Below are 576716 nucleotides of genomic sequence, written 5' to 3'. Positions count from 1 at the left end.
AGTTTTTCTCAAATTTTCCAATTTTTCGGTCGATTTTCCAAAATTTTATTTCCTAAAAACCTTGTCCTGAGAATTGCGAACACAGCAAAAAAAAAAAAAATAGCCGAATTAGTCCAGCCGTTCTCGATTTTTACTATTATCAATACATTTGGCAATTCATTTTTATTTATACAGATAATAAGCCCGAAATATACTCGTAAAGGAAGAATGTACAAATAAAACCCAATATTTTTTGACCTGAAATTAATATATGTAATTATATAATGTCGGGGTTTGTTTTTTGGTGCTCAGGTAGTATAAAAACTTTTAATTAATGTTCATAATACGACAATGACGCGCGCAGACTAAACGGCTGCGTAGTGCAGATCAGCAGTAATATGGGCAGGCAAGCAAGTTTCCCGCAGCCTGCCCGGGTTGGGTTCTGCTTGGCTTGGCTGGGAGTGAAGCAGCCTGCCTGTTCTGTTGACAACCCGCGGCGGCCTGCCCGCCTGGCCACCGGGCAAGCATGGGCGGGTTAAAAGCGGAACATGTACACCACTGATTGTGCCTCGGAACAGTGGAACTACTGAGTGTGCCAGTGAACAGTGATTATACAGTTCTTAGTCCAATGCATATACATGTGTTCTTTCAGAGAAACTTTGATCGTGTATTTTGCAGGGGTTCGATTTATTGGTGTTTTTTTTAGTAGACTGACTCTTGTATTTTGCAGGTGTTTTATTTATTGGTGTTTTTTAGACGTTGACTATTGTACTTTCAGAGCTGTTTTATTTATCAATGTTTGTTTTTGTGTGATGTATTAGATTTGTGATATTTTGTTTCGTAAATTCATTGCTGTGGCATTGCTTCGTTTATCAGTCAGATAGCTTTTCATTCTCATTGGACTGTGATCGATTAGCCTTTGCATGGGGCATATTTATAGTGAGGAACCCCATAAGGGTAACAATCACATAATTAATTGTGGTTTCAGTATAACGACACAGTGATCATTGTTTGTTAATTAACTGAAATATAGTAGAGTGATTAAATTAGTGCCGCAAAGTTATTTTAATTCTACAAATTATTAGTTTTATAAGATATAGAAGTTTTTTGTGATAACCACTTTGTAAAACATGTTTTTTCTCTTATCACTTTTTTTGCTTTTGTGGATTGTGCATTGTAATGTTCTGCTTTATAATACTGATGTTATATTCATGTTCTTTTTTAATTGCTGTGACACCTTTGCTATTTTCATAAATTTTACTTGTTAATAAACAGTCATAAATTTTCCTGTGATCAGTTGGCTCTTGCAATGAGCAAATATTGGTGAACTCCATAAGGGTAACAACCAGAAATTGTTTTCATATTAATGACACAGGAACCATTGTTTATACTTGCTGACCGAATTAGGTCTACACTATCTTTTAAATAGGTGTCACAGATTGTATTTTTCTCTTTGAAATTGGTAGATTCTAAAGATGTGTTGAAATTCTTGTGTTTTAGCAAGTAGCTGGTGACCTTTTGCCTTTTCTTTACATTTTTGGTTTAAGTTGGGTATGAGAAGCCTGCTTGGGAATGTCCTAGCATGGCCAGAAAATTCCCTGCACAGTCTTTTCCCGGAGCGTTGGGGTTATGAAAGGTCTCTGTTGGATTCCTTTCATATTAATTTCTTAAATCTGTTGTCATTTACGGCATAAATTCCTCTTCTAAATTTACTGTGGTGTTTCTGACTATCTGGGAGGAGACTGAGCAGTGGAACGTGTTACTTTTACACACAAACAAGAACGATCTGTCACACTACTACACTTTAAAACACAGTTTATATGTAATTCATGTCACACAGTCTCATACGGAACCTACATCCGCTTTCTTTTATATACTGTATATGATAAGATATTGTCATCCCCTTCCCTTCTGTGTGAAAGAATGAATGAGCAAATGTATTTCTAGTTGCATGCTTTATGGTAGCAGACAAGCCTGTCTGCTAGAGAACAGTAGGACCAACGTCAGAACAGGTAGCTATGCTTTCTTAAAGCAAAGAGGTTTCTATCCTTAGTATGGTCCTGTCCATTGCTTGTCATGTTGGTATAGGAAGCTGCCTCTCTGGTCACTTCCGTTTTGTATATGGAAGCACCCTTGGTAGGAGCCCAGATCAGTCTGTCCGTGGCGAGCGTCTGAAGTGGTAAGATCTCCGGCTAAGCGCGTCTCTGCTAAGTCCGTAGGACAATGGCTTTCTTAAGTTCAGCCTAACTGAAAATTTAATCACCTTTATTTCAGGTTTAGCTCTAAAATATCTAATGTTATCTTAAATTGCAACGCAGTGTACTTCGAGTGTGAAGTTCAGAATATCTTCCAGTAGTTGCTTTGTCACTACTTTGTGAGTAAAGTGGAACCACGTGTTGATCAGTAACTCTAACTAAGATCATCAATCTTAAATGCGAATGTGCGTGAGATTATAACGTCTCGTCTTGACAATATTTTCAATATAGCAACTTTTCTTCATGTTCAACCCATGTAGGGTGTACTTTGTGAGACCAGAACCACGTGCTTATACAATTGTTTGGCCCATCAGGTTAATAGTAAGACGATAGTAACCAGTTCGAGGTTTTTCTTTTGTAAATTGCTTTTCGATCTGATTTATTTTAATTTTCAAAATTATTGTGGAGTTACACTGTTTGTGTAAACCAAGTTGACCACGTGAAGCATGTGGTGTAATCATCAAAGTAGTCCTTTTCGGGAAGATTTTGAAACGTCCCCTTAGAAAAATTATACATGACTGTGTTTAAACTGACACACAATAATTTTAGCGCAGCGCAATCTGACTTTCAATAGTCCCTACAAAAGAATGGCCCTGACTGACATTAATCTATACCTTTCACAAATCACTTACGTCACAAAAATCTTCGTTACTCGAACTACTGCAATACAGCGAGCGCCACTACTGCCAGCTAAATAAAAGATTCAAACTACGGAAGGCACTAACTACTGATAGGCATAGGTTAGCAAATGAAAGATTTTAATAGAGAACAAACAATGTATTTACGTTAATAGTGTTGAAAAATCATAATATACATAGCAGTTCATGACATCCAGTCTTACAAATTTCAAAACTCTGCCATTTCTCTCCACACATCCACCACTGCTGGCGGCCCACCTCCAACTGCGTAACGCTATGCGCTGTTCACATCCAGCTGCCCAACACTACAATGGCCAACAACAATGCAAACCAGCCACAGACTGCACACAGCACAGCCAGTGATTTTCATATAGAGCGCTACGTGGCGTTACCAATAAGAAAACCTATACAGCCTACTTGCAATTTCACAGAGAGTTAGTATGAATTTGGTATACCAGTGTGTGGTAATTACATGATGGACAGGATTGCGCTACGAACGTAACTTCTTTGGGTGAAAATTGAATCGGTTGGTTGTGGTTAATTTCCTCTTGCATATGTTTCAACGTTCTTCGTGTGTTAATTTATGAATGCAGTGTTGTATGCAGTCTCCCAATCTTGGCTCCGTATTTGATGTGCTCCGTAAGATTACAAACTCACATTTTCACAATCCTAAATAAGGCACCAGTTTAGTTATGAATCAAGTTTAATATGCTGAAATTTCAATGATCAATGTTAAAATAAATTTCCAAATATAAGCTGATTTATTTCTTTTTATTTAAATTCTCTTTATATATGTATATCACCGGTTGTCGTATGACTATTAAAAGATAATAATTAATTTTAGTCTCGTTAGGAATTTGGTAAGCTAGACTGGATACCTGGTGAAACAGTTGCTCAGTAATGCAAGGTTAACTTCCCCAGACAGCTCACAGCTTTTAAACCGCCTTTATTGTCTATCAGCACCGCTTACACCACAAATTAATGCAACAACATTACAGTGTCAAGTTTCTCTTGTTTCTTTCCTGCTTCTCTTGGTGCAAAGTTGTAATGTAATGGAAGTCTGATTCTTACGTTGTTATATATGGAGCACACTTTCTTTTTGTTTGTTTCTGTAATAAATAGCTGTTTGGTAGTGAGCATGCCTATATTTCTCTTTTTTCCTTTTCTTTAATCAGTTGCTACATCCATTTTTATTTGCGAGTGGTGGTGGTTTTCCTGTCCCAGGTGTACTACAAATCATATAAAATAGGCACATTTGTATTTATTTTAGTTCCATAATATACTCTTTGTTCTTGATGTTAAAGTTTCTGGCAATCACATCAAAAAAAATTCACATCCAGTCTCAAATATTCCTTCAATATTGTACAAACGTTCTTTTGTTGTCGTGTTGCTGCATTCATTGATTCTGAATTGTATTAGTTTTTCAGTTGGGATCTTGTTAGGATCTTGAGCAGACCTTTATATTAGCGGTAGTTTTCCTCATGAATGCAGTTCTCCAGTACAACTCAGAAAGAACTGTCTTTCCTCCACGCCAGCGCAAAAGGTGGACATTATTGTCCTGGTCATACACTGTCTGACATAGAAGTGGAGACGAAGAGGAAATGAAAGAAAACTCCACGGGTTGAGAGGGTACGTGATGTTATTCCAACGATTAAAACAGCAATTCAAGTTTACAAAGAACTTGGCCGTATGAACGCCGTGTGACATTGCACCACTTCTGGCCTGAGTGCTTGCGAAGGGTGTCATAAAACCATTGTATCCTCTCCCGAGGCATGCTGTAGTTTATTGTTGACACCCTGGACACTGTCACCAGGACGAAATTAACGTCCGCATTGGTCCCACACATGCTCTACTGGGGACACACCTGGGAATATTTCTGGACACTTGAGTACCTCAACATTATGTTGGCAGCTCGTACAGACACGTGCAATGTCAAGATGAGGATTATCCTGTCGGGAAACGGCACTGCGACACTATCGCATAAGAGGTAACGCACGAGGATGCAGGTTGTCTATGAAGTACCATTGAGCCGTCGGAGTTCCTCCAATCACTACAAACCATGACCTGTAGGCCCCCTGTTCTAGGACATCCACATGGAGCCACTGTTGGACAACCTACAACAAAGTGAAGAAGCATTAGAGGTGATAGCCTACGTGGATGACCTCCTCTTGTTGGTTGCCGGCCTAAGCCGAGAAGACATAGAGCCTAAAATAGAAAGGGCCATAGGAAAATTACAATTACGGTGCCAAAACACGAAGACGAAAATTTCACCGGGCAAGTCGACATATCTTTTGCTGAAAGTACAGATGATAAGAATCCCACCGTGAGACTTGAGGGCCCACCAGTTCTTTGGCGACGCGAGACGCGTTACCTGGGAATCATCATTGACGAAAGGTGGAACTTCGGAAAACACATTGAAACCGTAGCCCAGAGAGCCCTGCAAGTACTTAACAATCTTATCTCCATAGGTCATAAAATATTTCATTTTCCCCCTCATCTCATAAAACTATACCACAATAACATCTTAAAGTCAATAGTGGGTTACGGCTCGGGAGTCTGGGTCGCAGAGGCTCACGAGGGTAGTGCCCGCCAAGGCAGTGAGAAGAGTGCAGAGGAACATGATATTGAGGTCTGTGGGGGCCTACGGGACATCTCCAGGGGGGGGGGGGGGCACTGTTAGTTATAATAGGCCTCTGTCCTCTGGACGTCAAAATTAGAGAACAAGCAGCTTGGTACTGGGCCAAAAAAGGGGTTCATGAAAACAGGGGACACACTGGGCGTAAGGGTTGAGGACAAGGGGGCGATAAGGAGAAGAGGTATAGAGTTGTGGCAGGAATCATGGCCGAAGAACATCTGAATTTTCACCGGATGTGAAGGAACGACTAGGTATGAAGTACTTCGAGCCAACCCAGGGATTGTTCCATTTTCTCACTGGTCATGGGCCCTACCCGACATACCTATGTCAGTTTGGGAAAAGGGCTATGCCCGCGTGTGACTGTGGCGCTCCGGAGGGTACTCCCGACCATGTGGTTTACGAGTGCCCCCTTTCAATGATGTAGCGACCACATTACGAGACCAATTACCAAACAATGACTCTTACCTCTTACTGAGACGTGAAGATACATTTCGAACTCTGAACAGTTTGGCAAACGAGGTATCAAGGAAAGTATTGACAGAATATCTGAGGGATATCCTTGATTAATAATAATAAACACCAAATGTGTCCAGTGCCATAATCCTATACCGCCTGTGCGTGGACAGGCCGACTTATGTCATAGGTGGAACCCGTCACGTGTAGGGCCAGGGGGAATGGGGTACACCGAGTGGGGTACACCGAATTATGACATGCACCGAACATGACGTAGAATAGAACTCTAGTTCGTGCGGTTCTAGGCGCTGCCGTCTGGAACCGCGAGACCGCTACGGTCGCATGTTCGAATCCTGCCTCGGGCATGGATGTGTGTGATGTCCTTACGTTAGTTAGGTTTAACTAGTTCTAAGTTCTAGGGGGCTAATGACCTCAGAAGTTGAGTCCCATAGTGCTCAGAGCCATTTTATTTAAACTCTAGTTGGTAGGACTTAGAATTAGGAAATTAAAATAGGTACCTGCAGCGATAGACATCCTTGGCCTGCCTAGTGTCAGGGGCACGCTCATCGGGGTTAGCTCGATGAGCAAAGCTGCATACTTGCTGACACACCTGAGACGCTGCAGGCAGTAGTGATTAGACATAAGTAGCTATTACAAAGCAGAGTATTAATAGTCATAAAGTTACCCATTATAATTCTGTACTGGCTGCAGTTCACTTCTAAAAGCTGTAAATTAGCTGCAATTATAATGATTTGTAACATCTAAGGACCCACTAATCATATAAGGTGGTGGGTTACATTGTACGAGGGCGGTTCAGAAAGTAACCTCCGATCGGTCACAGTGCGGGTTGTGGGGGGAGTAGCGACGCCATCTGTGCGTTCACGCACTCAACAGGTCAGTCGGCATCAAGCCGTGGTCGAGTGAACGTCGTACCTACGCTAGTTTAGTTTTTGTGGCAGTTTGAAATGTGTGCTGCAATAGAAAACCCCGCCAAATGTGAAGTGCGTGCTGTCATAAGGTTTTTTACAGTCAAAGGATATTCTGCAGCAGCTATTCATCGTGAGCTTTGTGCCGTGTACGGACCAAGAGTTATGAGTGAAGGAGTTGTCCGTGAATGGGTACGTTTATTTAAAAGTGGATGAGAAAACGTTCATGATGAAGAGAGGAGTGGTAGACCATCATTGGTGACTGACGAACTCGTTCAGACAGTTGATGAAAAAGTTCGTGAAAATCGACGTTTCTCAATGTCGGAGTTGTCTACTGGTTTTCCACAGATTTCTAAGACTCTCTTGTACGAGATAGTGACAGCAAGATTGGGTTACCGTAAGTTCTGTGCACGATGGGTGCCCAAAATTCTTACCGACCACCACAAAACTCAAAGAATGGCCTCTGCATTAGACTTTCTGTCACGTTATGAGGACGAAGGAGAACCATTGTTAAACAGAATCGTGACCGGTGACGAAACCTGGATTAAGTACGTGAACCCTGAGACAAAAGAACAATCAAAGATGTGGGCACATTCAAATTCGCCTACCAAACCAAGAAAAGCCTCGCAAGATTTTTCTGCCAGAAAACTGATGGCAACGGTGTTTTGGGATGCCAAAGGGGTGTTGTTGGTTGAATTCATGGAACGTGGTACGACCATTAATCAAGACGTGTACTGTGAAACAATAAAAAAGTTACGACGGGCTATACAGAACAAACGCCGTGGTATGCTGACTTCCGGTATCGTTTTTTTGCACGATAACGCCCGTCCTCACTCTGCTCGCAGAACAACGGCCCTTCTTGAGTCCTTCAAGTGGGACGTTATCAACCATCCACCTTACAGCCCAGACCTGGCGCCAAGTGATTATCACCTCTTCATGCATTTGAAGAAATGGCTCGGGTCACAGCGGTTTGATGACGACGAAGAGCTCAAAGATGCGGTCACAGGCTGGCTCCAGGCACAAGCGGGTGATTTTTATGCAGAAGGAATTTCAAAGCTTGTGAAGAGATACGATAAGTGCCTCAATCGCTATGGAGACTATGTAGAAAAATAGTGCAAAGATGTAGTTGTAAGATGTATATATTAAAATATTTTTATTTAACTTGGTGTATTTTTTTAAATCAACCGGAGGTTACTTTCTGAACGGCCCTCGTATAATTACAATGGGTTTGTGACTAAAGATTTTTTTAAAATAAAACCATGACCTGTAAAATCAAATCTAATGGCTCCCCATCACACGACGCCAGGAGTATTACCACTGTGCCACTTAAAAACATTGGAAGAGTGGGAGCTCTCCCCAATCTGTCGCCTTGATAGTCAACAGTGGTCATCCGGAATAGTGCAGAACCGCGATTCATCTCTTAACATAACGCCAGTCATCAGCAGCCCACGTTTCCCAGTCACGCCACCATTCTAAACGCAGCCGTTCGTGCTCTGAAGTATTAACATCAGCCTACGCCTGGGATGGTAATTCCTTAGTCCGGCTGGTGATAGCCTCTGACCAATGGTACAAGATGATACACAGTGTTGTAGGTGTAGGTGTGACGCACAATACGACCATCTTCCTCTTTGGTCGTCAGACGTGGTCGACTAGTACCTTGACGATAAGTACACCTGCCCTCACATTCTTGGGCCGCTGTCACACCCAAATGCCCCACAAACCTCGATATTGCATGAGCAACCAATCGGCCAAGTAGAGACGCACAATGAGGCCCCTTTCAGACTGTCAGCTTATGACGACGCTGTTTCACACGACTACGCGGCATCTCCGTGTTCTTCACAGCAATCTGACGCTGCTCACGCCCCTTATATACCCTACGAGGTCTGGTATCAACAATGAACACGAACAACGCTAATGCATTCTGGAGACCGTTCTACCTGTCACAGAGATCTGATAGTCTGATTATTTACATACGTGTGTACGTGTGCGAAGTTACACTGACATCCGAACATGCCCTCTGAATGCTTCACTTTTTTTGTCAGGCAGTGTATGTGATATGAAGCGAAGAAGCTCAAGCAACGTCCTAGTAATTCTCTGCTGTGACGTTCGCATGCTGAACATAGCGAGGACCAGACACTGCGTGAGAAATGCAACCAAACCGCAACGCTCCTGCCCCCGTTTTTCATTGAAGATGCGACCAAACAGAAGATATTCTCAAGTTACACCGGAACGTCTAATGTTTCACCCTGTCCTATCATATGCTGCCTGGGATGTATATGTCTACTCCAGAACACTTAGTATTTCGCTTATTCCACGGTCTGCCTTTTTGTCTACAAGTCTAGAAAACGTGTACAATTGAAGTCACTTAGCAGCTGCTCATCATTGTCTCCCAAGCGTCACCAGTATTGAAGAGGCCAGGCACAGAGAAGGTTGTTACGTGGCAGACCAACAGATACCATACCGAAGTGACCGTCATCATATTCAGTAAATCACCTGCTCCACAGTCTGTTTCATTACACAAATATCAAAACACTATTAAGGTATTAATTTAAGTTAATTGCAAGTAAATTTGACACCACCGACTGCAATTTAAGTTAACCAGTTTGTCAACTATATAAAACTACAATTAGTTAGACATGTAAACATTGCCGTATTTACCCTGAGAACAAATATGGAGCCTTCTGAAGAAGTGACGTAAGAAAAAACGTTAGGTTGAATTTTAAACTCCATTTCCTGAAAATTATGTTTTTTTTTTTTTAATTTGTCACAGAATCTATGCAGGCTACAGTTTTGAAATTTTGTACACTTATTTCTATAAACCATTAAATGTTGTCTCAAGAGCAGATTTAGAAATTCTGAGTGTAAGCTGAGCTGTACGCAAAGCGGTTGGAATTTTGCGTGAATTTATATCATAGTTGCTGAATTATAATTAAAAATTATTAAAATTCTCCTATTCGATATATTCAAAAACATCATAGAGGAGCTTACTGTATGCAAAAAGATTACATAGAGAAAATTTTGTAGAAATTTCTTGAATAGTTTCTGAGAAAAGGGTACATATACAGGGTGTTAAAATAAAGTGTCCCATATATTGAGAGTTGTTAGTAGTCATCACAACAAGACAGAACGTCCGGTAAACAGAGGCTCTAAAATGCGTACCTTAAGACCTATGGGCACTTGTTCATCTTCGATACTATGAAAGAGGTCTCTTCTATTGCAAGATCTTTGCTTTCCATGTTTAGAGAGAAGGTAGTGTGGATCAAAACAAGTAAAAAATCCCCGGTAAACCTGGGCTATAAAATGCATACCTTAAGAGCTATGAACATTTGTTCAATAGAATACAAATGTTTCACGGTATCGAAGATGAACAGGTGCTCATAGCTCTTAAGGTATACGTTCTAGGGCCCATGTTCGCTGGACTTTCTTTTTTTGTTTTGGTGAGTATTACCACCTCTCAAAATATCGGACACTTTTATTAACATCCTGTGTTTTTAAAATAAAATGTTTAAATGCCGTAAAAAAGTATAATGTATATAATCCAAGGAACTTAACAGTAAATCTGTTAATTCCGTATAAATTATGGTACAAAATATGATTGCCGTATCTTCAAAACTGTGAATTTGGTGTATCTTCTAAATAGTGTGTGTTTCTCATGAACGTCACCCCTTAAGGCGGCAGTTGCCTTCAGCGGCACTAGGCCGGCTGGCAGGTCTAGCAGTTACAAGAAGAAAGCAGCTACGAGACCAGACGCCAAATGCATGTATTTTTACTATTCGTATCAGGTAGTATTTCCGTTCGGCTCTCGGTTCCTCTGACGTTAACACTGATGGCTGTTGTCGTAAGCCACGAGACAGCTGAAAAGGAAGGATTATGTAGTTGAGAGCACTGATGAATGTACATCCTGTGAAGAATAAGAAATGACTTTAGTTGAATGGTAATAAGTCGGTAGTTCGAAGACTAGGTAAGGTATAGGTCGCACTGTGGCTGGCAGGAAAAGTGCGTTCAACATCTTTCCAGACTGATGTTGGGCCGGCCGTGGTGGCCGTGCGATTCTGGCGCTGCAGTCCGGAACCGCGGGACTGCTACGGCCGCAGGTTCGAATCCTGCCTCGGGCATGGTTGTGTGTGATGTCCTTAGGTTAGTTAGGTTTAAGTAGTTCTAAGTTCTAGGGGACTTATGACCTAAGATGTTGAGTCCCATAGTGCTCAGAGCCATTTGAACCATTTGAACTGATGTTGGCGAAACTACCTCCCGTTCAAAAAATGGTTCAAATGGCTCTGAGCACTATGGGACTTAACTGCTGACGTCATCAGTCCCCTAGAACTTAGAACTACCTAAACCTAACTAACCTAAGGACGTCACACACATCCATGACCGAGGCAGGATTCGAACCTGTGACCATAGCGGTCGCGCGGCTCCAGACTGTAACGCCTAGAAGCGCTCGGCCACTCCGGCCGGCTACCTCCCGTCCTCATCACTCTATTAGCACGGACGATACCAGTTTTGACAGAGTTACAAATCTCACTGAAATCAGGCATCACCCACCATGGCATCGATGGTGTGCAGATTTCGTTAAAAGCATGTCCGGAAAAGCCATTCAGGTCATGACAAGAGAGTGAAGATACCGAACAAATGATTCGTGAATACGTAAATATTCGGTCGACGGTGTTTCATGCTGCTATGCTAGACAGTCTTCCCCGCTGAAAAATTACTTCATGTAAAGGTCTTATTTTTATTGTAACAATTAGGGGGAACCTGTTTCTCGCACTTGTCTGCGCTTTATTTTCTTTGAATACATAAAAATTTCTCATAAAATCTCTGTAACTCAAGGTTCATTTAATGTGAAAGTAATCCCAAAGAAAATCAGCGATATAAAATTAACCAGTGAGCCATGCTGCGGCTCGCGTTGGTGCTGTTTGTAGGTTTCCGTCCTTTGTTGGAGGCCAGACCATATCGTTTAGTTGACATGGTTGCAGTGTTTGTCTTCTCCTCTTGTTGACTGGCACCACTTGGTTCCGCAAGCGTTGCCTGTCCGCTAGTGGCAGCAGCGGTGGTTATCGATATGTAGTAACTGTGGCCCTGTTTTTGAGGCGACGTTGTTGTTCTTCTGAGTCGTGTGAGTGTGCAGTTCGGTAGGGGGACTCAGCAGGAGCCAGGTCCTCACAGTGCGGAAACACGCCGGGACAGCTAGCGGCGCGCATAGACTGCCGGATCGAAGGCCTGTGGTCACGAGGGTGCACGACCTCGTCGTAAACTGGATCCCGCAAGCTTTGAGTGCATTGGGATTCAAGTACAGAAACCTCCACCACTGTGAGATCTTGCGATTCTCCAGTGACTTGGGTTCATGTTACTGCGCGTAGTGTTGGCTGAGGTGAAGAGCAGCGAGTGGAGGAAGGAGGATCTGATTAGCTTTCCTGGACTTCTAACTTCTATTTATTACGTTAAGTTTGTTACTATTTGTTACAGGGTGTTTCAAAAAGGATCGGTATATTTGAAACGGCAATAAAAACTAAACGAGCAGCGATAGAAATACACCGTTTGTTGCAATATGCTTGGGACAACAGTACATTTTCAGGCAGACAAACTTTCGAAATTACAGTAGTTACAATTTTCAACAACAGATGGCGCTGCGGTCTGGGAAACTCTATAGTACGATATTTTCCACATATCCACCACGCGTAGCAATAATATGGCGTAGTCTCTGAATGAAATTACCCGAAACCTTTGACAACGTGTCTGGCGTAATGGCTTCACATGCAGATGAGATGTACTGCTTCAGCTGTTCAATTGTTTCTGGATTCTGGCGGCACACCTGGTCTTTCAAGTGTCCCCACAGAAAGAAGTCACAGGGGTTCATATCTGGCGAATAGGGAGGCCAATCCACGCCGCCTCCTGTATGTTTCGGATAGCCCAAAGCAATCACACGATCATTGAAATATTCATTCAGGAAATTAAAGACGTCGGCCGTGCGATGTGGCCGGGCACCATCTTGCATAAACCACGAGGTGTTCGCAGTGTCGTCTAAGGCAGTTTGTACCGCCACAAATTCACGAAGAATGTCCAGATAGCGTGATGCAGTAATCGTTTCGGATCTGAAAAATGGGCCAATGATTCCTTTGGAAGAAATGGCGGCCCAGACCAGTACTTTTTGAGGATGCAGGGACGATGGGACTGCAACATGGGGCTTTTCGGTTCCCCATATGCGCCAGTTCTGTTTATTGACGAAGCCGTCCAGGTAAAAATAAGCTTCATCAGTAAACCAAATGCTGCCCATATGCATATCGCCGTCATCAATCCTGTGCACTATATCGTTAGCGAATGTCTCTCGTGCAGCAATGGTAGCGGCGCTGAGGGGTTGCCGCGTTTGAATTTTGTATGGATAGAGGTGTAAACTCTGGCGCATGAGACGATACGTGGATGTTGGCGTCATTTGGACCGCAGCTGCAACACGGCGAACGGAAACCCGAGGCCGCTGTTGGATCACCTGCTGCACTAGCTGCGCATTGCCTTCTGTGGTTGCCGTACGCGGTCGCCCTACCTTTCCAGCACGTTCATCCGTCACGTTCCCAGTCCGCTGAAATTTTTCAAACAGATCCTTTATTGTATCGCTTTTCGGTCCTTTGGTTACATTAAACCTCCGTTGAAAACTTCGTCTTGTTGCAACAACACTGTGTTCTAGGCGGTGGAATTCCAACATCAGAAAAATCCTCTGTTCTAAGGAATAAACCATGTTGTCTACAGCACACTTGCACGTTGTGAACAGCACACGCTTACAGCAGAAAGACGACGTACAGAATGGCGCACCCACAGACTGCGTTGTCTTCTATATCGTTCACATCACTTGCAGCGCCATCTGTTGTTGAAAATAGTAACTACTGTAATTTCAAAAGTTTGTCCGCCTGAAAATGTACTGTTGTCCCAAGCATATTGCAACAAACGGTGTATTTCTATCGCTGCTCGTTTAGTTTTTATTGCCGTTTCAAATATACCGGTCATTTTTGAAACACCCTGTAAGTTCAACCAGCGGTATTTTTCCTGCCTCGTGGCCACTAACGCCCCAGTTACCTGCCTGGGGGTTAGTGTGTGTAACGGCGGTGTACGTTTCCTCGTCTTGCTGCTGCTGTCTGGTGAGGCGTGTAGTTTTGACAGCTTTCTTGGTTGTAGGTGGTTGGCGATTCTTCTACTCTGGTGGTAGTGATTCCTTTCTCGTTCCGGGCGCTCTAAGCACATTATTCTGCGGGCGGAGTCCAGACCGCCGGTTCCGGCTTTGTCGTATTTTTACATCTTTGCATTTGGTTTATTGGACGTCAGGTAGCCTCAGCAAGATTATCAGTAGTCATTCGTTAGACTGCCAGTAGTGTGAGTTACCATCTTGTGAAGTGAATGCAACTCTTGGCTCCCTATCTCATCACTTGCGAAAGTGTTTTTGCCGGACCTACTTGGAGGTTGATTCCTGGTGCACCGTCTGTGACTGTTCCTTGTGTTTTATTATTGTATTTGCTATTTTATTTTATGTTTCTAAATTTAATAATTGCCATTCTTGCGTTACAGCTGGTTTAAATGGTTGTGGTATCAAGTTTACCATCATTTTGTCTCACCTGCTTGGTAATCAGTTGCCTGTCTTTTAAATTAAACTTTGCTGTTGCATTGCTGTTTTACAGTATGTTTGTTACATTTTTTTATAATTTCCGTTCTTGGCGTTAAAGGCCTTAGCCGTGACTGTGGTTATTTGCCTTAAAATTCTCATTGGGATCACACTGGCTTGTTTTTAAAACATTATTTGCTGTGTCTGTATTTATCTGATAAATTGTAATGCACTGAAAGCATTATTAACTACACAGTTGTTTATTCCTTTGTTAATAACGTGTGATATCTTTATTTATTGCTGAGTCTGGAATTACCGTTTTACAATAAGTGTGTGTAATTGCTAAAGGGGCCAACAGTAACTGATTACAGCCCAGTCCACAATCGTAACTCAATCCTGCCTTCCTTGACTATCAGGTTTCAACCAGTGGCTGAAATAAAGGCATTTAAAGGTACCTTCTATTTGTCTTATGGTAGAAGGGTAGCTCTACGTATTCTTCTTATGTCTTGCGTCTTTTTCAGCTTGTCTTATAGAGCAGATGTATATTGTAAGCCAACTTGGTGTTTTCTGGATTTGTTTTTAGAGTTAAATATACTGAAGTGACAAAAGTCATGGGATAGCGATATGCACGGATGAAGATGGCTTTAGCATAGCGTACGAAAGGTATAAAAGCACAGTGCATTGCCGGAGCTGTCATTTATACTGAGGTGATCCACGTGAAAAGTTTCCGACGTGGTTATGGCTACACGACTGGCATTAACAGGCTTTGAATGCGGAATGGTAGTTACATTCAGATACAAGGGACATTACATTTCGGAAATCTTTAGGGAATTCAGTATTCCGCGAACGACAACGCAGTGGCCGACGGCCTTCACTACCGATCGAAAGCAGCGACGTTTGAGTAGAGTTGTCAGTGATAACAGACAAGAACACGGGGTGAAAAAACCGCAGAAATCAATGTGGGACGTAGGACGAGTGTACTCGTTAGGACAGCGGCGAAATTTGGCGTTAATGGGCTATGGCAGCAGATCACCGTCGCGATTGCCTTTGCTAACGCGATGACATCGCCTGCGGCGCCTCTCAAGGGCCCTAGACGAGTGGAAAACCATGGCCTCGTCAGATGAGTCCAGATTTCAGTTGGTAAGAGCTGATGGTTGGGTTCGAGTGTGGCGCAGACCCCACGAAGCCATGGATCCAAACTGTCAACAAGGCACTGTGCAAGCTGATAGTGGCTCCATAGTTGTGTGGGATGTGTTTACATGGAATGAACTGTGTCCTCTGATCCTAGTGAGGCGACCATTGACTGTCAATGTATACTTTCGGCTACTTGGAGACCATTTGCAGTCATTCATGGACTTAATGTTCCCAAAAAAGTCGGAATTTTTATGGATGGTTATGCGACACGACTCCGGGCCACAGTTGTTCGCGATTGGTTAGAAGAGCATTCTGGAGAATTTGAACGAATGATCAGGCTACATATCGCCCGTCATGAATCCCTTTGAACATTTACAGAACGTAATCGAGAGACCAGTTCGTACTCAAAATACTGCACCAGTCACTTATTCGCAGTTATGGACGAGTATATTGGAAGCATGATCGGTGTTTCAGCACGGGCCTTCTAACGACTTGCTGAGTCCATACCATGTTGATTTGCTGCACCACGTCGGGGAAAAGAAGGTCAGGCACGATATTTGTGGGGTATCGCATGACTTTTGACACCTCAGTGTACAAATTTCTACAGGACAGCAATGCGCCACCGTCGAAGAGGAGTTTATTGGTGCTGCAGCTACGAGAGTAATCATAACATTTTAATTGCAATCTCGAAATAGTATAGTTACGTGATTACTATTATTATTGTTTTTGGGAGGTACACATTTGCAGTCCTGATACACATTGAAATCCACGCGCCATAAACCACAACACACAGATAGAGGCGTGAAATCAAAACGATACAGTACATTGACGACCTGGAGTATTTTGCGGTAATTCGTTTTCTGTAACCGAGGACGAACAGCGCTGCAAAAATTAATGCTAAGTTAGTGTAGCTGTTCAGTGATAATGCAACATCATATGAAACAGTGGTTAGGTGACTCAAACGCGTCCAGCGTGGTCAAATCAGCCTGAATAGTGAGGAACAAAGTAGTAGACCATCAGTCTGTGGAGAACTGGGAGTCGCATTAGGCGTGGAACCCATGGTGCTTGAAGACCGGTGTATCAAAAGCGAGGCGATAATGGAAAAAGTGTAACTCTGTCAGGGATCAGTTTTCAATATCTTGTACGAGATTTTAACATGGAAAAGTTTGCCTCCCGCCAGGTTCCGCGGCTGTCCAACCCATTGAAAATACCCGCGGAACAGAGGCAGCAGCTATATTGCTATGTTGTTGCAGCAGTGGCATGCCAATCCAATGGACTGGTGGTGAGTGTCTCACTATAAGGGCGAGACAGAGGAAGAAAGCAAGCAGTAGAAAATGTGGATTCACCACTGTCGATAGAGGCGAACATCGAACCGTCATTGGACAAGATAATTCCGAGTGGTTTTTTGGATTGCCACAGTATTGTGATGACTGGAGAGCTGTCGAGGCGAAGCATTGCAGGAAGTTGGCCAAGAGTGTGTTTACCCTCTGTGACAATACCCCAGATCATTCTGCACAGGACATGATCACACATGCAGCTCCCATTCATATTTTCCTGAAATACGCTATAAGAAAAATAAAACGTCTACGCACCACCAAGGAATTATCCGAATGGGACGGAAGTCCTTAGATGTGATGTACATGTACAGAAAAACAAGTGATTACTATTTCAGAAACATTAGATGAGCTGTTCAAGAGAAAGAACTTCATAAATTCAGCAAGTCAATAACACGTCCATTATGCAAGCGGTTTTTCGATTTGGAATTGACTGGTAGAGTTTTTGGATGTTTCCTGAGGGATCTCGTGCCAAATTCTGTCCAATTAAATCCCGAACTTGTTGGAGAGCTCTGCCCATAATGCTCTAAACGTTCTGAAATGGGGAGAGACCCGGCGACCTAGCTCACCAAGGTAGAGTTTGGCAAGCACCAAGACAAGCAGTAGAAAATCTCGCGATGTTCAGCCTCCCATTACCTTCCTGAAATGTAAAACCGGGATGGAGTGCCGTGAAGGGGCGTACGCCTGTGATGCAGGGGTGCGGCAGATGAGGTTAGACCGTCAGCGAGAGCGCACCGCTAGTTCCTGCTACTAATAAGGCGAGTACACCGTTCGGTTGTTACATATTTTTACGAGCTTCAAACAGGAGCGACTTATTTTCAGTTATCTGGGTAGATACTAGTTTATTTTTGTAATTTATTGCGAGTTTGAGAGCTTACTAGGCACATCCTTTTATTTAAATAACAATGATGTGTACAGTACCGCCGTTGTATCGACTCTCGTATCGTACAGACTTTTATTTGTTTGGTTAGAACAACTCAGTGTCGGTTAGACCGTCAGTGAGAGAGCACGTCGATTTCCCGCTGCTAATAAGGCGAGTACACCGTTCGTTTGTTGCACATTTTTACGAGCTTCAGAGAGGAGCGACTGCAGTAATGGATAGGATCTGTGATTGTTGTGTACAGATGCGAGCCGAGTTGGCGACCCTTCCCTCACAGCTCCAGGCTCCTTTGGCTTCCATCACACAGCTTGAGGCTGCTGCCAAGGAGCGTCACTGTGGGAGATCGAACGCGGGGATGCGAGGGACGACGAGCACGTCCCACGCGTCCTCCGATCGGTCCACTGCTGTGGCCGCCCCGACTACTGCCTGCACCGAGGTTGACCCCTCACCCGTGGTCGAGTGGCAGATCATTCCAAAGTCTGGCAGGCAGCGAATAACTTTCCTAGGGGCCGATCGTAGGGCTTCCCGGATTCTTTTGACGAACAGGTTTCGGACGTTATCCGTGACTGACGATGTCTCTGAGCCGGATGCAGTAGTCCACCCTGTTCCAAAGGAAGCTTCTCAGCTCGCAAGGTCTGGGCATTCACAGAGGGTGGGTTTGCTGCTAGTTGGTAGCTCCAGCGTTAGGCGCGTAATGGGGCCCCTTAGGAACATGGCTGCCAAGGAGGGGAAGGAAGGCACTCTTTGTGCATTCCGGGGGGAGTCATTCCGGATGTGGAAAGGGTGCTTCCGGATGTCATGATGAGTACAGGGTGCAGCCAGCTGCAGGTGGTGGCACATGTCGGCACTAATGACGTGTGTCGCTTTGGATCTGAGGAAATTCTCTCTGGATTCCAGCGGCTATCTGATTTGGTGAAGGCTGCCGGTCTTGCTTACGAGATGAAGGCAGAGCTCACCATCTGCAGCATCGTCGATACAACAGACTGTGTTCCTTTGGTACAGAGCAGAGTGGAGGGTCTGAATCAGAGGCTCAGGCGGTTCTGTGACCGTGTAGGCTGCAAATTCCTTGACCTGCGCCATCGGGTGGTGGGTTTCCGGGTTCCGCTTAATGGGTCAGGAGCCCACTACACACAGGAGGCGGCTTCACGGGTAGCGGGGGCTGTGTGGAAGGGACTGGGCGTTTTTTTAGGTTAGTGGGTCTCAGGGAACCACAGAAGGGACGTCCGTCTAAAAGTGGGCAGGTAAAACAGAGTAAGGTAGTTGTAGAAACGATTGGTATTGTAGTTGTAAATTGTCGTAGCTGTGTTGGGAAAGAACCAGAGTTCCAAGCCCTAATAGAAAGCACTGAAGCTCAAATAGTTGTAGGTACAGAGAGCCGGAAATAAGTGCAGCCGAAATTTTTTCAAACGATCTAATAGTGTTCAGAAAGGATAGATTAAATACAGCTGGTAGTGGAGTATTTATTGCTGTCAGAGGTAGTTTGCCTTGTAGCGAAATTGAAGCAGATAATTCGTGTGAAATAGTATGGGTAGAAGTTATACCTGACAATCGGACTAAACTATTAATTGGATCGTTTTACCGACCCCCGACTCAGAAGATAGAATTGCCGAACAATTCAAAGAAAACTTGCGTCTCATTTCAAATAAGTACCCCGCTCATACCATTATAGTCGGTGGTGACTTCAATCTACCCTTGATATACTGGAAAAATCATACGTTTAAAGCCGGCGGCAGGCATAAAACGTCATCCGAAATTGTACTGAATGCTTTCCCAGAAAATTATTTTGAACAATTAGTTCATGAGCATAAATGGTTGCGAAAGCATACTTGACTTTTTAGGAACAAATAATTCTGGACAAATAGTGAGTATTGTGACGAATACAGGGATTAGCCTCCTACAAGCATAAAAAAGAAACGCAAATTCTTATCTATTTAAGAGAGCTGATAAAAATGCTCTTAACGCCTTTTTAAGAGACAGTCTTCACTCCTTCCGATCTGATCGTGTAAGGGTAGAAAAGTTGTGGAATAAATTCAAAGAGATAGTATCGACAGCAGTTGATAAATATATACCACATAAATTAATAAATGATGGTACTGATCCCCCATGGTACACAAAACGGGTCAGATCGTTGTTGTGGAAGCAACGAAAAACGCATGCCAAATTTAAAAGATCGCAAAATGCCCAAGATTGGTGAAGTTTTACAGAAGTTCGAAATGTGGCGCGTACTTCAATGCGAAAAGCTTTTAATAATTTCCACAGCAAAATTCTGTCTCGAAATCTGGCAGAAAACCCAAAGAGATTCTGATCATACATAAAGCACACCAGTGGCAAGACGCAATCAATACCTTCACTGAGCGAAAACAACGGTAAAGTCACTGATGACAGTGCCACTAAAGCAGAGTTATTAAACACGGTTTTCCGAAACTTCTTCGCCAAAGAAGACGAAGTAAATATTCCTGAATTCCAGTCAAGAACAACTGCCAAGATGAGAAACATAGAAGTAGATATCCTCGGAGTAACGAAGCAGCTTAAATCACTTAATAAAGGCAAGGCCTCTGGTCCAGATTGTATACCAGTCAGGTTCCTCTCAGAGTATGCTGATAAAATAGCTTCATATTTAGCAATTATATACAACCACTCGCTCACAGGAAGATACGTACCTAAAGACTGGAAAATTGCTCAGGTCATACCAATATCCAAAAAGGGAAGAAGGAGTAATCCGGTGAATTACAGGCCTATATGACTAACGTCAATTTGCAGTAGGATTTTGGAACATATACTGTATTCGAACATTATGAAGTACATCGAAGAAAACGATTTATTGACGCATAGTAAGCACGGTTTCAGAAAATGTCTTTCTTGTGAAACACAACTACCTCTTTATACTCATGAAGTAATAAGTGCTGTCAACAGGGGATGTCAAATTGATTCCATATTTTTAGATTTCCAGAAGGCTTTCGACACCGTTCCTCACAAGCGTCTCCTAACCAAACTGCCTGCCTACGGAGTATCGCCTCAGTTGTGCGACTGGATTCGTGATTTCCTGTCAGAAAGGTCACAGTCCGTAGTAATAGACGGAAAGTCATCGAGTAAAACAGAAGTAATATCCGGCGTTCGCCAAGGAAGTGTTATAGGCCCTCTATTGTTCCTGATCTATATAAACAACATGGGAGACAATCTGAGTAGCCGTCTTAGATTGTTTGCAGATGATGCTGTCATTTAGCGTCTTGTAGTCATCAGATGATCAAAACGACTTGCTAAATGATTTAGATAAGATATCTGTATGGTGCGAAAAGTGGCAATTGACCCTGTATAAGGAAAAGTGTGAAGTTATTCACATGAGTACTAAAAGAAATCAGCTAAGTTTCGATTACGCGATAAGTCACACAAACCTGAAAGCTGTAAATTCAACTAAATACTTAGGGATTACAATTACAAATAACCTAAGTTGGAACGATCACGTAGGTAATGTGATGAGTAGAGCAAACCAAAGAGTGCGATTCATTGGCAGAATAGTTAGAAGGTGCAACAGATCTCCTAAAGAGACTGCTTACACTACTACACTTGTCCGCTCCATTCTGGAGTGCTGCTGTGCGGTGTGGGATCCGTATCATGTGGGACTGACGGACGATATTGAAAAAGTTGAAAGGGCGACTCGTTTTGTATTATCGCGAAATAGGGAAGACAGTGTCACAGACATGATACTTGAATTGGAGTGGCAATCATTAAAACAAAGGCGTTTTTCGTTGCGACGGGATCTTGTCATGAAATTTCAATCACCAGTTTTCTCCTCCGAATGCGAAAACATTCTGTTGGCACCCACCTACATAGGGAGAAATGATCATCACGATAAAATAAGAGAAATCAGGGCTCGCACAGAAAAATTTAAGTGCTCGTTTTTCCCGCGTACCGTTCGAGAGTGGAACGGTAGAGAGACAGCTTGAAGGTGGTTCATTGAATCCTCTGCCAGGCACTTTATTGTGAATAGCGGAGTAATCACGTAGATGTAGATGTAGAATCAAGAGTCGTGCTATGAAAAGAAATGCCACTCCAGAGCGTCAGTCCTGGTTGTCGGGCCATACGGCGGGCGACAGTCGGGTTGGTCTCCCACTGCTGCCCAGCACGTGTCCAGACATGACTTCGCTGGTCATCGGGGCTCAAATCGAAGCAGGACTCATCGCTGAAAACAATTCAGGTCCAGTCAGAGGAATTCCTTGCCCTGATAATCAGCGAAGACGTGTCTGGAGACAACTCGCACAGTAATGGGATACCAGTCTTACTGATGCCTTCCATACAACGCGACAACCAGGAGCAGTGGTCTGGGGTGTAATTTCGTTTCGTAGCAGGGCCCCTTTGTTTGTCATCCGTGATACCCTCACAGTACAAAAAGGTTCAAATGGCTCTGACCACTATGGGACTTAACTTCTGAGGTCATCAGTCCCCTAGAACTTAGAACTACTTAAACCTAACTAACCTAAGGACAGTACACACATCCATGCCCGAGGCAGGATTCGAACCTGCGACCGTAGTGGTCGCGCAGTTCCAGACTGTAGCGCCTAGAACCGCTCATCCACTCCGGCCGGCCACACCAGTACGTCGGCGATATTGTACGCCCCTTTTTATTGCCCTTCATCCTTAGCTTACACTTCAGCAGAGATTCTGCTGCTTGTAATGTCGCCGGATCTCTCCCCAACTGAGAACAGCTGGAGCATTGTGGGCGGGGTCCTAGAACCAGCTCAGGACTTTGACTATCTAACGTGTCAATTGGACAGAATTTGGCACGATATCCCTCAGGAGGACGTCCAAAAGCTCTTTCAATCAACGCCGAGCAGAATAACAGGTAAGAGGCAGTGATGGACCAACGCGTTATTTAATTGGTCAATTTGTGAAGTTCTTTCTCTTTGAAAAGTCATCTAGTTTTTCTGGAACTGTAATCGTTTGTTTGTACATACATGTACATCAAATCTACCCATATCCGTGCCTTTTTTCTTCTTCTTTTATAGACTGTAGCATCCAGAGAGTTCCTCTTCCCTCACGTGAAAAAACAATTACGTGGTTCGTATTTGTCGATTTTCGAGTAGAACGTTTCCTTAACAGCCAACCAAGGTTCCTGCCAAGTCACACATCGCTAGAAAAAATATGTCGTATTGCAGAGTACATATACGGAGAGGGACAAACAGCATCACTAAACTTTGTGGTTGTAACTAAATTTTTTAACGCGATAATTAAATCTTTGTGATTACCCCTGGAATTCTGCTGAGCAATGTACGTGGTCTGTGGCTTTTGTGGGGCTGTTCTCAGACGTGTGGCATTAGCGGCGGCATAACCATTACGGGCGACACACGCCACGCTAACCCAGTTACTGCGCTTTAGTGCCGATGCCAGGGCGGCCGCGTAATCAGGGAGCACCCTCTAATGAGATTCGAAGCGCGCCGCGTCGCGGCAGCCGTGATTCAGCGCTCGTTACGTCACGTCACGGCAGGACCGCCTCCAGCCGGCCACACAGGGCAGAATGCGGCGCTTAATTGTAAAGCTAGGCGTCGCTGCACGCACAGCGTCGCACACTGCTTTGCATCCGGTGCGACATGCGTCAGGCGCGCGTTACAATGTTTCACAGCGCGACGCTATCACCTCTCGGTCTCTAGAATCGTCAGCTCGCCACACAGCTAAAGCCGTACCGAGGTTATGGCGGGTTAGGCACACGTCAAGGGAGTAGGCGGAGAGGGGCCCTAAAAGGTGGCCGAAAAGAAAAGAAAAGAAAGTCTAACCGGCACTGATAAGTGAGTTCTTCTGCCCGTCGTGTTTCTGTCTTCTGCCTACGACTAACATAAGCGCTTCTTGAGAGTGTAGTTATGAATAAAACCGACGCTAAATAAAATGCCTTTATTCATTACGACGTTTCGGCATCTACGTCAACAGATATGAAAAGAAAACCTTTGAACTTGCGAAACCGCCCGATTAGGTATAGATTTCAATAGTGTCTCTGACCTTGTTTCGCAAGTTCAAAGTTTTTTAATATCTGATGATGGCAGATGCCGAAACGTCATAATAAATAAAGACATTTTATTTATCGATCTAGACCAGTGATCGTTAGACTTTTTCTGCTCAAGAGCCACTAATGACACTTTGGGACGACGCGTCGAGCCGGATATGTACTGATATTCATTATTAATTGGTAACAATATTATAAATAAAATGTCGTGTGACTAGGGCCTCCCGTCGGGTGAACGTTCGCCTGGTGCAAGTCTTTCGATTTGACGCCTCTTCGGCGACTTGCGCGTCGATGGGGATGAAATGATGATGATTAGGACAACACAACACCCAGTCCCTGAGCGGAGAAAATCTCCGACCCAGCCGGGAATCGAATCCGGGCCCTTAGGATTGACATTCTGTCGCGCTGACGACGCAGCTACCGGGGGCGGACAACAGTAATATCAAAAGAAAAGTTGCTATTCACCGCTTAGCGGCGATGGTGAGCCGCAGATAGGGACAATAAAAAGACTGACAAAATATAAGCTTTCAGCCAACAAGGCCATTGTCGAAAACACGCACACACACACACACACACACACACACACACACACACACACACACACACATAAACACGCACGTGCGCGCGCGCGCGCAATTGCAATTCACACAAACATATGACTGCAGCCTCTGGCAGCTGAATCCAGAACCTACATAAATATGTTATGAGCCTCCTCTTGAGTAAAACATTCCGGAGGTAAAATAGTCCCCCTTCGGATTTCCGGGTGGGGACTATTCAGGAGGACGTCGATATCAGGAGAAAGAAAACTGGCATTCTACGGATCGGAACGTGGAATGTCAGATCCCTTAAGCGTGCAAGTAGGTTAGAAAATTTAAAAAGGAAATCGACAGTTTACAGTTGGATATAGTGGGAATTAGTGAGGTTCGGTGGCAGGAGGAAAAAGACTTGTGGTCGGGCGAATACAGGGTTATAAATACAAAATCAACTAGGGGTAATGCAGGACTTGGTTTAATAATGAATGAAAACAATAGGAACGCGGATAAGCTACTATGAACAGCATAGTAAACGCATTATTGTAGGCAAGATAGACACAAAGCCCACGCCTACCAAAGTAGTACAAGTTTATATGCCAACTAGGTCTGTGGATGATGAAGAGATTGAAGAAATGTATGATTTGATAAAAGAAATTATTCAGATAGTTAAGGGAGACGAAAATTTAATAGTCATGGGGGACTTGAATTCCATAGTAAGAAAAGAAAGAGAAGGAAAAGTAGTAGGGTGGCTGGGCGGACTTCATTTATCTCATATTGTTTAGTTGGATTCACATCATTTTGCATTGCTGAACGCAGCATGTCATTCTCAATGGAGAGAAGTCTTCCGATGTAAGAGTGAGTTCCGGTGTGCCGCAGGGGAGTGTCGTAGGACCGTTGCTATTCACAATATACATAAATGACCTTGTGGATGACATCGGAAGTTCACTGAGGCTTTTTGCGGATGATGCTCTGGTATATCGAGAGGTTGTAACAATGGAAAATTGTACTGAAATGCAGGAGGATCTGCAGCGAATTGACGCGTGGTGCAGGGAATGGCAATGGCAATTGAATCTCAATGTAGACAAGTGTAATGTGCTGCGAATACATAGAAAGAAAGATCCCTTATCATTTAGCTATAAAATAGCAGGTCAGCAACTGGAACAAGTTAATTCCATAAATTATCTGGGAGTACGCATTAGAAGTGATTTAAAATGGAAAGATCATATAAAGTTGATCGTCGGTAAAGCAGATGCCAGACTGAGATTCATTGGAAGAATCCTAAGGAAATGCAATCCGAAAACGAAGGAAGTAGGTTACAGTACGCTTGTTCGCCCACTGCTTGAGTGCTGCTCAGCAGTGTGGGATCCGTACCAGATAGGGTTGATAGAAGAGACAGAGAAGATCCAACGGAGAGCAGCGCGCTTCGTTACAGGATAATTTAGTAATCGCGAAAGCGTTACGGAGATGACAGATAAACTGCAGTGGAAGACTCTGCAGGAGAGACGCTCAGTAGCTGGGTACGGGCTTTTGTTAAAGAGTCGAGAACATACCTTCACCGAAGAGTCAAGCAGTATATTGCTCTCTCCTACGTATATCTCGCGAAGAGACCATGAGGATAAAATCAGAGAGATTAGAGCCCACACAGAAGCATACCGACAATCCTTCTTTCCACGAACAATACGAGACTGGAATAGAAGGGAGAACCGGTAGAGGTACTCAAGGTACCCTCCGCCACACACCGTCAGGCTTGAGGAGTGTGAATGTAGATGTAGATGTAGATGCAGACCATCGCCTGAAGGTGGGCCGTGTGGAGTCAGTGAGTGTTGTGGGATGGTGGTACGCCACAGATAAACGTGCTGCACACGGTAGCTGTTGACGGTTTGAAAAAGCCTGTAGAGGAAAGGAGGGACGGTGAGAGGGAGGAGGAAATATGAGCAGAGGTAGGAATGCCTATCATTGCACTAGTTCTTGGCCGTACATTAAGGAGAATGCACATTCAGCTGCAGCCCATCTGCAATCCTTTTGGACGAGAATTTTCCCAGTACATGTGTTGCATTGCGACCTGTTGATTACGAGTGCTGTTTCTTTTTTCGCGATAATTTCGGTGTGTAATTAGAGCAGTAAGCATTTTCCTTCAGTTGCGCTAGTGTGTACTGGCTTCAACTACCTGGGCTGCAGGATGATTGCCGAGCAGGCATCTGTGGCGAACTCTGACGTCAAACACTGATAGATACAAATGCCAAATCTAGATCTTGGCTAGTGCCTAGTCATTATCTATTTCATAGTATCGAGGCATGTCAGTTTGCTGTTGTTTGGGAGTAGTCGTGAAAGAATGGTGACAGACGACTGAACAACAGGGAAATGACAAGCATTGATATTATGAATTAGGGCATTGTTAGTGCCTAGGCAGTAGCCGTAATCCAGATTTACCAAATATAACTTGCAAAAGTACGACTGACTGCTGCGCTCTATCATCTGTAAATTATATCACAGTCGCTGAGTGCACCCATGTTCCTAATAGAAGGTAACCTGATGAGTGATAGATACAGCCCTCAGCTGTATGTTTACAGGTAACATACTTACTAAACTTTGAGAGTTGGCAATACTCTCTTAGGATTTAAAGGTTGGCTACAGCGCGCATACACAAGCTCTGGAATCTAAGATATTGTCGCGCTTCTCAGCACACGGATTAATTAGTGGCAGTTTGGAAGCCAGTGTAGGAGCCCGCCTATTGTGGTGCGCACGTGTGTTGGGCGAGGGGTCGTCGCCGAGCTGCCGTACTGCCGTGTCCGCCAGCAGCGACACAGGATTTGGTATTGAGTTGATATTTTTTATAATTTGCAGCCCGCTTATTAATTTAAAAAAAAGGGTTTGTGTATGTGCGTAGCAGCAGACGGTAATTTTGATAATGATAGGAGTTGAATTCTTAAGGGAAACCATTGTTAGGCGAATAGATTAAGTATTGATTTTTGTCATTGATTTCTTTTGTAATTGTCAGGGAATTGTTTCACTATGCATTTAACTGAGAAGTATTTCAGTCTGTCTCAAGAGTTTGATTAATTTGTAATATTGCTTTAATGCCACTGGAGGCAGATTTACATACGAAGCGATTGTTCAAAGAGCTTCTAGCGTTTTGTAAATTGAATGAGAAAGAATCGCTTTCAGAATATAGTTTTTGAAAAAAGAAATTACTTGTTTGGGTTATCATTTATCCAGTTTAGATTTGACAAAACCCTTTCTCTTGAGTATATGTGGCTGTAGTAAGCAGCAGCAGCCGCAGCAACAGCAGGAGCCGCCATACAGAACATGCATTGCACTCAGCATGAATAATAGTTTTTTTTATGTTTTTGTTAAATAATGGAATGCGGCAGATCAAGCAGTGGCAGCAGAAATACCAAGAAAGTTATTTTTTGCGCTCAGGACCAATAAAAAAAAGTTTAGGTGATCTCTGTAATAGTAAAGTTAACAAGACAAGAGTACAAGCACGAGATTTTCAGTAGAAAACACGAGATAAGAAGATAGAGCTTGCGACTTTCAACTTCTCTCTGTCCAATACCAGCATTTTCTCAGTTGAATATATTTCCCACGAAAAAAATAAAGATAGTACCTTCCACTCAAGCCTTTTCCCCACCAGCTTGTAGGTGATGGGTAGTATTTGAGTGCATCTGCCACTAGTTTCAAGTGGTTCTGTGAAATTTTTTCCCAGCAGGATAACATCAGTTGTATGGCCTCGTATATTTTTGAGCTGTACTGGGATTTTGGACAGTCCTTATAGTTGTGTAATTAGGACCATCCTTTATGATTAATTACGTAATTAGAACAGATCTTTACTTCAGCTTCCCAGCTAAAATAAATAAAGTACACTAACTTAGTCTTTCTCTCCTGCGTCTGGGCAGTTTGCATTTGTTGAGGAGCGCAGTTGCAGTCATGGACGCTCGTGTATGCGAGAGTGCATCACCTGTGGCCATGGAGGGCATCTGGAGATGATTGGAGTGATAGGGCAGATGATTTAGTGATAGGAATTTGGATCTTGGATCTTATCAATACATCCAGTGCAAATGTCCATAATTTTGAATCTTCCCTCACGCAACACACACGTCCGCTTCTGTCCCGCTCACCCAGCAAAATCGTCACTTCGCCAGCCCTAGCTGCCTCGTTGTCGTGGGCAAGATCAGACATGTAGGCGCATTCTTTGTACACATCAAAGGCTCAGCTAATCCGTTACTTCAAGTTGCTGACACCAGCGGCACTGCGCGGACCTGGTTCCTCCTGAGTCCCCAACCGAACTGCCACACTCCCGGAAGAATAACCAAGTCGCCCCAAAGATAAGGCAACAGTTACTACATATCGATAACCGCCGCTGCTGCCACTAGCGGACAGTCGGCCGCGGTGGCCAAGCGGTTAAAGGCGCTACAGTCTGGAGCCGCGCGGCCGCTACGGTCGCAGGTTCGAATCCTGCCTCGGGCATGGATGTGTGTGATGTCCTTAGGTTAGTTAGGTTTAAGTAGTTCTAAGTTCTAGGTGACTGATGACCTTAGAAGTTAAGTCCCATAGTGCTCAGAGCCATTTGAACCATTTGAACCACTAGCGGACAGGCAACGCTTGTGAAACGAGTGGCGCCAGTCAAGACGAGAAGAAGACAAACAACCGCAACCATGCCAACTAAAGCCTACGGTCTGGCCTCCAACATAGGGCAGAAACCTACAAACAGCACCAACGTGAACGGCAGCATGGCTCAGAGTCTACATTTAGCTTGAGAGATTCGAGATGTATGGTCAACAAAGTCGTTGCCTCGGATTGGGTAAAAAAGATTTTTTAAACTGGTTGGTCTCTGCCTGGGTGGAATTGTTTTGAACTAATGTATACGTCCAAGCTGCAGCTGCCTGTTTCGCAGCGCACCCGGCTGCCTGCAGGGGCGGTCACGAGGAATCAGCAACTTGAAGTAACGGATTAGCTGAGCCACTGATGTTTACAAAGAATGCGCCTAGATGTCTGATCTTGCCCACGACAACGAGGCAGCTAGGGATGGCGAAGTGACGATTTTGCTGGGTGAGCGCGACGGAAGTGGACATGTGTGTTTGTTACGCGAGAGAAGATTCAAAATTATGGACATTTGCGCTGGATGTATTGATAACATCCAAATTCCTACCACACCAGTCATCCCTGAAAGCCCTTAATGGCCAGGGTTGGTGCACTCTGCATAAACGCGCTTCCACGATTGCAACTGCGGTCGCGGCCGAAATTTTCACTGATCTCTTTATGTGGCACTGGCCATTTACATGGGGGTAAGCGCTGCGTGTGGACCTCAGGACAGGAGCACATGGGGTGTGTGAGTGTTTTCAGCAATCTCCGACATCTGGTTATAATTACTACTGTTACGGACTGGATCGTTGTTTAAGTATGTCGTGTCTTGCTGTGGTATTTGCTGTATCTCTATTGTATCACCTTCCACCCTCCTTCCAAATGTAACGGAGAGAACCAGTTGTTGGATGTTGTTGTTGTTGTTGTGGTCTTCAGTCCTGAGACTGGTTTGATGCAGCTCTCCATGCTACTCTATCCTGTGCAAGCTTCTTCATCTCCCAGTACCTACTGCAGCCTACATCCTTCTGAATCTGATTAGTGTATTCATCTCTTGGTCTCCCTCTACGACTTTTACCCTCCACGCTGCCCTCCAATACTAAATTGGTGATCTCTCGATGTCTCAGAACATGTCCTACCAATCGATCCCTTTTTCTAGTCAAGTTGTGCCACAAGCTCCTCTTCTCCCCAATTCTACTCAATACCTCCTCATTAGTTATGTGATCTACCTAGCGTTCTTCTGTAGCACCACATTTCGAAAGCTTCTATTCTCTTCTTGTCTAAACTATTTATCATCCACGTTTCACTAAAAAATGGTTCAAATGGCTCTGAGCACTATGGGACTTAACATCTATGGTCATCAGTCCCCTAGAACTTAGAACTACTTAAACCTAAATAACCTAAGGACAGCACACAACACCCAGCCATCACGAGGCAGAGAAAATCCCTGACCCCGCTGGGAATCGAACCCGGTAACCCGGGCGTGGGAAGCTAGAACGCTACCGCACGACCACGAGATGCGGGCACGTTTCACATCCATTCATGGCTACACTCCATACAAATACTTTCAGAAACGATTTCCTGACATTTAAATCTAAACTCGATGTCAACAAATTTTTCTTCTTCAGAAACGCTTTCCTTGCCATTGCCGGTCTACATTTTATATCCTCTCTACTTCGACCATCATCAGTTATTTTGCTCCCCAAATAGCAAAACTCCTTTAAGTGTCTCATTTCCTAATCTAATTCCCTCAGCATCACCCGACTTAATTCGACTACATTCCATTATTCTCGTTTTGCTTTTGTTGATGTTCATCTTATACCCTCCTTCAAGACACTGTCAATTCCGTTCAACTGCTCTTCCAAGTGCTTTGCTGTCTCTGACAGAATTACAATGTCATCGGCGAACCTCTTTTGTTTCCTTTATTGCTTGCTCAATATACAGATTGAATAACATTGGGGATAGGTTGCAATCCTGTATCACTCCCTTCCCAACCACTGCTTCTCTTTCATACCCCTCGACTCGTATGACTGCCATCTGGTTTCTGTACAAATTGTAAATAGCCTTTCGCTCCCTGTATTTTACCCCTGCCACCTTCAGAATTTGAAAGAGAGTATTCCAGTCAACATTGTCAAAAGCTTTCTCTAAGTCTACAAATGCTAGAAACGTAGGTTTGCCTCTCCTTAATCTTGCTTCTAAGATAAGTCGTAGGGTCAGTGTTGCCTCACGTGTTCCAACATTTCTATGGAATCCAAACTGATCTTCCCCGAGGTCGGCTTCTATCAGTTTTTCCATTCGTCTGTAAAGAATTCGCGTTAAAATTTTGCAGATGTGACTTATTAAACTGATAGTTCGGTAATTTTCACATCTTCACATCTTCTTGAAGTCTGAGGGTATTTCGCCTGTCTCATACATCTTGCTCACCAGATGGTAGAGTTTTGTCAGGACTGGCTCTCCCAAGGCTGTCAGTAGTTCTAATGGAATATTGTCTACTCTCGGGGCCTTATTTCGACTCAGGTCTTTCAGTGCTCTGTCAAACTCTTCACGCAGTTTCATATCTCCGAATTCATCTTCATGTTTATCCTTTTCCATTTCCATAATATTGTCCTCAAGTACATCGCCCATGTATAGACTCTCTGTATACTTCTTCCACCTTTCTGCTTTCCCTTCTTTGCTTAGAACAGTGTTTCCATCTGAGCTCTTGATATTGATGCAAGTAGTTCTCCTTTCTCCAAAGGTCTCTTTAATTTTCCTGTAGGCAGTATCTATCTTACCCCTAGTGAGATAAGCCTCTACATCCTTACATTTGTCCTCTAACCATCCCTGCTTAGCCATTTTGCTCTTCCTGTCAACATAATTTTTGAGACGTTTGTATTCCTTTTTGCCAGCTTCATTTATTGCATTACTGTTGGATGTAAGGTCCGCTAATTATGCAAAACACTGTTTCTTCCAAGTTTCCAAATATGTTTCAGCACCTCTGTGCCATCATCAGTGGGTGTCTGTTTTATTTAATCTTTACACTGAGTTTGCATGGTTTTTCAGGAGCACTTGTGTATTATTTATTAAAGATAGTGTGTCATGTTTTTGTGTGGTAAGCCCTTTTTTCTCAGCATCATGGTCAGGTGTTGTGAATCACAAATGAAAACATAACACACATTTCCACAAATATGGTCATAAAAGCACTTTGCACTTCACCAAACCACACTGTAAACACAGGTAAACAGAAGGAGCTGCAAATCAAAATGATGCAGAGAACCAATTTATGAATCCTACAGCACTTTTAAAAACCCAACCTCGACTTTCAATTCTTGATTGATCAATTTATTGTTTCCGATAGTTGTACTGCTTGCTGGCATGCGTTTGGGTGTGGGTCCCTTTCCTGGCTGGTGCAGACGAGGGTTATGCTGTAGACGGCGAATGGTGCATGCCTCACAATCACTAGTTTGTGTGATCTGTAGAATTTCATTTTTCATCAGATATGTTTAGAGGAACGTTGTACTGGAGGAGGTGTTTGTTCTCTCAAATTTTGGTACATGCAAGCCGTCGGATTTTTTAGTGCTACGATCTACAGTTTTTGGGTGGAAATTTCATTACTTGATTTGCTTAATGTTTGTGTGTGATACTCAAACGTTGAAGATATGTTTTATTACAAAGAAGGATCATCGTAAGGTGGAGGGGAGTGTTTTAAGCTATATATTTGACAGCTGTTAATTGTTAAACGATAAATTTGAAAGGGTAGTCCAAGTGGCTTATTTCACTCTGTTTTTTACATCGAAGTTGTATCAGTTCTCCTTTTGTCTCTAGCATTAGCCAACAAGAACACTGTATTCTGAGGAGAGATGCAAACCTCCGTCTGTGTGTTTTGGGACAACTGTAGTCTACGGCATTAAGTAACGTCCTCTCTAATTAGGACATTGGGCGGTTTTGACCTTCGTTGCAGTGCCCCTAATGATAGACACACACGGGAGACCCCAGATGGCGGCTACTATACCGCACTTCATTCCATTCAAGGTCTGTAGACCATTTTTGCAGGGTTTAACTGCCAGTGCAACATGACTGCTGTATGTTTCTCAATCTGTACAAAATAGTTTGCCACTGAGATTCTAGTAATTTGTCCGTCTGCAGAACGTGACGGTGGGTTTCGAAATATATCATGAACTTTTAGATATCTAATTGTTTCGACTTTCCCGTCTGTGCCTGGACCCCAGTGTGCTTTCAAAAGTGAGGAAAATAAAAAAATAAGAACCTTAACATCCCTGACTCCCACAGCAAATATAAACTAAGCCTACTCAGCATTTCCAGGCGCCATCAGAATAAAAAAGCGCCGCAACTGTTTAAATATTCCATTCCGTGATCGATTTCCTGACAAATTTTTTAAATAAACTGTATTTTATACACCATCTTGTATTCTGTAAATTGTTAAAATAAAAAGTATTCCATAGACTGCAGTCAATTTCCCAACAAATTCTTTAACTAAATAAATAGATTATATTTCATGCACCATCTTGTATCCTGGTAATTGTTTAAACAAACTGTATTCCATACACTGCAGTCAGTTTCGTGAAAAATTCTTTAACTAAATAAGTAAACTCACACATTGTCTAAATTGTTTAAAAAATTTTCCATACACTGCAATCGATTTCCCTCCAAATAACCGATCAATTGAGTCTCTTTTTCGCTAATTTCTGCGAGGGGGAGGTCTGGGGGCTTTCCCAGAGGCAGCATTTAATTAATTGATCGCTTTAATTAATTAGTCAATCAAATTGATATCAAAATGTGCTTGTATTGGCAAGGGGAGTTCCCTGATGGATGGGGGAGGAGGAGGGAGAGTGGGAGGAGGAGGAGGAGGAGGGGGACGAGTGGGAGAACAAAAGGTTATGGACCTGTCAATTAAAAGGAAGGATTATCTCTAGGGGGTCAAACCTACCAATCAAAAACAGGGTATATCCCCAAGGGGGCCGGATGTGGTGGCCGAGCGGTTCTAGGTGCTTCACTCTGGAACCACATGACCGCTATGATCGCAGGTTCGAATCCTGCCTCGTGCATGGATGTGTGTGATGTTCTTAGGTTAGTTAGGTTTAAGTAGTTCTGTTCCAGGGGACTGATGACCACAGCAGTTAAGTCCCTTAGTCCTTAGAGCCATTTGAACCCCAGGGGGTCTTAATCGTCTTTGCAGAACAATAGGTTAAGGACCTGTCAATCAAAGGAGAGCAACAGGTTCGTCCCTGAATGTATACTTTCCCCTGATGTAGGCAACCCGCAATGTGCACTGAAACGAACTTTGTCCCACTACTCGTGATATCAGCTACTGTGAAGCCCTCATGGGAATAGCTGGCTGTATTATATCACCAGGGGAGAGATGACTGGTATAGCCTGAGAAGCATGGCCAAGTGTAATTCCTGTAGCAGTGCGATGTCAATGTCTGATGCCCATATCGTCTATCCCAGCACTTCAGTTTTCGCTCGGGAGCTAATTTTGTTCGTTTTGATCGTCGCTATTCAGTACACTCGCGGTCGAGCCCTGCTGAGGAGGGAAGCTCCAGAAGCGGAGGGTGAGGAAGGCGAGTTGTGAGTTGTGCAGTATGCCACCTGACGGCGCTGGCGTCGGCGTAACTAGGTCTCCATCTGGGATAGCTCCATTCTCAGCGTGTGGCCCGGGTCATCGTTGACGTCGTCCCTCCACATCATCGAGTGCGATGTCGTTGTGGTGTCCATATGTTCCACTTCATCCGTAGGAGCGGAGGACGTCTCGGCGGCAGACGTAACAGTGGACTCCATTGGTTCAGGTGCACCTAGGCGAGCTGCTGGAGTAGATACCGGCGGAGCCAGATCCGGCGTCGCGTTGTCATTCTTGTCGTCGTGCAGGTTCTCCAAGGCGTTGTCGGTCCGGACGGACTCCGGAGCTGAGCTGTCTCGTTGCGTTACCGCACGACGCCTCCTTTTCCGCCGTTTAGGTGTATATTCTTTGCGTGTCCGTCCTTCTTTGTCGGAAGACGAGAGGGAGTCGCGGCGGTCCGGCAGGAAGGCCGTCGAGGGTACGACGTGCGAAGTGATGTCCGTATCATCGACCGGGAGCGGATCCGCAGTCGTCGGTAATGGCGCCGGAGTCGCGTCAGGTTGCGAGCGAGATGCGTCGGCCCCAGAGATATCCGTGGCAGCTCAAAGGAGCACGGGTTCGTGGTCCGACTGACGACGGTCGGGGAAGGGGGTAGGGGGGGAGACTAGCGCGCCGATACGTAGGTGATCGATAGAACCGTCGTGGGAGTCGGGGGCGCCACGGTAGCAGCCGGTAATTGAGTGATGCGTCGCTGAAGACAGCCTTAGGTGGCCTTCTTTGCCGCACCCGGAGCAGGTCTCGGGATGGCCATCGTATATAACGACAGGATGGCATCCGCTGATTTGTAGATAAGAAGGCACGTGGCCACGGAGATCGATGGTGATATATAGTACACCGTTAAGGACTGGGTACGTTTGGAAATGCGCCCAGCGTTCGGCAGTTGCCCATGTACAGTGCCCTGAGAGCGGAAAACCGCGACAACAAGTTTCGTCGGAAGCTCGATTTGTAGTTCGAAAACTCGTATGGTGCGCTTGCCCAAGCCTGCGTGGTCGGCAGTGGCCGCGGCGATATTGCCGTCAGCGTGGCAAAAGTGTAGCCCATGTTTGGTTTCTCGAAGTATTCGTTCGCGCGCCGTGTCACTGACGATTTTGACGTACACCGTACTGCTTAAGATGCACAAGTTGAAACATCCCCTTAGAAAAATTGTTGATTTACTGTGCTGATAAACCTCTTACGTTATTTGATTTTCAAACAGCTGAGCAAAACTGAACGTACTCAGACATTTCTCTCTTTAGTTATTCTGATCAACACTAAACTGACACACAATATTTTTAGCGCAACGCAATCTGACTTTCAATAATCCCTACAAAAGAATGGCCCTGACTAACAATAACCTATACCTTTCATGAATCACTTACCTCACAAAAATCTTCGTTAGTCGAACTACTGCAATACAGCGAGCGCCACTACTGCCAGCTAAATAAAAGATTCAAACTACTGAAGGGACTAACTACTGATAGGCATAGTTAGCAAATGAAAGATTTTGATAAAGAACAAACATTGTATTTACCTTAATAGTGTTCAAAAGTCATAATATATATATCAGTTCATGACATCCAGTCTTACAAATTTACTGTCTCTGATGGACACAGGTCCAGATCATCCGCTCTCAAAACTCCGCCATCTCTCTCCCCACATCCACCACTGCTGGCGGCTCACCTCCAACTGCACAACGCTACGCGCTGTTAACATCCAACTGCCCAACACTACAATAGCAAATATTCCAACAATGCAAACCAGCCACAGACTGCACACAGCACAGTCAGTGATTTTCATACAGAGCGGTACGTGGCGGTACCAACATAAAAACCTAAACAGCCTACTTACAAAGTGGGCGCTCAATATGTCGGATGCTAGGATCTTAGCTACATCGCGTAGGAAGCATTCCACTTCCAAAGCCTTTGGCCGGGTGTAATCATCACAGAGAATGAGTTGCAGAGTGGATTTTCGAAAACGGTTCGCCATGGTCCTAGTACACGTAAGCGACACTAGTGACGGTCGCTGAAAGTTAGGAACAGCGAGAGCGGGCGGTCCGCAGGCGGAAACACAGAGCACGTCCTCACTGCACGGCTGCAGAAGCCGGCGTTGTAATTGCGTTTTAATTGAAAGTCGCATTGTCCTGAGTCGGCGGATAAATTTGACATTTCAGTGCTTGTGTTGTTCAGAAGTACGATGCAACGTTTCCGTTCTTCTGAACAACCCAGCCACTGCAATAGCGCACAATTATAGGAATGATCTTTAGACTGAGCGCTGCAAGATTTTCGTTGTTAGTGTCATGACTTGCCGTTAAGAGCCGGTGCTGGTACGGTAGTGTAGGGTTGAACAAAAGCATTAGTGTCCTTTGTAGTTGCAGATAACATGGCTCTGGACAAGGTGAACAGGGCTTTATTCGTCAAGCTTGAGCTTGTAACACCATAGCTCTAACGCTGTACGGATTTATTTTGCCTTTTGCTTTGGTTTAATGTTATAACATTGAGTATCTGTAAATGTGTTTGAATCGATAACATAAAATTGTATACTCCTTTCTCTGTTAAAACTTTAATGTCGTGGTTTGATTCTATGCAATGTAGTATATCTGTCATTTAAATTCTTTGTCCTATTTGGAGGGAACAAAACTTACTGTATATAATTGTAATTTCTGTGTGAATAATTTTTTGTAGAAATGTCAATATGTGCAAATGTTCTGTTTTATTTAATGCGTTTGGCTGCTGTTATGTAAACTGCTGACCTTCACTTAGGATTCTTAGTTATTCTGTGTATAAGGGATAGTGTGGTTCCCCTCGGGAACGGAACTTAGTAGCGCGCGCAAGTTGTGGTTGGCCTAGGTAGAAAAGGTGGAACCAAGAGTCAGTCGGGGACGAGCTACCAAACTGTGCACTGCCATGTAAAAGTTGTATATTGTGCTGGTTCCGAGAGACGGTTTTTCTGCCACTGTCCAATGCCTCGGATGGATGGATAAATAGCTGGAACGATTCTGGAATTGGTATCCATCATCGCCACCAAGAAGGGACAGAGTCCAGCAATTCTGCCTGCAAATCCACCTACCAACATGCAGTTGCCACCACATTGCGCAATCACTGTAACAGAATACTATAATAATGTACAGTGAAGGATCAGCTTATTGGATGTGTTAGTGTGCTCAAATATAAGGTAACTTATAATTGAATTTATGTACCTACCTTGATATTTTCCCTATCACAACACCTCTCAGGTTCCTCTCCATTTGAACTATGAGTACCGAGTGTCCTAGCTTGTGGAAAAAATGAAAGTCTCAGAACATTAAATAATTTTGTTTGATCTTTGGTAAGAAGGGAGTGTTCAGATTTACTGTGGATTTAGTGAAATTGTGGGAGATAGTAAATGTAGTCTTGTGAAAGCCTCCCAGGGATGGAAACAGTCTAATTTTAAGTTTTGTGGAGTTTCAAAGTCACCTATTTAATCATTTACTTGAAAGTAGAAGATTGTGGTAATAAAGACAATTTGCAGTTTCTTTTAAAGATTAAAGGCTTATAAAACTGAGGCTTATAAAGTGTTGCTTAGTTAATGATCATAGTGCTGCCTGTAGTAAATTTTAAAAGGTGAGTCAGTTTCTTGTAAATTTGTCAACATTGTGTCTCACTGTAGTAAAAGTCGTGAACTGCATTAATAGAAAGTTATATACTCATGCTTGCTAAGCACTTGTTTCTTTTGGGTATTGAAAGTGCATATTAACAGTGTAATAAAATCCACAGGTTATCCATAACCACTATTTATGAAAACAATAATTTCTTCGAAACTTCCTGGCAGATTAAAACTGTGTGCCCGACCGAGACTCGAACTCGGGACCTTTGCTTTTCGCGGACAAGTGCTCTACCATCTGAGCTACCGAAGCACGACTCACGCCCGGTCCTCACAGCTGTACTTCTGCCAGTATCTCGTCTCCTACCTTCCAAACTTTACAGAAGCTCTCCTGCGAACCATGCAGAACTAGCACTCCTGAAAGAAAGGATACGGCGGAGACATGGCTTAACCACAGCCTGGGGGATGTTCCAAGAATGAGATTTTCACTCTGCAGCGGAGTGTGCGCTGATATGAAACTTCCTGGCAGATTAAAACTGTGTGCCCGACCGAGACTCGAACTCGGGACGTTTGCTTTTCGCGGGCAAGTGCTCTACCATCTGAGCTACCGAAGCACGACTCACAACCGGTCCTCACAGCTTTACTTCTGCCAGTATCTCGTTTCCTACCTTCCAAACTTTACAGAAGCTCTCCTGCGAACCATGCAGAACTAGCACTCCTGAAAGAAAGGATACTGCGAAGACATGGCTTAGCCACAGCCTGGGGGATGATTCCAGAATGAGATTTCTGCCAGGGCGTGAGTCGTGCTTCGGTAGCTCAGATGGTAGAGCACTTGCCCGCGAAAAGCAAACGTCCCGAGTTCGAGTCTCGGTCGGGCACACAGTTTTAATCTGCCAGGAAGTTTCATATCAGCGCACACTCCGCTGCAGAGTGAAAATCTCATTCTGGAAACACTCCACAGGCTGTGGCTAAGCCATGTCTCTGCAGTATTCTTTCTTTCAGGAGTGCTAGTTCTGCATGGTTCGCAGGAGAGCTTCTGTAAAGTTTGGAAGGTAGGAGACGAGATACTGGCAGAAGTAAAGCTGTGAGGACCGGGCGTGAGTCGTGCTTCGGTAGCTCAGATGGTACCAGTTCGGCGCTATCGGCCGTGCGAAGCGGAGGTCCGATACTTCCGCCTGTGCGGCGTGTGCGAGTGTTTGTTTACTTGTGGACTTAGTCTGCGCGCGGGCTAGTAACAACGATCATGGCGAACAAGTACAGGAAAACTACATTACGATTCACTTTCTGCAAAGACTACGAACGACCAAAGGCTTTAGCAGTGGAACGATTCATTCGAGAGGACGTCAAGATACCGCCAAACGATATTGTCGGAATTCATCTGTCCATCGTTAGTCCCACGGTGTATGTTAAGATGGTAAATGACGCGGCGTGTGAGAGAATTCTACAGGCGACAAAAGCTGGTCTCCGACTTTGCCATAGTGACGGGAATGTCGGCACGGTAACTGTAGAACATGCTGGTCTGGGTGTACGGACAATACGTGTTTTTGAGCTGCCTTTTGAGCTCCCGGCTGACGAAGTTATCGAGGCTTTTAAGCCGTACGGCACGGTACATGGTCACACAGCAGAACGCTGGACACAATTCGCCACGTACCCAGTTCTTAACGGAGTGCGACAGATCACTATTGATCTTCAGAAGCATGTACCGTCCTATCTGACAATTGGTGGTTGTCGGGCGGTGGTGATTTACGATGGTCAACCACGTACATGTTCTGGCTGTGGCCAGGAGGGACACCTCAGGTCGAACTGTATGCAACGGCGGATTACGCAACTGCCTTCAGACGTGCGGGAGCCGGCGCCGGCGATGATAGTACTTCCGATCACCTATTCCAAAGCCCTCACTGCGTCCGCTGATGACCGAAAAGACACAGCCCTGGTGGAAGATGGCACTCTCCGAAACCTTGTAGCAGACGTCGGGATGACAGAGGTTGCTGCTCCATCGAGCATACAACCTACGGCGACAACATCCGATGAGACCGAACTCCCACCAAGCACACCGATAGTACATGAAGCAGTTCCAGCCACTACGGATGCTGTACCGTCTGGAACGCACTCTGTGACGACAACATCAGTTTCGACCGAACTCCCGCCAAGTACAACGATGGGACTCGAAACACTTCCTGTTCATACGGATGCTTTTCTGTCGGGCAGCCGTGATTCCCTACAATCTGAGGACACGGAAGGAAGATCACGCAAACAACGTTCCCCGAAAAGGAGGAAACGGCGTCGTCGCACGACATCTCCTAGGGATGACTCCCCTTGCCCCGACGACGATGTGCCTGTGGACCAAGACGACACAACAGCCTCTACGAAACAGGATGAGGCAATGGAAACTGTTCGATCAGACCCGCAGCGGTCTGTCACATTGACGGTACCGGGACGTGGTGATGCTGAAGAGGAATCACAACCAATTGGCTCTCCCGAAGCAGATGCTGTGGCAATGGACACGAATATATTACCGCCTGCAAAGATGTGGTCTGACGATATTGAGGAGGCGCCGGACGTCATACAGAGGCAGCCGGCACTCACGAAGACGGCCTAATAATTGCTGAAGGTGAAGGGAGAGGGGCGAGAGAACGTCTTATACCTCAGTCCCCAGCGCCGATGCAGGGAGATGGTGTTGCGCATCGACAGAGTGGGATTCAACGCCATGCGAACCGTATTGCGACATTAAATATCAATGACGTGCGTTCACCGGCCAAAATACACCTACTGAAGGAAACGATTTGGGCATCTGATGTGGATATTGCTTTGCTGCAGGAAGTCCACATAGCTGCACTCCCATACATCGCAGGCTACCAATCCTATTCGTCACATGGAGATCACAATGGAAGTGGGGTGGCAGTTTACGTGCGAGATGGCTTCCCAGTGGAAAACGTGTGTTACCTTCCCTCGGCTAGGGGAATGGCTTTCACGACGTTTGGGACACGCATCATCAATCTTTATGCACCGTCGGGAAACAATCGGCGGCGGGAAAGGGCGCGATTTTATGCAGAAGACATTGCCCCACTTTTCCATGGACGTTATGAATGTGTAATAATTGGTGGAGATTTCAACTGTGTTCTCAGCCCGAAAGACCAATGGCCGCAAGCAAACATCAGTCAAGAGTTGCGAATCGTTGTCAACGACCTTGTACTTAGTGACACGTGGGAATTACGACATGGAGATGCACCGGGATACACCTATGTGACAAGTCATTCAGCGAGCAGGTTAGATCGCATTTATATCTCACGCGCTCATGCAAATGATGTCCAGGACGCGGAACGCTGGCCATTGGCATTTTCCGATCACAGCGCTTACATCTGTACGGTGCTTCTTCCCCGTAGAGAGGTGTGGAACAGTAAGGCCCCGTGGAAATTAAACATTCAACATCTACATGATCCTGAATGCCGTCACCGGATCCTTGAGACATGGACGATGTGCGAGCGAAGGGTTGGAAGGTATGCGACGAAGCTTGATTGGTGGCTGACTTGTGCTAAACCGGCGCTTCGCCGTACGTTCATCTCATATAGCAGGGAGATGGCAGAATGGCGCCGCCGTACGACCGACTTTTATTTTGCAGCGCTGCGCGACCTGGACGATGGTCCGCCGGGACAGGACGTCTGGATCGAACGCAAAAGGATAAAAGCTAAACTAGTGGCTTTAGCTCGGAAACATCTTCAGGGAACCATGGTGCGCGCCAGATGTCACGATACGATAATGCACGAGATTCCTTCCATGCACCACGTCGTGAATGAACGAAAGCACCGACGACGCGTTTTGGTACGGGAATTAATTACCCGCGAAGACCGGAGAGTGACGCGTCAAGCGGACATTGTCTCTGCATTCGTCGACCATTACCAACACATCTATCGGGAAGAAGCAGCCCCTGTCGATGACCTCGAACGTATAGCCACGTACGTCTCCCGTACACTGACGGTGGAAGCCGCGGCAACCTTACTGGAAGCCATTAACTGCGAGGAAGTACGTGATGCGATCGCAAAGGGTGCGTTGAACCGGTCCCCAGGCATTGATGGACTTCCTGCTGAATTTTATCGAGAATTTCGCAACGAAATGGCACCGCGATGGACGGAAATGTACAATGAGATGTTAAATTCCGATGCGCCTATTCCACCGGCTTTTATGGAAGGCCTCTTGGTGCCAGTACATAAACCGAAGCCAGGAATTACGGTCACACATTATCGCCCCATCACCCTGCTTAATGCCGACTATAAGATCTTTGCACGGTTGCTAGCGTCCCGATGTCGTATGTTAATTTGTAGCGTTCTCTCTCCAGAACAGACGACACCGGGTGGATCGGTGAATGTGCAAACAGCTACTGGCGAATGCCGTGATGTGATAGCGCTGGCGGAGGAGTGCCGGCTTAAAGCGGCGATGGTGGCGGTTGATTTTGACAGTGCTTTTGATAAGGTGCGCCACAACTATCTGTACACTGTACTGGAACAAATGGGATTTCCAGACCGTCTTACTGGTCTCATTAGAAGGATTTATGGGGGCGCACAATCTTGGTACAGGTTAATGGGCGTATAGCAGGGCCCATTAAAATTCGACGATCCATTCGCCAGGGCTGCCCTCTTTCGATGCTGTTGTTCGCGATAGCGTTGGAACCATTAATTGGGAGGCTAACAAATTCTCTTTCTGGGATGGAACTGCGGGGCTACACCTTCAAATGTCGTGCCTATGCGGACGACCTCCTGCTGCTCGTTCGTTCTGAAGAAGAGGTGAAGACGGTCCTTGAACTGTTGTTGGACCACAGTGTGACGGCGGGTAGTGCAGTGAACATGAACGAATCGGCAGCAATGCCGGTTGGAAGGGGCCTTACGCCAGAAGAAATCAGTCCGTTTCCTTGTGTGCAACGATTCCGCTATCTCGGCATAGACTTTACCTCATCTGTAAAACATACTGCGGCAGTTAACTACCGACGTATTTTACAGACAACACGTACCATGGTCCGACAACATCTCCTACGGCGCCTCGATTCTTTGCAGCGAGTCGAATATCTGAACACTTATGTGGTTTCTCGAATGGTGCATATTTCGCAGATCCTGCCCCTACCACTCACGCTCGGTCGTCGACTTCAATCAGCACTAGGCTATTTTGTGATGATTGGATCGCCCCTCAAAGTGCGATACACAACGCTCACGCTCCCTACGGACAAGGGGGGACTCGGACTTACGAATGTTCACTGCCGAGCGACGGCGCTCCTTCTAGCCACGATGTACAAGCAATGGCGTAGCGGGCGTGATTCCCTTACATCCCGCCTACTGGATCTCCTAGTTCCAGCGTCCCTCATACCTCCGGTAGCGGTGGGCAACATTACGCCACATTTTGCGCATGTATCAACATTTATCGTGGAACTTAGTTATGTCAGAGACGAGCTTCCGCGCACGAGACCACCATGCGCGAAGGATTTTTATGTTTGGCTGCAACGACGGATAAGTCGTAATGTCATTGAACTCAGACACCCCAAGTTGCATTGGCCGAAGATTTGGAGACATGTGCACCAAAAATTCCTTCCTACCTTCGTTCGGGCACTGTGGTTCTCTGTCACCTGTGGCAAGTTCAACACCAACGAACGACTCTATGCAATTGGACTAGTGGACACTCCACTATGCCCGAAATGTCGCCAAGTGGATGACGACCATCACCGCTTAACTTGTATCGCGGTGGAGGACGTATGGCTCCTAGGAAGACAGATGGTGGCTTGCTACCTCCGTGTGACCCCGCAACATATTACACCTGCTTCCTTCTTATATCCGGAGAGTGACTACTTTCCGGCGACTAAATCACACTCGATCATCTGGGTCAAAGGTTGGACGATCGCGTACCTCTATGGGGACGCTGCCAAGTCGCGACTCGACTTTTGGTATTTCTTGCAGCAAGCCCACAATGAGGTTCATAGATGGTCACACTATCGGAAAACCTTTGCCAGCTATCTTCAGGCAGTCTTCCTCGACCCCCCCACGCAGTTGGGATGTGCCGGGTGCAGTCGGTGTGCACATTTGACAGCTGATAATGAACCTCACGCTTCTCTCACCGCTCCATATATAATGCTCATACTATCCCATGAAATGATCTACATGTTCCTATTAACAGAGTCATCTTTATGGAAAATAAATAAATAAAAAAAAACATAAAAACGACATCCCTGTATCCCTATTCCTTTACATTTGTGATTTGTTTTACAATGATTTTTTTGTTTTTGCAGAGGATGCATTTCATTTAGTGTTTGTGAACCATCTTAAAAAAAAAAAAAAAAAAAAAAAAGATGGTAGAGCACTTGCCCGCGAAAACCAAAGGTCGCGAGTTCGAGTCTCCGTCAGGCACACAGTTTTAATCTGCCAGGAAGTTTCATATCAGCGCACACTCCGCTGCAGAGTGAAAATCTCATTCTGGTATAATTTATTTATCCAAAAGACAGAGAGAAGTAACCTGTTAGTGAATTCCATTTAACTTTCATTCTAAACAGAATAGTATTTAGTTGAGAGATACTTAACCTGTGACCAGTTCATAATTTTGCAGTGAACTACATTTATAATTTCATGCCAGCTAGGAAAATGTTTGAACAATAATACTGAACCTATGTCCAATTAATGATTCTGCAGTGAATGTTAATAGTAATGTTATAAAGACCATTCAGTTTGAACAAGCCCTCAGAGTAATAGTGTGTTTCGGTATATGTTATATTTTTGCAAATAGTTTGTGCTGCTCTAGCTGTTAGCTTCAATCTTACCGTAAACATATGTATGAGCCAGAGTTCATTGCAATCGCGTGTGGCCAACTATAGGTTGTGTTTGTCCGTTAAAGTTACTCATACCTACTTTCTTATACGAGAACGTTAATATTTCTCTTGCCTAATTAGGCTGGCGACCGTTTCCTTTATTCTTTAAACAGTGTAGCTACGTAAAATATTATTTGTTACTGTTTGAATATTTAAGTAATTCTGACTTTCACTTCCGATAAGCCACCTCCGTTAGGTACAACGCGGTCAATATAACAAAATTCTTCTCGGAGGGTAACACTGCTCTGTTGCGTTATACCATAATTGCTTTAACAAGAGAGTTTTATTTCACAACCTGCCTCCAACTTTAAGGTTATGGTATAGCAGTAGCAGACAGGAGTGTTATAAGTTGTTTTATCAAAACATTGGCAATAGTGCTACTGCTCTTCGCATTCCAGGAACACGGAGAGAACCTCTTTCCGCAACGGTGTTGAAGAACGTGGTTTAGAAGTTCGAATAAACTAGCGATTATGAAACTGCTCCTTGGAGAGTCCGACGGCCAATTACGCCACAGATTGTGGAAGAAGCTACTTTTGCCATGTCTGAGAATGTTAGACGGAACATGCGATCTTCGAGTAGTGCAGGAGCTGTGTCACAGCTCAACATTCCATGGTCCCTCTTTCGAAGAGCACTGCGAACGATTCGGAAACTGTATCTCTAGCGCTGTTCCGGGCTGACATGAATGTGAATGGTCGCCACGTTGAGCCCAGTTAGTAACCTGGAACATAAACATGGTGCGCAATTGACAAATGTTACCCTCTCATGTGGAAATTAAAATGTGATCTTTCAATGTTTTGTTCGTTATTTCTCTTCCGCAAATGTTTCCAAAACGTTTCATTGTCCTACAATCACTAAATTTTTTGGGGGGCTTTCTCAGTAAGCGAAAGTTTGATTATAACCTCTCTGTATATCCATAGTGTTGTTTCTTTATTTACTTTTGTTGATATCCAGGATATTCGCAATTCTTTTTATTTTCGCACTTCCGATCTTTCAGTTTTAGTGGCGACTTAATATTAGTGATTTAAGCATTAAAATTCTTTTCCGAATGTAACCTGTCTAAAAGAAAAGAAGTTTCAACTGTCACTCATTCCAGCTACGATACAGTGATGAGTCAAAACATTCAAAGGACAGCTCGTTTTGTACTATCGCGACATGGAAAGTCTTCAAAGTCCTAAGGGACCAAAATGCTGAGGTCATCGGTCCCTAGTCTTACACACTACTCAAACTAACTTCACCTAACTTATGCTAAGAACAACACACACATACACGTCTGATGGAGGACTTGGCGGGAAGGGGCCGCGCAATCCGTGACATGGCGCCTTTAACCGCGCGGTCAAACTGCGCACCTCATGGAAAGTGCCACGGGTATGGTAGTGAGGTGGAACAGCAATCATTAAAACGAGTTTTTCGTTGCAGAGAGACCCTTTCAATGAATGTTAATCACCAACTTTCTGCTCCAAATGCGAAAATAATTTGTCGATTCCCACCTATATAGGAAGAAATGACCATCGCAATAAAATAAGGGAAATTAGAGGCCACACGGAAATATTTAGGAGTTCGTTTTTCCCATGAGTTGTTCGAGAATGGAACGGTGATGGAGTTAACTGAAAGTGGTGCTATGAACCCTGTGTCAAACCCTTAAGTGTGAATTGCAAGTAGAGTTGCGCTCTACCAAAGCTACGATTTGGTAGTTTTGGTACAACATGTAAATGTAGTAATTATAGGATTACCGGTGGGATTTACAGCATTGCTGGGGAAAGGGACATAAATGGATGGGGAGCCGATAACTCATCTTTGTTTGTTTTGCACATAGTTGGAACTGCACATCGTTCAGTGTTCGTCCTTTGTGTATTTTATATCCCTACAAACTATAAGCTCCATATTCTAAGTAAGAAAAGTCGCTTGAGCGCTTAGCTTTTGCGATTTTATGTAACCAAAGCAATTACGTTTGATGCAAGCACACAGTTTACAGACACAAACGTGAAAAACGTGTGTAATTATCGTTGTTAGTTTGTACTCAGTAGTGCGTTCATCATCATGATCACAGGCAAGAGCTTCCTGTTATTAGTGGTAACTGTTAAAGTTGTTTATAAATGATAGAAACATGTTTTTTGTAAGCTCGACGAAGTATTGAAGCAATTTTTGATATGTTTTGTTTTCCAGTTTTTTAAATGTTACCTTCTTTTTGAGCAAATTGAGTTTCCTAGAGCGACATGATCACGTTAGAAATCAACAATCTGCACATAAAAACAGAATTAAACATTGACTGTTTCAGTTTTGTTACAGATACTGTATATTTTTAAGTAACAGATAGAACGATAACTATGTAGATCAAAAATATTTCGTAGCTTACGTGTTTTTCTTATATATATATATCCTCATTCAGTTTCTAGGGGGTTCAGCGCTTCCGGTTTTTAGGGCAATCTAATTAGGCGATGACCGCATACACAAAAGAAATGATCGAAATGATGTACCGCCCGATGGGAATGGAACACATCTAACTTATAGGAAACACGGTTACGATCTTAACAGACGAAGACTAGGAAATCTCCAGTAAATGTAAATGTGGTGTGACTAGGGTCTCCCGTTGGGTATACCGCTCGCCTGGTGCAAGTCTTTCGATTTGACGCCAATGAGGCGATTTGCACGTCGATGGGGATGAAATGATGCTGATTAGGACAACACAACACCCAGTCCCTGAGCTGAGAATATCTCCGACCCAGCTGGGAATCGAACCTGGGCCCTTAGGATTGACATTCTGTCTCACTGACCACTCAGCTACCGGGGGCGGACAAGAAATCTACGGTAGCCTACGCTTACTTTGATTGTCTACGATAGCCAATAGCAGGTTTACAACTCTAATTGTAATGATAATGTAAAGTAGGCGTAGAACGCCTGTTAATAACGTGTCAGGGCAGCTGCAAATTACGGGCTGATGGTTTGTGGCTTGGAGCCGGTCACTGTTGGCCAACAGTGACCCAGATGTGTGTTCCATGAGTTTCAGGTCACGCGAATTTGGTGACCAAGACGTCTTCTCAAAACAATAGAGCACGATTCTGACCTTGAGACACGGACAGAAGATTCCCTCGCCTTCAGGGAAGTCATCAACCATGAAGGGATGCAGGTGGTTCATATAATACAATAATGTTCACGAAGTCCACAGCTGCCATGGTTGAACCGCGTGCGGCTCGCGTTCATGCCTTTTACTCTTTGGCATTTTGTCACATCAAGTGGCGTCTTGTTTCTTCCTTACTTACTGGTGTAACGAAGTTGCTGGCTTGCCTCCTTGAGTGGCAGCAGCAGCGCTTATCGATACTAGTACTGTCATACTATCTTTGGTGTGACCGCTAGTATTTCCAGGTGGTAGTGGTGGTGTGAAGTAGTGAGTCAGCTGGGACGGAGCAGTGAGGAAGTCTCCGTGGCACGAGGCCAGGCCGGGACTGCTGGTGGTGTGCACGCGCTGTCAGGTCGTGGGGCACTAGCTCCGAGAAAGACAGATCGTTGCGCACCGAGCCTGGACGCTGAAGTCAAGTGATAGTTAACCCATTATGAAACCTCAACTATTGTTGTTGTGTCTAGACAAGACAGTCTAGACACAATGCGAGGAATCCGAAAGGCACGCGCTTAAACTCACGCAGGCTGGCGTGAGGTCTGAAACAGGATACGTAATGAATGCTACAAAGAAAAGTACGTAGCTTCTGGAATACTTAACTTTAATCCACATTTGTAGAACATCGCTCTTGATGATACATTAATAGAATCTCAATATCTATACTGGTAATGGCGCCTTGCTAGGTCGTAGCAAATGCTGAAGGCTATGCTAACTATCGTCTCGGCAAATGAGAGCGTAATTCTCAGTGAACCATGGCTAGCAACGTCGGCTGTACAACTGGGGCAGACCTGCCGTGTGTCGGCGCTCGGTCTGCAATTACTGACAGTGGCGACACGCGGGTCCGACGTATACTACCGGACCGCGGCCGATTTATAAGCTACCACCTAGCAAGTGTGGTGTCTGGCGGTGACACCACATTCCTCCCCCGCAAATCGGCGAACGGTGGTATTATAAGGCTTCCGCCCGCCGTGGGGAGGACCCCATGTTGACGTATGCGACGAGGTGGGGAGCCTAACAACAGGCGAGGCTGTGCCACCCGCACCCGGCCATTCGGTCCGAGGGGAGCTAGGAAACGCCTGAATACCTAGTCCAGGGTGCACGCCAACATGCGGTGTATGCGCCCGTAGATAGTCAGGAGGGGCCGAAGGGTCGACCTCCATCGAGTCGGAGCGCCCAACTGGCGAAGACGACAGCTGGTCCGGAGCGGGCAAGAGTTCCATGGCGGAGGACAACTGGCCACGGGAAGCGATCGGCGGCGCGGGACTCAGGGAGGCGCCCGGCGGTTGCAGCGACGCGTCCACTGCAGGCGGCGCCGGCGGTAGAACAGGCGGCGGCGGCGGCGCGTCGCCATGGGGCAAAATGGAAGGCAGCGTCGGTAACACCTGGGGATGAGGCGAGCCAGTAGATGGGTCCCCCGGGCGCTGACCGGACGGCACCGTCGCTGAAAGCAGACGGGGAGCGGCAGAACCCAGGCGACGACAGAGGCGCAGCTGATTGAGATGCCGACGCACCTCACCAGAGGCCCCCAAAACCAAATACATTGCGCGGCCGAGGCAGCGTAGAATGCGCCCTGCGAGCCAACGCCGTGAACCGCGATAGTTGCGATAGTATACAACGTCGCCGGGAGCAAAGGCAAGTGTCTGCCGCTGCACAGGAACCGTATGCGGCGGATGTAGCAAAGACATCAAGGTACGATGAGGACGACCGTGGAGCAACTCAGCCGGCGAGCGACCATCTCGGGGCTGAGAGCGATACGAAGACAAAAAGAGCAATAACGCGTCCTCCCGAGAATGCGACTCTTTCAACTTCAACATCTGTGACTTGAAAATCCGGACCAATCGTTCAGCGGCACCGTTTGACTGAGGCGAAAACGGCGCGGACGTCAGACGTTGAATACCATTGGCCTTGCAGAATGACTGAAATTCTGCGGACATGAATTGTGGGCCATTGTCGGAAACAATAGTCTGTGGAAGACCTTCAATGCAAAAGATAGCGGACAACGCTTGGATGGTGGCAGAAGACGTCGTGGAAGACATCCGGACAACAAAAGGAAAAGTACTGAATGAATCGACCACAACCAACCATCGAGCTTTCCAGAATGGGCCAGCAAAATCGATGTGTAAGCCGCCGCTTCATCGCTACCGCAGCCACAACACGCAGTTGCACCACCATTTCGTCCGTTTCAGCCAGAAGTGGAAAGCTGGACGGAGTGGTCACGCCAATTTGGATCCCATCCTCGTCGCCAAATATGTTGTGTCTAGACAAGACAGTCTAGACACAATGCGAGGAAGCCGAAAGGCACGCGCTTAAACTCACGCAGGCTGGCGTGAGGTCTGAAACAGGATACGTAATGAATGCTATAAAGAAAAGTACGTAGCTTCTGGAATACTTAACTTTAATCCACATTTGTAGAACATCGCTCTTGATGATATATTAATAGAATCTCAATATCTATACTGGTAATGGCGCCTTGCTAGGTCGTAGCAAATGTAGCTGAAGGCTATGTTAACTATCGTCTCGGCAAATGAGAGCGTAATTCTCAGTGAACCATGGCTAGCAACGTCGGCTGTACAACTGGGGCGAGTGCTAGTACGTCTCTCTAGACCTGCCGTGTGGCGGCGCTCGGTCTGCAATTACTGAAGGTGGCGACACGCGGGTCCGACGTGTACTACCGGACCGCGGCCGATTTAAAAGCTACCACCTAGCAAGTGTGGTGTCTGGCGGTGACACCACAATTGTGACATCCCTTCATTCATTTGTGGGTTGTTGCTCCCTGGGCCATTCTGGCTAGCAGCAACGTATGATATGCTGGAATCGACAAAAGCTTGCTGCCGTCTTCCTATATTGTGATTAATTATAAAATTGACTGTTACTTGCCAGTGAAGTGCACCAGCGGTATTTTATGGCCTGTGGCCGTTAACGCCCCAGTTACCTGCACTGGTCGTTAGTGTAGTTTTCCGACAGCATGCCTTTCCTCGTTGTGTTGATGCTGTCCGACACGGCGTGTAGTTCGACAGCCTTTTAAGTTGTTTGGTTCATATTTTGCTTAGAGTGGTTATTGTTCTCATGGCTGTTTTTAGACGCCAATTTCTGAAGATTTAGTGCTGTTCCTATATTCGTCCATGGTCAATATTTTCGATCGTTGTGCTGTGGGTCGGACGGAAGGGAATTGGTTAAATTGTTGGTCAGTCCTTGGGCCGTCCCTAGCTTGGTTGGCCATTGTATTATTTAACTTCAACTCTTGGCTGCCTGTCTCATCTCACCTTACGTTTGAGCTACCTTCTCAGGCCGACCCTTGGAACACTTCTGAGCACCACTTGTTCTGTTTGTTTTAGATCGTGATTTTCATTCTAGTTTCTACATCTATATCTACATCTACATTTATACTCCGCAAGCCTCCCAACGGTGTGTGGCGGAGGGCACTTAACGTGCCACTGTCATTACCTCCCTTTAGCCGGCCGTAGTGGCCGTGCGGTTCTGGGCGCTGCAGTCTGGAGCCGAGCGACCGCTACGGTCGCAGGTTCGAATCCTGCCTCAGGCATGGATGTGTGTGATGTCCTTAGGTTAGTTAGGTTTAATTAGTTCAAAGTTCTAGGCGACTGATGACCTCAGAAGTTAAGTCGCATAGTGCTCAGAGCCATTTGAACCATTTGAACCATTACCTCCCTTTCCTGTTCCAGTCGCGTATGGTTCGCGGGAAGAACGACTGTCTGAAAGCATCCGTGCGCGCTCTAATCTCTCTAATTTTACATTCGTGATCTCCTCGGGAGGTATAAGTAGGGGGAAGCAATATAATCGATACCTCATCCAGAAACGCACCCTCTCGAAACCTGGCGAGCAAGCTACACCGCGATGCAGAGCGCCTCTCTTGCAGAGTCTGCCACTTGAGTTTGTTAAACATCTCCGTAACGCTATCACGGTTATCAAATAACCCTGTGACGAAACGCGCCGCTCTTCTTTGGATCTTCTCTATCTCCTCCGTCAACCCGATCTGGTACGGATCTCACACTGATGAGTAATACTCAAGTATAGGTCGAACGAGTGTTTTGCAAGCCACCTCCTTTGTTGATGGACTACATTTTCTAAGGACTCTCCCAATGAATCTCAACCTGGTACCCGCCTTACCAACAATTAATTTTATATGATCATTCCACTTCAAATCGTTCCGCACGCATACTCCCAGATATTTTACAGAAGTAACTGCTACCCGTGTTTGTTCCGCTATCATATAATCATACAATAAAGGATCCTTCTTTCTATGTATTCGCAATGCATTACATTTGTCTATGTTAAGGGTCAGTTGCCACTCCCTGCACCAAGTGCCTATCCGCTGCAGATCTTCCTGCATTTCGCTACAATTTTCTAATGCTGCAACTTCTCTGTATACTACAGCATCATCCGCGAAAAGCCGCATGGAACTTCCGACACTATCTACTAGGTCATTTATATATATTGTGAAAAGCAATGGTCCCATAACACTCCCCTGTGGCATGCTAGAGGTTACTTTAGCGTCTGTAGACGTCTTTCCATTGATAACAACATGCTGTGTTCTGTTTGCTAAAAACTCTTCAATCCAGCCACACAGCTGGTCTGATATTCCGTAGGCTCTTACTTTGTTTATCAGGCGACAGTGCGGAACTGTATCGAACGCCTTCCGGAAGTCAAGAAAAATAGCATCTACCTGGGAGCCTGTATCTAATATTTTCTGGGTCTCATGAACAAATAAAGCGAGTTGGGTCTCACACGATCGCTGTTTCCGGAATCCATGTTGATTCCTACATAGTAGATTCTGGGTTTCCAAAAACGACATGATACTCGAGCAAAAAACATATTCTAAAATTCTACAACAGATCGACGTCAGAGATATAGGTCTATAGTTTTGCGCATCTGCTCGATGACCCTTCTTGAAGACTGGGACTACCTGTGCTCTTTTCCAATCATTTGGAACCTTCCGTTCCTCTAGAGACTTGCGGTACACAGCTGTTAGAAGGGGGGCAAGTTCTTTCGCGTACTCTGTGTAGAATCGAATTGGTATCCCGCCAGGTCCAGTGGACTTTCCTCTGTTGAGTGATTCCATTTGCTTTTCTATTCCTTGGACACTTATTTCGATGTCAGCCATTTTTTCGTTTGTGCGAGGATTTAGAGAAGGAACTGCAGTGCGGTCTTCCTCTGTGAAACAGCTTTGGAAAAAGGTGTTTAGTATTTCAGCTTTACGCGTGTCATCCTCTGTTTCAATGCCATCATCATCCAGGAGTGTCTGGATATGCTGTTTCGAGCAACTTACTGATTTAACCTAAGACCAGAACTTCCTAGGATTTTCTGTCAAGTCGGTACATAGAATTTTACTTTCGAATTCACTGAACGCTTCACGCATAGCCCTCCTTACGCTAACTTTGACATCGTTTAGCTTCTGTTTGTCTGAGCGGTTTTGGCTGCGTTTAAACTTAGAGTGACGCTCTCTTTGCTTTCGCAGTAGTTTCCTAACTTTGTTGTTGTACCACGGTGGGTTTTTCCCGTCCCTCACAGTTTTACTCGGCACGTACCTGTCTAAAACGTGTTTTACGATTGCCTTGAACTTTTTCCATAAACACTCAACATTGTCAGTGTCGGAACAGAAATTTTCGTTTTGATCTGTTAGGTAGTCTGAAATCTACCTTCTATTACTCTTGCTAAACAGATAAACCTTGAAACTTCCTGGCAGATTAAAACTGTGTGCCCGACCGAGACTCGAACTCGGGACCTTTGCCTTTCGCGGGCAAGTGCTCTACCAACTTTTTTTTTTTTTTCCCAACTGAGCTACCGAAGCACGACTCACGCCCGGTACTCACAGCTTTACTTCTGCCAGTACCTCGTCTCCTACCTTCCAAACTTTACAGAAGCTCTCCTGCGAACCATGCAGAACTAGCACTCCTGAAAGAAAGGATATTGCGGAGACATGGCTTAGCCACAGCCTGGGGGATGTTTCCAGAATGAGATTTTCACTCTGCAGCGGAGTGTGCGCTGATATGAAACTTCCTGGCAGATTAAAACTGTGTGCCCGACCGAGACTTGAACTCGGGACCTTTGCCTTTCGCGGGCAAGTGCTCTACCAACTGGAAGTAAAGCTGTGAGTACCGGGCGTAGTGCTTCGGTAGCTCAGTTGGGGCCGGCACGGTAGCTCAGCGTGTTCGGTCAGAGATCCGGTTGGCCTCTGTAATAAAAAAACTGAGTGGAAGGATCAACCACTGAACTTTAACAGGATGTCTTGCGACGTCCGCAACGACCAAACACAACGATCAACAACGAACAAAATGCAAAAAAAAAAAAGTTGGTAGAGCACTTGCCCGCGGAAGGCAAAGGTCCCGAGTTCGAGTCTCGGTCGGGCACACAGTTTTAATCTGCCAGGAAGTTTCATATCAGCGCACACTCCGCTGCAGAGTGAAAATCTCATTCTAGATAAACCTTCCTCCCTTTTTTTATATTCCTATTAACTTCCATATTCAGGGATGCTGCAACGGCCTTATGATCACTGATTCCCTGTTCTGCACATACAGAGTCGAAAAGTTCGGGTCTGTTTGTTATCAGTAGGTCCAAGATGTTATCTCCACGAATCGGTTCTCTGTTTAATTGCTCGAGGTAATTTTCGGATAGTGCACTCAGTATAATGTCACTCGATGCTCTGTCCCTACCACCCGTCCTAAACATCTGAGTGTCCCAGTCTATATCTGGTAAATTGAAATCTCCACCTAAGACTATAACATGTTGAAAAAATTAATGTGAAATGTATTCCAAATTTTCTCTCAGTTGTTCTGCCACTAATGCTGCTGAGTCGGGAGGTCGGTAAAAGGAGCCAATTATTAACCTAGCTCGGTTGTTGAGTGTAACCTCCACCAATAATAATTCACAGGAACTATCCACTTCTACTTCACTACAGGATAAACTACTACTAACAGCGACGAACACTCCACCACCGGTTGCACGCAAACTATCCTTTCTAAACACCGTCTGTACCTTTATAAAAATTTCGGCACAATTTATCTCTGGCTTCAGCCAGCTTTCTGTACCTATAACGATTTCAGCTTCGGTGCTTTCTATCAGCGCTTGAAGTTCCGGTACTTTACCAACGCAGCTTCGACAGTTTACAATTACAATACCGATTGCTGCTTGGTCCCCGCATGTCCTGACTTTGCCCCGCACCCGTTGAGGCTGTTGCCCTTTCTGTACTTGCCCAAGGCCATCTAACCTAAAAAACCGCCCAGCCCACGCCACACAACCCCTGCTACCCGTGTAGCCGCTTGTTGCGTGTAGTGGACTCCTGACCTATCCAGCGGAACCCGAAACCCCACCACCCTATGGCGCAAGTCGAGGAATCTGCAGCCCACACGGTCGCAGAACCGTCTCAGCCTCTGATTCAGACCCTCCACTCGGCTCTGTACCAAAGGTAAAGTATTGTGCGAGGCCTTCGGCTGTGTATTAAATCAGTTCTTTTTAAATTTTACATAAAGGCTTTCAGTCGTGTTAAATTACAATTTTGAAGATCGATTTTATTTTTAAAAAACTTTTTTCCTTAAAATTTGATCTATCTGAAATAATTTGTAATCCGGGCCCTAAGCAATTGTCCGCAGCTCGTGGTCGTGCGGTAGCGTTCTCGCTTCCCACACCCGGGTTCCCGGGTTCGATTCCCGGCGGGGTCAGGGATTTTCTCTGCCTTGTGATGACTGGGTGTTGTGTGCTGTCTTTTGGTTAGTTGGGTTTAAGTAGTTCTAAGTTCTAGGGAACTGATGACCATAGATGTTAAGTCCCATAGTGCTCAGAGCGATTTGAACCATTTTTAACCCTAAGCCATTACTTGTTCGATGCGTTATGTGTGGCCTTCGGTCGAGGATTAACGTGAAACCATTTTAAGAAGGCCGTCAGCTGTGTGTATTCCTTATTTTTATAAGAAGGAAGGGGTTTATTTTAAATTGTTTGTCTCACTTGTTGTTCTGGCCTTCAGCCATTGTTTCAAATTTGTTTGTGGCCTTCAGCTATGCAATTAGTTAATATTTCTTTAATTAGGCTTTCAGCCATTCTGTTCTAAGTTTTCAAAGAAATTTGTTGGTTAGAAAAAATTGTTTATTAATATGTTATTATTAATTATAGTTGTCCATCAGACGTGTAGTGTAGGCCTTCAGCCGCTAATTTTTTTCAATTGCATGTTTGTTTAAAAAAGATTTTCACCTTCTATTCTTAATTGCTTTTGATTTCTATGCCAGGCCTTCAGCCATTCTTGTTTTTGGTGTGGTTTTGGGCTTTCCTTCCAGAAGGAAATTTTTGCTGTAACTAGGCTTTCATCGGTATTGTCTGTGATCTTTTAATGCAATGTGTAAATAAGTGGTTCTTAGAAAAATGAAGTTGTGTGTTTGGTTGTGCAACTCACAGTAACTGTTTACGGCCCCATCCACAATCGTAACTTTATCCTGTGCGCTCTCTGAGTACCTACCAACCAGGTTTCAATGGTGTCTTCGGGTATTATCGCATCTCTTTGTAGCCATAGTGAATGTTCCCAATAGTTTAACACTGCACCAACCTGTCTGCGTCCATGGCACAGCGCATACGAGTATTTCGAACAGTTGTTCGCGGCGTATCCTTACGCGACCACAGGCCGGGTGTAACAAGAAACGTAATGATCCGGTCAGGAGACACGTTTCAATTGATGCAAGGTGCAATCTCGATGGCATTGTGGGCCACCGCAATCATTGACGATCGCATTGGCTCAACTTGGAATCACCTATGGTCGTCTATTGTGGGGTCGCATCTTCAAGAATGTGCGTTGAGCGGTGTGCTCCGAAACACTTGAGCTTGCACCAGCGTTGTAGTTTGTCGTTAGATGTGCCACAGATCGCTCCTTATCTTGCATTAGAGAGCGGGCAAGCTTTCGAGTTCCACGATTCGTGATGAGGCTTGGACGTCTGACACCTTGTCGCTTGCTCGTGGTTTCACTGTCGCTTCGGTAGACGCTCGCACTAACAGGCGTCCAGCATCGCCTTTTCCGAGATGCCCGTTCCCATTCCCCGAGCCATATGAGTCTGCCCTTTGTCAGTGTAGCTTGTGTCAATGGATATCCCCATTTGCGGCCCTTATCGTCGCTAGAAAGGAAACAAATTCATCTCTGCTTCGTTGATATACTTTCTTCACCGCGTCAAATGACGTCATCTCCACCAGCCGGCATGCAATCTCGCGGTGGGTGGCGGTCATAGCATTTCACTTTGTAGCTTTTATTTATTTATTCCAATCACCCATAGTAAACTGTCATATTCTACTTTTTCTTCAAGTGATGTACAGTTGATCCACTCATACCTTACACCTAGCGAACTGTGTGTAATGATTGTAACAAAAAGGTCACAGTGGAGGGATGTAGGATCAGTGATCCCACAAGGATCAGCATTGGGTCCATTACTCTTCTCATTGTATGTTAATGATGTGTCAACTACTCTCTCTCGCTACAGAAGCAGCTATACGCTGACGACATTCAGTTATGTCTATGTGACAGTCCATCAAACCTGTGCATAGCCATCGAGCACGTAAATGACGATATGCTTCTTCTACTTACCGTATCAGTGTGGGTACAGAACACAGGATTCACAGAGAGCGCATCTAAAACGCAAGAAATCTTAGTCGCTTACAAAGACTTAATACTCCTCAGTTCAGAGAATACCTTCCACCGTTAATCCTAAACGGCACAGAAGTGACTTTTCCTTCTTCTGCAAAGACTTGGCAATTATTCTGGACCATCATTTAGACTTGACTGAACACACAACTGTATATAAGAAGAAGCTAGCGTCGCTTCACTTACCATAGAAATATATAAAAAGTATTTCCTTTAGAGCTTAAAAAAAGAAGCTCACAGAGACACCAATATTCCCCGTACTTTATTATGGTGATGCCATTTTCCAAGGATTTTCGTGCGAAAGCACAAGCAAGCTAGAACTGGCGAAGAATGCTTGTGTACGATGCATTTCCGACGTACAATTTTTCGACCGTTTCACGCCAGCCTACGAACAATTATCAAAGCTACGTACCGATACACGTAGAGTTTATCATACTCTGTTTGCTCTATCGTCTTCTCAATCACTGCACACGCTCTTATTTGTCCTCAGTTCCTCTACTGTCTGAACAGCACAGCAGAAATACCGTTCTCAACAAAGTAAATTTTTTTTTTGTGCCATCACATACTGCTGCTACGTTTTCTAAATCATTTTCCGTATCAGCAACCCGACTTTGAAACAGTCTTCCTCAAAACATCAGAGAAATTAAATATCTTCCAAACTTGAAAAGACAGATAATGGCCCATCTTGTATCACAGTAGCCATCTCTCCTACAATCATTCACTTCAGTTCCCCTCCCTCAGAACTTGTCCCTACGCTTTGTCACCAGAGTTCTTTATTTATTTTTTGTTGTTTCCTAATAGCAGACTATCACTGTCAATTCAATTTTCTCCTCTTCCTCCATTCGTCATGCTTCTGATAATAATAAACATGGCTTCAAAAGTGCTAAGCTAATCTATATCATTCCAAATGGCCTTTATTATTATTATTATTATTATTATTATTAGTGTCAGTTATTATTATCATCAATACCATTATTATTATTATTATCAACAATATAATAGTAATAATAATAGTAATAATAATAATAATAATAATATTGCTTCTGGTCAGATTTAAGAGAGGGCCCTAAGCCCGTAAACTGGTCAGGCTAAATAAACAATAAGTTAATAAAATTTAATTTTTGTGTTACCATCCGCCTTCAAATTCATCAAATCAGTTATGATTAGAAATGAGAATTTTAGAAGCTTGGTCCCTCTTGGATAAAATTCTACGGGTGTTCATGTCCTCACAACAATACATTTCAGCATTATTCAATGATGCGCATTAGAGCACTACAATGTATGATTTTCTGTGCACAATCAGGGCTGCAGAGCATTGTGAAACCTCGCTTGTACTCTTAGAACATTAAGAATGTGAAGGGAAAGGGGGAGCTGGAAGCTGTTGTGGCGCACAGAATGGACAGCGTGTGAGAACGGGCAGTTGTGGACACGCAGCCGTGCTGACAGGTCGGGCTCCGCCTGAGTTACGGGCTGCCGGCAGCCGCCTTATTACACGAGAGGGCGGACCGCAGATTACCGCTCAGTCTTCATCTCTCCCTCCCTGTCTCCTCCCGTACTGTACGTTTGCCAGACCATAGCCCTCTCCAGATTTTCTTCTTTTGAGTCCAATTTCAACCCTCATCACTTATTTCAATACAACCATTGTATACCCTCGGGCGCCGCGTGGGATTAGCCTAGCGGTCTAAGGCGCTGCAGTCATGGACTGTGAGGCTGGTCCCGGCGGAGGTTCGAGTCCTCCCTCGGGCATGGGTGTGTGTGTTTGTCCTTAAGATAATTTAGGTTAAGTAGTGTGTAAGCTTAGGGACTGATGACCTTAGCAGTTCAGTCCCATAAGATTTCACACACATTTGAACATACCCTCGTGCGAGCTCCCAATAACTGAAAGAAAACACGCTGTGGTGCACCGTCTCAAAACGCCTGTCATCTACTACCGAGCAGAAGAAAGAAGTAAATACTCTCTTCTCAGGTTTTCTCGACGTGAGTGTAAACGTGCGTTTCGGGTGTTCTGACGAGTTCCTGTTTCCATTTTATGCACAATATTTCGATAACCGACCCAGCCGTCTTCTTAAGGTGCTGCGAGTTTCGCTGTTAAGCAACGAAGGAATTGTCCGAATAGGACGCAAATCAGCATGTAACTGAAAAACTGGATGTTTTATTCATGAAAAAGAGCTCCATAAATTGAGCAAGTCAGTTACACTGTGGTCCACCTCTGGCCCTTATTCAAGGAGTTATTCGGCTTGACATTGATTGAGAGAGTTGACTATCGGTGACTGGACGTTAAATAATAATTTTCTGTCCTTTCGTTATATCGACTCGGAATTCGAGTCAGTCCGTCGCCCTGACCAGTTGTTATCTATCTCTGTGGTAACGGCGCACACACCATTACAATGTGTTCCAATGGTGAGTGGTAATATAATGACGAGAGTGGGAATTGTTACATCGTGAAGCAGCGCGCCGGCAATCAAACTCTGTGGAGATGTTGATCGCATGATGATTATGAGGTCCCATACTCCGAGGAGTGCAGGGGACGATGCGGGAGACCCGCACCGCTGTACTAGGCAAGTTCCTAGTGGAGGTGGCCATGCCTTCCTCCTACCGCAATGGGGATGAATGATGATGATGAAGACGACACAACAACACCCAGTCATCTCGAGGCAGGAAAAACTCCTGACCTCGCAGGGAATCGAACCCGGGACCCTGTGAGCGGGAAGCGAGAACGCTACCGCAAAACCACGAGCTGCGGACTTCGACCGCATAAGCAGTATTAAAATATTCAACTTTCATCACATTCGGAACTCATGTCCACCATCGGCATCAATGTGAACAACGAGACCCAAGGCCACGAATGCACTCTTGTACTCGTTGTGGCACGGTAGCAAACAGCGTCCACATGTCACATTGAGCAATTTCTTGCCATGCCTGAAGCACTCGCTTTGTCAGTTCACGATGATTGCTGGCCAGAGACTGGTACGAAAATATACGTCTTTCCGTAGCAGCCCCGACGTGTCCTACAGGTACTAAATCGGACGACTGGGCCGATCAATCAAAGATCCGAACATTACTAAACAAATTTTTGGTTTGAACCGCAAGGTGGAGTCTTGCTTCATCCTTCAGCAATCTGCCATTTGGAATACTGTCCTAATTCAAGATAACAGAGTTTACTTACCGTGTAACAGCGAGTCTCCTTTCTAACAACTAACATGCAGCATCTCCTCATACGATGATTCACGGAGCTGGAGAGGTATGAGTCTGAAGCATCGCTGCTTGGTGCAATCTTCACCCAGACTGTTCTTGGACACGTTGGTGTCGATCCGACAAACGCAAACAGAGGTGAGATTTACCGCTGAGCACTCAATGTCCGAGTTTACTCAGGCTCTGCACGATGCAAGTCTCTGTCGTCTGCGGTAAACTCGATATCTCAGTCCGACTTCCAGTAGTCTATTTCCGACGGTTCGTGGTGACACACTGCGTGCGACCTCCGCCCGGATTTCAGCTGTAATTATGTGTTTGTTCGTCACATTCAGTCGAAACAGTCCTACTGGGAGCGCCCATGCCTGCCTTTCTTACCACTCTTAAGTCCTGAGTTCATTTCGTCGCCACCTGTTGTGTAGTTACTGCCTTACAGCCAACTGTCTGTGCGATCCGTCTGAATGATGCTCCATTGTCCCCCGCACCAGTGTACCGCTTTTTCTCAAATTCCGGAAGCTGTACGTGCACGTCCTCTTGGCATGCCGTGTCGCGTTCTCCACCCGAAAAGTTCCACTAACGCTAGACATACTGAATGGCTATCAAATATTCACACCATTCTTCATCAATAGCAACGGCTTTTTTCCGTACTGAAGATAATCCTCCACGAGGGTGAAATTGTAATCGACGTAACCCACAGGGATGTAAATATTGGGGTATGAGTTTTGTTGCGTTCAGTCAAGGTGTTCATGGTATGATACTTTCCGTTATTGTATGAGGTTCAGGGTACTCTTTTCCCCTAGGGGTGGAGAAACTGCCTCTAAAGGCGAAAGAATCAGCAGTGATCAACGGCATGAGGATGCAGAAGGCAATGGAAACCACTGCATTAAGGATACGTAAAGTGTATCCACATGACATGTGGCTTGTAATTGAAAAAGTGTCATGAAGAACTCTCCACTAGCAAAAGATTCTGTAATAGTGCTCCAATTGGATCTCCGGGAGGTGACTACCAAGGGGGAGGTGACCATGAGAAAAAGATTGAATAATCAACGAAAGGATAACGTTCTACGAGTCGGGGCTTGGAATATCAGAAGCTTGAACGTGGTAGGGAAACTAGAAAATCTGAAAAGGGAAATGAAAATGCTCAATCTAGATACAGTAGGGGCCAGTGAAGTGAAATGGAAAGAGGAAAAACATTTCTGGTCAGATGAGTATGGGGTAATATCCACAGCACCGGAAAATGGTACAACGGGAGCAGGATTCGTTATGAATAGGAAGGTAGGGCAGCGAGTGTGTTACTGCGAACAGTTCAGTGACAGGGTTGTTCTTATCAGAATCGACATAAAACCAACACCGACATCAATAGTTCAGGTATAAATGCCGACGTCGCAAGCTAAAGATGAAGAGACAGAGGAATTATATGAGGATATTGAAAGAGTAATACAATACGTAAAGGGAGATGAAAATCTAATAGTCATGGGGCACGTGAATGCAGTTGTAGGGGAAGGACCAGAAGAAAAGGTTACAGAAGAATATGGGCTTGGGACAAGCAATGAGGGAGGAGAAAGACTAATTGAGTTCTGTAACAAGTTTCAGTTAGTAATAGCGAATACTCAGTTCAAGAATCAAGAGGGGGTGGTATAATTGGAATAGGGACGGTGATACGGGAAGATTTCAGTTAGATTACATCATGGTCAGACAGAGATTCCGAAATCAGATACTGGATTGTAAGGCGTACCCAGGATCAGTTATAGACTCAGATGACAATTTAGTAGTGATAAAGAGTAGGCTGAAGTTTAAGACATTAGTCAGGAAGAATCAATACGCATAAAGTGGGATACGGAAATACTAAGAAATAACGAGATACGGTTGAAGTTCTCTAAGGCTATAGCTACAGCAATAAGGAATAACTCAGTAGGCAGTACAGTTGAAGAGGGATGGACATCTTTAAAATAGGCCATCACCGAAGTTGGGAAGGAAAAGATAGGTACAAAGAAGGTAACTGCGAAGAAACAATGAGTAACAGAAGAAATACTTCAATTGATCGATGAAAGGAGGAAGTACAAAAATATTCCGGGAAACTCAGGAACAGAGAAATAGAAGTCACTGAGGAATGAAATAAACAGAAAGAGCAGGGAAGCTAAGACGAAACAGCTGCATGAAAAATGTAAAGAAATCGAAAATGAAATGATTGTCGGAAGGACAGACTCAATATACAGGAATGTCAAAACAATCTTCGGTGATATTAAAAGCAAGGGTGGTAACATTAAGAGTGCAACGGGAGCTCCACTGTTAAATGCAGAGAAGAGAGCGGATAGGTGGAAAGAATATATTGAAATCCTGTATGACGGGGAAGATTAGTCGGGTGTGATAGAAGAAGAAACACGAGTCGATTTAGAAGAGGTAGGGAATCCAGTATTCAGATCAGAATTTAAAAGATCTTTGGAGAACTTAAAATCAAATAAGGCAGAAGGGGTAGATAAAAATTCATTCAATTTCTAAAATCATTGGGGGAAGTGGCAACAAAACGTCTATTTACGTTGGTGTGTAGGCTGTAGGAGTCTGACAACATACCATCTGACTATCGGAGAAATATCATCCTTACAGTTTCGAAGACAGCAAGAGTTGACAAGTGCGAGAATTATCGCACAATCAGCTTAACAGCTCATGCATCCAAGTTGATGACAAGAATAACACACGGAAGAATGGAAAAGAAATTTTAGGATGAGCGAGATGACGATCAGTTTTGCTTTAGAAAAGGTAAAGGTACGAGAGGGGCAATTAGAACGTTGCGGTTGATAATGGAAGCAAGATTAAAGAAAAATCAGGCCACGTTCGTAGGATTCGTCTACCTGGACCGTTCGACAATCTAAAATGGTGCAAGACGTTCGAAATTCTGAGAAAAATAGTGGTAAGCTATAGGAAGGAACAGGTAATAAACAATATGTACAAGAGCCAAGAGGGAATAACAAGAGTGAACGACCAAGAACGAAGTGCTCGAATTAAAAAGGGTGTAAGACAGGGATGTAGTCTTTCGCCCCAAGTGTTCAATCTGTACACCGAAGAAGCAATGATGGAAATAAAAGAAAGGTTCAGGAGTGGAATTAAAATTCAGGATGAGATGATGTCAATGATCCGATTCGCTGATGACATTGCTATCCTGAGTGAAAGTGAAGAAGAATTACATGATCTACTGAATGGAATGAACAAGCTAATGAGTTCAGAATATGGACTGAGAGTATAACGAAGGAAGAAGAAAGTAATGAGAAGTAGTAGAAATCAGAATGGCGAGAAATATCAGGACTGATGGTCACGAGGTAGGTGTTAAGAAATTCTGCTACCTATGCAATAAAATAACCGATGACGGACGGAGTAAGGAGGACATGAAAAGCAGACTGGCAATAGCAAAAAGGGCATTCCTGGCTAAGAGAAGTCTACTAGTATCAAACATTGACATTAATTTGAGGAAGAAATATGTTACGTTGCCATTTGTTGCGTTGTGTATATATATATAATTTTTTTATTTTATCAGGTGAATTTTTCTTTTGTTAGAGCATGATTCTTTCTCTCAGGGATGTTATCTTTTCTTATCACTTTTACATAAGTACATAAGTAAATACGAAACGGGTTCTTGAAGGGCCGCTGTTATTCATGCACCAACTTTAGATTTTCAACGTGATGACTAAAATATAGTTACCGATAACTGAATTGAAAGTAATTTTATTAATTTCTATTTACGCTCGAGAGAATTTCGATTGTTGCCGTGGAGCGGCCAAGATAAACCTTACTGAACTCATGGAATCTGTATAATTTAAAAAATGATCTTTAACGTAAATTAATTATCTGTTGCAATTTAAAAAGATTCTTACAACGAAATATCTCGCATTTACAGTTACTGTTAACACTTTGAAAAATAAATTAATACTTCGGCGCGTAATGGCCGACCAGTGGCTGCATCGGAAGATGAGCTTCCCGCAGCGCAAATTACTGAAAAAATACTTATTAAAAATAATTAGCCACTGCGACCATTTGAGGTGACAACTATTACAAAGAAATTCATTTTGTGATAACAATAATTAGTTTATTTTAGCAGAATACCGAATAACTTACATAAAATATGTGTAGCCGCTCAATGGCTGCCTTCCGTATCGCGAAACAAAACAGTGAGAGTACCATAAAGTACGTCCTTCCTCCTCGGCCGTACAATGGCGTCTCTTTACGATCCTTTTTGATTTTCATAGACATGTTTTAAATAAAGATGCTACTTTTAAACTATCGCTGCATATCAGTTGTTTCAAGAATATTAACTGTATCTTTTATGCTAACTACGTTGATAAAATACAAATAATTTTTGGTTCACCCTTAACAATATTGTTCACTGTTTACAACCGATAAAAATGTCAATATTTATGTGACGTACTGTCACAAATTTCTGGGAATGTATGTCTGGGGTACAGCTTTGTATGGTAGTATGGTAGTGAAAAATGGTCTGTGGGAAAACGGGAACAGGAGAGAATAGAAGCGTTTGAGGTGTGGTGCTACAGACGAATGTTGAAAATTAGGTGGACTGATACGTTAAGGAATTAGGAGGTTCTGTGCAGAATCGTAGAGGAAAGGAATATGTGGAAAACACCGATAAGGAGAAGGGACATGTTGATAGGGCATCTGTTAAGACATAGGGAATGACTGTAGACGGCAAAAACTGCAGAGGAAGACAGAGATTGGAATATATCCAGCAAATAATTGAGGACGTAGGTTGCAAGTGCTATTCTGAGAAGAAGAGGTTGGCACACGAGAGGAATTCGTGGCAGGCTGGATCAAAACAGTCAGAAGACTGATGACCCCATTCCCCCCCCCCCCCCCCAAAAAAAAAAGTGGAATAGAGCAGGGGATCAGAAGAGCATATCGTGTCACTGTTATTGAGGGATCCAAGGAGGCCTGGAGCACTCACAATTTTCGAAAGAATTTGTCTGGAGACTGCAGACATTCTCCTTTCATTAGTTAGTTAATACACCTACAGGAGTTGAACAAAAATATGAAAGAAACAGCGTGAAATGCATTCTTGAACATAAATCCAGATGCTACCAAGCCGGCAAGTGGAGCTGCTGTATTTCACCACAAACGGCACCTGTGCGAAAAAAATGGTGCAAATGGCTCTGTGCACTATGGGAATTAACATCTTAGGTCATCAGTCCCCTAGAACTTAGAACTACTTAAACCTAACTAACCTAAGGACATCACACACATCCATGCCCGAGGCAGAAATCGAACCTGCGACCGTAGCAGCAGCACGGTTCCGGACTGAAGCGCCTAGAACCACACGGACACCGCGGCCGGCAGCACCTGTGCAAAGTCCTCAATACGTTGCAAGTATCATATGTGGTCATAAGTGTTCTGTGTTGATGTGAGTGCATTATGTTCGATCTAAGTGAATTTCAACTTCGTAAAATTGCTGGTGCTCGTATTGTGGTTAACCAAGATAGTCAAAGTGTTTGCTGTTTCAAGAGGCACATGTTGAAGATTTGTACCGCATATGGGCATGTGAAAAAACATCATCCGCTAGATCAAATTGCGGACGGAAGTGTGTGCTGAGTGACCGAGACAAACGGTAATTGAAGAGGATTGTGACGAAAAATAGGAGAACGACAGCTGAAAAGGCCACTACAGAACTCAATGTCGCACTTGCGAAACCTGTCAGCACCAAATCAAGATGAAGCGAGCTCTGTTCGGGGGGAATTTCTGGGCGAGCTGGAATTCCAAAAACAAACATCAGTGATTCAAATGCCCGTCATAGGTAAACGTGGCGCCGAAGCCTTAAAATCTGCTATGGAAGAAACTCATTTTGTCGGAAGAGTCTTGTTTCACACTGTTTCAAACTTCTGGCCGAGTTTACATCTGGCATACGCCCTACTATGCAGTCTGCTTGAGGCCGGCGGCTGTGGCCGAGCGGTTGTAGGAGCTTCAGTCCGCAACCGCGCTGCTGGTACGGTCGCAGGTCCGAATCCTGCCTCGGGCATGGCTGCGTGTGATGTCCTTAGGTTAGTTAGGTTTAAGTAGTTCTAAGTCTAGGGGACTGATGACCTCAAATGTTAAGTTCCATAGTGCTTGGAGCCATTTGAACCATTTGAAGACTGATTGAAGCCAGGAATGAAGCTTTGCTGGGGTTCGGTGATGTTTTTGGGCAGCCATATCTTGGTATTCCATGAGCCCCATGGCTACTCGGCCAGGTCGTATTACTGCCGATGATCTGTTACCATTTTGGCTGATCAGGTCCACCCCGTGGTCCAAAGGTTATTCTCCAATGGTGATGCTGTGTACCAAGACGACAGGGCCCTCGTCAACAAAGCTAGCATCGTCCACGACTGGTTTTTCGAGGCATATAATGAATTGTCGCATCTGCAATGGCCACCACAGTCACCAAACCTAAATATTATTGTGCCTTTGTGGTCTACTGTGGAAAGAAGGACGTGTGATCGGTATTCACCTCCATCATCATTACGTGGACTTCCACTATTTGGCAGGAAGAATGGTATACGATTCCTTTGAAAACCATACATATTTATTTATTATTTATTTACTCGGTCTTCAGGCCACAAGTGGCCCATCAGGACCATCCGACCGCCGTGTCATCCTCAGCAGAGGATGCGGATAGGAGGGGCGTGTGGTCAGCACACCGCTCTCCCAATCGTTATGATGTTTTTTTTTTTAGACCGGAGCCGCTACCATTCGGTCGAGTAGCTCCTCAGTTCGCATCACGAGGCTGAGTGCACTCCGAAAAATGGCAACAGCACATGGTGGCCCCGATGGTCATCCACCTAAGTGCCGGCCGCGTCCGATAATGCTTAACTTCGGTGATCTGACGGGAACCGATGTATGCACTGCAGCAAGGCCGTTGCCGAAAACCATACAGGACTTGCGTTTATTCATTCATAGACGTCTGGAAGCTGTTTTCAATGCCAGTGGTTTTCCTACACTGTATTAGGCATGGTAATGTGTTACGTTTTTGGTGTTCTCATATTTTTGATGACGCCATGTGTGAACTCTGCCTATGGCATTCCTACCGTGGTACAAACGTACAGCAACTTCTTGCTAGTGATGACTCTTTATGCCATTTCCATAGCACTTGCATAGGCAGATTTTAGCCCATCACAAGCTAACAAACTGCCTTCGAAGAAAACGATCACACTGATAAATTTTCGTAGCCAAGCTCCAGCAGTATTATTCACTGTACGTAGCAATACTGCGCAAGAACGAACGCCTCCCACGTTTAAAATTTTTCTATAGGCCCAGGATGCATATTTTCCCGTCAACACATATCTGATAGCGTTGTTTTATGTAACACGGCCATCCGCTAGTAAATCCAGCAGATATATCTCAGTGAAAATTTAGAGGTTGTCTACCAACTGTGAGGCAGTGTAATGAACAATGCGGAACACCAATGGAGACGCAACAGACAATGGACGACTATGATACATTCCCGATCGCCATCAGTGAAAATATTAATCACTGACGACATGATATTCCCCTTAAATTCTGCTTACTGCCAGACCGTAATTTAAAAACTGGGAAATGAATCACACAAGCGAAGTATCCTGTTAAAATATCTGACACTCATTAATCTTACGGAGAAGGACGAGCAGGAGGACACAATCGGCTGACTGTAATGGACGCTGGGGAGGCGCGGGGATAAATTATCCACCCATTGTTTGTCGCTTCTGGTCGAAAGCTTGACGACGTAACGAGTGACGTAACGGAAACTGAGCGACAACTTGGGTCAGAACAATGTTATAGTTATTTAAAGAAGACTGAATGCTATTTAACGCTGCGTAATGTAGCTTATGTCATGCAAACTCTTTCAACTCAATCGTGAGTGTAACGCAATGCAGATTATGTTCTGCTCTGAATTTTGATAAGAGTTATCAAAATGCAATGAACTTATCCTTTGAATAATAATGTACTATAACAGAAAATTAATCAGTCCTCATGTCCTGAACTGCAACAAAGAAAGTGATCTGTAAGATTATACATGTCCCGAATTGTATGAAAAGTCTAATGATAGTAAGCCAAGCGTTGCAACTGTGACAACATGCATGTTTCGCTTGTAATAGTAGGCACAGGGAATTTCTTTTTGCACCTACACAGCATCTCGTGGACTTGTATAGCGGAGAACTTATGAGCTGAAAGAAATTATATTTACATACCTGTTTATGTGCGAAGTATGCAACCGAACATGCGCGGGAGGTTGAGATTATGACCTTGGGAGCGATCGGAACGGATGTACAGCAAACTATGCTTCGAATGTGCAAAACATCGCCACCGACGTTGACTGAATGTATATTGTAAAGGGAGAAATAGTAAAGCTAGCAGGACTCCACTTACCGACACTCGTCTTACCAAGAGCTGAAAGCTCGCAATGCGTAACCACGTGTTACTGAGGTACAATCTGCACATGCACATAAAAATATGTATCAATCCGAATTACTATAAACACCAAGAAAACACAGGCAGCAGGGAGAGGAAATAAAGAGACACTATGAAGAACGAACTGGGGAAAAAGGAATGTCCATAGCCGCTTGAACACGTACTGAATTAGCTTACAGAAATTAAGGTAGAAGAGCAGGAGTCGCTATCGCCAATTTCTTGCGAACACACTGGCATAATTCGGCCTGAGTTTCTCTCGATAATTAGTGCGAGGAATAAGAGTAAGCACGGAAGATACGGACCAAAGAAATGTGTACTAGCTCCGTAACATAGCCTCACATTCTTGCTGAAAAACGACAGGAATAAATCTTTAGTGACTGCATGTCCGTATCGCAAGAAAGCGCAACATTTGCAGTTTCCGAAGTAAACGAGAGGTAGGCTGAGGGTATTTCACGTTTCCGATCCAACTGCAATTGTAAATTCGGAGCAGAACCTAACACGCACTGGATTACTATCATGATTACAGTTCAGGGAGTTTATACAACGGACGTCTCATTACACCACATTACAAACCATTCAGACTTCTTATAGATAAATCTCAATCGCATTGTTTCTGCAGATCTGTGCGGCTTAACACTACCACCCTTAAGAAATACGTCATTTACAGATTACTGAAATCTGCCAGATTTTTATAATATGAATATCTTTGTTAACTGGCGAAACATCTGGAATAAAGTGTACACCTGGGAACCAGCTTGATGATGTGAAGTTGTTCTATTATGAAATAGCGCTCCTTTCTTCTTGAAAAGAAATACGAAAAAGGTCCCATGTAGTCTTCAGTGAACTGAGACGCAAAGTCCGCCAAGACAAAGAAAAGAAGCATTAGGTTTCAGCGCCCCATCGACGACCAGATCATTAGCGTCGAAGCTGAAGCTCGGATTGCGGAAGGATGTGGAAGGAAAACGACCGTGTCCTTTTCAATGGTACTATCCAGGAATTTGACTTAAACGATTTAAGGAAACCACGGAAAACCTGAACCTGCCGTGTACGTCTGGTATGCTAACCATTGCGCAACCTCGCTCAGTTCCTCGCTTCGTGCACGAGCCAAAATGTCATGGTATGGCTGACTGTTTGTCAAGGGACTGATCGTTCTACTCCGTTCAGTGTCACTCACAAGCTGATGCTGCGTCTTTTGACGTCAACGAGGTACACTTACTTTCACGTTTCCATCTCTGATGGCTCGTCAGCGACTTGAGTCTTTTATCTCTGCGTAACTAGTGCAGTCAAACTTTGGTTTCCCTCTACAATTATAGCCCCTCCAAACTCCTCTCCATTTCCAAAATCAATAAACCTTAACACCTCATCATGTGTCCTGTCAACCGATCCTCTCTTGTAGCCAAGTTGTGCCATAAATTTATTTTTCCCCCAAGTGAACTCAGTACCTCTTTATTAGTTATCTAGTCTGTCCATATTAACTTTACCTTTTTCTGCACCACCGCATTTCAAAATTCAACTTTTTTTTATTGTCTATACCATTTGTGATGATGATGATGATGATGGTGTTTTGTTTGTGGGGCGCTCAACTGCGCGGTCATCAGCCCCCGTACAAAGTCCCAATTGTTTCACAGTCCAGTTCTTTACACAGTCCAATCGAGCCACCGTCACGAATGATGACAATGATGATGATGATGAAGACAACACAAAAATCCAGTCCCCTTGCAAAAAAAATCCCCAACCCGGCCGGGAATCGAACCCGGGACCCCGTGATCCAGAGGCAGCAACGCTCTATACCGTTTATTGTCCGCGTTTCACTTACATGGAAGGCCATAATTCATACATTATTCCGAAATTTTTTAACAAATGTCCTATCTTTCTTGGGATGACACAATGAAATCGTTTTCGAAGGCAGATGTGAACAGCTTGGAGTGGAGGAAGATAGCAACGAAAATGAAAGAAAAACATTAAGAACCTGCTCTAGAATCTGTACCATCGGTTTTAACGCCATATTGCAGTTTCTTATCCAGATAACAAACCTAAGGTTTTGGTCTGTGGTTGTAAAATGTTAATCGTATTCTAAAAATTGTTTGATTAGAAACTGAGATGAAGAGTCGCCATTTAAGATTCTGAAAACATTAATTGCAGGTATAAAAACTGAGCAAGCTCCAGTTTCAGTACATTTAAACATATAGCTTCGAACATAATTTGTCTACAGTCAAAAAACTGTATTATTTGGCCTCCCATCTCTCACTTCTTCTCCTGTGCTTGAGCGTGTCTCCCTCTTCTGGGCATGTCCCATCGCTTGAGGAACATGAAGACAGCATGAAGATTTCAACGCAACACTACCTGCCACAGATCCTTAGAAAGTGGAATGCTGTCAAACGTCCGAAAAGATAAGTGATGTGCTCAAATGTGACGTGGCAGCAGAACCACCTCCCCCAGGAGAAAAGCTGAAGCCATCAAGAGTGTTGCCGAGAAAGCATTTGTCGACTGGCTGAAAATTAAAAAACTTTATGAAATGAAAATACACCAGGAGTCATCAGCTGATGATGCTGACTGGATATTTTCCAGTCGATGTTCCCTGATTTGAAGAATACATCTGTAGCTGAATCACATTATACCTTAAGATACTGAACAGTTTTTTTTTTAACTTGTGACCATTATTCATGTATGTACGCCACTGAATAAAGTACTACACTAGTTGGTCTTCTTAAAAGTAAACTTTTGATAGCGGCATTTTTACGTCATGCACACGCACTTTCACTAACTTACCTTACCAACAGGAGAACAGACAGTCGAAAATTTGTGTCGTATTTTATCAGACTAGCTGAAATTGGTGGTTCCAAAAAATGGACTCTCTTAAGTCTCATTCTGTAGAATTTGTCTTCGTGTTGAGAGATATGCCGAAACACCACTGCCGAACTACGAGGCGCATCCAGAAAGTAAATTTCCCCTTTTTTTCTTTTTTAACTAAGACATATTTACACTCCTGGAAATGGAAAAAAGAACACATTGACACCGGTGTGTCAGACCCACCATACTTGCTCCGGACACTGCGAGAGGGCTGTACAAGCAATGATCACACGCACGGCACAGCGGACACACCAGGAACCGCGGTGTTGGCCGTCGAATGGCGCTAGCTGTGCAGCATTTGTGCACCGCCGCCGTCAGTGTCAGCCAGTTTGCCGTGGCATACGGAGCTCCATCGCAGTCTTTAACACTGGTAGCATGCCGCGACAGCGTGGACGTGAACCATATGTGCAGTTGACGGACTTTGAGCGAGGGCGTATAGTGGGCATGCGGGAGGCCGGGTGGACGTACCGCCGAATTGCTCAACACGTGGGGCGTGACGTCTCCACAGTACATCGATGTTGTCGCCAGTGGTCGGCGGAAGGTGCACGTGCCCGTCGACCTGGGACCGGACCGCAGCGACGCACGGATGCACGCCAAGACCGTAGGATCCTACGCAGTGCCGTAGGGGACCGCACCGCCACTTCCCAGCAAATTAGGGACACTGTTGCTCCTGGGGTATCGGCGAGGACCATTCGCAACCGTCTCCATGAAGCCGGGCTACGGTCCCGCACACCGTTAGGCCGTCTTCCGCTCACGCCCCAACATCGTGCAGCCCGCCTCCAGTGGTGTCGCGACAGGCGTGAATGGAGGGACGAATGGAGACGTGTCGTCTTCAGCGATGAGAGTCGCTTCTGCCTTGGTGCCAATGATGGTCGTATGCGTGTTTGGCGCCGTGCAGGTGAGCGCCACAATCAGGACTGCATACGACCGAGGCACACAGGGCCAACACCCGGCATCATGGTGTGGGGAGCGATCTCCTACACTGGCCGTACACCACTGGTGATCGTCGAGGGGACACTGAATAGTGCACGGTACATCCAAACCGTCATCGAACCCATCGTTCTACCATTCCTAGACCGGCAAGGGAACTTGCTGTTCCAACAGGACAATGCACGTCCGCATGTATCCCGTGCCACCCAACGTGCTCTAGAAGGTGTAAGTCAACTACCCTGGCCAGCAAGATCTCCGGATCTGTCCCCCATTGAGCATGTTTGGGACTGGATGAAGCGTCGTCTCACGCGGTCTGCACGTCCAGCACGAACGCTGGTCCAACTGAGGCGCCAGGTGGAAATGGCATGGCAAGCCGTTCCACGGGACTACATCCAGCATCTCTACGATCGTCTCCATGGGAGAATAGCAGCCTGCATTGCTGCGAAAGGTGGATATACACTGTACTAGTGCCGACATTGTGCATGCTCTGTTGCCTGTGTCTATGTGCCTGTGGTTCTGTCAGTGTATCTGACCCCAGGAATGTGTCAATAAAGTTTCCCCTTCCTGTGACAATGAATTCACGGTGTTCTTATTTCAATTTCCAGGAGTGTATATGAAAAACTTTACTGACAACAGGTACAGCAAAGTTTGAGCTATTTTTCGACATGGTCGCCAAAAGAATTAAAACACTTACCATATCGTGGGATCAACTTCTGTATTTCTGTGTTGTGGAAGTCTGCCGCCTGTGAATGGAACCAGCGTGTGACAGTCATCCTCTGTTCTTCGTCGCTGTCAAAACGATGTCTGGAGAACAGGAATTTCTGGAGGTGCAAGACAAGATGGAAATCGCTGGGAGCAAGATGAGGACTGTACGCCGGATGATAAAACAACTCCCGGCTAAAGTTCTACAAAACGGTTGCTGTGCGCCGCGCCGTACGGGTACGAGCATTGTCGTGGAGTAGCTCCACACCTGTAGTAAAGCCTCTCGTTCTGAATGGCACGTCGCATTCTCCGCATTGTTTCGCAATAACGGTCAGCTTCCACTGTTTCAGGAAGTAATGAGCAGAACACCGTGCACATCACTTTCTGCACCGGCAGTCTGTTTGAATTTCGTCTCGACCGGAGATCCACTGTGACGCCAAGCATTGACTGCTTCTCAGTTTCTGTGGTTAGGTGAGAAATCCATGTCTCACAGCCTGTGACGATCCTGCTGAGGCACTATGATGCCGCTGCAGAAATGCCAGTGCTGCTTCAAGCCGTTTCGTTTCGTGCTCACGTGTCAGACTTATAGGCACCCACCTGGCACACAATTTCTTGAGCAGCAGGTGCTTAGTGACAGTTTCATGCAACAAAGGTCGCGATATCTGAGGAAAATGGCTGCTGAGCTCCGTAATAGTGAAGCGACGCTTGTCCCGGACGTGCTGCCGCAACAGCTTAACCGGGCGATCATTGATGAGAGACGGTAGCCCACTACGCTCTTCATCAAGGGCACTTTGACGACCTTCGCAAAAAACCATACACCAGCGACGCACCATCTGTTTGCTCATGATGTTTTGCCCACAGACCTGACACAGATGAGAATGAATTTCGATGGGCGCTATGTTGTGTGCATAAAGGAATCTTATCTCAGACTGAACTTCGCAGACGGCGGGAGATCGAATAAGAGACGCCATTTAGGGGCACTGCTGCCGCGGTGCTGGCACCTGGGCGGAACCTGTCTGGCCGGCATTTGATTGTCACATCATAGATCTATCGCACATTCCCAGTTTTCCCGGCTAAATACGTCTACTTTAAAGGAAACAACATCGGGAAACTTACTTTCCACGAGGGTCACTCCAAAAGAAATGCACACTATTTTAAAAAAAAATACAGTTTTCATTCTAAATGTGTGAAAGTTTTACAGTGTGTAGATACATCCTTCCCGCTTGTTTTCAAACTTAGTTCAACCTGTTCCCGTGAGTGGCGCCGTCACAGCGTGCCTTCAAGATGGCTGCTACAATTGACGTTCGTCAGAAGCAACGTGCTGTCGTAGAATTCCTCTGCTGTGAAATAGAGACAATAGGAAACATCCACAAGAGGTTGAAAAAGGTGTATGGAGATGATGCTGTCGATCGCAGTACAGTTAGTCGATGGGTAAGCAGGTTACGTGATGGAAGCGGGCACGGCAATATTGAACATTGTCCTCGCAGCGGCAGGCCTCGTACTGCACACTCTCCAGACAATGTGCAGAGTTAACGAATTGGTGACTGCTGACAGACGTATCACAGTGAACGAATTGTCACGCTACATTGGGATAGGGGAAGGAAGTGTTTGCAGAATACTGAAAGTGTTCGCGTTAAAAAAGGTTTGTGCCAGCTGGGTTCCCAGGACGTTGACAGTGGCTCACAAGGAAACAAGAAAAACGGTATGCAGCGAACGCTTGGAGCAGTACGAGAATGGTGGAGATGAATTTCTTGGGAGAATTGTGACAGGTGATGAAACATGGCTCCATCATTTTTCACCAGAGACGAAGAGTGGCATCATGCAAATTCACCCAAGAAAAATAAATTCAAAACCACATCTTATGGCTATGGTGTTTTTCGATTTCTAAGGACACTTGCTTGTGGACATCATGCTAAGTGGAACCACTACAAATTGTCATACATATGTGACGACACTGAAGAAACTTCAAGCTCGACTGAGTCGTGTTCGACCACATCGGCAAAAACAGGATGTTTTGCTGTTGCACGACAATCCACGGCCACATGTCAGTCAAAAACCATGGAAACGATCACAAAACTCGGATGGACAACACTGAAACACTCGCCTTACAGTCCTGACCTGGCTCCATGTGACTATCATCTCTTTGGGAAGCTGAAAGACTCTCTTTGTGGAACAAGGTTTGAAGATGATGACTCCCTTGTGCACGCTGCCAAACAGTGGTTCCAACAGGTTGGTCCAGAATTTTACAGTGCGGGTATACAAGCACTGGTTCCAAGATGGCGTAAGGTAGTTGAGAGGGATGGAAATTATGTGGAGAAATGAAAATATTGTTCCTAAAGAATGTATCTACACACTGTAAAACTTTCAAACATGTAGAATAAAAGATGGATTTTAAAAGGAAATAGTGCGCATTTCTTTTCGAGTGACCCTCGTACATGTGCCTCGTATGTTTGACATGAAGAGTATTGTACGGGTGCTCATAGAGCTTGCTTTTCTTTTCCTGATTTTGAACTTTAAATAATAATACGCCAAAATATCGCCCTGTTCAGAAGAGTTCATGATTGCAACTGAGCCAGAAACATGATTCGTGCTGTCTTGTTGCTTGGTCGCATCACGCATCGCATCGCATAGCATTTCATCCCAGCGAGGAAGCGAGTGCCGCACCGATAAGCGTCGCGTAGCGCCAACTTTACTGCAACGTGTCGCACCTCACATCATATCGCCGCTGGGCAGGGTTACCACACGCTGAAACTCCAAAATGAGGACACCGCCAACGGAATTGATCAACACGCCTTCAGGATTCTAGTCCGGATCTCGGTAGGAGGGTAGAATAAGGTAACCATCGCCGACGTCGTATCATATAGAGCGGTGCTAGATTTTTTAAAAAGAAAAAGTAAGCATCATTGCACCTACAATACTTCATCTTAGGCGCATAACCAAACATTTTTGAAGAGCATCGCGAAGAGAATCTAGTACCGATAAGAGACTTTTTTTTTTTTTTTAAGTTGCCGATATTGTGAAAACTACCAACTAAAGATTGGCTTCGCAGTAAATGTAACTCATTGACAGGACCCATAAAGAATCTCTTGAGGACTGCTGGAGGTTTGAAACAGGAAGATGGATTTCAGAGCAGGAAACATCTCTTTACCAGAAAGAGATTTTCACTCTGCAGTGCAGTGTGCGCTGATATGAAACTTCCTGGCAGATTGAAACTGAGTGCCGGACCGAGACTCGAACTCGGGACCTTTGCCTTTCGTGGGCAGGTGCTCTACCATCTGAGGCAGGAGACGAGGTACCGGCAGAAGTAAAGCTGTGAAGACGGGGCGTGAGTCGTGCTTGGGTAGCTCAGATGGTAGAGCACTTGCCCGCGAAAAGCAAAGGTCCCGCGTTCGAGTCTCGGTCCAGCACACAGTTTTAATCTGCCAGGAAGTTTCAGCATCTCTTTAAGTTCAAATGGCTCCAAGCACTATGGGACTTAACACCTGAGGTCATCAGTCCCCTAGACTTATAACTGCTTAAACCTAACTAACCTAAGTACATCACACACATCCACGCCCGAGGCAGGATTCGAACCTGCGACCGTAGCAGCAGCGCGGTTCCGGACTGAAGCCCCTAGAACCGCTCGGCCACAGCAGCCGGGTCTCTTTAAGTTTCTGAATAGCTGGAAATAGTGACACACATCGTGTCTCGCTATGACTGAGAAGTGGTTGGTATCCTGTTTCAGCAAACTCAACACGGACTGTATACAGATTGTCCAAGGGCCAATGGTTGAAACGTCCCCTTTGAACATTTATACAAGACTGTGCTTAAACTGACATACAATATTTTTAGCGCAACGCAATCTGACTTTCAAAAATCCCTACAAAAGAAGGCCCTGACTAACATTAACCTATACCTTTCACAAATCACTTACCTCACAAAAATCTTCGTTACTCGAACTACTGCAATACAGCGAGCGCCACTACTGCCAGCTAAATAAAAGATTCAAACTACGGAAGGCACTAACTACTGATAGGCATAGTTAGGAAATGAAATATTTTAATAGAGAACAAACAATGTATTTACCTTAATAGTGTTGAAAAACCATAATATACATGTTCATGATATCCAGTCTTACAAATTTCCAAACTCCGCCATCTCTCTCCCCACATCCACCACTGCTGGCGGCTCACCTCCAACTGCGCAACGCTACGCGCTGTTAACATCCAGCTGCCCCTCTACAATGGCAGACAACAATGCAAACTAGCCACAGACTGCACACAGCACAGCCAGTGATTTTCATACAGAGCGCTACGTGGCATTACCAATATAAAAATCTAAACAGACTACTTACATGGTCAGCATTTAGGTATTTTACAGGAGCAATCATTGGAAGCAAGAGAGTCTAGTAAACATGGTCTCTAAAATGCTCACCTTAAGGGCTTTGAGGACTTGTTCATTTTCGATACTGTGAAACAAATCTCATCTACTGTAAGCTCTTTGCTTTTCATATTTTGTGAGGTGCTGGTAGTATGGACCAAAACAAGGAAAAAATATCCAGCAAATTTGGGCTCTAGGGTGCATACCTTAAGAAGTATGAGATCTTGTTCATCTTCGTTACTGTGAAACACATTTCCTCCACTGAGCACGTGCTCATAGCTCTTACATTTTGGAGCCCTTGTTTACTGGATGTTTTGGCTTCGAATGTTCGTTCCTGACATATCCTTGCATAATGACCATTCCTCCTTGGCACCCTGTATATTGAAAAAAATGGTGGTATATTTTCATCATTAAACCTTGCAATTCACTTTCAAGTTAACTGTCAACCTCAAGACAATTAATTTTAAGATATTATTCTATTTTATTCTGAAAACAACCAGTTTCGGCAATTCATTATGTCATCTTCAGGCCCCATACGTTTCTATCCAAATAGACGAACTTGTATAGCGCCGTAAATCACAGGCTATCGTGAATTCAAATCGTTGTACAATCGCTTCATAGGAAGACGGACAGCAACTGGAATACGATAAGTTCGTTTGTTTGGATACAAGCGTATGGGGCCTGAAGATGGCATAATGAAATACCGAAACTGGTTGCTTTCAGAACAAAATACAATAATATCTTAAACTATACGGCTATTGGGGAATTTTATTGATATTAACAATTACTTACCAGCCGATGTCCCCTGGTCATGATGACCAAACAGAGATTCAGTTTCAAGTAGCTCACTTCCACCCTGAACGCAACTGTTAAGAACGTCAACAGGGCATCCTGCTCCAACCAACAGCTTGTTAAGGATCTTCTTGAGGTCAACAAACACATCACAACTTTTAACACCAACAACTATTGTGTTATAATCATCAACACCAAACGCCACACATGTATCCTTAGTTTTCAACTTGTCAATGTTATCAGTGTTATAAGTTTATATAGTTCCTATTTTCGGTACGAAGAAGCTAAATCTGTCATCTCTCCATTATTTGATCAAACTAATGAACTGTAATGGTGATCATTTTAATATCCCCGTGATTGCTAGCATCTGTCGAAGCACCAACAAAAGTATTGCATTCTGGGTCCTTCATGATGCATTCTGTTGCATTAGGTACTAGAACTGAACTTACTATCGCTTCATTTTGGTACTTCCATTCGAGATTTTTCTGTAATATGGATGAGTTCGGGGAAATTTCTCTCAATAGTCCAGGAGCACAGTCTCTAGATGTGCTGTGATGTGACACATCGTGGTAAGAAAGGGTGCCTTCAGCAGCTCGTACTTTCGTTTCCAGTACAGTATTGGGTTTTATAAAAAAAATTAGTCATTTAACTTGATGAACTCGCATCCCTAACAACTTCATTTGTTTCTCTGTTTTGAAGTGGCCATGATATGATACCGAAACACTGGTCCTGGGCAACAAATCACACATTCTGCTTCCCATTGTATTCTTCTGGGACAAAACCTTCGATATTTTTCTCGGAGTTTGTCTGTAAGTGTGCAGGAGAATTTATCAGATTATCTCAAACAAAAGCGAAAAAAGGAATGATCAAGTCACACTGTTGAGCTATAATAGTACCTTAACTTATAAAATAAAACAATGTTTCTATGCTGCAAGCTGTATTTCGAAAATCATGAAACTGTTGTTTCGACTTGCCTAATAAGATAATTTATTTGGTGAGGAATATGCAATTTAAAGGCACTGCAGCTGGATGAATACACTAGTTATCTAAAAATACGCGTGTCGCACAAAAATAAAGTGTTAAGTGAATCTATCTCATACAAGGAACGTAGATATCAGAGCTACCTGTAGGCTAAAAATATTGAAACATCGCTTATAAGCAATGTAAGTCGACATTTTCGTTTTTACTTGTATAATAGATAGATTGTAAGCAAATAACAAATTACGTTACTCAGGAGTCAGTCCAGAGAGACTACTGCATGAAGCCAAGCAGTGACGCAATACGCTGCAGCCGCCATGACAGCTCGGAGCAAACATTCAATTCGTTCTGCTAAAGAGGAGAAATGAAACTACTATTATCTAATAATATGTGATGCTGTCGACGTTTAATGTATAATTCAATGAAAGGACAGACTTTAAGTTTCAAGCACAAGCAGTACAAACAACCCTGACAGCCTTTGCCAATATGGCGCACCCGTGAAACACAATCACGGGCCGGCCAGAGTGGCCGAGCGGTTCTAGGCGCTTCAGTCTGGAACCACGCGACCGCTACGGTAGCAGGTTCAAATCCTGCCTCGGGCATGGATGTGCGTGATGTCCTTAGGTTAGTTAGGTTTAGGTAGTTCTAAGTTCTAGGGGACTGATGACCTCAGATGTTAAGTCCCATAGTGCTCAGAGCCATTTGAACCATTTGAACCGCAATCACGGGTTTCTATTCTACGGAATAGTGTTGAGCTTACTCTAATTCAGTAACCGAAATAAAAGTGCATAAACTGTTGACGATACTAGATAAAAATTAAAAGTAGGAGATCTTAATTCCCAAAATCAAAAAATGCCGACATTAGCAGAAAGCGTAAAACTCTATGCTCACGCTACATTACACGTCGAAAGTCCGGTCAAGTCCGCATAAATGCGGACGTATGGTAACCGTATCTCAGTGAACCGCGCCTTACAGTAATATTTATTTTTAACACGCTAGTGAAGAAATGAATTGGGCTTAATTGCTATGGTTTCTGCATAAAGTAGAGATCGTTGTTACAGATCACTTTTCTATCTCATATCCTGAAGACTTCTCCACTTTCGATTCACATGAACACCACTGAGCTACAGTTTAGTTAGTTTCGGGCACAGTCGATACGAAATTAACTATTTATATTTATTCGATTTTTGTTTGAGCATGCTTTGATATACAGTAATTCTATAAACTTATATGCTCTTTTTTTCTCAACCTAAGATCAGCTGCAAGCCCTCGATCTGTATCTAATCGACTGGTTGAGAAAGTAGACCTTATGTTCATTACAATGTATATTTTCATGCAATAAGAGCAGTTGTGATGTAGCGTAACAGAATCAAATGGCTCTGAGCACTATGCGACTTCTGAGGTCATCAATCGCCTAGAACTTAGAACTAATTAAACCCAACTAACCTAAGGACATCACATACATCTATGCCCGAGGCAAAGTAGTTTGAAATTATCAGTCTCTTTTCATATGAATCCTACTGCTTGTATGTAGTTTAGCAGAGTTTCATCGTTCTTTTTCTCACATTTTCCTACTCCACTAGCTTTCATTGTACGATTCATGCTGATGTTTGGTTTGTGGAGCACTGAATTGCGCGGTCATCAGCGCCCGTACAAAGTGTAAAACTTAGTACACAGTCCAATCTAGCCACGGTCACGAACGATGATGATGAAATGATAAGAACAACACAAACACCCAGTCCCCGGGCAGAGAAAAATCCTCACCCCGGCCGGGAATCGAACTCTGGCCCCATGGACCACTTTTGTTCGTTGCATCTGCTCGGGGCGGTCGTCGTTTGACATCTGTTTCAGTTCGTTGTTGATCCAGTAACTCAGTTTTTTTTTATTACAGAGGGCAGTTAACCTTCTGACCGAACACCACTAGACCACAAGCTGCGGACGTAATTCATTCTTTTCGTATTTGTTTTCCTCTTTGGAAATTATATCCAACCTTACTAACCTATGTTGGAAGTGAGAACCAAGTCTTTCTTTTAGTGACATATTGGGCTTTTTTTTGGGGGGTGGAGGGAGAGTGATGATAGCTTCCATGAACTAATCCCCCTAATCTGATGCGACAGCACAGATCAACTTAGTTTCTGACATTGTCTTTAAAACGCATTCTGTAGCAAGAGAGGTATCATAGTCCGAGATGAAAATACCTCAATCCAGGTAACTTGTTTCACCTAAAGGACAATGTTGTAATTAATGTTAATTAATTAAAACAATAAAAATGCATCGATAACTTTCTAAATACTTCGCTTAGCCACAATCCGATTCTGTTCATTTCTTTTTGGCATTTGGTTTCTATTCAGCGCACAAAAGTACTAAAACACAACCGTATGTTTTCAGTCAGCCAAAACACAACTCAGATTACTGCATACTTTAATGCTGAAGCTTTAGTTAATGAGATGGAATTGCTCATTTCGTACCCATGTGCTTAAATTATAACAACACAGTTTAGACTAATAATTCCAAATGAAAATGGAAATAAGAAAATTCAGCATCACATCTGATGTCTGTCACTGAGCGAAGAAAACAACTGACAGGCTCGTCAACTTCGAAATTCATAATTTCCTTGTTAGATTGGTTCAGTACTAACAAAGTCAAACAAACCTCTGAGTGATATTCCCATTAGAATTCCTACAGAATAACATAGAAATTTTTTGCAACTCTCAAATTTATTCATCCCGTTTCGTTTTTATTCACCCTTTTTATAATACTGATGGTGGATTGATTAAATATCTGGAAGTTAGCGCACTTTACCAAGTAAATTACTTCGATTGGTTTTGTGCGAAACACACACATAGCGAAGTTTCAAGGACAGATTTGTTTTTCTTTTGCTAGACTTTGTGCTTGAGAGTACAAATGTTGCTAACTATTCATCTGGTTTTATGTATGTTCTCTATCTGTTGCAGAATTCAACAGCTCCAGCGATGGTTCAAATGCCTCTGAGCACTATGGGACTTAACATCTGTGGTCATCAGTCCCCTAGAACTTAGAACTACTTAAACCTAACTAACCTAAGGACTTCACACACATCCATGCCCGAGTCAGGATTCGAACCTGCGACCATAGCAAGCTCCAGGGAACCTGAGTTAGTTCACACATTTATAATAAACACGAAGGTACAAGATGTCGCACAGATGTTGCCATGATTCATACATGTTGACCGTAAGTATAATAACCTATACACACACTTACATAAAATCTGAATGAGGCATATTGTCACTTTCGCAGAGCTGTTGGCAAGCCTGTTATTCCTCCACTTTGATCCTTCCTCTTCCCTTCATAAGCCAGACGGCGCCCATCGCCCCTGAGCCTGCTGATTAAAAAACAGCCAGCACAGCGCGAGGCTTTTCTCGGCCAGTCGGCCGTGTTTACACATCCCGCGCGTTCCTTAATGCGACCATTGTCGCCGTTTGCCGGGCCGAGCCGAACAAAAGACGCGTGTGCATCACAGCGCCGCACAGCCGACAAACAGGTCTGGCCGCTTCAGGGGATTAGGTGGTGTTAGGTTGGCACCCCGGCAGCCGTGCGGCCGGCTGGCTTGGTGGCTGGTTTCGCGATTCCGCGCCGGCCGGTTTTAAATTAAAGCCCTGGCGTTCTCAGCGGAGCGCGCGCGTTAGATCTCTAATTTAGAGCGGGTGGGCCGGCTGATCCCGCGTGCGCGGCGCCAGATACCCGGCTGCGGATGAGCCGAGGGCCGAGGTGTGGGAAATTAAGACCTGCGGGGTGGGAGCCCTCCCTGCTGGGGCGCGTGACGTCACTTGGCCGCGGGCGGGAAAATCTCGCGGCCATTCTGTATGGGGAGTTGGGACGCGGGGAAGCGGAATTTTGATCCAGTGCGTGGGGAGCGGCAGTGCCGAGGGGATGAAGTCCTCCAGAACAGAAATGCTACAATCGGCACATCGTATGCGGCATCGCGAGGCGAGTTGCCACTTCACAAGTGTGACACACACCCTCCAGATCATATACTGGGACTGCGGTATGGTTTCTTTTGACTGTACTCTTTATTGAAATTCTCCTTTAACCATAATTTTATACTCAGATGCGCATTACGCGTCTGCATCAAACAGTAATTTTTTCTTTTGCCTCAATTATGTATCATTATCTGCATTCACCTAACCGCTATAAAAGCCTCAGCAATCACAGCTTCTTAATAACAAATGAAGTTAATGAACTTTCATACGTAATAACGGTGACACCATTAGCCGTCCTTACTCGTTTTATTTATGATAGAACGGATTTCGGTGTTACAATAAACCGCCTTCAGGCCCCTCTATGAGCCCTGTGGATCGATATCGGGAATCACCACCATAGTCTTTGTAAAAGGTCCAAAAAACATCGGCATCTGCAAATCTTGTTGTTGTCTCTGGTGCGTATGGCGTAGGATGCTACTTCCTACTATTAACTCAGTTGTGCTGGCGCCATATGTACCACAGACGATAAGTTTTGCGGACGGCGATGTTCTTTGGACCTTCTACACAGAGTATAGTGCTGATTCCAGATATCGACGTGATATTAGTTAAGTTAATACAACTACGTAGCGCACAATAAAATCTAATATAATTTCATGCACGCAGATGACATATGTTGGTAGCAATCAGCTTCTGTGCCTTGTACGGAACAATGCGTGCGGGCACTCTTTGCTAACAGTGGCATCTGTCAGTTTCGCCAAATTAAGTAACACTGCGAGGGCGTGCTGAAAGATAATGCCTCCGAATTTTTTATGAGGGAACTCTTAAAGTTTTGTAAAGAAAACAATCGTTATTAAGGTTTTGTATCTTTATTCTTCACGCATACATATCTGCAGCTCTTTGCCGCCAGAGGGCTCCGAACTGTAGCGTGTAACATGGCGGTGTATTACGCTACTACGTCGGGGCATGAGAAACAGCGTGCTGTAATCAACATTCGAATTCGAGGAACTCGTACACACATGGAGCGCTCTCTCCTTCAGCATGACAATACCATATAACACACGCGCGTTGCGACGTCTGCAACATTCCGACTCGGCTCCATCCGATTTTCATCTGTTTCCAAAACTTAAAGAGCGCCTTCGAAACTTCACTTCGATACTGACGAAGCGGTGCAATCAGAGGTGTGGATGTGGCTCCGTCAACAAAGTCAAACATTCTACAGTAACGATAAGAAAAAACTGATCTCTCGTTGCGAGAAATGTGTTCGCCGCCAGGGTGACTAAGAAATAAATATATACACACGAAGAATAAAAATGTAGGATGTTAATAACATCTGTTTTATTCAAAAAGATTTAAGAGTTTTCACATAAAAAGTGCAGAGGCATTACACTACTGGCCATTAAAGTCGCTACACCACGAAGATGACGTGCTACAGACGCGAAATTTAACCGACAGGAAGAAGGTGCTATGATATGCAAATGATTAGCTTTTCAGAGCATTCGCACAAGGTTGGCGCCGGTGGCGACATCTACAACGTGCTGACATGAGGAAAGTTTCCAACCGATTTCTCAAACACAAACAGCAGTTGACCGGCGTTGCCTGGTGAAACGTTGTTGTGATGCCTCGTGTAAGGAGGAGAAGTGCGTACCACTACGTATCCGACTTTGATAAAGGTGGATTGTAGCCTACCGCGATTGCGTTTTATCGTATCGCGATAGTGCTGATCGCGTTGGTCGAATTCCAATGACTGTTAGGAGAATATGGAATCGGTGGGTTCAGGAGGGTAGCACGGAACGCCGTGCTGGATCCCAACGGCCTCGCATCACTAGCAGTCGAGATGACAGGCATCTTATCCGCATGGCTGTAACAGATCGTGCAGCCACGTCTAGATCCCTGAGTCAACAGATGGGGACGTTTGCAAGACAACAACCATCTGCACGAACAGTTTGACGACGTTTGTAGCAGCATGGACTATCAGCTCGGAGACCATGGCTGCGGTTACCCTTCAAGCTGCATCACAGACAGGAGCGCCTGCGATGGTGTACTCGACGACGAACCTGGGTGCACGAATGGCAAAACGTCATTTTTTCGGGTGAATCCAAGTTCTGTTTACAGCATCATGATGGTCGCATCCGTGTTTAGCCACATCGCGGTGAACGCAAATTGGAAGCGCGTATTCGTCATCGTCATACTGGCGTATCACCGGGCGTGATGGTATGGGGTGCCATTGGTTACACGTCTCGGTCACCTCTTGTTCGCATTGACGGCACTTTGAACAGTGGACGTTACATTTCAGATGTGTTACGACCCGTGGCTCTACCCTTCATTCGATCCCTGCGCAACACTACATTTTAGCAGGATAATGCACGACCGCATGTTGCAGGTCTTGTACGGGCCTTCCTGGATACAGAAAAGTTAGACTGCTGCCCTGGCCAGCACATGCTCTAGATCTCTCACCAATTGAAGACGTCTGATCAATGGTGGCCGAGCATCTGGCTCGTCACAATACGCTAGTTACTACTCTTGATGAACTGTGGCGTCGCGTTGAAGCTGCATGGAGCGCTGTACCTGTACGCGCCATCCAAGCTGTGTTCGACTCTATGCCCTGGTGTATGAAGGCCGTTATTAAGGCCAGAGGTGGTTGTTCTGGGTACTGATTTCTCATTATCTATGAACCCAAACTGCATGAAAATGTAATCACATGTCAGTTGTAGTATAATATATTTGTCCAATCAACTGCATTTCTTCTTGGTGTAGCAATTTTAATGGCCAGTAGTGTATTTTTAGCACGTCCCTGTAACATACCGAAACAGGCGAAATTAGTATCTAATTCGGTATAAAGCCTTCCATAATTGTTAATTCCAGGACAAAGAGGTGACCCGAATTACGTTTGAAAACATTCGGGACAGAGCTACCAAAATCGTTGTCGTCCCCCCCCCCCCCCCCTCCCTCGCCCACAACAAAAGAAAAGGGGACGGATGGTCGTCATATTATAAGTCTCAGGGTTACAAGTTTATTATGCAATACTTCCGCCACGGCAGCACCTCGTGAGATAAGGCATGGAACCCTGCTCATGATGATCCGCCTGTCGGATGAGGTCACCTTGGTTGGGAAGGAAGGAGGGAAGATTACATCTCAGAGAATCGTCGACATCGAGATCTTTAGAGACAGGGCGCTAACTCGCATAGGGCAAAGACAGGGAAGAAAATCGGCTGTGTTCTCGTCAAAGGTATCATTCTGACATTCACGTTAATCGATTTCGGAAAAACACAGAAATCCTAAAACAGGATGGCCAGATAGGAATCTGAGCCACTCGTCTTCTGAATGGGTCATAATCCCCTCCATAGGACAATTCACCAGAACTATTCACCAGAATTTTTAGATATAATGGTTTCCAAATTTTTGGACTGCTGATGGGGAAAAATGTATCAAGGAAACTAAGGGTGTACAAAATAGCAAAATGTTCTACTTTTTAGCTATATGTCTGCAAGGTAGCCCAGGTGGATGGGCTGTAGAAAACGTTCCAGCCATCTAAAGGCGTCCAGTCTGTTGTTGAGCGGTTGACTGTACTTACCGCCAAGAACAAACCTGACCTGTTCCTGAGTCCAGGGAAGTTGCGTAATGCTGGGCGGAAATATTAAAATCTCCCACTAACTAAAATAAAAAAAACAGGAACATTGAACACATAGACGGAAACGACTGAAACAAACAGCATTCTCTCCATTCACACTCCAGGGCCGCAGGTTTGTGTTCACAGAATTTGTGCTAAGTCAAATACTGCTTATGGTGAGTGCAACTTTGGTTTTATGCTATGTAAATTATGTTATTGTCAGACTTTTAGGGTTCTCAAATTAAATGCATGACATGCACAGTTCTCAAATATTCCAATGATGTTTTCTCTCAATTGAAACATATTTGAATTTATGCTATAGCGATTAGTAAGCACTGTTGTAAAAAAGTATTAATTTGTTATTATTATTACTGTACTGAAATATTTACGTATTTATCGCTATTATTATGTTAAACATAGGCATATGTGCCAAGTTAAAAAGAGTTTGTAGGGGCGAGGGGACAAAGTGACGAGACAGCTACAGTGAAAGTAGCGTGAATTGTGCTCAACAGCAAAAACAATCTGGTAGTGGTATAGGCATCACATTCCCTCCCCAAAAAGACACAAACTGTCTGGAAAATCATCCTAAATCGCGAACACACTGTGACCTTTCCTAGAATCGAATCCTGGATCGGCGTCTGCCTGGTAGTGTGCCAGCATTTGTTAGCACACTGTCCCTTCTTTCACTTTATTTTCACCAGCATCAGAAGCACAAAACTACACATTCACGCCAGTCATAGTCACCTACACTAAACAGTTACGCTTAAAGAACACTACCAAATGGTTGAAAAAAAAGGAACACTTCTTAAATAGTTCTCAGCGAATTATCTCATTTGATCCCTCCATAAATCTACTCTTTTCTTTTGCATTTACCCTCACACACTTCCTATATTATCTGAGCGGTCTAAGGCGCTGCAGCCACGGACTGTGCGGCTGGTCCCAGCGGAGATTCGAGTCCTCCCTTGGGCATGGGTGTGTGTGTTTGTCCTTAGGATAATTTAGGTTAAGTAGCGTGTAAGCTTAGGGACTGATGACCTTAGCAGTTAAGTCCCATAAGATTTCACACTCATTTGAACATTTGAACACTTCCTGTCCTTTGCACTTTCAGAGTGAGAAAAAGGAAGGTGTCTCAGTTTCAGACAGCAAGCATAACAGAAAACTTTCAAAACGTGCGTATTCTTGCATTTATTCTGGAGGCTAGTGATTGGCAGGAGAGGAATGAATTGGCGAGTACGTTGAGTTCTTTAAGAGCGCCCGTGCAAATACGGCGACACCAAGGTCGATTGCCTCCCGGCAGAGTGGGCGCCGCCTCCTCCCCTCGGCTGCCGTCGCGAGCATCTGGGCCGCTTGGGAATCCCCCGCCTCGGGGATTCGGCTGCTCGGGGCTGCCCCCTCCCCACGACGCCGCTGCCGCCACGCGCGCGTTTTATCGCCGTAATTAAATTCTGGCGCGGCGCTGCCCCCTCGCGGCCTCGTTGTCGCCCTATCCGAGCCCCCACCCTCCTAGCCCCCCGCAGAGCGACGTCCTCCTCTTCCCTGACCTGTCGCTTCTTCGCACATCCGAAGGGGATTCCCAGAAATGCTTCTCCCCTACATTTGGCACCCGCGCAGTTTACTGCGCTCTGGGGAGAAATTCTGTTTCTGTCGCGACAATAGGCACATTCTGCAAGCAGTGAACGTTCGATCAACTGGCCTCCTTTTATACAGACGACAAGTTACATTTATCACGGGCAACTTGATGACCCCCTCCTTCACTGCACTCGCCCTAGGTCGGAATGCCTTAGCATCGAATCGCTGCTGTCATCTGATCAATAAGGCCTTCCGTGTTTACCAGGCGAGGCGGCCCAGTGATTAAGACTATGGACGCACGTTCGGTAGCAGCAGTATTCTGCTATTCGCCCGACCTTCCAGATTTAAATTTACTTAAGGCAAATGGCAATATTGTTCGTTTTAAAAAAACACAGCCCGTTCCCTCAGTCATTGTTTTCAATTCGAGTCTGAGTTCCACCACAAGTGCCTCGTCGTCTGCCTCTCTGTCCTAGGCATGTCAACCCCATCCTTCCAGCTCTACATTTATGAGTTTTTTCACTCCTGTGACTAGGTGATCAGTTGAAATACCCGTAATACAATACGCAGAAGGAAATTTCAGCGCTGTGAAAGAATTACGCCAGAGAAATACACTGACAGAGAGAAAATCGCGACGCCAAGAAGGAATTGTGAGGCATAAACGAAAGTTGGTAGACGTGTTTACATCTGAAAGATGATGTCTATTCAAATTTCGCGCCAGTAGCATAGGAGTGGCGCTAGTCGCGCTACTATGCGGATACAGATGAGTTTTGCTTTAAATGCACGTTGCAACGGCCGTGAGTGTTATTTTACCTTTGAGATTGGACGTGGTGAGTTGAACCCGCCAGGGTAGCCGAGAGCACTAACGAGCTGCTTCCTGGACTCGGGTAGGCGAGCCGGCGCCGGATCGAATCCGCCCGGCGGATTAACGACGGCGGCCGGTGTGTCGAACAGCCTGGATGTGGTTTTCAGGTGGTTTTCCACATCCTACTAGGTCAATACCGGGCTGGTTCCCACGTCCCGCCTCAGTTACACGACTCGCAGACATTTGCAACACATTCACACTATTTCACGATTTACACTAGACACAGACAGCTGTGGTACACTACTTCCGTATGGGGTGGCGGCAGGAAGGGCATCCGGCTACCCCTTAAAACTAACCATGCCAATTCCGTACTTAACCCTGCCAACCTTGCGCACAATGCCGGATAAAGGCAGTAGGAAAAGAAAAGAATTGGACGTGGTGAGTTGATGTTAGTCAAGAAAGCCTTTAAGGCGACAAAGACTCATTATCGATGCCTCACTGAGTATGAAGGGATCGTGTATCTAGCCGGTCGCTGTGGCCGAGCGGTTCTAGGCGCATCAGTCCGGAATCGCGCTGCTACTCCGGTCGGAGGTTCGAATCCTGCCTCGGGCATGGCTGTGTGTGATGTCTTTAGATTAGTTAGGTTTAAGTAGTTCTAAGTCTAGGGGACTGGTGACCTCAGTTGTTCAGTCCCATAGTGCTCAGAGCCATTTGAACCATTTGGTCGTGTAACTGGGCTTCGAGGAACTGGATGTTATTCCTGCAGTATTGCAGAAAGACTTATCAGGAATGAAACCACTGCACACGATTGCTGGCAGCGGTGATCACAATGTGCGTTCGCAAGAAGACCAGGCTCTGTACGGCCACGTGGCACTGTCGAGAGGGAAGACCATCGTATTCGCCGTGTGGTTCTGGCGCATAGTACTGCATCTGTAGCAGCAGTTTGAGCAGCATCCGGAACCTCAGTGACACAATAAACTGTTTCAAAACGGTTAATTCAAGCCATGTCACTGAACCCAAACCAGCTCTATTTGCGTCTTCAGTGGTGTCAAGTGAGAGTTCATTGGAGGACAGGATGGAGGTCTGTTGTGTTTTTTGGTGAAAGCTCGTTCAGCTGTGGTGCCAGTGATCGTCATGCGTTGGTCAGTAGGATGCCAGTTGAAGGCCTGCAACTAACCTGTTTGCATGCTGCACACACTGGATCTACATCTGGATTTATGGTCTGGGGTGTGATTTCGTATGCCAGCACTAGCAGTCTCGTTATCCCGCGCAACCTGACTGGAAATTTGCACGTCTGTTTGGTGATTCGATCTGCTGACCTGCCGTTCATGAACAGCATTCCAGGATAACGCTTGCCCACATACTGATGTAATCCAAATGGCTCTGGGCACTATGGGACTTAACTTCTGAGGTCATCAGTCCCCTAGAACTTAGAACTACTTGAACCTAACTAACCTAAGGACATCACACACATCCATGCCTGAGACAGGATTCGAACCTGCGACCGTAGAGGTCGCGCGGTTCCACACTGTAGCGCCTAGAATCGCTCGGCCACCCCGGCCGGCGATGATGTAACCCATCATACTCCGTAGAGTGTCGGAATGTTGCCCTGGCCTGCTCGATCACCAGATATGTCTCCAAATGAGCACATGTGGGACATCATGGGACGACAACTTCAGCATCATGCACAAACAACATTAACTTCCTTGTGTTTCCCAAGCAAGTGCAACAGGCATGGAACTCTATTCCACAAATTGACAATCGCCTCCTGTACAACATAATACATGCACGTTTGCATGCGTGCATCCAAGATTCTGGCGATTACACTGGTTATTATTAATGCACCAGCATTTCATATTTGCTACCGCTTATGGTGCGCTTACGTTAACCTGTGATCTTGCAATGTTAATCACTGAAATATCTTACCTAGACAAACATATTCCCGAAATTTCGTTACTGTACATTAATTATTTTTTGATGTCACTATTTCTTTCCGTCACTATATAACACAGCAATAAGAAAAATTCACGTGGGCCTAAAGACCAGAGGAAAATTTCAACTTTAGTTGTTGTGCGGAGCGCTTGTTTTGAGATTTATCGTCCGCAGCTCGTGGTCGTGGGGTAGCGTTCTCGCTTCCCACGCCCGGGTTCCCGGGTTCGATTCCCGGCGGGGTCAGGGATTTTCTCTGCCTCGTGATGACTGGGTGTTGTGTGATGTCCTTAGTTTAGTTAGATTTAAGTAGTTCTAAGTTCTAGGGGACTGATGACCATAGATGTTAAGTCCCATAGTCCTCAGAGCCATTTGAACCTTTTTTTGAGATTTATCGTGTTCTTCTACTGTTTAGAATTTGCCTGAAACGAATCAGGGAAATCACGGGAAACCTAAATCAGGATGGCCGGACACGAGTTTGAACCAGCGTCCTCCCGAAAGCGAGTCCAGTGTGCTAACTACTGCGCCAGCTCATTCGGTAAGAGTACAACAGGTAGTACTACTCCAATAAGAATAACTGTCACTCATGGAATACGGCTCTGTGAAGGCGCGAGAGCAGGCACACAATCTCACACCTCAGCTTATTTTTACTATGTTTGTATGTTTATCTCGTTTTCACTTCCTGTGTGTGATATAGCATCCGACTGAGTGTCTGTGTTTGTGATTGTGTCGTTTACTATGTACTGCTGATCTGTGAGATGACAGGCATCTTATCCGCATGGCTGTAACGAATCGCATGGCTCAGTCAACAGATGGGGACGTTTGCAAGACAACAACCATCTGCACGAACAGCTCGACGACGTTTGCAGCAGCATGGATGATCAAGATCTTTCGCATTCTCAATCGGTGGTACAATGGCCATGTCTTCGTCCGGCAGCGCTGTTCTGTGGACTTGTCGTTTACTCGAAATCAGACTCGGCATAAACCTCGGCTTTCGACTGACTGAGAACTGCAGGCGGCAGTTTTATAAAAACCTCCCGGCGTATGGATACTGTATTAGTTATCTATTTATTTAAGTAAAGATCTGATGCCTGTTATATAGCAGGTTTTACATTTTTTGGTTTTAGATATTATACTGTAGAAATTCAGTTTTATTAATAGTACATTTTTTGTAGAATTTTACAAAAGGATAAAACAAAAAAATTAAATAAAAAGTGCAAATTTATATATACAATTTTATTTAAATTTGTTGCCAACTTAGATAATGATACTGAATAATATACATAATAGGTTTTGGCTGTAATTTATGTCAAAATTAAAATTTTATTTAAAGGAAGACATAGAGATGACAATAAATTTGATTTAGATATGATGTGACAGTTCTTTCTTTATACCTCCTATGTGTTTGGTATATATCTGTAACATACGTTATCTTGACGTCAGTAATACTTAATTGTAATTAGGGTACAATGTGTTTCCGAACTTATGGTAACAGTGTAGATTGGGAGTTGATTTTATATGTCATAGTGAGCTGCATCAGGTGCGAGAGTTCGGAAAACTTCGAGCCTGTCACGCCTAATGCAGCGAAAGAAGCAAAAATGTCCCGTTTTCAGATAGAGTTGCATGTTACATTTTCACTCCGATCGATTTAGTGTTGGAAAACCTCAGCTTATTTTTACTATGTTTGTATGTTTATCTCGTCTTCACTTCCTGTGTGTGATATAGCATCCGACTGAGTGTCTGTGTTTGTGATTGTGTCGTTTACTATGTACTGCTGATCTGTGAGATGTGGAGCCTATTTTATTCCAACGTATGGTCTCTGTATGACGCATATAGTGCTCATGATACCTCGTTTGTGGGTTGTTTATAGAGTTCCAGTCATCGTCCCTGCATAATGTCTTGGTGCCGTAACCTCGGTCTTATATGTCCTAGGGCATCGCAGATGAGAACTATGTGTTCATATGAGCCATCCTCACCACAGGCACAAGTGTTAGTCTATTTTAGGCCAGACGTGTGGAGGTGATTACGATACGGGGCGCGGCACATGAGAAAGTGCACCAGGCCACTTGTTGTGTTTAGCAATTCAAATTCATCCATTCTCGGATAATGAGAAAGAAAAAGTAGTCCCATCTTTCTGTGTGTTCTGTTCTGTCTGTCATGTACCAGTTCTCCACTTGTTTACACTACTGGCCATTAAAACTGCCACACAGGAAGATGACGTGCTACAGACGCGAAATTTAACCGACAGGAAAAAGATGCTATGATATGCAAATGATTAGCTTTTCAGAGCATTCACACAAGGTTGGAGCCGGTGGCGACACCTACAACGTGCTGAAATGAGGAAAGTTTCCAACCGATTTCTCATACACAAACAGCAATTGACTGGCGTTGTCTGGTGAAACGTTGTTGTGATGCATCGTGTAAGGAGGAGAAATGTGTACCATCACGTTTCCGACTTTGGTAAAGGTCGGATTGTAGCCTATCGCGATTGAGGTTTATCGTATCGCGACATTGCTGTTCGCGGTGGTCGAGATCCAATGACTGTTAGCAGAATATGGAATCGGTGGGTTCAGGAGGATAATACGGAACGCCGTGCTGGATCCCAACGGCCTCGTATCACTAGCAGTCGAGATGACAGGCATCTTATCCGCATGGCTGTAACGAATCGCATGGCTCAGTCAACAGATGGGGACGTTTGCAAGACAACAACCATCTGCACGAACAGCTCGACGACGTTTGCAGCAGCATGGACTATCAGCTCGGAGACCATGGCTGCGGTTACTCTTGACGCTGCATCACAGACAGGAGCGCCTGAGATGGTGTACTCAACGACGAACTTGGGTGCACGAATGGGAAAACGTCATTTTTTCGGATGAATCCAGGTTATGTTTACAGCATCATGATGGTCGCATCCGTGTTTGGCGACATTGCGGTGAACGCACATTGGAGGTGTGTTTTCGTCATCGCCATACTGGCTTATCACCCGGCGTAATGGTATAGGGTGCCATTAGTTACACGTCTCGGTCACCTCTTGTTCGCATTGACGGCACTTTGAACAGTGGAAGTTACATTTCAGATGTGTTACGACCTGTGGCTCTACCCTTCATTCGATCCCTGCGAAACCCTATATTTCAGCAGGATAATGCACGACCGCATGTTGCAGGTCCTGTACGGGCCTTTCTGGATACAAAAAAATGTTCGACTGCTGGCCTGGGCAGCACATTCTCCAGATCTCTCACCAACTGAAAACGTCTGGTCAATGGTGGCCGAGCAACTGACTCGTCACAATACGTCAGTCACTACTCTTGATGAACTGTGATATCGTGTTGAAGCTGCATGGGCAGCTGTACCTGTACACGCCATCCAAGCTCTGTTTGACTCAATGCCCAGGCGAATCAAGGCCGTTATTACGGCCAGAGGTGGTTGTTCTGGGTACTGATTTCTCAGGATCTATGAACCCAAGTTGCGTGAAGATGTAATCACATGTCAGTTGTAGTATAATATATTTGTCCAATGAATACCCGTTTATCATCTGCATTTCTTCTTGGTGTAGCAATTTTAACGGCCAGTAGTGTAATTTCCGTTTGCCTGTTACGTGTTATCCAGTTATTTCCCTTACATTATCGCGTCTTCACCTCTTCAGCCAGTAAGCCGTTGCTCTGTGACGCATTGAAATATCTACAAGGAAAACTCCCTGTACCACACACAGTGCCTCAGTCGAGGTCGTATCGAAAGCTCCCGAGATTCTGAGTAGAATACTCCTCTGGCCGCGCCTCACAATGGTTTTATGCGTACCTAAGCATAATTGATGCGTCCAGGCACTAGTTACAAAACAAATTATCGATTCAAAAAGTGCTGTGTAAATCTCTTCATTGTCTGTAGGGGTAGTCTGTACCAAATAGCGTTCGGTCTCGCAAGTTTGTGCATGAGTTTTGTCGCTTTGTTAATTGTTAATCTAGCATATTCGTTAAAGTGTAAATGTTCTTCAATATAAATGCCGTGGCATCTTGTCATAGCTTCCCTTTTTATAGATATGTTCTTTACTTTTGTAATTGGATTTCTTTTAAGAGTGCCTCTTAGAAGTGGGTAAACACATTCTTTAATTGCTAAGTGAGTTTGTTGTTCGTGCGCCACTCACCCATGAATGCGAGGAGTCGCACGGCTTTACACCGTAATTGGGACCTGGAGCTCGCAGATATCATAACCATAAGATCGTCAGCGTACGCAATCATGTCATTGTCTTCTAGTGCATTCAATAGTGGTTCTGTGGCTATGTCCCATTAAATCGGTCTACATATGGATCCTTGCGGACAACCCCTGGTTATCGTGTTAATAATCTTTTGGCGACCAGTCTTCCATTCCACATCCTGTTTTTACAATAATCTCTAAGGTTATCGTATACACCCAGGAGAATACTCTAAGTTTTGCAAACAGCGCCGGCCACCAAACATTGTCGAAAGCACCAGCTATGTCAATTAGGATTGCTACTATGTATTTGCCATGAATCGTCTGGGTCATTTCTATGGCCATGTTTACCGCATCATAGATTGATTTACGCGGTCGAAAGCCAAGCTCATGTGGGATAAGGCTGAAGAGATCCCGGTGCGACTGAAGTCTGAAGAACAACAATATTTCCTGTACCTTTGCCAGAATGTTTATGAGGTATGTTGGTCTGTATGTCTTAGTGTCAGCTGGGTCTTCGTCCTCTGCTTTCTTGATTATAACTGCATTTGCCGTCTTCCATATACTCGGTATTCGTTTTGGCATGGATACCAGGAAGTGGCAGGCGCCACTTGGCTTCGCGGATGAGACATAGTGCCGGCTATTGCTGGTGATCGACGCGCCCTCGTTATTGCAGCGGATGGCACTGTGAAGTCGGGCAGCTTCAGCTAGAGGCAGCTGGATGGACTGCAACCCGCAGCTAAGTGCTGTGCGGCGGGTGTGCTGGGTCATCAGGCACCAGAGGTACACGGCAGCCGGCATGATAGCTCAAAACAGTCAGGGGGCTGGTCAATCACCGTAACAAAAAAATTAAGCGAAACTTTCATCGACGGAATTTGAGAGAGTCTCTGTCGGTCCATTATGGCCTGGGGGACATCGCCTGGTATTTCTTGATTCAACGAATTTGAGTGATGTCATACCTGCACAGAATCACCAAAGAAAAATGGCGAATAAACAGATAGAAAGGGAGAAGAACAGAGTGATCATCCTGTCAGGTTCACATGCAGAGGATCTGGGTTCGACTCCAGATACTTCCACGGGGTTTTTCTTTGGTACGAGGACAGTAATGGGCTGCGCTCTGCTTCGTAATGCCACATGAGGAGCTGCTTGAGTGAGAAGTAGCCACTCCAAGGCCTGGAAGCTGACAGTGTGCTGATCCCATGTTCCTCCATACCCTATCCAAATGACTCCAATGGCAGAGGATCATACTGAGGTCAGCCGGTCACGGCTAGCCCCTCTGGACCACAAAGTGCAGCTTTGCTCTTTTTTTTTATTTTTGTGGAAGAAGAAACCATATCAAAGACGAAGAAAGATTTTCAGGACGAGACAGTACTAAACGCTGAAAATAGAAGCAAAACAGCCTGGAATGCTGTAAAACAAGGAGAAGCAAAACAGAAACGGAATCACAATAACTTGCAGGTAAAAGACAAGGGTAGGTCGATAAATGATCCACAGAACCTAATAAATTTTGCGGCTGAATGTTTTTCAGAAACTACAACAAAAATTCCCAAAATCAAATATTGTTCCAGTAAAACATTATGCGGAAAGTACAATAACGTTGTTGGGCTTCAGAGTACAAATTCAGGCAATCAGCACAAAAATTAAAAAATGAAGATGTAGACATAGGTGAATGCTAGTCTGCATACTCACAGGCAGTATACAAGCCTCATTAACTAATATAACAAAGCAATCTTTCATATAAGGTAACTTTCTAGAGTATTTCAAACAGGCAATAGTCATGCCTCTACTAAAGAAGCCTAATGCAGAAGATACAGAGAACTACACCAATTTCTCTGCTGTCATCAGTCTAAAAAAATAATAGAATGCATTATGACAGACAGACTAATGAATTTCGTCAATAAATATAACCACTTCAGTGTAACATTGTTTGTTTCTGGAGTAGGAGAAATGCAGAACAGTCATAGTTGAATTTACAAAAGTAGTACTTGATGCACTAGACAGGGTTGAATGTATCACAGTTATATTTTTAGACCTATCAAAGGCATTTCATACAAAGTTTTGTTAAAAAAGCTAGTAAGATTATCAGTAAGACAAATTGCCAGTGACTGGCTCTGATCATATCCGCAAGACAGTGTTCAGTGGCTAGAGATTGCACAGCCTTCAAATGAAGCAAAATTATGAGTGAAACATTTATCAGATACCAATCATATTGAGACCATGAGACCCATGTGAAACTTATGGGCTTTTATAGTTTTGAATAATGACAGTATTTTGAATAACTGCAGTCGTTGGGATAATGTTAGTTGTGAGAATTAGGAGAAATGAAACGAAGGACGTGAAATAATAATAATGAATTTTTCGAACATCTTTGTATATGGTATATACATTTCCATGCCTACAATTTTGAACAAAATTCTTTACACAGCATTACAATACCTCGCTGTAAACCATATTTGTCGTAAGAATGTGATCTTCGTGTACCTTTTGTTTTTAATTTTCATTAAGGGATACAAAAATGTTACTTGATTTAGTTGCCTTTGAAAAACCTACATACAGTAGTCCATGAGTAAAGACGGGATTTGGTAAATGCAATCCTGCTCTTTGAAGCGTTTGTCCCTGCATCTTGTGTATAGTGATCGCAAATGCAATTTTAATAGGCAACTGTCTTCTTGTCAATTGAAAAGGTATGCTTGGATAAGATGGTGTTAAGTTTGTCCATGGTATTACAACTATTTTCGCGGTGAAAACCAACTGAGCATTAATTGTAAACAGGGGCCCGGGAGAAACTTTCGCACAAAAAATATTACCTATGAAAATGCTATATACAAATTATCCACTTAATACGTGATTAAAAATCAATAAAATCGTATTTGTAATAAGATAATATGAAAAGGGAGTCTGTTATTTGTGATCGTAAAATACAGGTATTAAGTTGGGCATCCATGATGCCTTCTTGCCTATGGTAGTTAGAAATCTCTTTTATATTAAAATTTTAGTGCAGAATCAGTGCACAACCTTTCTAATGATACCTCATTCATCCCTGTGCGATTAGTATGTGTTGATAACAGTGATGCTGAGAAATAATATTTATGATAGGCGTTCCTGAGGGCAGCATCTTAGGACCAATAGTGTGTTTGATATACGGCAATGACTTCATACACAATGTTAGACTAGGGAGAAAAAAATTCTTTTTGCTGATAATAGAAATACTGTAATCATTGATACAACAACAGAACTCAGGCCAGAAGGCATATGAAACTCTAAAGAATGTTTAAATATTGATCATCATTAGGAAAAATTACACTGATCGTAAAGAAAACTTCCAGCATACATTTCTTTTTAAAGGGAAAAATAATTTTGTAAATCAAATTTGGATGAAAAATTCGTAGGTTGTATAAAAAACAAAATTTTTAGAAGTAGTATTGACTGTCATGTGAAGTGGAATGAACAGACAGATACACTTGGAACGAGAAGGCCATCAGCATACTACAGCCTTGGTGTCCTGTCATCATTGTGTAAAGACAATGCTTTATAGTTACATACTGTTCCTGTATGCATTCAGTGGAATCATTTTCTGGGGGTCCCATACAAAAAAAAAAAAAAAGTGAACACAATCATCAAATTGGGGGGGGGGGGAGGTACATTAGAATGATAACTGAAGTAGTAATTGAATTCCTAGTAAAGATCTGCTTAAACAGTTGGGTATTCTGACTGCACCGTTTGAGTACACATACCGATATCTTGTGCATATCAGATAGAATATCAGCAGTTATCTCACAAACAGCAGCAAGCATTGTCATGGAACAAAACCAAGTTAAAGTTACAGTAACCAAGCGCAAACAAACAAAAAGCACAAAACATTCAACTGTTTATCTATAGCAAACTATGATAATTAAATTGTTCTTACTTTAAAATACTATTCTCAGAATGTGTGATGAACAACTGTACCTTTTTCCATTTTCTTCAGCATCATCCGCAGGTGCAGACTCAGTTTTTTAGATGGGCTAAGGAGACAACACGAAGAACTCAATAAAGATCGTGATGGAAACTGCGTGTATATGTGTGTGTGTGTGTGTGTGTGTGTGTGTGTGTGTAGTACGGTAATGAAGGTTTGTGTGTAGTGTGAGTAGTGAATAGTATTAAAGTTACTGAATACATAAATCATGATTTTTTTTTATTGTTTCCTGTTTTCAGTGAAGATGACACGTCAGATTAAGTTTTGTAAGTAATTTGTCGATGAGTTAACATCTATGTATCTATTTGTTTATCTTATTTGTTTAAAAATTTGTTGGATCTGGTAAGATTAGGACTTTCAAGCCCTCTCTTACATCTAACTAGACATCCTTAGTGAGTCAGCATTACACATGCACTGCACATGGACAATATAATGAGAATAAAATAATAATAATGACAATATGTGTAGTAATGAATGTGTGGAATTTACGAAATGTTAGCCTTATTAACATAAAGGAATTTTCTCATTACGTTCTTAGTGAATGTGAACAGTGATGTCTCACATAACTGTGTGACAACACTGGAGAACGGATCAATGCGTAGAAGAAGTTGAGTGGTCAGATGATGAGCGAGAAATAATAGGGTAAGAGTAGCAGATGAGAGGGGAGGAAGATACTAGAAATAGAAATGGATGAGAAAAGCATAGATACTCTACGATGGAAGGGAGACACTGGTTGCATGTAGGCTAGAAAGAAAACAGCCTGTATGAACCGAGAGGGAAGCTATGTCGAAGGTAGCAGATGAAGCTTTATTGTCGCCTTGAACGGAGTTTTGGTAAGACACAGGTTATAGGGTATTTGTTCCACAGTTGTATGACGGACAAAGGAAATGGAGAAGTATTTAGTGTTATGTGTGGGTAACAGAGAAGATAATGGAAGTATCCGATCTAGTACTGCAGTTATGGAATGACGATAGGTATTTTATTTGTGAGCAGAGGTACTGAGGAGAGCAGTGACTAAAAAAATGGATGAAGTAAACATAGCGTGTGCAAACCACGCAGCCTATTCGGTCGAGCCCAATTCAGCTGAGTATAAGGAGGACTGATACGTACAATCAAACAACCTAACGTTAACCTGCATATCAGAACAGTTACTGAAACCCAGGTAATAGGTTCAGGATGGGAAAGGATCAAACATCAGTATATGGAAGGGAGACTCATGAGATACTTCATCGTTTTCAGCCAATTAACATTTATTTAAGAAAAAACATACTGATCAATTAAATTGCAGATTAATAGCAACATGAAGACCATCAGAATTATAGTGACATATAAAGTGACAAACTTCTGAAATTTACCAGTATGTTACAGTATTCAACAAACACAAAGCATCTGAGTTTATGGACAGTAAGAGTGAAATTTGAACCGTTCATTAAACGGAAACTACATTTACCAAATACAGAGCACATCCGATTTTATGAAGAACAGTTAGTGGAGAATTTGAACACTCTTCTTTTATGAACAGTAAGAGGGTCAACAGCTCGATTATAATTTGCAAACGTTCATGAGTTAATCCCGCTAAATTCCACAGCCTACAACCCTGGTGGCAGTCGCTCAACCCAGGTATAGCTCCAAGGGACAAGACAATTACTCAACTTTCGCTAGGTATAACAGACGACACGGCAAAGCGCTTAACTTAGAACTCGGGCGTTGGGCACGATGCCGCCAAAGTCGCGGGCCAGAAATCACGCCTGCAAACACCAAGATAGACTCGCGTGTTTCGCAATCAACTGTGAACATAAATCACTCAAACAATAACAGAATATACACTGGCAAATGAGGAGACTCGCTTAGCAAGATAAATACAACTAGTAACCTCAGATAAAAAATACAAACCTTCACAAGGTTTTTAATCAGATCAGGGGAAACTAGCTAAGATTGACAGAGGTAATTAGAATGGATTTTGTCGTACACAATAAATACATAAGCCTCTGTCTAGGTGAGACGATAAGCGAGTACATATAATTGACAAGGTGCAGGTACAAACAGATCAGTTGGAGTTAAACCCCCAGAGGCATGAGTAAGTATTGCTAAAACGCCTTAAGAAACACTAGCTAAGGTGAGCTTAAGCAAAGCAGAAAATTTCACTCAGTAGTAGCCCTACGTGATTCACTTATGAATAAAACACATCAACGTAGTTTAGACTAAATACACTTTACTAAATCACAATTATATTGCAAATTCATACCCAGTACCTTATACAGTGCCATGACATTGCCACCAGGTACAGTGTCACTCACCAGTGTTACCACATCAGTTCATAACATCGCACCCCAAGCGGGTGCACACAAGTGGTTTACCAATTAACAGAATCACGTGGCTTCAAAGAAGACGCACTAACAACTATTGGCCACTCTCAAGCCCACTGCAGAACAAATAAATACATATTATTCACTGAACGAGACACAATAATATTGCGCCAATTATCGTTTCAAACAACAAAACCACACTGTCAGAATATCAATAGGCAGTATATTACGGTGCACTCTCCCCACCGCCAATTATCCTTTTAGCTCCTTTTCAAATAACAGAAAGAGTTCCAGAGCACGCCCTTCGTCACCTTCTTTAGCGGCTGCCCAACATTCGACAAGCCGCTCGGAGATCGTGTTGGGTACACGCGTTGTCAAACCCAAATCTACCCAACCAAACGCTGCCACCAGGCTCTGCCGCTCCAGCCCTCCTCCTTCCGTCACGTGCCGTTCACAACTCACTGCCCCCGTGCCGAGCTGCCACACCTCAACGAGGGAAACCAAAGATAAATCACATGGGAGGTGACTACGGATACCGGTGCCAGAGGTAGTTAGGCCAGCAAACCGAGCAGCTAGGCTCAATTATGTTACCTATGAGAGATTTTCTTTCCGTAGGAAGGATGTCACATGATCTTGTAAATGTCTATTTCATTTCTATTTCTTTAAAGTCAGCACCGCCATTAGACTGTTGTTTATTTACAGTGTTACATTTACACTTATACAATCATGATTTCGGCTTCAAAGCGCCATTATCAAATGTTTTAAGTGGTATACTCAGTGATGAAGCAAAACAGAAGGCTCTGCCCGAAATATCCACTCTTAGACAATGTGTGTAATAGTATATTTTAATACGATAGTATGCCATCTTAGGCAATGTATAACACTTAAAACACTTGATAATGACACTTTGAAGCCGAAATCATGATTGTGTAAGTGTAAATGTAATACTGTAAATAAACAACAGTCTAATGGTGGTACGGACTTTCAAGAATTATATTGTGACTGTGGCCCCGCATTATGAAAAAATTATCATTCCTATTTGCTGCCGAAGTTGTTCAGTGGTTCAGTGAAGGATAGTATAGATACTTAGTGTAGATACTTTTTTTTACTTCTGCTAGTGTATTTGTGAATATCTATTACTCTCAGACTCAAATCCATTTTTGACAGCCAACTTTATGAGTGAAAAATGGGTAAACTGAATTAAATTAACGGAAAAGCAGTTAATGAAATCAACGTTTATGAAGTGAGTAAAATGCAGTGACATGACTTACAGAAACGCTGGCCCTTCAACATCGCGAATACGTTCGGAGAAACGAGCGAAACCTTAAATGCTTGGGTCGCTCGAGAGTGGCCTAAAACTAGATGGTACTTGCGGTAAGCAAAAGATCCGGTTCCATTTCCAGGCTGGTCCAAATTGCGTTGTAGGGCCGTGTTAAATATCCCCAGCTGTATGAAATCTTTGCCTACCAGAGCTTGTTGTGCTATCCCACACATTATTCGAATAGCTTTGTCTTGCCCAGTGAATACTTAATGTCAAGGTAATGAGCTTTCTAAAAATTGTCCCAGGTAGCGTGAGTGACAGGAAATTCCTAATATGTTATCTTATTGATGACCCTAACGGTGGGAGTTATTCCAGTGGAAAGAAAGCTGAACCTAACATTTCGCAGATATATGGTATGTGGTACTTCCTGTTTCAGTTTAAATCAATATGTACTCCCAAGAATGTATATCGACAACTCCTCCTTCATTATTATTTTTTTGATTGTGAAGAACGTTTACTGGAGAAGGTGTGTTTTTAAAAATACTTAACTGGATGACCTATAGCCTTCCTTTTGAAAGTGTAAAGATAACCTATTCACGTTAAACCAGTTAATAAGTTTTACAGAAAACATTGTATACTATTGCAATGTTGATGCTTCTTTGCTTGGCTTGGTAACAATGCTTCTGTCATATGTCTTCTGACTGAACTAAAATGATATATACACTATTGGCCATTAAAATTGCTACACCACGAAGATGACGTGCTACAGACGCGAAATTTAACGGACAGGAAGAAGATGCAATGATATGCAAATGATTAGCTTTTCAGAGCATTCACACAAGGATGGAGCCGGTGGCGACACCTACAACGTGCTGACATGAGGAAAGTTCCCAACCAATTTCTCATACACAAACAGCAGTTGAGCGGCGTTGCCTGGTGAAACGTTGTTGTGATGCCTCGTGTAAGGAGAAGAAATGCATACCATCACGTTTCCGACTTTGGTAAAGGTCGGATTGTAGCCTATCACGATTTCGGTTTATCGTATCACGACATTGCTGCTCTGGCTGGTCGAGATCCAATGACTGTTAGCAGGATATGGAATCGGTGGGTTCAGGAGGGTAATAAGGAACGCCGTGCTGGATCCCAACGGCCTCGTATCACTAGCAGTCGAGATGACAGGCATCTTATCCACATGGCTGTAACGGATCGTGCAGCCACGTCTCGATGATCAACAGATGGGGACGTTTGCAAGACAACAACCATCTGCACGAACAGCAGCATGGAATATCAGCTCGGAGACCATGGCTGCGGTTACTCTTGACGCTGCATCACAGACAGGAGCACCTGCGATGGTGTACGCAACGACGAACCTGGGTGTACGAATGGCAAAACGTCATTTTATCGGATGAATTCACGTTCTGTTTATAGCACCATGATGGTCGCATCCGTGCTTGGCAACATCGCGGTGAGTGCACATTGGAGGCGTGTATTCGTCATCGCCATACTGACGTATCACCCGGCGTGATGGTATGGGGCGCCATTGGTTACACGTCTCGGTCACCTCTTGTTCGCACTGACGGCACTTTGAACAGTGAAAGTTACATTTCAGATGTGTTACGACCCGTGGCTCTACCCTTCATTCGTTCCCTGCGAAACCCTACATTTCAACAGGATAATGCACGACCCCATGTTGCAGGTCCTGTACAGGCCTTTCTGGATACAGAAAATGTTCGACTGCTGCCGTGGCCAGCACATTCTTCAGATCTCTCACCAATTGAACACGTCTGTAGCCGAGCAACTGGCTCGTTACAATACTCCAGTCACTACTCTTGATGAACTGTGGTATCGTGTTGAAGCTGCATGGACAGCTGTACCTGTACACGCCATCCAAGCTCTGTTTGACTTAATGCCCAGGCGTATCAAGGCCGTTATTACGGCCAGAGGTGGTTGTTCTGGGTACTGATTTCTCAAGATGTATGCACCCAAATTGCGTGAAAATGTAATCACATGTCAGTTGTAGTATAATATATTTGTCCAATGATTACCCGTTTATCGTCTGCATTTCTTCTTGGTGCAGCAATTTTAATGACCAGTAGTGTAATTACAGCAAAACAGTTAAGGAGCAATGATGTAAATCTGCAGAAGTCTCGTTATAATTTCCCCTGGAATAAGCTATGGAAAGGAGCCAAAACTTACGGGCTCTTCACGAATGCCTTGATGCTATCTGATGGAGAGTTTAAAAAACAAAGTGCCACTGTTTTATGCTCGTTCCTCCGCTGCCAGTCGCCGCCTGACTGACAGGGTGAGTGAATCAGTGACTTCCGGACCACGGACGTGAGGACCTCAGAGCCCGGTTGTCTGCGAGCTGGCTCGAATGTCGACGGCTGCCCAGTGGCAAGGAGCGCAGGTCAAGTGGCTTCCAGACTCGCCGACTCATCTCATTTATTTCCCGACGGTGGTCCGCTCTATTGAATAATTATCCTGGCACTGCTTCCTTTTGACCTGACTTTAAACCTGACAGCTGACGTCTCTCAACAGGAAAGATTACTTCACGAGATCGTATTCAATCAAGGCTGTTGTACGAAGAATGACTGCAAGAGATGATAACTTCAACACACTGTAAACTATCGGGTGTTATGCGTAAAGAGACTTCCGGCAAAACACTCTGTGTATTTGTTAGTATCATTGTTAGACATTACATAACGGTGCTAATAGCACGCTGATTTCGCACTGTACTCCACACATTGTATTTCCCTTTCCATATCTCTTACGAATATACACAGTTTTAAACCCTAAATACGCCGAACACCATAAGTATTACACGCCTTGTTCCGAAGACTGTGCATTGAATTTCTTCTTTCTCGCAGGCCTGATTATTGCAATTTTTCGATACAGTCTCTGCAGACAGCTTTGAAGAGCAAAATCTTCGTGTCCTCAAAACGCGGTGAAAAGAGATCTTTGACTGAGTGATAATAATTCTTTCACTTCTGTGCTCTCTAAAGAAAGGCGAATTTGAAAAACTGCAGAGCCGGTGGGACGTTCATAATTACCTATGTCATATGCCATGAACTTTTAGTATGGCAGCTACAGATGAAAGAAAGAAACGAAGAAAATGAAAGTGTTTTATCGTAGGAAAATTTGTAACCCATTGTTACACGTAAAGTGCTGAACATCTTTCCTCAGATTTCTTCCACGTCTCTGTCGCAGCCGCAGATAAATACTTCAGCTGTACAATATTCAAAATTGTCCGACATACTTATTCCGCGATTTCAAAGACGATCGAACGTATCTATTTAAAAAAAAATGGCTCGGTGGCCTAATGATCGTCCTTTGTATTCAGGCTGTTGGACGGATGATTCGGGGGAGGGGACCGAATAACGAACTCATCGCTCCCATCGGATTAGTAAGGATGGAGAAGGAAGTCGACAGTGCCTTTCAAAAGAATCATCCCGGCATTTACCTGAAGCGATTTAGGGAAATAACGGAAAACCGAAATCAGTATGGCCGGACACGTGTTTGAACCGTTGTCCTTCCGAATGACTGTATTTAGTTACGTGGAAAGAAGATCAGACACGTTATGCTAGTGAAAGAAACTTCGTAAAAATGAAGAGCGGACAAATGTTAACTAATAATATGCAGCGTGTGCTCTAAAATTCGCATTACGAAATTCTCAACCTTGTAGAGGGGGTTGAGCAGACAATATCTGAAATTGGAACCCATGTCCGGAAACGTACCGTCTCTGTGCTGCAGCCTTTTGAAAACCTGATCGCTCGGTATGTATCCAAGAGGGTAGTCACGACGGGGAAGAGGGGGCGGGGCTTACTTCGGATCGGCTGATGTCATATGATGCCTATCCTATTTCTGGGGCCTGGTTCGAACCTCATTCACGTGTTTGCGAGTATTATAGGAACATGGTTGGGTACACGTTTGCAAAATATACCGACATGGTCTTCCCGCATGGAGAAGCTCACAGTAACGGAAGTCCTGCACTTAGCCTTTATGAAGACCGTTATCCACAACGTGCGACCCCACCGCATACCCTTTACGCCACAATAACGCAACGACTTCGAGAACGGGGAAACTTCTCCGTCAGCAGCCGTGACTACGATGCTCCAAGGAGAGGCCGCACACCCGAAATAACTCTAAACAAGAACGATTGTGAAAACTGATTAAGTTTCCTTTTTGTTTCTTTGATTGTTAATGAGTGGAATTGTAAAAAGTGAAGTGTAGGGTGTATAAATTACATGTAAAAGTGGTCGCGTTACCAACATGTTTTCAAACAGTTGTAGCACGGAAACGGTAAGTTTCCGTACATGGGTTCCATTACAAAATACACACATCAAAAAAAGTTTTTCGTCACCCCGGTTCCCAGAACACCTGAAGATAGACGTTGACTGTGTATATTGTGTCACAGACACAGTCCCTTTGGCCGGCAGGTGTGGCCGTGTGGTTCTAAGCGCGTCAGTTTGGAACCGCGTGATCGCTCCGGTCGCAGGTTCGAATCCTGCCTCGGGCATGGATGCGTGTGATGTCCTTAGGTTAGTTAGGTTTAAGTAGTTCTAAGTTCTAGGGGACTGATGACCTCAGTAGTTAAGTCCCATAGTGCTCAGAGCCATTTGAACAATTTGAACCACAGTCCCTTTGACTGTTCAGAGATGTCACTAAACCCACCCAAAGATGTAAACAACCATGCTTGAGCAGCGCCTATTAGACGGAGGGGGTCCGACAGCCGATCAGTTGCAGTCATTCCACCAGGAAGGAGGTACACGGCTCGTGTTGTCTACTGTTCAACCATGCCTAGACGGTCAATACCACGGTTCAAATGGCTCTGAGCCCTATGGAAGTTAACATCTGAGGTCATCAGTCCCCTAGAACTTATAACTACTTAAACCTAACTAACCTAAGGACATCACACACGTCCATGCCCGAGGCAGGATTCGAAGGTGCGACAGTAGCGGTCACGCGGTTACACACTGAAGCGCCTAGAACCGCTCGGCCACAGCGGCCGTCATACCGCGGTTCGATCGCGTCCGCATTGTTACTTTGTGCCAGGAAAGGCTCTCTACAAGGGAAGTGTTCAGGTGTTTCGGAGCGAATCAAAGCGATGTTGTTCGGACATGGAGGAGAAACAGGGGGAGATATAGCCCAAGGGCTACTACTGCAGTGGATGACCGCTAGCTACGGATTATGGCTCGGAGGAACCCTGACAGCAACGCCACCACGTTGAATAATGCTTTTCGTGCAGCCACAGGACGTCGTGTTACGACTCAAACTGTGCGCAATAGGCTGCATGATGCGCAACTTCACTCCCGACGTCCATGGCGAGGTCTATCTTTGCAACCACGATACCATGCAGAGCGGTACAGATGGGCCCAACAACTTGCCGAATGGATTGGCATCACGTTCTCTTCTCCGATGAGTGTCGTCGGAGACGTGTTTGGAGGCAACCCGGTCAGGCTGAACGCCTTAGACACACTCTCCAGCGAGGTGCATGTTCCCTGCTATTTTGGGGTGGCATTATGTGGGGCCGACGAACGCCGCTGGTGGTCACGGAAGACGCCGTAACGGCTGCACGATACGTGAATGCCATCGATAGTGCAACCATATCGGCTGCATATTGACGAGGCATTCGTCTTCATGGACGAAAATTCGCGTCCCCATCACGCACATCTTGTGAATGACTTCCTTCAGAATAACGACGTCACTCGACTAGAGCGCCCAGCATGTTCTGCAGCCATGAATCCTATCGAAAATGCCTGGGATAGATTGAAAAGGGCTGTTTGTGGACGACTTGACCCACCAACCAGTCTGAGGGACCTACGCCGAATCGCCGTTGAGGAATGGGACAATCTGGACCAATAGTGCCTTGATGAACTTGTAAATTGTATGCCACGACGAATAAAGGCATGCATCAATGCAAGAGGACGTGCTACTGGCTATTAGAGGTACCGGTGTATACAGCACTCTGGACCACCACCTCTGAAGGTCTCGCTGTATTGTGGTACAACATGCAATGTGTGGTTTTCATGAGCAGTAAAAAGGGCGGAAACGATGTTTATGTTGATCTCTATTCCAATTTTTTGTACAGGTTCCGGAACTCTCTGAACCGAGGTGATAAAAACCTTTTTTTTATATGTGTATTATCTGCTCTGTCCCCTCTAAAAGTCCTAGAAGTTTGTAAGGGGAATTTTAGAGCACTCTGTATATACCGTGTGTAAAAACCAGCAGGACATGTTACCTGGAAGGCAGCAATTATAGCGGGTAGTCACACAAAGATATCGCTTCTAAGGTGTATTTATTATATATTTATTTGCGTTTGATGTCGATACCATACAGCCAGAATCTTGTTATATAAGTACTGCATCGGACTGTTTAGAAGAAATTTGTATAAGTACGTACAAAGGACATTGGTTATAACAGATAATGGTAACACATCATGGTAACAGCAAATCAGTTCTTTTATATTAATGAGAGAAGAAGACGTAAGGGTAGTACAAATACGTTTCTTCGTTCTGAAGTCATGTTGCCGCATTATCTGCTTGTTATATCATGACTTTTAAAAGGTAAAGATTAAGCGTAAAGTAGATGTGTTAGTGTCACCAGATGCTCAGGCCACGGTGGAGAACTTCAGCGCAGGAGCAGATACACTGTCATATGTGCAGATTATAGTCTTTTAAAAGATTCTTAATTATACGGTAAGTTTTGTGTTAGCAGAAGAGCCAACACCGTGTTACGAGTGGAGGCCGAAATGCATGCGTTTTAGCTCACGCAGGCTGGCGTGAGGAGGGAAGAACTATTCTGACGTGAGGTCTGGAACATGACAAGGAATGAGAATTCAGAAAGCGGACGTAATTAGTTTGATACTTAACTTTAATCCATTAATGCTGAACGTCGCTCTTGACGGTACATGATTCACAATATTATCTGTTCAGAATACATTCTTGAAGATAGTAATTATAGTAACTGAATATGGCGCCTTGCTAGGTCGTAGCAAATGACGTAGCTAAAGGCTATGCTAAACTGTCGTCTCTGCAAATGAGAGCGTATTAAGACAGTGTACCACCGCTAGCAAAGTTGGTTGTACAAATGGGGCGAGTGCTAGGGAGTCTCTAGACTAGATCTGCCGTGTGGCGGCGCTCGGTCTGCAATCACTGATAGTGGCGACACGTGGGTCCGACGTATACTAACGGACCGCGGCCGATTTAAAGGCTACCACCTAGCAAGTGTGGTGTCTGGCGGTGACACCACTGTAAGCTGTTGCATTTTCGTTTGGAAGAATAGTGGTGATAGTAATGGGAACTTAGTGTTTCAGTAACTGCGCGAAGTTAGATACCGATTGCGATACTACTCACATGCAAAAAATCATTAATCAAATCACCTTCTCGTGTTAAACCGATAGAAGAACAATGCGGAGTCACTGACTCCTGTCCTGTGGAGGCGGTAATGAAAGTTTCAGATTTGGAAGCGAATCCTTGTAATGAAAGTTAGGTTCTGTCCATCGCACGTCTAGTTCGTATACGACAATCTTCTGGAGGGAGAAGGCGGTAGTTGCAGTGCTGGCCACCTGTCAGCCGTCTTCTGTAGTTCCTCTCTTCTTTCTATACACTATACGAGTATATACTCACTAATTTCGGCAGAGTACCCCGTGCATGATACACGTATGCCGGCAGTAATTTCAGGAATCTGCTCCTATGTGCCGATTTCTGAGGTAAGTAAGCGCTCGAAGGGCATCGCGTTCTTTGAGAGGAGGTGCACGTACTCACTGTGTTGGATGCCTGTGTGCGCGGTATGCATAACCAGTTCACCGAAATTCCATACTGCTTCAGCACAACCACGTTCTGAATTACGTTCGTACGACAAACACTGCTGTTCATTCGTATTGCTTGTGTCTTGAATAACGATAGCAAATAATCAAATTGTGATCAGGATATTGCTCAATTCCAGTGACCTAACGAACTGGAAAGCTTGTTTAATGACCACTGCCTCTGTGATAAACATGGCCATGTGCTGTGGGAGGGAGTATGACTTTTCAGCTAGCGAATCAGGACAAATATAGTCACTATTTGATGAGTGAAAAATGAAATGATCGTATGGCATTGTTGGCCGGGAGGCCCCATTCAGGGAATTGGGCCGCCGTATTGCAAGTCCTTTTTAGTTGACGCCACAGCGGCGACTTGCGAGTGAATGATGATGAAAATGATGATGGACACACAACACCCCGTCCCCTGCCGGGAATCGAACCCGGGCCCCTTGCGTGGTAGGCGGCAACGCTACCGCTACGCTACGGAGGCGGACATTTGATGAGTTACTTTCGACCAGTCAGAGAATCTCCGAATTGCTTCTGGCCAGAACTTTTGCACAGTTGCGTTAGTTGTGCTGCACATGTTACAGTTTTCAAGTCTGGGATATAGGGGGACTTTCCAAAATATCTTTTAGCGAAACAGCATCGCGACCCCTGCCCCCTGATGAAAAAATGTCGAAACCGTTTAGCAGATCTTAGTATGGGGTGATTACACCCTCCGTTTTTATAACGGCTTGAACTGGGGACACTTTCAACAAGGTGTCTGAATGTCTGCGGAAGAATGGCAGGCCGTTCTTTCAAAAGAGCCAAAACCAAAGAAGGTAGTTGGGATCTAGAGCGAAGTCAATGTCTTAAGTCACCCTGAAGGTGTTCCATTAGGTTCAAGTTGACACTCTAGGCAGGACAGTCCATTTGAGGTTTCTTATTGTCCACAAATCTTTGCTCCACAGAAGCTGCTTTGTGAAAGTGCATTGTCATGCTGACACAAACATCACGTCTCCAAGCAGTGCTTCTACTGTATGCATTGTAGAATGCTGTAAAATGTGTTCGTATCCTTCCACATTTAGCGTTTTCTTAAGCGCAATAAGGGGACCACAATCTAAACACGAAAAACATTCTCACACCTAAAACCCCCTCTATATTTCACTGTCATCACTACACAAGATCGTATGTAGCGTCCTCCAGGCATTCATCAAATACAAACCCTTTCGTCGGATTGGTACAGTGTACAGCATAATTCATCGCTCCAAATCACTCTTTCCCAGCCATTCCCTGTCCAGTGGCGTCGCTCTTTACACCACTTCAAGCATCATTTACCATTGACAAGAGAAATGTGTGGCTTACGAGGAGCAGCTCGACCACTGTACAACATTCCTTTTAACTCCCTACGCACAGTCATTGTGTTAGCTGGACTGCTGGTAGCTCTTTGGAACTCGCGAATGATTCCTTCCTCTGAATTTATGCCATTTTTATAGCCGCTCTCGGCAATTCCCAACGGTCCTAGTCCGTCAGTTATGAGGTCTGCCAGCTCTAGGATTGGTTGTGGTTGTTCCTTCGCTTTTCCACTTCACAGTCATATCACCAATGAAGTATCCTGAAATCTGAGCACTTCTACAAGAAACACACGAACATGTAGTTCTTTCTCTAAGAACGCAAATGTTCTTCCTTGACCGTCAAAAGATATAATTTAGCAACTTTGTAACTCTTTCCTAACAGGGAAATAAGTTCAAAGCTAATCACAAGTACTTGGAACAACAGAGTAAGGCTTTCACAGTCAAAATTCGTTCTCTACTAGCTGACTATCAAATATTTAAGTCCTCGCGCTCCTTGAGCGGAGCACGTTGGAACACTTAAGTTACAGTATGTACACGTTCAGAGTTTCTGCAGTCTAGCCAAGTGAGTCTGACAGAATACCAACAGGCCCGCGATCTGGTTGCTAGGTCCCTTGGTGGCGACGGTGACGAGCGGTTGGCGGTTTTAGATCTGGAGCAGATTTGCTCTCTTACCAGGCTGCGTCGTAATTGCCATGGTCGTCGCGGACGTGTTTCTAAATACCCGCACGGCGGAGGTATGCTTATTCCTGATTGGCTGCCCGTGACATTGGCGGATGCAGCAAAAGGATCGTGGTATGAGCGATCACTGCTGCCGATTTACAAGTCCCTCTGCAGGTCACGCTGTCGGAACGTCGTGTAGGCGCAGGGGCTGAGCTGGCAACCAACCCGACAGCGGTGTGTTGCCGTGTGGCGTTGGCGCTTGACTGCTCTAGCGACACACCAACCAATAATCGACTTAGGCAGATTTAGTAGGGCTGAAATGTCTGGGATGGATTTTTTACTCTGTTGACATCCAATGACTGGTGCACGTTCGAAGTCACTGAGCTCTCGTGACCGACGCATACTGCTATTACTGCTTTTCTACTGATAACACAGTCCCCCCCCCCCTCTCCCCCCCCCCCCCCCCGCGTCTTTCTACATTGACAGGCCAGACTCTCGTGACGTCAAATAGTCAGTTCCGCATTACAAAGGGATGACTGACCACTTTTTATCAGGTAGTGTATTTAAAAGCAGTGACGTGTTCAAGAAGTACTACTACAGTTTGTACACTAAGCCCTACTAGCGTATACTACAGTGCTTCCTGGTTACATCCCATTCTTTCTTATCGTGTCCTGTGGCCCTATCGCTATTTACACGTTGAAAGAAGTGGAACTATTGTAGATCAACCTGGAAAGCTAACTAAATGTCGATACAAAAACAACATTTTGCTTCCAATAATGTTAATTTAAATTTCTAATAAAATCGGCTGTTTAGTCATCAAGCAGCAGGTCTCCAATTTACTGAACATTAGAGCCGTTCGGGAGTCTGTCTAATCACTTTAAGAAATAAACCAAGGTACCTAACTTGTCTTAGAACAGGAGCACTCGGCTCGTAGATAGCGGGTTTGAAAACCACTGGTGCCTCAATATTTCTTACGCAACGATTTTGTCGTTTTTATTTCTCATAAAGAGTGTTAGAAAAGCTGCAAAGAATGGGTAGGAAACCCTTCTCAATCATTACAGCGTGTGCCAATACGTTCACTTAAATATAATTTGTGAGCAAAAGTAAAACAAGGATAATGGAAGGTAGTCGAATTATGTCGGGAGATGCTGTGAGTATTAGATTAGGAAATGAGACACTAATGTTCCTATTTCGGCAAAAAATAACTGATTAACGCTGAAGTAGAAAGGAAGTAAAATACAGACTGGCAACTGTAAGCAATATGTCTGAGAAAGAGAGTAATTTGTTAACGTCGATCATTTAACTTACATTTTAGAAAGTATTTTCTGCTTATATTTGTCTGGACTGCACCTTGGTCGGAAGCGAAGTGCGGACAATATACAGTTTAGATAACAAGAGAATGGAATAATTTGAGATGCGGTGCTATAGAAGAATGCTGAGGATTTGATGGGTAGGTCATATAGTAGGGGGAAGGTACTGAACCGAATTGGATAGAAAAGATATTTATGGCAGAACTTGACTGAAAGGAGGGATCGGGTGCTGAGGTCCAGCACATAAACAGACAGGGAATGTACACGATGCGGAAGGGGTACTATGCGTCGTTGCCAACCTGCTCGTTATTTCTGGCGAGGATGGCAATCCCTATCCCGTTCCCCAAGCCAAAATGCCTCCCAGTGAACTAACCGTTCGTGAGAAGTGGACAAGAAGGAAGTTTTTAATGAAATAGCTATTGCAATATCTGGCAGCCATGCTGGATAAAATACTATTTACTAAATAATTATGATTATCAATCTGAATTTTAATACCAGCTACAACAGTAGTAGTCAGCAGTGTACCCGTACATTAGAGTTTGGTTTCAAGCCATATGATACATGCCAGGCTTAAGCGAGAGTTTAAGTTGTAATCCGAGAATGGATTGTTTAAGTACCTTTTTAGGAATACTTCTTCCTTCACACAAAAATGACACCTTCATTTCACAAAATTCTTGGTGTTACTTTAGTCCAGATGACAGTAATGACTGCGTGTAGACTGTAACGCCATTTCCCTATCTGAATTCTGATTCTGGCTAAAGCCGTGTGCCGCAAGCCACTGGAAATCGGACCCACTTTGAGTCTGTGTCGTCTGCGGCGTCGCGAGAAATTAAAACCTGATGCTGGCATTATCCTCATACTCTCGAACAGCACCAAAGAGACCGCGTAGTGTAACATCGCCATGTCACGCACGGATCATTTATCTAGTGTCACTTGCCCTCACGCCGTGAGTCATTGCGAAGAGATTGTATTAGTTGTTGTCGTTGTGATCTCCAGTCAGAAGACTGCCTTGAAGTAGCTCTCCACTCTGCTCTATTTTGTACAAACCTCTTCATATTTGTACAACTACTGCGATCTACACCCATCTGAAACTGCACCGAGTATTCAAGCCTTGGTCTCCGCGACAGTTTTTACCCTATCCCTTCCCCCATAACACCTTATTTTATCAAACTAACTACTCCTTAAAGCCTCGGGATGTGGCATATATCTTGATGTTAGACACGACTGCGCAGCGTATTAAGACGACTAAACGACACTAGACACCATTTGAATGGAGAAGAGCGTGTTGCAGCTAAATATGAAGCAGTCGGCAAATTAGATAACCATCCAGCGACGTTCATCTCAACCATCAATCACATGTGGGGGTCATACTTCTCACTGCGGTTATTCTCAGTCGTGTAAATATCCACTCACGAACTATTTATTGTACAATCTTCTGTACATCTCGTCGCGTGTGAGGATATACTGATAATTTCGGTAAAAAGCAACAGTATCGAACTGTGCACATGTTACACTAAATATCGTATGTTCTATTTTAACAGTCCGAACAAAAGAGCTGCGGATAACATGGTTATCAACACTAACGGTCCAACAAGAATTCCAGTTCTTCCATGGGAATTAAACAGAAATTAATATATGAATGGGTGTGTATACGAGGGTTGTCCAGAAAGTAAGTTCCGATCGGTCGCGAAATGGAAACCGCTGGGAAAAGCCAGTAAATCTTTGCACAGATGTATTGAGCATTGACTCTATTATGCCCATCGATCGTGTCGCGTCGCTCTTTTCAGTTTTGAGTGTACAGTGAGCACGTAAAGATGCGTAGCGAATGGCGTCTCCCTCCAAGATTGAGGGCCTGTTTAGAGATTTCGCCTGTGTCATGCAGCCCACATAACATAAATGTCGAGCAGTTCCTTCTTCATGCCAATTCTTGGCCGCACACTGCAGGGGCAATGAAGACGTCCCTGCAGCGTTTCCGATGAGATGTGTTTGATCACCCACAGTACAGTCCGTATGGCTCCCCCTGAGTATCATCTCTGCTCACAAGAACGGCTGGCTATGAGGACAAAATTTTTACACAGCCAACGAGCTGCAGACCAGCGCAGATAACTGGCCGAAAACACAGGCGGCTGTTTTCTATGACGAGGATATTGGAAAGTTGATACAACACTACGACAAAACTCTAAGTTGGAGCGGCGACTATGTAGAGAAGTAGTTGGAAGGGGTAACTAACAGTTGCAAATAAAACGTTTCTGATTTTCACTGTGGTTTCCATTTCGCGACCGATCGGAACTTTCTGGACAACCCTCGTATATTGAAGCGCTTACTGTGAGTGTCACGTCCAGGAGGTGCACATAATGTGACTCACCAATGCCTTTATTACTAAAATTAGCATGTATATTAAGGTTACTTGTGGGATTTACAAATCATTTCATGGATGTCTTTATCCACAGTATTTTAAACTGAGACCAAACGCGGTATCACATGCCACAATAAATGATTAAATTTTATGTTCGTTAAATATGGGGCTATTACGTGCAAACGACCTGGTGTCATTCTCCAGTAGTCTGTGTCTCGCAGTTAAATATTGTTCACGATCAACACTGTCTCTTATAGTGTTATCTCGTATGACAGGAATTATGTTCACGCTAGTACCAACTTGCATTCGGTAGTAGCCCACGAGTACTTATCGTTTGTGGCTGATGTACGAAGTCTTTATTATTATACTGTTGCACTGAGCTAGAAGTACCAAATTGCAGTACTGTTTGAAACTTCCTGGCAGATTAAAACTGTGTGCCCGACCGAGACTCGAACTCGAGACCTTTGCCTTTCGCGGGCAAGTGCTCTACATCTGAGCTACCGAAGCACGACTCACGCCCGGTCTCACAGCTTTACTTCTGCCAGTATCTCGTCTCCTACCTTCCAAACTTTACAGAAGCTCTCCTGCGAGTTCGAGTCTCGGTCGGGCAAACAGTTTTAATCTGCCAGGAAGTTTCATATCAGCGCACACTCCGCTGCAGAGTGAAAATCTCACTCTGGAAACATCCCCCAGGCTGTGGCTAAGCCATGTCTCCACAATATCCTTTCTTTCAGGAGTGTTAGTTCTGCAAGGTTTCACAGGAGAGCTTCTGCAAAGTTTGGAAGGTAGGAGACGAGATACTGGCAGAAGTAAAGCTGTGAGACCGGGCGTGAGTCGTGCTTCGGTAGCTCAGATAGTAGAGCACTTGCCCGCGAAAGGCAAAGGTCCCGAGTTCGAGTCTCGGTCGGGCACATAGTTTTAATCTGCCAGGAAGTTTCATATCAGCGCACACTCCGCTGCAGAGTGAAAATCTCACTCTGGAAACATCCCCCAGGCTGTGGCTAAGCCATGTCTCCGCAATATCCTTTCTTTCAGGAGTGCTAGTTCTGCAAGATTCGCAGGAGAGCTTCTGTAAAGTTTGGAAGGTAGGAGACGAGATACTGGTAGAAGTAAAGCTGTGAGACCGGGCGTGAGTCGTGCTTCGGTAGCTCAGATGGTAGAGCACTTGCCCGCGAAAGGCAAAGGTCCCGAGTTCGAGTCTCGGTCGGGCACACAGTTTTAATCTGCCAGGAAGTTTCATATCAGCGCACACTCCGCTGCAGAGTGAAAATCTCGCTCTGGAAACATCCCCCAGGCTGTGGCTAAGCCGTGTCTCCGCAATATCCTTTCTTTCAGGAGTGCTAGTTCTGCAAGTTTCGCAGGAGAGCTTCTGTAAAGTTTGGAAGGTAGGAGACGAGATACTGGCAGAAGTAAAGCTGTGAGACCGGGCGTGAGTCGTGCTTCGGTAGCTTAGATGGTAGAGCACTTGCCCGCGAAAGGCAAAGGTCCCGAGTTCGAGTCTCGGTCGGGCACACAGTTTTAATCTGCCAGGAAGTTTCATATCAGCGCACACTCCGCTGCAGAGTGAAAATCTCACTCTGCAGTACTGTTTGTTTTCTGTTCGTAATTAACGTAAACGCATTTCTTATTTCAGATTAGCTAACTCACCGAAGTCTGTTGCTATCTACGTTGACAATTCTTTTCTTGTAACGCTTTCAAACTAAATGTCGAAAGATTAGACAAATATTATTAACAGACGGACGAAAATTCATGGCCCTTAGACTTACAACACATTGTCACTTGTCAACTACATACACTATGTGATCAAAAGTATCCGGACACCCCCAAAATATACGTTTTTCATATTAGGTGCATTGTGCTGCCACCTACTCCATATCAGCGAACTCAGTAAGTAGTCATTAGACATCGTGATAGAGCAGAATGGGACACTCCGCGGAACTCACGGACTTCGAAAGTGGTTAGGTGATTGGGTGTCACTTGTGTCATACGTCTATACGCGAAATTTCCAGACTCCTAAACGTCTCTAGGTCCACTGTTTCCGATGTGATAGTGAAGTAGAAACGTGAAGACACACGGACAGCACAAAGGCGTACAGGCTGACCTCGTCTGTTGACTTACAGAGACTACCGACAGTTGAAGAGGGTCGTAATGTGTAATAGGCAGACATCTAGCCAGACCATCACACAGGAATTCCAAATTGCGTCAGGATCCATTGAAAGTACTAACAGTTAGGCGGGGGGTGAGAAAACTTGGATTTCATAGTCAAGCGGCTGCTCATAAGGCACACATCACGGCGGTAAATGTCAAACGACGCCTCGCTTGGTGTAAGGAGTGTAAACATTGGGCGATTGAACAGTGGAAAAAAGCGTTGTGTGGAGTCACGAAGCACAGTACACAACGTGGCGATCTGCTGGCAGGGTGTGGGTATGGCGAATTCCCAGTGAACGTCATCTGCCAGTGTGTGTAGTGCCAACAGTAAAATTCGGAGGCGGTGGTGTTATGGTGTGGTCGTCTTTTTCATGGAGGGGTCTTGCATCCCTTGTTGTTTTGCGTGGCACTATCGCAGCACAGGACTACATTGATGTTTTAAGCACTCTCTAGCTTTGCGCTGTTGAAGAGCAATTCGGGGATGGCGATTGCAACTATCAACACGATAGAGCACCTGTAACGGAGTGGTTACACGACGATAACATTCCTGTAATGGACTCGTCTGCGCAGAGTCCTGACCTGAATCCTATAGAACACTTTTGTGATGTTTTGGAACGCCGACTTCGTATTAGGCTTCATCGAGCGACATCGATACCTCTCCTCAGTGCAGCATTCCGTGAAAAATGGGCTGCCATTCCCCAAGAAACCTTCCAGCACCTGATTAAACGTATGCCTGCGAGACTGGAAGCTGTCATCAAGGCTAAGGGTGGGCCAACACCATATTGAATTCCAGAATTACCGACGGAGGGCGCCACGAACTTGTAAGTCATTTTTGATCACATAGTGTAAGAAAGACGATTTTTTTTATCACTCCGTGCAGTTCTGTCAAAGAGTCCGCCGGTGGCATTTATTATCTCCGGATCAGACTCTATGTGTAGCATTTATTGTCTCTGTTTCACGAGCTGCGCTCTGTCGGCAAACATTGTAACTTTCTCCGCTCTATTTCGTTTCAGATTTCAGAGAACTGATTGCGTCTCGCTTTGTTCTTAGAAAAACTTATGAACTGTATGGTGGCATACATTCGTAATCACTTTTCTTCGTTCCCTAATGAGATGATAAAAGAGTAAAATGAAAGAAAAGAGGGAGAGAGAGAGGGAGGGGGGTCGGGGAGAGAGAAAGAGAGAAAACGTAACCACTACGTACGTCAGATCAAAGTATGACTTGACAACAGTGCAGCCAGAATGATTCCAGTCGCTCAGTACACGGCATACTTGGCAGCCGCCGTGAGGCAGCGTGCAGTGCAGTCGTGAATCATAGCGGAAGTGCGATGCGTCCCCTCGTTTTACAGGGCGCCACCATTGAGGCCCCGGGCAGCCTGCGTATCTATTGCCATTCCGCGGCGCCAGAGGCTGCAATCAAATAAGCGGGGAGACATCTTTGTGCCGCACAATGGCCCTCCCCTCACGGGCGGCTCTGCATATCTGCGCACACACTTTGCACCCGCTGCGAATCCCAGCCATTTAAAACACTTCAGCGCGCGGCCCCGCTCGTAACGCCTTACTTCGCCCGGCCGCCAGACGAGAGGGACGTGTCTAGTGGCCCGTTGCTCTCTCCAGCGCCATCTCTTGTGTGCGGGGGCCAGCCTCACACACTGTCGATTTCTCGTCTAATTAGAGTCATTGCTGGATTACCACCAGCTTGCTAGCCTGAAAATTCCGTGTTCATGTCACGTGCACAGTGTATTATCGTCACTACTAGTGCGTTAATCGAGAATGAAATGCTCGAACATGGCGGAAAACGAAAAAAAATTATCGATGTTCTTTAACTCGTGGTGATTCATAGGAGAGAGCCTGCAAACTGTCACTCTTGTTGATACCGCAGGAGGTACGTTACAAGTACGAGACGAAAATGACAGCAAATGTATCGAGAAGTACGAAAACTAGGCCTACTCGATGCATTTCTTGTTAAGCAAGCCTCATATGGGGAATGTAATCACGCTTCTAACGTCATGATTCATTTACACTTTTTTATAAAATTTTATAATTGTCTTTCGAAGTTAAATAGTTAATTAATTCAGCATTGTAAATGGGAAACGTCTTGACAACACAGTTTTTTGTGACTAAGTGTTACTGGGAGGCCGGTTGTGTGTAAAGGGATTTTTCGTGTATCCGCCTGTTGCTGCGTCTTGATTTTGATAGGAGCCAGCCGGTTTGCTGACCCGCCGGGTTGCCGACGTTTTCTACAATTTTATTCAAGGCAATGTCTAATGCTCACATGAGAAATAGCAGTATTACAGGTCCAGTACATCATAAGGCAGACTACTGCATTTTGTATTTTTGTTAATGTCTTTTTATTACCTTTTGTAAATGCATTTCAGGAATTTACGATGATAATGTCAATCATTACGTTGGTCAAGCCTTCAAATATAATGAAACAGAGCCCAAAATCCCATTGCAAAGCATTAATTTTTCTACATTTAATCGATGTTCTTGAAAATATACGAGGGTTGTTCGGAAAGTAAGGAACCATCGGTCGCGAAATGAAAACCACAGTGAAAATCAAAACTGTTTTCTTTACACATTTAGCTACACCCTCCAGGTACTTCTCTACATAGTCGCCGTTCCGACTTAGACATTTTTCGGAGCGTTATACCAAATTTCCAACACCATCGTTATAGAAGGAACCACCTGTGCTTTCCGATAATTCTCTACGCTGGTCTACAGCGCGTAGCCTGCGTCCAAGTGTTGTCTTCGTGTCCAGCATTTCATGTGAACAGAGATGATACTCAGGACGAGGCAATGATGGCTGTGTTGTGGGTGGTCGAACACTTCACATTGAAAAGGCTGCAGGAGCGTCTTCACTGCCCCTGCAGAGTGCAGCTGAGGTTTGCCATGAAGAAGGAAGTGCGTGGCAGTTGTGTTAGGTGGGATGCATTCATTAAGGCGAAACCTCTCAGCGGTCCCTCCTACTTGGCGGGAGACATCGTTGTTCTAGGCACCTTTACTCGCTCACAGTGCGTTTACAACTGAAAAGAGCGTCTTGATGTGATCGACGGGCATACTATAGACACTGACCAAAACGTCTGTGAAAAGCGGATTTTCACAATGATTTCCATTTCGTGACAGATCGTTCCTCAATTTCCGAATAGCCCTCGTAGGAAGAATGTTTCTGAATTTTACATTTGTGTGTTTGTCTTTAAGAAATTACTACGTGTTTTTACATTAGGTATATTCCTATAAAAATTTTACATTTTATTTTACATCAAAGGGAGTAACTTATTGTATTTTTTAAATTATGCCTGTACTTTGTGTTTTGAAACTTTTGCTTTGACTTCTCATGGTAAAAAATCGCCACGTGATTTTAAAGGTTATTTTTATGTAAGCTTTGGATTTTTATTAGTGGTATTTGTTGTATTGGATGTCTGCACGTTGTACACTTTGGAATTTAGAGGGCACTATGATGTTCGTTTGTTCTATACTGACCTTAGCTAGTTGGCTGTGTAAACTACAGATACACTGTATGTTACATCGGCAACTACTAAGGTCACAAGACAGGTTCCTTTGTAAATCAAAATTATTGCAAGCAGTAAAAGAGAAGACATCTGTTGGAAGTAATCGTCACAGTACATGTTACACTTCCCAGTTTCTACATTTTGTGATGGTGCTTGTAAATAGGGCCACATATGTGTTAAGATAAAAAAAATGGCTCTGAGCACTATGGGACTTAACATCTGAGGTCATCAGCCCCTAGAACTTAGAGCTACTTAAACCTAACTAACCTAAGGACATCACAGACATCCATGCCCGAGGCAGGATTCGAACCTGGGACCGTAGCGGTCGCGCAGTTCCAGACTGAAGCGCCTAGAACCGCTCGCCCACTCCGGCCGGCTGTTAAGATCCTCGTGTCTGATGGATCTTATGTATTTTTAACACCGAAGCTGGTCGATCTGTAAAGTAAAGGATTTCAATCTCTACGACCAACACTGCCATTTATCCAAAATATATTGATTAAGCCTCTTTGTCATTCACGATGAGGTGGTCAGACCTACTATACTTATTTCATATAACTTATGTTAGTGTCGCAGGTTACATTTACTTCACGAAGCTTATTTAGGACTTTATATACATTTTTGAATTAGTTACTTCATTGCAAGAAAAGTATACGATGCCCATGTCTTCCTTCTCCTACAGTTATTTTTTATTCTTCATTTTAGTTGCTGACTAAGAACTGTTCCTCCATTTTCTCCATTTATTGCCTCTTGCTGCATTTTGCACGCTGTTTGTGCTGCACAATTTCCTGGTAACATGCTGTTGCCATCTGTACGTCATTTCAGCGATGTTTTCTAAAACTTACGGTGCCTTACAACTGGTATGAATGCTGACAGTTACAGTTGTTTCAGGAATCATACTTGCGACCTGCATATATTCCAGTACTAGTTGTTTCACTGTAATACAATGTGCCGACGCTTTCCTCCCTCGACGGTCACTTTCTGAAACTTAATATTAGCCAACGATTAAGAATTGTCTGTTCACTCACTCCAGTTACAGTTTTCAGCCCCATGATGCGCTTTGCACTTCGTTTTTGCGGACAGGATTCCTGATAGCATATTACTGACATTAGTTAGCATATTACTGACATTAGTTCCAAAATTTCCCATTCACTGTGTCACTTGTCGCTCGTATTAACTTATTTTGTTTACCATTAGGTTCTTATATATTACGTATTATACCGCTTATGTGCACTTACATTTTCCTTTATGCCTTATGACTAGTTGTGTAAGGTTTTGTTTTATTATTTTATTGTTCTCTTACACCCAGCCTGAGACCATCCTCAAGATATGCACGTAATTAACTGATTAACTCCAGTTATGGCACCATGTCTACACTTATTATTTGACTTCTTTATACCATTTTTGTATAGGCACTGTGAACCACATGTAAACATCTACGGGGTCTTTTTGCATCGTTGGATTCAATATTGTATTACATTTTTTAGGACTACAGCGTTATACTGCATGCATCTTATTTTTCTCACTTGCAATAATGCGATAGTTGTAAGTATGTACTATTTTTATCTTTAAAATTTTAAAACTTTTAAATTTTTCGTTGTTAAATTTTAATATTCTTATCTGACTTGTAATTGTTTATGATATATTTTCCTGTACGGCCTTCTGAAGAAGCCACTAAGTGTGGAAACCGTTTAAGAAACATAAATTTTTTCTGTGCACTTGGCTGCTGATTATTTCAATAACTAATTATTAGTCATCTGGTTTTATACACCAATTACCTTTATTTCTGCGAAAATAATCTGAACAGTTAAAAATCCTGGAATACGAAATGATCAAAACACACAACACAAAAGAGAGAGTAATAGCTGTCGTTGCGCCGATCTTGCATTGCATTCACTGAATCAAAACATAAGATTCATATTGACCAACTCTTACTCAGTTAGTTGTAGTGGTAGAAGTGGATGACCTCTATAATGCGTGGTGAAGGCGTGCTGTTGGTGGGCAGGACAGCCTGACGTTCACCGCCCTGGGTGTGGTTGCGGTGGTGCGTCTGGTGGTCACCAGGTGGCTGTCCAACCATCTGTTATGCAAATTGCAATTTCGTAGATTCATTCATCCTGTATCAAAAGCCGAGCGGTTCTAGGTGCTACAGTCTGGAACCGCACGACCGCTGCGGTCGCAGGTTCGAATCCTGCCTCAGGCTTGGATGTGTGTGATGTCCTTAGGTTAGTTAGGTTTAAGTAGTTCTAAGTTCTAGGGGATTGATGACCTGAGATGTTAAGTCCCATAGTGCTCAGAGCCATTTGAACCATTTGTATCACAAAGCAAATATCTCCTACTGTACCGCGTGTTTGTGTGGAATTGTACATCGTTAGCAATTGCACTTTCCAGCACGACATCTCAAATCTCTCAGGCAGCGTTTAGGTTATACTTTTCTCGGCCACTTGTGAGTCTTGATCCATAGGGACAGGAAGCATCCTTGACCAGTGTCGGAAGCGAATGACAGGCATCGAGCAGCGTCTCAAGCACGCATGTGGCGCGTCTTAATACAACAATGATGAAGTCACTGTTGGCAGCCTGACATTGGCAAGAGTGAGTACAGGAAGAACTGCTCCCAGTAAGCAGTCTCGCTGGCACGATCTGCTGTGTCATAAGCAGGCTGTAGCGGAAGCATTCCCAGTCACCAAAGGAACTGCCGAGTCAGGAATCTGGTCATGGCTGTCTCCAGTACGGACGACCACTCAGCTGGATTAGCTTGTCTTGGAGGGCGGCGGGCCATTTCAGGCTAAGTGGAACTGCTGACCTCGGCTTGGACGGCGGTGTCAGTGTGCTGACACAGGTGATGGCGAGGGTAGTGAAAATGTGCCCGCACAGTTGATGGCGTGCATCAGTGAAGGTTGCTGCACGGGAACAATGTTTGCTCTCACAGGCAAAGGCACACGGGAACAGTGTTTGCCCACATGGACGAAGGGGACAGGAATAGTGTTTGCTCGTACAAGCAAAGACGGACGATATTGTATTGTGTTGTATTGTATGTTAACCGAGGACCTAGAAACGACGGAAAGGCTCCTTCCCTCCGCAGCCGCAGTGGTCCACAACCCCACGACGACTACCGCAGTCCACTTCACCCTTCCGCCGCCCTACACCGAACCCAGGGTTATTGTGCGGTTCGGCCCCCGGTGGACCCCCAGGGAACGTCTCACACCAGACGAGTGTAACCCCTATGTTTGCGTGGTAGAGTAATGGTGGTGTACGTGTACGTGGAGAACTTGTTTGCGCAGCAATCTCCGACATAGTGTAACTGAGGCGGAATAAGGGGAACCAGCCCGCATTCGCCAAGGCAGATGGAAAACCGCCTAAAAACCATCCACAGACTGGCCTGGTCACCGGACCTCGACACAAATCCGCCAGGCGGATTCGTGCTGGGGACCAGGCGCTCCTTCCCACTCCGGAAAGCCGTGCATTAGACCGCACGGCCAACCGGGCGGGCACGGATGATATTAGTGTTTTCCCACACAAGCAAAGACGGATGAGAAGGGTGTTTGCCCATAGAGGTGAAAATGGATGGGAACAGTGTTTGAACACACAGTTGGAGGGAGATGGGAACGGTGTTTGCCTTCATAGCCGAGGGTGAATGGGAACAGTGCTTGCCCACACAGGTAAAGGCCGATGGGAACAATGTTTTCCCTCACAGGTCAAGGCAAACAGCAGTTAAATGGCCTAGGTATGAACTGTGGACCTCCGGAGTCGGCGGCCAAGTCGGCAACGTTTACACTTATCGTGGACACCAGGCCTGCACCTTGTGATGGTAAAGTCTGGCGGTGGAAGCTTGCTGACCCAACTCGAATCGTACACTCCTGTGGTCCTCCATTAATAGCTGTCTCCTGGGTGTGACAGCATGATGCTTGTCTCGAACTGGCGGTACATATGCAAGCCTGCTTCGTGGTTTTGCCCTCTTAAGTCACAGCAAGACTGAGGAGTTCGGTGCCACCACTAGCAACCATGTCGTCAATACCCAAGCTTTCCTGCCGTATAATAACTTCACAACCCTGGCGGTACTCGTTTCAGAAGCGTGTCAGCGTGATGATTACATATTCTTTAAGAACACCTTTCTATTGAGGTGTCTTGCATCACTCGTTCTGTGACGTCCTTTAGTTGCGTCTGCTGTTTCGGCAGGCGGGACTGTGGCGCAACAGTACCATCCCATGTTATTGTGAGTTCCACTGCTAACCTTCAACTAATGCTGCTGGAAAACCAGAAGCGAGATATAATCGCACACTACTGAAACAACGCTTGAAAGCGAAGATTAAGGTGGTCTGTGCCATTGGAAACTCCACGTACCGTGAGATAATGGAACAAGTTTGTTTAAAAGACCTGTTCTACACTGTGCTTATCGTCGATAGGTGCACTGTTGTACAATTATGGGAAAAAAGATGACTAAACGAAATGCTGTTACCCTACAACGAGTCCTTTGGTACCACTGCTTCCTTCCACCAAAAACCCAAATGTAATTAAACAACCTCCGAAGTTTAGTCTGTGGAGTTTGGGTTGACCCTGTATCCAGAAGAAACAGTGTTCTTACAATGTGGTAGGCATGCAACAACAAAAAATTAAAAAAAAATGGCGCTAAGCACTATGGGACTTAACATCGGAGGTCATCAGTCCCCTAGACTTAGAACTACTTAAACCTAACTAAGCCGGCCGTGGTGGCAGTGCGGTTCTAGGCGCTCCAGTCCGGAGCCGCGCTGTTGCTACGGTCGCAGGTTCGAATCCTGCCTCGGGCATGGGTGTATGTGATGTCCTTAGGTTAGTTAGGTTTAAGTAGTTCTAAGTTCTAGGGGACTGATGACCACAGCAGTTGAGTCCCATAGTGCTCAGAGCCAAACCTAACTAATCTAAGGACATCACACACACATCCATGCCCGAGTCAGGATTCGAAACTGCGAACGTAGTAGCAGCGCGGTTCCGGACTGAAGCGCCTAGAACCGCTCGGACACAGCGGTCAGCTGCATAAAATCGGCAAGGCAGGTTCTTTAACTGCATTCCTTTGGTGTGAGTTTGGAAAAGCTGTACTGAACGCCATACTTTCAGTGCATATTCATGGCAACGAAGAGGAAATCATGGGCATGGGAATGCTTCACGGACGTCTGAGAATGACAAGAAAATCGTCGTATTTGTTTCCTGCATATTACTTTCAGTAGCCGATATACTTACAACACAGACTAGCACGGAAAGCTACATCAGATCAGTCTTCGGACTGTTCATTGTACAGCCGATATACAATGAGATGACAAATCATAAGGGAGCGATGTGCACATGTACAAATGGCGGTAGCATCGTGTACATAAGTTATAAAAGGGTAGTGTATAGGCGGAGTTGCCATTTGTATTCAGATAATTCATGTGAAAAGAATACAGACGTGATTATGGCCGCACGGCGGGAATTAACAGACTTTGAACGCGGAATGGAGTTACGGGCATGAGACATTGCATCTCGGAAGTCGATAGGAAATTCAGTATTCTGAGATCCACAGAGTGTCGAGGATACCAAGTTTCACATATTGCCTCTCACCATGGATAACGCAGTGGCCGAAGGACTTAACTTTGGAAAGTTACAAGCTGTCTGGTTTGCCTCCTTCCATTTACACTAAATTTATCTGCCCATTGTTAGAATGGCGATAGGCAGGACACTTTAGTTGTATCTACTTTAACTCACATTACGTTGATATATTACAGGGAAATGTATAAAATTTCAGTGGTCATCGGTAAAAGGTCTAATAGTTAACAGTCTGTGAATATGTGAGAAATACACAGCTCACACGCTGATCTGAATGCTGCAGGTGTGTCGTTTGCACTCAGAACATTATGCTGGCTTGTGTATGTGAAGTAGCCACCGACGGAAGCTTACAGAACCTACCGGTCCCTTTCACTAAGCCGGGGTCAGCACGACTCTCCTCTTGAGATGGCCGAGGGCAACAGTTTCATATGGTTGTTGGGGCACCACAATTTATGGCGGAAAAGTACAAGTCTTGCAATGTGGTTTGGCCTCGGGAAATTCAGAAGTGATAAACTACGCTCTGATTCGGCCATCACCGGCTGACGTCACACTGGAATTTCTAGGACAAACTAGCGAGGAAGGTGTGCTCTGATTGGCTCGTGACCGATGACAGTGTGGGATGAGGGTTTGTTCAAATGGCTCTGAGCACTATGGGACTCAACATCTTAGGTCATAAGTCCCCTAGAACTTAGAACTACTTAAACCTAACCAACCTAAGGACATCACAAACACCCATGCCCGAGGCAGGATTCGAACCTGCGACCGTAGCAGTCCCGCGGTTCCGGACTGCAGCGCCAGAACCGCTAGACCACCGCGGCCGGCAGGAGGGGGGGGGGGGATGAGGGTTTGTTAAATGTGGCATTGACATGCTATTAGCGGAGAACAGTTACATTTTTCCTGATTGACCTTTGTGGACAGATTGGCGCTAACTGCAACTTCGGGAGCTGCTGGAATAGAAAGAGACACTCTTGGTTTGTTGGTGGATGGTTCGGATCGTGATAGCGCTTGGATCTGTCCGACTGCTGAAGAGCGAGATTTTGATTCTCCGCCACAGATTCACCGCCACAGAAGATTCGTATGCGCAGGAGAATGGTTCACTAGATGGGTTTAATGTTGTTTAGGTAGCATACTGTTGTCACAGCTCTGCTAAACTTGATTCATGCCTTAGTAGCATTTGTTATGGTATTCAGTCGACCATTGGAGTTTCTAAATCGTTGGCCTGTATAGGATTAATAATTTAATATGCAGCTAAGATACAGTAGCCATCCCTCCGCTCGCCTATCTTGTAAGCTGTCGCCAGCAATTAACTTTTTTCGCGTAGAATATTGATGCAAATACTTTGTAATTGATAAATATAATAAATAATCGGTTTATGTTTCATTTGAATTTTTATTTGAAGGAGCACGTAGTACCATTAGATTCACTGCTTTATTCTATTGATTCTTATAAGTCTGTGTTGGGGCATTTCAAGATAGTCCGTTGCGTAATTCGCAGTTAACATGGAGTCTTAAGGAGAGAGTGACGGAGTCTGGGTAGCTCAATTACTCTGAGGTTTCACAGTCTCACACACCGTGGGATATTGCATAACTTGGAGAACCCTGCTGTCTTCGTTTTTTGGGAGATTGTGTGGGCAATTTAACTTTTTCTTTCGTTACCACGTAGTCAGTTGGTTGATGTAATGTATTTTTTATTTTGTTCATCCGATTTCACGATCTGTGGTAACCTTTACTAGATTCGCACACATATTAGATTAGTCTTAATTTGCTGGCACCTATTTTTCATTTATTTGGGTCTGCTATGTATTTTGGTTCCGTGGATTCTGCAGCACGTCTCTATGTCGTTTGGCGGCATTTTTTGTACCGGTCTTGTGATTTGCAAGGATATTCTGATCGTTGTTTATTTACATTTATGGTATCTATGTATCTTTAAGATTATCACTTGCTGGGCAAATCTGTTGTGTCACGCAATTAATTTTCTAGTCGTGTATATTGGTATTCGCTGTCTGTGATCACGTCTAGTAAGGCCCGGAGACAGAAAGCTTTAGCTGAAGTTGACACAATAGCGAATATGGAGTATAGTAACACAGACATAAAGAGCGTAAGAGCGTTCCTGCATACAGAGGCAGATGTTTGCGTGGAGGAATTAGTCATTAGTGAAGGACCAGAACAGGTAGACGTGGGTAGAGAAGGCACTGAGCAAGTTTATGGGGATGTCGAAAGAGGAATAGATGTCAAGGTGGTCTGAACGATAAATGTGTTTTTTTTTGTATACATATTTCAATTTGACTTATTAAATTCTTAGATCGATCGTATATTTTTTGAGCCTCAGTGACGTAAATAATAATAACAAAGTGATGAGGTGCGCAGTAATTTTAAGAGATCAGAGGCAATGAGGCACTCTTCTCCTACATGGTATATTTTGTATTATTAAACCGGAGTGTGAGCGTAGATGTGCTGTGCTATGAACTCTAATTTTTGGATATCTCATTTTCGAGAGTTGCATATGCGCAATTCGATGCCGTCTCCTGAAGGACGTTAAGCACTTTGTTGGACCTGATACTTCATGTTCATATGTAAGGGACGCTCAAGCTTGGGAAAGGAGGGGATCGATCACGTAATTGGGTGGGATCAGATCCAAGTCGAGGCTGATGTCCACCACGGTCATGATAACATAGACGAGGACGATGATGAGGTTGCATCAAGGCCAAATTCGCGCACAACCTCACGCAACAGTAGGATGGCAAACGAACAGAGCAAGGACGATTTATTCTCGTTATTAAAGAAAGTGGAAGCAATGGCCATTGAGAGGGAACAAGAATTCAAGAAAATACTACAAAACGACGTAAAAGACGCAGATGAAAGGGAAAAACAGAGTGCACAAGTAATGATCGAGAAGATTAAATCGGAAGTGAAAGAGGGAGGTAAAATGCGCAAACACTAGCTGTGCGTGACTTGAACCGGGCACAAGAAGTTAGACAGTTATCAGCAACAGCGGTCTGAGGGTCGAAGAAGGCTCAAACGGCGATCAAGAGTTAAGGCAGCAAGGTCGCGAGATAAAGCAGGAATTAGATAAAGCGAACACGAAATGCGTCTTCCGTTGTAATGAAATTGCAAATGATTTCTCCAAATTGCGGGAACGCATGGAACAAATATTACCAAGTGATAGAACTACAAGTGTTATAAACAACTGCATACTACTATTCAAAACTGACAAGCACGTAAGCAATGGGGCGAGTTCTATAGCAAGTGATCCAGGCATTATGAGTCCGGAGTCAGTACCATACAATCTGTTGCATTGTATGCGCAAACGTATGGACGACACGTTCGGTTTTTAAACACTTTTTGTCCGTCAGAAAATTCCGGAACTACAGAGAATACGGAAATACCGAACACCCGAAGAGCTTCATTTTTCAGTTTGACTTCTCGCTACCTCCACAGTGGCCACTCAAGTACAAATTAGATTTTGTATGTGGGCACCTCGAGGGAAGTGTCGCAGAAAGAATGTGTACGATCGCGGCAACTTGATCATCGTACAAAGAGTTCAAGGATGCATGCTTGGCAAACTGATGGTCGACCAAAACGCAGGAATGCATCAAACATGAAATCATGTTTTGCAAGGATATGGTTGCCTCAGTATTTAAAAGTCTTGTCAAATTCTTCGAGGCTCTAGTCAAAAAGAACCAGTTCTCGAATATCCTGGAATCTGGCACCACACCATCAACAAATATTGATTGGCGAATGTGGTAAACACATTGAATACTTTAAAAATATCCCGCAAGAATTAGAATTCACGCTAGATGAACAGAGCACGATTGAAAGAAGAGGAGGACCTCATCATCGATGCAGCACCTGACAGAAGAGAAACAATTCCAAAGTAGGGCATGCGACAGAGATAGAACCTAAGATGTCAACAGACACAGCAGCAACCACCCACGCCAAACAGGTGTCTAGAACAACCAGCAATGCCACCAAACTGATAATAGGAAACAGTTCAGTACACAATAAGTTTGCACCTGAACAAGACAGAATACAAGGGGAGGTCGTTGAACGTCGCCTACCGAATCTTAAAAGGAGTCAACAAGGAAATCCGTGGGCATTCGCCACATCAGCGAACTGAAACTCTTCATTGACTAGCTTAGTATTAAATCGAAGGAATCCATAGGATAGAGTACAATTATTTTAAGCAGGTAATTTTGTAATATTTTCCTTCCAACCTTTATTATAAATCTTGTGTTAGGTGAATACTGATACACGTTTACAACCTGTGTAAATAGAACTTGTGTGGTAGTGACTAGTAAAATGTGGGGGCCCAAGAAATGTGTCTCCTCATTGAAACGCGCCAGGAAGGAACGCAAGTCTTGACTACAAAGAAGAACGGAGTAGGGAAGACGTGCTGTCTGACGTCTTCGTTATCTTTACTTGGTATTGCAGCGATTACAAAACATCTGTCATTGAGCTGTCTGTGATAGAGGAATTAACCATCTGATTCCTGTAGAGGATAATGATTAAGATTTTGTGTATTCAGCGAATAGTAACTTCCCTAAACCGTAGGTTTTCATTTTTTTCTTGTTTCTTGTGGACGTCTGCACCTGTAGCGCGTTCTCAGGAGTTTAATTCTGATTTGGGACGAATCAATGCCACCAGTTCATGAACCCATTTTGGGAGAGTTGAGATTTTGTTTTGTGTAGTGTGATGCCAAGGAACATTGTCACTTATCACGTATAATAGAAACGAGTTGTATCTCTATTGTCGGCGGACAGAGACTGCAGTATTGTAAGCTAGGAGACGCGGCCCACGAGAAGAAACGATACACCATTGTTTACATATTCTTTAATTCCAGGGACACTTCACGCTATTGTACAACAGCTTGGATTAAGAAATTTACTAATGAGACTTTTAACACATGTTCTATTTACGTTACTTCACGATATGTCTGAACTAAAGACAAAGCGCCAACAAGGCAGAAGAAGAAGACGTGCAACTTTCTGTTTTTAACCACATAACTTTCATTTACACGGACAAGCTACAATTTCAATCTCACTGGTAAATAGATAGTCGCATAGTTTCATTACGTATCCTAGTTACGTGAATGTGTTGAGTGTGTGGACATGTACTTGTCATAGATAGCCATGGCTTAATTAACCACGTAGCTGTAGAATTAGCAATACTGATATTGTTTATGTTAGTTACTGCGTCTCGTGTGATGTTGTCTAGTCGTACGGAATCTGCACGCTAGCTGCAGTATTGTGCAGGTTCGGCCAGACAGCACCGCGACAAGGGCAGCAGTCTGAAAGGCTGGCGGCGGCCAGACAGTACGGATGCACGCAGACGCCTCGCCGGCGTAAACGCGAGTGACGGAACGGACAAATGCCTCCGCGGCAGACTGATCCAGGCTACCAGGCACGCTGGTTGCCGTCTAGGGCAGAGCGTCTCAATTGCAGGCGTTGAGGTGGGTTGCTGGGGTTGCGCAGTGGTCTTTCTCCATTTGGAGAGCATCATAATAGCCAGGTTGGGGCTCTGCAACTTTGTGCTTTCCAGGGAATCTACTTGAGACGTGGTGGGGTTGCTGGCGTCACCTTTCGAATTCCTGGCGCCACTAGCTCGATCTGTTGTGTGACGTCCCTTCGGTTTGAGGCAACTAAGGTCTTTGCTCGCACAAAGATAACTGAGTTGAAGCCAGTTTCACTGTGCTGAAAACTGGGCCCCCTTGGAACCGACAGGCTTCAGCTTTCATTCGTGAACTTCGGTTAAGTTTTGGATTTTAAGGTCTTAACTGTTACTTTCTTATAGATACCTATAGATCTGTTATTATCATTGCGATTTCTTAGCTGGTCAATTTTACCACCAGTTAGTTCCTTGAATTGTGGCTGTTATTATGGAAGCCCTGGCTGTTGGTATTTGGTAATTTTACTTAACTGAGTATGTTATCACTGAAGACCTGCCTGTTTTCTATTTGCTGATTTTACTTAACTGAAGCTGTTATTGAGGAAGCCCTGTCAGTTTTCTACGAGAGTTGGAACTTTAATAGTGGCAACTACTTATTTACAACTCGTACAAAATACAGGGCGACTCAAAAGTCCTTGGACATCTTCATAAGTTGGAAGATAAAGGGAAAATTGAAATGTGATGATGGGAACATACATTTGATGTGGGGCCGCAACTTTTGGAGTGAATGTCATTCACGGCCGCCATCTTGAAATCCGCCATTTTTGATTCAAGTAATTTTTTTAAAATGGGAAGGGGGTGTATGACACATGAAATAACACTCGCTTGAGCTCTGGAATTGAGTGGTGTAATTTGTTTTTGCCTATCTTGTACAGTTTAGTGGTTATTAATGTTCAAAGTTATCTTGATACCGACTCATGTCTCTCTTTGTTCCAGGTGATCTAAAATGAATCTGACACGTGAACAGAAGATCGAAATCATCCTTATATCAGGGGAATGCAGCTACCGAACAATAGCAGATGACTACAACAGAAGGCACATAGACAGAGAACTGGTATCGCACAGCACGGTGGCTCACGTGATCACCAAATTCCGGGAGACGGGCTCTGTTCATGATAGGGCACGTAGTGGACGACCAAGGACTGCCACCAAAGAGGAAAATCGGTTGTTGCGTTGTTTGTGAAAAGTCCTAAACGAAGTACCCACCGTGTGACCCTAGCATGTGGAATAAGCCAAACCTCCGTTGTTCGGATATTGCACACCAATAAGTGGCATCCTTACAAGCTGCAGAAGCAACATTGACTTAATGAGGATGACCCTGATCGCCGGTTGGAGTTCTGCCTGTGGGCTACTGAACAATAAGAACTGGATCCTTCGTTTGCCAAGGGCATAGTGTTCAGCGACGAGTCGTATTTCACTTTGAATGGGGAGTTTAATCGACATGATTGTCGATACTGGAGTGACGCAAACCCGAACTGAGTTGTCCCAATTAGAGCACATAGTCCAGCGAAGGTGATGGTGCGGTGTGGCATATGGGACACCCGCGTCATTGGGTAATTTTTCATTTACAACAGCTTAACTGCACCACAGTATCTGATGCTGCTGCAGGACCTTGTGTTCCCCTCCACACTGAAAGCTGACGGCATTTTCCCATCTTATTTTCAGCACATCGGAGCCCCTCCACACTATGGCATTGGTGTCTGTGAGTAGTTGGAGGAACAACTGCCAGGGAAGTGGATTGGTTGCCGTGGTCCCGTGGAGTGGCCACCCAGATCCCCTGACTTAACGCCCCTTGATTTTTATCTATGGGGACATCGTAAGCAGATAGTGCATGCTGAGAGCATCCGTGATTTGAGACACCTGGAGGAACGCATACAACACGCCTGTGACCAAATTGCGGGAGACACTCTCCTCCGTGTGCAGTCAGAGTGGTTGTGACGACTACAATTATGCATTGCACGGGATGGACAACACGTAGAACATGTGTTGTAGCAGTCGGTATGAAGGTAATTTCCCAACTTTGAACATTAATAACCTCTAAACTGTACAAGATAGACAAAAACAAATTACACCACTAAATTACAGAGCTCAAGCGAGTGTTATTTGATGTGTCATACACCCCTCTTCCCATTTAAATAAATGACTTGAATCCAAAATGGCGGATTTCAAGATGGCGGCCATGAATGACATTCACCCCAAAAGGTGCGGCCCCATATCAAACCTATGTTCCCATCATCACATTTCAATTTTCCCTTCAATCTTCGAACTTATGAAGGTGTCCAAGTACTTTCGACTCACCCTGTATATACTTGTTTCATAGTTTTACTGATCTTTCAAAGTAGTCGTCAGCATTGTGTATACCCGTTGTCAGCGATGTGGAAGTCGTAGGATACTCTTAGCAGTGTCAGTTACGTTGACACTTCGAGCGGCGCGGTCTATTGCCCGACGAATTTGTAGCAGATCTGAAGCGAATGCCGTGAAATGTTTCCTTCAGTTTAGAAATCGAGTTGAACTCACGAGCGCTTAACTCAGGGGACTGCAGTAGGTGGCATAGCACTTAGCAGCCCCATCAGTCAAACAAATTAGTAACAGCTTGCACTGTACGTGCTTGAGCATTGTCCTACAAAATGATGGTCAGGTCCTGCAGAAAGTGTCATCACTTCTCTCTCTAAGCTGATCGTAGGTTGCGTTCCGAAAATGAACAGCATGGAGACAGAAGTGATGACACTTTCTGCAGGACCTGACCATCATTTTACAGGACAACGCTCAAGCACGTACTAAATTTATCTGCCCCTTGACATGACTGGCGATAGCCAAGACACTTTAGTTGTATCTACTTAAATTCACATTACATCGATCAATAACGAGGAAATGTAATTTATAAAATTTCAGTGGTCGTCGGTAAAAGGTGTAATAGTTACAGTCAGTGAATAAATGAGAAATGCACAGCTCGCACACTCTGCTGAATGTGGCAGGAGTATGGTGGGTGGTCAGAGCTTTGTGCTGGCTTGCATGTGTCAAGTGACCTTCTACGGAAGCTTACAGAACATACCGGTCGTTTTCACTATTCCGGGGTCAGCGGGATGTGGCACTACTCTCTTTTTGAGATGCCCGCGTGCGGCAGTTTCAAATGCTTGCTGGGAGACCACAATTTATGGCGCAAAAGTACAAGTCTTGGAACGTGGTTTAGCCTTATGAAATTCAGAAGTGATAAACTGCACTCTGATTCGAACGTCGTCGGCTGACGTCAGACTAGAATTTCTAGGACAAACTAACGAGGAAGGAAGGTGACTGAAGACATACCGGGGTGTGGATTTGTTACACGTGGCATTGATGCGCTATTGGCGGAAAATGCTTACATTTTTCCTGATTGGCGTTTGTGGACAGACTGGCGCTAACTGCAGGGTCGACAGCTGGTGGAAGAGAAAGAGACCGTTTTGGTGTGTTGCTGTAGGGAGACAGGTCGCTGGTTCTGAACGTCATGGCGGTTGGAGTTGTCCCGAGTGCTGAAGAGCGAGATTCTGATTCTCCACTACAACCACGGTCCTCCGACTAACGCCACAGAAGATTCGTAAAAGTACACAGCAGAATGTTTCACTAGATGCGTTTAATGCTATTTAGGTAGTACATCGTTGACACAGCTCCGCTAAACCCGATTCATGCCTTAGTATCGTTTGTTGTGGTATTCAGTTCACCATTGGAGTTTTCTAAATTAATCGTTGGGTTGTATAGGGTTAATAATTTACTGTGCAGCTAGGATACAGTAGCCATCCCTCTACTTGCCTATCTTGGTAGTTGTTGCCAGCAATTAACTTTTTCTTCACGTAGAATGTTGTCCACGGCTCGTAGTCTTCAGGTAGACGTGCCGAGATATTGTTTTCTTTTTCTCAGATCACGATGCGGTGCTAGATACATTTATTTTCGTTGTGGTATAAAGTAAAACCACATTAAGAATGTATTAAAAACAGTAAATAAGAATAAATAAATAAATAATAATTCCCACAAAAGATTTCCCCTTCCCATCCCTGATTCCTTGATTCCTTGACGGACGAGGGGGACACTGTGATCAGGCCTCGGGTTACGACCCCTGATCGCTCTGCCTTCCCCGCCCTCCCCCACCAAAAAAAAAATAAATAAATAAAATAAAAAAACAACAAAAAACAGAGATTAAAAATAAAAAACATAAAAATAAAAAAATAAAAAAGGTAGCGTTCTCGCTTCCGGGTTCGATTCCCGGCGGGGACAGGGATTTTCTCTGCCTCGAGATGACTGGGTGTTGTGTGTCTTTCATCATAATTTCATCCTCATTCACTCGAAAGTCGCCGTAGTGGCGTTAAAGAACTTTTGGAGCGGCGGTCGAACCGCCCCGCGAGGGGTCTTCCGGCCACCAATGCCATACGCTCATTATTATTACGTAGAATGTTGATACAAATACTTTGTAATTGGTTAATATAATAAATAATCGTTTTTGTCTCATTCGCATTTTTGTTTGAAGATTCAGTGATTTATTCTATTGATGGAATGGATAGTTGTATAGTAGGATTATTGCTATTTCCCATCTTATGATTCTGTGATTGGGAATTTAATGATATCGATACTGTTGCTAAGTTGCAATTAACATGGACTCTTAAGGAGAGGGTGACGGAGTCTGGGTAGGTCCATTACTCTGATAGGTTTCACACACCGTGGAGCATTGGAACTGAACGACCGAGAGCAGCGGCGTTTGCGTATAGTTTTCAGTGCTGACAGACAAGCAATACTGCGTGAAACAGCCCCGGGAATCACCGTCGTAGGTATGATGAACGTATTTGTTAGGTCACTGCGGCGAGGTTTGGCTTTAACGGAGTATAGCAGCAGACGACTGACGCGAGTGTCTCTGCTAAAAGTACGACATCGCCTGCAGCGCCTCTCCTGGGCTTATGAAAATATCTGTTAAATCCTAGATGGCTGGAAAACTGTAGCCTGGTCAGATTAGATGCGATCTCACTTGGTAAGAGCCGATGGTAGGTTTGGAGTGCGGCACAGACCCCACGAAGGCACGGACCCTAATTGTTAACAAGACACTGTGTAAGCTGATGGTGGCTCGATAATGGTGTGTTCTATGTTCAAATGGAATGGACTGAAGCGCTCATTGACTCGCAATGGTTATGTTGGGCTACTTTGAGACCATTTGCAATATTCATAGACTTCATATTCCCAAAAAAACCATAGAATTTTTATGGGTGACAATGCGCCATGTCACGGGGTCAAAATGTTCACGATTGGTTTCGTGAACATTCTGGACAATTGAGAAGACTGATTTGGTCACCCAGATCACGCAACATGAATCCCATCGAACATTTATTGGTCACTTAGTACACAAGATCCTGCACCAGCTTCCGCAGTTATGGCCGGCTGTAGAAGCAGCAGGGCTCAGTATTTCTCCACGGGACATCCAACAACGACTTAGAGAGTCCATGTCACGTTGAATTTCTGCACTACACCCGGTAAAAAGAGGTCTGACACCATATTAGGAGGTATCCTACGACGCATGTCACCTCAGTGTACAGTTGGCATTATACGCCGTTGAAGAGCCACAAAGGGTTTCAAAGCAGTGAGGTTACCTGCTCTTCTTCCTAGCAGTTTACTAGTGGAAGCACTGCTAATAACTGCCATGTGTTATTTATTTTCTGGAGTGAACGATATGTATGAGCGTTAAGAGTGAAGCCACTTGATCGTTTTATCATAAGTATTCCGGTACATATTTGGTGTGCGTTCCTTAGATAAGGCTTGTAGTAAGCCTTATCTAACTATTTCCTTTCAGACCTATCTCACTTCTGTCTTGACATACATTGAGTTAAGTATTCAGAAAAAGTTCTTTTCTTATATTTTTTCCTTGTAGTAACACCTATGGGCCCGCCCGGTTAGCCGAGCGGTCTAACGCACGGCTTTCCGGAGTGGGAAGGAGCGGCTGGTCTCCGGCACGAATCCGCCTGGCGGATTTGTGTCGAGGTCCGGTGAGCCGGCCAGTCTGTGGATGGTTTTTAGGCGGTTTTCCATCTGCCTCGGCGAATGCGGGCTGGTTCCCCTTTTTCCGCCTCAGCTACACTATGTCGGCGATTGCTGCGCAAACAAGTTCTCCACGTACGCGTACACCACCATTACTCTACCACGCAAACGTCTGGTGTGAGACGTTCCCTGGGGGTTTCACCGGGGGCCGAACCGCACAATAACGCTGGGTTCGGTGTAGGGCGGCGGAGGGGTGAAGTGGACTGCGGTAGTCGTCGTGGGTTTGCGGACCACTACGGCTGCGGCGGGGACGGAGCCTCTCCGTCGTTTCTAGGTCCCCGGTTAACATAACATTACATAACACCTGTGGACAATTCTAATGGTAATATGGATAAAATATATCCTAATCGATACGTGATTTTATCTGACTGCTGCACATCTAGGCTATTCTGATTTGCGTACTCACTCAAGAGAGTGCAGCACAGCTCAACACTTGTCGAGACGGTATATGAGATTCTCGAGACTATCGAGCTAGAGAGATTCGCGTCTGTAGTTGCAAGTATGCAGTTTAACGTCTCGCCCACGCCGTGGTTACGTAGTAACCCCTGTCGGTCTCCACCTGAGATAAGCTAATTTCTCGTGGCACCGAGTGTGCACCGTGTGTGCACTGTGTATCCAGCAGGCACTATGTAGCGGCACAGATCACAGATCTGCCTGCGCACTTTTGCTCATGAGTGTGTACCCTAGCTTGAGAAAGGATTTACTCCGAAAGGTAACAATTTTTTTCTGTCTTTCTTGTGTGTTCAAAGAACTGATCAAAACACATTTGCCTGATTATTATTATTCTGGGCTTGCTCTGAAAGAATAAACTTGCACATTAATGGAAATAGAAATGCTCTGGATGAAAGAGGCATCGCTTCGATCCTACTTGCAGGCTAGCGCAACAATACTGTGATCGTAGATCGATTCCACACCTATAAAGTGAAAAAAAAGTGTGTGAAATGTTATGGGACTAAACTGCTAAGGTCATCAGTCCCTAAGCTTACACACTACTTAACCAAAATTATTCTAAGGAGAAACACACACACCCATGCCCGGGGGTGGATTCGAACCTCCGCCGGGATCAGCCGCACAGTCCATGACTGCTGCGCCTAGACCGCTCGGCTAATCCCGCGCGGTCCTATAAAGTGAGTGAGAGTCGCAACAGACGAGGGGCGTACAACAAGAAAGTCAAAATATTTTTTTTCTCCGCCAAATTCGATTATGAAAAAAAAAGAAATTTGTTGTGGGACATTGAGGAATATTCCCGCTTCAGCCCCTACAGTTTCATGAATTTCCAGTATGTGGTGGTGCAATTCGTAACCTTCAAAACGGCATCTGCAACGGTAGTGTGTTCCAAGCAGAGTGCTGTCATTGAGTTTCTTTTGGTGGAAAACCAGAGCGTCGCAGATAGTCACAGGCGCTTTCAGAGTGTCTACACACACCTGGCGGTGAACAAAATCATGGCGAATGGTTGGGCGAGGCGTCTATCATCGTCGCAACACGGTCGCGCAAACCTATCCGATCTCCTGTATGCCGGCTCGGGCGCGCACAGCTGTGATTCCTGCAATGTTGGAACGTGCAGACACTCTCATTCAAGGTGACCCACAGATCATACTCAAACACCTCGCTGTTCAACTGGACGTCTCTTACGGTAGTGCTGACGAACTCGTGCACCAGTTGTGGTACTGAAAGGTGTGTGCCTGTTGGGTTCCTCGCTGCCTAACAGAAGACCATAAAGACCAACGAAGGACCATGTGTGCGGGAATGCTGTCACGTTACGATACTCATCGTAACCGTTTTTGTAGAACATTGTCGAAGTGATGATACATGGGTTCATCACTTCGAACAGAAAACAAAACAGCAATCCGTGAAGGGTCGCCACACCACCTCTCCTCCGAAGAAAAAGCTCAAAGTCGCACCCTCAGCCGGTAAAGTCATGGCGACGGTTTTCTGAGACTCTGGAGAGATTATTCTGTTTGATGTCCTCCCTCATGGTGCAACGATCAGCTCTCATGTGTACTGTGCTACCCTCATGAAGTTGAAGCAATGACTTCAGCGTGCTCATCACCACAAAACTCAAGCGAACTTCTGTCTCTCCATAACAACGCAAGGCCTCCTCATACGCCTTACAGTCAGCATCTTGGATCTTCTGGTTTCCATGTGTTTGGCCCAGTAAAGGGTGCATTCCGTGGGCTGCAGTAAGTGAATGATGGGGAGGTTATTGATGTTCCTACGTCGACCAGTAGTGTGGTACCATGCAGGCAGTAAGGCCGTCGCATTAAACGGAGATTATATTTAAAAAAATGTGTTTTGTAGCTAAAAGAGTGGAAAATAATATGGTGTATTGGAATCCTGTATAAAGCCAGCTTGCTTTCAGAAGAAAAAGTGTGGCATTATTTATTGAACGTCACCGGTATAATTTATTATTTTGACGAACACGCAAGTGAATGTATAGAAACAGGAAACCTGATGAAAAGCGCATGTACTCTTAATGCATGTTGTTGGACAATCTATGTTGATAAATAAGCACAGAAATCCGATGAGAGTGGGACAAAACGAGCCGAGGGCTGCTGTGGTGACAGTGACTCCAATACTGGACAACACGTCGCCTCCCCAAGCCCGTTATGTATGGGAGCCATCTTGTTCTGTATCGAAAAATGTTGGCGCTTCTTTTGCGGTTGGTTACAGAGGTATTCCTGCACTGGTTCCTCCCATATTTCCAAGTAAACTGGTGTCATGGGCACACTCTTCTCACGCGGACAACAGAAGACAGTGTTTCTATTAAGTTTCCTGGTAATGTCGTTTTTGCTTGACATTTGAGACTGATAATACCTCTAATCTCTCTTCGGGACTGAGTTTAATCTTAATGACTGCACAAAAAAAAAAATCAACAGTCAGTCAAGCGTCGCCAAATGTGCACAATGGTTCTCCGTTATCATCTCCATCAAATACGTCACTGGCAGTATATATGCAGGGTGTAACGGGTATAACTGCAGATATTTCCGTTGGTAACTAAAGACGGTGTACTGAAGAACATTACATCAATATTTACGTCATTTGCAAATTAATAATTGTAGCTATTACAAGTCGTGCGTATCTAGGTTGAGTACTACCTCCAAGTGCATGTGGCAAGAGCTAGCCATTAATGCTTATTATCCACAGGGCAGCAGGTCAGGTATGGATGCGAGCACCCAATACGGTCAGTCTAAACTGACAGGCGTAGACAACTTAGCCATGCAGCTACGACCGTTCAGAAAACGCAAGGACGTAAATTTTCCGACATGTTTTTGAGCAGAATGTTTCCAACAGGTACGGGGTGCTTCCTAGTGGTGATGACATCGTTTCCGAGCCACCACAGGATGCCTCGCCTCTTGGGCCAGTGGCCGATTCTCCGGCAAGGTCCCGACAGTCACAGAGGGCGGGCCTATTAGTTATAGGGAGCTCCAACGTTAGGCGGGTTATGGAGCCCCTCAGGAAAATAGCGGGTAGGTCGGGGAAGAATGCCAGTGTGCACTCGGTGTGCTTGCCGGGGGGTCTCGTCCGTAATGTGGAGGAGGCCCTTCCGGCAGCTATTGAACGCACTGGGTGTGACCGGCTGCAGATAGTAGCACATGTCGGAACGAATGACGCCTGCCGCTTGGGTTCTGAGGCCATCCTTGGTTCCTTCCGGCGGCTGGCTGATTTGGTGAAGACAACCAGCATCGCACGCGGAGTGCAAGCTGAGCTTAATATCTGCAGCATAGTGCCCAGAGTCGATCGCGGTCCTCTGGTTTGGAGCCGTGTGGAGGGTCTAAACCAGAGGCTCAGACGACTCTGCGACTATAATGGTTGCAAATTCATCGACCTCCGTTATTGGGTGGAGAACTGTAGGGCCCCCCTAGACAGGTCAGGCGTGCACTACACACCGGAAGCAGCTACTAGGGTAGCAGAGTACGTGTGGCGTGCACACGGGGGTTTTTTAGGTTAGAGGGACCCCCCCTTGGGCGAAACGATAAAATACCTGACGGCTTACCAGAGAGGACATTATCATCGTTGATAAAGAACGTCCGTCCTCAGAGACCAAAAACAGGAAAAGTTAACGTAATATTGGTAAACTGCAGGAGTATCCAGGGCAAGGTTCCTGAATTAGTATCTCTTATTGAAGGAAATAGTGCGCATATAGTATTAGGAACGGAAAGTTGGTTAAAACCGGAAGTGAACAGTAACGAAATCCTAGACACAGAATGGAATATATACCGCAAGGATAGGATAAACGCCAATGGTGGAGGAGTATTTATAGCAGTAAAGAATTCAATAATATCCAGTGAAGTTATTAGCGAATGCGAATGTGAAATAATCTGGGTTAAGCTAAGTATCAAAGGTGGGTCAGATATGATAGTCGGATGCTTCTACAGACCACCTGCATCAGCAACCGTAGTAGTTGAGCGCCTCAGAGAGAACCTGCAGAACGTCGTGAAGAAGTTTCGTGATCATACTATTGTAATAGGGGGAGACTTCAATCTACCAGGTATAGAATGGGATAGTCACACAATCAGAACTGGAGCTAGGGACAGAGACTCTTGTGACATTATTCTGACTGCCTTGTCCGAGAATTACTTCGAGCAGATAGTTAGAGAACCAACTCGTGAAGCTAACGTTTTAGACCTCATAGCAACAAATAGACCGGAACTTTTCGACTCCGTGAATGTAGAAGAGGGTATCAGTGATCATAAGTCAGTGGTTGCATCAATGACTACAAGTGTAATAGGAAATGCCAAGAAAGGAAGGAAAATATATTTGCTTAACAAGAGTGATAGGGCACAAATCGCAGAATATCTGAGTGACCACCATCAAACGTTCATTTCTGAGGAAGAGGATGTGGAACAAAAATGGAAAAAATTCAGAAACATCGTCCAGTACGCCTTAGATAAGTTCGTACCGACTAAGGTCCAAAGCGAGGGGAAAGATCCACCGTGGTATAACAATCATGTACGAAAGGTACTACGGAAACAAAGAAAGCTTCATCATAGGTTTAAGAGTAGTCGAATCATAGCTGATAAGGAAAAGCTGGACGAAGCGAAAAAGAGCGTAAAGAGAGCAATGAGAGAAGCATTCAACGAATTCGAACATAAAACATAGGCAAACAATCTAAACAAGAACCCTAAAAAGTTTTGGTCATATGTAAAATCGGTAAGCGGATCTAAATCCCCTATTCAGTCACTCGTTGACCACGATGGCACCGAAACAGAGGACGACCGAAGAAAGGCAGAAATACTGAATTCAGTGTTCCGAAACTGTTTCACTGCGGAAAATCGTAACACGGTCCCTGACTTCAGCCGTCGCACGGACGCCAAAATGGAAAATATTGAAATAAATGATATCGGAATTGAAAAACAACTGCTATCACTTAGTAGCGGAAAAGCATCCGGACCAGACGAGATACCCTTAAGATTCTACAGTGATTATGCTAAAGAACTTGCCCCCTTTCTATCAGCAATTTATCGTAGATCGCTGGAAGAACGTAAAGTACCTAGCGACTGGAAGAAAGCGCAGGTCGTTCCCATTTTCAAGAAGGGTCATAAATCAGATGCGAATAATTATAGGCCTATTTCGCTTACGTCAATCTGTTGTAGAATAATGGAACATGTTTTGTGTTCTCGTATTATGACGTTCTTAGATAATACAAATCTCCTTCATCATAACCAACATGGATTCCGCAAACAGAGATCATGTGAAACTCAGCTCGCCCTATTTGCCCAAGAAATTCACAGTGCCGTAGACACTGGCGAGCAGATTGATGCCGTGTTCCTGGACTTCAGGAAGGCATTTGATACGGTTCCGCACTTACGTTTAGTGAAAAAAATACGAGCTTACGGAATATCGGACCAGGTTTGTGATTGGATTCAGGATTTCCTAGAAGAAAGAACACAACATGTCATTCTTAACGGTTCAAAATCTGCAGATGTAGAGGTAATTTCGGGAGTACCGCAAGGAAGCGTGATAGGACCTTTATTGTTTACAATATACATAAATGACTTAGTTGACAACATCGGTAGCTCCGTGAGGCTATTTGCAGATGACACGGTTGTCTACAAGAAAGTAGCAACATCAGAAGACTCGTACGTACTCCAGGAAGACCTGCAGAGGATTAATGCATGGTGCGACAGCTGGCAGCTTTCCCTAAACGTAGATAAATGTAATATAATGCGCATACATAGGGGCAGAAATCCATTCCAGTACGATTATGCCATAGGTGGTAAATCATTGGAAGCGGTAACGACCGTAAAATACTTAGGAGTTACTATCCGGAGCGATCTGAAGTGGAATGATCACATAAAACAAATAGTGGGAAAAGCAGGCGCCAGGTTGAGATTCATAGGAAGAATTCTAAGAAAATGTGACTCATCGACGAAAGAAGTAGCTTACAAAACGCTTGTTCGTCCGATTCTTGAGTATTGCTCATCAGTATGGGACCCTTACCAGGTTGGATTAATAGAAGAGATAGACATGATCCAGCGAAAAGCAGCGCGATTCGTCATGGGGACATTTAGTCAGCGCGAGAGCGTTACGGAGATGCTGAACAAGCTCCAGTGGCGGACACTTCAAGAAAGGCGTTACGCAATACGGAGAGGTTTATTATCGAAATTACGAGAGAGCACATTCCGGGAAGAGATGGGCAACATATTACTACCGCCCACATATATCTCGCGTAATGATCACAACGAAAAGATCCGAGAAATTAGAGCAAATACGGAGACTTACAAGCAGTCGTTCTTCCCACGCACAATTCGTGAATGGAACAGGGAAGGGGGGATCAGATAGTGGTACAATAAGTACCCTCCGCCACACACCGTAAGGTGGCTCGCGGAGTATAGATGTAGATGTAGATGTAGAGGAAAAAAAAACAGTCAACACACTTACGTAGGTACCACATATAAAAATTCTTGCACTTATATCCTTAGAGCTTGTATATAAAGCGTTAGGAGTATAGTGCAAATATTGTGATCATTGCTATCTTAATATGTACCCACTCTAGTGTGTTAGTTGTTTTTCTCTATGTCTAACGATATTCCTGCCGACACTTCATATAATTCACTACCTCACATTTTCACATTTTCGCCTGGCAGTATAGACTAACCGTTTTGAGTTGATGCATCCACACTTGAACACCTGACTTGCCGCCCAGGGAAAATTAAGCATTAACGGCTTGCCCTTGCCACAAGTACTTGAAGATACGAACCAATCATATAACATATTACTTCTGATAGCTGTAATTATTAGTCTACAAATGACGTTAATACTGACGTAATGTTGTTCAGTACACTATCTGCACTTTTGTACCTTATTGCCTCAATATCGCACATCCATCTTCGTCATAATGAATCAAACTATTCATATCACTAGAGTCACTAGTTATTTTTAGACAATATATGGGAATAAGCCGTCGTGATATGTACGAGGAATCATCAAAGCATTCGCCTTACGTGATTTAACAAAATCACGGCAAGTCATAATCAAAATGGCCAGACCTGTTTCTCCCGAATATCTTGGTCACTGTGCCATTTCGCTCGGCGGGTAATTGTCACACTTCAAGGATATAGAGACTAATGACCAGACGGGAAGAGTAACGAACAGCTGGCACAACTGTGGAGAGCAACAACTGGCTGGTATTTAAGGGCCCGCCAGAAACAACGACTGGTATGATATAACACATGACGGACACTGGGGCACATGACAATGTACACTACTGGCCATTAAAATTGCTGCACCACGAATATGACGTGCAACAGACGTGAAATTTAACCGACAGGAAGACGATTCTGTGATATGTAAATGTCTAGTTTTTCAGAACATTCACACAAGGTTGGCGCCGGTGGTGACACTTACAACATGCTGACATGAGGAAAGTTTCCAACAGATTTCTCATACACAAACAGCAGTTGACCGGCGTTGCCTGGTGAAACGTTGTTGTGATGGCTCGTGTACTATCACGTTTCCGACTTTGATAATGGTCGGATTGTAGCCTATCTCGATTACGGTTTATCGTATCGCGACATTGCTGCTCGCGTTGGTCAAGATTCAATGACTGTTAGCAGAATATGGAATCGGTGCGTTCAGGAGGGTAATACGGAACACCGTGTTGGATCCCAACGGCCTCGTGTCACTAGTAGTCGAGATGACAGGCACCTTATCCGCATGGCTGTAACGGATCGTGCAGCCACGTCTCGATCTCTGAGTCAACAGATGGGGAAGTTTGCAAGACAACAACCATCTGCACGAACAGTTCGACGACGTTTGCAGCAGCATGGACTATCAGCTCGGAGACCACGGCTGCGGTTACCGCTGACGCTGCATCACAGACAGGAGAACCTGCGATGGTGTACTCAACGACGAACCTGGGTGCACGAATGAAAAAACGTCATTTTTTCGGGTGAATCCAGGTTCTGTTTACAGCATCATGATGGTCGCATCCGTGTTTGGCGACATCGCGGTGAACGCACATTGGAAGCGTGTATTCGTCATCGCCATACTGGCGTATCACCCGGCGTGATGGTATGTGGTGCCATTGGTTACACGTCTCGGTCACCTCTTGTTCGCATTGACGGCAATTTGAACAGTGGATGTTACATTTCAAATGTGTTACGACCCGTGGCTCTATCCTTCATTCGATCCCTGCGAAACCCTGCATTTCAGCAGGATAATGCACGACAGCATGTTGCAGGTCCTGTACGCTCTTTTCTGGATACAGAAAATGTTCGACTGCTGCCCTGGCCAGCACATTGTCCAGATCTCTCACCAATTGAAAACTTCTGGTCAGTGGTGGGCGAGCAACTGGCTCGTCACAATACGCCAGTCACTACTCTTGATGAACTGTGGTATCGTGTTGAAGCTGCATGGGCAGCTGTACCTATACACGCCATCCAAGCTCTGTTTGACTCAATGCCCAGGCGTATCAAGGCCGTTATTACGACCAGAGGTGGTTGTTCTAGGTACTGATTTCTCAGGATCAATGCACCCAAATTGCGTGAAAATGTAATCACATGTCAGTTCTAATATAATATATTTGTCCAATGAATACCCGTTTATCATCTGCATTTGTTCTTGGTGTAGCAATTTTAATGGCCAGTAGTGCAGATGTCGTACAACTTCGTCTACAAGAAAAGACAAGCCTAAAGTCAGTGCGTGTTTGTCTGTTATTCAAACAGACGGTCACAGGACAGCAGGTTACTCAGCTCTGGACCTGCATTATGAGGCTGGGAACTGTAGGCTCTCTTCAATAACTAAGGGTGCATTTTACAAAGGAAGCAGCTGCTCGGGTAACACAGTACTTGTGCAGTGCACATGGAGGTTTTTAGGCTAGGCAGTAAGTTGAGATTCTCTGATGAACACTTGTCAGTCGACTCGCAGAGAGCGAGATCAGGCCGCGTTGCTAGTAAAGACACTTAGACTGTGAAAATTTCGTCTATAAACTGTCGAAGTATTCGTAAAGTTTCAGAATTTACCTCCCTCCAGAACCTTTCCACGCTGAAATTCTTCTCTGGACCAAGACCTGGCTGAAACCCGAAGTAGGAAGTTCTGAGATATTTAGCGATTCATGGAATGTATAACTTTATGACGGAGTAGACACCATAGGAGGGGGTGGGTTCATTGCAGTTGACAGAAATATTGTCACTACTGAGGCCGAATTTGAGTGTGACAATGAAGTCATCTGGTCGCGTATAACAGGTCTAGGTGAAATCAAGTTATTGTTTTTACCGGCCAAATACCGCTGTGACGGTTTTAGAGTCATGGATAGTAAATCTACCGTCAGTAGTGCGGAAATACTCAGATCATGCAATATTACGTGGAGGTGACTCCCTACCAATCCTGGAAAATTTCCCAGCCCCCCCAGCTCCTCCACTCGCCCTCCCTCCATCTGGAAAGTGGTGGGAAAAACACTTGTGCTGTGATGAGCTGCAAGAGAGGAAGGACTAAGAGTAGTTTATTTTCTTTATTTTGGCTGCTATCCTGTTGGCAGTTAGCAGGAAGAGCTCAGTCCCGACCATCCACCCTGCCCCCCCCCCCACTCACTTCCTGATATAGTGGTTGGGGGGAGAGGTAATGTGGATTGTTCAAGTCTCCACAGCCATCTACAAAAATGCCACTGTGGCTGCAATGGCTATTCTCTCTTCACCTTGACTTCATCTCCAGAAATCTCTATTTAAAAATGCAAGTCCTTGTCGCATCAGAAGAAGTATATTAGGATGTAGCTCGGCAGTTGAATGAAAACTTGCGACTTCCACATATTATAATTTTATTTAGTACGGAACTCAGATATTTTAATTACAGATGATCTTTTCGCACCTGCTCAAAAAACACAAAGATTGGCGAAGAAAACAAAATGATACACATGAAAAAAATGATAGTTTATCTTTCAAATAACTACTCAGATAACCATACATCCGTACAATATCTTTGCCGTACGGGGTCGGAGCGAAAATTTGCTTATATTTGTAGGCCATTTAAAGAACCTGCACCTACGAGCTCGCTTTTGGAGGGGCCTTCTGGTGCACTTTCTTTGTCACCCCCTCCCTACCCTTAACCCTTTGTTCTGTTCCATGGACAGAAGTAATAACCAGACACGACAAGGCTACTGTTATAACGCAAATCGTGATCAAAACAGACACCACCCGTATGACAACCATTGGCAGAATAACAATAGTTACAGAGAAAGATCACATTTCCATGGTAACGACTATTGCAGAGACAACCGTAGAAGTAGACAATATGGGAACCAGAACAATTATTATCAACGGGGACAAAATGGCTTCAGATGAGACGGTCCACCTAGTAATTACGATTCTGGGAGGAATTCTCCACTACGTGATCGACAGAAATTACCGACATGACGACAGACTCTATAGTTATGACAACAGACCAGAATATAATCAGAACTGGCGTGATTCAAATAGGGCAGGGCCCTTTCGACAAGCTGACATTCTGGAAATTAGACCTCCAAATTCCTGTAAAGATGTGCGACAACAAATAGACAATGACTCACACTGCAGGCAGCCACAAAACGTACCTATGAAGCTGACGAAGTAGCTGGCATGACAATCAATTAATACAGTAATTTGACGAGTTCAATTTTATAGGGAACATACAACACAATCTCATTGTGTGTACATTTTTGCTTGTTAGTTGCACATTACGTCACGACTATAACGTTCACATTCTTGGAACATATACTGCTAATGAGGTTTTACTGCAACATTTTGGTTTACTTGAAAAGAAATTTGTATTTAAAGTACTTCCTGAGACGTCACAGATGACTGAGTATTCGGTTTGTTTGACAGCTGCACGACTGTAGTCCAATGCTACTTAGGAGTGACACAATCTTCATTATTGCTTTTACACTGTATCTGTTTTATGTCTGCACAGTTTTTCTACGTTATTCTGGAAATTAAAACATGTTTTGGTAATGAATTTTGTGGCATAGCTACATTGAGACAGAAATTTTCGTAACACAACAATACGTTACAGAATAGTACTTTCAAGGTCGTGGCAATGGACGTAATTACTGTAACATATATGCGCATAGCACTTTACTTTTGTATATTACAAAGGTAAGTACATTGATTTTTGGAGTATTTTGCTTATGAATGACGATAACTACGACACTTGGTACATTTCTACCGTTAGCCAATGACAGAAACTATCTTACAGCAAGAAGCACAGTTTAGCGTTACAGGACACGAATTTGAGTGATTAATTTTTGTACTTGGAACATTTTTAGAAATATCTTTGAATTACAATGATACAGAGAAGGTTTTCGGCGATACATTTCATTCCACAGTTTTAATCTGTAACATCTGAGGCGTAATTACATTATCCCTCATCGGGGTACGTCTACTTGTGTACCACGCGTGTGGCAAGCGCAAGGAGTCCTAGCTAATACGGTATTTGCTTATGCAGTTTTATATATTGGTACCATATTTCTCTAACACACAATTACACAGCTATCTGGTCATTTCATTGAGGGAAATAAACATTTTACTACGTCATTGACACATATTTACATAATTACGTAGTTCTATTACTTTGCACACATATTTTAGGAACCCTTGTGACACTTTGACAGAATTGAGTGATTTATATCGTATGCGAGAGAATTGAGTGATTTATATCGTATGCGATCATGATTTTTGAATATGTTTGAGGTACCCATTTCAAAGCTACTATGCTTTTGAGATTTGATTGATGTGTTGTGACGATATTTTTACGGTGTCGATGTGTATTATGACATCGAGGTATGGTTAGGATGATTATGAAAAGTTAGTATTTATGTGAATGTGAATACCAGAATGCTGACGGAAATTCCTGGAGACTTATTTATAAGATTTCGTTTCTACACACTTCTCCTGTGATTTTTCAACCTGCAAAATTTCTACACACTTCTCCTGTGATTTTTCAACCTGCAAAATTTTTTATTTGTATCAAACTGTCATTGTAGCAAACTGCTGTCATAAATATCTTGGTAAAGAGTATATGTGACCTTGACGTAATGCTGTGCTGCGCCTGGCTGCGCGCTAGCTGCCTGGAGAAACCCGTTGTAATGTTGCCTTTCAAATTTAATATTGTCTCTTAAGCCGCTGTGAAGCACACCGCATACGCACAAGCACTCGCACAGCTGTAGAAAAGACAAGTCGTTGGCCTCGTTATTGATATTTCTTTGCAGAATGCACCACAAACCCAACACATTATTACTTGGAAACATATGATTACACTTTGGAGCTTGTACTTGATGCTTCTTACTTATTTTAAAGGCTTATGATGTGATGAGAAATTTTCTTACGTCTACACACCAGATTATGACAAGTGTCTTTGTACGAGAGTTGAGAGAAGTTTCACTGACTTATGAAATGCCATATGGTTTTTGTGCCTTACTTTGTGCCTTTGTGCCTTACTTTGTACATATTTGCTTTTTTTTTTTTTTTTTTTGATATCTAGTTTCTAGATTCACTGCATCAATACTTATGCTAATGTGAAAAAATTCTGTCAACAGATTCATTAAATAATGATTTTATGATCCACATTCCTTAAAAAAAGAGCACTTGAAAGGAAACAACAATAAGAAGGAGAAGGGATTAGTAACAGGAACTGCATATATAATTTTCTTTTCAAGGACTTGGTAATTTTTTTGGTAGAATAAGGTTTTGTGGTGCACCACTCTAGTATTAAGATGTGACATAGACATTAAGATGTGAATAGATATTTCTCTTATCTGCATTGCTGTCTTTACTGTAATTTTTTTCTGCTTGTGCTTTCTCATGTTTAGGTATAAGTTACTGCAATTGCTGCTGCTCTTTGTCAGGCGACGTCCTACTGAATTTTACGTTGTATTACTGTGTTAAGCCAGTTTTACCACTGATTTACTTTTCTTGTTTGCCGCATATTGCCTTATATTAGTTGTAATGTTGCATTTTCTTCGCTAATTTAGATATGCCGCTGCTTGCTTTGCCAATGTGCATTATTGTCGTTGTTTGTGTTAATTGTTTTGTGCTGCTGCATTGTCTCGTTTTCTAGTTTATGTATCTGAGTTCAGTAGATTTAAATGATCTTAAGAGGGGGTATGCTATATAAGAAAATGAGTTATGATGAGTTGGGAAGAAATGCATTGAGAAACTATAAGAAAAAGTTTGGCTAAAGAGTATTATACAATGAGGAACAATTATTTTCAAAAAGGAAATGAACAGATTAGTAGGGTATAGTGACAACAGGTTTAGGTAGGATTTTCTTGGGAACAAATGATGAGGTAATAAATATATGAAAGTATAAATACAGATAGATAGGACAGTTTTTTGTGAACAAATGTTGAACTAAGGGAGACATCCGAGAATTAAATGAAGTAGTTTTGGCTGAAAGTTATAGAAGGATCAGTAAGAAGGATATTATTAAAATGAGAAAAATGAAAAATAGGTATACAATGCTCACAACAAGTACTGCAGTACCAAATGCTACACTGAAAACAGACCCTGTCCTTTTCTTTTGTGTTATTCAGCTGTGTGTTTCTGTGTATCCTTGTGTGCCTGTGTTTTTCCTGTCTCTGTGTGTTTACCTGATAAGATAAATTTGGTAAAATATTTTTCCTTATAATACTAAGCTGCATTCACTATGATGCGAAATACTGTTATCCTCAAATCTAATCTGTTTTATAGCATATTCTTTACTTTAGAAAGGTGTTCAGACATTTTTATTCTGTTATGTTTTCTTTTAATGCTCGTGTGTCAAGTTAATGTTTCTAAGGATATCCCCATTCTTCATTTATTTACTTATGTCATAATTCCTGTAATACTCATGTATATGCTTGCTTTTATTCTTTCTGCAACACCTGTTTTACTACAAACGTTATCTATATTATCATGTTCTTTACTGTAAAGATGTTTTCTTTACCTTTGTAACTGTATTCTTATGCTGTAAAATTGTAGTTGTATAGACATTAGTTCTCCAAGTTAGATAAATAGTAGGGATTCATTTTACTTCACGCATTTGTCTGTTGGTCATACTGTATGTATAAAATCTCAGCAGTTATATGACTGTGTTAGTGCTTGCACGTGTGTTGATAATTCAGGAAGGGACTGGTTAACAGCATTGCTGGTTCTAAGGACACTGCATAAAAAGTTAGTGAGCGCACAAGTGGTGGTTGATGGACTTCCTATAATATGCTCAAGACTCTTCAATTGTGACTGTACACCCGCACAGTCGCAACAGATGGCTACAGTGGGTCTGCACCTTTGGTGGCCCACTACTAACATACTTTCTACAAGGACTACAGTGGGTCTACACCTTTGGTGGCCCAATACTACCATAATTTCTACAAGGACTACAGTGGGTCTGCACCTTTGGTAGCCCAATACTACCATAATCTCTACGAGTTGACTTACCAATTTTACCAATATTCTTCAAGACTTCGATTGACTCTGCTGTGGGTATGCTCTGTTGAAGCCCATTACCAATCTTCATGTCTTCATGTCAAGAGTCAGCACTGTGTTTCCGTTGGGAGGACAACACTACTTCTTCAAGACTGCATGGAGGTCCACTACTTACGTATGCATTTTCTTTTACTGCTCAGACTTTGTGCATAAAACTGTCATAGACTACTATTCTGATGAATGGTTAGGACTTTTCTTTAGGGACTGAAAGGGGAATTTTGCTCTATTGACCAAAAGTACATTACTAATTGTGTGCATCTGATCTATTTGATATTGTTAATGCCAAAAATTTTAACAAATAGTCTTGGCCACTACCCAAAACACTTTATAAAATTTTTTAAGAGAAGCAGGGGGGCTATGTAAGTAGCACGTTTATATGTCTGTATGTTGGCAGCTCTATAGACTACATTAATATCACTGACAGCGCTGTGCGCCTTCTGTAAGAGACTCTGTGGCTGGTAGGACTCGTAATTAGAAGTTAATAGTTAGCAGTGATGGAGGCTAGAAGCAGTGTTAACGCTAGCGGACGGTCTGGACGTGTGTCCATCATGGAGATTTAATATTGGTTGGACATGGATTGTAAAATGTGGGCAATGGAATTATTGACGATTATATAATTTTTCGAACTGGATATCACATGATTAAGGTGAAATCTGCTAAATACGTTGTTTGCTCTGAAACAAAATCTTTCCTTTGCTAACCACATCCCTATTAGTAATTAGACCCTACAGTGGTTAGAATATTTTTGTATAGCTGGGTGTATACTTGTTATATTTGCTGTAGTTCCTGTCATGAAGATTTTGTCAGGTAAGTGACTTATGAAATGTATGGGTTATTGTTAGGATTTCTTCAAATTTAGGGCCATTCTTTTCTGTTAATTAATAGTCAGATTGCGTTATCCTTGTATATTGTGGGTCATTAATGAATAGAATAAGTTTGAGATGTATTTGTGAGAGAAAACTCTGTAGGTCAGTGTTCAAACGATAAAGACAAGCAAAGTGACAGTACGTCACTCTCACTCAGCAGTTTTAGAAAGTTCATTTGCATTAAGAAATTTAAGTAAAAACGTAGAAGTTTCACCTTCTCAGTTATTTCAGTTTAAGTACAAAATTTATTTAGAAGTTTCAGCACTAGCTGTGGACAACAATGCAGTCGTTGTCGTAACGCGGAATCGGAGCGATTTATCTAACGTCCAGAAGGGCATGATCATTGGTTTTGGGGACCAAGGGTGGAAGTATTTTCCAAACAGCTAAGTGTGCAAACTATTCACGTGCCGCAGTCGTTATGGCCCTATCCAAAACCAGGTAGCTGTTGTGCACAACGGGACATAGATGGCGGAGGTAAACGTTGGCTACGGCGATATGTATGGGTGAACAGACGTTCAAATCCTCAACGAGCGTTCAGCGAACGTTGCTGCGTATGGGCGTTCACATCAGGCGCCTGTTTAGAGCACTTATGCTTGACTGCTGTGCACCGGCGATGAAGAACGGAAGTTTCACGCCAGTACCGCAACTACAAGTCCACTGATAGGCGGCAGGTGCCCTTTTCAGATGAATCACGTTTTATGTAGCATCAGACAGATGGTTATTGGCATGTACGGCCCTGCAGCAACTGTCGGAAGGGTCCAGTCTGGAGTAGGGAGCGTTGTGGTCTGGAGAATTTTTTCGTAGCATTCGCTGGGTGACCTTGTCATTCCGGAAGGCACAATGGATCAACACAAGTATGCATTTATCCTTGGCGACCATGTCTACCCCTACATGTAGCTTGTTTTTCCTCGGTGGGATGGCGTGTACCAGCAGGACTATGCACCGTGTCAAACAGTTCGCAGTGTATGTGCGTGGTTCAAAGAGCGCCAGGATTACTTTGCCACACCCCTCTGTCCAGCAAACTTCCCCGCTTTAAACCCAGTCGAGGTTCTTTATGCACCATGGATCCTCGACCGAGGAAACTAACTAAGCTAGTCACGGTACTGGAGTCCACATCCTTGTCAGTACCATCCAGAACCTTACTGGCTCTCTTCCTGCATGTCCACGCTCCAAAAGGTGCTCATCTAGACTTCTGACAGGTGATCACATTAATGTGAGTTGACCATGTGCATTATTATCAGCAAATACATGCACCTATTCATCAGTTTCTACCCTTGTTTCCGAGGCATCTCCTCTTTTCAGGGTATATCTCAGTGCCTTATTATATGCAGAGTGTAAACAATAGCATATAGAAATTTTAGATATAAAATTTTGGAGATAAAAATCTTTAATGCAACAAAATTGTCAAAAGTCCACCGTTTCCTCGTAAAGTTCCAAGAAATTTTGACGTTACTGATGTCCGGGGACGGTGTTCAAACTGAAGTGTGATGCATATTGTTTTAGAGATGTTGCTGAATATGTCATCTGTTTACATTAATGCACAACTGGCATCTGCGTGCTAATCATTGTACAAAATGCTCAAAACAACCAAGTGTTTCACGAGTAATGGCTGAAGATACAGGCAAATGGATAACCACTTCTTCTGAACTGTAAGGAGGTGTCTTCCCCCCCCCCCCCCCCCCCGTCCCCCACGAAAAGAAATCCATAGGAGTGAGATCGGGAGACCGGGGTGGAAACGACAATGTTCCACCTCTCCCAATCCAACAACTGGCCTACGGGGTGCCTATCGTCGAACACTCCTAGCACGGAACCGGTCATGTCACGTCATTGTGACACAAAAATGTGTTTCTTTTTATATCGTCTACCGATTTAAAAATTTTTTACACATAGGTTTCTTTACGTCGTGTATATCTATTATGTCCCTACCTCATTCCTATTTTTTCATCAACGCAGCTTGACCATTCCTTCCCCCCCCCCTCCTCCTCCTCCTCCTCCTACTACTACTACTACTACTACCACTACTAGTACTAATTCGCAAAAGTATCAGTGGTTATAACAGGTAATCCCAAAGGGTTAAAAATTATAGGGCGATCAAACTACGTGTTAGAAGGTATTTGTCCACTGTAGTTTAACCGTATGCTGTAAATGGTTCTCCTTGTGAAACTTTTTATTGTATCTCTGAAAATTCTGTAGCCCCCCCAATTTTGTTCAGTATCTCTTCATTAATTACGTGATTTACCCATATAATCTTCAGCATTCTTCTGTACCACCACATTTCGAAAGCTTCTATTCCCTTCTTCTCTAAACTATTTATCGTCCATGTTTCACTTCCATACATGGCTACACTCCATACAAATACTTTCACAAAAAATTTTCTGACGCTTAAATTTATACTCAATCTTTCAAATTTATCTTCTTCAGAAACGCTTACCTTGCCATAGCCAGTCTATTTTATATCCTCTCTAACTCGACCACCATCAGTTACTTTGCTACCCAAATAGCAAAACTCATTTACCACTTTATGTCTCATTTCCTAATCTAACTCCCTCAGCATCATCTGATTTAATTTGACTACATTCCATTATCCTCGTTTTGCTTTTGTTGATGTTCGTCCTATATCCTCCTTTCAAGACACTATCCATTCCGTTCAACTGCTCTTCCAGGTCCTTGCTGTCTCTGACAGAATTGCAATGTCATGGGCAAACCTCAAAATTTTTATTTGTTATCCATGGATTTTACTTCCTACTCCAGATTTTTCTTTTGTTTCCTTTACTGCTTGCTCAATATACAGATTGAATAACATCGGGAATAGGCTACAACCCTATCTTCCTACCTTATCAACCACTGCTTCCCTTTCATGCCCCTCAACTCTTATAACCGCCATCTCGTTTCGGTAGAAATTGTAAATAGCCTTTCGTTCTCTGTATTTTACCCCTTCCACCTCCAGAATTTGAAAGAGTGTATTCCAGTCAACATTGTCAAAAGCTTTCTATAAGTCTACAAATGCTAGAAACGTAGGTTTGCCTTTCCTTAATCTATCTTCTAAGATAATTCGTAGGGTCGGTATTGTCTCACGTGATCCAACATTTCTACGGAATCCGAACTGATCTTCCCCGAGGTCGGCTTCTACAAGTTTTTCCATTCGTCTGTAAAGAATTCGCGTTAGTATTTTGCAGCTTTGGCTTATTAAACTGATTGTTCGGTAATTTTCACATCTGTCAACACCTGCTTTCTTTGGGATTGGAATTATTATATTCTTCTTGAAGTCTGACGGTACTTTGCCTGTCTCATACATCTTGCTCACCAGATGGTAGAGATTTGTCAGGATTGGCACTCCCAAGGCCGTCATTAGTTCCAATGGAATGTTGTCTGCTCCGGGGGCCTTGTTTCGACTCAGGTCTTTCAGTGCTCTGTCAAACTCTTCACGCATTATTGTATCTCCCATTTCATCTTCATCTACGTCTCTTCCATTTCCATAATATCGCCCTCAAGGACATCGCCCTTGTATAGACCCTCTATATGCTCCTTCCACCTTGCTGCTTTCCCTTCTTTGCTTAGAACTGGTTTTCCATCTGTGGTCTTGATATTTATACAAGTGGTTCTCTTTTCTCCAAAGGTCTCTTTAATTTTCTTGTAGGCAGCATCTATCTTACCCCTAGTGATGTAGACCTTTACATCCTTACATTTGTCCTCTAGCCATCCCTACTTAGCCATTTTGCGCTTCATGCCGATCTCCTTTTTTAGGCGTTTGTATTCCTTTACGCCTGCTTCATTTATAGCATTTTTATATTGTCTCCTTTCATCAATTAAATTCAATATCTCTTCTGTTACCCAAGAATTTCTAGTAGCCCTCGGTTTTTTACTACTTGATATTCTGCTGCCTTCACTATTCCATCTCTCAAAGCTACCCATTCTTCTCCTACTGTATTTCTTTCCCCCGTTCTTGTCAATCGTTCCCTAATGCTCTCTCTGAAACTCTCTACAACCTCTGGTTCTTTCAATTTATCTAGTTCCCATCTCCTTAAATTCCCACCTTTTTTCAGTTTATTCAGTTGTAATCTACAGTTCATAACGAATTGATTGTGGTCAGAATCCACATCTGCCGCTGGAAATGTCTTACAATTTAAAACTTCGTTCGTAAATCTCTGTCTTACCATGATATAATCTATCTGAAACCTTCCACTGTCTCCAGGTCTCTTCCACGTGTACAACCTCCTTTCATGAGTCTTAAACCAAGTATTAGCTATGATTAAGTTATTCTCTGTGCAAAATTCTACCAGATGGCTTCCTCTTTCATTCCTTACCCCTTTCGATATTCACCTACTACTTTTCCTTCTCTTCCTTTTCCTGCGATCGAATTCCAGTCCTCCATGACTATGACATTTTCGTCTCCCTTTACTATCTGAATAATTTCTTTTCTTTTATCATACATTTCTTCAATCTCTTCGTCATCTGCGGAGCTAGGTGACATGTAAACTTATACTACTGTGGTAGGCGTGGGCTTCGTGTCTATCTTAGCCACAATAATGCGTTCACTATGCCGTTCGTAGTAGCTTGCCCGTGCTCCCATTTTTTTATTCACTATTGAACCTACTAGTGCATTATCCCGATTTGATTTTGTATTTATAGCCCTGTCTTCACTTGAACAGAAGTCTTGGTCCTCCTGCCACCGAACTTCAGTAATTTCTACTATATCTAACTTCTCCTATCCATTTCGCTTTTTAAATTTTCTAACCTACCTACCCGTTTAAGCGATCTGACATTCCACGTCCGATCCGTAGAACGCCAGTTTTCTTTCTCCTGATAATGACGTCCTCCTCAGTAATCCCCGCCCGAAGATCCGAATGGGGGACTATTTTACCTCCGAAATATTTTACGCAAGAGGACGCCATCATCATTTATCCATACAGTAAAGTTGCATGCCCTCGGTAAAAATTACAGCTGTAGTTTCCCCTTGCTTTCAGCCGTTCACAGACCCACCACAGCAAGACCGTTTTGGTTAATGTTACAAGGCCAGATCAGTCAGTCATCCAGACTGTTGCTCCTGCAGCTACTGAAAAGGCTGCTGCCCCTCTTCAGGAACCACACGTTTGCCTGGGCTCTCAATAGATACCCCTCCGTTATGGTTGCACCTACGGTACGGCTATCCGTAACGCTGAGGCACGCAAGCCTCCCCACCAACGGCAAGGTGCATGGGGGGGGGGGGGGGGGGGTGTATATATTATGTGAACATAACATGCTTAGCCTGTATTGTACCCAAAGTGACACATTGGTTTTATAATAAAAGGTCTTTTTTTGAGTAGGCGCTGTCCATGTTCTGATAGCCGCTAATAGCACATCCGCAGTTATGGAGTACTTAGCAGCAATCGGGATACAGCAGCAGCTTTACCTACCAGAAAACGTACAAACACCATTTTTGTGAAATGTATGCTGTACTGATTGTTTTCATTAGGATTCGCGTGAATTCTGTATTGCAACGTGGTATTAAAAGTACGCTTACATCTGGACACCTGAATTTCCATCCGCCAAAGTGTGGTGGTACAAGCGACGAACGTGGTGAGCGATTTAACCAGGAGATTCCACTGGTGGACCAACGGAACAAAGCTAGACAGAGTGCTGCCGCATTTCGTGATCACTGCTGAACTGAAGACAGGGACTCTCTTGCAAAACAATACCAGAGAATATGTCGTTGGATATTTTTTCAAATTTCCTTGTAAGATCCACACAACAACTATCACCTCAAAAATGAGAAATAATCAACAAAAGTCAGCTTAATTTCCGGGGTTTGTGAGCCATAAAACATACGTAAATAAAATCCTAGACAGCACACAACTCGAGTTTTTAAGATCATAAGGGGAGACATTGCGGTGCGGTCAGCTATTGTGGTTGTGTGTTGACTGGAATGTGAGATAATGACACAGCGACGCATTCTGGTATCTACAAAAGACGGCGTACTCTTATTACTAACAAATCTTAAGAATTAGTTTAACGTACATTGTTCTGTAAAATAAGAGATTTTCTCGACTAAAGTGATATCTGTAAAGCGAGGGATTACGTTAAAACCTTTGTTATCTTCGGTTCAGTTAGAAATTGCGCAGACCGAGGACAGAGATAAGCACAATTTTATCAACCCACAGTATTTATTGTGATAGAATTTCCTTTTCTTAGAAGTGTTGACGAGAGATGTCTCGGTTAAAACTTTCGTCTCGGGAAAAGATATTGGTGGTGATGCTGTTACTGTAATATAGGTTACTGTGCTTTTTCCAAATTTCTTAGCAGCAGCACTGCCCTGGCTACTTCAGCAGTGGAACATTTTTCCTCGCTGTATTCTGGAGAATAGCCGCTATCAGGACTGAATTTATACGGATTTTTGCCATATTATCCATACACGCTACATAACGTTTAATTAAGGAAGAAGCGATATCGGATCTTGTATAGCACATCCATTTCGTTTTCGATACTTTCCCCTCAACTAATAATGCAATGATTCACAGTAAGCTGCCCCCAGTGTATAAATTCGTAACGTATTAGGGAATGAAAACTCACAGAAGATCAGCCCAGTGTGCAGTTAAAACAATGGATTCCCATTCAAGAGGAGTAGGGCTCAGACTTTCCATCACGTTCATCTTTATTTCTAGCTTTCATGACTTTCGTAAATCACTTTTTGTGAATGTCGGTATGATTCCAATATTACGGACGATGTCTTTCGATTTTCTGAAGAATTGCTACGCAGTATTGGATCTTTACAAGATAAGATTCGTAGTGGAAACCGAAAAAGTTCAAAGAAGGTCGGCTCGTTTCCTATTATCATGAAACATGTGAGAGGGTGTCACGGAAATAATATGAGGATTTGGGCGACCATCATTAAGACAAAGGCATTTTTCGTTGTGGTGACATCTTTTTACGAATTGCTATCACCAGCTTTCTCCTCCGAATGCCTACATGTTTTGTTGACATAGGCAGAAATGAAAGTTAGTGATGAAAGAAGATAAATCAGTGCACCCACGGAAAAATTTAAGTTTCAATTTTATCCATGTGCTGTTCGAGAATGCAACAGTTGAGAAACAATCTGAAGGCGGTTCTATGAACCTTGTGACGAAACTTGGTTGTGAACTACAGAGTAAAATCAACTTTTCTCTCTAAAAAACGCCTACGGTAATTAAGCATGTACGAACGCAAATACTAAAGAAACAAAGTGTCCGCTGGAGGACGAAAAGCTAGTGTAAAACTATTTCTCCTTTTGTGCTTTTGTCCAAAAGCTTCTACACCAGTGTATTAACTGCTTATTAGCCTGAATCGGTAAAAATCGGCAGACGTCGGAAGGTTCGCACGACAGTAATTTCGTTGTTGGCTGCTGCCAACACTGGGTAGCTGACATATTGTGTTAGGTAGCTATTGTCGTCTGCTTTGTTCCTGTTTTGCATTTAACTGTTCTGAGTGTTTTCTGTTGCGCAATACATTGTCAATGTGAGACAGTTGCTGGCCCACCTCGTGAGTCGCCTACAAAGAGGAGGTGCCTCTACATCGCCTACCGGTAGGCCTACTGTCAGAAGGAAATCAGTGTTACGCAGCGATGCTCGCAAAATTGTTCTGCGTGCGGCTGGATGCTGTGAAGTGGGGAGGGAGCGGAAAGAATTACTCCACTACACCCACAAATCTTATGAGAGAGCTGCTACATACACAGGACAAAACATGTGTAGCACTGAGAAGCACAATTAACATCCCTGTACGTATGCTAGTATTCCAAAGTTTTGCAAACCCGAGTTAACAGTCTACGAATTCAATTACCACAAGAAAGTACTTTCAGCTCGACTAAGCAATGCTGATGCCCTTTCTACGGTAGTAAAAGAAGATAGAAATAAAGCTATTTTCTTTATTAGTTTTTATGAAAGAAATTAATTATTATGAAAGAGATGTAACACATCCCTTTCAGAATTACACTTTCGTTGGTACAGGTGACCCTACCAACAGCATTATTATGGAGACATGACTAATTCACCTGTCGATGAAGACAGTCTTTGGTATGGCGAGTAAGGTTAGAAAAGCACAAAACAATAAATCCACTCATAACTTCAGTTGTGGTATCAACTAACTGACCGGTCAGCTTCCCATCCAGTATCGAGTCAGTTGTTGGTCAGCTTCTGTTTGTCTGTGTAACAGCAAAGCCAGGGGGCTCAGTTATAATTTTCCAATTCAAGACTTGTGTAGCCCATCTAATAAATAACGACTGATGCATCACTAACTATCGGTCTAATAATGAACTAGCAGGATTTGGTAGGTGGCAGGAGGATGTAGGGTGCAAGTGTGAGATGTTGGCACAAGAAAGGAATTCGTGGGGCTCAGTCCAGGCAGAAGACTGATTTCGAAAAAAGTGCTTGTGGCTGTACTATTGCACATGGGCAGATTGAACTATAAATGAAGTTGAATTCCTAAATTTCACGCCGGCCGAAGTGGCCGAGCGGTTCTAGGCGCTACAGTCTGGAACCGCGTGACCGCTACGGTCGCAGGTTCGAATCCTGCCTCGCGCATGGATGTGTGTGATGTCCTTTGGTTACTTAGGTTTAAGTAGTTCTAAGTTCTAGGGGACTGATGACCTTAGAAGTTAAGTCCCATAGTGCTCAGAGCCATTTTGAACCTAAGTTTCACACGTACTAAAGCAATGGGGCTGCCAGTTACTCTCACCATACCAAGAGACGGACTATCTCGCAGAAAATATAGACTGTTACCCGCTGCTTCGCTGAAGTTCCTAGCTGCGGCCCTAAAGCTTTCTGTGTATCATTCTCTAACAGGACACATGCCGCGAAAAGCAGTGTTCCCCAACTTGACCTCGCCTTTTTACTATGTTTTTCCACCTTCGTACATATTATTTCAGACTGACTGGCTTTCGTCCGTGGACTCCACTGCCCAAGTGTCCAGTCCTTTGTTTTCTTACAAACAATGCATGCAGCCCCCTTCGCTTTTACCTGAATGGCCCTCGCCATTTCTTAGAACACCTTGTCCTTTATTTGCGAGATTCTGTTCACTTTCGTTTCTCACTGAATGTACAATCCCCAGCATGCTACAGTTTGTTCTTTGGCAGAAGTCATTATAACAGCATGCACTAGGTTTGTTGCAGTACAGTTAATAAAATAAAATGTAATCACCCATAAAAATCACTTAGCACTTTATCCAACATGAAAAATGTGTTTGCTCAATCTACGTAAGTTTAATTACGTTAAATCAACGCAAATGAATTGTGACTAGCCGAAATGGCTTGGCATTTCTCATAGGATTTTCAGGATATACTATGCAGACACTGCAGACAAGCATTTAACATCCTTAGTGGTGGGCTTATTGGGAAGATTATCGATTAAACTACAACTTTACTGTGACCAGTCGATGTTTAATTACGTCTACAACACGTTTCGAAGGTTTAAACTTCCAACATCAGGTTGATTTACATGTATTAGTCCGACATGTGTGTGTTATGTTACGACTTTGGGATAACCTGTGGCACTGTCTACTGGAGAAACAAAGACGTTATTTCAGAACATGGTTTCGGGGAGGTTTTTGACTAAGAACTAAAATTATATCTAAATGTGAAAATTAAAAAAAAAAACTAAAATAGATTAACTCTGGTGCTCACAGGCTCCTTTATCTGACGTACAAACTGTCATACTTTGTAAAGAAAAATGGTGTGTGGAAAACTACTGGGTGCCAAGGACATACAGCCAGACAAAAAAAAATAATACATAGCAAAACAAAACTGTTATTTCAGAATAAGTCACAGATAAAATCTTAGGAATCACCTGTTCTGAGAAACTTGGCTCTCCCCCACTCACACGTTTCAACCTCTGTATTTGAGTCTCTCTTTCTCTCTCTCTCTCTCTCTCTCTCTCTATCTCACTACCTCCATCCTCTCCTTCCTTTTTTCCATTAAGTCAATTATTTGCTCTCAGCCTCCCTCATCCTTTTCATATTTTCCATGAATTTTCCTTTAGTTTTCCAAAGAAACAATAACTTGCCTAACTCACAAAACTCAATAGATCTCCCGAAATGAAACCAGCAGTTTGCACCCCATCACCCCATGGTAGCCTGATATTACACATGTATGTTTATATTATTAAGAGTATATCTATATGCACATCTTAAACTCGATATCAACGTGTTATTAGAGCATTTACTCAGCTATAACACTTAACACCTGTAAGTTTAACAAACCCCTATCTCCAGCATATCCAAAACTTACTTCTACTTTTCGCAATCCTTTCAACCTCTAATTCTGAACCACAGTCAAAATTGTTATTTATGTATAATTTTATCTCTGTTGGCAACATATTTATTGTACTTAAGGTTTGCAACATGTCAATTGATTATGTAAACGTAAATGAGATTTAAGTGGTATAAATTTGACAGGAAAGGGTTTGTATACCACTTGAAAAATTATTCTCATGCGTATATTCACCACCTTAATCCACAATCCTTTTTAAAACTTATTCTGAAATAACAGTGTTTTGTTTTATATATATATATATATATATATATAGCACACTGGGCTCGCATTCGGGAGGACGACGGTTCAATCCCGCGTCCGGCCATCCTGATTTAGGTTTTCCGTGATTTCCCTAAATCACTCCAGGGAAATGCCGGGATGGTTCCTTTACAAGGGCACGGCCGACTTCCTTCCCCTTCCTTCCCTAATCCGATGAGACCGATGACCTCGCTGTTTGGTCTCTTCCCCCAAACAATCCAATCCAAATTTTGCTATATACTCTTTGTACTTTGGGGTAATGTCTCTGTCTGGCTATATGTTCTTTGCACCTAGTAGTTTCCAGACACCATCTTTGTTTACAAAGTACGACAGTTTATGTGTGATGTATCACGTCAGAGAAAGGAGCCTGCGATCACCCGAGTTATTTTATTTTAGTTGTTTTCTTTTCTTATTCAGGTATACATTTAATTTTTAGTCAAAAACCACCCCAAAACCAAGTTCTGAAATAGTATTTTTGTTTCTCAGCGCCACGGATTATCCCAATTTCGTAACACAGCACACAAGTAGTACAACGCATGTAAATCCACCTGACGATGGAGATTAAAACCTTTGAAACGCATTGTGACTATAATTAACAGATGACTGGTAACAGTAAATTTGTTTGATTCGATATCAGTTACAGTCGCGGTAAAACCTAGCCTAAAATGTTCGCAATTAAAGGAAAGAATGTAGCTTTTCACTTAGGATGCGGCAACAAGTACAAAGTAATTAAATTCCATGCCATTATCAAAAAAGGTAATAAAAATCTACGCAAATGAGAAAATTTTTGGAAGTACTTGAAGACCGGATTTATAAAATTCCTAAGCCAAATATGAAGGTGTTGGTGGTTGACTTCAGCACTCAGTTTGGAGGGTAGAAGAATTTAAGAGAAACTATAGGAGATTACTCAGCACACATCTGCATTTGCATCTATTCTCCTCAAACCACTGTGAAGTGCATGGCAGAGGGTACGTCCCACTGTACCAGTTACTAGGATTTTTCCAGTTCCATTCAAATATGGAGCACGAGGAATAATTGGTTAAATGCCTTCGTGCGTGCTGTAATTAATCTAATCTTGCCCTCGCGATTCCTACGCGAGTGATGTATAGGCATTTACAGTATATTCCTGTATCTATAATTTAAAACCGATTGCTGAAACTCCTGTTGCAAGACACTTTACGTCCATATTCAAGATTCTGGCACTTCAGTTTCTCCGTGATACTCTCCTACGGACCAAACAAAACTGTGATCATTCGTGCTGCCCTTCTCTGTATACATTATTTGATCAAAAGTATCCGGACACCTGGCTGGAAATGGCTTACAAGTTCGTGGAGCCCTCCATCGGCAATGCTGGAATTCAGTATGGTGTTGCCCCACCCTTAGCCTTGATGACAGCTTCCACTCTCGCAGGCATACGTTCTTTGAGGTGCTGGAAGGTTTCTTGGGGAACGGCAGCCCATTCTTCACGGAGTGCTGCACTGAGATATCGATGTCGATCGGTGAGGCCTGGCACGAAGCAGGCGTTCCAAAACATCCGAAAGGTGTTCTACAGGATTCATGTCAGGACTCTGTGCAGGCCAGTCCATTACAGGGATGTTATTGCTGTGTAACCACTCCGCCACAGAGCGTGCATACGTTCTACAACAGCATGACCAGTGTCTCCTGGTATGCCAGGGATCCACAGAGGACAACAGGTTTCATGTGTTGTGTACGTTTGTCATGTCTTCCAAAGGCATAGTCATTGAGACTTACTGAGCTGGAACAGTTACTCGGTTTCAGCCACATCACAGGAGTACGACATGAAAGCAGAGGTCCTGGAATGTGCACCTGGACTCAGTCACGTGGGCTGGCAAGAGCTGCACTTTTGCATGGGCGAGCTGAAGCGTACAGCCATCGCAGATCGTTTCCACTACAATGCTGTAAGGAGGTAGACTAGTTACCTTGTTTAAAGGCATGTCCAGTGGCTTCTGATACGCGAGAGATGTAAGAGGGAGGTATCGACAGAGAGTGACATGCAGATGGGGAACTACAGAAAGCGGGGTCGTTCAAGGTCAGGCCTAGCACAAGGAGTGGAAGTGGGTGCGAATACAGAGCAGTAGAGAGTATTATTCATTGTGAGGAAATACCACTGAAATCAATGGCGACTGTGAAAACAATTTGCCCCCTGTATTAAAGAATGTAAAGTGGTTAGTGTATTGTACAGTTCAGCGTTGAAGGGCAGAAGAGGATAATTTACAAGGCCGCTGCTCCCAAAAGATGAGAATAGGTTTAATAATTAGAAGATTAACACAGGAACCTAAGAATTAAATCAGAGAGTACTGAAATAACACTGTGGTTTTGTTCTTGGCAGTTTAAAACAAGCCGGTGTGTGAGTAATGTAGCCAAGAAAAGAGTAATAATTACACTGCTACTATTACATATTAGGTACAGAATTCTTAAGCAGATAGTGCAAGCAGAAGATAAAATTAATACTACAGTTTTGGGTAATATAAGGGTAATAAGTGAAGCCAGTATTATAAAGATTATTACAGAGATAGAATGATAAGAACAATAGGTGAAGGCAGAGATAAAAAGATAATTTGATAGTATAATTTCAAGATAACGTTTTAAGTACAAGGGGTGTTATACTAGGTTAGTATTAAGCCAATAGAAGATGTGTTAAGTTTTCTCTTTGGCTTGCGTAGTTTCACTTAATGCTGTTTAGTTCTGTCATATTTGTAAATGCCTCTTTCAAACTGCGGTCTTGTGAATTACTCTACCATCCTGAGTCCACACATTCTAAAGGCCGAAATGAGGTACTACATTCTTCAGAATCATTAGTCGTTCCCGTGTACGATTATCTCTTGTCTTAAGCCCTGACCTTGCTAATTTTTGCTCTTGTATAAGATCTCCACCCGTTTTCGCTATGACAAACTTCACAATTATTGGACGAGGTTTGGTAACACCCGATAATCTTCGTCCCACCCGATGGTTTCACTCTATGTCTGCATTACTTAATTTAGAGCCTAATTTTTTACGTGCAAACCGTATAAGCAGGTTGACTCATCTTCTGCTTCGCCTCTGGCTATTTCGCCTACGATACTGTTCTAATTCGTCCGTCATAGCACGCAGTTCTCAAGCTTGTGTCTTTTTCTCACGCTCAAGACTTTCTTAGAGCAATAGTTTCTACAGTTTTCCTCTCAACAGTTTTAAGAATTTTGGTTAAGACCGCTGCAGTTACTGCGTCTGCTAAAGTGCCAGCAATCAGATATACGTTATCGTGAAGTGCGGCGCTAGCCTCGCTGTACGAGGAACCGAGGCCCCATCTTCCGCCACTAGGCATCTTCTGTGCCTTGCTGTGTTCCGCTTCCCGTTCAACGTTTTCCCAACATGGGTGCTGATAGAGGACAGAAAAGGTAGCACTATTGCGAAGAATACTGCTGTTTACGCGAGTTCCACTTCTACCGAACACATCTTCGACTGAAAGTTTTAACCCGCAACGTAATTGGCTTTGTTATAAACATTACATATTTTGGATATGATAGACGAGAAAGAGTATAGTTTCAAGTCTGGAAGATATAATACAAAATAACAGATAGCAAAATGTTACTATTAAAGAGCTTGAGAGGAAAACCATTAATTAACTGAGGATAAGAAGTAGTTGTCGTATACATCTACAAATACATCTGTATCTAGATGATCACCCGCCAATTCACAATCAAGTACCTCACGGAAGGTGCAGCGAACCACGTCCAAGCAACTTCTCTGCCGTTCCCCCATCAAACAGCGCGCGGGAAATACGAACACTTAAATCTTTCCGTGCGAGCTCTCTTATCTTATTATGACGATCATTTGTCGCTACATAGGTGGGCGCTAAGAAAATATTTTCACACCCTGAGGAGAGTATTGATGACTGAATTTCCAAGAGAAGGTCCTGCCGTAGCGTAAAACGGCTTTGTTTTAATGACTGCCACCCCAGTCCGTGTATTACGTCCGCAGCACTCTCTCCCTTATTTCGTGGTGAAGCAAAACGAGCTGCCCTTCTTTGGACTTCTTCGATGTCCTGCGTCAGTCCTGTCTGATGCGGGTCCCACACTGCACAGTACTTCTCCAGAAGAGGGCGCACAGTCTGTTTAAAAGATCTTTACATTTTCTAAGTACTCTGCAAGTAATCTGCCGTCTCTGGTTACTTTCCCCATAACGTTTTCTGTGCGATCGTTTTAACTTAAGTTATTCGTAATTGTAACCTCTAAGTATTTAGTTGAGATAACAAGCTTTAGATTTGTGTGTTTTAACATGCAACTGAAATTTAGTAGATTTCTTTTAGTACTCATGTGGATTATTTAGAGTCAATTGCCACTTTTTGCATGATACACGCATTTTGTCTAAATCATTTTGCAATTCGTTTTGATCATCTGAAGACTTTACATGACGGTAAATGACAGCGCCGTCTGGAAATAAACTAAGAAGAGCGCTGAGATTGCTTCCCGAATCGTTTATGTAGACCAGGAACGGGCCTATAACACCAGATATAACGCCAGATATTACTTCTGTTTTACGCAAAGACTTTCCGTCAGTTGTTACGAACTGTGAGCTTACTAACGGGAAATCACGAATTCAGTCGCATAACTAAGACGATACAGTTGATAAATCTGTTTGTTGGTATGGATTGTATATTAAACGAAAGGGAGGACTGGAGAACATTAGAAAAAATTGAAATAAAAATGCTTCGAAACATTTTGAGACTCAAGATGAAAGGTGAGGATAGGATGCTTAGATCTGAGAAAAAAATTGTACCAGAGGACAGAGGGAATGATTACACTGATGAGAAACGAGACTACTGTTTTGTGGCAGTTATTAAGAATCAACGATAAAAGTGTACTGAAAAGAACTTAAATGAAAACTGAGTCATAATGGTCTCAGGAAGTGCCTATTTCTCCATAAGAAAAGAAGAGTTCTTACTGCATAGAAGTTGATCTACACAACGAGTGAACGTGTTCTCGGGCTTTCAGTGGAACAGGGAAGTTCCAGTAAATAAGAAAGACCTTACACGGAAGAGCAAATGCTACAAATCAGTGAAATGATGACGATATATAAATACTGTCAAATGTGGTCTATGCTGGGTTAAGTACAGGGTGTTTATAAATGAATATCGAGGTTTTAATGCTTTATAATATTTATTATGTTAAACTTACAGTTATAAATGATATGTCAAATGAAAGAGCAACTCAAACAGTTTTTCCAAGAACCTTATGAATCTTCAGTGTGAGCACCCATCAAGTCTATAGCCGTGTTCTTCCCAAACGTTAATAAGTGTGTCTTCAGTGATTGTAGCAACAGCTGCTTCAATCCGGTTTCTTAACTAAGGGAGGTCTGCTGGTAGCTGAGGCATTTACACACGATCCTTGATGAAGCCCCAAAGGACAAAATCGCATGGCGTTAGTTCGGGTGAACGTGGAGGCTATGCAAAGCAACCCCTTTCATTGGGCCCCTTGCTGCCTATCCAGCGCTCGGCTATAGACTTGATGTGTGTCGTGTGACAAATGGTGCTCACATTGAACATTTATAAGGTTCTTGGTAAAACTGTTTGAGTTGCTCTTTCATTTGACATATCGTTTATAACTTTAAGTTTAACATAATAAATATTATAAAGCATTAAAACCTCGATATTCATTTATAAACACCCTGTACTTAAGCCAGCATAGACCTGACGATGGCATTGTTGGAGATGGAGCACAAGCCCGGAGGAAAGAATTATGGCGAAGAAATCGGAGGTGTGCTTTTAAAAGGAAACATCCTGTCATTTACGTTAATCAGGAACATATAATCTTCTCACGTATTAAGACGTTTTTGGAGACCGGAATTCTCCTCTATCAAAATCAGCAAGGATTCCGCGATCAGAGATACTGCGAAACTCAGATCGCTCGGTTCCGCCATGATAACTGTAACGCTGTAGACAACGGCGCTCAGGATGATGCTGTGTTTCTTGATTTCAGGAAGGCATTTCACACAGCCCTACACTGCCGTTTAGTACAAAAAAAAACCGAACTTGTCCACTATCGGACGAGATTTGAGACTGGATACAAGAGTTCCTTACAGACAGAACACAACATATCGCTGTTAAAGGAAAAAAAAAGACAGTTGCATAAGTAATTTCCAGAGTACCCCAAGGAAGTGTGACAGGACCGATACTGTTTACAACGTATTAGGCTGGTGTCTAGTCAGTCTAGCTGAAGGCGGGTGCGTGTTACGCTGGAGTATCATCATTTCACGCAGTCTTTCTGGTCGTTGTTCTTCGACTGAGTCTGCAGGATATCTCAGTTCTTGATCGTGAATGTCAGCAGTGTTTGTTACACCTCAGGGAAGTGCTTCGTCATACACTGTACCCTCGCTGTTCCATCAGAAGCATAACATTATCTTTTGCGGATGCACGCAGGTCTTTGTACAAGGAGTTAATGCTTTGTCTGAACTCAATCATTCCTTTCTTTTCCCTATGTTAGCACATAGACACCATTTCTCGCCACTAGTAACGATACTGGATAGACATGGTCGGCGTTGTTTATGAGCCAATTAATGACGAGGAAACTTTGATACTATATGGCCACCTGCTGATTTTTGTTATTTTAGCTTAGATCATGCGGTACGCATACACCCGATTTCTGAACCCTCCCCATTGCATGCACATGTCGCACGATGGTGGAATGATAATAGTTCACCGCATTTGCCAGCTCTCGAGTAAATGGAAGTGGAACATTATGGATTAATTTATTTAAACAATTTTTATAAAGCCTCTAAGGTCTTCCTGAACGTGGAGAGTCACTAACGTCAAAACAATCTTAATAGAAATGAGAAAACCATTGTCTTGTCTTGCTCTGTCCAGTGGCAATATCCCCATATACGGCGCAAACGTTTCTGGCTGCTTCCGTTGCTGTCGCGCCTCTATTGAACTAAAACCGAAGAATACGACAGATGTTCCGATTTCTGCACGTGGCACCCAATTTTCTAGCGTCCACAGCTTCACTCACCATCTTCAAATGACAAAACGTCAATATATAAACTTAAATAACAACAGTGAACTACAGATAAAAAGTAAGTAAACCCATAGGAACCGGAATAATAACATGCAAAACAAAAACGCTACGAATTTATGCACCAATGTAATACATACACTGATGAGCCAAAACATTGCGACTACCTGCCTAAAAGCGTATTTGTGCAATTTCAAACAGAGTATAGCAGCAATTCTATTCGGCATGGATTCTCGAGTCCTTGGTAGGTTTTCGGAATATGTGACATCATACGAGGGATATTTGGAAAGTAAGGAATGATTTGTCGCGAAATGGACACACAGTGAAAATCAAAACTGTTTTATTTGCAACAGTTAGCTACACCTTCCAGCTACTTCTCTACACAGTCGCCGCTGGGACTTAGACATCTGTCGTAGAGTTGTACCAACTTTTCAGTTCCCTCGTTATAGACGACAGCCGCCAGTGCTTTTCGACAATTTTCTACTATGGACTGCAGCTCGTTGTCTGTGTCAAAATATTGTCTTCATAGCCAGCGGTTCATCTGAGCAGAGATGAACCTCAGGGGTGGCAAATTACGGGCTGTATTGTGGGTGATCAAACACTTCCCATCGAAAACGCTGCAGGAGCATCTTCATTGCCCCTGCAGAGTGCGGCCGAGAATTGTCTCGTAGAACGAACCAAATGACAGTTATGTTATGTGGATTGCATAGCTTCAGGCGAAATCTTTCGCCAGGCCCTCACACTTGGCGGGAGACGCTAATTTCTAGCCATTCTTACGTTCTCACTGTGAGCTCAGAACTGAAAAGAGCGTACTAGACACAGTGCCGAACGCATCTGTGCAAAGCTTCATCAGATTTTCACTGTATTTTCCATTTCACGACCGATCGTTCCTTACTTTCCGAATAACCCTCGTATGTCACCGCTCAGGTCAGGCACTTACCGTAATTTACGAGCCGGTGGTTTGAGTGCGCGCAGCTGACGCCCGATATATGTTCCACCGGGTACAGATTTTCCTGTCCAAGAAATCAATGTTAGTTCACTATCACGCTCCTCAAACTACTTCAGCACCATTCTGACCTTGTGACACGAACAGTTCACATCTACATCTATATCTACATTTATACTCCGCAAGCCACCCAACGGTGTGTGGCGGAGGGCACTTTACGTGCCACTGTCATTACCATCCTTTCCTTTCCTGATTCGCGGGAAGAACGACTATCGGAAAGCCTCCGTGCGCGCTCGAATCTCCTCGGGAGCTATAAGTAGGGGGAAGCAATATATTCGATACCTCATCCAGAAACGCACCCTCTTGAAACCTGGACAGCAAGCTACACCGCGATGCAGAGCGCCTTTCTTGCAGCGTTTGCCACTTGAATCTACTAAACATCTCTGTAACGCTATCACGCTTACCAAATAACCCTGCGACGAAACGCGCTGCTCTTATTTGGATCTTCTCTATCTCCTCTGTCAACCCGACCTGGTACGGATCCCACACTGACGAGCAATACTTAAGAATATTTCGAATGAGTGTTCTGTAAGCTACCTCCTTTGTTGATGGCCTATATTCTGTGCGGCTGGTCCCGGCGGAGGTTCGAGTCCTCTCTCGGGCATGGGTGTGTGTGTTTGTCCGTAGGATAATTTAGGTTACGTATTGTGTAAGCTTAGGGACTGATGACCTTAGCAGTTAAGTCCCATAAGATTTCACACACATTTGAACATTTTTTTGGGCTACATTTTCTAAGGACTCTCCCAATGAATCTCAACCTGGCACCCACCTTACCAACAATTAACTTTATATGAACATTCCACTTCAATCGTTCCGTACGCATACTCCCAGATGTTTTACAGAAATAACTGCTACTAGTGTTTGTTCCACTATCATATAATCATACAATAAAGGCTCTTTCTTTTTATGTATTCGCAATTGTCTATGTTAAGGATCAGTTGCCACTCCCTGCACCGAGTGCCTATCCGCTGCAGATCTCCCTGCATTTAGCTGCAATTTTCTAATGCTGCAACTTCTCTGTATACTACATCATCATCATCAGTGAAAACCCGCATGGAACTTCCGACACTATCTACTAGGTCATTTATATATATATATATATATATATATATATATATATATATATATATATATATATATATATATATATATATACTGTGAAAAGCAATGGCCCCATAACGCTACCATGTGGCACGCCAGAGGTTACTTTAACGTCGGTAGACGTCTCTCCATTGAGAACAACATGATGTGTTCTGTGTTTGCTAAAAACTCTTCAATTCAGCCACACAGCTGGTCTGATATTCCGTAGGCTCTTACTTTGTTTATCAGGCGACAGTGCAAAGCTATATCGAACGCCTTCCGGAAGTCAAGGAAAATGGCATCTACCTGGGAGACCGTATCTAATATTTTCTAAGTCTCATGAACAAATAAAGCGAGTTGGGTCTCACACGATCGCTGTTTCCGGAATCCGTGTTGATTCCTACAGAGCAGATTCTGGGTTTCCAGAAATGACATGATACGTGAGCAAAAAACATGTTCTAAAATTCTACAACAGATCCATGTCAGAGATATAGGCCTATAATTTTGCGCATCTGCTCGACGACCCTTCTTGAAAACTGAAACTACCTGTGCTCTTTTCCAATCATTTGAAGCTCTCCGTTCCTCTAGAGACTTGCGGTACACAGCTGTTAGAAGGGGGGCAAGTTCTTCCGCGTACTCTGTGTAGAATCGAATTGGTATCCCGACAGGTTCAGTGGACTTTCCTCTGTTCGGTGATTTCAGCTGCTTTTCTATTCCTTGGACACTTATTTCGATGTCAGCTATTATTTAGTTCGCGCGAGGATTCAGAGAAAGAACTGCAGTGCGGTCTTCCTCTGTGAAACAGCTTTGGAAAAAAGGTGTTTAGTATTTCAGGTTTACGAGTGTCATTCTCTGTTTCAATGCCATTATCATCCCAGAGTCTCTGGATATGCTGTTTCGATCCACTTACCGATTTAACGTAAGACCAGAACTTCCTAAGATTTTCTGTCAAGTCGGTACACAGAATTTTACTTTCGAATTCACTGATCGCTTCACGTATAGCCCTCCGTACGCTAACTTTGACATCGTTTAGCTTCTGTACGTCTGAGAGGTTTTGGCTGCATTTAAATTTGCAGTGAAGCTCTCTTTGCTTTCGCAGTAGTTTCCTAAAGCTTCTGTACGTCTGAGAGGTTTTGGCTGCATTTAAATTTGCAGTGAAGCTCTCTTTGCTTTCGCAGTAGTTTCCTAAATTTGTTGTTGAACCACGGTGGGTTTTTTCCCGTCCCTCAATGTTTTACTCGGCACGTACCTGTCTAAAAAGTTCTTCAGCTGGGAGATGTCATCGCCATAGGAGAAGACATCAAGCATGAAGCGATACTGTTGCTCCTCAGAAACGTTCACGTATTCCGCAGCTGCCACGATGCCTTCAATTACTACCACAGGTCTCATGGAAGCCCATCTCAACGTACTGCATCTGTGGCGCGGTGCATGTTTCAGGTAGCCATTCGCCTGGATGACAGCGTGTAAGGACAAAAACATTTATCTGGTGTAACTTGATGCTGTGCCCATTGCAATCGTAATTGACGATGTCGTCGGGTCGACATGGGAACACGTAGGGGTCGTGTGCTGTGGAGCTCCATGTTGGAGAATGGCCTTTGAACGGTGTGCTCCGAAAGACCAGCACTGTGTACTGGCGTCATATCTGCCACAGATCGCTGCTATCCTGAATTACACAGCAAGCAACCCTCCGGTCTCCACACTTTGTGACGAGACGTGGATGTTCAATAACATAAGCCCTAGCTTTGCCGTTTCAGAGACTCTCGTCCCAGGCTCAGGGCCTCGCTTATACCAGTGGACTTCCGCATTTGCGGTCCATATCTTCGCTGTAACGACTACCCATTCGTCTCTGTTCCGCTTATGTTCCTTACTTATCGCGTCACGCTTCCGCAACACTACGAGAAGGCATTCAATCTCGCTGTGGGCAGCGGTATAATGCTTTTGCCTATCAGCACTAATGATCTAGTAGAAAGCGTCGGGAGCTCTTTAAGACTGCTCGCAGATGAGTTGGTTGTCTATAAGAAAGCAAAACAGTATCGACTTGCAGAATGACCTCCACAGGATTGATGAATGGCGCAGGCTCTGTCAATTGATCCTGAACTTAAATACACTACTGACCATTAAAATTGCTACACTGAGAAGAAAGGCAGATGATAAAGGGGTATTCATTGGACAAATATATAATACTAGAACAGACATGTGATTACATTTTCACGCAATTTGGGTGCATAGATCCTGAGAAATCAGTACCCAGAGCGCCTGGGAATTGAGTCAAACAGAGCTTGGATGCCGTGTACAGGTACAGCTGGCAATGCAGCTTCAACACGGTACCACAGTTCATCAAGAGTAGTGACTGGCGTATTGTAACGAGCCAGTTGCTCGGCCACCATTGACCAGAAGTTTTCAGTTGGTGAGAGATCTGGAGAATGTGCTGGCCAGGGCAGCAGTCGAATATTTTCTGTATCCAGAAAAGAGCGTACAACACCTGCAACATGCTGTCGTGCATTATCCTGCTGAAATGTAGGGTTTCGCAGGGATCGAATGAAGGGTAGAGCCACGTGTCGTAACACATTTGAAATGTAACATCCACTGTTCAAAGTGCCGTCATTGCGAACAAGAGGCGACCGAGACGTGTAACCAATGGCACCACATACCATCACGCCGGGTGATACGCCAGTATGGCGATGACGAGTAGACGCTTCCAATGTGAGTTCACCGCGATGTCGCCAAAAACGGATGCGACCATCATGATGCTTCAAACAGAACCTGGATTCCTCCGAAAACAATGACGTTTTGCCATTCGTGCACCCAGGTTCGTCGTTGAGTACACCATCGCAGGCGCTCCTGTCTGTGATGCAGCGTCAAGGGTAACCGCAGCTATGGTCTCCGAGCTGATAGTCCATGCTGCTGCAAACGTCGTCGAACTGTTCGTGCAGATGGTTGTTGTCTTGCAAACATCCCCTTCTGTTGACTCAGGGATCGAGACGTGGCTGCACGATCCGTTACAGCCATGCGGATAAGATGCCTGTCATCTCGACTGCTACTCATACGAGGCCGTTGGGATCCAGCACGGAATCCGTATTACCCTCCTGAACCCACAGATTCCATATTCTGCTAACAATCATTGGATCTCGAGCAACGCGAACAGCAATGTCGCGATACGATAAACCGCAATCGCGATAGGCTAGAATCCAACCTTTACCAAAGTCGGAAACGCGATGGTACGCATTTCTCCTCCTTACACGAGGCATCACAACAACGTTTCACCAGGCAACGCCAGTCAACTGTTGTTTGTGTATGAGAAATCGGTTGGAAAGTTTCCTCATGTCAGCACGTTGTAGGTGTCGCCACCGGCGCCAACCTTGTGGGAATGCTCTGAAAAGCTAATGATTTGCATATCACAGCATCTTCTTCCTGTTGGTTAAATTTCGCGTCTGTAGCACGTCATCTTCGTGATGTAGAAATTTTAGTGGCCAGTGGTGTAAATGTAAGATATTGCCCGTCCATAGGAAAAAAAATTCACTACTGCGTGACTATACTGTCGATGACAAATGGCTGGAAACAATATCTATCGTAAGATATGTAGGAGTAACTATCCAAAGCGACCGCAAATGTAACGACGATATAAAAAAAAGCAGGAAAAGCAGATATGCGACTCAGATTCATAAGAAGAATCTTAAGGAGATGTAACTAGCTTACAAGGCGCTTGTTAGACCGATTCTTGAGTGTTGTTCATGAATTCAGGACCCTTACTAGAGTGGAATAGGAGACGTAGCGAAGATCCTACGAAGGGTGACGTGTTTCGTCACAAGTTAGCGCGAGAGCGTTTCAGAGATGCTTGATAAACTCCAGTGGCAGACATTACAAGAGAGGCGCTGTGCGTGGCGCAGTGTTTGCTATTCAAATTTCGAGAGAGTACTTTTTGGGAAGAGTCGGACAGCATATTGCTTACATCTCGAGAAATGATACGACGAGAAAATTCGAGAAATTAGAGCTAATACAGGAGATTACTGACGATCATTCTTCCCACGCACCATTTGCGAGTGGAACAGGTTAGTGGGGCGGGGAGGGGGGGGGGTCAGTTACTGGTACCAAAAGTACCCTCCGCCACACACAATTAAGTGGCTTCCACTGTATGACGTAGACGAATCTGTTTACGTAAACCATGGAAAACTTAATACTGATCGTCCTGCGGGAATTTGAACACCGTTCTTCCATACAGCGAGTCCCTGCGTCAATCAGTGTCCTACTAGGCTTGGTTCTGAGTGAAGACGTGCTCGTGTTTACACCTTGCGACTAACCCACTGTTACTAACTCTGGGTCACGTGTGGAACAGTGTGTATCAAAGAATTTTTGTTGGCTGTTACTGTGTTGCAAGATTGCTCGGTTAGTAGAAATCCTGACCGATAATATTTATAAAACAGCTTTAAAGAGAAGCGTTAGTGACTGCAGATACTTTGAGCTGCTCTGGATGACGCCTCCTGCACAAGGCATCTACAAATATTTTGGAAGGCAACAGTACAGCGCAGTTTTTGGCAACTGTGCAGGTAATGCGAACAAATATTGCATCCAAAGCTGCAAATAAAAACAGCTAAAAAGTAGTACTCAAGGACCACAAGAAGTATGCATAACAACAGCTGTGACGAACTGTGGGAATTAACACAACATGATACGTGAATGGATAACTTCCAAAGCAATGAGTACTCGTTCGTTATAGTCGCTCGTCGAATGAAAACGGATGTAAATAATTCTGCAGTAGACCTACAAGCGTAGAGCTTATTGAGCGTCAAAACGAATTAGTGCTAAAATCACTTTTTAAGACAAATATTTAAATGCCTGTCTGTAAAAAAAGTAATACAAGCCTACATGTGAACAACCTTTTTCGAGCATGAAATTTAAGAAAACAAAAATTCTGATAAGAGCATCGATTGAATACATCGAAAATTATATCCCTAAGCTATATGACTGTTGACATTTCATTGAATCGTATTATGACCTTACATCCCTTTTAGAATATTGCTTGCTTGCGAGTTTGAGTGTTTGGGAAAAAAGCATGGTCGATTTTCCTAAGTCTGTGTCCCGTCTGTCTGGCAGTCTAGGTACAATGATGCACTGGTACAAAGTAATTCCTATACAAAGCATAGTGGAATGTAACTGTTGTGGCGTAGCAAGACAGCCACGCCACTCGGAGGTAGCCGAAAGGCACGCGTACACACACGCCGGCTGGCGTGAGTTCTGGAACAGGATACTTGGTGAATGCTATAGAGAAAAATATGCAGTTCCTCGGATACTTAACTTTATTGCATCCTTGTGGTACATCGCTCTTGACTATACAAATTAGACTATCTTCAGATACGGTTAATGGCGCCTTGCTAGGTCGTAGTCATGGACTTAGCTGAAGGCTATTCTAACTGTCTCTCGGCAACTGAGAGAAAGGCTTCGTCAGTGTAGTCGCTAGCAAAGTCGTCGTACAACTGGGGCGAGTGCTAGTCCGCCTCTCTAGACCTGCCATGTGGTGGCGCTAGGTCTGCAAGTACTGACAGTGGCGACACGCGGGTCCGACACGTACTAATGGACCGCGGCCGATTTAAGCTACCACCTAGCAAGTGTGGTGTCTGGCGGTGACACCACAGTAACCACACAAAGTAATAGATGGGGTGGTTTGGAATTGCTAGTACGCGGTAACCGGGGGATGACCGGCCGGAGTGGCCGTGCGGTTCTAGGTGCTACAGTCTGGAACCGAGAGACCGCTCCGGTCGCAGTTTCGAATCCTGCCTCGGGCATGGATGTGTGTGATGTCCTTAGGTTAGTTAGGTTTAATTAGTTTTAAGTTCTAGGCGACTGATGACCTCAGAAGTTAAGTCGCATAGTGCTCAGAGCCATTTGAACCATTTGAACCAACCGGGGGTTGAGTTTGAGCTGCAACTGTTTATTATTCATCCACTATCGTATTTGGCGGTAAATAAATACTGCGGTTCACCAATTGGTGGATAAAACAGTAATCAAGGTCTCAAATTCTATCCCAGCATAGCTTGTAATTAAAGTTAACTGCTAAGCAGCATCACAGTCTATCACCATCGTAGCCAAATTTTACTAAGACCATAACTCGGCTTCATTTGTGGATTTTCTGAGTACACACTTATAGTTGTATGCTGCCCAAAAAACTAATCCAAACGTGTATTCACTCTAGCGCTATAAGCCTTCTATAAAGAATTTGTCTTTATGTGTGAACGCTGAATATTTTCTTTCTCAAAACTTTCTACTTTGCCGCCAAAAAACACCTTTAAACTTAATGAAATCCAGAATTTGAAATAATAAAAATTAATCTCATTAACTGCCTATAGAAACTAATTGTGTGCTGAACGAAAACTAAACATAGCTAAAGCTCAATACAGACGTACATATGAAAGCAACGTAATGTTACGTGCAATATTTGACCTGGAATAACCAGAAAAGTAAATTACTGCTCTACTCAGAAACAAAATAACTCTACGAAATTATCAACGTCGTTCCCTGAAAATTAGTCTGCTTGGTTAGCGTAATTCTGACCAAGTACTGTTTCCTAACAAGAAAGCAAGGTGAGATCCACCCTGAAACAAAAGTGACTCGCCTTTTGCTCAGCATACTATTTTTTGTTGACGCATTGATGTTCTCGAAAGCGAATACAAATCAGCAGATGCAGCAGCTAAAGAAAAATAATCTACTCAAATTTTTTTCCATGTCAGAAACAATCTGTTGCTGCAATGCACACACGACAAAATATTCAAAACTTTACAAATAATGATGGAGGTGGGTTATACTTCAATAAAAATCATTTTTGAAAAATTAAACTCCGATTATTGACAAAAAGGACTGTACGACATAAGAAGACCTAAAAATTGCGAAATTCACTCACTGCAAAAATTACAGACATCTCAATCAATTGCGTATATTGTGACATAACGAAAGCTAAGACATCAAATTAACAGTAATCATAAACATTGTTAGTTATCTGAGGGACAACATTTCCTTCAATTAATAATTCTGGCAAGGAAACATCTTATTCTCGTGCATGCATGGGTTATCTTTAAAAATTCCTCCAAAAATCTTCTCTATTAATAGAAAGAATGAAATAGGTTTATGAACAAGTTTTTGTCTACATAATAAAGTGTTTCAGATAGTTTCTCCCAGATTCACAAATAACAGGTCTCGTCCTCTGAAAAAACCAACTGTTCGCTACTGTGCTTCGACTAAGAACGCCCCAGCGGTGCAAAGCTGGCTGACAAGCAAATGAACCACAGGTAAAACTAAACACAAAGGATCTTAATCACTACTAGCCCCGTGCGCTCATTTATCTTCGTCCCAGTACAGTAAATGTGAATTATTTACGATAGCAGCAAATATATGAAAACCGCGTAATGCTACCCATGTGCAAGTCACTTCCTCATCGCAACCAACTCACGTCCTCTCTCCCATGCAACTGCCCACTATACTATACAACTCTCAGTGCGTTCGCTTCTCCTTGGCTGTAACTTTCACTGCATACATCCTAGCAGCTACAGCAGTGGTTGCCAACTTTTCGAGGTTATTACCCCCTGAGTGCGATCAGATATTAACTAGTGCCCCTCCTAGCCGCCTCGCCAATGTCATCAATATTGACGCCCAGCTTAAGTTCAAAGCGAAAAAAAAGTTTTAACATTTTTATTTTAAAAAATGACGATAGATAAATGACATTTACACGTAATTTCTTTAGGTGTTTTATTAAATCATGAAATAATGAGTCACTGAGACAACTGAGTCTGCTTTTTTCTATCAACCTTTTACTTCTAGAAGAAGCGGTTCTCAGTGCATTGCGAGAGCTACCTAAAACTCTTCCTCAGAAAAGTAAGCTAACTGTCCTCATTGAGGATGTACACTTCTTGCAAAACATGCTTCCTCTGCAACACTTATCTCCCTAGCGACACCTGTCTCACCCACACTCTGCACCCCCATTTAAAAGCAACCCAATTAGAATGCATGTATTACACATATTAGTTGTAAATTACCTATTAACTGGACTCGTCACCTCTGAACTGATAGGAATTGGAAGACTTAAGGCTACCAGAGCTTTCTGTCTTACTAACAGTAACAATGACAATAATAGTAATAATAACAATTACAATATAGTAAGCGTTATATAGTTACTCTTGTACCGTGCACCCAACTGGATCGATTATCTATTGCGAAATGGATAATGAAGCACTTTGCGGTCCATTGCGGGTACAACCTACAACTTGGACAATGCATTTTGATGAGATATTAAAACCTATGTGATGTCTACGTCTCAATTTTGATGCAATACATGCGTGGCACAAAGTAAAAAGTTTGTGCTTAGTAAGTGGATAATAGAGGAAGAACGCGCTTTTAAATTCGTTTCACAAGCTGTACTCTCACCCAAATCGCGTATGCGTTATTGTTAGTACTTGAAAAAGAACTGTAATGATTGGTAACGTATGTAATTAGCGTTAAAGTCTTAAGAAATAGTGATAATCTTTAAAAAATAATTTAATTTCGTGACCGAAATACAATCGTATCCTTTTTCCTCAAGTGTGGACCCAGTGGGCTACAGTCTGTAGTCAGTCGGTCGGCATAAGCTATATAAAATCCACAACTCTCAAACCAATACGCCGATTTTAAACAATAAACAGTCTTGGAGATTTGCGTTAATGCGCTGAGTATATTTATATCAAACGTGACATAGTTTTTTAAGTTTATAAAACACAATTCCATTTTCCACCTTGGGTATTATACAATCATTGTAATTTAGACTGCTTGCCTTTTTCAAGCGTGTAGTCCTATCGACATCAGCTGATGGTTATATAAATAACAATGATGGTGTAATAACCAAAGTGGAAGACGGAGTTGCCTTTCAAGAAATTTGTAGCTGTGGCACCTGACAAAATTTACCTAACTTTCACTTACAAAATATTTACGATTTTCTGCAAATAGTTTCCCAAAGATTATCCTAGAAACTTATCTAATACATTATTTTGCATCTGTTCTTCAATGAATTTCTTTTGAAATTACCAGATTTTATTATCTTGCACCATTTGCTATTTGATCACTAAATTATGACAGTTAAACTTAACACAAGTGTAATTGCACATAATCCGACATGACTGTAGCCTCTGCCGGATGAAGCGCAATTTGTGCATTGAGGAAGCAGCAGAGGGAAGCAAGAAGTGTCGCCTGCATAACACTGCGGACGTTGCGTGTGGTTACCGGTACTGTGGTTGATAATCTGCTGTGATCCGGGAAGGTAACACGTAACTGTCGATTACACGTCTACTAAGGAACATCTGTAGACAAGACATGAAGTTTCGAAATCGATCACGCAGTACAACTTTTAATACCGTAATTGCAACCTGAGACTATTTTACACTGTCCAGTCACATTGCTGTGTTCGCCTGTCAAAAACCAGAATAATCACGTTTTTCAGCTCAGACCGCCGCAAGAGTCAGTGAGGTTTCGGAAGGTACCGACGTGAATGTAGAGCCACTCCTACTCCAGTGCCGTAGGCAGCTGCGCAAGACCCGATAGATATGGTCCCACAGATTTTCGACCGTGTTTAACCTTGAGGAGTTTGGTGGCCGGGAGAGTTCGGTTAACTCATCCTGGTACTGATCGAAGCACGCACGTGCACCGCGAGCTGTGTGACACGTTCCGTAGTCCTACTGGCGTATGCCGTCGTACAGGGGAGAAACAAACTGCAAGTAAGGGTGGACATGGTTCCCGAGGATCGATGCATACCTGTGTTGTTCCACTGTGCCCTCCAGAATGACGAGATCGCTCGGCGAATGCCTCGAAATCATTCCCCGGACCATAAAGTTCCCTCCTCAGGCCTGGCCCCTACCGACAGTTGTTGCACGCTGTTTGCTTCCAGACGTTTCACCCTGTACGCGCCAACGGCTATACTTCTGACTGAGTATGAAACGTGATTCACCTGAAACGTCCACCTGTCGCCACTCAATGGGCATGTAGCTGCGGTCATCATCATCATCACCATGGACAGTTTCCAGCCTCTGGCCGGGTCTGTATGGAACATAGGCCTTTCCATCGTCTTCTGTCTTGCCACCATCTCTTCACCTAGGTCCAGTCGTCTCCTTTCTTCTGGACTCCTTCTCTACTCCTTTCAGCCAACTGTCTCTCAGTCTTCCTCTTGGTCTCTTTCCTTCAAGTTTCATCTCATGTATCCTCCTGGGTATCCTCTTCTCCTCCATTCTCTTAACGTGTCCATGTCATCTCAGCCTTGATTTCTCTATCTCCTCCTGTAATCGTTCCACCTTCATTAACCCTCTGATCCTATCAATTCTTAATCTGTCTATCTTTGTCACTCCAACACTGTTTCTCAAGAATTTCATCTCACTAGCTTGTACTTTGCTTTTCTCTCTTCCTTTCATAACCCAGGTTTCTGATGCATATGTCGGGATCGGGACATAGTATGACTGGTAAATAGCCTTTATACTGATTTGGGGTACATCTTTGCTCCATATCAGACTTCTGACACACTTCCGAAATGCTTCAGCTTTTCTCCCCGACTAGTTTATTTCTCTGTCGTTTCTTCCATCTTCCTGTATCAGGCCTCCTAGGTACTGGAAACTCTCCACCCTCCTCAATCGTTTCCCACCAACTGTTATTCCCGTTGTTCCTCTCTTCTTCTTTCTTGTTGTGATAATCATCTCACTCTTACTTATACTAAATTTGATCCCATATTATTGTACTATTCGTTCCCATACGCCCAACTGCTCTTGTATTTCCTCCTCCTTATTCCCCCAAATCATCAGATCATCTGCAAACACCATAGCTTTCATATTCCTTTCACCAATTACTTGCGCTACTGTACTCATTATATCATCCATCACTACAATGGAGAGTAGTGGTGAAAGAGCACTTCCCTGCCTCAAGCCATTCTTCTGTTCAATCCAAGCTGATCTCTCTCCTCCCAATTTCACACAGCTCACATTTCCATGGTACATTTCCCTTATCCACCAAATAATCTGTTTTGCTACTCTTCTGTTCTCCAGGGCTTTCCACACTTTGCTTCTACGTACACTATCATTCGCTTTCTCAATGCCCAGGAAGGTCATTAGTATAAGGGTATTGAAGATGAAGGAGGAAGAAAGCAGGCTACAGTACCTATAAATAGTAAAGGAAAGCATTCCAAAGGATGAACCAAAAAGGGTAGAAGAGCTGCGGTGCTGGCGAGAAAATTCCAGCCTTCATCGCCGGTGTAGAGCATGGGTAGATGAACCAGGTGCCTGCTACGGAGGCCCGTGTACAGCAACGTCAGCTGAACAGTCGTCCAGGAGACACTTGTCCCTTGCTTCATCTGTGCTGCCAGTTGCTTAACAGCAGCACGTCTATTCGTCGAACATAGGCGGTGGTCTCATTAATGTGATTGAACCGCATCTGTATTGTTTAAAGCAATAAAAATTTTGAGAGGAAATTAAAGGCCAGGGAGCGACAGCAAAAGCTGTGATTTTTAGCAATGACTTTTCTGTGTGGCCCAATTAGCCCGTCAGGCTACAGATCACGTCGCTAGTCTGTCAGAGACAACAAATAACTTGTAAGAGCAGCTGAATGGAACGGACAGAGTTTTGGAAAGTGATTATAAAATGAACACCAACAAAAGTAAAACGAGGATTGTGGAGTGTAATCGAATTAAATCAGGTATGCTGAAGGAATAAGATTAGAAAATGACACACTAAGAGTAGAAGCAAAATAATTGGCCATGGCTGAAGGAGAGAGAATATAAAATGCAGACTGTCTATAACATGAAAAATATTTCTGAAAAGAGGAATTTGTTAACATTTAATATAAATTTAAGCCTTAAGAAGTCTTCCCTGAAGAAATCTGTAACATTGTCTGGAAGTGAAATGTAGGCTATAAATAGTTCAGATAACAATAGGAGCTTTGGAAATGTGGGACTATCGAAGAAATGCTGAAGATTCGACGGGTAGATCGAAAAACTCCTGCGGAGGTAGTGAATCGAATGTCGAAAACAGAAATTTATGGCACAGCTGGTCTAAAAGAAGGGATCTGTTGACAGGACATGTCCTGAAGCACCAAGCAATCGTCGACTTGGTAACGCAGAGAAGTGTGGGGAGTAAAAATTGTAGAGGGATATCAAGAGATGAAAACAATGAACAGGATGTAGGTCACAGTAGTTTCTGAGAGACGAAGGGGCTAGGACAAGATAGAGTAGCATGGAGAGCTGCGTTAAATCACAACAGCAATGGAACAAAAACGATGAATAATACAAGGAAGATTGCTTTAACTACATAATGTGATGAGGATGATGAACGTTTTTATTACAGGATTAAAGGGGCGTCGTCCTTCACTGGAATTCACATAAAATTATATAAAACGAGAAAAGGAAAATAGTGAGTTCAAGGATCTTTGACCTTGTTATCGTGGTTGAAAATTTGCCTGACGGTAATGTAAGTCAGAAGGTTAAAAGTGAGACAAAACCCAGGCATCCACAAACTGTGCTCTGTCACGGGAATGTTGCCGGTGTGAAAGCGGCAGCAGCTGAAGGCTGCGCCTCGCCACGGCGGATTGTGTCACAATGCACACCCTTTGCACCCGTCTCGCACCATCGTCACTGACGTATACACCAAGAAGGGTCATCACCAGTATGACCAACATGTGGTTAGAAAATGAAGACTTGTACGCACTACAGAGTTACGTTTAACCGTTAGATAAATAAAATACGGAAACAAAAATTAAAGAATGCGTGGCAGTGCAGGGGGAGAAATCGGCTGAGGCCATTTGGGTAGATGTCTTAGCGAGAGGCGCTCACTGTGCATACGTCCTTGACACCAGACAATGAAATGCGTTAAATTTTGTTGTAATATCCGTTTTCCCTAAAAAAATGTATGACTCTTTTAGCTGCTATCCCATCATCTACAGGTTATCTGGACGGGATATAGAAATGTTCATGCCTTGTCTTAGGGTAGCCAGCAGGTTGTAACGAAACTGGTTCAAAATGGCTCTGAGCACTATGGGACTGAACTGCTGAGGTCATTAGTCCCCTAGAACTTAGAACTAATTAAACCTAACGAACCTAAGGACATCACACACATCCACGCCCGAGGCAGGATTCGAACCTGCGACCATAGCGGTCGTGCGGTTCCAGACTGAAGCGCCTACAACGGCTCGTCCACCCCGGCCGGCTGTAATGAAACTGGGACCACCCCACTGTTACTGTTACCAGAAATAACCATGCTAAAAATAGTAACTGAATATGCGATGTTTGAAATAGCAGTAGACTTTAACGCTAAAAAGTATTAAAAGTTGAGGAAATCTGATTCGTTTACCACGATGTGTGCACACAAATACTGAAGTAACTGAAACCGTAGGCCGGCCGCTATGGCCGAGCGCTTCTAGGCGCTTCAGTCCGGAACCGCGTTGCTGCTAAGGTCGCAGGTTCGAATCCTGCCTCGGGCATGGTTGTGTGATGTCCTTAGGTTAGTTAGGTTTAAGTAGTTCTAAGTCTAGGGGACTGATGACCTCAGATGTCAAGTCCCATAGTGCTTAGAGTCATTTTTTTGAAACCGTGGAATTTAAACTGTTGAAACCGTACAATTTTAACTGTTTACAGAATTAACTAAATACGAGGGTGTGCTGAAAAGTAAGGCCTCCGAATTGCTTTTCTGTTCTCACTATCGGCTGATTTATTATATGTGTTGCATACTATTCGTTTGACTTTTCCGCTTCGCTAACGCACGTTGCAAGTCTCTGACGCTAGAGGGCTGCGAATTGTGGCATGTAACGCGGCGGTGTGTAACGAACTACATCGGTGTACGAGGAACAGGGCGCTGTAATCCAGTTTCTAACCGCAGAAAACGTTCGTCGACACACGTAGCACCATCTCTTTCAGCAAGACAGTACCAGACCACACACGAGCGCTGCGACATCTGCACCAACCCGACAATCACTTTGACAGTGACGAAGTGAAGTGGTGCAAGCAGAGGTGAACCTGTGGCTCCGTCAACAAAGCTCTGCACTCTACACTGATGGTATCAACGAACTTGTCTCTCGTTAGGAGACATGTGTTTGTCGCCAGGGTGATTATGTTGAGAAATAAATGTGTAGAGATGAAGAATAAAGATACAGAATGTTAATATTGCCCAATGCATAAAAGTAATTTACAATGTTGCAGAACGGAAGTTACTTGTGCTCAGTTAGACAGTTCTTAACCAATGTCATGATCTCACAAACCCATAATACTGTAAGACTGTGTATTCTAATTTCTGTGTGTAATATTGTCCATTGCTTAATGTTTAATTTACGATGTTAAAAAACATTTTTGTAGCACAATATAAATGAGGAGCGCTCAGTTTTACAGTTTCTCAGCCAATATCAAGACCTCACAAAATTTAGTAATATGAGCATTTAAACTGTAATATTTTGTAGTTTCATTATTTATTGTGCCTAATATTGGGTGACACGGCGGTCGGGTGGTCCCGATAGGCCACTCGTGGCCTGAAGACGGAGTGCTTTTTAATATTGTCCATTGGGTAAAGTGTAATTTCAATGTTAAGAAAGAAGTTTGACGCACAACGCTCTATGCAAGTGGATTGTGTCTTTGCTTATAATGTTCGGTTTCCTGAGAACTAATCTCCGCTTGAGACGCTAGTCGGTTTCTTCCTGAAGATGGCGCAACAAGCCGAAAACTAGTTTGAAATAAACAGAACTCAGTAGGACAAAAACTGCTCACTTGTTACTCAACCTTAAATATAGAACTGTTCTACCAAAAACAACGGAAGCATCCGAAAAATTAAAACGTTAATAACGTTTGTTTTATTTTAAAAGCTGTAAGCGTTTTCACATAAGAAATTCGGAAACATTACTTTCCAGAACGCTCTTGTACTACACTCAGATTGAACCGGCTACTAATATTCACCAAACAAGTAAGCATGGCGCCACAATAGCTTGGAATAAATGGTGCGGAAAGTACTATATTTAAACAAATGCCATACATCTATCAGATTCAAAGGTTCAGCCAGTCTAAAGACGTCACCAGTGAAAACGTACCTATTCTCTTCTGACTGGCTGCAGTCAGCTGACTCAACATCGGACCCTACGCGGCGCGTGTATTTTACCGGCGCATTGCACTGAGGGTCCTACACACATTGGCCGACCGACCCACCACTTTCGTGGCAGACCAGACATATCCGATCGACTGCACTCAGCGGTTACAGCGTCTTCTTGTTCCTATGAGATCCCGCTTATTGGTATAGACACAGAACCTGGTATTTGTCTTGACTGTTTTAGAGCTAGCAAGGTCAAAGAAAGCCGAGGGAAAGCTGAGGGCAATGAAATGGCTAATGCAATGGGAAAAAAATTCACTAACGTTCTGTTACTTAAGCATATGCGAACCAATTATTTTCAGAATTGTTTAAAAATGACTGAAACATGCTTTTCGGATCTGTTGAACTTCGTCAAACCACATTTGACGAAAAGCAATATAGTCATGAGAGAAGCTGCAATGTATCACGAGAGGTGTTAGTTATATAACGGTTTCCACACACAGAATTCGAGGATCTCTAATTCAGTGCATGTGTATCCAGAAATTATTTTCTAAAATTATTCCTGAAACCTGCAAGGTAACAAATAGTCGCATAAGGAAATACATCACGGTAAAACAAACAAAATAAAGCAAATTATGTCTAGTTTATAAACTTATTTATGTAGTACAAAAGATACTCCCTACAAGTTTAAGAAACTCACTTCAAACTGGAAGAAGAAAGACTGAAATGACTGTGGCACACATCATTTAACAACTGGAGCAAAAGATAACATAGGAGATCAGGCAATTACGAACTGTTAGAACTGTAAAACAGTCATGCACTATGTTCTTCATAGCAGAAGCTGTGGCGGTCGTCTGGAGTTTAACAGTTATAACAATGAAACAAGTAAATTTTGTGTACAGAAGTCAGTTAACTCCCTGTATTGCGGTAGTTAGGTTTCATTTTCCGTTACTTAGCGGAAAATTAAATCTAGAATCCTATCTTTTCCTATTTAAATTTTTAGAATTCATTTCCGAAAAGTATCTGAAATGAAACCTAAAAATAGAAATACTGACAGTCAATCGGTTATTATTCATAACGTGTATATCTTTCAATGTTTCTACGTGCCACACAAATCCAAATAACACCCTGGAGAGGGGATTGCTGCAGTCGGAACGGGAAGAGCATCCATTAGACAATTTGTTGATTATGTGGGCCCTCTTCCCCGAACGAAAAAATGCAATACATATATCCCCATAGAGATAAACGTCTTTTCCAGGTTCGTTTGGTTGATACCTAGCCAGGGTGAGACCGCTCTTATCACCATCTATCATTTTACTAATGTATTTAGGTGGTTCAGGCCACAGTGGGCGTTGGTTATGGATAACGCTCCTGGCTTTCTAGCAAGGTCGTTTGGACAATTGTTTTGGCAATGGGATAAAACATGTTACCACCACACCTTATTATCCTCAGCCTTCCTTTGCTGAAGGAATTAAGCGCAACTTGAGGTCAGCGTTGATTATTTACCACCATAAATCACCCAAGAAGTGGGATACCACGTTGCAGTAGTCAAACTTAGTGTTTAACACCACGCGGAGTGAAGCATCCTATGCCACACCAGCTAGCCTAATGCTCGAATGTCCCAAAATTACCCGCTGTCCAATTTATGGAAGATAAATGATCTTTTACCTCCATCTATCACTCTGGAGGTTCTTAGGGAGAAATGGGGGCGACCTTGGACAAATATCAGGACGGCTCACGATCGTCAGGTCTGTTACTATAACAGAAACAAGCGCCCCTTTCAGGGGAAGATCCTTGTCTACATCAGGAACGTTTCTTGGCAGTCAAAATTTTAAGCCCAGCCAATCTTATGGTCATGTACCCGGTAAAGGGGAAGCTCATAAGGGTTCATCTCAGTCAGATCAAACATTCCAGCGGAAAGAGGGGTTCTTAGCCCTGAGGGAGGCTTGTTCAGGTTTGAGACTAAGAGAGGTTGAAACATGGCGCCAATGAATTAGTAGACTGTTCTGTCTGACGCCATTGGCCCAGGTGAAGTATCAACTATTCCTCTTGCGGCCCCATTGAGAATATCGATGAGGGAGTGTTGGTGTCTGTGGGTTGTGTCCTTAGAAGGTCTTTGCTTGCCGATATATATACGGGGTTCACTGGCCCGAAAGAGAAGGCACGAAGTTTGGGGATTGGCGGTGGCGTCGCGACAGCAGGTGGTCACGAGGTCCGAGCGACCGAAGCCACGAGCTGCGCAAGGAGGGCCTGCGCAGACCGAAGATACTAGAGTACTTCACCGGCCTAGCACCGACTACAAGCAGGAGGTCGACTTCCCGTTGGTTGGTTGGCAACATTTGTGTCGGTCGACCGTTCGTGGCATGGCTGCCCTCTTCTACCTGGCTTTCATCGGCACCACTCAGCAACCGCTGCGACACACCGTGGGTCCATGGAACTGCTTGCTGATAAAGGGGAGTAACATTCTGTAATCCTCGTGGTGATTTGTTTCATTGTCTACATGCCCTCGTTATTATTTCCAGGTTTGTACCCGACCCTCAGAGTTTTACTTGGTCGGCTCTTTGGTTAGTATTGTACTAAGACACCAGTTGTCGTTTGAAAATTTGTCCCGCTATTATATTGGGTTTCCTTTCCTGTTTGTACCCAATAACTAATATTCTAATTAATCAACTTTTGGTCATAGATACAGCCGGAACAATTCTACTAAAGCACAGGTTGCTGTTAAACAAAAGAGGGATCTTATGGTTAGATTAAGCTGTTAACCGGTTCAATTCTTTGATTATAATTACATTTCCGAGTAATTTAGTTATAATCTGAACAACCTGTTGTACGTTGCTGTTCGTTTCTGTGTTTGAAAGACCGGACCATTATTGGTGTATTTTAGCTGGATCTTGTGATTCCGCGCCGGCCGTGGTGGCCGAGCGTTTCTAGGCGCTTCAGTCCGGAACCGCGCGACTGCTACGGTCACAGGTTCGAATCCTGCCTCGGGTATGGATGTGTGTGATGTCCTTAGGTTAGTTAGGTTTAAGTAGTTCTAGTGGACTGATGACCTCAGATGTTAAGTCACATAGTGCTCAGAACCATTTGAACCATTTTGTGGTTCCGCCGAGTGAGTTCTCTTGTAATAAGTGTTCACAAGTAACGTTTTAAGACGTTCCTTCAGAGCGGTCTTAATAACTGACCAACAGTTTAATTTTAAAAATATTAACAGCCAACTGTCATAATGGCTTTAGTCAAAATAAAATTATCAGAAGGGACGGTTTGGGATCCAGTCGCACCTTGCCGACTGTAATGAAGAGGTTGGTTGCTTTCAAGTAAGCCTTATCATTGTGTTTATTTTTGCTAATCTGTTTAACCCTTAAGCACAAGTGCGCGGCTTGACCCAACCCTTTCAAACTAAAGTGTAAGTCATCTGTTTTGAGTAATGGAATCATTCTTGTCATCTATGGTGCTTTTCATATGTTGCAGAAGGGCATTCAGTAAGACAGACTGTGACCAGCACGGTATTAAGCACCACTGTTTCACCGATAACGGGCAGCCTGTAGGTCCGGTCATCCTGTAATCATTGTCATATTGTTTGCTGTTTTGCAATATAGCACATCATATTTCTTTTGCAAAGATGAAAAGCTTATTCAACTTAAGGTTTAAAGTTAAAAGAATTTCGCAGTCTTGTTCATTTTGTTAAAGAAAATTTTATGGTTAAATGCTTAGATTATCTGTAAAACACAGTTTATATATTTTTAAATAAACAGTTTGTGTGAGAAGAAAGTTATATTGGTGGGTCCTCCCTTCCACGTTTTCATTAATTCCAGTAAGTACCACGTATCTCCCTCGTCTCCATGACTGCGGCTGTAGCCGCGTTGGAAATTTCCACTGGCCTCTTTGCCTCGGCGCTGGCGGCGTTTGAGAGGTTTGGCGCGCTGCATGCGGACATCTGGGGAGTTAGTGCGTGGATAATGCGAGTGTTCCAGCGATCTCCTACATCTACCCACGGCAACTATTGCTACAGACTGGCTCCTGGTGTCAGAGCGTCGCGTTTAGTGCTCCTCAATACATGGCATTGGACTCTGTCTTGCAGTGGTGTTTGCTGTTGTTTGTCTTGTATTATGCACCTTCCTACTCTACCGTATCTTCATTCGCCGTCGGCGTTGTCGTTGTTACCGTGAGACACCGTTATACCAAGAGGAAAGGCGCGTCGATCTTAGAGCATGAGATATGATGACCTTAAGCCATTGACAACACACAACGGTCACGGTAGCACCTGACTCCAGAATAGCTGCAGTAGTTAAGATCTACGAACTATCCCCTGTTGACCAGGTCCCCAAAACTTAACTCGTAACGAGATCCCTTCAAAGCAAATGGTCATAACGATCGTCTATAAGGGCTTCGTACAACGAGAAGAAATGTTGCGGTTTATGGAATAATAACAGATACGACCAAACTGTCTTGTCTCTTCTGCTTTATTTAACATAACTTCGTTCACAGTTTCATTTCGCATTCACCACTCATTCACCGAAACCCTTTGATGAACAGTTTTGGTTGCTTAACACCAACAGTCAATGATAATGATACATCTTTTCTCCTTTTTATAAATTGAAGCCCGCTCTCCGTGATATAATTAAAAAAAAAAAAAAACCGGTCTCAAATACCGCGTCCCTCGTGAGATGCGAATAGACTTATTCCGGAATTGACCGCCCTGTAGGTGTACTCAATTTAATTCCCACACATCGCTGTCCGCTATTTCGCGTGACTGAATGTCCATTTGTTAGTCTGATTATACACTGCAGCTATTTAAAATTCGCCCCTATATTTTTCACAACGCACAATTAGCACTTCGTTACTTGTTTTTTTTTTTTTTTTTTCTAAGAGTAAACGAAAAAAAGACGCCGTATAATCGGCTTAGTCGACATAAAGCAAAACACCTTAATATGCCCAATTTCACCTCTTCTTATAGGATCGGCTACCTTACTCATTAATTTACTACATATTGTTTCCAATAACACTAAACAGGTATCGCCGTTATATTTTAATTGTATTCAAAAGCATGTTACTACTATTATGATCAACCAAATCGTCACAAATCGCGCGGCGTGCGTTTTTAATGATAACTTTACGCTATTCAATTAAATCGCGCGGCGTGCGTTTTTAATGATAACTTTACGCTATTCAATTTCCGTTACAGCTATCTTGACTCGTAATGTTACACGGCCCCCCAGACTGTGATGTCTTGAAGAGGGTTCCAGACAGAACAGGCTTTTTTTTTTTTTTTTTTTTTTTGTACAGTGACAGGAGAGGGTATTTGTTTCGGCGAATACACTCACTCTCAGATTCACTCAACAAGTCAGTACATACATTCTACAATATTTAAGTTGAGTTAATGGGCCTAGACACAATGCCCTTAACTAAATTCCACATTTGTTTATAGGTTGTCTTAAAAACACTTCGCACTAATCACTTCATATTCACACCACATTTTTTTCTTGGATGAAGCCCTCAGTTCTTCAACCGACTGTGCAAGGCAGGGATCACAGCCGGGTTCGACGATTGGCATCCTAGGCCAAAACCCTTATTAGGCCACTTGTTTAACCAGAGAGGATTTGGTCCTTTTCTGTTCCTCTTAATTCCACTTTTAAATCATCAATCCTCGCTGTTCAGTGAGAGGATAAAGCGTATTTCAGCGTCGACATTGTTGCTGATACCAAGAAGGTATCTCATGGAAATCGTCGGTACATTCTTTAATTTTCTTTGTAAGTTAGTATAACTACGTATTTATCCACTGGTGCTTTTATTTAGTCCACTGAGTGTAGTCTTGGTATCATTCAGTGTTTCTTGAATCTATATTTTGCTCATTATTGATAATACTTCTTCAGGTCTATGTGAGGGAACAAGCCTTTAATTACATCAGTATCACAATCTGCCAGGAGGTAGCTCCCTTCATGAGGTATTTTCATTATTTCGTATGGACCTGTATATAAATATTGCCATTTCTTATTCAGTCTTTTCCTGGTTGATGCTTTTGGGTGATTTCTCAATAAAATTTCTTCCCCTTCATCATATGTGACTACTTTCTTCACATTTTTATCAAAACTGGTTTTTCTCAATTGTGCTTGATGCTTCAGGTTTTCGTAGACCTTCTTCACCATATCTTCTTTATTGGTAATCTTTTGTTCTATCGCAGGTAATTTCTTCATCCATTCTGGCACAATACTTTCACCACATACTATTTGGTTAGGTGAATAACCAGTCGATAAGTGTGGTAAGTCATTATACACTTTCTCAAATTCATAAATCCAATCGATCCATTTATAATGTTGTTTGGGTATGTACGTCCATAAAAATCGGTTCAACTCTCGGAAGATTCTCGCAACCGGATTTCCACAAGGGTAAAATCTTGAGATGTAAATGTGCTGGATTCCTTGTTCTTTCATAGTGTCTCTCCATACTTTGCTTGTATAATAAGCAGCGTTGTCTGTCAAGACCATTATAGGTTTGCCAAGCTCAGTTATATAGTTGTTGATAAATTTGCGTAACATGGGTCGAACGTGGAGATTTTTCAGAGGATATAATTTCACATATTTTGAAAAGAGATCATAGAAAGCCAATACATATTTGAACCGTCCACGTGTCATGGGACATGGTCCACAGACGTCACATGACACCAACATTAAAGGTTGTTGTGGGATGATAGGATGTAATTCTATCTTCCGACAATAGTTTATGGGTTTCGCCTTCTGACATATTTTGCACTTCTTAAGAATATTTGTAGCTATACGTCCCAAATTTGGATGATAGCAGTATTGTGCTATTTTGGCTGTACATTTAGCGGCACCAAAATGACCCCAATTCAAGTGAGTGTACCATACTAGTGATTCTAAATATTTATTTGGAACACAAACTTTCCAAACATCTTCTTCATCCTTATTTCGATACAATATTCCGAATTTTAATTGATACTGTTCTTGAGAGTGGCTTAGCGTTTTGCTTTCAACAGCATGCCTAATGGCTTTCCACAACTTATCATCTTCTTGCAGTTGTGGAAGACATCGACATAGCTGTGAAATCTGCCTCTCACAATATTGCCTTGATAAATTCATGACTTTAAAGTCAATAGTCCGTTCTTCACACTCGTCGTCATTCTTTCTTTTCGGTAGTCTTGAAAGAGCATCGGCTATGATGTTGTCTTTCCCTCTGATGTATTTGAGCGTAATATCATATTCTTGCAGTAGCAAGACCCACCGGGTTAAACGTGAATGGAACATCCTTCCTGTTAAAATAAAAGATAAAGCTTTGTGGTCACAGAATACAGTGATCTTCTTTCCACATACAAAATAGCGAAACTTTCTAAGGGACCAGACCACGGCCAGTACTTCCAATTCAGTAGTACAATATGCACGTTCACAGCTAGAGAGTGTTCTGCTGGCAAACCCAATTATTTTGATGGTACTGATATCTTCTGGATTGTCCATCTGGAAAAGAGTGCCACCCAATCCTGTTTCAGAAGCATCCGCAGCAATATAAAAATCTTGATCAAGTCTCGGATGATGTAACAGTGGAGCATTAGTCAAAGCATTGCGGATGTTATCAAAAGCTTGCGTGCATTCGGAGTTCCACTCCCACATGACATTTTTTCTTAACAGCAGTAACAAACAGTCTTGGCTTCCTAACTGATTGGGTAAAAATCGTCGAAAAAATGAAACTAAGCCGATAAATGACTTTAATTCCGTCCTATTTTTTGGATAAGCACATCTGTTAATCGCATCCATCTTTTTAGGATTTGGTTTTATCCCTTCAGAAGTGATTATATGTCCAAGAGATTTTAATTGGTTATGAGCAAACTTGGATTTGCTCAAATTTACAGTAACTCCGTATTCCAAAAATTCCGCAAAAACTCTTCTTAACAAGTCCAAATGTTCCTCCCAAGTTTCAGAAGCAATTAGCAAATCATCCACATATAAAGTAACTTCATTCAAAAGGTCTCTGCCCAGTACGGTATCTAATGCCGATATGAAAACACCACCGCTTATTTTCAACCCAAATGGCATGACGGTAAACTGGTAACTTCGGCCCGGAAAAATGAATGCAGTATATTTTCTAGATTCTTTCGATATTCTAGTTTGCCAATATGAACTACGCATATCCAAAGAAGTTAAGAAATGGGCACCATAAAACTTTTGTACTAACTCTTCTAGGTTCTCCGGTCGCGTTTGTACAGGTATAATGATCTTATTGATCTCTCTGGCATCCAACACCAGTCTGATGTCACCATTGCGTTTAACTACTGCCACAAGAGGGTTACAATATTCGGAATCAGAGGGCTCAATAATACCCCATTCTAACATTTTATTGATTTCCTTTCTGACTACTTCTTTCTTTGTCCATGGGATAGAGTAGGAAGTATGACAAAAGAGTTTATGTGCATACGTCTTTATATGGAATTCAAAGTCTTTTATTATACCCGGACGTTTACAAAAACTCGACTGATATGCTTCCAACAAGCAGTACAGTTCGTCCCTTTGAATAACAGATAAATATTCTGATTCTAACACCTTTTCCTGCAATGACATTTTATCAATCATTTCTTCAGAACATTCAATAAGGCATATATCATACACATTTTCATCATCAATACTAACATATTTTACCATTAGATTCATACACAACTGATTTGGAATTACTCGGCCCTTTCTCAGGGTGGCTGTCAAAACATTACCATTGAAATTAAATATACATTCACCTTTCTCTAAATTAATGATTGCACCGGTCTCACATAAAAAATCCAAACCCCAGATACATGGTACTGTCATTTTAGGAACAACCAGGAATGTACTTTCTATTTGAGCCCCCCGTATTGCAACGTCGAAACGTACCTGTTTCACAACTTTTTGCATTTTTGCGCTGAATGCGCCAGATACGGTACATCCTGTGATAGGAAAAGTGGGTATTTTTACCCCTCGGCTTATCTGTTTTAAACAGTCCAGTGTCATGACACTAATAGTTGCTCCAGTATCAATTAATATTTCAACATCAACATTATTTATACTTGTTGGAATTATTGCCTGTAAAATTTGTCCACATTTATTAGAAACTTCAGGTTTTTCTTCAATTAATTCATTCCTTATATCCTGATCATTATTGTACCTTAGTACTCTCAGATCAAATTGATGCATGCCTTCCTTCTCCTTTCCAGTCATCCTAGGAAGGCATTTGGTGACTGGTATTAGTTTAATCTATCTCGTTGAGTCATCGGTGGGGGTTCATGAACTTCCACAATCCGTACAGTATGATCCGAGTTATGGTATTCACCCCGTCGCACATTGGAGGCTCCTTCGCCCATTGGTATAACTCCTTGTGCTGGATGAGGACTCGAGGCATTTGTTCCATCCTGCCGATGAACATTATGCTTCGAATTATCTTCCCCAGGTCGAATACAATTGGGATCATCACTTGGGTACCTGTTACTCTTATTACTATCACTACTATGCACATTCGCGTCACCATATCGAGGTTTACCTCTAGCACAGTAAGTATCTCTTCTATATTTATTATAATCATTGTTTTTATTGCAACCATAGGATGAAGATTGTCCACGCTCCTGTGATGCGGGTTTGACCTGGTTTTCGGTATTATTATTATCATACGTTAAATTATTATTATTATTATAATTATTCGTATTACTATGAGTGTAAGTCGACATTTGATTACCACTCATTTGTCTTGCGTCTTCCATAATCATATCTATAGAGTCAATCACCGACAAGAACTGTTCTACATCGTGGTCAGGAACATTTATTAACTTTTCACGTATATTTATGGGCAACCTTCCCTTCAAAATTGTGATCACTTCCTTGTGAGAAATTGGATCACTCCAATAACGTGTCTTATTTATGTACTTTTCAAAATATTGCCTTAAAGTACTCCTTTTACTGTTAAAATACTCAGGTTGGTAAACCTCTTTTCTTAATTTCTCTTGTTTACTCGACGACCAGTATTTAGCCAAAAAAAGTTGTTCAAACTCAGCGCAAGTATGGCAACTTTCACTTACTTCGGCGGCCCATAATGCGGCTTCTCCGGTAATTTTTGATACTATAAATTGAAGTCGGTCGTGTTCTGACCAGCTACGTGGAAATATTCTTTTGAAATTATTGATAAAGATTTTCGGGTGCAGGTTGTTCTTTTCAGTGGAGAATGTTGGGAATTGTCTACTTTTAAAAATGCTGTTCTCCACCTTTAAAGAAGACAAATATCCTCGCTGACCAAAAGAATAATCATCTTTACCAACCGAATCATCAACTTCCCAATGCAAATTTTCACCACAATTGTACTTCGTATTTTCACATGTTCGGTTGTTTTTCGACCTATTCTCCGAACGTTCGTCCTCTGTCAACAAGTTTTGTGATGACTTTCGTTCTACCTTCGCTAATTTATGATTGGTTTCCTTTTGCCATTTAGGTAACTCATCAACTATTTTCTCTTTTATTTTCTGAATTTCGCTAGTGAAGAGCTTAATTAATTCATCATTTCTACTTAGGTGCTCATTGATATTTTAATTTGGCTGGGATCCAATAGTAGTATTAACCCTGTCTACAATTTCATTTCCTTTTATTTCTATCCATTCAGATAGATCTTCGTCAAGTCTTTTAGTTTGATCTACTAAATACTTGTCAATCCCCTTACGAGCATCAGACTCAAACTCGACTATTTGTTTCGAAAGCTCTTCTATCTGTGCGCTAGCATTGAAACAGCTGCTTTCACACTTAACCATCCTATTGGACAGGCCATCATAACTCTTCGAAACTACCTCATATTTCTTTTCTACATCATGAAGTTTGCCCATTAAATTATTATATTGCCTTTCTAAGGTGTTAGAAAACTCTACATCTAGTTCTCCAAATTTCGCATTTAACTGAGTCTCCCAGTCCGCCTTTAATTCTTTCTTAGTATTTTCCAGTTTATAATCAAAGGTGTTCAGTTTGCTTTCCAAAGAATCCATTTTAACTTCTAATGAACCAAATTTGGCCTCAAATTTTTCGTTTAACTTTTGATTGTCCTCTTTTAATTGCTTATTATCTTTTTCTAGTGATCCAAGTCTTCCATTCATTACACCCATTTGAGTATTTATTGATACCAGCATATCAAACATTTTTTGATTAATATTTCCATTTTGAGGATCAACTTGCTGATCTACTTCCGAAACCTCAAGATCTTTATGTTCTCCCACGCTGCTTACCTTACTTATCATTGTATTTGAATCTCCTAACGGCTCTAAATCAATAACTGTATTATTATCTGTACATGTCTCCTGTCCCAGATTGAGCTCATGGGATGCATCATCCATATCCTCTTCACTTTCCTCTCTCTCTCTACTCATTACTCTACTCAACTGCACATTATCATGTATTCTTTTCGTTCGTTTTGACATGATTATTCACTACCAAGACATACACTTATTTTCACTATGTATTTATATATATTTATCTACCGAAATCACAAGTCTCAACTTCTTTTTTTATAATTATACAGTTATTTTAATCATACCTGGTAGTATCGCTCACTTTTAGCGATTATTGAAGAATACCTCTTTCATTGGACACACTCACTGGCTGCTACAATATTTTCCAACTCTAGGGTTCGTGAATCCGGATGACACTCGACTCGATGCAGCAATCCTTCTCGATCGAGCCGCACGTTGTGGCGCCACTTCTACCGTATCTTCATTCGCCGTCGGCGTTGTCGTTGTTACCGTGAGACACCGTTATACCAAGAGGAAAGGCGCATCGATCTTAGAGCATGAGATATGATGACCTTAAGCCATTGACAACACACAACGGTCACGGTAGCACCTGATTCCAGAATAGCTGCAGTAGTTAAGATCTACGAACTATCCCCTGTTGACCAGGTCCCCAAAACTTAACTCGTAACGAGATCCCTTCAAAGCAAATGGTCATAACGATCGTCTATAAGGGCTTCGTACAACGAGAAGAAATGTTGCGGTTTATGGAATAATAACAGATACGACCAAACTGTCTTGTCTCTTCTGCTTTATTTAACATAACTTCGTTCACAGTTTCATTTCGCATTCACCACTCATTCACCGAAACCCTTTGATGAACAGTTTTGGTTGCTTAACACCAACAGTCAATGATAATGATACATCTTTTCTCCTTTTTATAAATTGAAGCCCGCTCTCCGTGATATAATTAAAAAAAAAACCGGTCTCAAATACCGCGTCCCTCGTGAGATGCGAATAGACTTATTCCGGAATTGACCGCCCTGTAGGTGTACTCAATTTAATTCCCACACATCGCTGTCCGCTATTTCGCGTGACTGAATGTCCATTTGTTAGTCTGATTATACACTGCAGCTATTTAAAATTCGCCCCTATATTTTTCACAACGCACAATTAACACTTCGTTACTTGTTTTTTTTTTTTCTAAGAGTAAACGAAAAAAAGACGCCGTATAATCGGCTTAGTCGACATAAAGCAAAACACCTTAATATGCCCAATTTCACCTCTTCTTATAGGATCGGCTACCTTACTCATTAATTTACTACATATTGTTTCCAATAACACTAAACAGGTATCGCCGTTATATTTTAATTGTATTCAAAAGCATGTTACTACTATTATGACCAACCAAATCGTCACAAATCGCGCGGCGTGCGTTTTTAATGATAACTTTACGCTATTCAATTAAATCGCGCGGCGTGCGTTTTTAATGATAACTTTACGCTATTCAATTTCCGTTACAGCTATCTTGACTCGTAATGTTACACTACCTCCTTCTGAGTGTAGCGGAGACAACCAATTTAGGAATCCTAAAGTACTTTTAAAAACCCAATCGCGACTTCAAATTCCCGATTAACCAATTTATTGTTTCCTATAGTTTTTTTGTGTGCATGGATACATTCGAGTGTGGGTCTTTCTCCCAGCTGGTGCAGGCGGGGGCTATGCTGTAGGTGGCGAATGGAGTGCACCTCGCTATCGATAGTTTGTGTGATGGGTAGATTTTTTTTTCATGAGATATGTTTAGTGGAACATTATGTGGAGGAGGGTGTTTGTGCTCTCAAACGTTGGTGCGTACAAGAGCTTGGACGTATTTAGTGCTACGATCTCTTTGTGGTGGAAATTTCATTTCTTGATTTGCATAATGTTTGTGTGTAATACTCAGACGTTGAAAATATGTTTCATTACGAGGGAAGATCATTGTAAGGTGGAGGTGAGAGTTCTAGCAATCTATTTGACTGCTGTAAATTGTTAAACAATTAATTTGAAACGGTAGTGCAAATGGCTTATTTCGCTTTGTTTTGGATATCGAATTTATATCAGCCCTCCATTTGTCTCCAGCATTGGCCATTAGGAACACTGTATTCTGAGGAGAGATGCAAACCTCTCTCTGTAAGTTTCAGGACGTTGGTTCATACAGACAACCAGGAATTGGTCTCTTGAGAAAGACAGAGACAAGAAGTGAGTCTGTAATTTCCCCATCAATTGAATGCCGCCACTTGACGCTTTATCTGGGGTCTGCAAGATCAGGGAGGTCGATATGCGGTCGGTGGTATTTAGTAACTAGATCTGTAAATAGGACATTGGGCGGTTTTGACCTTCGTTGCAGTGCCCTGACGATAGAGGCACGGGAGGGAGACCCTAAACGGAGGCTGCTATACCGCACTTCATTCCATTGATGACCACTTTTGCTGGCGCCAGCTCACCATGCAGCATAAACGTTCTGAGCATATCAATAGAGACCAACGACAAGACTTGCTGGAAACACGCCGCCAACGCCATCTCCTCACCAGTATTTAGGATCACCACTGCGGACCGGAAGGCCAGTTCGTAACAGTTTGGCCAGTCAGTTTAGCCAGATAGCTCGAGCTTGTTACGGCAGTTAGTTTGGGTCTGTACGCCGTGAAATTCCAGCGGAGCCGCAGACTTAGCCTCTAGCACAGAGACAACCAGCATATAGCAACCTTATAGTGAACGTAGCGCACTTTTACTTCAACAGCACTGAGACTACGTGGACTATACAGAAGATCTTGTACCACAGCTCATGGAAACTCTTTGTTTATGAATAAAGAACCCAGTTATTACTTACATGCGTTTGTGTTACAGAACGAGAATACTGGCCACCAACCAACATCCTCTTCTCGCTTCCGAAGGTACATTTCCACAGAGATAACGAGACGACATAAAAGCGGCTAAAGAGAATGCAACTGTGGCGATGAGAACATTTCAGTGAAGAAGAATTTGCTTGATTCTCTTGTGTTTCAGATTGCAGGGGTTTCTAATTGCTAAACTTTTTGTTGTGTTCTTGCATGTATTCGTATTCCAGGAGGGAGCCCCAGAACTAATCAAATTTCTCTTTTCAGAGGCTTTGCTTGGTTGGCTATTACGTATTTGTGTAAACCATGGCTACCCGTGGCTACACGACTCAGCCGCCGACGGCCAATGTAATGGATGTAACACAAGCTTTTCAGTTTCAGTATCAACAAATTGCTGCCTTGTTGACGACAGACAACTTCTAGCAGTACAAGCAATGGTGGCCGCACAACAGACAGACATTCCAAAGTTTCGGCAACTGAACGACAGAGAAGAGGAATGGCATGAACACCTGACACGGTCCCAAGCTCATTGTGCAGTTCATCGCTTTCAATGTATTGTGAAGCTACGATGCTTTCTTTCGACTGTGGGGTCCCCAGTGTTCAGGTTAATACAAAAACTATTCCTAAATGCGTCTCCCAACGAACTCAGTTATGACAAAGTAATCACTGTGTGAACCAAGTGCTATGACCCGCAAGTTCAAGTACCTGCAGCCAGATATCAGTCTTTTCGTTTGCAGAAAAAGCCGGAACAGACGTACCATCAGTGGTACATAGAATTGATGGGCATGACTAGGAAGTGTAAACTTAATAGTTGTGGCAACTTTTAAAGTGGCCTCATGATTCGAGGCGCTATAACATTCAATGTCCTGATAGTAGAATACGGGAGCAGATCCTAAAATACTCTGATCCTTCACTTCCTCAAGTGTTGCAAATCTTACAGCAATATGATTCGGGTGCCAAAGCGGCCGCTAAGTCTGTCCAGTCCCCGATTTTTCGGGTCAAGGTGCGGCAAGCAGCCACAACAGCGAGTGCGTACACAGCCGCGCGGACAGCCACGTAAACATGTAAACAAGCGGATGAACTTAGTCAAGTCTTGCTCACCATAAACATGATTGCCCATCACGTAACATAACGCGTACAGGTGTGAGAAAAAAGGCCACGTCCAAGCAGTTTGTTTGCAACGGCAGAAAAACGCCAATTTTGCTCACACTCAGGAAAAAGAGGCTCGTGTACATGCAGTGAAAGTCGTGTTTTCAAAACCTGCAACAGGTTCTGACAAAATTAAGATTATGGTTGTCTCTCCTTCTGGCACTAGCGCTGCGCAACGACTTTCTAACAAACTGTTTGTCTCATTACGAATTGCTGACCGTCGTGTGAACTTCCAGTTGGACGCAGATGCCTCAAAAATTTTGCTTAATTGTGTCACATACGAACAGTTAAGCCCGTCTCACACGGAGCAAGATTCGCTGCTAGTTTCCTTGCTGGCTACCTTGCGGGCTCCGTCGTCTGCTAGCGGGCTACCTTCCTGGGAACCTTGTAAGATTTCCAGGATAGGTCCGGTGCTATTTTTCTTGTAAGGCTCCCTGCGTGCTACCTGCGTTGGCCAATCATTAGACGTTTCGTTTGTGACGTCAGATGCGGAAAGCTTGGGCGGGAAGCCTTTGTTGACAGTAGCTTCTCTGTTGTTGTGAGGTGCTGTAGGAAGTTCTTATAATCATTAGATAATGGCACCGCAGTGGTCCAAGGAAGAGACTGAAGCATTGATATGTACTTATAGGGAAGAACAGTGGAAAGTGCAAACTATTATAATAAACACTTGGGTGCAGAAGCACTCGAAAGAGTTGCAAGTGCCGTGTGTACTGTTCGACCATATACGACGGACAAGGAGTGCTACAGCAAAATGCACAATTTACGTACTCAATTTAAAGTGGAGTACGCCAAAGTAAAATCACAGAAAAGCAGTGGCACTGGGATGAACGACGTAAGTACAAAACTATGAATTTTGTGTTGAATGTAGAAACCTACTACTTGCAAAAATCGGACACATTTAAGACTATTGCCTAGAAATATCACACTGAATATTCACCCGATTTTTGAAAGCACATAATCTTGAATAGTAATGGATTACGATGTAGCTTTCTTCTGAATCAGAGGCGAAATCATACAAAGCAGTTCTTCAAATACCAATACATCCATTCGTATAAAATTTGCTAAGGATGTACGATCTTCTATCCTATAAAATAAAGTCGTATATAACAGTCATTTTTGGTATATTTATAAAGTCAAACAGTAATGAAATGGTGATACTTTTCAATCAAAAGTAGGTGCTATGTGAACTAACCTCAACTCTCTATGAAGCATGGACAGCACACCTTTTCCAGCGTTTCTCCTCTTAATCCAGGTTTTCGTCCATTCTTTCTTTCTTCTTCTCTCATTAGCATGCATTTCTGCATCGTTTAGCACCAAAACAGCTAATATGGCCAGTTTGCTCTGAACATCTGTACCTGAAGTAGCCATCTTCGTTCGATACAACATGCAGCCGATCACAACACAACTAGCTGCCGATCTTGCACCATGGGAGAGCTTCGGCATTGAAGATAGCCGGCTCCTTTCTTTCCCTGCAAGCCGGCAGGCATGCACGCCATCTCGCAAACTTGCGGCGAACCTTGCTCCGTGTGAGACGGGCTTTAGGCTCACCACGCCTTTCTAAATCTAGCAAGCACCTCACTGCTTAGAACGGGCAGGAAATTGCAGTGCTTGGACAGTGTAGTTTGCCTGCCATATACAAATCTCACACCAGGATAGTGAATTTTACGGTGTTGATATAAGAGACACTGAGAACATTTGTGGTAGCGTTCTCGCTTCCCACGCCCGGGTTCCCGGGTTCGATTCCCGGCGGGGTCAGAGATTATCTCTGCCTCGTGATGGCTGGGTGTTGTGAGCTGTCCTTAGGTTAGTTAGGTTTAAGTAGTTCTAAGTTCTCGGGGACTGATGACCATAGATGTTAAGTCCCATAGTGCTCAGAGCCATTTTTTTTGAGAACATTGTCGGTTTAGATGCCTTTGATTTGTTTGGCCTTAGCATCCAAGACCACATACTTTCCATATCGGCTTTTGATCCGAAAGCTTAAAGAATTTGCTGAACTGTTTTCAGACGGAATGGGAAAAGCTAACAATTTTGTAGCGCATGTTCCATTTAAAGACAATGCACAGCCTAAGGTTTTTTGGGCCAGCCCCGTTCCAATTGTTTTAAGAGACAAAGTAGCCAGTGAATTGAAATAATTGCAAGATAGTGGTGTAATTGCTCCCATTCAAGCTAGTCTATGGGCCAGTCCTCTAGTGTTATTGCCTAAGCTTTCTGGTCGCATTCGCATTTGTGTTGACTTAAAGTCTACAGTCAACTCACAGGCAGTAGCTGACACTCATTCATTACCTCTCCCTGAGTAACTCATGGACAGGCTTGGTGCAGGACGTTACTTTTCTAAGACAGATTTGCGTGATGCATATTTGCAAATTCCATTGGACGAAGAACAGCAGAAAGTGTTTGTTGTAAACACACATTTAGGACTGTTCAAGTATTTATGTTTGCCCTTCGGCAGTGCTTCCGCACCCTCTACTTTTCAACGTTACTTGGGACAGTTGACTACAAAAGTGCCTTTTTGTTCAAATTACGTTGACGATATTGTTGTCTCAGGTCGTACACCAGAGGAGCACATTGCCAATTTGCGTACTCTTGTTACAGTTCTGTCAGAAGCAGGACTCAACTGTCGTCTCGAAAAGTGAGTTTTTCAAACTGAACTACGGTACTTACGTCATGTGATAAACAGTCAGGGTGTGCAATCCCACCAAATTCATTTGTTTGTAATCCGTGACATACCTGTTCCTCGCAATGTGTCTGAACTGCAGTCAGTAGTTATCAAGACGACGTATTACATTCGGTTCATTCCGAATGCCGCTCAGATCGCGGCTCCATTGCATCGCTTGCGTCGCAAAAATGTACCTTTTGTGTGGTCTAAGGATTTTCAAGACACATTTCAGAAACTCAAAAGTGCTTTACTTACTGACAGATGTTTAGAGCATTTCGACCCTGCCAAGCCAGTAGTTGTGCAAGTCGACGCTTCTGCCTATGGAATTGGCGCTGTGCTGTCGCACAGAATTGGTACACAAGACAGACCTGTTGTTTTTGCCTCAAAGTTGTTAATTCAAACCCAACGCAATTATTCTGAGATAGAAAAAGAGGAAAATTCTATCACTATTTGTACTGTCGCAAGTTCTACTTATTGACAGATCACAAGCTTTTGCAGTCCTGGTTTCATCCGTCAAAGCAGTTTCCAACGCGCAGTGCTAAAAAATTGCAATGCTGGGCCTTGTTGTTTTCGCAATAGCAGTATGAAATTGTGTACAGACCTACGGCAAAGCATGGCAATGCAGACGTTCTATCTCGCCTTCCGATTGACCAAGACACTGATTTTGAGGCATCTGTCGCATGTTGTTGCTAAATCGACGCACAGGACTCGGATTTGCTGGAAACTTTACTCTTGCACTATAGCAAAATTGCACAGGCCACGGAAGCAGACGCGGATGTCAAGGTTTTGTTGCATTACATTCGTACGTCTTGGCCTCGTTCATTGAACAGAATACAGAATCCAGAACTCAGTTGTGGATCGGTATTTTGCACGTTGGCATAGCCTTTCAATTCAACAGGGTGTGATACTTGTTCAAAATGAGTGGACAGCCTCGTGTGCTTGTTGCTAAAGTGTTGCAAAAGGACGTGTTGCGATTGCTCCACCAAGGACAATGGGGGATTGTTCGCACTAAACCAGGCTCATCCAAGAATTGCGCCCCGTCCGCGACCGTTTGTCGCTAGTGTCGCCATAGGAGAGAGAGAGAGAGAGAGAGCCGCAGAGCGAGTGAGACCGCACAGCACTGCTCTGCGCTGGACTGCCCCGCGGTCAGATCTAACGTAAACAAAATATTCTATTTTAGAATTAATTTTATGTAAGGGATATAGAGTCACATTCTTACTGTTAGTAGTTACAAGTAAGTATTTTTTGTTATACTTCGTGCTACAATTTTTTGTACCCCTTTTCAGAGTTTAGAAATCGGATATTTAGATTGCAGTTTTGTACGTAATAATTTGAACTGACCAAGTTTGAAAACTTATTAAAATAGCATTAAGGTTATAAAGCTCTTTAATTCTTACAGTCAACATTGTTAAAGAAGACAATTAACATTTTGAAACGTCCCCTTAGAAAAATTATACAAGACTGTGCTTAAACTGACACACAATATTTTTTTAGCGCAACGCAATCTGACTTTCAGAAATCCCTACAAAGGAATGGCCCTGACTAACATTAACCTGTACCTTTCACAAATCACTTACCTCACAAAAATCTTCGTTACTCAAGCTACTGCAATACAGCGAGCGCCACTACTGCCAGCTAAATAAAAGATTCAAACTACAGAAGGCACTAACTACTGATAGGAATAGTTAGCAAATGAAACATTTTGATAGAAAACAAACAATGTATTTACCTTAATAATCATAATATATATAGCAGTTCATGCCATCCAGTATTACAAATTTCAAAACTCCGCCATCTCTCCCCCCACATCCACCACTGCTGGCGGCTCACCTCCAACTGCGCAACGCTACGTGCTGTTCACATCCAGCTGACGCTGCCCAACACTACAATGGCAGACAACAATGCAAAACTAGCCACAGACTGCACACAGCACAGCCAGTGATTTTCATACAGAGAGCGCTACGTGGCGGCGGCGTTACCAATATAAGAACCTAAACAGCCTACATACAAGAACCTAAACAGCCTACTTACATAGCCCCCATGCTCCCCACAAAAAATTTTACAAATTGTTTTGGGCAGTGGCCAATAATGATTTGATAAAATTTTTCATAATTACAATAACAAAGATATCAAATGCACACACTTATTAATACAATGTTGGTCAAAAATAAAATTTTCTCACAGTCCATAAAGACAGTCCTGGTCATTCATCACAGTAAAACTGCCGTTTCTTTTCTCAAAGTCTGAGCAGTAAAAGACAATTCACACAGAAGTAGTGGATTTCCATGGAGTCTTGAAGAAGTAGTGTTGTCCTTCCAACGGAATGACAGTGCTGACTCTTGACATGCAGAAAGGTAATGGGCCACAACAGAGCAAACCCACCGCAGAGTCAGTCGAAGTTTTGAAGAATATTGGTAGGTAGGTCATCACAGAGCAGACCACTGTAGTCCTGGTAGCGATTACGGTATTGGTGGGCCACCAGAGGTGCAGACCCACTGCAGTCCTTGTACAAATAATGGTACTGGTGAGTCAGCAAAGGTGTAGACCCACTGTAGTCCTTGTAGAAATAATGGTATTGTTGGGTCATCAAAGATGCAGACCTACTGTAGTCCTTGTAGAGATGGCCAGCAGCCATCTGTTGTGACTGTGCAGGTGCACAATCACCATTGAAGAGTCTTGCGGATAATAGAGCAAGTCCATAACCACCACTTGTGCACTCACAAAGTTTTTGGAATTGTCCTTAGAACCAGCAATGCTGTTATCCAGTCCCTTGCTGAATTATTAACACACGTGCAAACACTAACAGTCCCTACTTCTCACATATTGTCCATATACTATGACCAACAGAAACGTGTGCAGTGAAATGTAACTTACAAGTTAATAATATGATGAATTGGTGACAATTACAATTTTATAACATGAGAATACAATAACAAAGGTACAAAATACATCATTAAAGAACATAACAATACAGATAACATTTGTAGTAACACAGGCTTTACAAAAGAATCGAAATAACATATACATCAGTGTTACAGGAATTATGACATGAATACATACATAAAAGATCAGTATAACTTTTGAAACATCAACTTTACACATGAGCATTAAAACAAAACAGAATAAATAATGTCTAAACATCTTTACAAAGAAAATAACATATTATCAGAAAAATTCTACAGCATAGCTCTCATCAGCTAAACACATAAAGACAGGAAAAAGACAAATAAACAAGGGTAGATAAACACATAGTGGGATAACACAAGAGGAAAGGGCAGGGTTTGTTTTCAGTGTAACATTTGGTACTGCAGTCCAACCCAAAACTTCATTCCATAGATCTTTCGTCTTATTTCAACATTTGTTTCCACCAAAACATCCTATCCAAGTGCATGCTTTCTGTATTTATATGTTCACATGTTTGTTACCTCATTATTTATTTTCCATTATCTTACCTCATCATTTATTTCCAAGAAAATCCTACCTATACCTGTTTTCTATACTTCTTTCGTATAAATTCTCAATGCATTTCTTCCAATTCATCGCAACTCATTCTCTTATATAGTCTACCCCCTCTTAAGCTAATTTAAATCTACTGAGCTCAGATGCTAAACTAAGGGACGAGGCAATGCAGCAGCACAAAACAATTAACACAAACATCAATGACAAAAAATTTAAATAGGCAAAGCAATTGCAATATTACAACTAATATAAGGCAATGTGCAGCAAACAAGAAAAATAAATCAGTAGTAAACTGGCTTAGAAGAGTAACACAAAGTCAAATTCAGTAACACTATGCCTGGCAAACAGCAGCAGCAAATGAAATAACTTATATCTAAACATGACATAGCTCAAGCAGAAAAAATAGTACACTAAAGACAACAATGCAGATAAGGGAAATGTCTATTCACATCTTAATGTCTATGTAATTAAAGTGGTGCACCACAAAAACTAATTCTATAAAAAATTACCAAGTACTTGAAAAGAAAATTCCGTATGCAATTCCTGTGAAGGGAAATGTCTTTATGCTCCCCATTTTTGGGAAATGTATTACAAAATTAGTATTTACTGGATCTGTAGACAGAAAATATTTATATTAGTACATCTATAAAATTCTATTTTAACCAATGCTGCAGTGCAGCTAGAAACTAGATATTAAAAGAAATGAAAATATGTTCAAAGGAAGGCATGAAACATCATTCATTAGCCATATGGCATTTCATAAAGTAGTAAAAAAATCTCTCAACTCTCGTAGAAAGATACTTGTCATAATCAGGTGTGCAGATGTAAGAATGTTTCCAAGTAATGAGCGTGTCGTATTTGCGATGCTTTCTACAAAGGAATGTCAATAGCGAGGATAAAGGCCTCCCTTTTTTTTTCTACCTGTGCCTCTGAAAAGGCACACCCTAATGGCTTGTTCTCCAGGAGTCTGACACAGCTGGGTGCCCACGACACATTACGTGCAGGTGGTCACTTGACTTTCTTACGGAAATATTTACGACAGCAGTTTCCGCTACAGTGACAGTCTGATATACAAAATTTCACGGGTCGAGAATTTGCGTTGCAAATGTGTAGAAACAAAATCTTATGAATATAACAGTGTCCAAAAAATTTTCGCCGGCATTGTGATACATTCACGCATTTACACACATTTCATAACTCTTAAAGTACGATTCTTGGTTTCCAACATCCTTTTTCACAAATCAGAGTCCCTAACCACTACTCATTATTCCTTACCTTATTACCCATATACATATTCGTCGACATTTCTTCAATATTTCATCATAATAAATACATAGCATAATCAAATTCCTCATATAGCATCATCTCATTGATCATAAACATACCTCAACAGCATAATACACATCGTCGTCATAATAATAACAACATAACACCTCAGTCAAATCTCAAAATCGTCGTAGCTTTCTGCAATAATTTCAAAACCTAAAAAAAATTCTCTGCTCATTTCAATAGTGTCATCTACCTCAAACGTACTTCAAAAGCATGCTCCCTTACCAAATACATCATTCATAGCTCTCATAGTATCACAATGGTTCCGAAAAAATATGAACAGTTCACAAAGTACAGACAGAATATAATTTCATAAGTGTGAAGTTATCCAATGGTGTAATTACATAAACATCTGGCACTGATGTAGTAAAATAAATGTTTGTCTCTCTCAGTTAAATGATCAGATAGCTGTGTAATTATGTGTTAGAGAAATATGGTACCGATGTGTAAAGTTGTATAAGCAAATACCATAGTAGCTTAGGCTTCTTGTGCTTGCCAAACACATGGTACACAAAGTAAGCGTGTACCCCCCTGAGGATTAATGTAATTATACCCTCAGGTATTACAGATTACAACAATGGAATGAAATGTATCACAGAAAACCTTTGTACCATTGTACTTCAAATATCTTTAAAAATAAATGTTTTAAGTACAAAATTAATCACTCAAATACGTGTACTGTAGCGCTAAACTGTGCGTCTTGTTGTAAGATAATCTCTGTGGAAGTATCGTAGTTATCGTCCTCCGAAAGCTAAGTTCTGCAGAAGTCAATGTACTTACCTCGTGATAAACAAAAGTGAAATGCTTTGCGTATAGATATCTTAGTTATTACGCTTATTGCCGTGATGAGGAAAGTACTGTGCTGTAACGTATTGTTGTCCTACGGAAAAGGCTGTCTCCTTGTAGCTATAGCACAAAAGTTACTACTAAAACATGTTTTACTTTACAGAAGAATTCAGAAAAACTGTGCAGATATAAAACAGAAACACCGCAAAAGCAACATTGTAAATTGTCACTCATTAGTAGCGTCGTGATAAAATCGTGTAGCTGTCATACAAACCAACCACTGTGTCATCTGGCATTTCACAGAAAGCACCTGAAATCCAGAATCCACTCTCAAGCAAACCAAAATGTTGCATGAAAATCTCATTAGCAGTGCCGGTATATGTTCCAAGTATGTGAGCCTCATAGTCATTACGTAATCGTGCAACTAACAAGGAAGACTGTATAAATAACAACACTGTGTCGTCTGTTCGCAATAACAATGCATTCACAATTACTTGTCTAAGTTACCTATGTTCTTGACTGGATAGTTAGTTAGCTTTAAAACATAGTTGCATGTTAACAGTTTGTAAGTGTAACAAAGAGTACTAGTAACGTGAAGTGAAAAATTTTATACTAAAGACTAAATTAAAAAACAGTTTATCTCTCAATAAACGGTTTTACATGTGAGATGTGGTGTAACCCTTTGCTCTTCTCAGAACGCAGATTTTCAACTTGAATGCAATTATCATGCGGTATTCGTCCATAAAGAATACTGGAATTTTGCTCAAGGTTAGCATCAATGTTATTTTTCCCTGAGCCAGCGGGCGCAAATGGCTGCCTGCGGTGCGAGTCATTGTCTGTTTCTTTGTTGGCGCGCGTCGTTATTGGGATTAGGAGACCTAATTTCTACAAATTCGCCTTGCCGAGAGGGCCCAGCCCTGTTTAAATCCCGCCAGTTCTGATGAAATTCACGTCTGTCATTACGATCACATCGTCTGTCGTCATGTCGGTAGTTCCTGTAGTTTCTTTCTTGTCGGTTAAGTGGTGGAGAATTTCTCCCTGGATTATCACTGCACGGTGGACCGTTGCATCTGAAGTTATTCTGTCTCCCGCGATAATAATTGTTCTGGTTGCCAAATTGTCTGTTTCTATAATTGTCTCTGTCATATTCAATACTACGGAAATGCGATCTTTCTCTGTAACTATTACTCTGCCAGTGGTTGTCATACGGGTGGTGTCCCTTTTGGTCACTATTTACGTTGTAAGAATAGAATTGTCGTGTTCAGTTATTGTTTCTGTCGTCACGGAATTGTGACGGATGTGACCTGTAGTGATTGTTTTCCTGTTTTCGCATCCTGCGACTGTCTGTGTCAATTTCTAATTCTTGTAAGAGTCCCTGAAAAGCTTCAATGTCGTCTTTGCAACGTCCTGCCAAAATAATATGCCGTAAATGTTCAGGTAATTTGATTAAGTAAATGCGGATGAGTTCTGAGGGGCTGTATGGGTTTGACAGGTACTGATTCTTATGCAACATGTCTTCAAAATATTTGACAAGACTGGAAAATTCAGATTGTTCAAAGTGTTTCATCATCATAATGCTATGTTTTACTCGGTCTTGTGTAGCTTGAGACCAATATGCTGAGAGGAACGCATGGTAAAATTCTCCTTCACTGTGACAATCGTGAATGACCGATCGCATTCTTACAGCTGGTTCATTCTCCAAGTAGCCACATATAAATTCTAATCTGTGCTCTAATGACCAGTTGGGAGGAAAACAATGAGAGAATTGATGGAGCCACGCTTGTGGATGAATGTCGTTGGCAGAATTCTTAAACGTTTTGAATTTACGTGTAGTAATGAACAGCTTATAGTCAAAATCTTCGTGTCGGCGAGTAGCATATCGGTCATTGTTACGTCGTGTCGGCGGTTCCATCTCAAAATTCGGTGCACCTTGCCAATTTCTTTCATAATTTCCGAAATGCCCTGTGTTATTATTTTGTGGCTTTTCCGTATTTCTAAGTTCCTCTTCCCGTGTTGGAGCGCGAGTGTCCTCTGAAATACGAAATTTTTGTATTACTTGTGCCAACTGATCTTGTACTTCCCGGATTTCTCTTTTGTATTGCGTATTAATTTGATTCTGATTTTGTTTGAATTTCTTAATTTGTTCATACTCTTCTGTGTCAGTGATGGCTACAGGTCTTGTGTCATTCAGATCATCATCTACCTTTGCAGATAAGTTAGTGAACTGATCCGAAAGTTCGGCTACTTTCTCCGATAGTGTACTTATTTCCTCAGTGTGTTTTTCTGAACCAAGTTTCAGAGTGTCCATTTGTGTGGAAATCGTATCTACGGTGTCCTTTAAGTTTTCTTGAGTTTTTGCAAGTTGTGTAACCAAATCGGTAGATGCAACTGAGTCAATTTTAGCTTGCAAGGTGTCGTGATTTTCATGAACAATAGTTTGCAGTTCTTTTATGGCTGCTTCGTGATTCTGTAATGCATTTTCATGCCGCGAAAAAATAGGTTGGAAATGCTCACAAATTTGTGTTTTTACGTCATTACAGACCTTTTGACATTTCGATTCGATTTTATGTAACTCAGTAGTTAAATCTTCACGTGTTTGTTCAAGTGTGGTGTCTAACTTTTGAAGCTTTTGCTGTTTGTCTCTGATTTTGTTCCATTGTGTCTAACTTTTGAAGATTCTGTTCCATTGTGTCTAACTTTTGAAGATTTTGTCCCATTTGTTGCATTAATTGTAATAACAATGCATTAGTGTCTGGAATCTGTTCCTCTACGCTTTTCGGCAGTGCATTTGCACCGGCAACATTCACATTTTGACAAGCAGAAAATGTGTCTTGACTTATTTGAGAAAACGGTGAGGACGCAAAACCTGAATCTACAGTATTTGCAATATTGTGTTCTGTCATTCCCGATTCCTGAGGCGAGCTGTTGCCGACCGATCGATGGATAATGCTTCCCTGTTCACTACCTGTTTCACTGTCTACACCATTATTTGACGCCCGCTCCATTTCCCTATGCACAGTTACCAAATTACTACTTTGAATATTAGTTAATTCATTACATGGTGGCGTTAACACACTGCTTTCGTCTTCACTGTCCTTTCTCAGTTTACTTTGGAGCCTAGTATTACGTTTTTCACACGCCATTATTGTCACAATATTTCACACGACAACACAGAAAAGCACAATTTGAAGAGCAAAAATAAGAGAACACATTAACATAGCACTGAAAATAATATGTAGTTAATTGCAAGCGCAGCTGCGAAATACTTGGTGCAAATCTACATGCATGCCACAACTGTTTTACAGTACAAGAATGAAAAACTACAACTACAAAGGAAATTCGCTCTACAATTACGCGCTAGCAATAAACAATAGCTACACTAATTACACAAACTACAAGCAAAAATCAGAAGATTCCAGTGATGTATCCTCGGCTAAGGGTCGACATATGAAACGTCCCCTTAGAACAATTTATACATGACTGTGCTTAAACTGACACACAAAATTTTTTTTAGCGCAACGCAATCTGACTTTCAGAAATCCCTACAAAGGAATGGCCCTGACTAACATTAACCTGTACCTTTCACAAATCACTTACCTCACAAAAATCTTCGTTACTCAAGCTACTGCAATACAGCGAGCGCCACTACTACCAGCTAAATAAAAGATTCAAACTACAGAAGGCACTAACTACTGATAGGAATAGTTAGCAAATGAAAGATTTTGATAGAGAACAAACAATACTTACAATTTTACACACTTTTCTTTTTCGAGGAAACGATTTTGTCTAGGCTTGGTACAATACTCCGTGAGACTGCTAACCTCAAAGAATAGATCACATTTTTATCGCCAAGCAATGAACGGTTCTTAGTTTAAGCAAGCTTTAAAAGAGAGAAAAAGCCCTCACAAATATACATGGAACCAAACATTGAGAGAACTTTGGCCGCGTGCTTGTGCAAAAGAGGATATTTCTCTCGTGGAAGACAGCTATAAAAGTTATCCAAAGTTTTACACATAAGATAGCGGTCCTTCAAGCGGATATGGCACTGTAGGTCAATCAGTTCTAGTTGAGACACTTGTGAGATGTCCTCTGCCCGAAGGGAAAACGGGCGAACAAATATGTCTATCGGCTGGCGTTGGGGCGGTCCGCACGGCCAGCTAAGCGACACGGCTTGGCCACTGAAGCAACAAACGAATTCGCCCGGGGCGCTGGCCGCCGGCGATCGCGGGCGCTACCGCCCCAGGGGCACCGTTTGGACGAGCCTGCACTAAACAGTTAGCGCGCCGGCACTGTACTTGGCAGGGCATGGACGTCAACATTGAACAGACGACGAAACAGTATCGCACGTGCGTGGAGAACCAATCCACTCCGCTTGGGTTAAGACTAAATCGCCATGGGAAAGTGTGCACATAGACTTTGCAATACCATTTTAGAACACTTGTTGGCTCATAATGGCAGACTTTCAGCAAGTTTCCATTTGCGATGCCTATGGCTTCTACCACGTCATGTAGCACCATTCAAGCATCGTCTTCAGTATTTTGCATAGTTTTTCCAGACGTACTTGTGTCAGAAAACGGACCACAGTTCACTTCACGTGACTGTGAACAGTTTTATGAATGCAGCGGCTTTCGTCATCATACAAGTACTTCGCTTCACCCGCATTCCTACGGAGAAGCAGAACGCTTTCTGTGCAATTTCAAGCAACAGAAGGGCAGGCTTCGCGCCACCCACATGTGGAAACAGGCGCTGCAACTCTTTCTCGCTTCCTATCGCTCCCACCCACGAGACAGACCTCACTGGCGGAACTTCCGGATGGCCGCCACCATTGGATGCTGCTACACTTACTGCACCCACCGCAGCATCCGGCGCCGCTAACGGTCCGCAAGTATCGCTTTGCGCTGCGCGATCTTTTCTTTTCATGGTTTATGTCAACCGTGCGCGCTGGGAAAGAGACATAATCCAGGAGCACGTTGGCTCTTATACAGGGTGTTACAAGGTACGGCCAAACTTTCAGGAAACATTCCTCACACACAAATAAAGAAAAGATGTTATGTGGACAAGTGTCCGGAAACGCTTAATTTCCATGTTAGAGCTCATTTTAGTTTCGTCAGTATGTACTGTACTTCCTCGATTCACCCCCAGTTGGCCCAATTGGAGGAAGGTAATGTTGACTTCGGAGCTTGTGTTGACATGCGGTTCAAATGGCTCTTAGCACTATTGGACTTAACATCTGTGCTCATCAGTCCCCTAGAACTTAGAACTACTTAAACCTAACTAACCTAAGGACATCACACACATCCATGCCGGAGGCAGGATTCGAACCTGCGACCGTAGTAGTCGCGCGGTTCCGGACTGAGCGCCTGAACCGCTAGACCACCGCGGCCGACCTGTTGACATGCGACTCATTGCTCTACAGTACTAGCATCAAGCACATCAGTACGTAGCATCAACAGGTTAGTGTTCATCACGAACGTGGTTTTGCAGTCAGTGCAATGTTTACAAATGCGGAGTTGGCAGATGCCCATTTGATGTATGGATTAGCACGGGACAATAGCCGTGGCGCTGTACGTTTGTATCGAGACTGATTTCCAGAACGAAGGTGTCCCGACGGGAAGACGTTCGAAGCAATTGATCGGCGTCTTAGGGAGCACGGAACATTCCAGCCTATGACTGGCGACTGGGGAAGCCCTAGAACGGCGAGGACACCTGCAATAGACAAGGCAATTCTCCTTGCAGTTGACGATAACCCTAATGTCAGCGTCAGAGAAGTTGCTGCTGTACAAGGTAACGTTGACCACGTCACTGTATGGAGAGTGCTACGGGAGAACCAGTTGTTTCCGTACCATGTACAGCGTGTGAAGGCACTATCAGCAGCTGATTGGCCTCCACGGGTACACTTCTGCGAATGGTTCATCCAACAATGTGTCAATCCTCATTTCAGTGCGAATGTTCTCTTTACGGATGAGGCTTCATTCCAACGTGATCAAATTGTAAATTTTCACAATCAACATGTGAGGGCTGACGAGAATCCGCACGCAATTGTGCAATCACGCCAACAATACAGATTTTCTGTGAACGTTTGGGCAGGCATTGTTGGTGATGTCTTGATTGGGCCCCATGTTCTCCCACCTACGCTCAATGGAGCACGTTATCATGATTTCATACGGGATACTCTACCTGTGCTGCTAGAACATGTGCCTTTACAAGTATGACACAACATGTGTTTCATGCACAATGGAGCTACTGCACATTTCAGTCGAAGTGTTCGTACGCTTCTCAACAACAGATTCGGTGACCGATGGATTGGTAGAGGCGGACCAATTCCATGGCCTCCACGCTCTCCTTACCTCAACCCTCTTCACTTTCATTTATGGGGGCATTTGAAAGCTCTTGTCTACGCAACCCCGGTACCAAATGTAGAGACTCTTCGTGCTCGTATTGTGGACGGCTGTGATACAATACCCCATTCTCCAGGGCTGCATCAGCGCATCAGGGATTCCATGCGACGGAGGGTGGATGCATGTATCCTCGCTAACGGAGGACATTTTGAACATTTCCTGTAACAAAGTGTTTGAAGTCACGCTGGTACGTTCTGTTGCTGTGTGTTTCCATTCCATGATTAATGTGATTTGAAGAGAAGTAATAAAATGAGCTCTAACATGGAAAGTAAGCGTTTCCGGACGCATGTCCACATAACATATTTTCTCTCTTTGTGTGTGAGGAATGTTTCCTGAAAGTTCGGCCGTACGTTTTTGTAACACCCTGAATGTACTTAACTGCAGGTCCGGATGGTTTTGCACTGCCACCACCAGGACCAAATTCGCACACGTCATTTGCCCCGTGATTATGCTGCTTTTCGTCCCCCAGATTCAAGGATTCATGAGACCGTGCGGCCTACTAGGACACCCCATGAGGAGCCGGTGGTCGGTGCGCCCCGCCCCCTCCCCCGCTGTCTCCACTCGCCGATCCCATGGACCTGGACCCGCCATCACCGTCGTCGTCGCCATCATCGCCCCAGCACACACACTCAGGCCTGGACATGAGGCCTGGCAGAAACGCTCCGGAGGACTTTTCTGTTGCCTGGCAAGCCAGATGGCGGGGTACAGTCAAGAGCCCAGTCACGGCTTCCGTCCCATCATGACATCCAGCGTGCTGCCTCCCTCCCCATTGTCGTTCGTAGCCTCACTACACAAGTGTCGCATTTCCAGGGGGAGGAATGTGCTGCCGTGCGATGGCGCCAGCACACCATGCACCATAGAGGTTACGAGAGTATCGATAGAGACCAATGACAAGATTCGCTGGAAACATGCTGCCAACGCCCCCTCAGCCGCCAGTATCTAGGATCGCCGCCGCGGACCGGAGACCAGTTCGTTCGAGTTTAGCCAGTCAGTTTAGCCAGGTTGCTCGAGCTTGTTACACCAGTTAGTTAGCCAGTTAGTTCGGGTCTGTACGCCGTGGAGTTCCAGCATGTCACCAAGACGGAGCCACAGACTTAGCCTCTAGCACAGAGACAGGCAGCACATAGCAAACTTATAGTGAACTTCTACTTCAACAGCACTGAGGCTACGTGGACTGTACAGAAGAGAGCTTGTACCACAACTCATGTAAACTTAAGTAACGCTTTGTTTATGAATAAAGAACCCAGTTATTACTCGCGTGAGTTTGTGTTATAGAACGAGAATACTGGCCACCAACCAACATCCTCTCCTAGCTTCCGAAAGTACAGGTCTACAGAGATAACGAGACGACGTAAAAGCGGCTAAAGAGAATACAACAGTGTAGCTGTCAGTGCAACATAACTGCTGTATGGTTCTTGATCTGTACAAAATAGTTTGCCGCTGAGATGCTAGTAATTTGTCAGTCTGCAGAAAGTGATGGTGGGTTTCGAAATATGTCATTAACTTTTAGATATGTAATTGTTCTGATTTTCCCTTTTGTGCTTAGACACCAGTGTGCTTCGAAAAGTGAGGAAAATAAATAATAAGATCCTTAACACCCCTGACTCCGGCAGCAAATATGAACTAAGGCTGCTCAGCGTCTCCAAGCGCAATCAGAATAAAAAAGGGCCGCAACTATTTAATTACTCCATACTGCAGTCGACTTTTTGACAAATTCTTTAAATAATTTATACTCCATACACTATCTTGTATCGTGTGAAATGTTTAAATAGACGGTATTCCATGAACTACAATAAATTACCCGACAACTTTTTAACCAAATAAATAATCTATTTTCCGAACATCGCCTTGTATCGCGTAAATTGTGCAAATAAACAATATTCCACTTATTGTCTAAATTGTTTAAGCAATATTCCATAGACTGCAATCGATTTTCCTGCAAATGACCGATCATCTGAGTCGTTCTTCCGCTAATTTCCGCTAGGGGGAGTGGAGTCGCAGGGATGGAAGATTTCCCAGGGGGTGGGTTTAAATAATTGACCGATTCAATTAGTTAGTCAATGAAATTGAAGGGGGAGAATAGGTTAACGACCTGTCAATCAAAAGGAAGGATTATCCCCAGGGGGTCATAACTTGTCAATCAAAAGGATAGATTATCCACAGGGCCATCTTAATCCTCTTAACAGAGCAATAGTTTAAGGACCTGTCAATCAAAGGAGAACAACAGGTTTGCCGCCCGTGAGGTAGCCACGCAGTCTGAGGTGCCTCGTCACAATTCGTTGTCGGAGGTTCAAGACCTCCCTCCGGTATGGGTGTGTGTTGTCCTTAGCGAGAAAGTTAGTTTAAGTTAGATTAAGTAGTGTGTAAGCCTAGGGACCGATGACCTCAGCGGTTTGGTCCCATAGGAACTTACCACAAATTTCCAAAATTTCCAATAGGCTTAGCCCTGAATATATACTTCTCTGCCGGCCGTGGTTGCCGAGCGGTTCTAGGCGCTTCAGAGCGGAACCGCGCTACTGCTACAGTCGCAGGTTCGAATCATGCCTCGGGCATGGATGTGTGTGATGTCCTTAGGTTAGTTAGGTTTAAGTAGTTCTAAGTTCTAGGGGACTGATGACCTCAGATGTTAAGTCCCATAGTGCTCAGAGCCATTTGAACCATTTTTATACTTCTCTCCCGATGAAGGGAAACCGCAACATGGGGCAATGTGATGATTGTCCCACTGCTATCACTGCGACTGCAATATACGCTAGAGTACGCCCATTCGGAGTTAATTTTCAGTGGCCAAGGAGATGGGTGGAGAAACCACAGAACTGTTAATGTCCAAGCACATTTGTAAGTTCCTGTTGCTAAGCGCCTTACCTGCTTAACAGTTTGGAACAGGAGAAGGATCACTGCGAGACGGATCTGTTGTTGCAACTGGCAAAATTGAGATTGTTACGAAAAAACAAAAATAACTGTTGGAGTGTCATACGATTTTGTTTGTTACATGTGCGGGTAATGGTGACTTAATGATAGATACCTGTTTAGATTCTGTAACGTGTGTGCAGCAGCTGAATTTTCGAAAAGGAATACCACATTATGTACGAGCGTCATTCAATAATTAAAGAGACAAATAGGTCTGGGGGAAAAACTGTTAGTAGAATAGGTTTGGTACTTTTATGGCTTAAGTTGGCATCACTGGGAGGAGCCTTGATCAACTGCTGTATCAACGTTCTTTTGTTTGTAAACTTAAAAATACATTTTTAGATGGAGAGTCTTCTTGAAACGTCCACATTAGTTGAACAACGTTCTGTTATTCGTTTTTTACCTTCTGAAGGGGAGAAACCAGTGAATATATACTGTAAAATGTCTAAAGTTTATGTTGAAGGTTGTATTAATCGTGCAAATGTTTACAAGTGGATAGAGCAGTTCAAAAATGGTCGCAACTCAGTTACTGACGAACACCGAGCAGTTGCAGTTTTAGCTCTGTCACTTGAAGTCGAATTGATGACATTATTCGCGCCGACGGCAGTGGACTATGGAAATGATAGTTGATAAGGTTCAAGTTAGTACTGGTACAGTTCATAACATTGTCTGCAACAAGCTGAAGCACCGGAAAACATATGCAAGATGTGTCTCAATGGAGTTGACACGGCTACACAAGCAAACAAAGTTGAGAGTGTGCACAGACCTACGGGAACGTTATGAAAGAGAAGGTGAGCACTTCCTCAACAAAATTTCAACTTGTGATGAAACTTGGGTTCACTATTATGAGCCAGAATCAAAAAACAAAGCATGGAGTGGATGCATAGCAACTCACCCGTCAATAAAAAATGCAAAACCCAAGCATCAGCAAGAAAAGTCATGTTACGGTGTTTTGGGATGCTGAAGGTCCAGGTTTTTGTGATTATCTCGAAGAGCAGCGTACAACGAACAGTGAATAGTAATAAGTACAAGGTGAAGCCAGCCACGAGAGAGACGTCGTGGATCTCAGAGGAGAAGTGTGATCCTCCAGCAAGACAACGCACGTCCTCATATTGCGCAATTAACCCGTCAACCATCGACAACATGGACAGGGAAGTACTTCCTCCTCCTCCTTACAGTGCTGATTTAGCACCTAGTGATTTCCATTTGTTTGGTGCACTGAAGGAGGCATTACGTGCTGAGAGGTTCCAGGACAACGAGGACGTGAAAAGGTTTGTGGGAAATTGGTTCAAACATCAAGATAGAGTTCTTTCCTGCCAGAATAAAAGAGCTTGTAGCAGGTCGGAACAAGTGCGTAAATGCTCAAGGAGATTATGTTGCAAAGTAGAAAAAGTGTTGTATTGCACAAATAAACGCTTTTTTCTCCAGACCAATCTGTCTCTTCAATTATTGAATGGCCCTTGTAGAAACCTCATACGGGCTTGAATGCAAAGACTGTTTTATTCCAAGCGTACAATAGACTTATGTCTGTCCCTTTCAGCGCACCAACTGTAAGTAACTGAATAACCACTATGAATCCACCGTCATTTAGTTATTCAACTTCAAGTGTGTGCAGGATGTCTGTGAATAAGGTAATGTCATGATTCTAAATGATTCTAATAGTGAATTTGAGAGGTGGCTGGTTTGGGGAAGGGAGGGGGTGGGGGGTGGGACATAGTGCTTGGTCATCGGTACCTTGAGGCGTGGTAGTGACTGTATTGTGCAAAGTGTGGTCATGCTTTCGTTGTCGCTATTAAAGCGGGATAGTGAACGCCCAACTCTGCTTATTCGAGGACAGAGCTGTAGCCACACATTATAAAAAATATTCTAGAGGTCTTACTTCCTCAGTATGTTACGACAGTTAGCCTTGAGAAGTACGGATTCGCTGTGAAAAGTGAATGTTACTGTTGACAACGTGTGTTTAGCAGGGAAAATCAACAAACGTGTGTAATTTGTCTCGGATATTTATATGAAACTGATTAAGAGTCGTCGCGACGTGAACGCTTTTGATTAATACGTGTTCCATACACAACTTGTGCCGTTACTGTGTGATGTATAAAACACAGATTTTATTTTCTACCTGACGTGTTTAATAGGGATAAACTTGTTGCAAAGTACGAGCCCTGCTTTAAGCACTATGACTCGAATGCTCGTTGCCATATTGACGGAACACCATTAGTGTCCCTTATCTCATTTTAGTTTAAGCTTTACTGCAACGTGATTTTCTATTTCGCTGAGTCGTATCGCGCTTAATTTCTTATTAAGGTGTTTGAGTGCTTCAACTGAACTCAAAATGCCCAAGAGGCAAAAAAATGCGCCTTTGAGCAGAAAAAACTTAACTTCACATCTTGCAGTGAAGGCCACTCTCCTGGAGGCCTGGAAAAACGGTTGAAGTTTACGTAATGCTCCTCTTGAGTAGCGCTCGTGATCCAGATGTCATCAAGGTAACTGACGCAGTATCTGAATCATCTGCTCCAAATACCATTGGTAAATGCCCTGGACACACGAGATTGCAATAGGCTATCGACTAAACTAGTAAAGTCCAACGGAGGTGTTGAAGGCCAGGAAGTCCAAGAAATCGCATCGAGAGGCATCTATCTGCAGGTAAGAATCGCACAAGTCGGTGCTGGAAAAATACTGGCCACTCGACAACTTGGCCAATAATTCTGTCTTTTGTGGAATGGAATACGAATCTGCGACACGTTGATCGTTGACCGTCTGTTTAAAATCGCCACAAAGGCGCACTGCGCCGTCGAGCTTCTGAATCACCACCAAAGGAGTGGCGACCCACTAACTGGAAGAAATAGGAGAAACAAGGCCTTGATGCTGTCAACGCTGTTAGCGTTTGACTTTTCGCATATTGTGAAGGGTATGGGGTGGGGATGATAAAATTTAGGTACCGGCGATGGCTTAAGAGGAAGAGAGGCATGGAAATTTTCTGCTCAGCCCAAGACATATTCAAACAGCGGGCTGTAGGACCAGTGTAACGTCCGCAGCTCGTGGTCGTGCGGTAGCGTTCTCGCTTCCCGCGCTCGGGTTCCCGGGTTCGGTTCCCGGCGGGGTCAGGGATTTTCTCTGCCTCGTGATGACTGGGTGTTGTGTGATGTCCTTAGGTTAGTTAGGTTTAAGTAGTTCTAAGTTCTAGGGGACTGATGACCATAGATGTTACGTCCCATAGTGCTCAGAGCCATTTGAACCATTTTTTGAACCACAGTAACGAATCCAGATCGTGAAAACGAACGGACTGAGACGCTAAATGCACTTTCTCAACGACCTGGAAGCCAAAAATAGAAAACGCGCCGAGCCCAAAGATATTTTGTGCCAAAAGAGAAGTGACCACTCTTGCCGTTCCACATTCTTATAAAGTGCAGAGATGTAGAATTGGCCCCACAAAGGAACGCGCCCTTTTCTATAAGACACAACCTGACGAAATGGCCGTTGCAATTCCTGTCACCTCAAGAGACTGTATGTGTCGAAGATAATTAGGGTGAACGTCGCTCCCGTGACTACATGAATTTCGACAGTCCATCCGTCACCAACCAACATCAGCAAAATACGCCGGGGCGACATTCACTGGAAACAGCTCTAGAGTGCAGTGAAAATTCCGGATGTCGGATGAGTCACTCACGGGCCGACGACTTTGAGAAACAGCTGGAAAATGACCTACCAATTGTCTCACCCCACACCTGGCGTCCACATGTGGGCAGTCGCGGCAAACAAATGACAATCTTGGCAGAACCACTGGCTCGTCCAAAGAGCGGAGGGAGAACGACGACCCGAAAAACGCCGCTGGCTGGAATTACGACAGCGTGAACGGCGCGAAACCAAGCTCGGTGCAGGCGAGGATGTACAGCACCGAGACACCATTGCACCGGAATCAACAGCGGAAACAGGCGGCAACTCTGCGGAAGGCGAAGCCGTCTGGCTGGCTTTGAGCACTATGGGACTTAACTTCTGAGGTCATCAGTCCCCTAGAACTTAGAACTACTTAAACCTAACTAACCTAAGGACATCACACACACCCAGGCCCGAGGCAGGATTCGAACCTGCGACCGTAGCGGTCGCGCGGTTCCAGACTGTAGCGCCTAGAACCGCTCGACCACCCCGGCTGGCGAAGCCGTCTGGGGTATCCCGTGGAGCACCAGGGGTTGTTTACCAAGCACACCCAATTTACCCACCCACCAGTTATCAGAAAGATTTCGCCACTGTAAGCTCTTGCATTTCTGCAGTTAGGGCAAGGCTAAAGATGCGTCAGACATGGACAACGCCTTACTCTGAACCTCGTGATCGGGAACTAATCCCGAATTAGCGAGTCTGCATAAAATGATGCACACTTGGAGCACTCAAAACGACACTTGTAGAGGGGACCTACAAATCGGCGATCCAGGCCGCATACGACTGCCCAGGGCGCTCGTGGTTTTGGTTAAGCTGCAACCACATGGATTTGAAGTCAAAAATACTGCATAAGCAACCGATAAAGTTTATCAAAGGGAAGTTTCTCGGCCTCAATGGAGGGCTTCAACTTCTTAGAAACCTGCGCTGCTTCAACAACAAGGCAGCCTTATCAGCTGAATCTATGATACGCCTTACTTGGCCGTGCTCCAAGAACCGGAACGGGTAGTTCTCCCACTTTTCAGTCTACTCACGGAACCAGCAAACAGCGTCGGTGGTGGGGGTAGCGGTGCGGGGCGAAGTAGAAAACGGTACACCATCCGCTATCTTCTCGTAATCAACTGATACTACTTGTTCCAGTCTGGATAGGTTGTCAGCCACACTATTTTGTATTTCGGAAAAGTGTCTGATATCTGTCGTAAATTGTGATACCAACTGTAGGTGACACAACTGCTTAGGAGTTGCTTTATTGTTTCATTGTTTAAATGCATGTGTCAAAAGACCATAAAAAATGTCGTGTGACTAGGGTCTCCCGTCGGGTAGACCGTTCGCCGGGTGCAAGTATTTCGATTTGACGCCACTTCGGCGACTTGCGCGTCAACGGGAATGAAATGATGATGATTAGGACAACACAACAGCCAGTCCCTGAGCGGAGAAAATCTCCGACCCAGCCGGGAATCGAACCCGGGCCCTTAGGACTGATATTCTGTCGCGCTGACCATTCAGCTACCGGGGCCGGACTCAAAATACCATGGTCAGTATACACTGGAAATGAACGTCCTTCAAGGAGGTACTTGTAACACCTTATTTCTTACCGTGTGGAGTTCGAATCGAACCCGGGCCCTTAGGACTGATATTCTGTCGCGCTGACCATTCAGCTACCGGGGGCGGACTCAAAATACCATGGTCAGTATACACTGGAAATGAACGTCCTTCAAGGAGGTACTTGTAACACCTTATTTCTTACCGTGTGGAGTTCGAGGGCATAGGAAGGTGTGGCGTGAAACGGTTGGTTGTTAGAGAGTTAGTGATACTAAAGTCGGAAACACCACGGTCGTGCTCCCCTGCCTGCACCCCGTCCAGCCCCGCAAGAGCCTTCCCCCCCCCCCCCACCTTCCCTTCTTCCCACTCAGTTGGGCTGGCACTGGATTTCTGGTGCGAACTGCTGACATAAATCAACTGCAGTATCAACTGCATATGTTCAAAGTGCATCTCGAAAAGCGTTCTTGGCCACACACCTGCATTTCTGTGAAATTTAGAAGAGTGGAGTTTGTAATGGTACTTGAATTACGTAACCGTTACGGCACCTCACCTCAACCTCTCGATACCAGCAATATGCTACTGTGTTTCTGTAAAGTAGTTAACATCTTTCTGAGATAGCATTCACATTTGATTTCATTAATGTAGAGGTACTTTGATACATCGATATGTTTATATTGCAATGATATTATTCTTATGTGAATTTATTCTTTTGTCAGTATGATCTTTGACGTACTTGTAACTCTGATTTTTGGGCGCGTAAGCGGTTATTAGAGAGAGTCAAGTGTTGGTCGTCACGTTGAAAAGACGCAAATTTTAGTCAGTTTATAAAATGTGAACTTTAACAGTGAGGAAGATATTTTCAAGTATGTTTTATATTGTGAAGTGATGTTTTGTGAGTTACGTGATATTGCAACAAAAGTAATAAAAAAGAAGTGTAACTTAAATTCGGAGTGCTGATTACTTTTTTACATCACCATTGTGCTAACTTGCAAAAGTTTAATCTTCAAGAATGGTTTATGAAATACATCTATAAAACTTTTGAATATCGCAGAATAACACCTAGGCCTCTTTGCATCCGAGCTTGGAATCATCACTACCTAGATTTTCGACGATTGAGCCATGAGTTCACAACGAGACCAGCGTGGGAAACACGAAAAGATGAGCGCCTAGTTTATCTATTATTTCAAGAAATGACTTTATTAACTGTGCTCTAATGATACCTACCATATAATATAACTTTGTTGTTGCCCGAAAGTGCAATATTTAGCACCGTGAGCAACACTACAATCATAATTAATTTTTGACCTTTGTTGTGGTAGGGTTGTTAGAAGTTCGAACCTTGAAAAGGAGGCAATAAGTAACTACGCCGAAAATGTTGAGAGAGAGATTGTGGAGTAAGCTAATACTGACGGTTTTACTGATAGTAATCGAGTCGCCAGCGTGAAGGCTTGACTATAGTCGAGAGTCCTAAGACGATTGCTGACAGCTTGCAGCGCAGTTGCCAGCTTTGAATTGCGAAGCACTTAAAGCTGCAGGCGAAAACAGTGACGTCTACATAGCTGTGACAACACTGATGAGTTGCTATACAGAAGTTTATAAAATTGTGTCAGTTATTGGTTGTAAGCCGCCAAGCAGCCGCGCCCAACCCTTTGCAGTTGTCAGGGATCAACTTAGCCGTCTGAACTATGGGTAGGAGGCTCTGATGACAGGCAGAAATTACCGTGGGACTATCCTAACTTCCGACACCACAATGGGTGCATACTGTGATATGTTTTTGTATTAGTATTGCTCGGCGATTGTTAGAACTCCACTGATATGATCTGTCACCGCCGATGGCTACATACGTGCGGTTATTCAGAATATTGTTCTGTCAGTAGACAGAACTTCTGTATCTGCTGTAGTTCAACAGTACTAGTTTCACATATATTATTCAATTCTGAAATAAGAAACTTAACAGTAAATATGCAACAATTTTATATCAATGTGGAAGGCAAATCTATAAAATAATGTTTCTTGGTTTTTCTATATCACCACTGAAAATGAAGTTGATGTTGGTTTCTTACTAACGTTATATATTGCTGTTCAGACAGTTCGTTTGCTGTAGCTTTTTTTGTCACAGTTGTATTAGCCAGGTACCTACTTGAGTGGGAAAACCATTTTGGTTTGTAAATATCCCGTATCCAACTTTGCCACGAACACAGTGCTTTTGCAGAGCATGTTGCGTCACAATGGGCTTTGCAAAGCTCTTCCACGGAATCTTCTGTGCAAAAACTCTAGAGCGCTCACCTGTGATATTTCAGTATTTTAATGATGTTTCAAACTTTAAACTAAAGGATTGTCATGTAGATAATTGAAATACCATCTTACATAATTCACACAACACAAAAACATTTTGCTGTTAATGATAAATTGTAATGACTTAAATATGTTTGTTGTAACATCCTTGACATCGTGTATGTAGTAAATGTGCAATATTGCGGATAAAGTATCCCAGTCCTCTAGCAACAAGTAGCTCACAAAAAAATTACTGGATTTAGATCGTCATTTAACAACAGAGTTGCCTCGTCGTTAACAGAGTACTATTTAAGGACGTCATACCCGCTAGCCATTTTGGCTCATTAATCAGAGATGTATCTTCAACTACTATTGATCACGTGACAACGGTTCAGATTCTTTTCAACATGTATCGGCACGACAGAAAATCTCTGTTTTTCTTTTCCTTTTCAGCAGATTGTCGGACACATATTAAACTTCTGTAACTATTCTGAAAGTAACCATTACATCAGGTTAATATATTTATTCCATAGGATATAGATAAATTTTTCTAGTTATTGTTAAGTACGACGGGAAATAATAATTTTTATATTTATCTTGTCAAATAGTTCAGAGAAAGCAACGCTTTTTCTCCCGTAAGGTGGGTATGTAAGCCTAAATTTCTCACTATGGGGAAAAAATCTGAGGTTGTCAGTCGCACGTGCAGCTTCTAGGTTCTTATCCTGGTACTGTGGTGGGAAACGTCAGCGTTCTCATCAGGCAGTGTTATAAGTATTTGCCGCGGATTATCTCAACAATAGTATCTGGAGATTATCGCGTTATATCAGCGCTCAGTGTATCTCAGATTATAAGGACAACACACAGACGGCCGGCAAACGGCAAATGACAAAGATTTTATCTACATCAGATTTTATCATGCTGAATTACGGCAAGAACTTTTTTGACACACCGAGGAGAAAAATAAAAAAAATACATAATCACTGTACGGTAACGTGATATGATCAGGCATTTCTGTTTCACCTCTTACCACTTCAATAACAGGAGAGACCCTACCTAAGTAGCTCTCCCATGTCAGATTATTATAGTGTGTACATTATGTAACACTCCTGTAGTGATGGAATGAATGTAGACAGTTAACAAGAAGGACTAACCCTGCCAGTAGTGCGATATTAACTCGTGCTCTGTTTTCGAACTGTATAAATAACAAAAAAATTTGTGTTACATGTTCTAAGCGTTTCATGACTATCCCCCCTTTGCACGGCTACGAGTATATCTACTGTATACTCTGCAATCCATGTGAAGTGCGTCGTAGACGCTACTTACCATTATACCGGTTACTAGGGTTTCTTCCCTTTCCGTACACGTATGGACCGAGTGAAGAATGACTATCTAAACAGCCCTGTGTGCTTCACGGTCCCTATGGAAAGGATGCGCACGGGATGACGGTGTACTCCTAGGTTCCTCGCGTCAAACTTTGTAAGATTTCACGGGAATGAGTCAGCAATGAAGCGTCTGTCAGTGCATTTTCATAAGGATCTCAGTGACTCTCTCTAATGGGTCAAACAAACATGAGGCTTCGTGCTGTCATCTTTCGTTCAAAAATTGGTTCAAATGGCTCTGAGCACTATGGGACTCAACTTGTGAGGTCATTAGTCCCCTAGAACTTAGAACTAGTTAAACCTAACTAACCTAAGGACATCACACACATCCATGCCCGAGGCAGGATTCGAACCTGCGACCGTAGTGGTCTCGCGGCTCCAGACTGCAGCGCCAGAACCGCGCGGCCACTTCGGCCGGCGTCATCCTTCGTATCCGTTCGGTATCTTCTGTACGCCCTACACTTACGTAACAGAAGTCATCGGATTACAACATTCACATAAACAGATGACAGTAGTATTGCTTACAGTAGGTATAAAAGGGAAGTGCATTGGTGGATCTGTTATTTGTTCTCAGGTGATTCATTTGAAAATGTTTCCGACGTGATTATGCAGCAGGACGGGATTTAACAGATTTAGATTCCGAATGGCAGTTACAGATAGACGCATGGTACACTGATTTCGGAAATCGTTAGGAATTCAATATTCCGGGAGTGTTAAGAGAGTGTAATGAATACCAAACGTCAGGTATTGCCTGTCACCACGGACAAAGCAGTGGCCGCCGGCAAAAGTTAACGACGGAGAACAGCGGCGTTTGCGGAGTTTTCTGTGCTAACAGACATGCAACACTGCGTGAAATAACCGCACAAACCAGCATGGGACGTACGACGAACGTATTGTTACGACAGTGCGGTAAAATCTGAAGTTAATGTGCTATGGCAGCAGACGACCGACACGAGTGCCTTTGCGAACAGTACGACATGGCTTTTCGCGCCTCTCCTGAACACGTGATCATGTCGACTGGACGCTACGAGCGGTGGCTTTTAGAAATTTCGGGAAACACTGGACCAGGGGCTTATAAACCTTCATTCACCTCTTTATTACACAGCTTTATTGACCATTAAGTTTAAAAATTCACTCAATGGTTAAATATCTTTGGCGGAATGGTCACCAAACAATTTTACAATATTAATCAATATGAACAGAGATTTTGCGTGCCGTAAGTTAATGAACAATGAATTAACACGGAAGACACTTAAATCTCAAAGAAAACAAACCCAATTAGTTAACTATAGTTATAGTATTAATTTAATCTTCGATAAGAACCTGAAACAAAATTTTATCACAAAAACGAATCTTAAGGCTACAACCCAATTACGGAATAAAGCAAGATCTAAACTTACGATAGCATAAGCAGCAAGGTGGAACAATTTCCGGTATACAAAGCCTAAGCAGTACATGAATATTACATTGCCATTAATTAGCATGATAATAAGGTCACCAATACAGCTCCCACAAAGGAAATTTTGACAAACAGGTAAATAGTGGCCCCAAAAAGATATACCAACTAACGGCCTAGTTATTTATTGATCTCTTGATACATTAGGACTAGCGGACTCGTGGGGTGCTTGGACAATAGTGGCTAATGCCAAAATATTTGAAAAAGATCCGGTTCGCAACAAAATTCTATCTCGGAACTACCGGGCGATGTGGCTGTTTTAGTCCCAAGCTGTGCTACAGAACACAGGGCCACGGAATCTCTAGCGCGCGGACAAGTCGTCCTCATAGTGGGCAAATTACATTCGGCCGCCGGCCGGAGTGGCCGACCGGTTCTACGCGCTACAGTCTGGAACCGTTCGACCACTGCGGTAGCAGGTTCGAATTCTGCCTCGGGCATGGATGTGTGTGATGTCCTTAGGTTAGTTCGGTTTAAGTAGTTCTAAGTTCTAGGGGCTGATGACCTCAGAAGTTAAGTCCCATAGTGCTCAGAGCCATTTGAATTTGAACATTCGGCCTGCGAAGAAAGACCAAACGAGAAAGGAAGTGCATAAAGTTGGTCACGCGATGCGCAACCACCAGTCCGCACTAGAACTAATGTAATTGTGAGACGGCTACCTGGCAAATCAGTACTTTGAAATAGTAAGGTTAAAGATAGCATACAAAGATCAGATGTAGCAAACAAGAACTTCTAGACAATTTATCATAGGATTCATACTTTAGGCCACCCTGACCCACTGGTATTCAAAACGAAACCTGAGAAGAAATATCTGCTTACACATGAACACACAAGAACCGTATTATAATTAATAACAAGGCCTGCTTCCGCGCTAAAGTGAACGAAATAAAATATTAAATATAACCAAAGGTTGAGCTAGTATAGTACAAATTAGCAGTCATTTAAAAATATCATCTGCTTCTCGGCACACAAAATAGCCTGCAACGGACTAACTCAAGACTACAGAAAAAAACACTAACAAACAAATTCGTAAAATATAACATGTAAATGGCAGAAAACAACAAACAAATTTAATTGTGTGACAAATCACTTGACGTCGCTGTTCGGGAACAGGCTAACGGACCAATCACTTCCTTTCCCCGTAGCAAGATACGACTAATGGTCTATTCAGAATGTTGCGACTATGTTAGAGACAAGTCCAATGTGGTTGCATTATGGAAGCGAGAACATGTGTCACTAGAAACAGAAGCAATCACCATCACCTAAACATGTGACATCGGCTCCACATGTGGCAATCTTAATCAAAACAACAGCATTTCTTCAGTGACGTAAGGCACCAACCGGAGAAGCTACCATGCTGAACTCCCGGCAAACAAGCATCTCCGCTTCCTCTCTCCTCTCTCAAACACGGAGTGATCCATTTCCCTTCCGTGCCGATTGCCAACTCTCGTCTTCATCGCGACGAGGCCGTCTAACACGCCCTCATGGACGAACCATTCTCTTAAGTAAAGAATCGGCAACTAGACAGTGGGAATGGCTCACTCTAGAAGACTGTAAAACTGTGGTCTACTTAGATAAGTCCCGATTTCAGTTGGTAATAGCTGATGGTAGAGCTTGAGTGTGCTGCAGACCTCGCGAAGCCTTGGACCCTACTTGTCAACAAGGCACTGTGCAACATGGTTGTGGCTCCATAATGGTGTGGGCTGTGTTTACATAGAATGAACTGGGTCCCCAGGCCCAAATGAACCATCATTGAATGGTAATGGTTATGTTCGTCTACTTGGAGAATATTTGCAGCCATTCATGAATATATATATATGTATCTGAAAGAACAGGTACCATCTTCGTACATATATAGTTAAAGCTCAGCGGCCATTTGATCATCTTCTTCCGCGCAGATGCACAAACAGTGCCCGAACTCTTACGGGAATCGGCAGTAAAGCCGCGAGTAATGATGTATTAGATGTGTGTGAAATCTTATGGGACTTAACTGCTAAGGACATCAGTCCCTTAGCTTACACACTACTTAACCTAAATTATCCTAAGAACAAACACACACACCCATGCCCAAGGGAGAACTGCGAGTAATGAGTATAATGGGAAGGGGCACTATGAATATAGTGCGGGGCAATAAGTTGCGAATGTAGGTCTCACGGGAAGCGTGCCAGAGATAAGTCCCTGTAGTCGCACTATTCTCTGTGTCCTCAGTGACTTTGTTGGATAGAGCGTCTGCCATGTAAGCAGGAGATCCCGTGATCGGGTCCCGGACCGCTCATACATTTTCAACTGTCCCCACTGACTTTTATCAACGCCTGTATGCAGCCAGGGGTATTCATTTCATTGTAATTTCATTCATGAACATCATGTTTCCAAGTAACAATGGAATTTTTACCGATGACTATGTGCCATGTCACCGGGCCACAATTGTTCGCTATTGCTCAGAAGAATATACTGAACAGCCGGCCGTTGTGTTCGAGCGGTTCTAGGCGCTTCAGTCCGGAACCGCGCTGCCGCTACGGTCGCAGGTTCGAATTCTGCCTTGGACATGGATGTGTGTGATGTCCTTCGGTTAGTTAGGTTTAAGTAGTTCTAAGTCTAGGGGAATGATGACCTCAGATGTTAAGTCCCATACTGCTTGGAGCAATTTGAACCTTTTTTTTATACTGAACAGTTCGAACAAATGATTTGGCCACCCAGATCGCCCGACGTCAATGCTATCGAATGTTTTTGGGATGTAGTCGAGAGGTCAGTTTGTGCACAAAATTGTGCACCACTAACATATTCACAATTGTGGACGGCTAGAGAGGCAGCGATGCTCTTTGTTGCTGCAGGGGACTTCCAACAACACGTTGAGTTGATGCCACGACGAGTTGCTGCACTGCGATGGACAAAAGGAGGTCCGAAACGATATTAGGAGATACCCGATGACATTCGTCTCCTCAGTGTGTTTGGTACAGCTTCCCTACATTTGAGCAACGTTCTAGAATGGATCGCAAGAGTCTTTTGCAAATTAATCCCTTTACATACTGACTGCCTTGTCCTGGTGTTCTACCAGTGACCTTATTGTCTGAGAATCTACAAAAAATCCTTACTTTCTGCACTGGTTGCCAACATAAATTAACAACATTTTGTTACTGATATCTGCAAGTGCATAACCAGATTCTGCTCGTGTAGTTTCTTGTCTATATCCTGCTTACTGATTTCCCGTTCAACAAATACATTTCAGTGATTACCTTCATCTACATCAACATCTACATCTACATGACTACTCTGCAATTCACATTTAAGTGCTTGGCAGAGGGTTCGTCGACCACAATCATACTATCTTTCTACCATTCCACTCCCGAACAGCGCGCAGGAAAAACGAACACCTAAACCTTTCTGTTCGATTTCTGATTTCTCTTATTTTATTTTCATGACATTCCTACCTATGTAGGTTGGGCTCAACGAAATATTTTCGCATTCGGAAGAGAAAGTTGGTGACTGAAATTTCGTAAATAGATCTCGCCGCGACGAAAAACGTCTTTGTTGTAATGACTTCCATCCCAATTCGCGTATCATATATGCCACACTCTCTCCCCTACTACGTGATAATACAAAACGAGCTGCCCTTTTTTCCATCCTTTCGATGTCCTCCGTCAATCCCACCTGGTAAGGATCCCACACCGCGCAGCAATATTCTAACAGAGGACGAACGAGTGTAGTGTAAGCTGTCTCTTTAGTGGACTTGTTGCATCTTCTAAGTGTCCTGCCAATGAAACGCAACCTTTGGCTCCCCTTCCGCACAATATTATCTATGTGGTCTTCCCAACTGAAGTTGTTCGTAATTTTAACACCCAGGTACTTAGTTGAATTGACAGCCTTGAGAATTGTACTATTTATCGAGTAATCGAATTCCAAGGGATTTCTTTTGGAACTCATGTGAATCACCTCACAGTTTTCGTTATTTAGCGTCAACTGCCACCTGCCACACCATACAGCAGTCTTTTCTAAATCGCTTTGCAACTGATACTGGTCTTCGGATGACCTTACTAGACGGTAAATTACAGCATCATCTGCGAACAACCTAAGAGAACTGCTCAGATTGTCACCCAGGTCATTTATATAGATCAGGAACAGCAGAGGTCCCAGGACGCTTCCCTGGGGAACACCTGATATCACTTCAGTTTTACTTGATGATTTGCCGTCTATTACTACGAACTGCGACTTTCCTGACAGGAAATCACGAATCCAGTCGCACAACTGAGACGATACCCCATAGGCCCGCAGCTTGATTAGAAGTCGCTTGTGAAATGTATCAATAAAATTTTGGCAATTTTAAGTCAACCGTTACTATGCAACGAAATAGCATTTCCTTTCATATGTTTTTCAGTAAAATCAAATTCTTAACGTTGCTTCAGATCTGCAAATACTCCGTAAGCCGCCGCTAACCGCTATCCACCCAGAAGCTGATCGAGATATTGGTTTCAGTATAACGCCACATGTTGTCTATCTCGTCTATGGTCTAAGGTATAAAACATTTCCATCATTTAGCTAGGTAAGTATTTCTAGTGGTCGAAACTAAGTGACATGAACAAGTACATGTTTAATTCGTCTGAGATGTTTATCACCTTCGTGAGGCCTCAGCCCATCATGATATCATGTATCAGGATATCACGCTATTCGTGAAAGCGCATAAGACTAAACATCGGATAACGAAGCACGTTGTAGCTCTGTGATGTCCTAGTAGGCTAAACCCTGTGACCGCTCCCGTCCTGCCATACAGTCACATAAAATGAGAAGCTTTAGTCGGCGCAGCCGCAAAAGTGTAGAAAGGAAACAAAAATGGTTCAAAAGGTTCTGAGCACTATGGGACTTAACATTTGGGGTCATCAGTCCCCCAGAACTTAGAACTACTTAAACCTAATTAACCTAAGGACATCACACGCATCCATGCCCGAGGCAGGAGTCGAACCTGCGACCGTAGCAGTTGCTCGGTTCCTGACTGAAGCGCCTAGAACCGATCTATCACCGCGGCCGGCAGAAAGGAAACAACTAAGACCATCTAGTAAAGGTAAAGGCAGGAGAAGACCATTCCTAAACTGACGGTTGGTTGTAAAAAGAGGATGTTATCTACAGAGTCTCATCATTACGTTTCTGAATTAAGCAATTAGCAAAGTAAAGTACGTTGTTACCGATTTTCTGTCGCATGTAGTGAAGAAATTAGTAGCTCAATGTACTAAAAACAGTTGACAATAACAGCAATGAAAACTAAACTCCATCCCAACAGGCCTTGAAGGTTCAACGTTACCGACCGAGCGCCGCGTCATCCTCAACCCATAGGCGTCGCTGGATGCGGACATGGAGGGGCATGTGGTCAGCACACCGCTCTCCCACTCGTTGACAGTTTTCGTGACCGGAAAATAATAGTAACACTTATAAAAAAACATTGGAAATCAAGATACTAACTCTAGTTAGCAACAATTTAATACAGGCTTACAGTGTTTTTTACAACTTATGTTTACAGTGTGAGTCGAAAAGTAAATATAGACGGGAAGTTTAGTCTGGGTGCATGCGTAATCAATGTGATTGGCATGCAAAAGGGAAAAAAGTTAGAGGGCAGCGACAAATCAACTGACACACCATCAGATGCAGAAGACATAGCATATTTTTTGTCATCTGTTCCACAACACTATAGGAACGAGTAATCTAAATAACTATAAAAACTGAGAATACAGATAACAAACGATTCCACAAGCAAGGAAGATTTTTGTGTTGAAAGCAGTTTCTTCTAAAATTCGCGTGCATATACACTCCTGGAAATTGAAATAAGAACACCGTGAATTCATTGTCCCAGGAAGGGGAAACTTTATTGACACATTCCTGGGGTCAGATAGATCATATGATCACACTGACAGAACCACAGGCACATAGACACAGGCAACAGAGCATGCACAATGTCGGCACTAGTACAGTGTATATCCACCTTTCGCAGCAATGCAGGCTGCTATTCTCCCATGGAGACGATCGTAGAGATGCTGGATGTAGTCCTGTGGAACGGCTTGCCATGCCATTTCCACCTGGCGCCTCAGTTGGACCAGCGTTCGTGCTGGACGTGCAGACCGCGTGAGACGACGCTTCATCCAGTCCCAAACATGCTCAATGGGGGACAGATCCGGAGATCTTGCTGGCCAGGGTAGTTGACTTACACCTCCTAGAGCACGTTGGGTGGCACGGGATACATGCGGACGTGCATTGTCCTGTTGGAACAGCAAGTTCCCTTGCCGGTCTAGGAATGGTAGAACGATGGGTTCGATGACGGTTTGGATGTACCGTGCACTATTCAGTGTCCTCTCGACGATCACCAGTGGTGTACGGCCAGTGTAGGAGATCGCTCCCCACACCATGATGCCGGGTGTTGGCCCTGTGTGCCTCGGTCGTATGCAGTCCTGATTGTGGCGCTCACCTGCACGGCGCCAAACACGCATACGACCATCATTGGCACCAAGGCAGAAGCGACTCTCATCGCTGAAGACGACACGTCTCCATTCGTCCCTCCATTCACGCCTGTCGCGACACCACTGGAGGCGGGCTGCACGATGTTGGGACGTGAGCGGAAGACGGCCTAACGGTGTGCGGGACCGTATCCCAGCTTCATGGAGACGGTTGCGAATGGTCCTCGCCGATACCCCAGGAGCAACAGTGTCCCTAATTTGTTGGGAAGTGGCGGTGCGGTCCCCTACGGCACTGCGTAGGATCCTACGGTCTTGGCGTGCATCCGTGCGTCGCTGCGGTCCGGTCCCAGGTCGACGGGCACGTGCACCTTCCGCCGACCACTGGCGACAACATCGATGTACTGTGGAGACCTCACGCCCCACGTGTTGAGCAATTCGGCGGTACGTCCACCCGGCCTCCCGCATGCCCACTATACGCCCTCGCTCAAAGTCCGTCAACTGCACATACGGTTCACGTCCACGCTGTCGCGGCATGCTACCAGTGTTAAAGACTGCGATGGAGCTCCGTATGCCACGGCAAACTGGCTGACACTGACGGCGGCGGTGCACAAATGCTGCGCAGCTAGCGCCATTCGACGGCCAACACCGCGGTTCCTGGTGTGTCCGCTGTGCCGTGCGTGTGATCATTGCTTGTACAGCCCTCTCGCAGTGTCCGGAGCAAGTATGGTGGGTCTGACACACCGGTGTCAATGTGTTCTTTTTTCCATTTCCAGGAGTGTAGTTTGTTCGCTATTGCAAGCAATGGGGAGATTTTAGAAAATTGAATTATATTTGTGACAAATTAAAACATTTTGGTACTGTTTCCATGAACTGACGTTGTGCATCGTTCAGATTCAACGAATTTGTCAAGTGTTTCCTGTAGCAAATGAGCTTCGTTCGTCATTCCACTATCATGAAGAAGGTAGGAGAATTTACAGGTAAACCTGTTGACTACTAACGGTCATCTACATCTACATCTACATTCATATTCCGCAAGCCACCCAACGGTGTGTGGCGGAGGGCACTTTACGTGCCACTGTCATTACCTCCCTTTCCTATTCCAGTCGCGTATGGTTCGCGGGAAGAACGACTGTCTGATTGCCTCCGTGCGCGCTCTAATCTCTCTAATTTTACATTCGTGATCTCGGGAGGTATAAGTAGGGGGAAGCAATATATTCGATACCTCATCCAGAAACGCACCCTCTCGAAACCTGGCGAGCAAGCTACACCGCGATGCAGAGCGCCTCTCTTGCAGAGTCTGCCACTTGAGTTTGTTAAACATCTCCGTAACGCTATCACGGTTACCAAATAACCCTGTGACGAAACGCGCCGCTCTTCTTTGGATCTTCTCTATCTCCTCCGTCAACCCGATCTGGTACGGATCCCACACTGATGAGCAATACTCAAGTATAGGTCGAACGAGTGTTTTGTAAGCCACCTCCTTTGTTGATGGACTACATTTTCTAAGGACTCTCCCAATGAATCTCAACCTGGTACCCGCCTTACCAACAATTAATTTTATATGATCGTTCCACTTCAAATCGTTCCGCACGCATACTCCTAGATATTTTACAGAAGTAACTGCTACCAGTGTTTGTTCCGCTATCATATAATCATACAATAATGGATCCTTCTTTCTATGTATTCGCAATACATTACATTTGTCTATGTTAAGGGTCAGTTGCCACTCCCTGCACCAAGTGCCTATCCGCTGCAGATCTTCCTGCATTTCGCTACAATTTTGTAATGCTGCAACTTCTCTGTATACTACAGCATCATCCGCGAAAAGCCGCATGGAACTTCCGACACGATCTACTAGGTCATTTATATATATTGTGAAAGGCTAAGAGCAAATATTTTCATCAACTCATGACTATGAGCTATTTGATAAGGAATAGTGCAAAACGGATAAAACGGATGTATTCTAACTCTTCCTCATAGTGCCACTGTTTCCGATAGCGTTGGATGCATCAAATTCTAACACGTAAGAAAAAACTGTTGAACGCTAGCATGCCATCTAATCTTACAGTCAACAACTAAAGAACGATTCTTCAGTGGGAAACATCCATTATGATATTAAAAATTTGCAGTGGTCATGAATTTCTAGAATTTCCGGAGAAAATCATATTGCGTTGAATACGTTCTTCCAGGTAAGAATGTAAAGAAAAGAAACTTTGCAAGAACCAAACCGAAATCAAAATGAAATTATGTTATCGAACCATAAGGAAATGCTCAAGACAGTTTTTGTAGGAGTCAAAAGAACTTTGCGCAAACATGCTCATCCAAGCGACAAATATTACTGAACAAAAAGATTTTAAAAACATAACAGTGACTTAGGCAAAACACTTAGTAAGTTAGCTCGCTTCAAGTAGCAATTTTAGCGCAATGTGAATGGAATTTCGAAGGAGATTTATTTAGCGCCCTCTGTCGGTAAATCTGAAAATTGAGGCAGGGCTGTTCTGTTGGCAATGTATAACCATAAAATTAGCATCTTCCCGTTATAGGCCTATGACATCTTTTATATTCTAGGGAAGAGTTTTTTGTGGTGTCACCGCCAGACACCACACTTGTTATGTGGTAGCCTTTAAATCGGCCGCGGTCCGTTAGTATACGTCGGACCCGCGTGTCGCCACTATCTGTGATTGCAGACCGAGCGCCGCCACACGGCAGGTCTAGAGAGACTTCCTAGCACTCGCCCCAGTTGTACAGCCGACTTTGCTAGCGATGGTTCACTGACAAATTACGCTCTCATTTGCCGAGACGATAGTTAGCATAGCCTTCAGCTACGTCATTTGCTACGACCTAGCAAGGCGCCATTACCAGTTACTATTGACGCTGTAAAACATGTATCGTCAAGAGCGATGTTCACCAATTATGGATTAAAGTTAAGTATTCCAGCAGCTACGTATTATTTTTGCTAGTCTCATTTCCCTGTCCTGTTCCAGACCTCACGCCAGCCTGCGTGAGCTTGGACGCGTGCCTTTCGGCTTCCTCCTAGTGGATTAGCTGTCTTGCCAGTCCACAACATTCTAAAATACATTACTCGCCAATTTGAGACGGCGCAAGTTTAAATCAGTTGCTTTCCGTGCTTCTTGGTTTCCTAAATCATTGCAGGTCGGTGGCCAGGTCGTTCCTAAAAAAGATCAGAGCGACTTCTTTGCAACTGAGCTAGTGCCCATTGTCCAATGACTGAGACGTTGACATTTTTAACTTTGACCTGCGGAACCGAATGCACTCATGAATTCTACATTTTCTCATACGAACATACGACAAACTGAAAGACATGTCGAAGACTCCGTCTTTCCATTCCTACCTTGACGTTGAACTAACCGTGTGGAGCAGATGGTTCATATATCAGCCATGGTTGAACGTAAGGCGTGCTATACAGAATGATTTTTTCCACCGTGTGCAAACTCTAGGAATTGATCGATGAGAGGATTCGGAATAAAAAAGGTCTAATGAACTTATGTCCGGAAACGCACGATTTCCATGCTAGAGACCATATATTCAATCACACTTTGTTACAGAGACTGCGGTCTAATATGCGATTCACTATGCAGCCAGTTACAGCAGTCATGGTTTCCTCCTAGAGCGTGGTACTGTTCCTCGTAGTCATGCCCTAGCGCCTTTTACTGCCATAGTAATTGGTAATGTTGTGTCCGATTCATTTCTCTTGCTGACCCACCTCGTAGTGGATATGATGCAGCGTTGAACGCAGTGGTTCCGTATTTGAATCGAAAGCTTGCCGATAAGGTGTTTACTTACGGAAAGGCAAATGGTAATGAGCAGCGGGCAGCAAGATTGTATCAGGAGGCCTATCCCTAGAGACAACAAGCACAGCATTCAGTTTTTGAAACAATGTTTCGCTGTTTGTCTCAGACAAGATCGTTTCAGGAAGCGGGAAATAATGAAGGACGTACCCGAAATGTTCGAACACCAGACTGGGAAGAAAATATGATCAAAACAGTGGAAAGCGACCGCCGTGTCCGTACCAGGCAGTTGGCCCACCAGTGCAGGGTAAGCCAGACGACCGTGTGAAACATTCTCCATGACAATTGTTACTATCCTTATCATTTACAGTGTGTGCAGGGCTTACTAGCGAGAGATATTCCACATCGGGAGCAGTTTTGTCACTGGTTTCTTCACCAGGCAACTAAGATTCCAGGATTTCTGTCATCCATCCTATTTACAGATGAGCCCACCTTTACGCGGCGTAGTATCTTCAACTTTCATAATAGTCAGCTGTGGGATAGTATGCAGAACCCCCGTGGTATGATGACAGGAAATCATCACCATCGGTACAACCGGAATGTGAGGACCGTATTTTAGGACCAGCCTTCCTTCCAGTCACCTAACAGGTAGGAACTATCGGCGTTTCTTGTGGGTGACTTTACCTCCCCTGCTGGAAGAAGTACCATTGATGATTCGAATCATTATGTGGCTGTAACATGATGGTGCTCCGGCCCAATTCGCCGTTAAGTCCGGACGCATCTCAATCGTGTCTTCAGTGGTCGATGGATCGGACGAGGGGGTCCAGTTGCATGGCTCGCTCGATCACCGTATCTCAACCCGTGCGATTCCTGGTTATGGGGCCATCTCAAAGCTATCGTGTGCGCAGAGCCCATTCCAGTTGTGGAGACACTGGAGCAGCGTATTCATGCTGAAGTGTGACACTGTTCGGATGCAGCCAGGCCGATGTGAGCCTTTGAGACACCAACGACGCTTACACGCATGCGTAGAAGGCACATGGAAACCATTTTTTAACATATACTGTAACTACGGCTGCTTGGTACAGCGTGAATTAGACCGCAGTCTCTGTAAAAAGTATGACTGAATTTCCGGATATAAGTGCGTAAGACAGTTGTTGTTTTGTATCCTCTCATCGATCGATCCCTACAGTTTGTACACGGTGAAAAAATCACCCTGTAGTGCTCGTCATTCGCTCCACTACGGCTCATATGCTGCCGTAACGACGGTGCCAATCACATTTTTATTTGCCTGTCCTAACAGATGTGATACTACAAGTCTGTTATAACAGTGTTTGATCGACATGGACTGCCCTCTTCTGACTTCTATAACCGCGCTGCTCTGCCTAAAAGCATTTAGAGTATCTCTCCTGTTACATTTTTAAAAATTAACGTAACACAGATGGATTGGTCAGAGAATTCTGTATACACTGAAGAGCCAAAGAAACTAGTACACCTGCCTAATATCGTGTAGGACCCCCGCGAGCATGCAGGAATTCCGCAACACGTCTTCGCATGGACTCAACTAATGCATGAGGTAGTGCTGGAAGGAATTGACACCATGAATCCTGCAGGGCTGTCCATAAATCCGTAATAGTATGAAGGGGTGGAGATTTCTTCTGAAAAGCACGTGCACGACATCGTAGATATGCTCAATAATGTCCATGTCTGGGGAGTTTGGTGACCACCGGAACTGTTTAAATTCAGAAGAGTGTTCCTGGAGCCGCTCTGTAGCAAGTGTGGACGTGTGGTGTGTCGAATTCTCCTGCTGGAATTGCCCAAAAATGGCTCAAATGGCTCTGAGCACTATGGGACTTAACATCTGGGGTCATCAGTACCCTAGAACTTAGAACTACTTAAACCTGACTAACCTAAGGACATCACACACATCCATGCCCGAGGCAGGATTCTAACATGCGGCCGTAGCGGTCGCGCGGTTCCAGACTGTAGCGCCTAGAACCGCTCGGCCATTCCGGCCGGCGGAATTGCCCAAGTCCTTCGCAATGCACAATAGACATGAATGGATATAGGTGATCAAATAGGATGCTTACGTACGTGTCACCTATCAGAGTCGTATCTAGACGTATCATGGGTCCCATACCACTTCAATTGCACATGATCCTTACCATGACAAAGCCTCCGCCAGCTTGAACAGTCCCCTGCCGATATCCGTGATCTATGGAGTCATGAGGTTGTCTTCACACCTGTACACGTACATCCGCTCGATACAATTTGAAACGAGATTCGTCCAACCAGACAACATTTTTACAGTCATCAACAGTCCAATGTCGGTGTTGACGGGCCCAGGTGAGGCGTAAAGCTTTGTGTCGTGAAGTCATCAAGAGTACACGAGTAGACCTTCGGCTCCAAAAGCACATGTCGATGATACTTCATTGAATGGTTTGCACGCTGACATTTGTTGATGACCCAGCATTAAAATCTGCAGCAATTTACAGAAAGGTTGCACTTCTGTCATGTTGAAAGATTGTCCCTCTGTTGTAGTTGGTCCCGTTCTTGCATGATGTTTTTCCGACCGCAGCGATGTCGGAGATTTGATGTTTTACCGGATTTCTGATATTCACGGTACACTCGCGAAATGGTCGGACGGGAAAATCACCGTTTCATCGCTAACTCGGAGATGCTGTGTCCCATCCTTCGTGCGCCAACTATAACACCAAGTTCAAACACACTTAAGTCTTGATAACCTGTCATTGTAGCAGCAGTAACCGATCGAACAACTGCGCCAGACACTTGTCTTATATAGGCGTTGCCGACCGCAGCGCCGTATTCTGCCTGTTTACATATCTCTGCATTTGAATACGCATGTCTAAACTAGTTTCTTGGTGCTTCGGTGTATATTGTTTCAAGTTCATGTACGGTATGTCGATGACTGAGCCAGTCTCTGTTCAGATGCCATATATTTACTCTTAAACTTCAGAAACTTCTATAATGTTCTACGTTCGTGAAGAAGAAGATGTTAAGAAAAATTATATTGATTTTGAAATTTTAGAAAGTGAGATTATTTTCACCTCCACTAACAATACATTTGATTGGGTCACTATGGGGAAAGGAACTATCCGTCGCCTTCGACAAGGAACCATCCAGATAATTGCCTTAAGTAAGTCCAGCGCCATATTCATTGGTCAACCTCACGCAGTGTTTAAATATTTATCTACAGAAAAACGTGGGGTAGGGTAAATAATTTCTTTTTAGTGTTACCGATATTTTGTTATCGTTAAAATCTGCAGGAATATTCTCAAATCCGCTTCTTCGTCCAACAACCTGAATTGATTTCTCAGTGCGTTCGAAAAGTAGTTAGCGGATGTTAGTGAAACCTCAAGTATAAGTTAAGCCGGATTTTCAGGATTCCACTGAACAATAACCGGTAACATAGTTAAGAAACGCATAAGACAAGACTACTGTGACTATATAATCCAATGAAGCTATAGCGACTTTCAGCATCGACTGTTTTGCGTAGGTACTGTGTTTTAGTAGCTGACAGAGATCCGCAAAATATAATGCCTACAGAATCTCAGACAGGTAAAAAATTTGCTGTTCTTCACGATACCAATCAAAGCCTTCAAAATGGTTCAAATGGCTCTGAGCACTATGGGACTTAACATCTATGGTCATCAGTCCCCTAGAACTTAGAACTAATTAAACCTAACTAACCTAAGGACATCACACACATCCATGCCCGAGGCAGGATTCGAACCTGCGACCGTAGCATTCGCGCGGTTCCGGACTGAGCGCCTAGAACTGCTAGACCACCGCGGCCGGCAAGCAAAGCCTACCAAGGCATGTGCCGAGTGGGCGAGACAATGGATCGGCCGCATTCGTATGGAGCGGGACTTAGATTACCGTACGACAATCCAGATTTACATGTTCCACGCTCTCCCTAACACATTTAATGGGTATGACAGCGTAGTTGCTCAACCAGGCCGTAGTCGCTTCCGTCCACAAACCTATTTTACCTGTACTCCGCTCTTAAATTAGCTGGCATCTGATGTGTGAGGACCAAAGGTGTAAAGTTGTCGCAGGCAGCTGCCGCAATTCCACAGCACCGCGCTCTCTGCGACCACTGAAAGTCGCATTGCAGTCTATCTTTTACGAAAATCGTGTAAAAAAAACTGTTAACCACTTATGGCATAAATCTCTATAGCGTTTCTACTCATGTCGAAAAATTTCTCTTGATTTTCTATAGGGCCAGAGCCTTTTTAAGGGTTATGTACCTCAATCGGTAAAAACGAAACCCTTCTAGGGTCACTTTGTGTCTATCTCTCAGTCTGTGCGAAAGATCCCGTTTTCTCAGGAACAAGCGTAGATATCAACTTGATAATTACTTTAGGTACTAACGTCTACGATCCCTTGGCATTGTGAAAAATTTAAGCTTCTAAGTCACTGGAAAAATTGGAAGTTTGTGTTAAGTTCCTATGGGACCAAACTGCTGAGGTCATCGGTACCTACGCTTACAGGCTACTTAATCCAACTTAAACTAAGTTACGCTAAGGACAACACACGCACACACATGCCCGAGGAAGGACTCGAACCTCCGACGGGGGAAGCCGTGGCAAGGCACCTCAGATCAAAAGATATGGCCATATATGTCACATCTATTGACACACATAAAGACCGCTACGGTCGCAGGTTCGAATCCGGCCTCGGGCATGGACGTGTGTGATGTCCTTAGGTTAGTTAGATTTAAGTAGTTCTAAGTTCTAGGGGACTTATGACCTCAGATGTTAAGTCCCTTAGTGCTCAGAGCCATTTGAACCATTTTGAACACTCATAAACTCATTAAAATCTATAGATGGAAATGGAAATGCGGTGTGGCTAGGGCCTCCCGTCGGGTAGACCGTTCGCCTGGTGCAAGTCTTTCGAGTTGACGACACGTCGGCGACTTGCATGTCTATGGGGATGAACACAACACCCAGTCCCCGAGCGGAGAAAACCTCCAAACCAGCCGGGAATCGAGCCCGGGTCGTTAGGCATGACATTCCGTCGCGCTGACCACTCAGCTACAAGGGGTGGACAATCTATAGATGAACTATCTACATAAACATCGGGCGTGGTGGTTTAGCGGTAAAGCGTATTCCTGACAGCCTAGAGAGAGCTGTTGGTATCGAATGTCGGCCGGACCGCAGATTTTTCAGTATTCGTTTCAACCTAGCCTTCAGTTCTTGCCTATGTGAGGAGTCGCCAGAAACAACATGCGCTTCCGATTCCACGTTAAACTGTAGGTACTCTTTCCCGGTTGGATAACTGGTGAGTCGCCGAAGTTGTGGGCACCGGGCTGTCGAGTCACGCGAAATTATTATCTGTATTCATTATCGAGTTCGTACAGGACCGGCACAGCACAAGCGCTATTGACACTTGTCAGGTTTTTATTTAACAGGTGTAACTTATTACGCTGTGTTTCGAAAATTATAGCACTCTCAGAAATATGCTGACGGAAAAAAATGACAACGCCAAAAAGGTATTAACGCAGAATAATGAAATTTCGGGATTGTATTTCTGTAGGTAACATATTTAAGCGATTAATGTTGCAAGATCGCAGGGTAATGTAAACGGTACACTGGTAACCGGTATAACCGTAAAATGTTGAATGCAAGCGCTGTGTTACATAGGTGCCAGATGTCAGTTTGGAGTTCCATGCCTGTTGCACTTGGTCGGTAAGTACAGAATGGACGACGAGTGAGTTCTCATCCGATGGTGTCCAATATGTGCTCTATTGGAGACAAATCTAGTCATGGAGCAGGGCAGCACAACATGCCAACAATTAGTAGAGGATATCAGGTTACAACAACGGTTTGTGTGCGAGCGTCATCTTATTGGGAAACACCCCCTGGAACTCTATTCATGCATGGTAAACCAACAGATCGAATCACAAGACTTACGCACAAATTTGCAGTCAGAGTGCGTGGGCTCTAGGTTTTGCCACGTGGCCGTCCGGAGTCCGGTTTCCTTGCCACCACAAACTTTCGTGACCACCGCTGCCAGCAATCATGTACAGTGGCTATATTCATGTCAAGTCTTTCTGCAGTATTGCAGAAGGAACATTCAGCTTCTCGTAGCCCTGTAACACGACCTCGTTCATACTCAGTGACATGTTGATAATGGCGCCTTAAAGGTATTCTTGACTAACATCAACTAACCACGTCCAATCTCAAGGATAGCTAATGTTCACGACCATTACAGCGTGTATTTAAAGCGAACCTGATCTGTATCCACCTAGCAGGGCCACTCTTGAACAGACGTCATATTTCAGATTTAGAAAACACTTGCCAACTTTCGTTTATGTCGCGCAACTACTCCTTGGTGCTGCGATTTTTTTTCCCACTAGTGGGCTATTTATTGTTGATTGTAAAAATACCTTATTTGGCAATGTGTCTTTTCAAAGTAGTGAATTGCATTGCATTTGACACGTATCAACGGCTACGATGGCGTTTTTACGGCAGTTTTGTCAAATGGTTCAAATGGCTCTGAGCACTATGAGACTTAACATCTGAGGTCATGAGTCCCAAAAATGTTCAAATGTGTGTGAAATCTTATGGGACTTAACTGCTAAGATCATCAGTCCCTAAGCTTACACACTACTTAACCCAAATTATCCTAAGGACAAACACACACACACATGCCCGAGGGAGGACTCGAACCTCCGCCAGGACCAGCCGCTCATGAGTCCCATAGAACTTATAACTGCTTAAACCTAACTAACCTAAGGACATCACACACATCCATGCTGAGTCAGGATTCGAACCTGCGACCGTAGCGGTCGCGCGGTTCCAGACTGAAACGCCTACAACCGCTCGGCCACACCGTCCGGCGCAGTTTTGTCAATAATTTACTCGTAACAAGTATTAAGTGCAAAGTCTCATAGATCGCTGTAGTGTCTCCTTTATGCCCCCCCCCCCCCCCCTACAACTATATCTCATTATAGGTTTTAAGGGACTAAACGTTCCACGATAAAATCAAAACTTTTAAGAATTCACAAAAGCATTCTTAGAAAAGTACCTGTCTGAGTAAAAGCTAAAGGACACACCACGTTACAATAGGCAGTCTTGGAAAGCTACAAAAAATATTGTGAATATCTAAACAATGGATTCAATACTTAGATCAACGATCTGATGATACCAGTATGATAGACAATTTTATGGAAAAATTATCATTGAGCAAAAGGGGTTACTTGCTATGAAGTAACAGAAAAATTGATTATCTTCTGAAGAAAGTGGTAGAAATTGCTAGATGGGATGTAGATAATTATGGTTATGATTTCAAGAAGAATGAATGTAGTTATAATAGAAGACATGTAAATAGAATGGGATCTAGTAGAAACAGCAGAGGTATTGGGTCTTTCAGAGGAGGACAACGATTGAGAACCACCGTTGGAGATGCAGAAATAATGCTGGAAGATCCAGACACAAAAAAATGGTTCAAATGGCTATCACTATGGGACTTAACTTCTGAGGTCATCAGTCCCCTAGAACTTAGAACTACTTAAACCTAACTAACCTAAGGACATCACACACATCCATGCCCGAGGCCGGATTCTAACCTGTCGTCGTAGCGATCGCGTGGTTCCAGACTGTAGCGCCTAGAACCGCTCGGCCACCCCGGCCGGCGACCCAGACACAAAATATAGCAAAGGTCAGAAGAAAATAATGACATGGTCATTCTGAAAAAAAAAGGGATAACAAACCATCTGACCAGTTGCTGTGGTCAAATAGAAAGGTGTTTTCAGAAAAACCTGGAAGATTTTTAAATTTTGAATCCAAACTGGATATCAAGTCACGCATATCATTTTCTGTCAAACCTTACCCAATACCAGTTTCTTGCCGAGAGGCTGTAGCAATGGAACTTGACAGAATGAAGCAAAGGTGTGAGAATTACAATAATCCTCATACAGTAGTGAAGAAACAAGATGGTGGGGTAATGGTGGTCATAGACGATAGGACACTGGAAATCACCGTCAAAGGACAAACAGATAGACCTGAAAATACTCCACCTTGACTTACCTGCTGGTTACTGGCAGGTTCCCGTAGCTAGAGTATGGATAATACACAACTTCTCTTTTTCGATAAGTGGCAAGCACCATGCCCTACACGCTGGAAGGAGCCGACTAGGCCCTTACAGCTCCCACAGGAGAGTTGGTGGAGAGTGCAGGCAACCCCGTTAGTGGCCGAATGCGAGCTATCGGTCTATTGAAGCCCGCCTTCAGTCAACCGAAGTCGATTTCGCTGAGACGATAAATTCTAAGCCATGAAGCCCACCATAGCTTCTGTCGTTATAACAGCTTTTACCTAAGTGAAATGCACGTTACAGGTAGTTGAACCTTTGGCTCCACGTTGTCCTACCTTGGTGTTCCTCAAGACACGTGCCGCTACTAACGAGTTTCCAATGGCTGGCAGATAAGAGCGACAGTATCGGCGCACGCAATATAAGCGGGCGGCGACCGCAGGTCCCTCAGTGCGAACTCCACGATGGCCCCACAGACGCCGCTGCTGCTGGCATTGCTGCTCGCCACGGCTGGCCACGCCGCCCCACTGCCTCGTGCAGGTACGGTGCCTCCCCTACGCGTACCACACCTCGTCCCATAAACCACACTTTTGTATTGTCCAGTAAAAGTCCACGTATCTTTGCCGTAAGTTCAAACTGATAATACACGCTCACTGTACACTTGCATTTAAAAACCCGTTTTGTCTTAACCGATTTTTTTTTTTTTTCACTTGTAACCCCACTCATTTTCTACACCTACATTTGCATCTGTACTCCACAAACGACCTTATGGTGTACGGCGGAGGGTACTTTTTGTCCACTGCTCCTTTCCCCTTTCCTGTTGTGTTATGCGGGAAGAACAATAATTGTTGGTAAGCTTTAGTGTGAGGTTCGATGCCTCTAATTTTATCCTCATGGCTTTTCGAGTAGGAAGAAGTAATACGTAGGCGAGCGTAGTACAGTTTCCCATGTCATCTTAAATGATGAAATGTGCTGTCTGTTAAGCTACCGTTTTATTTTTTCCTATTTCGCATTGTCTTCGTACTTCATATTGCCTTAAATTCTTTCTGTTATTAAATTGCCATTTTATTTTCTCGTTCTCACAGAGGCATTTCGAAAAAGTTCTGTTTAATTCAATACATGATATGGAGTTCCTATTATTGTATGCTCGCCTTATTCTTGCCTCGTCCTTTAATAGCTACGTCATTCCATTCAAGATTTTATTTATTTTTTAAATTCTTCGTAATTACAACGTTTGGCTACTTCTAAGGAAAAAGTTGTCGCGTTCCTCTGCCAGTACATGCTTCAGTCTCTAATTGCGGAACTTGTTGCTTAGTTTGATCTCGTATGCTTCCCTACACTTAAACAAATAGTCTAAATATCTGGTTTGTCATGTTATGAATGCTTATTTCTTGCATCGTGCACTATATCTTTATTAATCTATTTTTTTATACATTTTTCTATTATTTCGCTATAAAATGTGTCTCATTTAATTGTTGAGTTTGGGCTTCAAAGAGAGAGTTTTTGTAGAACTGTGGAGTGACGCGTAGACTTAACGTGTATCCATAGCATTTTGTGTACTAGTCTCCCAGGTGATGACTGCCCCCTTTAATTGGCCTCATCCTGATGTTCTTCCTCAGACGAATGAGTAGTGGCATGCACGAGAGAAGTGGCGGTAACACCATAAAATCGCATGTGACATTTTACCAGACATAAATGTTTTGCATGACTGATTTGGAAATCGATGTACGCTGTTTTACTTGATGTGGCAATCATTCAGAACTGATGATGAGTACCAGGGAATTTATATGTAACAGTGTATAAAGCACAGATTCACGTGGAAGGTTTTGTGAGAGAGCCTGCAATCGATTCCTCATCAAACAATTCGGTCCACGTATCCAGTACAGTAACAAACGAACTGCAAATCGTTCCCCAGTCTTGCTAGTACAGCAATAACCACAAAAGATGATTTGTGTATAAAAATAGCAAGATTTATTTGCCCCTATTTCTAACTTACTGTAAATAAAATATGTGAACTTTCATGTTCACAAATATTTACATTTCAGAAATGAGACATGGATTAAAAATAATGATGACCTGTCTACACATTATGGAATAAGGCACCAGTATTGTGACTGGTATTGCACTTATCCACTTAATCTGAAGATCAACCAAAAATATTAACCTAACTGAAGCAGTCAACGGTAATACTTGGTCCCAAAAAACTCCTTGCACGTCAGTGTCCAAAGCAGAAATGTAATTATCTGCTTCTGTTGGTAGAACAATTGGTACTTCCCAACATTTACCATCTATTACATTTATTCTTTCTATATTATAGGTCCTACACGTTACAGGAAAGTAACATTATAGTGATGAAGCAAAACAGCTTGACTAATTATTGAAAAAGTTCAATGATTCAATTCTAAGTTTACCATGCATGGTAAAAGTACACTAATTATTAAAGAAACTATGACAGAACTTTCGGCCTTTCTTTATTAGTTTCTAAGTCACAGTCTTTTTAGTTTTCAGGGTCTTATTTCTAGTTTTCATCTTTTTCATTTCTCATGTTATTTACTTCATTTATACCTTTCACTATGTTTGTAATGGATCCGTGTGGTTTCATGTCCAAGTCCTTAAGCCACATTTTTCTTGATATTGGTTAAATCAGATAAACGCATTTGGCCTTAGAATACCAGTTACCTCAAAAGATCCTTCATAAACATTAAAGAATTTGGAACTCTCTTTTCCAACATGGCTTTTCCCTAGCTATGCCATTCTTATTTCATATCGTTTTAGTTCTAATTTGTCTTCAGATTTCATGTCTGTCTTTGGAAGGTAGGAAATAACCTCTCCAATTAAACTCTGAGTTTTCCAGCGCAACATTATTTCACATGGTGTAAACTTAGTGGTTTCATGTTTAACACTGATAAGTACATCTGTATTTTCTACAACTTTTATCCGCAAGCTATGCTTCTTATAAGAATATGTTCTACATAGGTGCCCTGTTTTGCGCATGTATCTGAGATATTTTAAGAGTAATAAGGTGAAATATATATCAGATTTACCCCAAGTGTGTCCATACCTTCTCTCCATACTTTAGATGCAATCTGAGGAGCATTGTCTATAACGTGCTCTTTGGTTTTTGATGTTTCACAAAAAAAAAAAAAAATCGTTCCATTTTGTAAATATTGCACTCCCAGTTGCATTTCGCAATGAGTACAACTTACATGTTTTGAAACAGCACATGATCGCTACACACGCACACACACACACACACACACACACACACACACAGATATATATATATATTATTATTATTATTGGTGTTTTGCCCTTAAAGAGCGCATTTGGACTAAACTACATGGCCAGTTCCTTTTGCTGCCTTCCTTGCTGCCCAAACTTCCCTCATTCGCTCGCTGTGTTTCTGTTTCCGGTCCTCTGTCCATGCTTCTCGTCGGCTTCGTGTCTTCGGCTTCATCTTGATTGCCTTTTTGGTTGCCCATATTTCTTTCATCTTCTGGCTGTGATCTTGCTTTCGTTCTGCGGTCCATTTTATGCCTGTTCGTTTGTCGCATTGTATCTCATGTAGTTTACTTTTCTTAATGATGTTTCTGAACTTTATTCTGTCGTTTATTGTGTCTGCTGTTATGTTGAGCTGGTTCAGGTCGTTTTCTACCTCTGCCACCCATTTGTTGTTTCTAGTGGTTACCCAGTCAAAGATCTGTTTGGTCAGCCTGTGTGATGGCATTCTGTATAGGTGTCCATAGAATTGTAGTCTGCGTTTTCTAATCTTTTCTGTGATTGTCTCCGTATGTTTGTACAGTTCCTCTGTAGGTTTCTTGATCCATATTCCATTGTTGTTAGTTGCGCCAAATATTTTCCTAAGTATTTTCCTTTCTACTTTTTCTAATTGTCTGATACGTGTATGCCCTCGGATTAGTGTGGTCTCTGCTGCATATAGTGCCTCGGGGAGCACCACCGTGTCGTAATGGCGTAATTTGGCTTTTTGTGAGATAGACTTCTTGTTGTAATGATTCCACACTACTTTGTATGCCTTGTCTAGTTTAGTCTTTCTTTCTTCATTTGAGTCTCTGTTATGTCCACTCATTTGTAGTGTTTCACCGAGGTATTTGAAGTTTGCTGTTTTGTAAATCGTGCCATACTTTGTGTTCAGAGATGAGAGTTTCTTTGTGCTCATAAACTGTGTCTTTTCGTAAGAGATCTGTAGTCCAGTTTTGGAAGCGATTTCGTGCAGTTTTTCAATAGCGTCTTTTGTTTCCTTTATACCTTTCGTGACAATCGCCAAATCATCTGCAAAAGCCAGGCATTTAATCTGTAGGTTTCCTAAGGTTATCCCCTGTTGTGATGTTTCCCATTCTTTTATGACCTTACCTAACACCAGATTGAAAAGGAGAGGTGAGAGGCCATCGCCTTGTCGGACACCTGTGCGAATTTCGAAGGGCTCTGATAGTTCCCCACAGAACTTTACTTTGGAGGTCGTGTTGGTTAAAGTTTGCTCTATGATAGCTCGTGTTTTGTTGTCTACTTTGTATTCTGCTAGAATTTTGAAGAGAGTTTTCCGGTCGATAGAGTCGTACGCCTTTTTGAAGTCAACAAAGGTAATGATCAGGTTCTGTTTGTGTTGTAAAATCATTTTCAGGTTCCAAATTTGTTCCGCACAAGACCGCCCTTTACGGAAGCCTGCTTGGTATTCCCCAATCAAGTGGTCGGTTTGGCATTCTAGTCTGTTCAGTAAAGCTTTAGAGAGGATCTTGTATGTGACCGGTAGTAGGGATATTCCTCTGTAGTTGTTCGGGTTAGTCTTGTCACCTTTTTTGTGTAGTGGGTGTATCAGGGCAGTTTTCCAGTCGTCAGGAATTTTCATGGTTTTCCAGATGTCTTCCAAGATCCTGTGGATGTCTTTGGTGAGTTCTGGGTCTTGTAACTTCCAGATTTCCGCGATGATGCCATCTTCTCCTGGTGCTCTACGATTCTTGAGTGACTTTATTATTTCTTTAACTTCTTCTAGAGTTGGAGGTTCACTATCTGGATTGTATGTGCTCGTTTCTGTCATCATTTCTTCCATGGGGGGGTCCGTGTTGAGCAGTTTTTCAAAATACTTTGCCAGAATGTCACAATTGTTTTTGGTATTGGTTTCTAGGGTTCCATCCGGTCTTCTGAAGCACAAGTTGGGTGGTTGATATCCAGTCATATTTTCTCTGAACGTTCTGTAGAAGTTTCTTGTATTGTTCTTCATGAAGTCCGATTCGATCTCTGTCAGTCGCCGTTTGTCATACTGTCGTTTTTCACTGCGAATGATTTTGCTTGATTGCTTCTGTGTTTTCAAGAAGTTCATCCAATTCTCTTGGGATTTATGGCAACTAAATTTTTTCCATGCACTGATTCGTTGGTCAATAGCTTGGTCACATGTGTGGTTCCACCAACGGTGGATTTAGGTAAAGGTCCACGGACATATACTGACAACAGTTCCATGAATTCAGTAGGTTTCACAATTTGCACAGATAGACAGCAGGCCATATTGATAACTATAGCCTTTTGATACTTCTCACTAGTCCTCATTCTGTTTTGTACTTTAGTGACCATACTATCGAAACACACACTTTCTTTAAGTTTTTTTACACATTTTTTATCGCTACATACCCATAACTCAAGTGAACATAGTCAAACATTTGATCGGTGTACTCTTTTGGCCAGCACGCTCTCCAAACGTCTACCATTTCGTCAGTTCCTCTAAGCAGTACCCCATCATGTACTACATGGTATTTGGAAGTTTATTGTTTCCCCTCTTCCCCAGGTTTGCCTTGACTTCTTTCGAGACTTCATCAACACCTACTCCTAACACATAATCTTACAGATCATTTTGAATTCTCTTTCCTCTTCTACTTCTTTTAGGTCAAGATTTTCAGACTTGCATCCCCGTATTTTAAATCACTATTTGATTGTTCTCCAGTTGATAATCTCGACAAAGTATCTGGTACAATATTTTCTACCCCTTTCACATATTTTATGTCCAATTCAAATTTCTGGGAGAACAGAGCCCATGTAGTTAGTCTACTATGTAGCAGTCAACACTTTTTCAGGAAAGTAAATGCCTGAAGGTCAGAGCAAACGACAGTATAGTGCCGCCATAGGTAATTTTTGAATTTCTGAAACAACCAGACAATAGCAAGCGCTTCCTTTTCTTTGATTCCATAGGTTTTTTTCATATTTACTGATGGTCCTACTTCCAAAAGCAATGTTCTATGCTCACTGTTGATCGCTCCCAAAAATTAAAATATTGCAGTGCTAAGTTCATACTAGCTACTGCCAGTCCTTTGGATCTGACTCACTTGCCCATTTAAAATGCTCCTTTGATTTGAATAAAATTATTGGACAACGACTATTAAAATGTTGCCCCTGAAAAATTTCTGATGAAACCCACGCCATTCCAAAAATGACTTCAGTCATTTTTTATTTTCAGGAGGTGGACAATTTTGAATAGTTTAAATCTTCTCTGGTTCCTTATTTTCATATGATGTGTCCCAAAACTGTGAGTTCTGTCTTTACAACTTCTGATTTGTTTAACATAAGAGACATGTCCATTTATTGAAAGCTAAATGCATCATTCAACAACTGAAAATGTACCTCCCCGTTTTCAGTTGCAGTTAATATCCACTTAGACAGTTATTTTAGAGCTCAGTTCTGCTCCCAGTGCCTGATTTAAGGCTCGTATAACTACCGAAGCTCAAACATTCAGCTCAAAGTTCACTACTTTGTGCTAATGTCTTTTGCCTTCAAAAAGAGTAGTTGTGTATTTTCCATACTCTAGCTAAGGGCAACTGCCAGTAACCAGCAGGTAATTCAAGGTAGTCTATCTGTTTGTCCTTTGATGGTGATGTTCAGTGTCCTATCATCTATGACCACCATTACCCCACCATCTTGTTTCTGCACTACTGTATGAGGATTATTGTAATTCTTACACCTTTGCTTCATTCTGTCAAGTTCCTTTGCTACAGCCTCTCAGCAAGAAACTGGTATTGGGTAAGGTTTGACAGAAAATGGTTTGTGTGATTTGATATTCAATTTGGATTCAAAATTTAAAAATCTTCCAGGTTTTTCTGAAAACACCTTTCTATTTGACCACAGCACCTGGTCAGATGGTTTGTTATCCGTTTTTTCAGTATGGCCATATCATTATTTTCTTCTGCCCTTTGCTGACTCAATATTATTTCTGCTTCTCCAACAATGGTTCTCAGTCGTCATGCTAATGGCTCATCTTCAATTAATTTCTTGAAATTTTTCTTTTACAGTGCCCCTTCAATTTTTAATTTAAATAACATCTCTGACAGCTGATCTCTGCTTTATATTCAACTGAGCAATTCAATGCAAGAATAAGTTTCATACACAGGCTAAGAATCACCTAAAATCTCTTTTTTCTTGCATTCCTGGTATGGAAAACTGTGCCACCACTTGGTTACTAATGGGTGTATTCAGCTTTCCCATAGCTCCAGTATAGTCAAACTTGAAACAGAGATCTTCAATATTCTTTAACTGATTTCACATCTTGTGTCCATCAAAGCTTCCAGTTTTTTCCTATACATATGCACCCATACTACTGGTTGTCCAATAAATCCATTCCCTTCATCACGCTCTACCTGCAGTAGGTTATTTTCTATAGCTTCTTGGGTCCATTCACTATCTTCCCAACTTTGTACATGTGAATATTCAGCCTTCTTCACCATAGTATTCAGTTCTTTTAATTTTACTTCACTATTTTTTCTTTCTTCCTGCTCTCCTATTACATTATCCCTTTCCACAACTATAAAAACATCAACTTTATTCTCGCCTCTTCACAATTATTATTTGAGAGATTGAATATTTCAGCAATCCTCACATTCTCCTCTGGCGCTTCATTATTTATCTCCTCTTCAGCCACAATCTCGTGGATCATAGATTCACTCCACCCATATGATCCAGTCTCTATTTTGTAACCTTTGTAATTACTTTCTTTGTCACTATCATCATCACTAACCTCACCACTACCCTACCTGCTCTCTTCATTATTCATCATATTTTCTTCCTCTTCATCTGCATCATTTACCCTTCCTTTTACTTTGCCCTCATTTTCTTCCATTAATTTTTTTATTCTACCTTCTTTCAACCCCTCACAGTTGTCAGCTAATTCTATGATACACTTATTCTGACCTTTGTTCATTCCATTTCACGACAACTCCTGTGTTTTCTCATACCTCGGAATTCATAACTACCTTTACATCTTCCTCAACTAGGTCTGTTGTTTTTTACTTGCACTCATTGACTGTTCCTTTTTATATATTTTGAGTATTGAATCATATTACAGCTGGGTTCTCTACGCTGATCTGCTTCACTAAGGTCCCTTAGTGAAAGTGGAGCCTAATTTCCTTCTCTCAGTTCCTGCATTTGCTGTGGCATCCTCCTCTGAAAGACCCAAGACCTCTGCTATTTCTACCTGTGTAGTTACTAGATCCCACTCTATTTATATGTCTCCTATTATAACTACTTTCATTCTTCTTAAAATCATAACCATAATTATCTACATCCCATCTATCAATTTCTACCACTTTTTTCAGAAAATAATTAATTTTTCTGTTACTTTATAGAAAGTAACACCTTTTGCTCACTGATAAGTTTTCCATAAAATTGTCTATCATACTGGTATCATCAAATCATTGATCCAAATATTGAATTCATTGTTTAGATGTTCACAATATTTTTTGTATGTTTCCAAGACTGCCTTTGTCCTTTAGCTTTTACTCAGGCAGGTACTTTTCTAAGAATGCTTTTGTGAATTCTTAAGAGTTTTCATATTTTCCTAGTACATCTCAAATCTACTCAAAACTATAACCTTTTAATAAAGCCCTTGAAATTTCATGTCACGAATATTTATATGTGAGAAATGATATCTAGATTATAAATAATGATGATTGTTTATATGTTGTGGAATAAGGCACCAGTATTGTGACTCATATATATATATATATATATATATATATATATATATATATATATATATATATATACTTAATTTAAAGGAAAACAAATAATATTAACCGATCCTGAACATTTAACAGTAGTGTGTGGTCCTAAAACGTTCCTTTTAGGTCAGCATCCAAAGCAAAAATACAATTACCTACTTTTGCTGGTAGAACAACTGGTGGGGTGTGACATTTACTACTACTAGGTTTAGTCTTTATTATTTATAAGTCTTTTCACATCACTAAAAATACAATTATAGTAATCTAGCAAGACAACTTGACTGTTGTTGTTGTGGTCTTCAATACAGAGATTGGTTTGATGCAGCTCTCCATGATACTTTATCCTGCTAACTTGTGAAAAGTTCAGTAATTCAATTCTGTGTTCACCCTGTGACTGTGGAGGCACCGGAAGATAAGTGTCATCAATAGTTTTGGTGTCAGAATAATAGATGATAGCAGTGTGTTCTATATTCAGCAGTTGTGTCATCAGTTTAAAAGATAATCGAAAACTGTTACTCAAGCCACTGAGCAAGAACTAAGTTCTAACTTTAATGGCTGCTTAACATAAATAATCGACGATCATCAATGCCAGGTATCCTCCTGCTTTTGACCTTGCTAGGAACAGTACCACTGTTCACTCTGTATGTACACTACACAATTCAGCATACAGTAAGTAGAACAATACCTGTAGCTCAGCTGACTGCACATTTCTCTCTCTCTCTCTCTCTCTCTCTCTGTGTCTGTGTCTGTCTGTGTGTGTGTGTGTGTGTGTGTGTGTGTTTTACAGTTGGCATTCTCCTCCCGTGATTAACATTTAACAACGACTCTTCAATGTATATACCAGTAGGTAACCTGGAAACAGTTTCAGTTATCAACAGATAAAAATTCATAACGAAATCTTATGCAATGAGACAGCACTTATTTTTTGTACTGCCCTAAGACTTGAGACTGATTACAAATACTTCATACGAAATAATAAACTGACATATGCCCTTTCTGAAAAATCAGTTCATTGCTGAAAAGTTTGTCCACACTTGATATATGATGCGACACATACCGAATTTTTACCAGACAAAAAGGCAAATTCATTACCAGTTATCTCCAGGTTTCTGTGAATTTAATCAAATCGCATGACTGGATTCTTTTTCTTAGATTTTCTGCACATTTATTACCAGCCAAAATATCCGCGCAAAGTAATTACTTTACCAGTAGCTAGCCACAAACATCCATTGGAACATAATTAATTTTTATGCCATAACAATACAGTTCGGCTGTATGTGTGCCGCCCAAAACTCCAGTCTTTACTCTTTTGAAAGTGTTATATTCCTTGGCGCTCTGTTTGTTTATAATTAATTTATATAATACAATATATATATATATATATATATATATATATATATATATATATATATATATATACAGGGTGATTCAAAAATGCATGTAAATATTTTAAGGGTGTATTTGTGAGGTAAATATAAGACAAAAATGTTCTATAAATGTTTTTCCATAAACGTTTAATTCCAGAGTTATCGTTAAATACGAAAGTCATGTCCGTATCAAAACGACGGCAGTGCAAGCAGCAGGATGCCATATTCTGGTACGTAATTCACATACGTATCTCCCAACAGTTGATTCGAAACTGCATGAATAGTGTTTGTTTTTGTTTGCACGTGATGTTTACTCCTACTGTACGGAAGATGGCGCTGATGTTGTTGGTAACGGAAAAGTACGTCCTGTCGTTCATTCATCGTCGGAAGGCCAAAGGTTTCGTGCACATGATGTACTCAAACAGTGAGTATGCTGATATGCACCTTGTGTATGGTGCAGCAGATGGAAATGCACTTGCAGCAAGACGAAGGTACAGTGAGCTGTTTCCAGGAAGACGGTTACCAAGTCATCAGACGTTTGTATCTGTGGACAGACGTATGCGGGAGTATGGCATTCGTCCTGGGCCGCATTCAGGTCGACCACTTGAGCATGCAGTGAACGTCGAGGAACATGTTTTGGACCTGGTAGACCAAGATCCATCTATCAGTACGAGACAAATTAGTGCAGCTGTACGACTTCCACAATCTACTGTATGGCGGCTGCTTCGGAGACAACAGTTGCATCCATTTCACCTGCAAAAAGTGCACGAATTGACACCTGAAGACTATCCTCGCCGTCAGCAATTCTGCCAGTGGTTACAAGAGCGTCATTTGAATGATCCAATGTTCATTCGGCGGATATTATTCACAGATGAGGCCATGTTTACTCGTGCGGGTGTAATCAATTCGCATAATATGCACCAGTGGGCTGTCGAGAATCCTGGCGCGAGAATTGTGCGTGGATATCAACATCAATTCTCCATAAACATTTGGTGTGGTATTGTGGGGAATTACTTACTCGGACCTCATGTTCTGCCTCCAAGGCTGAATGGGCACGCGTACTGCGAATTTGTGGAGGGAGAATTGCCTGGATTGTTACAGGATGTCCCTCTTGCAACACGAGCCACCATGTGGTTTATGCACGATGGTGCTCCCGCCCATTACAGCCGCAACGTAAGGGCGTACCTCAATTCTGCGTATCCACATCGATGGATAGGTCGCGGAGGACCAATTGCTTGGCCAGCCAGATCACCTGACCTGAACCCTTTAGACTTTTATTTATGGGGCCGACTAAAGACATTGGTGTATTCTTCTGCAGTACCGAACAGAGAAGTGCTACAACAAAGACTTGAAGGTGGTTGTGAAATTATTCGTGGAGAGTTGAACGGACTGTGTAATGTGCAGAGATCATTGATGCGACGAGCACGGGTCTGTCTGCAAGTTCAGGGACAGCATTTTGAACATGCATTGCATTAAGATTTGTGCAAATACAGTACAGTACAGTACAGTCTGTAAAATGCTTCAATTTTCCTTAGTTATTGTGCATTGCTGTAGTTCAATCAACAGGACCTAAATTAATACAGTGTTCGCGAGGAATTGTTTCAGTTTGTTACGTCACGTTTATTTATCAGTTTGCGTTGTTAGTCCAAATGCACTGTAATTAAACTGTGAACTCTGGGAATTAAATACCTTACGTTGTATTGAATGTATTATCCTGTTTTGTTCATAACTCTGTAATAAGCCAAGTATGGAAAAAATTGTATAGAACATTTTTGTCTTATATTTACCTCACAAATACACCCTTGAAATATTTACATGCATTTTTGAATCACCCTATATATATATATATATATATATATATATATATATATATATATATATATATATATATAATTCTGTCTATCCCTGTTTTTAAAGACATGGAATACAGGTGGGGATCATAGTATATCAGTACATACGACAGTATAGTGGCATTTACAACAGACATACTTAAACAGGCAATTTTCATACAACGGTAACGCATGCTAACAACGCCGCGACACGGATAATCCTCATACTGCAGTGACATTTCCTTCTCAAGCAACCCTTATACACGAAACTAACATTAACTGTAATTTGTCAGTACAGACGGCAGTGGCAAATCACTTAAGGGCATTCCATTCTGTTAATCTTACGTAAAGATAAAATAAATCTTTACTGTTAAATATGCTACGAAATGTACAGCGCCCATGAGACTTCGCTTGCCAACGCGGTATCCGGGAAACATCGTTCCTCCAGCTTTGTCTACCCCTACAATTTTTTCCCCGTCTACCGCCTCTTCCAGAGTCACATTTACGATTGCTGGAGGCCTCAGCAGCTGCCCCATTAATCTGTGCCTTCTTATGGTTTAGGGTTGTACGTAGACATCTTACCTCACTGTTCTCACTTATCCTGTTTTGTACTTCATCTCGTACATTGCCTGTGCAGTTTATTTAACATTCTTCGATATACATATCGCATGCCTGCAATTCCCATAGTCTACATTTGATTCACACGCTACTGCGCTTTGCGGAACTTTCGCCACAGTTTTTTATTGAGAAATGCGTTCTTCAATTATGACCATCTACTTCTGATATCTTCCTTGCTTCGGGCATCCTAACTTCATACGTAGGATTTTCAATTAAATACTTCTACTCATTCCATCAGCACACCTGTTAATGGCGGAACGGCTGCCCGCCGAAATATCACGGGCTCTTGACGATCGGATCCGAGAGTAGACCCGAGAACCGTAGAGGCAGAAAGTAAGCCTGGAAAGCCTTAGGTCACATAACGATTAATATGTCTGTGAACTTCTGTTTTGATGTGCTGCAACCTTTTCTTAGTCCATTACGAACATTCACTTACACAGGTTTTACAGCTTATTGAATCGTCTTCAATAGATTATGCTAAACATAAACATTTTCACCAAAGGTGTATGTGTTGCCATCTGTATCAACCTTAGTCAGAATTTCGTATAGAAACTGAGAGAAGATACATCTTAAATCTTTACATACAGATTTTACAGCCTTGTTAGTAAATCACCACCAGATTTTAGGTAAATCTTAAATTTTTTATACGGGATAATCACAGAAAGGAGCACTGGAGAATGTATCACTCACAGTTCTTAATTCATTGTATTTACAGTACCCTGCAATATACACTACATAAGATTTTTACCGATTTCCCATAGCTACATAAACTGATTTCTCCAATTACGATTTAAAGTTATGTAATGAATGACATTCATCATTGGTATTGTGCTTAGGCAAATAATGAATGATACACCTACGTAGTAGCGCATGGAAAATCAGATGTATCGTTGCTTCAAGCAAGATAATTCATTTCACTTTCATTATTTTGGGTCTGATTACAGCCTCACGAACCTGAGATCTACGTATGCTGAGAATGAGATGGGTAGCACCAGCGTCACTACTTCATATGGATTATGGAAGTGATTTGACGTTTGCTAATTCAAACCATTATCTCGTTGATATTATATTAACAAAGTGTCGCTCCTAGTTTCAGTCATCCCCCCTTTGACCTTCGAATTTTATCAAATACGGGTGCAGTTATTACAGTTTTACTTAAGATATTTCCAAATTATTAATTACTGGAGTTTGAGAGGGTACAAACCGGAAATGGCTACGAGAAACAGCGACAATAGACGTGACCGTTCGCATACGCAGTGATGTAACACTAGCAGCTCAATTAGCGAATATGATGACAGACAAGAGACCGTGTTTTGCCTGCTTGGGAAAGGGGGAGGGAGGGGCGGCGGGCATGCAGAGGCAGGCGATCCTTACGGCTTTGTCAATATGTGGAGGGACCTTTGACGCATGACAAGCAGACCTCAAAGTATGAGAAGTCCTGAGTACTGGTCAGCTAGCCGAAGACACGGACTGTGTGGTGGGAAAAAACCCGATCGTTTGAATGGACTTGCCACGAAGGGCAAGTTGACTGAATGAAGAAATTACGAAATAAGTAAAACTATAAATAAAAACTAAACCAAACCAGTGACAGAGAAGCCATTCACATGGTTTTAAAGACAGAAATTAGGTAAGCGTGCGAAAAAAACGCGCCTTCGCTACGAGACGTAGTTTTCAAGTTAGTTAATGTTAAATGTTTTGGATTTAAAATGATGTTTCAAAATTAATAGCTTACTAAATCATTTAGCGATTCATACAAACGTAGTATCTATGGATATGTCTCAGTGGCCATTACAGAATTGTTATGGTAGATTTTTTTTGTGAATATTACGTATTTTAAATTACAGGCCAGAAAGTATATTCCACACCTAAAAATGTGAACTCCCTTGTAAATAAAACAAAATAGAGAAAGTAGTGGCAGAATTAGTAAATAGACGCAATAAGAGATTTATGACTAATTATTTTCATTGTTTACTATTTATTATTTTAACAAAACCATTGAAGTTACACGAAAACTGCGAATAACATTGAAAATCTGTTGCGTCCAAATACATGTGGAATATGTGTATACAACATTAAATTTATAATTTATGTATGCTGTAGGAAGTCGGAAGTGCTTGGTCTTGTCTCATCAATGCGAGGCTATAGGTAATGGAGATCATTTTCGTGTAGAGGACTGGTAGTCCAGCAGGCAGTTCGTCAAAAGATGCGACGTATGTGTGGCTGGACGTTACCTCGTGTGTGCAACGGAAATATTTTCTAAGTACTCGAGCGTGTAATTGTACAAATTTTACGTATGACGAGCATGAGGACTCTGAAATATTTCTAACTCAGACGGATGTAGGAAAATTAGCATCGGTTGGGTTGGGACTTTCAGTATGTTGCTTGTGACGGTCGCAAAGACCAAAGAAAGCAGGAAATGGTAACTCTATGAAATTCTGTATAAAAACAATAGATCAAGCAGTGGATGTCCGATTCAGAAATCGTATTTGAATGTTGTTTTTTCCTTTAGTGAGATTGTGTTATGACTCACGTAAGAAGGGTTGGTTTAAGGTCCTATCAACACAAGCCATTTCTTGGGGCACCAAACTGAGCGGGACACCAGGGGCACTCAAGGGCAAGAACATGGGGGGCGGGGAAAAATCTTCTCGGACCAGCCCTGGATACGTTTACCAGCGTGTGTCGGGATTCCACAGCGGCAGGATAATGGCGTATAGAGGTTATGGTCTATCGTTCTGCGTTATTGCTGCTCACGCTGAACAGGAACACGGAATAGAGAATCAATGAATTCAAGAGTGCGACAATCAACGCCATGTGAAACCTGTGCTTCCATGTAATTAGCGCTCGAGGGTACAGGTATACGGTTTGCTCGATCCCTCAGGATGTCATGTATCTTGAGCAAAGAATGGCCTTGTTTACACCAAGACAAGTACGTGCATGGACAGCGCGACGTCGACTAGAGCACCACGGACCGTCAGCGTTGCGACGATTGAGGAAGCCAATTGTCACTGTCAATGAAATTCACCAACAGCCGTGTAACTTAAGATGTTATTTTATTTTATTTTGAAGGCTATCAGTTTCAGAATTTCATTAAGCCTTCTCCAGGCCCCAAATGCATCTCTCCAGATAAACGAAAATGTCATAAAGACCCATAAATGTCTAGATGTCGTGAATTTGTGGCTCTAAATGACATTTTAGTTTATTTGGAGAGACGCATATGGGGCATGAAGATGGCATAGTGAAATTCTGTAAATGGTAGCCTTCTAAATACAATAAAATCTTAAGTTACACGGCTGTTGGTGAATTTCAGTAACATTGACAATCACATAACCATCTGACGTCCCTGTCCATGATGGATTAACAGAGATTGTGGTAACTTTCCTCGACGTCACATTGAAGAGCCCAGCCACGATACTGGACAAACAAGTGGCTCAAAGTCGTCTTTTCAGAAGAGTCCTTGTTCTGTGTATAGTATCATCACGTATGTATCCATGTATAGGCACTCGGAGGACAATGGAAGTTGCCAGACATCACTTGTTATTATCGTACGGTTCTAACTCCTGGTTAACCGTCTGAGGTGTCACTGGGTACACATCACGATCGTCTCTGGTTCGCATAGCCAGTAACTTGAACAGCGTCTGATATGTCCGCCGAAGGCACCACGGTATGAAACATCCAGGCAGAAAGTGAGTATGAAGTTGACTGTACACAAATAAACAATTAGAGTCGAACATAATAATTTAAAACAAATAACTTCTAGAATATTTAATGAACAACAGAAATAACAGATGGCCGAAGGCCTGTAACTGACTGCGACAGAAGTGGGTGTGTCACAGTGACTGAACACAAATTCCTTCTTGAAGAACATAGGAACAAGGAGAATATTTACAAGCTGAAGCTGTCATATCATACTGAATGCGGAACTTTTTCATCACTAAGCGCACCACTATCAAAGTCTGAATGATATGTGCCCAAGTGAAATTCGTGAGAGACTCAAGAAACGTTAAGACCCCAACGGACATGCAGAAGTTGAAGTCCGATGTAGTATTACGGAGTCCAAGTGCTGGTCGCTGCGTTGGGCATCGCGTCTCTTTGTTGTAATTCCAAGTTGAGTTTGAGGAGGACGGTTGACACCGACGGCGACATCGTCGTGGTGGTGACTCCAGAAAAATATTCTGATAGTGGGATGCTTTTTGAATTAATGCCTCGCCCAGGTAGCTCAGGGTAGTGTGGTCCACGTGGTCTGAATGACAGCGCAAACACTGTCTGTGTACCAGGATATTGCTGGTAGTAATTTTGGTCACAGGGCCGAAGGAGGGGAAACGTCATTGGGACTAACGACGTCTGGCGACGCTTGGGTTGCTGCCTGGTGGCAGGGCGAAATGCAGCCCTCTCATATGTGTCGTCTGCAGAGAGGTCCATTGACCCCATAGCCTTTGTGTATTGTTGGCTGTTGGCTGTGGAGGCACACGGCCTTGTCACAGCACAGGCATTAATTATCTGGCATGTTATAGCTGATGGCTGTGTCGTATCCTTCTCGACTCAGTGACGTTATCTTTCAACAAGATACTGTAAGACCGCACGTCACCAAAAATGGTTCAAATGGCTCTGAGCACTATGGGACTTAACTTTTGAGGTCATCAGTCCCCTAGAACTTAGAACTACTTAAACCTAACTAACCTAAGGACATCACACACATCCAAGCCCGAGGCAGGATTCGAATCTGCGACCATAGCGGTCGCGCGGTTCTAGACTGTAACGCCTAGAACCACTCGGCTACTCCGGCCGGAGATCGTCACCTGTGCAGTCCTGATCTACTTAGGCATGGACGGTGGTCGACTGTTGCCCTGGGCAGCACATTCTCCAGATTTCATACCCACTGAAAACTTCGGACTATGGGTTTCTGAAGGGCGAGCATGTCATCAGTTGTCAGCTACCGTGACTGATAACCTCTGGTACAGAGATGAAGGAGCAAGGAATAATGTACCCCAATTTGCCATCCAAGTTCAGTTTGACTCGATGCTCACCTCGGATGTAGCCTGTTGTATTCACCAAATGTTCTTCATGCCAAACATAGACATAGGACAGGAAGCGAGCCCCTTGTCACCAAAAGTAGCTGCAGTTACCACGTGGCTTGCTTGGCATGGAGCAGCTATACAGCGTCGTCACACGGATCTAATAATAATTGAAAAAGTATAGAATGGCGACAATTCACAATAATTTATTTGTAGATGCCATACGTTACTTAACTGTAGTACGTACGTGATACGTGGTCTTCAGTACAGTGACTGGTTTGATGCAGCTCCCCATGCTACTCTATCCTGTGCAAGCTTCTTCATCTTCTAGTACCTACTGCAACCTACATCGTTCTGAATCTGTTTAGTGTATTCATCTATTGGTATCGCTCTACGATTTTTACCCTCAGCGCTGCCCTCCTCTACTAAATTGGTGATCCCTTGATGCCTCAGAATATGTCCTACCAAGAGATCCCTTCTTCTAGTCAAGTTGTGCCACAAATTTCTCTTCTCCCCAATCCTATTCAATACCTTCTCATTAGTTATGTGATCTACCCATCTAACCTTCAGCATTCTTCTGTAGCACCACAGTTCGAAAGCTTCTATTCTCTTTTTGTCTAAACTATTTACCGTCCACGTTTCACTTCCATACAAATACTTTCAGAAACGACTTCCTGACACTTAAATCTATACTCGATGTTAACAAATTTCTCCTCTTCAGAAACGCTTTCCTTGCCATTGCCAGGCTACATTTTGTATCCTCTCGTACGTCGACCATCCTCAGTTATTTTGCTCCCTAAATAGCAAAACTCCTTTACTACTTTAAGTGTCTCATTTCCTAATCTAATTCCCTCAGCATCACCCGACTTAATTCGACTACATTCCATTATCCTCGTTTTGCTTTTGATGATGTTCATCTTATATCCTCCTTTCAAGACACTGTCCATTCCGTTCAGCTGCTCTTCCAGGTCCTTTGCTGTCTCTGACCGAATTACAATGTCATCGGCGAGCCTCAAAGCTTTAATTTCTTCTCCATGGATTTTAATTCCTACTCCGAATTTTTCTTTTGTTTCCTTTAGTGTTTGCTCAATATACAGATTGAATAACATGTTTGAAATCTAAACATATTTCCCTCTCTCTCTCCACAGGATAAATTTTTTTGTAATTGTAGATGAAACAACAGGAGACTATTGCTCTGGCTGATACTAATCTATAGTAAATGCATACTTATCGCTAATAACATTTCAGACTTGTGAATTATTGTGTGTAAACATTTTGACAGTGTTGTTTATTGCAGTCTGTTGCGATACTAACGTCTCAGCGCAGTCAGTGTGAATTTTTTATTCAAATTTGCAGGTTGCTCGGTGGACGTGAACGGGTCCAAGATGCCTGACCCACAGCCCCTGCTGCTGAAGCCCGGCGGTAGCAAAGACGTGCACGGCTTCGTGACGCCGGACTCTTCGGGGATGATCTCGCTCGGCCAGAACGAGCAGATCATCGTCGCGTGTCCCGACAACAGCCTCCAGGTCACCGGGCAGTCGCAGGCGACGGCCTCCTGCGTCTCTGGTTCCACCTTCTCGATCAACGGGCAGTCGTACGACTTTGCTGATCTCAGGTGCAGGTCCCAGCCGAAGCCGTCAGGCGTGAAGACAGGCGGCTCGTGTGGCGGCAGCGGCCAGTACCAGGTGGTTCAGCTGGGCTTCCAGGTCGGCTCCGACTTCTACACGCTCATCGACGCCTGCTTCGACGATCGGTCCTACAACACGGTGTACGACCACTTCACGATGGTCGCCGAAATGGGGGGCAAGCAGAGCGGCTTCGACCGGCCCGACTGGCTGGACGGCGGCTTCTACGGCAACATCGACGTGGATAAGCAGTACAAACGCGCCACGCAGATCCAGACAGTAGGCGCACTGCTCGGGTCCAGCGAGTTGGGCTCCAAGTACATTTCCGAGACCAACGACTACTTCCTTTCCAAGGGACACCTCACTGCTAAGTCTGATTTCATGCTCGGCGCGCAGGAGTACGCCACGTTCTTGTATGTGAACGCTGCGCCGCAGTGGCAAACTTTCAACGGTGCCAACTGGAACACTATGGAGAACAATGTACGTTCGTACGCTGCGAACAACCGGGTCGAACTCGAAATCTACACGGGTACACAAGGCATCACGACGCTGCCCAACGTCAACAACGTCGAGACGGAGCTGTACCTTTACGCTGATGGCAGCAAGTACATTCCAGTTCCGAAGATCTTCTGGAAAATCGTGTATAACGCTAACACTAAGGCAGCCGTTGTGTTCGTGGGCGTAAACAATCCGTACATCGCGAACCCCGGATCTGACTACTATGTATGCACAGACATATGTAGCAAGATCAGCTGGATCTCCTGGAAGGCCACGGATCAGGTGAAGGGCTACTCGTACTGTTGCGAGTACGCAGACTTCAAGAACTCGGTGGCCGACGCACCCAGCCTCAGCGTTAACTCTCTGCTTACCTAACCTCTCAGATGGGAAATACTTTTGTCTGCCGATATCAGGTGGAAGCCACACCAGACGAACACATTACTCAGCACTTATAGTGAATCCAATAAGAAATCTAGACTGTCCATATATCTGTAACTCTGAATTCCGGACGGTCCATAGTGCTGTAAATTGAAAACCGTATATGAAATTATCGTTTTTGTTCCTTCTTTGTACATCTGAGCTTTAAGTGATTAGATTGGCTTTTGATTGACGCAGTCTACCTCTGTCTGAAAGTTATTTCTACCAATAACAGTAAATCTGTCCAATGCGTTTGTTCCACTCGCGACATTTATTTTACACGAATCTGGTGATTAGTTGACATCATTGGGATACTTAAAACCTGCCCATATGCGATATCAAACACAGGTAATTTCACACTTTTGTCCAGTCTTAGTTGTCTCTGGGCTACAATCGGACTTTTTAATGCTCAGTACGAAAGTCTAAAACGCTTAAACCATGATTTCTCATAAAACTTCCGTTCTTTTCTAATATTCTAAATTACATTGGAACATTGCAGGACAAAGAGTAAAGAAAACATGGTGAATGGAAGCACACGCATATTTTAAATACATTGAGGCTCTGAGAACTACGAGAGCCTAAAACACACTGTCATCAATTATGAGATTCTGGCATGTATGTATGCTCCTGATATCTTTTGATCTTACGGTGAAGTAACGTTATCTACATCTGCAGTCCCACATTATATATGCGAACGTTCACAAAAAGGTGTCTCCCAAGATTTTCAGATTAATTTCCACATGGGTCCAAAGCACAGAGGATAATTTTGTTGCTCTGCACTGTTTAATTGTTGTCTTGGGTTGGCAACATAATTTAGTGTCTACAATGCGTATGTAGTAATAATACTTCGTAATCCGAGGTACATCAGTAGTTTTATCTGAACCTCAAGGCGCAAAATGTGTTTAAAGAAAATGATGATAACGGGGATAATGAAGTGTTGGAATCGGTCATAACTGTGTTTTTAGTGCATTTAGTAACTGTCCTTTATGTTCTGGTTCTAGTTTCACAATAATTACAAAGTTTACAACAGCCAAAAGACACTATTGTCACTAGCCTATACATGGAAATTTTGTGGTTTAGCATTGATAATAAGTATAATCTTAAATTTTAATTAATATTTCGTAATATAAAGTGAGTACAATATTTTTTCATAGGACGTATGTTGATTAAAAAAAAAGATCAGGCCCTTGAGACATGTAGTTTGTCTATATATTTGGTTTTTAAAAACCCTTATTTTTCTCAAAAAAATTTTCTGTCCTTTGCACTCTGTTTCTCTATGCCTTAATTGTTCTGTGCATCTTCAAGTTCTTCAAAGTATCCTCATGGCTTGTCAGTCCCAGAGACTGTCTCTTCTGCGTGTAGAACAAACTGTATAGCGATTGGGTAAGCGAAAATACAATGATATTTGAGGCAGTCTTCGATATACTCTTCCTTAGGGAGAGCAGCTACGTGGCGAGAGATTACGTGATACAGTGCTGCGAGTGAAATAGGGAGCAAATGCTGACATTTAGTGCCACGAATTGCTAAACGTACAAGATCTATTCAGTAGGACAGTTGTCACAGTATTGTGAAATGCTGCAGTCCTTGATATTTCTACGATTTCTTAAAAGTATTTTACTCTTCTGAAGGGAAAATGCATGATGGTGCGTACAGTTACAAACCTCATTCTGAAACTTAACAGCGATTAAATACTTAGTAGCACCCTATATGTAGATTTGGTCAACGGGTCATCGACCAGCGTTGCCTAGGACACTCAGTTCTTCCTACTTAGGCGTCAAACTACTTTAATATTCACTAAATTTCTCCCAACCACTCAAATCGATCATCTCAGGCAACGACGTAGCGTATTTCCAACTTTCTGCGTGTGTTTTCAAACGAAGATAGTAGTATAGTAGTAACACCGCTAAAAGAATTTGTGGCATCTCTGCCGGCCAGAGTGGCCGAGCGGTTCTAGGCGCTACAGTCTGGAACCGCGTGACCGCTACGGTCGCAGGTTCGAATCCTGCCTCGGGCATGGATGTGTGTGATGTCCTTAGGTTAGTTAGGTTTAAGTAGTTCTAAGTTCTAGGGGACTGATGACCTCAGAAGTTAAGTCCCATAGTGCTCAGAGCCATTTTTTGTGGCATTTCTCGTTAACTTTTGAACAAACTATTGAAAACGTGAAAAATATTCGTTAAGTTGTTCTTCTTCAGGGACATTTCAGGAGTTCCTGTAATGGAACTGTTGAAACTTTCCTGGAGTTATTCAGTTGTTTACTAAAGGATCTGCCTTGCCACTGTAGCGGTTCATCTCTTTTGTCATGTACGTTTGTTCGCAATTTTAGTGTCTCAAGCTATGTGTTTTGGTGTGCCATGCTCTGTGCCAGTCTTCTATGATTCTTTCCGAAAATCTTACCATCGAAAATGTTTTAAAGTTTGTATTATACTTTATAATATGTCCGAAGAGGGACAATTATCTTCAACCGTTGGTTTTGAGAAGTTTTTTTTTGTGCACCTTTTGCTTTTAATACCGCTGAATTTATCTTCCTTTCCGTCCAACTGGATTGCCAATTTCCAATGCATCTAGATATTTTACATCATCCTTAAAGAGTTTCCAGCTTTGGCAGCCGTACTGTGCCTTTTCCAGGTTTATATTACGACAAAAATCTTCCTGAAGGTTATATCTTATAGGTTGTAAGCCCTCTTCAGTCTCGACCCTTCTCCTTGTAGCTTCTTCTGTATCTTCTGGTGTCCTCGGTTAGCTGAACACTGTCAGAGACCAGTTTATTATAAAAATAATAAGTGGGGTTACTGAGCGACTTTCTTCGGGCTACTATTAGAGGACCATCGTCATTGAATACGTAGCGAGATATGCAGTGCAAGAGACGGAAAATCTTTATCAAAGAACCGCAGACGTGGCATCCTCGTAACTGCCTGTGTTGCTTGCGCACTGTTACTTCCTTGATGGCGGGAAGCCACGAAGCAGGAAGCCTACAGCCGTCTTATCTATTCAAATTACTTTTGTTCCTAGTAGTCTCAGCCGTTCTCCGACTTCCTTCTATAAACGTTGCTTTACTTGGCCATCACGCATACGTGGTTGGAACATATATCTTGGGAGCAATTCTTCTGAATTTCCGTTACCGCCGATTTGACACCTTGTTACAACTGCGCATAGCTTTCGTGCTGTTTAATACTCTCTTTTACACTTCTTCCAGGTTCTCATATCTATGCATTATATGCTTACGATTGAACTTTTTTAAATATAAAGGAGAATTTTATGAAGAATTTGATGGTGCTGCTATGGGTTTACCTCTGTTGCTAAGAGCAGCTGACTTTTTATGGAATATTTTGAGTAACAGGGATTTAGTAATGTGCCACCAACGCCTCCTTGTTTGTTCCGCTATTGGATGACACGTTTGTTATATGGCTGCAAGTAAAGAAGAGATTCATATTTTCCACAATAACTTAAATGATATTCATCCCAAAATCAGCAGACCTAGAGTGACGTTTGTCTTCCGTTCCTAGAAGTGTTAGTCCATAGAAGGTTTGACAGTCCTCTACAACGCAAAGCGTCTAGAAAGCTAACAAAGGCAAACAGGTATTCAGATGCCTCTTCGCACCACCATACACCCGCAGGCGCAAGCAATGCTCAACACATTATCTTTCTGTGCCTTTGCTATCAACAACAATAATAGCTCGGTGTTGGAGTTGAATTTCTTAAAGGAGACACTGAAGAACAACTGATAGGATGGTTAGTCCATAGATAAGGTTTTCAAACGAAGTGGTATTAATTGTGACAGTAGGATGGACGAGGTACCGCGTTTTCACTTTGCTAGATCACCGTTTGTTTTAGAGTCACATACTGCATAAGCAAAATATATCGAAAAAGTGGTATGAAGCGCACGATTTTCAGTCGGAGCAAAGTGAGACTTTTCCATCCTGATCACCTCGGCACTACGGGAATCTATGAAGTTACCTGTGGATGTAACAAAGTGTATGTTGGGTGCCTAAACAATGACGACGGCTGACTAATAGCAGTTGGAACAAATTCACCCTACAACCCCACCTCTTCGAAAGAAGCGTGGGAAATCCATTTTATAAGTGAGTGCGACACTCGTCTTTGACAGTGTTCAGTGTGACCCGGGACACCTGAACATTCTGGAGATGATCCCAACAGAGGGGTGGAAATGTCGATTATATAAGAAAAAAATGAAGAGGAACATGAGGCTGCCTAACTAAGAAGATTTGACCTTCAATGGCAACAACCAAGAAAGCCAGCAATATTCCATAAAATTCTTCCTATTCTCGTTGTTAGAAACTATTAAAAGCTGACGGAAAATGCTCCTACAGCCGAAGCAGTCCCTCCTATTTCTACGGAGCAGCTGCTATCTTCTGTATTGACCTAACTTATAACAGATCTTGCTGATCGGCTTTGTTTTGTTCTTCCCATTCTAGCATGTGCTCTTCATAAAGACTGTGATATTAGTATTGTTCACACTAATCAAAAACCAAAAAGCTTGTGAAGAAGCTGTTGGTTTTATATACACTCATTCGCGGTGTATGTCATTCGAAGGTTTGTTTTGAACTTTGATAATAAGGTTGAATAAGTATTTCGTCAGGAACATCCTTGCCTTACTCCTCTCCCGACTACTTTAAAGATATAGCACCGAGGAAGTAATGTCGATGAGTGCATGTAGTGTTTAATGTTTTGTTTTCGGTGGTGTTGAGAGAAGAAGCATGACGACGGCACATTACACCCTGCTTTCTAACAACTTACGATTGCGTCCAGTGAATGGATCATCATTTTTACTTTTTAAGTCACCAGTATTTTGAGCAGTTGATGAGCCCCTTCACGAATTCCTCTCTTTGCTCGACCTGTTCATCTCAGAGTAGCACTTGCGCACTACGACCTCAGTTGTTTGTTGTATATATTCCGATCTATGTCTTATCCTACAGTTCTTATTGCTACAGTTTTTATCCTCTACAGCTCCATCTAGTGCCACAGAAGCTATTCCCTGATGTCTTAACACGTCGCCTATTATCGTGTTCCTTCTTCTCATCAGTGTTTTCCACGTGTGGTGGAAACAGCACCAATTTTCTCTACTAGGTTTTTGAACTTGGAGACCAAGTATATCTGAAGTTTCCAGAATGAAATTTTCACTATGCAGCGGAGTGTGCGCTGATACTTTCTAAAACTTCCTGGCAAATTGAAACTGTGTGCAAACCAGGACTCGATCGCGAAACCTCTGCCTTCCCGGGCGCAAGTACTCTACCCACTGAAGCTACCGAAGCACGACTCACGAACCCTCCTCACACTTTTACTTCCGCCAGCACCTCATTTAGCTTCCATATTTGACAGAACGTCTCCTGCGAACCTAGCAAGACCAGCGCTCTCTACATTGTCGGGGCTTGTTGTCTTCCTTGAGGAAATACCGAATATTTTACCAGCATAAAGGAATACCTATGCACGAACGATATCTTCCTACCGATCAGCCCAACCTTTTTGCAAGTGGGGGAACCATATGGTCTGAAATTCACCTGAAGATGCAGTACCCCTCATACAAACAACACGTCGTGCGTGCGAATGCACACCTATGTCAGATGGGCTTCATCTACATCTGCATCTACATGGATACTCTGCAAATCACATTTAAGTGCCTGACAGAGGGTTCATCGAACCACCTTCACAATTCTCTATTATTCCAATCTCGTATAGCGCGCGGAAAGAATGAAAACTTATATCTTTCCGTACGAGCTTTGATTTCCCTTATTTTATCGTGCTGATCGTTCCTCCCTAAGTAGGTCGGTGTCAACAAAATATTTTACACGCAGGATAATGAGTTACAGCTTCCCCTCAAATAATAATCTTAGACCACTGGTACCCTTAGATAGCGCATGTCCCTATCTCTGTCGTGCTAAACTTTCAAAACGACTTCAAAGTCACATGACACGGAGTAAGACCGCGTCCCTGACATCACGCGCTGTGCCAAGTGGAGCAGACGCTATGATGTACAGCTGGAACGAGGAACTGGTTTAAAGCCTGTGCTATTTACTGTATAAATATTACATTTGCTAGATAGTTTAGTACTGGATATTGTTTTAACATATATCAAGTAAAAGCATCCTATACAATATCTGAAACCTATTGACAGTTGCTTTCGTGAGAACCTTCACATGCATCTGATTTCCTCTTTCTTCGTTGAATTTCCTTTTTTGCTATACTGTTCATACTCTGTGTTAACAGAGCCGAGAACACGTATTAGTTTGTCACCAAAGCTTTAATTCTCAGACGAATTGGCTAACGTTAGCGTAAAGTATTTTTATACTGTTATCTACAGTAAAAACTGTTTCTGTCTTGAACAGTATACACAATCAAACAACATTTAAATGACGAGCAGAATATCTTAAACTTTGTTATTAAGAAAACTGTAGAAGGGCGTCAAATAATGAGAATATTAACTTTTTGTTGCCTCGGAATCTTCGTTTTTCAATAGCTTTGGGTCTGAAGACCTACATAAATTCAAACATTCAGTACGACACTACTGGCCATTAAAATTGCTACACCACGAAGTTGACGTGCTACAGACGCGAAATTTAACCGACAGGGAGAAGATGCTGTGATATGCAGATGATTAGCTTTTCAGAGCATTCACACAACATGCTGACATGAGGGAACTTTCCAACCGATTTCTCATACACAAACAGCAGTTGACCGGCGTTGCCTGGTGAATCGTTGTTGTGATGCCTCGTATAAGAAGGAGAAATGCGTACCATCACGTTTCCGATTTTAATAAAGTTCGGATTGCAGCCAATCGCGATTGTGGTTTATCGTATCGCGACATTGCTGCTCGCGTTGATCGAGATCCAATAACTGTTAGCAGAATATGGAATCGGTGGGTTTAGGAGGGTAATCCGGAACGCCGTGCTGGATCCCAACGGCCTCGTATCACTAGCAGTCGAGATGACAGGCATCTTATCCGCATAGCTGTAACGGATCGTGCAGCCACGTCTTGATCCCTGAGTCAACAGATGGGGACATTTGCAAGACAACCACCTTCTGCACGAACAGTTCGACGACGTTTGCAGCAATATGGACTATCAGCTCGGGAACCATGGCTGCGGTTACCCTTGACGCTGCATCACAGGAGCGCCTGCGATGGTGTACTCAACGACGAACCTGGGTGCACGAATGGAAAAACGTAATTTTTTCGGATGAATCCAGGTTCTGTTTACAGCATCATGATGGTCGCATCCGTGTTTGGCGACATCGCGGTGAACGCACATTGGAAGCGTGTATTCGTCATCGCCATACTGGCGTATCACCTGGCGTGATGGTATGAGGTGCCATTGGTTACACGTCCCCGTCACCTCTTGTTCGCGTTGACGGCACTTTGAACAGTGGACGTTACATTTCACATGTGTTACGAACCGTGGCTCTACCCTTCATTCGATCCCTGCGAAAGCCTACATTTCAGTAGGATAATGCACGACCGCATGTTGCAGGTCCTGTACGGGCCTTTCTGGATACAGAAAAAGTTCGACTGCTGCCCTGGCTAGCACATTCTCCAGATCTCTCGCCAATTGAAAAAGTCTGGTCAATGGTGGCCGAGCAACTGGCTCGTCACAATACGCCAGTCACTAGTCTTGATGAACTGTGGTATCATGTTGAAGTTGCATGGGCAGCTGTACCTGTACACGCCATCCAAGCTCTGTTTGACTCAATGCCCGGGCATATCAAGGCCATTATTACGGCCAATATTTTTATCAGTTCATACCTATGGGATCGTATATAAGGAATTCCTCAAAAAGGGTACGTTCTGACACCTCCACGTGGTAGAGCACTGAGTTCATGATATTTTGGGTACTGATTTCTCAGGATCTATGCACCCAAATTGCGTGAAAATGTAATCAAAATGGTTCAAATGGCTCTGAGCACTATGCAACTTAACTTCTAAGGTCATCAGTCGCCTAGAACTACTTAAACGTAACTAACCTAAGGACATCACACACATCCATGCCCGAGGCAGGATTCGAACCTGCGACCGTAGCGGTCACTCGGCTCCAGACTGTAGCGCCCAGAGCCGCACGGCCACTCCGGCCGGCGAAAATGTAATCACATGTCAGTTCTAGTATAATATATTTGTCCAATGAATACCCGTCTATCATCTGCATTTCTTCTTGGTGTAGCAATTTTAATGGCCAGTAGTGTAGTTTGTAACGTTATGAAGTTCAAGGGAAACCTGTACATAAAACTTTTCTTTCCAGTTATTCCGATAACAGTACAGACACAAAAGCACGTCTCACTGCGCTATAAAAGTAACACTTGTACGAATATTTGTGCAGTACTGGATTTGCGGCTTTTCGTTTGGGTGTTAAATCCAGAGGAATATTCAGAAATCGTCACACACCAGTAGGCTTTAGTTTTCTTCCAAAGTTAAGGGTCTCAACATCAAATGTTCAGGTGAAATATATTTACTGCATATTCTTGTATGGTTGTTTGACTTAAATACATTTCCTTTTTATGGAAAGGCTCAAGACCTTTCTTCATAGATCAGTGAGAAAACGATACAGTTAAACACGTAAAAAACTTACGACTAACCTCCGCTCATACGATCTACGATTGTAACAATATTCATGGCAATATAAGCATATCAATATTACTAAATACAGTACCTATTAGCATGGTAACGAAGGCACTCATTAGCTTCAGTAAATACAATTCAGTGACGACCTAAGAATTTGTTAACAAATTTTTAATTGATCAAAAATGGCTCTGAGCACGAGGGGACTTAACTTCTGAGGTCATCAGTCCTTTAGAACTACTTAAACGTAACTAACCTAAGGACATCACACACATCCATGCCCGAGGCAGGATTCGAACCTGCGACCGTAGCGGTCGCGCGGTTCCAGGCTGTAGCGCCTAGAACCGCTCGTCCGCAACGGCCGGCGGACCGACTGTAGAACTAAATACTATTTCCTTTGATATACTTTCATTACAATGAAATTCTGAACATCATTCACAAACAGTAAAGAACTCTGTACTGAAAACACTACTAAAACATTACCTTCGTAAACCACCGGCAACCAATGTACACCCAGCAGCTGATCGAGTTATTGGTTTCAACATAACGCCATGATGTAACATTTACGGTTCACTGGGTAAGCCATCATTGATCTGCAGTTCCGCGTTCGACTTGGTGCACGCATTTCAAACGCTACTATCCTGTGGCGCGAGGTAAGTCATATGCACTGGTATATGTTTGCTAGTCTGGGACATACTTCCCTTCTTGAGGTCTCAGCACATTATAGTATCACTCTTATACTTGCCACAGTAAGATCATATTATATTCCTGAAAGCGTATAATGCTAAACATCAGATAACGATGCACGTTGTAGCTCTGTGAAGCCCTCGTAGGCTAAACCCTATGATTGTTCCTGTCCTGTCGTACAGCACACTCACACAATATTAGAAACTTTTTCTGCACAGCTGGGAAGTATAGAAAGGAACCAAGTAGGACCATCATGAAGGTGAAGGTAAAATCAGAGCTGTCCTAATGGGAAGTTATCTATAAAATGCCTTCATAAAATTCGTGAACTTAAGCCATTAGTAAAGCAAAGGACCTTATTACCAATTTTCTGAGGTATACTGAAGAAATTAGTAATTTAATGTGCTGAAAGCGGTTCATAATAACAGTAATGACGAGAAATGAAAAATCGGGAATGAGCAACTCGAGTTAGAGATTGAGTAACACAGGCTTACAGCTTTTGGCAATTCATGTTTTGCATGTATGTCGAAAACTGAAAGTAAACGTGAACACCATTGAAAGACTAGGCTGATGTACCTGGAACTTCAATGCCGCGAACACAATAGGGGTCAAAAATGCCATAACCTATAAAAAACGGTTGTATATTTGTCACGTTAGAAACCGCTATAGAACCGAGTAATTGATGCTATAATGAAACTGCAATTACAACGTTTTGTAACAAATTAAAATATCTTGGCACTGTTTCTAGATATTGACCTTTTATGTAATTCAGATTCATCGAATTTTTAATTTTTCGCTTTGCAAATGAAATCTTTTCGTCATTCCATTACCGTCAAATATGGTTGGCGAAGTTACAGGGAAACCTATGATTATCATTGAGGCTAAGACCAATATTTTTATCAGTTCATACCTATGAGATCGTATGTAAGGAATTCCGCAAAAAGGGTACGTTCTGACGCCTCCACATGGTGGAGCACTGAGTTCATGATATTTTGAAACATACGGCAAAGTACTTGAATCCTAACAAGCCATCTAACCTTAGAGACTTTCAATCTTTGTGAAAGTACACTGGTGTCCAAAATTAAAGCAACAAAAGGAAATTTTGCAAGCATGCGTTCATTTTGCGACAAAACAGTACAAACAGGAGATATAATAGTAAAGGAGAAAATGTAAAAGTATAGAACGTAAACAACTGGAACATGTGTACCGGTAGACAAAAAGGTTCTTCGTTTTTTTTCAGCTTAACGGATCTGCACACTCATTCCGACATCTTGTTAATGTGCTCAGTATGGGGTTTGACCACCTCTGGCAGCAACACTGGCCTCACAACGACGGGGCACGGTGTGAACGATGTCATCAGTCTCATGTTGAGGCAGTAACGCCCATTCTGCTTGCAATATTTTGAGTGTGGTGCATCCCAGATATGCTCTAGGGGATTCAAATCTTGCCGATTCACCCACATAATTTCATGAAGAGGAGTTCGAGTGGTAAACATAATCCCTGCCCACACCTTTAGGGATCCTCTTCGATCTCGGTCTCTTTCCACAATGTTTGGGCCACGAAATCGTGTTCCACGTTCCCTCCAGATGATAATCCATCGAGAATCACTCTCCAGACTAAATCGGGACTGGCGTGTGAAAACAACAATGACCTACTGTTCGACAGCCCAGGTGGCGTTCTAGATGTTCCCTTCTGTGAAGACGCGTCAGAGGTGGCCGTATAGCATGTCTCCGACAATAAAGGCCACTCTGCCGAAGCCTTCTGCACACCGTTTGCCTCGATACAACACGTCCAGGGGATGCTGCGAACTCACATGCAAAGTTGCCGTGCAGTACTAAGGCGGTAATGTCGTGCTCATACAGCTAAATAGCAGTCCTCTCTTCTGAAGTCACACGTGGACGGCACTGCCCTGATCTTCGGGATTCCTTTTTCCAAGCGTGTGTATGGTTGAAGCTATCCTCTCCTCTTATGTAGCTGTTATTTCATATCGGATTTCGTGACTTCAGTCGGCGATTTGGTAAATTTCTAATGACGTCTTGAATAGGTAAGCATTTTGCGTCATCTATTAGTGTTATTTTTTTCCATTCTTTAATAGATGTTTTTTGCCGTCTTAGTTTTGGTGGTGCTATGTTGGCGATGATGGAGAGCCATGGTATTAGGGTAGATTTTAAGCTCCCAGTGATAATACGCATGGTATCGCGGAGCTACACTTCTACCATGTTGGTATTATGATTTCTTTGACAGACGGGAGCACAGTATTCTGCAGTGGTGTAGACTATTTATGTTGCTGCTGTTCGTAGAGTTGATGCATCTGCACCCCAGGAATCACGGGACAATTTCCTAATAATAATATTCCGTGTTTTGACCTTCTGAACAACATTTTAAGGTGTTCTTTGTAGATTAGGGTCCTGTCCAGCGTTACGCCCAAATATTTAGGATGGAAGTTGTGTTTCACCCTCTGTTGGCCAAATAGCAGGGACAAACTTTCATTGGCGGCTTTATTGTTGAGGTGGAAAACGCATACTACTGTCTTCGAAGGGTTTGGGTGCAGACACCATATTCTGTAGTATTTGTTAAGAACTTCAAAATCATCGGTTAACGTCTTTGCCCCTTGTTCGAGAGATTTGCTTTGCACTGCTATGGCCAGGTCGTCAGCCTGTCCGAATTTTTTGCTCACTGTGTAAGGCATTTCGCTGGTGTAGAGGTTGAATAGTAGTGGTGCTAGGACTGAACCTTGAGGTAGACCATTCTTGATCTTAAAAGAGTTACTGACGTCTATTCCGCTTGTAACTTTAAAGTTGCGATTGGTGAGCATGTTCTCTAGGAGAGTCGTGAGCCGAAGGCATGGGATCGCTTTCTTCGGTTTCAGCATGAGTCCATACAGCCAAATAGTATCGTAGGCTGCTGTTAAGTCTACGAATGCCACTGATGTTTTCAGTCCTCTTTGAAAGTCAGCTTCTTTGTATGATGTCAAAGCCAGTACTTGGTCGCAGCAGCTACGATTATTGCGGAAGTCTGCCTGGAATGGTGGTATCACTTCATCTATAGCCTTATAGATACGGTTGTGTATGAGTCGTTCCAGCATTTTGTAGCTTACGCTCAGTATAGCTACTGGTTGATAGCTTATTAGATCTTTGGGTGGTTTACCTAGTTTGAATATTGCTGTAGTGTGATCTATTTTAAACTGTTGTGGGATCTTCCCGGTGTTGAGGACGTTGTTGTAAGAAGCTTTTAGCCGAGTTGTGCTGTTCTTCCTTAGGTGTTTGACGAATTCTGGTAAGACCCCTTCCGTGCCAGCGGCTTTCCTATTTTTGAGGTTCCTAACCGCTTCTTTCATTTCCAACTCTGCGAAGGTGTTCGAGTAATCGGGGTGAGGTTGGAGATTTTTGACAATTTCGTCTAACTCTTTCTTTACTTCATCTGCAGCTGTTCGGTCCAAAGGAACATTTTCAGCTCGTTGTTTAATGTGCTGCGCTATCTGTGAGGCCCGATCGGTTGGTTCACTAATGGTTTTAGAAGAAGCAGAGCCCGATTTCGTTAGTAGTGATCATGCCTTTCTGCTGGAGTGGTAAAGTTCAGCTCTGATGTTAATGTGTTTCATCCTTGTTTCCGTTTTTGGGTTAACGATTCTAGTGGTTGTTTTCACTTTTCGTTATCAGCGCTCTCTCTGTGATCTTGTTATAGCTTTTCAGTTACTTCATTCCAGCAAGCTACATATTCCTTATGATAGCCTCGAGGTATGTTTCTCTCAGTAGCACTGATTATCATCCCGATAAATCGTTTATAGTTTTCTACTTTAGGTTTGAGCCATCAAATATTGTCTTCGGTTTCTTTGGTATACTGCGGCCAGTTTGCTTTTTTAGTTCCATCGTGGCTTCCTGATGGTGTTTGCTAGGGAGAATTCTATACCCAAGGTGACTAACGTCGGCCTGTCTTGACTATTTAATACTTTCTTTGTATGGGGTAGAGGGACGTCATTAGTATCTTGCTGAACATACACAAGTCTGTGTTAGTGTTTGTGTTCCATCTTGCGGATCGGAATGTTTTCAGGTCCTTGGCATCATAGTTCACATATATATCTTTTTTTCTACCCACTAGGCTAGCTTTTCACCGTTTTCATCAGTGTTGCTGTATCCCCAATTAGTGTGACGGCTGTTAAAGTCTCCTACATATATGCAAGGGTGAGGGAAGGTGGGAAATACAGAATTTACCCAGGTTGTTTAGGGTGGTTTGTAAGTAGTCATGATAGTTACACCGTTAACTTCAATGGCTATTGTTTCAACGTCATGTTGCTGTTCTTGTTCAATTATTCTATAGAGACTGAGACCGTTGCTGCTATACACAGCTGACCCATGGTTAGTAGATGGTATGTGTGTTATCAGCTTATATTCTTTAATATAAATTCTTGCTTCAGAAGCTTCTGATGGGTGGTGAGTTCCTCAAAGACCCATTACGTCGATGGTATTATCAGTTGCCAGTCTGATTAGGTATTCGCATTTGTCTCTGGAGATTCCTTCTACATTGATTTGCAAGATATTTCATTTGGGGCCAAAGTGCCTTGTCAGTTGGCTTTTAAAAATGCCATTTTTGTTTTCTTCTCGCTGCTGTCGGTTGTGACCGTGAGAGATCGCAGATCCAATACGGTCGTCGTATGTGTAGACTTTTCGCCATCATTTTCTTGAAGTACGTTGCCCGGGACGCACCATCCTGGTCATCTACACGTCGCGCCCCATTTCATAGGTGTCCTGACGTCATTGCTGGCATGGTTTTCCGTTGACCGGAATGCCATCTTCTGGGCAGAACACGATCGTACGGACATCTGTTTGACAGTTTGTATGATTATATCGTGAATTGGACACATAACGGAGAAACAGCGGTTTGTTGCTTTAATTCTGGAAACCAATGTATAATAAAAAGCTAAGAAACGAGTCTTAGTGGAAAACATCGCATATGGTACTAAAATTTCCAGTGAACATGCGTTACTAAAATTTTCAAAGAGATACATTTTGTCTTAACATTTTCTTAAAATAGAAGAAACTGGAAATGAAATTATGTTATTAAATGATAGGAAAATTACACTAGATGTGACGAACAAAAACCACTTTAGATTTGCAAATAAGCATATACTAATCTGTGCGAATAAACAGCTTCAACACCTGAGAAATAAGGCACAAGCATCATGCTCTCAAACATTGCGAAGCACAAAATACACCAATAGTACAAACTCAGGTAATCTGAAATGAAGTTTTATACGTAACCCAGAAACAAAGCTGAGTATAAAAGCTTTTCTGAAACATTCGGCCAACACATGTACATCTAGCACAGTCAGAAAATAAAAATAGGCCAGAAAATCTATATCGTTTCATGAAAAAAGTAGTTACAGTATACAACATAATGGAATAATCAAACTGAAACTATATTTCTTCGCATACTGAGGTGCAGTGACAACCGACGCGCGTACAGTATGGCGCACTAGCCGTCGCTGTTGCACCCCCAGCTTACACGAAATATACAGTGAAGACGCAGTGAGCGAGTTCTCCTCCGGGAGAAGAGGTTGAGTGAGGCAAGAGGTGAAGTTATACCAGGCCGCATGAGATCCGTCAGAAGCCTGTCAGGCTTGGCACGAAGTCGGCGTTCCAAAACATCCCAAAGGTGTACTATAGTATTCAGGTCAGGACTCTGTGCAAGCCACTCCATTACAGAGATGTTATTGTCGTGTAACCACTCTGCCACAGACCGCGCATTATGAACAGGTACTGGATCATGTTGATAGTTGCAGTCGCCACCCCGTATTGCTCTTCAAAAATGGTTCAAATGGCTCTGAGCACTTTGGGACTTAACATCTGAGGTCATCAGTCCCTTAGAACTTAGAACTCCTCAAATCTAACTAACCTAAGGACAACACTCACATCCTTGCCCGACGCAGCATTCGAACCTGCGAACGTAGCGGTCGCGCGGTTCCAGACTAGAAGCACTCGGCCACAGCGGCCGGCCAATTGCTCTTCAGCAGTGGGAAGTAAGAAGGTGCTTAAAACATCAGTGTAAGCCTGTGCTGTGATAGTGCTACGCAAAACAAGAAGGGGTGAAATACCCCACCATTAAAAACACGACCACACCATAACACCACCGCCTCCGAATTTTACTGTTGGCACTACAACACACGCTGGCAGATGACGTTCACCGGGCATTCGCCATACCCACACCCTGCCATCTGATCGCCACAGTGTGTACCGTGATTCGTCACTCCGCCCAAAGTTTTTCCACTGTTCAATCGTCCATTGTTTACGCTCCTTACTCCAAGCGAGGCGTCGCTTGGCATTTACCGGTGTGATGTGTGGTTTATGAACAGCCACTCGACCACGAAATTCAAGTTTTGTCCCATCCCACCTAACTGTCATAGTACATGCAGTTATCCTGATGTAGTTTCGTATTCCTGTGTGATGGTCTGAACAGATGTCTGCCTACTGCACATTACGACCCTCTTCAACTGTTGGCAGTCTCTGTCAGTCAACAGATGAGATCGGCCGGTACGCTTTTGTGCTGTGCATGTCCCTTCACGTTTCCAATTCACTATCACATCGCAAATAGTGGACCTAGGGATGTTTAGCAGTGTGGAAATCTCTCCTACAGACGTTTGACACAAGTGACACCCAATCACCTGACCACGTTCGAAGTCCGTGAGTTCCCCGAGCTCTCTCTCTCTCTCTCACGATGTCTAATGATATGGAGTACCTGGCAGTAGGTGGCAGCACAACGCACCTCATATGAAAAACGTATGTTTTTGGGTGTTTCCGGATACTTTTTATCACATAGTGTATATAAATAAAATAACATCTAGCCATTTTATATTCTGGGCGGAAGTACTCAAAATAAATCGCACGCCCATTTCGGATGTATCTAGTTTCAAATCACTTGCTTTACGTGATTCTTCGTTTCCTAAATCATTGCAGGTGAATGTCTGGATGGCCACGGCGTCTTCTTTCTGACTGAGATAGTAGTGCCCAGTGTCTAAGAATTAAGACGTTGACGAGATTTTATATTTTTACCTACGAAATGAAATGTACTCGTGACTCTCTTTATCGCCTCAAACAAATCTAAAACAAACTGAAAGACATGTCGAAAACTCCGCATTTCCATGCCCATACTGGTGTTCAACTCAGGGATGCATCTAACGGATGCGATGGAATAACAGATGTTCACTGTAGGAGCCGTGTTTGAATGTAAGGCGCATTGTAGTGTAACATGTTACAATGGCTCCTTCGCATCAGCAAAGAATGTGCCAATCATATATTGTTTGGCCACCTGAACAGATACGATACTACAAGTCAGTTACAACATCTGGTTGACATGGGCTGCCATCTCCAGACTTCTATAAACATGCTGCTGTGCCTAAATGGATATGGAATATTCCCTCCACTATCCTCACTTTTAATTTAAGTGCAAATCACCGTTTAGCGTAACACAAATTGCTTGTATACGTTGTTTCATGTAATTGTGTGTTGATGGCTGCATCAGTCCCTGTTTAAATGCTATATGTAAACTTTTGTTTTTGGAAACTTCTATAATGTTCCAAGTTCCTTAAGAAGAACATAATTTATTAACAAAGACTTCATTGATTTTGAAATTTAGAATGAACAGTTGGTTTTCCAGGTCGCGTCCACAAACAAAACATTGGACTAGACCAAGAGGAAAAATGAAATAGGCGGTAGTCTTTAGGAAGGGACCATCGTGCTAGTTAAGTAAGTCCAATGCCATACACATTGCGTAATCTCGCTCTGCTTTTAAATATTTATCTAAAGACAAACGTAAAATATGGTAAATTGTTGCTTTTTCATGATACTGACATTTTTACTTCGATAAAACCTGCGCGCATTCTTAGAAACGTGCTTATTTGTCGAATATATTCAACTGATTTTTCGTTGTGTTGGAAAATGGGTTAAGGGAAGTTAGTGAATTCTCAAGCCTAAGTCCGACGTCTGATTTTCGGGGACCAGGAAGACAAAAAACCGGTAACCAATTCAAAAACGCGTCAGTTAAGTCTCCAGTGACCATATTACCTGATGGAGTTACGGCAGCCGCCGACGTTCAGCTTCGGCTGTTTTTGCGTTTGTACTGTGTTGTAAAAGCTCACGAAACTTCAGTATTAGCAAAGTAGAGAGTCTCCATAAAATGATGTCCCAGTTTCAGTGGTACATTATAACAGTTTAATTTAGACTATTTCCAACAAATCATACATCAAATTGAAGGTAAACTAACCTAGTCTTTGTTACAAAGATTCAATGTCACCTTTAGGTTATATGGCGCACATTCAACGTAAAATTAAAATCTTGCCACAATTTGGTTTAACAAGTCCTGAGTAATGGTGGTGGCGGAACATAACACAATCTTTTATATAGTCTGTGTTGTATTGACCATTATGAAAATCCAACAGTCAGGGACATCGACGTTCAATCACTCTCGTACAAAGGGATGTCAATGGGGAGGCACTTCATACTAAGGCCAAATAAAGTTGTCAGGTGCACCATCCAATTGGGGAAATAGCCATTCTTGCATCGTAACCAGATAAGCCACCCTTGTTACGGTTGCTTCAGCGAAAAATATTGTCCATACAGTTGACATTGGGACACAGCGCATAAAACGTTGGTTTTAGAGTGTCTGATATTGTACAAGTTCATAAAGACTTGAACCCAGATTCGAACATTAAGAGTATTTACCTCCCCACTTAGATGAAAAGTTGCCTCTTCAATGAACACCACAAGATCAAGAAAGGATATGATCCTTCATGTGCAATATTAGAACATGCACCACAGTCATTTGGTCTTAAGGCATATACTAACAGTGAGGATGGATGTGTAAACGTTTTCTTAAAACCTTCCACACTGTCGTCCTTGGCAATTGTTCAAGACTTGCTTTCCGAACAGATTTCTTAGAACTATGAAGGTGAAATGCTGTGACACGGTCAACATCTGCTTCAGGCACTTTTGATCTGCTCCCCGGGCTTTTCCCTCTACACACACATCTGGTCTTTTCGAACTGACCATACCATCAGCAGATTTTTTGTCACATAGTGGATCACGGACTTTTATAACGAAACGCACTTTGAATTGAACTGCAGAACACAAAGTGCTTTACGCTCAGCAGTCACCGTTTTGCACATGTCGCGCTGCGCGCGGGAAACGACAAAGCATGCGTTAATCTAAAAGTGAGTTACTCTCATTGTGACCTTGAATCAACAGTCTACAACGATTACAATTAAGCTATTAAATGTTGTAGCTGCGGAGTTCTTTTGTGACACCCTGCTGGTTGGCGCTATTGCCCTAAGGTTGCCAGGGAGTCGAAAGAACAAGCAAAATAAAGACTGAACATCGTTCAAATCAAGATTTTTATTAACACTCCTCAGGAAAGGTAAGTTTATCAATTAGGTCAACAGGACCTTGACATATTAAGACAAAACCATACAATTACATAAAACAATTTAAGAAAAATTACTGATAAAACAATCTCATGAAATATTCTTTTTCTTTATTAAAAGAGTAAACGATTAATTACAGAACTCAAGAATGCTCCAAATAACAATGTTTTATAACAAGTATGACATGATAGGAAAACATCTTCAAAATAGGCAGGCAATAAACGTCTTTAAAATGTGTGACTAAAATACAAAGAATTCGGTTTACCTAGAAGTAGTTTATTAAAAGGAAACGTAAGCAGTTAAAGTTGCTTGATAAGAAACTACCATGAGTCGGGTAATGTCTTCTGGACGAAGGGCCCCGAAACCACTTAGGGCAAGCCTGATTCGCTGCTCAACACACTCGTTTTCTAAGCAACGAGTGGAGGATAACGCCCCGAGGCACAACAATGATAACCTAATGAACAGAGAAGTAAGAAACGAGTAAAAATTTAAGTCTCAGATGACACGCTGGCAGCGTAGACAACACAGTTGTGATAAGTCACTAAAAAATAATGTAACTGGCCAATGCAACCACCCACATTTACACCTAATTGTAAAGAAGTTTGCCGGCCTTGGTGGCCGAGCGGTTCTAGGCGCTACAGTCTGGAACCGCGCAACCGCTACGGTCGCAGGTTCGAATCCTGCCTCGGGCGTGGATGTGTGTGATTTTCTTAGGTTAGTTAGGTTTAAGTAGTTCTAAGTTCTAGGAGACTGATGACATCAGAAGTTAAGTCCTATAGTGCTCAGAGTCATTTGAACCATTTTTGTAAAGAAGTTCAATAGTCAACTGAGGTTTAGCTTCAAATCACCACACGAGACAGAAACGGAAAATACTTAACCGTTGCGTGGGACGGAAAGTAGGTGGCACGGAGACGCGAACGGCTGGTGAACGTCACCATGTTAAATTCAAACTTGGCTTGGAAATATAACCCACCAAACTTGATGCAACAAGATTTGCCCTCATAAGGGATATGAGATTGATGAGATTGTAAGTTCCAAGCAACTTGGCGATTTTGTACGCAATGTACCAGAGCAAAAAAAAAAAAAAACGGTACTTAGGAATGAAGCGTCGTCTTGGCGTCGAACCAGCGAACTAAAAGTAGCTCTCCGGTGACAAACCGTGGGCAGTGGAAAAACTTTCAGTCCTCAGGATATATGTATGATAATGACCCACCACCCGCCTCAAGATCTGGTCAGCCAAAGAATAATGTTTAGACCTATTCTGGTGAACGTCCCTTATGTACGGAAAACTATCACCGAGACAAATTTTAGAATCACACGGGTGGTAGAGCAGCCAGCCCGTTGCCCAACAGACCTGCACTGCCTGTGCTGCTTCACTCCTTCTCCTGGAGAACAGCCTCAATGCCACTTGCGGCGAACGTGCCTCCCCCTTTCACGCCAAAGATCATGTTCCAGGAGACTTGGCGCGAGATATCGATCGTGCAATGGTTCAGCTTCTCACCGCCCCACCCGCCCCCCCCCCCTCCAAAAAAAAAGAAAGGAATCCCTGGGAAGGGGGCAGGGCTCACAAGGGAGACTTCATTAATGCTACCTCCATTAACTTGGCTAAGATACACCCAAAACTCATTTCCACTCTCTTCCAAATGGAGTGTAAGCATGTTTGGAGTGGGTAGCTCCCATACCTTATAAACGCCCCTAAGTGGGGTGACAGTTGTCCTGATGCCTTACTCGCAGAGTCTCTACTTCCAAAATTTCTCACGAAGACTAAATTCCTGACCTGAATGTTCCCTGGACATTGGCCCTGGATATACCGCGCTGCTTCCGTGTTACGGGTGCTATGAATATTTGCCCAGGTTATACACCAATTATCTTTGATTAACTCAGGACTAATTGTGCAACAAATTATGTATGGACCAGATATTTGATAAAGAGGCATTAAAGGGATAGGCAAACATGAGAGAAGCAAGGGTAGCTCTATTTGCCTCATTTTGGCAGTATTAAAGGCGACATTCAGGTAGGGTAAAGAAAGAGCCCATTTAGTTTTAACCTCAGAGTGGAAAACAATCAGAGAGGACTTCTGGTTACGATTAACCCACTCCAAAACCGAAGGTTTGGGTAGTAAGGTGTCGTAGTGACGTGTTTAACTCTTGAACGGAAACAGAAGTTCCCAACCACCCTCGAAGAGAAACAAAGCACATTATCACTGACAATGTTCTCCGGGGGACGAACCAAGAGAAAATCATACTCAAATGCCTAATACTTTGCCCAGCTGTAATATCACTAATGGGGAGCAACCAGCTGATCCGAGTAAAACCATAAATTACTACGAACATATAGCACTTCCCAACTTAGGTCTATGGGAGAGGACCGATATAATCAATAAACCTGCCTGAGTGGAATGAAGCAACCCCGTACGCACATCTTGTATTCCCGACACTATTTTTTGACATCGCAATACAGGGTAGACAAGGTTAGGGACTCATGGATCTTGTGAATGGTTTCATATTCCCCAGATGACCCCCAACAACAGAATTATGATAATATTTAAAGACAGCCAGGACAAATGCTGCAGGCAGACCGATTTTAAGCTCTTCATCCTGATGCCTGTTGCAGCAGAGAATGTCCTTCCGCAATTCATACTTTGGAACTTGCTGGCCGGCTCTCAACTGCCCCCTAATGGAACCCAATTTGGGGTCATATTCTTGTTGTTGCGCAAGGTCATCAAAGAATGCCTGAATCTCGGTAAGTACTGAATTAACATGACCTACCACCTCTTAAGTCTCAGATGACACACTGGCTGCGTAAACAATACAGTTCCTCTTAGCACATTTTGCTCAAAGTATCCGGTACGACGTTATCGCTCCTCCTAATGTGCTGCACATTGAAGCAGAAGGCAGAAATTCGGATAGCCCACGTGATAACACACCTAGTTTTATGTGGGCAACCCCGAACTCAACTATTGGCCTGGTTTTCCACTTCCAGTGTGAATTCGGACAAAAAATTCCTCGACGCGAAGAGGACAGCCAGCGCCTGAAACATGTATTTCTTTTTAGCTGGAGACAGGTACCTAGAGGCGTAGGCGTAAGCTAAGGGCTTCTGCTCATCATCTTGCTCCTGAAACAACGCTGTGGCAACCGCTGAGTTTGAGGCAACAGTCTGGACCATAAAGGGTTGACTGAAGTCAGGAATGGCCAGAACAGGGGCGTTTCTCAAAACAATCTTAAGAACATCAAACACAGCCTCCTGGCCTTCGGTCCAGACAAATGGCTTCTTTCACAACAGGTCTAATGGAGCCACTAGCTCAGCAAACTACGGAACTAACTTTCGGAGGAAGTTAGGCATTCCAACGAAACTGGCTACCTCTTTCTTAGTCTTAGGAGAGCGGAAACTGTAAACATCTTGTGTCGTAGGCTGATCAATCCTGACCCCCTGAGCCAAGACTAGATGCCCGAGAAAAGATCTCACGCTGAGCTAAGGTAATTTTAGATGGTTTGAGAGTCCTGCTTGCCTCAGATGCTCCAAAACCAGTCACAAATGCTCCAAACGCTCGGAGTAGGTGGCACTGTAAATGACAGCAAGGTCCACGTAGGTATACACACACTCGAACTTAGGATCTCCAAGTAAGAAATCGAGTAACCTAGGAATAACTGCCACTACAGTAGAAAGGTCAAAGAGCACCTTGTTGAATTCATGTAAGTTCTAGTCAGTGCAAAATGCAGTGGCCACCTTGGATTCTTCACCAAAGGAGAATCTGGTAATATGCCTGATCAATATCTAAAACGGAAAAATCGTGGGCCCCATGAAAAATACCCACGTACGTCAGGAAGAGGGAGAGACTCCAAGATTACTTTATGATTAAGGACGCCGTAGCCGACAACAGGTCTGAATCCGCTCCACTTCAAGTTATTCACTGGCACCAGAAATATCTGATGATACGGCGAGGTGGACAGCCTTATAACTCGCTCAGAGAGCATTTTATCTACCAGCTCACGCAATACATTCATCATAGGTGGAGATAGCCAGCAGGGTGATTGCCTGCCTGGAAGATGGTCAGAAAAATATCTGATGTTCAGTACGATTAGTCATTCCTGTCAATACTTCCGGTAAATCACGCAACATCTGAAGGAGAGCTCAGCCTGATCAGGAGGTAAGTGCACAACATAGGTCTCTGCCACAGTACTTACAGAGATCTGCTCTAGGGGGTCTCTTTAAGTGAAGTTTCACCTCAGGCCGAAGTCCAAAATAAAAGTTTCTGAGGATATAATCCAAAGTAATCCCGTTTTACTAATAAAATGACACCCAAAGAGAAGGTCGGTGCTTAAACCCGCCACCACCAACATCTCCATGGGTCAAAAACTCACTGGCGTGACAAGAAAAGTGCATGGATTCAATCAAAGGAAGATCTTGACCATTAATAATTCTACAACTACGCAATGGCTTTAAATTGGGAAACTTACAAATAATCCAGTATCTGGAGCATCACCTAAGACTCAAGGAAAGACTGCTGCCCGCAGACTGAAGAGAATTATGGGTCACCCCTTTTACGTTATTACTTGTACTCAGCAACGTGAAAAGGTGACCCGTCGTCCCTGGTTATGGCTTCAGCTGTCCAAACGCCTTTCTCCATTGACTTCGCACTTGCGAATAAAATGCCCTTGTCGACCACAGCGACAAAACCTACCATGGGAGAACCTCATCTTGCTAGCGGAAACCGAGCCCGAAAGGGGTTTGGTGTAGGCTTGAGATGACGCCTTTGCGCCGTGGCCAGCTCGCTTTGATGCCGTTTGTTCTCTGGCATTTTGTCACAATCGAGTGGCGTCTTATTTTCCCTGAGTTACTACCATAACAAGTTGCTGACTTGCCTCTGTCAGTTGCAGCAGCAATGCTTATCCATACTAGTACTGCTGTACCATCTTTGGTGTGGCCGCTATACTTCCGTGTGGTGGTGTGTTTGACAGTCGGTCGGTTGGGACAGAGCAGCGAGGAAGTCTCTGCAGCACAAGGTCAGGCCAGACCGCTGGCGGCATGCATGCGCGGTCAGATTGTGAGGCGCTAGCTGCGAGAGCTACAAAGTTCGTTGCCCACCGAACCTGGATACTGAAGTTGAGTGATCAGTTAACCTTTTATTAAACCTCAACTGCTGCGACATCTCTTCGTTCATTGCCGGTTGTTGCTTCCTGGGCCATTCTGGCTAGCAGCAACGTATGGTGTGTTGGAGTCGGCGAAATTTTGCAGCCATCTTCCTGTGTGGTCTTTTAACTATTAAATTGGTTGTTACTTATCAGTGAAGTGCACCAGCAGTATTTTCTGCCTTGTGGCCGTTAACGTCCCAGTTACCTGGCCTGGTCGTTAGCGTAGTTTTCCGGCAGTGTGTTTTTCCTCGCCGTGTTGTTGCTGCCCTGCACGGCGTGTAGTTCGACAGCCTTTTAGTTGTTTGTTCATATTTTCTTTTCTTAGTGTGGTTATTGTGCCTTGGCTGTTTTGATACGCCAATTTTGAAGACGTAGTGCTGCTGGTATCTTCGTCAGCTGATAGGTCAGCTGATAGGATTAGGTTGTTGGTCGATCCTTCAGCCGACCCTGGGTCGGGTTGCCACCCGATTATTTAACCTTACTCTTGTCTGCCTATCTCACCTCACCTTACGTTAGAGCTACCTCCTCAGGCCGTCCCTTGGAACACTTCAAGGCATCACTGTTCTGTTAGTTTTAGATTGTGATTTTCATTTTAGTCTGAAGTACTGTGCGAGGCTTTCAGCCGTCTATTAATTTGGTTTGTTCTAATTTTAAAATAAGGCCTTCAGCCGACTTAAATTAAAATTTGAAGACTGATTTGTTTAAAAACTAAATTTTTAAAGTTTGTTCTATCTGGAATTCTTGTTATCCAGGCCTTAAGCCCTGAATTGTTCAATGTCCAGTGTGTGGCCTTCAGCCGAGCTTTTATATGAAATATTTTTTAAGTAAGGCCTTCAGCCGCGTGTTTTCTTTAAAGCAATTTTTTTTATAACTTGTGTTCAGGCCTTCAGCCGTTCTTGTTTTTGGTGCCTTCAGCCCAGGAGGTATCTCAAGTTTTCTTAACTAGGCCTTCAGCCATATTGTTTTATTTTGATCACTTTAAGGCAATGTGTAATTAAGTGGTTCCTAGGAAAATAAAGGTTTGTGTGTTTTGTGCAACTTATTACGGCCCCCTCCACAATCATAACCTGATCTGCTCTATCTTACGAAACCAGATTTCAGCCTCTTTACAGCCCCTCCATTTAACACGTTCCACAAGGGTGACTTAAGTTAGCCAAGTCATGACAGGTAGTGGCCTCTTAACAAAAAAACACCAAGGAACAATCCTCTGGTTTAATGCCTTACAAAACTGAGGCAACAGTCTCATGTTCAGTCAACTCTAGATCAAAGTCCAAGGTTGCCGTGTGTGCTTCATGAATATGTTCAAATTGGTTTCGTAATCATGTTGGACACAAAAAAAAGTTGATCAATGAGGTCGCTCGTAAGATACTCTCTTAGCACGAGGGCACCCAGTTTCTTAAACAGTCCTTCCTCCCTAAGACCTCACTGATTATTTCGGCCAAAGACCCTTAACACAAAGGATACATCAACTGGGAAACGGTTTCCCACGACAGTTTAAAAACATTAACTAGTTCTTGTTCGCGGCTCGTGGTCTTGCGGTAGCGTTCTTGCTTCCCGCGCACGGGGTCCCGGGTTCGATTCCCGGCGGGGTCAGGGATTTTCTCTGCCTCGAGATAATGGTGTGTTGTGTGTCTTCCCTCATCATTTCATCCTTATTCACTCGCAAGTCGCCGTAGTGGCGTTAAAGAACTTGTGGAGCGGCGGCCGAACCGCCACCAATGCCATACGCCATTATTCATTATTAACTAGTTCTTCTAAGGTAAACCATAAAAATTTAACACTTCCTACTGAGTATCGATAAAAAGGCATTCTGGCCTGTGCAAAACATTCAAGAAGGGAACTATGCAAAACTAACCTGCAAATTCTCTATATCGCCACGTACGGGTTCCAGAGAAGTGTTTCCATAAGTGAGTTTGAACGTGGTGTTATAGCCGACATACGAGCGACTGGACACAGCATCTCCGAGGTACCGATGAAGTGGGGATTTTTCCGTACTACCATCTCACGAGTGTACCGTGAATATCAGAAATCCGGTAAAACATCAAATCTCCAACATCGCTGCGGCCGGAAAAAGATCCTGCAAGAACGGGACCACCAACGACTGGGGAGAACCGTTCAGCGTGACAGAAGTACAACCCTTCAGCAAATTGCTGCAGATTTCAATGCTGGGCCGTCAGCAAGTGTCAGCGTGCGAATCATTCAACGAAACATCATCGACATGGGCTGTCGGAGCGGGTGGACGTGTACTGGAATGGAGACAATCTCATGAATCCATGGACCCTGCGTGTCAGCAGGGGACTGTTGAAGCTGATGCAGGCTGTGTAATGGTGTGGCATGTGCAGTTGGAGTGATATGGGACTCCGATACGTCTAGGTACGTCTCTGACAGGTGGCACGTACGTAAGCATCCTGTCCGACCACCTGCATCCATTCACGTCCATAGTACATTCCGACGGACTTGGGCAATTTCTGCGGGACAGTGCGACAAACGACACATCCAGAATTGCTACAGAGTTGCTCCAGGAACACTCTTCTGAGTTTAATACTTCCGCTGGCCACCAAAGCGCCCCAGACATGAACATTATTGAACATATCTGAGATGCCTTGCAACGTGCTTTTCAGAAGAGATCTCCACCCCCTCGTACTCTTACGGTTTTGTGAACAGCCCTGCAGGATTAATCGTGTCAGTTCCCTCCACCACTACTACAAACATTAGTCAAGTCGATGCCACGCCGTGTTGCGGCACTTCTGTGCGATGGGAGGGGAGACGGGGGAGAGCTTCTCAATACGAGGCAAGTGTACCAGTTTCTTAAGCTCTTCAGTGTATAAAGTTTTCGTACGAGTGACACACTCGTCAAATATCCTGCCCAGGGACAGGGACAGGGAACGACAATAGGAGGCTAAACCGAGACTAATATAGAGGCAGAAAGGCAAACCCACAGAGGAACACAACCAATTATCACGCTCACAGAAGGGCGGAAGATCAATCGTTGCGAATGGCGCGTGGTCTGAGCAAAAAAAAAGAAAAAAAAGTATATATATATATATATATATATATATATATATATATATATATATATATATATATATATATATATATATATCCAAAGCCTCTGTGCGGTGACATACGGTGAAAAAACTTGGAGTCGCTATTACATTACTGGCCATTAAAATTGCTACACCACGAAGATGACGTGCTACAGACGCGAAATTTAACAGACAGGAAGAAGATGCTGTGATATGCACATGATTAGCTTTTCAGAGCATTCACACAAGGTTGGCGCCGGTGGCAATACCTACAACATGCTGACATGAAGAAAGTTTCCAACCGATTTCTCATACACAAACAGTAGTTGACCGGCGTTGCCTAGTGAAACGTTGTTGTGATGCCTCATGTAAGGACGAGAAATGCGTACCACCACGTTTCCGACTTTGATAAAGGTCGGGTTGTAGCCTATCGCGATTGCGGTTTATCGTATCGCGACATTGCTGCTCGCGTTGGTCTAGATCCAATGAGTGTTAGCAGAATATGGAATCGGTGGGTTCAGGAGGGTAATATGGAACGCCATGCTATATCCCAACGGACTCGTACCACTAGCAGACGAGATGACAAGCATCTTATACGCATGGCTGTAACGGATCGTGCAGCCACGTCTCGATCCCTGAATCAACAGATGGGGATGTTTGCAGGACAACAACCATCTGTACGAACAGTTCGACGACGTTTGCTCGGCATGGGCTATGAGCTCGGAGACCATGGCTGCGGTTACCCTTGACGCTGCATCACAGACAGGAGCGCCTGCGGTGGTTTACTCAACGACGAACCTGGGTGCACGAATGGCAAAACGTCATTTTTTCGGATGAATACAGGTTCTGTGCGACATCGCGGTGAGCGCACATTGGAAGCGTGTATTCGTCATCGCCATACTGGCGTATCACCCGGCGTGATGGTATGGGGTGCCATTGGTTACACGTCTCGGTCACCTCTTGTTCCCATTGACGGCACTTTGAACAGTGGACGTTACATTTCAGATGTGTTACGACCCGTGGCTCTACCCTTCATTCAATCCCTGCGAAACCCTACATTTCGGCAGGATAATGCACGACCGCATGTTGCAGGTCCTGTATGGGCCTTTCTGGATACAGAAAATGTTCGACTGCTGCTCTGGCCAGCACATTCTCCAGATCTGTCACCAATTGAAAACGTCTGATCAATGGTGGCCGAGCAACTGGCTCGTCACAATACGCCAGTCACTACTCTTGATGAACTGTAGTATCGTGTTGAAGCTGCATGGGCAGCTATACCTGTACACGCCATCCAAGTTCTGTTTGACTCAATGCCCAGGCGTATCAAGGCCGTTATTACGGCCAGAGGCTGTTGTTCTGGGTACTGATTTCTCAGGATCTATGCACCCAAATTGCGTGAAAATGTAATCACATGTCAGTTCTAGTATAATATATTTGTCCAATGAATACTCGTTTATCATCTGCATTTCTTGTTGTTGTAGCAATTTTATTGGCCAGTAGTGTAGATGCGAGGATGACGGTGGCCCCCCGCCCAAAGAAATGATATTTCCACTCTCAAAGGAATGATATTTCCACTCTCTTTTCCGATGCACGTCCCTCGTGTCCCGAAGATGTTCAGCCAGACCAGCTTGTAAGTCACATGGGTAGTAGAATAAACAGCCAGCCCGTTGCCCTGCAGACCAGCGCTATCTGTGATGCTTGACTCGCTGGCCGGGAGACGGCCTCAACGTCACTCAGGGCAAACGTGCCACGCCCTCTTTATCCTAAAGATCGTTTTCCACGCGACGTGGCGCGAGCTATCGATCGCTCAACGGTTCTCCTGTAAGATGCCTACAGCGTCGCTGTAAAGGCGAAAAAACGGTATTTTGTCACGATATTCCTCGTAAGGTCCTGAGAGACGGGGTGCAATGCCTACGCAGCGGTTTCACATTTGGGTGGATTGTAGTCCAGATCCAAGTAGGACAATCCAGATTTCCGTGTCCCACAGACCCTAAAAAATTTTTAGGTACATGCCGGTGTGCTGTCCCAAATAGTCTGTTACTTCCTCAGTCTCTAAACCTTATTCAACTGAGGTACTCTCTCAAATGAACGTAGGTGTAGGGCGTAAAGCAGCGATGTTATCGCATGTAGCCACCACAGCATTACACTGATCCACTTTGCATGGGTACTGAAAACCGTGTCAAAGTTTTTTTTTTTTTTTTTTTGGAAAATGATGCAAAAAGTCTGATAATTATATATGGTGTAAACCTGTATACTGTATCTACGTGTGTCGAAAATTTGCTCCTGGTTTTACTTAGATTTGTAGTTTTTTTATTATTTTTTTAACGGGTATAACTTATCACACCATATCTCTAAAGCTACGAAACTCACAGGAATACTGTTTAATAGTTGATATCTCAAAAAACCTCATTTGGAAATAGATATTCCAAAAATGTGTATGAATTCCAAAGGGACCAAACTGCTGAGGTCATTGGTCCCTAGACTTACACACTACTTAAACTAGCTTAAACTAACTTATGCTATGAACAACACACACACCCATACGCGAGGGAGGACTCGAACATCTGGCGGAAGAGGCCGCATAGATTTTCCAAAGTTGAGATTCGTATTGCATTTAATATGCATAAATTTAAGAAGATGGCATCTTTTTGTAGATTTATACATAATTAACTCTTAACAAGCATGAAGCTCAAAGTCTTTATCTCCAACATATGTCTGTCAACATTATGAAATTCACTTTGAAAGCTGCGTGTCAACTGAATTTCGTTTTTCCCCCAAAAATGTTTTTGCTTTTTTTTCAATCACACATTGTCTTGACAATGCTTTTTGAGTTTCTGCTACAGTCAGCTTTGATTAGTAGAAATAATCTCTTTGAGCAATCACCTTGTGTCTCCACTGTTGCATTTCTTATCTTTGGAGGTCAATTTAGGCCTTCAGCCAATGAGAAACGTTCGCAGCCTTGGAACTACAAGTTGATATATTTCGAAGGCATGCGCCATATTCTATTCTAGATTGCATGAAGCTTTTTTCTGGAGTTGATGTGATTAAGGTCGTTTTTCTTTGATTTTGGAGGTAGTGTTGCTTTTTGTGTCGTCGGTGTAAGCCTTGTGAACAGGGACATCACATCAAAACTCAGTATGATGTGCCGGCCTGAGTGGCCGAGCTATTCTAGGCGCTTCAATCTGGAACCGCGCGACCGCTACAGTCGCAAGTTCGAATCCTGCCTCGGGCATGGGTGTGTGTGTTGTCTTTAGGTTAGTTAGGGTTAAGTAGTTCTAAGTTCTAGGGGTCTGATGACCTCAGAAGTCCCACAGTGCTCAGAGCCAATCACCACGACGTCTGCATCACTGAGCCAAGACACTATCCTAGTTCGACAGTTTGACGACAGAATTAGGACATCTTAAGTGAGTGTTCACTGAGAATGGATATTTGACTACGAACATCTGCAGAGCGTTATTTCGCACCAGATGACCTTATACACCAGTAGAGGAACAAGAGGAAGAGACCAGGAAGGTAGCTTTTCTACTGTATACAGGCCTATCTCTGCGAAGATCGGCAGAATCCTGAAGAAACACAAAATGAACAGTGTGTTCTAAGCGACCAACAAAATGAGGGCTGTTTAGAAAACCCAGTATTTACCACATACCTTGTGAATGCAGTATGTCTCACATCAGTTAAACCACCGGAACAGCAGACATAAGATGTAAGGAACACCAAAGAAATACTGGCTAGGGCAGGCCACATTGCAGAACACTGCTTGGAGCATGAAACGCCACGGATTGTGCTAAGACCAGAATCTTGGCTTAGATCTCCAGATTCTAGGATAGTGTCATTACTAAATCAATTGACATCAAAATGGAAGAAAGCCTAATCAATCGGCAAGCAGAATACCAACCCTTCACTACGAGGAACACTGGATTTGAACTGCTACAGAAACGCTGGAAAAAAGTTCGCAGCTGCAGTAATGAACCTCGGATAACTCTGCATATAAATGGCCGGGTGAGACCACCTATGGAGCGCCATGTGTGGCCACTGCTGTAGGAAACAGCCACAGCTAGTGCTGACGGGATATGGAACAACATCAACAGCGTCTTCGCCGCAAGAGGCAACTGCAGCGGATAGGGATGGCGTAGAGAATGCCTCCAGCCTACGGAAACTTGCCTCGCAGGTGCGGACCGAATCTGGAAAATTTCTACAGTGTCTCCTGTTTGTCCCTCCTTCGACTATTTGGGTGATTTTATTGTACATTGTAAGGTCCCTGAAATAAACGTTGCACTAATGTCCTATACCAACGACTTACTGAGAACTAGCGAGCACAGCGCTTTAGACTGTGGCAGCTAAGGCCTATACGGCTCCCTCGACTGTATTGGTGGTGGCAGCAGTACACTTCATATCGGACTATAGTTCGAGGTATGTGCAGTAACTGCTGCTTTGAGTATAAAAGCGTGCGCAGTTGTAAATATCCCACATAATAATTACCCTGTAGTTAAAAATTAAAATATAATATCCATCTTATTGTCTGCTTGTCGTCAAAGCAGAAGTCTGTTTCGGTCCTTACTTTGTGGCTACGATCGCCTTAGTTGAACGCAAACACCTGCACCTAGTAACTATGTGTTGCTGCGACTGAATCTTTAGCGCAGACTATGCAGCACCTTCTGGAAGATAGCGCTAGCCATTGCATATCTGAGAGGTGCGAGTTCAAATTTCTGCTGTCTTTAGTTAACCCTTTTCCTTTTTGTTGTGACCCAATGACTGCATAATGAATACATCGGAGTAAACATTAGTTACATTGTTTTAGTAAAAGAATACCGTGGACATAATGTCACACAAAGTGAAACAAAGTGATTTCCATTATTGCGAGAAACAAAATTGAAATCGTCCATTTGGAAGAGATTTGGTTACGTATTTAATGATAAGGGGAAAATCGCAGATACAGTGACTTGTTCTGTAGGTAAAAAAGTTTATTGTTACACTGGACAAAAATCTATGACTTCAAAAGTATTAAAAACATACTTATGAAGCTGGAGAAAGTAGTGTAATTAAGTTTTTAAATACTGATAGAGACTTAAAGTTCCTGAAGTGGCACCGAATTTGAATGTAGCCATGACAAAAAAATCATGTCTTGCCAGCAAAAACATTTTGCCTTTCTAAATTGCATTTGGAACTGGACTTCTCGAGAGTGCACAGTTCCTCATTGCCGTGTAGTGAGTTCCAAGGAATTGCTACCATACCCAAACACCATAGCGCGAAATTTAAGGGAAACTGCCGATCGTCTGCGAGAAGCTGTTTTGAGAGAGATGAGAAATGTTTTAGTGATGTAGATGCGGCAATAACAAGTCAATCTATGGTGAGATTCATTTTGCAAAAATAGGAAAAAAACCCTTGATGATCGAGTGTTGCGCACCAGAGAATTCGAGAGTGAGTTTAAAAAAACTGGAGAAAATATTAAACATAAACTGATAAAGGTACGACAGTCTATCGAATTATGCAGCAGTGTACAAAACGTCGTTTTTCTCACCGACAAAGGTCCAACAATTGTAGCAGCACTTCGTCGTGTAAGGGTGACTGTTACTCAGTACTGGGCTCAAGCGCACGACTAGAGGCGATATCATTGATGACGGAAATGGAAATGAGGGTTTGGCGTCATTGTCAGGGAGGTCCTTTGCGGGGCAGGTCCGGCGGCCGTGGTGCAGGTCTTACTACATTCGACGCCACACTGGGCGACCTGCGCGCCGGATGGGGATGAAATTATGATGAAGACAGCAACTCACCCAGTCCCTGAGCGAAGAAAATCCCCGACCCAGTCGGAAATCGAACGCGGGCCCTTAGGACGGCAATTCGTCACGCTGACCACTCAGCTATCGGGGCGGACATCATTGATGATAGGAGCAATTAACAGCGGTTAATGAATTCTTGTCGAGTTAACACAATTTTTTGTTAAGATCTGGCCTTCAGAATCGCCTGCAGAACTCACTGAAAGGTGATGTGCACACATGGTGGAAGAGCAAACTAGACAGTCCCTTCTGCCCTCACCCCCACCTTTCCGCCCTCTGGTTGGAAAGCCCATTAGTCCCTTTTGCATTCATGTATTCATTTATTTTTATTTTCGTAATTCAACATGTAAATAGGTCATAATTTACCGTTTTATTTCTATTATAGAATACGAGGCCCGAATCGGTGATTGAGCTCACAGTACCTGCATATCTGGGGAATTTCATCGGTGAGGGGATGGATTTCTTTTGTCAGTACTACGTTTCGTCGGCTGTAAGTAGTAGCGCGAGTGTGGCCTTCCCGGAAAGAAGCGAGGACAATACAAGAAAGCGACAAATGACCTGACAGTCACAATGAGTCTTCATGTTGCCGCTTCGTTGTCCCGACTGGGCGCCGACCAAATCATTTTACAGCTTGCTGTCTATGTTACTGGATGCTTTGTTTTGTTTCCGCACGGCAGACTGCAGGGTTGCAGTGCCGGCATTGCTTGGTATCTTGGAAGTCACAGAAATTGCACTTTGGCCGTGTGGGACCCCTGCTGGAATGGCACTATACGTGGACCGGCAAATTTAAATGTCTGGTAATGGCACCCTCGCCTGAGTTATCACGCACACTAACTGCCGTTCCCCAAGGTAGTGTTATAGGACCTTTGCTGCTCCTTATCTATATAAACGATTTGGGAGACAATTTGAGCAGCCGTCTTAGGTTGTTTGCAGATGACGCTGTCGTTTATCGACTAATAAAGTCATCAGAAGGTCAAAACAAACTGCAATATGACATGTAAGAAATATCGGAATGGTGCGAAAAGTGGCAGTTGACCTTAAATAACGAAAAGTGTGAAGTCATCTACATGAATGCTAAAAGGAACGCGTTAAACTTCGGTTACACGATATATCAGTCTAATCTAAAAGCCGTAAATTAAACTAAATACCTAGGTATTACAATTACGAACAATTTAAATCGGAAGGAACACATAGAAAATGTTGTGGGGAAGGCTAACCAAAGACTGCGCTTCATTGGCAGGACACTTAGAAAATGTAACAGACCTAGTAAGGAGAGTGCCTATACACTACGCTTGTCCATCCCCGTTTAGAATACTGTTGCGCGGTGTGGGTTCCTTACCAGATAGGACTGACTGAGTACATCGAAAAACTTCAAAGAAAGGCAGTACGTTTTGTATTATCGCGAAATATGGGAGAGAGTGTGACAAAAATGATACTGGATTTGGGATGGACATAATTAAAAGAAAGGCGTTTTTGGTTGCGACGGAATCTTCTCACGAAATTCCAATCACCAACTTTCTCCTCCGAATGCGAAAATATTTTGTTGACACCGACTTACATAGGGAGGAACGATCACAAAGATAAAATAAGGGAAATCAGAGCTCCTAAGGAAAGATATATGTGATTTGCAGAGTATCCATGCAGATGTAGATGTAGATGAACTTGGCGGGGCCTATGGTTGGTGGGTGGACTGTGACATCTGTCTACACTGAAAGTCACCTTTTGCATCTGGCGGGATACCTTCGGATTGGTGCAGGGTGTTTTCTGTTTTTGTAGTGGGAGCAGAGGAGCGTCTGTTTGGTGGTTGTGATTGGTGCAAGTTTTGTTGCTGTGTGAGGAGTGCCAATTTTCGAGAGCAACGGGATCAGTGTCCGTGGTGGGTCGAAAATTAAGTTTTATCGCAGCCGCGAATTAATCGTGCTCCACTCCGGAGTTAAGCAGATGGGACGCGGGCACCTGACGGCTCTTGCATCTTCGACATCGTCACAGTTCACATGTTGACTTTCCATCATACATCTGCGGCTTAGGTGAAATGCCACAGCATTGGTAGACGGGGAATTCTGAGCTACGTTACCACCGCTTGGTACCTTATCGTCATCTGCTGCAGTCATAGACAGAGCATCTCTGTTTCCATGCACAGCCTCGCCTTTTCTATGTGTGGTCAATCACCACTGTGAGTTAGGCAAATTCTACGTTGCGACCAACGCTCCTCCACTAAGAGTAGAGTTCACAGCACGTTTGCTGTAGTCAAACTAGGAATACGGCCGTGTATTGTCAGCAGTCCATCACCAATTCTTGCTCCTGTTCGTGATTTTTGTACAATCTGCCATTCTAATGTCGCAGAAATAAATCTGTTTGTTACAGGTTAGCAAATTGTCTTCTTGGGTCGTGATTATAACTTAACTTCCTTTCCCAGCTCTCGTATTTAGGCTGGATTATCACATAATTTCCTTAGCAATTGTATTCATGAGAAATTAGCCATCTCGTTAGTACACCTACAAGAGCCAAAGTAAATTAGCGTTCGGTAACCCTTTCGCCACAGTATCAATGTGGATCCTTTTGAGAGTGGTGTACATCAAAATACTTCCCTTTTCATGCTGGCGAATGTAAATCAGTTAGCCTTAAAAAGGACCCAGCATAAGCTAACTACGATACTGGTGATCCTTGCCCTAGGATGGAACTCCTCTCGGTATCCTCTAATACCTGTTACATTTAATCACACTTTGGAGTTTTGTCTTTCCTTTTAGTTTTGCGGTTGTATTTTAGAGCTGGCAGGTATTTTTTATTATCTCTTCGTCTAATCCATAAACCTTCATCCCATTCTACCTTTCCAGCATGTTGTTGATTTTTGTTTGTGTCTTGGTATTGTGAGCTCTGAACCACATCCGTGAATTTGGACATCGGCGTTGTTATCACCGTTGCTAACATTTGTTGTTGGAGGGGTGTAATTGAGTGTTAATGCTTAGTACGTGTAGTGCGGAAGCTGTCCAGGTAATATTCCTTGCAATTTTTTTCCCTGTCTTGAGATGCCAGTAATGCATGAATGCTAACAAGAAATAGAACAAGGCTGCTGCAAAGACCAGGCCAAGCAGAACCTTGCAGCAACATGGAGCACATAAATGACATTGACGAGGACATTTCTGGGGACGAATGGGCGTTCTTTCCCACCGGCCAGTCTGCTGGAACTTATTATAACCATAGCCTTTCAGTAGCAGTCGATGATGACGATCGGCCTGCAACAGAAGAGAGAAGGCCCACCATGACGACGATAGTAGGCATGGTGAAGGTATTGTTAGAAAAAAATCTAGAAAAAGAGACAGAAGGTAGATCAACAATACGACTTCAGTGATGTAGCACTCGCGAATCGCGGGTCGTATCACCAATTACAGGCACGCTTCATGAACGGCAACCTGATCCAGTGTTCCCCCATCTCGCTCAGCTAAAGAAGCAGATTGGGGAAGCCGAAAAGACACGTAAACATGGCGCAGATGAATCAGAAAAGAAACAGCTGGGAGAGATGAAACAATTAATGAACGAAACCACCTAATGCAGGGATGAGTTCGGGGAGAAAGTTGCATAAGCACGAAAAGTTAGTGCACTGGTAAAGAAAGAAGCACGTCTCGCGCAGAATAGAAGCAGCAAGGCTAAGAATATTGCTGTTTTGGCAGAAAGTGGTGCAAATCTGTCGAGGTTCACGGCAGACAAGTGCTTCAAAGCCTTGCCACATGGACAGAGAGGGTGGGTTCGACAGCCACAGGAGGTATGAGATGTCCCGTCACGTGGAATAAACACACATGACGGACTCAGTAAAAAGTACAAGCTCGAGGAACGAACCGACATTTGAGCAGAAACATTTTCTCTCAATATTTAAGTTTCAGAACTTTAGAGAGAATAGCAACAAGCTCAACCCTCAAATTTGAACAGGGCATTTCATGTCCTATCAACACAAAGCTTGAGTTTATCTGTGGGCACATAGAAGGGTCGGCCGCAGAAAGTATAAGGGACCTCGCAGTTCACTGCACAACTTTCGAAGAATTTAAAGAAGCATTTCTCGGTACCTACTGGATATGTGAAAAGCAAAACCGCATTAAACAAGAGGTTTTGATGTAGCCAGAACTCGAACCAAGGGATCGGTTAAGATATTTGAGGCTCTCATAAAATAGAATCAGTTCCTGGATATGCCACATAGCCCATATGAGATAATCCGTCTCTGTTTCTACATTTACATCTACATCTACATACATACTCCGCAATCCACCATACGGTGCGTGGCGGAGGGTACCTCGTACCACAACTAGCATCTTCTCTCCCTGTTCCACTCCCAAACAGAACGAGGGAAAACTGACTGCCTATATGCTTCTGAACGAGCCCTAATCCCTCTTATCTTATCTTTGTGGTCTTTCCGCGAAATGTAAGTTGGCGGCAGTAAAATTGTACTGCATTCAGCCTCAAATGCTGGTTCTCTAAATTTCCTCATTACCGATTCACGAAAAGAACGCCTTCTTTCCTCTAGAGACTCCCACCCGAGTTCCTGAAGCATTTCCGTAACACTCGTCTGATGATCAAACCTACCAATAACAAATCTAGCAGCCCGCCTCTGAATTCCTTCTATGTCCTCTCTCAATCCGACCTGATAGGGATCCCAAACACTCGAGCAGTACTCAAGGATAGGTCGTATTAGTGTTTTATAAGCGGTCTCCTTTACAGATGAACCACATCTTCCCAAAATTCTAGCAATGAACCGAAGACGACAATCCGCCTTCCCCACAACTGCCATTACATGCTTGTCCCACCTCCATCGCTCTGCAATGTTACGCCCAAATACTTAATCGACGTGACTATGTCAAGCGCTACACTACTAATGGAGTATTCAAACATTACAGGTTTCTTTTTCCTATTCATCTGCATTAATTTACATTTATCTACATTCAGAGTTAGCTGCCATTCTTTACACCAATCACAAATCCTATGCAAGTCATCTTGTATCCTACTACAGTCACTCAACGACGACACCTTCCCGTACACCACAGCGTCATCAGCAAACAGCCGCACATTACTATCCACCCTATCCAAAAGATCATTTATGTAGCGGACCTACCACACTTCCCTGGGGTACTCCAGATGATACCCTCACCTCCGATGAACACTCACCATCGAGGATAACGTACTGGATTCTATTACTTAAGAAGTCTTCGAGCCACTCACATACTTGGGAACCAATCCCATATGCTCGTACCTTAGTTAGGAGTCTACAGTGGGGCACCGAGTCAAACGCTTTCCGGAAGTCAAGGAATATGGCATCCGTCTGATACCCTTCATCCATGGTTCGCAAGATATCATGTGTTTCTCTAAGCTCCCGCTGATCTACCAGAAGACGCTCGTGGGAAGTTCCGGAGAATGTATAGAGTCCTTTAACAGTTTGCTCTATGAGTTAGTATTGACATATGAGAAACAGGGGACACATGGTAACAGAAGAAACAGTGAGGGCAACAGTCAGCAACCCCATAAGAATGATGAGAGACCGGCCAAAATGACCAAAATGGCAAGAATGAGGTGAGAGCAACTCCACCCGACATCGGAAATTTGGGTAACTAAGGTTTTTTTGCAACCTGTGTCCTCAATTATTTGCTGGAAGTTTTCCAATCTCTGTCTTCCTCTACAGTTTTTGCCTTCTACAACTTCTTCTCGTACCATGGAAGTTATTCCCTGATGTCTTAACAGATGTCCTGCCATCCCGTTTCTTTTCATTGTCAGTGTTTTCCACATATTCCTTTCTACACCGATTCTGCGGAGCATTTCCCCATTCGTCACCTTATTAGCCTACCTGAATTTTCAACATTCGTATATAGCACCACATCTCAAATGTTTCGATTCTCTTCTGTTCCGGTTTTCCAACAGCCCATGTTTCACTACTATGCCATACTGCGATTCCAAACGTACTTTCTCAGAAATTTCTTCCTCAAATTAAGACCCACGTTTGATACTAGTAGACTTCTCTTGGCCAGGAATGTCCTTTTATCTAGTGTTAGTCTGCTTTTGAGTCCTCCTTGCTCCCCCCGTCACTGGATATATTGCTGCCAAGGTAGTAGAATTCCTCAACTGCATCTACTTCATGACCATCAGTCCTGATGTTAACTTTCTTGCTGTTCTCCTTTCTGGCTACTTCTCATTACTTTCGTCTTTCTTCGATTTGCTCTCCATCCGTATTCTGCACTTATTAGACTCTTCATTCCATTCAGCAGTTCATGTAATTCTTCTTCACTTCCAATCAGGACGGCAATGTCATCGGCAAATCGTACACTGCTGGCCATTAAAATTGCTACACCAAGAAGAAATGCAGATAATAAACGGGTATTCATTGGACAAATATATTATACTAGAACTGACATGTGATTACATTTTCACGCAGTTTGGGTGCATAGATCCTGAGAAATCAGTACCCAGAACAACCACCTCCGGCCGTAATAACGGCCTTGATACTCCTGGGCACTGAGTCAAACAGAGCTTGGATGGCGTGTACAGGTACAGCTGCCCATGCAGCTTCAACACGATACCACAGTTCATCAAGAGTAGTGACTGGCGTATTGTGACGAGCCAGTTGCTTGGCCACCATTGACCAGACGTTTTCAATTGGTGACAGATCTGGAGAATGTGCTGGCCAGGGCAGCAGTCGAACATTTTCTGTATCCAGAAAAGCCCGTACAGGACCTGCAACATGCGGTCGTGCATTATCCTGCTGAAATGGTTTCGCAGGGATCGAATGAAGGGTAGAGCCACGGGTCGTAACACATCTGAAATGTATCGCCCACTGTTCAAAGTGCCGTCAATGCGAACAAGAGGTGACCGAGACGTCTACCAATGGCACCCCATACCATCACGCCGGGTGATACGTCAGTATGGCGATGACGAATACACGCTTCCAATGTGCGTTCACTGCGATGTCGCCAAACGCGGGTTCGACCATCATGATGCTGTAAACAGAACCTGGATTCATCCGAAAAAATGACGTTTTGCCATTCGTGCACCCGGGTTCGTCGTTGAGTACACCATCGCAGGCGCTCCTGTCTGTGATGTATCGTCAAGGGTAACTGCAGCCATGGTCTCCGAACTGGTAGTCCATGCTACTGCAAACGTCGATGAACTGTTCGTGCACATGGTTGTTGTCTTGCAAACTTCCCCATCTGTTGACTCAGGGATGGAGACGTGGCTGTACGATCCGTTACAGCAGTGCGGATAAGATGCCTGTCATCTCGACTGCTAGTGATAAGAGGCCGTTGGGATCCAGCACGGCGTTCCGTGCTACCCTCCTGAACCCACCGATTCCATATTCTGCTAACAGTCATTGGATCTCGATCAACGCGAGCAGCAATGTCGCGATACGATAAACCGCAATCGCGATAGGCTACAACCATACCTTTATCAAAGTCGGAAACATGATGGTACACATTTCTCCTCCTTACACGAGGCATCACAACAACGTTTCACCAGGCAACGCCGGTTAACTGCTGTTTGTGTGTGAGTAATCGGTTGGAAACTTTCCTCACGTCAGCACGTTGTAGGTGTCGCCACCGGCGCCAATCTTGTGTGACTGCTCTGAAAAGCTAATCATTTGCATATCACAGCATCTTCTTCCTGTCGGTTAATTTTCATGCCTGTAACACGTCATCTTCGTGGTGTAGCAATTTTAATAGCCAATAGTGTATCATTGATATCCTTTCACCTTGAATTTTAATTCCAACCTATAGGTTATCCCTATTTTTTTCAGAAATTCGAACACTTTGCACCATTTTCATTGTCGGATGTTTTTTCCAGGCCGACAAATCCTATGAACATCTCTTGACTTTTCTTTATTCTTGCTTCCATTATCAACTGCAACGTCAGAATTGCCTCTCTGGTGCCTTTACCTTTCCTAAAGCCAAACTGATCATCATCTAACACATCCTCAGTTTTGTTTTCCATTCTTCTATATGTTACTCAGCGACTTGCATGCGTTAGCAGTTAAGCTGATTGTGCCGTAATTCTCACATTTTGTCGGCTTTTGCTGACTTCGGAATTGTGTGGATGATATTTTTCCGAGAGGCAGATGCTATGTCGCCAGACTCATACAGTCTACCCACCAACGTGAATTGCTTTGCTGCCACTTCACTCAATGATTTCAGGAATTCTGTTGGAATGTCATCTATCCCTTCTACTTTATTTTTTCTTAAGTATTCCAGAGCTCTCTCAAATTATGATTCTAATTCTGAATGCTCTATCTCTTGTAAATCGACTGCTGTTGCTTCTTCTATCACATCAGGGAAATCTTCCCCCACATAGAAGCCTTCAGTATATTCTTTCCACCTATCCGCTTTCTCCTTTGCATTTGTTGTGTTGCACTTTGGTAACTGTGATTATCTCTACTGATCAATTAGGTAGGTAAGATTATTCAAATGTAGATTTATATTTCGAAATACACACCAAAACACTTCAGCTGAATCTCTACTTACATGGATGCTCCACCGTAATATGATTTTATGCTATGTTTAAAATCTTAATCTATTTATGTTAATTGTATGATGTTTAGTTCGGTTATAATGCTGAATTATTTGTGGGAGTATGTGTAACGAACCATTTGTATGACCCATGAAGATTAAATGTCCTCCAAATGTGGTTTTTTATAGTTATGTTCAAACGTTTTAACGTGCTCGCTTTGATGTGGGAGGAAGTGGTTTATTCTGTGTCATTCCATTACTGACCTGAAATGTTTTTTGTACAGTTTACGTCCATGGCCGGTTTCATATTGATCAGGGCAATTGTTGGAACACCTGCACGATTTCTTTCCTGTCTTTGCCTTCAAAGGAAGGGTCCAGAGGAATTTTGAGTACATAGCTATGACCGTATTTGAAACCTTCATTCCGTCTTCAATATTGGTTCGTATTCACAACATTAGTCTGTTATAAATCTGTCTCCACAGTTACTCGATGATTCATGTTTCTTGATGCTCTGAAATTACTGATATGGTTTCATTCATTCTGCGCTGTAATCTCCGCTACAACCAATGCTGTAGGTAGGTGAGGCTGTTCCGTGATTTCATACAGGTAATCGTAGTACGTATATTCCAGAGATAGAGTCTTTAGTCTTTTGTGTTGATTGTCAAAGCCTTTACGTACACTATACATACCTTTTAAAGCAGTTTGAATAATATTACATACTTTTACAGCCTTCGTTCGTTCTTTTGAGTCGGTGGCTTCTCTATAAACATTAGGGATATGTAAAATTTCAGCGTATGTTTGTTTTTCCTTAGGTAGATGATTTTCAGGTCTTGATGTTTGGAAGAATATTAGATCTAGTAAACCTGGCGTTCTCTCAATTTTCGGATTCTCAACCTCTGCTACATCCTTAGTTAAATGTATAGGATGGGCACCTAACGTATCCAGACACTCTGGGATGATAATGGAATTGAAACAGAGAATGACACGCTTGAAGTTGAAATAATAAAAACACCTTTTTCCAAAGCTGTTTCACAAAGGAAGACCGCAGTGCAGTTCCTTCTCTAAATCGTCACACGAACGAAAAAATGACTGACATCGAAATAAGTGTCCAAGGAATAGAAAAGCAACTGAAATCACTCAACAGAGGAGAGTCCACTGGACCTGACGGGATACCAGTTCGATTCTACACAGAGTACGCGAAAGAACTTGCCCTCCCTCTAACAGCCGTGTACCGCAAGTCTCCAGAGGAACGGAAGGTTCCAAATGGTTGGAAAAGAGCACAGGTAGTTCCAGTTTTCAAGAAGGGTCGTCGAGCACGTGCGCAAAACTATAGGCCTATATCTCTGACATCGATCTGTTGTAGAATTTTACATGTTTTTTCCTCGCGTATCATGTCATTTCTGGAGACCCAGAATCTACTCTGTAGGAATCAACATGGATTCCGGAAACAGCGATCGTGTGAGACCCAACTCGCTTTATTTGTTCATGAGAACCAGAAACTGTTACATGCCATTTTCCTTGACTTCCGGAAGGCGTTCGATACAGTTCCGCACTGTCGCCTGATAAACAGCTGTGTGGCTGGATCGAAGAGTTTTTAGCAAACAGAACACAGCATGTTGTTCTCAATGGGGAGACGTCTACAGACGTTAAAGTAACCTCTGGCGTGCCACAGGGGAGTGTTATGGGACCATTGCTTTTCACAATATATATAAATGACCTATTAGATAGTGTCGGAAGTTCCATGCGGCTTTTCGCGGATGATGCTGTAGTATACAGAGAAGTTGCAGCATTAGAAAATTGCAGCGAAATGCAGGAAGATCTGCAGCGGATAGGCACTTGGTGCAGGGAGTGGCAACTGACCCTTAACATAGACAAATGTAATGTATTGCGAATACGTAGAAAGCAGAATCCTTTATTGTATGATTATATGATAGCGGAACAAACACTGGTAGCAGTTACTTCTGTCAAATATCTGGGAGTATGCGCACGGAACGATTTGAAGTGGAATGATCACATAAAATTAATTGTTGGTAAAGCGGGTGCCAGGTTGAGATTCATTGGGAGAGTCCTTAGAAAATGTAGTACATCAACAAAAGAGGTGGCTTACAAAACACTCGTTCGACCTATACTTGAGTATTGCTCATCAGTGTGGGATCCGTACCAGGTCGGGTTGACAGAGGAGATAGAGAAGATCCAAAGAAGAGCGGCGCGTTTCGTCACATGGTTATTAGGTAAGCGTGATAGCATTACGGAGATGTTTAGCAAACTCAAGTGGCAGACTCTGCAAGAGAAGTGCTCTGCATCGCGGTGTAGCTTGCTGTCCAGGTTTCGAGTGGGCTCGTTTCTGGATGAGGTATCGAATATATTGCTTACCCCTACTTATACCTCCCGAGGAAATCACGAACGTAAGATTAGAGAGATTCGAGCGCGCACGGAGGCTTTTCGGCAGTCGTTCTTCCCGCGAACCATACGCGACTGGAACAGGAAAGGGAGGTAACGACAGTGGCACGTAAAGTGCCCTCCGCCACACACCGTTGGGTGGCTTGCGGAGTATAAACGTAGATGCAGATATATGGCTCAACGTTGATGACCCCATACTGGATGTCTTACGTACTATCGCCGTGTTTGTTAATGTAATCGATCATGGTGTTTACTTGTTCTTCAGCTCTTCTGTCTTCGTCCACAGTTTGTGAGATCCTCTCCAGAGTCTCATTTACTGATTTAAACTTTCCTGAGAAATATTTGATCTGGTAGCAACTGTCCTAATTTTAGTATATTGTAATGTTCCTCAAGTAGCCTTTCACAACTTGATATCTTTATGCTTTGTCGTTGACATGACATACTATGCTAAACAGTTTTTTGGATAGCGTATAACTTATGTGTGCTGTGAAGCTACTGGTGGTGATGGGATACAACATCCATATCTACTGCCTGGGTAAATCTGAGAATCTATTTCAGACTTCCATTGGCTACTTCAATTCTGTCATTCAGCATCTCACCTTTTATAGCTAATGCCTTGATAATGCTTTCCAGTTTCATTGACTTTGCACTGGTTGCCTCTGGTTTTCTGCCAATGTGTAGAGGCATGTGCTTCATACCACCAGACTGAATGTATGACACATATGTAAATTTGTCCATTGTCTACAGATTGTTGACATAGTTTCATTTGGTACAAGGTCTTTTAAACAGAATCTCATGGAATCTTCGTCTATTTTGAGCTTGGTACAGTTTCCTTTTAATGATATCCAGAAAGCCATACTCTATCTGGGTCTAGCAGTCCCCATATGCGCTGACAAATTCATTGAACATAATTTCCATTCATTCATGTGCTGGGTAAATATGTTTTAATTTCATATTGTCTTGTTAGAATGTGAGAATCAGGTATGCATTATCCGTAACAATTGCTTTGGAATCAATTTTGAATTCAAGAAATCAGTTTTCAGATAATGGACAACACAAAAGTATTTGCCTGCCTGATTTTCGTTTTCCACTACGACATCATAAAATATGAAAAAACTGTTTGTCGTTACTTTCTCAGGTTGTTGAATATCGCTGTTTTCGCTAAATACCTGGTATGTTACGCATCAACACTGTGCAAGATCTCCTGTAATATCTGGCATTTGAGCCGAAAATATGGTTTTTGAGAAATGCGTACGTGCTCGAAGTGAATCCCCTGAGGCTGTGGTAATGGTAATAGAACGAGATGAGTCTCCCACAATGAAAATGTCCTATATTCAAAACATGTATATTGCCAAGAAGTAGCAGATATTCCTCTTTTTCTCCCATTTTCAGTTTCATTGTACCACCAGTCAGTTATGAGAAGGCTGTTGTGATGCTGGTGTTTCATCCATTATCACGGTGATAACTACAGAATTACAGTAGCAGGCAGCAAATTTTTATCGCTTAATTTCTTTGTTTATAAACACTTAAATATAACAAGGTATATGAAGATAATTAAGATACATTTAGTTCACCCATTTCTTCTTTTTCATGCATCAAAACGCAACATGAATCGTAGAGTTGAGGGGTGAGTGAGGAGTTTTACACAGTTCCAACAGTTACTGCTACAATCTCTTGTAGAATCGATAGACATATGGTTCCCAGGTTGCCAGTCGTGTATAGTATCTTGAACTGCATGACTGGAATACGGTACATTCTTAAAAGTGTGCTCCTGTAGATGGCTGCACTCTCTCTCATTAAACAGTTTAACTGTTAGTCGGTAGTCTCTTACTCTGATAGTATGATCATCTAGTACCACTAATGGGGAGAGAGTGCTTCTCTGGAATAAAACAAAATACTGCTTTGAGACAATACATAGAGGATTCCACTCATGTAGGAATAATACACAACTGGCCATTAAAATTGCTACACCACGAAGATAACGTGCTACAGACGCGAAATTTAACCGACAGGTAGAAGATGCTATGATATGCAAATGATAAGCTTTTCAGAGCATTCACACAAGGTTGGCGCCGGTGGTGACACCTACAACGTGCTGACATGAGGAAAGTATCCAACCGATTTCTCATACACATACAGCAGTTGACCCGCGTTGCCTGGTGAAACGTTGTTGTGATGCCTCGTGTAAGGAGAAGAAATGCGTACCATCACGTTTCCGACTTTGATAAAGGTCGGGTTGTAGCCTAGCGCGATTGCGGTTTATCGTATCGCGACATTGCTGCTCGCGTTGATCGAGATCCAATGACTGTTAGCAGAATATGGAATCGGTGGATTCAGGAGGGTAATACGGAACGCCATGCTGAATCCCAACGGCCTCGTATCGCTAGCAGTCGAGATGACAGGCATCTTATCCGCATGGCTGTAACGGATCGTACAGCCACGTCTCGATCCCTGAGTCAACAGATGGGGACGTTTGCAAGACAACAACCATCTGCACGAACATTTCGACGACGTTTGCAGTAGCATGGACTATCAGCTCGGAGAACATGGCTGCGGTTACCCTTGACGCTGCATCACAGACAGGAGCGCCTGCGATGGTGTACAAAACGACGAACCTGGGTGCACGAATAGCAAAACGTTATCTTTTCGGATAAATCCAGGTTCTGTTTACAGCATGATGATGGTCGCATCTGTGTTTGGCAACATTGTGGTGAACGCACATTGGAAACGTGCATTCGTCATCGCCATACTGGTGTATCAACCCAGCGTGATGGTATGGGGTGCCATTGGTTACACGTCTCGGTCACCTCTTGTTCGCATTGACGGCACTCTGAACAGGGGGCATTACATTTCAGATGTGTTACGACCCGTGGCTCTACCCTTCATTTGATCCCTGCGAAACCATTTCAGCAGGATAATGCACGACCGCATGTTGCAAGTCCTGTGCGGGCCTTTTTGGATACACAAAATGTTCGACTGCTGCCCTGGCCAGCACATTCTCCAGATCTCTGACCAACTGAAAACGTCTGGTCAATGTTGGCCGAGCAACTGGCTCATCACAATATGCCAGTCACTACTCTTGATGAACTGTGGTATCGTGTTGAAGCTGCATGGGCAGCTGTACCTGTACACGCCATCCAAGCTCTGTTTGACTCAATGCCCAGGCGTATCAATTATGGCCAGAGGTGGTTGTTCTGGGTACTGATTTCTCAGGATCTATGCATCCAAATCGCGTGAAAATGTAATCACCCGTCAGTTCTAGTATAATATATTTGTCCAATGAATACCCGTTTATCATCTGTATTTCTTCTTGGTGTAGCAATTTTAATAGCCAGTAGTGTATTACTTTGACTTCACTACATCATGGATTTTAGAAATCCACCAATGGGTAAAACTCACAGTCCAAAATCATTCTAGCTCTGACAGATTTACAGGCGTTCTCGTTTAAGGTGTAACTTAATGTAAACAGCGTTATTTGTGATGACATGGTTAGCCTTTGAAAGTTTCCACATGACTATATGTACGATTTATCAATAACTATTAAAACATACCTAGCAACTTAAACAACTGTGCACAAAATTATAATTTTGATCACCTTTTCATTATTAATGTAGAATAATTTTTTCTTCTCATTGAAGGTGATACACACTCATCACATATTTCTGATGTGTTGTGACACGAGGACCACGGGTACCAAGGGAAGATGTACAGTGCAGCAGTCTTATGCCTACCCTGCATTGTGCCACACATGTATTTTGCTGACAGGCACGTGTTGGATATCACACACGTATCATGGCTGTCAGGCGCCAACTGCCTCTCTATTCATGCAGTTCTCATCTCGGTATGTTTGAGCTAGTAGTGTGAAATATACATATACGCACATAATTATGTTGGATGTGTGTGGATATTTACCATTCATTATGAGTTTTAGGTGGTGCTTTTGCACATGTCGTATGCTATTTCTTGGCATATTATTGTGGAGGTGTTTGAATACATCCCACACATTATGCATTTTAAGTGGCGTATTTACACACGTCATTTTTTATTCATTGGCATATTTACACATTGTATGCTGTTGGTCGACATATTACTATGGAGGAGTTTGAACATATGTTATTAGTTACACATTTTTAGTTCGTGTATTTACACAAGTCACTTTGGACGTTACGTTACCATGACCACGGCGTCCTATTCAGTGCACATTTGTATGATATGACGGCGGCCACCTTAACCTTCACGTTGCCTAGGCAACGGCGTCGTTTTTAAATTCATACCAGGGAGCACTAATATACAACGGCGTGTATGCATTTTAATGGTCATGTATTTTAATGTAATTTTACCCCTCATTATCTCTTGATGTAATAACTGTGTGCGTATAATTATCATTCTCTCGTTTATTCGTATCGACGAAACATTAGCAAGAACGGTGTGTTTGTCTCTCACACCAGTGTAAATAGATTACACTGATTGTTTTTTTGTTTTGTTCTTTATTTTACTTTAACGTAAACGACTATTTGCCTTATGCTTGATAATGTGTTAACATTTTATGTACGCGTGTGACAACTGAGGAGCAGCCAGCTCCAGCCATAGGGGTAAACGCTATAATGCTTCTCTGTTTTTTTAACACAACGATACTGTTTGTAATTTTTACTACAGCCTTTCTGTAACTTATTTTAAAGCCGTATATAATAATACTATTTGTAACTTTGCTGTCCCTACCCCTGCAGGGCCAAAAATTCTGAAGATGGCTTTTACATAAGCCGAAAGCAGTAAATAAACAAATATTATTGCGATCTTGAATGTTCATTCTAACTTAAATACCGACAAGAAGGCAGTTAGTTGGCTGCTGAAATTGCATTTCCGATCGCTATAAAGGAATCCCAGGAACAAACACTTCAAAAAGCATGACTGTATTTACCAAATCCCATCACCACTTACGGACAACTGTACATAGTCTTTCCAAAGGTACCTAAATCACCTAACAAGTCTGTATCCTTAAAGAAAACGAAAAACAAAAGATACACGAAGATTACATTATTACCTGAAATATCGTTTAGATCTGGTATTGTAGGGCTATGTAAGTAGTTTTGCTGAAAATTATGTGCGTGGAAATGTAAAATTATAGAAGGATGTATTATAAATTCGTGATTATTATTTCACGGTGTTCGGTTCATTTCTAAAGTCGGTTTCTGTTCATTCCCACAACTTCCGTTACGCCAGCGACTACACTTATTTAAAATATTGTCATTATTTAAAACTATAAAAGTGTGAATGTTCCCCACAGGTCCCCCGACTGACAAAATTATCGAACATTTCCCGGCGAAAGGATTTGCTGCGCTTAGGGCTGAGGGGAAAACAATACAAAACTTAGTAAGCATTAAAGTTATACACTTTATTGCTAGTTACAGACCGCAACTTCTAGTTGTTCGATGAAAATCGTAGCATTTGGCAAACTTCTGCTTTTACCACAACGGCACTCAAATTGTTTCTAGCGTGAGACCATAAGTGTTTCATTTGACTGAAGACTCTTTTCACACAGACATTGTTACATGAGGCCGCATTTTGTTGTAAAATTTTATTTTGGATACGAATCTCTTTCTACGAACTATGTTCATCAATTTTGCTTTGATGCTTTTTAATTATGCAGGACCTACATTCCATACATCCATATAACTGAAGATCTTAAAAGAAGAGTTTTCGCAGTTAAACCAGTTTTTAAGATAAACTTTAGCTCTTTGTTAGGCTACAAGAGCTTCATTCTTGAAACTGTTTCGCTCAATCTCATTTTGTTTTTTCATTTCTTGATTAGCTTTTGCTCCAAAGAAACAACGTTCATACATGGATCAATAACCTCTTTTAATTTAATCATAATATTATACTATTCTACAGGATGAAGTGTTTGGATAACAGAACTTCAATGCGTTTCTGAAATAAATTTAATAAATAATGTACAAAATAAACGTAGGACTCTGGCACTCCACTTTTCTCACTAGCGACAAAAGATCAAATAAGCCTATGGCACTAATTACAACATCTTGGCAGAAATACATTTTGATCACTTTCCAATCAAACGAATGTCTTTCCACAGTTGGCAGTAAAGTTGCCCACCTGACTGTTATATGGCGAAGAACGGCATGATATCTTGATTAACAAAAGCAAAGTGTTCTTTAATCGCCTCCACCCTTTTAGCATTCAATGAAAATTCATCAAAGACCTTTAGCACGAGACTTTCAACATCCAAAGACAATAATTTCACACAGTATACCACTGTATTATGCGAGACATGACAACTGTAGTTAGCTTTAAGGATATTTCAGTTCATATTTTGCAACTTCGGAAACACGGAGCAGGTGTGACCATAACTGACCAAAGCACTGAGAGTAGTATATGCAACAACATTAATAAGCTCCAAACGCAATATTTCAAATGTTTTGATAATAATATTCGTATCAGACTCTGATGTGTCATCCAGTTCTTCAAAAAATTGTAATAGGTAATTTGCTGTTCCATCTTCGTCATCACAGAAAGTTACTACAAGTGGGAAATATTTTCTATTCCATTTTTTGTAAGCATCAGTATGTACCCAAAATAGACTGTTTAGATCTTTTATTTTTGTACAGCTGTTTCTACAGAATATGGCGCCAAAACATTACTCTTGAGAGCCTCCAGCATTGTTCCACCTAACTGCTCGTTCGAAGAGGACTGCCATTCTAGAGTACGGAATCTAATTTATTGCCACAGTGAAAGGAATTGAAATTGTGTCCGTGTTGTACTGTGTCATAGGTCTGAGTGAGTTCAAGTGCAACTATTTTCTCTCTTAAATCCCCAGAGGGTGAAACATGAAATTTAATAAATTAATAGGTTAAGTTAATTTTTATTTTAATGACAGATAAACGACCCAGAAAATACACAAAGCCGACTCAGTATTAATAAAAACATAATATGGCAACCAAACCTCGATTACGTATGTCATCACTCTACTAAGTGCTCACTAATCTCACTCAGTAAGAACGTATTGCGAGGGCGTGATTTCGTACGGCGTAGTTTGCCACTCTTTTATTTATTCTAAAAATAAAATGAAAATCGTTTGTTTGCAGCTTTTTAACATTCCTTAAGACAAGATTGAAGTACTAGGTTACATCAAATAAAATATATAGAAACTACAGAAATCTTGAAACCTGGCTTCGCAAGCGGGTCGATCTCTTCACATAATAATCAGAGCAGGCAATAGATACCTACTTCCTGACTTTCAGTTAATATGCAGTAGAAGTAACAAAAAGAAGCAAAAACAACAATAAACAAAAGACCCACAAAAAGTACTTTCAAACCTGTAACTTTCGGTAACTGTTTTCTTCCGTGAAGCAAGAGATGAGCCATAAATCGACGCTATGTACAACAAGGAAGCCTTAACATTGGTGTATCATATTTTGCAGAAATGACAACCACTTGTCAATTGGCAGAAATCACTGCTCACCATTTTTTAGGTATACAAATCAATAAAATAGATAAATACAAATCTCTCTTTGGCTCCGTAAGGAGCAATAAAACTGTGTACCAGTCATTTCAATGATTGGCAGTTATTAATAACTACTGAAAACAATGTGACTGTCAGTTACCTTTCAATTCCTTTCTCTTGGCTTAAATAAGGCTGCACTGGTGTCCGTCGCTTTTTCAGTTTTTCTTGGCAGTATTGTCACTTTGCATTACTGCCACAATATTGTCTGCTGCAACCTTCCAGTTACGTTCACTATGAAAGTGGAAGCAACTGAGGTCAACTACGATACTTTGTATTTGAGTTTCCACCCCGGGTACGCATTCACTCACTAACCTCAGGCATAGGACGTAATTTAATATCCAACAAACATTCTGTTTTCGTTCACAGTTGCCTTGTGAATCAAGCACTTCGTCGCCATAAGAAAATATAATAATTTTTTTGGATGGTGTGCACATGAAATTTGCTTCAACTCACGCCCACTAAGCAGTTATATTATCATACTCTTCACAAACTTAAAGTACTGCAAGTTGTATCAGCCGTTTCAAATTGGTTTTTGACTTGATAGTCGCGATAATCAATACAGTTCAGATCCACGTAATACACAAAAACCTGATGCCGATCACTTGCGCTGTCCATTGCTTCAGTTGGCCTGTTAAGAACAGGGTCGGTATTTCCAGCGTTTTTTTACTTTCCTTTCACAGTTTACCTTATTTCTTCCGTATCAATGAGTATGTTTTCCGGAACAGAATGTTAACAAAACCACTACTGGTTTTGAAAATATATGGTATTTTCCAAAAAGTGTAGATGGTGTGTATGGAGATCATACAGTCATAGAAACTCTCAAGAAAAAAGTCAACGTCTACATCAGTCATAAAGGCACCCATATATGGGTGTTTCCCGCTTGGGAAGACAGGTTTCAAGATTTCTGTAGTTTCTATATATTTTATTTGATGTAAACTAGTACTTCAATCTTGTCTTAAGAAATGCTAAAAAGCTGCACAAATTTTTTTTTCAATATCCTTGAGAACTGATGGTTACCCACTCAGTGAATAAATTTTCTCAGTCCAGATTCCAGACACGGCGTTGGAGAGGGGAAGAAGTGTTCGATCTTGCCCCACACATATATAGATGTTTGCACCAGTCTCTTTGAGTTTGTAAATCTTGACAATTATGCGGGTAATGAATGGAATTTTTGCTCTCGTCTGTTACTAGAAATTTTTACACAGCACAAATCGCTTTGACAATTTTTGGGTTTAAAATAATTTGCGTTCTTTGATAAAACGTGTATAAGTCCGTAAATTTTCAAACATGTTTTAAACACTCTATTTTGCGTTGTTTGAACCCTTAAAAAGGTTAGCACTTCATAAATATGTATTTTAAGGGATCAAACAACGCAAAATCGAAGGTTTTAAGTACGTTTGAAAATTTTGGAACTTATATACACACTTCTTGAATACTAACGCAAATTCTTCTAAGCCCATAAATTTTCAGAGCGGTTTGTGCTCTCCAAAATATTTTAGTAACAGAGGAGAGTAGAAATTCCATTTATGCTCCACTTGGCACGTTTGATTCTCAAGATTTACGAACTCGAGGAGTATGGATCAACCACACATGGATGGAAACATATATACAGCAGGAACTCACAAACATACATAACTGACCACAATCAGCCAAGGAAGTGCGAAATTAATTTACAGATTATTTTACCTCACGATATGGAGGACCGGAAAGGCGGAAGAGCCGCCATTAAATTTCAGATGATTTATTATGTAGCTGTAAACATAAATACATTTGTAATAATAAGCATTTTCGGTGAATATTAAATCTGCTTCACTTGCCCAGTTATCGTCTCTTTCCCTTGGTGTGTAGGCGTGAAACATAAGTATAATGGAATCATATAAATCCCATTTAGTTCTATGCACATCATCTGCACTTTGTATAGTTTTCCGTTTCAACACTTTATCAGTTGCCTGTAGATACTGAGGAGCAAATTGTGAATTTTTTTTTTACGTGTTTCCGGGTGTGTGGCTTCAAACTCCACAGCAATATTTTACAGTGTGTCCTGTTCTTAATCCTACTTCTGAAAACCACGCATTGTGTGTTTCACACAGTACAGGGAAACACTTAATCCTTTCGATTAACCACTGCGTTTCTTCACTGGTCCACATGTGCTGCAGTACTGGAAGTACGTGGAGTCCACACAAACTTCTGCAAGTGTCTCAAAAACTTGCAGCAACAGGGAACTAGGAACCGTTTTGTCTAACTTGCGAAAGCTGCTTCTACAATGTGACGAAATTTGGGGAAGCCAGCTTCCGTGAGTCCTTCCAAGTCCACTCAGCATCCAGAAGTGGTTTCTTCAAGCCACTTACGGAAATTTTACCCGATAGCAGACACGCGCCGCAATATAAGCGGGTGGCGACGGGCGGCCTCTTCAGTCCGAAGAACTCCACGATGGCCGCTCTGCTGCTGCTGGCTCTTCTCGCCATGGCTGGCCACGCCTCCCCGCAGACCCACGCAGGTACTGTGCTGATCCCAACATTTTCCATTATCGTCCGTGTCTATATGCCTTAAGTCCAAACTGGGAACCGAAGCTCAATGTAAACTTACTTTTGAAACACCAGTTTAGCTTACTCTTCCATTTTTTTCTCCTGTCCATCTATTCCTCATTTACACCTACTTTTGCGGTTGTACTCCTCAAGCTACATTATGGTGTACGGCGCTGGTACCATTAACTCTTCCGGATTCCTGTTGTAGTCGCAAATAGTAAGCGGGAAGAACGATTGTTAGCAAACTTCCGTGTGAGTTTGGTTGCTTCTGACTCTATACTCAAGCCATTTTCGCGTGATATAGGTAGCAAGAAGTAGTACGTAGGTTGACTCTTCTAAGAAACTGTTGTTGTTGTTGTGGTCTTCAGTCCAGAGACTGGTTTGATGCAGCTCTCCATTCTACTCAATCCTGTGCAAGCTTTTTCATCTCCCAGTACCTACTGCAACCTACATCCTTCTGAATCTGTTTACTGTATTCATCTCTTGGTCTCCCTCTACGATTTTTACCCTCTACGCTGCCCTCCAATACGAAATTGGTTATCCCTTGATGACTCAGATGATGTCCTACCAAGCGATCCCTTCTTCTAGTCAAGTAGTGCCACATATTTCTCTTCTCCCCAATTCTATTCACTACCTCCTCATTAGTTATGTGATCTACCCATCTAATCCTCAGCATTCTTCTGTAGCACATTTCGAAAGCTTCACTTCCATACAAATACTTTCAGAAACGACTTCCTGACACTTAAATTTATACCCGATGTTAACAAATTTCTCTTCTTCTGAAATGCGTTCCTTGCCATTGCCAGTCTACATTTTATATCCTCTCTACTTCGACCATCATCAGTTATTTTTCTCCCCAAATTGGAAAACTCATCTACCACTTTAAGTGTCTCATTTCGTAATCTAATTCCCTCAGCAGACCTGCGTAGGATCGTTACTTGGTACGGGGACTGGCAGTTGATCCTCAACGTAAACAAATGTAAAGTATTGAGCATTATTATAAGGTTACAAGACTGCCTAACACGCGATGGAAGCACTCACATCCAACCAATGTCTAGGAATATACGAAGCAGGTTAAAGTGTAACAACCAAATGAAACTAATCTAAGTAAGGTAGAAACTACACTGACCTATTGGGCTACATCTGAGGAACTGTGGTTCCGCCAGGAAGGAAGTAATTTACTTGACTGACACTTCAATATTTCTCGACACTGTGGGACCCTGCACATGTACAGTATGATAGTCGATACAGAGAACACCTACAGCAGAGCAGTGCTTTTCGTAACAGATTCGTTTAACAATCGCAATTAATCGCGGAGATGTTCAACTCCAGCGGCTGTAACTAAAACAAAGCCTAGCATGGATTACTGTTGGAATTACGTGAGCGTAGTTTCTTGGCTAGAGCACAAATGTAAGGATGTAGAGGCATATATCACTAGGGGTAAGATAGGTGCTGCCTACAGGAAAATTAAAGAGACCTTTGAAGAAAAGAGAGCCACTTGTATGAATATCAAGAGCTCAGATGGAAACCCAGAAGCAAAGAAAAGAAAGCAGAAAGGTGGAAGGAGTATATAAAGAGTCTATACAAGGGTGATGTACTTGAGGACAATATTATGGAAATGGAAGAAGATGTAGATGAAGATGAAATGAGATATATGATACTGCGTGAAGAGTTTGACAGAGCACTGAAAGACCTAAGTCGAAACGCGGCCCCGGGAGTAGACAAAATTCCATTAGAACTACAGGTAGTCGCGGAGAGCTAGCCCTGACAAAACTCTACCATCTGGTGAGCAAGATGTATGAGACAGGCGAAATATCCTCAGACTGCAAGAAGAATATAATAATTCCAATCCCAAAGAAAGCAGGTGTTGACAGATGTGAAAATTACCGAACTATCAGTTTAATAAGTCACGGCTGCAAATTACTAACACAAATTCTATACAGACGAATGGAAAAGCAGGCAGAAGCCGACCTCGGGGAAGATCAGTTTGGATTCCGTAGAAATGTTGGAACACGTGAGGCAATACTGACCCTACGACGTACCTTAGAAGATGGATTAAGGAAAGGCAAACCAACGTTTCTAGCGTTTGTAGACTTAGAGAAAGCTTTTGACAATGTTGACTGGAGTACTCTCTTTCAAATTCTGAAGGTGGCAGGGGTAAAATACAGGGATCGAAAGTCTATTTACAATTTGTACAGAAACCAGATGGCAGTTATAAGAGTCGAGGGATATGAAAGGGAAGCTGTGGTTGGGAAGAGAGTGAGACAGGGTTGTAGCCTATCCCCGATGTTATTCAATCTGTATATTGAGCAAGCAGTGAAGGAAACAAAAGAAAAATTCGGAGTAGGTATTAAAATCCACGATGAAGAAATAAAAACTTTGAGGTTCGCCGACGACATTGTAATTCTGTCAGAGACAGCAAAGGACTTGGAAGAGCAGTTGAACGGAATGGATAGTGTCTTGAAAGGAGGATATAAGATGAACATCAACAAAAGCAAAACGAGGATAATGGAATGTTCGAATTAAATCAGGTGATGCTGAGGGAATTAGATTAGGAAATGAGACACTTGAAGTAGCAGAAGAGTTTTTCTATTTGGGGAACGAAATAACTGATGATGGTCGAAGTAGAGAGGATGTAAAACGTAGACTGTCTATGTCAAGGAAAGAATTTCTGAAGAAGAGAAATTTGTTAACATCGAGTATAGATTTAAGTGTCAGGAAGTCATCTGTGAAAGTATTTGTATGGAATGTAGCCATGTATGGAAGTGAAAAGTGGTACTACAGAAAAATGCTATAGATCGGTAGGTCACGTAACTGATGAGGAGGTACTGAATAGAACTGGGGAGAAGAGGAATTTGTTGCACAACTCGACTAGAAGAAGGGATCGGTTGGTAGGACACGTTCTGGGGCACCAAGGAGTCACTAATTTAGTACTGGAGGGAAGCGCGGAAGGTAACAATCGTAGATGGAGACCAAGAGATGAATACACAAAGCAGATTCAGAAGGATATAGGTTGCAGTAGTTACTTGGAGATGAAGAGGCTTGCACAGGTTAGAGTAGCACGGAGAGTTGCATCCAACCAATCTCTAGACTGAAGACCACAACAACAACATCTCTGCATGAGGCTTGAGCCGTCTCATGTTTCGGGTTCGTCTAAAAATCTGCTGGCATTTGTGATTTATAACTCACCACTGTGCAGGAAATATTTGTTTTCATCTACATCTACATTTATACTCTGCAAGCCACCCAACGGTGTGTGGCGAAGGGCACTTTACGTGCCACTGTCATTACCTCCCTTTTCTGTTCCAGTCGCGTATGGTTCGCGGGAAGAACGACTGTCTGAAAGCCTCCGTGCGCGCTCGAATCTCCCTAATTTTAAATTCGTGATCTCCTCGGGAGGTATAAGTAGGGGGAAGCAATATATTCGATACCACATCCAGAAACGCACCCTCTCGAAACCTGGAAAGCAAGCTACGCCGCGATGCAGAGCGCCTCTCTTGCAGAGTCTGCCACTTGAGTCTGCTAAACATCTCCGTAACGCTATCACGGTTACCAAATAACCCTGTGACGAAACGCGCCGCTCGTCTTTGGATCTTCTCTATCTCCTCCGTCAACCCGATCTGGTACGGATCCCACACTGATGAGCAATACTCAAGTATAGGTCGAACGAGTGTTTTGTAAGCCACCTCCTTTGTTGATGGGCTACATTTTCTAAGGACTCTCCCAATGAATCTCAACCTGGTACCCGCCTTACCAACAATTAATTTTATATGGTCATTCCACTTCAAATCGTTTCGCACGTATACTCCCAGATATTTTACAGAAGTAACTGCTACCAGTGTTTGTTCCGTTATCATATAATCATACAATAAAGGATCTTTCTTTCTATGTATTCGCAATACATTACATTTGTCTATGTTAAGGGTCAGTTGCCACTCCCTGCAGCAAGTGCCTATCCGCTGCAGATCTTCCTGCATTTTGCTACAATTTTCTAATGCTTCAACTTCTCTGTATACTACGGCATCATCCGCGAAAAGCCGCATGGAACTTCCGACACTATCTACTAGGTCACTGATATATATTGTGAAAAGCAATGGTCCCATAGCACTCCCCTGTGGCACGCCAGAGGTTACTTTAACGTCTGTAGACGTCTCTCCATTGAGAACAATATGCTGTGTTCTGTTTGCTAAAAACTCTTCAATCCAACCACACAGCTGGTCTGATATTCCGTAGGCTCTTACTTTGTTTATCAGGCGACAGTGCGGAACTGTATCGAACGCCTTCCGGAAGTCAAGGAAAATAGCATCTACCTGGGAGCCTGTATCTAATATTTTCTGGGTCTCTGATTTCTTTCGAGGATGTTTTAGTGCACACGCCTTACTGCGCGAACTGTTGGCGCTTTATATCTGCGCTCCATCGCAGTGTCTGCATGGGTCCCTACGTTATCTGGACGTTTTTCAATGTCTGCTATGTTCTTCACAAGGTGTCCTTTCTTAAGCGAGGCGAGGGCATCCGCTGGACTACTCCACGCGAGTCTGCAGAGTGCGTCTCTTTCGCTCACTCGATGGGGACCGACATTCCCTTCACGCTGGACTGCTGGCGCTGTGAATGTGGCCAGTAGCGAAGTTACCACAAGTGATTAAACGTCGCTGCTAACTGCGATTACGAAACTAACAGACCAGTTTACTCGTATATTCCTTCTATTACACTACAGTTTCGATGTTTGGTACCCTTGCGGTATTACAACTTTGTTGGCCAGCAGTGTATAACATTCTATTTGAAATCTGATTATATTTCACTCTCTCTTTAGTAGGTTAACTCGTTTTGTGATTATAGATGAAACGACAGCAAACCCTTGCTCTGACTGCAACAAAAATTTGAAGTAACTTAATTAATGAAACTTCCTGGCATATTAAAACCGTGTGCCGGACCGAGACTCGAACTCGGGACCTTTGCCTTTCGCGGGCAAGTGCTCTACCAACTGAGCTACCCAAGCACGACTCACGCACCGTCCTCGCGGCTTTACTTCTGCCAGGCAAAGGTCCCGAGTTGGAGTCTCGGTCCGGCACACAGTTTTAGTATGCCAGGAAGTTTCATATATGTGCACACTCCACTGCAGAGTGAAAATCTCATTCTGGAACCTTAATTAAGGTCGGTGATAAAATTTCAAATTGCGAATTACTGTGCAAATACTTCGACAGCATTGTACGAGTATATTGTAATCTTTTTGCAGCCCGTTGTGAAACTAATTTATCAGTGCAATTGAAATGACATTTCTATTCAAATTACAGGCTGTTCGGTGGACGTAAACAAATCCAAGATGCCCTACCCTCAGCCGCTGCTGCTCAAGCCCGGCGGCAGCAAAGACGTGCACGGATTCGTGACGCCGGACTCCTCGGAGAAGATCTTGCTCAGAAAGAACCAGCAGATCATCGTCGCGTGTCCCGACAGCGTCATCGAGATCAGGAAACAGCGGCTGGCGACAGCCACCTGCTTCTCCGGCACCACCTTCACCATCGGCAGCACGGCCTACAACTTCAGTGATCTCGTATGCAAGTCCCAGCCGATGCCATCGGAGAGGAATCCGGAAAGATCGTGCGGCAGCAGAAGTCAGTATCAGGAGATCCAGCTGGGCTTCCAGGTCGGCCCCGACTTCTACACGCTCATCGACGCCTGCTTCGACACTCGCTCCTACAGAACAGTGTACGACCACTTCACGATGGTCCGCGAAATACGGGGCAGCCAGACCCGTTTCCCCAGGCCAAAAAAGTGGTTGAACGGCAGGTTCTTCGGCACTATTGACATGGACAAACAGTACGAAAGAGCCACGCAGGTCGTGACGATCGGCAAACTGCTGGGGGACCCTAAGCTGGGGTCCGAGTACATTTCTCGAAACACCGACTACTTCCTTTCCAAAGGACACCTCGCTGCTAAATCTGATTTCTCTCTCGGCGCGCAGGAGTACGCCACGTTCTTCTACATGAACGCTGCGCCGCAGTGGCAAACATTCAACGGTGGCAACTGGAACACCATGGAGGGAGATGTACGTTCCTATGCTGCAACAAACCGCGTCAAGCTGGAAATATACACGGGTACGCACGGCATCACAACGCTGCCCAACGTGAACAAAGTCGAGACGGATTTATATCTTTATACTAAAGGCAGAAACTACATCCCAGTACCGAAGCTCTTCTGGAAGATTGTGTACAGAGAGGATACTAAGAGAGCTGTTGTGTTCATGGGTGTAAACAATCCGTACATTGAGAGGCCTGGATCTGACTACTACATCTGCAAAGACGTGTGCTCCAGGATCAGCTGGATAACCTGGACGGCCAATGACCGGAGGGACAAAAAAAAGGGTTACTCGTACTGCTGCGAGTATTCGGACTTCAAGAACGCTGTGGCCGACGCACCCACCCTCAACGTTACCTCTCTCCTTACTTAACAGTCTCAACCGAAAAGCAGCTCGAATTATCTTCTGAAATCGCAAGGAAGCCACAGCAAACGAAAACCGCATTCGGAACTTCTGTGGGATCGAGGAAGGAATGTAAATACATCTGTAATTCTTTATTTCCTTTAGTTCACAGTCCTTCAGCTTTTTTGATATTCATATTTCATTTGCAGCTTCTTTGTGCCTTCTTTGCACATATAAGTCTAAAGTTAAGAGATGATGGTGGCGTTTGGTTTACACATTCCGAGTCTCTCTCTGAAAGTTACAGTAAATCTATCCAGTGCAAGCAATTTCATTCCATTTCTGAAATATTTATTTTACAGTAAGTACGATTATTAGGTGACAACATGGGCATACTAGAAATTATGCATCCATCATATATGGAACATAATTAATTTCACACTTTCATACGATTTTACGTCATAGGCGTATAATTACAGGACAAGTGTAGAGTGGAAAAAGATAATGAATGTAAATAACAACAAAATCCAATGTAACATATTTCATAACCTAAATATAATCTGTATGTATGCATTTCTGAAAAATAAAAGAAAAATCCACTGACGATGCCACAACTGTGATGAAACATATTTGTGTGTAAAAACAATATTTTGTGCCCAGAACTACAACATGAATGAAAACATACGGACTTTTTCAATTTTAAATTTAAATCATTAAGTTATTCAAAGTACTTGCATTAGACGTGAGTCCTTGAGACTAAGCTTTTCTTCCGCGTATAGAACTAATTGTATAACGTCTTGGTAAGAGAAAATTCAGTGACATTTGAAACTGAATCATCCATTTACTGCCTCTCTTAGGGAAAGCGGTTGCAAGAACAAAGATTACGCGAGAATGTGCTATAGATGGAACAAGGAACAAATAGTGCCATTTTGTGCCTGGAATTATTAAGCGCACAGGACTTCTTGAATAGGAGAGTTGGCGCAGTCTTGTGAAATGTTGCTGCGCTTCGTATTTCTGAGATTTTTTTTATATTTTACTCTTATGAAGCCAAAACGCATATACATGTTACTACTGAACATCATCCCGAAAATCAACAGCGGTTACATACTCTGTAGCGTCCTGTGTGCTCAATTTAGTAAGTGGGACATCCACCAATTCGTTCTACTTACTAAGGCGTTAGAATCCTCAGTAATTCACTCATACTTTTTTCCATATACTTTCTGCAGATGTAAGGTTAGTTTGCATATTGAGGGTTTTGGGGAATGATGGTGATGTGATGTAGGTGAGGTTTGAGGTTAAGAAATTCTGGAAAGTTAACAGGGGATGATTTGTGGGCAGTGTGTGTGGACTACGGTTGGATGGTGGATTGAACTGAGTTAGGCAGGGTTCAGTATTGGTCTTTGGTTGAGTCAGATTGGTAGGGTTGGAGGTGGAAAAATACCTATGATACCAAGCATCGACTTAGCGTAGTAAGTATTGTGTGTTTTTTGTGTTTTAAAATTGCTGTTTTGCCTTAGACTGAGCCCGAAAAGGGATAATTACTTCCTCTGGTGATTTTGAGATGATTTTTCTGTGTACTTTCCCTTTTAATGCTACCTAATTTGTTTTCGTTTCTATCCCTCTGGTTTGGTCACCCTCCCTCAGATGCACATTTTCTTTGCTTCTAAACGTTTGGCATCATCTGTTAAGAGTTTATAGCTTTGACAGTCAAACAGTAACCTAGTCTAGATTTATATTTCTAAAAATTCTCTCCGTAGGTAGAATATTTAATCTCGTGCCCTCTGCCTGGATATTCTTTAAGGACCTATGATGCTCACGTTTAGCTGAACACTGCCTATGACCAGTGTCGCTTTCACTTATAAAAGGGGACGTTTTCTGCGCTTGTTCTCAAGAAGTAGGATTATTAGATGAAATTTTTCCGGCTACTATTAGAGGGTCATCGCCAATAGACAGATAACAAAACAGCCAGCTCAAGAGAGGGGACATGTTTATCAAAATACCACATACATGAACTCCTCATATTTGTTTGTATTTCTCACGTACCGTTGCCGCGTATCTACTTCCTTGCTGGTGGGAAACAACGAAGCTGGAAGCCCATTCATGTCATTTATATTAACAATTGATTTCTAAATACCCGTAAAATTTAAGGTTGCAAAAGGGTATAAAACATGACTTTTCTAAATTTGTCATGTATACCGTCTGAGAACTAATAATTGTAATTAACTAACGCAAAAAGTATAAACTATGAATTATGAATTCGTATGAATTTCTATACAACATTCTGAATAACAAACAGTTTGCAGTGCGCCACCAACACCTTCTTGTTTGCTCCCCCATGTGTATGACAAGTATGTTTATTATACGGCTGCACAATAAACAGGAGCTTCATGAATTCCACAAGGTCTTCTATGGCATTAATTCGAAATCAGTTTCACCTCAAGGTAGAAGCTAACGTTTGTTTCCCGTTCCTACATCTGTTGATCTGTAGAACTTCTGGCAGTACTTTAGGAAGCAAAAATGTATAGAAAACCGACAACCGCAAACTGGTATTTAGATGCCACTTCGCACCACCTTCCAGCTCCAGAAGCAAGCAGTGCTCAACACTCTGCCTCCGCGTGCCATTCGTACCAATGACAGTAACAGCTTGGAATCGGAGGTGAATTTTTTTAAGGAAATGCTGAAGGGCAAAGGCTGTGATGGTTTGTCTATGGATACTGTTTTCAAACGACGTAGTATTAATGAGAAGGACTAGAAACCATCATTTCACTTAGCCAAGTCAACGTTTGTTTTTAGTCTTACAGGCTGAATAAGCAGTAAATTTAGATAAAATGGTAAGAACACCGCATTTTTCAGTCAGAAGAAAATAAAACTTTTTCCGACGCTCCTGATCACCTAGGCATTGCGTGAGTCTACGAAATGGCGTGTGGCTGTAGCAAAGCGGATATCAGCAACCTATCCAAGGTAATGGTTGGGAAAATTTCAACTAATAATCCCACTTCTTAACACGACACTGGTCGTTGATAGCGTTGAGGTAACCCGGGACACCAGTACATCCTGATGATGATCCCAACAGACGGGTAGAAATGTTGACTGCATAAAGAAAAACTGAAGACGAACATGAGGTGGCCAAAGAAGATTTGGCCTCCAGTGACAACGGCGACGAAGGCCAGCAGTCTTCCATAAACTTCTTCCTATTCTCGTTGTTAGAAACTCCATTAAAAGCTGCCAGCAAATGCTCCTACAACCGAAGCAGTTCCTCCTATTTTTACGGAGCAGCTGCTGCCATTAATATTGATTTAACTTGGGTAGAAGAAGTTGTTGGTGTGCTTTACTTTGTTTCTTTCAATAGTAACATGTGTTGCTACTTCTTGTTTTTCTTTCGTAAGTACAGTGGTATTAGTGTTCTTAACACTAATAAGTAATGGCTACTCCCCGCGCGACTGCTACGGTCGCAGGTTCGAATCCTGCCTCGGGCATGGATGTGTGTGATGTCCTTAGGTTAGTTAGGTTTAACTAGTTCTAAGTTCTAGGGGACTGATGACCTCAGATGTTAAGTCCCATAGTGCTCAGAGCCATTTGAACCATTTTTGAATGGCTACTCCTCCGAGATATTTGACAAGTTATTAAATGTTTTCCGCATGTTGTTTTCGGTGTTAGCAATGCCAAATGTCAAACACAAAATTGATGCACTGTACGTTGGTTATATTGACCCTTCTTCGTGATTCAGGGTTTTGTATTGCACTTAAAATAAATAAGGCTGAATAAGTATGGCGGTCAGGAACATCCTTGACGTTTCCCTCTCCTGATATTTGCTTTGCTTATGCTTCCAGAAGATTCCGTAGTTTTTGCTTGGTGCATGTATAAGTTTAATAGCACTCTCCTTTCTTTCGAATCACTGCGAATAACCTCAGCGCTTTGGAAGGGTCTTTTCCACTGAATGTTATCATATGTTTTATTTAGATCAACATTTCCATTCTGCCGCGCAGGATTAGCTGAGTGGTCTAGGGCGCTGCAGTCATGGACTGTGCGGCTGGTTCCGCCGGAGGTTCGAGTCCTCCCTCGGGCATGGGTGTGTGTGTCTGTCCTTAGGATAATTTAGGTTAAGTAGTGTGTAAGCTTAGGGACTGATGACCTTAGCAATTAAGTCCCATAAGATTTCACACACATTTGAACTTCTATTCTATTTCACATTCTACTTCATCTGTTACATAGTCGTGATTTACGTTCTTCAACTTTGACTGCAAGCTGAAGCCTTCTAGGTACACTATTTATTTTGTTTGTACACCAAAAGGCTGCTAATGTCGTGGAGTGTTAACCGTTTCTATACCTTGGCATTGCATATTCATAGCTAGTCTATATTTGATTTACACTGCTCCACTGGCACCAATACCAGCCAATATCTTCAGCCAAAGTAAATATTCTAATGAAAAATTCATCAACCATTTACACTGATTTAGAAGTATAGCTCCAAAGACGTAATACTGACGGGTGCATGTAGCGTGCAGTGTTGCAGTGTTTTGTTGCAGGTGATGTTGAGAGAAGATGAGACCTGATGCCGCGACATTAAACCCTGTTTTCGAACAGCACTAAAGAGTTCCCGAACTTACCATTCCATTCAACGATTGGATCATAATTTTTATTTTGGCAATCATCAATCTTCTGAAAGGTTGATGAGATCCGCCATGAATTTCTCTCTTTGTTTCAGAATAGCACTTGTACCCTGTGTCCACAATTATTTGTTGGATATATTGTAGCTTTCTTAACACGTGAAATATTATTGTGTTCCTTACAGTCGACAGTATTTTCCATGTATAGGTCTTTTTCAACTGAAAACCTCGTCGTCCTTATTATATACCCATCTTATGTTGTAACCATAGACTATTTCATACGCGCTCACACTTAGGACACGGCGATATTGTTTGGAATTTGGCTTTGGACAATGGAATAAAACTTGATAGTCAGGAACATTAGACAACACATTTTTTCTTCATTTTCCGGCCAAATATTCCTTATCAGTAAGATATTAACCGTCCATTTCCAAAGCGAGAGTCACCACACGTAGCATAAAAAAAGCATAATAACTATATTTGGAGTATTCTGTATCAGCATTGCTTAATTCCACGCTTCTGTTCCGACAGTCTTGGTTATAATTAACACTTGACACTGAATATCGTTTTTCGTGATCGTTACTTCAATTTCATAACGTCGATCAGTATTTGGAATGTGCATTATAACGGTAAGAAAACTTGAGGACAGTTCAAAGAATATCTCTTACGAATTCCCAAATTCAGCACCGTAAATTATTTCCCGAATTTATTTAATTTGTGGAGAGTAAAATTATTTAGTGAAATCGCCGCGGAAACCACTTCATTGGGCCGCTCGGAGCGGCCGCGTGCTTTGAGGCGTCATGTCACGAACTACGCTGCCCTCCCACCGGAGGTTCGAGTCCTCCCTCAGGCATGGGTGTGTGTGTTGTTCTTAGCATAGGTTAGTTTAAGTCGTGTGTAAGACTAGGGACCGATGACCTAAGCAGTTTGGTCCCTTCGCAATTCACACAGATTTGAATATTTGAACCATTTCATTTAAAATCTCTGAAATATTCGTGGCAACACTGTGCAACGTTTCCGAACGACGTACGGTAAGCGTAAGATATATTTTACGGTAAGACAAACATTTTAATATTGGTTTTTGTGCTTACGCTCCTTTATGATATGTTTGGAGGGTTTTCAGCTGGATCCCAAAACCAATTTTACTCAATATTTCGCCACTTCAAATCATCAACATCTTCAGATGCGAAGCTGGATTGCTGAGACATCTGAGACATCACCCTTAACTAGATCACAGGACGTCCACAACGCGTACACCTGAAGCCGCCCATGGTGGCCTTGGTACGTAGTAAAACGGGGTTCCACGTCTTGCCTCAGAATGCTAGTGGCGCAGTCGGAGCGGCCTGAGAGACAGTCGTCTCGAATGCGGTATGTCGCTTTTCCAGCTTTCACCACCGGAGGCGCTGCTTGTGTATTCGGCTACGGGCAGCAAAACGAGTATGGTACAAATGGCGTTCAGCTGAGTCAACAGTCCAAATATGGCACGAACGTAGTCTTTAGGCTACGCTACAAGTGTATTTGTTACCACATCTTTGACTTACCACTCGCAAACAAATTATCATGTTTCAACCTAACCTCGACCTCGGACTATGCTACAAACCAGTCTGTCACCACAACCGAATCGATCGATTTTAGCCAAACGCCAGTCATCCCGTACTCACTTTAGCTACTCATGAACCTGCTAAGGGGCAACGCCTACGGCTTCTGGAACACTCGTCATGGTTATTGTGCGGCCTACATGGGGCGACCAGTCTGTCTTCTCAACGGTTCAGCTGCGAGGTGCCGGGGCTAGCAGTGTATTTTCTTCTAGAATCTTCATATGGAAATGATGCTCTAAGCCCCCCCCCCCCCCCCCTTTTCTAACTCCGACTTTTGCTGTTGCACATGGATTAAGAAGAAACGCGAACTGACTGTAATCGACCCTGCAAGTGGAGTAGAAAACAGTTTGGCACCTGCAATAATTTAATTTGATAGAAAGTAATTTGATAAAGGAAAGTTTCATTACCGTAGGAGAAATGAAAGGGTTGCTTTACCGATCCACAGAATGAAAATTCTGTCCAAAATAACAATTTGGTTTATTATGACTAAACTCAAAATAATAAACAAAACACATGAAACATTAACAATACGACAAATTGGATACTCAAATAAATGCTGTGAAGGTGAAGTTGTCTATAAACTAGATTGTGACACTTATGATGAAGTGGTATGTGGAGCCAATTCCTTGCAACTCAAATTTTAAGAGAAACACCCAGCCAACCCAGCATTAATTGCTGCTACAGTAGTGAGAACTCAGACAATGAACACCTAAGACAGAACCACATTAGTAAAGACGGGAACAGGCGCGCTCTGCTGAGCTCTGATTGTCACATAGCAAATTCCCTGACTTGCTAGTGCTGCGGACATACATTACCAAGCTGTCTTCTTAACTGCAAGGACACGATCTGGCATACCGGAGGCGATGGCTGGTTGCTTCGACGTCCCGTCGTGGTGATGATAATGTCGCGAGTATAGCCCGAAACAAATTCTCCTGGTCTGGTTGTTCCACACTAAAGACTTCCCAGCAACACAAATACGACTCTGAGGTAGACAAAGAACGCTCGCTACACAATCACTGACGGTACAGTGAGTGATTTTAACAAGCGAAGTCACACAGTAACTCCGATACAGTCAACTTTAGCCAAAACTGCTCTAGACGGACAACATAGGCCGTTTGTACGCAGAACGCTCAATTGTCAACTGTACTCGGAAAGTTACGTTGAAGTCGAAACTTCAGCAGCTTCGTCAAACAGTTACAATTAAATGAAAGTAGACAGCCAACGGAAGGCAGGCTGTCCAGAGCAGCGAGAGCTCAGTCTTGTAACCTACCCCGACCGAAAGGCTAGAGCTGACTCCCTCAAGAGCACCTGTACAAGCCAAACACAGAACATTCCCACCCCCATGACAGTGGCTGTGGTTAAACGTTCCGATCAGCAACTTGAAAACTGGCGGAAAATTCCACTCTATTGCCAACGCACTACTATTCCACCAGTGAAGATACTTGGCGCCAATTTCTGCGCCGATTTTGCTACTTAACAGAGCTATCCCCTGAGCAAGCCAATCACAGTTATGATTTTGCAGAAAACGCGGGAATTTGCCCGCCAAGACTGTCTGGGAATACAAGTCATTTCCACGCCTCGCTGGTAGCCCACCAGAAAGTGTTTTCACTAAGTTTCTGCAAAGTAACGGAATATCTAGCCCAGCCGTTCCATCAGGCTCCTGTGAGTGTTTCGCCCCCGCTCTTATGACAATGTTGGCGTCTGGAAAGCATCCACTCGACTCCCTCACACCCATCGGCTTAACCCTTTCAAGATCAGCAGAACCCTCTTGTCACCGGACCATCCGGGTGACCAGAGATGCTGCGTGGGAAGTCTGTGTGTGAAGGAATAGCAACTTTTCACCACATGCAATTAGAGAGGAAAATCGAATTACTCAGAGTAAGATAGAAATATGAGAGGGGGCTCATGCCACCTCTCACAGCTTCGCACCTGAAGGTGGCCGCCAGCTGCAAAGTCGAAGTACTGCTTAAGTTTGATTACAGGATCCGACTGCACATCCAACAAACATACCAAGGAATGATAAGCTTGAGATGACTGCATGAATGAAACTGACATGCGCCTGTTTTTCGGACGACTTTATTGCGATCCCCATAGGTATACAATGTAGTCACGTGATATGGTTCCATCCATTGAGATGTAACCGCTTACCCCATGATGTCCGCGGTCCCCGCCATCAATGGGTCTTCATCCATGGCAAAAGAGATACAGTTTCATTCAAACCTGGAATAGAAGCGTAATTAATACATCTTAATGCAAAAAATCACTTTCATCGGTTACTAATAGACTTCTGGTAGAGGGCTATCCTTGGCTGCAGCTTGTAATTTACCAAAATAATTTTTAACAATATACTGTCTTCTGTTAGAATTCTTACTTTTAACTGTTTATTAGTTGTATCTGTTAGAGAGATAAGGAGGATGTTTGCTAATCGCCGTATAATAATTTAAGTTACACAAGCATATTCACACTACCGACATAAAGAGCAAAGTGTCGCTGAAAGGTTACAGAAACAAACAGAATTTTCTTCGAAGACGCTTATCACACACTCTCAATACTCCTTTGGAAATAGTGCGACTAATGAAAGGTTCCTATTAAATTTTAGCAATCACAAAGTCTCAGCGAGTTTCGGAAACGATAGTTAAGTGACTCTACATGAGTCTAATATATACAGCGTAATATTTTCGCACACTTTATTTGAAAAAAGTATTGTATCTGTCTCTGCCTACAGACAGGATGTTAACAACTGAGTCACCAAGTCTTTAATTATGAAATGTACACTATTGGTCATTAAAATTGCTACACCAATAAGAAATACAGATGGTAAACGGGTATTCATTGGACAAATAAATTATACTAGAACTGACGTGGGATTACATTTTCACGCAATTTGCGTGCATAGATCCTGAGAAATCAGTACCCAGAACAACCACCTCTGGCCGTAATAACGGCCTTGATACACCTGGGCATTGAGTCAAACAGAGCTTGGATGGCATGTATAGGTACAGCTGCCCATGCAGCTGCAACACGATACTACAGTTCATCAAGAGTAGTGACTGGCGTATTGCGACTTGCCAGTTGCTCGGCCAGTATTGACTAGACGTTTTCAATCGGTGAGAGATCTGGAGAATGTGCTGGCCAGGGCAGCAGTCGAACATTTTCTGTATCCAGAAAGGCCCGTACAGGACCTGCAACATGCGGTCGTGCATTATCCTGCTGAAATGTAGGGTTTCGCAGGAATCGAATCAAGGGTAGAGCCACGGGTCGTAACACATCTGAAATGTAACGTCCACTGTTCAAAGTGCTGTCAATGCGAACAAGAGGTGACCGAGACGTGTAACCAATGGCACCATATACCATCACGCCGGGTGATACGCCAGGATGGCGATAACGAATACACGCTTCCAATGTGCATTCACCGCGATGTCGCCAAACACGGATGCAGCCATCACGATACTGTAAACAGAACCTGGATTCATACGAAAAAATGACGTTTTGCCATTCCAACACCCAGGTTCGTCGTTGAGTACACCATCGTAGACGCTCCTGTCTGTGATGCAGCGTCAAGGGTAACCACAGTGATGGCCTCCTAGCTGATAGTCCATGCTGCTGCAAACGTCGTCGAAATGTTCTCGCATATGGTTGTTGTCTTGCAAACGTCCCCATATGTTGACTTAGGGATTGAGACGTGGCTGCACAATCCGTTACAGCCATGCGGATAAGATGCCTTTTATCTCTACTGCTAGTGATACGATGCCCTTGGGATCCAGCACGGCGTTCTGTATTATCCTCCTGAACCCACCGATTCCATATTGTGCTAACAGTCATTGGATCTCGACCAGTGCGAGTAGCAATGTCGCGATACGATAAACCGCAATCGCGATAGGATACAATCCGACCTTTATCAAAGTCGGAAACGTGATGGTACGCATTTCTCCTCCTTACAACAGGCATCACAACAACGTTTCACCAGGCAACACCGGTCAACTGCTGTTTGTGTATGAGAAATCGGTTGGAAACTTTCCTCATGTCAGCATGTTGTAGGTGTCGCCACCGGCGCGAACCTTGTGTGAATGCTCTGGAAAGCCAATCATTTGCATATCACAGCATCTTCTTCCTGTCGGTTAAATTTAGCATCTGTTGCACGTCATCTTCGTCGTGTAGCAATTTTAATGGCCAGTAGTGTATATCATACACAGTCAGTCTGCGAGGAAATAGAGGTATGTGGAACATCAATTACAAAACAGTCAAACACTTCGAACTCTATTTGTTGAAAAGCTCTAACTCAGGCTGTTCCAGCTCGTCGGCTCCGTTGTGAGCCGCGGAACGCTCCCTGCTCCAGGGAGCCGTGTCGCTCGCTGTGACCATTCAAGTGGGCCCGCACGCCGGCAGGTGGCACAGCAGGCTGAGGCAGGCGGCAAGGCAAACGTTTTGATGTGCCAGTTGCGTCTTACAAGATCGACAACCTCATACTTTTAGCTCCTAAGACGTGGTGACATGCTACACCAGGAAATACGATGTTCAGGAAATAAATAAGAAACAACTGTTTTATAAGAAATTGCATACTAAATTTATTGGGCCTCTGTAGTTTGACTTTTCTTTTCATTACAAGATCGAAAATATCAGGCGTCAAAGTGTTCACAGCGGTAATGCGGAGGATGGCCTTCATTGTTGCATCCTGAAGAAACGATCGTTCCTTACTTTTTACTCTTTTCATTGCTGAGAAAAGCTGCTCACAACAATACGTAGATCCAAACATGCCCATGATCTGAGCAGCATTGTTGTGAAGCTTGGGAAATGTTTTTTGCTGTAATGAACGATACCATCATGACAAATCCAACGTGTTGTAGTACCTGTCTTTCAACAAAGTTGAATTTTGCTAATCAATAATCTCCAAATGAAGTGATGATGACAAGTCATCGGGGGAAACTGAAAAAGGAATGCTGAACACCTTAAGTTCCATTTCCAAACTAGTGAGGTCCCGGAATCGTGTTTCAAACGACGTGATGAGCTGCTTTAACTTTGCTTGGTAATCGCCGAAAGTAGTACCTTCAGGTAGTTTTAAAGAAGCAAGACGATTGAAGAACGTTAAATGTCTATTATTCATATGCCTCTCAAATAAACGTAACTTTTGCATGAACGCTTTGATCTGGTCGTGCATGTCAACTATTAGCTGCCCTTTGCCCTGCAATGACAGATTTACATTATTTATATGCATAGTTATGTCAGCTAGGAACGCCAGCTCTGATATCCATTTTATATCTTTCAGAAAACGCATTTCTTCCCCTTTCATTTCGAGAAAAAGGGTTATTTCCTCACGAATGGCAAAGAAAACATCAAGAAATTTTCCCCGACTGAGCCAACGAACTGTACTGTGGTAAGGTATATCCCCATACTCCGCTTCCATATCTTTCAGGAATCCTTTGAATTGGCGATGATTCATACCGTGACGCCGCACAAAATTCACACACTTCACGACATCTTTCATTACGCCACCTAGCTCTATTGTTTCAGCGCACAGTGCCTCTTGGTGAATAAAACAATGAAGAGTCAAAATGTCTTTCCCGAATTCGTCCCTGAGTTTATTTTTCAAACGAGAAGCATAACCTTGGTGACACCCGATCGTCTGTGGTGCACCGTCTGTCGCTACAGAATGGAGCTTATCCCACGGCAAATTCATATTGTCCACTGATTCACAAACAGCTTCAAAAATGTCACGTCCTGTTGCGGTGTAATCGAGTGGTACCACATCCAAGAGTTCTTCAGTTACTTGCAGCTCCACGCACAAAAACTGCAAGCTGGGCACAGTCCGATATGTCGTCAAGCACTAGCGAAAATGCAACAAAGCTCTCCGCCTTTTTCCTGAGCTGTGTCTCTAAATCCGCTGCCATGTCTAGGATTCGACGAGACATTGTTTACTTCGACAGGCAAACCCCTTCAATTGCCTGCACCTCCCTTGGAAACAAACATTCTGCAATGGCTACCATGCACGATTTTACGAGTGGTCCCACCGAAAACGGATTGCCACTCGTCGCAATGATGTGAGCCACCCTGCAGCTTGCTCGAATTGCAGACTCAGTAGTGTTTTCTCCGCTCTCATTCACCTGAAAATTATAAACGCATTACAGATCACGAACTATGTTGCATGTTTTGATACCCTCCGTATTACGAAACCGTTTTTAAACTTAACGTCTCCTGGTATGTCGTTATTAAGCCTGGCCACCAGTTCTCTGCGTGCAACGCCTTCTACCTGATCGTAGTGCGCTGCGTGAAGACGTGTATAATGTCGTTGTATATTCGCAGAATTAATTACTTTATGACATACAAGACACTGCGGACGACCATCCCTCTCAATGAATAGAAAGGTATCCTCCAATAGAGGTACAGGGCTCCCGCGACTAATCATAGCTGTCATTGAACACGGATTATTGCGTCAGTTGCGGCTGCATGCGGCCAGGGGGCAGTGAGTTCGCTTTCCCCCTCCACGTGGGCTCTGAGCTGCCGCAGTGAGCGCTCCGGAGCGCTCTGGCTCCCTGGAGCTCGGTTGGAACAGCCTGCTCTAATTATTTAATAACGGGACACAAGGCATAGTTCGTCCTCCTATGCATTTTTAAATTCCGAGATCAACAATTTCTGAAGCATTCAGAATAACGCAGCGGGTAGGTGAGGGATACAGGGGGGAGGCAATGGCTCTGAGCACTATGGGACTCAACTTCTGACGTCATCAGTCCCCCAGAACTTAGAACTACTTAAACATAACCAACCTAAGGACATCACACACATCCATACCCGAGGCAGGCTTCGAACCTGCGACCGTTGCGGCCGCTCAGTTCCAGGCTGTAGCGCCTAGAACCGCTGGGCCACTGCGGCCGGCGGGGAGGCAATGACTAGGAACAAATGCAATAGTTGTACGAACATAAATCATCCTTTCCGTGGCTCAAGTTACAAGCCGTACTCACCCACCCTCTTAGAAAACTAACATCTGTTGCTGCGATCTGCATGTGGTTAAAATGGCTCTGAGCACTATGAGACTCAACATCTTAGGTCATAAGTCCCCTAGAACTTAGAACTACTTAAACCTAACCAACCTAAGGACATCACACACACCCAAGCCCGAGGCAGGATTCGAACCTGCGACTGTAGCAGTCCCGCGGTTCCGGACTGCAGCGCCAGAACCACTAGACCACCGCGGCCGGCGATCTGCATGTGTTAGAACAATATTCAACAAAATGCGCAAATAAATACGAGGTAGAAGGACAGTGAAACTACAACTAGACGCTAAATGGTTGGATGTCAAGGACTCTTCACAGAACGTGGGGTTCGGAGGCTTGCCTGCTCTGTAAAGTAGAATAGATGGTGATCTGTGACATCTCTGCCGAAGGAGCACAATGCTGGTGCACACACAAGTAATCGGAGCACACCGTTCATCGTGCATTGGTGAACATGGTGCTCCGCAGCAGACCACCCCTATGTCTTCACATGTTGACACAACGACATGGTCAGTTACGACTGCAGTGGGCATGGGGCACAGTATTCGACCGCCGATCAATTGAAACGTATCAGCTCAGCTCTTCGTGTGATCACATTTTTGCTATATTAGGTCCACAAAAGCCGCTATTTAGGTCAACAGAGGCCGAAACCATCAGCGCTTGCCGGCCGCAGTGACCGTGCGCTTCTAGGCACTGCAGTCCGGAACCGCGTGACTGCTACGGTCGCAGATTCGAATCCTGCCTCGGGCATGGATGTGTGTGTTGTCCTTAGGTTAGTTAGGTTTAAGTAGTTCTAAGTTCTAGGGGACTGATGACCTATGATGTTAAGTCCCATAGTGCTCAGAGCCATTTGAACCATTTTTTGAACCTGCAGCGCTTGTGCGGGACCTGAGATAGTAATCGAAGACAGAATGACCGCTGCGAACCACCGGAATCGTTTTATGCTTGATGTCTTCCCCGACGGCGATGTCATCTTTCAGCAGGAATAATTGACCCTGCTTCGGGGCCAGTACCGTGCTACCATGGTTTGAGGAACATTATAGCGAACTTATGTTGATGTCTCGGCGACCAAATTCGCCTGATGTAAATCTGTGGAAGCCATCTGGGTCACTATCGGGGAGCCTCAAGGTCTACGCAAATCAACAGTCCGTTGTTTAAAGCGAAATACAGGACCTATGCGTAGACGTATAATGCCACATACCTACACGAAAGTACCAACAATCTGTCTCAATCGCAGAGATGGACAAATAAGCTATTAAGCAGGTGGTCATAATGTTGTGGCTGATCAGTGTCCATTCTGCGTTGTACAACTTGTGTGGCAGTGATCAGTCTTTGACGTGATGTAGGATAATCCAGCTGCTGTAGATAGCTTTCGTCTTGCTTTTGACAGTTAGCTACTTGTCAGCAACTGACCCACGACATTAGTTTCTAGAAAGGAGCGAAGAAATTATTAAACGCGAAGTCTTAGGGAACAAAGTTAACATTAAAGATATCTGTTAGCTATGATTTTCATCAACATTTTATGAATTCTTAGTCACTTTGCATGTAACAGCAACACAAAAGTTTTTTTTCATTTTTTTCTCTTTGTAGCAGCACGTGTGAAATGTTAAACATACATTATTGAAATAATAATTAATAAATTTATCCTGGAGCATGGTTAAAAGAAAACAACAACGCTTTCTTCTACCACAATGCTGTTACTTCTATTAACTAAACTGAAATTTCCCAAAATGGAAGATTTTCTATGCAGATGGTAGACACTGTAGTGGGAAAACTGTAAAGCATCCGGATTTTTCGGACCTTACATATGCTTCATAATTATGTTACAGAACAAAATCCCCAGAAAATAACCCTATATTGTTAACAGGAAGCAATGTAAAATCTCATGTACCGAGTAACAAAACAATACCTACCCTTATAACGATAGGTGCATGCGTAAATGAGATAAAGTGAACACGGTTTGGAGGCGGACTGGGCACGTGCCAAATGGCACTGGAAAACCCCAATTAACATTAACAAAAGACGGCCAGCTGCAGCGCAGAAAGAAATTAGGCGAAAACAATGTAATAACTTTTAAATAAACACAGCCGACACCGTGGGTAAGTAGCTAGACTTCATTAACAAGGCTAGTGGCGACCCGTCAAGACAAATAAAAATTCACCTATAACGAGGAAGCGGTTGGCTGAAGCCATACTGTGTGACGTAGAAGAGACACGATGGGGAGAGTCACGTCATATAAAACCATTTTTGAGAAAGAGCTCTCTCCTCTTGCAGTGGCCCACACCTATGTGTGGAAAAATAGCGAAGGCGTTGAGACCTTTACGTCTGCGAAGTGAGGGCGGTACACTTCACTTATTGTGGCAACAGATATAAAGCGGTAGTTCATATTCTTATGCGAATTTTTGCGGGCAGAGCATTGTGCACGTCGCTCCATCCCTTAGCGAGCGTGCAATAGCCATTATTTGGACTAGGGAGTCTGCAGCTCGTGGTCGTGCGGTAGCATTCTCGCTTTCCACGCCCGGGTTCCCGGGTTCAGTTCCCGGCGGGGTCAGGGATTCTCTCTGCCTCGTGATGACTGGGTGTTGTGTGATGACCTTAGGTTAGTTAAGTTTAAGTAGTTCTAAGTTCTAGGGGGCTGATGACCATAGCTGTTAAGTCCCATAGTGCTCAGAGCCATTTGAACCATTTTTTTTGACTAGGGAAAATGAACGTTCTACAGAACGAAGGAAAGTTGAAACTGAATGATTGAGTCCAGGCCAGAGTAGGAAATTAGCGTTTCAGATCCAGCACGGAAATAACGCCGCTTCAGTTCCTGATTGGTAATGTCCCAACGCGCATTAGGCGACACTAAATGTTGAGTCGAGAGTTTGCTCACTCCAACCTGCATACACTTTGAGTATAGAATTTCAAGAGTTGAATACTAACATACCCTCCATCGAGTACATGAGAGTTTGATTAGTTTAAAACATAAAATTTCATTCTGCACCAACTTAGTCCATTGAACAGCTATGACAATGTAGATGTAAATTTCACTCATGAAGATTTAATTGTTTTGCTAGTTATAACATTCTCATATATGGAGATAAAGATTTAATAATCACATATGCAATGTCTAAATGTTACTTATTTTGTTGAGAGTTGAAAGTAATTGAACTTGTTTGTTATGTATCACTTGAACCCTGAAAGCCGGCTGTGGTGGCCGAGCGGTTCTAGGCGCTTCAGTTCAGAACCGCGCTCATGCTACGGTCGCAGATTCGAATCCTGCCTTGGGTATGGATGCGTGTGATGTAATTAGGTTAATTAGGTTTAAGTAGTTCTAAGTTCTAGGGGACTGATGACCTCAGATGTTCATCTAAGTCCCATAGTGCTCAAAGCCATTTCAACCATTTTGAACCCTGAAAGCAGTGATAAATTAAAAGTAGACTGAAAAGGGGAGAGGTTGTGTTGTCATTGTAGAAAAAATCCCAAACTCTCATTTATATAACTTTTTGCATTCTTGTTATGTCACACCAGAATTTCTAATTAATTTGAGATGATCCACAACTAACATTAGCGGTATTACAGGGCCAAAATTAATAGCTATGTAGAATGTCTGTTTACCACCCTGGGCTTGAGTAGACAGTAAGATACGTTATCCACTTGTGCGCGATCACAAAATAGCTTTACCCACCAGCACTTTACACAAAATGACAACTCGTTACAAAACGATAACGTTTTCGTCAGGCAGTGTCAATATTATTTCTCGTGGACTACTCCAAAAATAGTAACCTTTCTCAGATTGTACGGTTAATATACAAACGATCAGGTGAGGGAAGGTGACAAGATTTTTCGGCATAAGTTATTACCATGTCGAATCATGGCAAGCCTCCCTTAATTGTGTTGAGGCACTGAGACGGAAAAAAAATCCGCACACTTCGTCATATTGGCCGTTTCCCAGTTTCACGACCTCATGTTAATATCAGATATACCAGTATTTCATCTTTTATCACGTTGATAACAGGAGACAAACTACCTCTGTAACTCTCCATAGCCCAAATCTCTCTAGTAAGTAAATTGCGTGACACTCGTTTAGCGATGGAATAAACACGGACAGTTACCACGAAAGACTAACGCTGTCAGCAGTCTGCTATGAACTCGTGCTTTTCTCGAACTGCATAAACCACTAAAGCGATCCATGACTCTCTGTTCCATCTTTGTGCAGCTACGGTATATTCTACAATCCCTGTGAAGTGGTTCGTGGAGGGTACTTCCCTTTGTACCGGTTATAAGGGCTTCTTCCCATTCCATTCATGTGTGGACCGCTTGAATAATGACTGCTTAAACAACTCTGTGCGCAGTGCCTTTCCTAATCTTATCATCTCTTCGCCATCCCTTTGAAAAGGATGCGTATTGGATCACAGAATATTCCTAGATTCCTTCCATGTAATTTTGTAAGCTTTCACGGAATTGCATCAGTCGTCAGGCATCTGTCAGTACTGTTTAATCAACTTCTCCGTTACTTTCTATTATGGGTTTAACAAGCATGTGACCTTATGCGCTGTCTTCCTTTGTATATCTTCAATATTCCCTGTATGCCCTCATTTGCACAGGTTCCACGCCCTATAGTTTTAGAATGGATCGCAGAGTGATTTGCAAACAATTTCGTTTCTTTGCTGATTACATTATACCAGTCTTCTACCAATGAAATGAACCTGCAACCTGATTACATATGACAGAATCTGTGATCATTCTGTTCCACGTCCCTGCAAACTGTTCCACGCAAGTGCTTGTATTAACTGATTGAGTTCAGATGTATCTTATTGTAATTTAGTCATAGTATACGACTTTTTCGTTTTGTGAGATGCACAATTCTACATTTCTGAAAATTTAGCAGCTTGAAAGGTGGCTTTCATTTGTGACATTCATTTCGCAGATTATTCTGCATATTTGAAGTAAATAAACCCATATAATGGTTGATTAGTCTTATTAGGTGGATTAGAAAGAGAGATACGTGATAATTAAACACATGTCTGAAATAATACGGGCTTTGGTAAGGATAATATTTAGTTGCATGCTGTAGGCGTAAGCAAAGTAAATTTTCCAATGGAGGCGAGGAGTGGACGGGCTCAGCCGGGGAGGCGAAGGCAGTTGCGATATGAGTTGGCGCCCCTTTGTTCACAGTTCCAGGCTGTGTTGGCTTCCGTCACAAAGCTTGAAGATGCTGCCCAGGGGCATCACTGTGGGGGTTGGACACGGGGATGCGAGGGACTTCGAGCACGTGCAGAGCGAGGCAGGGGAGAGCGTCTTGTGCCGTGAAACCGGACAGTCGCGAAGCTCGGTAGCTCTGAGATAGGGACTTAGATTCTGAATACTGTGCTGTGTATGATTTAGAGCCTGCTGCTACAGTAGGACATCAGCGTCCACGATAGGCATTGCGTTGACTACTAGTATAATTGCAGTTGATTCCGCCTTATAGGCTGGCAGTCACCATTGAATGTAGTCAACCAGTGCACAGAGCTATCATACTGGTATTGCACGTTAGTACAAGACACACTGGGCTGCACCTTAAAGGTTGTTGAGCCAGTCTTGAAAGCGTTGTATACCATTTAGAGGAAATATAGTTTATACTCAGAGTTTCTGAGTAGTTTACTCTGCTCAAGATATTTGAGAGACTTATCTTAATTGCAGCTGCAGTCGTCGCCCTAGCAGTATCGATGGAGCCAGCACGCTGGTAGACGGTATTGTAAAACTTGCTGCAGCGGCAGTAAAGTTCAGAAATAGTTGTTGGATCGTGTTCTTGCCATCCACTGAGCATCCGTGCAGTTTTGCTTACGATTCGTTATTGGTTATTTGTCTTTTGCTTGTTGTTTGGTTTGTTTCTTGGTGGTGGTGTCCGAAGTGCGTATTATTTCAGACACATTGAGATTATAGGAACGCAATCAGATCGCATTTACCATTTTGCTTGTCCAGGGGCATAATTAAATCTAACTTCGCATCAACTTAACATTTAGAGCTGAGGGCCAATGTGTAGTATATCTAAGAACAGTGTAAAATTTGTTTAATTTGTTTTCATTGATGATTTGTTCAATATGATCTAATTTCTTTCGTCGGATAATTTACAATAAATACAAGTTATTTACAATATCCCTTTTGATTCAGTAGTAGGTGGTAGTTAGCCGTCACTGTCACATTAATATATATTATTCTTGTTTAATACCGGCTACTACCCCAAGTGGAACCCCTCCAAGCTTACTATCAGATTTTGCACTAATTTGTAGTCTTATCAAGATTTGTTTGAATATGTGTGCAAATTTTATCGCACAGTACTTCATTATAGATATCTGCATCATGTTCGGAAAGTTTGAAGTTGCTATTAATAATGTCAGTCAGGTCATTAATACACAAAATTACTGTATGACATACTTTCATGGCTATGCCTAAAGTTAGTTGTATATCAGCCGATGACTGTCCATCAAGGTTGACATGCTGCGTTCTCCCTGCCAAGAAATTTTCAAACCAGTCGAATTCCTCTTGATACCCAATATTGTCGTACTTTCAATAATAAGCTTAGGTGTGGTACTGAGTCAACTGCTCACAAGAAATAAAGAAATGCCACACTAAACTGCATGGATCCATGGCTTTCAGGAAATTATGATAGATAAACAAGAGTTGGATTTCGCATGATCGATGTTTCTGGAATCAGTGCTGGTTGGCATGGAGGAGGTCATTCTGTTCGAGATACATTATTACGTTTGAGCTCAGAATATGTTATAAGATTCTACAAGAAATGGGTGTTAGCAATACTGAACAGTATTTTAGTGTACCACTTCTGCTACACTACTTGTAAATGGATGTAACCTGTGCTTTCTTGTTACTAGTGGACACAGTTCTTTGTTTCCAGAAATTTTATTTCATCATATCGCAACCCCACTACCCATGTAGCCGCCTCCTGTTCGTAGGTGGACTCCTGACCTATAAAGCGCAACGTGGAAACCCGCCACTCAATGGCGCAAGTCAAGGAATCTGCAGCCTACACGGTCACAGAACCGTCTGAGCCTCTGATTCAGAGCCTCCACTCGGCTCTGCATCTTAGGACCACAGTCGGTTCTATAGACGATGCTGCAGATGGTGAACTCCTTAATCTCACAAGCAAGACTGGCAGTCTTTACCACTTCCGCTAGACGCCCAAAACTAGATTGAATCTCCTCCGATCCAAAGTGATACACATCATTGGTACGGACAACATGAGTCACCACCGGCAGGTGGCTGCACCCTGTACTCATCATGGCATCTCGAAGTACCCTTTCCACATCTGGAATGACTTCCCCTAGTATGCATATGAAGTGCACGCTGGCTTCCTCCCCTCCTTGGCAGCCATGTTACTAAGGAGCTTAACGTTGGAGCTCCCAACTACCATCAAACCCACCCTCTGTGAAAGACCAGACCCTGTGGACCAAGAAGCTTCCTCTGGAACAGGGTGGACGACTGTGTCTGGTTTAGAGACATCGTCGACCACAGGTAACACACGAAACCTGTTCGTCAAACGAACCGGGGAGGCCCTACAATCGGCCCCTCGGAAAGTTTTTCGCCCCCTGATAGATTTTAGAATGGTTTCCCACTCGACCATGGGTGAGGGGCAGTGACTGGAACAGCAAAAGCAGTGGATCGATTGGGGGACATGTGGGACGTGCCCGAAGTCCCTCGCATCCCCGTGTCCAACCCCCCACAGTGATGCCCCTGGGCAGCATCTTCAAGCTTTGTGACGGAAGCCAGCACAGCCTGGAACTGTGAGCAAAGGGGCGCCAACTCATATCGCAACTGTTCACAGCAATCACATTTCCTATCCATTACTGCAGTCACTCCTGTTTGAAGCTCATAAAAATATGTAACAAACGAGTGGTGCACTCAGCTTATTAGCAGCAAGAACTCGAAGTGCTCTTTCACTGATGGTCCAACCGACACTGAGCTACACTAACCCAAACAAACAAAAGCCTGTATGATATGAGGGTCAATAACAACAGCGGTACTGTAAGCTATGCTGTTATTAAAATGAAAGGTTGTGCCTAATAAACATTGGAACATGCAAGAAATTACAAAAATTGTCGCTCCTGTTGGAGGCTCTTAAAAAAGGAACACAAAATGCTCTGTCTCTGATGGTCTATCCGACACTGAGCTACAATAACCAGAACAAAAAAATGCCTATACGATATGAGGGCCAATAACAATGGCGGTATTGTCCAACCACCACCTCTTCGCTGGAATTGACAGGAAAATGACTCAGCCTGTGCTGGGCTGCTGTATAGGATGGATGTAAATCTTCTGCATACATCATAAGCAGTAGCTCCATACAGTGTGTTCACCATGAGGTCCAGAGTCCAACCAACATAGTACACAGTACAGCAACCAGGGGGCACTCTTGCCCAATGGTGGTCTGGGGAAAAATGGTGGGAAGAGAACCCTGTGTCCAGCTGCTGGAGAGAGGAAGAAGTGTACTTTATTTTTTCAGTGGGATGTTGGAACGATTTGCTTAGAGATGGATTTGACATATTATAGTTATTACACTGAAACAAAACACTTGCCCTGCCGTGTTCGGGGTGGCAGTAAATTGCCCTCAAACCTGCAAACGACTCGTAAATCACCGAAATAATGCAGTACACTGATGTACAGACATGCAAACAACTCGTAGATTGTCAAAATAATGATTGTAAAACGCAATGCAAACACGCTCACTGATTATAAACTGTCAAAATAATGCATCACACAACACACAGACATGTTCACAAAATAATGGAACAAACACATTCACAACTCATAAAATTGGCAAAATAATGAATGTAAAACGCTCTGCAAAAAACGCTCACAATGCTTAAACAGCCGAGAATAATGCAGTGCATAAACATTCATTGCTTGTAAAAACGCTTTTGAATTATTGATAAGAAATTTAACCATGACGTATCAGCGATCTGTTCCCTACAGAGACCCCAATACGCGCGCCTCGGGGCAGCGTGAGCACACCAGTCTCATGTGACCCATAGTCATTCTACCTGTGCAGACCTAATTGCCGAGTGAGAGATGTTTGCCTACTAACTCACCATTGTAGGTGCAGCTGCATCAGTGTTATACTGATATCACGTATCTATATAAATAACAGCCAAGTCTCCCTCTGGATGCACTGTAGAAATCTTTTTCAATGCTTCCCAGAATAACACAGGATGCATTATTCCTAGCGATTCTAACAGGACAGCCGCGCGGGATTAGCCGAGCGGTCTCAAGCGCTGCAGTCATGGACTGTGCGGCTGATCCCGGTGGAGGTTTGAGTCCTCCCTCGGGCATGGGTGTGTATGATTGTCCTTAGGATGATATAGGTTAAGTAGTGTGTAAGTTTAGGGACTGATGACCTTAGCAGTTAAGTCCCATAACATTTCACACAACTTTGAACATTTTTTTCTAACAAGACAGCCCGTCCATTACATATTGACGCTTCACAGAAATAGTAAAATGCCATAGTTAATGGTCACTCGTGTTGTTGTAGGAGCTTTCATGATGTCTCAGCTTGTCTGCATGGGAATTCTTGTCCTAACAGGAACTGTTTACAGAAATAGCCCAGAATAACGCCGAATGCATTCCTCCTGATGGTCCTAACGAGGCATCCCCTGTTGCTGGAATGGAGATGTCCTAATGCCACAATGGCGGATGAGAGACAGCATCCTACAAGAGATGAATGGTCTGCTTCAATTTGTCTTTGAACACTTGAACAAAGAAATTACTCTCAGAACTTTCCGTAAATACCTTGCCCCCATCATGTTCAAATCGGTCTGTAGAGGCGCCTATGTCCCAGCACAAAGGATGTCTTGTGAATGAATGGTGCATTGTGATTGGCTCCTGCTGAATTTATCTGCCAAATTACTGATGCTGATGGTGTGGGAGCACTGTCTGCCTTTTTTTCTGCAGATGAGACTTAGCTGCAAAACTATTTTGTACAGATTGCCATATTGCGCTGACAGTTATACACTGCAAAAGTGGTCTACAGATCGTGAAATATGGAGAGAGACTTTCTCAATTACATTACTCTGCCACTGACGACGGAAGATTGAATATTTCAGCGCGAAACCGATCTCCAACCCAGCTGTATATCACCATATATCGTATCGATGTAGTACACACGCAATTCGTATCCTACGCCAAACAAAATCATCACTTCCACATCCTGCATGTAGCTAGCGACCACCAAACACTCGTACATATACTGCAAAGACAAAGAGGATAAGCACACGGACTGAATATAGTCCTCACAGCGAGGTCGACGGTCATTCACAGCAGCCGACGGTCGCAAGTCATCTGCCCTGCACACTGGCCCAGTGGACTGAGGTCACTCTCCAAACTGTTGTACAAAGGCTGTGTCGGTTGCCCTTGACACAAAGGCGTTGGCGTTTCTGGTCCCGACCTGCTTGCTTCCTTGCTTTCTACACCAATCTCCAGGCTCTGGGATAACAAAAACAAATTTACTTTCACGTGGTTTTGACAGAATATCACATCATTTACGCGATACTTTTCGATATGAAGCATATGGCATTGTGCTACCGGTCACTTGCACAGTATAATTCTGAAGATATATGAACCGTGAATTTACTTTCAAAACCTTTTCTTAAGAATTTACTTTATTTACTAGCGATTCATCAAAAACATGCATGTAAGCTATGCTGTTATTAAAATGAAAGGTTGTGCCTAATAAACATTTGAACATGCAAGAAATTACAAAAATAGTAGCTCATGTTGGAGGCTCTTAAAAATATATAACAAACGGATGGTGTAGTCACCTTATTAGTAGCAGGAACACAAAATGCTCTGTCTCTGTCGGTCTATCTGACACTGAGCTACACTAACCAGAACAAACAAATGCCTATACGACATGAAGGTCAATAACAATGGCGGTATTGTTCAACCACCACCTCTTCACTGGAATTGGCAGGAAAATGACTCAGCCTGTGCTGGGCTGCTGGGTAGGGTAGATGGAAATCTTCTGCATGCAGTGTTTATGTAAACAATTTGAACTGTCGTAAGCAGTAGCTCTATCCAGTGTGTTGACCATAAGGTCCAGAGTCCAACTGACATAGTACACAGTACATCAACCAGAGGGTTCTCTCATCCAATGGTGGTCTGGGGAAAAATGGTGGAAAGAGAACCCTGTGTCTTGCTGCTGGAGAGAGGAAGGAGTGTACTTTTATTTATTTTTAGTGGGATGTTGGAACGATTTGCTTAGGGTGTAACACCATAGCTCTAATGCTGTACTGATTTATTTTGCTTTTATTTAATTTAATGTTACATTGCTGTGCTTCTGTAAATGTGTTTTTTTGAATCGATAACATAAAATTGTATACTTCTTTCTTTGTACAAACTTAGATGTCATGGTTTGGTTCTATGTAAAGTAGTATATCTGTTGTTTAAATTCTTTGTCTCATTTGTAATTATAATTTCTGTGTGAATAATTTTTTGTAGAAATATCAATATGTGCAAATGTTCTGTTTTATTTAATGTATTTGGTTACTGTTATGTAAATTGCTGATCCTCACTTAGGGTTCTTAGTTAGTTTGTATGTAAAAGGTGTTATGGTTCCCCTCGGGAACGGAACTATATAGCGCGCGCAAATTGTGGTTGGCCTAGGTAGGAAAGGTGGAACTGATAGTCAGTCGGGGACGAGACGAGCTACGGGTCGGGGACAAGCTACGAGTCTGTGCACTGCCATGTAAAAGATGCATATTGTGCTGGTTCCGAGAGAGGCTTTTCCTGCCGCTTTCCAATGCCTCGGAAGAATGGATAAATAGCTGGAAATATTCTGGGATTGGTATCAATCATCGCCACCAAGAAATGACAGAGTCCAGCAATTCTACTTGCAATTCCACCTAACAACATGCAGTTGCCACCAAATTGCGCAATCATTACATCGGAATACTACAATGATGTACAGTGAAGCATCAGCTTAATGGATGTGTTAGTGTGCTCAAATATAAGGTAATTTCTGAATTTATGAACCTACCCTGATTTTTCTCCTCATCATAACACCTCTCAGGTTCCTCTCCGTTTGAGCTAAAGTGATTACCGAGTGTCCCTACTGAAAGAACATTAAAGACCAGTTTTTTTTATTTTGCTAATTGATGCCTCTTGAACATAGTAAAAAGAAAGTTAAAGTTAATGTGGCAAGAGAGTGAGTTAAAGTTAATGATGTTTGCTGAAAATAATTTTCCTAGTAAACCTGCTTATTAATGTGTCGTTGCAACTTCAAATTAAAAGTTCTTAAGACTGAGGCTTATAAAGTAAATGATCACATTGTTGTCTGTAGTAAATTCTAAAAGGTGAGTCAGTTTCTTGCAATTTTGTCAACATTGTGTTTCACTGTAGTAAAAGTGGGAAACTGCAATAGTAGAAAATTATATGTTCATGATTGCTAAGTGTTTGTCTCTCTTGTGTGTTGGAAGTGCATATTAATAGTACAACAAGGTACACAGTCTGTCTATTGTGCTAATGCTAGGTAACAAGTAATGGAAAGATCTCTATTTATGAAAACTATAATCTATTTATTAGAAAGACAGTGATAAGTAACCTGTCAGTGAATTTCAACTAACTTTCATTTTAAATAGTAAAGTATTTAACTGAGAGAGACTTAACCTATGTCCAATTTATGATCCTGGAGGGAATGTTAATGGTAATGTTATAAAGACCACTCAGTTTGTGTAAGCCCTGAAAGTAATAGTGTGTTTCGGTATCTGTTATAATTTTGCAAATAGTTGGTGCTGCTCTAACTGTTAGTTTCAATCTTACTGTAAATATATGTATGTGTCAGAGTTCACTGCACTTGCGTGTGACAAAGTATAGGTTGTGTTTATTCGTTAAAATTACTAATAACTATTTTCTTGAACGAGAATGTTAATCATTCTCTTGCCTAGTTAGGCTGGCGACCGTTTTCTTTATCCGTTAAACAGTGCAGATAGGCAAAATGTTGTTTGTTACTGTTCAAATATTTACGTAATTCTGACTTTCTTTTCCGATAAGCCACCTCCCTTAGGTGCAACACGGTCAACATAACAAAATTCCTCTCAGAGGGTAACACTGCTCTGTTGCTTTATTCCGTAATTGCTTTAACAAAATAATTCTGTTTGCAAACTGCCTACAGTTTCGAGGTTATGGTATACCAGTAGCAGACAGGAGCGTTATAAGGGATGGATTTCACATAGTATATTTATTACACTGAAACAAAACATTCGCCCTGCCATGTTCGGGATGGCAGTAAATTGCCTACAAACCTGCAAACGACTCGTAAATCACCGATTTAAAATTATAATCAGAAAGCACCTTCTAAATATCAAGTTACAATTTATTCAGAAGGAGAAAGAACGAATTTTTGACAGTATGAGGTTTTGGGCTGAGAACCTTGCCACTCCCTTTTGACACGGCAGTAGTTACGACCGCTCACAACTACCTCTGAAAGACTACACTGCTGCAAATCTGCAACACACGGGATTACTTTAAACTAAAATTTTTAAGAACTCACACAAGCACATAAACTATGCACCCCGTAGGAGGGATGGAAATTGTACAAAACACTACCATTAAAAGGTTAACTTGCCACCGAAGGTGCAATTTGATTAAAAAAAAAATTCTTACAGTGGAAGGGTGGCAACTTTATATACTAAAATGACCGTTTAAATAAAAACCCTTGAAATGCAGTCTTACATAAAATATACAAGTTTGGCCAAACATGCTCTACATTACATATATACCGCCTCTCAAGATGATAGGCAAGATAAAAACATATTTCAGGAATTCGGCCGGTACACTTCAAGCAATAAATTCGTTAACACTGAATCCGACAAACATGACAGAGGCAGCTATTAACGTACGGCAGACAGACAGACAGACAGACACTAACTGCCTAACAAATGCGGAAGAGAGACAGGCGAGCAAGTTGGGGACAGGAGACGGGCCAAGAAAACAAGTAGAAAGTAAATGACACAACATATCACGAATCACTTCTAATAAACTGCGATATCTGGCGAAAACCTGGCGCAGCACCCCAAAACGCTCTCCCGAACTGTCCGCTGCCAGCCGCTTCAACGGACGCAGGAAGGGGCGCCAATCTCCCGTCTCACGGCGTCGCAGCACGCACCGGCCAGACCGATGTGGATTGACTCCTTTTGCTCTCGTGTCGGCCACGAAGCCACTACCCCTCGCTATACGGCGTGGCCCACTGGACTGACGTGGCGACCTCACATGCGCCGACGCTCAAGGCGGACAAGTCATCTTGTGTCCCAGTGCGCGACCGACCAACCGACCGATCCAACCGGCAATGACCATTGCCTGAACAAACTCGAGCAGACTGGCGGCCTGACACATGCTAGTACTCCGGACGACAGACAGACACTGACTGCCCCACTTTGATCCGGATGACCAACTGACCAGACTCGCCTGGCGAGCTTATAGCGCCCTTTAAATGAACGTGAACAGGCTACCTTCCCCCTTTTCCACCAGAGGGAGACACCAAAGCTGTGATTGCCACAGCGGCGCCACCGCCAGAAACGGAGGGGACTGCTTCACACAACGCGCTGCGGCGCGCTCTTCAAAACAGCAATTTTTTCCACGGCTCACTATAGACTGGTAATTATTTCTCTAGAAACCTGAAACTTTAGCGAGATGCAGCGGGCTGTAAACGACTGAGTTAATAGAAACTTATCCCGTCTGTGAAGATCTTTACGTGACAACTCGAAAAAAAAGCTTACCGTGTCTGCGAAGATCTTTACATGAAAACCTGAAAAAATAGAGGAAACTGTATTTCCACTCGCGAATACCGATGTCGGTGATAAAACAATTTCCAAACTATCCCCACAATTTACAAAGTCAACTTAGGTGCTTCTCATGTGTAGAGAACCAGCAAACGTGTCTTCCACCCATCTTTCCCCTGCTACATTCACACACCACAGTCGATCTTCTCTCAACCAGATAAAGATGGGAAACGTGCAGAAGCAGTCCACCGGACGATTTACGTGGGAGGGAATAATGGCCCAGCGCAAGCACACATAAGTAGTCAATTTCTGAAATTTCCACGGACAACACACACCATCACGGAGACTGTCCAACGCATACTAAGTATTAGTTCGCCATTCAGCCGTCTAGGAGACGACACGGCTAGGCCAGGTACATTCCTCTACCCCAATAGGCCTTTCCACTCAGACAGCTCCTGCTGTTAGCCGGAAGTGTGAATCATTCCCGCCAAAGGGCACCGTCACTGCGCGCCGCGCATCCCCATACAGATTTCAGAGAACTTGACGGCTAAACACAAAAGTTTTGTCTCAAGTACAGACAGTGTTGAGGATCAGTGGACAAAGTTCAAAATCATCGTACAATATGAATTAGATGAGTATGTCACAAGCAAGATCACAAGAGATGGAAAAGAGCCACCGTGGTACAACAACCGAGTTAGAAAACTGCTACGGAAGCAAAGGGAACTTCACAGCCAAAGCCTTACAGACAAACAAAAATTACACGAAGCGAAATATAGTGTGAGAAGGGCTATGCGAGAGACGTTCAACGAATACGAAAGTAAAGTTCTGTGTACGGACTTGGTAGAAAATCCTAAGAAATTTTGGTCTTATGTCAAAGCGGTAGGTGGACCAAAACAAAATGTCCAGACACTCTGTGACCAAAATGGTACTGAAACAGAGGAAGACTGCACTGTAGTTCCTTCTCTAGATTGTAGCACAGATGGCAAAATGGTAGATATCGAAATAGATGACACAGGGATAGAAAAACAATTAAAATCGCTCAAAAGAGGAAAGGCCGCTGGACTTGATAGGATACCAGTTCGATTTTACACAGAGTACGCGAAGGAACTTGCCCCCCTTCTTGCAGCAGTGTACCGTAGGTCTCTAGAAGAGCGTAGCGATCCAAGAGATTGGAAAAGGGCACAGGTCATTCCCGTTTTCAAGAAGGGACGTCGAACAGATGTGCAAAACTATAGACCTATATCTCTAACGTCGATCAGTTGTAGAGTTTTGGAACACGTATTATGTTCGAGTATAATGACTTTTCTGGAGACTAGAAATCTACTCTGTAGGAATCAGCATCGGTTTCGAGAAAAGCGATCGTGTGAAACCCAGCTCGCGCTATTCGTCCACGAGACTCAGAGGGCCATAGACACGGGTTTCCAGGTAGATGCCGTTTTTATTGACTTCCGCAAGGCGTTTGATACAGTTCCCCACAGTCGTTTAATGAACAAAGTAAGAGCATATGGACTATCAAACCAATTGTATGATTGGATTGAAGAGTTCCTAGATAACAGAACGCAGCATGTCATTCTCAAGGGAGAGAAGTCTTCCGAAGTAAGAGTGATTTCAGGTGTGCCGCAGGGGAGTGTCGTAGGACCGTTGCTATTCACAATATACATAAATGACCTTGTGGATGACATCGGAAGTTCACTGAGGCTTTTAGCGGATGATGCTGTAGTATATCGAGAGGTTCTAACAATGGAAAATTGTACTGAAATGCACGAGGATCTGCAACGAATTGAGGCATGGTGCAGGGAATGGCAACTGAATCTCAATGTAGACAAGTGTAATGTGCTGCGAATACATAGAAAGAGGTATCCTTTATGATTTATCTACAATATAGCAGGTCAGCAACTGGAAGCAGTTAATTCCATAAATTATCCGGGAGAAGGCATTAGGAGTGATTTAAAATGGAATGGCCATATAAAATTAATCGTCGGTAAAGCAGATGCCAGACTGAGATTCATTGCAAGAATCCTAAGGAAATGCAGTCTGAAAACAAAGGAAGTAGGTTACAGTACATTTGTTCATCCACTGCTTGAATGGGTGTGGGATCCGTACCAAATCAAATGGCTCTGAGCACTATGGGACTTAACATCTGAGGTCATCAGTCCCCTAGAACTTAGAACTACTTAAACCTAACTAACCTAAGGACATCACACACATCCATGCCCGAGGCAGAATTCGAACCTGCGATCGTAGCAGTCGCGTGGTTACAGACTGTAGCGCCTAGAACCGCTCGGCCACACAGGCCGGTAGGATCCGTACTAGATAGAGTTGATAGAAGAAGTAGAGAAGATCCAACGAAGAGCAGCGCTCTTCGTTACAAGATCATTTAGTAATCGCGAAAGCTTTACGGAGATGATAGATAACCTCCAGTGGTAGACTCTGCAGGAGAGACGCTCATTAGCTCAATACGGGCTTTTGTTGAAGTTTCGAGAACATACCTTCACCGAGGAGTCAAGCAATATACTGTTCCCTACTACGTATATCTCGTGAAGAGACCATGAGAATAGAATCGGAGAGATTAGAGCCCACACAGAGGCATACCGACAATCTTTCTTTCCACGAACAATACGGGACTGGAATAGAAGAGAGAACCGATAGAGGTACTCAAGGTACCCGCCGCCACACACCTTCCAGTGGCTAGCGGAGTAGGGACGTAGATATAGATGTAGATGTAGAATCGTCCTAGGAAACCGGCCACATATATCTTATCACTGTACTTACAATTAAATATTACGATCGCGCTATCAATTGGACGACATTCCACAATGAGCAAAGTATCAGAAATACCCTCTGCTGATGGCGGTGGCTATGGAAATAGAAATATCTGTACTATTCTTATGACTGGACATACTTTTACAGTTTAAAAAAAATCTTTCATTCCCTTTGCGACTATCGCAGTATTCCAAATCAAATGCGTACCTTCCTTACGACTGGACATAGTCATTTTCTTTGCACATGTCGGAACGCACACATACTTTATCAGCCTGATCCTCCAGGCGATCCTATCACGTATCCCTTACTACTAAGTATAAAACTTCATCAATAACTGATTGCTGACGATACGAAACAATACTGAACGAAAATCAGGGGTGGGTGGACGTGTCTCATAAGTTTTTCTTGCGAGTGGTACCACAGAAAGACAAATGTAATCGCCAGATGTTAAAAACACGATCGCATTGACTATATGACTGTCACAAGCTGCGTTGGTTCTACAGGTCCTCACAAGTATCGCTAACGATATCCATGTTAAAAATTATAGAAGCCTCATAAACACAGGTATGGCATTACCTCCGAATGAAGTGGTTTTTCCGTACAAATACCGCTACACTGAATATAGACAGTGATCGCCGGAGTGTACTATATTAACAGACCGAAAGTGCGGTTACACATCGCGGCCGGTGTAAGCTCGCTATAAAATCGTCGACTTTAGAAAGTGATTCGGCTGAGTAACGTGGTATATGAAGCCGGTATTTGCAACTCCCTCATGCTGTCACTAGATATTTCTCCAGCATTTGTAACGCATTTGCCTCGACGCCACAACAGAGTTTCTGAGATATATCAACTGCGTTATAGGCGATGGCTGATTGAGAAGGAACACATACAGTAGATGATATGCTGATTGAGGTCGTAAGAAATGAACACTAGCTTTTCAGATCTCTAGTGCGAGGCTTTCCTGTAGAAATGCAGTCTGCGATTTAGAATCAAGTCTTTCCATTCAACCACATACCGACGTTGAATCCTGTGGAGAAATCCTTTTTAATGGGGAAACCACATCAGGAGATTGTCTGACACTGATTTTTTGGATTATCTTTGGGTGGGTAGAATTATTTAGAATTTAATCAAATTTTGACATCATTTCATTCATATTTCGAACAGTTACGCTGTGTCCTCTGAAGCTTATGACTATAGTTCTCCAATTGCGTGCAGTGTAGCCATTCCGATTTTCATTTGAAATAAAAAAGGTTTTGATTTTACATTAATAACTTATTTTCTGAGAATATGAATCTCAGTGCAGTTGAAAATTATGAAAATTAAAATTTTTGCAGGTGTTGGAACAATGTACTTCGATTTTCACTATTTAATTATGCAAAGAAAATCTGGTTCATATAATTCGTAAAATTTTAAATAATCACACTATCTGTTTTCATAATGATCGATTCTATACTTTTTGAGTTTGACTGCAGGAAAACGTCAAAAAAAGTCATTTCGAGGTAAACGCGTTTGTAAAATAAATTCTTGGAAACTAGAAATTCAAGGAAGTTAACAGTAATGTAAAACGCTTACTGGGTAATCTGCGATTCCAGCACTGTACAGTAATCCTTCATCTTCCTCATAGGCTCCGTTTTGCGCTTGCAGTAGTGCTTTCGGAGCTTTCAGACCTTCCTTCGATTTCAACGAACTACGTCGATTCTGCCGGCTCACACGCTGTTTATCTAGTTGTTCGGCCTAATTGAAACTTTGCGTGCCTACTACAATTCCTGGCTCATTCATGGCAGTCAGAAGGTATGAGTTTCCGTCATTGAACAAGCCCACTGCTAAATCGACGCCAGTTCAACGATTTTTAATCCGGAGCGCAAGTGTTTAGGAGCTAATCGCCAAATAGTGGAATTAAAACTTTCATTCGCATTTCGTTTGTGGCCACTTAAACATCTCTCCAGTTATTGATCGCTTCATAAATCTTCATAATTTTTAAGAATTTTCTTCTGTGTACTCGGTTCTATGCTTATAAAATCTAAACGAATGCAAATTTCGCTTTGAAATTTTGACAGCGTTTTATTGAATATTTAAGCTAACAATTAATTGGATTTTATGAACCTCCTAATGTGGTTTCCGCCCTTAATGATTACATCCACTAGTGAATCATATTTCTTGTACTCGCATACATCGAAACGAGTCGCCTTTTCCGAACCTGTCTGTTACAGTCAAATTCCAACGTAGTTTTAGAGAGTCCCTATGCATCTTGCAACTGCTCTGCCATCCCTGCAGCTTTGCGCATGTGATCGTCCCAATTTGAAATGGAAACGAGCAGAAGTCAGGGAGAGCTGTATCTAACACATTCTGCAACCTGTGCAGAAACAGGCTGAGCTGAGTTAGTACGACAGGACCGTGTTTTGACCATTCGATGGAATTGGGACCATATTGTCGTGTACGTTGTGTAAGGTCAGCGCCAAACGAAGCCTGCTCCTGCAACACGACGTAGAATAGAGACAGTACGAACACTTATGGTGGTGTTTCTTACCAGGAAATTAGAGGTATGGCAGTTAGAAGCATATCCGCATCCCTCAATATCCATTCATGTCTATAACCCCAACATTCTATCATAGTTATTATGTACCATCCAACAACGAAAAATTACAAACTATAAAAGCTCCGCTAACTCCATCCGACAGAGAACTCGATAAGTTTAATTACCTGTACTATAGGAAGATGATCGCATCCCACAGTCTATACTATCAGTCGCACGAGAGGCTCCCTGTGACAATGTGTCGTTGTTTGAAACATTGATTTTTTTCTGCTGTAAGATGCTTTGTACACTGCCATACATTTTGTTTTCTCCGCCATGACTTTGAGGACTGTCAGACTCTAAACTGACATTAAAATTTTCTGATCCATTGCCTCTCACAGAAAACTAGACGTCGCACAGTGTAAATTATATTGTTGCTGCTGCTACCATAACACACACACACACACACGATGATTTTAAATAAAAGACAGTCACAACATAATGAAACTGGAAGAGTTTTGCGACGTTGTGCAGCGTTTCCAAACTGCGGTTGGAAGGTGACTGATGGCCTCTACACTTACGACTCATCTGTCACAGTGATGGAACAACTGATAGCAGTGTTCCATTTTGATTGATTCCTCATATTGCAGTCATGTATGCGATCACTGTTTCGGTGCTGGCCACCCCCAGAAGATGTCGCCCCTCCACCAAGACTCTTTCTTCATCTCAAACAAGCGATGTGGTAATCAACAGTGTACCAGTGAACAGATAGGATGGAAAAGACGCTGTCAATATACTGTAATAATGAGCATCACACATGATAGTGCGAACTATTTTAGCAACTCTACAGTAATTTCAGCACCGATCAAGCTTCCCAATTTCAGTATCATCGCTAAATCGCTCCTCCTCTACTTTGCAAGTACCGTTGAGAATGTAGATAGATGACTGTGCAGTATGTCCATTCATTGCTAATTCTCAAACATATACATCATCAAAGTATACCAGGAAGCGATCTACATATTTCTTGCACCTCAAGCATAGTGTGTAATTTACGATCTTTCTCTATGCAGATCGGAGTCACAGGGCATTCTCGCATTCTTAGGATAAGTCAGAGACTGAATGATCCCCTCGCACTGTCTTCGAACAACCCTCCCTGCAGCCCCGTTGCCGCTTTATTCTGCAGCTGACCAGGAGTAGACCGCTACATTCCGCGTCTCGTGAATGAAAGGAGCTTGTTGCAACCATCCAAGTGCATAAGATTTTTCCAGACGCGCGCATGTCAAGGAGGTTAGCACCCCTTATCAGTGTATAATAGTAGATTTGAAAGTGTTGTGATGTAATAGCAGACGGTTTAGAAGAGTAAGAAAGGGGTGGTTTTTATGCATGATGGAGCTCCAGACAGATGGAGCTCAGGGCACTTTATGTAAACCAACTACGCTATCAATTCAAAAGTATTGTTCTATTGTCTGGGATCAGTGTCAGGAAGGTATTGGTAAGAGAGAACATAAACACACGCACTCCTAAGGCTACACGGTTAGTACATAAAACAGGATATAATGTTAAATCGCAGCAGTTTCCGATCTATTAGTGATGTGGAATGCAACTCTGTTAATATTGCAAAGTAAGAAATATATTTCCAGCGCATCTCATACAACCTTCTTGCGGGTTTCTCTACGATAAACTATGGTAACAAATTGTAAAATAAAAAAAAACTACTTCCTTAAAACATCGATTCTGTGTGATACATGCACAATATAGCTTTCCAGAGGTGTATAGCGTCCACTGTTCACATCTGATCACGGTTCAGAAATTGTACTATGAACCCATCAGTCCCATATAAAATGCTCGTTAATGGAGAATACCTCTTAGAAGGAAACAGATACAGGCGTAGCAGCGGCGTTTGACATGTGAAATTACACGTCATGCCGCTACTACCTCTGTAAACAGGACATCTGTAAAGCAGCTGTATACACTGGCGTTGCAGTGTCTCACGAAGACACTGAGAGAAATAATTTCCAGCCTATATCTTCGGAACTGTGAAAGCGATCGGTAGCACATTGCTATGTGCTTCATATCAAGAAGTATCGCTTAAATGGTATGATATTCTGGCAAACCGTGTGAAAATACGAGTGCTCTGGTAATCCCAGAGTGTGGAGAGGGGTGTAGAAAGCAAGCAAGCAAGGTGGTCGGGACCAGAAACAGTAACGCCTATGGGTCGAGGGGAACCGACACAGCCTTTGTACAACAGCGTGGAGACTGACCTCAGTCCACTGAGGCTGCTCTGGTCACGCATCGGGCCAGTGTGTGTGCGAGGCAGATGACTTGTGACCGTCGGCTGCTGTGGATGACGGACCGACCTCGCGGGAAATACACTATGTGATCGAAAGTATCCGTACACCCCGAAATTCATACTTTTTCATATTAGGTGCATTGTGCTGCCACCTACTGCCAGGTACTCCATATTAGCGACCGCAGTTGTCATTAGACATCGTGAGAGAGCAAACTGGGGCGCTCCGTGGAACACACGGTCTTCGAACGTGGTCAGATGATTGGGTGTCACTTGTGTCATACGTCTGTACGCGAGATTTCCACACTCCTAAACATCCCTAGGTGCACTGTTTCCGATGCGATAGTGAAGTGGAAACGTGAAGGGACATGTACAGCACAAAAGAATTCAGACCGACCTTGTCTGATGACTGACAGAGACCGCCAACAGTTGAAGAGAGTTGTAATGTGTAATAGACAGACATCTATCCAGACAATCACACAGAAATTCCAAACTGAATCAGGATCCACTGCATGTACTATGACAGTTAGGCGGGAGATGAGAAAACTTGGATTTCATGGTCGAGTCGCTGCTCATAAACCACACATCACACCGGTAAATGCCAAACGACTCCTCGCTTGGAGTAAGGAGCGTAAACAATGGACGATTGAACAAAGGAAAAACGTTGTGTGCAGTGAACAATCACGGTACCCATTGTGGCGTTCCGATAGCAGGGTGTGGGTATGGTGAAAGCCCAGTGAACGTTATCTGTCAATGTGTGTAGTGCCAACAGTGAAATTCTGAATTCTGAGTCCGTGGTTTTATCGTATGGTCGTCTGTTTCACTGGGGGGGGGGGGGGGGGGGGGGTTCAAAATGGTTCAGATGGCTCTGAGCACTATGGGACTTAACTTCTGAGGTCATCAGTCCCCTAGAACTTAGAACTACTTAAACCTAACTAACCTAAGGACATCACACACAATCATGCCCGAGGCAGGATTCGAACCTGCGACCGTAGCGGTCGCGCGGTTCCTAGCTGTAGCGCCTAGAACCGCTCGGCCACTCCAGCCGGCTCAGGGGGGGGGGGGGGGGGTTCTTGCATCCCTTGTTGCTTTGCGTGGCACTATCACAGGACAGGCCTACGTTGCTGTTTCAAGCAAATTCTTGCTTCCCACTATTGAAGAGCAATTTTGGAATGGCTATTGCCTCTTTCAGCACAATAATGCACGGCCTGTGGTGTAGTGGTTACACGACAATAACATCCGTGTAATAGACTGGCCTGCGCAGAGCCTTGACTTGAATCGTACAGAACATCTTTGGGATATTTTTTTTCAACAATTTATTTAGGGATGGATTTCACATTGTATACAGGCTGTTTATAAATGAATATCGGGGTTTTAACGCTTTATAATATACATTACATTAAACTTACAGTTATAAATGATATGTCAAATGAAAGAGCAACTCAAACAGTTATGTTTTGTCACCAGTGAACATGCGCAGTGCGCAGTATTTCCACCGCAATCCATGCCAACTTCGGTAGTAGCGAAGATGGCGACTAGCGAACAGAAAGCGTTTTGTGTTTTGCAGTTTGCAAAGAACGAATCTGTAATTACTATGCAACGCGTGTTCCGGCTGAAGTTCGGTTGTGATCCTCCAAGTGATAATAACATTCGTAGATTGTATCATCAATTTGAAGATACCGGCTGCCTTTGTAAAGGGAAGAGCACAGGACGACCAAGAGTTAGTGAAGAGACTGTTGAGAGAGCCCAAAGAAATCAGTCCAGAAAGCTAGTCGTAAATACAAGTTCCCGTGTCGACTGTTTGGAAAGTTTTAAGAAAACGCGTACCACTACGTCCTTACTGTTTACAGTTATTACAGGCTCTAAGGCCGGCAGACCATGGATTACATCCCAACTTCATCATGACGATGAAGATTTTCTGGATCATGTTGTCTTCAGTGATGAATCGACCTTTCACCTTAGTGGACATGTTAACACTCACAATGTAAGCATCTGGGGCTCAGAAAATCCTAACGAGGTGCTACAAATGCAACGAGATTCCCCTAAAGTGACTGTTTTTTGTGCCGTATCCTGGTGGAAAGCTTATGGGCTTTTCTTTTTTGGTGAACCTACTGTAACTGGCACTTCTTACCTTGATACACTAGAGCAATGGCTCTTCCCTCAGTTGGAAGAAGATGAGGCAGAGAACTTCATTTTCCAGCAAGATGGTGCGCCACCTCACTGGCATAGCGAAGTATGCAATTGGTTGAACTTCACTCTAGCCAAGAGCTAGATATGCCGCAAGGGGCCCAATGACAAGGCTTACTTTGCACGGCCTAAATCTTCACCCGACCTAACGCCATGAGATTTCTTCCTTTGGGGCTTCATCAAGGATCGTGTGTACGTGCCTCCACTACCAGTAGACCTCCCTGAATTAAGAAACTGGATTGAAGCAGCTTGGTGTGGCGATCGCACACTCTAACTTTGTATACTAGTAACACAACCAGTTTGTAGTTGCAACACTTCTTTATTGATTACACATACGCATGAATTCATCAGCAGTAATAATCAATTAACAACATTTGCATATCAAGGCCCTCTCCACAATTACTATTTACAATATGAACAGTCACACTTGTGACAATGGCCCCTTTACGTGCCGGTAACAACAACCAAAATGATAGATGAAATAGATAACTAAGTGTTTACAATGTCGGCTATCGCCTTTCTCACTCAGTTTTACACTTACTGAAAAGGTAAAATTAATTTGATGCTATCTGACCTGAAGGGTGCTATTAATTGTTCTGCTTACGCTTAGCATTCTACTAAACTCAACGTCCGGAAGATTCTACAGTTTATGCAAGCTTAAGGCAAAATGTCAATTTGATGAACATGCGATGGATCCGAGCAAACGTTAATCTATTACGATTTCACAAACACACGATCCAAAGAGTGAACTTATTCTCAACTTTGGGCAATAGTAAATCTTCTACCTAAAACAAGCCTCTCGTTGAATGGAATAGAGAAGTCGCGCGTTAACAGGGTCCGGACGGCCCTGAGTTCAAATCCTGAGATTTCCGTCACATTGCAAGCTCGCGGGGCGAGATTTGCTCGCGTCGACCACTATACACGTTTCTGAAAACAGGAAAACATGAGCGGCATACACACTGTAGTATATACAAGTTACACAAATATATATATAGAAAAGCAATACCGTAATATAAACATAAACATATTACAAGTTAACCAACGAACAGAATTAAGGAGCTTAGTTTCCTTTGATAATATATATATATATATATATATATATATATATATATATATATATATATATATATATATATATATATGTATGTATGTATATATATGTATATTTAGATACTACGTGAAAAAATGTGTCAGTCCACACCCAATGTTTTAAGGTCCACCTTACAAGATAATCTGTCTTTGCTGAATGGCTGACACCACATAAATCAAACGTGCAGTACCTAACGTGACAATCAACCTTCAGATAGATATTTGAAATTGCAATAGAAAATTAATGTCACTTCAATAGGTCGCTAATGCAATAAGCACGGCCCCTATGCCACAGACCAAAATACACACGGCCTCTACCCGACCATAAAGCACAACGTGACCTATATTTATCATGGCCACTTGCCTTCCATACACACAAGACATTATTAAGAAACTAATTCATAAAACCAGAAAATTCTAAATCTAAAGCTAAATTAAGAAATGACTTTCAAGTGAACCAGCTACCTTCATTGTGCCACTACGCACCAAATCCAAAATTACTTATTCCAGGCGCTATTTCTAGCCACTTCAGTAACATAATTTCATGGCCGTTCCAGAAGATAACTCAACTCGCCTCGTCACCACTGCACTGAATGTTTTGCTGGCTACTAGCACGAGCAACTGCAACAGTCAACAGTCGTTAAGAACACAATAATATTCACTATATATATAGAAGGAGGAACCCACCACGAAAGCTTGGCGATTAATTTCTTTTTTCTTCATGTGAAATTCACACGCCATCCATCTACATATCTGCACTGGACCAGAGGTGCGACTCTACCTACACATCGGTGGGAGGCCCCGCAAATGGCGCATTGTAGCGCTGAAACCGGTTGCACAAACAAAATAAATAAAATAAAACTAGCAATTTGAACGACTGAAGGTGTTTTGATTTGACATTTTCATTAGCACATGCCCAAGGGACAAAGTAAATGAGCGTTCAGTAACCCTGGCGCAACAGTATCAATGTGCACCTTCTTGAGGGTGGCGAATATCAAAATTCTTCCCTTTTGATATTGAAGAACGTAAAACAGTCAGCCCGAAATAGGATCCATCGCAGGCTAGCTCCCAACATGCCTAAATCAGTTAACTTGAATTGATTCGAAATATAGGAATTTTATCCGAGAAAAATCAAGACAACTTAGTTCAGTCTCTTGACAGAAAAATACTGGAGGACGTAATAAGTTTTCTGACATGGTTTGAAAACGCCTACTGTGATCTTGAAACATCCAGAATATGCTGTATGTGTGTTGTGGAGGTTGTGGCTGCTTTCCTTTCTAGAAATCAAACGAGGCCGAAATCCTTTACCTAAAAAAATTAAAGAACAAATCAAAATCACTTTTAATCAGTAAATGGGAAGTTATAACAACTTACAAATGCACAATTTTTTTAAATACAAAAGGTTAAAATTTGTTGGTAGTGCCGATAAAGATGAAGTAATAGAGGATGCTAGGAAATATGTTGCAAGAAAACAAAGAGATCACAAAAATGGTTCAAATGGCTCTAAGCACTATGTGAACATCAGTCCCCTAGACTTAGAACTACTTAAACCTAACTAATCTAATGACCTCACACACATCCATGCCAGAGGCATGATTCGAACTTGCGACCGTAGCAGCAGCGCGGTTCCGGACTGAAGCGCTTAGAGCCGCTCGGTCGTAGCGGCCGGCCAAAGAGATCACAACTCAAGTTCCTGCTAAGGAACGGAACGTGATGGATTTTTCAACGAATTCGAATATCCGTCAGAAGACACTTCGGCGTTACTACAGATGAAATTTCGGAATATATCAACGTCAAAGTCCAATTTGCGGAAGGCAGAGCCCTGATAGCAAGTTGGAACGAATGTGGAAGCATGTATACACATCTTTCGTAACTGGTATACTTTGAGCACTACACTCCAGCATCCATCGTGCCATCCGAGAGGAGCTTCTCCACTACGGAACAAATAATGATATTATTGTAGTCAGTTAGTGATGGGTGATTAATATACCAACACGGGATTAATCTTTTATAAACATGGCAAGAGTTTATTGATTATGAAATAGGACAAACAACGCAAGTTAAGTGGCATGACAAGTAATTCATGAACTGTTGGCAACACAAATAAAAGCAACAAATAATTAACTATTCGCTGTGTGGCATTTGGTTGGCAAAGACGAAGGTTTACCCACTTAATCTCAAAAACATGGATAACGCAATCTGAAATTATCTAACGCTGACACCACTTTGATGGTTTTATTCTACACTGCATTTGTGTTGCTGAGAACAAGTAGCGAGGCTGAGAGTCTGTTTGTCCAAACAAGTCAGAGCAGCAATACTGTCCGCCTTTCTCGATGCACAGCGCTCTCTCATGTGACGATCGTTGTGCTAGCGTCTGGAGAGTAGCGACACGCGGGCCTGTAATTCGTTATCGTGGGCGCGGAATCGCTGGCAGGCGATCTGTCATTTGGATCGCAATTATTCCCTAATAGAGTCCTGAGATCTCTGCAGATTTCGCTGTGTGACACTGCTGTTCGCTGGTCATACTAGAGTCCAGTTTGAATCATTTAAATTGCAGTCCTGACAAGGAGATCAAACGTCAAGGTGGCGGACCAGATATGAATAAGATTATACTTGGCACAGCGAGTTGTCTGAAATGATTCAAATCCAAGTTATTGGTATAGTCTAGTCTTCACCACAGGTTCTCCAGTCTAGACCAGTGCCAGAGCGAAATCACGCTCAGGACGAGTATCCTAAGTGCAACACACTCACAATAACAAGCGTCTCCAGGCCATAGTCTGAATCAGAAACAGAATTTTTCCACTCCTTTTCTATCAAAACTACGTAAACTCGATAACTGCACCAACAGAATTGGTCCCACAAGGGTTTTGTGCCAGTCACAGGACTATATGACTGCCCCATCACCCCTCCAGCTCATGCCTGTCAATCCTAACCAAAGTTAAGAATAATCATCTTGGGGTTGAAGTTGTTTTTTCCATGTTTCCTTCAACAATACATGTGTTTTTGGATAGGGTCTGCCTTTATCAAAACACAATTTTGTTATTTAACCCAAACATGTTTCAGTGCAGTTTCAGCATCTTCAGTGGGCTTTTATTTTGTGGCTGTTAAAATTAAAGGATGTTCTTTACTGTTTGTATACATGTAACTATCAGGTTTTAAATCGTCATTACAGATATTTGAAAAAAAAACACATAAAATTATGAATTCATACCTTTTTACCACATGTGGTTTTTCTGATGTATTGTGTTTCTACAGTGACTGTTTTGTTCCACAGTTTGTCATCTGCAACCACTCACACCTTAGAGTAGATGAGTTGTTTAAGCCAAAATTACGATTTGAAAATTGTCATTTCTATGCTCGAAATTAATTAATCCTATGTGTGTTTGTGTGTGTGTTTGTGTGTGTGTGTGTGTGTGTGTGTATTTGTGTGTGTGTGTGGCTGTGTGTCTATTTACATTGTATTCCACTTACGTTTTCTTTTTCCTCATCTTCATCACTGTGAAACACTATATATTAAGCTGCCACTGTTACTGTTTACCAGCTGTAAAAACAAACATGGCGGACAGTTGAACAGTTGAAGGTGTGACAACAAGATGGCTGACAGTGGAACAGTTGAAGGTGTTCCTGGCAGTTGTTCTCAATCTTTTAGAGGTGTCTGTGCACTTGTGTGTGTGTGTAAGAGAGAGAGAGAGGGAGAGTGAGAGAGAGAGAAATGGTGAGTGTGACAGTAGGCTGGAGAAGCAACCAATCCATGACTTGTAGATTTCCACTCAGGAAGAAGTTTCCCACAGCTACTATTGGAAGCATATTTTGAGAGTTTTCGTTTGGACCTAAAGTGAAAAACACATTTATCACAGAGATAAATGGGGTCATAAATTACATACAAAAAGGGGGTCATACATTACAACCACAAGCCCCAGATAGAGAAGTTCTTTTCTGACCCATCATAGATCATTTCAGAGCCGCCATTAATGTTGCATTCCATCATAGAATTCTTCCAAACGCTTCCCAAGAAATTAGACAGGTAGAGGGATGATACTACATGATGGATCCATCTATAGTGTCCGGTCCAAGGCGAACACGGAAACGCCAGCTCTTTTCACAATGGGAATTTACAACACTATCAAAAGACCTAGGCTGTGTGACCTTCTTCCTGTACTGCGTCCCTGTTCCTGAACACTGGTACGAGAAACTCTTGGGACTAGCATTCTGTCCCCCCTGTGTGATTCGATATGTTCCTGCACGCGGCTTCCAAGCCCCAAATGTCCATTGCAAGATTTGCCTTTTAATAAATCAACCCTAGAAAAAAACTATTATACCTTTCATAAGGATTCCAGATTCATTAACAATGAACATGCGCCGAGCAACGCCTACCTGTGTTGGTAACTTCCTGTGGTCTCACATAAAATACTGAAGTATAGCCTTGAATATGAAAATAAGTGAGAGAGTGACTTGTCTTCTTTCACTCTACTGTAATTTTCACACTAATCCAATGCTATTTTATTATCATTTACATTAGAATAAAGCAACAAGATCAGTATAGCCACATTTATTTTGGCAGCAGTGACATTACATCTGCGCCATTGTGATTATTAATACATATTCTGACGTAAATTTGGTAAGAATTTTAGAACATGACTCAATTGATTACATCCCTCATTTTTAGAACAGTACCACACTTTATGTGACCTGCTGTTCTTGTGTGCTTTCTACTTCTCAGTATGGTATTACATATCGATACCACCCACTGGCATTCTGCAGTTGGCACTGGAATAGGAAGTTTGCAAGTTTCTGTCTGATTCCAACGGCAGTCGTGCGGGCTCTGATGGTCCCAGTTGTGCATGCCCGCTGAGCCACGCCTCCAGTGCCTCTAGGCCACGACCATCCTCTGCCGCTGTGATACTGGAAGGCCAGCGGCAGCGAGGCAGCCCACTTGCACTTGGGGTCTCAGAGCTACAACACCATCGTTAACGCCTAGTACAGTGAGCCTCCTACTTGTTGACTTTGTAATACCAGGACTCCGTTTCTTACTGTATTATTTGTAATGGGTCTTCATACACTTAGAGAAATGCAAGTTAAATAAATCTTCTGTTTGTTGTGTTAACTTACTCGCTAATCATTTCTGCTCCTGTCCAGATTTACTATGACCACAGTTGCTGCACCACTTTCCTTGCCGTTGTCTACGAAGTCGTACACAATACTTGATTTATTTTTTACCCCATACATTATGCAGAATACTCTCTGCACACTAATATTCTAGAATGGCAGACTCTAAATTCCTGTCATCACCCTGCTGACAGTCGAGAAATTCCGCTCACCAGCAGGACCTTCAAAAGCCGCCGATCCTCCCAAAATGCCTCTACTGATGAATTTTGTTCCGTTGTGACAATGTGGGAACTTGCTGGTCATCCAAAGCACTGGCAACACTGTCGGCTCCAAGCAGTTCTTTAAAACTGTCCATTATATCCCCCACATCAAGGGAGAAGCAGGAAATAGTTTCCAGAGGCTTTAGATTTTTTTAAAATTGCTCTTCTGAATTGGGCAATGACTGTAAAATTGGTTCCCGTCAGATCACCGAAATCAAGCACTGTTAGACTTTGCTAGCTCTTGCATGGGTCAGCGTCCAGGTCTGCCGAGCACTGTTGGCCAGCGATTTGTAGTCAGTCCACGTGAGGCCAAATGCGGAGCTGCCTGAGTGACAAGTAGCAGCTCTGTCCACGGAAACTGGCGACAGCTGGGGAAGCGGTGTACTGACCACATGAGCCTCCATATCCGCGCCCAGTGATGTCTATTGGCAGAAGATGACACAACGGCCGGTCTGGACTGTTCGACATTGCAAGGGCAGGTCGGAGGGAATAAGTAAGTCTCTTCTGAATTTCTTGGCATAACTGACAAAGAAATGACACATATCGTTCTTTTATAATCTTTCAGTAGTTTTGGCCAATACCACCTGTCGGTTCATTGAAAATAAATCTTAATTCGACTCATTCAGTATCCATCACATAATTTCTGAATCTTAACTCTGTCAAATCTTATCTCTTGAGATTATTTAAACGCTCAGAGGAACTAAAACTGACATACAGTTCAGCAGCAGTAGTTTTCATAGCAGCTGGAGAGATTCAACATACATACACCACAAAGAGTTTTGCATCACTTCGGTTCCGCGAATTCCAGAACCTTACAGAAAATTGGAATAGAGATCAACATAAACAACATTTCCGCTCTTTTTATTGCTCATGTGAGAAGAAAAGAGGTGATGGTCCAGGTTGCTGTAGACACCGGTACCTCTAATACCCAGTAGCACGTCCTCTTGCATCAATGCATGCCTGTATTCGTCGTGGCATTCTATCCACAAGTTTATCATTCATCAAGGCACTGTTGGTCCAGATTGTCCCACACTCCTGAATGGCGATTCGGCGTAGATCCACCAAGGTGGTTGGTGGGTCACGTCGACCATAAACAGCCCTTTTCAATCTATCCCGGGCATGCCGATAGGGTTCATGTGTGGAGTACAATCTGGCCACTCTAGTCGAGTGATGTCGTTATCCTCAAGGAAGTCATTCACAGGATGTGCATGATGGGGGCGCGAATTCTTGTCCATGAAGACGAGTGCCTCGCTTACATGCTGCCGATATGGTTGCACTATCGGTCGGAGGATGGCATTCACGTATCGTACAGCCGTTACGGCGCCTTCCGTGACCACCAGCGCTGTACGTCGGCTCTACATAACGCCACTTCAAAACAGTACGGAACCTCCACCTTGCTACACTCGCTGTTCAGTCTGATCGGATTGCCTCCAAACACGTCTCCGACGTTTGTCTGGATGAAGGCATATGCGACACTCATCTGTGAAGAGATCCTGAGCGGTCCACTCGGCATGTTGTTGGGCCCATCTGTACCGCGCTGCATGGTGTCGTGGTTGCAAAGATGGACCTCGCCACGGACGTCGGGAGTGAAGTTGCACATCATGCAGCGTGTTGCGCACAGTTTTAGTCGTAACACGACACCCTGTGGCTGCACGAAAAGCAGGGCGGCGTTGCTGTCAGGGCTTCTCCGAGCCATAATCCGTAGGTAACGGTCATCCACTGCAGTAGTAGCCCTTGGGCGGCCTGAGCGAGGCATGTCATCGACAGTTCCTGTCTCTCAGTGTCTCCTCCATGTCCGAACAACATCGCTTAGGTTCACTCCGAGTCAGCTGGACACTTCCCTTGTTGAGAGCTCTTTCTGACTCAAAGTAACAATATCCACAGTCAACGTCTATCTTCAGGAGTTTTGAGAACTGGGGTGATGCAAAACCTTTTTTGATTTGTGTATTAGCTTGAAATATGCGATTACAATCAGTGATTGTTTTAATGAATATTTCAAACATAGACCGGATAAGATTAACAGAGTACGTAGATAAAGTTCAAAGAAAGGCAGCACGTTTTGTAGTATTGAGAAATAGGGGAGAGAGTGCCATGGATGTGATACAGGATTTGGTGTGGACATCATTAAAACAAAGGCGTTTCTTGTAGCGGCAGGATCTTCTTACGAAATTTCAGTTACCAACTTTCTCCTCCAAATGGGAAAATATTTTGTTGAGCCGACCTGCAAAGCGAGAAAGTATTGTCAAAACAAAAATAAGGAAAATCAGAACTCAAAAGGAGAGACATAAATGTTCGTTTTTTCTGCGCTCTATTCGAGAGTGGAATAATGGAGAATTATTGTGGAGTTGGTTCGACTGTCCGTCTGCCACTCACTTCAGTTTGATTTGCAGTGCAGCCATGTAGCTGTAAATGTAGATGTAGATGAACTGAGTGGGTTTTGATGAAATCGTAAGATGCAATTGTCCACCAGTTGCTTTCTTTATCCTTAGCTAATTTCAAGTGCAGCTTTGAAGCATTCTATTCGTCTAACTAAAATTTTGTTAATGGCTCTTATGCGAGACAACTAGCGCATACCTGACAACGTGTCTACTTCGAGCGGTTTCTTTCCGACCAGTGTTTCATCCAGCAGAGAATATTCAGCTTGTCGCTTAGTAATGCACAAAAACCAGTTACGAACTTTTGTATCCACGTATTCAGAACGCGAAGGTAATGCTCTGCAAGAGTTTTCTGTGACTAGATGCAATAAGTGTGACACACGTGTGAAATTAGCAAGATGAAGCAGAGATTGTTTCCGAAAAGAAGGTAATGAATTATGTTTCATAACATTAACACCTGTACCTATCGACTTACTTACATTAAGGCCATCTTTAGCAAGCTAATTTCTTAAACGGATTACTTAATGAGTCAACTTCTTCACCTATTTACAGCCATCTACAAAACGTTGTTATGAGCTTTTTCTTGTTTTGGCTAAAATAACGCAATATGATGTACAACGTTTTCTTGGTGTCAATGAAGGCATTATCACCCGTGGTCATCGAGTAAGGTCTATCGCTCACGTCTTCACGGAACCCTCAAGCAAACACGGCGACATCACATCAGTAATCATCCCTGCACGTTTAGTGTTACGCAGCTTCATTCTACTGAGAAATAGAGATGACTTGTCAAAAGCTGCCAACAAATCTTCTAGATACTTGCATCATACAATGTTGCTAGCTTCGAATTGTTACAACAAGCTTGTGAAAATTTTAGGGCCTGTAAATGCTGCTTACTGTTCGCATGGTTTTTTTTCTGTGTTTGTACAGAGGATTTGCACAGTTTGCAAAACGCTTTGGTTTCATCGCCGTTTGAACATGTGAGCCATCCTGACACAAACTGACGCTGTAATTCCCCACAACGGGCAGTTTTATTAATGGAAACACCAAGCAAGCAGAAAGAGTCCAAAGACAATACCGAAGTCTGGGCCACAAATGAAACCAAGAATTCTACTGCGCCGCTCGGTTCTGACTACTGAGACTAAAAGAGGTTTTTCTATATGTAATCGGTATGTTCATGGTGTGCAGAGTTGTCAAATTAAATCGAATATATTACTTGCCGAGTAAACAACAAATGGTTCAAATGGCTCTGAGCGCTATGGGACTTAACATCTGAGGTCATGAGTCCCCTAGAACTTAGAACTACTTAAACCTAACTAACCTAAGGACATCACACACATCCATGCCCGAGGCAGGATTCGAACCTGCGACCGTAGCAGTCGCGCGGCTCCGGACTGCAACGCCTAAACCGCGTGGCCACCGCGGTCGGCCAAACAACACTTTTCCTCAACACATACTAATTTTGTGGGAATGAATGAGGTTTCGCTAGAATTTATTTTGCATGCCGATGTTGTGCTAAAACTTACTATTTACGTAAAATTTTAACGTAATAGAGATGATCAGCTTCATAAATAAATTTTCGAAGCAAACTTAATAATCACTTATAAGAGAATCCCTTTTCATATTGTCTTACTACAATGCAATTTTATTTGTTTTGAAATACTTATTAATTGGATAATTTGTACACAGACAATAATCGTGGCTACTGCGGTATTTTTGCCCGTCGAAAAATTTGACTTTTATAAAAGACTGTATTTCCTGAAACGACAAACATATTTATCACTGCCGCCTTGAATTGTGATTTACTTATTGCTACTAAGGCCAATCGTGCTTACATAAAGTATGAAATACAAATAAAATCTCAGGATACAGTTAGAGGTAATTGTGGCCTTAGTGATATACCAGCAAACACAACATTGTAAACTATACATTTCGCATTTACTACAGGTTGGACACTGTTCATTCCGACGAGTGGACTGACAGCGAGATGTATGTTTTAGAATTCTTATATTCATTAGAGTACTCAGAATTACCGCCACAAAAATTTATGTTAAAAGAAAACACTCTTTTCATGTTGAACGCCATGGATCAACTTAACACTGTCCGTCCAGGCAGTCCTTTCCAGTTGACAAGAAGACAGTTGGCTACTGAAATTGCATTTCCGATCACTTTAAACGACTGACAGGAACAAACGACTCAAAGAGCAGGACTGTATTACCCAAATCCCCCCTTCACTTATAGATAACTGTACCTAGTCTATCCAAAGGTATCTAAATAACTTAACAATTCTGCATTCCTTAAAGAAAATGAAAAACAAAAGACACACGAAGATTACATTATTACGTCCAATATCACTGAGACCGTGGTATTATAATGATCTATAAGGAGTTTTGCTGAAAATTATGTGCGTGGAAAAATATAATCAGACGGTGTTCAGGAAAGATAGATTAGGCAGAATTGGTGGTACAGTGTTTGTGTCTGTCAGTAGTGGTTTATCTTGTAGTGAAGTCGAAGTAGATACTCCGTGCGAATTGGTATGGGTGGAGGTTATACTTAACAGACGAACTAAGTTAATAATTGGCTCCTTCTACCGACCCCCAGACTCCAATGACATAGTTGCTGAACAGTTCAGAGAAAATTTGAGTCTCGTAACAAATAAATACCCCACTCATACGGTTATAGTTGGCGGGGACTTCAACCTTCCCTCGATATGTTGGCAAAAATACTTGTTCAAAACCGGTGGTAGGCAGAAAACATTTTCCGAGATTGTCCTAAATGCTTTCTCCGAAAATTGTTTCGAGCAGTTAGTCCACGAAGCCACGCGAATTGTAAATGGTTGCGAAAACACACTTGACCTCTTAGCCACAAACAATCCAGAGCTAATAGAGAGCATCATGACTGATACAGGGATTAGTGATCACAAGGTCGTTGTAGCTAGGCTCAATACCGTTTCTTCCAAATCCACCAGAAACAAACGCAAAATAATTTTATTTAAAAAAGCGGATAAAGTGTCACTAGAAGCCTTCCTAAAAGACAATCTCCATTCCTTCCGAACTAACTATGCAAATGTAGACGAGATGTGGCTCAGATTCAAAGACGTAGTAGCAACAGCAACTGAGAGATTCATACCTCATAAATTGGTAAGAGATGGAACTGATCCCTCACGGTACACAAAACAGGTCCGAACGCTGTTGCAGAGGCGACGGAAAAAGCATGCGAACTTCAGAAGAACGCGAAATCCCGAAGATTGGCTAAAATTTACAGACGCGCGAAATTTGGCACGGACTTCAATGCGAGATGCCTTTAATAGGTTCCACAACGAAACATTGTCTCGAAATATGGTAGAAAATCCGAAGAAATTCTGGTCGTATGTAAAGTACACAAGCGGCGAGACGCAGTCAATACCTTCGCTGCGCATTGCCGATGGTACTGTTACCGACGACTGTGCCGTTAAAGCGGAGTTATTGAACGCAGTTTTCCGAAATTCCTTCACCAGGGAAGACGAATGGAATATTCCAGAATTTGAAACACAAACAGCTCCTAGCATGAGTTTCTTAGAAGTAGATACCTTAGGGGTTGCGAAGTAACGCAAATCGCTTGATACGGGCAAGTCTTCAGGTCCAGATTGTATACCGATTAGGTTCCTTTCAGATTACGCTGATACAATAGCTCCCTACTTAGCAATCATATACAACCGCTCGCTCACCGATAGATCTGTACCTACAGATTGGAAAATTGCGCAGGTCGCACCAGTGTTTAAGAAGGGTAGTAGGAGTAATCCATCGAACTCCAGACCTATATCATTGACGTCGGTTTGCAGTAGGGTTTTGGAGCATATACTGTATTCAAACATTATGAATCACCTCGAAGGGAACGATCTATTGATACGTAATCAGCATGGTTTCAGAAAACATCGTTCTTGTGCAACGGAGCTAGCTCTTTATTCGCTCGAAGTAATGGCAGCTATCGACAGGGGATCTCAGGTTGATTCCGTGTTTCTGGATTTCCGGAAGGCTTTTGACACCGTTCCTCACAAGCGACTTCTAATCAACATTGCCTGGAGATAGGACTTGATGATCTTAGGGCTGAGGGCAAAAACAATAAAAAGCTTTGCAAACATTAAAGTTATACACATTATTACTAGATACAGACCCAAACCAATTTTTGTCACCGTTAGTTCTTTGATGAAAATCGTTGCATGTGGCAATTTACTGCTTTTACCACATCGGCACTCAAATTGTTTTTAGCTTCAGACCATAAACGATTCATGTGACTAAAGACTCTTTTTCACATAGACATTGCTACATGCAGCCGTATTTTGTTCCAAAATTTTATTATATAAACGAATTTCTTTGCATGAACTATGTTTATCAATGTCTTCTTTGACGCTCGTACGTATTTTAAATATCCAGGAGTTACTTTCCCTACGTCCATGTAACTTAAAATAATAAAATGACAATTTTCGCATTCACACCAGTTTGTAAGAGAACCTTTGGCTCTTTAATAGGCTACAACAGCTTCATTCTTGAATTTATTTCTGTCAACCTCATTGAGGTTTTTCATTTCTTGGTTAGCTTTTGCTCCAAAGAAACTATCATTCCTACATGAATCAATAACCTCTTTTAATTTGAGCATAATATTATATTACTTTACAGGATGTATGTGTCTGGATACCAGAACTTCAACACGTTTCTGAAATAAATTTAATAAATAATGTACAAAATAAACATAGTACTCTGGCACTCCACTTTTTTCATTAGCGACAAAAGACTGAATAGGTTTATTGCATTATTTATCCCCCCTTCCCGGAAATACATTTTGACCACTTTGCAGTCAAACAAATGTCTTTCCATATTTAGCACTGCAGTTGTCCACCTAACTACTATATGGCGAAGAACGGTATGATATCTCAATTAACAAATGCAAAGAATTCTTTAAGTGCCTGCATCCTTTCGACATTCAAAGAAAATTCACTATAAACCTTTAGCGCAAGACTTTCAACGTCGAAAGGTAATAATTTCACCCAGTATGTCACTGTATTATGCAAGAAATGACAACTGCAGTTAGCTTTAAGGAGTTCAGGTTTTTGCAACTTCTGAAACACGGAGCAGGTATGACCATAATTGACCAAAGCATTGAGAGGGCAGTATGTGCAACAAAATTAGTAAGCTTCAAACGAAATAATTCAAATGTTTTGACAGTAGTATTCGTAGCAGTCTCTGATGTTTCATCCAGTTCTTCAAACAACTGTAACTAGTAATTTACTATTCCATCTTTGCCATCATAGAAAGTTACTACAAATGGGAAACATTTTCTATTCCGTTTATTGGAAGCATCAGTATGTACCGAAAATGAACTGTTTTGATCTTTTATTTTTTTACAACTGTTTCAATAAAATATGGCACCAAAACATTACTTGTGAGAGCCTCCAGTATTGTTCCACGTCACTGCTCATTTGAAGAGAATTGTCATTATAGAGTACGGAACCTAATTTATTGCCACAGTCAGAGGAATTGCAATTGTGTCTATGTTGTACTGTGTCAAAGGTCTTAGAAAGTTCAAATGCAGTATTTTCTCTTTTAAATCTCCAGAAGGTGAAACAAGAAATTTAATAAATTAATAGGATAAGTTACTTTTTATTTTAATGGCAGACAAACGACCCAGAAAATACACAAAGCCAACTCAATATTAATAAAAACATAATCTGGCAACCAAACTCACACTTACATATTTCGTTACTCTACTAAGTACTGTTTAATTTCACTCAATAAGAACATATCGCGATGGCATGATTTCATATGTTGTGTTTACGTCATAATTTTATTTATTCTAAAAATAAAATGAAAATCCTTATTTTCTCCTTTTTGCATTCCTTTAAACAAGGTTGAAGCTCTAGTCCACTTCAATAAAGCATTTAAAAAGTACAGAAATCTTGTAACTTGGCTTCCCAATCACGCCTGATATCTTCACACAATAATCAGAGCGGGTAATAGATACCTACTTCCTCACAGAACCAGAAGTAACAAAAAGAAGCAAACACAACAATAAACAAAAGACCCATAAAACGTACATGCAAACCCGTAATTTTCAGTGGCTGTGCTCGGAATAAATTACTTCTTTCGTGAAGCAAGAGATGAGCCTGAAATGGACACTATATACAACAATGAAGCTTCAACTTTGTTGTACCATAATTTGCAGAAATGACAACCACTTGTCAACTATCGGCAGAAATCATTGTTTACCATCTTTTAAGCACACAAAGCAATAAATCACATGAACACACATCTCTCTTTGACTCCATAAGGAGCAGTAAAACTGTGAACCAGGCATTGCATGGACTGTCAGTTTTTAATATCTACTGAAAACAATGTCAATCTCGATTACTTTTCAGTTCCTCTCTCTTGGCTTAAGAAAGACTGCACTGGTGTCTGTCGGTTTTTCAGTAGTTCTTTGCGGTACTGCCCTTTCCATTATCTGCCACAATTTCGTCTGAATTGGTGTAAATTACGATATAATGCTAAAACCAGAGCGAAAAAAGGAAAGGCGTATCCATTAATTTGTAGAGAGAGAGAGAGAGAGAGAGGGAGAGAGAGGGAGAGAGAGGGAGAGAGAGGGAGAGAGAGAGAGAGAGAGAGAGAGAAAGAGATCTAGTCAATATCAAGGAAACTATGTATGTGTTCTTTGAAGTAAAATATCAGAGATGATATTAGTAGTAAGGTTATGCAGATAAAATAGTCCCCAATTTCCCCAGTAACAAAATTATGTTCCCGAACAGTTGCCCCCCCCCCCCCAAAAAAAAATTTTGCCGCATATTTAACTAATATATTTACTCGCTTCTGTCTGTTTTCCGAGTCCAGGCGATCGCAATCTTTTGAACTCCTGTGAACTGCTGTGTGCCCTACAAGTATTTGAATGTTTGAAAAGAGAGTATTTGTAAGTTAGTATTCTGATATTTCATAACTCACTCGCATAATTCGTTTAATAAGAAAATTTTCAAAACAGTTGCCTTCTGAATCATGCACTTCTTTGAACGGCATGCACATGAAATTTGTTTCACCCCACGTCCACTAAGCAATTGTATTCCCAAATTCTGTAGAAACGTACGCTATCACATATTGTGTCAACCGTTTTAATTTGGGTTTGACCTCATGGTTGCGATGATCAATATAGTTCAGATGCCAAGTAATACCTGTCGTAGCGGCGCCTTATTGTTAGAGGGCTCGCAGAACCGACACGCAAGATGGGTTGCTAACCTCCATTCAGCAGCGCGGAGAGAAAATTCGGCAGCGGGCAGAAACATTAACAGACGTTCCAAATAAATACGGAACTACTTGGCCAGTCAACATGTGACAGTGTTCCACCAATCGGAACTCATAATGACTTTTGTAGCACTCCGCCGACATGGCTTTATAAGCACACCTAGACAGTCAGACAGGCAGTGTTTATCAATCGCTAGGAACAAATTGGTTCAAATGGCTGTGAGCACTATGGGACTTAACTTCTGAGGTCTTCAGTCTCCTAGAACTTAGAACTACTTAAATCTCACTAACCTAAGGACATTACACACATCCGTGCCCGAGGCAGGATTCGAACCTGCGACCGTAGCGATCGCGCGGTTCCAGACTGTAGCGCCTAGAACCGCTCGGCCACTCCGGCCGGCGAAAGCCCTAGGAACAGCTCCGGACAATACGGACGCCGGCTCTAGCCTTGTATTCATTCGCCTTAGCCTTGTAGTAGAACGTTGTATTTGGTAGAGGAGCTTTGGTCGGTATTTTCTTCCGTTGCATTGTTTTCTTAACTGTTTTTCTACCACAGAATTGTGGTTACCATTTTTTGTTTGTTTGTTCCGCGTTTAAAACTTATTGTATGACAAGAATGCGTTTTTTTTCTTTAATTATAAAAAAGTATCTTCAAATTGACAGCTAGTTCTCTTCTGCCGACCGCAGTGCACTATAATACCCAAAAACCTGACGCTGATCAGTAGGCTTGTGCATTGTCTCAGTTGGCCTGTTATAACAGCGTCAGTACTTCCATCTTTTATTTCCTTTTCTCTCAGAGTTTATTTTATTACTTCTGTGTGATTGAGTGTGTTTTCCAGAACAGAATGGTTACAGACCGTTAATGATTTTGAAAATATATGCTATTTTCCAAACTGTGTCGGTGCTGCATATAATTATAGAGTCTATCAAGGAAAAAGTCAGCGTCTACATCAGTCATAAGGACATCCATTCGTGGGTGTCGGTAGAAATTGTTGCAGGGGCACCGTGCTATAAAATTTTCATTTTTGGTAAGACTCTTACAACACGTGTCATGCCACAAGAACTAATTCTTATAAGTGACACAAAAAATTTTTCAGCATCCTTGACAATTGATGATTGTCCACTCAGTAAGTGAATAAAATTTTCTTAGCTCAGATTCCAGAAGTGGCATTGAAGGGGGAAGGAGTGCCTCCTCTTACCCCCATCCTCGTTGTATATATATATATATATATATATATATATATATATATATATATATACTAGAGTTTGTGGTAGTCTCCTTGCCTTTGTAAATCTTGAGAATCAAGTGTGTCAAGAGGGGAGTAAATGGCATTTCTGCTCTCGTCTGTTACTATAAAGTTTTGTAGAGCACAAACCACTATGAAAATTTCCTGTTTTATAAGAATTTGCGTTCACAGTTAAAACGTGTGCATGTAAGACCCAAAATTTTCAACAGCCAATTATGCGTTGAGGGCTTCCTAAGGGTAGGGCTTCATTTTATACACTAAAGAGCCAAAGAGACTGGTACACCTGCCTAATATCTCGTAGGGCTCGCGCGAGCACAGCACGCAGAAGTGTCGCAACACAACGTGGCATGGAATCGATCAATGTCTGAAGTAGTACTGGAGGGAATAGACACATGAATGCTGCAAGGTTGTCCATAAATTCGTAAGAGTACGAGGGGGTGGAGATCTCTTCTGAACAGAACGTTGCAAGGCATCCCACATATGCTCAATAATGTTCATGTCCGGGAAGTTTGGTGGCCAGCAGAAGTTTTTAAACTCAGAAGAGTGTTCCTAGAGCCACTCTGTAGCTATTCTGGACGTATGGGGTGTCGCATTGCCCTGCTGGATTTGCCGAAGTCGGCCGGAATGCACAATGGATGTATTAGGGGTCCCATTCACTCCAGCTGCACACGGCACACGCTATTACAGAGCCTCCACCTGCTTACTCACTCCCCTGCTGACATACAAGGTGCATGGACTCATGGGGTTGTCCTCATACCCGTACAAGTGCAACCGCTCGATACAATTTGAAACGAGACTCGTCGGCCAGACAACACGTTTCCAATCGTCAACAGTCCAACGTCGGTGTTGACGGGCCCAGGAAAAAAAAAGAGCGCATATCGATGATGTTTCGTTAAATGGTTCGTACGCTGACACTTCTCATGGCTCAGCATTGAAATCTGCAGCAATCTGCGGTAGGGTTGCAGTTCTGTCATGTTGAACGATTCTCTTGAGTCGCCAGTGGTCTCTTTCTTGCAGGATCTTTTTCCAGCCACAGTAATATCATAGATTTGTTGTTTTTCCGGATTCCTGATATTCACGGTACACTCGTGAAATGATCTCACGGGAAAATTCCCACTTGATCGCTACTTCGGAGATGCTGTATCCGATCGCTCGTGCGCCGACTATAACGCCAAATTCAGACTCGCTTAAATCTTGATAATCTGCCATTGTAGCAGCAGTAACAGATCTAACAACTGCGCCAGTCTTACAGGGTGTTTAAAAAATGACCTGTATATTTGAAACGGCAATAAAAACTAAACGAGCAGCGATAGAAATACACCGTTTGTTGCAATATGCTTGGGACAACAGTACATTTTCAGGCAGACAAACTTTCGAAATTACAGGTTACAATTTTCAACAACAGATGGCGCTGCGGTCTGGGAAACTCTATAGTACGATATTTTCCACATATCCACCATGCGTAGCAATAATATGGCGTAGTCTCTGAATGAAATTACCCGAAACCTTTGACAACGTGTCTGGCGGAATGGCTTCACATGCAGATGAGATGTACTGCTTCAGCTGTTCAATTGTTTCTGGATTCTGGCGGTACACCTGGTCTTTCAAGTGTCCCCACAAAAAGAAGTCACAGGGGTTCATGTCTGGCGAATAGGGAGGCCAATCCACGCCGCCTCCTGTATGTTTCGGATAGCCCAAAGCAATCACACGATCATCGAAATATTCATTCAGGAAATTAAAGACGTCGGCCGTGCGATGTGGCCGGGCACCATCTTGCATAAACCACGAGGTGTTCGCAGTGTCGTCTAAGGCAGTTTGTACCGCCACAAATTCACGAAGAATGTCCAGATAGCGAGATGCAGTAATCGTTTCGGATCTGAAAACTGGGCCAATGATTCCTTTGGAAGAAATGGCGGCCCAGGCCAGTACTTTTTGAGGATGCAGGGACGATGGGACTGCAACATGGGGCTTTTCGGTTCCCCATATGCGCCAGTTCTGTTTAGTGACGAAGCCGTCCAGGTAAAAATAAGCTTCGTCAGTAAACCAAATACTGCCCACATGCATATCGCCGTCATGAATCCTGTGCACTATATCGTTAGCGAATGTCTCTCGTGCAGCAATGGTAGCGGCGCTGAGGGGTTGCCGCGTTTGAATTTTGTATGGATAGAGGTGTAAACTCTGGTGCATGAGACGATAGGTGGACGTTGGCGTCATTTGGACCGCAGCTGCAACATGGCGAATGGAAACCCGAGGCCGCTGTTGGATCACCTGCTGCACTAGCTGCGCGTTGCCCTCTGTGGTTGCCGTACGCGGTCGCCCTACCTTTCCAGCACGTTCATCCGTCACGTTCCCAGTCCGTTGAAATTTTTCAAACAGATCCTTTATTGTATCGCTTTTCGGTCCTTTGGTTACATTAAACCTCCGTTGAAAACTTCGTCTTGTTGCAACAACACTGTGTTCTAGGCGGTGGAATTCCAACACCAGAAAAATCCTCTGTTCTAAGAAATAAACCATGTTGTCTACAGCACACTTGCACGTTGTGAACAGCACACGCTTACAGCAGAAAGACGACGTACAGAATGGCGCACCCACAGACTGCGTTGTCTTCTATATCTTTCACATCACTTGCAGCGCCATATGTTGTTGAAACTTGTAACTACTGTAATTTCGAAAGTTTGTCCGCCTGAAAATGTACTGTTGTCCCAAGCACATTGCAACAAACGGTGTATTTCTATCGCTGCTCGTTTAGTTTTTATTGCCGTTTCAAATATACCGGTTATTTTTGAAACACCCTGTACATAGGCATTGTTGACCCCAACGCCGTATTCTGTCTGTTTACACATGTCTGTATTTGAATATATATGTCTATACCAGTTTCTTTGGCACTTTAGTGTATATATCCTTTTTTTTAAGGAGTCGAACAACGCAAAATCGTTGTATTTGAAAATTATGGGACTTACATGCACATGTTTTGACTATGAACGCTAATTCTTCTACGCCAAAAAATTTTCAGAGCAGTTTGTGTACTCAAAACTTTCTAGTAAAATACGACAGCACCAATTCCATTCATTCGCCCCATGGTACGTTTGATTCTCAAGATTTAAAAACTCCAGGAGGCTGGCGGAAATACAAAAAGAGCAGAAAGAAATATACCGCTGGAACTCATAAACATGCATAACTGACCTGTGAGCCAAGGAAGTTCGAAATGAATTTACAGATTACTCTGTATCACTAGAAGGAGAACAAGAAAGGCGATACAGATGACTTTAAATTTCAGATGATTTCTTATGTGAGCGTAAGCCTATATACATTTGTAGTAATAAACATTTTTGATGAATATTAAATCTGCTTCACTCATCCAATTGTCGTCTCTTTCCTCTGGTGAGTAGGCGTGAAACGTAAGTATGAAATAAATCCCATTTACTTCTACACAAATCATCTCCAATTCGTATATTTTTCGTGTCAGCGCTTAATTAATTACCTGGAGATACTGAGTGCGCAAATTGTGAACTTTAATATGTGTCTCCTCTTCTCTCATTTCAAACTCCACAGAATATTTTACAGTGCGCCCTGTTCTTAATCCTGTTTTTGAAAACCACGTATTGTGTGTGTCACACGACACAGGAACACACTCGACTCTTTAAATTAACTGCTGCGTTTTTTTCAGTGGTCAACAAGTACTTCAACACCGACATTTCGTACTGTCCACACACAACTTCTGTGAGTGTCTCAAAAACTTGCAGCAACTGGCAAGATCGGCGAGTAGTTCCAGAAAGGTTCAAGGAACTAGGAAACGTTTTCTCTAGGTTGCGGAAGCAGCTTCTACAACACTACGAAATTAAAGGAAGTCAGCTTCCGTGGGTGCTTCCATGTCCTGTCGACTTCCAGAAGTGGTTTCTTCAAGCCACTTGCGGAAATTTACCTGATAGCAGACACGCGCCGCAATATAAGCGGGTGGCGACGGGCGGCCTCTTCAGTCCGAAGAACTCCACGATGGCCGCTCTGCTGCTGCTGGCTCTTCTCGCCATGGCTGGCCACGCCTCCCCGCAGCCCCACGCAGGTACAGTGCTGACCCCAACACGTACCACACCTCGTCCCTCACAGTGAAATTCTTCATTTTCCATTATAGTCCGTGTCTATTTGCCTTAAGTCCAAACAGGGAACCGAAGCTCAATGTAAACTTATTTTTGAAACACCAGTTTTGCTTACTCTTCCATTTTTTCTCTTGTCCATCTATTCCTCATTTACATCTACATTTGTGGCTGTACTCCACAAGCTACCTTATTGTGTACGGAGGTTGTACTTTGTGTACCATTAACTCTTCCAGCTTTCCCGTTGTAGCCGCTAATATTACGCGGGAAGAACGATTGTTACCAAGCTTCAGTCTGAGTTTGGATGCCTCTAACTATATATTCAAGCCATTTTCGCGTGATATAGATAGCAAGTAGTAGTACGTAGGTTGATTCTTCCAAGAAACTACTCTCATGGAATCCAAACAGGAATCCATACTGTGCTTGGCAAAGCCTTTATTGTAGCTACAGCCGCTGGAGTTGAACACCTCCGCGACTCTTTGGCGATTGTTAAACGAACTTGTCACGAAAGGCCCTGCTCTTCTGTGGGTATTCTCTATTTTCACCGTCCGTACTGTACATGTGCGAGTCCCAAACTACCGAGCAATATTGAGGAGTCAGTCGAGAATGGATTTCGTTATGTTATCTCCTTCCTGTACGCCGCTTGTGGTCTCGCGGTAGCGTTCTCGCTTCCGAGCACGAGGTCCCGGGTTCGATTCCTGGCGTGGTCAGGGATTTTTCACCTGCCTCGAGGTGACTGGGTGTTGTTGTGTCTTCTTCGATTCATCCCCATTTCGGTCGGAGGTAGGCAATGGAAAACCACCTCCACTAGAACCTTGCCTAGCAAGGCGCTGCGGGTCTCCCGCATCGTTCCCCTACGCTCTGTGAAGGAGTATGAGACTCCACCATCTCCTTCCTGGCGGGACCACGGTTCCTCAGATGTAGCCCAATGAGTCAGTTTAGAACCTGACACACCTACGACTAGTTTCATGTGGTCGTTACATTTTAAACCCCTTCGTAAGCACATTTCTAGACATGTTGGATGTTACTGCTTCCAGCGCGTGTTTAGCAGTCTTGTAACCATATAATAACGCGCAACACTTTACATTTGTGTATGTTGAGGGTCAACTGCCGCTCCCTGTGCCAAGTAACGATCTTATGCAGGTCTTCTTGCATTTCGCTACAACGTTCTAGCCAAGTCTTCTTTGTATACAACGGCATTATCCGACATATGTCTTGGAGCTTTCGACGTTATCCAATAGGCTATTTGCACATGTTATCGTGCATTATGTGAAATACAAAAATAATGAACTGTTTCTATGACATCACTATTGATTTACACAATTTTCTTTTCAATGTGACATTAGCTTTTATCACTGTACTTTTTCTACATAAAATTACAAATCTGAAGGCCGATTTAACTCGGCGTGGATACGACTCACTTATTTATGGGGAAGAAGGGGAGTGGTGACTGTGGGGGTGGAAGGGGAATGAATCATCTCACCATCGTTCACGGTCGTTCGTCGTGTGGCGACATCGGCAGCAGACGCTGAGCCGTTACGGCGTGTCGCCTCGTAGTGGTGACGTCTACATCTACATCTACATCCATACTCCGCAAGCCACCTGACGGTGTGTGGCGGAGGGTACCTTGAGTACCTCTATCGGTTCTCCCTTCTATTGCAGTCTCGTATTGTTCGTGGAAAGAAGGATTGTCGGTATGCTTCTGTGTCGGCTCTAATCTCTCTGATTTTATTCTCACGGTCTCTTCGCGAGATATACGTAGGAGGGAGCAATATACTGCTTGACTCTTCGGTGAAGATATGTTCTCGAAACTTTAACAAAAGCCCGTACCGAGCTACTGAGCGTCTCTCCTGCAGAGTCTTCCATTGGAGTTTATCTATCATCTCGGAAACGCTTTCGCGATTACTAAATGATCCAGTAACGAAGCGCGCTGCTCTCCGTTGGATCTTCTCTATCTCTTCTATCAACAATATCTGGTACGGATCCCACCTGCTGAGCAGTATTCAAACACTGGGCGAACATGTGTACTGTAACCCACTTCCTTCTCTCTTCCTTCGCAGCACTCATTAGCGAGCCTCCTATGGCCAGGTACGGTATCCGCGATGTCGGTGTGTGTTGCCGCAGCCGAAACAGAGATATAACGGTGTCGGGAGGCAGATGTAGGCGATGGGTGGAGGAGCCCCACGTCCTATTGCTTCCATGCTGTCTCCCCAACTGTCCTCTTCGCTTTTCATCACTCTCTAAGCTCATAGACTCGTCGAATTTTTCCGCCTCTTGGCCCTGTCATTGGCGGACTAAATTTGCAAGGCCGCCTGATGACTGATCGCCGTTCCATGATTACGCCTCCTGTGCAGGGTGGCAATTTTCTATCTTGTGTGAGCTGATGTTTGATTGATAAACTGGTGTCTTTCTCACATTTTTATTGTCGCGCTGCTATCAGCTTTGGTCGCATATTGTTCCAATGTTTCTCTTCGTTCCTTAGTTGCTGTGAAAGCAACCAGGCAAAACTTCTTTCTAACGCCTGTCTCTGCCTGAGTCCTAGATAGTCTCATGTTTCGGGTTCGTCTAAGAATTTTCTGGAACTTGTGATTTATAAGCAACCACTCTACCGCACAGGAGACTTTTTTTGTTTTTTTGTTTAAGCCGGCTGACTTCTTCCGCAGTTCTTTAGTTTCACACGCCTCTCTGTGCGAAATCTTGGTGCTTTGTATCTGCGCTCCATCTCAGTGTTTGAATGGGTCCGTCGGTTATCTCAACGTTTTACAATGTTCGCCACATTCTTCCCTTTCTTAAGCGAGGCTAGGGCATCCGCTGGACTATCCCACGCGAGTTTGCAGAATGAGCCTCTGGCGCTCACTCGATGGGGACCGACATTCCCTTCACGCTGGACTGCTGGCGCTGTGAATGTGGCCAGTAGCGGAGGTACCACAAGTGATTTAACGTCGCTGCTAACTGCGATTACAAACTAACAGACCACTTTATTCGTTTGTTCCCCCTAATACAATAAAATTTCAGAAATATTGGAACACCTGAGGCAATACGGACCTTACGACTTATCTTCTAGATTAAGGAAAGGCAAACCTACGTTCCTAGCATGTGTAAAGAAAGCTTTTGACAATGTTGATTGGAATACTCTCTTTCAAATTCCGAAGGTGGCAATGGTAAAATACAGGGAGCGAAAGGCTATTTACAATTTGTACAGAAACCAGATGGCAGTTATAAGAGTCGAGGGACATGAAAGGGAAGCTGTGGTTGGGAAGACAGTGAGACAGGGTTGCAGCCTATCCCCGATGTTATTCAATCTGTATATTGAGCAAGTAGTGAAGGAAACAAAAGAAAAATTCGGAGTAGGTATTAAAATCCAGGAAGAAGAAATAAAAACTTTGAGGTTCGCCGACGACATTGTAATTCTGTCAGAGACAGCAAAGGACTTGGAAGAGCAGTTGAACGGAATGGATAGTGTCTTGAAAGGAGGATATAAGATGAACATCAACAAAAGCAAAACGAGGATAATGGAATGTTCGAATTAAATCAGGTGATGCTGAGGGAATTAGATTAGGAAATGAGACACTTAAAGTAGTAAAGGAGTTTTGCTATTTGGGGAGCAAAATAACTGATGATGGTCGAAGTAGAGATGACATAAAATATAGAGTGGCAATGGCAAAGAAAGCGTTTCTGAAGAAGAGAAATTGTTAACATCGAGTATAGATTTAAGTGTCAGGAAGTCGTTTCTGAAAGTATTTGTATGGAGTGTAGCCATGAATGGAAGTGAAACATGGATGATAAATAGATTGGACAAGAAGAGAATAGAAGCTTTCGAAATGTGGTGCTACAGAAGAATGCTGAAGATTAGATGGGTAGATCATATAACTAATGAGGATGTATTGAATAGGATTGGGGAGAAGAGAAGTGGCACAACTTGACTAGAAGAAGGGATCGGTTGGTAGGACATGTTCTGAGGCATCAAGGGATCACCAATTTAGTATTGGAGGGCACCGTGGAGGGTAAAAATCGTAGAGGGACCAAGAGATGAACACACTAAGCAGATTCAGAAGGATGTAGGTTGCAGTAGGTACTGGGAGATGAAGAAGCTTGCACAGGACAGAGTAGCATGGAGAGCTGCATCAAACCAGTCTCAGGACTGAAGACCACAACAACAACAACATCCTTCCTTTGTTGCAACTTCCATGGGGAGCAGTGTATTACATTCTTTTTGAAATCTTAGAGTATTTCCCTCTCTCTTGGGTAGGTTAACCTGTTTTGTGATTTTGGATGAAGTAACAGCAAACTGTTGCTCTGACTTTGATAAACATTTCAAGTAAATGAATTACTGTCGGTGAGAAAATGTCAGACTTACCGTGCGCAAATTCTTTGACAGCATTCTGTATTTTAATCTTTTTGCAGCCTAAAAGTTTTCTGGGTATGGTACCGCGTCATAATGTAAACAACTACTGCTGCTGGAGAAAAACCAAAGTTTCGGCCACGATTGCAGTGGCCTTCTTCTGGGAAGACCAAGCCCGGATCTATCACCTTCGACTTCCATCTCTCTGGCTCAATGAAAGATGGGTATGGCTACCGGTAAGAGGATGTAATTCAATAGGTCATAATGGTCAAAGTGCCCTGATACAGCAAGATGTCGACCAGTAGAGTGGTATTATGGGGGTATACAGGACCTGCCAGTAAGGTGACGTAATGCCGTCGCGCTGAACGATAATATGCGTTGAAAAATAGAATTTTGTAGCCAAAAAGAAAGGAGAATGATATGGTGTACAGGAATTCTGAATAAAACCAAGCTGCTTTCAGAAAAAAAATGTGTTGCATTACTTACTGATATCCCCTCGTACATTATATACTCATGTTCAGACAAAACAGAGCACCTTGAACAGTTAGAGATACTTTACTACTACTCCTCCCGAACAGGCCGTGAAGTCCGAAAGGTACCGACCGGCCGCTCTGTCATCCTCAGCCCGCAGGCGTCACTGGATGAGGATATTGAGGCGCATGTGGTGAGCACACTGCTCTCCCGGCCGTATGTCAGTTTAAGGGACCGGAGCCGCTACTCCTCAATGAAGTAGCTCCTCAGTTTGCCTCAGAAGGCTGAGTTCACCCCGCTTGCCAACAGCGCTCGGAAGACCGGATGGTCACCCATCCAAGTGCTAGGCCAGGCCGACAGCGCTTAAGTTCGGTGATCTGACGGGAACCGGTGTAGCCACTGCGGCAAGGCTGTTGACGAACAATTACAGATAGGACGTTCATATTCAGAGGACATGTACAGTAGTATGTTCTGCAGAAATGATTAACATTTCAGTCTCTTCGATTTAGCATGTGTCCTGTTGCCTGCTAGGCACAGGATCCGCCATGTGCCCTGATAACTTGTTGCATGCGCGACGGCATGGACGCGTTTGAGGAGCGAATGGCGTCCTGTTATACAGATATCGAAGCTGCATTCACCTGGTTCCAAAGCTCATCTGAGGTGGTTAGCAAGACCCAGAAGAAGGCCGCTGCAATCGTGGCCGAGACGTTGGTTTTCCTCCAGTAGCAGTGGTTTTTTACATTATGACGCGGTACCATACCCAGATAACTTTTATGTCGACTGACTCTGGCCGCGGAAACCTACGCAATTATATTTCTGCAGCCTGTTGTGAAACTGAGTTATCAGTTCAGTTATAATGACATTTCTATTCAAATTACAGGCTGTTCGGTGGACGTAAACAAATCCAAGATGCCCTACCCTCAGCCACTGCTGCTGAAGCCCGGCGGAAGCAAAGACGTGCACGGCTTCGTCGCGCCGGACTCCTCGGGGAAAATATTGCTCAGGCAGAACCAGCAGATCATTGTCGCGTGTCCCGGCAACGCCCTCGTGGCGACGAAACAGCCGCTGGCGACAGCCACCTGCGTCTCCGGCACCACCTTCACCATCGGCAGTACGGCCTACAACTTCAGTGATCTCCGATGCGTGTCCCAGCCGAAACCATCGGAACGGAATCCGGCCAAAACGTGCGGCAGCAGAAGTCACTATCAGGAGATCCAGCTGGGCTTCCAGGTCGGCCCCGACTTCTACACGCTCATCGACGCCTGCTTCGACGTTCGCTCCTACAGCACGGTGTACGACCACTTCACGATGGTTCGCGAAATAGGGGGCAGCCAGACCGGTTTCCCCCGACCCGACTGGTTGAATGGCACCTTCTTCCCCAACATTGACATGGATAATCAATACAGAAGGACCACGCAGATCGACACGGTCGGCAAACTGCTGGGGGACCCTAAGTTGGGGTCCAAGTACATTTCTGTAACGACCGACTACTTCCTTTCCAAAGGACACCTCACTGCTAAGTCTGATTTCAGTCTTGGCGCGCAGGAATACGTCACATTCTTCTACATGAATGCTGCGCCGCAGTGGCAAACATTCAATGGCGGCAACTGGAAAACCATGGAGGACAATGTACATTCCTATGCTGCAACAAACCTCGTCGAGCTGCAAATCTACACGGGTACGCACGGAATCACAACGCTGCCCAACAAGATAAATGCCGAGACGGAGTTGTATCTTTATACTAACGGCACAAACTACATTCCAGTGCCGAAGCTCTTTTGGAAGATTCTGTATAGAGAGGATACTATGGCAGCTGTAGTGTTCCTAGGTGTAAACAACCCGTACATTAAGAACCCTGGCTCTGACTACTTCATCTGCAAGGACGTATGCACCAAGATCAGCTGGTTAACCTGGAAGGCCAATAACCAGAAAATGGGCTACTCGTACTGCTGTGAATATGCAGACTTCAAGAGAGTCGTGGCCGACGCACCCAACCTGAACGTTACCTCTCTGCTTACCTAAGCCTCTCAACTGGAAGGCACAAGGAAGCCACACCAGACGAAAACCGTATTCCGGACTTCTGTTGGACACAACAAAGAATGTAAATACATCTGTAACTCTTTATTTCGGTTAGCTCGCAGTCCTTGAATTTTACTGATATCAGTATTTCACTTGAAGCTTCTTTGTGCCTTCTTTGAACGCATATTCCTAAAGTTAAGAGATTATCGCGACTTCTGATTTACACATTCCGATTCTCTCTTGAAACTTATGTCTACCAATTAGAGTAAATGTATCCTGTACAATTAATTTTGCTATATTTGTGACATATTTATTTTAGAGAAAGTCTGGTTATTGGATGGCAACATGGAAATACTAGCAATTATGTTTATATGGTATACGGAGCACAGTTAATTTCTCACTTTTTCCCGACTTTACTACTTAGGTGCATAATTATAGAACAAGGTTACAGTGGAGGAAACATGATGAATGTACATGACAACAAAATCCGATGTAACGTATTTCCTAACTTAAACATAATTTGTATGTTTGCATTTCTGAAAAATAAAAGAAAATTTGGATGTAAAAACAATACTTTGTGCTCAAAACTACAATGTGAATGAAGACACATGCATATTTTAAATTTTATCGTTATGTTATTAAGTTATGGAAGTATTCTCATTTCATATCAGTCATTCAGACTAAGCGTTTCTTCTGCATGTATAACTTTTTGTATAACGAACCGGTAAGACAAAATTCAGCGACATTTGAGACTGTATCATCAATATACTCCGTCTCTTACGAAAAGTGGTTGCAAGAAGAGATATTAAACGAGAATGTGCTGTACACGGAACAAGCAACAGAAGGTGTAATTTTATGTTTGGAATTACGAAAAGTACAAGACTTCTTCAGTAGGAGAGTTGTCGCAGTATTGTGTAGTGTTGCTCCGCATCGAATCTCTGCTATTTTTGTGTATTTTACTCTTATGAAGCCAAATCGCATGTACGTGTTACTACTGGACATCATACTGAAAGTCAACAGCGAATACATACTCTGTAGCGTCCTGTATGTAGAATTTTGTCACTGGGCCATCGACCAATTCTTCTTACTAAGACGTCACAATCTTCGCTAATTCACTAATACTTTCTTTCATACAGTCATGTCTATGATACCAAGCATCGACTTAGAGTACTAAATAGTGTGTGTGTGTGTGTGTGTGTAATAGTATTGCAACAGCACATCTTAAGCGAATCTTTCACTGTATTTCGCACTAACATTTACACAGACAGTTGAAGACGTGTCAGATATTCGTTAATATATTGTTCAGGAACATTTCAGGAGTTACTATAATACAACAGCTGACGTAATCCTGGCATTATCCAGCTATCGTTTGTTAAAGGCTATGCCTCGTCACTGTCACTGTTCAGATCTTTTGTCTGTACTTTTTTCGTAATTTCGGTGCCCCATGCCCTGCATCAGTTAATGTATAATCTTGTTTCTTGGTTTTCTTCTGCCTTTATTTCCAAGTCTCTCTACATCGAAAACGTTTCAGAGTTGCAATTATACCTTAGAATGTGCCCGAAAAGGGATAATTTTCTTTCACCGGTGACTCTGAGGTGATTTGTCTGTGTACTTTTTCCTTTTAATACTATTAAATTTATTTTCCTTTCCATTCATCTGCTTTGAGCACCCTCTTTCAGAAGCATATTTTTTTTTTTTTTTGCTTCTAGACGTTTGACATCACCTGTTGAGAGTTTCCAGCTTTCGAAGTCATACAGTACCCTATGTTTTTAAAAATTCTCTCCGTAGGTAAAATCTTCAATTTCGAGCCCTATGCTGCGATATTCTTCAAGGACCTATGATGTTCACGTTTAGCGTGACACTGTCTACAACCAGTGGCTCTTTCAGTTCCAAAAGGGGACGTTTCCTGTGCTTGCTCTAAAGAAGTAGGATGACATTTTTTGGGCTACTATTAGAGGGTCATCACCAATAGACAGGTAGCGAAACGCGCAGCTCAAGTGAGGGGGAATGTTTATCAAAATACCGCATACATTACTTCCTCTCGCTTGTTTGTATTTCTCACGCACCATTACCGCTTATTTACTTCCTTGCTGGTGGGAAACAACGAAGCTGGAATTCTACTGAAATCATCTCTATTAACACTTGACTACTAAATCATAAAATTTAAGGCTGCAGAAAGGTATAAAACAGGATATTTTGTACTTAATTTGGCATGTAGAACATTTGAGAACTAATAATTAACTAACGCATAAAGTATAAATTATGAATCCGTGTGAATAAAACTGAAGTAGTAAACTGTACCTCCCTTGATTTTCTAGGTTTAAAATTAATTTCGTTCTTAGATGGCTCAACTGTATATCTACATCCCTGAAGGCGGAAGCCACGAACCTGGAAGCCTGTATCATCTTTATTGAAATTGTATTCGCTCTCAGAAGGTCTACCAGTTCTCGGACTTTCTATCTATAAATGTTGCAGTTGCGTTCCTTGGCCAGGATACGTATGTTGTAGAAAATCTGTATCTTGGCTGCAATTCTCGTAATGTTCCGCTAGCGCGGATTTCACACCTCGTGTTAACAGCACGTGGCGTTCGTGTTGTTTGATGCATACCGCACAATAACCCTTGGTTCGGCGTAGGGCGGCGGTGGGGTGGGTGGACTGCTGTGGCCTGTTGTGGGGCTACGGCGGGACGAAGCCTCTCCGTCGTTTCTAGGTCCCCGGTTTCAATACACACAATACACAATACACAAGTATGGCGATCAGGAACATTCTTGCCGTTCCCCCTCTTCTGCTTTTTTCTGTGCTTATGCTTCCATAAGTTTCTATAGTTTTTGTTTGGAACAAGTATAAGTTTAATAGCACTCTCCATTCCTTCGAATCTCAGCATATATCGTTCTTCCTTTAGAAGAGTCATTTCCACTGAATTTTATCATATGTTTTATCGAGATCAAGACTTCTGTTCTATTCTATCTCACATTCTACTTCATCTCTTACGTAATCATAATTTTCATTCTTCCACTTTGACTGCAAGCCGAAGCCTTTCAGGCACAGTATTTCTATTGCTTGTAGACCAAAAGACTGCATATGTCGTAGAGTGTCAAAACATTTCTGTCCCTTGGCATTGTTCAGACACCGCATATTCATAGCTAGTCGATATTTGCTATGCACTGATCTACCGGTACCAAAATCAGCCAATTTCTTCTGTCAAAGTAAACACTCTAATTTAAAATACACTCCTGGAAATGGAAAAAAGAACACATTGACACCGGTGTGTCAGACCCACCATACTTGCTCCGGACACTGCGAGAGGGCTGTACAAGCAATGATCACACGCACGGCACAGCGGAGACACCAGGAACCGCGGTGTTGGCCGTCGAATGGCGCTAGCTGCGCAGCATTTGTGCACCGCCGCCGTCAGTGTCAGCCAGTTTGGCGTGGCATACGGAGCTCCATCGCAGTCTTTAACACTGGTAGCATGCCGCGACAGCGTGGACGTGAACCGTATGTGCAGTTGACGGACTTTGAGCGAGGGCGTATAGTGGGCATGCGGGAGGCCGGGTGGACGTACCGCCGAATTGCTCAACACGTGGGGCGTGAGGTCTCCACAGTACATCGATGTTGTCGCCAGTGGTCGGCGGAAGGTGCACGTGCCCGTCGACCTGGGACCGGACCGCAGCGACGCACGGATGCACGCCAAGACCGTAGGATCCTACGCAGTGCCGTAGGGGACCGCACCGCCACTTCCCAGCAAATTAGGGACACTGTTGCTCCTGGGGTATCGGCGAGGACCATTCGCAACCGTCTCCATGAAGCTGGGCTACGGTCCCGCACACCGTTAGGCCGTCTTCCGCTCACGCCCCAACATCGTGCAGCCCGCCTCCAGTGGTGTCGCGACAGGCGTGAATGGAGGGAGGAATGGAGACGTGTCGTCTTCAGCGATGAGAGTCGCTTCTGCCTTGGTGCCAATGATGGTCGTATGCGTGTTTGGCGCCGTGCAGGTGAGCGCCACAATCAGGACTGCATACGACCGAGGCACACAGGGCCAACACCCGGCATCATGGTGTGGGGAGCGATCTCCTACACTGGCCGTACACCACTGGTGATCGTCGAGGGGACACTGAATAGTGCACGGTACATCCAAACCGTCATCGAACCCATCGTTCTACCATTCCTAGACCGGCAAGGGAACTTGCTGTTCCAACAGGACAATGCACGTCCGCATGTATCCCGTGCCACCCAACGTGCTCTAGAAGGTGTAAGTCAACTACGCTGGCCAGCAAGATCTCCGGATCTGTCCCCCATTGAGCATGTTTGGGACTGGATGAAGCGTCGTCTCGCGCGGTCTGCACGTCCAGCACGAACGCTGGTCCAACTGAGGCGCCAGGTGGAAATGGCATGGCAAGTCGTTCCACAGGACTACATCCAGCATCTCTACGATCGTCTCCATGGGAGAATAGCAGCCTGCATTGCTGCGAAAGGTGGATATACACTGTACTAGTGCCGACATTGTGCATGCTCTGTTGCCTGTGTCTATGTGCCTGTGGTTCTGTCAGTGTGATCATGTGATGTATCTGACCCCAGGAATGTGTCAATAAGGTTTCCCCTTCCTGGGACATTGAATTCACGGTGTTCTTATTTCAATTTCCAGGAGTGTACATGAATCTTTCTTCTTCTTCTTCTTCGCGGATGGATCACTTAGGACCACGCGTAATCAACATTTGTTGGCCTTCCTTTTCGCCCAGTATTCCTTCATAAACAACGAATGGGCTAGCTTTCGTTGCGTAGACCATGTATGTCGGTTAGTTTTTCTCTCTTCTTCCTCAAAACCCCGTGTGTTTGTGATCCAGTTCGGTCTTGTAATTTTGTTCTTTAAAAATGTATGGATTTTGTGCGTTAACCTGTTTGAGTCTATTCTTTCTAAGTGCCCCATGAATTGGATTCTTCTCATGCGCATTGTGTCTGTTATTTTGGAGATATTTTTATATATTTCTGCATTGGGTTTTGGATAATGTACCCCATCTTTAGTTCTTGGTCCTAGGATTTTCCTCATTATCTTACGTTCTTTCACTTCTAATTCTTCTTTTAGTGTTCTGTGTTGAGGTTTAGTGTCTCAGATGCGTAGAGAGCTTCGGGTCTAATTACTGTTGTGTAGTGTCGTATTTTGCAGTTCCACGAGAGACTCTTTTTGTTGTAAATGTTTTTTGTTAACTGAAACGCCGTCTCCATTTTCTGGACTCTTGATCTGACAGATTTCTTTTCATTACAATTTTCTGCAATCCATTCACCTAAATATTTAAATTCTTTTACTCGAGAGATGTAGTTATTACCAATTTTGAGATCAGAAGGTGCACCTTTGACGTCAGACATAAATTTTGTTTTTTCAAATGAAATTTGTAATCCTATTTTAGCTGCCTGTTCTTGTAATAATTCTAGCTGTTTCTGTGCATCGGTAATGTCTTGTGCGATCAGTGCTATGTCATCAGCAAATGCTAAACAGTGTAATTCTATGCCCTTATGTCTTGGTCCCAGTCTGTGTGCTGGTACACGTGCATTTTTCCATTGTCTAACAACTTTTTCAAGAGCACAATTGAAGAGCACTGGGGACAGTACATCCCCTTGTCGTACTCCTGTGTCTATTTCAAATTCTGTGCTCAATTCTCCCATAAATTTTACTTTGGATTTGGTCTCCGTGAGTGTTTCTTTTATGATGTTTGTCTTTTGATCTAGTCCAAATTCTGCTAATACTTCAAAAAGGGATTCTCGGTCTATACTGTCATATGCTTTTTTAAAATCGACAAACGTGATGACATAACTTTTGCTTGAAGTACTGTGTAAATATTTCATTGAGTTTTTCAAGTTAAGGATTTGTTCTACGCAAGATCGACCTTTTCTGAACCCACCTTGGTATTCGCCTAGTTTTGAATCCAGCTGAGGTTCTGCGCGGTTTAGTAGGGCTTTAGACAGAATTTTGTATGTTATTGACAATAAAGAGATTCCACGATAGTTGTTGGGGTCTGTCTTACTTCCTTTTTTGTACAGAGGATGTATGATTGCAGTCTTCCAATCTGTGGGGATTTTTTCAGTTTTCCAGGTTTCATGTATAATTTCTTTGAGTTTTGCAATAAGATTTTCTCCTGCATTTTTCCTGATGCTTTGTTGTTTTTCAGTGACTGAATTATCTCTTTAATCTCTTGTAAACTTGGTGGCTTTGAGTCTGGGTTTCGTTGTGTACGAGGGAACTCAAATTTTTCTGCAGGCTTTTCACAATTCAGTAATTTAGAAAAGTATTTTGTAAGAATTTCACAGTTTTCGGTGTTGGTATGAGCAATTTCCCCATGGTCATTTTTGAACTGGAGTGATGGAAGAGAGTTCTTTGTTAATTTTTGTTTGCATACTCTGTAGAAATTTCGGGAATTGTTTTTCTTGAAATCATTTTCTATGTCTTGCAATTTTTTGTCTTCGTGTTGTTTACGGACTGTTCGTATTGCTTTTGTGACTGTTTTCCTGGTATCTTTGAGATCTTCCAGGGTCTTTTGATTTTTGTTGCACAACCAATTTTGCCGCGCTTGTTGTCTGAGATTTATCAGTTGGTCGCACTCATCTGTCCACCATGGGTGTTTACGTGTTCTTGTTTGCGGTGCTACAGTTTCAGCTGCATTTAAAAGTCCTGCTTGCAATGTTACATGAATCATTTATACTAATTTAAAAATGTAGATCCAAAGATGTAATATTGACGGGTGCATGTAGCATTCAGTATTATGTTGCTGGTAATGTTGAGAGAAGATGAAGCCTGATGCTGCTACATTATACTTTGCTTTCGTAAAGCACTAAGGAGTTCCTTCGAACGCATCTCCATTTTTATTTTTGGAATCAATAGTCTTCTGTATGGTTGATGACATCCGCCATGAATTTCTTCCTTAATCTCAGAGCAGCACTTGCAGCCTGAGTCGACAAGTATTTGTTGGATATATTCCAGCCACTACCTCACCCTACAGTTCTTACCCTCTAAAGCTCCCTCTAGTGCCATGAAAATTATTCCCTGATGTCGCCATCATCGTGTTCCTTATTGTTGTCAGTATTTTCCATGTGTTGCTCTTTTTCTGTGGAAAACCTCCTCACTCTTACGATACAACCATGTTATATTATAACCACAGACTGTTTCATAAGTGCTCGCACTTATGGCTCTACAAAATGGTTTAAACTTTGGCTTTGCATATTGAAATAAAGTCCGACAGTCAGGAACGTAACACAACACCTTTTCTTCACTCCGCTCAAATATTCCTTATCAGAAGGCTATGAGCCATCCATTTCCAAAGCTCGTGTCACTACACTTCCGTCACAAAAAGGATAATAAATATAGTTTGTGTATTCTGTACCAGCTGTGCTTTATTTCACCCTTCATCGCTGTAGCTGTTGCGACATTCTTCATTTTAATTAACATTTGGCATAGAATATAGTTTTTCATGAATGTTACTTCAATTTCATTACGTCGGTCAGGATTTAGAATGACCATTATAACGGCAAAAACTTCAAGAGAATTCAAAGAATATATCTTATCAATTCCCAAATTCAGTATGTACATTATTTCCTGAATTAATATGATTTGTGGAGAAAAAATCTTTTAGTGAAATCGCCGCAGAAGGAACTTCATTTAAAATATGTTAAATATTCGTGACAGTTCAATGCAGCGTTTCCGAATGATACAAGGTAACCGTAAGATATATTTTACAGCAAGACAAACATTCTAACGTTGGGTTTTGAACATACGCTCCTTCATGATTGTTTGGAGGGCTTGCAGCTGGATCCCAAAACCAGTTTTACTCAATTTTTCGCCTCTTCAAATCATCAACATCTTTAGATGAGAAGCTCGATTGCTGAGACGTCTGAGACATCACCCTTATGTAGATCACAGGACGTCCACAGCGCGTAGACCTGAAGCCGCCAATGGTTGCCTTGCTACATAGTAAAACGGGGTTCCACGTCTTGGCTTAGATTGCAAGATGCGCAGTCGGAGCGGCCTTAGAGACAGTTGTCTCGAACGCGATGTATCGCTTTTCCAGCTTTCACCAACGGAGGCGCTGCTTGTGTACTATGAGCAGCCAAAATGGGTACAGTACCAGTGGCGTTCAGCTGAGTCAACAGTTTAAATATGACACGAACGTAAACTTTAGGCTACACTAAAGGTCAGTCTATTACCACAATTTTGATTTGATACTTAAAATCGTTGGCTTCGACAGCTCGCAAACAAATTATGATCTATCAAACTGGGGCTACACTACATACCAGTCTGTTACCACAACGTACTCGAATGATTTTAGCCGAAAGCCAGTCCTCCCGTATTCACTTCACAGACTCATCACTCTGCTAAGGGGCAACACTGACAACTTCTTGACCACGCGTCATGGGCATTGTATGGCCTGCAAGGGGCGACCAGTCTCGCTTCTCAGTAGTTCAGCTTCGCTCCTGAGGGTGTCCGCCAGTTGGAAAGTCGAGGTACTGTTTCATTCCAGGACCTCACTGCAAATCCGACAAACATACCAAGCAATGATGTGTTTGAGATGACTGCATGAAGTACACTGGCATCCACCTATTTTTCGAACGACTTTACTGCCAAGCGATGATGTGTTTGAGATGACTGCATGAAGTACACTGGCATCCACCAGTTTTTCGAACGACTTTACTGCGATCTCCGTAGTCCCACAATGTAGTCACGTGGCTCAGTTCCGTACATTGTGGCGTAACCCCTAACCATACGATGTTCGTTGTCCCCGCCATCGATGCGTCTTCGTCCATCTATGGCAAAATGGATACAATTTCAATTAAATCTAGAACAGAAGCGTAATTACTACATGTTATGCAAAGAAATCACTTTTATCTGTTATCTTATGTTAGAATTTTTAATTTTAATGATTTATTCGTTCGACTCGTTAAAAAGATAAGGAGGATTGTTGCTAACCGTTGTATAATATTTTAAATTACACATCCACATTCATGCTACCTACAAACAGAGCATAAAGTCCTGAAACGGTTACATAGACGCACAGAATTTTCTTGGTAAACGCTTATGACATTATTGTGTACTGTACATAGTTCCACGTAGTCTGCGCGTACACAACTTTCCTGCTAGAGCGTGCCCCGCTAAGCACAACAGCGCAGGCGCAGCGCTCGTCCGTTTCCGCACAACGAGTTGGCGCTGCCATGGAGATGGGCCAAATTCTGTTTCCTCCTTTACTACTTTAAGTGTCTCATTTCCTAATCTAATTCCCTCAACAACACCCGACTTAATTCGACTACATTCCATTATCCTCGTTTTGTTTTTGTTGATGTTCATCTTATATCCTCCCTTCAAGACACCATCCATTCCGTTCAACTGGTCTTCCAAGTCCTTTGCTGTCTCTGACAGAATTACAATGTCATCGGCGAACCTCAACGTTTTTATTTCTTCTCCATGGATTTTAATACCTACTCCGAATTTTTCTTTTGTTTCCTTTACTGCTTGCTCAATATACAGATTGAATAACATCGGGGAGAGGCTACAACCCTGTGTTACTCCCCTCTTAACCACTGCTTCCCTTTCATGTCCCTCGACTCTTATACGAGGGCAGTTCAATAGGTAATGCAACACATTTTTTTTCTGAAACAGGGGTTGTTTTATTCAGCATTGAAATACACCAGGTTATTCCCCAATCTTTTAGCTACACAACACTATTTTTCAACCTAATCTCCATTCAATGCTACGGCCTTATGCCACCTTGAAATGAGGGCCTGTATGCCTGCACGGTACCATTCCACTGGTCGATGTCGGAGCCAACGTCGTACTGCATTAATAACTTCTTCATCATCCGCGTAGTGCCTCCCACGGATTGCGTCCTTCATTGGGCCAAACATACGGAAATCCGACGGTGCGAGATCGGGGCTATAGGGTGCATGAGGAAGAACAGTCCACTGAAGTTTTGTGAGCTCCTCTCGGGTGCGAAGACTTGTGTGAGGTCTTGCGTTGTTATGAAGAAGGAGAAGTTCGTTCAGATTTTTGTGCCTACGAACACGCTGAAGTCGTTTCTTCAATTTCTGAAGAGTAGCAGAATACACTTCAGAGTTGATCGTTTGACCATGGGGAAGGACATCGAACAGAATAACCCCTTCAGCGTCCCAGAAGACTGTAACCATGACTTTACCGGCTGAGGGTATGGCTTTCAACTTTTTCTTGGTAGAGGAGTGGGTGTGGCGCCACTCCATTGATTGCCGTTTTGTTTCAGGTTCGAAGTGATGAACCCATGTTTCATCGCGTGTAGCAATCTTTGACAAGAAATTGTCACCCTCAGCCACATGACGAGCAAGCAATTCCGCACAGATGGTTCTCCTTTGCTCTTTATGGTGTTCGGTTAGACAACGAGGGACCCAGCGGGAACAAACCTTCGAATATCCCAACTGGTGAACAATAGTGACAGCACTACCAACAGAGATGTCAAGTTGAGCACTGAGTTGTTTGATGGTGATCCGTCGATCATCTCGAACGAGTGTGTTCGCACGCTCCGCCATTGCAGGAGTCACAGCTGTGCACGGCCGGCCCGCACGCGGGAGATCAGGCAGTCTTGCTTGACCTTGCGGCGGTGATGACACACGCTTTGCCCAACGACTCACCGTGCTTTTGTACATTGCCAGATCACCGTAGACATTCTGCAAGCGCCTATGAATATCTGAGATGCCCTGGTTTTCCGCCAAAAGAAACTCGATCACTGCCCGTTGTTTGCAGCGCACATTCGTTACAGACGCCATTTTAACAGCTCCGTACAGCACTGCCACCTGTCGGAAGTCAATGAAACTATACGAGACGAAGCGGGAATGTTTGAAAATATTCCACAAGAAATTTCCAGTTTTTTCAACCAAAATTGGCCGAGAAAAAAAATGTGTTGTATTACTTATTGAACTGCCCTCGTAACTGCCATCTGGTTTCTGTAGAAATTGTAAATAGCCTTTCGCTCCATGTATTTTACCCCTGCCACCTTTAGAATTTGAAAGAGAGTATTCCAGTCAACATTGTCAAAAGCTTTCTCTAAGTCTACAAATGCTAGAAACGTAGGTTTGCCTTTCCTTAATCTTTCTTCTAAGATAAGTCGTAAGGTCAGTATTGCCTCACGTGTTCCAGTATTTCTACGGAATCCAAACTGATCTTCCCCGAGGTCGGCTTCTACTAGTTTTTCCATTCGTCTGTAAAGAATTTGCGTTAGTATTTTGCAGATGTGTCTTATTAAACTGATTGTTCGGTAATTTTCACATCTGTCAACACCTGCTTTCTTTGGGATTGGAATTATTATATTCTTCTTGAAGTCTGAGGGTATTTCGCCTGTTTCATACATTTTGCTCACCAGATGGTAGAGTTTTGTCAGGACTGGCTCTCCCAAGGCCGTCAGTAGTTCCAATGGAACGTTGTCTACTTCGGGGGCATTGTTTCGACTCAGGTCGTTCAGTGCTCTGTCAAACTCTTCACGCAGTATCGTATCTTCCATTTCATCTTCATCTACATCCTCTTCCATTTCCATAATATTGTCCTCAAGTGCATCGCCCTTGTATAGACCCTCTATATACTCCTTCCACCTTTCTGCTTTCCCTTCTTTGCTTAGAACTGGGTTTCCATCTGAGCTCTTGATGTTCATAAAGTGGTTATCTTATCTCCAAAGGTCTCTTTAACTTTCCTGTAGGCAGTATCTATCTTACCCCTAGTGAGATAAGCCTCTACATCCTTACATTTGTCCTCTAGCCATCCCTGCTTAGCCATTTTGCACTTCCCGTCGATCTCATTTTTGAGGCGTTTGTATTCCTTTTTGCATGCTTCATTTACTGCATTTTTATATTTTCTCCTTTCATCAATTAAATTCAATATTTCTTCTGTTACCCAAGGATTTCTGCTAGCCCTCGTCTTTTTACCTACTTGATCCTCTGCTGCCTTCACTACTTCATCCCTCAAAGCTAACCATTCTTCTTCTACTGTATTTCTTTCCCCCATTCCTGTCAATTGTTCCCTTACGCTCTCCCTGAAACTCTGTACAACCTCTGGTTCTTTCAGTTTATCCAGGTCCCATCTCCTTAAATTCCCACCTTTTTGCAGTTTCTTCAGTTTTAATCTACAGGTCATAACCAATAGATTGTGGTCAGAGTCCACATCGGCCCCTGGAAATGTCTTACAGTTTAAAACCTGGTTCCTAAATCTCTGTCTTACCATTATATAATCTATCTGATACCTTTTAGTATCTCCAGGGTTCTTCCATGCATACAACCTTCTATCATGATTCTTAAACCAAGTGTTAGCTATGATGAAGTTGTGCTCTGTGCAAAATTCTACCAGGCGGCTCCCTCTTTCATTTCTTAGCCCCAATCCATATTCAGCTACTACGTTTCCTTCTCTCCCTTTTCCTACACTCGAATTCCAGTCACCCATGACTACTAAATTTTCGTCTCCCTTCACTATCTGAATAATTTCTTTTATTTCATCATACATTTCTTCAATTTCTTCGCCATCTGCAGAGCTAGTTGGGATATAAACTTGTACTACTGTAGTAGGTGTGGGCTTCGTATCTATCTTGCCCACATTAATGCGTTCACTATGCTGTTTGTAGTAGCTTACCCGCACTCCTATTTTCCTAGATTCCTCCCTTTAATTTCTTAACGTTTTACGGAATGGCGTCAGTCAGTTCTCAAGCGACTGTCAGTACTGTTTCTTCGGGGTCTCCGTCGCTTTCTCTCGTGGATCTAACAAGCATAAGACCTTACGTGCTGTCTTCCTTTGTATTGCTTCAATATTCCTTGTAAGACCTCTTTGCCACAGATTTCACGCACTAGAGTAACGTTTTAGAATGGATCGCGCGAGTGGTTTGTAACCAATTTCACTTCCATACTGATTACATTATCCTAGTCTTCTACCTATGAAAGATACCTGTCACACGATTAGCTACGACGGAATATGTGATCATTCTGTTTCATATCCCTACAAACCGTTCCACGTAAATACTTGTATTAGTTCAGATGGATGTTATTATTTTTTGGTCATAGTGTACGACATTTTTCTTTTTGTGAAGTATACAACTATATATTTCTAAAGATTTAGCTGCATGCTGCCAGACTTTTCGCTAGTTTGAAGTCTTATCAATATTTGTTGGAATATTTGTGCAACGTTTTTCGCACAGTACATCATTACAGACATCTGCATCACCTTCCGAATCTTTGAAGTTACTATTAATAATGTCAGTCAGGTCATTAATACACGAGATTACTGTACGACATACTTTCATGGCTACGACTTAATTTACTTTTATACCAGCCGATGACTCTCCATCCAGGTTAACACACTGCGCGTCCCTGCCGAGAAATTTTCAGATCCGTCGAATTCCTCTTGATACCCAATATTGTCATACTTCCGATAATAAGTGCAGGTGTGGTTCTGAGTTAGCTGCTCCCCAGAAATGAAGAACTGCAGCACAAAAGTGCATGGATTCACTGCTTTCAGGATGTTATGAGAGATAAACACGAGTTGGATTTCTCATGATCGATGTTTCTGGAATCAATGCTAGTTGGCATAGAGGACGTCATTCTGTTCGAGATACGTTATTACGTTTCAGCTCAGAATATGTTATAAGATTCTAAAAGAAATGGGTGTTAAGAATACTGAAGTGTATTTTAGTGCACCACTTCTGCTAAGCTACTTGTAAATGGGTGTCACCTGTGCTTTCCTGTAACTAGTGGACAGAGTTCTTTATTTCTAGAAATTTTATTTCATCCTATCGGCAACCAGGACAAAGTATTGACCACATGTGTATTAAATACATCGATTACCATTTTCCATTTACAGGATAAGTGGGCCCAAGAAGTCAGTGAGCCATTAGGGAAATATACAGATGAAAGGTTGTAACCTCCCTGCAGAAATTTTGAAAGACAATAATTAAATGTTAGAAATAGTAGCAATCTTGCCCATGTATAAGCTGCCCACAAAATATGAAAGTCAATTTAATAAGAAATGAATGAAATCAGTGACAATGAAAACACAAATAGACCGAAATGTCGATCTAGGCCCTGATTAAACTCAAATTCTTACCTCAATAAAACTGCATCTGCTCTTATTTTTCGCCATAGCTTGGAGGAAATGCATCGCAAATATAATTTTTTTTTAATTTAAGGGAAACTTTTCTTTAAGGAAAATGCAAGGGAAATATTATTGCAAAAAAGGATTGTTTGTTAAAAATGCTTAGTTTGAAAACAAATTATTATCGGGGGAATTCTTGAACAAATTAATTACACTTAAGATCCATTACAATACATTATTAGCTGAGCACAAAGCTGCTTCATTACCTTATTTAACAATATACCTCGTCCTGAATCCCGACCATAGAGCCATGTCGGCGCCCGCCAACTCCTCATACACAACAGCGACTATCTCTCGCGCGCTACTAGCACCGACTAATACATGTAACTGCTAACTCGCAACAGAACAGAACTCTCGCGCGCTATTACTCTCTTGCAACTGAGCTGACTACATGCTCTCTGGTCAGAGATTCTGTGCAATGCCTCACCATCGCCGCCACACAATATATGTGTTTCATAACCCTCCACTGGGGGGGGGGGGGGGGGGCGGGGGGGCAAAAATTTGGCAGCGATGGTGAGTCATTTGGACTTGCCAATCGCGGCAAAATTTTTTCTAACTAATTAACTTTACAATTACAAAGAATATTCAGATGTAGAACGTGAACTGAATATGGTGCACATGCACCGAGTACAAAATATTTCAGACAAAAAAAAACATATACAATGAATACAGAGCAAATCACAAAAAGAGGTGTATACAAATCGTGTCGATAAATGACAAAAGTGCACATTTACTGTACTTCAGAATATATCAACAAATCGAAAAAAATGTCTGTAGCATTTTTACAACAAATAAACATAATGGCAAAAAAAATCATGTTGACAAGTGACATGAGTGCACATGCACTGCAGTTTAGAACATATCAGCAAATCAACAAAAAATATATAGGTCATGAATACAAATCGTGTTAGCAAAAAAGATTGTTTTACTATGTTACAAGAACTAGGATAGGAAGGGAAGGATTGTATCATGGTTGTAGGACTTAGGTTGCACGCAGCTGCACTGAAAGTCCATATCTTTCCACAGAAATACAACACCAAGTGAGACAATTTGCAGTTCTTTTCCCAGAAGTATATATCAGCGTATCCAAGACACTGAAATGTCGTAGTATTATTCCATGTTATCATTTTAGCAGTACATCAGGTACACCAAACAGTGGGACCATAATAACGTCTTCATCGCTCACGGTGGTGGACAGCATGTCGTGTCAACACCACGCTTTTATAAGGCACACCAACGTAGAATTAGTGCAAAACCAAATATAGTGCTCCATGATCATGAGGATAGACAGGACAAAGGGATATTACAGTAATTCCGGGTAGTTAGCTCAGAAGGTGAAGGACATTAGGTCACATACAAGTTGTCATTAGTAATTACATTAGTAGTTTGCGGCATTCATAGCCCAACTATTGAACATTTCTGTACCATGAATGTAGTATTACAGAAAAATGTTCGTAAAATTAAATTATTGGCATCATGGGTAATCGTATTACAATAAACAGTGGCAGCCCTTGGCCAGTTACAAAGCATATTTAGTATGACAGAATAATGTTCATCAGAAGTCATCATTGAAAAGGAGAGTCAATTATTGGCATAGCATTAACATAATTCATTGAGTTATACTAATTATTGGCACTCAGTGGCCTAGCAAGTATTGAATAGTACAAAACATTACACTAATTATTGGCACTCAGTGGCCAGCAAGTATTGAATAGTACAAAACATTTATCATCATTCAGTATTATCATGAGAAGTCATCATTGAAAACAGGAGCTAATTAATGACATAATTATTAACAATTCATTTAGTTACATTAATTATTGGCACTCAGTGGCCAGCAAGTATTAAATAGTACAAACATTTTTAATTATTCAGTATTATTCAGAACTCTCTTAAATGAGTAGCATTATTTGAAACTGGTGTTACACACTAAGAAGTCATTATTAAAAATCAGTTAATTACAGTCATAGCATTAATAATCAAGGGCATTATAAGTAGTCTCATTACAATAAACAGTGGAGTTATTAGCCAGTTACAAAGCATTATTTTATATATATATTTTTTATCATTAAGAACTCAATACTGAAGCAACATACTATTCAGAGCTAATCAGTATCATTCAGAATTCTCTTAAACTAGTAGCATTATTCGGGACTGGTAATACAATTTTTTTTTGTGCTAGCAATGCATTGCGTTGGGATCGATAATTAATTGCTGAGGCATAACAATATTTGCTTTTAACCTATTGCTGCAAATGAGGATAGGTAACTTCATTCGTCATGAATCAGCTGTAGCAAGGTTATGAAACAAGGCAGTATATGTGATCACATTTATAAATGATAGACACAAATGGGTAAAAAAATGTAAGTGCTAGTACAGGTATAATAAGTAACATGTTCAGTAAGTATCATGAAAAGCTTCTGCTGGAAAAAAATACAAAATGGATTATTGAGCTGAAAGAAGAAACGTATACTATGCTGAAAAGTAGTGAACTTCGAATTAACAGGTAGTGAAATGTGTATAAAAAAAAAAATATGTTCCATAGCTGTCCATTCCAAAACCTTCATTCATCCTACTATGCAATATAACACCTGCTGTCAAAGCAAACTGCAACAAATACTTAAATAACTACATAGCATAAATACATAAACTTCAACATCATCCTAATCTGTAAAGAAAAAACTTCATTATCCATAACGCCATCATTATCATCACCTGTAAAGAAAAACTTCATTATTCATAGTAGCATATTCTTCATCATTATTCATCATCACTCATTATCATCTGCAAAAAAATATCACTTCATTATTCATTATACAATTATTCCTTATCTGTATCATATTTCATCACTAAAACTAAGATGTGTAGTTCTGTCTGACAGCCTGCATCAATCGCCTCGTATTCTGAAAGAAAAAATTAGTTAAGACTGCTATTCTTCGATGTGTATTGTATATTCTTGTTAATGCTTGCTAATCCTGATCCATTTACTCTTCTTCATAAGGTTTTTGTATCCTCTCTCGTCTATTCCGTAGTTGAAATTCTCATTTCCGTTTAATTTATTTCATTTACGTATCATTTCTTTCTGAAATTGATGAACAAAGATTAATGTCTTGCATTTAAATCATATACCCACTAAATAATGACTGATTTATAGTAACATAATTAAGCATACAGCATAACATGACAGAAAACGTAATATGTCAAAAGCATAGACAGTGTTCAAAGGTAAAAATGTACAGAGAATATCACAATGCAGAAGCAAAAAAAAAAAAAATATGTAAAATAGTCACGATGTTAAGGTATCCTAAAGCAAAAAATGTCCAAGTCAACCGGTGTTTGCTATGTCTTAGCTATTTCATAATGCATACAAACAAAACAGGAAAATAATCATACATACAAAAAAAATGAAAAATGTGCACAGTCTGATGTGTAACGACAAGTAAAGCGACCTGCTAACCTTATCTTGCCGAGCACTTGCCAAAAAAAATACAATAGGTAATCACATAAATATAACTGCATAAGTGGTCATAAAATGTGTAAGCTCGTCTGGAAAAATATGCACGGTCTGATGTGTAACGACAAGAAGAGCGACCTGCTAACCTTACCTTGCCGAGCACTTACCAAGACTAAAATACGATAACCATCAGTAAGTGTTCATGTGAATATAATTGCATAAGCGGTCATAAAAAAAATAGGAACTGGCATTACAGTGTGATAAATCATAAAGTATGTTCACTCAATAAAAGGTTTAATGTTTGAGACATGGTGATTGCCTTTACTTTTTCTCGTTCTCAAAGTTTCGACGTGTACAACATTGGGGTGAGGAATGCTCCGAATCCGATATGGACCTGCGTATAGAAGTTCAAATTTACTACATTTACCTTTTATTCTGCTGGATAAATAGTGTGTACGTAGTAATATCTTCTGACCAACGTGAAAGTCTCGACGTGTACAAACCTGTTTTTGTTGTCTTCTCCGGCGCTCTGCGGCACGTTTAATGTTGTTCAGTGCAATGTCAATTATTTCACGGTGTCGTAGTCGTTGAGATCCAGGAAAATTTACTAATTCTTTAATCTTGTTAGGTGGTTCAACATTTTTCAGTATAACAGACGGAGATAGCATAGTGGATTCATTTGGAATGGAATTAATTACATCCTGGAATGAGTGTATGTGTGTGTCCCAATCAATATGTCTTTTGTGGCAGTAAATTCTACACAGTTTACCAATTTCTTTCATTAATCGTTCACAAGGGTTCGAAGAAGCATGGTACTTGGATATATAGATCGGAGAAATGTTTCTAGCTCGTAACATACGTGTCCATATAGCAGATCGAAATTGTGGTCCATTGTCAGAAATTACTTTCATCACATGCCCTACATGAAATAGAAAATGTTTTACAAATGCTTTTGAAACAGTTTTGGCAGTAGCTTTGCGTAACGGAGTGAAAGTAACAAATTTTGAAGTTAGTTCAACAGCGACAAAGATGTAGCAAAAACCTCTATTAGTTCTAGGAATCGGACCAAAAATGTCTACTGCGGCCATATGTCTTAATTTAACAGGTACAATGGGATATAATGGAGGAATATGTGAAGTGGTGTCTGACTTAGTTTTCTGGTAGATTTTACATGACGCTAAAACTCGTCGTATACGTTTTTCATTGTTGTTAAAATAACAGTTCTGTCTCAGTATAAGAAAACATTTTCTTGCTCCGTAATGTGCGTAGCTTAAATGAGTATACCAGATTAATTTGTTAACCAGTTCGTCAGGAATGCATAATAACTAATTGTTGCTGTCAGGATGAGAACGGCGAAATAGAATGTCATTGCGTGCAGTGTAGTGGTTTCTAATCGTAACATTATTCTTATCTTGCCAAATGTGTTTAATTTCTTTCCACACATTGTCTTTATTTTGCTCTTGTGCTATGTCCTGTAATGACGATGAAATAAAATTTCCAAATGCAACTTGTTGGATGTACATTACGCTGAAATTTGCTTTACAGAAGTTGGTTGCGACGTCTTGCTGATTGTTGCTAAGAGAACGAGATAGTGCGTCTGCTACAACATTTTGCGTGCCGGGAATGTGAACAATTGTGAAATTAAATTCCTGCAAGTAAAGTTTCCATCTGCGTAACCTGTCATGTGTGAATTTAGCCGAAAGTAAAAAATTGTATCGCTCTGTGACCTGTGTAAACTGTAGTGTGTCTTCCATAAAGAAAGTGCCGAAATCTCGTAAAAGCCCAAACAACACATAATGTTTCAAGTTCTGTAACGGAATAATTTCGTTCAGCAGGTGACAAAATGCGGCTTGCAAATGCGATGTTTTTAATTACTGTAGCACCATCTTCTTCAATTTCCTGAAAAATATGTACGCCTAAGGCTGTGTTGGAACTGTCGGTGGCAATGGAACAGTTTCTGGTAAGATCTGGGTGCGATAAAAGTGGAGCATTCAACAAAGCTTCTCTCAGGTTCACAAATTCAGAATGTGTTTGCTTATCCCAAGACCAAATACTGTTATTACCTGTCAATTGACATAATCTAGGTGTGTCTAAAGCAGAGTGATGAATAAATTTACGAAAAAAGTTAATTAAACCCAAAAAGCTGCGTAATTGTTTCTTCGTCGTAGGAACAGTAATGTCACGTAAAGCTTGAAGTTTTTCCGGATCAGGCGCAATGCCTTCTGCTGAAATTACGTGTCCAAGAAATTTTATAGAAGTTTTACCAAAGTGCGATTTACTGAGGTTAACTGTGAGTCCTTGCGCATGAAAAGTTTGCAACAGTCGTTCTAGAATCAGATTGTGTTCAGACCAGTTAGCTTCTGCGATAAGAATGTCGTCTACGTACGTCGTAATTCTGTCTTTAAGTTCTGTCGGAAGTATTGTGTTCAAACCGCGAATAAAAGCAGCAGAAGAAATAGTTAAGCCGAATGGTAATTTGCAAAATTGATAACAGTCACCAAAACAGAGAAAAGCTGTATACTTTCTGCAATTCGGATGAAGCTGAATTTGCCAAAATCCCGATTTCAGATCTAATGTAGAATAAATTGCAGTACCGTGAAATTTCTGTAGTAGTTCTTCTAGTGTCTGTGGTCGATCTGTTTCATCAATAATAATGTCATTGATGTGACGCGAATCAAGTACAAGGCGAAGTGAGCCATCTTTTTTCTTAACAATATGTAGCGGGTTTATGTACGGACTAACTGCTGGTTCAATAATTCCTTGGTCAAGCATATCCTGCAATTCCTTTTTAACCTGTTCTCTGTGGATATATGGAATGGGATAATGCTTTGCTTTAAATGTATCATGCTGTTTGACTTGGAATTCATACATAAAACTGGACATAGTACCAGGAACGTTGTCAAAAACTGGAGCTTGCTGTAAAAGAATTTTGTGTAGTTGCGTGCGTTCGTCGTCTGTACTTGCACTGCTTTGTTTGACTTTATCAGAAATCATCTGTGTTACGTCATAGTCGGCTTCGTCTGGAGTATTATAGTCATGTACGTACGTATCTGTGAACAATGTGGGATTACTGTCTATGTTTCGTGATACGGAAATGACCTCTGTGCGATTAATTGTCTGTTCTTCCGCAGACAGTGAGTGCTGAAATTCTAAAGCCAATTTTACATCTTCATCCTTTAGCATTAAATAGGAATTCTGAAAATCAACCACTGCGTCGTGTTGTACGAGAAAATTAGTACCTAAAATAACGTCTGTTGTCAATAAAGCAACAATCCAAAAATTTGAGTGAAATGTGTGACCTGCAATACAAAATGATAAATGTGTCTGTAATTTAACGTCTACTCCTTTACTCGATACAGCTCCTTTTACTTTAGTTTTGCCTAATGGTAATGTAGGATACTTATTCTCTTTGTTACACTCATTAAAAGTTTCTTCATTTATTACTGACATAGGTGATCCGGAATCGATTACTGCTGAAAATTTCGATGAACCAATTTTAATTTCGATGACAGGGTGTGAAATAGTTTTTTGAACAACTGGTCTTTCCTGTAAAAGAGTGTCTCGGATATCGTCAAAGGTAATTACATTTTCATGAACAACATTCTGCTTGTCAAAAGAAGTGCTTGTGTTACTGGAAGATGCGATCTGTACAGTATCTAGTCAGATTCTATCTGACGTGTTATTATTTTCACGAGGATTCTGTGGCGTTTCTACTATTTGAACTGTTCTATTACTTCTTCCAGACGTATTACGCTCTGGATGAAATCTACTGTCGGGTTCATTCATGAGAATATGTTCTTGTGGATAATTTTGCTGCTGATATGACCGACTGTTAGATGTACGCTGAAAATTGCACTCATCGTTTTTACGTCTGTCGTGATAGTCATTCATATACGGTGCATTGCGATAGGAATTGTAATACTGTCTTCTCTGTACACAGTTATTTCCTTGCTGCCGTGCGTTACTATTTGTTGTATCAGGGACTATACGCGCACGCGGCGAAACATTAAAGTTAGGTTGACCTTGTGCATTACATTGTTGGTTAGGTATTCTAACCGGCTGGTTTTGTTGCAGTTGTTGTGAAAAACCTCTATTGTTACTAAAATGTGGTTCTTGTTGCTGATAATTCTCTCGATACTGATAATCAAAATTTTGTCTGCTATTAAAGTTCTGGTAGTTGTCGTTCCTAAAGCGTCTGTTACCTTTGCTATTGAAATTACGTGGTTGACCGTAATTACTGTATGTTTGTTGACCTTGGTTATTATATGAAAAATTTTTGTTTACAAAAGAATAATCAGATTGTTTTACTTCCAAGAGCTGTAACAGATCTCTGAATGCCGAAATGTTTTCCTTTTGCTGACCCGTTAGAAGTGACACTCTTAATGATCGTGGTAATTTAGAGATACATAATTGAATAAGTGCAGATTCACTGTAAGGTTCACTTAGGTACTGGTTTTGTTGGACCATGTGCTCAAAAAATTGCGTGACACTGGGAAAATTTGTGTTCTCATAATTTGGTAAACTGATTAGTTGATCCTTAATTCCGCGCTGTGTCGTCTTCGACCAATACGCTGATAGAAAAGCATTCTGAAACTCTTCTACCGAATAACATTGTCTCGCGATCGGTCTCATACGAGTTGCCGGTTCGCCTTCCAAAAAATTACAAGTAAATTCAAGTTTGTGCGTTACAGGCCAAGTCGGTGGAAAAGCAAAACTAAACTGTTGTATCCAATCCAGTGGGTGAATCTGTGTTCTGTCATTTTTAAACACTTTAAATTTTCTCACTGATAAAAAATGTTTGTAATCAAAATTATCGTCTCTGTATGATGGAATAGGTTCATGATTGTAAGAGAATCTGTTGAACTGTGGTTGTTCGGAATCTAAGTCACGTACTCTTTGTAGATCACCCAAATTATATCCGCTGCGTGGGTCTGACAAATGTTCGAATAATGGCGTCTGCTGTGATGTGTTATTAACTGAAATATTTTTCATCTCTGTTACTTCTTGCTGTAAACTTGACAATTTTCTACGCAACGTGTTATTAGACGAATCGATCTCATTAATTGTCTGCTGTAAATTTTGGAATTCAGGTGTTTGGTTAAATGAAACTGGTGAAGTATCGTCTGATTTGCTGTCATTATTACTTTCAATAGCGTCAATACGACTGGCCAATTCATCACATTTTTCAGTCAGTATTTTTACCTGATCATCGCTTTTAATGTCAGAAGTATTAATCTGTTTTTGTAATTTACGTGTGGTTTCGTTTAATTTTTTAACGTCAGCTTTGATGACATCGCAATCCTGTGTTATTTCTAATTGTTCAAATCTGTCTGTCACTGTCTGAATATCTACTGTGTGTGTATCTGTTTTTGATTTAAGATCAGAAATTTCATCACGTAATTTCGCGTTCAACTGTTCGATGGTATTAATTTTGTCGGACACTGTAGCAATATTGTTGTCTACATATGTTTTTGCCTTCGCAAACATTTTACGTTTATCTTCTTGTCTCTGTGCAGTGATTGTTTCCATGACTTGACGTTTTACTTTATTTTGATCCTGTATAAATTTACGGGAATGCGTATTACTGTTTTCTAAGTGGTGATTAAAACGTTCGTCAATCTGAGTGTTCTGTTGGTCGAATTTCGCGTCAAACTTTTCATCCATTGTGCGCGAAAGTTCTGCTGTCATTGTTTTAAACTCGTCGCGTAATTGTGTAGCCTTTTCAGAGCATTGTTTAGCGACTCCACTAATTTCGTCTCTAAGTGTTTCTGTTGCAGCTATTTGCATTTCCCTTAATTCTTGCGCAACAGATCTAATCTCTTAGCTACTTTTTCTAGAACAAGCCTCTATTTCCTCGCGTAATTGTTCCTTAGTATCATGACACTGCGCGGCAACGGCTGTAATCTGCTCGCTAAGCTGTCTGGAATTGTCTAATTTTTCATTTAACTGTCTGTTCTGTTCGCTAAGTTGTTTGGAATTTTCATCAAGGTTGTCTAATTTTTTACTAAGTTTGTCTTGTTTTTCATTCTGTTGTTTGGAATTATTGTCTAATTTTTCATTAAATTGTTTACCCTGTTGTAGCAATATTGCCATAATTTGTTCCAAGGTAACACTACTTACTCTATTCTCTGTGTTGTTTGATTGCGTATCTGCAATTGTCACGTTTTGTGCGACCATTTGGCCATTCTGTAATTTACAAAAAGGTTTGCCAGTCGAATGTACACTGTCGGTCACTATTTCGGAATTAAATGGATCCGTCGTACTTTGTGTATCCTGTTCATTTTCATTAGAAAAATTCGTCTGAACGTTACTTGAATTTTCCAAATCGGGTGTGTTAAGCTGGGCAGCGTTCATTACAATAGGACGCCCCGCGTCATCAATTGTCGTCAAATTAACAGAGGAGACAATTGAGTTCGTTTGTTCACCAGTAAGATAAAAATCATCATTAGTGGTTGGAACGCATTGATTGTTAGAGAACGCAGGATTGTCATCATTACACTGCGTGTCACTATTACTATCGGTCACGTTGTTTAAGTCGGTAATTTCGTTCATAATACCTCGCGATACACTATTCACAGTCTTTCGCGGCATTTTTACAATAGTCACAATTATTCACAAAACAAATAAGCAAAATGCAAAAGCAACACACAAATACAACAGAGCAACGAATTGCCGATGATCTGAGGAAAGAAGGTCACAAAATTAGTAAAAGCGTTGCGCCAAATGCTAATTATATTTAAGCAAATAAGAGCAGATATCTGACTACTTTCCAGAAGATTCTCAACGAAATACGATCCTGGACCGGATGTCGCCAAGTGTAACCTCCCCGCAGAAATTTTGAATGACAATAATTAAATGTTAGAAATAGCAATCTGACCCATGTATAAGCTGCCCACAAAATATAAAAGTCAATTTAATAAGAAATGAATGAAATCTCAGTGACAATGAAAACACAAATAGACCGAAATGTCCATCTTTAGGCCCTGATTAAACTCAAATTCTCACCTCAATAAAACTGCATCTGCTCTTATTTTTCGCCATAGCTTGGAGGAAATGCATCGCAAATATAATTTTTTTTTTGAATTTAAGGGAAACTTTTCTTTAAGGAAAATGCAAGGGAAATATTATTGCAAAAAAAGGATTGTTTGTTAAAAATGCATAGTTTGAAAACAAATTATTATTGGGGGAATTCTTGAACAAATTAATTACACTTAAGATCCATTACAATACATTATTAGCTGAGCGCAAAGCTGCTTCATTACCTTATTTAACAATATACCTCGTCCTGAATCCCGACCATAGAGCCATGTCGGCGCCCGCCAACTCCTCACACACAACAGCGACTATCTCTCGCGCGCTACTAGCACCGACTAATACATGTAACTGCTTCTAATAATTTCCGGGTATGCAGCCGGATCCCGTCGACATTCTGCCACGATATTTCGGCCCAGAGACGTCCGGCCATCATCAGGTGAGTACACAACTACTGAAGAGCCCAGGTGCAGTCGCGGTATTTATGCCGAATCTCGCGCATGTGAAATGTGAAATTCTGCAGACGAAATTCGACGTGAATCTTGCCGAACGTTGTTGAAATGTGCGCCACAACGGAGTAACATCTCGCCAGCTGAAAGAGCTGCTCTCCGCAGCCTGAGAGAAGATACTAGCACAGTCGTACTGCCTGCGGATAAGGGTAACGCCACAGTTCTTCTGACAAGAGAAGCCTACAACGAGAAGATATATTGTCAGCTAAATGATTCTATGTACCGTAGAATTGAAAAGGACCCAACAAGCCGAATATCAAGGAAAACTACTACCCTTTTGAACGACTGTTCTCTACCTGAAGAAGTTATCAAGAGATTGAGACCACACAATGCAGTACCACCAAGACTCTACGGTCTTCCGAAGATACACAAGGATGGTGCCCCACTACGATTAATAGTGAGTAATATTGGTGCTGCGACCTATTCTACAGCAAAATATCTGGCCTCGTTACTAAAGCCGTATGTGGGTAAGTGTTGCCACCATATACGTAATTCCGAGGATTTTGTCAGTCGCTTGAAGGATGTTAAGCTTAGCAGCTCGGATTTATTAGTCAGCTTTGATGTGGTCTCACTTTTTACCAAAGTGCCTTTAATGGAATCATTACATCTTATTGGTAACTTATTCAGTGCAGAAATGACGGCCTTGTTTGAACATATACTCTCCTCAACGTACTTTTTATTCAATGACGAATTCTTTGAACAAACAGACGGCGTCGCCATGGGGAGCCCTTTGTCGCCTGTGGTAGCTAATCTCTTTATGGAGGACTTTGAGGAGAAAGCACTTGAGTCTGCTGTTTTAAAGCCTACGGTCTTCTGGCGGTACGTAGATGATACTTTTGCTGTATGGCCTCATGGCAGACAGGAACTGGAGAAATTCCTTCATCACTTAAACTCATTACATGAGAACATCAAATTTACGATGGAGATTGAAAAAGAGGGCACTTTACCATTTCTAGACGTGCTAGTACGCCGTAAAAATGATGGGTCATTAGGACATTCTGTGTACAGGAAAGCGACTCACACAGATCTGTATCTCCAGGCGTCAAGCTGCCATCACCCAGCACAAACAGCCGGTGTTCTCAGTACCTTAATACATCGAGCGCATATAATATCGGATGATGAAAATCTCCACGCAGAATTAGAACACTTGGAGAAGGTTTTCAAAGAGAATGGCTACACTTCTCGCCAAATACGGAAGGCCATGCGCAACTATCATAACAAAAAGCAACGCACTGAGGACGCAGATGATGACTTTAAATCAACTGCGTTCCTTCCATACGCCGGGAATGTGTCGTCGAAAATAGGCCGATTACTGAAGAAAAATAAAATCAAGGTTATCTTTCGTCCACCAGCTAAGAACCGGGCCCTGGTTGGATCCGTTAAAGACGATTTACAACTGAAGAAGGCAGGCGTCTACAAAATTCCCTGTGAATGTGGCGCTGCATATATTGGCCAGACGACAAGAACTGTCCATGAACGATGTATAGAACATGAAAGATACACCCGTCTGCGGCAACCGTCAAAATCGGCAGTAGCAGAGCACTGTATTTCTTTGGGACATTCAATGGAATACAATGTAACAAAAATTTTATCCCCGGTTTCCGGTTTTTGGGATTCCGTAATCAAGGAATCAGTGGAAATACGTCTTGCCAATAAACTTATAAATCGTGACAACGGCTTTCAGCTGGATAAAAATTGGAATCCTGTTATTAAAATTATACAATCACAGCGGAATCGACAGTGTCATTCGATACTCAATGACTAGATGAACCTTTATTTCCACCACCGAGGGCAGCACGTACAACTCGGCTATGCTGCGCATGTCAACACCTGACGCATGCGCTGTAGGATGCCAGTACATTTCACATGCGCGAGATTCGGCATAAATACCGCGACTGCACCTGGGCTCTTCAGTAGTTGTGTACTCACCTGATGATGGCCGGACGTCTCTGGGCCGAAATATCGTGGCAGAATGTCGACGGGATCCGGCTGCATACCCGGAAATTATTAGAAGAAGAAATACGCCGGGAAAATTTCAGAAGTCACATCAAATACCTTTACGGGGAGGAGATGGTTCAGGATATCCACGTATTGGATAAATTACGTGAGAAAAGAGCCAGGTTGCTGTGTTCACTAAATTTTTTACTGAAATGTAGAGACAATAACTTGATTCCAACTTTCGCCAGAGTTGTTCATTTTATTAATAGTGTGGCTGCCAACAATATAAAACGCAAGGCGAGTCTGGCTTTAGTAAGAGAACGAATCCGTTTTACGCGACGTGAGTTAGACGCTGTCGCCAGGAATTTATATTATTTACATCTGAAGATTTCAGCAAGATATTCTTCCCTTAGTTGGGACAGGATTGACGGCGTATCCTGGGCCAAGGCAGACTGGGCTCACAGGGACAGTACGAACAGACAAAGTGCGAAGTTTAGCCAACTCGTAACACGAAAACCGCAAGAAGCTATCTCTGGACGATCCGTGGTGAACCTCACGGAGAAATCTTTTGACGATGCGACGATGTCAGTGCTTGCGAAAGGTTTAAACTTCGCTCCTACACCTGCCTCACTGCCTTTAACGGATTTCATCAGTTCCATTGAGGAAGCCATTAGACGTCTCCCTGTGGATTCTGCAGACGAAATTCGACGTGAATCTTGCCGAACGTTGTTGAAATGTGCGCCACAACGGAGTAACATCTCGCCAGCTGAAAGAGCTGCTCTCCGCAGCCTGAGAGAAGATACTAGCACAGTCGTACTGCCTGCGGATAAGGGTAACGCCACAGTTCTTCTGACAAGAGAAGCCTACAACGAGAAGATATATTGTCAGCTAAATGATTCTATGTACCGTAGAATTGAAAAGGACCCAACAAGCCGAATATCAAGGAAAACTACTACCCTTTTGAACGACTGTTCTCTACCTGAAGAAGTTATCAAGAGATTGAGACCACACAATGCAGTACCACCAAGACTCTACGGTCTTCCGAAGATACACAAGGATGGTGCCCCACTACGATTAATAGTGAGTAATATTGGTGCTGCGACCTATTCTACAGCAAAATATCTGGCCTCGTTACTAAAGCCGTATGTGGGTAAGTGTTGCCACCATATACGTAATTCCGAGGATTTTGTCAGTCGCTTGAAGGATGTTAAGCTTAGCAGCTCGGATTTATTAGTCAGCTTTGATGTGGTCTCACTTTTTACCAAAGTGCCTTTAATGGAATCATTACATCTTATTGGTAACTTATTCAGTGCAGAAATGACGGCCTTGTTTGAACATATACTCTCCTCAACGTACTTTTTATTCAATGACGAATTCTTTGAACAAACAGACGGCGTCGCCATGGGGAGCCCTTTGTCGCCTGTGGTAGCTAATCTCTTTATGGAGGACTTTGAGGAGAAAGCACTTGAGTCTGCTGTTTTAAAGCCTACGGTCTTCTGGCGGTACGTAGATGATACTTTTGCTGTATGGCCTCATGGCAGACAGGAACTGGAGAAATTCCTTCATCACTTAAACTCATTACATGAGAACATCAAATTTACGATGGAGATTGAAAAAGAGGGCACTTTACCATTTCTAGACGTGCTAGTACGCCGTAAAAATGATGGGTCATTAGGACATTCTGTGTACAGGAAAGCGACTCACACAGATCTGTATCTCCAGGCGTCAAGCTGCCATCACCCAGCACAAACAGCTGGTGTTCTCAGTACCTTAATACATCGAGCGCATATAATATCGGATGATGAAAATCTCCACGCAGAATTAGAACACTTGGAGAAGGTTTTCAAAGAGAATGGCTACACTTCTCGCCAAATACGGAAGGCCATGCGCAACTATCATAACAAAAAGCAACGCACTGAGGACGCAGATGATGACTTTAAATCAACTGCGTTCCTTCCATACGCCGGGAATGTGTCGTCGAAAATAGGCCGATTACTGAAGAAAAATAAAATCAAGGTTATCTTTCGTCCACCAGCTAAGAACCGGGCCCTGGTTGGATCCGTTAAAGACGATTTACAACTGAAGAAGGCAGGCGTCTACAAAATTCCCTGTGAATGTGGCGCTGCATATATTGGCCAGACGACAAGAACTGTCCATGAACGATGTATAGAACATGAAAGATACACCCGTCTGCGGCAACCGTCAAAATCGGCAGTAGCAGAGCACTGTATTTCTTTGGGACATTCAATGGAATACAATGTAACAAAAATTTTATCCCCGGTTTCCGGTTTTTGGGATTCCGTAATCAAGGAATCAGTGGAAATACGTCTTGCCAATAATCTTATAAATCGTGACAACGGCTTTCAGCTGGATAAAAATTGGAATCCTGTTATTAAAATTATACAATCACAGCGGAATCGACAGTGTCATTCGATACTCAATGACTAGATGAACCTTTATTTCCACCACCGAGGGCAGCACGTACAACTCGGCTATGCTGCGCATGTCAACACCTGACGCATGCGCTGTAGGATGCCAGTAAATTTCACATGCGCGAGATTCGGCATAAATACCGCGACTGCACCTGGGCTCTTCAGTAGTTGTGTACTCACCTGATGATGGCCGGACGTCTCTGGGCCGAAATATCGTGGCAGAATGTCGACGGGATCCGGCTGCATACCCGGAAATTATTAGAAGAAGAAATACGCCGGGAAAATTTCAGAAGTCACATGTAACTGCTAACTCGCAACAGACATGTAACTGCTAACTCGCAACAGAACAGAACTCTCGCGCGCTATTACTCTCTCGCAACTGAGCTGACTACATGCTCTCTGGTCAGAGATTCTGTGCAATGCCTCACCATCGCCGCCACACAATATACGTGTTTCAAGGTACAATTTACGATATTACTTTCTGGGGCCTAAATTAGGGAACTGAAAGTAACTGTCATGCGCCCCTACAGCATCCAATGCAAGCTCTGTGGAATTCATGCTGAGCGATGGAGATGATCTCTCGTTCCACTGAGATACTTGCTTTTGAAGATATTTACCAGTGCCACAGTTACAACCAGACCAATGTCATCCTGAAAGAAGAAAGGGCCAATAATCCCAAACGAAGCAACTTCACATCACATTGTGACATAAGAACTGTGCAAGGGCTTGATGTGGAGTTCATGCGGGTTTACATCACTCCAATAACCCATATTCTGTTTATTCACTGAACCACATAACTCGAAATGAGCTTCATCTGACATCAGGATGGTGTGCAACATTTGTGGATTTTGGCGAAGGAGATCACGCATGGTTAAGCAGAACGTTTCACGTGAAACCCAATAGCGAGGCCTAGTTTCCTGAACAATCTGCAGCTAATGTGGGTGAAAATGGAGATCTTCGGGCAATATTCTCCTGAATGAGCGATCGGACATATGCACAGTTTGCGCATGACGACGCGAGCAGATCTTTTTGGGCTACACAATAGTGCAGCACGAGCATTTTCCACGACTTCTGGTGTCCGCACAGTTCTTTCACTTCTTCCCGGTTTGCCATTGCAAACAGAACCTGTTGTTCTAAATGCACGTACCCCCCTCACAATGGTCCGTCCATCTGGAACTTTCCCATGACATCCCAAGTTGAAATGTTGCCAAAAATAGACGTTGAGTAGCAATAACAGAGTCTTTATTCTTGAAATAGCTTTCAACAGCAAAGGCAAGATGCTGTGCATTCCACCGCTCCATATCACAGTCACACTCAAAATGGCAGCTCATTAGTACACGAATGCGGCACGAGCTGGCGCACATTCCTGCAGTACATCATTGTACTACGCAAGTCAAATTACGCTATGAACGCTGCCGCACCCTGTGTATGTAACCCAACATTCTTTTTGTCCATTCCTTAAAATTCCACAAGAGTAATAAAAGCAGTATGGATGAAAAGGGGTCTGGATGAATGATTTGAGATGATGTGAGTAAAAGCAGAATGAAATAATATCTGTAGATAAGCAATGTATATCAATTTTGCCGACAAGTGAATGTTCTTATGTAGGTGTGGGTGTTTGACATCGGAGAGATGGGGGATAGGATAGTCTGTAACTTCACCCTTAGCTCACTGTGCTGAAAAGCGCGGGCAGTTTTCATTGCATGTACGAGAGGAAGGAACTAGGAATTTCAAACACTTGAATTCTAGAGCGCTCATTGATCAGGAGTCACCACACCCTCTGGTTAGGAACTAGTGGGCAAGCGGCAAGAGAGCACTCGCGCTGGGGACTCTGGACTGGATGGATGCAGCTTGTTAATGGCTGAGCATAATTGCTCACAAAGAGGAGATAGGAATGAAATACTTAAGGCACTAATAAGTGATTATCTTCATTTTCAGCTTACACTAGAAATATTTTTAGTAAATTTTGGACGGGAGAAAATCTATGTAGGCAGGTAGAACTTGTGCGTGTGAAAAATTTGTGTCGGTAATTTGATACATTAAGTTTCATTATGTCGAAAATTAAGTTTTCGAAACAGTTAGGATTTAAATAAAAATTTGTTGCTATTACTTTACTCGGTGTAAAGAATGCGTGTGACGAACATGGGTAATTTTGTCACCTTGCACATACCACATGGGGCAGACAAAGATGATGAACGGTGTGGTTTGAAAAGTACTTGGTACTGGTAACATTAAGCAGGAACTAACAAATCTTTTTCGTATGCTTTTCAAGGAAAAAAAGTGGTTAAGTTCGATCTTGAATTTGTAGGAGTAATTTCGGAAATTTTAAGCAACGGGAGATTGCAGGGGATAACGTTACTTTTGTGTAAAAGTAAATTCGCGAATGGAAGTAATACCAGCAATACGTGGGAATAACGTACCGGAAGACAAATTTTGGAATGTGGGAAACTTTTAAAAATAAACCACGAGAATTAGAGGATCGACGACGCGTATGGAAACTGTAAGTACAGTGTAGAATAAAAATGTGATATTGTGCAATGAAGCACGCAGTTGTAAAATTTCGTGCAATTTCGGCAAAGAGCAATTGAATCCATTCAGTCTCAGCTACGATAATTTTGTGGTTCCATAAGAGAGTCAATCTCAACGTATTTTTAAAGTCTTTACTAGATCCCAACTGAATAGTGGGAGTCGTAGCAATTTGTCAATCACGTGAGCGAAAAGTATATAACCAGGGGTAATAATAAAAAATAGGCTAGATATGAAAACTGCTTTAGAAATGACGAGAAGGTAGCGATATAGATGCTAAACTTTGCAATTACAGATATTCATTGCTTGGCTCAGTATCTAAAACGTATGTGTGAGTAAATGCGAGAGATCGAATGTTTACGCTTGTGGAAACCATCTCACCTTGTCCTTGGGTCTAATGTTGAGAATTACGAGACCAAAGTAGTTTAATTTAAATTTTAGAAACCGCAACATTTGTCACAGTCAAAGAACTCAGTTGCAATTGTGAATTACTCGTTTACAAGCTTATGTGAAAATATAGTGAAATGAATAAAAGAAAATTTTGTAAACTCAAATAATATCAGTTAGTGTTTCTCGTTACAATCATTGTTAGGGCACCCGTATTATCGTCGAATGAGGTGGAAATATATACAGAGTGAGTAAAAGCCTAATTCTGCAAATTCTAGTAAGATGAATTACTGTTCTCGTTACAATGTTAGAGCACCCGCATTATTGACAGAATAGAAATTCCTTATATGAAGAACATAGAGTACATGGCACGAACAATGTCTAAGAGAAGAGAGGTGGATCTATTATGTTGGGGGTTATAAAGAATATCGTTGCTTACAGTCGTTACAGCTGCAGTCGGGTGAACTTCCAGATTAAATAATTATCCGTTGGAACACGTGAGGCAATACATACCTTACGACTTATCTTAGAAGAAAGATTAAGGAAAGGCAAACCTACGTTTCTAGCATTTGTAGACTTAGAGAAAGCTTTTGACAATGTTGACTGGAATACTCTCTTTCAAATTCTGAAGGTGGCAGGGGTAAAATACAGGGAGCGAAAGGCTATTTACAATTTGTACAGAAACCAGATGGCAGTTATAAGAATCGAGGGGCATGAAAGGGAAGCAGTGCTTGGGAAGGGAGTGAGACAGGGTTGTAGCCTATCCCCGATGTTATTTAATCTGTATATAGAGCAAGCAGTAAAGGAAACAAAAGAAAAATTCGGAGTAGGTATTAAAATCCATGCAGAAGAAATAAAAACATTGAGGTTTGCTGATGACACTGTAATTCTGTCTGAGACAGCAAAGGACTTGGAAGAGCAGTTGAACGGAATGGACAGTGTCTTGAAAGGAGGATATAAGATGAACATCAACAAAAGCAAAACGAGGATAATGGAATGTAGTCGAATTAAGTCGGGTGAGGCTGCGGGAATTAGATTAGGAAATGAGACACTGAAAGTAGTAAAGGAGTTTTGCTATTTGGGGAGCAAAATAACTGATGATGGTCGAAGTAGAGAGGATATAAAATGTAGACTGGCAATGGCAAGGAAAACGTTTCTGGAGAAGAGAAATTTGTTAACATCGAGTATAGATATAAGTGTCAGGAAGTCGTTTCTGTAAGTATTTGTATGGAATGTAGCCATGTACGGAAGTGAAACATGGACGATAAATAGTTTGGACAAGAAGAGAATAGAAGCTTTCGAAATGTGGTGCTACAGAAGAATGCTGAAGATTAGATGGGCAGATCACATAACTAATGAGGAGGTATTGAATAGAATTGGGGAGAAGAGGAGTTTGTGGCACAACTTGACAAAAAGAAGGGACCGGTTAGTAGGACATGTTCTGAGGCATCAAGGGATCACAAATTTAGCATTGGAGGGCAGCGTGGAGTGTAAAAATCGTAGAGGGAGACCAAGAGATGAAAACACTAAGCAGATTCAGAAGGATGTAGGTCGTAGTAAGTACTGGGAGATGAAGAAGCTTCCACAGGATAGAGTAGCATTGAGAGCTGCATCAAACCAGTCTCAGGACTGAAGACCACAACAACAACAACAATTATCCGTTGCGCAAACTTTTGGCTGTTACAGTTTCGTGGAGACGATTCACTCACGATAAAAGAAATTTCTTTCTTACTTTCAAAATTTTTATCAGTGTTCTCACAGCAAGTGTAGGTAACGCTTCTATCTTCAATTCGTATTCAAAAGAGACCCCGCAGGGTTTTGGGCGAGGCGTCTTGTTATCATCGCAACGATTTTGCGCAATCCCGTCCGATATGTCGTGTGCTGGCCGGCCACACACAGCTCTGAGTCCTGTAATGTTGGAACGTACGGACACTCTACTTCGAGCTGATCGACGGATCACAATCAGACACCTCGCTGCTCAACTGGGCGTCTCTGGTGGTAGTGCTGACACACTCGTCCACCACTATGGGTACTCAAAAGGTGCGTGTCCGATGGATTACTCGCGGCCTGAAACCTTGTCTCCGACGTCGACCAGTGGCGTGGTGCCATGTGGGCCTACAGACCTTTCCAGTAAGATGGCGTCAGGCCGTCACATCAGACAGAGATTATGTTGAAAAAAAAAGGCTTGTGCATCCAAAAGAATAAGGAATAATATAGTGTATTGCGATCCTGAATAAAACCAACCTTCTTTCAGAAAGAAATGTCTTGCATTACCTGTTGAACGCCCTTCGTACTTGCAGATATTAGTTAAATTTTTGTTAATATCTGTTCATATTGAGTGCAGAAAGTGTGGATTTGTGTAGAAGCTCAGATCCAAAGCTCGTTGAAAGATGGGGATTCCGAGGCAACAAAAAGTTAATATTCCTATTATTTGCCGCGCTTCTGCAGTTTTGTTACTGGCAATGTCTGTTCAAGACATTTTTCTTCCCATTTTAATGTTATTTTAGTATGTTCCCTGCATTTATGAAGTGGTGCAACATGACGCCTACTTTGTGTAAAGACAGAAACAGTTGTTACTATAGACAACAGTATAAAAACATTTTACACGTATGAAACTTCCTGGGAGATTAAAACTGTGTGCCGGACAGAGTCTCGAATTCGGGACCTTTGCCTTTCGCGGGCAAGTGCTCTACCAACAGAGCTACACAAGCACGACTCACGCCCCGTCCTCACAGCTTTACTTCCGCCAGTACCTCGTCTCCTACCTTCCCAAGCTGTGAGGACGGGGCGTGAGTCGTGCTTGGGTAGCTCAGTTGGTAGAGCACTTGCCCGCGAAAGGCAAAGGTCCCGAGTTCGAGTCTCGGTCCGGCACACAGTTTTAATCTGCCAGGAGGTTTCATATCAGCGCACACTCTGCTGCAGAGTGAAAATCTCATTCTGGATTTTACACGTACTTTAGAGAATACGTCTGAAAATGAAGCGTTTGGTGCCAAACTACGTTACCTGCTCTAGTGAAACAAAATATGAACAATGTAGAAAAAATTAACAAAGCAAAAGTTAATCTGGTGCATGTGAAAAGGTCACACCAAAATAACTGTCAGTACTGTAAAAACAGTGTTTCAAATATTGTATGGTATGCATTTACCATCGTTTGCGCTTGGATATATCGTTATGCTGGTAAAATATTCGGTATTTCCCGTTGCGAAACGGGAATCCCCACCAATGTAGAGATGTTTCAATGGCAAATATTTTCAAAAGCAAGTATCTCAGTGGAAAGAGTGATCATCTCCATCTGCCGGCATGAATTCCATAGAGTATAGTTTGCATGCTCTAGCGACGCATGATAGTAAGATTCAGTTCTCTAACCTAGGGCCTGGAAAGTAATATCGTAAATTGCACCTTTGATCCGCGTGATCTCCTAATGTTTCATAGTCTTCTTGGTGTCACTTATCCTGTAAATGGGAAATGATAATCTATTTAATTAATACAGATGTGGGCCAAAGACTTTCTCCTGGTTTCGGATAGGGAGAAATAAAATTTCTAGAAGTAAAGAACTGTGTCCATTAGTTACAAGATAGCAGAAGTCATACCCATTTGAAAGAAGTGTAGCAGAAGTGCTACATTAAACTACAGTTCAGTACTCTTAACATCCATTTCTTGTAGAACTTATAACATATTCTGAGCTCAAACGTAATAATGTATCTCCAACAGGATGACCTTCTTCAAGCCAACCAGCATTGATTCCTGAAACATCGATCATGCGAAATCCCACTCTTATCTCACACAATTTCCTGAAAGCCATGGATCGATGCAGATTAGTGTAGTATTTCTCCATTTCAGGCGAGCAGTTAACTCAGTAACGCACCTACGCTTATTATTGGAAGTACGGGTATCAACAGGAATTCGAATGGTTTGAAAAAATACTTGGCAGGGAGGACGCAGCATATTAACCTTGACGGAGAGCCATCGGCTGACATACAACTAACTTAGGGCGTACACATGAAAGTGTGCCGTACAGTAATGCTCTGCATTAATGACCTGACTGACACTATTAATAGTAACCTCAAACTATCCGAAGGTGATGCCGATACCTCCAATGAAGTACTGTGCGAAAAAAGCTGCACACATATTTAAACTAATGTTGATATGACTTAAAATTAGTGCAAAGTCTGGTATCAAGCTGTTAAATGTTCAGAAATATATAATTGTGCATTTCACAAAACGAAGAGTATCGTGTACTATGACTAAAATAACAATAAGATCCATCAGAACTCAGTCAGCTAATTCAAGTACCTGCATGGAACGGTTTGTAGGCATATAAAACAGAATGACCACAGATTCTGTCGTAGGTAATCAGGTGGCAGGTATCATTTCATTGCTAGAAGGCTAGGATAGTGTAATCAGTACGCAAACGCAATTATTTACAAATTTCTCGTGCGATCCATCCTAAAACGTTACTCAAGCGCGTGGAACGCATGCCAGACAGGATCTACAGGGAATAGTGAAGGGCCGGCCGGAGTGGCCGAGCGGTTCTACGCTCTACAGTCTGGAACCGCGCGACCGCTACGGTCGCAGATTCGAATCCTGCCTCGGGCATGGATGTGTGTGATGTCCTTAGGTTAGTTAGGTTTAAGTAGTTCTAAGTTCTAGGGTACTGATGACCTCGGAAGTTAAGTCCTATAGTGCTCAGAGCCATTTGAACCATTGACTACTGAAGGTAAACTAACAAGGGAACCTCCCCATCGCACCCCCATCAGATTTAGTTATAAGTTGGCACAGTGGATAGGCCTTGAAAAACTGAACACAGATCAATCGAGTAAACAAGAAGAAGTTGTGTGGAACTACGAAAAATATACAAACTGAGTAGTCGATGCGAACATAAGCAACATCGAGAGTACTGTAGGCTTAGGAGCGCCGTGGTCATGTGGTTAGCGTAAGCAGCTGCGGCGCGAGAGGTCCTTGGATCAAATCTTCACTCAAGTGAGAAGTTTAATTTTTCATATAATCAACTTTGCTCTTCAAAATTCCAGGACATGTTCAGATTTGCTTGGACATATGCAGGATTTGACTGTCTAAGCACGGAAAAATTTGAAAATGTTAAAATCATATGTTTTAACAGAGCACAGGGAAAACTGTGCGACTGTGAAACTGTTGCATTCATTTGTTGCAGTTTATGTGACAAACTCTTATGTTTTCATCACTTTTTTGGGAGTGATTATCACATCCACAAGAAAACCTAAATCGGGCAAGGTAGAAGAATCTTTTTACCAATTTGCCAAGTGTACAAGTTAGGTGGGTCGACAACATATTCCTGTCATGTGACGCACATGCCGTCACCAGTGTCGTATAGAATATATCAGACGTGTTTTCCTGTGGAGGAATCGGTTGACCTATGACCTTGCGATCAAATGTTTTCGGTTCCCATTGGAGAGGCACGTCCTTTCGTCTACTAATAGCACGGTTTTGCGGTGCCGTCGCAAAACACAGACACTTAACTTATTACGGTGAACAGGGACGTCAATGAACGTCAATGAACGAACGGACAGATCATAATTTTGCGAAAATAAATTTTTCACTGATTGGAAGACTTGAACCAGGGACCTCTCGTTCCGCAGCTGCTAACGCTAACAACTGGTCCAAGGCGCTCCTGAGCTCACTCTCTCCTTGGTGTTGCCTATCTTGCGCATGGACTACTCAGTTTGTATATTTTCTTATTTTTTTCATAGTTCCACACAACTTCTTCCTGTTTACTCGATTGTTCTGTGTTCAGTTTTTCAAGGCCTATCCACTGTGCCAACTTATAACTAAATCTGAGGGGGGTGCGATGGGGAGGTTCCCTTGTAAGGAGGACAGCACGTAAGGTCACATGTTTGTTAGACCCATGAGAGAAAGCAACGTAGACGCTGAAGAAATGGTACTGACAGCCGTCTGAGAACTGACGAAATTCCATGAAAGCTTACAAACTTTCAAGGGAAGAATTTAGGAATACACTAAGACCTCACAAGCAGCCTTTTTGCAGGTATTGCGAAGACAAGACAAGATTAGGAAAGGCACAGCGCACGGACCTGTTTAAGCAGTCATTCTTCAATCGGTCCTACGTGAATGAGACGGGAAGAAGTCCTGATACCCAGTTCAACGAGAAGTGACCTCCACGATGCACTTCACAGGGATTGCAGAATATACAGTAGCTGTACAAACGAGGAACAGAGAGTCATGGAGCGTTTAGGAGAACATTAGCACAAAATGTTAGTGGTTTATGCAGTTCGAAAACAGCACGAGTTAATACAAGACTGCTGACAGGGTTCGTCCTTCGTGGTAACTGCCCGAATTCGGTCCATCGCTAAACGAGTGACATGCAGAGATTTGGCCTATGGAAAGTTACAGCACAACGGTAGGGTGTTCCCTGTTATTGACATATTAACAGATGAAATGCTGGAATGTCTGATATTTAACATAATGTTGTGAAACCGAGCACACGGCCAGTGTGAGTAAGTGAACCGATATTTTTCTGTCTCAGTGCCTCAGCACAGTTAAGGGAGGCTTGCCACAATTCGACATGATAAAAATGGATTCCGAAAAAATCTTGTCACCTGCCCTCAGCCGATAGTTTGTGTATTACCTGTACAATTTGAGGAAGACTACTATTGTTGGAGTAATCCGCGGCAAGTAATGTTGCCACCGCCTGATGAAAATGCTGCCGTTTCCCCACTACAGTATCACGATACGTACCCACGATCTGCATAGTCGTGTGTCCTAAAATCTTTCATTTTGGGGAATTCCACTTTATGTTAACATCAGTAAAAGCATTACTGGAGAATGAAGCGTTGTTTTATTTTAATCATATTCAAAGATAAGTATATTAATTATTATTTCAGTAACGTAAGTTTAACGTTTTTTTACACTCTGCTACAAGAAGGAACAATTAGAAAAACTTTCTGTGTTGCTGTTATATGTGAAGTGAATAAGAATTCATAATATCTTTACAAAATCATAGTTAGCAGACGTCTTTAATGTTCACTTTGTATGCTTCGACTTCGTGTTTAAATATTTTCTTTGGCCCTTTCTCGAAACTGTCGCGAGTCAGTTACTGACGGAAGCAGGACGGAAGCGAACTAAATTATCTTACATCACGTCCAGGAGCGATCACTGCCACATAAGTTGTACAACACAGGACAGTATGACCACATGCTTAATAACTTGTTGTCCATATTGGGAACGAAATTCATCATGGATTGTGCGAATCAGAAATACGACAGTTTGTTGATAGGTTTGTGAAGGTTTTGGCGTTAGATGTCTACGGGCAGGTCACATGTTTTGAGTAAATTAAGTCCGTTGATTTGCGTACGCTTTGATGACGTGCGATAGCGACCCACTTGGGATCCGTAGGATTTACGTCAGGCTAGTCTGCTTACCAAAACATCAACATGAGTTCACTATAATGCTCCTCAAACGACTGTAGCATGGTTATGACTCCGAGACACAGATAATTTTACTGCTGAGAGATGACATCGCCGTCGGGAAAGACGTCAAGCATGAACGGATGCAGACGGTTCGCAGCTGTCTGTGTGTCTTTGATTACTGGCACAGGTCACGTGCAAGCGCAGGAGAATGCCTCCCATTACACAATACTATTCCCACCAGCCTGCATCCGTGGCGCGGTGCACGTTTCGAGCCGCCTTCATCTCGATGAGGACGTTTGTGGAGACGAGCATCGACCTAACGAAGCAAAAATGTGATTCACCCGAAGAGCTCACGTGTTACCGTTGAGCGACGGTCGAATCCCGATGGTTCCGTGCACACTGCAGTCGTAATTGACGATGACGTTGGGTAAACATGTGAACACGTAAGTGTGGTCTGCTGCGGAGCTCCATGTTCAACAATGTACAATGAACGGTCTGCTCCGAAACACTTGTGCTGCAACCAGCGTCTACTTAATAGAGCAGACAAACGTCCGAATTCTTCACAGGCTCTACATAATACTAATTTGCCCTTTGTAGAAGACGCTTATCAGTACGTTTTTACGTTTACAGCCCATATTTTCGCTAGTGGATCTCCTGTCCGTGTCTGCTAGACTTACACACTTTTGCTAGGGCGTCACGTGCCCACACCGCCATCAGACGGGCATCCGACGTCTCGGTGGGCAGCGGTCATAATGTTCTGGCTTATCAGTGTACAAAACATCAGACCAATACGACCTAGTAAGTATGCCGAGTTTGCTGAATATTGCTCTAATACGTGCAACGCATGAGGGCAGCAGCAGCAGCAGCAGTTCGTTTTTATAAGAGGGTGGGTGAGTGTGGCTTGTTACTCGAGGCACAGAACTGATGACAATTTTTTTGGGTCATTAATCTTCTGACTGATTTGCTGTGGCCCCGCCACGAATTCCTCTCTCGTGCCAACCTCTTCAGCTCCGAGTAGCACTTGCGACACAAACCGGCCGCTGTGACCGAGCGGTTCTATGCGCTTCAGTCCGGCACCGCGCAGCTGCTACGGTCGCAGGTTCGAATCCTGACTCTTGCATGGATGTGTGTGATGTCATTAGCTTAGTTAGGTTTAAGTAGCTCTATGCCTGAAGGGGGCAGGGGTAAAATACAGGGAGCGAAAGGCTATTTCCAATTTGTACAGAAAGCAGATGGCAGTTATAAGAGTCGAGGGGCATGAAAGGGAAGCAGTGGTTGGGAAGGGAGTGAGAAAGGGTTGTAGCCTATCCCCGATGTTATCCAATCTGTATATTGACCAATCAATAAAGGAAACAAAAGAAAAGTTCGGAGTAGGTATTAAAATCCATGGAGAAGAAATAAAAACTTTGAGGTTCACCGATGACATTGTAATTCTGTCAGAGACAGCAAAGGACTTGGAAGAGCAGTTGAACGGAATGGACAGTGTCTTGAAAGGAGGGTATAAGATGAACATCAACAAAAGCAAAACGAGGATGATGGAATGTAGTCGAATTAAGTCAGGTGATGCTGAGGGAATTAGATTAGGAAATGAGACACTTAAAGTAGTAAAGGAGTTTTGCTATTTGGGGAGCAAAATAACTGATGATGGTCGTAGTAGAGAGGATATAAAATGTGGACTGGCAATGGCAAGGAAAGCGTTTCTGAAGAAGAGAAATTTGTTAACATCGAGTATAGATTTAAAGGTCAGGAAGTCGTTTCTGAAAGTATTTGTATGGAGTGTAGCCATGTATGGAAGTGAAACGTGGGCGATAAATAGTTTAGACAAGAAGAGAATAGAAGCTTTCGAAATGTGGTGCTACAAAAGAATGCTGAAGATTAGATGGGTTGATCACATAACTAATGAGGAGGTATTGAATAGAACTGGGGAGAAGAGGAGAGAGGAGTTTGTGGCATAACTTGACTAGAAGAAGGGATCGGTTTGGTAGGACATGTTCTGAGACATCGAGGGATCACCAATTTAGTATTGGAGGGCAGCGTGGAGGGTAAAAATCATAAAGGGAGACCAAGAGATGAATGCACTAAGCAGATTCAGAAGGATGTAGGCTGCATAATGTACTGGGAGATGAAGAAGCTTGCACAGGATAGAGTAGCATGGAGAGCTGCATCAAACCAGTCTCACGACTGAAGACCACAACAACAACAACATGTCTAGAGGACTGATGACCTCAGATTTTGAATCATTTGTGAATTTGCGACACTCGTCTTCAGTTATCTGCCGTATGTATTCCCGTCTCTGTCTTCGTCAACAGTTTTTGCTCTCTACAGCTCCCTCCAGTACAATGGAAGTCATTCCCTGATGTCCTATCATCCTGTTCCTGCTCCGTGTCAGTGTTTTCCACATATTCCTTTCCTCTCCGGTTGCGTGCAGAACCTCCTCATTCCTTATGAATAAACTGAATCATCGCTATCGCCCGCGAGAGCACAGCATTGTAAATATCATCGTTGGCTTGTTAGAGTTCCATGATTTGTAAACAAACTTTTATTCGTGACTTAACTAATAATTTTTTTCTGATAGTAGACTGGACTACGGAATGACGTATTTTCAAAAGAGGTGTACTTCTATTGTTAGAAAAATAAACAACAGCCCCCATTCCTGCAAGATATCAGGAGATATTAATTTTTGTCAATATACGCTCTTGTAAGAAGCTGAATATATACTGTCATAGTTGAGCATTGAGAAGAAATTTTTTGTGAAATAATAATTGTTATATTAAAAGGTAAAGTTTTTCTCATTTCTGAAGTGAATGTTATGCTCATCTGTCCTCTCCTAGTAACTACGATAGTTACGATACGATACGATGTAAGCAAGAAGTCTCAGGATTTTGAATTCTAGGTAATAGTGTGCGAGTCCCGTTTAATAACATGGTCTTTTGGAATAAAAAGATTCTTTTTTGTGAAAAGCGAAAATTTGTAGAACTTGCCCTACCGACACAGACTATCATAGTTGTTCAGAATCGTATCCGTCTGACTTGCTCTTCAATAACAGCGTCACGAATTTTTCAGAGCTACATTACGACACAGATCTTGAAAAGCTGTTTCATACGCTGCACTCTGGGGACGCCACGCATTACTGCAAAATTATTTAATTTAATCTTTTTCAGCCAAAAAGACAGTAATTAAGATCCACAACACTAGATATTTTATTTTTGAAGAAAAAGTCAGTTTCAATTTTCATATTAAAAAGTGACACCGAAGGACAGATTTATTTAAATCATTTAATACTAGGAAGGAAAGAGGACCTGGTAAGAGTAGGGAACAATAGTTACAATCTATTTTACAGGGAAAAGTTTCGAGGCTGCCTGTCTGTTTCTTCTTTTGGTTTATCAGGAATACTTAACACTCGTAATTTTTCTATTGGCCAAGGGAAGGTCATTAGAACACAAACGTGAATAGTCGTGTTGTTGCCACTTCTCCCAATGATTTATAAATTCTGATGGAATGTCATCTATGCCTTCTGCCTTGTTTGATCTTAAGTACTCCAAAGCGCTCCTAAATCCTGATTCTAATACTGGATTCCTTCTCTCTTCTAAATCGACTCCTGTTCTATCACATCTGACAAATCTTTCCCCTCATAGAGGCCTTCAATGTGTTCTCTCCACCTATCCGCTCTCTCCTCTGCATTTAACATTTAAGTTCCCGTAGCACTCTTTATGTTACCACCCTTGCTTTTTATGTCACCGAATGTTGTTGTGACTTTCCTCAATGTTGAGTCAGTCCTTCCGACAATCATTTCTTTTCCGCTTTATTCACATTTTTCATGAGGCCATTTCGTCTTAGCTTGCCTGCACTTCCTATTTACTTCATTCCTCAGCGACTTGTATTTCTCTATTCCTGAATTTTCCTGAACATTTTTATATTTCCTTCTTTCATTGATCAACTGAAATGTTTCTACTGTTACCCATACCCATGGTTTTTACGCAGTTAATTTCTTTGTGCCTATGGTTTTCTTTCCAACTTCTGTGACAGCCTTTTTTAGATATGTCCATTCCTCTTTAACTGTACCGCCTACTGAACTACTCCTTACTACTGTATCTATAATCTCAGAGAGCTTCAAGTGTGTCTCGTCATCACTTAGTACTTCTGTATCCCACTTCTTTGCGTCTTAAACTTCAGCCTAGTCTTCTTCACTACTACTTTGTGATGTGATTGTATATCTGCTCCTGGGTACGCCTTACACTCCAGTATCTGATTTCAAAATCTCTGTCTGACCGTGATGTAATGTGAATGAAATCTTCCCATATCACCCGGCCCATATCACCTATCTCTTACCTCCTCCTCTTGTGATTCCTGGACAGAGTATTCGCTATTACTAGCTGAAGTTTATTACAGACCGTAATTAATCTTTCTCCTCTCTCATTCCTTGTCCCAAGAGACAAATTCTCCTGTAACCTTTTCTTCTACTCCTTCCCCTACAACTGCATTCCAGACCCCCATGACTATTAGATTTTCATCTCCCTTTACATACTGTATTACCCTTTTGATATCCTCGTACACCTTTTGTATCTCTTCATCTTCAGCTTCCGACGTCGGATATGTGGCTGAATTATCGCTGTCGGTGTCGGTTTGCTTTCGGTTCTGATAAGAACAACCCTATCACTGAACTGTTCGCAGTAACACACTCTCTGCTCTACCTTCCTATTCATAACGAATCCTACTCCCGTTATATCGTTTTCTGCTGCTGTTGATATTACCCTATACTCATCTGACCAGAAATCCTTGTCTTGTTTCCTCTTCACTACACTGGCCCCTACTATATCTAGATTGAGCCTTTGAATTTCCCTTTTCAGATTTTCTAGTTTCCCTACCAGATTAAAGCTTCTGGCATTCCAAGCTCCGACTCGTAGAGCGTTATCCTTTCGTTGATTATTCAGTGTTTTTCTCATGGTTACCTCTGCCTTGGCAGCCCCCTCCAAAGATGCGAATGGGGTAGTGTTCCGGAATCATTTGCCAATGGAGAGATCATCATGACACTTCTCATTTACAGGCTACATGTCCTTTGGATACACGTTATGTGTCTTCATTGCAGTTGTTTCCATTGCCTTCCGCATCCTCATGCCGTTGATCATTGCTGATGCTTCCACATTTAGGGGCAGTTTCCCAGGCCAAGAATAGGAGAGTGCCCTGAACCGCTGTCCGCTCCACCACCGTCTTTGACAAGGCCGTTGGCAGAATGCGGCTGTCTTTTTATGCCGGTAGTCTTCTGCCGCCAAATGCTGCTTACGTTCGTATAACTATTACATTTGTCCCTGGTCATCGCCTCCTGCAATGCGTTACCCTGAATACTTCAGAAATAGTTGGTCCTGGAATTAAAAAATCTAGTAGAGGAAACTGGTGCTATTTGCGATTACATTACTTTTCTTATCCTTTCGTTGATTATTCAGTGTTTTGCTCATGGTTACCTCCCCCTTGGCCGCCCCCTCCAAAGATGCGATAAAAGGACGAAATATACTGTGTGTCCCATTATTAAATAGTTAGTGCTTTTCAACAAATGAAGTTCGAGGTGTTTCACTGTTATTGTAACTGACGATACACGTACCACTATTTTCTCACAGACTGACTGTGTATGACATACATTTCCTAATTAAAGACTTGGCGACTCTGGTGTTAACTTCCTGCCTGTAGGCACATGTAGATACAACATTTTTTTCAAATGAAGTTACAAAAATATTATGTTGTATATCTTATATTCATATAGAGTCATTTAAGTATTACTTCCGAAACTGTTTGAGTTTCTGTGATTGCCAAAATTTAATCGGATCCTTTCATTATTCAGACTATTTCATAAGCAGTCTTGAGTGGGTGTGTATGTGTGTGATAAGCGTTTACCAAGAATATTCTGTGTGTCTCTGTTACCGTCCAGGGACTCTTTGCTCTGTATGTAGGTAACGTGAATATGAATGTGCAATTTAAAACACAGGGTGTCCGAAAAGTCTTTCCCTGATTACATAAATTGATAACTCAGGCTAGAAGTAAGATACAAATATGAAACTGATGTCTAATTGTATCTGGACATGTTGCAACTGCATGCTGTTCCTCAGCTGCTTCAGTATCACCCCGATGTCTTGTTTCAGCAAGATGGTGCACCGCCTCATTGGGGTTTGGACGTCCGTGCCTATGTCGATATGATCTTTCCTAAGCGATGGATTGGTCGTGATGGGCCAACGGTTTGGCCTCCACGCTCTCCTGGCATAACCCCATTAGACTTCTTTTTATGGGGTTATGTCAATGACGAGGTCTACAGGACACGTGTACCAGATCTTGAAACGCTGCGGCAACGGATAACCACAGTCGTTGAATCGATCCCTCCAGTGATGTTGGCTAATGTGTGGACAGAAATTGAATATCGCCTAGATGTGCTACGTGCTACCAAGGGTGCTCATGTGGAAGTTTACTGACGTGTGAAAAAAACTTTGATAATTTGTAAGCAATTAGACACCAGTTTCATATTTGTATCTTACTTCTAGTCTGAGTTATCAATTTATGTAATCAGGGAAAGACTTTTCGGACACCCTGTATTATACAGCGTTTAGCAATCATCCTCCTTATCTTTTTGGCAGATAGAACGAATAAATCATTATAACTGTAAATTCTAACACAAGAAAGCATATTGTAAGCTACAGACAAGGATAGCCACCTACCAAAAGTCTGTTGTAACAGATAAAAGTGATTTTTTGCGTGAACATGTACTAATTACGATTATATTCCAGCTTGGAATGAAACTGCATCCATTTTGCCATAGATGGACGAAGACACATCGATGGCAGGGACCGCGGACATCGTAGGGTTAGCGGTTACGCCACAGTGGATGGAACCGTACCACGAGTCTACATTGTGAGACTATGGAGATCGCAATAAAGTCGTCCGAAAAACAGACGAATGTCAGTTTTCTTCATGCAGTCATCTCAAGCACATCATTGCTTGGTACGTTTGTCGGATTTTCAGTCGGATTCTATAATCAAACTTAAATAAAAAAATCAGGAGGGGGACATCGGCAAGGATGTTCCTGATCGCCATACTCACTCAGCCTCATTTCTTTTAAGTGCAATACAAACTTCTGAATCACGAAGAAGGGTAAGTATAACCAACGTACAGTGCATCAGTTTCGTTCCTGGCATTGCAATAGTTGCAAACACCAGAAGCAACATGCGGTAAACGATTAATAACCTGTCAAATATTTCGGAGGAGTATCCGTTACTGATTAATGTTAGCAACGCCGATATCACTAAGTTACATCAATACTGATGGCAGCAGCTGCTCCTTAGATTTAGGAGGAACTGCTTCTGCTGTAGGAGCATTTGCTGACAGCTTTTAATAGAGTTGCTAAGAACGAGGATAGGAAGAATTTTATAGGAGTCTGCTGGCTTTCGTGGCAGTTGTCACTGAAGGTCAAATCCTCCTAGGCCATCACAGGCTCCTCTTCAATTTTTCCTTATGCAACTGACATTTCCACCAGTCTGCTGAGATCATCTTCAGAATGTACTGGTGATCCGGGTGAGCTCAACACTATCAACCACCAGTGCCCTGTTAAGAAGTGGGATTACTGGGAGATATTTTTCCAGCTACTGTTGATGAACCATCGGCAGTGGCAGGTTGCTAATATACAATTTGCTACAGCCGCTCGTCGCTTCGCAGACTCCCGCAATGCCGAGGTGATCAGGAGCGTCGGCTTTGCCTCGTAAAAAGTCTTATTTTGTTCTGACCAAAAAAATGAAGTCTTCTGGCCATTTTATCGAAATATTCTGCTTATGTTGTCCGTTACTCAAGGAACGAACGGTGACCTGACTGAGTGAGAAGGCGATTACTCGTCCTTCTAATTACCACAATCAATACCATTTCGTTTGAAAACCCTATCTGTAAACAAACTATCACATCGTTTACCCTTCTGCATCTCCTTTAAGAAATTCACCTCCGGTTCCAAGATGTTACTGTCATTGATACGAAAGGCACGCGTAGACGGAGTTTTGAGCACTACCTGCGTCTGGGGCTGGAAGGTGGTTGGAAGTGGAATCTAAATACCAATTTTACATCTAAATCTACATTTATACTCCGCAAGCCACCCAACGGCGTGTGGCGGAGGGCACTTTACGTGCCACTGTCATTACCTCCCTTTTCTGTTCCAGTCGCGTATGGTTCGCGGGAAGAACGACTGCCGGAAAGCCTCCGTGCGCGCTCGAATCTCTCTAATTTTACATTCGTGATCTCCTCGGGAGATATAAGTAGGGGGAAGCAATATATTCGATACCTCATCCAGAAACGCACCCTCTCGAAACCTGGCGAGCAAGCTACACCGCGATGCAGAGCGCCTCTCTTGCAGAGAGTGCCACTTGAGTTTGCTAAACATCTCCGTAACGCTATCACGCTTACCAAATAACCCTGTGACGAAACGCGCCGCTCTTCTTTGGATCTTCTCTATCTCCTCTGTCAACTCGACCTGGTACGGATCCCACGCTGATGAGCAATACTCAAGCATTGGTCGAACGAGTGTTTTGTAAGCCACCTCCTTTTTTGATGGGCTACATTTTCTAAGGACTCTCCCAATGAATCTCAACCTGGCACCCGCATTAGCAACAATTAATTTTATATGATCATTCCACCTCAAATCGTTCCGTACGGATACTTTCAGATATTTTACAGAAGTAACTGCTACCAGTGTATGTTCCGCTATCATATAATCATACAATAAAGGATCCTTCTTTCTATGTATTCGCAATACATAACATTTGTCTATGTTAAGGGTCAGTTGCCAACTCACTGCACCAAGTGCCTATCCGCTGCCGATTTTCCTACATTTCGCTGCAATTTTCTTATGCTGCAAGTTCTCTGTATACTACAGCATCAACCGCGAAAAGCCGCATGGAACTTCCGACACTATCTACTAGGTCATTTACATATATTGTGAAAAGCAATGGTCCCATAACACTCCCCTGTGGCACGCTAGAGGCTACTTTAACGTCTGTAGTGGTCTCTCCATTGAGAGCAACATGCTGTGATCAGTTTGCTAAACACTCTTCAATCCAGCCACACAGCTGGTCTGATATTCCGTAGGCTCTTACTTTGTTTATCAGGCGACAGTGCGGAACTACATCCACCTGGGAGCCTGTATCTTATATTTTCTGGGTCTCATGAACAAATAAAGCGAGTTAGGTCTCACACGATCGCTGTTTCCGGAATCGATGTTGATTCCTACAGAGTAGAATCTGGGTCTCCAGAAATGACATGATACGCGAGCAAAAAACATGTTCTAAAATTCTACAACAGATCGATGTCAGAGATATAGGTCTATAGTTTTGCGCACGTGCTCGACGACCCTTTATGAAAACTGGAACTACCTGTGTTCTTATCCAATCATTTGGAACCTTCCGTTCTTCCAGAGACTTGCGGTTCACGGCTGTTAGAAGGAGTGCAAGTTCTTTCGCGTACTCTGCGCAGAATCGAATCGGTATCCCGTCAGGTCCAGTGGACTTTCCTCTGTTGAGTGATTTCAGTTGCTTTTCTATTCCTTGTACACTTATTTCGATGTCAGCCATTTTTTCGTTCGTGCGAGGACTTAGAGAAGGCACTGCAGTGCGGCCTTCCGCTGTGAAACAGCTTTGGAAAAAGGTGTTTAGTATTTCAGCATTAAGCGTGTCATCCTCTGTTTCAATGCCATTATCATCCCAGAGTGCCTGCATGTGCTGTTTCGATCCCCTTACTGATTTAAGTAAGACCAGAACTTCCTAGGATTTTCTGTCAAGTCGGTACATAGAATTTTACTTTCGAATTCACTGAACGCTTCACGCATAGCCATCCTTACGCTAACTTTGACATCGTTTAGCTTCTGTTTGTCTAAGAGGTTTTGGCTACGTTTAAATCTGCAGTGAAGCTCTCTTTGCTTTCGCAGTAGTTTCCTAACTTTGTTGTTGAACCACGGTCGGTTTTTCCCGTTCCTCACAGTTTTACTCGGTACGTACCTGTCTAAAACGCATTTTACGATTGCCTTGAACTTTTTCCATAAACACTCAACATTGTCAGTGTCGGAACAGAAATTTTCGTTTTGATCTGTTATGTAGTCTGAAATCTGCCTCCTATTACTCTTGTTAAACAGATAAACCTTCCTCCCTTTTTTATATTCCTATTTACTTCCATATTCAGGGATGCCGCAACGACCTTACGATCACTGATTCCCTGTTCTGCGCTTACAGAGTCGAAAAGTTCGGGTCTGTTTGTTATCAGTAGGTCCAAGATATTATCTCCACGACTCAGTTCCCTGTTTAATTGCTCGAGGTAATTTTCGGATAGTGTTCCCAGTATAATGTCAATCGATGCTCTGTCACTACCACCCATCCTAAACATCTGAGTGTCCCAGTCTACATCTGGTAAATAGAAATCTCCACCAAAGACTATAACATGCTGGGGGAATTTATGTGCAATGTATTCCAGATTTTCTCTCAGTTGTTCCGCCACTAATGCTGCTGAGTCGGTAGGTCTGTAAAAGGAACCAATTATTAACCTAGCTCGGTTGTTGAGTATAACCTCCACCCATAATAATTCACAGGAACTATCCACTTCTATTTCACTGCAGGATAAACTACTACTAACAGCGACAAACACGCCACCACATGTTTGCATGCAATTTATTGTTTCCAAACACCGTCTGTGCCTTTGTAAAAATTTCGGCAGAATTTATCTCTGGCTTCGGTGCTTTCTATCAGCGCTTGAAGTTCCGGTACTTTACCAACGCAGCTTCGACAGTTTACAATTACAATACTGATTGCTGCGTGGTCCCCGCATGTCCTGACTTTGCCCCGCACCCTTTGAAGCTGTTGCACTTTCTGTACTTGCCCGAGGCCATCTAACCTAAAAAACCGCCCAGCCCACGCCACACAACCCCTGCTACCCTTGTAGCTGCCTGCTGTGTGTAGTGGACTCCTGATCTATCCAGCGGAACCCGAAACCCCACCACCCTATGGCGCTAGTCGAGGAATCTGCAGCCTACACGGTCGCAGAACCGTCTCAGCCTCTGATTCAGACCCTCCACTCGGCTCTGTACCAAAGGTCCGTAGTCAGTCCTGTCGACGATGCTGCAGATGGTGAGCTCTGCTTTCATCCCGCTAGCGAGACTGGCAGTCTTCCCAAATCAGGTAGCCGCCGGAAACCAGAGAGGATTTCCTCCGATCCATAGCGACACACATCATTGGTGCCGACATGAGCGACCACCTGCAGATGGGTGCACCCTGTACCCTTCATGGCATCCAGAAGGACCCTTTCCACATCTGGAATGACTGCCCCCGGTATGCACACGGAGTGCACATTGGTTTTCTTCCCCTCTCTTGCAGCCATATCCCTAAGGGGCCCCATTATGCGCCTGACGTTGGAGCTCACAACTGCCAGTAAGCCCACCCTCTGCGACGGCCCGGATCTTGCGTTTGTTGGCTTTCCACACATTTTTGCTTTCGAGAGGACTGCCAGATATATAGACCAACATCTGTAGGAACGGGAAACCAACGTTAATCGGTACACCTGACGTGAAACTGATTTCGGGATTAACGTCATGTAAGAAATGGTGGAATTCATGAAGCTCCTGTTTACTGTTAAACCACAAACAAACAAACGTGTTATTCACGTAGCAGAGCTAACAATATGGTCTTGGTGCTGCAATGTAAACTACGTGTTGTTCAAAATGTTCTATAAAAATGTCAGCTGCTCTTGACGAGAAAGATAAACCCACAGCAACGCCGACAAACCCTCCTTTCTATTTAAAATAGCTTCATCGAAGCATATAATGCATCCATAGGCGCAAATGGAAGGAGAGTAAAAGTATGCATTAAACAGTACCAACGTCAAGTGCTGATAAAACCAAACGTGAGGTACGCGGCTGCGGAACACCACGAAAGTTGCTGCCAAGATACAGATTTCAAAAACGTATGTATGCTGTCAAAGGAACGCAAAGTTTATAGATAGAAAGAACAGGTAGAGAGTTCTGAAAACGAATGTAATTTCAATAAAGATGAAATAGGCGTCCAGGTTAGTGGCTTCTGAAATCAAGGAAGTAAATATGCAGTTGAAACTTCTAAGGACGAAAGTAATTTTAAACATAGAACACGAAAGAGGGGAAAACGTTACAATACTTCTAAACCATCGCTAAGTTTACTAATTCAATTTCATAATTATTAGTTTATGCCTAGTTAATTACAATTATTAGATCGCAAATGATATACATGTCAGATCAAGTACAAAATGTCCTGTTTTATACCCTTCTGCAACCTTAAATTTTACTAGGATTTAGTAATCAAGTGTTAATAAAGATGACAGCAATAAGCTTATTCTTTGTTTCCTACCAGCAGGGAAGTCCGCCCCAGTAGCTGAGTGGTCAGCGTGACGGATTGCCGTCCTCCGGGCCCGGGTTCGATTCCCGGCTGGGTCGGAGATTTTCTCCGCTCAGGGACTGGGTGTTGTGTTGTGTTCATCATCATTTCATCCCCATCCGGCGTGCAGGTCGCCCAATGTGGCGCCGAATGTAATAAGACCTGCGCCAAGGCGGCCGGACCTGCCCCGCGAGGGGCCTCCCGGCCAATGACGCCAAACGCTCATCATCATCATCACCAGCAGGGAAGTACACTACAGGCCATTAAAATTGCTACACCAAGAAGAAATGCAGATGATAAACGGGTATTCATTGGACGAATATATTATACTAAAACTGACATGTGATGACATTTTCATGCTATTTGGGTGCATAGATCCTGAGAAATAGGTACCCAGAACAAACACTTCTGGCCGTAATAAAGGCCTTGATATGTCTGGGCATTGAGTCAAACAGAGCTTGGAAGCCGTGTACAGGTACAGCTGCCCATGCAGCTTCAACACGATACCATAGTTCATCAAGAGTAGTTGCTGGCGTATTGTGACGAGCCAGTTGCTCGGCCACCATTCACCAGACGTTTTAAATTGGAGAGATCTGGAGAATGTGCTGGCCAGGGCGGCAGTTGAACAATTTCTGTATCCAGAAAGGCCCTTACAGAACCTGCAAAACGAGGTCGTGCAGTATCCTGCTGAAATGGAGGGTTTCGCAGGGATCGAATAAAGGGTAGAGCCACGGATCGTAACACATCTGAAATGTAACGTCCACTGTTCAAAGTGCCGTCAATGCGAACAAGAGGTGACCGAGACGTGTAACCAATGGCACCCCATACCATCACGCCGGGTGATACGCCAGTATGGCGGTGACGAATACACGCTTCCAATGTGCGTTCGCCGCGAGTTCGCCAAACACGGATGGGACTATCACGATGCTGGAAACAGAACCTGGATTCATTCGAAAAAATGACGTTTTGCCATTCGTGCACCTAGGTACGTCGTTGAGTACAGCATCGCAGGCGCTCCTGTCTGTGATGCGGCGTCAAGTGTAACCGCAGCCATGGTCTCCGAACTGATATTCTATGCTGCTGTAGACGTCGTCGAACTGTTCGTGTTTTGCAAACGTCCCCATCTGTTGACTCAGGGATCGAGACGTGGCTGCATGATCCGTTACAGCCATGCGGATAAGATGCCTGTCATCTCGACTGCTAGTGATACGAGGCCGTTGGGATCCAGCACGGAGTTCCGTGTTACCCTTCTGAACACACCGATTCCATATTCTGCTAACAGTCATTGGATCTCGACCAACGCGAGCAGCAATGCCGCGATACGATAAACCACAAACGCGATAGACTACAATCCGACCTTTATCAAAGTCGGAAACGTGATGGTACGCATTTCTCCTCCTTACACGAGGCATCACAACAACGTTTCACCAGGTAACGCCGGTAACTGCTGTTTGTGTATGAGAAATCGGTTGGAAACTTTCGTCATGTCGGCACGTTATAGGTGTCGCCACCGGCGCCAACCTTGGGTGAATGCTCTGAAAAGCTAATCATTTGCATAGCACAGCATCGTCTTCCTATCGGTTAAATTTCGCGTCTGTAGCACGTCATCTTCGTGGTGTAGCAATTTTAATGGCCAGTAGTGTAAATACGAGAAACGGTTCGTGGTGAATGCGCACAATTACGAGGAGGTCGTTATTTTGATGAACATTCCCCCTTTCTTGCGCGCCTCTATCGCTCTTGGCAATGAACCTTTAATAAACGCCAGAAAAATTTCACATAATAATCCTACTTATTAAGACGACGGGCAGGAAATCTCCCATTCTATAACTAAAAGCAACGCTGGTCTTGAATAATATCATACCATAGAGGTCGAAATTGTAGATTTTACCTAAAGAAAAAAATTTTGGAAACCTAAATCTATACTAGGATAGTGTACGGCTGCCAAAGCTGAAAACTGTTAGCAGATGATGTAAAGCTTCTGGAAGCAATGATTATTTGTTTATGGAGGAGGATAACGCAATCTGTTGAATGGAAACGAAGATAAATTCACTGGTATTAAAAGCAGAAAGTAAACAGAAAAATCACCGGAGGGCGAAAATTATCTCTTTTTTGACACATTCTAAGACATTGCAGCAAATTTTAAACATTTTCTATGATGAGATTCTTGGAAAGAAAGGAGGGAAAAATAAAAAAAGAAATTGAAAGATAAAATGAGGTACAGCATGTGGCTACGAAGAAAGTACAGACAAAAGATAAGAATAGTGACAGTGACAAAGCATAGCCTTTAGTAAAACGATAACATTTATAACGCCAGGAATACGTCAGCTGGTCAATTACAGTAACTCCTGAAATGTTCCTGAATAATATATTAACGAATATTAGACGGGTTTCCAAATCTTAGTGCAAATGTTAATGCAAAATATAGCGAACATTTCTTTAGATATTCTGTTTCGATACTATTATCATTTAAGCACACACACACACACACATGCACAGAGAGAGAGAGAGAGAGAGAGAGAGAGAGAGAGACTATTGAATGCGCTAGGTCGACGTTTCGTGTCATAGACCTGACTATATGGGAGAGAGTACTAGCGGACTATTGTGGAATATGACGCCTAAGTAAGTTGAAAGAAATGGTCGACGGCCCATTGACTAAATTCGACATACAGGATGATACCCGGTATGTAACCTATGTTGACTTTCCGGATGACTTCCACTAGTAACAAGTACACATGTTTCGGCTTCATAAAAGTAAAATACACAAAATACGGAGAAATACTAAGCGCAACAACATCTCACAATACCGCGACAACTCTCCTACTCAAGAGGTCCTGTTCGCTTAATAATTCCAGGCATAAAATCACATTCTTTGTTTCCTGTTCTATCTACAGCACATCCTCGCGTAATCCGTCTTCCGGCAACCGTTTACCCTAAGAGAGGGAGTAAATGGAAAATTCAGACTCAAATGTCACTGAATTTTCTCTTACCCAGTCGCTATACAATTAATTCAACACGCAGGAGAAACAGTCTCAAGGACTGACATTTAATGAGAGTACTTTGTGTAACATGATGATGTAAATTAAAATTTAAAATATGCATATATTTTCATTCATATTGTAGTTTTGAGCTCAATTTCCGTACTTGCAGGAAATAATAATGAGTTAAAGATGGGCTCGCCTTTCTACAAAGTACACAAAATATGGTTTTTTAAACAAAAGTATGTTTCACGACATTTGTGGCATAATCAGTGGATATTTTCTTTTATTTTTCTGAAATGCATACATACAGATAATGTTTAGGTTAAGAAATACGTTACATAGATTTTGCTGTTATTTATACTCATCTTGTTTTTTCCACTCTAACCTTGTCCTGTAATTATGCAACTAAGACGTAAAATTGGATAAAACTGAAATTTAATGTGTTTCATATATCATATTGGAAGAGCAGTTGAACGGAAAGGACAGTGTCTTGAAAGGAGGATATAAGATGAACATCAACAAAAGCAAAACAATGATAATGGAATGTAGTCAAATTAAGTCGGGTGATGCTGAGGGAATTAGATTAGGAAATGAGACACTTAAAGTAGTAAAGGAGTTTTGCTATTTAGGGAGTAAAATAACCGATGATGGTCGAAGTAGAGAGGATATAAAATGTAGACTGGCAATGGCAAGGAAAGCGTTTCTCAAGAAGAGGAATTTGTTAACATCGAGTATAGATTTAAGTGTCAGGAAGTCGTTTCTGAAAGTATTTGTATGGAGTGTAGCCATGTATGGAAGTGAAACATGGACGATAACTAGTTTGGACAAGAAGAGAATAGAAGCTTTCGAAATGTGGTGCTACAGAAGAATGCTGAAGATAAGGTGGGTAGATCACGTAACTAATGAGGAGGTATTGAATAGGATTGGGGAGAAGAGAAGTTTGTGGCACAACTTGAGTAGAAGAAGGGATCGGTTGGTATGACATGTTTTGAGGCATCAAGGGATCACAAATTTAGCATTGGAGGGCAGTGTGGAGGGTAAAAATCGTAGAGGGAGACCAAGAGATGAATACACTAAGCAGATTCAGAAGGATGTAGGTTGCAGTAGGTACTGGGAGATGAAGAAGCTTGCACGGGATAGAGTAGCATGGAGAGCTGCATCAAACCAGTCTCAGGACTGAAGACCACAACAACAACATATAGATAAAGTCTAGCATTCCCATGCTGTCATCTAAAAATAACACTTACTCTAAAATAAACGTGTCATAAATGGAACAAAATTATTCGTACTGGACAGGTTTACTGAAACTGGTAGAAATAAATTTCAGAGAGAGAGGCGGAATATGTAAATCAAAAGACACAATTACCTCTTAACTTTAGGCTTATGTCTTCAAAGAAGGCTCAAAGAAGATACAATTACAATATGGATATCGCCAAAGTTCAAAGACTGTGAACTAACCGAAATAAAGAGTTGCAGATGTATTTACATTCCTTGTTGGATCCCGTAGACGTTTTGAATGCGATTTTCGTTTGGTGCTACTTCCATGCGGTTTTTGAAGATAATTCGAACTGCCTTCCAGTTGAGACCATTACGTAAGCAGAGAAGTAACGTTGAGGCTAGGTGCGTCGGCCACAGATTTCGTGAAGTCTGCATATTCACAGCAGTACGAGTAGCCCTTCTTCTGGCTTTTGGGCTTCCATTTTATCCAGATGATATTGGGGCATACGTTTTTGCAGATGTAGTAGTCAGAGCCAGGGTTCTTAATGTACGGGTTGTTTACACCTAGGAACACTACAGCTGCCTTAGTAATCGCCTTATACACAATCTTCCAGAGCAGCTTCGGCACTGGGATGTAGTTGCCGCCGTCGATACAAAGAAACAACTTCGTCTTGTAATTCGTCTTGCTGGGCAGCGTTGTGATGCCTTGCGTACCCGTTACTCGCAGCATAGGAACGTACATTGTCCTCCATGGTTTTCCAGTTGCCGTCGTTGAATGTTTGCCACTGCGGCGCAGAGTTCATGTAGAAGAACGTTACGTACCTCTGCGCGACGAGACTGAAATCAGTCCTAGCAGTGAGGTGTCCTTTGGAAAGGAAGTAGTTTTTCCTTGCAGAAGTGGAGTTCATTTCAGAAATGTACTTTGACCCGAGCTTTGGGTCTCCTAGCAGCCTGCCGACCCTGTTGACTTGGGTGGTTCTATTGTAATAATACTCCATGTCAATGTTGCTGAAGAAGGTGCCACGTTACCATTTGGGCCTGCTGGAATAGTTCTGTTTGCCCCCTATTTCGGCGACCATCGTGAAGTGGTCGTACACCGTGCTGTAGGACCGATTGTCGAAGCAGGCGTCGATAAGCGTGTAGAAGTCGGAGCCACCTGGAAGCCCAGCTGGACCACCTGGTACTGTCCTCTGCTGCCGCACGATTGGGCCGGAATCCGTTCCGACGGCTTCGGCTTGGACTTGCATGCGAGATCAGTGAAGTTGTTCGACTTCCCATTGATGGAAAAAGTGGAGCCCGAGACACAGGAGGATGTCGCCTGCGGCTGTTTCGTGACCTGGACGATGTTGCCGGGACACGCGACGATGATCTGCTGGTTCTGGCTGAGCGAGATCACCCCCGAGGAGTCCGGCGTGACGAAGCCGTGCACGTCTTTGCGTCCGCCGGGCTTCAGCAGCAGCAGTTGTGGAGAGGGCACCTTGGATCTGTTCACGTCCACCGAGCAGCCTGAAATTTGAATAGAAATGTCATTGTAACTGCACTGATAACTTAGTTTCACAACAGGCTGCAAAAAGATTACATTACAGAATACTGTGAAAGTATTTGCACACTCTAGTTCACTGTTTCAAATTCATTTACTTCAGATTTGTACCAAAGTCAGAGCAAGTGTTTGCTGTTGTTTCATCTAAAATCGCAAAGCAGGTTAACCTACGCAAGAGAGAATCATGTACACTAAGATGTCGAAAAGAATGTAAGACACAGCTGGCCACCAAAGTTGTAAACCAGGAAGGATATCAAATATCGAAGTTGTACTTTAGTAGGACGACTATACGATGAAACTGCTTTGTTAGTTTCGTAATCGTAATTCGAAATTGCAGCGTCGTTGAGTCACTTGTGTGACGCCCACTGGTGGCCACGTTCACCGACTCACAGCGCCAGCAGTCCAGTATGAGGGAAATTCGAACCCCAAAGAGTAAGCGCCAGAGGCGCCTTCTGCACACACGCAGGGGATAGCTCGGTGGATGCCCTAGCCTCGCTTAAGAAAGGGCGCATTGTGAAGAACCTGGCAGAAAATGCAGAACGTGCTGATAATTGAGAGGATCCTGCAGACAATGGGATGGAGTGCAGATACAAAGTGCTAAGGATTTGCAGATGGAGGCGTGTGAAATTAAAGAACAGCAGATTCTTAGACGAAGCACGAACATGAGGCTATCCAGGCCTCATGCAGATATAGCCGTTACAAACCAGTGTTGTGTGGCAACTATGGAATGGATACAAACATCGGAACAATATGCGACCTATGCAGGGAACAGCCTGACAGTGAAAAAGTGAGATTGATTCTAATTCCTGTGTCACACACCACTTCGCATCGGATACAAAATTCCGAACCTGCATTGGAAGCGTGGTTATGGAACAGCGTTTAGTCATTGGGAGGCAATGCAGATTTAGTCTTCCAATGAGAGGAAGAAAAATTCAAGGGGTCGGTGAGCTTCGAGAGTGAAGAAGGGTAGCGTGGGGAAGCAAGATGACGTGGTGCTCCCCCACCCATTGTTTAGATCTGCCTCCCGTCACCGCGATACCTGTGTTCCGGCTACGGCAACACACAGCAACAACACGGATACCGTACCCGAGCATGGGCTGCCGACTCGATGCCGCCGCTACGACCCAGCGCGTCTGCTGCCGACGTCACCACACGGAGAGCGACCTTGAAGAATGGCGATATGATTCAGTCCCCCCCCCCCCTGCCCCTAAATAACTGTGTCGTGTCCACGCCCACTCAAATCGGCCCTGAGATTTGTAATTTTATGTAACTAAAGTATAATAATACATATTATTATCATGTAAACAATGTGATACATTCGCTTATCAATCCCTTAATCTCGCAATCTTCTGCTGTCTCAGCTTCCTCGATTACTGATGACACTTAATCATTGGCGCCCAACGTGGGGCAATAAAGTTATTAACCTGCATGTCATTTTGTGCAAGATATCAGAAGAATTCTCGAATACTAGCAATATTTAATAAAAATTAAAAGCCAGTCCTGATCGCATATACACTTTTATTTAAAAATGGTGACCTGTCTCAATCAGTTTCAGATCGTCGTCAACCACACTCTCCAATAAGAGTCTAATTAAAGACTCACAAGGATGTCTAAAGATTTTTAGTTACCAACATCTGTGCTTCCATTGTGTTGCTGGCCCAACATCGATGGATGATCTTTCGTTTCGATGTAGTCACGTCGCGGCCCATACGGCCCATTCCACATTTTCTGGCGAATCATCGCGTATGATCAGCATCTTTTCGGAAAACTGTATCAAACTGTTGCACCATGCGCTCTACGCATTTTCCGTTCCATGTCAGCGAAATAAAGCACATGACCACTGTTGTCTCTGTAGATGGAACGTATCAATATTGTACCCGCCGTCGTATTGGTTACTGATGACTGCTCTTGCGACTCGCGTAACAGAACCATGTACCCATAGAGGGCAGCTATTGTTCGTCAAACCTGTTTTCACTATTTCACTGTTATAATTTCAAATTTAGCGTTTTTGGTAAAATACACTACTGGCCATTAAAATTGCTAGACCACGAAGATGACGTGCTACAGACGCGAAATATAACCGACAGCAAGCAGATGCTGTGATATGCAAATGATTAGCTTTTCAGAGCATTCACACAAGGTTGCCACCGGTGGCGACACCTACAACGTGCTGACATGAGGAAAGTTTCCAACAGATTTCTCACACATAAACAGCAGTTGACCGGCGTTGCCTGGAGAAACGTTGTTGTGATGCCTCGTGTACGGAGGAGAAATGCGTACCATCACGTTTCCGGCTTTGATAAAGGTCGGATTGTAGTCTATCGTGATAGTTGTTTATCGAATCGCGACATTGCTGCTCGCGTTGGTCGAGATACTGTTAGCAGAATATGGAATCGGTGGGTTCAGGAGGGTAATACGGAACGCCGTGCTGGATCCCAACGGCCTCGTATCACTAGCAGTCGAGATGACAGGCATCTTATCCGCATGGCTGTAACGGTTGGTGCAGCCACGTCTCGATTCCTGAGTCAACAGATGGGGACGTTTGCGAGACAACAACCATCTGCACTAACAGTTCGACGACGTCTGCAGCAGCATGGACTATCAGCTCGGAGACCATGGCTGTGGTCACCCTTGACGCTGCATCACGGACAGGAGCGCCTGCGATGGTGTACTCAACTACTAATCTGGGTGCACGAATGGCAAAACGTCATTTTTTCGGATGAATCCAGGTTCTGTTTACGGTATAATAATGGTCGCAGCCGTGTTTGGCGACATCGCGGTGAACGCACATTGGAAGCGTGTATTGGTCATCGCCATACTGGCGTATCACCCAGCGTGATGGTATGGGGTGCCATTGGTTACACGTCTCGGTCCCCTCTTGTTCGCATTGACGGCACTTTGAACAGTGGACGCTACATTTCTGAAGTGTTACGACCAGTGGCTCTACCCTTCATTCGATCCCTGCGAAACCCTGCATTTCAGCAGGATAATGCACGACCGCATGTTGGAGGTCCTGTACGGGTCTTTCTGGATACAGAAAACGTTCGACTGCTGCCCTGGCCAGCACATTCTCCAGATCTCTCACCAATTGAAAACGTCTAGTCAATGGTGGCCGAGCAACTGGCTCGTCACAGTACGCCAGTCAGTACTCTTGATGAACTGTGGTACCGTGTTGAAGCTGCATGGTCAGCTGCACCTGTACACGCCATCGAAGCTCTGTTTGACTCAATGCCCAGGCGTATCAAGGCCGTTACTGGGTACTGATTTCTCAGGATCTGTGCACCCAAATTGCGTGAAAATGTAATCACATGTCAGTTCTAATATAATATATTTGTCCAATGAATACCCGTTTATCATCTGCATTTCTTCTTGGTGTAGTAATTTTTTATGACCAGTAGTGTACTTCACACAGCACTAACTTATTGTTGTCATTATATAAACAAATATGCTCTTTGTATTTATAAATTTTTTTATAATCTAGTGCGCTGAGTTATTTTGCCACCCTTCTCTGTATACTGTATCCCAGTGGCTGGTATTGACGTCAGGCGGAAGTGGAGGCCAGAGTCTCCTCTGCTTAGATCCTAGCTTCCTGACGCTGACAGCACTTGACATCCATGTCTGGCACATGCGGTTCCAGCACCTGGTATCATTTCTTCAGCGGTTATGAAGTATGCACTGCCGAGGCGAACGGTCGATTACCGTGAGTACCTAAGTAGGTCAGGATTGCACAGGCAACATACGGTCTTGCATTATCTTGTTGAAAGATAATGTCACTGAGAGCTCGGAGTTAAGAGTAGAGCCATAAGCTTTAATACGTCAGAAATGTAATACCTGCTATCCATATGGCTTGCTATGTGGGCCAGAGGTGACCGTGATGTGCTCATAATGGAACCCCGATACCATTACGCCAGGAGTTAAAATAGTAAGATGATGAGAAATGTTATCTGGCAACATCTGTTCTTCTGGGAGCACCTACAGTCGAATACATCCTTGGGACACGGTACGTAGAACTGGAGATGACGTTGAGCTACTTCTGTGTTCATTACCGTCGCTGGACAAGACACGTGACGTGGCAGCACGATACTGCACAGTCGGGCAAAAATTATATACCTGTCCACTCCGGCTCTAGTCGCACGCGACTATAGATTATGCATGGTATTGACTATGGGACTCTTGAATACATTGATTCCCTACTCGTATGGCAGTCGATGGTTGCCGATATGTGCGAGTAGCGATATCGCAGAACAATAAACCTCATACATGAAAGGCCACTAGCGTGCCACTGTGCAGTTCTGACAAGACGTCTCTTTACGTGAGGCATAACGCGACCCCACTAAAGTAAACAGCATTCAAACGCGAGTTCTGACTGAGAAACCCACTGTCTAATATTTTAATATTATAAAGAGTGTAGTTGCGTTCCTAATGTCTACTTTCTGTAACTGAGCTGAGATGCTGACTATTTACATACCAGTTGCAAGACCGCGTTATTGGAAGTGGCCTGGTTTATGTGGCCTACACAGATAAGCGAAACTGAGAAGCACTATAAAACAGTGACTAATATTTGATATCCTTCTGTGTATAATGAACACCCATTAAATTTATTCAGCTGTTTATGACATTCAAGTTACAAAAAATCGGTTTCAACATAATACGTAAGTGGAGTGATGCTACGATTTCATAAACACCTACTTTAAACACATCCAATAGTTAAATGATCAGTAACGTACTTTGTTTTATTTTGTAAACGATTTGTTCACAATCATTAAGAAACGTTCAGCAATCAGGTGTTGTTATTGGCAATCGTGTAAAAGCAACGATCAGTGAACGCATCTTCGTAGCATTGCTACACATGCATAAACATCACTACATACATTACTACTGGGAGCATTGTTTTTATTTTATTTTATGTGAAATTTGCGTTGTGCTACACACAGACCTAATAATTTCCTTACTTAGTTTTATGTATGTGAGAGTCAGGATCATTAAACACCGAACACTCCCATATAGGTCTCAAATCCACAAGCATAAGTAAATATAGATGCAGAGACACAGAAATCCAAGCACTACTCATGAAACACTTTTGAACGTTACCACAAACGACTACGGAAACATTTCGACCTATCCACTAAATACGTTATGCGTGGCGTGTTTCGCAACTATGAATATCAGAATTGTTATCGTAACTGAGTAGCAAATGATTTACACATATTCTAGCTTCCATTGCAATGTTGTGTTGACAGTGAATTTCATCTTCATTACATGAATGACAAGCCTTTTTCATAGCGAACTCGTAATTACCAAGCCCGATTGTAAATTTTGGCACTAATATTTCAGAATTCTGTTCAGATTACTGAATTCTGTAACCGATAGGAAAGGACCACGTTGTACAGTGGCCGACCAGGACCTATCGGCAGGCCGTTGTAGTATTGTGGACAGAGTTGCGCACAGTATCCATAGGATGGGGTGAAGATCACCATATACTTCGCGGACACGCAGACTGTAACCAACACCGACTTCCACGATGAGCACATCACTCAGTACCCACCGTTTAGCAGCGGTTTCCTGTGGGCACCGCTGCTGCCAGAGCTGTCTCTCCAGAAATTTTAAATTTTGAAATATTTGAAGTAAAATTTAACAAGCTACAGATGCACTGGATACATTCGAAGGAGAAACATCTGTGCATAATGACTGGAATTACGATAGGAACTTTCGTAAAGGAATGTCAGTTAGACAATGGTATGAATTAAAGGGCGTCCAGTCACGTCCATAATCGGTTTGAAGTAGGGATGCCGGTGCTACCCATCTCATTTACACACTATCCTGGACACCAAGTCAGCAAGCAGAAGTTTCTCGGGCACCATTCACTTGTTTATTACTGAACTGGATGAGCAGACTGCGTTGTTTGTCGAGTAATTGAGGACATGCACAACTGATTGCGACTCTCACAAAATCCTCCATATGAACCAGTGATTTAAGTACTGTTACATATACACTGAGGGGACAATGTCATCGAGTAGCGATACGAACATAGGCAGAGGACGGTAGTATCGTGTACACGAGTAATAAAAGAGCAGTGCATTGGTGGAGTATCACACGTACATACACTCCTGGAAATTGAAATAAGAACACCGTGAATTCATTGTCCCAGGAAGGGGAAACTTTATTGACACATTCCTGGGGTCAGATACATCACATGATCACACTGACAGAACCACAGGCACATAGACACAGGCAACAGATCATGCACAATGTCGGCACTAGTACAGTGTATATCCACCTTTCGCAGCAATGCAGGATGCTATTCTCCCATGGAGACGATCGTAGAGATGCTGGATGTAGTCCTGTGGAACGGCTTGCCATGCCATTTCCACCTGGCGCCTCAGTTGGACCAGCGTTCGTGCTGGACGTGCAGACCGCGTGAGACGACGCTTCATCCAGTCCCAAACATGCTCAATGGGGGACAGATCCGGAGATCTTGCTGGCCAGGGTAGTTGACTTACACCTTCTAGAGCACGTTGGGTGGCACGGGATACATGCGGAGGTGCATTGTCCTGTTGGAACAGCAAGTTCCCTTGCCGGTCTAGGAATGGTAGAACGATGGGTTCGATGACGGTTTGGATGTACCGTGCACTATTCAGTGTCCCCTCGACGATCACCAGTGGTGTACGGCCAGTGTAGGAGATCGCTCCCCACACCATGATGCCGGGTGTTGGCCCTGTGTGCCTCGGTCGTATGCAGTCCTGATTGTGGCGCTCACCTGCACGGCGCCAAACACGCATACGACCATCATTGGCACCAAGGCAGAAGCGACTCTCATCGCTGAAGACGACACGTCTCCATTCGTCCCTCCATTCACGCCTGTCGCGACACCACTGGAGGCGGGCTGCACGATGTTGGGGCGTGAGCGGAAGACGGCCTAACGGTGTGCGGGACCGTAGCCCAGCTTCATGGAGACGGTTGCGAATGGTCCTCGCCGATACCCCAGGAGCAACAGTGTCCCTAATTTGCTGGGAAGTGGCGGTGCGGTCCCCTACGGCACTGCGTAGGATCCTACGGTCTTGGCGTGCATCCGTGCGTCGCTGCGGTCCGGTCCCAGGTCGACGGGCACGTGCACCTTCCGCCGACCACTGGCGACAACATCGATGTACTGTGGAGACCTCACGCCCCACGTGTTGAGCAATTCGGCGGTACGTCCACCCGGCCTCCCGCATGCCCACTATACGCCCTCGCTCAAAGTCCGTCAACTGCACATACGGTTCACGTCCACGCTGTCGCGGCATGCTACCAGTGTTAAAGACTGCGATGGAGCTCCGTATGCCACGGCAAACTGGCTGACACTGACGGCGGCGGTGCACAAATGCTGCGCAGCTAGCGCCATTCGACGGCCAACACCGCGGTTCCTGGTGTGTCCGCTGTGCCGTGCGTGTGATCATTGCTTGTACAGCCCTCTCGCAGTGTCCGGAGCAAGTATGGTGGGTCTGACACACCGGTGTCAATGTGTTCTTTTTTCCATTTCCAGGAGTGTACATGATTCACGTGAAAAGGTTTCCGACGTGCTTATGGCTGTACAGCGTGAATTAACAGACACCGATCGTCGGATGGTAGTTGGAACTAGATGCATGGGAAATGTCCCATTACGGAAATCGTTAAGTCTGAAATGATGTCTCAAAAGGCGCGTTTGTAACTATGTATATGGAGGGTCAGCTGCTACCTATCATCATCCATGACAAACAACTGCCAGGCTTTGTGACCCACCATGACATCCAGCAGCCACCCTCGCTGCCAGCCAAAGGAGTATGCCCAAACAGCAGCTCCGGGAGCAAAACGTGGAGGTCAACTGTGGTTCATCGAAAGTGACTCTGGGTGCAGCAAATCTAGGAGACATCGGGGCTGGCACCCACGGAAACATTCCGCTGGATTGCAAAAGTTGACTGGCGTCACCCAGTATGTGGCCAAAAAGCAATGCATTGTCATGGGAAGTGGCAGACATGGGCTTCTTCATTTGAATCTTAAATGTACGCATGAAGTGCTCCACCTCAGAGTTAAAAGCCATATGAAACTGAGTGCTAATCACACGCTTGAATCTACTGGAAACTCAAAAGGCCTCAAACATCTGTGTCAAAAACGATCGTCCATTATCAGATACCCAGGATGCTGTGGTATCCTTCAATGGCAGAAATAACTGGCAATGCACAAACCTTAGGAGTCGATGATGTGGAGAACAGCTTGGCTATGCATGAGGAACAGGAGAATGCATGGACCACCATGCTGCATAAAAAGGCACCAGCGAAATCAAATTACACCCTTTCCCAAGGATGCGCCGGTGTGGATGCAAGGGAGAATTGGCACGGCAGTGCAGCTTGGTTCTGTGCATAAGCCACACAAGAACGCAGGAGATGTGAAACGATATTATGAAAAATCGGGTCAGCAGCTGTGGTGGTCTTCACGTGCCATCAATGGAAGGTGTGACAGAGTTTGCTGCAAGGCATCATTGAACACAAACGCGAGGGCTTCATGCTGATCGAACTTGAGATCAGGCTCCATCTGTAGTCGCAATAGTGCAGCAACATTAGTATGCTGGGCGGGATAGTGGTAACGAAAGTCATAAAAGTATTTACTGAGAAAGAGGGCCCACCACGGCAACAGGTGGACACTCTCGTTCAGCAGCTTAGAACAAGGGCCAAATAAGAAAAACAGCTTCTGCTTTGTGATGAGCAACCTGGAACTTTTTAAACCCAAAATACCAGCTAATACCTTCTTTTCCACCAGTGAAACTCCAGACGTACATCCTCAGAAATTTCTTCCTCAAATTAAGGCCGGTATTGGATATTAGTAGAATTCTCTTGGCCAGAAATGCCTTTTTTGCCATAGCAAGTCTGCTTTTGATGTCCTCCTTGTCCGTCCGTCATTGGTTATTTTACTGCCTAGGTAGCAGAATTCCTTAACTTCATTGACTTCGTGACCATCAATCCTGATGTTAAGTTTCTCGCTGTTCTCATTTCTACTACTTCTCATTACCTTTGTCTTTCTCCGATTTACTCTCAAACCATACTGTGTACTCATTAGACTGTTCATTCCGTTCAGCAGATCATTTAATTCTTCTTCACTTTCACTCAGGATAGCAATGTCATCAGCGAATCGTAACATTGATATCCTTTCACCTTGTATTTTAATTCCACTCCTGACCCTTTCTTTTATTTCCATCATTGCTTCCTCGGTGTACAGATTGAAGAGTAGGGGCGAAAGGCTACAGCCTTGTCTTACACCCTTCTTAATACGAGCACTTCGTTCTTGATCGTCCACTCTTATTATTCCCTCTTGGTTGTTGTACATATTGTATATGACCCGTCTCTCCCTATAGCTTACCCCTACTTTTTTCAGAATCTCAAACAGCTTGCACCATTTTATATTGTCGAACGCTTTTTCCAGGTCGACGAATCCTATGAAAGTGTCTTGATTTTTCTTTAGCCTTCCTTCCATTATTAGCCGTAACGTCAGAATTGCCTCTCTCGTCCCTTTACTTTTCCTAAAGCCAAACTGATAGTCACCTAGCGCATTCTCAATTTTCTTTTCCATTCTTCTGTATATTATTCTTGTAAGCAGCTTCGATGCATGAGCTGTTAAGCTGATTGTGCTATGATTCTCGCACTTGTCAGCTCTTGCCGTCTTCGGAATTGTGTGGATGATGATTTTCCGAAAGTCAGATGGTATGTCGCCAGACTCATATATTATACACATCAAAGTGATAGTCGTTTTGTTGCCACTTCCCCCAATGATTTTAGAAATTCTGATGGAATGTTATCTATCCCTTCTGCCTTATTTGACCGTAAGTCCTCCAAAGCTCTTTTAAATTCCGATTCTAATACTGGATCCCCTATCTCTTCTAAATCGACTCCTGTTTCTTCTTCTATCACATCAGACAAATCTTCACCCTCATAGAGGCTTTCAATGTATTCTTTCCACCTATCTGCTCTCTCCTCTGCATTTAACAGTGGAATTCCCGTTGCACTCTTAATGTTACCACCGTTGCTTTTAATGTCACCACAGGTTGTTTTGACTTTCCTGTATGCTGAGTCTGTCCTTCCGACAATCATATCTTTTTCGATATCTTCACATTTTTCCTGCAGCCATTTCGTCTTAGCTTCCCTGCACTTCCTATTTATTTCATTCCTCAGCGACTTGTATTTCTGTATTCCTGATTTTCCCGGAACATGTTTGTAGTTCCTCCTTTCATCAATCAACTGAAGTATTTCTTCTGTTACCCATGGTTTCTTCGCAGCTACCTTCTTTGTACCTATGTTTTCCATCCAAACTTCTGTGATGGCCCTTTTTAGAGATGTCCATTCCTCTTCAACTGTACTGCCTACTGCGCTATTCCTTATTGCTGTATCTATAGCGTTAGAGAACTTCAAACGTATCTCGTCACTCCTTAGTACTTCCGTATCCCACTTCTTTGCGTATCGACTCTTCCTGACTAATGTCTTGAACTTCAGCCTACTCTTCATCACTACTATATTGTGATTTGAGTCTGTATCTGCTCCTGGGTATGCCTTAAAATCCAGTATCTGACTTCGGAATCTCTGTCTGACCATGATGTAATCTAACTGAAATCTTCCCGTATCTCCCTGCCTTTTCCAAGTATACCTCCTCCTCTTGTGGTTCTTGAACAGGGTATTCGCTATTACTAGCTGAAACTCGTTACAGAACTCAATTAGTCTTTCTCCTCTTTCATTCCTTGTCCCAAGCCCATATTCTCCTGTAACCTTTTCCTCTACTCCTTCTCCTACAACTGCATTCCAGTCGCCCATGACTATTAGATTTTCGTCCCCCTTTACATACTGCATTACCCTTTCAATATCCTCATACACTTTCTCTATCTCTTCATCTTCAGCTTGCGGCGTCGGCATGTATACCTGAACTATCGTTGTCGGTGTTGATCTGCTGTCGATTCTGCTTAGAACAACCCGGTCACTGAACTGTTCACAGTAACACACCCTCTGCCCTACCTTCCTATTCATAACGAATCCTACACCTGTTATACCATTTTCTGCTGCTGTTGATATTACCCGATACTCATCTGACCAGAAATCCTTGTCTTCTTTCCACTTCACTTCACTGACCCCTACTATATCTAGAGTGAGCCTTTGCATTTTCCTTTTCAGATTTTCTAGTTTCCCTACCACGTTCAAGCTTCTGACATTCCACTCCCCGACTCGCAGAACGTTATCCTTTCGTTGATTATTCAATCTTTATCTCATGGTAACCTCCCCCTTGGCAGTCCCCTCCCGGAGATCCGGATGGGTGACTATTCCGGAATCTTTTGACAGTGGAGAGATCATCATGACACTTCTTCAATTACAAGCCACATGTCCTGTGGATACACGTTACGTATCTTTAATGCAGTGGTTTTCATTGCCTTCTGCATCCTCATTTCGTTGATCATTGCTGATTCTTCCGCCTTTAGGGGCAATTTCCCACCCCTAGGACAAGGGAGTGCCCTGAACCTCTATCCGCTCCTCCGCCCTCTTTGACAAGGCCGTTGGCAGAATGAGGCTGACTTCTTATGCCGGAAGTCTCCGGCCGCCCATGCTTAGGTCAGTTAGTTTTAATTAGTTCTAAGTTCTAGGCGACTGATGACCTCAGAAGTTAAGTCGCATAATGCTCAGAGCCATTTGAACCACTAATATGGTCTGTCACCGTCGATGGCTACATACATACATTTATTCAGAGTATTTTTCTGTCAGTAGACAGAACTTCGAAAGTGATTCTGTATCTGTTGTAGTTCGACAGTACTAGTTTCACATACATTATTCTATTTTGAAATAAGGAACTCAACAGTAAGCTTGGAACAATGTTATATCAATGTGGATGGCAAATCTATAAAATGTTTTTCGTTTTTTCTACATCACCACTGCAAATGAAGTTACTGTTGGTTTCTTACTAACGGTATATATTGCTGTTCAGACAGTTCGTTTGCTGTAGTTAACTTTAGCCAGAGTTTTTTGCCACTCGGAAAACAGCTGTATTAGCCAGGTACCTATTTGAGTGGGAAAACCTCTTTGATTTGTCACTACCCCGTATCTAACGCTGCCATGAACACAGTGCTTTTGCAGAGCATGTTGCGTCACAATGGGCTTTGCAAAACTCTTCCACTGAAACTTCTGTGCAAAAACTCGAGAGCGCTCACCTGTGATATTTCAGTATTATAATGATGTTTAAAACTTTATACTAAAGGATTGTCATATAGATAATTGAAATACCATCTTACGTAATTCACATAACACTGATATTTTATATTTTGCACAGTTCTTTACTGAATTAGGAAAGACTGTATTTAACTTACAACTTCAGAAAGTATTGAGATTAAAGCAAGTAGTGAAGCTTATTGATAACTCCCGTCAGTAGATAACATAAGAAGAAAAAAATATTTTGCTGTTAATGACTTAAATATGTTTGTTGTAACATCCTTAATATCTTGGATGTAGTAAATGTGCGATATAGCAGTTGAAGTATCCCAGTGCTCTAGCAACAAGTAGCTCACAAAAAAATTACTGGATTTAGATCGTCATTTAACAACAGAGTTGCCTCGTCGTTAACAAATTACTATTTAAGAACGTCGTACCTGAAAGCCATTTTGGCTCATTAAACAGAGATGTATCTTCAACTACTATTGATCACGTGTCAACGGTTCAGATTCTTTTCAACAGCCGGCCGTAGTGGCCGAGCGGTTCTAGGCGCTTCAGTCTGGAACCGCGCGACCGCTACGGTCGCAGGTTCGAATCCTGCCTTGGGCATGAATGTGTGTGATGTCCTTAGGTTAGTTAGGTTTAAGTAGCTCTAAGTTCTAGGGGACTGATGACCTCTGATGTTAAGTCCCATAGTGCTCAGAGCCAACCAATCTTTTCAACATGTAACAGCACGAGATAAAATCTCTGTTTTTCCTTTTCAGCAGATTGTCGGACTCATATTAGACTTCTGTAACTATTCTGAAAGTAACCATTACATCAGGTTAATATATTTATTCCATAGGATATAGATAAATTTTTCTAGTTATTATTAAGTATGATTGGAAATAATAATTATTATATCTATCTTGTCACATAGTTCAGAGAAAGCAACGTATTTTCTCTCGTAAGGTGGTTATGTAAGCCTAAATTTCTCACTATGGGGAAAAAATCTGAGGTTGTCAGTCGCACGTGCAGCTCCTAGGTTCTTATCCTGGTACTGTGCAGGGAAACGGCAGCGTTCTCATCAGGCAATGTTAAAAGTATTTGTCGCGGATTATCTCAACAATAGTATCTGCAGATTATCGCGTTATATCAGAGCTCAGTGTATCTCAGATTATAAGGACAACACACAGACGGCCGGCAAACGGCAAATGACAAAGATTTGATCTACATCAGATTTTATCATGCTGAATTACGACAAGAATTCTTATGTATGTTTTTGGCACACCGAGGAGAAAAATAAAAAAAAATACGTTATCACTGTGCGGTAACGTGATATCATCAGGCACTTCTGTCTCACCTCTTACCACTTCAATAACAGGAGAGGCCCCACTTAATTAGGTCTCCCATGTCAGATCATTATAGTGTGTACATTATGTAACACTCCTATAGCGATGGAATGAATGTAGACAGTTGCCAAGAAGGACTAATCCTGCCAGTAGTCTGATATTAACTAGTGCTCTGCCTTCGAACTGCATAAATCACAAAAAAATTGTGCTACATGTTCTAAGCGTTCCATTACTATTCCCCCTTTGCACAGCTACGAGTATATCTACTGTATACCCTGCAATCCATGTGAAGTGCGTCGTAGACTCTACTTACCATTGTACCGGTTACTAGGGTTTCTTCCCTTTCCGTACACGTATGGACCGAGTGAAGAATGACTGTCTAAAGAGCTCTGAGTGCTTCACGGCCCCTATGGAAAGGATGCGCACGGGATGACGGTGTACTCCTAGGTACCTCGCGTCAAACTTTGTAAGATTTCACGGTGTCAGCAATGAAGCATCTGTCACTGCATTTTCATAAGGATTTCAGTGACTCTCTCTAATGGGTCAAACAAACATGTGAGGCTTCGTGCTGTCATCCTTCGTACTCGTTCGATATCTCCTGTACGCTGTACACTGAGGTAACAGAAGTCATCGGATTACAATAGGGACACAAACAAATGACAGTAGTATCACTTACACTAGGTATAAAAGGGAAGTGCTTTGGAGGATCTGTCATTTGTTCTCGGGTGATTCATTTGAAAATGTATCTGACGTGATTGTGCAGCACGACGGGATTTAACAGACTTTAAATTTCGAAGGACAGTTGGAGGTAGACGCATGGGACAGTGATTTCGGAAATCGTTAGAAATTCAACACTCCGGGACTGTTAAGAGAGTGTAAAGAATACCAAACGTCAGGTATTACCTCTCACCACGGACAAGGCAGTGCCCGGCGGCAAAAGGTTAACGACCGAGAACAGCGGCGTTTGCGGAGTTTTCAGTGCTAACAGTCAAGCAACACTGCATGAAATAACCGCAGAAATCAATATGGGACGTACGTCAAACGCACTGTTACGACAGTGAGGCAAAATCTGAAGTTAATGTGCTATGGCAGCAGACGACCGACGCGAGTGCCTTTGCGAACAGTACGACATGGCTTTCAGCGCCTCTCCTGAACACGTGATCATGTCGACTGGAACCTACGAACGGTGGCTTTTAGAAATTTCGGGAAGGAGTGGACCAGGGGCTTATAAAACTACATTCACCTTTTTATTACACAGCTTTATTGACCACTAAATTTAAAAATTTAGTCAGGGATTAAATATCTTTGTCGGAATGGTCACCAAACAATTTTACAATACTAATCAATATGAACAGAGATTCTGCGTGCCGTAAGTTAATAAACAATGAATTAACACGGAAGACAATTAAATCTCAAAGAAAACAAACACAATTAGTTAACTATAATTATAGTATTAATTTAATCTTCGATAAGAACCTGAAACAACATTTTATCATAAAAAGAAATCTTAAGGCTACAACACAGTTACGGAATAAAGCAAGTTCTAAACTTAAGATAGCATAAGCAGCAAGGTAGAACAATTTCCTTTAATTAGAAGGATAATAAGGTCGCCAATACAGCTCCCACAAAGGGAATTTTAACACAGAGGTAATTAGTGGCCCCAAAAAGATAACTAATGGCCTAGTTATTTATTGGTCTCTTGACACATTAGGGCTAGCGAACTCTTGGGATGCTTGGACAATAGTGGCTAATGCCAAAATATCCGAAAAAGGTCCGGTTCGTAACTAACTTCTATCCGGGAACTGCCGGGCGGTATGGCTGTTTTAATCCCAAGCTGTACTACAGAATACAGGACCACGGAATCTCTAGCGGGCGGACAAGTCGTCCTCGTAGTAAGCAAATTCCACTTGGCCTACGACGAAAGACCAAACGGGAAAGGAAGTGCATAAAGTTGGCCACGCGATGCGCAACCACCAGTCCGCACTAGGACTAATGCAATCGTGAGACGGCTACCTGGCAATTCAGTACTTTGAATTAGTAAGGTTAAAGATAGCACACAAAGATCAGATGTAGCAAATAAGATTCATACTTTAGGCCACCCTGACCAACTGGTATTCAAAATGAAACCTCAGAAGAAATATATGCTTACACATGAACATACAAGAACCGTATTATAATTAATAACAACGCCTGCTTCCGCGCTAAAGCGAACGAAATAAAATATTAAATATAACCACAGGTTGAGCCAGTGTAGTACAAATTAGCAGTCATTTAAAAATACAAAAACATAAATTTAAGACGCAACTTTAAAACACTTAAATGATACAAATTAGCAGTCTTTTAAAAATACGAAAACATAAATTTAAGACACAACTTTAAAACACTTAAATGAATCATTATTATCCTGGTTACTGCAGAACCACGTAAACGCCAAGATTTATGAACTTTAAGTAATTGGATCCATACAGCACTTAAACTTTTATATTAGATCTTATATACGATAATTGTCCACATGAGGAGAGAGCATAGTCAAATATTTTAAGCTTCTGGGTAGGAGAAAGAGACTAACAAATATATCATCTGCTTCTCGGCACACAAAATAGCCTGCAACAGACTAATTCAAGACTACAGAAAAAACCACTAACAAACAAATTCGTAAAATATAGCATGTAAATGGCAGCAAACAACAAACAGATTTAATTGCGTGACAAATCACTTGACGTCGCTGTTCGGGAACAGGCTAACGGACCAATCACTTCCTTTTCCCGTCACAAGATACGACTAACGGTCTACATCTACATCTACATCCATACTCCGCAAGCCACCTGACGGTGTGTGGCGGAGGGTACCTTCAGTACCTCTATCGGTTCTCCCTTCTATTCCACTCTCATATTGTTCGTGGAAAGAAGGATTGTTGGTATGCCTCTGTGTGGGCTCTAATCTCCCTGATTTTATCCTCATGGTCTCTTCGCGAGATATACGTAGGAGGGAGCAATATACTGCTTGACTCCTCGGTGAAGGTATGTTCTCGAAACTTCAATAAAAACCCGTACCGAGCTACTGAGCGTCTCTCCTGCAGAGTCTTCCACTGGAGTTTATCTATCATCTCTGTAACGCTTTCGCGATTACTAAATGATCCTCTAACGAAGCGCGCTGCTCTCCGTTGGATCTTCTCTATCTCTTCTATCAACCCTATCTGGTACGGATCCCACACTGCTGAGCAGTATTCAAGCAGTGGGCGAACAAGCGTACTGTAACCTACTTCCTTTGTTTTCGGATTGCATTTCCTTAGGATTCTTCCAATGAATCTCAGTCTGGCATCTGCTTTACCAACGATCAACATTATATGATCATTCCATTTTAAATCACTCCTAATGCGTACTCCCAGATAATTTATGGTATTAACTGCTTCCAGTTGCTGACCTGCTATTTTGTAGCTAAATGATAAAGGATCTACCTTTCTGTATATTCGCAGCACATTACACTTGTCTACATTGAGATTCAATTGCCATTTCCTGCACCATGCGTCAATTCGCTGCAGATCCTCCTGCATTTCAGTACAATTTTCCATTGTTACAACCTCTCGGTACACCACAGCATCATCTGCAAAAAGCCTCAGTGAACTTCCGATGTCATCCACCAGGTCATTTATGTATATTGTGAATAGCAACGGTCCTATGACACTCCCCTGCGGCACACCTGAAATCACTCTTGCTTCGGAAGACTTCTCTCCATTGAGAATAACATGCTGCGTCCTGTTATCTAGGAACTCCTCAATCCAATCACACAATTGTTCTGATAGTCCAATAGAATTTTGCGATTATGTTAGAGACAAGTCCAATGCGGCTCTATTATAGAGGCGAGAACATCTGTCACTAGAAACAGAAGCAATCACCATCATGTAAACATGTGACATCGGCTCCGCATGTGGCAATCTTAAAAACAACAGCACTTCTTCAGTGACGTAAGGCACCACCATGCTGAACTCTCGGCAGCCGGCCGGAGTGGCCGAGCGGTGAAAGGCGCTACAGTCTGGAACCGCACGACCGCTACGGTCGTAGGTTCGAATCCTGCCTCGGGCATGGATGTGTGTGATGTCCTTAGGTTAGTGAGGTTTAAGTAGTTCTAAGTTCTAGGGGACTTATGACCACGGCAGTTGAGTCCCATAGTGCTCAGAGCCATTTGAACCATTTTTTTTTTAACTCTCGGCAAACAAGCAACTCCGCTTCCTCTCTCCTCTCTCTCAAACACAGAGTGATCCACTTCCCTTCCATGCCGACTGCCAACTCTCGTCTTCATCGCGATGGGATCCAACTCTTAGCTGCCCCCCCCCCCCCACCACAAATCGCCGACAGGGCGCGCCAACACCCGTCTAACACGCCCTCATGGACGAACCATCCTCTTAAGTAAAGAATCGACAACTAGACAGTGAAAATGGCTCAACCTAGAAGACTGCAAAACTGTGGTCTGGTCAGATTAAGTTCCGATAAGCTTGAGTGTGCCGCAGATCTCGCGAAGCCTTTGACCCTAGATGTCAACAAGGCACTGTGCAACATGGTGATGGCTCCATAATGGTGTGGGCTGTGTTTACTTGGAATGAACTGGGTCCCCAGGCCCAAATGAACCATCATGAATGGTAATGGTTATGTTAGCCTACTTGGAGAAAATTTGCAGCCATTCATGAATATAAATATAGTTAAGGCTCACCAGCCATTTGACCATCTTCTTCTGTGCACATGCACAAACAGTGCCCGAGCTCTTACGGGAATCGGCAGTAAAGCCGCGAGTAACGAGTATAATGGGCAGGGGCACCATGAATATAGTGCGGGACAATAAGTTGCGAATGTGGGTCTCACGGGAGCGTGCCAGAGATAAGTCCCTGCAGTCCTGTGTCCTCGGTGGCTCAGATGGATAAAGCATCTGCCATGTAAACAGGAGATCCCGGGTTTTAGTTCTGGTCGAGGCACACATTTTCAGCTGTCCCCACTGACACATCAACGTCCGTATGCAGCCAGGGGATCATTGTAATTTCATTCATGAATATCGTGTTCCAAAGTGACAATGGAATATTTATCGATGATTATGTGCCATGTCACCGGGCCACAATTGTTTGCTATTCTGAAGAATATACTGAACAGCCGGCCGCTGTGTTCGAGCGGTTCTAGGCGCTTCAGTCCGGAACCGCGCTGCTGCTACAGTCGCAGGTTCGAATCCTACCTCGGGCATGGATGTATGTGATGGTTAGTTAGGTTTAAGTAGTTCTAAGTCTAGGGGAATGATGACCTCAGATGTTAAGTCCCATATTGCTTGGAGCCATTTGAACCATATTTTTATACTGGACAGTTCGATCAAATGATTTGGCCACCCAGATCGCCCGACCTCAGTGCTATCGAACATATATGGGATGTAGTCGAGAGATCAGTTCGTGCACAAAATTCTGCACCGCCAACATTTTCGCAATTGTGGACGGCTAGACGGCTAGAGAGGCAGCAATGCTCTTTGCTGCTGCAGGGGACTTCCAACAACACGTTGTGTCGATGCCACGTCGAGTTGCTGCACTGCTGCGGACAAAAGGAGGTCCGAAACGATATTACGAGATACCTAATGACATTCGTCTCCTCAGTGTGTTTGGTACAGCTTCCCTACATTTGAGCAACGTTCTAGAATGGATCGCAAGAGTCTTTTGCAAATTAATCCCTTTACATACTGACTGCCTTGTCCTAGTGTTCTACCAGTGACCTTATTGTCTGAGAATCTACAAAAAATCCTGACTTTCTGCACTGATTGCCAACATAAATTAACAACAGTTTGTTACTGATATCTGCAAGTGCATAACCAGATTCTGCTCGTGTAGTTTCTCGTCTATATCCTGCTTACTGATTTCCCGTTCAACAAATACATTTCAGTGATTACCTTCATCTACATCTACATCTACATCTACATCTACATCTACATGACTACTCTGCAATTCACGTTTAAGTGCTTGGCAGAGGGTTCGTCGACCACAATCATACTATCTCTCTACCATTCCACTCCCGAACAGCGCGCGGGCAAAACGAACACCTAAACCTTTCTGTTCGAGTTCTGATTTCTCTTATTTTATTTTCATGACATTCCTACCTATGTAGGTTGGGCTCAACAAAATATTTTCGCATTCGGAAGAGAAAGTTGGTGACTGGAATTTCGTAAATAGATCTCGCCGCGACGAAAAACGTCTTTGCTGTAATGACTTCCATCCCAATTCGCGTATCATATATGCCACACTCTCTCCCCTACTACGTGATAATACAAAACGAGCTGCCCTTTTTTCCATCCTTTCGATGTCCTCCGTCAATCCCACCTGGTAAGGATCCCACACCGCGCAGCAATATTCTAACAGAGGACGAACGAGTGCAGTGTAAGCTGTCTCTTTAGTGGACTTGTTGCATCTTCTAAGTGTCCTGCCAATGAAACGCAACCTTTGGCTCCCCTTCCCCACAATATTATCTATGTGGTCTTCCCAACTGAAGTTGTTCGTAATTTTAACACCCAGGTACTTAGTTGAATTGACAGCCTTGAGAATTGTACTATTTATCGAGTAAGCGAATTCCAACGGATTTCTTTTGGAACTCATGTGAATCACCTCACAGTTTTCGTTATTTAGCGTCAACTGCCACCTGCCACACCATACAGCAATCTTTTCTAAATCGCTTTGCAACTGATACTGGTCTTCGGATGACCTTACTAGACGGTAAATTACAGCATCATCTGCGAACAACCTAAGAGAACTGCTCAGATTGTCACCCAGGTGATTTATATAGATCAGGAACAGCAGAGGTCCCAGGACGCTTCCCTGGGGAACACCTGATATCACTTCAGTTTTACTTGATGATTTGCCGTCTATTACTACGAACTGCGACCTTCCTGACAGGAAATTACGAATCCAGTCGCACAACTGAGACGATACCCCATAGGCCCGCAGCTTGATTAGGAGTCGCTTGTGAAATGTATCAATAAAATTTTGGCAATTTTAAGTCAACCGTTACTATGCAACGAAATAGCATTTCCTTTCATATGTTTTTCAGTAAAATCAAATTCTTAACGTTGCTTCAGATCTGCAAATACTCCGTAAGCCGCCGCTAACCGCTATCCACCCAGAAGCTGATCGAGATATTGGTTTCAGTATAACGCCACATGTTGTCTATCTCGTCTATGGTCTAAGATATAAAACATTTCCATCATTTAGCTAGGTAAGTATTTCTAGTGGTCGAAATTAAGCGACATGGACCCGTGCATGTTTAATTCGTCTGAGATGTTTATCACCGTCGTGAGGCCTCAGCACGTCATGATATCATGTATCTGGATACCACGCTGTCGTGAAAGCGCATAAGACTAAACATCGGATAACGAAGCACGTTGTAGCTCTGTGATGCCCTAATAGGCTAAACCCTGTCCTGCCGTACAGTCACATAATATGAGAAGCTATAGTCGGTGCAGCCGCAAAAGTGTAGAAAGGAAACAAAAATGGTTCAAATGGCTCTGAGCACTATGGGACTTAACATTTGGGGTCATCAGTCCCCCAGAACTTAGAACTACTTAAACATAATTAACCTAAGGACATCACACTCATCCATGCCCGAGGCAGGAGTCGAACCTGCGACCGTAGCAGTCGCTCGTTTCCTGACTGAAGCGCCTAGAACCGCTCGACCACCGCGGCCGACAGAAAGGAAACAACTAGCACCATCTTCTAAAGGTAAAGGCAGGAGAAGACCATTCCTAAACCGACGGTTGGTTGTAAAAAGAGGATGTTATCTACAGAGTCTCATCATGACGTTTCTGAAATAAGCAATCAGCAAAGTAAAGTACGTTGTTACCGATTTTCTGTCGCATGTAGTGAAGAAATTAGTAACTCAATGTACTAAAAACAGTTGACAATAACAGCAATAAAAACTAAACTCCATCCCAACAGGCCTTGAAGGTTCAACGTTACCGACCGAGCGCCGTGTCATCCTCAGCCCATAGGCACCGCTGGATGCGGACATGGAGGGGCATGTGGTCAGCACACTGCTCTCCCACTCGTTGACAGTTTTCGTGACCGGAAAATAATAGTAACACTTATAAAAAAACCATTGGAAATCAAGATACTGACTCTAGTTAGCAACAATTTAATACAGGCTTACAGTGTTCTTTACAACTTATGTTTACAGTGTGAGACGAAAAGTAAATATAAACTTCAACAGAACGGGAAGTTTAGGCTGGGTGTATGCATAATCAATGTGATTGGCATGCAAAAGGGAAAAATTTAGAGGGCAGCAACAAATCAACTGACACACCATCAGCTACAGAAGACGTAGCATATTTTTTGTCATATGTTCCACAACAATATAGGAACGAGTAATCTAAATAACTATAAAAAGTGAGAATACAGAAAACAGACGATCCCACAAGGAAAGAAGATTTTTGTGTTGAAAGTAGTTTCTTCTAAAATTCGCGTGCATACAGTTTATTCCCAATTGCAAGCATTGATGAGATTTTAGAAAATTTGTGACAAATTAAAGCATTTTGGTACTGTTTCCATGAACTGACGTTGTGCATCGTTCAGATTCAACGAATTTGTCAAGTGTTTTCTCTAGCAAATGAGCTTCGTTCGTCATTCCACAACCATGAAGAAGGTAGGAGAATTTACTGGTAAACCTGTTGACTACTAACGGTCATCACTAAGGCTAAGAGCAAATATTTTCATCAACTCATGACTATGAGCTATGTGATAAGGAATACTGAAGAACGGATGTATTCTAAGTCCTCCTCATAGTGCCACTGTTTTCGATAGCGTTGGATACATCAAATTCTAACACGTAAGGCAAAACAGTTGAACGCTAGCATGCCATCTAACCTTACAGACAAAAACTAAAGGACGATTCTTCAGTGGAAAAAATGCATTATGATATTAAAAACTCGCAGTGGTCATGCATTTCTAGAATTTCCGGAGAAAATCGTGTTGCGTTGAATACGTTCTTCCAGGTAAGAAGATAAAGAAAAGAAACTTTGCAAGAACCAAACGGAAATCAAAATGAAATTATGTTATCAAACCACAAGGAAATGCTCAAGACAGATTTTGTAGGAGCCAACAGAACTTTGCGCAAACATGCTCATCTAAGCGACAAACATTACTGCAGAAAAAGATTTTAAAAACATAACATTGTCTTAGGCAAAACAATTAGTAAGTTAACTCGCGTCAGGTAGAAATTTTAGTGCAATGTGAATGGAATTTCGAAGGACATATGTTTAGCGCCCTCTGTCGGTAAATCTGAAAATCGAGGCAGGGCTGTTCTGTTGGCGATGTATAAGCATAAAATTAGCATCTTCCCGTTATAGGCCTATGACTTCTTTTATATTCTACGGAAGAGATTTTTAAATACATTCCTCGCCAATTTGAGACGGCGCAAGTTTAAATCACTTGATTTATGTGCTTCTTGGTTTCCTAAATCATTACAGGTCGATGCCCAGGCCGTCCCTTAAAAAGATCAGAGCGACTTCTTATCAAATGAGCTAGTGTCCACAGTCCAATAATTTAGACGTTGACATTTTTAACTTTGACCAGCGGAACCGAATGCACTCATGAATTCTTGATTATCTCATACGAACATACGACATACTGAAAGACATGTTCGATTCCCGGCGGGGTCAGGGATTTTCTCTGCCTCCTGATGACTGGATGTTGTGTGATGTCCTTAGGTTAGTTAGGTTTAAGTAGTTCTAAGTTCTAGGGGAGTGATGACCATAGATGTTAAGTCCCATAGTGCTCAGAGCCATTTGAACCATTTTTGAAAGACATGTCGAAGACTCCGTTCTTCCATGCCCTCCTTGATATTGAACTGTAAGATAATACCTAACTGTGTGGAGCAGATGGTTCATATAGCAGCCGTGGTTGAACGTAAGGAGTGCTACACAGGGTGATTTTTGCCACCGTGTGCAAACTCTAGGGATTGATCGATGAGAGGATTCGGAATAAAAAAGGTCTAAAGAACTAATGTCCGGAAATGCACGGTTTCCATGCTAGAAACCATTTATTCAATCACACTTTGTTAGAGAGACTGCGGTCTAATAAGCGCTGTACCATGCAGCCAGTTACAGTACTCACGGTTTCCTCCTAGAGTGTGGCACTGTTCCTCGTATTTATGCCTTATTTCCCTCTACTGTCATAATAACTGATAATGTTGTGTCCGATTCACTTCTCTTGCTGACTCACCTTGTAGTGGACATGATATAGCGTTGAACACAGCACAGTGGTTCCGTATTCGAATCGAGAGTTTGCCGGCATGACGTTTACATACGGGAAGGCAAATGTAATAAGAAGCGGGCAGCAAGGTTGTATCAGGAGACCTATCCCCACAGACAACAACCACAGCATTCAATGTTTGAAACAGTGTTTCGCTGTTTGTCTCAGACAGGATCGTTTCAGGTAGCAGGAAATAATGAAGGACGTACCCGAAATATTCGAACACCAGACTTTGAGGAAAGTAAGATCAAAGCAGTGGAAGGCGACCGCAGTGTCCGACCAGGTAATTGGCGCACCAGTAGAGGGTAAGCCAGACGGGCGTGTGGAACATTCTCCATAATTGTTACTATCCTTATCATTTACAGCCTGTGCAGGGCTTACTAGCGACAGACGTTCTACATCCGGAGCAGTTTTGACACTGGTTTCTTCACCAGGCAGCCGCGATTCCGGGATTTGTGTCATCCATCCTATTTACAAATGAGTCCACCTTTACACGGGGTAGTATCTTCAACTTTCATGACAGGAAACTGTGGGATAGTATGCAGAACCCCCTTGGTATAATGACAGGAAATCATCACCATCGGTGCAACCGGAATTCAAGGACCGTATTTTGGGACGATCCTTCCTTCCACTCACCTAACAGGTAGGAACTATCGGCTTTTCTTGTGGGTGACTTTGCCTCCCCTGCTAGAAGAAATGCCATTGATGATTCGAAGGCTTATGTGGCTGTAACATGATGGTGCTCCGGCCCAATTCGCCGTTAAGTCCGGACGCATCTCAATCGTGTCTTCAGTGGTCGATGGATCGGACGAAGGGGTCCAGTGGCATGGCTCGCTCGATCACCGTACCTCAACCCGTGCGATTCCTGGTTATGGGGCCATCTCAAAACTATCGTGTACGCAGAGCCCATTCCAGCTGTGGAGACACTGGAGCAGCGTATTCATGCTGAAGTGTGACACTGTTCGGATGCAGCCTGGCCGATGTGAGCCTTTGAGATACCAACGGCGCTTACACGCATGCTTAGAAGGCACATGGAAACCATTTCTAACATATACTGTAACTACGGCTGCTTGGTACAGCGTGAATTAGACCGCAGTCTCTGTAAGAATGTATGACCGAATTTCCGGATATAAGTGCGTAAGACAGTTGTTGTTTTGTATCATCTCATTGATCAATCCCTACAGTTTGTACACGGTGAAAAAATCACCCTGTAGTGACTCGTCATTGCTCCACTACGACTCATATGCTGCCGTAAAGACGGTGCCAATCACATTTTTATTTGCCCGTCCTAACAGATGTGATACTACAAGTCTGTTATAACAATGTTCGATCGACATGGACTCCCCTCTTCTGACTTCTATAACCGCGCTGCTCTGCCTAGAAGCATTTAGAGTATCTCTCCTGTTACATTTTTAAAAATTAACGCAACACAAATGGATTGGTAAGTGAAATCTGTATACACTGAAGAGACAAAGAAACTGGTACACCTGCCTAACATCGTGTAGGGCCCCAGCGAGCACGCAGAAATGCCGCAACACTTGGCATGGACTCAACTAATGCCTCAGTTAATGCTGAACGGAACTGACACCATTAATCCTGCAGGGCTGTCCATAAGTCCGTAACTGTATGATGTGGTGGAGATCCCTTCTGAAAAACACGTTGCAAGGCATCCTAGATATGCTCAATAATGTTCATGTCTGGGTAGTTTGGTGACCAGTGGAAGTGTTTAAACTCAGAAGAGTGTTCCTGGAGCCGCTCTGTCGCAAGTCTGGACGTGTGGTGTGTCGCATTTTTCTGCTGGAATTGCCCAAGTCCGTCGGAATGCACAATGGACATAAATGGATGCAGGTGATCAGACAGGATGCTTACGTACGTGTCTCCTGTCAGAGTCGTACCTACACGTATCATGGGTCCCATACCACTTCAATTGCACACGCCCCTCACCACTACAGAGCCCCCACCAGCTTGAACAGTCCCCTGCTGGTATACAGGATCCATGGATTCATGAGGTTGTCTTCACACCTGTACACGTGCATCCGCTCGATACAATTTGAAACGAGACTCGTCCAACTAGGCAACATTTTTCCAGTCACCAACAGTCCAATGTCGGTGTTGACGGGCCCAGGTGAGGCGTAAAGCTTTGTGTCGTGAAGTCATCAGGAGTACACGTGTGGACCTTCGGCTCCGAAAGCACATGTTGATGATGTTTCGTTGATTGGTTTGCACGCTGACATTTGTTGATGGCCCAGCATTGAAATCTGCAGCAATTTGCAGAAAGGTTTCACTTCTGTCATGTTAAAAGATTCTCGCTCTGTTGTCGTTGGTCCCGTTCTTGCGGGATGTTTTTCCGACCCCAGCGATGTCTGAGATTTGATGTTTTACCGGAGTCCTAATATTCACGGTACACTCGTGAAATGGTCGGACGGGGAAATCCCCATTTCTTCGCTACCTCGGCGATGCTGTGTCCCATCCTTCGTGCGCCAACTATAACACCAAGTTCAAACTCACTTAAGTGTTGATAACCTGTCATTGTATCAGCAGTAACCGATCTAACAACTGCGCCAGACACTTGTTGTGTTATATAGGCGTTGCCGATCGCAGCGCCGTATTCTGCCTGTTTACATATCTCTGTATTTGAATACGCATGTTTAAACCAGTTTCTTGGTGCATCAGTGTATATTGTTTCAAGTTCATGTACATTATGTCGATGATAGAGCCAGTCTCTGTTCTGTTTACTCTTAAACTTCAGAAACTTCTATAATGTTCTACGTTCCTGAAGAAGAAGATATTAAGAAAAATTATACTGATTTTGAAATTTTAGAATGAGGGATTATTTTCACCTCCACTAACAATACATTTGATGGGGAAAGGAACTATCCGTGGCTTTTGACAAGGAACCATCCAGATAATTGCCTTAAGTAAGTCCAGTGCCATATTCATTGGTCAACCTCACAGAGTGTTTAAATATTTATCTAAAGAAAAACGTGGGGTATGGTAAATAATTTCTTTTTAGTGTTACCGATATTCTGTTATCGTTAAAATCTGCAGGAATATTCTCAAAACCGCTTCTTCGTCCAATAAGCTGAATTGGTTTCTCATTGTTTTCGAAAATTAGATAGCGGATCTTAGTGAAATCTCAAGCTTAAGTTACGCCGGATTTTCAGGGTTCCACGGGACAATAAGCGGTAACATATTTAACAAATGCATAAGGTAAGACTACTGTGACTATATAATCCAATTAAGCTATAGCGACTTTCAGCACCGACTGTTTTGCGTAGGTACTGTGTTTTAGTAGGTGACAGAGATTCGCAAAATATAATGCCTATACAATCTCAGAGAGGTAAAAAATTTGCTGTTTTCCACGATACCAGTCAAAGCCTACCAAGACATGTGCCGAGTGGGCGAGGCAATGGGTCCGCGGTATTCGTACTCCACTCTTAAATTAGATGGAATCTGACGTATAAGGTCCAAAGGTGCGAAGTTGTTGCAGACAGCTGCCTCAAATCCATAGCACCGCATTCTCCGCGACCACTGAAAATCGCATTACAGGCTATCTTTTACGAAAATCGTGTAAAAAATCTGATATCCACTTATGGTATAAATCTCTATAGTGTTTCTACTGATGTCGAAAAAATTCTCTTCATTTTCCTTACGGCCAGAGATTTTTTTAAGGGTTATTTACCTCAATCGCTAAAAAGAAACTCTTATAGGGTCACTTTATGTCTATCTGTCAGTCTGTACGAAAGATCCCATTTTCTCAGTAACAAGCATAGATATCAACTTGATATTTACGTTAGGTACTAAGATCTACGATCCCTTGGCAGTGTGAAAAATTTAAGCTTCTAAGTCATCGGAAAAATTGGAAATTTGTGGTAAGTTCCTATGGCACCAAACTGATGAGGTCATCGGTGCCTAGGCTTACACGTTACTTAATCTAACTTAAACTAACTTACGCTGACAACACACGCACACCTATGCCTGAGGGAGGACTCGAACCTCCGATGGGGGAAGCCGTGGCAAGGCGCCCCAAACCGCACGGCTAAGTCATTGTGATCAAAAGATACGGCCATATACGTCACATATATTGACACTCATAAACTATTTCGTTAAAATCTATAGAAGAACTATTTACATAAATATCGGGCGTGGTGGTTTAGCGGTAAAGCGTATGCCTGGCACCCTAGAGCTCTCGGGATCGAATGTCGGCCGGACCGCAGATTTTTCAGTATTCGTTTCAACCTAGCCTTCAGTTCTCGCCGATGTGAGGAGTTGCCAAAAATAACACACGCTTCCGATTCCACGTTAAACGGCAGGCACTCTTTTCCCGATTGCATAACTGGTGAGATGCCGAAGTTGTGGGCACCAGTCTGTTGAGTGACGCAAAATTATTATCTGTATTCATTATCAAGTTTCTACGGGACCGGCAGAGCACAAGCGCTATTCGCACTTGCCAGGTTGTTATTTAACAAGTGTAACTTATTACGCCATGTTTCGAAAATTACAGTGCTCTCAGAAATACGCTGACGGAAAAAACATCACAACGCCCAAAAAGTATTAACGCATGAACCATGAACCATGGACCTTGCCGTTGGTGGGGAGGCTTGCGTGCCTCAGCGATACAGATAGCCGCACCGTAGGTACAACCACAACGGAGGGGTATCTGTTGAGAGGCCAGACAAACGTGTGGTTCCTGAAGAGGGGCAGCAGCCTTTTCAGTAGTTGCAAGGGCAACAGTCTGGATGATTGACTGATTTGGCCTTGTAACAATAACCAAAACGGCATTGCTGTGCTGGTACTGCGAACGGCTGAATGCAAGGGGAAACTACGGCCGTAATTTTTCCCGAGGGCATGCAGCTTTACTGTATGATTAAATGATGATGGCGTCCTCTTGGGTAAAATATTCCGGAGGTGAAATAGTCCCCCATTCGGATCTCCGGGCGGGGACTACTCAAGAGGATGTCGTTATCAGAAGAAAGAAAACTGGCGTCCTACGGATCTGAGCGTGGAATGTCAGATCCCTTAATCGGGCAGTTAGGTTAGAAAATTTAAAAAGGGAAATGGATGGGTTAAAGTTAGATATAGTGGGAATTAGTGAAGTTCGGTGGCAGGAGGAACAAGACTTCTGGTCAGGTGACTACAGGGTTATAAAAACAAAGTCAAATAGGGGTAATGCAGGTGTAGGTTTAATAATGAATAGGAAAATAGGAATGCTGGTAAGCTACTACAAACAGCATAGTGAACGCATTATTGTGGCCAAGATAGACACGAAGCCCACGCCTACTACAGTAGTACAAGTTTATATGCCAACTAGCTCTGCAGATGACGAAGAAATTGAAGAAATGTATGATGAAATAAAAGAAATTATTCAGATAGTGAAGGGTGACGAAAATTTAATACTCATGGGTGACTGGAATTCGAGTCTAGGAAAAGGGAGAGAAGGAAACGTAGTAGGTGAATATGGATTGGGGCTAAGAAATGAAAGAGGAAGCCGCCTGGTAGAATTTTGCACAGAGCACAACTTAATTATAGCTAACACTTGGTTTAAGAATCATGATAGAAGGTTGTATACATGGAAGAACCCTGGAGATACTAAAAGGTATCAGATAGATTATATAATGGTAAGACAGAGATTTAGGAACCAGGTTTTAAATTGTAAGACATTTCCAGGGGCAGATGTGGACTCTGACCACAATCTATTGGTTATGACCTGTAGATTAAAACTGAAGAAACTGCAAAAAGGTGGGAATTTAAGGAGATGGGACCTGGATAAACTGAAAGAACCAGAGGTTGTACAGAGTTTTAGGGAGAGTATAAGGGAACAATTGACAGGAATGGGGGAAAGAAATACAGTAGAAGAAGAATGGGTAGCTTTGAGGGATGAAGTAGTGAAGGCAGCAGAGGATCAAGTAGGTAAAAAGACCAGGGCTCTTAGAAGTCCTTGGGTAACAGAAGAAATATTGAATTTAATTGATGAAAGGAGAAAATATAAAAATGCAGTTAATGAAGCAGGCAAAAAGGAATACAAACGTCTCAAAAATGAGATCGACAGGAAGTGCAAAATCGCTAAGCAGGGATGGCTAGAGGACAAATGTAAGGATGTAGAGGCGTATCTCACTAGGGGTAAGATAGATACTGCCTACAGGAAAATTAAAGAGACTTTTGGAGATAAGAGAACCACTTGTATGAACATCAAGAGCTCAGATGGAAACCCAGTTCTAAGCAAAGAAGGGAAAGCAGAAAGGTGGAAGGAGTATATAGAGGGTCTATACAAGGGCGATGTACTTGAGGACAATATTATGGAAATGGAAGAGGATGTAGATGAAGATGAAATGGGAGATACGATACTGCGTGAAGAGTTTGACAGAGCACTGAAAGACGTTAGTCGAAACAAGGCCCCCGGAGTAGACAACACTCTATTGGAACTACTGACGGCCTTGGGAGAGCCAGTCCTGACAAAACTCTACCATCTGGAGAGCAAGATGTATGAAACAGGCGAAATACCCTCAGACTTCAAGAAGAATATAATAATTCCAATCCCAAAGAAAGCAGGTGTTGACAGATGTGAAAATTACCGAACAATGAGTTTAATAAGCCACAGCTGCAAAATACTAACACGAATTCTTTACAGACGAATGGAAAAACTAGTAAAAGCCGATCTCGGGGAAGATCAGTTTGGATTCCGTAGAAATACTGGAACACGTGAGGCAATACTGACCTTACGACTTATCTTAGAAGAAAGATTAAGGAAAGGCAAACCTACGTTTGTAGCATTTGTAGACTTAGAGAAAGCTTTTGACAATGTTGACTGGAATACTCTCTTTCAAATTCTGAAGGTGGCAGGGGTAAAATAAGGGAGCGAAAGGCTATTTACAATTTGTACAGAAACCAGATGGCAGTTATAAGAGTCGAGGGACATGAAAGGGAAGCAGTGGTTGGGAAGGGAGTGAGACAGGGTTGTAGCCTCTCCCCGATGTTATTCAATCTGTATATTGAGCAAGCAGTAAAGGAAACAAAAGAAAAATTCGGAGTAGGTATTAAAATCCATGGAGAAGAAATAAAAACCTTGAGGTTTGCCGATGACATTGTAATTCTGTCGGAGACAGCAAAGGACTTGGAAGAGCAGTTGAACGGAATGGACAGTGTCTTGAAAGGAGGATATAAGATGAACATCAACAAAAGCAAAACGAGGATAATGGAATGTAGTCGAATTAAGTCGGGTGATGCTGAGGGAATTAGATTAGGAAATGAGACACTTAAAGTAGTAAAGGGGTTTTGCTATTTGGGGAGCAAAATAACTGATGATGGTCGAAGTAGAGAGGATATAAAATGTAGACTGGCAATGGCAAGGAAAGCGTTTCTGAAGAAGAGAAATTTTTTTAACATCGAGTATAGATTTAAGTGTCAGGAAGTCATTTCTGAAAGTATTTGTATGGAGTGTAGCCATGTATGGAAGTGAAACATGGACGGTAAATAGTTTGGACAAGAAGAGAATAGAAGCTTTCGAAATGTGGTGCTACAGAAGAATGCTGAAGATTAGATGAGTAGATCACATAACTAATGAGGAAGTATTGAATAGGATTGGGGAGAAGAGAAGTTTGTGGCACAACTTGACCAGAAGAAGGAATCGGTTGGTAGGACATGTTCTGAGGCATCAAGGGATCACCAATTTAATATTGGAGGGCAGCGTGGAGGGTAAAAATCGTAGGGGGAGACCAAGAGATGAATACACTAAGCAGATTCAGAAGGATGTAGGTTGCAGTAGGTACTGGGAGATGAAGAAGCTTGCTCAGGATAGAGTAGCATGGAGAGCTGCATCAAACCAGTCTCAGGACTGAAGACCACAACAACAACAATGAAATTACAGGATTGTATTTCTGTAGGTAACGTATTTACGCAATTAACATTGCAAGATATCAGGGTAATGTAATCAATACATTAATATACGGTATAACCGCAGAATGTTGAATGCAAGCGCTTTGTTGTACAAGTGTCAGATGTCAGATTGGGGGGTGTAGTTCCATGCCTGTTGCACTTGGTCGGTCTGTACAGAATGGATGACGCTTGAGTTCTCATCCGATGGTGTCCAATATGTGCTCTATTGGAGACAAATCTAGTCATCGAGCAGGCCAATGCAACATGCGAACAATTTGTAGAGAATGTCAGATTACAACAGCGGTTTGTGGGCGAGCGTCATCTTATTGGGAAACAACCCCTGCAACTCTGTTCATGCATGGTGACCCAACAGATACAATCACTAGACTTACACACAAATTTGCAGTCAGAGTGCGTAGGACAACCACGACAGTGCTCAAACACATCAGGAAACGCAGGAGATGTTCACCCTACCCTCGAATGCGCTCTTGCTCGATACCACTGACGTCGCGAATGGCGGCGGTTTGGGATCAGCGGAACGCACGCTACGGGGTGTCTGGCTCGGAGCTGTCCTTGAAGAAACCGATTTGTAGCAGTTCGCGGTGTCACCTGCTAATAAAATTGCTGCTGCAGATGCTGTACGCTGCTCCAAAGCAATACGCCGATCACGACGGTCTTCCCGCTCGGTTGTGCCACGTGGCCGTCCGGAGACCGGTCTTCTTGCCACCATAGACTATCGTGACCACTGCTGCTAGTAATCATGTACAGTGTCTATATTGCTGTCAAGTCTTTCTGCAATATTGCAGAGGGAACATTCAACTTCCCGTAGCTCTGTAACACGACCTCGTTCATACTCAGTGTGCTGCTGGTAATGGCGCCTTAAAGGTATTCTTGATTAACATCAACTAACCACGTCCAATCTTAAGGATAGCTAATGTTCACGACCGTTACATCGTATATTTAAAGCAAGCCTGATCTGTATCCTCCTAGCAGCGCCACTCTTGAACAGACGTCATATTTCAGGTTTAGAAAACACTTGCCAACTTTCGTTTCTGTCGCACAACTACTCACACAACTGCTGTGATTTTTTTTCCACTAATGTGCTTTTTATTGTTGATTGTAAAAATAACTTATTTGGCAATGTGTCTTTTCAAAGTAGTGAATTGCATTGCATTTGACACGTATCAACGGCTACGACGGCGTTTTTACGGCAGTTTTGTCAAATGGTTCAAATGGCTCTAAGCACTATGGGACTTAACATCTGAGGTCATGAGTCCCCTAGAACTTAGAACTACTTAAACCTAACTAACCTAAGGACATCACACACATCCGTGCCCGAGGCAGGATTCGAACCTGCGACCTTAGCGGTCGCGAGGTTCCAGACTGTAGCGCCTAGAACCGCTCGGCCACTCAGGCCGGCGCAGTTTTGTCAATAATTTACTCGTAACAAGTATTAAGTGCAAAGTCTCATAGATCTCTGTAGTGTCTCCTCTATGCCCCCCTACAACTATTTCTCATTGTAGGTTTTAAGGGACTAAACGTTTCACGATAATATGAAAACTTTTAAGAATTTACAATAGGCAGTCTTGGAAACCTACAAAAAATAGTGTGAACATCTAAACAATGGATTCAATATTTAGATCAACGATCTGATGATAGCAGTATGATAGACAATTTTATGAAAAAATTATGTCAGCAAATAGTGTTACTAGCTATAAAGTAACAGAAAAATTGATTATCTTCTGAAAAAAGTGGTAGAAATTGCTAGATGGGATGTAGATAATTATGGTTATGATTTTAAGAAGGATGAAGGTAGTTATAATAGGACACATATAAATAGAATGGGCTCGAGTAGAAACTGCAGGGGTATTGGGTCTTTCAGAGGACGACGACGATTGAGAACCACCGTTGGAGATGCAGAAATAATGCTGGAAGATCCAGACACAAAAAAATGGTTCAAATGGCTCTGAGCACTATGGGACTTAACTTCTGAGGTCATCAGTCCCCTAGAACTTAGAACTACTTAAACCTAACTAACCTAAGGACATCACACAAATCCATGCCCGAGGCAGGATTCGAACCTGCGACCGTAGCGGTCGCGCGGTTCCAGACTGTAGCGCCTAGAACCGTTCGTCCACCACGGTCGGCGATCCAGAGACAAAATATAGCTGAGTTAGCAAAGAAGCAGAAGAAAATAATGATATGGCCATACTGAAAAAAATGGATAACAAACCATCTGACCAGGTGCTGTGGTCAAATAGAAAGGTGCTTTCAGAAAAACCTGGAAATTTTTAAATTTTGAATCCAAATTGGATCTCAAGTCACACGGACCATTTTCTGTCAAACATTACCCAACACCAGTTTCTTGCAGAGAGGCAGTAGCAATGGAACTTGACAGAATGAAGCAATGGGATGTTACAGAGAGGTGTGAGAATTACAATAATCCTCATACAGTAGTACAGAAACAAGATGGTGGGGTAATGGTGGTCATAGATGATAGGACACTGAACATCACTATCATAGGCCTGAAAATACTCCACCTTGACTTACCTTCTGGCTACTGGCAGGTTCCATTAACTAGAGTATGGAAAATACAAAGCTTCTCCTTTTCGATAAGTGGCAAGCACCATGCACCATGCCCTACACGCTGGAAAGAGCCGACAAGGCCCTTACATCTCCCACAGGAGAGTTGATGGAGAGAGCAGGCAACCTCATTAGTGGCCGAATGCGAGCTATCGGACTATAGAAGCCCGCCTTCAATCAACCGAAGTCGATGTCGCTGAGACTATAAATTCTAATCCATGAAGCCCACCATAGCGTCAGTCGTTACATCATAACAGCTTTTAGTTAAGTGAAATGCACGTTACAGGTAGTTGAACCTTTCGCCCCACGCTGTCCTACCTTGGTGTTCCTCAAGGCACGTGCCCCTACTAACGAGTTTCCAATGGCTGGCAGATAAGCGTGACAGTATCGGCGCACGCAATGTAAACGGGCAGCGACTGCAGATTCCTCTCTGGCCGTACGTTGGGTCTGGACCCCTCCACAATCCTCCACACCTATAAATCCCTCATCTGCCCTATCCTTTGTTACGCCCATGCGGCCTGGATCTCCGCCCCCCCCCCCCTACCTTTTATAAATCCCTCCAAATTCTTGAACGCCATGCTCTCCGCCTTGCCTATCGCATCCGTCTCCCCTCCCACACGCGGATCCTGTATGATCTCATCACCTTCCCCCACCTCCTCCTTTTCCTTGAAAGGATACGGATCCTGTACACCTCCCGTAAACATGATCCTCCGCACCCGCTCGTCTCCCCGATCCTCTCCCACCCCCGCCCGCTGCCGCGCCTGTATTCGCACGTCCCACCCGGTCTCCATCTCTCCACCCTCCTTACCCTCTCCCAAGGTGGCTTCCGCCAGCTCCCCCTCCCTGATGATGCCCTCCTCCCCTCCATCTACCCCTCCTACCAACTTTGATCCTCCCGCCCTCCTCCTGTGCTTGCTCCTCTGGGCACCCTCCCTCCCTTCTCTCCCTTTTCCCTCCCTCTTCCTTTTCTCCCCCCTCCTCCCCCGGGCTTCCCCTCCCCTGTCCCTCTCCTCCTGCCCCCGTCTCCTCGGCCATTGGCATCCTTTTTCTCCCCTCTCCCCCACCTCACCCCTGTTCACCTGTTCCCCTTTCACACACCTTTAAAGTATGGTTTGTATGCTGTGCAAAATTCATCGAAGAATCTCTCTTACTTATGAAGATAAGTGTACCTATAGCAACAAATACTGCCATTAGTAAGTGAAAAAAATGATGAAATTTCACATGTAAAAAAAAATCATTTAGTTATATTTTTGAACTTCCACTCCTATGAGTGTGAATTCTGAATCCTTCCTGGTCATGCTGACGAAGTTTTATGAATTTATTTGTAAAAGTATAGACAGTGCAAATTAAACTGTCCTGTGGTGCCTCTCCTACTCCAAGTCGCCCGTTTGACGTCCTACCCCCCTTAAACAAATAGTCTAAATATCTGGTTTGCTATGTTATGAATGTTTATTTCTTGAGACTTAACGTGTATCCATAGCATTTTGTGTACTAGTCTTCCAGGTGATGGGTGCCCCATTCTAATTAGCCTCATCACTGAAGTTCTTCCTCAGACGCATGAGTAGTGGCATGCACGAGAGAAGTGGCGGTAACACCACAAAATCACATGTCACATTTTACCAGACATAAATGTTTTGCATGACTGATTTGGAAATCGATGTACGCTGTTTTCCTTGATGTGTCAATCATTCAGAATTGATGATGAGTACCAGGAAATTTATATGTAATAGTGTATAAAGCACAGATTCACGTGGAAGGTTTCTTGAGAGAGCCTGCAATCGATTCCTCGCCAAACAATGCAGTCGATGTATCCAGTACAGTAACAAACGAACTGCAAATCGTTCCCCAGTCTTGCTAGCACAGCAATAACCACAAAAGGTGATTTGTGTATGAAAAATAGCCAGATTTATTTGCCCCTATTTCTAACTTACTGTAAATAAAATATGTGAACTTTAATGTTCACAAATATTTACATTTCAGAAATGATACATGGTTTGAAAATAATGATGACCTGTCTAAACATTATGGAATAAGGCACCGGTATTGTGACTGGTATTGCATTTATCCACTTTATTTGAAGATCAACAAAAAATATTAACCTAAATGAAGCAGTCAACGGTAATACTTGGTCCCAAAAAGTCCCTTGCATGTCAGTGTCCAAAGCAGAAATGTAATTATCTGCTTTTGTTGGTAGAACTATTGGTACTACCCAACATTTACCATCTATTACATTAGTCTTTCTATATTATAGGTCCTAGACGTCACAGGAAAGTAACATTATAGTGATGAAGCAAAACTGCTTCACTAATTACTGAAAAAGTTCAATGATTCAATTCTAAGTTTACCATGTGTGATAAAAGTACACGAACTATTAAAGAAACTATGACAGAACCTTCGGCCTTCCTTTATTAGCTTCTAAGTCACAGTCTCTTTAGTTTTCTGGGTCTTATTTCTGGTTTTCATCTTTTTCATTTCTCATGTTATTTACTCCATTTACACCTTTCACTATGTTTGTCCTGGGTCCGTGTGGTTTCATGCCCAAGTCCTTAAGCCATATTTTTCTTGATACTGGTTAAATCAGATAAACGCATTTGGACTTAGATTACCTGTTACCTCAAAAGATCCTTCATAAACATTAAAGAATTTGGAACTCTCTTTCCCATCACGGATTTTTCCTAGATATGCCATTCTTATTTCATATCGTTCTTAGTTCCAATTTGTCTTCAGATTTCATGTCTGTATTTGGAAGGTAGGAAATAACCTCTCCAATTAAACTCTGAGTTTTCCAGCGCAACATTATTTCACATGGCGTAAACTTAGTGGTTTCATGTTTAACACTGATAAGTACATCTGTATGAAAATACAACTTGTATCCGCAAGCTGTGCTTCTTATAAGAATATGTTCTACGTAGGTGCCCTGTTTTGCGCATATATCTGAGATATTTTAAGAGTAATAAGGTGAAATATATATCAGATTTACCCCAAGTGTGGCCATACCTTCTCTCCATACTTTAGATACAATATGAGGACCATTGTCTATAATGTGCTCTTTGGTTTTCGATGTTTCACAAAAAAATCGCCTTCCATTTTGTGAATATTGCACTCCCAGTTGCATTTCGCAATGAGTAAAACTTACATATTCTGAAACATCACATGATCACTATATATATAACTAAAATGTCCCTTGGATTTAGGTAAAGGTCCACGGACATATACTGACAACAGTTCCATGAATTCAGTAGGTTTCACAATTTGCACAGATAGACAGCAGGTCATATTGATAACTATAGCCTTTCGACACTTCTCACTAATCCTCATTCCATTTTGTACTTTAGTGACCATATTATCGAAACACACACTTTCTTTAAGTTTTTTTACACATTTTTTATCCCTACATACCTATAAGTCAAGTGAACATAGTCAAAGATTTGATCGGTGTACTCTTTTGGCCAGCACGCTCTCCAAACTTCTACCATTTCGTCAGTTCTCCTAAACAGTACCCCATCATGTACTACGTGGTATTTGGAAGATTATTGTTTCCCCTCTTCCCCAGGTTTGCCTTGACTTCTTTCCAGACTTCATCTACACCTACTCTCTACACATAATCTTACAGATCATTCTGAATTCTCTTTTCTACTTATTTTATGTCAAGATTTTCAGACTTGCATCCCCATATTTTAAATCACTGTTTGATTGTTCTCCAGTTGATAATCTCGACGAAGCATCTCGTACAATATTTTATACCCCTTTCACATATTTTATGTCAAATTCAAATTTCTGGGAGAACAGAGCCCATGTAGTTAGTCTACTATGTAGCAGTTAACACTTTTTCAGGAAAGTAAATGCCTGAAGGTCAATGTAAACGACAGTATTGTGCCGCCATAGGTAACTTTTGAATTTCTGAAACAACCAGACAATAGCAAGCGCTTCCTTTTTTTTGATTCCATAGGTTTTTTCATATTTACTGATGGTCCTACTTGCAAAAGCAATGTTCTATGCTCACTGTTGATCACTCCCAAAAACTAAAATATTGCAGTGCTAAGTTCATACTAGCTACTGCCAGTCCTTTGGATCTGACTCACTTGCCCATTTAAAAAGCTCCTATGATTTGAATAAAATTATTGAACAACGACCGGAAGATAAGAATCATGACTAGTTTTGGTGTTAGAATAATAGGCGATAGCAGTGTGTTCTATATTCAGCAGTTCCGTCATCAGTTTAAAAGACAATCGAAAACTGTTACTCAAGCCACTGAGCAAGAACTAAGTTCTGACGTTAAAGGATGATTAACATAAATAGTTGACGATCATCAATGCCAGGGATCCTCCTGCTTTGACCTTCCTCATAACAGTACCACTCTTCACTCTGTATGTACACTACATGATTCAGCATACAGTAAGTAGAACAATACCTTTAGCTCAGCTGACTGCACATTTCTCTCTCTCTCTCTCTGTGTGTGTGTGTGTGTGTGTTACAGTTAGCATTCTCCTCCCGTGATTAACATTTAACAACGGCTCATCAATGTATGTAACAGCAGGTAACCTGGCCCTTCAATGTACGTACCAGTAGGTAACCTGGAATCAGTTTCAGTTACTAATAAATAAAAATTCATAGCGAAATCTTATGCACTGAGACAGCACTTATTTTTTGTACTGCCCTAAGGCTTGAGAGACTGAATACAAATACTTCATACAAAATAATAAGCTGACATGTGCCCTTTCTGAAAAATCAGTTCATTGCTGAAAACTTTGTCCACACTAGATATATGATGAGGCACATGCAGAATTTTTCCCAGACAAAAAGGCGAATTCATTATCAGTTATCTCTAGGTTTCTGTGAATTTAATCAAATAGCATGATTGGATTCTTTTTCTTAGATTTTCTGCCTATATTTTCCCAGCCAAAATATCCGCATAAAGTAATTACATTACTAGTAGCCAGCCACAAACATCGACTGGAACATAATTACTTTTCATACCATAACAATACAGTTTGGCTGTATGTGTACTGCCCAAACTCCAGTCTTGACTCCGTTGAAAGTGTTGTCTTTCTTGGCACTATGTTTGTTTATAATTCTTTTATATATATGTAACATTTTGACTCTCCCTGTTTTTAAAGACATGGAATACAGTTGGGGATCATACTTTATACAACAATACAGTGACATTTACAACTGACGTTTACAAGTATTAGAAATACTTAAACAGGAAATATTCATATTTGAGTAATTTTCATACAACATTAACACATCCTAATAACGCCACGACACGGACAATCCTCATACTATACTAAAATTTACTTCTCAAGCAACCCTTGCACACGAAACTAACATTAACTGCAATTTGTCAGTACAGATGACAGTGGCAAATAGCTTAAGGGCATTGCATTCTGTTAATCTTACCGAAAAACAAAATACACTCCTGGAAATGGAAAAAAGAACACATTGACACCGGTGTGTCAGACCCACCATACTTGCTCCGGACACTGCGAGAGGGCTGTACAAGCAATGATCACACGCACGGCACAGCGGACACACCAGGAACCGCGGTGTTGGCCGTCGAATGGCGCTAGCTGCGCAGCATTTGTGCACCGCCGCCGTCAGTGTCAGCCAGTTTGCGTGGCATACGGAGCTCCATCGCAGTCTTTAACACTGGTAGCATGCCGCGACAGCATGGACGTGAACCGTATGTGCAGTTGACGGACTTTGAGCGAGGGCGTATAGTGGGCATGCGGGAGGCCGGGTGGACGTACCGCCGAATTGCTCAACACGTGGGGCGTGAGGTCTCCACAGTACATCGATGTTGTCGCCAGTGGTCGGCGGAAGGTGCACGTGCCCGTCGACATGGGACCGGACCGCAGCGACGCACGGATGCACGCCAAGACCGTAGGATCCTACGCAGTGCCGTAGGGGACCGCACCGCCACTTCCCAGCAAATTAGGGACACTGTTGCTCCTGGGGTATCGGCGAGGACCATTCGCAACCGTCTCCATGAAGCTGGGCTATGGTCCCGCACACCGTTAGGCCGTCTTCCGCTCACGCCCCAACATCGTGCAGCCCGCCTCCAGTGGTGTCGCGACAGGCGTGAATGGAGGGACGAATGGAGACATGTCGTCTTCAGCGATGAGAGTCGCTTCTGCCTTGGTGCCAATGATGGTCGTATGCGTGTTTGGCGCCGTGCAGGTGAGCGCCACAATCAGGACTGCATACGACCGAGGCACACAGGGCCAACACCCGGCATCATGGTGTGGGGAGCGATCTCCTACACTAGCCGTACACCACTGGTGATCGTCGAGGGGACACTGAATAGTGCACGGTACGTCCAAACCGTCATCGAACCCATCGTTCTACCATTCCTAGACCGGCAAGGGAACTTGCTGTTCCAACAGGACAATGCACGTCCGCATGTATCCCGTTCCACCCAACGTGCTCTAGAAGGTGTAAGTCAACTACCCTGGCCAGCAAGATCTCCGGATCTGTCCCCCATTGGGCATGTTTGGGACTGGATGAAGCGTCGTCTCACGCGGTCTGCACGTCCAGCACGAACGCTGGTCCAACTGAGGCGCCAGGTGGAAATGGCATTCCACAGGACTACATCCAGCATCTCTACGATCGTCTCCATGGGAGAATAGCAGCCTGCATTGCTGCGAAAGGTGGATATACACTGTACTAGTGCCGACATTGTGCATGCTCTGTTGCCTGTGTCTATGTGCCTGTGGTTCTGTCAGTGTGATCATGTGATGTATCTGACCCCAGGAATGTGTCAATAAAGTTTCCCCTTCCTGGGACAATGAATTCACGGTGTTCTTATTTCAATTTCCAGGAGTGTAAATCTTGACTGCTAGATATGTTACGAAATGTACAGTGCCTATGAGACTTCTGCTTGCCAACGCGGTATCCGGAAAACATCGTTACTTCAGCTTTGTCTTCCTCTACAATTTTTTCCGCGTTTACCGCCTGTTCCAGAGTCACATTTACGACTGCTGGAGACCTTAGCAGCTGCCCCATTAATCTGTGCCTTCTTATGGTTTAGAGTTGTTCCTAGACATCTTTCCTCACTGTTCTCACTCATCCTGTTTTGTACTTCGTTTCGTACATTGTCTGTGGAATTTATTTAACATTCTTTGATATACATATCGCATGCCTGCAGTTCCCATAGTCTACATTTGATTCACATGCTACTGCGTTTTACGGATCTTTCGCCTCAGTTTTTTATTGACAAATGCGTTCTTCACTTAAGACCATCTGCTTATGACCATCTACTTCCTTGCTTCGGGCATCCTAACTTCATACGTAGGATTTTCAATTAAATACTTCTACTCATTCCATCAGCACACCTGTTAATGGCGGAACGGCTGTCCGCCGAAACGTCACGGGCTCTTGACGATCGGATCCGGCAGCAGACCCGAGAACCGTAGAGGCAGAAAGTAAGCCCGGAAAGCCTTAGATCACATAACGATTAATGTGTCTGTGCGCTTCAGTTCTGATGTTCTGCAACCTTTTCTTAGTCCATTACGAACATTTACTTACACAGGTTTTACAGCTTACTGAATCGCCTTCAATAGATTATGCTAAACATAAACATTTTTACCAAAGGTGTATGGGTCTCGCTACGATGTTACCATCTATATCAACCTTAGTCAGCATTTCGTATAGAAACTGAGAGAAGATACATCTTAAATCTTTACATACAGATTTTACAGCCTTGTTAGTAAATCACCACCATATTTTAGGCAAATCTTATACAATTTGTACAGGACAATCACACTGGAGAATGTATCACTAACAGTTCTTAATTCACTGCATTTACAGTACCCTGCAATATACACTACTTAAGATTTTTACCGATTTCCCCCAGCTATATAAACTGATTTCTCCAATTACGATTTAAAGTTATGTAATGAATGACATTCATCATTGGTATTGTGCTTAGGCAAATAATAAATCATACACCTACGTAGTAACGCATGGAAAATCAGATATATCCTTGCTTCAAACAAGATAATTCATTTCACATTCATTATTTCGGTTCTGATTACAGCCGCACGAGATCTTAGTACACTGAGAATGAGATGGGTAGCACCAGCGTCACTACTTCATACGGATTATTGAAGTGGTTTGACGTTTGCTAATTCAAACCATTATCTCGTGGATGTTACATTAACAAAGTGTCGCTCCTAGTTTCAATCATCCCCCATTTGACCTTCGAATTTTAGCAAATACGTGTGCAGCTGTTACAGTTTTACTTCAGATATTTCCAAATTATTAATTACTGGAGTGTGAGAGGGTTCATCCCGGAAATGGCTACGAGAAACTGTGACAGTAGATGCGGCCGTTCGAGTGCGTCCTGATGAAACTCTAGCAGCTCAATTAGCGAATATGATGACAGACAAGAGAGCGTGTTTTGCCTGTTGGGGGATGGGGAAAGGGGGGGGGGGGAGCGTCGGGAATGCAGAGGCAGGCGATCCTTACGGCTTTGTCAATATGTGGAGGGACCTTTGACGCATGAGAAGCAGACCTCAAAGTATAAGTCCGGAGTACTGGTCACCAAGCCGGACACACGGACCGTGTGGTGAGAAAAACCCGATCGTTTCAATGGACTTGCCACCAAGGGCAAGTTGACTGAATGAAGAAAATACGAAATAAGTAAAACTATAAATAAAAATTAAACCAAACCAGTGACAGAGAAGCCATTCACATGGTTTTAAAGACAGAAATTAGGTAAGCGTGCGAAAAAAACGCGCCCTCGCTACGAGATGTAGTTTTCAAGTTGTATTAATGTTAAATATTTTGGATTTAAAACGATGTTTAAAAATTAATAGCTTACTAAATCATTTAGCAATTCATACAAACGTAGAATCAATGGATAGGTCTCAGTGGGCATTATAGAATTGTTATGGTAGATTTTTTTGTGATTGTTACGTATTTTGAATTACAGGCCAGAAAGTATATTCCACACCTAAAAATGTGAATTCCCTTGTAAATAAAACAAAATAGAGATAGTAGTGGTAGCATTAATAAATAGACGCAATAAGAGATTTATGACTAATTACTTTCATTGTTTAGTATTTATTATTTTAAGAAAACCATTAAAGTTACACGAAAACTACGAATAACATTGAAAATCTGTTCCGTCCAAATGCATGTACAGTATGTGTATATAACATTTAATTTTTAGTTTATGTATGCTTTAGGAAGTCGAAAGTGCTTGGTCTTGATTCATCAGTGCGAGGCTATAAGTAACGGAGATCATTTTCGTGCAGAGGACTGGATGTCCAGCAGGCAGTTGGAGCAGAGTTCGTCAAAAGATGCGACGTATGTGTGGCTGGTCGTTACTTCGTGTGTGCAACGGAAATATTTTCTAAGTACTCGATCGTGTAATTGTACAAATTTTACGTGTGACGAGCATGAGATCTCTGAAATATTTCTAACACAGACGGATGGAGGAAAAGTAGCATCGGGCGAATTGGTGGGTTGGGACTTTCAGTATTTTGCTTGTGACGGTCGCAAAGACCAAAGAAAGCAGGAAATGGTAACGCTATGAAATTCTGTATAAAAACAATAGATCAACCAGTGGGTGTCCGATTCAGAAATCGTATTGGAATGTTGTTTTTTCCTTTAGTGAGATTGTGTTATGACTCATGTAAGAATTCGACCAGAGTCTGTTTAAGGCCCTATCGACACAAGACACTTCTTGGGGCACTAGGGGCATCCAAGGACAAGAAAATGGGGGGGGGGGGGCTCAACGCCATGTGAAATCTGTGGTTCTATGTAATTAGCGCTCGAGGGTACAGATATACGGTTTGCTCCACACCTCAGGACGTCATGTATCTTGAGGAAAGTAATGGCCTTGTTTAGACCAAAACCTGCATGGACAGCGCGATGTCGACTAGAGCACCACGGACCGTCAGCGTTGCGACGATTGTGGTAGCCAATTGTCACTGTCAATGAAATTCACCAACAACCGTTTAACTTAAGATGTTATTTTATTTTATTTTGAACGCTATCAGTTTCAGCATTTCACTATGCCATCTTCAGGCCACATATGCATCTCTCCAAATAAACGAAAATGTCATAAAGACCCATAAATCTCTGGATGTCGTGAATTTGTGGCTCTAAATGACATTTTCGTTTATTTGGAGAGACGAATATGGGGCATGAAGATGGCACAGTGAAACGCTGAAACTGATAGCCTTCTAAATAAAATATAATCTTAAGCTACACGGCCGTTGGTGAATTTCAGTAACATTGACAATTAAATAACCAGCTGACGTCCCTGTCCATGATGGATTAACAGAGATTGTAGTAACTTTCCTCGACGAGACATTGATGCGCCCAGCCACGATACTGGACAAACAAGTGGCTCAAATGTAAGTCTGCAGGCTTTCGTGGCCGTTGTCACTGACGCGTCATGACGCGGCCTAATAACCCGGAAGATTTTAACTTAAGTGGCTTAAAGTCGTATTTCACTATACGGATGTATACATGTATCCATGTACAGGCACTCCGAGGAGAATGGAAGATGCCATATATAACTTGTCATTATCGTGCAGTTCTAACTCCTGGGTAACGATCTGAGGTGCCGTTGGGTACACATCACGATCGTCTCTGGTTCGCATAGCCATTAACTTGAGCGGCTGACATGTCCGCCGATGGCGCCATAGGATGAAACATCCAGGCAGAAAATTAGTGTGGATTGTACACAAATAAACAATCTTCTCCGAGGGGAATTAGAGTCGAACATGATAATTTAAAACAAATAACTTCTAGAATATTTAATGAACAACTGAAATAACAGATGGCCGAAGGCCTGTAACTGACTACGACAGAAGTGGGTGTGTCACAGTGACTGAACACAAATCCCTTCTTGAAGGACATTGGAACAAGGAGAATATTTACAAGCTGAAGCTGTCACATCATACTGAAACGCGGAACTTTTTCATCACTAAGCACACCACTATCAAAGTCTGTAGGATATGTGCCCAAGTTAAGTTCGTGAGAGACTCAACAAACGTTAAGACCCCAACGGACATGCAGAAGTTGAAGTCCGATGTAGTACCAATGAATAACAGGAGAACTATTACGGAGTCCAAGTGCTGGTCACTGCATTGGGGATCACGTCTCTCTGGTGTAATTCCAAGTTGGAGGGGGACGGTTGACACCGACGGCGACGTCGTCGTGGTGGTGACTCAAAAAAAAGATTGTGGTTGTGGGATGCTTTTTGAATTGATGCCTCACCCAGGAAGCTCAGGGTGGACAGGTCCACGTGGCCTGAGCGCCAGCGCAAATACTGTGTACCAGGATACTGCTGGTAGTATTTTTGGTCACACGGCCGACGGAGGGGAAACGTCATTGGGACTAACGACCTCTGGCGACGTTTGGGTTGCCGCCTGGTGGCAGGGCGAAATGCGGCCCTCTGGTGTGTGTCGTCTGCAGAGAGGTCCATTGACCCCATAGTCTTTGTGTATAGCAAATTCATCACTTGATATTGTATTACATGATACATATTATGTAGTAGCCCAAGAGGCACACGGCCTTGTTTGATGGCTGTGTCGCATCCTCCTCGACTCAGTGACGTTATATTTCAACAAGATACTGTAAGACCGCACGTCACCTGTGCAGTCCTGATCTACTTAGGCATTGTTGCCCTGCTCAGCACATTCCCCAGATTTCACACCCACTGATAACTTCTGACTATGGGTTTCTGAAGGGCGAGCATGTTATCAGTTGTCAGCTAGCATGACCGATAACCTCTGGTACAGAGATGAAGCAGCAAGGAATAATGTACCCCAATTTGCCATCCAAGCTCAGTTTGACTCGATGCTCAGCTCGGATGGAGCCTGTTGTATTCACCAAATGCTCTTCATGCCAAACATAAACATAGGACAGGAAGAGAACCCCTTGTCACCAAAAGTAGCTGCAGTTACAAGGTGGCTTGCTTGGCATGGAGCAGCTATCCAGCGTCTTCACAGGGACAATCACAGATCTAATAGTAACGAAAAAAGTATAGAATAGCGACAATTCACAATAATTTATTTGTAGATGCCATATTTTACTTAACTGTAGTATGTACGTGATGTGTGGTGATACATAAATGTTTGCTTCCGCTGATATGTCATTACCTCCGATCTGGTCCTGAATCCCGTAATCAGTAACAATAACTTATGTGATGTACACCTTGTTCTTCTTGGCGACGACCACAGACACAGTCCTCTTGCTGCTTCGAGGTACTGTTGACACTGTTCGATGATACTATCAAAACTGAGTGGAGCCATCCATCGTCTTACTTCCATATTTGACCGATAGATGTCCTGTTGAGGACTATTTGAGTAACGTATAGTGGAAGCATAAAATAGGCCTTGTCGAGTGTGCTATATTTCGCACTCTGCAGACTCCGAGACACAAAACAGTATAATGAAGTGTTCTTCCCACTAGGCTGTTTACGTACAGTAAGTTAAAATTTCTTCATTTTGTGTCTTTCAAAGTGTTGTAACTGCAAAGGTCAGCGGGGTATTACTCTCTGTTTGAATGCTGTTGTTGTGGTCTTCAGTCCAGAGACTGGTTTGATGCAGCTCCCCATACTACTCTATCCTGTGCAAGCTTCTTCATCTCCCAGTACCTAGTGCAACCTACATCGTTCTGAATCTGTTTAGTGTATTCATTACTTGGTCTCCCTCTACGATTTTTACCCTCCGCGCTGTCCTCCAATACTAAATTGGTGAACTCTTGATGCCTCAGAATATGTCCTACCAAGCGATCCCTTCTTCTAGTCAAGTTGTGCCACAAATATCTCTTCTTCCCAATCCCATTCAATACCTCCTCATCATTTATGTGATCTACCCATCTAACCTTCAGCATTCTTCTGTAGCAAAGCTTCTATTCTCTTTTTGTCTTGACACTTAAATCTATACTCGATGTCAACAAATTTCTCTTCTTCAGAACCGCTGTCCTTGCCATTGCCAGTCTACATTTTATATCCTCTCTACTTCGACCATCCTCAGTTATTTTGCTCCCCAAATAGCAAAACTCCTATACTACTTTAAGTGTCTCATTTCCTAATCTAATTGCCTCAGCATCACCCGACTTAATTCTACTACATTCAATTATCCTCGTTTTCCTTTTGTTGATGTTCATCTTGTATCCTCCTTTCAAGACACTGTCCATTCCGTTCAACTGCTCTTCCAAGTCCTTTGCTGTCTCTGGCAGAATTACAACGTCATCGGCGAACCTCAAAGCTTTAATTTCTTCCCCATAGATTTTAATTTCTACTCCGAATTTTTCTTTTGTTTCCTTTACTGCTTGCTCAATATACAGATTGAATAACATCTACATCTACATCTACATCTAAATGATTACTTTGCAATTCACATTTAAGTGCTTGGCAGAGGGTTCATCGAACCACAATCATACTATCTCCCTACCACTCCACTCCCGAACAGCGCGCGGGAAAAACGAACACCTAAACCTTTCTGATCGAGCTCTGATTTCTCTTATTTTATTTTGATGATCATTCCTACCTATGTAGCTTGGGCTCAACAAAATATTTTCGCATTCGGAAGAGAAAGTTGGTGACTGAAATTTCGTAGATAGATCTCGCCGGGACGAAAAACGTCTTTGCTGTAATGACTTCCATCCCAATTCGCGTATCATATCTGCCCAATTCGCGTATCATATCTCTCCCCTATTACGTGATAATACAAAACGAGCTGCTCTTTTTTTCATCCTTTCGATATCCTCCGTCAATCCTACCTGGTAAGGATCCCACACCGCGCAGCAATATTCTAACAGAGAACGAACGAGTGTAGTGTATGCTGTCTCCTTAGTGGATCTGTTGCATCTTCTAAGTGTCCTGCCAATGAAACGCAACCTTTGGCTCACCTTCCCCACAATATTATCTATGTGGTCTTTCCAACTGAAGTTGTTCGTAATTTTTACACCCAGGTACTTAGTTGAATTGACAGCCTTGAGAATTGTACTATTTATTGAGTAATCGAATTACAACGTATTTCTTTTGGAACTCATGTGGATCACCTCACACTTTTCGTTATTTAGCGTCATCTGACAACTGCCACACCATACAGCAATCTTTTCTAAATCGCTTTGCAACTGATACTGGTCTTTGGATGACCTTACTAGACGGTAAATTACAGCATCATCTGCGAACAACCTAAGAGAACTGCTCAGATTGTCACCTAGGTCATTTATATAGATCAGGAACAGCAGAGGTCCAAGGACGCTTCCCTGGGGAACACCTGATATCACTTCAGTTTTACTTGATGATTTGCCGTCTATTACTACGAACTGCGACCTTCCTGACAGGAAATCACGAATCCAGTCGCGCAACTGAGACGATACCCCATAGGCCTGCAGCTTGATTAGAAGTTGCTTGTGAGGAACGGTGTCAAAAGCTTCCCGGAAATCTAGAAATACGGAATCAACTTGAGATCCCCTGTCGATAGCGGCCATTACTTCGTGCGAATAAAGAGCTAGCTGCGTTGCACAAGAACCATGTTTTCCGAAACCATGCTGATTACGTATCAATAGATCGTTCCCTTCGAGGTGATTCATAATGTTTGAATACAGTATGTGCTCCAAAACCCTACTGCAAACCGACGTCAATGATATAGGTTTGTAGTTTGATGGATTACTCCTACTACCCTTCTTAAACACTGGTGCGACCTGCACAATTTTCCAATCTGTAGGTACAGATCTATCGGTGAGCGAACGGTTGTATATGATTGCTAAGTAGGAAGCTATTGTATCAGCGTAATCTGAAAGGAACCTAATCGGTATACAATCTGGACCTGAAGACTTGCCCGTATCAAGCGATTTGAGTTGCTTCGCAACCCCTAAGGTATCTACTTCTAAGAAACTCATGCTAGCAGCTGTTCGTGTTTCAGATTCTGGAATATTCCATTCGTCTTCCCTGGTGAAGGACTTTCCCTCTCTCTCTCCACAGGATAAACTTTTTTGTAATTGTAGATGAAACAACAGCAGACTATTTCTCTGACTGATATTAATCTATAGTAAATGCATACATATCTCTGATAACATTTCAGATTTGTGAATTATTGTGTTTAAACTTTTGGACAGTGTTGTTTATTGTAGTCTTTTGCGAAACTAACGTCTCAGCGCAATCAGTGTTAATTGTTTATTCAAATTTGCAGGTTTGTCGGTGGACGTAGACGGGTCCAAGATGCCTGACCCACAGCCACTGCTACTGAAGCCCGGCGGTAGCAAAGACGTGCACGGCTTCGTCACGCCGGACTCCTCGGGGGTGATCTCGCTCGGCCAGAACGAGCAGATCATCGTCGCGTGCCCCGACAACAGCCTCCAGGTCACCGGGTAGTCGCAAGCGACGGCCTCCTGCGTCTCTGGCTCCACCTTCTCCATCAACGGGCAGTCGTACGACTTCGCTGATCTCAGATGCAGGTCCCAGCCGAAGCCGTCAGGCGTGAAGACAGGCGGCTCGTGTGGCGGCAGCGGACAGTACCAGGTGGTCCAGCTGGGCTTCCAGGTCGGCTCCGACTTCTACACGCTCATCGACGCCTGCTTCGACGATCGGTCCTACAACACGGTGTACGACCACTTCACGATGGTCGCCGAAATGGGGGGCAAGCAGAGCGGCTTCGACCGGCCCGACTGGCTGGACGGCGGCTTCTACGGCAACGTCGACATGGATAAGCAGTACAAACGCGCCACGCAGATCCCCAGCGAGCTGGGGTCCAAGTACATTTCCGAGACCAACGACTACTTCCTTTCCAAGGGACACCTCACTGCTAAGGCTGATTTCAGTCTCGGCGCGCAGGAGTACGCCACGTTCTTGTATGTGAACGCTGCGCCGCAGTGGCAGACTGTCAATGGTGCCAACTGGAACACCATGGAGAACAATGTACGTTCGTACGCTGCGAACAACCGGCTCGAGCTCGAAATCTACACGGGTACACAAGGCATCACGACGCTGCCCAACGTCAACAACGTCGAGACGGAGCTGTACCTTTATGCTGATGGCAGCAAGTACATTCCAGTTCCGAAGATCTTTTGGAAAATCGTCTACAACGCTAACACTAAGGCAGCAGTTGTGTTCGTGGGCGTAAACAATCCGTACATCGCTAACCCCGGATCTGACTACTATGCATGCACAGACATATGTAGCAAGATCAGTTGGATATCCTGGAAGGCCACGGATCAGGTGAAGGGCTACTCGTACTGTTGCGAGTACGCAGACTTCAAGAACTCCGTGGCCGACGCACCCAGCCTCAGCGTTAACTCTCTGCTTACCTGACCTCTCAGATGGGAAATACTTTTGTCTGCCGATATCAGGTGGAAGCCACACCAGACGAACACATTACTCAGCACTTATAGTGAATCCAACAAGAAATCTGGAATGTTCATGTATCTGTAACTCTGAATTTCGGATAGTCCATAGTCCTGTAAATTGAAATCCATATTTGAAGTGTATCGTTTTTGTTCCTTCTTTGTACATCTAAACTTTAAGTGACTAGATTGGCTTTTGATTGACGCAGTCTACCTCTGTCTGAAAGTTATCTCTACCAATAACAGTAAATTTGTCCAATGCGTTTATTCCACTTGCGACATTTATTTTACATGAATCTGGTGTTTAGATGACATCATTGGAATACTTAAAACGTGCCTATATGCGATATCAAACACAGGTAATTTCACACTTTTGTCCAGTCTTAGTTGTCTCTGGGCTACAATTGGACTTTTGAACACTCAGTGTGAAAATCTAAAACGCTTAAACCACGATTCCTCAGAAAAATTCCGTTCTTTTCTAATATTATAAATTACATTGGGACATTGCAGGACAAAGAATAAAGAAAAAGTGATGAATGGAAGCACAAGCATATTTTAAATACATTGAGGCTCCGAGAACTACGAGAGCCTAAAACACACTGTCATCAATTTGGAGGTTCTGGCATGTATGCATGCTCCTGATATATTTTGATCTTATGGTGAAGTAACTTTATCAATATCTGCAGCCCCACAATATACCGGGTGATCAAAAAGTCAGTATAAATTTGAAAACTGAATAAATCACGGAATAATGTAGATAGAGAGGTACAAATTGACACACAAGCTTGGAATGACATGGGGTTTTATTAGAACCAAAAAAATACAAAAGTTCAAAAAATGTCCGACAGATGGCGCTTCATCTGATCAGACTAGCAATAATTAGCATAACAAAGTAAGACAAAGCAAAGATGATGTTCTTTACAGGAAATGCTCAATATGTCCAGCATCATTCCTCAACAATAGCTGTAGTCGAGGAATAATGTTGTGAACAGCACTGTAAAGCATGTTCGGAGTTGTGGTACGGCATTGGCAACGAATGTTGTCTTTCAGCATGCCTAGAGATGTCGGTCGATCACGATACACTTGCGACTTCAGGTAGCCCCAAAGCCAATAATCGCACGGACTGAGGTCTGGGGACCTGGGAGGCCAAGCATGACGAAAGTGACGGCTGAGCACACGATCATCACCAAACGACGCGTGCAAGAGATCTTTCACGCTTCTAGCAATACTTAGTTTTTTTTATTCGTTCTAATAAAACCCCTGTCATTCCAAGCATGTGTGTCAAATTTTACCTCTCTATCTACATTATTCCGTGTTTTATTAAGTTTTCAAATTTATACTGCATTTTTGATCACCCGGTATATGCGAACGTTCACAAAAAGGTGTCTCCCAAGATTTTCAGATTAATTTCCAAATGGGTCCAAAGCACAGAGGATAATTTTGTTGCTCTGCACTGTTTAATTGTTATCTTGGGTTGGCAACATAATTTAGTGTCTACACTACGTACGTAGTAGTAATACTTCGTAATCCGAGGTACATCAGTAGTTTTATATGAACCTCAAGGCGCAAAATGTGTTTAAAGAAAATGATGTTAACGGCGATAATGAAGTGTTGGAATCGGTCATAACCGTGTGTTTAGAGCCTATAGTATCTGTCCTTTATGTTCTGGTTCTAGTATCACATTAATTACAAAATTTACAACAGCCAAAAGACACTATTGTCACCAGCCTATACATGGAAATTTTGTGGCTTAGCATTGATAATAAGTATAATCTTAAATTGTAATTAATATTTCGTAACATAAAGTGTGTACAATATTTTTTCATAGGGCGTTTGGTGAGCTTTGATTAAAAAAAAAAGTTCAGGCCCGTGAGACATGTAGTTTGTTTATATACTTGGCTTTTAAAAACCCCTATTTGTCTCAAAAATTTTTTCTGTGCTTTGGACTCTTATGGTTCTCTATGCCTCAATTATTCTGTGCATCTGCAAGTTCTTCAAAGTATCCTCATGGCGCGTCAGTCCCAGAGACTAAGTGTCTCTTCTGCGTGTAGAACAAACTGTATAGCGATTGGGTGAGAGGAAATACAATGATATTTGAGGCAGTCTTCGATTTACTCTTCCTTAGGGAGGGCAGCTACGTGGCGAGAGAATACGCGATAGAGTGCTACGAGTGAAATAGGGAACAATCTCTGACATTTAGTGCCACTAATTGTTAAACGTACAAGATCTATTGAGTAGGAGAGTGTCGCAGTAATGTGAAACGCTGCAGTCCTTGATATTTCTGCGATTTCTTAAAAGTATTTTACTCTTCTGAGGGGAAAATGCATGGTGGTGCGTACAGTTACAAACCTCAGCTGAAACGTAACAACAATTAAATGCTTAGTAACGCCCTATATGTAGATTTGGTCAACGGGCCATCCACCAGCGTTGCCTAGGACCCTCAGTTCTTCCTACTTAGGCGTCAAACTACTTTAATATTCACTAAAATTTCTCCCAACCGCTCAAATCGATCATCTCAGGCAACGACGTAGCGTATTTCCAACCGTCCGAGTGTGTTTTCAAACGAAGATAGTAGTATAGTAATAACACTGCTAAAAGAATTTCTGGCGTTTCTCCTTAACTTTTGAACTAACTATTGAAAACGCATAAAATATTCGTTAATTTGTTCTTCTTCAGGGACATTTCAGGAGTTCCTGTAATGGAACTGTTGAAACTTCCCTGGAGTTATTCATTTGTTTACTAAAGGATCTTGCCACTGTAGCTGTTCATCTCTTTTGTCATGTACCTTTCTTCGCACTATTCTCTTTGTTCTGTGTACCCTGCTGTGTGCCAGTCTTCTATGATTCTTTCCGAAAATCTTACCATCGAAAATGTTTTTAAGTTTGTATTATACTTTATAAGATGCCCGAAGAGGGATAATTTTCTTCAACCGTTGGTTTTGAGAAGTTTTTTTAATACCACTGAATTTATCTTCCTTTCCGTCCAACTGGATTGACCATCAGCCTTAATAACCACATTTCCAATGCTTCTGGATTTTTACAACGTCCTTTAAGTGTTTCCAGCTTTGGCAGTCGTATAATGCCCTATTTATTGTTGTGTCTAGACAAGACAGCCTAGACACAATGAGAGGAAGCCGAAAGGCACGCGCTTAAACTCACGCAGGCTGGCGTGAGGTCTGAAACAGGATACGTAATGAATGCTATAAAGAAAAGTACGTAGCTTCTGGAATACTTAACTTTAATCCATAATTGTAGAACATCGGTCTGACGGTACAGGCTTTATAATATAACCAGCAAAAGATAAATGGCGCCTTGCTAGGTCGTAGCAATTGATGTAGCTGAAGGCTATGCTAATTATCGTCTCGGCAATTGAGATCGTTATTGTCCGTGAACCATTCCTATGAACGTCGGCTGTACAACTGGGGCGAGTGCCAGGACGTCTCTCTAGACCTGCCGTGTGGTGGCGCTCGGTCTGCTATCACTGACAGTGGCGACACGCGGGTCCGACGTATACTACCGGACCGCGGCCGATTTAAAAGCTACCACCTAGCAAGTGTGGTGTCTGGCGGTGACACCACATTTATATTACGACAAAAATCTTGCTGAAGGTTATATCTTCTAGGTTGTAAGCCCTCTTAAGTCTCGACCCTACTGCTTGTAGCTTCTTCAGTATCTTCTGGCGTCCTCGGTTAGATGAACACTGTCAGAGACCAGTTTCACGTTCACTTATAAAAATAATAAGAAGGGTTACTGAGTGACATTTTTCGGGCTACTACTAGAGGACCATCGTCGTTGAATGCGTAGCGAGATATGCAGTGCCAGAGAAGGGAAATCTTTATCAAAGTACCGCAGACGTGGCATCCTCGTAATTGCCTGTGTTGCTTGTGCACTGCAGCCGCGTTATTTACGTCCTTGATGGCGGGAAGCCACGAAGTAGGAAACCTATAGCCGTCTTTTCTATTCAAATTACTTTTGTTCCTAGTAGTCTCAGCCGTTCTTCGACTTCCTTCTATAAACGTTGCTTTCCTTGGCCATCACGTGTACGTTGTTGAAACATATATCTTGGGAGCAATTCTTCTGAATTTCCGTTACCGCAGATTTGACACTTTTTTATAACTGCGTGTTGCTTTCGTCCTGTTTAATACTTTCTTCTACACTTCTTACAGCTTCTCATATCTACGCATTAAATGCCTATGATTGAACTTTTTTTAAATATAAAGGAGAATTTTATGAACAATTTGATGGTGCTCCTATGGGTTTGCCTCTGTTGCTAAGAGCAGCTGACTTTTTATGAAATATTTTGAGTAACATGCATTTAGCAATGTGCCATCAACTCCTTTTTGTTTGTTCCGCTATGTGGATGACACGTTTGTTATATGGCTGCAAGTAAAGAAGACCTTCATATTTTCCACAATATCTTAAATGATATTCATCCTAAAATCAGCAGACTTAGAGTGACGTTTGTCTCCCGTTCCTAGAAGTGTTAATCTATAGAAGGTTTGACAGTCCTCTAGGACGCAAAGCGTCTAGAAAGCTAACAAACGCAAACAGGTATTCAGATGCCTCTTCGCATCACCATACAGCCGCAGACGCAAGGAATGCTCAACAAATTATCTTCCTGTCCCTTTGTTATCAACAACAATAATAGCTTGGTATCGGAGTTGAATTTCTTAAAGGAGACACTGAAGAACAACTGATAGGAAAAGATAAGGGTTTCAAACGAAATGGTATTAATTGTGACAGTAAGATCGACGAGGAATCGCGTTCTCACTTTTCTAGATCACCGTTTGTTTTACAGTTACGGACTGCATAAGCAAAATATATCGAAAAAGCGGTGTGAAGCGCACGATTTTCAGTCGGAGCAAAGTGAGACTTTTCCATCCTGAATACCTCGGCACTAGGGGAATCTATGAAGTTACCTGTGGATGTAACAAAGTGTATGTTGGCTGCCTAAACAATGGTGACGGCTGACTGATAGCAGTTGGAAGAAATTCACCCTACAACCCCACCTCTTCGAAACAGGCGCGGGAAATCCATTTTATAAGTGAGTGCGACACTCGTCTTTGACAGTGTTCAGTGTGACCCGGGACACCTGAACATTCTGGAGATGATCCCAATAGAGGGGTGGAAATGTCGATTGTATAAGAAAAAACTGAAGAGGAACATGAGGCTGCCTAACTAAGAAGAAATGACCTTCAATGGCAACAACCAAGAAAGCCAACAATATGCCATAAAATTCTTCCTATTCTCGTCGTTGGAAACTATTAAAAGCTGACGGCAAATGCTCCTACAGCCGAAGCAGTCTCTCCTACTTCTACGGAACAGCTGCTATCTTCTGTATTGACTTAACTTATAACAGATCTTGTGGATCGGCTTTGTTTTGTTCTTCCCATTGTAGCATGTGCTCTTCATAAAGACTGTGATATTAGTATTGTTCACACTAATCAAAAACTAAAAAGCTTGTGAAGAAGCTGTTGGTTTTATATACACTCATTCGCGGTGTATGTCATTCGAAGGTTTGTTTTGAACTTTGATAATAAGGTTGAATAAGTATTTCGTCAGGAACATCCTTGCCTTACTCCTCTCCCGACTACTTTAAAGATATAGCGCCGAGGAAGTAATGTCGATGAGTGCATGTAGTGTTTAATGTTTTGTGTTCGGTGGAGTTGAGAGAAGAAGCATGACGACGGCACATTACACCCTGCTTATTAACAAATTACGATTGCGTCCAGTGAATGGATCAAAATTTTTACTTTTTAAATCACCAGTCTTTTGAGCAGTTGATGAGCCCCTTCACGAATTCCTCTCTTTGGTCGACCTGTTCATCTCAGAGTAGCACTTGTGCACTACGACCTCAGTTGTTTGTTGGATATATTCCGATCTATGTCTTATCTTACAGTTCTTATTCCTACAGTTTTTATCCTCCACAGCTCCATCTAGTGCCACAGAAGCTATTCCCTGATGTCTTAACACGTCGCCTGCCATCAGTTTGTTCCACGTGTGGTGGCTAGAAGAGTTAAGGTTGTTATCATAAACAGCACCAATTTTCTGTACTAGATTTTGGAACTCAGAGACCAAGTATATCTCAAGTTTCCAAAATGAAATTTTCACTGTGCAGCGTGTAAGTAGGCTGTTTATGTATTCTTATTGGCAACGTTACGTAGCGCTCTGTATGAAAATCACTGGCTGTGCTGTGTGCAGTCTGTGGCTAGTTTGCATTGTTGTCTGCCATTGTAGTGTTGGGCAGCTGGATGTTAACAGCGCGTAGAGTTGCGCAGTTGGAGGTGAGCCGTCAGCAGTGGTAGATGTGGGGAGAGAGATGGCGGAGTTTGGAAATTTGTAAGACTGGATGTCATGATCTGTTAATGTATATTATGATTTTTCAACACTATTAAGGTAAATACATTGTTTGTTCTCTACTAAAATCTTTCATTTCCTAACTATGCCTATCAGTAGTTAGTGCCTTCCGTAGTTTGAATCTTTTATTTAGCTGGCAGTAGTGGCGCTCGCTGTTTTGCAGTAGTTCGAGTAACGAAGATTTTTAGTTAGGTAAGTGATTTGTTAAAGGTATAGGTTAATGTTAGTCAGGGCCATTATTTTGTAGGGATTTTTGAATGTCAGATTGCGTTGCGCTAAAAATATTGTGTGTCAGGTTAAGGACAGTCTTGTATAATTGTTGAAAGGGGACGTTTCATATGTCGACCCTTTTTTTCTTGCAGTTTGTGCAATTAGTGCAGCCTTTGTTTATTGCTAGCGCATAATTGTAGAGAGAATTTCCTTTGTAGTTGTAGTTTTTCATTCTTGTACAGTAAAACAGTTGTGGGATGAATGTAGATTTGCACCAAGTATTTCGCAGCTGCGCTTGCATTAACGAGATATTATTTTCAGTGCAATGTTAATGTGTTCTCTTATTTTTGCTCTTCAAATTGTGCTTTTCTGTGTTATCGTGTGAAATATTGTGACAATAGTGGCGTGTGAAAAACGTAACACTAGGCTCCAAAGTAAACTGAGAAATAATAGTGACGACGAAATGGAGCGGGCGGCAAACAATGGTGCAGGCAGTGAAACAATTAGTGAACAGGGGAGCATTATCGATCGATCGCTCGGCAACATCTCGCCTCATGAATCCGAAATGACAGGACACAATTGTGCAAATACTGTAGATTCAGGTTTTGCGTCCTCATCGTTTTCTCAAATAAGTCAAGACACATTTTCTGCTTGTCAAAATGTGAATGTTGCCGGTGCAAATGCACTGCCGAAAAGCGTAGAGGAACAGATTCCAGACACTAATGCATTGTTATTACAGTTAATGCAACAAATGGGACAAAGGCTACAAAAGTTAGACACAACGCTCGAACAAAATCAGAAACAAATGGGACAAAATCTTCAAAAGTTAGACACAATGGAACAACACCAGAGACAAACACAGCAACAGTTAGACACACTGGAACAAAATCTTCAAAAGTTAGACACAGTGGAACAAAATCTTAAAAAGTTAGACACAGTGGAACCAAATCTTAAAAAGTTAGACACAATGGAACAAAATCTTCAAAAGTTAGACACCACACTTGACCAAACACGTGAAGATTTAACTACTGAGTTACATAACATCGAATCGAAATGTCAAAAAGTCTGTAATGACGTCAAAACACAAATTTGTGAGCATTTCCAACCTATTTTTTCGCGTCATGAAAATACATTACAGAATCACGAAGCAGCCATAAAAGAACTGCAAACTATTGTTCATGAAAATCACGACACCTTGCAAGCTAAAATTGACTCAGTTGCATCTACCGATTCGGTTATGCAACTTGCAAAAACTCAAGAAAACTTAAAGGACACAGTAGATACGATTTCAACACAAATGGACACTCTGAAACTTGGTTCAGAAAAACACACTGAGGAAATAAGTACACTATCGGAGAAAGTAGCCGAACTTTCGGATCAGTTCACTAACTTATCTGCAAAGGTAAATGATGATCTGAATGACACAAGACCTGTAGCCATCACTGACACAGAAGAGTATGAACAAATTAAGAAATTCAAACAAAATCAGAATCAAATTAATATGCAGTACAACAGAGAAATCCGGGAAGTACAAGATCAGTTGGCACAAGTAATACAAAAATTTCATATTTCAGAGGACACTCGCGCTCCAACACGGGAAGAGGAACTTAGAAATACGGAAAAGCCACAAAATAATAACACAGGGCATTTCGGAAATTATGAAAGAAATTGGCAAGGTGCACCGAATTTTGAGATGGAACCGCCGACACGACGTAACAATGACCGATATGCTACTCGCCGACACGATGATTTTGACTATAAGCTGTTCATTACTACACGTAAATTCAAAACGTTTAAGAATTCTGCCAACGACATTCATCCACAAGAGTGGCTCCATCAATTCTCTCATTGTTTTCCTCCCAACTGGTCATTGGAGCACAGGTTAGAAATTATGTGTGGCTACTTGGAGAATGAACCAGCTGTAAGAATGCGATCGGTCATTCACGATTGTCACAGTGAAGGAGATTTTTATCATGCCTTCCTCTCAGCATATTGGTCTCAAGCTACCTAAGACCGAGTAAAACATAGCATCATAATGATGAAACATTTCGAACAATCTGAATTCTCCACGCTTGTGAAATATTTTGAAGACATGTTGCACAAGAACCAGTACCTGTCAAACCCTTACAGCCCCTCAGAACTCATCCGCATTTGCTTAATCAAATTGCCTGAACATTTACGACATACTATTTTAGCAGGACGTTGCAAAGACGACATTGAAGCTTTTCAGGGACTCTTACAAGAATTAGAAATTGACACTGATAATCATGGAACGCGAAAACAGGAACACAACAATTACAGGTCACATCTGTCGCAATTCCGCGATGAAAGAAATAATAACTGGACATGACAAGGCTATTCTCACCACACAAATCGTGACCAAAACAGACGCCAACCATATGACAACCACTGGCAGAGTAATAACAGTTACAGAGAAAGCTCACATTTCTGTAGTAATGAATATGACAGAGATAACCATAGAAACAGACAATATGGGAACCAAATTAATTTTTATCAAGGGAGACAGAATAACTTCAGATGCAACGGTCCAGCGCGCAGTTACGATTCAGGGAGAAATTCTCCACGATGTGACCGACAAGAAAGAAACTATGGAATCTACCGACATGACGAGAGACGATATGATCGTAACGACAGACCTGAATTGCATCAGAACTGGCGGGATTCAAACAGAGCAGAGCCCTCTCGGCAAGGCGAATTTGTAGAAGTTAGGTCTCCTAATCCCAAGAGCGACGCACGCCAACAAAGAGACAGACAATGACTCGCACAGCAGGCAGCCGCATGCGCCAGCTGGCTCTGAGAAAAATAACATAGACGCTAACCTTGAGAAAAATTCCAGTATTCTTTACCGACGTATACCGCATGATAATTGCATTCAAGTTCAAACTCTGAGTACTATGAAGAGTAAAGGATTGCACCACACTTCACATGTAAAACCGTTTATTGAAAGATAATCTGCTTTTTAACTTTGTCTTTGCCATAAAACTTTTCACTTCACATTTCTAGTATGCTTTGTCAGACTTAAGAAACTGTTAACATGCAACAATGTTTGAAGTTAAATATCCAGTCTAGAACCTAGGGAACATTTTTAAACAGAAATTTCGATTGCATTGTTATAGTGAACAGACGACACAGTGTTGTATTTGTACATTCTTGCTTGTTAGTTGCACGATTACGTAACGACTATCAGGCTTACATACTTATGACACATACTGGTACTGTTAATGAGATTTTAATGCAACATTTTGGTTTACTTGAAAATACACTCCTGGAAATTGAAATAAGAACACCGTGAATTCATTGTCCCAGGAAGGGGAAACTTTATTGACACATTCCTGGGGTCAGATACATCACATGATCACACTGACAGAACCACAGGCACATAGACACAGGCAACAGAGCATGCACAATGTCGGCACTAGTACAGTGTATATCCACCTTTCGCAGCAATGCAGGCTGCTATTCTCCCATGGGGACGATCGTAGAGATGCTGGATGTAGTCCTGTGGAACGGCTTGCCATGCCATTTCCACCTGGCGCCTCAGTTGGACCAGTGTTTGTGCTGGACGTGCAGACCGCGTGAGACGACGCTTCATCCAGTCCCAAACATGCTCAATGGGGGACAGTTCCGGAGATCTTGCTGGCCAGGGTAGTTGACTTACACCTTCTAGAGCACGTTGGGTGGCACGGGATACATGCGGACGTGCATTGTCCTGTTGGAACAGCAAGTTCCCTTGCCGGTCTAGGAATGGTAGAACGATGGGTTCGATGACGGTTTGGATGTACCGTGCACTATTCAGTGTCCCCTCGACGATCACCAGTGGTGTACGGCCAGTGTAGGAGATCGCTCCCCACACCATGATGCCGGGTGTTGGCCCTGTGTGCCTCGGTCTTATGCAGTCCTGATTGTGGCGCTCACCTGCACGGCGCCAAACACGCATACGACCATCATTGGCACCAAGGCAGAAGCGACTCTCATCGCTGAAGACGACACGTCTCCATTCGTCCCTCCATTCACGCCTGTCGCGACACCACTGGAGGCGGGCTGCACGATGTTGGGGCGTGAGCGGAAGACGGCCTAACGGTGTGCGGGACCGTAGCCGAACTTCATGGAGACGGTTGCGAATGGTCCTCGCCGATACCCCAGGAGCAACAGTGTCCCTAATTTGGTGGGAAGCGGCGGTGCGGTCCCATACGGCACTGCGTGGGATCCTACGGTCTTGGCGTGCATCCGTGCGTCGCTGCGGTCCGGTCCCAGGTCGACGGGCACGTGCACCTTCCGCCGACCACTGGCGACAACATCGATGTACTGTGGAGACCTCACGCCCCACGTGTTGAGCAATTCGGCGGTACGTCCACCCGGCCTCCCGCATGCCAACTATACGCCCTCGCTCAAAGTCTGTCAACTGCACATACGGTTCACGTCCACGCTGTCACGGCATGCTACCAGTGTTAAAGACTGTGATGGAGCTCCGTATGCCACGGCAAACTGGCTGACACTGACGGCGGCGGTGCACAAATGCTGCGCAGCTAGCGCCATTCGACGGCCAACACCGCGGTTCCTGGTGTGTCCGCTGTGCCGTGCGTGTGATCATTGCTTGTACAGCCCTCTCGCAGTGTCCGGAGCAAGTATGGTGGGTCTGACACACCGGTGTCAATGTGTTCTTTTTTCCATTTCCAGGAGTGTACATTCTGGATTTAAAGTACTTTCAGTGAGATACCAGATGACGTAGTGGTTAGTTTATGTGACAGCTACACGATTTTATTACGACGCTACTAATGAGTGACAATTTACAATGTTGCTTTTGCAGTGTTTCTGTTTTGTATCTGCACAGTTTTCTGTTTTATTCTGGAAAGTAAAACATGTTTTAGTAGTAACTTTTGTGGTATAGCTACAATGAGACAGCCTTTTCCGTAGCATAACAATACATTACAGTACAGTACTTTCTTCATCACAACAATAAGCGTAATAACTATGATATCTATACACAAAGCATTTCACTTTTGTTTATCATGAGGTAAGCACATTGACTTCTGTAGAACTTAGCTTTCGGAGGACGATAACTACGAGATTTCCACAGAGATTGTCTTACAACATGACGCACAGTTTAGCGCTACAGTACACGTATTTGAGTGATTAATTTCGCACTTAAAACATTTATTTTTTTAAGATATTTGAAGTACAATGATACAAGGGTTTTCCGTGATATATTTCATTCCATTGCTGTAATCTGTAACACCTGAGGGTATAATTACATTAATCCTCAGAGGGTACACGCCTACTTTGTGTATCATGTGTTTGGCAAGCACAAGGAGCCCTACCTAATATGGTATTTGCTTACACAACTTTACACATCGGTACCATATTTCTCTAACAAATAATTACACAGCTATCTGATCATTTAATTGAGAGAGACAAACTTTTTTACTAAGGCAGTGACAGATGTTTACGTAATTACACCGTTGGATAACTTCACACTTACGAAGTTGTATTTTGTCTGTACTTTGTGGACTGTTCATATTTTTTCGGACCCATTGTGATATTATGAGAGCTTTGAATGATATATTTGGTATGGGATCACGATTTTTAAAGTACGTTTGAGGCAGATGACACTTTTGACATGAGCAGAGAATTATTTTTAGGTTTTGAAATTATTGGAGGAAGCTACGACGATTTTGAGAGTTGACTGAGGTCTTATGATGTTATTATTACGATGACTATGTGTATTATGCTGTTGCGGTATGTTTATGATCAATAAGCTGATGCTATATGAGTTATTTCATTATGCTACGTATGTTATGATGAAATATTGAAGAAGTGTCGATGAATAAGATAAGGAATAATGAGTAGTGGTTAGGGATTCTGATTTGTGAAAAAGGTTGTTGGAAACCAAGAATCGTACTTTAAGAGTTATGAAATGTGTGTAAATGCGTGAATGTATTACAATGCCGACGAAAATTTTTTGGACACTGTTATATCAATAGGATTTTGTTTCTACAGATTTGTAACCCAAATTCTTGACCAGTGAAATATTTTTATATGAGACTGTCACTATAGCGGAAACTGCCATCGTAAATATTTCAGCAAGAAAAGTAAGTGACCTTGGTGTAATGCGTTTTGGGCGCCCAGCTGAGAGGTAGACGTCTGATAAAAGAAAGCCATTAGGTGCAAAAAAAAGAGGCCATTATCCTCGCTATTGACATTCATTTGTAGAAAGCATCGCAAATACGACACGCTCGAACTTGAAAACATATGATTACACTGTGGAGCTCTTAATTTATGATATTTACTAAAATGCCTAATGAAATGATGAGAAACATTTTACATCCATTGTCTTTCTAGTTGAGAGATTGCTCATTTTGTTTAATATCTAGTTTCTAGCGGCACTGCAGCATTGGTTAAAATAAAATTTTATAGATGTACTAATATAAATATTTTCTGTCTACAGATCGAGTAAATAATAATTTTTTTCAAAAAAATGAGGGAGCACAAAAAGACATTTACCTTCACAGGAACTGCATTCATAATCTTCTTTTCAAGTACATGGTAATTTATTTTGTAGAATAAGTTGTGGTGCACCACTTTATTTACATAGACATTAAGATGTGAATAGGCATTTCCCTTATCTGTATTGTTATCTTTAGTGTACTATTTTTTCTGCTTGAGCTTTCTCATGTTTAGGTATAAGTTATAGCATTTGCTGCTGCTGTTCACAAGGCATAGTGTTACTGAATTTGACTTTGTATTACTCTGTTAAGCCAGTTTTACTACTGATTTATTTTTCTTGTTTGCTGCACAGTGCCTTATATTTGTTGTAATATTGCAATTGCTTTGCCCATTTGTATTTCTTTTGTCATTGATATTTGTATTAATTGTTTTGTGCTGCTGCATTGCCTCGTCCCTTAGTTTAGCATCTGAGCTCAGTAGATTTAAGTTAGCTTAAGAGGGGGTAGATTATATAAGAAACTATGATGAATTGGAAGAAATGCATTGAGAAGCTATAAGAAAATGATTTGGCCAAAAAAGTAGTGTACAGTGGAGAAAAACTATTTTTGAAAGAGGATGTGAACAGAATACAGAAAGCATGCTTGGATAGGATTTTTTTTTTTGGCTGGAGCAAATGTTGAAATAAGAAGTACGCTCTATGGAATGAAGTTTTAGATTGGACTGTAGTACCAAATGTTACACTGAAAACAAACCCTGCCCTTTCCTCTTGTGTTATTCTGCTATGTGTTTGTGTACTCTTGTATATTTGTGTTTTTCCTGTCTTTATGTGTTTAGCTGATATGAGTTATGTTGTGGAATTATTCTAATAATATGTTATTTTCTTTGTAAAGATGTTTAGACATTATTTATTCTGTTTTGTATTAATGCTCATGAGTGAAGTTGGTCTTTCAAAAGTTATTCTGATATTTTTTCATAATTCCTGTAACACTGATGTATATTATTTCTATTCTTTTCTGAAGTTTGTGTTACTACAAATGATATCTGTATTGTTATGTTCTTTAATGATGTATTTTGTACCTTTGTTATTGTATTCTCATGTTATAATATTGTAATTGACACCAGTTCTTCAAATTAAGTATCATTTCACTGCACACGTTTCTGTTGGTCATAATATATGCGCAGTATGTGAGCAGTGTGGACTGTTAGCGTTTGGACGTGTGTTAATAATTCAGCAAGGGACTGGTTAACAGCATTGCTGTTTCTAAGGACAATTAGAAAAAAAACTTTGTGAGTGCACTAGTGGTGGTTTATGGACTTGCTATATTCTCTGCAAGACTCTTCGATGGTGATTGTGCACCTGCACAGTCGCAATGGATGGCTGCCAGCCGTCTCTACAAGGACTACATTGGGGCTGCATTTTTGATGGCCCACCAATACCATTATCTCTACAAGGACTACAGTGGGTCTGCACCTCTGGTGGCCCACCAGTACCGTAATCTCTACCAGGACTACAATGGGTCTGCTCTGTGACGACCTACCTACCAATATTCTTCAAAACTTCGACTGACTCTGTGGTGGGTTTGCTCTGTTGTGGACCATTACCTGTCTGCATGTCAAGAGTCAGCACTGTCTTTCCGTTGGAAGGGCAACACTACTTCTTCAAAACTGCATGGAAATCCACTACTTCCATGTGCATTTTCTTTTACTGCTCAGACTTTGAGAAAAAAAAACTGCAATTTTACTGTGTTGAATGATCAGGACTGTCTTTATGGACTGTGAGGAAATTTTATCTTTTGACCAACATTGTATCAATAAGTGTGTGCATTTGATATCTTTGTTATTGTAATTACGAAAAATTTTATCAAATCATTATTGGCCACTGCCCAAAACAATTTGTAAAATTTTTTGTGGGGAGCATGGGGGCTATGTAAGTAGGCTGTTTATGTTTTCTTATTGGCAACGTTACGTAGCGCTCTGTATGAAAATCACTGGCTGTGCTGTGTGCAGTCTGTGGCTAGTTTGCATTGTTGTCTGCCATTGTAGTGTTGGGCAGCTGGATGATAACAGCGCGTAGCGTTGCGCAGTTGGAGGTGAGCCGCCAGCAGTGGTGGATATGGGGAGAGAGATGGCGGAGTTTGGAAATTTGTAAGACTGTATGTCATGATCTGTTATGTATATTATGATTTTTCAACACTATTAAGGTAAATACATTGTTTGTTCTCTACTAAAATCTTTCATTTCCTAACTATGCCTATGAGTAGTTAGTGCCTTCCGTAGTTTGAATCTTTTATTTAGCTGGCAGTAGTGGCGCTCGCTGTTTTGCAGTAGTTCGAGTAACGAAGATTTTTAGTTAGGTAAGTGATTTGTTAAAGGTATAGGTTAATGTTAGTCAGGGCCATTATTTTGTAGGGATTTTTGAAAGTCAGATTGCGTTGCGCTAAAAATATTGTGTGTCATGTTAAGGACAGTCTTGTATAATTGTTGAAAGGGGACGTTTCAAGCGGAGTGTGCGCTGATACTTTCTACAACTTCCTGGCAAATTAGAACTGTGTGCAAACCAGGACTCGATCGCGGGACCGGGACCGCTGCCTTCCCAGGCGCACGTACTCTACCGACTGAAGCTACCCAAGCACGACTCACGAACCCTCCTCACACTATTACTTCCGCCTGCACCTCATTTAGCTTCCATATTTGACAGTACCTGTTCTGCGAACCTAGCGAGACCAGCGCTCTCTACGTTGTCGGGGCTTCTTGTCTACCTTGAGGAAATACCGAATATTTTACCAGCACAAAAGGAATACCCAAGCACAAACGATATCTTCCTACCGATCTGCCCATCATTTTTGCAAGTGGGGGAAACATATGGTCTGAAATTCACCTGAAGATGCAGTACCCCTCATACAAACAACACGTCGTGCGTGCGAATGCACACCTATGTCAGATGACAACGGCTTCATCTACATCTACATCTACGTGGATACTCTGCAAGTCACGTTTAAGTGCCTGGCAGAGGCTTCATCGAACCACCTTCACAATTCTCACAATTATTCCAATCTCGTATAGTGCGCGGAAAGAGTGAACACTTATATGTTTCCGTACGAGCTCTGATTTCCCTTATTTTATCGTGCTGATCGTTCCTCCCTAAGTAGGTCGGTGTCAACAAAATATTTTACACGCAGGCTAATGAGTTACAGCTTCCCCTCAAACAATAATCTTAGACCATTGGTACACTTAGATAGCGCATGCCCGTATCTCTGTCGTGCTAAACTTTCAAACCGACTTCAAAGTCACATGACACGGAGTAAGACCGCGTCCCTGACATCACGCGCTGTGCCAAGTGGAGCAGACGCTATGATGTATAGCTGGAAAAACGAAATGGTTTAAAGCGTGTGCTGTTTACTGTATAAATACACTCCTGGAAATTGAAATAAGAACACCGTGAATTCATTGTCCCAGGAAGGGGAAACTTTATTGACACATTCCTGGGGTCAGATACATCACATGATCACACTGACAGAACCACAGGCACATAGACACAGGCAACAGAGCATGCACAATGTCGGCACTAGTACAGTGTATATCCACCTTTCGCAGCAATGCAGGCTGCTATTCTCCCATGGAGACGATCGTAGAGATGCTGGATGTAGTCCTGTGGAATGCCATTTCCACCTGGCGCCTCAGTTGGACCAGCGTTCGTGCTGGACGTGCAGACCGCGTGAGACGACGCTTCATCCAGTCCCAAACATGCCCAATGGGGGACAGATCCGGAGATCTTGCTGGCCAGGGTAGTTGACTTACACCTTCTAGAGCACGTTGGGTGGCACGGGATACATGCGGACGTGCATTGTCCTGTTGGAACAGCAAGTTCCCTTGCCGGTCTAGGAATGGTAGAACGATGGGTTCGATGACGGTTTGGACGTACCGTGCACTATTCAGTGTCCCCTCGACGATCACCAGTGGTGTACGGCTAGTGTAGGAGATCGCTCCCCACACCATGATGCCGGGTGTTGGCCCTGTGTCCCTCGGTCGTATGCAGTCCTGATTGTGGCGCTCACCTGCACGGCGCCAAACACGCATACGACCATCATTGGCACCAAGGCAGAAGCGACTCTTATCGCTGAAGACGGCACGTCTCCATTCGTCCCTCCATTCACGCCTGTCGCGACACCACTGGAGGCGGGCTGCACGATGTTGGGGCGTGAGCGGAAGACGGCCTAACGGTGTGCGGGACCGTAGCCCAGCTTCATGGAGACGGTTGCGAATGGTCCTCGCCGATACCCCAGGAGCAACAGTGTCCCTAATTTGCTGGGAAGTGGCGGTGCGGTCCCCTACGGCACTGCGTAGTATCCTACAGTCTTGGCGTGCATCCGTGCGTCGCTGCGGTCCGGTCCCAGGTCGACGGGCACGTGCACCTTCCGCCGACCACTGGCGACAACATCGATGTACTGTGGAGACCTCACGCCCCACGTGTTGAGCAATTCGGCAGTACGTCCACCCGGCCTCCCGCATGCCCACTATACGCCCTCGCTCAAAGTCCGTCAACTGCACATACCGTTCACGTCCACGCTGTCGCGGCATGCTACCAGTGTTAAAGACTGCGATGGAGCTCCGTATGCCACGGCAAATTGGCTGACACTGACGGCGGCGGTGCACAAATGCTGCGCAGCTAGCGCCATTCGACGGCCAACACCGCGGTTCCTGGTGTGTCCGCTGTGCCGTGCTTGTGATCATTGCTTGTACAGCCCTCTCGCAGAGTCCGGAGCAAGTATGGTTGGTCTGACACACCGGTGTCAATGTGTTCTTTTTTCCATTTCCAGGAGTGTATTACATTTGTTAGATAGTTTAGTGCTGGATATTGTTTTAACATGTGGTCTTCAGTTCTGAGCCTGGTTTGATGCAATTCTCCATGCTACCCTATTCTGTGCATGCTTCTTCATCTCCCAGTACCTATTGCATCCTACATCCTTCTGAATCTGCTTAGTGTATTCATCTCTTGGTCTCGCTCTACGACTTTTACCCTCCGCGCTGCCCTCCTATACTAAATTGGTGATCCCTTGATGCCTCAGAATATGTCCTACCAAGCGATCCCTTCTTCTAGTCAAGTTGTGCCACAAACTCCTCTTCTCCCCAATTCTATTCAATACCTCATTAGTTGTGTTATCTACCCATCTAATCTTCAGCATTCTTCTGTAGCACCACATTTCGAAAGCTTCTATGCTCTACTTGTCCAAACTATTTATCGTCCATGTTTCACTTCCATACATGGCTACACTCCATACAAATACTTTCAGAAACGACTTCCTGACACTTAAATCTATACTCGATGTTAACAAATTTCTCTTCTTCAGATAATTTAGTGCTGGATATTGTTTTAACATATATCAAGTAAAAGCATTCTATACAGTATTTGAAACCTATTGACAGTTGCTTTCATGTGAAACTTTCACATGCATCTGATTTCCTTTTTCTTCGTTGAATTTCCTTTTTTGCTACACTGTTCATATTCTGTTTTAACAGAGCCGAGAACACGTGTTAGTTTGTGACCAAACGTTTAATTGTCAGACGAATTGTCTAAAATAAGCGTAAAGTATTTTTATACTGTTATCTACAGTAAAAACTGTCTCCGTCTTGAACAGTATAACAGTCCAACATTAAAATGTCGAGCAGAATATCTTAAACTTCGTTATTAAGAAAACTGTAGAAGGGCGTTAAATAATGAGAATATTAACTTTTTGTTGCCTCGGAATCTTCGTTTTTCAATAGCTTTGGGTCTGAACACCTACATAAATTCAAACTTTCAGTACTACACTACAGGCCATTAAAATTGCTACACCACGAAGATGACGTGATACAGACGAGAAATTTAACCGCCAGGAAGAAGATGCTGTGATATGCAAATGATTAGCTTTTCAGGGCATTCACACAAGGTTGGCGCCGGTGGCGACACCTACAACCTGCTGACATGAGGAAAGTTTCCAACCGATTTCTCATACACAAACAGCAGTTGACCGGCGTTGCCTGGTGAAATGTTGTTGTGATGCCTCGTGTAAGGAGGAGAAATGCGTACCATCACATTTCCGACTTTGATAAAGGTCGGATTGCAGCTCGCACTGGTCGAGATCCAATGACTGTTAGTATAATATGGAATCAGTAGGTTCAGGAGGCTAATACGGAACGTCGTGCTGGATCCCAACGGCCTCGTATCACTAGCAGTCGAGATAACAGGCATCTTATCCGCATGGCTGTAACGGATCGTGCAGCCACGTCTCTATCCCTAAGTCAACAGATGGGGACGTTTGCAAGACAATAACCATCTGCACAAACAGTTCGACGACGTTTACAGCAGCATGAACTATCAGCTCGGAGACCATGGCTGCGATTACCCTTGACGCTGCATCAACGACGAACCGTGTTGCACGAACTGCAAAACGTCATTTTTTCGGATGAATCCAGGTTCTGTTTACAGCATCATGATGGTCGCATCCATGTTTGGCGACATCGCGGTGAACGCACATTGGAAGCGTTTATGCGTCATCGCGATACTGGCGTATCACCCGGCGTGATGGTATGGAGTGCCATTGGTTACACGTCTCGGTCACCTCTTGTTCACATTGACGGCACTTTGAACAGTGGACGTTACATTTGAGATGTGTTACGACCCGTGGCTCTACCCTTCATTCGATCCCTGCGAAACCCTAAATTTCAGCAGGATAATGCACGACCGCATATTGCACGTCCTGTACGAGCATTTCTGGATACAGAAAATGTTTGACTGCTGCCCTGGCCTGCACATTCTCCAGATCTGTCACCAATTGAAAACCTCTGATCAATGGTGGCCGAGCAACTGGCTCGTCACAATACGCCAGTCAGTACTCTTGATGAACTGTGGTATCGTGTTGAAGCTGCACGGCAGCTATACCTATACACGCCATCCAAGCTCTGTTTGACTCAATGCCCAGGCGTGTCAAGGCCGTTATTAAGGCCGGAGGTGGTTGTTCTGGGTACTGATTTCTCAGGATCGATGCACCCAAATTACGTGAAAATGTAATCACATGTCAGTTCTAGTATAATATATTTGTCCAATGAATACCCGTTTATCATCTGCATTTCTTCTTGGTGTAGCAATTTTAATGACCAGTAGTGTAATTCAATAGAAATAAATAAAATATTTTAACTAATATCTTCAAATTTGAGGGGAGTTCAGTAATAAATACAACACATTTCTTTCTGAAAGAAGTTTGGTTTTTAGTCAGGATTCCAACACACCATGTTGTTCCCTGCTCTTTGGTTTTTCAACGTCCGCTGAATACGATGGTCTTACTCCACGTTACTGGAAGGGCCTGTATGTCCACGTGGTACCACTCTGCTGGTCGACGTCGGAGTGCAGCGTCTTGCTTGCGACAGATACTCTTTATAGTCTTCTGTTAGGTGGCGAGGAACTTAGCTGGCAGACGCGTTTGAGTACCCCAAGTGGTGAGCGAGTGTGTCAGCGCTACCGGAAACACCCAGTTGAGCAGCGAGGTGTTTGTGATCCGTCGATCATCTCAAATGAGAGTGTCCACACGTTCCAACGTCGCAGGAGTCACAGCTGTGTGAGGCCGGCCAGCACGCGGGAGACCGGACAGGTTTGCGCGACCTCGTTGCGATGGTGACACACGCCTGGCCCAGCACCTCTCCTCGCTTTTGTTTACTGCCAGGACTCCGTAGACATTCTGCAAGCGGCCATGAATATCTATGATGCTCGGGTTTTCCGCCAAAAGAAACTGAATGACAGCTCTCTGCTTGGAACGCACCTCCGTTACAGTCGCCATTTTGCAGGCGACGTATTTTGCCGTCACTTACTGGAAGCTCATAAACTATACGTTCTATAGCGGGAATATTCCAGGACGTCCGTGAACCGTGAATTTACTTTCAAAATCTTTTCTTAAGAATTTATTTTATTTACTAGCGATCATCAACAACATTAACACATTTAATCACACTATGTGAGCGTGGAAGTAGTTGCCAGTGGGTAACTGATGAAAACAAATTAAATTTCTTTCAATAAATGGAAATTTTATTCCTAAAAGACCCTTTGTTTTATAAACAGATTTAAAATTATAATCGGAAAGCACCCTCAAAATATTAAGTTACGTTAAAAGATTAACTTGCCACCGAAGGTGCAACTTGATTTTAAAAAAATCTCTTACGGTGGAAGGGTGGCAACTTTATATACTAAAATGACCATTTAAATAAAAACTCATGAAATGCAGTCTTACATAAAGATGATAGGCAAGATAAAAACATATATCAGGAATTCGGCCGTTACACTTCAAGCAATAAATTCGTTAACACCGAACCCGAAAAACATGACAGAGGCAGCTATTAACGTATGGCAGATTGACAGGGAGATTACTGAACAACCCGCACCGCAGGTTGCTCTAACCCGCCCCTACTCCACAAGGGAAAAACGGACCACCCAATTCATAAATAACCACCTTCCCACCGGTGGGCAAACGGAGAAAAATGGTGGGATGACCCCAAAACAAAGCGGCTGGTGACCTCACAAAGAAAAGAGAATTTAACAAGTAAATGAAACAACATATCTCCAATCACAACTTCTAATATACTGCGAGTTCTGGCGCAGACATGGCGCAGCACCCCCAACGCTCTCCCGAAACGTCCGGTGCCAGCCGCTTCAAAGGACGCAGGAAGGCGCGCTGATCTCCCGTCTTACGGCGTCGCAGCTCGCCCCGGCCCGCCCGATGTCGTGGGTTGACTCCTGTTGCTCTCGTGTCGACCACGAAGTTACTACCCCTCGCTATACGGCACGGCCCACTGGACTCAAGTGGCGACCTCACATGCGCCGACGCTCAAGGCGGACAAGTCATATTGTGTCTCAGTGCGCGACCGACCAACCGATCGATCCAACCGTCAACGACGATTGCCTGAACAAACTCGAGCAGCCTGGCGGCCTAACTCATACTAGCACTCCGGACCTGGCTCACCAACTGCCCAGACTCGCCGCCTGTCGAGCTCATAGCGCCCCTTAAATGCACGTGAACAGGCTACCTTTACCCTTTCACACCAGAGGGAGACACCAAAGCTGCGACTGCCACAGCGGCGCCACCGCCAGAAACGGAGGGCGACTGCTTTACACTACGCGCTACGGCGCGCTCTTCAAAACAGCAAATTTTACCACGGCTCAGTCCTATAACAAATGTGGCGCATTTCTTACTGAACGACCTCCGTATGTAAACACATTCTCGTGCTGTAGCTTCCACGTAGTATTCAGACTATTAATTCATTTTTAGTTGCAGCTCTCCTAGAACGACACCATCATGGCTTTCTAATAGGTTTTAATCCAAACTAAACCAAACTTACTATACCAAACTTCAGCTAAATGTAGTTTGAAACGGTATGAAGTTCAAGGGAATCCTGTACATAAAACTTTTCTTTCCAGTTATTCCGATAACAGTACAGATACAAAAGCACGTCTCACTGTGCGATATAAGTAACATTCGTACGAATATTTCTGCAGTACTGGGTTTCTCGCTTTTCCTTTGGGTGTTAAATCCAGGGGAATATTCAGAAGTCGTCACACACCAGTAGGCTTTAGTTTTCTTCCAAAGTTAAGGGTATCAACATCAAATGTTAAGGTGAAATATATTTACAGGAATGAAAGGCTCAAGACCTTTATTCACAGATATGTGAGAAAACATTACTGTTATGATAAACACGTAAAAAACTTACGACTAACCTCCGCACATACGATCTACGATTGTAACAAAATTCATAGCAATATAAGCATATCAATATTACTAAATACAACACCTATTAGCGTGGTGACGAAGGCACTCATTAGCTTCAGTAAACAGAATTCAGTGACGACCTAAGAATTTGCTAACAAATTTTTAACGTTTTAGGACCAATTGTAGAACGAAATACTACTTCAAAATGGCTCTGAGCACTATGGGACTTAACTGCTGCGGTCAACAGTCCCCTAGAACTTAGAACTACTTAAACCTAACTAACCTAAGGACAACACACACATCCATGCCCGAGGCAGGATTCGGACCTGCGACCGTAGAGGTCGCACGGCTCCAGACTGTAGCGCCTACAACCACTCGGTCACCTCGGCCGGCGAAATACTACTTCCTTTGATATACTTTCATTACAGTGAAACTCTGAACATCATTCATAAACACTCAAGAACTCTGTACTGAAAACACTACTAAAATATTTCCTTCATGAAGCACCGGCAACCAATGTACACCCAGCAGCTGATCGAGTTCTTGGTTTCAACATAACGCCATGGTCTAACATTTACGTTTCACTGGGTAAGCCATCACTGATCTGCAGTTCCGCGTTCGACTTGGTTTACGCATTTCGAACGCTACTTCCTGTGGCGCGAGGTAAGTCATATGCACTTGTATATGTTTGCTAGTCTGGGACATACTTCCCTTCTTGAGGTCTCAGCACATTATACAGGGAGGTCCACTAGTCGTGACAGGGCCAAATATCTCTCGAAATAAGCGTCAAACGAAAAAACTACAAAGAACGAAACTCGTCTAGCTTGAAGGTGGAAACCAGATGGCGGTATGGTTGGCCCAATAGATGGCGCTGCCATACGTCAAACGGATATCAAATGCGTTTTTTAAAATAGGAACCCCCATTTTTAATTACATATTCGTGTAGTACGTAAAGAAATATTAATGTTTTAGTTGGACCATTTTTTTCGCTTTGTCATAAATGGCGCTGTAATAGTCGCAAACATATGGCTCACAATTTTAGACGAACAGTTGGTAACAGGTAGGTTTTATGAGCTAAAATACAGAACGTAGGTACGTTTGAACATTTCATTTCCGTTGTTCCAATGTGATACATGTACCTTTGTGAACTTATCATTTCTCAGAACGCATGCTGTTACACCGTGATTACCTGTAAATACCACATTAATGCAATAAATGCTCAAAATTATGTCCGTCAACCTCAATGCATTTGGCAATCCTGTAACGACATTCCTCTCAACAGCGAGTAGTTCGCCTTCCGTAATGTTGGCACATGCATTGACAATGCGCTGACGCATGTTGTCAGGCGTTGTCGGTGGATCACGATAGCAAATATCCTTCAACTTTCCCTACAGAAAGAAATCCGGGGACGTCAGATCCGGTGAACGTGCGGGCCATGGTATGGTGCTTCGACGACCAATCCACCTTTCAAGAAACATGTTATTCAATACCGCTCCAACCGCACGCGAGCTATGTGCCGGACATCCATCATGTTGGAAGTACATCGCCATTCTGTCATGCAGTGAAACATCTTGGAATAACATCGGTAGAACATTACGTAGGAAATCAGCATACATTGTACCATTTAGATTTCCATCGATAAAATGGGGGCCAATTATGCTTCCTCCCATAATGCCGCACCTTACATTAACCCGTCAAGGTCGCTGATGTTCCAATTGTCACAGTTATCGTGGAATTTCCGTTGCCCAATAGTGCATATTATGCCGGTTTACGTTACCACTGTTGGTGAATGACGCTTCGTCGCTAAATAGAACGCGTCCAAAAAATCTATCATCGTCGCTTAATTTCTCTTGTGCCCAGTGGCAGATCTGTGCACAGAAATATGGTACCGGTGCAATGGATGTTGATGTAGCATTCTCAACACCGACGTTTTTGAGATTCCCGATTCTCGCGCAATTTGTCTGCTACTGACGTGCGGATTAGCCGCGACAGCAGCTAAAACAACTACTTGGGCATCATCATTTGTTGCAGGTCGTGGTTGACGTTTTACATGCTGCTGAACACTTCCTGTTTCCTTAAATAACGTAACTATCCGGCGAACGGTCCGGACACTTGGATGATGTCGTCCAGGACAGCACACGCCCGTTGGGCATTTGGATCACAATAGCCATACATCAAAACTATATCGACCTTTTCCGCAATTGGTAAACGGTCCATTTTAACACGGGTAATGTATCACGAAGCAAATAGCGTCCGCACTGGCGGAATGATCCGTGATACCACGTACTTATACATTTGTGACTATTACAGCGCCGTCTATCACAAAGCGAAAAAAGTGGTCCAACTAAAACATTCATATTTCCTTACGTACTACACGAATATGTAATAAAAATGGGGGTTCCTATTTAAAAAACACAGGTGATATCCGTTTGACCTATGGCAGCGCCATCTAGCGGGCCAACCGTAGCGCCATCTGGTTTCCCCCTTCAAGCTAGACGAGTTTCGTTCTTTGTAGTTTTTTCGTTTGACGCTTATTTCGTGAGATATTTGGCCCGGTGACTATCAATAGACCACCCTGTAGTATCACTCTTATACTTGCCACAGTAAGATCAGATTCTGTTCCTGAAAGCGCGTAACACTAAACATCAGATAACGATGCACGTTGTAGCTCTGTGAAGCCCTCGTAGGCTAAACCCTATGATTGTTCCTGTCCTGTCGTACAGTATGCTCACACAATATTAGAAACTTAAGTCGGCACAGCTGTGAAGTGTAGAAAGGAGCCAAGTAGGACCATCATGAAGGTGAAGATAGGATCAGAGCTGTCCTTCTGAAGTATAGTGAAGAAATTAGTAATTTAATGTGCTGAAAGCAGTTCATAATAACAGTAATGACGAGAAATGAAAAATCGGGAATGAACAATTCGAGTTAGAGATTGCGTAACACAGGCTTACAGCTTTTGGCAATTCATGTTTAGCATGTAAGTCGAAAACTGAAAGTAAACGTGAACACCACTGGAAGACTAGGCTGACGTACGTAGAACTACACTGACTCGAACAGAATAAGGGGCAAAAATGCCATAAGCTATAAAAAGAGGTTGGATATTTGTCACGATAGAAACCGCTATAGAACCGAGTAATTGATGCTATAATGAAACCTCATTTATAACGTTTTGTAACAAATTAAAACATCTTGGCACTGTTTCTAGATATTGACCTCTTATGTAATTCAGATTCGTCGAATTTTTAATTGTTTGCTTATCAAATGAAATCGTTTTCTCATTCCATTACCGTCAAATATGGTTGGCGAAGTTAGAGGTAAACCTATGATTATCATTGGGGCTAAGACCAATATTTTTATCAGTTCACACCTATGAGATCGTACGTAAGGAATTTCGCAAAAAGGGTACGTTCTGACGCCTTCACATGGTGAAGCATTGAGTTCATGATATTTTGAAACATACGGCAAAGTACTTGAATCCTAACAAGCCATCTAACCTTAGTGACTTACAATCTTTGTGGAAGAACACTGGTGTCCAAAATTAAAGCAACAAAAGGAAATTTTGCAAGGATGCGTTTATTTTGCGACAAAACAGTACAAACAGGTGTTAGTAAAGGAGAAAATGTAGAAGTACAGAACGTAAACAACTGGAACATGCGTACCGGTAGACAAAAACGTTCTTCGTTTTTTTCCAGCTTAACGGATTTGCACACACATTCCGACATCTTGTTAATGTGCTCAGTATGGGGTTTGACCACCTCTGGCAGCAATACAGGCCTCACAACCACGGGGCACGGTGTGAACGATGTCATCAGTCTCATGTTGAGGCAGTAATGCACATTCTGCTAGCAATCTTTGGAGTGTGGTGGGTGATCCCAGATGTGTTCTATGGGATTCAAATCTTGCCGATTCACCCACATAATTTCATGAAGAGGAGTTAGAGCGGTAAACATAATCCCTGCCCTCACCTTTAGGGATCCTCCTCGATCTCGGCCTCTTTCCACAACGTTTGGGCCATGAAATCGTTTTACACTTCCCTCCAGATGATAATCCATCGAGAATCACTCTCCAGACTAAATCGGGACTCGCAATTGACCTACTCTTCGACAGTCCGGGTGGCGTTCTAGATGTTCCCTTCTACGAAGACGCGTCAGAGGTAGACATACAGCATGTCTCCAACAATAAAGATCACTCTGACGAAGCCTTCTGCACACCGTTTGCCTCGATACAACACGTCCATGACATGCTGCGAGCTCACATGCAAAGTTGCCGTGCAGTACTAAGGTGGTAATGTCGTGCTCATACAGGCAAATAGCGGTCATCTCTTCTGGTTCAAATGGCTCTGAGCACTATGAGACTTATCATCTATGGTCATCAGTCCCCTAGAACTTAGAACTACTTAAACCTAACTAACCTAAGGACATCACACAACACCCAGTCATCACGAGGCAGAGAAAATCCCTAACCCCGCCGGGAATCGAACCCGGGAACCCGGGCGTGGGAAGCGAGAACGCTACCGCACGACCACGAGCTGCGGACAGGTCGTCTCTTCTGAAATCGTAGTCGGCACTGCCCTGGTCTTCGGGATACAGTTTCGTTTTCTATAAACAACAGAACGACGCACATTAAGCCATCGGGTCAAAACAGTTTGCTACTGTCCCGCTTCCTTTCTTTCTATAGCCGTTCACTGGAGAGAGTCTGGTAGGCACCTTCTCTGTGCCAACTGCACCGTACGTGACCGCGTACACAGCGGTTGTGGATGTGGGGCTCCATAGCAAACAGTACCTCATTTCATTTTTTATCGTATGGCATACCAGCAGCATATATATAAAATTGTCATTACAATGCAAAGGTATATATATATATATATATATATATATATATATATATATATATATATATATATATATATATATATATGATATAATGAATTAGTGGATAAAATATTTCTTATACATGTGAATGTGATATACAGAAATATGCCACGTATCATGCGACACTAGATGTCCAGATCTTGGATCCAATTCATAGCTCATTGCGTGGCTTCGATGAAGTCCTCTTCTGATCCACTGAATTTCCTAGTAGGGCACACTTTTGTAATGTGATCCAGAGTTTGCTAAGGTGCTCCATAGTCACAGCTTGGGTCATCTACGAATCCCCATTTATAGAGCGTGGCCTTGCATCTACTGTGGCCACTTCGGATAGGGTTGAGCTTAGCCCAGTCTTTCGTAGCAAAGTCGAATCCTTGTAGCGCTTTTGAGGGGTCAGTTATAAGGTGATAGTTACTGGTTGAGTTCTCCCATTCCTTTTTTCAAGCGTGTGTATGGTTGAAGCTATCCTCTCCTCTTAATTAGCTGTTATTCCATGTCGGGTTTTGTGAATTCAATCGGTGATTTGGTAAATTTCTAATGACGTCTTGAATGGGTAAGCATTCTGCGTCTTCTATTTATGTGATATTGGGATAGATTTTAAGCTCCCAGTGATAATACGCATGCTATCGTGGACCTACACGTCTACCATGTTGGTATGATGATTTCTTTGACAGACAGGAGCACAGTATTCTGCAGTTGTGTAGACTATTTACGTTGCTGCTGTTCGTAGAGTTGATGTATCTGCGCCCCAGGAATCACGGGAAAGCATCCTAATAATAATATTCCGTGTTTTGACCTTCTGACCAACATTTTTAAAGTGTTCTTTGTAGATTAGGGTCCTGTCCAGTGTTACGCCCAAATATTTGGGATGGAAGTTATGTTTCACCCTCTGTTGGTCAAATAACACGGACAACCTTTCATTGGCGGCTTCATTGTTTACGTGAAATGCGCTTACTACTGTCTTAGCAGGGTTTGGGTGCAGACACCATCTTCTGTAGTATTTGTTAAGAACTTCAAGATCATCGGTTAACGTCTTTGCCCCTTGTTCGAGAGATTTGCTTTGCGCTGCTATGGCCAATTCGTCAGTCTGTCCGAATTTTTTGCTCACTGTGCAAAGCATTTCGCTGATGTAGAGGTTGAATAGTAGTGGTGCATGGACTGAATCTTGAGGTAGACCATTCTTGATCTTAAAAGAGTTACTGACAACTATTCCGCTTGTCACTTTAAAATTGCGATTGGTGAGCATGTTCTTCAGGAGAGTCGTGAGCTGAAGGCATGGGATCGCTTTCTTCGGTTTGAGCATGAGTCCATTCAGCCAAACAGTATCGTAGGCCGCTGTTAAGTCTACGAATGGCACTGATGTTTTCAGTCCTCTTTGAAAGCCAGTTTCTTTGTATGATGACAAAGCCAGTACCTGCTCGCAGCAGCTACGATTATTGCGGAAGCATGACTGGAATGGTGGTATCACTTCATCTTTAGCCTTATAGATACGGTTGTAAAAGAATCGTTCTGGCACTTTGTAGCTTACGCTCAGTAATGCTACTGGGTGATAGCTTGCTGGATCTTTGGGTGGTTTACCTAGTTTGAGTATTGCTGTAGTGTGAACTATTTTAAATTGTTGTGGGATCTTCCCGGTGTTGAGGACGTTGTTGTAGGAAGCTTTTAGCCAAGTTGAGCTGTTCTTCCTTAGGGGTTTGACGAATTCTGGTAAAACCGTGCCATGGCTTTCCTATTTTTGAGGTTCCTAACCGCTTCTTTTATTTCTAACTCTGCAAAGGTGTTCAAGTAATCGGGGTGAGGTTGAAGATTTTTGACAATTTCGTCTCTTTCTTTACTTCATCTGCAGCTGTTCGGTCCAAAGGAACATTTTCAGCTCGTTGTTTAATGTGCTGCGCTATCTGTGAGGCCCGATCGGTTGGTTCACTAGTGGTTTTAGAAGAAGCGGAGCCCGATTTCGTTAGTAGTGATGATGCCTTTCTGCTAGAGTGGTAAAGTTCAGCTCTGATGTTAATGTTTTTCATCCTTGTTTCCGTTTTTGGTTTAACGATTCCAGTGTTTGTTTTCACTTTTCGTTATCAACGCTCTCGCTGTGATCCTGGTTTAAAATGTTCAAATGTGTGTGAAATCTTATGGGACTTAACTGCTAAGGTCATCAGTTCCTAAGCTTACACACTACTTAACCTAAATTATCCTAAGGACAAGCACACACACTCATGCCCGAGGGAGGACTCGAACCTCCGCCGGGACCAGCCGCACAGTCCACGACTGCAGCGCCTTAGACCGCTCGGATCTTGGTATAGCTTTTCAGTTACTTCATCCCAGCAAGTTATATATTCCTTATGATAGCCTCGAGGTATGTTTCTCTCAGTAGCACTGATTATTATACCGATAAATCGTTTATAGTTTTCTACTTTAGGTTTGGGCCATCGAATGTGGTCTTCGCTTTCTTTGGTATACTGCGGCCAGTTTGCTTTTTTAGTTCCATCGTGACTACCTGATGGTGTTTGCTAGGGAGAATTCAGTACCCACGGTGACTAACTTAGGCCTGTGTTGACTGTTTGGGAAGTACTTTGTATGGGGTAGAGGGACGTTATTAGTATCCTTGCTAAATATACGCAAGTCTGTGTTGGTTTTTGTGTTCCATCTTGCGGAACGGAATGTTTTCAGGTCCTTGGCAACGTAGTTCACATATATATCTTCTTTTTCTATCCACTAGGCTAGCTTTTCACCGTTTTCATCAGTGTTGCTATATCCTCAATTAGTGTGACAGCTGTTAAAGTCTCCTACATATATGCAAGGGTGAAGGAAGTTGGGAAAAACAGAATTTACCCAAGTTGTTTACGGTGGTTTGTAAGTAGTCATGATAGTTACACCGTTAATTTCGATGGCTATTGTTTCAACGTCATGTTGCTGTTCTTGTTCAATTATTGTATAGTGACTGAGAGCGTTCCTGATACACACAGCTGACCCATAGTTAGTAGATGGTATGTGTGCTATCAGCTTATATTCTGTAATACAAATTCTTGCTTCAGAAGCTTCTGGTGGGTGGTGAGTTTCTTGAAGAGCCATTACGTCGATGGTATTATCAGTTGCCAGTCTGCTTAGGTATTCGCATTTGTCTCTGGAGATCCCTTCTACATTGATTTGCAAGATATTTAATTTGGGGCCAAAGCGTCAGTTGGCTTTTAAAAATGCCTTTTTTGTTTTGTTCTCGCTGCTGTCGGTGGTGACCGTGAGAGATCGCAGATCCAATACGGTCGTCGTATGTGTAGACTTTTCGCCGTCATTTTCTTGAAGTACGTTGCCCGGGACGCACCATCCTGGTCATCTACACGTCGCACCCCATTTCATAGGTGTCCTGACGCCATTGTTGGCATGGTTGTCCGTTGACCGGAATGCCATCTTCCGGGCAGTACACGATCGTACGGACATCTGTTTGACAGTTTGTATGATTATATCGTGAATTGGACACATTACGGCGAAACAGCGGTTTGTTGGTTTAATTCTGGAAACCAATGTATGATAAAAAGCCAAGAAACGAGTCTTAGTGGAAAACATCACATATGGTACTAAAATTGCCAGTGAACATGCGTTACTAAAATTTTCAAAGAGATACATTTTGTCTTAACAATTTCTCAAAAAAGAAGAAACTGGAAATTAAATTATGTTATTAAACGATAGGAAAATTACACAAGATGTGACGATCAAAAACCACTTTAGATTTGCAAATAAGCATATACTAATCTGTGCGAATAAACAGCTTCAACACCTGAGAAATAAGGCACAAGCATCATGTTGTCAAACATTGCGAAGCACAAAATACACCAATAGTACAAACTCAGGAAATCTGAAATGAAGGTTTATATGTAACGCAGAAACAAAGCTGAGTATAAAAGCTTTTCTGAAACATTCGGTCAACACATGTACATCCAGCACAGTCAGAAAATAAAAATAGGCCAGAAAAGCTATATCGTTTCATGGAAAAAGTAGTTACAGTATACAACATAATGGAATAATCAAACTGGAACTATATTTCTTCGCATACTGAGGTGCAGTGACAACCGACGCGCGTACAGTATGGCGCACTAGCCGTCGCTGTTGCACCCCCAGCTTACGCGAAATATACAGTGAAGACGCAGTGAGCGAGTTCTCCTCCGGGAGAAGAGGTTGAGGCAAGAGGTGAAGTTATGCCAGGCCGCATGAGATCCATCAGAAGCCTGTCAGGCTTGGCACGAAGTCGGCGTTTCAAAACATCCCAAAGGTGTGCTATAGTATTCAGGTCAGGACTCTGTGCAAGCCACTCCATTACAGAGATGTTATTGTCGTGTAACCACTCTGCCACAGACCGTGCATTATGAACAGGTGCTGGATCGTGTTGATAGTTGCAGTCGCCATCCCCGTATTGCTCTTCAAAAATGGTTCAAATGGCTCTGAGCACTTTGGGACTTAACATCTGAGGTCGTCAGTCCCTTAGAACTTAGAACTACTTAAATCTAACTAACCTAAGGACAACACTCACATCCTTGCCCGAGGCAGCATTCGAACCTGCGAACGTAGCGGTCGCGCGGTTCCAGACTAGAAGCGCTCGGCCACAGCGGCCGGCAAATTGCTCTTCAGCATTGGGAAGCAAGAAGGTGCTTAAAACATCAGTGTAAGCCTGTGCTGTGATAGTGCGATGCAAAACAACAAGGGGTGAAAGACCCCACCATTTAAAACACGACCACACCATAACACCACCGCCTCCGAATTTTACTGTTGGCACTACACACGCTGGCAGATGACGTTCACCGGGCATTCGCTATACCCACACCGTGCCATCGGATCGCCACAGTGCGTACCGTGATTCGTCACTCCGCCCAAAGTTTTTCCACTGTTCAATCGTTCATTGTTTACGCTCCTTACTCCAAGCGAGGCGTCATTTGGCATTTACCGGTGTGATGTGCGGTTTATGAACAGCCACTCGACCATGAAATTCAAGTTTTGTCCCATCCCACGTAACTGTCATAGTACATGCAGTGGTTCCTGATGTAGTTTTCCTGTGTGATGGTCTGGATAGATGTCTGCCCACTGCACATTACGACCCCCTTCAACTGTTGGCAGTCTCTGTCAGTCAACAGATGAGATCGGCCTGTACGCTTTTGTGCTGTACATGCCCCTTCACGTTTCCAATTCACTATCACATCGCAAATAGTGGACCTAGGGATGTTTAGCAGTGTGTAAATCTCTCCTACAGACGTATGACACAAGTGACACCCAATCACCTGATGACGTTCAAAGTCAGTGAGCTCCCCGAGCGTTCTCTCACGATGTCTAATGATATGGAGTACCTGGCAGTAGGTGGCAGCACAATGCACCTAATATGAAAAACGTATGTTTTTGAGTGTGTCCGGATACTTTTTATCACAAAGTGTATATACATAAAATAACATCTAGCCATTTCATATTCTGGGCGGAAGTACTCAAAATAAATCGCACGCCCATTTCGGATGTATCTAGTTTCAAATCACTTGCTTTACGTGATTCTTCGTTTCCTAAATCATTGCAGGTGAATGTCTGGATGGCCACGGTGTCTTCTTTCTGACTGAGATAGTAATGCCCAGTGTCTAAGAATTAAGACGTTGACGAGATTTTATATTTTTTCCTACGAAATGAAATGCACTCGTGACTCTCTTCATCACCTCAAACAAATCTAAAACAAACTCAAAGACATATCGAAAACTCCGCATTTCCATGCCCATACTGGTGTTCTTTTTTTCTTTAATTATAAAAAAGTATCTTCAAATTGACAGCTAGTTCTCTCCTGCCGACCGCAGTACACTATAATACCCAAAAACCTGACGCTGATCAGTAGGCTTGTGCATTGTTTCAGTTGGCCTGTTATAACAGCGTCGGTATTTCCCTCTTTTATTTCCTTTTCTTTCACAGTTTATTTTATTACTTTTGTATGATTGAGTGTGTTTTCTAGAACAGAATGGTTACAGACCGCTAATGGTTTTGAAAGTATATGCTACTTTCCAAGCTGTGTTGGTGCTGTTTATAATAATAGAGACTACTAAGTAAAAATTCAACGTCTACAAAATGGTTCAAATGGCTTTGAGCACTATGGGACTTAACATCTGAGATCATCAGTCCCCTAGAACTCAGAACTACTTAAACCTAACTAACCTAAGGACATCACACACATCCATGCCCGAGGCAGGATTCGAACCTGCAACCGTAGCGGTCTCGCGGTTCCAGACTGAAGCGCCTAGAACCGCACGGCCACACCGGCCGGCTCAACGTCTACAGCAATCATAAAAGCATCCATTCGTAGGTGTCAGTAGAAATTGTTGCAGGGGCACCACGCTCTATAATTTTCATTTTTGATGGGACTGTTGCAACACGTGTCATGCCACAAGAACTAATTCTTATGAGTGACACAAAATTTTTTTCAATATCCTTGACAATTGATGATTGTCCACTCAGTAAGTGAATAAAATTTTATTTCCGATTCCAGGGGTGGCACTGAAGGGGGGAGGAGCGCCCCCTATTGCCCCCTTCCTCTTTGTGGATATATATACGAGAGTTTGTGCGAGTCTCCTTGTACTTGTAAATCTTGATAATCAAGTGTGTCAAGAGGGAAGTAAATGCAATTTCTGCTCTCGTCTGTTAATATAAAGTTTTGGAGAGCACAAACCGCTTTGACAATTTGCGTTCATAGTTATAACGTGTGCAAGTAAGTCCCAAAATATTCAACAGCCGATTTTGCGCTGAGGGCTTCCTATGGATACGGCTTCATTTTACACACTAAAGAGCCAAAGAGACTGGTGCACCTGCCTAATATCTCGTAGGGCTCACGCGAGCACAGCACGCAGAAGTGTCGCAACACAACGTGGCATGGAATCGATTAATGTCTGAAGTAGTACTGGAGGGAATTGACACATGAACACTGCATGGATTGTCCATAAATTCGTAAGAGTACGAGGGGGTGGAGATCTCTTCTTAACAGCACGTTGCAAGGAATCCCACATATGCTCAATAATGTTCATGTCTGGGAAGTTAGGTGGCCAGCGGAAGTGTTTAAACTCAGAAGAATGTTCCTGGAGCCACTCCGTAGCTATTCTGGACGTATGGGATGTTGTACTGTGCTGCTGGATTTGCCGAAGTCGGTCGGAATGCACAGTGGATGTAGCAGGGGTTCCATTCACTCCAACTGCACACGCCGCACACTATTACAGAGCCTCCACCAGCTTGCTCACTCCCCTGCTGACATGCAAGGTGCATGGACTCATGAGGTTGTCTCCATACCCGTACATGTGCAACCGCTTGATACATTTTGAAACGAGACTCGTCCGGCCAGACAACACGTTTCCGGTCGTCAACAGTCCAGCGTCGGTGTTGACGGGCCCAGGCAATAAAAAGAGCCCATATCGATGATGTTTCGTTGAATGGTTCGTACGCTGACACTTCTCATGGCTCAGCATTGAAATCTGCAGCAATCTGCGGTATTGCTACAGTCCTGTCATGTTGAACGATGCTCTTGAGTCGTCATTGGTCCTGTTCTTGCAGGATTTTTTTCCAGCCGCAGTAATGTGGTAGATTTGTTGTTTTGCCGAATTCCTGATATTCACGGTACACTCGTGAAATGATCGCACGGGAAAATTCCCACTTGATCGCTACTTCGGAGATGCTGTATCCGATCGCTCGTGCGGCGACTATAACGTCAAATTCCGACTCGCTTGATTCTTGATAATCTGCCATTGTAGCAGTAGTAACAGATCTAACAACTGCGCCAGACACTTGTCTTATATAGGCGTTGTCGAGAGCAGCGCCGTATTCTGTCTGTTTACACATGTCTGTATTTGAATACGTTTATCTATTCCAGTTTCTTTGGCACTTTAATGTATATATCCTTTTTTAATTGGTCAAACAACGCAAAATCGTAGTATTTGAAAATTATGGGACTTACATGCACATGTTTTGGCTATGGACAGTAATTCTTCTACTACAAAAAATTTTCATAGCGGTTTGTGCACTCCAAAACTTTCTAGTAACAGACGACAGCACCAATTCCATTCATTCGCCGCTTGGTACATTTGATTCTCAAGATTTTCAAACTCCAGGAAACTGGCGCAAATACAAATGAGCAGAAAGAAATATACCGCTGGAACCCATAAACATACATAACTGACCCGTCAGCCAAGGAAGTGCGAAAAGAATTTACAGATTACTCTGTATCACTAGAAGCAGAACAAGAAAGGCTATACAGATGACTTTAAATTTCAGATGATTTCTTATGTCAGCGCAAACTTATATACATTTTTGATAATATACATTGTTGATGAATATTACATCTGCTTCACTCATCCAATCGTCGTCTCTTTCCTGTGGTGAGTAGGCGTGAAACGTAAATATCAAATAAATCCCATTTACGTCTACACAAATCAACTCCAATTCGTATAGTTTTTCGTGTCAACGCTTAATTAATTACCTGGAGATACTGAGTGCGCAAATTGATTTTTTTTACGTGTCTCATCTTCTCTAATTTCAAACTCCACGGAATATTTTACAGTGCGCCCTGTTCTTAATACTATTTTTGAAAACCACGTATTGTGTGTGTCACACAGCACAGGAACACACTCGACTCTTTAAATTAACTGCTGCGTTTTTTCAGTGGTCAACAAGTACTTCAACACCGACATTTCGTACTGTCCACGCAAAGCTTCTGTGAGTGTCTCAAAAACTAACAGCAACTGGCAAGTTCGGCGAGTAGTTCCAGAAAGGCTCAAGGAACTAGGAAACCTTTCTCTAGCATGCGAAAGCAGCTTCTAAGAAATTCAAGGTAGTCAGTTTCCGTGTGTGATTCCATGTCCAATCGGCTTCCAGAAGTGGTTTCTTCAAGCCACTTGTGGAAATTTACCCGATAGCGGACACGCGCCGCAATATAAACGGGTGGCGACGGGCGGCCTCTTCAGTCCGAAGAACTCCACGATGGCCGCCCTGCTGCTGCTGGCTCTTCTCGCCATGGCCCCGCAGCCCTACGCAGGTACATCTACATCTACATCCATACTCCGCAAGCCACCTGACGGTGTGTGGCGGAGGGTACCCTGAGTACCTGTATCGGTTCTCCCTTCTATTCCAGTCTTGTATTGTTCGTGGAAAGAAGGATTGTCGGTATGCTTCTGTGTGGGCTCTAATCTCTTCGCGAGATATACATAGGAGGGAGTAATATACTGCTTGACTCTTCGGTGAAGGTATGTTCTCGAAACTTTAACAAAAGCCCGTACCGAGCTACTGAGCATCTCTCCTGCAGAGTCTTCCACTGGAGTTTATCTATCATCTCCGTAACGCTTTCGCGATTATTAAATGATCCTGTAACGAAGCGCGCTGCTCTCCGTTGGATCTTCTCTATCTCTTCTATCAATCCTATCTGGTACGGATCCCACACTGTTGAGCAGTATTCAAGCAGTGGGCGAACAAGCGTACTGTAACCTACTTCCTTTGTTTTCGGATTGCATTTCCTTAAGATTCTTCCAATGAATCTCAGTCTGGCATCCGCTTTACCGACGATCAACTTTATATGATCATTCCATTTTAAATCACTCCTAATGCGTACTCCCAGATAATTTATGGAATTAACTGCTTCCAGTTGCTGACCTGCTATATTGTAGTTAAATGATAAGGGAACTATCTTTCTATGTATTCGCAGCACATTATACTTGTCTACATTGAGACTCAATTGCCACTCCCTGCACCATGCGTCTATTCGCTGCAGATCCTCCTGCATTTCAGTACAATTTTCCATTGTTACAACCTCTCGATACACCACAGCATCATCTGCAAAAAGCCTCAGTGAACTTCCGATGTCATCCACAAGGTCATTTATGTATATTGTGATTAGCAACGGTCCTATGACACTCCCCTGCGGCACACCTGAAATCACTCTTACTTCGGAAGACTTCTCTCCATTGAGAATGACATGCTGCGTTCTGTTATCTAGGAACTCTTCAATCCAATCACACAATTGGTCTGATAGTCCATATGCTCTTACTTTGTTCAATAAACGACTGTGGGGAACTGTATCTATCGAACGCCTTGCGGAAGTCGAGAAACACGGCATCTACCTGTGAACCCGTGTCTATGGCTCTCTGAGTCTCGTGGACGAATAGCGCGAGCTGGGTTTCACACGACCGTCTTTTTCGAAACCCATGCTGATTCCTACAGAGTAGATTTCTAGTCTCCAGAAAAATCATTACACTCGAACATAATACGTGTTCCAAAATTCTACAACTGATCGACGTTAGAGATATAGGTCTATAGTTCTGCACATCTGTTCGACGTCCCTTCTTGAAAACGGGGATGACCTGTGCCCTTTTCCAATCCTTTGGAACGCTACGCTCTTCTAGAGACCTACGGTACACCGCTGCAAGAAGAGGGGCAAGTTCCTTCGCGTACTCTGTGTAAAATCGAACTGGTATCCCATCAGGTCCAGCGGCCTTTCCTCTTTTGAGCGATTTTAATTGCTTCTCTATCCCTCTGTCGTCTATTTCGATATCTACCATTTTGTCATCTGTGCGACAATCTAGAGAAGTGCAGTCTTCCTCTGTGAAACAGCTTTGGAAAAAGACATTTAGTATTTCGGCCTTTAGTCTGTCATTCTCTGTTTCAGTACCATTTTGGTCACAGTGTGTCTGGACATTTTGTTTTGAGCCACCTACCGCTTTGACATAAGACCAAAATTTCTTAGGATTTTCTGCCAAGTCAGTACATAGAACTTTACTTTCGAATTCATTGAACGCCTCTCGCATAGCCCTCCTCACACTACATTTCGCTTCGCGTAATTTTTGTTTGTCTGCAAGGCTTTGGCTATGTTTATGTTTGCAGTGAAGTTCCCTTTGCTTCCGCAGCAGTTTCCTAACTCGGTTGTTGTACCACGGTGGCTCTTTTCCAGCTCTTACGATCTTGCTTGGCACATACTCATCTAACGCATATTGTACGATGGTTTTGATCTTTGTCCACTGATCTTCAACACTATCTGTACTTGAGACAAAAATTTTGTGTTGAGCCGTCAGGTACTCTGTAATCTGCCTTTTGTCACTTTTGCTAAACAGAAAAATCTTCCTACCTTTTTTAATATTTCTATTTACGGCTGAAATCATCGATGCAGTAACCGCTTTATGATCGCTGATTCCCTGTTCTGCGTTAACTGTTTCAAATAGTTCAGGTCTGTTTGTCACCAGAAGGTCTAATATGTTATCGCCACGAGTCGGTTCTCTGTTTATCTGCTCAAGGTAGTTTTCAGATAAATCACTTGAAAAAATTTCACTGGATTCTTTGTCCCTGCCACCCGTTATGAACGTTTGAGTCTCCCAGTCTATATCTGGCAAATTAAAATCTCCACCCAGAACTATAACATGGTGGGGAAACCTACTCGAAATATTATCCAAATTATCCTTCAGGTGTTCTGCCACAACAGCTGCTGAGCCAGGGGGCCTATAGAGACATCCAATTACCATGTCTGGGCCTGCTTTAACCGTGACCTTCACCCAAATTATTTCACATTTCGGATCTCCGTCAATTTCCTTCGATACTATTGCATTTCCTATCGCTATAAACACGCCTCCCTCTTCACTGTCCAGCCTGTCTCTGCGGTATACATTCCAATCTGAGTTTAGGATTTCATTACTGTTTACGTCTGGTTTCAGCCAACTTTCTGTCCCTAGTACTATATGGGCGTTGTGACCGTTTATTAATGAGAGCAGTTCTGGGACCTTTCTATAGACGCTCCTGCAGTTTACTATTAGCACATTAATATTGTTATTCCCTGTTGCATTTTGCCTACTCCTACCTTGCTGCGTCTCAGGAGGCGTCTTGTCGGGCCTAGAGAGGGAATTCTCTAACCTAAAAAACCCACATGTGCACTCCACACGTACTCCGCTACCCTTGTAGCCGCTTCCGGCGTGTAGTCCACGCCTGACCTATTCAGGGGGACCCTACATTTCTCCACTCGGTAGCGGAGGTCGAGAAATTTGCACCCCAGATCTCCGCAGAATCGTCTGAGCCTCTGGTTTAAACCTTCCACTCTGCTCCAAACCAGAGGACCGCGATCGGTTCTGGGAACGATACTACAAATAGTTAGCTCTGATTCCACTCCGCGAGCGAGGCTTTCCGCCTTCACCAATTCCGCCAGCCGCCTGTACGTACTGAGGATGACCTCTGAACCCAGACGGCAGGAGTCATTGGTGCCGACATGAGCAACATTTAGCAGTCGGGTGCACCCAGTGCTCTCTATCGCCGCCGGCAGGGCCTCCTCCACATCTCGGATGAGACCCCCCGGCAAGCAGACAGAGTGAACACTGGCCTTCTTCCCCGACCTTTCCGCTATTTATCTAAGGGGCTCCATCACCCGCCTAACGTTGGAGCTCCCAATAACTAAGAAAAACCCCTCCCCCCGTGTGCCTGCTCGGACCTTGCTGAAGGAGCGGCCACATGCCCACTCACAGGCAGAGCGGGCGATGCCACACGGCGAGCCTCCACATTGATCCTCCGCCTCGTGCGCCGTGAACGCCGCTGAACCCGTCACTCCCCTTGGGGGGAGGGTGGCCCAACCGCGCCCGGTACCCGCGAAGATGTCTCGACAGCAGGGACAGTGGGTGAAGCATGTAACACCTGGGGTGTACCATGCGACGCACCAGACTCCCCACTGCCGCGACACTCCGAGGCAGCAGCCTGAAGACGGCTGACTGCGGCCATCAACACGTTCAGCTGTTCGCGAACAGTGGCCAGCTCCTCCTGCGTCCGTACACAGCAGTCACACATCATATCCATCCTAAGAAATCAATTTACTGTAGAGAGTTAATCAACGTTTAACTGGACTGCTAATTCACTAAAGGCGGCTGACTAAACTGACTAAACTGTGGTTGCTAGCCACTTCTTGTAGGAAACAATGAAAATAGCACTACCTGTCTCTGGACTGTATTAAAAACAAACACTAGCACTACTGGCACTATGGTTGTCTAAAGGGACTCTCTGACTGTATTAAAAACAAACACGAAATCTATGGAACACTGTTACTAGCACTCGATAATTAAAGCTTCCTAAAAGCAAAAACACACGGAAGAAGAAGTGACAAGTAAGAATAATACAGTTAATACTTAAATTAACGATGCTCTCTGCACAGCAGACGTGAAGCGGACGGCAGTTACGACGACACTGACACGTACCACACGTACCACTCCTCGTCCCTCACAGTGAACTTCTTCATTTTCCGTTATAGTCCCTGTCTATTCGCCTTAAGTCCAAACTCAAAACCGAAGCTCAATGTAAACTTACTTTTGAAACACCAGATTTGCTTACTCTTCCATTTTTTCTCTTGTCCATCTATTCCTCATTTACATCTACATTTGTGGCTGTACTCCACAAGCTACCTTATGGTGTACGGCGGAGATAGTTCGTGTACCATTAACTCTTCCAGCTTTCCCGTTGTAGCCGCAAATAGTACGCGAGAAGAACGATTGTTACCAAGCTTCCGTGTGAGTTTGGATGCCTCTAACTATATATTCAAGCCATTTTCGCGTGATATAGATAGCAAGTAGTAGCACGTAGGTTGATTCTTCCAAGAAACTACACTCATGGAATCCTAACAGGAATCCTTACTGTGCTTGGCAAAACCTTTGTTGTTGCTACAGCCGCTGGAGTTGAACACCCCCGAGACTCTTTGGCGATTGTTAAGAGAACCCTTCACGAAAGGCCCTCCTCTTGTGTGGGTATTCTCTATCTTCACCATCAGTACTGCACGTGTGCGAGTCCCAAACTGCCGAGCAATATTGAGGTGTCAGTCGAGAAAGGATTTCGTTGTGTTATCTCCTTGCTGTCCGCCGCTTGTGGTCTCGCGGTAGCGTTCTCGCTTCCGAGCACGGTGGTGCGGGTCTCCCGCATCGTTCCCCTACGCTCTGTGAAGGAGTGTGAGACTCCATCATCTCCTTCCTGGCGGGACCACGGTTCCTCAGATATAGCCCTATGAGTCAGTTTGGAACTTGCCACACCTACGACTAGTTTCATGTGGTCGTTACATTTTAAACCGCTTCGTAAGCACATTTCTAGACATGTTGGATGTTACTGCTTCCAACGCGTGTTTAGCAGTCTTGTAACCATATAATAACGCGCAATACTTTGCATTTGTGTATGTTGAGGGTCAACTGCCGCTCCCTGTGGCATGTAACGATCTTATGCAGGTCTTCCTGCATTTCACTACAACGTTCTAGCCAAGTCTTCTTTGTATACAGGGTGTTACAAAAATGTACGGCCAAACTTTCAGTAAACATTCCTCACACACAAATAAAGAAAATATGTTATGTGGACATGTGTCCGGAAACGCTTAATTTCAATGTTAGAGCTCATTTTAGTTTCGTCAGTATGTACTGTACTTCCTCGATTCACCGCCAGTTGGCCCAATTGAAGGAAGGTAATGTTGTTCTACAGTACTAGCATCAAGCACATCAATACGTAGCATCAACAGGTTAGTGTTCATCACGAACGTGGTTTTGCAGTCAGTGCAATGTTTACAAATGTATGGATTAGCACGGGGCAATAGCCGTGACGCGGTATGTTTGTATCGAGACAGATTTCCAAAACGAAGGTGTCCCGACAGGAAGACATTCGAAGCAATTGATCGGCGTCTTAGGGAGCACGGAACATTCTAGCCTATGACTCGTGACTGGAGAAGACCTAGAACGACGAGGACACCTGCAATGGACGAGGCAAGTCTTCGTGCAGTTGACGATAACCCTAATGTCAGCGTCAGAGAAGTTGCTGCTGTACAAGGTACTGTTGACCACGTCACTGTATGGAGAGTGCTACGGGAGAACCAGTTGGCCCGCATCTCGTGGTCGTGCGGTAGCGTTCTCGCTTCCCACGCCCGGGTTCCCGGGTTCGATTCCCGGCGGGGTCAGGGATTTTCTCTGCCTCGTGATGGCTGGGTGTTGTGTGCTGTCCTTAGGTTAGTTAGGTTTAAGTAGTTCTAAGTTCTAGGGGACTGATGACCATCGATGTTAAGTCCCATAGTGCTCAGAGCCATTTGAACCAAGCCAGAACCAGTTGTTTCCGTACCATGTACAGCGTGTGCAGGCACTATCAGCAGCTGATTGGCCTCCACCGGTACACTTCTGTGAATGGTTCATCCAACAATGTGTCAATCCTCATTTCAGTGCAAATGTTCTCTTTACGGATGAGGCTTCATTCCAACGTGATCAAATTGTAAATTTTCACACTCAACATGTGTGAGCTGACGAGAATCCGCACGCAATTGTGCAATCACGTCGTCAACACAGATTTTCTGTGAACGTTTGGGCAGGCATTGTTGGTGATGTGTAAGTAGGCTGTTTAGGTTTTCTTATTGGTAACGCCATGTAGCACTCTGTATGAAAATCACTGGCTGTGCTGTGGGCAGTCTGTGGCTAGTTTTGCATTGTTGTCTCCCATTGTAGTGTTGGGCAGCTGGATGTTAACAGCGCGTAGCGTTGCGCAGTTGGAGGTGAGCCGCCAGCAGTGTTGGTGGAAGGGGGGGGGGGAGAGGTGGCGGAGTTTAGAAATTTGTAAGACTGGATGTCATGAACTGCTATATATATTATGACTATTAAGGTAAATACATTGTTTGTTCTCTATTAAAATCTTTCATTTGCTAACTATGCCTATCAGTAGTTAGTGCCTTCCTTAGTTTGAATCTTTTATTTAGCTGGCAGTAGTGGCGCTCGCTGTATTGCAGTAGTTCGAGTAACGAAGATTTTTGTGAGGTAAGTGATTTGTGAAAGGTGTAGGTTAATGTTAGTCAGGGCCATTCTTTTGTAGGGATTTTTGAAAGTCAGATTATTGTGTGTCAGTTTAAGCACAGTCTTGTACAATTGTTCAAAGGGGACGTTTCATATGTCGACCCTTAGCCGAGGATACCTCACTGGAATCTTCTGACTTTTTCTTGTAGTTTGTGTAATTAGTGTAGCTTTTGTTTATTGCTAGCACGTAATTATAGAGAGAATTTCCTTTGTAGTTGTAGTTTTTCATTGCCGTACACAGTTGTGGCATGCATGTAGATTTGCACCAAGTATTTAGCAGCTGCGCTTGCAATTAACTGGATATTATTTTCAGCGCTATGCTAATGTGTTCTCTTATTTTGCTCTTCAAATTGTGCTTTTCTGTGTTGTCATGTGAAATATTGTGACAATAATGACGTGTGAAAAACGTAATACTAGGCTTCAAAGTAAACTGAGAAATGACAGTGAAGACGAAAGGAGTGTGTTACCGCCGCTGAGTAATGAATTAACTAATGTTCAAAGTAGTAATTTGGTAATTGTGCATAGGGAAATGGAGCGGGCTGCAAATAATGGTGTAGGCAGTGAAACAATTACTGATCAGGGAAGCATTATCGATCGATCGGTCGGCAACAGCTCGCGTCAGGAATCCGAAATGACAGGACACAATCTTGCAAATACTGTAGATTCAGGTTTTGCGTCCTCGCTGTTTTCTCAAATAAGTCAAGACACATTTTCTACTTTTCAAAATGCGAATGTTGCCGGTGGAAATGCACTGCCAAAAAGCATAGAGAAACACATTCCAGACACTAATACATTATTATTGCAATTAATGCAACAAATGGAACAAAATCAGAGACAAACACAGCAAAAGCTTCAAAAGTTAGACACAATGGAACAAAATCAGAGACAAACACTGGAACAGTTAGACACAATGGAACGAAATCAGAGACAAACACAGCAACAGTTAGACGCAATGGAACAAAATCAGAGACAAACACAGCAACAGTCAGACACAGTGGAACAAAATCAGAGACAAACACAGCAAACGCTTCAAAAGTTAGACATCACACTTGAACAAACACGTGAAGATTTAACTACTGAGTTACATAACACTGAGTAGAAATGTCAAAAAGCCTGTAATGACATAAAAACACAAATTTGTTAGCATTTTCAACCTATTTTTTCGCGGCATGAAAATACATTACAGTATCACGAAGCAGCCATAAAAGAACTGCAAACTATTGTTCATGAAAATCATGAGACCTTGCAAGCTAAAATTGACTCAGTTGCATCTACCGATTCGGTTACACAACTTGCAAAAACTCAGGAAAACTTAAAGGACACAGTAGATACGATTTAAACACAAATGGACACTCTGAAACTTGGTTCAGAAAACACACTGAGGAAATACGTACACTATCAGAGAAAGTAGCCGAACTTTCGGATCAGTTCACTAACTTATCTGCAGAGGTAGATGATGATCTGAATGACACAAGACCTGTAGCCATCACTGACACAGAAGAGTATGAACAAATTTTGAAATTCAAACAAAATCAGAATCAAATTAATACGCAACACCAAAGAGAAATCCGGGAAGTACAAGATCAGTTGGCACAAGTAATACAAAAATTACAAATTTCAGAGGACACTCGCGCTCCAACATGGGAAGATAGACTTAGAAATACGGAAAAGCCGCAAAATAATAACACAGGGCATTTCGGAAGTTATGAAAGAAATTGGCAAGGCGTATTGAATTTTGAGATGAAACCGCCGAAACGAACTAACAATGAGCGATGTGCGACTCGCCGACACAATGATTGTGACTATAAGCTTTTCATTACTAGACGTAAATTCAAAACATTTAAGAATGCTGGCAACGACATTCATCCACGAGCATGGCTTCATCAATTCTCTAATTGTTTTCCTCCCACCTGGTCATTGCAGCACAGATTAGAGTTTATGTGTGGCTACTTGGAGAATGAACCAGCTGTAAGAATGCAATTGGTCATTCATGATCGTCACAGTGAAGGAGAATTTTATCATGCCTTCCTCTTAGCGTATTGGTCTCAAGCTACACAAGACCGGGTAAAACATAGCATCATAATGATGAAACGTTTCGAACAATCTGAGTTTTCCAGTCTTATGAAATATTTTGAAGAGATGTTGCATAAGAATCAGTATCTTTCAAACCCATACAGCCCCTCAGAACTCATCCGCATTTGCTTAATCAAATTGCCTGAACATTTACGACATATTATTTTAGCAGGATTTTGCAAAGGCGACATTGAAGCTTTTCAGGGACTCTTACAAGAATTAGAAATTGACACTGACAATTGTGGGACGCGAAAACAGGAACACAACAATTACAGGTCACGTCCGTCACAATTCCGCAATAAAAGACATAATAATTGGACACGACAAGGGTATTCTTACAACGTAAATCGTGACCAAAACAGACACCACCCGTTTGACAACCGTTGGCAAGGTAGTAATAGTTACAGAGAAAGATCACATTTCCGTAGTACTGAATATGACAGAGAGAACCATAGAAACAGACAATATGGGAACCAAAACAATTATTATCACGGGAGACAGAATAACTTCAGACGCAACGGTCCACCGCGCAGTTACGATTCAGGGAGAAATTCTCCACGATGTGACCAACAAGAAAGAAACTATGGAGTCTACCGACATGACGACAGACGATATAATCGTAATGACAGACTTGAATTGCATCAGAACTGGCGAGCTTCAAACAGGGCAGGGCCTTCTCGTCAAGGTGAATTTGTAGAAGTTAGGTCTCCTAATCCCAAGAACGACGCACGCCAACAAAGAGACAGACAATGACTCGCACCACAGGCAGCTGCGTGCGCCGGCTGGCTCCGAGAAAAATAACGTAGACGCTAACCTTGAGGAAAATTTTAGCATTCCTTACCGACGTATACCACATGATAACTGCGTTGAAGTTGCAACTCTGCATACTAGGAAGAACCAAGATTTACACCACGTTTCACATGCAAAACCGTTTATTGAGAGATAATCTGCTTTTTAACTTAGTCTTTGCCATAAAAATTTTCACTTCACGCTACTAGTAAAATTTGTCACAATGCGAAACTGTTAACATGCAACAATGTTTTGAAGTTAACTATCCAGTCTAGAACCTAGGGAACATATTTAGACAGTATATACGAGCGAATTGTTATGGTGAACAGACGACACAGTGTTATTATTTGTCCGTTGCACGATTACGTAACGTCTATAAGACTTACATACTTAGAACATATACTGGTACTGCTAATGAGATTTTAATGCAACATTTTGGTTTAATTGAAAATCCATTCTGGATTTAAAGTACTTTCTGTGAGATACCAGATGACACAGTGGTTAGTTTATGTGATAGCTACACGATTTTACCACGACGCTACTAATGAGTGACAATTTACAATGTTGCTTTTGCGGTGTTTCTGTTTTATATCTGCACAGTCCTTCCATATTATTCTGAAAAGTAAAACATGTTTTAGTAGTAACTTTTGTGGTATAACTCCAATGAGACAGCCCTTTCCGTAGCACAACAATATGTTTCAGCACAATACTTTCTTCATCATGGCAATAAGCGTAATAACTAAGATATCTATACGCAAAGCATTTCACTTTTGTTTATCATGAGGTAAGTACATTGACTTCTGCAGAACTGTGCTTACAGAGGACGATAACTACGATACTTCCACAGAATTATCTTACAGCAAGACGCACATTTAGCGCTACAGTACACGTATTTGAGTGATTAATTTTGTACTTAAAACATTTAGTTTTAAATATTTTTGATTACAATGATACAAAGGTTCTCGGTGATATATTTCATTCGATTGCTGTAATCTGTAACACCTGAGGGTATAATTACATTAATCCTCAGGGGGGTACACGCTTAATTTGTGTACCATGTGTGTGGCAAGCACAAGGAGCCCTAGCTAATATGGTATTTGCTTATACAACTTTACATATCGGTACCATATTTCTCAAACACTGAATTACATAGCTATCTGATTATTTAACAGAGAAACAAAAACTTTTTTACTATGTCAGTGACACATGTTTACACAATTACACAGTTAGATGATTTCACACTTATGAAATTGTATTTTGTCTGCACTATGTGAACTGTTCATATTTTTTCGGAACCATTGTGATACTATGAGAGCTTTGAATGATGTATTTGGTAAGGGAGCATGATTTTAAAGTACGTTTGAGGTAGATGACACTATTGAAATGAGCAGAGAATTTTTTTTAGGTTTTGACATTATTTCAGAAAGCAACGACGTTTTTGAGATTTGACTGAGTTTTTATGATGTTATCATTACGATGACAATGTGTATTATGCTCTTGAGGTATGTTTATCATCAATGAGCCGATGCTATATGAGGAATTTGATTATGCTACGTATTTATTATGATGAAATATTGAAGAAATGTCAACGAATATGTATATGTATAATAAGGTAAGGAATAATGAGTAGTGGTTAGGGACTCTGATTTGTGGGAAAGGATGTTGGAACCCAAGAATCGTACTTTAAGAATTATGAAATGTGTGTACATGCGTGAATGTATTACAATGCTGTCGAAAATTTTTAGGACACTGTTATATTCATAAGATTTTGTTTCTACACATTTGCAACGCAAATTCTCGACCCGTGAAATTTTGTATATGAGACTGCCACTGTAGTGCAAACTGGTGTTATAAATATTTCAGTAAGAAAGTTAAGTGACCTTCACGTAATGCGTCGTGGGCACGATGCATTACGTGGGCAGTTACGCGACAGTCGCCTGGAAAAAATGCCATTAGTGTGTGCCTTTCAGAGGCACAGGTGGAGAAAAAAGAAGGCCATTATCCTCGCTATTGACATTCCTTTGTAGAAAGCATTGCAAATACGACACGCTCAAACTTGAAAACATATGATTATACTGTGGAGCTCTTAATTTATGGTATTTACTAAAATGCCTAATGAAACGATGAGAAACATTTCACAGCTATTGTCTTGATAGTTGAGAGAAATGCCATATGGCTTGCTTTATGTATTTACTTACTCATTTTGTTTAATATCTAGTTTCTAGCTGCACTGCAGCATTGGTTAAAATAAAATTTAATAGATGTACTAATATAGTTATTTTATGCCTACAGATCCAGTCAATTATAAATTTATAATCTACTTCAAAAAATACGAGGGAGCACAAAAAGACATTTTCCTTCACAGGAATTGCATACATAATTTTTGTCAATGACTGGGTAACTTATTTAGTAGTGTAAGTTAAGGTAATGCATCACCCTAGTGTTAAGATGTGACATAGGTATCAAACATGGCCATTTTTACTGTAATATTTTTTCTGCTTGAGGTTTGTCATGTTTAAGTATAAGTTATTGCATTTGCTGCTGATGCTTGCCAGGCATAGTGCTACTAAAATTGACTTTGTATTACTCTGTTAAGCCAGTTTTACTAATGATTTAATTTTATTGTTTGCTGCACATTGCCTTATATTAATTGTAATATTGCAATTGCTCTGCTAATTTAGACTTAATGCTGCTAGCTTTGCCAATTTGCATTTTTTATCATTGCTGTTTGTGTTAATTGTTTTGCGCTGCTGCATTACCTCGTCCCTTAGTTTAGCATCTGAGCTCAGTAAATTTAAGTTAGCTTAAGGTGGGGTAGGATAAGAGAACGAGTTGTGATGAATGGAAAGAAATGCATTGAGAAGCTATAAGAAAATGGTTTGGCCAAAAAAAGTATTTTGAAAGAGGATATGAACCAAAAAAGTAGGGTTTAGGGACAACAGGTTTAGGTAGGATTTTCTTCGAAATAAATGATGAGTTAAGATAATGGAAAATAAATAATGAGGTAAGGAATGTGTGAACATATAAATACAGAAAGCATGCTTGGATAGAATTTTTTTTGGTGGAAACAAATGTTGAAATAAGAGGAAAGATATATGGAATGAAGTTTTGGGGTGGACTGCAGTACCAAATGTCACACTGAAAACAAACCCTGTCCTGTATTTCTGTGTTATTACACTATGTGAATTTGAATTTTTCCTGTCTTAATGTGTTTAGCTAATAAGAGTTATGCTGTAGAATTTTTCTGATAATATGTTATTTTCTTTGTAAAGATGTTTAGACATTATTTATTCTGTTCTGTTTTAATGCTCATGTGTGAAGTTAATGTTTCGAAAGTTATTCTGATCTTTTATGTATGTACACATGTCATAATTCCTGTAACACTGATGTATATGTTATTTCGATTCTTTTGTAAAGCTTGTACTTTAAATGTTATCTGTATTGTTATGTTCTTTAATGATGTATTTTGTACCTTTGTAATTGTATTCTTATGTTATAAAATTGTAATTGACACCAGTTCATCATATTATTAACTTGTAAGTTCCATTTCACTGCACATGTTTCTGTTGGTCATAGTATATGGACAATATGTGAGAAGCAGGGACTGTTAGTGTTTTCACATGTGTTAATAATTCAGCAAGGGACTGGTTAACAGCATTGCTGGTTCTAAGGACATTCCAAAATGTTTTGTGAGTACACAAGTGGTGGTTTATTGCTATATTGTCTGCAAGACTTCTAAGGACAATTCCAAAAACTTTCTGCGTGCACAAGTGGTGGTTTATGGACTTGTTATATTCTCCGCAAGACTCTTCGATGGTGATTGTGCACCTGCACAGTCGCAACAGATGGCTGCTGGCCGACTCTATAAGGACTACAGTGGGTCTGCATCTTTGATGGCCCACCAATACCATACTCTCTACCAGGACTAAAGTGGATCTACTCTGTGATGAGCTACCTACCAATATTCTTCAAAACTTCGACTGACTCTGCGGTGGGTTTGCTATGTTGTGGCCCATTACCTGTCTGCATGCCAAGAGTCAGTACTGTCTTTCCGTTTGAAGGACAACACTACTTCTTCAAGACTGCATGGAATTCCACTACTTCCGTGTGCATTTTCTTTTACTGCTCAGACTTTGAGAAAAACACTGCTATTTTACTGTGATGTACGATCAGGACTGTCTTTATGGATTGTGAGATAATTTTGGCTTTGGACCAACATTGTATCAACAAGTGTGTGCATTTGATATCTTTGTTATTGTAATTATGAAAAATTTTATCAAATCATTATTGGCCACTGCCCAAAACAATTTGTAAAATTTTTTATGGGGAGCATGGGGGCTATGTAAGTAGGCTGTTTAGGTTTTCTTATTGGTAACGCCACGTAGCGCTCTGTATGAAAATCACTGGCTGTGCTGTGTGCAGTCTGTGGCTAGTTTTGCATTGTTGTCTGCCATTGTAGTGTTGGGCAGCTGGATGTGAACAGCGCGTAGCATTGCGCAGTTGGAGGTGAGCCGCCAGCAGTGGTACATGTGGGGAGAGAGATGGCGGAGTTTTGAAATTTGTAAGACTGGATGTCATGAACTGCTATATATATTATGACTATTAAGGTAAATACATTGTTTCTTCTCTATTAAAATCTTTCATTTGCTAACTATGCCTATCAGTAGTTAGCGCCTTCCGTAGTTTGAATCTTTTATTTATCTGGCAGTGCTACCGAAGCACGACTCACGCCCGGTACTCACAGCTTTACTTCTGCCAGTACCTCGTCTCCTAGCTTCCAAACTTTACAGAAACTCTCCAGCAGGAGAAGTAAAGCTGTGCGTACCGGGCGTGAGTCGTGCTTCAGTAGCTCAGTTGGTAGAGCACTTGCCCGCGAAAGGCAAAGGTCCCGAGTTCGAGTCTCGGTCGGGCACACAGTTTTAATCTGCCAGGAAGTTTCATATCAGCGCACACTCCGCTGCAGAGTGAAAATCTCATTCTGGGGCACGTTGTCGTGATTTCATACGGGATACTCTACCTGTGTTGCTAGAACATGCGCCTTTACAAATACGACACAACGTGTGGTTCATGCACGATGGAGCTCCTGCACATTTCAGTCGAAGTGTTCGTACGCTTCTCAACAACAGATTCGGTGACCGATGGATTGGTAGAGGCGGACCAATTCCATGGCCTCCACGCTCTCCTGACCTCAACCCTCTTGACTTTCATTTATGGGGGCATTTGAAAGCTCTTGTCTACGCAACCCCGGTACCAAATGTAGAGATTCTTCGTGCTCGTATTGTGGACGGCTGTGATACAATACGCCATTCTCCAGGGCTGCATCAGCGCATCAAGGATTCCATGCGACGGAGGGTGGATGCATGTATCCTCGCTAACGGAGGACATTTTGAACATTTCCTGTAACAAAGTGTTTGAAATCACGCTGGTACGTTCTGTTGCTGTGTGTTTCCATTCCATGATTAATGTGATTTGAAGAGAAGTAATAAAATGAGCTCTAACATGGAAAGTAAGCGTTTCCGGACACATGTCCACATAACATATTTTCTTTCTTTGTGTGTGAGGGATGTTTCCTGAAAGTTTGGCCGTACCTTTTTGTAACACCCTGTACAATGGCATTATCCGACATGTCTTCCGACGTTATCCAATAGCCTATTTGCACATGTTATCATGCATTATCCGAAATACAAAAATAATGAACTGTTTCTAGGACATCACTATTGATTTACACAATTTTATTTTCAATATGACATTAGCTTTTATCGCTGTACTTTTTCTCCATAAAATTACAAATCTGAAGGCCGATTTAACTCGGCGTGGATACGACTTACATATTTAGGGGAAAGAAAGGGAGTGGGGAATGGGGGGGGGGGGGGAATGAATCATCTCACCATCGTTCACGGTCGTTCGTCGTGTGGTGACATCGGCAGCAGACGCTGAGCCGTTACGGCGTGTCGCCTCGTAGCGGTGACGTCGAGTTCGCAGCACTCATTAGCGAGCCTCCTATGGCGAGGTACGGAATCCGCGTTGTCGGTGTGTGTTGCCACAGCCAAAACAGATATCGCGGTGTCGGGAGGCAGATGTAGGCGATGGATGGAGGAGCCCCACGTCCTCTTGCTTCCACGCTGTCTCCCCAACTGTCCTCTTCGCTTTTCATCACTCTCTAAGCTCACAGACGCGTCGAATGTTTCCTTCTATTGGCGCTGTCATTGGCGGACTAAATTTGCAAGGCCGCCTGATGACTGATCGCCGTTCCATGATTACGCTTCTAGTGCATGGTGGCAATTTTCTATCTTGTGTGAGCTGATGTTTAATAAAGTGGTGTCTTTCTCACGTGTTTATTGTCGCGCTGCTATCAGCTTTGGTCGCATATTGTACCAATGTTTCTCTCCGTTCCTTAGTTGCTGTGAAAGCAACCACGCAAAACTTTTTTGTAACGCCTGTCTCTGCCTGAGGCGTAGATAGTCTCATGTTTCGGGTTCGTCTAAGAATTTTCTGGAATTTGTGACTTATGAGCAACCATTTTACCACACAGGAAACTTTTTTTTTTTTTTTTTTTTTTTTTTTTGTTAAAGCCGATTGACTTCTTCCGCAGTTCTTTAGATTCACACGTCTCACTGTGCGAAATCTTGGTCCTTTGTATCTGCGCTCCATCTCAGTGTCTGAATGGGTCCGTCGGTTACCTCGACGTTTCACAGTGTTCGCCACATTCTTCCCTTTCTTAAGCGAGGCTACGGCATCCGCTGGACTATCCCACGCGAGCTTGCAGAATGCGCCTCTGACGCTCACTCGATGGGGACCGACATTCCCTTCACGCTGGACTGCTGGCGCTGTGAATGTGGCCAGTAGCGTAGGTACCACAAGTGACTTAACGTCGCTGCTAACTGCGATTACGAAACTAACAGACCACTTTAGTCGTTTGTTCCCCCTAATACAATAAAATTTCAGAAATATGGGAACACGTGAGGCAATACTGATCCTACATCTTAGAAGCTAGATTAAGGAAAGGCAAACCTACGTTCCTAGCATTTGTAGACTTAGAGAAAGCTTTTGACAATGTTGACTGGAATACTCTCTTTCAAATTTTAAAGGTGGCAGGGGTAAAAGACAGGGAGCGAAAAGCTATTTACAATTTGTACAGAAACCAGATGGCAGTTATAAGAGCCGAGGGATATGAAAGAGAAGCAGTGGTTGGGAAGGGAATGAGACAGGGTTGTAGCCGATCCCCGATGTTATTCAATCTGTATATTGAGCAAGCAGTGAAGGAAACAAAAGAATAATTCGGAGTAGGTATTAAAATCCATGGAGAAGAAATAAAAACTTTGAGGTTCGCCGACGACATTGTAATTCTGTCAGAGACAGCAAAGGACTGGGAAGAGTAGTTGAACGGAATGGATAGTGTCTATAAGATGAACATCAACAAAAGCAAAACGAGGATAATAGAATGTAGTCGAATTAAGTCGGGTGATGCTGAGGAAATTAGAATAGGAAATGAGACACTTAAAGTAATAAAGGAGTTTTGCTATTTGGGGACCAAAATAACTGTTGATGGCCGAAGTAGAGAGGATATAAAATTTAGACTGGCAATGGCAAGGAAAGCGTTTCTGAAGAAGAGAAGTTGTTAACATCGAGTAGAGATTTAAATGTCAGGAAGTCGTTTCTTAAAGTATTTGTATGGAGTGTAGCCATGTATGGAAGTCAAACATGGACGATAACTAGTTTGGACAAGAAGAGAATAGAAGCTTTCGAAATGTGGTGCTACAGAAGAATGCTGAAGATTAGATGGGTAGATCATATAACTAATGAGGAGGTACTGAATAGGATTGGGGAGAAGAGATGTGGCACAAATTGACTAGTAGAAGGGATCGGTTGGTAGGACATGTTCTGAGGCATCAAGGGATCACCAATTTAGCGTTGGAGGGCACCGTGGAGGGTAAAAATTGTAGAGGGAGACCAAGAGATGAATACACGAAACAGATTCAGAAGGATGTAGGTTGCAGTAGGTACTGGGAGACGAAGAAGCTTGCACAGGATAGAGTAGCATGGAGAGCTGCATCAAACCAGTTCAGGACTGAAGACCACAACAACAACAACATCCTTCCGGTGTTGCAACTTGGATGGCCAGCAGTGTATTACATTATTTTTGAAATCTTAGTGTATTTCACTCTCTCTTGGGTAGGTTAATCTGTTGTGTGATTTTGGATGGAGGAACAGCAAACTCTTACTCTGACATTGATAAAAATTTCAAGTAAATGAATTACTGTCGGTGAGAAAATGCCAGACTTACTTTGTGCAAATTCTTTGACAGCATTCTATATTCTAATCTTTTTGCAGCCTAAAAGTTTTCTGGGTATGATACTGCGTCATAATGTAAAAACTACTGCTGCTGGAGAAAAACCAACGTTTCGGTCACGATTGCAGTTGCCTTCCTCTGGGAAGACCCAGCCCGGATCTCTCACCTTCGACTTCCATCTCTCTGGCTCAATGAAAGATGCGCTCCCCAGGAATGATGGGTATGGCTACCGGTAAGAGGATGTAATTCAATAGGTCATATTGGTCAAAGTGCCCTGATACAGCAAGATGTCGACCAGTAGAGTGGTATTATGAGGGTATACAGGACCTGCCAGTAAGGTGACGTAAAGCTGTCGCACTGAACGATAATATGCGTTGAAAAATAGAATTTTGTAGCCAAAAAGAAAAGAGAATGAAATGGTGTACTGAAATTCTGAATAAAACCAATCTGCTTTCAGAAAAAGAAATGTGTTGCATTACTTATTGATATCCCCTCGTACATTATATACTCATGTTCAGACAAAACAGAGCACGTTGAACTGTTAGAGATACTTTACTACTACTCCTCCCGAACAGGCCATGAAGTCCCAAAGGTACCGACCGGCCGCTGTGTCATCCTCAGCCCGCAGGCGTCACTGGATGAGGATATGGAGGGGCATGTGGTCAGCACACCGCTCTCCCGGCCGTATGTCAGTTTAAGGGACCGGAGCCGCTACTTCTCAGTGAAGTAGCTCCTCAGTTTGCCTCACAAGGCTGAGTTCACCCCGCTTGCCAACAGCGCTCGGAAGACCGGATGGTCACCCATCCAAGTGCTAGGCCAGTCCGACAGCGCTTTTGTTCGGTGATCTGACGGGAACAGGTGTAGCCACTGCGGCAAGGCCGTTGACGAACAATTACAGATAGGACGTTCATATTCAGAGGACATGTACAGTAGTATGTTCTGCAGAAATGATTAACATTTCAGCCTCTTCGATCTAGCATGTGTCCTGTTGCCTGCTAGGCACAGGATCCACCATGGGCCCTGATAACTTGTTGCATGCGTGACGGCATGGACGCGTTTGGGGAGCGAATGGCGTCCTGTTATACAGATATCGAAGCTGCATTCACCTGGTTCCAAAGTTCATCTGAGGTGGTTAGCAAGACCCAGAAGAAGGCCGCTGCAATCGTGGCCGAGACGTTGGTTTTCCTCCAGTAGCAGTGGTTTTTTACATTATGACGCGGTGCCATACCCAGAAAACTTTTATGTCGACTGACTCTGGCCGCGGAAGCCTACGCAATTATATTTTTGCAGCCTGTTGTGAAACTGAGTTATCAGTGCAGTTATAATGACGTTTCTATTCAAATTGCAGGCTGCTTTGTGGACGTAAACAAATCCAAGATGCCCTACCCTCAGCCGCTGCTGCTGAAGCCCGGCGGAAGCAAAGACGTGCACGGCTTCGTCACGCCGGACCCCTCGGGGGTGATCTCGCTCAGCCAGACCCAGCAGATCATCATCGCGTGTCCCGACAACACCCTCGTGGTGACGAAACAGCCGCTGGCGACAGCCACCTGCGTCTCCGGCACCACTTTCACCATCGGCAGTACGGCCTACAACTTCAGTGATCTCCGATGCGTGTCCCAGCCGAAACCATCGGAGCGGAATCCGGCCAAAACGTGCGGCAGCAGAAGTCAGTATAAGGAGATCCAGCTGGGCTTCCAGGTCGGCCCCGACTTCTACACGCTCATCGACGCCTGCTTCGACGTTCGCTCCTACAGCACGGTGTACGACCACTTCACGATGGTCCGCGAAATAGGGGGCAGCCAGACCGGTTTCCCCCGGCCCGACTGGTTGAATGGCACCTTCTTCCCCAACATTGACATGGATAATCAATACAAAAGGACCACGCAGATCGACACGGTCGGCAAACTGCTGGGGGACCCTACGTTGGGGTCCAAGTACATTTCTGTAACGACCGACTACTTCCTTTCCAAAGGACACCTCACTGCTAAGTCTGATTTCAGTCTTGGCGCGCAGGAATACGTCACATTCTTCTACATGAATGCTGCGCCGCAGTGGCAAACATTCAATGGTGGCAACTGGAATACCATGGAGGACAATGTACGTTCCTATGCTGCAAAAAACCGCGTCGAGCTGCAAATCTACACGGGTACGCACGGAATCACAACGCTGCCCGACAAGACAAGTGCCGAGACGGAGTTATATCTTTATACTAACGGCACAAACTACATTCCAGTGCCGAAGCTCTTTTGGAAGATTCTGTATAGAGAGGTTACTAAGGCAGCTGTAGTGTTCCTAGGTGTAAACAACCCGTACATTAAGAACCCTGGCTCTGACTACTTCATCTGCAAGGACGTATGCACCAAGATCAGCTGGTTAACCTGGAAGGCCAATAACCAGAAGATGGGCTACTCGTACTGCTGCGAATATGCAGACTTCAAGGGAGTCGTGGTCGACGCACCCAACCTCAACGTTACCTCTCTGCTTACCTAAGCCTCTCAACTGGAAGGCACTTCGAATTGAATTCAGAAATCACAAGAAAGCCACACCAGACGAAAACCGTATTCCGTACTTCAATTGGATCCAACAAAGAATGTAAATACATCTGTAACTCTTTATTTCGGTTAGTTCACAGTCCTTGAATTTTACTGATATCAGTATTTCACTTGAAGCTTCTTTGTGCTTTCTTTGAACACATATTCCTAAAGTTAAGAGATTATCGCGACTTTTGATTTACACATTCCGATCCTCTATTGAAACTCTCGTCTACCAATTAGAGTAAATGTATCCAGTACAAGTAATTTTGCTATATTTGTGACATATTTATTTTAGAGAAAGTTTGGTTATTGGATGGCAACATGGGAATACTAGCTATTATGTTTATATGGTATACGGAGCACAGTTAATTTCTCATTTTTTTCCGACTGTACTACATAGGTACATAATTAAAGAACAAGGTTACAGTGGAGAAAACATGATGAATGTACATGACAATAAAATCCGTTGTAACGTATTTCCTAACTTAAACATAATTTGTATGTATGCATTTCTGAAAAATAAAAGAAAATTTGGATGTAAAAACAATACTTTGTGCACAAAACTACAATGTGAATGAAGACACATGCATATTTTAAATTTTATCTTTATGTTATTAAGTTATGGAAGTATTCTCATTACATATCAGTCATTCAGACTAAGCGTTTCTACTGCATGTATAACTTTTTGTATAACGAACCGGTAAGACAAAATTCAGCGACATTTGAGACTGTATCATCAATATACTCCGTCTCTTAGGGAAAGCGGTTGCAAGAAGAGATATTAAACGAGAATGTGCTGTACACGGAACAAGCAACAAAAGGTGTAATTTTACGTTTGGAATTACGAAAAGTACAAGACTTCTTCAGTAGGAGAGTTGTCGCAGTATTGTGTAGTGTTGCTCCGCATCGAATCTCTGCTATTTTTGTGTATTTTACTCTTATGAAGCCAAATCGCATGTGCGTGTTACTACTGGACATCATACTGAAAGTCAACAGCGAATACATACTCTGTAGCGTCCTGTATGTAGAATTTTGTCAATGGGCCATCGACCAATTCTTCTTACTTACACGTCACCATCTTCGCTAATTCACTAATACTTTCTTTCATACAGTCATGTCTATGATACCAAGCATCGACTTAGAGTACTAAATAGTGTGTGTGTGTGCGCGCGTGCGCGCGCGCCTGTGTGTAATGGTATTGCAACAGCACATCTTAAGCGAATCTTTCAGTGTATTTCGCACTAACGTTTGCACAGACATTTGAAAACGTGTCAGATATTCGTTAATATATTGTTCAGGAACATTTCAGGAGTTACTATAATACAACAGCTGACGTAATCCTGGCATTATCCAGGTATTGTTTGTTAAAGGCTATGCCTCGTCACTGTCACTGTTCAGATCTTTTGTCTGTACTTTTTTCGTAATTTCGGTGCCCCATGCTCTGCATCAGTTAATGTATAATCTTGTTTCTTGGTTTTCTTCTGCCTTTATTTCCAAGTCTCTCTACATCTAAAACGTTTCAGAGTTGCAATTATACCTTAGAATGTGCCCGAAAAGGGATAATTTACTTTCACCGGTGACACTGAGGTGATTTTTCTGTGTACTTTTTCCTTTTAATACTATTAAATTTATTTTCCGTTCCATCCATCTGCTCTGAGCACCCTATTTCAGAAGCACATTTTTTTTTTTTTTTTTTTTTTTTTTTGCTTCTAGACGTTTGACATCACCTGTTGAGAGTTTCCAGCTTTCCAAGTCATACAGTACCCTATGTTTTTAAAAATTCTCTGCGTAGGTAAAATCTTCAATTTCGAGCCCTATGCTGCGATATTCTTCAAGGACCTATAATGTTCACGTTTAGCGTGACACTGTCTACAACCAGTGGCCCTTTCAGTTCCAAAAGGGGACGTTTCCTGTGCTTGCTCTAAAGAAGTAGGATGACATTTTTTGGGCTACTATTAGAGGGTCATCACCAATAGACAGGTAGCGAAACACGCAGCTCAAGTGAGTGGGAATGTTTATCAAAATACCGCATACATGACTTCCTCTCGTTTGTTCGTATTTCTCACGCACCATTACCGCTTATTTACTTCCTTGCTGGTGGGAAACAACGAAGCTGGAATTCTACTGAAATCATCTCTATTAACTCTTGACTACTAAATCATAAAATAAAAGGTATAAAACAGGATATTTTGTACTTAATTTGGCATGTAGAACATTTGAGAACTAATAATTAACTAACGCATAAAGTATAAATTATGAATCCGTGTGAATAAAACTGAAGTAGTAAACTGTACGGTAGTTTAGCAGTAATGTAACATTTCCCTCCCTTGATTTTCTAGGTTTAAAATTACTTTCGTTCTTAGATGGCTCAACTGTATATCTACATCCCTGGAGGCGGAAGCCACGAACCTGGAAGCCTGTATCATCTTTATTGAAATTGTATTCGCTCTCAGAAGGTCTACCGGTTCTCGGACTTTCTATCTACAAATGTTGCGGTTGCGTTCCTTGGCCAGGATAATATGTTGTAGAAAATCTGTATCTTGGCTGCAATTCTCGTAATGTTCCGCTAGCGCGGATTTCACACCTCGTGTTAACAGCACGTGGCGTTCGTGTTGTTTGATGCATACCGCACAATAACCCTGGGTTCGGCGTAGGGCGGCGGTGGGGTGGGTGGACTGCTGTGGCCTGTTGAGGGGCTACGGCGGGACGAAGCCTCTCCGTCGTTTCTAGGTCCCCGGTTTCAATACACACAATACACAATACACAGGTATGGCGATCAGGAACATCCTTGCCGTTCCCCCTCTTCTGCTTTTTTCTGTGCTTATGCTTCCATAAGTTTCTATAGTTTTTGTTTGGAACAAGTATACGTTTAATAGCACTCTCCATTCCTTCGAATCTCAGCATATATCGTTCTTCCTTTAGAAGAGTCATTTCCACTGAATTTTATCATATGTTTTATCGAGATCAAGACTTCTGTTCTATTCTATCTCACATTCTACTTCATCTCTTACGTAATCATAATTTTCATTCTTCCACTTTGACTGCAAGCCGAAGCCTTTCAGGCACAGTATTTCTATTGTTTGTAGACCAAAAGACTGCATATGTCGTAGAGTGCCAAAACATTTCTGTCCCTTGGCATTGCTCAGACACCGCATATTCATAGCTAGTCGATATTTGCTATGCACTGATCTACCGGTACCAAAATCAGCCAATTTCTTCTGTCAAAGTAAACACTCTAATTTGAAATACATGAATCTTTCTTCTTCTTCTTCTTCGCGGATGGATCACTTAGGACCACGCGTAATCAACATTTGTTGGCCTTCCTTTTCGCCCAGTATTCCTTCATAAACAACGAATGGGCTAGCTTTCGTTGCGTAGACCATATATGTCGGTTAGTTTTTCTCTCTTCTTCCTCAAAACCCCGTGTGTTTGTGATTTTTCTGATTTCATTTCTATCATGTAGATTTGGAGACCCTAATTCTCTCAGGTCTTTTTCCGTCTGTTTATACCAGTTCGGTCTTGTAGTTTTGTTCTTTAAAAATGTATGGATTTTGTGCGTTAACCTGTTTGAGTCTCTTCTTTCTAAGTGCCCCATGAATTGGATTCTTCTCATGCGCATTGTGTCTGTTATTTTGGAGATATTTTTATATATTTCTGCATTGGGTTTTGGATAATGTACCCCATCTTTTGTTCTTGGTCCTAGGATTTTTCTCATTATCTTACGTTCTTTCACTTCTAATTCCTCTTTTAGTGTTCTGTGTTGAAGGTTTAGTGTCTCAGATGCGTAGAGAGCTTCGGGTCTAATTACTGTTGTGTAGTGTCGTATTTTGCAGTTCCACGAGAGACTCTTTTTGTTGTAAATGTTTTTTGTTAACTGAAACGCCGTCTCCATTTTCTGGACTCTTGATCTGACAGATTTCTTTTCATTACAATTTTCTGCAATCCATTCACCTAAATGTTTAAATTCTTTTACTCGAGAGATGTAGTTATTACCAATTTTGAGATCAGAAGGTGCATCTTTGACGTCAGTCATAAATTTTGTTTTTTCAAATGAAATTTGAAATCCTATTTTAGCTGCCTGTTCTTGTAATAATTCTAGCTGTTTCTGTGCATCGGTAATGTCTTGTGCGATCAGTGCTATGTCATCAGCAAATGCTAAACAGTGTAATTCTATGCCCTTATGTCTTGGTCCCAGTCTGTGTGCTGGTGCACCTGCATTTTTCCATTCTCTAACAAGTTTTTCAAGAGCACAATTGAAGAGCACTGGGGACAGTACATCCCCTTGTCGTACTCCTGTGTCTATTTCAAATTCTGTGCTCAATTCTCCCATAAATTTTACTTTGGATTTGGTCTCCGTGAGTGTTTCTTTTATGATGTTTGTTGTCTTTTGATCTAGTCCAAATTCTGATAATACTTCAAAAAGGGATTCTCGGTCTATACTGTCATATCCTTTTTTAAAGTCGACAAACGTGATGACATAACATTTGTTTGAAGTACTGTGTAAATATTTCATTGAGTTTTTCAAGTTAAGGATTTATTCAACGCAATATCGACCTTTTCTGAACCCACCTTGGTATTCGCCTAGTTTTGAATCCAGCTGAGGTTCTGCGCAGCTTAGTAGGGCTTTAGACAGAATTTTGTATGTTATTGACAATAAAGAGATTCCACGATAGTTGTTGGGGTCTGTTTTACTTCCTTTTTTGTACAGAGGATGTACGATTGCAGTCTTCCAATCTGTGGGGATTTTTTCAGTTTTCCAGATTTCATGTATAATTTCTTTGAGTTTTGCAATAAGATTTTCTCCTGCATTTTTCCATAGTTCTGCGATGATTTGATCTTCTCCTCATGCTTTGTTGTTTTTCAGTGACTGAATTATCTCTTTAATCTCTTGTAAACTTGGTGGCTTGGAGTCTGGGTTTCGTTGTGTACGATGGAACTCAAATTTTTCTGCAGGCTTTTCACAATTCAGTTATTTATAAAAGTATTTTGCAAGAATTTCACAGTTTTCGGTGTTGGTATGAGCAATTTCCCCATGGTCATTTTTGAACTGGAGTGATGGAGGAGAGTTCTTTGTTAATTTTTGTTTGAATACTCTGTAGAAATTTCGGGAATTGTTTTTCTTGAAATCATTTTCTATGTCTTGCAATTTTTTGTCTTCGTGTTGTTTATGGACTGTTCGTATTGCTTTTGTGACTGTTTTCCTGGTATCTTTGAGATCTTCCAGGGTCTTTTGATTTTTGTTGCACAGCCACTTTTGCCACGCTTGTTGTCTGAGATTTATCAGTTGGTCACACTCATCTGTCCACCATGGGTGTTTACGTGTTCTTGTTTGCGGTGCTACAGTTTCAGCTGCAATTAAAAGTCCTGCTTGCAATGTTACATGAATCATTTATACTAATTTAAAAATGTAGATCCAAAGATGTAATATTGACGGGTGCATGTAGCATTCAGTATTATGTTGCTGGTAATGTTGAGAGAAGATGAAGCCTGATGCTGCTACATTATACTTTGCTTTCGTAAAGCACTAAGGAGTTCCTTCGAACGCATCTCCATTTTTATTTTTGGAATCAATAGTCTTCTGTATGGTTGATGACATACACCATGAATTTCTTCCTTAATCTCAGAGCAGCACTTGCAGCCTGAGTCGACAAGTATTTTTTGGATATATTACAGCCACTACCTCACCCTACAGTTCTTACCCTCTAAAGCTCGCTCTAGTGCCATGAAAATTATTCCCTGATGTCGCCATCATCGTGTTCCTTATTGTTGTCAGTATTTTTCATGTGTTGCTCTTTTTCTGTGGAAAACCTCCTCACTCTTACGATACAACTATGTTATATTATAACCTCAGACTGTTTCATAAGTGCTCGCACTTATGGCTCTACAAAATGGTTTAAAATTTGGCTTTGCAAATTGATATAAAGTCCGACAGTCAGGAACGTAACACAACACCTTTTCTTCACTCCGCTCAAATATTCCTTATCAGAAGGCTATGAGCCATCCATTTCCAAAGCTCGAGTCACTACACTCCCGTCACAAAAAGGATAATAAATATAGTTTGTGTATTCTGTACCAGCTGTGCTTTATTTCACCCTTCATCGCTGTAGCTGTTGCGACATTCTTCATTTAATTAACATTTGACATAGAATATAGTTTTTCATGAATGCTACTTCAATTTCATTACGTCGGTCAGGATTTAGAATGACCTTTATAATGGCAAAAACTTCAAGATAATTCAAAGAATATCTCTTATCAATTCCCAAATTCCGGATGTACATTATTTCCTGAACTAATATGATTTGTGGAGAAAAAATCGTTTAATGAAATCGCCGCGGAAGGCACTTCATTTAAAATATGTTAAATATTCGTGACAGTTCAATGCAGCGTTTCCGAATGATACAAGGTAACCGTAAGATATATTTTACAGCAAGACAAACATTCTAACGTTGGTTTTTGAACATACGCTCCTTCATGATTGTTTGGGGGGCTTGCAGCTGGATCCCAAAACCAGTTTTACTCAATTTTTCGCCTCTTCAAATCATCAACATCTTTAGATGAGAAGCTCGATTGCTGAGACGTCTGAGACATCATCCTTATGTAGATCACAGGACGTCCACAGCGCGTAGACCTGAAGCCGCCAATGGTGGCCTTGCTACATAGTAAAACGGGGTTCCACGTCTTGCCTTAGAATGCTAGATGCGCAGTCGGAGCGGCCTTAGAGACAGTTGTCTCGAACGCGATGTATCGCTTTTCCGGCTTTCACCAACGGAGGCGCTGCTTGTGTACTATGAGCAGCCAAAATGGGTACAGTACCAGTGGCGTTCAGCTGAGTCAACAGTTTAAATATGACACGAACGTAAACTTTAGGCTACACTAAAGGTCAGTCTATTACCACAATTTTGATTTGATACTCAAAATCGTTGGCTTCGACAGCTCGCAAACAAATTATAATCTATCAAACTCGGGCTACACTACATACCAGTCTGTTACCACAACGTAATCGAATGATTTTAGCCGAAAGCCAGTCCTCCCATATTCACTTCACAGACTCATCACTCTGCTAAGGGGCAACACTGACAACTTCTTGACCACGCGTCATGGGCATTGTATGGCCTGCAAGGGGCGACCCGTCTCGCTTCTCAGCAGTTCAGCTTCGCTCCTGAGGGTGTCCTCCAGTTGGAAAGTCGAGGTACTGTTTCATTCCAGGACCTGACTGCAAATCCGACAAACATACCAAGCGATGATGTGTTTGAGATGACTGCATGAAGTACACTGGCATCCACCTGTTTTTCGAACGACTTTACTGCCAAGCGATGATGTGTTTGAGATGACTGCATGAAGTACACTGGCATCCACCTGTTTTTCGAGTGACTTTACTGCGATCTCCACAGTCCCATAATGTAGTCTCGTGGCACAGTTCCGTACATTGTGGCGTAACCCCTAACCCTACGATGTTCGTTGTCCCCGCCATCGATGCGTCTTCGTCCATCTATGGCAAAATGGATACAATTTCAATTAAACCTAGAACAGAAGCGTAATTACTACATGTTATGCAAAGAAATCACTTTTATCTGTTATGTTAGAATTTTTAATTTTAATGGTTTATTCGTTCGACTCGTTAAAAAGAGAAGGAGGATGGTTGCTAACCGTTGTATAATATTTTAAATTACACATCCACATTCACGCTACCTACAAACAGAGCATAAAGTCCTGAAACGGTTACATAGACGCACAGAATTTTCTTGGTAAACGCTTATGACATTATTATGTACTGTACATAGTTCCGCGTAGTAAGCGCGTACACAACTTTCCCACTAGAGCGCGCCCCGCTAAGCACAACAGCGCAGGCGCAGCGCTCGTCCGTCACCGCACTACGAGATGGCGCTGCCATAGAGCATGGGCCAAATTCTGCTTCTGCCGATCCGCGTAGTAATATGTAATGCAGCCAATGAGATTGCTGCTAACGTAGAACCTTTTCTCCTCACGGATCGCAATCGCGCAGTGATACATGAACACGCGAGGTATTATAACGAGTGTACAGACCTCTGCATTTGTCCGCACCAGTCTGTACCAGTCTGCATTAGTGTACCAGTCTATAGTCAAGTTTCAGTCTGCGCCTAATAAGATTACCATATTCCTGTACATAGCAAGGAAGATAAATGTATAGACCCTTTTGTCAAGTATCAGATATGTGAGAATAAGATTAACATACCAATACCAAAAGAACTTCAGATTGTCAATTTTGGTCACTGTCAATCTGCTACTCTAAGCGTGTAAGTGGCATTTCTATCGTCTGATCTAACGGCAGAAGATAAACACGCCACGATAAGACCACGAGACATATTGCTGACACTCGCCTACTTCGTTAGAGCGACAAGTCAAATAATCTGATAGTCTGTATACTGAAGGTCTTACAGTACTTTCACCGCAGACACACTTAAACACCCACTCAATACTGTTTATGAAAGGTTCAAAATGGTTCAAATGGCTCTGAGCACTATGGGACTTAACTTCTGAGGTCATCAGTCCCCTAGAACTTAGAACTACTTAAACCTAACTAACCTAAGTAATTAGTCACACTGGCCGTGTACTCAATTTCACAATATCATGTTATCATCAGAGATGCCAGTGTATCATCTTTATCACGTTGGCCGCGCGGGGTAGCCGTGCGGTCTCAGGCGTCTTGTCACGTTGCGCGCGGCTCCCCCCGTCGAGAGTTCGAGTCCTCCCTCGGGTGCGTGTGTTGTCCTTAGCGCAAGTCAGTTTTAGTTAGATTAAGTAGTGCGCAAGCCTAGGGATCGATGACCTCAGCAGTTTGGTCCCATAGTCCTTACCACAAATTTCCAAAATTTTATCACGTCAAAAACAGGAGACAAACTACCGCCGTGACACCCTGTTCCACCTCTGTACAGCTACGGTATGTTCTACAATCCCCGTGAAGTGCTTCGTAGAGGGTACTTCCCTTTTCACTGGTTATAAAGGCTTCTCCCCTTTCCATTCACGTGTGGACCGCTTGAAGAATGACTGCTTAAACAACTCTGTGAACTGTAACTGATCTAACATTGTCTTACCTTCGCAACCCGTATTGAAAAGGACGTATATGAAGTCACAGTATATTCCTAGATTCCTCCCTTTAATTTCTTAACCTTTTACGGAATGGCGTCAGTCAGTTCTCAAGCGACTGTCAGTACTGTTTCTTCGGGGTCTCCGTCGCTTTCTCTTGTGGATCTAACAAGCATAAGACCTTACGTGCTGTCTTCCTTTGTATTGCTTCAATATTCCTTGTAAGACCTCTTTGCCACAGATTTCACGCACTAGAGTAACGTTTTAGAATGGATCGCGCGAGTGGTTTGTAACCAATTTCACTTCCATACTGATTACATTATCCTAATCTTCTACCTATGAAAGATACCTGTCACACGATTAGCTACGACGGACTATGTGATCATTCTGTTTCATATCCCTACAAACCGTTCCACGTAAATACTTGTATTAGTTCAGATGGATGTTATTGTTTTTTGGTCATAGTGTACGACATTTTTCTTTTTGTGAAGTATACAATTATATATTTCTAAAGATAGGGCTGCATGCTGCCAGACTTTTCGCTAGTTTGAAGTCTTATCAATATTTGTTGGAATATTTGTGCAACGTTTTTCGCACAGTACATCATTACAGACATCTGCATCACCTTCCGAATCTTTCAAGTTACTATTAATAATGTCAGTCAGGTCATTAATACACGAGATTACTGTACGACATACTTCCATGGCTACGCCTTAATTTACTTTTATACCAGCCGATGACTCTCCATCCAGGTTAACACACTGCGCGTTCCTGCCAAGAAATTTTCAGATCCGTCGACTTCCTCTTGATACCCAATATTGTCATACTTCCGATAATAAGTGCAGGTGTGGTTCTGAGTCAGCTGCTCTCCAGAAATGAAGAACTGCAGCACAAAAGTGCATGGATTCACTGCTTTCAGGATTTTATGAGAGATAAACACGAGTTGGATTTCTCATGATCGATGTTTCTGGAATCAATGCTAGTTGGCATAGAGGACGTCATTCTGTTCGAGATACGTTATTACGTTTCAGCTCAGAATATGTTATAAGATTCTAAAAGAAATGGGTGTTAAGAATACTGAAGTGTATTTTAGTGCACCACTTCTGCTAAGCTCCTTGTAAATGGGTGTCACCTGTGCTTTCCTGTAACTAGTGGACAGAGTTCTTTGTTTCTAGTAATTTTATTTCATCCTATCGGCAACCAGGACAAAGTATTGACCACATCTGTATTAAATACATCGATTATCATTTCCCATTTACAGGATAAGTGGGACCAAGAAGTCAGTGAGCCAAAATACATCGATTATCATTTCCCATTTACAGGATAAGTGGGACCAAGAAGTCAGTGAGCCATTAGGGAAATATACAGACGAAAGGTACAATTTACGATATTACTTTCTGGGGCCTAAATTAGGGAACTGAAACTAACTGTCATGCATCCCTACAGCATCCAATGCAAGCTCTGTGGAATTCATGCTGAGCGATGGAGATGATCTCTCGTTCCACTGAGATACTTGCTTTTGAAGATATTTACCAGTGCCACAGTTACAACCAGACCACTGTCATCCTCAAAGAAGTAAGGGCCAATAATCCCAAACGAAGCAACTCCACACCACATTGTGACATAAGAACTGTGCAAGGGCTTGATGTGGAGTTCATACGGGTTTACATCACTGCAATAACCCATATTCTGTTTATTCACTGAACCACATAACTCGAAATTAGCTTCATCTGACATCAGGATGGTGTGCAACATTTGTGGATTTTGGCGAATGAGATCACGCATTGTTAAGCAGAATGTTTCACGTGAAACCCAATAGCGAGGCCTAGTTTCCTGAACAATCTGCAGCTTATGTGGGTGAAAATGGAGATCTTCGGGCAATATTCTCCTGAATGAGCGATCGGACATATGCGCAGTTTGCGCATGACGACGCGAGCAGGTCTTTTTGGGCTACACAATAGTGCAGCACGAGCATTTTCCACGACTTCTGGTGTCCGCACAGTTCTTTCACTTCTTCCCGGTTTGCCATTGCAAACAGAACCTGTTGTTCGAAATGCACGTACCCACCTCACAATGGTCCGTCCATCTGGAACTTTCCCATGACATCCCAAGTTGAAATGTTGCCAAAATAGACGTTGAGTAGCAATAACAGAGTCGTTATTCTTGAAATAGCTTTCAACAGCAAAGGCAAGATGCTGTGCACTCCACCGCTCCATATCACAGTCACACTCAAAATGGCAGCTCATTAGTACACGAATGCGGCACGAGCTGGCGCACATTCCTGCAGTACATCATTGTACTACGCAAGTCAAATTACGCTATGAACGCTGCCGCACCCTGTGTATGTAACCCAACATTCTTTTTGTCCATTCCTTAAAATTCTACAAGAGTAATAGAAGCAGTATGGATGAAAAAGGGTTTGGATGAATGATTTGAGATGATGTGAGTAAAAGCAGAATGAAATAATATCTGTAGATAAGCAATGTATATCAATTTTGCCGACAAGTGAGAATGTTCTTATGTAGATGTGGGTCTCTGACATCGGAGAGATGGGGGATAGGATAGTCTGTAACTTCACCTTTAGCTCACTGTGCTGAAAAGCGCGGGCAGTTTTCATTGCATGTATGAGAGGAAGGAACTAGGAATTTCAAACACTTGAATTCCTAGAGCGCTCATTGATCAGGAGTCACCACACCCTCTGGTTAGGAACTAGAGGCCAAGCGGCAAGAGAGCACTCGCGCTGGGGCTCTGGACTGGATGGATGCAGCTTGTTAATGGCTGAGCATAATTGCTCACAAAGAGGAGATAGGAATGAAATACTTAAGGCAATAATAAGTGATTATCTTCTTTTTCAGCTTACATTAGAAATATTTTTAGTAAATTTTGGACGGGAGAAATTCTATGTAGGCAGGTAGAACTTGTGTGTGTGAAAAATTTGTGTCGGTAATTTTTTCGTATGCATTTCAAGGAAATAAAGTAGTTAAGTTCTATCTTGAATTTGTAGGAGTAATTTCGGAAATTTTAAGCAACGGGAGATTGCAGGGGATAACGTTACTTTTGTGTAAAAGTAAATTCGCGAATGGAAGTAATACCAGCAATATGTGGGAATAACGTATCGGAAAACAAATTTTGGAATGTGGGAAACTTTTAAAAATAAACCACGAGAATTAGAGGATCGACGACGCGTATGGAAACTGTAAGTACAGTGTAGGATAAAAATGTGATATTGTGCAATGAAGCACGCTGTTGTAAAATTTCGTGTACTATTTAGGAGGCAAAGAGCAATTGAATCCATTCAGTCTCAGCTACGATAATTTTGTGGTTCCATAAGAGAGTCAATCTGAACGTTTTTTTAAAGTCTTTACTAGATCCCAACTGAATAGTGGGAGTCGTAGCAATTTGTCAATCACGTGAGCGAAAAGTATATAACCAGGGGTAATAATAAAAAATAGGCTAGATATGAAAACTGCTTTAGAAATGACGAGAAGGTAGCGATATAGATGCTAAACTTTGCAATTACAGATATTCATTGCTTGGCTCAGTATCTAAAACGTATGTGTGAGTAAATGCGAGAGATCGAATGTTTACGCTTGTGGAAACCATCTCACCTTGTCCTTGGGTCTAATGTTGAGAATTACGAGACCAAAGTAGTTTAATTTAAATTTTAGAAACCGCAACATTTGTCACAGTCAAAGAACTCAGTTGCAATTGTGAATTACTCGTCTACAAGCTTATGTGAAAATATAGTGAAATGAATAAAAGAAAATTTTGTAAACTCAAATAATATCAGTTAGTGTTTCTCGTTACAATCATTGTTAGGGCACCCGTATTATCGTCGAATGAGGTGGAAATATATACAGAGTGAGTAAAAGCCTAATTCTGCAAATTCTAGTAAGATGAATTACTGTTCTCGTTACAATGTTAGAGCACCCGCATTATTGACAGAATAGAAATTCCTTATATGAAGAACATAGAGTACATGGCACGAACAATGTCTAAGAGAAGAGAGGTGGATCTATTATGTTGGGGGTTATAAAGAATATCGTTGCTTACAGTCGTTACAGCTGCAGTCGGGTGAACTTACAGATTAAATAATTATCCGTTGGAACACGTGAGGCAATACATACCTTACGACTTATCTTAGAAGAAAGATTAAGGAAAGGCAAACCTACGTTTCTAGCATTTGTAGACTTAGAGAAAGCTTTTGACAATGTTGACTGGAATACTCTTTTTCAAATTCTGAAGGTGGCAGGGGTAAAATACAGGGAGCGAAAGGCTATTTACAATTTGTACAGAAACCAGATGGCAGTTATAAGAATCGAGGGGCATGAAAGGGAAGCAGTGCTTGGGAAGGGAGTGAGACAGGGTTGTAGCCTATCCCCGATGTTATTCAATCTGTATATAGAGCAAGCAGTAAAGGAAACC

General features: G+C 42.9%; 3 protein-coding genes and 1 pseudogene across 3 annotated transcripts; 3 read left to right on the top strand and 1 right to left on the bottom strand.

Annotated features, from left to right (window-relative positions):
• The first annotated feature begins 251860 nt into the window (after window positions 1-251860).
• On the top strand, window positions 251861-506074 carry LOC126175263 (uncharacterized). Its single transcript, XM_049921948.1, has 3 exons — window positions 251861-251937; window positions 270573-270831; window positions 505216-506074. Exons 1-3 carry the CDS (start codon window positions 251862-251864, stop codon window positions 506072-506074), a joined length of 1194 nt encoding a protein of 397 aa, XP_049777905.1. The 5' UTR covers window position 251861.
• On the top strand, window positions 325156-332264 carry LOC126173493 (uncharacterized). The gene is made up of 2 exons (XM_049920959.1): window positions 325156-325228; window positions 330548-332264. The coding sequence occupies exons 1-2, from the start codon at window positions 325162-325164 to the stop codon at window positions 331699-331701; spliced, it is 1221 nt and encodes a 406-aa protein (XP_049776916.1). The 5' UTR covers window positions 325156-325161; the 3' UTR covers window positions 331702-332264.
• LOC126100882 (5S ribosomal RNA) lies at window positions 395896-396013 on the bottom strand (annotated as a pseudogene).
• A 36632-nt stretch (window positions 506075-542706) lies between the features above and the next one.
• LOC126175187 (uncharacterized) lies at window positions 542707-563357 on the top strand. The gene is made up of 2 exons (XM_049921826.1): window positions 542707-542761; window positions 562043-563357. The coding sequence occupies exons 1-2, from the start codon at window positions 542707-542709 to the stop codon at window positions 563182-563184; spliced, it is 1197 nt and encodes a 398-aa protein (XP_049777783.1). The 3' UTR covers window positions 563185-563357.
• Window positions 563358-576716: the final 13359 nt, after the last annotated feature.

This window comes from Schistocerca cancellata, chromosome 1, assembly GCF_023864275.1.
Source record: "Schistocerca cancellata isolate TAMUIC-IGC-003103 chromosome 1, iqSchCanc2.1, whole genome shotgun sequence".
Taxonomy (NCBI): Eukaryota; Metazoa; Arthropoda; class Insecta; order Orthoptera; family Acrididae; genus Schistocerca; species Schistocerca cancellata.
This window is presented reverse-complemented; position numbering and strand designations above follow the sequence as displayed.

What these genes read in the sequence shown, in the direction of transcription:
- LOC126175263 (XM_049921948.1), top strand. Translation starts at nt 251,862, where the DNA reads ATGGCCCCACAGACGCCGCTGCTGCTGGCATTGCTGCTCGCCACGGCT. An exon ending in CGCCCCACTGCCTCGTGCAG is followed by an intron (nt 251,938 to 270,572) that starts GTACGGTGCCTC and finishes TCAAATTTGCAG; the next exon opens with GTTGCTCGGTGGACGTGAAC. An exon ending in TACGACTTTGCTGATCTCAG is followed by an intron (nt 270,832 to 505,215) that starts GTGCAGGTCCCA and finishes CGCTGATCTCAG; the next exon opens with ATGCAGGTCCCAGCCGAAGC.
- LOC126173493 (XM_049920959.1), top strand. Translation starts at nt 325,162, where the DNA reads ATGGCCGCTCTGCTGCTGCTGGCTCTTCTCGCCATGGCTGGCCACGCC. An exon ending in CTCCCCGCAGACCCACGCAG is followed by an intron (nt 325,229 to 330,547) that starts GTACTGTGCTGA and finishes TTCAAATTACAG; the next exon opens with GCTGTTCGGTGGACGTAAAC.
- LOC126175187 (XM_049921826.1), top strand. Translation starts at nt 542,707, where the DNA reads ATGGCCGCCCTGCTGCTGCTGGCTCTTCTCGCCATGGCCCCGCAGCCC. An exon ending in GGCCCCGCAGCCCTACGCAG is followed by an intron (nt 542,762 to 562,042) that starts GTACATCTACAT and finishes TTCAAATTGCAG; the next exon opens with GCTGCTTTGTGGACGTAAAC.